General features: G+C 38.3%; 12 protein-coding genes across 28 annotated transcripts; 9 read left to right on the forward strand and 3 right to left on the reverse strand.

The window, feature by feature from the left end:
• Positions 1 to 2,749: 2,749 nt before the first annotated feature.
• On the forward strand, positions 2,750 to 13,799 carry LOC124158836 (reticulophagy regulator 3-like). Its single transcript, XM_046534195.1, has 6 exons — positions 2,750 to 3,395; positions 3,472 to 3,630; positions 3,707 to 3,812; positions 8,406 to 8,580; positions 9,959 to 10,111; positions 12,269 to 13,799. The coding sequence occupies exons 1-6, from the start codon at positions 3,199 to 3,201 to the stop codon at positions 12,718 to 12,720; spliced, it is 1,242 nt and encodes a 413-aa protein (XP_046390151.1). The 5' UTR covers positions 2,750 to 3,198; the 3' UTR covers positions 12,721 to 13,799.
• A 2,999-nt stretch (positions 13,800 to 16,798) lies between these two features.
• Positions 16,799 to 107,900, forward strand: LOC124158837 (hepatic leukemia factor-like). Of its 5 annotated transcripts, none has more exons than XM_046534199.1 (7): positions 16,799 to 16,987; positions 93,699 to 93,958; positions 94,625 to 94,840; positions 100,368 to 100,518; positions 103,002 to 103,120; positions 103,847 to 103,984; positions 105,874 to 107,900. In XM_046534199.1, the coding sequence occupies exons 1-7, from the start codon at positions 16,900 to 16,902 to the stop codon at positions 105,961 to 105,963; spliced, it is 1,062 nt and encodes a 353-aa protein (XP_046390155.1). In that variant the 5' UTR covers positions 16,799 to 16,899; the 3' UTR covers positions 105,964 to 107,900. The 5 variants fall into 5 exon arrangements, with proteins under 5 accessions (XP_046390155.1, XP_046390156.1, XP_046390152.1 ...); XM_046534200.1 differs by having other exon boundaries at positions 93,702 to 93,958; XM_046534196.1 differs by lacking the exon at positions 16,799 to 16,987 and adding an exon at positions 28,280 to 28,563 and having other exon boundaries at positions 93,702 to 93,958.
• Positions 107,901 to 112,447: 4,547 nt separating this feature from the next.
• LOC124158838 (U3 small nucleolar RNA-associated protein 18 homolog) lies at positions 112,448 to 129,598 on the forward strand. Its single transcript, XM_046534202.1, has 9 exons — positions 112,448 to 112,934; positions 113,556 to 113,798; positions 116,624 to 116,756; positions 119,828 to 120,043; positions 121,858 to 122,055; positions 122,484 to 122,652; positions 123,618 to 123,934; positions 124,653 to 124,792; positions 129,436 to 129,598. Exons 1-9 carry the CDS (start codon positions 112,789 to 112,791, stop codon positions 129,458 to 129,460), a joined length of 1,587 nt encoding a protein of 528 aa, XP_046390158.1. The 5' UTR covers positions 112,448 to 112,788; the 3' UTR covers positions 129,461 to 129,598.
• Positions 129,599 to 133,263: 3,665 nt separating this feature from the next.
• LOC124158839 (nucleoside diphosphate kinase) lies at positions 133,264 to 139,608 on the forward strand. Its single transcript, XM_046534203.1, has 5 exons — positions 133,264 to 133,383; positions 133,480 to 133,740; positions 133,823 to 133,924; positions 136,746 to 136,858; positions 139,396 to 139,608. Exons 2-5 carry the CDS (start codon positions 133,564 to 133,566, stop codon positions 139,514 to 139,516), a joined length of 513 nt encoding a protein of 170 aa, XP_046390159.1. The 5' UTR covers positions 133,264 to 133,383; positions 133,480 to 133,563; the 3' UTR covers positions 139,517 to 139,608.
• A 2,369-nt stretch (positions 139,609 to 141,977) lies between these two features.
• On the forward strand, positions 141,978 to 227,770 carry LOC124158840 (TRPL translocation defect protein 14). 2 transcript variants are annotated; one of them, XM_046534204.1, is made up of 12 exons: positions 141,978 to 142,237; positions 142,546 to 142,613; positions 143,178 to 143,215; positions 156,208 to 156,245; positions 187,413 to 187,484; positions 199,052 to 199,180; positions 199,993 to 200,129; positions 202,654 to 202,794; positions 208,196 to 208,391; positions 213,991 to 214,198; positions 218,858 to 219,039; positions 227,101 to 227,770. In XM_046534204.1, exons 1-12 carry the CDS (start codon positions 142,192 to 142,194, stop codon positions 227,178 to 227,180), a joined length of 1,335 nt encoding a protein of 444 aa, XP_046390160.1. In that variant the 5' UTR covers positions 141,978 to 142,191; the 3' UTR covers positions 227,181 to 227,770. The 2 variants fall into 2 exon arrangements, with proteins under 2 accessions (XP_046390160.1, XP_046390161.1); XM_046534205.1 differs by lacking the exon at positions 187,413 to 187,484 and having other exon boundaries at positions 141,979 to 142,237.
• Positions 227,771 to 228,046: 276 nt separating this feature from the next.
• On the reverse strand, positions 228,047 to 241,913 carry LOC124158842. Its single transcript, XM_046534208.1, has 3 exons — positions 241,821 to 241,913; positions 229,162 to 229,291; positions 228,047 to 229,068 (listed from the first exon to the last, which is right to left on the reverse strand). Exons 2-3 carry the CDS (start codon positions 229,236 to 229,238, stop codon positions 228,528 to 228,530), a joined length of 618 nt encoding a protein of 205 aa, XP_046390164.1. The 5' UTR covers positions 229,239 to 229,291; positions 241,821 to 241,913; the 3' UTR covers positions 228,047 to 228,527.
• A 135-nt stretch (positions 241,914 to 242,048) lies between these two features.
• LOC124158841 (DNA repair protein RAD51 homolog 4-like) lies at positions 242,049 to 244,061 on the reverse strand. 2 transcript variants are annotated; one of them, XM_046534207.1, is made up of 6 exons: positions 243,975 to 244,059; positions 243,758 to 243,862; positions 243,569 to 243,687; positions 242,933 to 243,143; positions 242,652 to 242,841; positions 242,049 to 242,579 (listed from the first exon to the last, which is right to left on the reverse strand). In XM_046534207.1, exons 3-6 carry the CDS (start codon positions 243,679 to 243,681, stop codon positions 242,266 to 242,268), a joined length of 828 nt encoding a protein of 275 aa, XP_046390163.1. In that variant the 5' UTR covers positions 243,682 to 243,687; positions 243,758 to 243,862; positions 243,975 to 244,059; the 3' UTR covers positions 242,049 to 242,265. The 2 variants fall into 2 exon arrangements, with proteins under 2 accessions (XP_046390163.1, XP_046390162.1); XM_046534206.1 differs by having other exon boundaries at positions 243,758 to 244,061.
• A 65-nt stretch (positions 244,062 to 244,126) lies between these two features.
• Positions 244,127 to 370,323, forward strand: LOC124158843 (helicase domino). 7 transcript variants are annotated; one of them, XM_046534211.1, is made up of 49 exons: positions 244,127 to 244,211; positions 244,805 to 245,007; positions 245,088 to 245,919; positions 257,957 to 258,148; positions 262,593 to 262,870; positions 264,846 to 265,031; positions 266,340 to 266,480; positions 266,627 to 266,855; positions 267,899 to 268,110; positions 268,189 to 268,341; positions 269,504 to 269,621; positions 272,694 to 272,857; positions 274,405 to 274,503; positions 275,048 to 275,225; positions 285,860 to 285,997; positions 286,089 to 286,263; positions 286,350 to 286,536; positions 286,614 to 286,750; positions 286,830 to 287,016; positions 289,527 to 289,818; positions 291,117 to 291,197; positions 293,457 to 293,768; positions 298,174 to 298,328; positions 299,820 to 300,044; positions 301,143 to 301,462; positions 307,094 to 307,296; positions 308,075 to 308,244; positions 309,974 to 310,170; positions 313,068 to 313,182; positions 313,280 to 313,408; positions 314,318 to 314,545; positions 315,516 to 315,728; positions 321,869 to 321,904; positions 324,225 to 324,396; positions 325,820 to 326,091; positions 330,393 to 330,529; positions 330,794 to 330,887; positions 330,985 to 331,311; positions 332,387 to 332,689; positions 333,861 to 334,059; positions 338,923 to 338,955; positions 344,128 to 344,417; positions 349,274 to 349,495; positions 350,299 to 350,463; positions 354,482 to 354,637; positions 362,660 to 362,848; positions 367,610 to 367,777; positions 368,523 to 368,761; positions 369,188 to 370,323. In XM_046534211.1, the coding sequence occupies exons 2-48, from the start codon at positions 244,813 to 244,815 to the stop codon at positions 368,721 to 368,723; spliced, it is 9,405 nt and encodes a 3,134-aa protein (XP_046390167.1). In that variant the 5' UTR covers positions 244,127 to 244,211; positions 244,805 to 244,812; the 3' UTR covers positions 368,724 to 368,761; positions 369,188 to 370,323. The 7 variants fall into 7 exon arrangements, with proteins under 7 accessions (XP_046390167.1, XP_046390165.1, XP_046390168.1 ...); XM_046534209.1 differs by having other exon boundaries at positions 244,170 to 244,242; XM_046534212.1 differs by having other exon boundaries at positions 244,170 to 244,242; positions 368,523 to 368,756.
• Positions 275,597 to 277,441, reverse strand: LOC124158844. Of its 2 annotated transcripts, none has more exons than XR_006864876.1 (2): positions 276,364 to 277,441; positions 275,597 to 275,904 (listed from the first exon to the last, which is right to left on the reverse strand). XR_006864876.1 is itself a non-coding variant. In XM_046534217.1 (2 exons), the coding sequence occupies exons 1-2, from the start codon at positions 277,113 to 277,115 to the stop codon at positions 275,865 to 275,867; spliced, it is 606 nt and encodes a 201-aa protein (XP_046390173.1). In that variant the 5' UTR covers positions 277,116 to 277,441; the 3' UTR covers positions 275,597 to 275,864. The 2 variants fall into 2 exon arrangements, 1 of the variants encoding a protein (XP_046390173.1); XM_046534217.1 differs by having other exon boundaries at positions 276,550 to 277,441.
• Positions 370,324 to 378,165: 7,842 nt separating the features above from the next.
• On the forward strand, positions 378,166 to 380,672 carry LOC124159818 (E3 ubiquitin-protein ligase MARCHF3-like). The gene is made up of 2 exons (XM_046535728.1): positions 378,166 to 378,504; positions 380,250 to 380,672. Exons 1-2 carry the CDS (start codon positions 378,227 to 378,229, stop codon positions 380,599 to 380,601), a joined length of 630 nt encoding a protein of 209 aa, XP_046391684.1. The 5' UTR covers positions 378,166 to 378,226; the 3' UTR covers positions 380,602 to 380,672.
• Positions 380,673 to 401,023: 20,351 nt separating this feature from the next.
• On the forward strand, positions 401,024 to 519,116 carry LOC124158845 (otoferlin-like). Of its 3 annotated transcripts, none has more exons than XM_046534219.1 (37): positions 401,024 to 401,161; positions 447,224 to 447,282; positions 456,995 to 457,207; positions 457,651 to 458,003; positions 462,647 to 462,934; positions 464,356 to 464,551; positions 470,588 to 470,650; positions 472,569 to 472,653; positions 478,171 to 478,327; positions 479,237 to 479,423; positions 480,638 to 480,824; positions 480,920 to 481,134; positions 481,312 to 481,498; positions 481,579 to 481,769; positions 483,035 to 483,235; positions 483,317 to 483,433; positions 484,819 to 484,971; positions 485,057 to 485,257; positions 486,245 to 486,361; positions 486,451 to 486,585; positions 486,979 to 487,140; positions 488,743 to 488,876; positions 489,190 to 489,358; positions 492,329 to 492,515; positions 493,631 to 493,740; positions 496,444 to 496,581; positions 497,991 to 498,230; positions 499,506 to 499,640; positions 501,420 to 501,691; positions 501,805 to 501,975; positions 502,495 to 502,661; positions 504,991 to 505,121; positions 506,473 to 506,660; positions 508,740 to 508,978; positions 511,275 to 511,453; positions 514,845 to 514,945; positions 516,806 to 519,116. In XM_046534219.1, the coding sequence occupies exons 1-37, from the start codon at positions 401,071 to 401,073 to the stop codon at positions 516,984 to 516,986; spliced, it is 6,300 nt and encodes a 2,099-aa protein (XP_046390175.1). In that variant the 5' UTR covers positions 401,024 to 401,070; the 3' UTR covers positions 516,987 to 519,116. The 3 variants fall into 3 exon arrangements, with proteins under 3 accessions (XP_046390175.1, XP_046390174.1, XP_046390176.1); XM_046534218.1 differs by lacking the exon at positions 472,569 to 472,653 and adding an exon at positions 473,318 to 473,402; XM_046534220.1 differs by lacking the exons at positions 401,024 to 401,161; positions 472,569 to 472,653 and adding exons at positions 446,195 to 446,238; positions 473,318 to 473,402 and having other exon boundaries at positions 516,806 to 519,115.
• A 7,203-nt stretch (positions 519,117 to 526,319) lies between these two features.
• LOC124158847 (probable medium-chain specific acyl-CoA dehydrogenase, mitochondrial) lies at positions 526,320 to 562,081 on the forward strand. 2 transcript variants are annotated; one of them, XM_046534222.1, is made up of 12 exons: positions 526,320 to 526,409; positions 526,574 to 526,686; positions 526,957 to 527,050; positions 548,333 to 548,500; positions 551,559 to 551,659; positions 555,316 to 555,396; positions 555,983 to 556,113; positions 556,959 to 557,067; positions 558,022 to 558,162; positions 558,914 to 559,015; positions 559,693 to 559,863; positions 561,248 to 562,081. In XM_046534222.1, exons 2-12 carry the CDS (start codon positions 526,672 to 526,674, stop codon positions 561,395 to 561,397), a joined length of 1,263 nt encoding a protein of 420 aa, XP_046390178.1. In that variant the 5' UTR covers positions 526,320 to 526,409; positions 526,574 to 526,671; the 3' UTR covers positions 561,398 to 562,081. The 2 variants fall into 2 exon arrangements, with proteins under 2 accessions (XP_046390178.1, XP_046390177.1); XM_046534221.1 differs by lacking the exon at positions 551,559 to 551,659 and adding an exon at positions 551,702 to 551,802.
• Positions 562,082 to 567,812: the final 5,731 nt, after the last annotated feature.

Consider the following 567,812-nt stretch of genomic DNA (forward strand, 5'->3'; position numbering starts at 1 on the left):
CTTGAAGAATGGATTTCATGTCGCCTTGATCCATCCGGAAGCTTCATGCACAACATAGGCCATTTCAAAATAAGGAATAACCTTGGCAAATGTCCAGTCGGCATGCAGAGTACTCAGCTTGGCATCGAGCGATCGAGGGTACAGGCCAGCCGTACAGGCTTGTGTCGTCATCACCTCTATTTCAAGATGGCCGACCGTTTTTGGCGGCGTTTAAAATTGTTCGAATTTTGATTGCTAATAATTCCATCATTACTTTTTCAACGCATCTGTCATTCATCCCAATCAAAATGAAATTACATCAGAAGTGATATACATTCGTTTTTTTAGACCGTTTTGATAGGCTTGAACAACCCTATTGTTATATTAGAGTTTAATCGTTTTTGGAGAAAAGTCTAGTTTATCTCAAGTGTAACACTTAACAGTGAGGAAACATGGACACTTCCAAAAGAGGACAAGAAAAGACTGGAGGCATTTGATATGTGAGTGAGGAAAAGATTGGAGGTGAAGGAATGGTTAAAGAGAGAGAGAATAACGAAAGGGGCATGGTGATAAAATGAAACTTATACTAGAGATGCAGAGGAGACAGAAGTATTGAATCGAGGTAGTACTAATGAGAGGGGAGGGAATGAAAACCATGTTAGGAGGAATTTTAGGTTTGCAGAGAAGGAGGAGGAAGAGAATAGAATTCAAGATGGAATGAAAGGGAATATGCCTAATTGAGAATGAAAGACAAGGGTTCAATTTCAATTGACGGGGTCGATTCACAATACGCTCCATGAAAACCTATTTTAGGGTCTTTAAGTGTTACCTTGAGCAAAATAACTACACCCTATGTAACTGGAACAATATATCCCTTCATTGGGGCATGAATACAAGTGTGTGTCTCACTCAGAAAATAGGCGAATCAAGATGGCTGCGGATTCAGTCACAGGTTTGCGCTACGGCTGGCAGGTCTAACTCGCGTGGGCTCGGGGACACTACTCTAAGGGCGCCAAATCCCTAGGGTCCCGTTACCGGTGCCAAGGGTCCTCCGCCTGTCTTCCTCCAGGTTCCTTCCTCCTAGAATTCAGGATAATAAATTTGAAAAATGACATGCCTGGAAATACATTTTACATGATTTTGGCACAAAAAATTTAACTTTCCACAGGTGCAGTTATAATGTGTCAAAACTAGACAGTAGTTTGAAATAATTTTTCTATTTCTCTGAGGCTTTGGGGGGGGGGATATATCCCCTCACCCCCCCTTCCCCCCATAGTTACGCCACATATTATGGCATTAAGACATTAAGATACATTATAACAATCTAAGCTGCGGTTGTGTGCTGTTTTCTTTCCCTTGCACAGGGGCGTACCCAGCAAGGGGGCAACTGGCCCCACCCTTCTTAAAAGCAAAAATCACATAAGTCTTTCGGTAAAATCAGGACTGGATTGATGATAAAATAATATTATTATAAGACATGCAACTAAAATTTTTTTCAGTAAATAATTTTTAATATCAATAAAGCACAGTAATAATTTTCTTAAAATGTTGGTTTCATTCACCTTTTCCATGCTAATAAGTATAAGTAACTTGAACGACCATTACTCCCCCCCTCCCACCCCACCGTTTTGATTCTGAGTACGCCTTTGCTTCGGCATTAATTGATGAAAAGTATTAGCACATGTGCTGACGAGTAAAAAAATAGAGACATATTTCCACACAACCGATATAAGTGTCCTTTGAATCGGTGGCATAACTATAGGGGGGATAAGGGGATAGATCCGGCCCCCAAAGCCTCAGAGAAATAAAAAAAATATTTAAAATCATTGCCTAGCTTTGACATATAATAACTGCATCTGTTTTAAGTTAATTTTTCTTGTGCCAAAATGATGTGAAATGGATATCCACGCATGTCATTTTTTTCCTGGACCTACCGTTGCCTTGGGGGTGGGGGGAAGTCGACAACCCCAGGCCATCCCATCCCCCCTACCCAAAAAGCATATTTCTAGTTACGCCACTGCTTTGAATATGTAATAGGACATTCTCAAAGGTATATCAATAGCATATTCTACGAACATTCTCAATTTTTTCGGAATATTCCTATGGGATATTCATGACACATCTACGCGTCTGCCTTCAAAGATACCCCTGGAACGTCCCCATTGAACATAGTATCCGTCAGGCTTTATAAAAAAATGTGTGACATCAATAATTATGCCAGCACTGTTTCGTCGATTTCCAACTTCTTTAAAGCATTATTATAATTGACATGTAAGTAGTCACTGGCATTAGAGTTACTAATCCATATACTGATTCGCAACGTCTCTCGGACCAAATACTGATACTAAAGATCAAAATCGAATATCCCTACAATGTCCCCTGCTGTGCGGGTTCGTGCACTTGGTTATTAATCATTGGTCTATGATCACATTGCTTTAAAACCAATAATGCGAAGTATGTGTTTGCGCATACGACTCTAATTTCGTCCCAGCGTACTGCATACTATTTCGTCTAATAACCGCCATTTCGCAAGCTCTGAAATTGACAATTCGCCAAATTCTTAGGTCATTCACACCGTTATTTTGGTTTCCTTCGCAAAATGTTTTTTCTATGTTCTTCGTCACGAATACTATAACATATAATTGAACAAATAGTTTAAGCGGATCGTTTGGATTCTGGGAACCGTCAAATTTACTCTGATTACAGTTATTTCTAATGATAACCAAGAAATTGATATCGCACGCAACTTAATGCGCACAAACTCTCGAAGGCCGCGGCGTAAAAACCTAAGTACTAGTTGCGCATGAATCTTCCTTAGCGAGGCTGGAAAGACGTAGAAATAGTACAGAAACACTCGTGGGGTTGATCTCGATCTAACCGCTCCATTCGCCTTCTCATTTAGTCGCAGTTCATCACGGTTGAAAGCTAGACAGTAATCCCGCCGACCGCGGATAGTAATTTAATGCGCAAATCTCGCTTCAAATTTTCATATCATCTGTTTATCGATGTAAACCTCGACTGTGTCAACACGTGAAATGTGAAGGACGTAGTGAAGGTAGTAACAGTGTGATATATATGCGTGGAGCAGCTTGATTCCTCTGAAATTGTAAGTTTATGAAGTGAAACGAAGCAGATTTTACGGACAACTTTCATGCTTACCACCCTCGGAGAGCGACCGAGTGAAATCTCATTGCGAGAAATCATCTTGACCAAGTGAAGATGACAACTTGGAGGACTTTCTTTTGGCGATTATGGCCTTGGAAGAGAGATAATGAAGATGAGAAATGTTCATTTAAAAGTAACGATAGAATTGTTAATCGTTTTGACCAATATGCTGTGTTGATAGAATATATCGCAGTGTGGGAGAATCCTCTTGTGAGCGCAGCATGTGTGTTGCTGGTCAACTTAATATTCTGGTAACTGTTCATCTTAGTCACGCTGTCAACATCGCTTTTGAAGTCTCAGAATTTTAGTCACTTTATTTTCTTTCAGGTTCATATATGCATTCGAAAGAAAATTTTATTGTATACTGACCTTGGTGCTGTGGTTTATATTATTTTACAACTTTTGGAATGAGCATCTGTTTCCGTTCGTGAAATCTCAATCGACCAATTTTGCCGTTTTCGGTGATTGGTGTTACCGAAATTGCAGGTGAATGGATATATATTTTTGATCTTTATGATATATTCTTATTTTAGTGGTATTAATCCATAACTCTTGCTTACAGAACATCAGCCGTGAAAGAAGACGGCCGATATTATGTTCACCTTCGCACCTGTGCTAGCAAGTTTTACTGCTGGATGGTGAAGTGTCGTCAGGATTATCCTGGATTGGTTAGTGCATTGGCTTCACTACATTCATCATTAACGTTTGTACGCTAGTATGGCTTGTTAACGCCCTTTATTTATCTGTTCCATGAACATTTATGAGACTTTGTTGACCAAATACATTCACATACTCATTATAAAAGAGGTCATAAATGAGAATCACACCGCGGAGAATTCATACTTAACTATGTCATTTTGTTAAGGGTGAGTTTAGCGACTTCTTAGGTTGTCACCCATGGGATGAGGACCTACAGGTTTATATACAGCCTGGGGAAGTTGCAGCAAACTTCCTACTATTCTAATTTCATGTCTCAGAGGCTACACATACCTCATATTCATAATTCATTCCATGGCTTTCCCTTTAAACATATGATGCTAATTTCCTTTGAAGTCAGAACCCCATATCACTAGGTATATAACCAGTGAATGAGAATGTAGTGATTTATTTTAAATGAGACAAGTTCAGGTAACAGAATGTAAATGTGTGGTAAAGCTGCCATTGCAAAAAGGTGCACCATAAGGATGAGCATAAGGGGCACAAATAAAAGGAAAATTGAAAAGATCTCATGTTAAAGAAACTTAGTTTGTTTTTATCTATACTTCCTCTCAAACTTAGGTGATAATTTTAGTTTCATGTTAGGGAATTTTTAGAATGAAGAAAGCCCAGAAGTTGTCATAGCAACTTAAATCGTGGGTGTGTCAAAGGCTTCCTGAAAATATCTTTTGCTTGCTTGAGATTCAACATTTCCTATGTTCAACTTCCTTCCTAAAATCAATTCGGTGACAGCTGTCACAAGGGTAATAGTAATGCATAAGCTTTATTAATCAAATATACTTGAAAAGATGATGCAAGACGAATTAAAAGTATATTGCTGAAAAATAATTTTAGTTAGAAATACATGATGTCTCACCAGTTTGGAAAAGAGATCACAAGATTCAGCATGTCTTTAGGTGTTTGAAAATTGTAAATAAAATGGGCAATCAGTCTGCTTTATTATTATAAATGGATGAGACTCTAGAGGATATAATTAAAAGCTTATGGGGTAGCATCTGGCATAAAACAATTTGGTTATGTTGAGAATGCATTTTGAGGCATGTTTGTAATCTTCATTAGAGGTGATGTCATGAATAACCATCGAAGAATACCTGTCAGGGCCACAAAAAATACTGTAAAAAGGAGAATATGCTTCTATTGGTGAAAAACATCATTAAATAGTTTTGTTAACTGTGTCCTTTTTTGTGTATTTCTTTGCGACTTGCTGGGCACTGCATAATTTTAAAGAATCTTGAACATATCCAAGTAATATACAATATTTTCATGCTGGATTATTTCCAAGTAAATCACAACGTCGCAATCAGTAATTATTAGAAATAATGTGCATAAATAATGTGAACTTGTTTATAAAATACACTCAATTGTGTGGGTAAAATTTCTCAAAATAACCAAATTGTTTTATGCAGAGAATCACTTAACCTCATGCCAATCTTTAAATAGTAACATCCTTAGAGATACACTTGTTTTTCTGAAGTGGGGCACTTGGTGTGAGGTTGTCAAAATATACCTGTAAAAGGTACATACATTTTCTGATATTGTCATTGAAAAATTAGGAAAAGTCAGTAAACTTTGAAATACAAAAAGCGAATGAACTCTGTCAGTAAAATGAAAAAGAAACACAGATAAAATAATTATCCATCAACATTAAGCTATGGCTTCTGTATTTTAAATTAAATAAATTTTATTTTTATATATTCTGTTGTTATTAGTAGAGGTCCGTGAATTTTGCGAGACACGATATCGCGAAATCGGTAAATTAAAACGAAATTTTGCGTTTTTTGCTATTTTAGGTGGATTAGCGAAAAAATCACATCTAATGAGTCATAATCTATTGAAGCCTAAGCCTTCATTGTTTAACGCTGCTGACGTTCATTTGCTCTATTCCATTACAATCCCAAGGTTAATTGGCTCGTTTAGTCTCGTGCATAATGCACCCGCGTAATATCGTGCACTGTAGTGATTTCTCCTCCAGAATTTGCCATTAAATTTATCACAGCCTCTCTCTTCGATTCCCATGTATCAGTCCTTAAATATTTAGAATGAGGCGCTTTCTCTCCTGAAGAATTAGATGTTATGAATTAAAAATGTGCGGAAAGAAATTTAACACGGCCACGGAAGAGTGGAAATACAAGCTCACGTGCCCGGTACGCGTCAATGCCGAGCAGTAATTCCGGTGACTCACCGCGATGCATTAGACAGCTTTATTGGATAACTTGTTGCAGGAAAACCTTGAGTGTGGGTCTAATGTAACAATTTCGTTGACTTGAACACGGCCACTGGCTGGGACTGGGCCGCCGTTCACGGCACAGCCCACAGCGTAGCAGAGAGTCATCTCGTCTGAAAGCGGCCTGAATTTCACGGCGTCGTGACGTGAACGGTGGCCGGCAAAAAGTCGTTTCGTCAAAAAGCGGCCTCAATTTAGCACTGCCTGTATTTCACGCCGTAGACGGTGCACCGCCGGGCCGGATTGAAATGGGCGCCGTGGTGACCATGGCGGCCGTCAACGGCACCGTGCCGTCAACTGTGCGATTCGATTAGTTTAAAGACATCCATACACACGTATGGTTATTTGAAAGCACAAAGCGATAGCAGTTGGGTAAGGGATTTTAGCGGATGTCGGATATTCGGCTCTCCACTGAGCTACAATGCAAAAAAATCATTTCGATATCGGCCAAATATAATATCTAATTCTTTAGGTGAGGAAGCGTCTCATTGTAGATGTTTCAGGATCGATAAATGGGGAATAATTTTTCAAGTTTCTTTGAATCCGATTATGTTTTGTTGTGTGTGCTTCTTTCACTGCCATTCCTGACTGATTGGCAACATCTGTAATCAAAACTAAGAAATTTTGTTGTATCTAGCTGCTGCCCTACCTTCCCTCAACACTTGGGTGAGGGGTATCGAAAGGAAAACCACGACATTAAACAATTCGGCCAATTTGTAAGTTATACAGTACTATGGTTATACCTTAGCTACCCAGCACTCAGTTTGAAAAAACACCATCGTGATAGGTTGTGTTTTGTGGTTGGACTGTTTTGTTTATCGTGGTTTCAGCTTTAAATATCAAACGAAGGACAGGAATTTTAAAATGCCAAAACCTAGTGATTTTGTTCATACCAGGGAAAGTGAATTCAGCTGAGAAGGATTTTATGTGAAAGACAGAGTTTTAATGTGCAAAGTTTGCGATAAAAGATTTTAATTTGAAAGATGTGACACTTTGTTAAAGCACATCAGTAGCAATGCACATAAACGTGTGAAAGAAAGGGGACCCACAAAACGACAGCTATCATTTGAACACAGTCACTCAGTCAAAGAAAGAAAAGGAGGAGCTTGTTTTTGCTACTACAGAAGCATTTTAAAGGCTTTATTTAGTGTAGAGAAACTTGACAATCCACAAATTCTGGAATGGCTCTCAAAGTACATATGAGGTAGTGGGAATTTGCCGTCTGCCGATCGTATTCACCAAGACTACATACTTGAACCAATATAAGTTAAACCATTTCTTTCATTTAGTTTTATCGGAAATTTTGTACAGTCGAAATTGTGTTCAATGTTATGTAAAATGCTTAATAAAAGTATAAGTATCATGAAACGTGTACCATAAAATAATAAAATGCCTATAAACGTTGGAAAATTGTAGCATTATAATAACACCGCCAAGATTTGCTATAACACCAAAATCACATGGTTTTAAAACGAATTTTAGCAAAAAATAAAACCACTTTCACGGACCTCTAGTTATTAGTATATAATATTTTTATATTAGTAGTGAGGATAAATAACCCTTCAGTCATTGAAGTAATGTTCAAATGGCCGCACATTATTTTTTCAGGGAATTTCAAAATTTCAATCTATGGCCTCCTTGAATTTGAATCAAAATCACTAAATTTAAATGCTAGAATTGTTAGAGGGTAGATAGGAAAGATACATTTTTAGGATCACAGATCCCCAATGAATGGAGATTCAAGGAGTTCTCTGTTTACAGAGCACCTTCTCTACTCCATGATATTATTCTTGGTATGTAGCCTGCTGTCTCAGAAGTATAGAAAATGGATGCTCTTGAGCATATTTAAGAAGTCACCCCAACACATCCATTTGTCATAAGTGACTCCTCCTGAAGTCCTTTCCATTCCATTCTCGGTTATATACAAAAATTAAATGTTAACTTCCGACTTTACTGGCCATCCTGCTTTTATTATGAGGCCTGCTGCATCTTCTTCTTTCTTTTTGTAAAATAATTTTTGTTTTTATTTTCCTATTTCCATATTTTTGTGCTCAGAGTTTAGTTATTTTTTAAAAATCTCTTTGATAAAACTTCTGCCATCATAACCTCTTTAACTTAGGCAGTGATAAACCAAAAATAGTATCTAATTTATGTTGCCAGAAGATGTCTGTATACGCCGAGACTGGTTGAGTGACCAATAAAATTGCGATTTTGAATAATTAGAAGATCTTAGCAGGAATAAAAAGTAAATAGTATGTTCACCATGTCTAATATGGTTGACTTTCAATATGTTTTCTCCTCCGTGTCCATCCTGGTGCAGTTTTGCGCATGGATGCTCACCTTCTTTATGTCGGTTGCTGCCCTGGGGCAAGCCCTCCCGGGTCTTCCATTGGCGTACGCTGCATCCATGTTGCTTCTGGTGGGTCCAGCACTGGCGCTGCGCTTCTGGCATCCATCCCTCCACAAAATCCTCCTAGCTCCCTCTACGCCAAGTGGTGAGTGAGTCAAGCTCTGTGCATATGCCTTGTTGCCATATTTTTTGCTCTGTGGTCTTATAATTCATAATAATTTATTTTTTCCATTCGACAATATATTACATGGTAAAATGCACTGTGGTATTTCAAACTTAAAGGCATGATACACATTTTATAGTGGAACCTCATTAAAGCGAGTATGGGCTATTGTGAGACCCCCGCCATTACAAGAGATAGCCTAGGCACCTTCAATTTACCCCATAATTAGCTTGTAAAAAAATTCGTTTTTACGAGGACCTTTTGGTGTTGGCACTCGCCATAGCGAGAGTTTTCATCGCCGGAAAACCTTCACCAAGAGTCCCTTATCTCTGTAATTTCTGGCGATCTGTTAGAAATGAAGTTAACAGGGAGTGCTGAGTGTTAAATTCATGTAGTAAACTGTCGTTTGATAAATAAGTAGTTCATTTTGGTGAAAATATTGTGTCATTAACATTCTGAAATCACTGTGCTGGCGAAAGCAGTTGTTGAAGGGAGAACATGCACATCTCTCTCGTGAATACGTATACTGGAAATGGTGTTTGATGGATAAGAATTTTTACACGAGACAGATCCATAATAGCAGTGTAAATGCTGAGTGGAGTGCAAACATTTTTTAGCGAGGTGGCGTGTTTCTTTGGGATATTTGAAAGAGATATTTGTCAAATTAACAATATGACCTAAGTGTTTCCTTAAAATACTAGTATTTCTGTAATTAGCTAAAATCTTGTTTGAAATCTTAAACGAATATCATAATTACACGCCAATATCCTGCGTGTCCTGGGACATAGGCTACTTAGACAAACATTTTTGCATTGATCGTTTTCCTGCATTCATCGTTTTTTTGTCCATCCCCCCGAAAAATGATAGATTGAGGTTCCACTGTATATGTAAAGGTTGTTTTACACAGGGCATGGAATTGCGCAGGTTAGAACTTCATTAATTTCTAAAATGGCGTGGAATTGTGTGAATGTATGAACAAAATTAGAACAGAGGCTATTTTGCCATCTCACATCCACGCATTCTCGCATGTGTTCTAGCAATTCACCGCTTTACAGGATGCAATTTTGACTGCGCCTTCGTATATGCGTCAGACTGTGCAAATGCGTGCCCCGTGTAAACGGGCTTAAGATATTCTGGTGGAGCATGCCAACCACTTAGAGCAGTCTAGGTCAGATGTGTACCTAGTGTGGCTAATGGAGCCAGTAGTGTACCGTACCGGAGTGCACATCAAGTGCTAAAACTGGCCAGAATTCGTGAGATCCAGGTTTTGAATCCTGGTGAATGCAGACTGATTTTTCCCTGGAGTAATAATTGCACTTAAAAACGGTTTCTTCACCTCTGGATTTTTTCTTACGTGCAGGGGACGAGGTGGAGGAATACCTTCCAGAGAGCAGTGGGGAGGCTCTTGCTGTGCTGGCACAGGCAGCTGACCTAAGTGTTGGAGCAGAGTGCAGTGAAGGAGTAGATGATGACTCGCTTATCCCTCGTGGCGATCTCACCAATAGTGGTGCAGGTAAATGGAAAATATGCACCACTCATGAATCAGACCTTGTATGAAGCTTGCACTATGATCAGTTTGTTCAATCACTAATTATAAGGCTTGTAAGAAAGTGCTATTTATGGTATTATGGGCCCCTAAAGAGACTTGAGGTCCCAGGGATGAAATTATATTTGTATATTTACAGTAGACTCTCGTTATTACGAAGTTCACGGGACCGAAAAACCAGAAGTTCATAATTGCAAGCTTAATAAGAACGTTTCTTTTAGTAACCATTGCCAAAAAAACTTACCTTGCCAAAATTTCATGTCTCTTCTATCCCCTTTACTTATTGTCACTTTGCGGAATTGATTCGTAGTCATGTGTATGATATACGTGATTAAATTGCATTAATTCATAAAAAAACAAGCACATTCGTTTGATTTTATTCACTGAAAGCATGGCTCTCAAATAATATCAATTATTTTGCTGTTAAAATAACTCCGATTTCAGGGCAAAATAACATTGCTTTTGTAAAATTATATCACCACTTTTGGCTATAAAATAACCCCACCTTTTGCATGTCCCTAGTCATATCTAATCATTTATAAAAAAACTAAGTAATATCTTATTGCAATCAAGCTGTAGAACAGTTGCATCTACCAATGCTAGCTCAATGGAAATCAAATTGATCAAATCAAGGCATCGTAAATTGTGGTTATCCTGAAGAATGCAACACTGCATTACACTTAGCGTAAAATCGTGATAGTGACAAACTCATCCAGCTGGGTGTGCGACGTGGATGGAGATGAAAAAAATTTGCAGTCCACCATAAGGAAGAACTGGCAAAATGCTTGACAGTTCCCGACTTCATAGCAGATTAATTGATACTATGTTCAGACTGTGCCCGAAGTGGGAGTTCCTCTACGCCCTCCCTAAAAATTTTTTCTCGTGGCAATTCTTGTATATTTCACTGCCGTTCATGTGGCAGGGTTTGAAATATTACACATACTGCTTTGCGCGGCTTTAGCGCAGGTTTGAGGCTCTCAACCGGTTGTGGCTTCTTGGAAGTCCCTTCTCCCTCGCGTTGCCATCCTTGATGGACCGCGAGGGCCTAACTCCTAGTACCATGAGCCTCGGTATAATTGCCATGAGAATTAAAGAACCTGGATAGCGTAGTGGTCTGCGCAGTGGCCCGTAAAGCCAAAGGTCCGTGGTTCGATTCCAGGTCCAGGAGAATTTTTCTCATGGCAATTCTTGTATAGAAGTTGATGTTGTGGTTGGGAGAATTACAGAAATTACTGCAAAAGCAAAATTCCTGGGGTTCAGTGGATATAATTAAAGCAATCCAGGAGCTCAAATGTCTGAGACATCGTTTGCATCTAAGTGCCTTTAAGCAATTTGGATCCCTTCTGCAAACATGGACTCAGAAAGATTTCTTTCCTGCTATAGCACTGTGTTAACAGATAAGAGAACAAATCAAAAAGATATGACAACTTGGTCACAATAGCAATATTTCATTTGATATTACTGACATTTAAAAGTAATTTCTCTCTATGTAAGCTGGATATATGGATACGCGAAGGATAAATTATGTAAAATAGGTAAATTCTGTCAATATTCCATGTATATTATTGCTTAAATTATTCCTGGTCAATAATATCCTACATTTAGGGCAATGGCTGGGCCACTGGAAGGAAGGCTCTCAATCAGCATCAATTATATTGCCGTAAAAATTACACCGATTTCAGGGCAAAATAACATCGCTTTTGTAAAAATATAACACCACTTTTGGCTATAAAATAACCCCACCTTTTGCGTGTCCCTAGTTATAGCTAAAGGTGCTTGTTTAATTTAAAGGAGAGTAGTGTGAATTGTAGCATTGTTAACTGTGGTTCTCTGAAGCCTAGAACAAGTGCTATGGTGTTATGTCTATTTATTCAGAATTTCCTACCTAACCTAATTAATATTTCTCTTAATTTCTCTAGCTTGATGGACTATTTTCAATTTTTTTCCTATCCTCATCTTGAATTTGTTCAGTTTGGGAAAATGTTTATAAGCCAGACTTGTACATAACAGAGATTCTGATTAACAGCACACAAGATTTATCATAATATTGGCAGCATGGTAGCTCTCATAAAAGTCACATTTGCCATTACTGTTCATGACCCCTCATTCATCCTCTCTCTGCAGACTCTACGGCGCACATCTCGGCACTGGACTTGGATGTGTTACGCATGCCACCACATGACGATCAGGAGTCACTCGAGGGCAGCCTGGATGCTCCTGAGGAATTTGCATTGACGCCTTGCCTGGTGGATGGTGTGCGTCGGCGGCGCAAGAGGCCGCAGCACCAGGGAGAGGATGTCATGTGCTTCGAGAGCACACACTTTGACGGGAGCAGCTCCGAGGAGGAGGGGGAGGCATTGTCGCTGTTGGGTGGTGGTGGCAAGGTGGGCCCGATGGGCCAATTACTGGGGCAGCTTCTAGTGCGCACAGGGGCTGCTGCATCTGTGGCGTTAGCAGTGCAAGGCCGTGTGGCACAGGGCAGGGGGGTGCAGAGCAGGGCTGCTGAGCCACCCCCAAGCGATGATGACGAGAGTGACGAAGACTTTGAAATGATCTCTGAGGAAGACCTTTCGTAGTGATCTCTCACTGACTCTGGATCTGAGAATGTACATATAAAATAAATGTGAACAATGCGTGCACAATATTTCATTTAATTACTGTGACATGAGCGTATGCCCATATGAGTATCAGGATATTTTGTGGATAACTCTCCTGTCTCCTGGTAATGGAAGGTAGTTCATTTTTTTTGGCCAAGAATGGACGAGACATTAGCAGGCCATTAATGAAATTTTCAGTATAACTTCCTGGTTCTAATAGCACCTCAAACACAGCTCAAATTTAAATGATGATGGTTTATTCCTAAGAATTATTGTTTGTTGCTTTTTCAATGAATATTCTAATATTTGATGTGGTACTTAAATTTTTAAGAGGAAAAGAATTCACATTTTATTTTATATTTTTTTCAGGATACAAATTTTAGATCCATGGTTTTAGTTAGAAAACCAAAATATATATTGGAGTTTAATTTCAGTGTAAAAATAAAATATTTCCTCTTTTTATCAAAAGTGTTGACTTAAGTGCGTATTCTACCTTTCACAATATATGTGTAGACTGTTTAGCATGTACTTGCATACACTTTGTTGCAGGGAAATTTCAATTCTCTATTTTAAACTTGGGTAGTGAAGTCTATTGAACTGTGAAACTAGGAATATTTGTACATATTAAAATACACTTTTAGTTAGTTATGACTGTATTTTGTACTAGCCTGTGAATCTCACGATCTATTAGATATTGTAAAGCATTTAATTTATCCCCAATTTCCTATGTTCAAAATATTGTATTCACCCTTTAATGATATAGATATGTACAAACTGCAAATCTTGACATGTATCCTCCAATAGTGTGAGAAATTGATTTATTTTTGCATTCACAATTGGTACATCACACATGGTGAGTATCCTAGTCTTCTCTCAGGTATACCTGAATTGAGAATCCTTCGTCTGTGTGTAGTACATTATATTTTATTTATGGCTCTCATATGAAATTGTTACCATGTTGATCTAATGGAATGCTCTTGTTTTATTTGTAAATGGAATGTTATTAATCATGTCTTGATTCTGTTTGAGTGACCAATTGAGGCTATTTTTCCCTCCTCTATTCGCATTTATTTTTCACACCACAAGACTCTCACACTTGCCTTGTAGTGATTTTATTGATGTTTTGATGCTGAGGAACTGCCAATGTTGACTGAAATCAGCATTCACTGAACAGAAACACACTCTCTTATCTTTTTGAGGTCATGCCTATCTTGCAATTAATGAATTAGGTAGCAGATATTAAAAATTTGTGAAATAAACTAATTTTCCTCTAAAAATTCTGCAATTACAAATTGTTTTGTGGGAGAAGCGGAAGGCAAACAGAATGCAGCATCATAATCATGTCTTGAAATCCCATCTGTTTCTTGATATGGAAATGTCTTGAACCCAATTATATCAAACCTGCAAGGTAGTGAAAAAGTGGATGAAGCGTTGTGTTCTGTGAGATAGGCATGATGCTAGGGATAGTTATTTGTGTGACTAATTGGAAGCAACTGTAGAGGAACACTGAACTAAATAAATTGTAATGGTATTGATACCCCCTCCACGAGTGAACCTGAGAAGTTGGGAATCTTGGGAAGAACATATTATTGCCATGCTTTTCACTTAAAATAGAACCTGATTAATCTTTCACTTAAAAATGAAATCTGATTAAGTTACTGTGGAAGTATATATTTTCACTAAATATTATAGGAAATGATAATCTAAATAATTTTTAGATTCTGCAATGGCATGTCAGATACAGGCGGAGTAGAATATCAAAGTCCTTTTTTACATGGTCCATTGCTACTGGCACCTTTGAGATACAATTTTTTGGAAAGAAAGAGTTTGAAATTATTTATTGTAAAAATTACCAATATTATTTTCAAAATGTTAAATAAGGCTAGCAAAAAATGTGTACATTAGGCTGCCAACTTCAGGCAATTTTTATTTGGAGGCCGCATCAGTTACTGCACCAATGCAATTGTCCTTTGAGCAGGATACCTATTCTAGGGTCAATTATATTAAATTCACAAGCGTCGCATGGGGGCCTTCTAATTTGTATTGTCAATCGTCAATTTATTTGATGACTGGATCATAACTAAATATTTGAAATACCTTTGGTATCAGCAGGATAAACATCACATGAAGCACGAATGCCATAGGAGTTAGTTTCACCATCATATGTATTCTGATAAGATATTGTGGTGCCTTTTGTGTATTCTTGTGGGGTTTGTGTATTCTCAGATTAATGATCTCAAATTATAGCCATTCACGCCTGACAAAATCCCCATGAATGAATTTATGTAGTAATTTGAATCTCAAGTGACATTGTTAGTTTTTGAGGTGATCTCATCAGAAGAAATTTGGAGAGAATATTCAACAAGATCAGTGACACTATTCCACTGTAAGGATAAAGCAATCATGCTTTTAAAATCTTATCTCTCATTAAAAGTGGTTGAGTATCCTTCAATTCACCTAACATATATGAAAATGATCATGTTATCAAAATTGTGGTCATCCTAACTCAATATAATGTGTCTTCCTTTTGTTTATAATAAGTCACTGTGGGTCTTTGCATTTTGGTAATTTCTTTGTATCAAGTTGGTTGAAGTGACGTAATAATTTTTTTGCGATGTTTTTGGAGTTGTCTTTTAGGAATAATATTCACCAGTGTAGGAAACCAGATAGTGTCAGAATGAACTGCGTTTGAAGTCTAGGAAGTCTTCCAATATTTTCACCATTGTTCTCATACCAATTTGTATGATTGCTGCTTAGAATAAATTTAAACACAAGAGCACTCGCATGTTGGCTGAAGCACAGGGACCAAAATCTGAGGACAACATGGAAGCCCAAACTTCAATATACAAATGAGACATGGAGAAAGTTAATAAGGAAATGCCTAAGTGGATTTTATTATCATTCTATTGATGCTACTTTTATGCAAAATTTATTTAAATCCGGCCGACTGTCCTTCCCGGACCGTCCTGCCTCCCTATGCCAAGTCGGCGGGCTTTTCGAGGTCCGCCGGCTGGGTATATAGGTAGGACGTAGCCTGGAAAGGGTAGTTGGTCGGAAACAGAGCTGGACGGATGAGGTGCCAGATCTCTATTATATTTAATGGAACTTAAATTCCTAATCACAGTGAGGAAATCTATACAAACTCACTTGATGGATATAGGCCATCTAGACCCATCATGAGACCTTGGATATTTCAATATGAATATAGGCATATACTCTGAGGATTTGTTGGGGAGGGAGGGTAGTAATGTTACCTGCTCACTGAAGGGACTTGGCTTCAAATCTGGGAAGAAGCCGTGGGATAATTAAGTGATAATCCAGGAGGATGAAATCTTTCCTGAATGTGTAAATTTCAAAAGGGGTGAGCAGTACCCTTGCCCTTCCTGCACCAACCTTTGCATTGAACCATAGAGAGGGAGGATTTTTCTGATGATGGAGGGTGGGGATACTATAATTATAGTACACTTTAAAGTAGGTATTTAAAAACTAGGCCATGGCCGGGAAAAAATTGATACCGTTTTACGCGTAGAAATATAAGAACTATTTTATAAAGAGGGAGAGTATTTCGGAGGACATGCACCTAAAACATTTAGATGTGGAAAGAGGAGGATTCACTCCTGGCTTTGTCGAGTTTGAAGAAAATTGAAAGGGTAATCATATTTAATTTTTGTCTCAAAAGAGTCCAAAGTGAGTGAAATAAATTTAAGTTTAATTGCTTTGGACCGTAATTGAAATCGTATATGGCCAAAATTTGTTGACCGACCTCATATATAGCTATATGATCCATGCACTCCTCCTTCTTCCATGTTACAAATTTGTGACCTTGCCATCTATACTTTTCCTCCTCAAAATAAGTAGAAATTGGTTGAGCGTACCGGCAGCAAAAGTTTAAAAATGTAACGAGTTGGTTCCTGGGGTTTCTAGCCCATAGCATTCTGCATCCATCTATAATATCGGTTCAATAATAATTATATAGTTTCCGTGTGTCGATATATCAATTTTGAAAACTTCCGCGCATTTATTTCGATACTATATTGTTTAGCAGATGTCGTGACCAGGCAGCATGTATTTCAGCAGAAGTTAAAGACGTGAGGTTGGGGATTTTGTGGCTTATTTACATCTAAATTTACTTATGTGTGCGTATTGGCAGCCCGTGAAATGAGTGAAAAGACATCTTCGTTGCTTTATTATATCCAAAACGGTATAAAACCTGCGATGGAACATACAAGTGTTTTTCCAGCGTCATGTAAGTACCTGATGCTTTCTATGCTTCGCGTTCATATTACATGCTTGGATAGCTTATGCGACAATTTGACGGACAATTTCAGTTTGGCAAGATATTTTGGAAGGAGTTATCTTATAGGTTTATTTTTATTTTAGAATACCGTTGCTCCGTTTCTGTATTTCAACTAATACGTAGGAAAGGTTTTCATGAGAGTACACACCCATTATATTGTAGGAGTGTTTGTTTCTTGTGCATAAATATTTTGGCTCGTTGCCGAGACCTTGATTTTCAATGCAGTAGATAGCAGTGGAATGCATTTGTCGGTTGTGATTAACAATTTTTAAGCAGTGTTGTCCGTTTATATATTGTTAAGAGCGTAGGCGTCGCTCTGAGTGCTTTACATTATAAATATGTACCTGTTACTGCGCTTAATACTTCGGTATTGAACCATAGCCCTAGACTAGATGTATTTTTCACAATTTTGGTGCAATATCGCATTTCAGACTCACCGTTTCAGGTGAATTCCTATGAAAGGAACGTTTGCTACCATTTTTCTGCAACAATAATCGTGATAGTGTGAGCCCTTTTCCTTTTTATTGTCACAGTGTTGAATATGTATTAGAGTATCTTTGTAGGTATTTTCTTCTGTTCTTGAGCGCATTTAAGCCTCTTAAGGTAATTTGGAAGGAATTTGAAGTTGAATACATGTATTTATTGCTACACCACCGAAAAAGCTTTTTTTTTGGCCTTTACGTCGGTTTTTTTTCATAACATTCAACATTAAACGTACACGAACGCCCATGCCCTGCAGCTTGGATTGGGGCAGCCTACCCAGGCGGGACTCGAACCCGCGACCTTCGGTTTGGCAGGCGAGGACTTTTACCCCGTCGTCACCGGGACCGGCGCATTTATCAATTTGCGTGCTGATAATAGCGAAGAAGCACACTTGAGCTGAGATAACATGTATGTAACACTATTCATGCATGGGAAGCACATATATTTTGTTAATTATGTGTCAAATATTTCATATATACACAGAAAGAAACTGATTTAGGAAACTTAGGGATGCGGGTGCTACTCGAGTTCAGGAATCTCCTACCACCGAATAAATTTCCACATTTATAGATAACTATGCACCTTTAACCAAATACTTGTAAAGTGTGGTTTTTATTAGGGAAGCCTATGGTTTGGCATGGTTTGACTTTAGGCCGTAGAATATCATTGTAATCAACTGTAACAACATGGTCTTGGTTTGATACAGTTTTCCACTCAACTTTTACACTTCGTGGAATATGTCGGATTCTATTCCTGAGGCCTCCCTATATTGTTCTGCTCTTCCACATCTCCTTGTCAGCGATGTTATTCATCGCACACCCTCATCCAATGATATGGAAGATGCGCCTACATCTGGCCGTTTTTGGAACTTAATGGCCACTACATGATGTAGGGTACCTGAACCAGCCCTGCACCCTAGTAAAACATGTCGGCCAGATTTCATCTACTGATGATTACATTAAAGAATTTACATTGTAATGCATATTAAGGGAGGCGAGCTAATGCGAACCATTATAAAATGTACAGAAATACAGCAAAAAGGTAAAAATACTACCACATTACACCCATCAAGTGAAATAAACAATAAAATTGGCTGAAGTATAATAAGTTCAATATAGTGTTATGCATGCACTTCGTTTCTGCAAATATATGTTAATATTTTTCACACTTGGCTCTTGGTATGCTGTTAAGAAACCAATACTTCATTTACATATAAACATAGAAAACATAATTTCATGCCGATATTTGCCACTTAATAAACTTAACTACGGAAGGTAGAATTGATTGTGGAACCATGTTGATGCAATGTGAGTTCCCATGTGAATGATCATATTTGCCCTGTACTTATCACTATCTTGTACAGATCGCTTTTGAAATAATTTAAAGACAATATGGTTCTGCTTTTGGCTCAATATGAGAGTATTTGTTGCTATAACTAATGTACCGACACGACCTGACAGATGACTATAATTGTTTACTTAACTTAAGCCATTGCCCTAACTATATGCCTGAAAATTATTAGACTCATTTCTTAGTTTCATAGTTAGGTCCCATTACGCAACCAGAGTGGAAAATTGACACAGTGCCATCATCTGCATAATGACCTTCGTCCTCTCAGTTAAAGTGACCATATCTTGGAAGGGACAGCACAACGTACCTAAGCATTTTCGCGCCCAAAATTTTTGGGGTAGGGTATTTCAATTTTTAAAATTGCCCTTTAAAATGGTCAGATGATTTAACTATGGGAGACTTTCAAACACTCACTTTTTGTGTTGTTTATGGTTAATTACATGTAGAAATTACAAAAAAGACACTAGCATCGTAATTGTCGGATACCAGTTTTTCCTCCTCAGATTCAGTATCAGGATAGAAACAGTAAGGCAGCTCACTAGCACCATTAGTGACATAATTATTTAAATTCTGTATATTTTACTCGTAAACTTATTTTTGCATATTTATACTGTACAGTTTTTCAAGTTTACAATGACAGTTATAAATTGACAAGATATTTTGATTGTTACAAGACTACCCATACTAAATAATGCACCACATATTAGTTTATTCGCTGAAGTAAAACATTTTACTAAGATTTACCTTTTTAAATTCTTAAACCATTTGTACTTTTCTAAAGAGTGAATTGCTCTTAACAAATGTGGTCTCTGGATAATCATTTCATAAAATTTCTCGCATAGCATTTGCAAGTTACATTTTACTAGCAACAAATCTTTCAGTGTTTCTACTTTTAATTGAGATTTTTTCCGTCCATAAGTCATTAACGATTGAAAACACTACTTGGCCACATCATCGACCTAAAGAAGTCAAAATCCTCGCCAAAGTTAAAGGTTTTAAACAGAGACTCGTCAGAGAAGCCATTAAAATATCCAAAGAAGATAAGAATAATTTCAACAGAGACACCGGCATTAAAATTAGCCGTACTTGGCAACCCGTAATAAGAAGAAACAAGCAGCAACCCACTCCCCCAACCTCCGGCTCCCCTCCCTCCACCTCCTGACACAGACACCTTTATAAAAGATCTTAAATTCCCATCTCTCCATAATCCCTTGAAAAAGCGACCAGCATCGGTCGGGAAATGTTGGGGCCACCCAAAGCATTGATGCGGCGACATAGCCCAAAAGTTTTTAATCATAATGACGAGCACCCGCGAAAGTTTTAACGAAGAATTATGAAAACACTCTTTCAGTAGCAACATTGGTCCCAGGAAGGCACAGGATCAAGTTCAAGTTGTTGCATGGTACATGATTCTTATAAAAGTGCTAAAAAATTTGCATCCTTTTTCAGATACACTTGGCTTCTTTTCATTCAATTTGTCTAGCATATCTGGAGTGACAAACTCTCTGAGGTTTGTCACCTCATCAAACAATTGGCTTCCTTTGTTATGGAAATACTGTTCACAAAGCTGATGCCCTCTTCAAAATCTGACCATACTGGCTAAGAATTTAAGACAACCCATTTGAACATTTTAAAGTTTTGAAAATGTCACTCCAATGCTCTAAGTACTTCTGGCAGGTCTCTTAGAATGCCGCAATACGTTTCTCTACATTTCTTCTGTCAACTTCTACATCCAGTTGCATAAGACAATTTCACACAAGGAGTGGTATAAACTTCTGGTTTACTCTTTCTTGACACTTGGATTGAAGGTCTTCAAGGACTTGTGCAACTTCTAAATATGTTGCAGACTGACCCTCAATTCTTGTTACTGCTGAATGGAACAATTATGCTTGAAAATAAAATGCGTGAATAAAATTTAGCCATAGTTCAGCACAAGGATTTTCAAAACAGCTTTTTATCAATGATGGATGTTTCTCTTGTGACAGAAAGTACAATTTTAGTGCTGCAAACATTTTCAGTAGTCTTTCTACTGCTGGCATTAGTGCAAGCCATCTGGTGTTGCTATGTCCCAGAAGTTTTTTGAAGCATTGTCGTAAAAACTTTAATTGTGCTTTTCCACATCTTCCATCACTTCTAACAATTTAGAATAGTTATTGAAAAGCTATACAGTTAATTCGACAGGGTGAACAGAACAACAACTATACCAGACCCACATCTTTTATTAGTTCTAACAATCTTGAGTAGTCATCTTAAAGCCAAATCTTTGCCATGATTAACAGAACCACAACAATAGAACCACAACTTTCACCAGTTCCAGGAATCTTGAATAGTTATTGAAAAGCAAAAGTTCTGTCGTGACTAGCAATAACAACCACACCAACAAATATCTCACATGTCTTTATCTGAGAAAGACTCCTTTAAATTACTAATGAATATAATTCTGATTTTGCATTAAGCCAACATAAAACGTGTGTTTCCCAACAGAAACATGTCACTCATGTTTATACAAGAACACGGGGATTTCACTTCACACAAACAAACCTGCATGATACTCACTACTCCGACAATGCTTGTTTACAAGAAACTATAGTTTTAACGCATGTCCGCATAATTATCTTAAATAAATATGCTTACATGTTAAATAAAAATATCAGTAATTGATCAAAAATCGTTGTTGTCGTTAGCTATCTTTCCTAGGAAGGTGCTGGTATTATACCTACTATCTTTTTACAGGAGAAGTAAGGATTTTACAGTTTTTACGTTCATAAAAGTCGTGATAGCAGTTTTAATATGAAAATCACTTCATTGGCCGTTATTGGTGGTTAGTGATAATCGTGATAATGCAGCGGAGACCTTGTGGATGAATTCAATTGAATATTGAGATTTTCAATTTGATATTTTAAAATTCAATTGAACTTTTGGATAGTCAATTGAATATGAGAAAATTCAATTGAAATTTTCAACTGAATCTACAGATTTTTTTTCCATGAGGGTAGTTCATTTCCCCAGCCCCCCCTTACCCTTCCAGAATTTTGTTATGGAGTGTCTGAAGGTTTCACCCAAAATTTGAACCTGGTCCCATCGATTAGAAGCCAAGCGATCTACCCACCGGAGTATCACGCCTCCGCAAAATTTGCTGGACATGGAAAATTCGAAGAGATAGTAAATTTGAGATACATATGGAAATCAATTTAATTATATTCAGTTAAAAAAATTAATATTTCGGTCAGTGAAGCCTTCACTTTTTTCACTTCAATACTTGTTTATTTACTTTATACACGCCTTGCCAATCCAGTCGTTTTTCTTTTCTTGTTTACATGACTGTGGCCAATTGCATTTCCTACCACTCACTTCCGGATAGACTAGACATAGTTCTGACACCTGTCGCTCTGATTGGTTTTGCGTTAAGGTAGGGACTTGGCAATCTGATTCACAGATGATGTCCAATCGAAGGATGGCTCCGTTTTAGACTAAGCATTAGCCTGCAGTATCTCTTGAGGACAATGGAAATATTACTATCTCTCGACATTGGCGGCATTAATTGACATGATGCACCGTTAAGCATTCGCCCATCTTCTCTAAATGTACTCTACTTTCCCAGATTTCTTGATTTTGACCGGATCGGTTGCCAGTCATGCATACTGCTACCTTTGAGATTGTCTTCTTGAGGCTATTCAACATCTCCGCTCTAAATTGACCGATTTGTTATCGGCTGTTTCCAGTTTGTCCTTAACAGTAATTGCGCATTTTTTTCTGCCTGCTCCTCAAGTTGCTTAAGGATCTGTATTAGTTCTTGCTTCACACTGTATTCCCTGTTAATCTTCCATTGCCTCTAGATCGTGGTCATTGTTTAAGTCTGCCTTCGGTTAAGTTTTACGATGCTTCTCTTGTTCCCTTTGAGGTCTGTACTCAGCTTCGTGCTCACATCCTTTATAGCTAACGCGTTCCTATCCCCAATTATCATCATGTTTGAACTGAGCGCTGGTTGTAGGACTTCTCCTGAATGATTATATACCTGTCATTCGGCATTCAAAGTCATCATTCGCGTGTTACAGCTAGAAATAGGGTTTAATACCTTTCTCAAATATAGGGTTGAAATAACCCCTACGCACAATAGCTCTCATCGCAAATCAGCCCGACTAAAATCGTTTATATTGTTACTTAAAAAAAGGTCCCTGTGTAGTGAAATCGTCAATAGGGTGGTTTCCTATTATTTTTTTATTGCCTAAATCGAAAGATTATTACTCCTGGAGTACGTATTTCATGCTTTTAGATTTTTAAATGACGATATCTATTTTTCGCGATTAAATGAAAAGTGAAAATTTTCAAGCGCGCGAAAACGCGACGCGTAAGTAGGAATGATGGGAAAAAGTCCGTGCGACGCATTTCTGGTTCCCCCTCCCGCCTTGTGAGGTGACCTTGATCGAGGCTCTGAGCGCTGATAGGACGCAGGATGCTAGCGGGTAGCTGAGTACCTTGCTGGATGGTAGCGCTTGGCTTAAAAAAGGTTTATTAATACCTTATCAAACGAAGAAAACTTTCCGACCATAGCCAGTTTTAATAGGTGATTATTAAGACATGTTTCCCTGAGCTCTGTGCCTCATGCATGCATTGGTAATCTCAGACGATGTAAAACTACTATCTACTCGTATAGAAACTAGGTCCCTGTGACGTCACGTGGAGTGGCATCGCATGGGCGCCAATCTGGCCTTTTTCAAATGAGGATAAAATTTGACCCTTGCCATTCGTCAAAACCGGTATTTCAAAAACCAAATAATTTGTGTATTATGAATACACTAATGGTGGGTAACGAATCGCAATCAATGCCTTTCGTTTTCTTTGATGAAGGAAACTACCCTATTGAATGCTTGATCCTAATTGTAATCTTTGGCAAGAATCGTAATTTAAAAATGCTGTACAGCTGTAGAGTTACTCGTCAAGATTGGTAACCCTCCTTAGTAGGGGCGGATTAAGGTCGTTGTTTCGCGGGTTCAATACTTTCCGCGGCGCCTTGGTGGTATGCATTACCTCTCTGCGATATTGCGTCTGAAACCCGATATGCGTAAATTTGTGGCTATTAAATATCTGCCAATTATTTCTATAGATTGTTTGTTAAGCTGGTGAAATAATAACTTCCATGGTGTTGTAAAAATATTTCCTTGAGTTGCAGAAGTGGCGTCACAAACAATATTTGAAAACTTTTGAAAGTGACTGTACGTCAATTTAAGGTATGTAATATTACATGTTTGGAGATTGAATTTATTTTAATTATTGATGCATTAACAATATAATATCCCTAAACGATAGAGACAGTCGATCTATATGGAGGAGGGAGTGAAATTTTGATTTATAAAACGTACTGCTGACAGCTTTATAAGGTTATTTTGGTGAATACTTCAAACTATCAATTTTTTAATACAAATTTATCTAATGCTTTGCGAAAAATTTGAATTAACGAGGAAATCTTATCGCTCTGAGAGAGAAGTTACCCCTGATAACCCGCGTGCACTTGTTGCTATTGTTGCGGGCTGAAAATGTTATGGCTGTCACCAGTATTTTCGTTTATTTGATTAAGTGGAAGAAAGTTTTTAAAATAAAAATATAACCCTCGAAAATTTTTTCTCGCATGCTAAATTTTTAGTGAATTTTTCCACAATTTATACAGGGGATACATGTTGCAGAAATGACAATGGCATCGCATTTCATTTAATCTTGATTACAGTAAGGAATTGTTAATTGAAAAAATGGTGAGTATCGCAAGGAAAGATAAAGGAATTTGAAGGATCGTACGTTATAATTCTAATTCAGAGGTGAATTATTGGTCAGAACCAATTCTGGCTACTGATAGATAGTAATTATTATTTCTGCGAGAAAATCGAGGAACGAAATGGAAATTTTACTCTTGAAACTGTGTAGGTACTGTTGTTGTGATGCTCTATCTTTGGCAATGAAACTATTTTATTCCCGTTGAATTAGCTCTCTCTAAGGGCATTGTATAATACTGTGCTGTACTGTGGATAATGCGAATTTCGTTTTTTTCATTAAATGTCATTAGTGGGAGAGGAGGTATAAGATAGTAGTATACTGCTTATAAAGACATGAAGGCAGGTAATTCATTGTGGAAAATATGTCCTGGTGAGTAAAAACTAATGATTGATTTATTGATTTTCAATCATCAGTGATATTTTACTTTGTAGAAATACTTGGAGGACATAAAATAAATTTCCAACTGACATCTAGTATTTTGATCTGCTGCATCGAACATGTAAACATCTTAACGTACCTACGCCTATCAAAATGGTTTTTTTTACAAATATTTACTCATCGTAATTTTAACTTCGATTTAAAGGTGGTACGAGTGTAGCCCTTTCTCGAAATGCTAGAAATAAGCGTGCTCCTTCGAACTGAAACTGAACTGAAAAGTGTATCTCACCAAGGGCCCAAAGGAACACCACGAGATATATTTTCTGGCCAGTCTTGTTCGATTTTGTTTGCTATCGTTTGGCATTGGGTTCTGACTCGAATATTTAAACATCCCAACCTGCGCCGTTCTTAGTTAGTTTTTGTAACATAGTTTTCTATATTTTAGAAATCGTAGCTTAAATAATATACGACGTGATATACAACTCGTGGATATACCAATGGCTGTAGTTAAAATCCTCCGTTGTACCTTAAAAGTTCAGAAAATCGTATATCCTTGTTTAGGAATACAGTTGGAATCTCAGAGTAAGTATATGATCCCTATCCTTACTCTGAGGTTGGAATAGCGCTAAGATATGGAAACAGTGTGCGCACAGTTTTCTGTTCAACATCACATACACGTAGAAGTCAATTTGAATACGGTAGTACATACGAATGTGTTGCGTCTCTATTGCATTCAGAGTTGTTGAGCAGTATTCTGAGAAAGCTACGGAGGGAAGAGTACGTCACTTACCAATAGTTCGTCGCTGTCTCACACATTTCGCGTCACCTTTGGTTGGAATATGAGAAGTACCTATGGCGCCATGGTCATGGAGTTTGGCTGGTCTTTTGCTCCAGGATTTCGCTGGTCGTTCTTAACTGAGAACCCTTCTGGCTACAATTATTCAGTTCTACATTAATATTATTTGTTTATTTTTCTGCGGGGATCGCATACGAAAATAAGCAATCTTTTCTTAAGTTGAATATTTAATTAGTTTTTCCGTGACGGTCATAGTTAGCGCCGCCGAGCAATGAAGCCCCTTTCATCATGTGTCTGCGAACTCGAATTCTTCATCCTCGCCACTCCCATAAAAATATCCGTACCCACACTCCCTTCTAAAAATGCGTGCCCTCTACTTAAACCACTCCCTATTCTGCCCTCATCACCGTTCAACCGCCCCCGAAGTTTCTGTAAATATCACGATATATAAATGTTACTGGTATCCGGTATTAGGTTTGGAACATTGGCAGTAATTGAATGTCGTAAAAAAATCTGGGTATATCGCCCGATTGCAACAGTAAAAATGAGTGTATGAACCAAAATTAAAGACGAAATTTTCATGTTAGTTCAACCCAAAGCGTATGTAAGGCACTTTGACTGCCAAATGCCGATCGTAGGTTAGTGATACACTGAAACGGTGCTTTATTTTTGTTCATGTGTGCGTACGCGAATGAACATTGAAAATAAATTGATCTTACTTGATTTGAATCGTGGTAGCGTCATTTTACACCCATTGAAATAGAGCGCTATTCTTCAGAGGCTTGGTATTTTTCACTAGGATCGTAGACACTGAGGAGAGGGGATAGTGGGGAACTAACCAGTATTGGAAGTTATTGGTCCGGGGGGTTCTTCCGCGGCGCGGCGCCTCAGTGCGGGGTTGCGCTCTGGGGGTTGGGTCGGATTGCGGAGGACCACATGTCATAAATGCTCAAAACCACGTCAAAGCAAACGAATTTATGGATAAGTAGGGCTTCCCTTTCACGTTTATTTCTTTGGGGTTGTTTTTTTTTATAAGCTCCAAAAAAAACTTAAATTGGGCATTAGTAGGGATGAGTCGATTCCGAATGCCGATTCTCGACTCCTCCGATTCTCTCGGGCACGGAATCGGAATCGATCGCCGAAAGTCGATTCCGATTCCATCGATTCCAGGAAGATAAATATGTTGAAAATAACCAATAACCTTGGGATTTAAAGGCCGCCTCACACGTGAGCCATTGTGCAGTGTACATTATTAAGTTAACAATTTATGTCTGAAACAGTGAAAAAGTTTATTATTTTATTAAAACTGAGGATATATACTTTTTGGATCTCGTAATTGTTTGTGTTATTTTATTTCATTCAATTCTAAAATTTTGATGACAGCAATCCTAGTGAAAAATCAATATCCCACTTGTTAACATGAACATGAATCGATGGAATAGGAATCGAGATTCGATTTGAAAAAATTGGAATCGAAAAAAGTAGAATCGACTATCCCTAGTCATTAGTACTTGGGACCTTTGGGCAAAGGGGTCCCGTTAGTTTATAGTAATGAAATTTTCACTCACGAAAGCTTCATTTAGGTCGTTCGTAAAATTTTCAAAATAGTAGCAGCATTATTAGACTATGAAAACATAAATTTTCTAAATGCTGAAAAAGTAGGGCCGACCCGCTGCGCAGCCAACGAGCGCGCGCTCTCCTATGTGTGTAATAAAATTTTAGCACGCGAAAACTTCATTTAGTTCAGGGGTCTTCAACCTTTTTTAATCCAAGGACTAATCGATTTCACATCCTCCGGAAGGCCGCAATTGGCCACATCGCTTAACCACCACGCCAATAAAATAAAAAACACATAATTTCAAAGTGCAATAATCTTTATTGGTTAAGCAGTTCAATCAATCAATGCGATTTTTGGCATTGCTTATTTTAGACGATTGTATCGATATTTGGTTTTATTTTTGTAGCTGCGATACAATATTATCTTTACCCTCTAGGGCCCGCAAGAATTTAGCCGGCGGGCCACATGCGGCCGGCAGGCCGAGGGTTGAAGACCCTTGATTTAGGTCGTTTTGAAACTATGAAAACATAAATTTTACAAATTCTGGGAAATGAGAGCCGGCCCACTGCGCAGCCACCTCAGAGAGCGCGCTCTCCTGCGCGTTTTGTCGCATGCGCACAAGGCGGAAATCGCTGCCTCTCTTCCTCTTGTTTATATTTAAGTGGGGATCGATGTCGTCGCCTCTACTCTCTCTCTCTCTCTCCCCGTGGGCGGCGCCACCGTCGAGGCACGTGTGGTGGGGGAGGGAGGGGGTCCTTCTCACGTGGACACCACACACACTCACCTGAGACATCCCCTTCCTCCTCTTTATAATCTCAAGAGAGAGCACCTCGTCAAGTGTCTCTCCCTCACCCACCCCCCTCACCCCCCTGCCTCTCCCTCCTATTTGCTGCTGCAGTCTGCAGTGGCTCTCTATCTGTCGCACGTGTGCCCTCAGCATACTCGCCAAAGCCCCTCTGGCTCCGTCTGCACCGCCCAGAAGGCAATACACACTCGCACTCGCGCATATATAGTGCGTCGTGTGGATGAGCACTCGTCGACGGCCCGCCGCCTTTCCCCCCACCCCCTGGCCACCACCACCACCCACCCAACAATGGCACCAGTGGCACCGCCAGTGGCACCATCAGTGGCACCACCACCACCAATGGCGCCTGCAGTGGCACCAGCACCACGCGCCGTGGACTTCTGCTCCAGGTAAAGAGGAAGCGGAAGTGATGCAGTGTCCGAGGGAAAGTAGAACTCCCCTTTCACTCTCGTGCGTGGAGTCTGTTGATGATATTGTGTAGTCCGCTCCGCATTTCCGTTTGCACACTCTCGTATTGTATAGATATGTCACCTCATCTCCATTTATTACTACTGGAGGAAATATACTTCACCTAAATATAAGACGTTGAAGAAGAATTTTCAAAAATAGCGCGTTTGATATGAAATAGTTAGTTTTTTTGTAATAATATGAACTGGATCCGAGGTTTCCGCGGCGCTTCTCTACATTGGTAACGGCGTTCGGGCGTTCCTCCGCGTTTAGACAAGACCACGCGGAGGAACCCCCGAAGCCGTTACCAATGATACTTACTGTGCATTTATGAAATGAATGAAGTTCTCCAAGAAATAAATCAATTTGGTTTTCGAACCCGATTCCCTGATTGGGTTTGCCACTAGTAACATCTCCTGGCCCATCTTTCTTTCCGGTGAATTTCATTTTTCGAACAAGAGTTTTACTTATGTTTGTTTCACAGCCAAATTTCGTGATTTGGTCTTTTTTTTGCTCGAGACACCTTAAAGCATAGAGATGGTAGAAGAGCCTCTGGAAAGTGTGGATTGCACGTAAGTGTCCTGCCAGCGATTGTGTATGTGTGATTGTTCTGAAGATAGGACCACTGACGAGATAATGCCGCTGTTGTGGCTTATCGCAGATGGCTCAACACCACATAACTGTATACATACATGAGTGGTTTCATCTGATACGGACCGGCTTTTGCCGCGTCATCCATAGTCAGTAAATTACTTATTATTTTATCTCCGTAAACAATTGTGGTTGGTTACTGTTTTGATTTACCGCTTTGGCATCGTTGATGGTGAATTCATTATGATGATGCCTCGTTTTTGCATTTTGCTGCTGCTATTTTCCATAGGACCACAGCCGATATTTATATGTATATTCTTGTGAAACGCTCGGACTAAGATTCTCCTCGAATGACGTTGACGTTTCACACTTTTCTCTCATTATTTTCCCTTTTAGGTTTCATCTTTCCATACTACGAAGTTGCTCAGATGGCAATTTCATTTCTGGTAGCTCTCGCGATCTGTGGTCATCCATTTATTGCTATGAATCCCTCAAATATACTCTCGTAAAATACTGTTAAACTACTAGGCGCATCTAGGCGCACTAGGGTTTCAGTTATCGATTGAAAATATCGTCTTATTCATCGCTATTTCCTATAAGATATTAATTAAACATCAGCACAAGCGTATACGATCAGAACCTACGTGCATCAGCGCAAGTTTAGGTGGAAGGTTGGTTCGAAGTCTTCGCGAGGACTGTTCCCCATTGGGTCTATTGAATTGGTATACCAGCGCGAGGGAGTGTACTAATTAACTCCTCCATAATTGCCTGAGCTTTGCGAATTTAGATGAGCGGAACCTCATAAAAGGTACACTCGTATTTGTGTGAAACTTATATATTCAATTTGCGATATCACTGGATAAAAGGTAAGATTTTTATGAGCCTTAAACCTCACTTCATAGATATTAATTTCAATGTTCACCTTAACTCCTATGGAGGGTGACATAAATTACTGCGTAACGCAATTAAAAATTTACAGATATCCTTCTGAACAGGATATAATGCGTGAATTATTATTGTTTCCAAGGAAAGTCAACTTCCTACGGATATAAATTGTCGAAAAAACATTATTAAATGAATTGTTTGCTGTAGTTACAGACCAGAAGTAAATCAAATTATGTTTATAAATGTTTTAAGGCAGACATAAATGTATAAAATGTTATTATGTTGTAGATCCCATTTCTTTGAGATAAGTGTGGCCATCAAGTCTGTCGACCCAGTGTTTCATGGATGTAATATCGGAAATTAGCGATTACAGCAAACGAAAATACCTTAATCAGGTATACCCATTGGGAGGGTAGCGTAGCGGAGAGAGCGCTTCACAGCTGATCGAATGTCCCAGGATCATATCCTTCGTGAAGCCCTCGCGCAACCGGAAACAAAAATCATCGATGATAGTCAAGGGAAAGGAACTGGTCCCTGACTCTGTGAACTTCACACACCTGTGGCTTAATCGCGGGTGTGCTTTACCTATCAAACTAACTTTCGGCTTTAATCACTCATTTAGTGATGAATTTGAACTTTGAATATTAAAATATTCATAAATAACCTTACTGTTGTATAATCCGAATTGTGCGATAAAGTTTGATATTCTAATATAAAATGACAAAATATACACAAAAGAAAACCAAGTATGAGGTTACATTTATCTTTACTATAATATCCGTTATTGTTATAGTGTCCATGTTCACCACTGTAGATGAGATTAACTATCGCCTCAAATGTCAGCACCTATGTAAATATTTTAAAAAAATAGTTCATCAGTATTTTCTTTACAAAATGCTTCAAATAATCTTAGGCTAGTCCTTATACTTTTAATACAACGTATACTCATTATGATTTTTGTGGTGTCATATTTCTCCTGCTTCTGTTATATCACAGCCTTCCAGAACAATTAATTGAGATTTATTATAAAAGTAGCTCTTGTACAAATTTCTAACCGGAAAATCATAATTATCTGAGAAGCAATACATTTTTACATTCTGTTATTGCCTTAACGGATTTGATGCCAGATAAAGGAAGTAATAATTTCCTCGACATTTTTTCTAGGCTCCACAGAACTAGTCATAGGTGATTTTCTAATTGTAGATGCTACTTGTGAGCCGACAAAACTTACAATGAAGAAGCAACCGAAACTCCACATACGGGTGAATGCATGTTGAGTGATCTTATAAATTTCTTATATATAAAAAAATATATTTCTTGGGAGTGGACATTATTTTTTGATCCGGCGATTTCAGTGTTATGTAGATAAGCTAACTTCCAGAGCTCCGTGTATCCTTGAATAATCAAGTGTTGAGTAATAAATCTATGCATATTGTTTGTCAACCTAAAATTAATTCTAAGGGTGCAATATTGCTTCTAAAAAATAATTATTTAAAATTTTAAAAAAGAAATTTAAAGTTTACTATTATGTAATTTGGAAGATTGCTATTTCAGTTTTATGTGACAATTATGTTTCAAGTATGCTGAATAAGCTCGTTCGACCAGGGGCGCAGCTAGGAATTAAGGCTAGGGGGGTTTCAGGCGCAACTAATACTGGGGGTCTGGTGTATTGCATACCCGCCAGGGTAAGCGGAAGGTGCGGAGGCCCTCAGCCAGAAAATTATAATATTAAGATAAATGGTTCAAAATGGTGATTTTTACAGCCTTCTAAGGGATATTTTATTAAAATATTCTATAAGTAATATTAATCCAGTTAAGGGAAATAGATTTACCTTAAAAATTTCTGTGAGCCGTGGGGGGGAGGGGGTTATCCCCCAAACCCCTCCCTCGCTACGCCACTGCGTTCGACAATTTTTGGATCGTAGATTTAATGAGAGTTTGAAAAATCAAGTGACCTATATTTTCCGTTTTTCAATCCGTCGCATACTTCTCGATCAATTGGCAGCGAAAAATCGAACGTAACCCTTTTGTAGATAAGTTGATGACATCACGAACTCATGCTGAGGATATCGTCACTTCTCTACTACTATTCGGCCTTGTGTATGGATTTCATATGGTTTGTTGATGTTTACACTCCTGTGAGCGTTTCCTTACCTCATTCGAAAGAATCGCTCCCCGAACGGGTAATTCAGCAAGGTCATTAATTACGTCACCAACTCATGAAAAGTCAGTGGCAGATTTCGGATTTTATTATTTTTAATTTTTTTGTAGAGAAAATTCCTGAATGGAAAAGCTTTTTCCCGTCTTAACAGATCTTTCTGTACCACCTCCCCAATGCTTTCTATGGATTACGATTTTGGTCTTTTGGTCTTAGTAAGCGAACCCATTGTAAGAAGTGAACTTCAGCGCTTTTTTAATTTTTACTTTTTGTAGGTTGTGCTTTTTAAAATTTTCGAGGGTGACGTTCATCATCTTTTTGGAAATAACGTTAAAAAGTTTTGATTTGTTCCTTGTAGAGTACCCCGCTAATGAAGGGTAAAAATGAAAAATATTGTGGACTATTTGTAGAGAAATGATTTAGAAGCACCAAAACAACCACTGAGTTTTTTCCCTGTTGTGTTGAGTTTTCGGCAGTTGAAATTATTAGAACGACTTATTTATGCGTTTTCACATCATGGTAACAAGGTATTCATAGTGAATTAAAATTTTGATATTACGTATTCAAGCTTAAATTATAATTTAGGCGTTGAAAAAAATTTTGGAACTTGAAAATAGTAAGAATAACTATGATTTTCTAAATAGGTTTAGAGCGAGATGACCTAGGTTTCGACGAGAATCGTAATCATCAGGCACGTTAGTAATAGATGAATTGGAACTTATCTCACATTAACTTGGGGAGGTAAAATCGGGAAGTCAGGAGTTCGGATTTTGACGTTTTGTCAAGTGTTTGGTGGGAAGGAGTAATAAGAAGTATGACAGAATGCCTGCGTACCAATTTCCCAGCAATCTGTCGTAAACACTTATGTACGCAAAGTGCTGAACGAAGATGGTCATTTTGCCACTTTGGAAATAAAAAACGGTTAAATAAGCTTGTATGCACTCGCAGTAATACTTTACTGAAATGGTTTTGGTATTCTGTCTCAGGTTACCATAAATCTTTCCTAGTGATATTTTTCATAATTATAAAGACTGATACAGTATAATACATATGCCGTCGTATGTTATTTTATAAATATTCTGCTTTAAAACGTGTGTGGTAGAGAATTTTTGGAGGAAATCCGCGCCAAATCGGACAGGAAAATCCCTACATGACAGCGTTTCGATTAACTTCATCACATGAATTTCCATAGGCGGTAGTGCGACGATAAAAACTTTCAACCCCGGAAGTTACATTGCTCGTACACATCAATGCGCCAAGGTTGGGAGTACGATCCGTGCATGGGTTCACAATCTCATCATCTATAATCTCAGAATATATTTTACACGATTGATTTATTGGAAGTATGACATGTGATTTCACAAGTAAATTTTACGCTTTACCTCATTGTTTCTTTCAAACCTCGATTGAACAGATATTTAGCGTGCTGTTATTCCGGTTAATATTTCAAAGAATTTTCCCCAAACATACCCTTAATAAGATTTAAAGAAAGCTTCAAACATGCGCTAGTATGTCATTATATTTTCCTCAATGAAAATATTGGGATGGATTGCAGTTTGGAAAGAGCAGCACCAAAGTACAGTTATTTCGGCCTCGGCCGTAGCGTCAACACGAATATAAAGTCATTCGTTCCTAAATCACGCAACACACGTGTAAGCTTTGATAAAACCTCGGATTTATCGTCAATAGATTTCAAAATATCGTATGTAACAACAACAACGTCAAAAAAATCCGTCTCTAAGCAACAAAGAACCGTCCAAAAGAAAGTTACTGATTTCTTTCAGCAGTAAGACCTCATTTAAACGCGCTTTTAAGGTTTGAAGTTTTATTAAGGTACTGTATTTTGCCTTTACTTAACATAGTGCTGTATTCGTTTTATGAAAAAAACTTCATTTTTATGACTTAAAAAAATTTAAATAGCCCAATACTTATGCTCATGCATTTAGTTATATTTACACCATTAGTCTCATTATAGTAGTTATTTCATGAAAAATCGTAACTTTTTATTTCTCCCGTGGTATTGATCAATTAGTTTAATAACCCTTTTAAAGTGTCACTATGATATAGCGTCAATAATTGCGTGGTCCCTGAAGTGACGTTATATCCACTTTATATTGTATAACCGTGCGTACGCCCCGTGAGGTCCGACCGTGCGTTTCATCTCAAAATGATCTGATATGATGGTCAGACTAATGTGGTCTGCTCTTTGTGTGTCTCTTGAGTGAGAGCCGATTTAGACTCCGAGAAGAGGGGAAGAAGAGGGCTGGGGAAGGAGAGAGGGGAGAACTGCTGCTATCAGAATGAATACACAAAGCACTGACTTGCGAGCATCCACGCTTGGGTTTTGGTGTCGTTCTCTCACAATCAGTAAATATGGTTGAAAAGCTGTTGCGCCACACCAGGTCTCTGATACATATTAGTACGTTTGGCAGATCTTGTGATCAGTATTTGCTGTTTTGTTATGAGACTTGCCAATCACCATCATGCTGTTTACGGGATAGCAAGCTTTTACGGAGTAATATCTCTACATCCACGTTAAGTGTACGCTTATTAAAGTGCAGGTTTGGATGCAGGATCGCCATCCACCTCCATGCATTGCCTGTGAAGCCATAATTTTTGTTTGTATTTAATGTTCACTTTGCTGATCATTGACGAATCTCACTTTTGAGAACTTGATTGATCGTTCATTATTGATAAATATGAAAGAATATTCAGAAGAAGTGGAATGTAGGAAGAAGTAATTTAATTTGATTGTGATCACATTTTGATAAGTAATAAATAAACGGTCTTGTCGTGGGAGCAGTCTGAAGCTGAGCGACTGTCTGTGTTTTCGCTGATTCAGGATCATTGAGCGGTTAGGAGTATCCCACTTTAAAAAAGAGAGATCACCATCTGCACTTTACTTCTTCATATGTATATTCTTCACTATAGAATTGACGGCTAATGTGTTCGATCTATGCCCTAAGCAAACTTAATTGTACTTATGACGGACCACAAGCAAACAGTTGAGTAGCGCATTTATATAAAAATTGAATTTTTATTTTTGAAGCCATTTACGAGTGCGATGCACCGATGGGGACCCGGTCACAAGTTTTTCGTGTAGTCTTTCATATAAATCAACTTATATTTACCCTCCAACTTTACATAAGAGGTTAGAGTTGTTCATGTCGAATTTATATTTGAGGGGAAATGAATCACTGCTTGCCTTAATGTTATCACTGAATGAATATTATCAGGGATACTACCTGATTATTCCGAAGTCGTCATAAATATAACTCATTGTTAACACGAAGTCGGTGTATCCTAGGGATAGAACTTTAAGTTCTCCTAGTGGAATCTTTTTCATTATAATTAAGTATAGGGGCGGATTGGTATTTATTTGGAGTGAATTTAGGATGGTTAAATAAACCAGTAAGTAAATTCAAAACAAGTAAACGAGCTGAAAAAAATATTATGAAGTATCCGGTGATTGGGACCCGATTACAGAGACTTTAATGTACCAGCAATGCTCGTTCTTCACTTGGTCACCGCGCATCACCACTTACAATGTGCAAGATAAAAACCAAGAGTGAAAACCGGGGCAAGTAGGCTTTAAATGCGCTATAAATAGTTAATAAATCCCACGCGAATCGAAACAATGATAAATGTTCAATAATGAGGTATCTTCTCACTTTGAGGGGGTTCGTATATTACATATCACTGACAAACGAAAAATTTACGGTGCGTAGCCAATAACAACAAAAGCAGTAAGGGTAATTAAATTTCATTTTGAAGCAAAAGTGGTGCCACAAACTTCATCCTTAAACTTTTGAAAGTGACTCTATGCGGCAACGTATTTAATTGTTTCGTGCAATAAATTTTCTGTTGGCACATACTTGACTGTTGCTCACCTATTGCTGACGTTACAAGTCGTGGAAAGTAAGTAAGTCTATTTACCGTAAGAAATTGTCCTTGGCGTCTTTATCGTGGAATATATTTATGTGGGTCGGTCATCCTCCATTCAAAGTTGTCTCCGTGGGCCTAGTTCATGATAGTGATGGATCTTTTCAAATCATCATAAGATGCGCATATTTTATCATGTATTTGGTCAATTGCTTCCATTCAAAATACTTATTTAATGCGGGAAATGTGCAAGCATTAGAACCAAGCTATCATTAACTCTGTTTGCCTTGCTACGAATTTTGCGAGGTGTCAGTGAAGTCGTTGAAAAGCTGGCCCGGAGCTAGGGTGGGGCACAGGCGCCACGTGCCCCGGGCGCCAGATTTGAGGGGACGACAAAATTTGAAAATTGTTTTGAAAAAAGATATTTAATTTTTCTAATTACATTATTTAACAATAAGTTTTAATTTTTAAACTATTAAACAATTATATAAATATAACTTCTTCATAATTAACATACGGTGTACAATTTCAATTGCCGCATCTCAACAAAATAGCTTACGGATGAACTATATTTTAGATAAGGTCTAGGGGGAGGGAGGGATGAAGCGGCAAACTGATCCTTGCCTCCCCTGACAAAAATCCTCGGGTCGGCCCTGGTAAAAAGTTACAGAATCGCTCCAACAGCGCCGACTATAATATATTGACAGTAGTGGGCATATGACGTTTGCAGAATCGAACTGCTTGGGGAGTGTGCCGTTGGTAACACTCGCAGAGAGCGCCCGGGAGAGGCCTGGATCTCTCCGGAGCTGCAGCACCTCTCGGAGGGGGAATAGTTGTCGTCAGCTCCTTTTGCGGTCGTCGTTGGTACTGGTTGGCTCTTGCGCACTGGCCATCACTACTAGGGTGCGTTCCGAATCACGCATCATCCACATCAACGGGTGACCTTGATGCAACCGTTCCGAAATGCATCAAGGCATTGATGCGTGATTCGGAATGGCTTGATCCGATGCGAGCGAGAAGTATTCCGCCGTTCAAAATACCCGCAGGCACCAGTGCTGGAAAATAGTTCGGGTGAAGCGATAACACATTGATTTATGTCCCGAAATTTAATATGCTTGGTAACTATGATGACGAAAATCGATTAATTGACACCTAATGAGCACCAATGTACAGTTATTTCGGCCTCGGCCGTAGCGTCAACACGAACATAACGTCATTCGTTCCTAGACCACGCCTCGCACTAAGTGTAAGCTTTGATAAAACGTCGGATTTATCGTCAATAGCTTTCAAACTTCATTATATTCATTACAATCGTTCGAAAGTTCCAAGTCGTAACTTGCTACTCTCATTTACTTTTATATAGATTGTGCGAATTGATGGTAATTTGTGCATCTAACTCGAAAAACAACAACAAGGAAGCGTAGTGTATTGTATATCTCATCCATCTGTGAGTTTTATCGGTCAAATTGTTCTGTAGAGATAATATTTACGATCAAAAGTACATAGATTTAGCAGCTAGACATAAATTTGTGGTTTCCCGATAAGATATACGACTTGGAAGCATTTGTTTTTCATAAAAATAGGGAAAAAATACTTATAACCTCGATAAAATTTTCACTAAAGCGATTCCATTAATTATTTTGCTAGTGAGACAAATGTTAAACTGCATGAAGTTTGAAAATCAGTCAGAAAACTTATTCCCCTCTTTGCCGCCCGTCGCGGTCAGCAGTTATTGTTCATTTAAGAAAGTTGTTGATAATTAGCTTACAATTATTAAGCACTTGTGATACTAAAAAATATTGTTAAAATACATAATATTTAATAGCATCTTTGCTTACATATTTTTAGCTACATTCAATTGAAGACAAATTCTTTACATAATTGTTAGAATAGCTCTTAAAAATAGTAAGATATGTAACTTTCTTTAAAAAAGCAGATACTAAACAGAAAAATGATGCACAAATACTAGTACATATGTAATGCATAAAAATAAACTCCAAGACATTATTATTATTATTTAAGTACTAGCTGACCCGGCAAACGTTTTTTTGCCTTATAAATTATTTCTACTAAATATTTTGGTGGTGATTTAAAAATAACAAACTTGTAGTAAGTGTGTGGGGATGTGATGTATGACAGAAAGAGGAAGATGCTGTGAACGATGTTGACCTATGTAAAACAGTAAACATTCATTTTTAAAAAATTCATTGTACTTTTATTATCTTTTATATATAAATATATGTATAAAAGAGGATGTCTGTTTGTCAACCAAAGTTAGTTCGTAGGTGCATCTCATCCTCCCAAATTACGTAGTGCTACTTTTGGTTTTGTTCGACGCGTTCTTTGCGTCCTTATTTCATTATCTGTTGTTACGTCACGTCATGCAACTTCTGTGGTTGCTTATCCTGCTGGGTGGACAAAACCCTTGACACGATCTGGTAAAACACAACCAAAAGGATTCTACTCTTACCTATTAATATTCTTGGTGCATAACTTTTTTCTGGGGTATGTGTAAGTTCATCCCGTGCGCGATATACACAAATCATTTTTCCATTGTTTGCAGTTATATATGTATGCCATCATCAGACCTACTTTGTTCTTTTACCGAAGAATCCTGCCATGTGACCATGAATTCCCAGTTCCACGTTTCCCACTTCTCTGGGTACTTTACTTTCCGAGTAACACATGGTGGCCTGCTAGTAATCAATAAATTTCAAATGACATCTCATACTTCATGGGCCCTGAAAAGAATGAAAAATAGTTTACAACGTATTCTAGGTCCTACTGAACATACACGCCAAATTTTTGGAATCGGTCCAGCCGTTTCGGTGGAGTTTGGAAACAAAAACCGTGACAAGAGAATTTTATTTATTAGATAAGATAGATTCTACCGATTAAGGTAGGTTTGCATGGAGCATTCAAAAAGCATTCCAACAGTCTCCCTCCCCTCATGGACTTCCCTCCTGAATTCACAATGAGGTCTACACCCTTTCATTCTATCTAAAAATCCTATTCTCTTCCATACTCTTCATTGTTCACCCAACATTCTATCCTCTAACACAGTTTTTAACGTCCTCTCCCAGCTCAGCACTCCCATAATGCATACCTCATGTCTCCTTTGAATTCTATCCAGAAGCTCAACTCAACATGTGCAGCACTTCGTCATTCCGTCTCCTCAGTCCACTTCACCTTTCCCTTACCCACAGCTCGAACACCTCCAGTCTGCTCTCGTCCTCCTCCCTAAGTGCCTATGTTCCCACACTGTAAAGCGCTATACTCCAGATCAAAATGTTCCAAATTTATCTACCAATATACTGTCTGTAAGCAAGCTAGTTAAAAGGGCACAGCTGTTTTGCTTGATGAATCTGGGTGCAGCTTATTTGATGCTGATTTGGAAGTAAATCGAGTGATCTAGCCACTGGTTCTGAAGAAAATGACATATGTTGTCAAGATTTGAAATAATATAATTCAGACAGTAAAAGTAATGCAAGTGGTTACCTAGGGTTGACTGTGAAAGTAGTTAAGGATGATTTACAAATTCTGTGGCACAAGAGTAGCAGACTTGGGACAAAGGAACATGCAGGTTATAACGGGGTTTCCAGTGGTGTGGATTATCCCACTAATAAGAAATTCCAGCCTTGCATAACATATAAGGCCAGTCAGTAAGTTTGGCCACTGGAGCAAAAGATAGTATTGTACTCCCCAGAATTATGAAAGAAATGCATTAAAATACTTGGTAGTGGTGTGGTTCATTTATGCAATTATGACGAATCTGCAGTAAAAAATGCAAATTGTGAAGTTATCAAGGAAAGGTTAAAGCAAAGAGGTTAGACATATTTTTTTTAAAACACTGTTGCCGAAGGAAAAATAAAAGATGATTACATGTGAGCAAAATATATATTAAACAATGTTAAGCATTTGAACTGCATTGACAAATAGAATCTTGTTGCTGATGGAAGCAAGTAGTTGAAGGGAGGTTGTTGTACTTGTAACCTAGTTACTAAGTTAAGAAATAAATAGCAATAACATGTTCAGTGGCAATCACTACCGTCTGTTGTTCTCTGATCAAAAAGAGGTTTTGAGTGTCATTTTTCAAAATAGGTACATATTTAACTTTTCGGAGTCCATAAAAACCTAAATCACAACAAAATTAAGTATTTTGTGAAATGGGTAATTGTGCATTGTCCAATTACTTATAATGGCACTCATCAGATAGAATTTTGTACTTCTTTCTGATTTTAGAAAATTTTACTTGATGTAATTATAATTTAAAATTGAGCATAAACATTGAAAACCTGTAATCACCATAATGATAGTGATTTCCGGTTTTCAATGTTTTTGTTTACTTTCCAATGTTTGATGGTGCAGCTTCTTACAACAAAATAAATACCTGAGTTCAGCTGAGAACCATTTTGGAAACCCATTACTTTTGATATCATTAATAGAAATGTGCCTATAGTTGGATAGCATTTAGGAGGACACTGAAAATAAGTTGGCCGCGTCAACAAAGCGTTGAATGAAGAGTATTTGGAGCCTATTTATAATAGGTACTGACCGCAAATGTGTATAAAGGCTTACCAAGTCACACGCTTTCAAAAAATTATTGCACTGAATACTGGGGCTGTGCGAGACTCTCGACCACCCGAGAGTCTCGACGGTTGAGACGAGAATTTCATTTCTCGGCATTGTCGGAACGAGACTATCGGCGCGGCTAGAGTCTCGCCTCGATCGAGTCTTGACGAAACTCGAGAAGTCTCGCCCCCTTCGAGATTTCTCGACACCCGTCGAGACTTCCGGCTCCTTAAAAAAATAAAATTATTTCTATTTCAGACATTGAAAATAATTTAACAAAAAGATCATTTTAAGACATGGTCTATATTTCCAAAACCAAAAAAAGGTTGTAATATAAGATCGAAATTGTCGACTTAAGCATATTTTATTATTTAATTAACCAAATTGAGCAAATTCACTTGCAATGAACGTTAGTTTCGTATATTAAATAGCTAACCAACGTTTGGCAAAGTGGCAACAATTTGCAACGTGCCTTCAAATGATAGACCAGTGAGATTATGCAAAGTGGAAGCAATTATTATATTTCGATGAACAGAGTCTTAGATAGTTATTTTGAAGTGGCTATTATACTATAAACACTCCCTAATACGTTGCTATTAAACTAATCTTTCACAATACAACGTTACAGTGTCGGAGATTTCCACAATTTAGTGTACAGAAGCACAATTATGGTTAAAAATACCACGCTTGCATTTCAGTACGTGTAATTATAGATAGCATTTTGCATTTTTGCCACCAGTGAAATTAATGACGGGCGTAAACAAGTTACTTACTCGCACACTTCAACGCAGCGGACATAGATTTCCCCACTTTCAATTTTAGATGGACTAATTATTTCAAAAACTAATAACTATGACTCCTTCAACTCTTTCCTACGACCATAGGAGTACAATAGAGTCGTGTAAACACCCTATGCAAACACCAAACACACAGTCACAATTTTAAAGGTTGCGCCCATTCTCGCCTTCGCATCAACCGCATCAAGAATTTCTGATGCGAGCTGATGCTTCCGAAACCTCGAAATATGCTGGATGCGGGGCCCTATCGATGCGCATCAATGCTTGATTCGGAACGGCCAGATGCGCATCGATGCACATGCGTGATTCGGAACGCACCCCTAATCTCGACGAATGACCGAGAGAGGGCTGGGCAATCAAATGGGACTCAGAGTCTGATGGGACTGAATACGGACCAATCTGTATTGTTAAACTGATTTAGCAAGAGCCAACTGTAATTATTTTCTTGTTATAATTTTTAGCGCCTCCTCTGGTAAACGGATTGTTTTCGAAGGGCACAACTACCCTAATTCCTTTGGATTTGCCAATGGCTATGGAAGCGTTCCATGGGTCTAGTGCCAAACGTAAAAAATATTATTACATATTCGTAGAAACAAGGTGCATGTATACCGTTATATTGTTCTTATTAGTTCAGTCAATTTTATAATTTATTTAACTTAGTGGCTATAAAGTGGTAGTATTATTACCTTTCCGCTGTGTTAATGTACATTTGAAAATGTTTTGTGTGAGCTCGTTTCCCTTAATATCCATTGTGACGTAGATTCTTTAATCGAAGTGATCAGCAGACGATATTTGGCCGCCATGTTTTTGGAAGGTGTAGGGCTGGTTCGGGTAACCTACATCAAGTAGGGCCCGTTGAGTTCCAAAAACGGCCATATGTAGGGATTGATGTGGCTTATGTAGGGCGAGATCCCTCTGTGTAGGGGCTGATGACGTATCCAGGGTCGGTTGTCCCTACAGGGTCGACTAAGAATACGGGCCTAAAAGGAGCAAATTTTGAGAGCCCATTGTTTAGCGTTTACAGTCGTGGCCATGGCAGCCACGTGGATGGCTCAGTATTGGCTTTGCTTTTGCGTTCGAGGCTCTCTTTCCTTCATTTTTGATTTATTTAATGTCATCCTCGCATCGGATCAACGTCACACTATTGCTGTGGATGCAGACAGATCGCAAGGGCAATGCATTTTACCCGCCGTTTCTTATTGGGCACGTGTGAAGCGTCGTCGATGGTTCCTCGTGCGGGCGCCAATGTCGCGTCCTCGCCACGCGCTTTCCCTCCGCCCCTGAACTAGCGGCGTCGCGACACGTGGCCGGCCACCACTGCTCTGTGTTATGTGGAGGACCACCGTGATTTGTCTTCTACATCTACTTTCGGGCGCAATGGAACCAGGAGAGGAGTGTGAAGTAGCGAATTCCAGCGCAATAAACCTCCAAATTCAATTTTTATGTGGGAAATAGAAAAAAGTTTGCGGCTAAAACACTTTCACATACAGTCTCTCAAAATCACGATAGGCACTTCTATTTCGTGAGTGTTTAATTTAATGGAAATAAAATTTACAATCGAAACAATGTACTCGTATTGAAAGAAACGCATTTATTGGAATCAACCAGGCAGGCCCATCAAAATATGTGGTATTTTGCCTTTTCATTCTTGATCGTATGCACAGAAGAGGAAAATCTACGTATTTATCTGCGTGCCAATTCAGGAGTGTTTTGCAGGGGGTGAAATTCCTCTGATTGCAGTATCCTTCGTGTGCACTTCACATGTTTCAAGGGTAAGGGAAAGAAATAAAAGTCAAATGGGACTTTAGTTAAAATTTACAAAAGCCATTTTTTAATCAACAAAGGGTACAGTTGTTTTTCCGTCTTTTTCATCAGTTTCATTCAAAATGGTGTGCAAGTGTTAGGACTATCTTTCTCGTTTCTCTTCTAATGCTGTAGTAACTTCTTTAAGTCACTGTGCGGTGTTTTTTTCATTTCTATCTTGAAGGAACGAGTTTATAGTTCCATTTTCATTTTTTCTCTGGACTACCTGGTATTCATATATTTTTATGGTTTCTCGTCAATTGGTAGCTCATAATTTCAGACTCTCCTCATCATCTCTATTTTTTGTCTAATTGTCTCACCGTACACCGTACCTCTTTACATCTATTTACATCTGTTTTTGCTATAAACAATTTAAAAAATTGTGTTTAGCAAAAATCCTTTCGCATTGTGTATACTGGTGTTACAATGGAGAAATGTTTTGAGTATTTCATGGCATCATCACTTAAAGTTTTCTTTAATGCGTCAAGTAAATGCAACCGAAAACTTGTTTCTCGAAACAATCCTTTCGTAATGCGCCCCATACTCGCAACGAAAGTATTTTCCGACATTTTTATGGTGTGTCCAGTTTAAATCGGTTGCTTTTGGTTGTGCTACGTTGATGGGCGAATGATTCTGTCAGGTGGTTTCCGCGATTTCCTACGCGTCGGTTTATCATGGAAGCGACAGTTTTTCCCGTTTCAGCCAAGTCGAAAAAACCGACCAATCACTAGACTCCTAATCGCACAAGCCGGAAAACTGGGACGGACGGACGGACGGACAAAAACTTAACGCTAACACTTCAAACGTAAAGACGCCTACTGAAGTGCCGGCGAAGTTGTCGTTTTTAATATGAACCGACGAAGAGGAAATCGCGGTAACTGAGTTCTTCCAATAGCTGCTTCGCTATAGCCTACTCCCTTATTGAATCTGTCAGGACAATTTGCTATGTTTAAGTGGCAGCTGTATGTTTTGGTTTAATGGCGGGAATGGCAGCATAGCGTACATGTCCCGAAGGATTCGTTGATGACTCCTTATCGCTCCCTAACTTAATACAAATCAATCACTCCTCCGCATCGTTGAGGAAGTACTTAGGCGTATTTAGAGGGGGGAGTCAGGGTGGACATTTCCCCCAGACGCTTTAAAAATAGACAAGATTTTAAATATTGTTATCATTACGTTCGTTTGGTTTTGTGTGTTACGGAGTCTCAATCATTTAATTTTATAATAATAACTTTCATATTAAAATAAGGAGAATGTTGCGAGTTTTTAATCTTAAATGTGAGAAGACCGTTTGCCTGTCAGACCCGTGTAACGGTGACCCCCCCGGAAAAGAATCCTGGATCCACCCTTGAGGGAGTAGGTATTTGTGCGGATAGCCAAGTATGGGCGGTCTGGGATGTTTGGGGGCCCTCGTCTGGGGCTCATGAAAAGTGAGAATTTCACAGCTTATAAAATTTAATAATGAGTTATGGCCAGATCACCTATTTAGTGAATATATTTCATGAGACTGCTCTGAAAACTAAAAAAAAAACTCCAAAATAGCCTCCTCGAATAATCCTTTCAAAAAAGCATTAAGTTTATTTTTATGTTCTGACAATTTAATTTTTATATAAACCTTTTAACTTTGAGAATGTTGTAAAGAAAGATTCCAATGAAAACTAAGAATTTTATAATTGCAAAAGAATGTGGTTCTAGCAATCTGATTTATTTTAAATGCACCTTTTATGTACGCCTCACGAGAGACGTGAGCGTTGTCGGGGGCGCCTAAGCTCGGGGCCCTCGGATATTGTCGACCAGCAGACCTCGCCAGACTGCCCCTGATGGGAACAGTGCGATTCTTGTTTGAAGCCCATAACTATTTCACGCCATATCTTTCATCAAATGTCAAAGCGGTGGCAATAGGGTAGTTTCCTATTATTTTTTTATTGCTTTAATCGAAAGATTATTACTCCTGGAGTACGTATTTCACGGTTTTAGATTTTTAAACGACAACATCTATTTTTCGCGATTAAATGAAAAGTGAAAATTTTCAACCGCGCGAAAACGCGACGCTCAAGTATGAATGTCGGGAAATATCCCCGTACGTCGTATTTCTGGTTCCCCCTCCCGCCCGGTGAGGTGACCTTGAGGCGAGGCTTAGCGCTTATACGTCGCAGGATGCTAGCGGATAGCTGAGTACCTTGCTGAAAGGTAGCGCTTGGCTTAAAAAAGGTTTATTAATACCTTATCAAACGAAGAAAACTTTCCGAACTTAGCCAGTTTTAATAGGTGATTATTAAGACACGTTTCCCTGAGCTCTGTGCCTCATGCATGCATTGGTAACCTCAGACGATGTATAACTCCTATCCTCTCGTGTAGAAACTAGGTCCCTGTGACGTCATGCGGAGTGGAATCGCATGGGCGCCAATCTGGCCTTTTTCAAATGAGGATAAAATTTGACCCTTGCCATTCGTCTAAACCGGTATTTCAAAAACCAAATAATTTGTGTATTATGAATACATTAATGGTGGGTAATGAATCGCAATCAATGCCTTTCGTTTTCTTTGATGAAGGAAACTACCCTATTGCTGTATGATATGACGCTCTAAGTGCCTTGGCCGATTCCGTCAACCAATAGCCGTCAACCAATAGTCATCCACATTAATGGGAACCTTAACTTCTTTTAATTAATTAATACTGCTGATAAGTCATGCAAATCGAATATCTTGGATGCTACGATAAATATTGGATGTTGGATGAAAAATTTGGTGCCTCTATTGGGGGCTCACCATCATGCGATTGATTAGTCCTAAGATGTTTTGGATGCAGCTAAATTACTGATTGACGTGGCCTTGGTGCATGTTTGTCCCCACGGAGTTAGTTTGGGGCGTTGTCGCGACACGTGGTTGACCACCACTTCCCCGTGTCATGTGGAGGACCGCCGCGTTAAAATTTACCATCAATGCGACTTCTAATTTTTAGTTATTAATTTTATGATAATATTCATCAGGAAAACGTTCCTTGAATTTTTAACTTGATTTGGCTCAAGCCAATTCTAACGCATGCAAACTTTAAGAATTTATTTTATAATCGCATTAATTAGTGTGCGCAAATACGGGTCCCATTAGGTGCTTTTACAGCTAACGAATAAGCATTAGGTGATCTCGAATATAGTGTTTATTGTTATTTATTGAAAATGAAATTATTGACCGAACTGAATCCCGTAGCTCAATTACGTACCAACAATAATGTTTAGAGTTTACTATAATTCGTGGCTTTGCTTCGCTGTTGCCGAGTTTTCTCTTAAACGAGGATCTTAAGTTAAAAGCATCACTGTTCTCATCATAGGAAAGTTGTCGCGCCTAAAACTTGCGATAGGTGAGTACTAATCCGCGTTACTCTCATCTTGGTGGCTTATAAATGCTTGAATAAGTCGACATGAAGTCACAATAAGTCACTTAACTGTGATGTCATTTGTACTGGTAACATAGTGTCGCTTACTTATCTGATTCGTAAGTAAAAATTTAGGCCTTACTTCAAATCACTTGAATACATTAATGATGGAGCACAAGCTGCTGTAATTGGCATTCTGGCTTCTTTTATTGAAGATTCCCGCTTGGCCCCTGTTTGAGCCATATGCAAATCCTCATTTATGCATATCATCATTTATGCATATCCTCAGGCACTCAACTACTGAATATTTGAAACTAGATATACTATCATTCGAGGAAAAGTTGCGAAAAATTACTTAATGGAAACGATTGTACACCAATAGCACAGGTCTTCGACGAAGCCGAATTTGGTCGATTATGCAAACTATCATTGACGTTGACTTATTTACTTAAATCGAGATTTTATATTTTATGGTAATAATTTTTTGCGAAAACTTTTTTCAGCTGATATTCAACTGTCCATAACTATTTAATGAAAATTATGCATTTTGTCAATGTGATCAGATATTTTTTGCACTCTTGATAGTGATTTAATCGTAGGTGATTAAAGTACATATTGACTATTTAAAGTTATTTCAGTATTGTATTTATGGGTGTACTGGAATGCTGATTCGGTTGGATCCATGTGTTATTGTGTTTTCCGACGAGTACAACTTTCTTAAATGTTTATTATTGTTTTACTGAAAATAAAATAACTGACAAAGCTGCATTCTTTAGTCAGTAATATGGCCAAACTTTCACACGCGTTCAATGATTTAACGCGATGGTTGGTATGGATAGGTAGGGTTAAAAGCTAACCTGACTTAGCCACTGGCGTGTGATTTTCACACATTCAGGATAAAGGGACAGTTTTTTCCCTGGGCCACTTCGCACTTCGGGGATTTAATGTGGCTTCAACCGGGATTTGAACCAATCAGTTGTCAAGTTCTCTACCCACTACGCTACCATGCACCCCTTATGTCCTCAAGATGCGCAAAATTGGGTAAATAAGTTTGTAAATATCTGGCATGTATGTAAAAGCTGATGGATCTCGAATTTTTTTGTGAAGTTGTGATTTTTTCTCTGATGAAATACAAGTTCCGGCTGGATATTTTAATGATAGATAACTAGAAAACGTTTTGGCCGTTTTTAATTGATGGAAAGCGGCCTATTCCTGTGTCAATGGGTCGTGCAGAAATGAGTAAACGGCGAAACGCTTAAGTGTAAACAGGTGGAAAATGGCACGCTTTAAGAGGTGGAGGTTTAATCAGAAGGGTATCCAATTTAAAGATGTTCGGAAGGATAGGGGACTCTTGGAACAGGAAAGAAAAGGTGTAAAACTAACAAATTGAACCTCGCATTGATCCGGATGGGAAGATATGTTAAGTAAGTAATCAAGAACTGAAGCCAACATTGGATCCCAAAACTTCGATATTATTTTAAATAATGGCAAAAGTTGACAAGTGAAACATTTAATAAAGGAGGTATCAAATGGGGATATGAGGTGTCCCATAGGAGATATAGGGTATCTAAGGTATATCCCCCAGGGGGACATTGGGTCTGTACGGATTCGGTGGTTAACCCCTTCCCTGATTCGGACGAGATATCTCGTCCTAAGAAGACGCGCAAAAACTGACGCGGCCGAGTTAACTCGTCCTATGTCAAGTTCGCTTCTTCTTTCGTGATCTGGACGAGATATCTCGTCCCCTTATTAGAAGTACGTAGTTTTGCCGCGAGAATGCATAAGTGTCTTCATAATGCATGATATCCTGCGAAATTCTACGTTTTTTCGAGGTCTAAAAGAAGGGAAAAATCTATTATTTATCGTAATGTTTATGTTTCTAAACCTATTGTATGTCGAGATAAATGAACAAAGAAACATATTTAATGCGTTTCATAAATAACTGCGATGACTTTTCACAGAGTTTTTATCAATCGTTGGAACAGCCGAAGTGAGTCGGCAGACAAGTGCCGTCTTGCTATTCTGAAGGTCGCGCGTTCGAATCTTGCTATCGGAAAGGATGTTGTAATATCTTTATTCAGTGAATAAATTGATTTGAAACATTTTATAAACACTACCAAGCAAAACTATCATTACTTTTCAGTGTAGTCGACGGGACCTCGTAAATAAATTACGTCCAAGCTGCTATTCCAAAGGTCACGTGTTCGAAAGCTATTTCTGCAAACTATGTAACAGTAGTCTTCTGTAACTTTCTGATAATGTTCTTTTTCAGTAATATGGTGCCAAAATCTTCACACCGAAAATCAACTTGCTCAGTGATGTTTTATTGTCTTTTTTCTTTATCATGACCAACTATATCTTTGTTTTTTAGTTTTCAGTTTATTATTCAGCTAAAAATACAACTGATTATTATTTCATTTCTGCAAGTTCGTCAATATTTGTGACCGTGCATAGATTTGAGATGGAACCTTCGGCTATTCAGCTATTTCTCCCTTCCAGGGAAGGCATATTTTCTATCTTCCAACCCCTTTGTTTATCCATCCCTTCTCTTCATCCATTGTTTTCTCCCCTCCGCCTTTCCTTTTATGCACTGTCGGGGCCGCCCTTTCATCCTTTTCATCCTCCTCCCCTCCGATCTCCCTTTCATGCAACCACTGCACCCTCATCGGTTTTTCCCTACTGCCCTCCACTTTCCCTTTTTACAGCTGCACATGACCCAAAACACTCTTTCTCACCATTTTTCCCTTCCCAATGCCTCAGACCCTCATGTTTTGGTTTCTTTGCCTCGGTCCTTTTACCACTATCTGTTTTGGGTTACTTACACTCCCATTCCATAAAATTCTAGTGTCAGTTCTACGGAGTCTTTTGGAGTGTTCACAGCTAACATTTTTTTCCCCTGCGAATTACTGTACAAAGAGCTAGATTCGGCATAAAAACTTTTGTCCTCTGCGAGTCCAGCACTGGATACGTGTGGTCAACAATCATTTATACCGGGAAAGGCACTACTCTTGACGAAGACTTTGAAAGTAATCCAATGTCCTCCCAAGTGGTATTGTCTCTGATGAAACCACTATTTGAAAAAGGGTATTGTGTCACGACGGACAATTTTTATACCTCTCCACAACTAGCCGAGGAACTAGTTTCTCATTCTTGTGATACTTATGGAACTGTGCGCGGAACACGAAAGGGGATGCCAGAGGGGCTGAAGAAGAAAAAAATGAAGAAAGGAGATGTGGCAGCTTTCCGTAAAGGAAAAATTTTGGTTCTTCTCTGTAAGGACAAGAAGGAAGTAACGTTACTCTCTACATTTCACAACAGGGAAATGAGAGAGGTGCAGAAAAGGGGGGCAGTGGTTATGAAACCAAAGGTAGTCATCGATTACAATGAGACGATGGGGGAAGTTGACAGGGTAGATCAGCATTTGGCTGACTATCCAATCCCATGAAAAAGAGGGAAAAAATATTACAAAAAATTATTTTTTCATTTGATGGAAATTTGCTTATGGAATTCATATGTTTTATATCGAAAAACAGGTGGTGATGAAACACATTTGCAATACAGGCTGGACCTAATAGATAAAATGATTGAACTGTACTTCCCAAGTGTTCCCTCCCCTAAGGCAGGTAGGCCACCTGCAAAAGCCCATCCCCTCCGAATTACCGAGAGACATTTCCCAGACATAATCCCACCCACGGAAAATAAGTCAAACCCAACTCGGAAGTGTGCTGTGTGCTCCCGAAAGCGAGATGCGCGTGGAAAAATGGTGAGGAGGGAGAGTCGCTATTTTTGCCCTGACTGTAATGTGGGTCTTTGCGTTGCCCCTTGTTTCAAAGTGTACCACACAAAAATAGACTTTTAGTTTATATAATATTTTACTGTGTTTCAAATTTGGAGTTTATATTAATATTTTTCTAACTCCATCGTCTGTTTTTATGATGAGTAATTTTTGTGACTATATTTATTGTGAAATATTTTACTTGATTTTCATGCAGAAATACATGAATTTTTTTTTAAAGTGATATAATAAGAGTAAATTTTAAAATAAATGACTTCGTAAAATGCTAAAATGAATGTTTTTTATTTAATATCTACCTGTAAATAATTAAAAAACGTAATAAAATAATATGACATTTTTTGTGACATTTGTTGAGAAATATCCGTCAGTGAAGGGGTTAAGGGCGACGTACCGCATCCCTTTAAATCCGGCAGCGGAATGTAATGATAGTGGTTCTTTTCAGGACTATAGAATGTACAGAATATTATTCAGCAATACTTATTACATACGTCACATGGTAATTCAAGAAAGAAATGTGCCCAACGTTCCTCGTCCCACGATGACAAAAATGTTGCAAAGTGATCTCAGACTCGGTATCCGCTCTCTAGGACATTAATTGTGGTAAAAATGGTTTATTCGTTATTTTTCTCCTCTTCTGGAGATTATCCACTGACATAACTATTTTACTAATTTTCAACCCATCGCCCTCGAAATAGAAGGAAAGATGTTTTATGTTACCGAATTCCGTCTTCTTAATGCCTCCGATGTGTGTAAATCTATTCATCGAAAGGATTATCAGGGTAGTGAATTTTGCCTCGAAAGTATTGATTTCCATCGATATTGCTGTAGGCGTTTGTAAAAAATCCTTTCTCAGATCGTAAAATCCTCATTAACGTTAAAAAAGATGGGTCCGTCGTATTTTAAAGTGTGCATTTTCAGCAACTCTTTTTATATGATTACAAGTATGGATTAGGGTTTAGATAGTATATATAGATTAGGGTTTAGATAGGATAGATTAGGTTTGCATATGGTGCGATGAAATTAGAAATTGTATTTCTCATAATTCTCAAAAATTGCCATGTACACATAAGAGCCTTAATACCAAGAAAAAAATGGTGGCTTTTAAACAATTTTTTTTATCATTTTTCATTTCTGTAGAATAAAAATTAATCAAGATATAGCCGCTTGAAGTTTACATTTTGCCGAGAGGGCAACCTGCGTCGAGCTTTTCGACGCTTTATTTTTTTAATACGTAAGACAAGAAGGATTTCATAGGTTACATGCATAGAGTCACAGGCAGTGAGGACCCCAGTGGTCACCGTGGGGACATACTTTTTTGTATCCATGGACACGTTTCGTGTAGGGTTAACCGTCTTCAGGAATATTAAACAAAAGGGAAGTCAAATTTATTGTTGAAATAAGGTATAAATTAATGGCAAGTGTCGGAATCAGCCAACCAGCCGTCCATCACATGCTATGGGATGCGCAGAAGACGTAAATCGCTCTTGTTGTCATGGTAAACCAACGCATGTGGGCTTGGCTGCTGATCAAACGATCTAGGCTGACTCCAGGTGCTCGGTGGAGAGGAACTAGTGATTAGTTGTCAAATCACGCGCCTGTGTGAGCGGTATCCTCATCCTGACGAACCTTCGGGTGGAGTGAGTGAAACAATCGCATTTGCCGTTTTCTGTCAATCAGACATATCACGTGATCTAGGATTTTTCCATTTCAATCTCGGTCACTTGCGCTGAAGACGAAAAGCGCTCACTTGCTCATATTTGCTGTGAGTCTTGGCCAAATGGTTGTTGACTGGAACGTAGCCAGAAATTTTGCATAGGGGAAAAATTGGGTGGTGTGCGGGTTGACTATACTAATATTTTGTTGTCAATATGTACAGTAGGGAAAACCATACATTTCATTCAATCAGCTTCGCAAATCTATTTCGTTTGCAAAGACAATGCTGAAAGTTCAAATCATCGCAGGTGGAAGGATTTGGTGCTTTCCCTGCGAATCTTGCTGATAAAGTCTTCTCGGCAAATCAGCCGGGTCAGGATGGACATCGCTGCCAACGTTTCGACGGCCTTCTCTGCCATCGTCATCAGGGGGAATCGTAGGTTGTTGGCACGCTTGAGGAAATGTAACTGTTTCGGAAAATGGAGTTTAAGGTGTTCCTAGGCTGGTGGTCTTCTCAGTAGATGGATCGTGGATGGTATTCGCAGCTGAAAAAAAATTCGAGGGGGCCTGAAGCCCCCCAAGCAAGTTGCAGTACATCAATCTGTACAATATACTTATTGCTCGCCGTCCGCCGTCACCATTAGCTTTTCTCTCTCTTTCGCCTTCTCTCCCTCTCGTAGATGCCCCTCTGACCCCTCCCCTCCCTTGCCCCTTCGGTCGGCGCACGCAACGCGAGTGAATGGTCAGTGGATCGAGGGCCGCTCGCCACGATAGAAGTGCGTGTCTCGTCTTACCGTGCTGCTGCTCCCTTCTTTGTGTGTGCTTGTGATCGTGTTTGTGTGTGATTTGTGATGGCGGAAGAGGAGGATGATGTGGACAGTGGTGTAGGTCGGCTGGACATTTTGGAAGGCCCTCAGTGGCCCCAACAAGATCCCGCCCCCGCTCTCTGGAGGCCCCACGATCCACCACCACCACCTTGCACGCGTAAGTCCACTGCATTCCTCCCTCTTCGCTTCCAACTCTTCGTGGAGGCTGTCACAAACTTAGCAGCCTCGTTTCCACTGCTCAAGCGCTCCGGTGATCTTTGCTACCCGACTGGCGTTCCAAGTTGACAAAATCATGCCCCTTAACCGCACGGCTTATTTCGAGGAATACGTATGGAAATATCGAAATAGATTACTTAGTCCATTGAGAGAAAGCATGAGAGGTCGCTTGAATAGCTACAGGTGCACATCCAGCGTGTCCACGAATAAAGATGTTAACCCTTGTTTGTGGATAACCTTGTTGGTGTCCCGTTTTCAAAACGCATAACTTTATCCCAACCTCGTTCACATATCGTGGCGGAGACGTCATTTAGCACCTACCTCGGTTTAGAATTGTTCCCTGGGTTAGTCGGTTTTAACAGTTAATGGAAACACTGGCAGTGTGACTGTATCGTATGCAACTAGCATGGCATCTTTAGATTTTTCACATTCGCCATAGAAATTTAGTGTCCAATTTTATATCCATTCCTGACCTATTTCTGGTAAGGACTGGCCACTCGGGTTAGTTACGTATCACAATTATATTATCGGTAACGTTAAACTGTTTTAACCATAACTCTTCAATTCGTGCGGCGCATTTCGGATCGTAATTGAAGCTTTCCTTTTTCTCCGAATTATAAAACCGAGGAAGCGATTTAACTTACATTGTCTTTAAACGTTACAATGTTTTATTATCTCATTCGTGAATTGAAATAAATAAGCAAAATAAATGCCTCCAAGTAAATAAGACATGGCTATTTTTCTAAGACCGTGGACATGTCGTTACTCTCGAGACGCCAGTCGGCTTCGCCATCGTCCTCAGCTGCGTCGTCATCCCCTCTCTTCTCCCGTCCCTTCTCCTCCCTAAACCTCCTCCCTGCACGCCACAAGTGCACTGCTCGCTCGCGCCACCACTCCACGTTGGTGATCACGATGGCCTCGGCGCGTGCTGCAGCCTTGCTCTATCGGGTACTCCGCCGCGTAACCTCATCTTTGGTTTCGCAGACTGCCTCTTCGGGTGACATTTTCAAAAAGACATTTCAATTCTTAAGGGAGGTATACTTGGAGCACATTGAGATTTACCTCTGCCTTCCAACAATGAACTTCTATCTCCAATCCACATAGAGGCCTATTCCCTTTCATTCCATTTATGAATCCTTTTCTCTTCATTCCCATAAATGTTTACCAAACATCTTTAACAGTGTTTTAAACTAAATTCATAGCTTGAGGCGTGCCTTCGTGAATTTGTTTCATGTAGAATCAATAAAACTTCGTTGATTTCACATAGATAACTTAAATCGACCAGTTTCGTCGCTGTGTGACAACGTGACGTACCTGAAGATGTCGCACAGCGACGAAGCTGGTCGATTTAAGTTATCTATGTGAAATCAACGAAGTTTTTTTGATTCAACATGAAACAAATTCACGAAGTCACGCCTCAAGCTATGCATTTAGTTAAAATAAACTGTTAGAGATGTTTGGTAAACATTTATGGGAATCTTCAGGTACGTCACGTTGTCACACAGCGACGAAACTGGTCGATTGAAGTTATCTATGTGAAAACTACCAAGTTTTTTTCGAATCAGGTGCTTTCAAAATCACTCTCTTCTCAGTACTACAACATCCAAACGTTCTCTCTCCAACGAACCTCCTCTAGTAGGGAGTCCAATTGCATGCTGAATGCTGGTGATAGATCACCCCCTGCCAAACACCCTAGAGGTGGCTCGCAGGGTATTATGTAGATGTAGTAGTTTTCTATCGTCGTCCACCACGTCTTGCACTTCGTCGTTCCTCTTCCTCTTTATCATTTGCGCTTTTTCAATGCTTCGCCAAAGTCGAAATTATCTCGCCTCCAGTCATTTCACGACCTCCATCCTTATCTTCCACGCTTTTGCACTGGAAAGTGCAACAATCCCGATCAGACTCATCTTGCTCGACTTTTCTTTCCTGTCATTCATAACGATCCACTCACAAGTTATTTCCTTTTCGTTAACCCCACCGTTTCTAACGCAATTCTCTTCGTGATATAAGCACTGTCTGCTTAGTCCGTTACCCTTTAATGTTCAGCCGAAACTATTGATATGTTCCGCTTGTCAAGAGATGCTCGTTTATCGAGTGGAAAGTCGTTGACAGCGGTGAATTCTGACCATTATGGTGTATTTTATTGAGGCCCAATGAATTTTAACCTTTGGTTCCACTTCACTCGAGTTTCTCTAGTGTTAGCTCGGACCGCCGCCTCAATGGCGGCGGTACAGAATTCTCACTTTCCGAACCTGTCGTGACCCTAATTATCGTAGCCTTGCTGTACTATTAACGTTTTTGCTTTTGAAATGCTCACAAAAAGGTGATGTTTTAAGGGATTTGGTTAATAAATTCCTTTAAGGCAATAGAGTTGTTGCAAAGTGTTGATTCAATTGATGATTAAAATCAAAAGCCTAATAATTGTCGTTTTCATCGTTCATATTGAAGTCCATTCATTCTCTTTTGTCATACCCTCGTCTTCTCTTTGCCATCGTCAATGGGACAGGTAGAATCGGCAACTGTGCGCGATACGGCGGCAGGGAAAGCCACGCCGGCCGCCAGTGACCGAGGGAAAAAATGGAAATGACCCTAAACAAGTGTAAACTTTTGTCTTAACCACGGTTAAAGGCTCTTTCGTTTCACGGAGAACAATTTCGATTTTCTTATATTATTGGACCATCTGAAGTGTGCACCATTTGTGCTTGACCGTTAAACTGGCAGCCAATCAGTGAAAGCATTTGATGCTGGCTGGACAAGATGGGCTAAAGTACCGTGCGAAGCAAAGACCACAGCTTTTGTTTACAACAGGTAATTGTTTCAAAGTTATATAGCTTTTTTGAGAAAGCAATGATATTTCGTCCAAATGTGGTTTTTCTTCGTATTTAAAAAAAATTAATTGTATTAAAAATTATCATAATTTTATTTGCATATTTACGACGCATATATGAGGATATTTAAATATTGTGATGTATTTACCCCTAGGCACTACAGACGACTGATTCCAGCTCACATTATTGATCGTTTCAATGTTAATTTAAACATTGCGTAACTTTCCTTTACGCCGATTTTCCTCCTTTGCATTACATTAATCGAAAACACCATCATTGGCGATGGCATTAATTAAATGACAAAGTGTCGAGATTTAACTTAAATAATCGGCTGTTAAATAATTTACATTCCCAACTATCGAAGGATCTATGAGGAATTTGCACTCAAGCGTTGTTATCGTCTTATATGTTGGAAAGGACAAATACCTTTTGCTGGTTATAGCCTTTCATCAAAAAAGTTCTAAGTTTCTACAACAGCGTATTTCACAAATGACTACCTTTCTTTGAAGATGATAACACTGTATGACCATTCCATTATGTGCGTTTTTCATTATCGTTGCATTGTATCCAAACAAAGGTCGGAGACATGCAATGATGATAACATGAGCTTTTATGGAGTGCGATAATCAGTGTAATGCTTTCGCACGTTGGTAATTTAATCATTATTTTTTATTGTTGCTTTACGAATTAGGAGGCAAATTCACCTGTTCGCTATTTATTGTGAACATCCTGGCATTCGAATCTCGTTGGTGATAATCGCGAAGGATGACGAAACTTGGTTGTAGATGCACTTTAATGAAACATGAGACGTGCATTATTTCAATAGGATTCACATTTTCTCTGTATTATTGTAATTGGTGGTCGTATAACTATTCGATTATCACATAAATTGTGTTTGTCTGTGACGATTTCAGTCGGCTTCAACCTTGCCATGAATCTTATTTCAACCGTCATTTGTTTATGATGGAATGCGTAGCAAAAACTTGTGCCAGTGTATGCTCTGAGCGTGTATTTGTCCAACTTAAATGCATATTTTCATGAAAAATATTAAAAGCAATAAAATACTGACAAGAATATAAAACAATAAAATTATATAAATTAAAATCACTATGAGGATATGACTACCCAGCCTACAATGGGACAGGCTACTAGGCTTTTGCAGCGGCCGAAAAGCCCCAGTGTAAACTTTGGATGGACAGACTTTAATGCATTTCTTGTTTGATGTCGCAGTGGTTGCACATTGACGCTGATTAGGCACAAAAAGCATGTATTAAATGCATTCCAATTTCTACGATGTCGAAAAAACCATTCACGACGTAATATTGATTGGTGGGGGTAGTTAAAATTATTCCAGTGCCATTGGAAGTGAAAGCATTAATACTTATGTCAATGAAAAGAATTTAATTACGGTGTAACGGAAATTTATTTAGTACGTTTACATATGCTTATTGATCTAAAACCAAAGAGGAAGAGAGAGAAAGTGGAATAATCACGATATATGATCGTATAAGGGAATAGAAGCCCCATTCTGAAGTTCGGCGTCTGCAGCACTTGTTAACTGCTACGTAAATGACGTCTTGGAAAGGTGGCCTAAGTATTCCACGCTACTTCCATTTATAATAAATCAACGAAAATTTTACGATGTCGGCATAGTCACATGATGTATACACCAGCCGTATTTGTTTTGCTAGGGGTCCCTTGGGTACCTTACCCCACTTCACCAATTTGATGACTTTTTAACAGCCAAATTATCTAATTATAATAGACGGACTACAGTCATTCATTATTCAAGTATCCCCATGATTAAGGGAATGAGGAAATTCCCTTTTTCTGGTGATTTGGGGTGCTTTTACAGAGGCGCCTAATACACAATATCTCTCTTCTTTTTCACTCTTGAAAATTCTTTCACTCACTCAGTGAAATTCAACCCGAAGGTTGGTTTTGATTGGTGATTATAGATCACGCCAGAGAAAGACGTGATTTCTACATTAATTAATGTAAACTAAAATATTAAGACGGTCACCGAATTGAAAAGCTAGAGGCCAAAAAAAGTTTACTGAAGGTGGCTGGAAAAATATTATATAATTATTATTATCATTAGTGATGACTTTACTCACCCCTCTCCCATCCTAGATCGATATGAGTAATCTTTAATTTCCTTTTCCTTGTGTCCCCTGATGTAAAGGATTTTGAAGGTACGAATGCCGACTACGCCAGGGTGGGAAATTCACACCTTCCCGGCAATGGATGTGCGTAAGTGTATGAAACATTTTTGGCGCAACAAAATTAATATTAACCCTAATACGGGCAAGGTGAGTCTCTTGGACTCATCGCATCACATTTTCGAGAATTATATTATGTTATTGAAATGTCAGCATGTTGTGAATTTTTTACTTCTTCTAATGGTATATTTACTATAAATTAGAGTAATTCAAACTTCTTTCGGAATCAAAGTAACTTAGAAATATTTTTTTCCCTGAATTCCCACAAATCCGGGCAGGTGAGTCTGTTTGCACGAAATGTAAAAAGTAATGTGCATCTTACAAATATTTGGTTTGAATTGTCAAATAATGTAAAATTATCACTATGTAGATGTAACGATAAATATTTGGTGTTTTATGCAGTGAAAACAGAAACAATTAGTCAAAAGAGTCCACTGTACTCGCTGTTTGACTATCTATGAAATTAATAAGTAATGTTAAACTTTTGCTAAACAAATAATAATTAATTTTATATTAAATGATTCTAAGGTGCACAATATGTACAAATTGATGTGAAAAGTAATATTTTTCACTGTTTAATACTTTCAATTAAAAGCAAAAGTTAAAAGAGTCCATTGGACTCACCTTGCCCGATTACGTCAGAAAAATATGTTGCCCGTATTATGGTTAAGGCTTCATTCGGTATGCATGACCCTGTGTGAACTGAAGGTTCTTCGGTCAGAAGCCAATTGAGGACCCTAGAAGCCAAGGGATACAAGTACAATTTTTATAATTTTGGGGATAACTGCATAATGATTTGTAGGGTGCAAAATATTTTTGTGGCAAAGGGATACACGTGAATCACTGAAACTACATTTATAAACTTATCAGATATTCACTTGTATCCTTTGGCCACAACAATATCGTGTGCCCCACCAACCATTACCTGCACTCATCTACAAAATTACAAAAATTGTACTTGTAGCCCTAGACTTCTAGGGTCCTCAAATAGAATTCCTCTATAGCAGAATGGGGAGCCTATTTAAGTCGATGGTCATGGGGATTAAGCAGAGGAGGCCACATTGCATCCCGTAGGAGGTTGATTTCTGTTGCCTCTTCGGTCGCTTTTCATAAACGTTCGTAGCGCGGCAACGAGTGCAGTGCGATCCACTTTCTTCAGTGTTTTGCGGGATAGTAAATTCAGTTTAATAATCGCAATACAGTGTATTCTCTTACGTAAATGTTTGTGAAATGGGTTCCGTTCGTTCTTACTTTACTTCGAGGTTTCGATGGTGGTCGAAAGCGTCCGCTAAATGACGGAGGCTCGAGAGGTTTTCCCAAACCAAAGGGACTGCGTAGAGGAGGCGCCAGTCCGTCCGGTTGAAGCTTGATATTTGTTGTCATTTTGGACGCCTTTTAACCCTTTTACTTCCACCGGGCCGATATATCGGCCCTCGCTGGTTGAGCGAAAACTGCCAGGGGCCGATTTATCGGTCCGAATTATTTCACTTTTTTTTCGTGATTAATCAGTGGCTGTAATTTATGTAAACCCCCATAGTCTATCTATGGTGATAAGATGTAAATATATCTCGGGAATTGGGTAAAAATTTAGACGTATTAAATAAAATTAAGTAGTTGAATTTTTAAATCTGAAATGTCGCTAATTCCGGGAAATATTCTTGGCAGTCTTCGTACATCCCACCTGAAATGGGGTGGCAGTATTAAGGGTTAATCTGCTTTCAAGAATTTTCGGACGCCTTTTAATCTGTCCTCAGCGTGGCGATGAGTGTAGAGCGATCCATGTACTGTCAATATTTAATGTGTAATATTTACAACTTCAAGAAATGGCGTTGAAAAGTTATGGTTCTGATGGATCACATATTCAGGATTCTAAATTTTGGATAGCAGATCAGGTTGTAGATTATTTCTCCCTGAAATCCGGATCGCTTTGCCCGTCAGCGACGCAAGTGGCGACTTCGGTGAACCCATTGAAATTTGCGGTGGGTGCATTCAGAGGGCAAGAGCTCTGAGGGGTCTCGCTCACGGTATCGGGCAGCTACGCACCTTATGACTCCACGATCGAATTAAATACCTAAGCGCTACGGAGGGTCTTTTGAATCATCTATCAACGCACTATTAGCCATCTTGAACTAATATTTGAGCTCCCGCCAATCAGCGACTGGTTGTCAGGCAAGTAGCGGACGAAAAGACCGCTCTGAGAAATGAGAGAGCTCTCTCACCGAGTTGCTATGTATGCGGTCGTATTCAGGGGAAAATTCCACAGCTGTTGTAGTAGCGCTGTGATCGCTCACTCCCCCCGAATGCGTCCATTGTTGTCATTTTACTCTTAGCCAGTCTTTCAACACTATTGGATTGATTTGAATGGGTGAGGGTAGAGCTCACCCGTGATCAAGCCACGATCGCACGAATTTTCATTGGCCCGTTCCTCTTCGCATTGTGTGTGGATTTGTGAATGTGCCTTTTTCCTCCCACCATTGCACCCATTTACAGGGAATACACTCGTCTTTTGGATAATATGAATTTGGAATGAAGCTGCACGCGCTTACTCAAATGTGTTGCAATGGACTTGTGTGTGTGTGGAATGCCGTTCGCCTCGTCTCTCGATAGAGCAGCGAGTGTGGGGAGGAGGAGAAAGACCGGTTCCCCTTGGGCCCCCCTGCCTTCCACCATCGTAGTGCACTCGCCGCCGCCCCCTCCCTCACTTCCCCTGCATTCTCTCTATCTCTGCATCCCTTATTGGTTGGGCTGGATTTACACGTCTCAAGTTAGCTGCGTGCCTCTAAAAATGTTTTCTCGATCTTATTGTCTACGAAGAAGTGTCTCAAGAGTTCCAAATCGCTTCGTGAAATGTGAAAAACAAAAGAAATGCCGTTGGCGAAAGAAAAACATTTTCACCTCCTCTGGCTGGTGAGATAATATAATTAGGTATAGAGTTACTCTAAGAAGTGAAAAATAGCTGTCAACAATTATATTATTTGATGCGTGGTTGAATCAACGTTCTATCTTGCGATGTCTTCATGATCATCGATTCATATTTATTTATTTCCCACTTCCTCGTAAACAGCACATTGCGGCCTTTATAACGGGTTTTCAGTATTAACTAAGCACAACACAAACTTCCATGCTCTGGTTAGGGATCACCTACCCTGGCGGGATTCGAACCCACGACCTACGGTTTGGCAGGCGAGGACTTTACCCCGCCGCCACCGAGGTCGGCGTTGCGTTTAAAGTTAAACGGATTCAACTTTGCATAAAAATTCAATCCAGAACGACCTCAATAGCTATTCATGTTTAAAATCCATTTAATCTTTCCTCCTTGGTGTTTCAAATTTTGCATATTTTGCAGGCGGTAGCTTCTCCTAGTTAGAAACTCACTCTGATTGGTCGGTCGCCAATTTTGAAACTACTTCTAGTCATTGATATAAATTCACTATGAATCCTTCAAAATTAGCCACCAATACTTTTCGCTTGGATGAAATAATTTTTTTAAGGTAGTCAACTACTTAAGGTAGGTTTAAATGGGCATGATGCAGTTCATTCCGGCCTTCTACAATTGAACCCCCTTCTTCAAATCACAATAAGTTATATTCCCTCTCATTCCATCTATGATTCCTATTTTTATCCATCCCCTTCCCCGCTTACCTAGCATTCTTCCCTCCAACACGGTTTTCTACATCCCCTCCCCGCTCTGTTCGCTTTCCTCAACTGCGAGTTTAATACTATAACATCGCAAGAATAAATTCGATGTCACGTGCGATTAGGACAAGATATTGGCTGACCAACTTAGGTATAGGTGATCTATTTGGTAAACTTTAATTTGGCAAACTTGGCCTGAAATTCCATGTTTGAACTGGATAACATTAATCGATATTCCAGGAATCGGTATCGATTATTACAGCTAGTAATGTGAATGATGTTCTCAAGAGACGCGGAATAGGTATGACACTTTGAGATAGTTAGAAGAAATATTGCTGAGTTTCACCTGGTTTGCTTATAGGAAATAATTAATGCGAGGAAAGTGGCGAAAAAGTTTTGAGGTCAAAAATCAGTTTACTAGTGGAGATTTCTGCTTTGCGTTGATAAGCAGGGGATAGCATTAAGTGGCAGCAGGAGACTTTTCGAGGGGTGTGTAAATATTGATTGGGGAAATACATTACGGGGACGGTTCGTTTGGAGGGGAAAAATTTTTGTTTCCCAAGCAATGTTTCTGGAAAACCCTTGACCCTGCCGCACAGTCCTCACAGCCTTGACTGTCTTCTTGGATAGTTACATTAAGATACTTGATGTAACATTGCATGGGTGTAGGGCAGCATAAAACATTAAAAGATGATGAATAGAGTCACAAGCTATGAAACTTCTATTCTAGAAACTTAAGGAAGCACTAAAATTGTGAAAGATAGGACAAACTCTACTTATTATACGTGTATTCGACATCATAAACAGTCATCAATCCCAAGGTTGGTTTGATCCATTCAGTTCTCGTATCAGTTAATCTTTTAACACCTACGCAATTCTTCTGCTTTACATCCATCATTATCTGCTCTATAAATATCACCGGATGCCTATCTCTGTCGTTTTTCCCTACCTCCTCCTGTCCTTCAACTATAGTTTCATCAGGCCATATTGTATCATTATGTGGCCGATTAAATTCTTCCATCTTCCATCCAAAATTCTTTAATGACGTTTTCTCCCCTTCTCCTGTTAGAACTTTCACATTACTCACACGATCTAACCACTTAGTTTTTATCAATCTTATTTGGAACCACATTTCGGAAGGTTTAAACCTTTCGCTGCTGTTATTATCTTTTCCTTTCCGCCATAAATGAGCCTGCTCCAAATGTAAATCGTGATAAATTGTTTCTTATATTCTCAGCTGTTGAGACACTCCTTTTTTTGAGGAATGCCCTCTTCGCTTGAGTTGTTTTACCGATACATGTATTAACGCACATGCATCTGTGGGGAATTTATCTTTTGTGTAAAATGTTTTCTTAGAGTTGAACTATTTGTTTACCACAGAATATAAATGACCTTTTGTATGACTTTGTGTTTTTTTATAATTTTTTCCACACCTCTATTTAAGCGTGAAACAACTGACTGAAATTATCAACGGACGCAAGAGGACTACATCCAGAAATGCTGACCAAATTGTGAAAATATTGATTAAATGGAACGAAAACATATATGCTGGGGCATTTGAAATTGCTGATTTTACACCCTGTGTTGAAATTGAAGTAAAACCGCGGGTAATTCGCCAAACTTCAATTTAAAAAATAATAGTGTTTTAAAGAAACTAAATTTCATCTTAAATATCTATTGGAATTAATTAAAATATCAAGGGAGGGACGTATAAATTAAAAACATATGTTTTCGTTATTAAAGAAATGATATTTAAAAATTAATCAGCAACAATCGTCTAATCGTTTGTTGGAATATTCGATATGATGGTCTTTCGGTTATGTCTTTGAATCATTCGAAGTGGTCGTAGACGTTGAAGTTGACTGTAACGTTTTTTGCTGATTGTGGATAGTCACTGTGACGCGATGTGTCTGAAACAGTGGCATAACTAGGAATATGCTTTGGCGGGGGATGGAGGAGCCTTGGAGGGTGACCATTCCCCTCTCCGAGGCAACGGGGAGTCCGGGAAAATTTTGAAAAATTACATGCCTGGAAATACATTTTATATCATTTTGTCACCTAAAATTTAACTGAAAATAGATGCAGCTATTACATTTCAAAACTAGACAATAGTATTAAATATTTTTTTAAATTTCTCTGAGGCTTTTTTTGGGGGGTTCCATCCCCTTCGTCCCCCCTTAGTTACGCCACTGGTCTGAAACACTCTTCAAGGGCTAATACTTGTGAAATTTTCAATGCCCATTAAATAGCATATGAAAATATTCCATATAGTTGTTTATTTTCTAAAAAATATGAAACTTATCGTAAAAAATCTATTAAAAGTCTTGCAAATATGTCAGTAACTGTCTGTTCGGCTAGCGATAGAAAACAAAAAATAGATAACAATGAAAAGCTGTCAAACTAGCACCATGTTTCCGTCATGCGATCCTGTGACTAAAATTAAAATTAAATACAACAGGGTATCGGTTATATGTTAGTCATTCTGCTTTATCCTCCTCAATTCCTTTCCCTTACTCTTCCCACGCAATCCACCCCCCCTTATTTTGCGCATCTAGAAGACGTAAGGGGAGCATCGTGAGTAGAGCACTTGACTACTGTTCAAAGGGTCATGGGTTCTTATCCCGAGTGGAAATTTCGGACACCCCACATAAAATCCTCGAAGTGCGAGGAGGCCGAAGGTAAGGAACCGGCCTCCTACTCCGAATGCATGATATTCACACGCCTGTGGCCTATTCTGGAGTGAGCTTTACCCTCATCTTTCCAAACCAAACCAACCTCCAGCCTGAATCACTGAGTGAGTGAGAGGACGTGAGCATTCGCGAGGACTCTTAAAAGCGAGTATTAAAAAGATTGCACAGGAGCTATTGAAGCGAGTTGGTAATTTTATTGACTAAGGTAGCGCAACTTGGGAGTGAATGAAAAATCTCTCTCTCATTACGTATTTAAAGTATTGGACCCTCTATTCACTCACGTGTGACCCTTGCTTTTCTGTGTAGACAGTGTATTTTTTTGAGGATTGTGCTTTTCGAGGACTTCCGGTGTATTTCACCCTGGACATTGAATCCGTGGAAGTGTCAATGTAGGGGCGTCACTCGGAGAAGTTGGGAGTCTTCTTTGGACCCACTTGGCTAGGGAAGGGGGCGATCAGGTTGCCTGCAGACGTGATGCCGCTTCGCGGCGGACGAATTGGGGGCCTGGAAAGACGTCTATTGTCTAACGTCCGAAAAGACCATGAGTAGAACCGACGGCGGGCTAATGTTTAAGACACGATTATCACAATAGAGGATTCACCAGTCAGGCGCTTAATGCGTTGTAACCTACCGCGCATGTCAATAGGTTTATAAAAGTCGCCACTCCGATACGCTCAAAACAGAGAGATCCGAATTTCACGAAGAAATAATCCATTGTTATGGCTGTTAAACGAAATTTTATATTGGTGATGTTTTGATCAGTCAAATTCGCAGCATTTCAATGCTATTCCTCGCTATTTCCAATACTATACTACAAATATTGAGAGTAAATGAATCACTCTGCCCTCATTGCCGCGCTGCGGTAAATTTTGGAAATTGATTAAAACACGGCCAAAGTGGCAAATATCAATGGCTTCTTTGAAACGGCCTGAGGCCCCTTCATGGTGTATCCGTGTATACGATGTCAGCATTTAAATTCGTCGTATGCCTTCGATAAATTGAAATTTCGCGGGCGCGCAGCTCAAAACGATTACTGTTTCCAAATGTTATCGAAAAGCCCGTCATTCATCTACGTTGAAAAGCGAAATAAAGGTACATAGAATTTGGGTAATTCGATCCATGTTCAGTACGTCTTTGGTTGAATGGGACACACACAGGCCCAAACTCGGTGCCAAAAATGAACCGGCTACCCCATTAATCCGCACCATTCTGTAAATGTCAAAATGTAAAATAAAACGGATTTAAAATGCATAAATGTTATTTTATTTGTTAGTTAACGTATAAATATAAAAGAAAATCAAATTTTAATTTTTATCCTGAAATTCAATGAGTAGATTCATAAATAGAGCGTGGAGTATTGAATATTCGCATAAGCCAAATTGTATTTATGAAAAAATACCTCAAAAATTTGACGTTCATTGCCGATGGAGAAAAATCCCGTATTAACTTATAATATACATTTCTTAAATTAAAACTTTGAGTGTGGAACAGGTTCGTGGGAATGCCAATGAGCGTGAACATAAATCGTCGATTACTCATCGATGTGGTGCATCGACACAACGTGAAAAGGTAATACACTGCTATAATGAAGCTTCGGAGGAGTATTTGGGAAACAGACTTCAGTTGTACTTCTTTAGTATCTTAATGTGTGAATTTTACACTGTTGCCTTCGTTTTTCTTTTAAGGGGCCCTTCGTCTTTGGTCTACTCGAAAACAAACATAAGATTCGAATGTATGGGCCTTAAAACGCAGTTGCTTCGGGAGAAGAATCGTTGTTTTACGTAGTAGAGTATTGTAGCAGTGGCACTAGATGGAATCCTTCGCTCTTTCCGGGAGAAACAATCGCGTGGCCGCTGTTGCGTGGCTCGGCCGCTCGTGTCGCCTCCGTCGCCATCGATTCCGGATTACACTAAGTGGATTACGTAAAGGGAGGGAGAGGAGAGGGAAGGGGTAGCTCCCCCTCCCTCTCTAATTGCCCCCGTGGCGCTCTGCGGCTGATGAGAGTGGGTTGCCTCCTCTATGCCTGCCAACATCCATCCGAGTGCATTTATACGTCAACTAACTCAAGCACGCCTACGGGACACAGGTACGACTATGGCGCTCGAGCATCTATGAGGCCGTCGACGAACTTGGAACATAACGCTGTAGCTTGTTAGTGGTGAACGCTGTCTTGCAGTATGTGCATTGAATTTATCACAGATGAAAATAGTGATTCGAGTATTGCTAGGCGTCTTAGTATTTTTTCCTTAGAGAGTGAGTCATTGCGTCTGGAAGACGGGATCAATTTGGGGTGGGGGTGAGATGTATTAAAGAAGAGCTTAAATTTTCAGATATTAAATTACATCCTTTGCGTGATTTATGCATTAAAAAGTCAAAGACTCAAATAAGCTATCCTACCTTTAATTTTGAAACTCTATACAATCATGTGTGCGTGCTCATAAGCAAATGCATCTAATTCTACCCAAATACTAATATTTTTCTAAAAAATTGGAAGTTCTCAAACAACTGAGTCAGAACTGAGGTGAAATTATTTTCTACTGATGACCTTTAAACAGTAGTGTATAACATTAAAAGTCATCGTTTATCCTAAATATGACAGGAGTTGATTGCATAGCATTTAGATGTTAAATGATATGACATTACGTTTTACCCGTATCCGCCATGTATTTTCAGTAAGGCTGTTTTGGCTCCGTAGTAAGCCTTTGCACTGTAACAGCCGTACGAGTCTTGTTTTCGTGATGAAGTTCACCCAAAAGGGAAATAGTGCTGTCATTTCCGGTAACTGGGGAAAGTTAAGTGCTCCGAGTACGTCGCGAAGTGGATTAGAATCCTGACTCTTTATACATCGTCTTCTTCGGGCAAGCATTATTAAGTTGACATTGATTTCCTCATAATACGAACAAAAGATCGCTCAGTGTGAAATATTATAACAAAATACTGCCGAGGCCACATTGAAACCATTATTTTGTGATTTGGAAAGAGTTTGCTCTAGAAATTATTATGAAGTGTCCATTCAACTGCTTATACTTCTTCTCCTTGGTGTACGATTTATTGGAAAAAGAATTTACAATCGAAATAAAGAACACATAAACAAATGATATCGTCGGAATCGACCAATAGGAGGCTCACCAAGGATCGCGTGATCTGGGTATTTTCCATTTGAATCTCTGTCGCATGAGCAGAAGTCGAAAATCGCTCACTTGTTTACGGTCGCCGTTTGAGTTTAACCCTCCGAGCACTGTGGCTCTCGCTTGAGCTTTTCGGTATCATCAGACCCTCTGTGGTTTGTGTAAAACTCGTAGTGATTTCACTTTAATCTCAGGGTTATATTACTTTTCGTGTTTTAATGGAAGTAGGATACTTTCCTGCTTCAAAATTGTGGTGATCTGCTGCGAAACTTAACGATTTTCTGTTTAAGTTTACTGCGTAAAAGCGAATCTCGATGCATGAAAAATCAGTAGTTTTCTGGGCGTATGATGTCGAGTTTGCATCCCAGTTGGCCTCTCCATTATTACCGACGTTTCGATGGACGACTCGACCATCGAAACTTCGGCAATGATGGAGAAGCAGAATAAAGCAGAAGTTAGTCGTCGAGTCGTCCATCGAAACGTCGGTAATAATGGAGAGGCCAACTGGGATGCAAACTCGACAACAGTTTACCGTCTGACGATCGGTCTAAGGCTCATGATAAGGTCGATTCCGAATGTAAGAAGATTCACTGGAAAATAATGTGTACGATAATCTATTCGTATCAAATCGTGTATCTCCGTTGTAAACCTGTCTGTTCCTTGCGAAATAGTGCACTTATTGTGAGGCATGTGTAATATTTCAGACCGCCAATCTCATCTCAGTTTGATTTTCCTTTCCATTCGTCCATTTTCACAGTTTTATTATCCGTGCATTATCACTCGTATTGAAATGTTAAAATAGCCTCAAGAAAACGCTTAGCGCGGCCTTTACCTATCAATCTCTATAATAATGACAACATCACGTCTCACGTGCGTATAATGAAAGCGTATGACTGACGTTCGCCGTCAACAAAAGTTCATGTTGGTGCCATATGCGTTCGAGGTCCCCAATTCATGTTTACGATTCAATGCAACGGTAAACGAAAACGTTGCCGGAATAATAAATTGTATTGAAACGCTGTCGATCATTGAATGAGGTCGGGACATCCGCAGTTAAGCCTGAATCACGCGATCATTTTTTTCTCAATCCCTTTTGAGGGACAGCTCTAGCGATGGCGGAAAAAATTACCTTTTCTCGCGATCATTTTCTGCGATGGCTCAGAGAAGGGACTTCAATCCTTTTTTCCATCACTGGGCACGTCCTTTTTTCCGTCGCTGAAACCATAGCTTTCACCGTCCTTCAGCCGCGGCTGCCAACAGCTATTGTAAAAAAACGCTTGGCTTTTAGTTTAATGCTAGTTATATAAACGTTAAGAGACGGAATAAGCGATGGAAAAAGGGACAATGGGAATGAAGTAGTGATTAAGAAAATGATGGGCCGATCGATCATTTCATTGGTCCCTAAAAAGGTATCGCTGGAGCTATCTTTCAAGAGGGACGGAAAAAATTATCTTGTGGTTCTGGGTTTATCATCTTCAAAGAAAGTCTAATTATTTTTGGATTTCACTACTATCTTGACCTAAGTAGTATCTGAGGAGTGGTTATTTCCTATCGCCGTTTTCTGACTCCCACATAGAACAAATTTGTCCAGAAGTGTAGATTTATCTAGTTTGCTCGAATGCATGATGTGAGACGCCTGTTTAAAGTATACCGGGACTAGCCGCGGTGATAACTTTTACGGGAGTCACCCGCAATGCACAATCGTGCGAAAGATCCACAGAGAAAAAATCTTTTCTCTGTGGATTTTTCGCAGGAGTGAGACGCCTGATTTATTTAGATGCATTCACGATATGTTTACCGTTGTATCAATTTATCCTCGTGCAATAAAATTTCTCATCGGTTGCTGAGTGGCTCGAACAAGTAATAAACATAATGTCATGAGTGCACTCTAATATTGTAATACAGACAAGAACCTTAAAAAGCCATGCGAAGTTGGTAATTTATGAAATGAACTGTGCTATCGGAAGTTTTTGGATGATTACTTTTAATAATTAATTCAAAACAATATTGGAGCGAAGGAAATTAGTAAGTTATCGAAAATAAATCTCATTAGGGATCGGTGTCATGTTTAAATAATTAACAATCCCGTATTAAGACCGATTTTTAGAAAAAAGCCGATTAATTATCGGTACGTAGAAATTAGCGTCGAATCATAATAATCATGCGTTCTTAGAAAAAAGAAGCGAGGAAGGTAGTGAAAAAATTAGCACTTAAATTAGTTAGGGGTTCGGTTTATTTGGAATTAACCGGACAATTAGCGAGAAACTTGGAAACGAGCAATATTCACTTTTTAAATTTAATCCCATTGTCAATACATTTTCAGCACAAGAAGACACTTCAAAATGTATTAAAATCGGTCCTGTGGTGAAATTAAAGTATTTTTGGAAAATTTCCAATACTTTTAATTTACGAATGTGTTAGAATTCCGCCAGATAAAGCCTGAAACAACTCTCTCTACATTTGATAAGGTTCAGTGTGTATGAAAATTATAGTCTTGCCTTTGTTCCTCCGCCAACATTAGGACTCTTGAAGTCCTCCCTTAAATATGTCTTGTTGTACGTGCATCCAAGCCCTGGGCATGGAAAACTCACTATGGAAGGATTGGAACCCTCAACTAAGCATCGGAGGGCGTTAACCCCGCCACCGACCAGCCGACCGCCGCTCACTCAGTACACGATTTAATCAAATGCGCTGAAGAACCCAGTCATGGAAATTTTACTTACGCGCACGTAGTACCAATTGAAAAATGAGCGACAATAGTTTTAGTTGCAGTTTCAGTTTTATTAAGAAAGTGAAAAATAACGCTAATGCTCATCAAACCTAAGGAGATTTTACCGCGAATGCGTTGTTGACGTTCATAGGTGATTCTATCTTGTTCTATGCAGTGCTTTGAAGAACGTCCGTCGCGGAATATCAACTAAAGGCCGTTTTGCACGGTGAATGATCATTCGAGTTAAATTCATTCGCCGTGACCGCTTTACACGGTGAATAATTTCGGCAAATTTTCCGCGCAAGGACGATGCGATATCGATATCGATCGACTATCGATAATACATGTCGATTCAAGCGATATTTCCGACCGTTTCTGACCACATGATTTATTTTGGGACTCGCAGACGACGGAATCCTTCGTTTACATGTGCGCTTGAATATAATTTTGTAATGCTTTGACTTTTGATGGGGCATGACATACTAAGTAATGAGAGGGATTCAAACGGAACGTAATGGATAGCGGGAAACCACTATGAGAAATTGCTGCTGTCGTGTATTTTGTCATCCCGTCACGAAGTAATAAGTTGTTTTCGCTGCAGTGCAACCATAATTATGCTACAAGATAGTGCGCTTTAGAACATGATCCGAAGGAAACTTACTCTTCAAATGGTTATCCATAGTCTTTTCACTTCCGATTCAGTAAATTGGAAGGTAAGTGAGAAAATAATTTGGGGAAGAACTGTACGTTGTTTCTCGCTCAGAAAAATCCTACCTTATGGAGACAAGTCCCGTATTGACACCGCAGCGTCCATCACCAATAAAAAAATCGCTATAAGGTAAGAGCAAAGGCTCTGCAAGGGTGAAGGCCGGTCGACAAGGAGTTTTTATGTTTGCGGTTTGGTGGCACAGCCTTCACAATGCAATCGAGCAAATGTCATTCCTGTGCAAGAAAGGAAAGGTACCAGGAAGAGAAAAAGGAAGGGGCCTGCTCTATTTCCGAAGGAGTGCGCTTCAGAATCCTCATACTTTCTACCATTTAAGTTGGCTCCATGTTATCTCAATGCTTGCTACTTCCCAATTTCTGCAAGGCTACGAATGCTTTCAAGATATATTATGGGATATTGCGCATTATCACAGTTAAAGGTTTTATCAGTACCTAAATTAGTCACCACAGAGTATTCTCTGTTCTTTAAGTAGCGATGCAGGGGAAGGAAATGGACTGCGGCATTCATGGGATAGTTTATGGGATTTGCCCCTTGACATGTAGGCAATAGTGTGACTTCATAGGTTGGCCAATATGATATAACGGCTCGTTTTCGTAGTAGTAAGCACGACCTCGGTCTCCTGTACCGCAGTGTGTACTTGAGACGTCAACAACTTGTTCGGATAACCTACTAGTCTGAGATTCGCATTGGAAGAAGACGGTTTTGTGGTGTATCTTGTAGCATACCTAGCCAGCAATCGGTAGATTTGCGTTCGAATCCCGGCTAAGCCAAATGACTTTTTCATGGCTAATTTCATCCTTGGTGTGTATAGCGAAGTATCCACTGTTTTTTTTTCACAGGTCAACTTCGCTTATAGTGAAGACTTACATTCTTTTCAGTGGAGTTCGTATGAGTGGGTTTCATATACCTCATCACCAGATTTATCCTACCTACCGCTAACTCATTCACTTAACATAAGAAAATACCGCAACGATCCTGTTGTGGTGAGGTACTCAAAATGCGATAATCAGTATTTTGAATGCAAATTGTTTCCCAAGTGAATTATAACTTCATTTTTAAATATACCATAACTTGTACAGTATTGCTTTCTCTGGTTATTTTTACAGAAAGTAGAAGAAGCACCACCATTCTAAATGGAGTTTTATCTGGAAAATTATAATAAGCACTTGTAAGTATTAAAAGAAAATAGAGATGGCACTTTTCCACAAGTTTATTTATAATACCACGCGTTTCAACCGTTAGGTCATTATCGAGTACAACTATAAGTGACCTGAAACGCGTCGTATTCTAAATAAACCTGTGGAAAAGTTCCATCTCTATTTTCTTTTAATACTTCCAGGATGTCATTCCACTACATTTCGCCTGCTTCTGTTACTTTTATAATAAGCACTGTTGAAAAAAGTTTGTTGATGTGTCTGAATCTCCTATAATAATAAATTTAATGTGGACTGGACGTCTTTCATCATTCTTCTGAAGAACTAACCGCAAAGTCCGCACACTACATTGAGGTTGCGTTGTGTGGTTTCTCAGCTGCCTCGGTGTCCTCTCCAGAGTTACCTTCTCCATTCCATACTATATCCATGATATATTTTAATCCTAAGATGTCTGCTTCCGTGATTCACGATTTGAATCAACATAACACGGATAAAAAGCGCATGGAACACTTAAGCAAGTGAGTACCACTCTGCGCTTTGTAAAAAAAATTCTTACGCCTATTTTCTCGGTACTTCAAAATCGACCAAATCCTACGCTAATTTTACCTGAATCCGCGTTGATTTTTTTCTATTCACTACGCCATTGACGTATTTGGTACTGGAATATCACGCTAAGTGCTCCTTACGGATAGGTTATCGCTATTTTTTTCTACAGTCTGGTTTAGCAGTGGACAACGTCCGGTCTGAAATTTATTTGTAGAGGCTGTGATAGAGGAGCGTAAAAAATTGTTGAATGGCAATGTTTATGAAGTTGTCTCCGGTAAATATTAAAATGTTGCGGTAACTTCTGAAGGCTTCAGATTTTTCGGGATCAATTTTCCAAAAGAAGTCTAAACAACCTCAAGAACCTTCGAATATCAAGGTTGCATCAGGTGAATATCAATTCACAAAAACAACCTCATGAAGACAAAACCTGGGAATTTATAGGTAACTGAGTAGAACGTCTGGGTACATAATTTATCAGGACGAGAAACCTTAGATAACCCTGGAGTCACAAAAAAAACTCAGAATATTGAGCCAACCTCAGGAAGTCTCACATCTCCTTTATATCAGAAAGAGAAACCTCAGAATACTTAAGTTACCTCAGATAAACCTCAAGTCCCAAAAACCTCGTGGAGAGAAAATCCCAGGATTCTGAGGTTACCTCTTAAGTTATACCGAGTAACCTCAGAGTTGCTGAGTTAACTTCTGACCGTTCTGAGGAAATCTTTTCTGAGGGAACATATGAGGGAAAACACTATCCACCGGTTTCCGTAGACACATGGGTGGCGAGATACTTTTTTGAGATTGAGTACCAATATAAAGTGATAGTGTACTTGCTCGACTACTCGCGTGCCAACGCAACCTATTGACCGTAGCGCCCTCCCTGCTGCACTCGGCACCCCAGTCCTTGGAAGGGAATACGGTTGTAACATTACATTTGGCAAATGACAAAAATCCATACAAACGGCTACTTAAGTTTTTTATTTTCTGTATTTGCAATAGTACTCTCAGAAATGTCAAGGAATGAAAATCGACGATGAAAGCATGCGAGTTAACGTAGATACAACGTTAGAAATAAACGTTATGTCTCTCAGGCTGCAGAAGCAAATTCCCAGCTTAGAATGTGAATACAACAATGATGGAATGGCGGATATTCTGAGCCAATATTGAACTGATTAAATGTTCCCATAAATGTAGCCAATCGCTCTAAGGCAAAATATCACTCAATTTGTATGTCATGGTATGGCTGTCATTCACGCACGGCGAAAGATTTAAATCAATTTAAATTACGTGTACGCACCGGCTCTGTGCAGCCGCAGCATTGGTACCCACGGCATGGTAAACAACTTTCTCTTGCCAGTTGACGTCACACCGTTTAGCATATTTGCCGAGACGTGCGCAATGGCCGGTCTCATTTATTCATACCGTATAGATGTCATGTAGTAATGGGTTATAAGTCATCATTTTTTTCCCGATAGTCATTGAATTTGAAAAGTAAATATTCCAGTATTTTTATGTTCTTCGATCCATCGAGTCGTTTACTTCTCGATCTTTTCGCGGTTAAAGGTCGACAGCCCTAACTTTTTCGCAGATAAGTTGATGACGACACCCGCTCTTGCCGATGGGGTCATCGCTTCTCAGCTTCTCCTCCCATCCTCGCATCACTGGATTTGTTATTGTTTGCACTCATCAGAGCGATTCCCGCCCACAATGCGTGGTACTTCCTGAACGATTCCATAATCCAGAGCTGTAATGACGTCATTAACTCATGAAAATTGGACGGCTATTCATTTAACACCTAGAGAATGTCTGAACGAGGAAAATATTGTCGTAACTCATCTTTCCATTGCGTCTACTGAATTCGTTTTATGAAATGAGATTTCGAGTCTTGAGTGAACGACTCCTTATTGCAGAATTGCTTTTCAGTAAAATTCTGCATGTGGCAGCTATATTTTGCTGAAATAATGAAGGAAGCTTTGAAAAACAAAATGATGTTCGCACAATATTCAGATGTGAATAAAAGCCGTAGTAAGCGAGCCTCTGCGCATGCGCGTCCAAGGTCACGATATATCACGAGATCCCCTTACGCCTTTCTGCGTGTGATTGGTTGAATCCATCTAAGGGTAGTGTGACTATTAACGTTGTGTTAATTATGTTGTTTTTTAAAACGGTTGAAAATTGTATTCTCATTGACTTTAGAACTCCCAAAGAAAGAGAGGTTCGAAAGGAATCTATTATAACTATTTTATTGGCATAGTTTGCATATTGATTATATTGGTGATGTCGTCCTCCGGATTTGGCATAGAGCGTTCGCATATGCTGTGGGCGCGAAGTTGAGGAGTATATTGACGTAGCAGACGGAGGGTAATTAATACCTTCTTTTGAAAATATAGTCGTTAATTTTTACGCTTTCCCAATCCTTATCTCTTATAGTGTATGAAATTTACGTCTATTTTATCTGCAACTCCATTTGTGCTGGCACTTCGATCAAGTTTGAATAAGACCTATTTTGTGGCGTGGATATATTTTTTTGGTAGTAAATCTGCGACTAACCTGTTTTCACGAAGGCGGTCAAACCGGCCCAGAACTCTGTACTCTTAATTTACTCCCTTCCTATGTACATTTCTCTCTGCCTAAGATTAATACCAACATGGCAACACTCCTTAACTCAATCTAGGTCATATTAGTATGTACGTGAAACCATGTGGTGAAGTCCAACATAAGCCTATATTCCATCTGTATGCAATATCATTGCATCTCGACATGCATTGGTTGAAATGTGCAATTTAAATTGCGAAAATAACAACAAACGGACTACCGATGATTTAAACAAATTTGAGCGGCTAAAAAGACTGTCGTGAACGAGTTTTATGTCTGTTTTGTCGCAGGAATCTTTGAATCTAGTGTATTATATACGTTACTAGTAAGCGTATTGCAAACATGCTACATTTTAAATATTTTTTCATTCTTGTCGTTACACGAAATGTTATATACTGTATATATCGACCGTTGTTGCTATCCAATAGCTGAAAATAAGTTAGTTAATAGCAATTAATGGCGAAAACTGGAAGCATTATAACTTGTTACTCCTTAAAACGCGACAGAAGAGGCATCCTTAGTTGGTTCCAGGCAATTCATCACTAGCAGTTTAACTACATTCATTTTTATTGGTTTTGTGGGACCAAAACGGGCAAAATCCGACGAAAACATTTCTTCACAAATATTTATTTTCATGCTGTCCTGTAAAAAACCTCAACGACGCCATAGCAGGTGTACATTGATGGGAAATATCGCTCGAATCGTTGTATAATTAGCCAGTCAACTGCTGCGAATCATTTCTACGCCGGAAATACAAAGTTGTCAATAGAAAATGGGAATGAATTTAATTATCATTGTGATTCAATTCCTTGCATAAAACCTCAATAAGAGCGCTGCAGTCTAACGTGGAGGAGACTGCATGATTGGTTGGAGCACATGGATTGAGTAATCGGCTGGACATAATCCACGCAAGAAAAATTACATATTGATTGAGGAAGGAATAAAAAAATAAATTGCTACGAACGACTTCCGGTAGTATTACCGAAGCACAACGACCGTTGTTCTAAAACGTGGTCCTACCGCGAGAAAACCTTGTTGCGCGGAAGCAATAGAGGAACCAACGAATGTATTTAAATGTGGAATAAAATATGCATGCTCTTATGTGGTAGTGAATCGAAAAATGTCTTTCAATTCGTCATATTTTTTATATTTGTATATTTGCCTTTAGAGTCCAGTCCTGTGGGCTCCAGTTTAATTTTGCTGGTGACGGGGGTTTATTCGCCATTTTATACCCCCTACAACGTCGTTCCCAAGGATATCATTAGATATTATAATCGTTCGCTCTTGCCAATTGTTCCTCTGTGGACGGATGTTGGAGGTAACATTGTGTATTGGTCATGGCCGCCAGGTATACTCATGGGAAAGTACCTAATGCCGATAGATGGTGCTGATATGCGTCGCGGAGTTGCCCAAGGATGTTGATGTGTGGGTTTTTATTTTGACGATGACAGCTAATGGCAACTGTATATCTTCAGCATAACCACGGTAAATGAGTTGATGGACGGACGAGAAAAGACTGGAAGTGATCGAAATATTGGTTTGAGGAGAATTGGAAAGGTGTAGTGTTCGGATAGGAAGAGAAACGACGAAGTAGTAGGTATGGTGAGTGAGGAGAGAAAAATTACCGTGGAGACGCTGAGGAGACAGGAGGTTTGGATGGAGCGAGTGCTTTTGAGCGGGGAGGGGATACTCATAACCCGTTGGAGAGGAAGGATCTTAAAACATGAATTGAAATGGAATTCGATTTTGGAAGGGCGGAGTGAATCGCAATATGCTCCATTTACTTAACATTACCATTACCAATCGAATACTCAAATTAATAATAATTATAATGATAATAATAATGTTAAGGGCCTCTACCCCTCTGTGCGACCTCCGTGCCCGAGTTGTAATTCTGCTGTCCGTGGGATATAATGTCTGTGATTTTTTTGCAAGTTGCTTCAAGTAAATCTCGCATGTAACTTTGAGATTCTTCGCAATTATCGTGACAAAGTGCTTCGCAGATAAAATTTTCTGGTTTAAATATTTTGAGATAATTTTGCTGTCGGAGCAGATCCTCATTTTTTGGCTGCAACGCTTTCCCCCTTGGTAAAGGACCACACGTTATTAAAGATTCAATGGAACCCTGTTCAATTCAACAGATGATTGAACCGTAGGATCTAAAATATTATTTTTTTAATGTGTATGTGTGGCGGCTTCGAAATAGTTAACATTGTACACAGTTTTTTTTACTAAAACAATTGTGCGCCTTGCGGTCGTTCTTTTTCGCATTTCCGTGACATAATTATCCCGCGAATCAACCGTTTTGTATATTTTTTATTTTTACTAAATTTTTGGCTACTCAACTCTATGTTTTAGGGTTTTAGTTTGTCGGTGTTGGGACAGTTCTCGCTTTTTTCTCTTAGTTTTGTAGATCATAAAAATTTACGGAACTGTGTGTATGTGAGAGTCAATCGCGTGAATTGTATTGCTGTACGAGAGTTGAAGTCTCCGCTTGTGCGATTGGTCTGAGTCCACACCGACGTAAGGCCTTGCACCTAAATGATCTACTTTTATACAAGGATCCAATCAGTACTGCGGAATTATGGTGTGAAATCATGACATTTTGCGCCATATTTGCTTTCCCCCGAGCATCGCGCTCCATCCATGAGGAATTGTGAAATGTGGACATTTTATCTTTCAATAGTTTATACAATTCGGATTGGACTAATTTCTATTGTACTGTAAAATACCTAGGCATTATGAGACATTTTAGGCCCGTTGGAAGCACGATTCTATCGTTCGCATTTTTTTCGCATTTTCTCATTTAATGGTAGTCGGCCGTGTTGAGCAGTCTGGCTTACAATTATGGCGAACGCAGTGGTCGTCATTCCATAGAATTCAGTGTTCTGATAAGATGGGTTAGAGCGATTTTTGGTCTTGGCTTATGTACACACTTTGTTCCAGGTTTTATTGGTTTTGGAAACTTATATATACTTGTTTACATCCAACAGTTTCTACGCTTGCCTCATTAGTGTGCCAAGAATATCTGCGTGTAGCTTAGACTCGCTCGGAAAGTTAAAAATAATGTGAGAGTATTTTGTCATAGCTATCTTTTTTTTAAACAGTGAAATACAAAAAATTGTGAAAATGAGTTCAACACGCCACTCAACCCGACTGTATCTGTATCCTTTCAGATTTTTTTATTCATTTAACCTATCTTGTAAAGAATTAATAGAAATTTATTGTGTTTAATAATTGTTAATAGTAATGAAGTTACATGAACCAAAGTTGAGATTTTGAGAGAAATTTGAGAGTTCAAATTGGACAGAGTATACCCATAAATGAACAACTATAACTCTATTTGTAATAACGATATAGATTTTAATCGTGTTCAAAAAAAGATAAATAGAGCATTCAATTTTAATGCAAACCCGTTTATATTAATTTTCGAACCCCAGATTAATGACTGCGATACTTCGATGATGAATATCTCAGTCCCCCACCCCTTCAATTATTTTGGAAAAAAATATTTGATTGCCCTTGCCTATTGTATTATCCTCTAAAAATATCAGGAGGGCTAACAGACTTGTTTGTTGAATATTTAAAGGTATATATTGGATTTCAGAGGAAATGAAAATCATACCTTTATACAGATGTTACCCCTGCATTTTATGAATATGGTGGAAAATACGCCAGACCAACTCTTCGCTCCTCATCGCCGGCGGCACGGAAATCGCAGGCTGCATGTGCGCATCAATCAATAATCAATGACTGATTTAAATAATAATTTAGAGACTTCTCTAACTTAAAGAATATTAGCGCACACATGTATAACACCAGTTTTGAAGATTTCATAAATCTTTAATTTAAAAAGAATAACAAAAATTAACCGTGGTACATGGGCTTAGGGAGTCGTTTGTTCTGTGGGTTTTTTTGTCGCCTTAATCAGATTTTATTATTATTTTCCAGTATCTCAATATTTTAAGGTTTTCATGAACTATTGTCATTGAAAAAATGTCGAAAATAAACGATAAAACTGTATAGCATCGGGGCGGTAATTGCTTCACTCTTGAATAACGAACAGGCATAATTTAACTTACAATTAGAAAGGCTAAAAAAATTATGCTTTGGAGTCGTGGTTGTGCGAATTAAATACTGTCGACGGGATTCGAAACCTCAACCATCATAATAGCCGTCGCGCTACTCAAATAGGAAATAATTATAAATGTACAGTTATTTATGCTTTCTGGCATTTATGGAGTTCCATCATTTTGATGGTGACTGAAGTTAAGGAGAACGAAGCGAACAAAAGTGACCATGATTATATGTAAATGTTTTCACTTTTATTTTACGATAACCAAATTCGTTTCAGTATGCAGAAAAGTTTCTCGGGTTTTCCACCGGTTAATGTCGTCCATGTCTCCCGACGTTTCGAGCAGCGACTTGCTGGTCATCCTCGGGGGATCTTCCGCATGCCGTTCTTCGAAATTTGTCCAGTATATACACCCCATCTGTGGTCAGGTGTAACCTGATTTGTAACCCCCTGGTAAAAACACAACACGCGTGAACCAATCAGGTTACACCTGACCACGGATGGGGTGTATATGTATCTACTGGACAAATTTCGAAGAACGGCATTCGGAAGATCCTCTGAGGATGACCAGCAAGTCGCTGCTCGAAACGTCGGGAGACATGGACGACATCAACCGGTGGAAAACCCGAGAAACTTTTCCGCACCTGATACACCGGGAAAACCTAAGATCATGCATCGTTTCAGCATACTCCAGTTGTTATTTATGTCGCGATGATGACGTAATGTAGAGTATGCGTACCCAGTGAAGATAAAATGGTTGGCATTTTCGGTATGGCCCGTTATCTCCCTGAGGGAAAGGCAAAAGGCCAAGCAAAAGTTCCCGGTGAGTTAATTTTCACCGACAAGTTGTTAGGCGCTGAATGGAAATGCTGCGCCTATATTCGCGCGGATGTCGACGTTCTGGTGGCATGAAGAGAATTTGCTCGGTGCAAAAATAATCTATTATTTTAATGTTTCTTCGATGACTGTGTGCTATGATTAGAAATTTCCACGCCTTGAATGAAAAGCTAAATTACTTCAATTGAAATAAAAATGAGTTGCGAAGATAAAGTGATATCATTGCAAGATACTGCGTAACCTTCGTCTTCCTCTAAGCCACGATATCAATTCAATAAAACATGTTCATCCTCGGATAGCTAATAGCCCATACCTGTGGGAATAGTTAATCTCTCTTTTCTACTAATTTCACTGTTTAAAAAACTTGGGTAAGAACACATACATCGCTGTATGTTAATGATCAATAATTCTTTTATTAAATACAACCTAGAGATAAGTATCGGCTTGTGTACTGAAAGATTAACGGTATGGTTTTTATTACATTAAGTTAGACATGTAGTGAAGTTTCATGCACTTAGAATATGGAAAAATGTGTACTGATCAGTTTTGATAAAGAAGCTTTGGTAGTCTGAGAGAAAAATACTTAGTGTTCATTTTCATGAAAATTACAACATTTGTTCACCTAATTGTGCTTCATCTACAAAAACATAGAAATTAGGGTATCCTTGATGTATATTCTCTGGATTAAGAAAATGAAAATTCGAAGAATTCGAGTTCCTATGGCGATACCTACCTGCGCATGAAAACTGTTGATTAATATAAGAATGCATTTGTCTTTATGGAAAAACTGAAATAATGATCCTTAAGAACTATGCTAAAATAAAACTTATGCTGGTCAATAGAAATCTTTTTGAGCTATTAGCAAATGCAGTTTGGAACCAAATCATATTAGTTAGACGAAAATGGTGCTGCTGTCTGCTCAGGAAAAATGTATTGAATTATTATCTTCCTACTGTGAACTATCATTTTGTTTTTTTTTTAGCATCGATTTGTGTCGTCTATGATAGCATAACTTCAAGAATAATTGAATCCGATATGAAATTGTTTTTAATCACACAGCTCCGAACTTACGTCCGCAATTACTCAATTCAAGAGTTGAGAGCGCAATGCCACGAGAGTGAAAGTGCAGTGTACATCACTGGAGGCGCAAGAAATGAACTCAGTGGCATAGGGTGATGGTTTGGGAGGAGACGACGAGAGAAACGAAATATTATTTAGGGCATGGGATTTCTCAGTGCGGAAATTTACGTTAAATATAGAACAACGGCACGCACTGTCGCGTCGGAATGGAAACATTCCAGCGAGCCGGTGTCTCCGACCACACTCCATCGGTGGACAGCTCGAATTCTTGAAGTCAGAGAGGTAAATGTGGACTAGATTGCTTTTCCACACTATGTTGTTTATAAATGGTCAAATTTACTCATCATAGAAAATTTTAAAGAGCAAAAATTAAATTTACTTTTACTTTAAAACGGTCAAAGTTATTAATATTCAAACATCACATGAATCACTAATGTTATACTTTGACTAATATTATTTAGTGTTATTCGAGATTGCTCAAATGATATTAATATCAGCGGTCGACAAGTGTTATACTTTATTTCAAATATAGCTTAATATACTATGTCAAAACGAATCAAATATATATTTTCCGAACTTCGCTTAGTGATCACTTGATCGTTACACCTTGGTCACTCGATCGGAACGCAACCAATGCAACGGTACGCGGCGTGACTTTCGCTTTCCTCCCTTCGGCTCTGTGTTAAGCGATGATTTCCTCGCTCATTAACCCGGTAAAGGGTCAGTAACGTGACGACACGTCGCACACTTACCTAGGTGATCACTCAGTGAGGCTGAATGCGTCGAATGAGAAGATGTTTACATCCGCCGTTCCTCCGCAGAACGACGCATAATCGACAATTCGCTGTACGCACACTAACTGCCGAATTTTCGGGCTCACGCTTCAGGTAGGTTTTTTACCGCGATTATCATTATTTTTCTCGTGTGTTTATGTCTCTGTGACATTTATCATTCCAAATGCTGCTGGAGTAAATAAAAACAAAAGAGCACTCAAGGTGCGCGCGCTATTACCAAATGCCGCGGAGGCTAACGTTAAAACACCCAAATTCAATGCAATCATTGTAAGTGGAAAAAGTTAAAATTGAAATGCGTATTAATGGATTCCATTAAACTATCTTACTTCTCATTCTTCGTGAGCATTAAACTTAATGGAAGTCAGCCAATCACACCCACCTGACATATTAAATTATTACGGAATTTTGCCATTTCAATCTTGGTCTAATATGTAGAAGTATGTAGAAGCCGGTAATGCCTCTTGTTTGTATTTGATTTTGAGGTCTTTACATCATAACTTTTTCATGGGAAGGTTTTCCTGGACCGTTATCATTACACGCCTATTTAATCGTGCTGTGCATGCGAACTGGCTGAGAAGCATGTCGTGAATGCGTTCCTTAGGGGACAATAAAAACAGTTTGATATCAGTGGTTGATGGAACCGCCCCAATGGCGAAGGGCGTGTTTACGTTTCTTATTATCGAAGATTACCGATCTTGGTGTCAGCATGTCTTTACTTTCGCGTTTTTTGTTAGTGTGGAACATTCTATCGATAATAGTTTTATCGCAAGGCTTGAGGAAATGAATGGAAAAAGAATTCGAAAAATATTTTGGTGGGTACTAAATTGGTGATAGGTTCTTTTATTTTCCCATCGCAAATTAGAAACACGGAAAAGAACGGATTTTTTAAAATGAAGTTTTAATTCGTTTTCTTATCTGATAACCTCCTCTAAAAAAACTAGATTATTTAAGAGTACAAGACTAGCATTATCTAGCGTTAGGAGTCGCTATAGATTTTTGACATTCCAAACGATTAGATTCTGCCCGACCAATCCATTCAGAACGATCGCCACGTGGGTGGGTCGTATCTGGTTAATCTTGATTTTCTTCATACTATTTATTAAATTTCACCTCCAGATCTCAGTTCCCGGTCCGTTGTACAAAACTGATGAATCTTGGAAATGTGTTGTTTATTCTCTCGCGGTAGGATCTTTTTTCGGGTGCTTTCCTCCTCAAGCGCAAATACGAGGAAGAGCGATTTTCGGACTCAGCGCATTCGACTAGTGATGGAAGAATTTCGGTCAAAATCAACTTTTCGTGCAGTCGATTTGTAATCGAAATGAAGTACTCGACTTTTCAACAAAAATCGAAATTTGAAGTGAAATATCGATTTATCGAAAATATACGGTTCTTTAAATATGACTGTTTGTACAAAAACATGCTTATTTTCTTATACATTCGAAAAACACTCAAGATACACATTTTATGTATAGAAAAAATTCCAAAAAATCTACTTACAATAAATGCGTAAATTATTAGCAGTACCTACGAATAAAAAATGCCCTTAACCGTAAGTTTCGAGGTTACCGCTAAGAACCATTCGGCCTCGCTAAAATGTTTAAGATCGTTGGCGGATGGCGTTATGATAGGCCAGTAGTGACGCTGCTGAGATAAAACGAAATGGTCAAGATCAAGGTTGAAAAATCGAGTTCGGTTCGAAACTCGAAGTGAAGCCTCAAACCTTTTCATCGATCATTTCAGATTTCAATTGAAATCGATTTTTCTATCAATAGATGCGACCAAGATCGAAATCTCCCAGATCGCGTGACGAGTTTGATTCTGACAATCGCGTTCGTTTTCACGTTGCTTATCTCAATTAGAAATTTCCGTATAGTGTAATACCCTCGAAGAAAATGCCAAGATTGATGGAGTCTTTGTAAAAGTATTTATTTTTCTAGCTTTCTCCATGTCCACGAACATTACTGAAGTTTGGAATTTCAATATTGGCCTCAGCTTTTGGTCACAGATTGCTTTGAAAAAACTGCACATGCATCACACTCGATCAGCCGCCACCGCCGAGATCATAGTGTAGAATTCGGACAATAATCTTCACAGTTTTTCATTTTTCCATGAAGCATCAATTTTATATCCTGAGCTCATTGGTAAAGAAGCACCGTATTAGAATTTTTTTGGTTGTGAAACCTTTAGATTGATCATTTATTGACTAAATTAAAAATTAATGTACTTAATGTCGGACGTAGAGCGTTCAAATTTGACTCTGGACTCAGATCATGTCTTTATGATATCTTGGTTTTTCGTGTTAATTAGATCTTGTGTAGTAGATTTTTATATATAAAAGGAAATTTTATTTTATAAGACACCAATTTTACTTATAATAATGTGGTACTTTTATCGCAAGAAAAAGAAATTGTTTAGTGTTGGGCGAAGAGTTGAGAGAGGGCAAATATTAGTAGATTTTATTGCATTCTAGCTACATTTAAACATGCAATGAAGTCATCAGGTTTATAAAAATATTAGCGAAAAATTAAATTAAGCATTTCACGAAAAATTAGCTTCATGGCTTTGCTGCGCTTGCAAAATAATTACCGTGTACTGGACGAAATCTATCATCCATCAGTTTTCAATAGAACAGCAAATTGCCACTCACACATTGTAAAAATTTAGTTGAACATATCCTTAGGTGCTTTGTTTTCTTTTCCGGTGCTTACTTATCCATTTCAGTAATAAATCCAAGTTATATTTTATCACGAGATGTCTTCGTACATGATCACGGTTTGAGTAAACGAAACCCGGAAGAAAAGCGCGTGGAAAAAATAACTGCGACACTGCGCGTCCCATAAATTTTCTCGAATTTTCAAAATCGACTATACCCTTTACTAATTTTCGCGTTAACTTAAGCTAATACCGTGCTGATTTTTTTCTGTGGATACCGCCGTTGATCTTAAAGTACCGACATCTCATGCTGTTTTTTTTCCTTATGGTCATTTTATTGCAAATTTCTTTTGTAAGCCGGCCTTCAGGCATCTAAACAGACCCATCGCGCGATACCAGATTTTTGCCATTTCAGTGTCGGTCACAGAAGCCAAAAACGACCCTCGACTGTGTTAACTTTGAGGGTGCGATGGCTGCAAACACGCGCTGCCGCTGGTCAAGGAAGAGATGAGGTGTCGGTGGGATCCCCTTTGTCCAAGGTCTCTACCCGGCTCCACACGAGGCAAGGACACACTCGTACTTTCAAGGGCCACACGTGCATCGCCACTCTGTATATTACATCTTCATGATGGTCCACCCCGGAAGCTACCTCTATGGTCGGGAGGACGCTGGCCCTTTCCCCGGAATGCTAACAAAAAATTAAGGGGCACGCGTGATACATTTGACTGCCGATTACCACATAGCATTAATGAATTCCCTCAAATGATCGAGGGAAAAATTTATTCCTTTGCCTATCCGTTTATTATTTCTCGTATTTTATCTTTTTTCTCGTACCTAGGGTGTTTCTCGTAAGAATGGTGTTTTTCTAAGATAATGATCTCCATGTGATTCTGGAAGATGTATATTTATAATTGCTCTAGCATTTGGCACGTAGCCTCCGAGTCTCTTGTTACGTATAGGTACTTTCGAGCACACTTGGCCATCGTTCCCCGCAGTGTCCGCTGAAACGACTGCTAAGGCCGTTCTAAACGGGGCACGTACTAGCACAATCTGACGTGTGTACGAAGGCGCAGTCAAAAGTCCGTCGTGTAAAGCGGTGAATTGCTGGAACACATGCCAGAATGCGTGGACGTGAGATGGCAAAATAGCCCCTGTTCCAATTTCGTTCATCATACGCGCAATTCCACGTAATTTTAAAAATTATTGTAGCTCTAACCTGCGCAATTCCGTTCCGCGTGTAAAAAGACCTTTAAGAGAACGAATCGCTCCCACTCGACCGAAGCTCTATTCGTCGAGTGTCTCTTTTTTCAAATTTATATCCTCTTATCTTGAAAGCTTCAGGGTATACAGTGAAGGTATTCATCAAAAATTTCTCCCGTAATAAATTTGCAAATTTCGCCTCATTACTTTCTTAGTGGCGCGGCAGTTGCCGATGCGTATTCGCTGTGCCTTTAGATTGGTCTTTTTTCGAGAAGTACTTCCTAGGCCATCGCGTGAAAATTTTCAGGATATCTAGAGTTTCCACTATGTGCTTGGATCTTGCATTTGCATCACTTCTTTCTCCAAGGTGTTTATATTTGAGATGCAGTTGGATTTTGGCAGCCTCTCTCAGTTGAATTTCCACGAGGCAAGGACCCTTGTCCTTGTCCTTTCCCAAGGACCTTCCCTCCGCCGCGACACGTGCATCCGACGACGAATATTATAAGTTACGGGAATTAACGCCAAGGTCGTCGGCAAAAACGCGGCAAAGTCCCGTTTCATAATATTTGGCCTCGTAAAACTTTCTCATCCAGCCAGGAATGTTCATACCCTCCATTAAATTCGTTCACTTGCATCGCAAGACCCTAACGCGAATTGATAAATTCTCGACGAATTTGGTGCTGGCTTAAAGCCTCTGTAGTTGCTGGCGTTTCGTTACAGCTCTTATCTAGCTAGAATGATGTGAAACAAGATTTGTCTCACCTAGAATGTATGGGGGAACAAGTTTCCTGTTACAAGTCTTTACTTGTAACAGGAAACATAATCACAGATACACTAATATTGTATGTTCCACATTTTTTCAACGGTTTGACCCAGTTTCTCAACTTAGGGAATGACATGGTGTATAGTTTCGAAACCTGGGTCAAACAATTACAAATTTGTGGAACATACAATATTAGTGTATGTGTGATTATGTTTCCTACTAAAAAGTTCCACCAAATATTGCCGTCCACCCCTAATTTGGTCTTATTTTGTCTTATATCGCAGACGTATTGGGAGTGAAAATGCTTGAAAATACGTTCAAATACCCGCTCACTCGTTTGGCCAATCGAGGAGAGGGAAAACAATCGATGCTCTCACGTACATTATTGTGAAATGGTTCCGTTCGTTCGTTCTTGTTCTACTTACAAGTTTCGCTGGTGGTCGCTCACGTCCGTTCAATGACGGAGGCACGATTTCCAAAATCAAAGGGATTGCGTACAGGAGGCGTCTGTCCGTCCCGTTAAAGCTTGATTTTTGTTTGCCACTTTTGGCGCATTTTAATCTGTTTTCAAGAATCTCCTCCTCGCGGCAATGAGTCCAGAGCGGTCCATACTCAATATTTACTATGTAATAATGACAATTTCAAGGAATAGCGTTGGTAAGTTTTAAAATTGATTGATCACATCCTCATAAATGTAACTTTCGGTCAACAGCTCTAATTATAGCTTATTTCTCCGTGAAGTTGAAATCGATTTGCCTGACCGCGACGCGAATGGCTACTTCTGTTAACCCACTTAAATAAGTGGTATTTCTCAATCGAAATGTCAGTCGTTGCTAATACGCCTGCTAAGACGTATTAGCAACGACTGACTGGCGTGAAGAAAAATCAATTACTTTTGGGATCAAAGTTGCCCTATGCAGGAAATTTGCCAACCGAGTTTTCAGGGTTTCAGATCCATTTTTTTTGTCAAAATTGTATAATATTTCCCACTGCCCCCTTTCTCTTAAGTTTAAAATTTTGTGAAAATCGAGACTGAATTTAAATAATAATAGTTGTGGAGAATAATTCATTGCAATTTAGACCATTTTGAAAATATATAACGATGAGTATAACTTTTTATTACATATTTTCTATATTTTAAATTTATTGAAAGAATTTCGTGGTTTTGCGATGAGTGAGAACGATCAACAAATTTGGAGTGATTTTAATTCCGCGCTGGCCTTTTTTTTCATTCGCTTTTTCAAGTTACTTGCATCCCAAGTATTTGGTGGAAATGTGTATTTTTGTGTAGAAATGGGAAAAACTGTATTTTTAAAATTTGTTTTGCCCTTTATTCTTTTGATTGTGTTTTCATTTGTTTCCGATCACTTATCCGCTCATGTTATTTCTTTCGGATGGATTCAACTTCTGTTATCTTTACTGTAATTAATTTTTTCATCGGCATGAATGTCATTAGTCCAGGAGTGAATACGTTAGCAAATACATCCACGGGATAACATTACTCCCTACGTCTAACTTCACCATCAACGGATTCATAAAATACCAAATATTAATGGCTGTAAAATGTAATTATTGCGGTCAGGTATACTATCAGTTACTTAATTTTTAGCGTCTCAAGTCCACGCTGTGGCACAGGAGACGTATAACTATTCATCTAGTGTCGGAGACGACTTGCCAGTGTCGGAGAGAAAACCCTACATATATAGTCGCTATTCAGCGACGGACGTTTGTACGCTCTAAGTACGAAGTGATTTTGAACGCAGTCACGCGAACGGTTGCAATGATTTTTAAACCAAGGATGAAATTTGCCGTCAAATTTAAATTATTGCACATAACAATTTTTTTCATGGCAAATTTCACCCTTGGTATAAACGATTTTGCACCTGTGTTTACCTAGTCGCTATTTTGATGCTGTGTTTTGGAAATTACGGAAAAAATATTATAAAGCCAATTTACGCATTCAAAATAATTCGCCCCTGTATTTCATTCCATTAATGCGTCTTCGGCGGAACTCCGAGAACAGGGTCGGCTGGGGATTCTTCCGAAGGGCTTCTTCAACGCTCGCTCCCCACCCCAGAGTCTTGGGTCTCTTTCGAACATTTTTGCGCGTAGAGTGAGACTTGCTGCTGTAGATAATTAAGGGTTTAATAATTTCAAGCAATTCTGGTGTAATATAGTGGATATTCAGCATATTGAAATAAAAGATAGTTGCACTTTTCCACAATTATTTAATCCGTACGACGCGTTTCAGCTTCGCTATGGTTTCTTGTATGAGATCTGTAAGCCGAAACGTGTCGTACGTTTTAAATGATTGTCGAAAATTGCAAATTCCTTCTATTTCAATAAGGGTTGAAATGCGAATAGGTAAATGTTAAGACGGCCAGCTCACTCGCCCAGTTGGAAATTAACCGCCGCTTGCCAATGGATGGACTAGTAGTGACGGGTGCTCATCATAGCGTTTACAGGGCCGGATGTATCCTCAACGCGGCAACCCGCTCGTCGCGGATGCAAGGATGGCTGCTCGCAAAGGATCATGCTCTCGGAGAACGTTGCAGTGGCCGAATAAAAGGAAAATGAGCATGTAGTCGTAAATTATTGCATAGTGGTTTACCCGACCCTCTTGAAAATTTCTCGGAGGTGGAGGTTCAGACCTCAGTCCTTCCTTCCTTTCGGGGTCAACCCGCATCCTTTGCTCGTAATCTTGTAATTTTGTCTCATTTTAATCCGGGATACCGATCGAAGTGTCCCGGGTTCAAATTTCGGGAATGTGGTTATGCGTGCACGAGTGATGAGCCGCGTGGTTGAGGGGTGGGGTGAAATTCACTGGATTGGATATAGATATCACATTTCTACTCGTCAGGTAATTTCAGGGTCATTCGTCTGACATGTTTTAATGAGCGAAGAGAAGGGAACACAGGAAATGCCATATTCGAAGAGGTTCCGACTATCTTCTTTCAAATCATGGTTTATAAATGCATTACTTTTAAAATCAGGCCTCTTGAGTATACCAGTTGCACATATTTTCATTTATTTATATTACGTCTTAGGGATAAGCAATGACATTACCTTATTCTACTCTATAATATTAACTCAATTCTTAATGTATATTAAATTGCATGTATTAGTGGCAATAATTAGTCAAACGAAGGCACAATCAATTCCCCCCCTCCTCCGAAGGATAAAAAAAACAGTTTTCTCACACTCAAGTCTCAATTTGAAAAATTGGAATGGTTTGCGTGTCAGCAGCCCTTGGAAATACATTTTAAAATTACGTAAATGTATTATCGAATACTGCTACAGTTCTTCAACGTTTCCAAAGCTGAAGAAGTGTCTCTGAAGTGAGTGAGTAAGTGACCGCCGTCCCTCTGCGGTTACTGCATTCCGCGGCTAAGGGCAGTGGTGCCACCCGTCTCATGCTGACGACCGTTCCACGTTTACTTTTTCTTCTCCTGAGGCCATCAGCTCCTCCCACCAACCGCACGCCTAAGTTTTGCCTTCTAGGCTCCAGCGTCGTATTCTTCGTCTCTGTAGACTTTGCCTTCCAATTTTCCCATGTACTTCTTTGGACATGGCCTAGCCACCAAAGTCTCCTCCTCCTCACTACTCCTCTCTTTTTGATGCTGGCGGTCTCTGCTGTTCATTCCCTGTCTGTCTGTTTGGAGTATTCCACGTTGTCTTGTGTAAAATGCCTGCCTTTCCATGTCAGTCTTTAAGTTTGAGTTAAATTTTTAACGATGGTAGGAGCCCTATTTTTTATAGTCGACTCCGGATGCAGAAGGAAACGTTAATGTCGTATTAATTAATTTCAGATGTTAACAAAATAATATTTGACTGATTCACTACATTAATGTCGCGTTTGATTGTTCTGTTGGATTTTCACGGACTGACTAAGGAGTTGGAAGGGAGTAACTAAAAAGACGGAGATATATTGAGTACATTTTCAAAACTTGGGAATATCAATTCCTCTGATTGGCATTTCTGAGTCTAAAATCCAATCCAATGTAATTTGAGAGTAACATATATTAACGCATGGAAAAAAAGTATCTGCATTCTGGAGTGAACAAGACAATGACGGAGGTTGAGCCAAAATGTAAGAAATCCAAGCTAGAGGACCACGCGTAGAGAATCTTCTAATGTAATATTCGTGAGTCGAAGTGTAAAATTAATAGACTGCCGGGTCGTTGCGTTTTCCAATTCCAAATATGCCATCTGTGTCTGAGGAAATAAAATAAAATATTTCGAATCGGGCTTGAGTCGTCAAAATCGAATTAAACATCGCAAACACCGTAGACGAGCATTCAGTCTCTTTGTGCACTCCAGTGTTGAATGGAAACTGAATAAATATAGCTAATTCGTATTACACTCGTAGTGGAAAATCTTATCGTTCAACCTCTTAATGAAATTTGGGGTCATCAGGACTCGTCCAGTGATGCATGTCCACGGACGGTGGTATCTTCGTCCTATTATTTCAATTCTATCCGCCGCTTTCGATTTTCTTTGGTAGTTTCATACTGCAATCATTTTCTCGCCCATATTCAAACCGCTCTCGATTGTAATCAAGTCTTACTTATCTGATTCCTCCTCGAAATGGATTTGGGACCAACAAGAAATGGTTTGGAAATGATCTAGACTACTTCCCCAAACATCAATTCGACCTCTTTTCCGTGGCCCTTTTAGCACAGAGAGAATTCTATTGTTCTTTTATCATACTAATTAATCATCCGTTACATAACTATTGGTGACATGGTCAAGGCTATAGCCAGAATTTGGGCGGGAGGTATACATTTGTTGGCATTTCTGAGAGTTCATGTGGAGCCAGGAATTCTCTCCCACAAGAATTTTAGGGTGTTTATGACTCCTTACAAAATCTTTCTAGATAAGTATGTCTATCTTTTGCACTAACTTATCATTCCGTTGCTGAAAGCTTTACACACGGACACTTGCTTGTGAAGGACACTGCCGCTAAAGTGGTCGCATTTTCTCTTTCTCGTAGGGACGTTCACTCGTTGAAATTAGATAATTTCGTGTTGCATGTCGTTGAAATAAAGCTTATTCTAAACATTTATCTGTAATCCAACTATAAAATTTTTACCCTGGAGAAAATATTGATATAAAATGTATGTATTTAAGATAGGTGAAAATATTTGCCTAGGTATACTCTTTAGTGCCGTGAAATTTTCAAGATGGCAGCGTAAGTTTGAAACAAGTGCGTCTCGAAAGAAGACCGGTCGAGTGGAATTGAAGCGCCCTAATTACATACAAATGCGAGAGCAGGTCCTTCCTTAGAAGTTTCTTAAGCGATGGCTCCCAATTCAATCAAAGTCGTACCTAAGTGGTAATTGGTTCATATTCGAATGTACCATGTCACTGCTGTTGAATAGGGTTTATCAGCCATGCAGTAAATATTAATCAATTTTTCTACAGTAGTACACAGGTTATTCCATTCATGAGGCGTGCGGGAGCCTGGTTATCAACTTACGAAAGTCATTCATTGCCATCGCTGCCCTTCCTTGTCTCTTTGCCGCTTCATTGCACGAAAATGGCGCGTGTAATATAAGTCATTTTTGTTGTTTGCTTCGTACATGTGCTCGTAATTTTATTATGGAAAATATTACATTTTTGTGAATTCTACCCACTGTCTTAGAAAATGTGAATGGTTTTACCCTTCGTAAAGATATTTTTGTTGGTAACAATAAATATATACCATACTTCTAATTAATTAATAATTTTGAAATTATTTTGGGTGACAACTGTTTTTTTTTAATATAGTCGCGATACAAACCTTCATTTTGTAATGAAATTGGAGAAACATTCATTGACTTTAAATAATAAATTGTGAACATTTATGAAAGTATATAATGTTAATTTTTTATTGTCTTGCTTCTGAAGTTAGACTTTCCGCCGTGCGTGCGCTCTAACGCGCAGGCGTACGTAAAAATAGATTTTCCAAAGGATTTGAAGTTCATGATATTAAATAAATCATTGTAAATGCCCTAAAGAGAATCATAAAATTCTCGATCCTGTTAAGTCTAGTTAAATATCTCTTGCTACACCAAAAATGATGAGTATAAATTTGCTGAATTTTCTGTCTGTTGTAATGTTGTCTGTAACTTTGAGTTTGCCTGTTTGCCGCCGTTGTTGTTAGGGGCGTCGATTTTTGATCATTTATGGAAACAGGTGGCTTCATTTTAGGGATAAATTAAGGCATGTAGTTGTTTTAGTAGGGGACTGGCCTCCTTGGGCCTAACCTCTGCGACCGAAGGTTGCCTTATGACACTGACCTCAAGTTTTAACTCCCTAAAAATTCTCCATCAAATGCTGCTGCCATTTCTCTATCATCGAAGTATATATGAACAAAAGAGCACTCCAGTTCATTAGTTTCCGTTGTGCCTTGGTGGTGTGCAATACTTCTCATTCGGTGACAATGCGTCTGAGGTCTGATATGCTTAGAAAAGTTGCCGTATAACATGCATGAATTATTTTTAAACGTGGTTTGTTAAGATGGTTAAATAAAAACTTTTATTTGAGAATTACCTTAAAAATTACGGATATTAGAATAAATATGATTTTATATGGTTAAATTAAACTCAGGAATTTGGCTTCAAAATCTTTATCAATGAAATCTAAGTTCCTAGTAATTACTGGATATATCGATCATTTTGCTGTGAGCCATGCTACAAATCCAGCATAATAGAGGGTTTGTGGCTAAAAATTTCAGATCGCTGATAGTGAGTAACTGCTGTCAACCTTTACAATGTCACTATTTGAGCTAATCTCCAAAGTATTTGCAATGGCACCCGAGAGAAATGGTATTCAAAGTATGCAATAGGGAAATTGAGTATATTTGCAAAATTGAAAGTATAAAGATTCATTTCTTCTTCTCCCAAGTAGGCCCACCCAAGAAGGACGAATATGGCCACCAGGCAACTACCACGCACCAACAGCAGCACCAGCCGAATGAGCATCAGCTCCAGCAGCCGAATGAGCACCCACTCCAGCCTCCAGGGGGGGATGGAGTGGTGCTGGAGGAGGCTGCTTCCAAGTCCAAGGAGGAGGAAGAGTCGTTGTGGAGCAATGTGGAGGCTCAGGCTGCATTCCTTGGGCCTAACCTCTGGGACCGAACGCTGCCTTATGACACCGACCTCAAGGTTCGATACCCTAAATCATATCCGCCAAATTACTGAATTCATTGCTATATTCTCAGAGTAAATATAAACAGAGGAAAACTCAAGGTGGCCTCAGTAACCTTAAGTAGACATTAGGATCCAATCTTTATTTTTATTATCATGGGAATTGGAAAAAGTTGGAATATGAAGTTTTTTGATTTGATCTAATTAAATCCTTATACTTCTCCTTTATTCATTTTAAAATTTATTGAATATAAAATTTCAGTGACTCTATGGTGATAGTTTATTTTTTTTATTTAATAAATACAAATAAAACAGATATCTTTCAGAGTGGTACAGAAAACATCATCTGAGAATCCGACTATGTACCTAACTATTTAGGTCCGATGTAAACTATAATTAAAGAGAGATATTTTTCCAGACAGACAGGAATGGGAATTGTTTTTCCCCGTGAACTATAAGAACTTGAATAAATGTTTAGATGTGATAAGACTCAGTATGTGCATCTCCTTTTCTTTTCTTCTTTTGGTAATTGCTGATGTTCTAGCATCCCCTGCCACTTACCTTTTGAGAGATAGTTTGTAGATGTAGATTTCAAATATCCATAGCACTTCCCTTGATGCATTTGGCAAAAGCCACTTGACTGGTGTCCCCTTCTAAGGGAATGTGCCCTCTCTTTGCTCCTAGGAGTATGTGGACCTGGATGAGTTCCTTTCGGAGAACGGCATTCCAGTGGAGGGGGGTGGGGGAGAGGCAGGTGTCCCTCCACATCAACACAGCACTGAGCCGCCACATCTCCAGACAGCGGCTGAGCTGCAGACACCCAGTGCAAGGCGGCCTCCATCGCGATCACCGAGGCCTGAGTCGTATGACGGTGGTGATGAGGAGAGGCAGTACCCACAGGTGAAAATAATGGGAGGCTGGATTATGTGATTGAAAATAATGTAATAAACAGATTTGCATTCCAAAAGTGTAGAAACACCTATGATACTATTGGAAGCTCATTGGGAAAAATATAAATTCTTGGGACAGGAATGAATTACAGGTTGTTGTGATCAGTGATCTATCACAAGTATTTGACACAATATATCATGAAGTTCTTGTTAGTAAATGTGAGTGCTTTGGTATCAGGGAAATTGCCCATAAATTTCCATTGTTGTTATCTAAAGAATAGTCAACATATTTTATGTCAACAAAATTGTTGGTTACTATTTATCACTCATTGAAGCTGGTATCATATGGTGTTATTTTATGCTCATTCTTATTCTTACTAATCATCAACAATTTACCTATAGATATATATGATGAAGAATAATGCGTTATAACAGTGGAACCTCTACTTATCATTTTTTTTAATGAGATGGATGGAAAAAATGATGAATGCGAGAAAGTTTGACAAGGTTGCCTACTGAGCAGGAAAAGCAGTATATTTGGGCGAGTAATTTTGATTTTCTTTAAAGTATTCATACAGGAATTTAGCTGTTTACAGAAATATTTGAATTTTATGGAAACACCTTGGGCATTTTCTTGGTTTGACTTATCTTTCTTTCAAATATCATGAGGGAACTTGCCATCTCATAAAAATGTTTTTTCTTCGTATCGGCTATTACTGTAACACAGTGGATTTCTGTTTGATGTAAAAATTGTGGGCAACTGCACAAATGAACAAATTGTAAATATATAGCATCCGATATCCGCCATGTGTCATAATTTATGTGAATCAAACAATATATTATTAATGATGCTCATAGTATGATCTTCTAGATTGCTTTAAGATCTCATCTAAATCTTGAGAGCTTTCTTCACCTGATTGCGGATCTTTTTAGTGGTGATAATGTCGTTGTACTAATATTCCCAATGCTCCATATCCTTCAGCTGTTTACGCAGGTGAGCATTTGGTTGATTGTGAGTGACAAATGCAATATATGTTCCCTTCATCTCTGCGTCCACTTCCCCCATATAATTCACTTCCTCTGTTCCAATCTTCTCCCATCTGACCTTGACTGGCTTACACATTCCTGGGTGCGACAAAATCTCCAGTTTCTATTGGTCATTTGCAGGCTATGGTAGTAATATGTTATTTTCACACATCCACCGTATGACAAAAATGAAACCAAATATTTACCATGTGTCATTTAAGGCAAAGTACAATGCAAGTTCATTCAACCACTTGCCTGCTATATTCACGCCCTTCTCCTCTGGAATCATTTCTAATTCATCAATTATTTTCAGTTGAAGTTTTAAAGTTCTCTGTTACTTCGTTCATAGAGCTATGGTGTAAAGGAAAATTAAATAAAAGTAAAACTAATAAAATGAAACTTGAATTCACTTAACCCTCACAGAAAAAATTCATTGGTTTGATGTCAACCCACACTGAAAATTACAGAACCACTTGTACAAGGTGAAATTTGGTCAAAACTGATGCTATTGTGTATGCAGAGCTGATTGCCAAGGGTGAAGCGTGACTATGTGACTGTGCTGCAAAATCTTTAATCACACCAGTGAAGGCAACTTACTCATTCATTTCCTACTAGTGAAGTACCAGATAAGCAGATGAATTTGAATGGCAGGTAGGAAGTATCAAAATATCCTTAGAAGATATCCCTTCATTAGTGACTCTTACAAGTGAGATTTATAGCATAATTTGTAAATTGTAACCTGATATTCTGTTGATGGAAAAAATTGCACTTAAAAAATCTGATCATTTGCTGAGGATCTCAACTGTTAGGAAATGAAGTTTAGTGAGAATGCGCTCTCCATTGCATTTTGCCTTAAATAGCACATGGTAAATACATGGTTTCATTTTTGTCAAACGATGGATGTGGGAAAATAACACATTGGTACTATGATCTGCAAATAATCAATGCAGAAAAACAATACATTGGGGAGTGATAAATGTGATAAAAAATTATATTGCCTGTATAGAACTTTAATTGTAGTCATAAAAGGTAGACAATCAATGTGGGAATGATAAATTGAAGTTCCACTGTATATGTGGATGGTACATGGATCTCTTCAGCTAATTGACTCATGTCAATTCATTTATTCACCATCAATGTGCATCAACTAGATGTAGAAATCAACTTTAGGCTGGATGGCAATACTTGGTGGAACTTGGTGACTGGAAACATAATAAAAGATTTACTGTTGTATGCTCCACAGAAGAGTACTTAACCAACTCAGGTTTCGACATTACGCTATGTCCTTTGAAAATGATATAGTGTAATGTCGAAACTTGGTTTGGTTAAGTAAACTTCAGTGGAACTTACAACATTGTATCTTTTATTATGTTTCCTAGCTGTAGAAAGATAGTAGTATGCTTGTATGTGGTATTAATGTTGATTTTTCCTTGTGCCTTTTTTGATACAATACATGATATCATCTTCAAGGATGAAGCATTTATAACTTCTGTTAAGAATGAGCCATTTTTTTAAGAGGCCAAAACGATGAACCTGTCGGGGCATCCAGCTTTCAGCCAGTAGTTAAAGATAATCTTGTACTAAGTTGCAGTTCTACAATAGGGTGGTTTCCTATCTTTTTTATTGCCTAAATCGAAAGATTATTACTCCTGGAGTACGTTTTTCATGCTTTTAGATTTTTAAATGACGATATCTGTTTTTCACGATTAAATGAAAAGTGAAAAATTTCAAGCGAAACACGATGGCTGAGTATGAATGCTGGGAAAAGCCTGTGTGACGTCATTCTGTTTCCGGCTGCCACTGATTGAGACTACCTTGGTACCAGGTTATGAGCACTGTTATGATGCAGGCTGCTAGTGGGTAGCGCTTGGCTTAAATAAGGATTATTAATACACTATCCAACGAAGGAAACTTTCCCACCATAGGCAATTTTAATAGGTGATTATTAAGAGATGTTTCCTTGAGCTCTGTCCGTCATGCATGCATTGTTAATCTCAGATGATATAAAACCCCTGAGTACTCATAAAGCATCTGGGCCTCTATGACGTCACGTGAAGTGGCATCACATGGCCGCCAATCTGGCCTTTTTCAAATGAGGTTAAAATTGACCGTTACCATTCGTCTAACATGGATTTCAAAAATCAAATAATTTGTACAGTGGAACCTCGTTAAAGCGAGTACGGGCTATAGCGACACCCCCGCTATAACGAGAGATCGCCGATGCACCGTCAATTGATCCTATAATAAGCGTGTTAAAAAATTCGTTTTTACGAGACCCTTTTGGTGTTGGCTCTCGCCATAGCGAGGGTTTCACCGCCGGAAGACTTTCATCAAGACTCCTTAACCTCTGTAATTGCTAGTGATCTGTTAGAAATGAAGTTAATGGAGTGCTCAGTCTCCAATTTATGTGGTAAACTGTCGTTCGATAAATAAGTAGTTAATTTTGGTGAAAATATTGTGGCATTAGCATTCGCGAATGCTTCATCTTCTTTTGTTCCTCGGGCGGCGGAAAGCAGTCGGCAGCATACCCGCACGTCCGTGAGTTGCGTGAATAGAAAGCATTTGATGGCAGTCACCATGGCCAAAAAAACACCAAACACGTCTAAGCGAGAAAATAAAGATAAAGGACAAAATGAGAGTGTCCAAATTAATTTATCTTCCTGGCGAAACATTCATGGTGTTGTTGAAAAAAAGTTTCTTTTTGAGTGTTACGCTCGCGACGTATTTGAAATAATACACCGAGTTTACCACGGCACTGCAAACGAGAGTTAGTTGTTCTGTGTGTTCTTCCAGCGGCCACCAGGGGGTGCTCGGCTACCCACGTGACGAAAGAGAGCCGACAACCATTAATTTATCTTCCTATTCGCCCTGCAAAATTAAAAAAAAAACAAAAGCGTCCAAGGAATGCAGACGACGAAGAGTTATAAGGAGCTTTGTTCGGGTGGTTTTGCCCACTCCATTCTGCGGGAACTTCTGAGAAAGGAGCTGCGCCTAAGCCTAAAGCGGAGTATTTCAGGGATAGATTGCGAATCGAGAATTTTAAGAGTGCGGAAGTTTTATACTAATGCGAAGCACCAAAGCGTTATCTCCCCTCATAATTGCTGGTGATGCCTGCGGTGTAAACCCGAAGTCGTGGAAGAAAGGACTCCGATCATAAGTATCTTTAGAAGTACTCCCCGCGTCATATAACATAGACGAAACGGAACTTTTTTACATACAACTCCCCGACAAAACCCTTGCAGCATGAGGTATTTCTCGCAATGAGGCCTCTAAAGGTAGGTAGTGCGCCTTAGCGATGATGTAGGATGTACGAAGCAATGATACTCAGCGTGAATTGTCCGGATGGACGTACTTATTCTCCGTTGCAGATTTACAAGGGTGAACTATTCGCGTCAGTGGTCGGAGTCGTACCGGCGCTCTCTTTCGTCACGTGGGTAGCCGAGCATCCCCTGGTGGCCGCTGGAAGAGCACACAGAACAACTAACTCTCGTTTGCAGTGCCGTGGTAAACTCGGTGTATTATTTCAAATACGTCGCGAGCGTAACACTCAAAAAGAAACTTTTTCAACAACGGCAATTTTAATCACATCATTTTTCAAGCTTAGCAAACTTTTTACCGTAGATTATGAAGATATTACATTATCTGATAGAAAAAGTCTTCCAAGGCGGGAACGTTATACAACCTTCCACCGTTTTCGCCTGTAGAAACAAATGGAATGCGTTATTTCACTTCACTGCCTCTTAACGTACAGTCGAAACAATATACATACACCAATGGAAACGTTTGAGGCATTAAATAACCGCGATACTGTTTTATCAGTTAATTTTTGAATTTTCAGTGGAAACTACCAAAATAATAGTTTAATCACGTAAATGAACTAATTAAGTGCATAGAAAAATGGCTTCGTCAGTTGTGCATTGGCATAATGATTGACGAAACAATGCTTTGCATGATTTTTATTCAGTGCGACGCTTATAAATTGTTTGAATAGTAAGTCGTTGTTTGAGTAAGGAAATTTAGTGATGCAAAAAAACATCGCCTTTCATCTGGATTTATGCTTACGTTTATCGGATAGATGTTTATCTGTCGCCGCACCACTCCTGTTCCTGTATATCTGTTCGCAACAGGTATATTGGCTATTATATGCTCCACCTCCGGTAAAGCGACAATTCGCTATAGCGAGTGTTTATTAGTGCACCGTGGGGTGTCGTTATATCGAGGTTGCACTGTATATCATTAATACACTAATGGTGGGCAATGAATCGCAACCAATGCATTTCGTTTTCTTTGATGAAGGAAACTACCATATTCTTAAGTTACCTATGCGATTTCTTGATAAATTTCTAATGTCATAGATGTCATTTTCTTTTTTATTTACTTTTCTAGCTCTTTTATTGCCTTCAGGTTGTTTTTTTTTTTTGTATGTGAGGGACTGAATAGAAGGACCAATTTCATACTTTGCTGTGTTTGACTCAAATGGTCTTACATAGTCTCTCATCTCTCCTGATTAGGGTGTGAAAGTGGAGCAGCAGTCTTCGTGTCGGGCTGGCCGACTGCTTCGCTGTTCTCCCCAGCCACCTCCTGTAGTTGTCGTCCCTTCTGACCCTGATACTGTGAACTCATTGATCTCAGCTGCAGGCCCTCCCTCTCCTGCCGAATCCGGTAAGTCACCTCACAACACTTCTGCCAACCAATAAAACTACATGTACAGTACACTCCCGATTATCCGGACTAATGATGGGGAGGGACGGCACAAATAATCGGAAAACACGGATAACTTTCGCTTAAATGTCTTGCAATGCTCATAATTTACGTAAAACAAACAATATTTTATTATTCATGCAGTTACTCTGTTATTTTAGAGTGCTTACAGGACTCAATGAGAGCTTTCTTCGCCAGTTCGCAATAATAATAATAATAATAGTAATTTTTATTGTTCCTAGAGATCACATGTTCCGGTGACATTGGAAGTCGTCAAAATAAAGTAAATAATTAAAGTAATAGTTACAAATAAATGAAGTGATATAACATTTACAATTTTTACAGATAAAAGAAAAAATGTTACAATTTTAGTGGTTGATGGGCAAAGATTACTCCGAGCCCAACATAAAATCCTTCAGGCTATAATAGTTATTTTCTATTAAATATTTCTTCAAAGCATTCTTGAATGGTGTAGGTGGAAGACATTTAATCATAGGGTAGCTTGTTGTATATTTTTGATAGGGAGAAAAGGGGTCCTTTTTGGCAGAAAGTGCTATGGTAGTCTTTGAGGTGAATGTCATTGGTGGTTCTGGTAGCGTGATTATGGAGAGAACTATTTTTTGGAAAGTATTCAGGGTTATTCTTAACAAAAGAGGCACAGTTGAGTATGTAGAGTGATGGGAATGTTAGTATTTTCAGATCATTGTAAAGAGGTAAGCCAGGTGCTCGCATAGAAACTCTGGCCATGGCTTTCACTGCGGAGCACGGATCTTTTTAACTGAGCACGGATGCACACTGCGAGGCTTGGAAAACAGTAACACGGTGCTCCCGTGCTATCTATAGATAGCTATATATAGCTAGCGCGCGGTCGCTTCCATTTTATGAAGGGATTCTAACAGAATTAATAAGCCTGGTTTACCCTAGCATTAATGCAGTAATTCTGATGATTTTGCGTCCAATTTTATTTTTTTATAAAGATCGCAGAAAAAATTGAGCAAGAGTAAAAATAATGCACGGATAATCCGCAACCCAGATAAACCACAGCCGAATAATCGGGAGTATACTGTATTGATTTGCACTTGTGCAGAACTGCCTTCATTTCATACAATAGTTGATCTGCAAGCAAGGCTTCCCTCCAATGTGTATGATTGGCTTACTTAGTTAGATAGTCTTTCTTTCCCTTCATTCACATGGAAAAAAACTCTTTAACACAACTCTCAGGGAAAACGATGGCTATTGCCGCTTCCTGACCACTTTTGTGAGGGAGCATATCACTTAACACTGCCTCACAAGGCGCACATAGCATAGGGTAGCATATTTTATTTCCCAAAATAGGGTTGGGGAGGAAAGATTCATCACAAACAGAAAAAAAACTTGTGACCACTGCGGAATGTATTCGTTGACTTATATTTATTGATATTACCCAGTATTTCCTACCCTAATAAAATGTTTTAATCTTCGAGTATTTCTATTTAATATGTGCATAGTTGCTTACTAAGTTTCATTGTTACTTTTTGCATAAGTTAGCAGTTCATAGGTTCAACGGTTCTAGAAAGGAATACCTGAAACTCAATGGGTTATTGATGCATTCTATTTTTTATAGGGTTCTAGCATTCTATTTTTTCTTTTTAATTATCTCAGTAAATAATGTCTGGGAAACTACACTTACTCAGTGTGTTGTTCGTATTTAGCAGTTTTGCTTTCAGGGTAATGTGGGTAGATGAACATTTTTTGCTTCTGGCCAAAATGTGAAAATCCTAGTTGAATCCCTAACAGTACCACCAATGTGTAATGTCCTTGCCCTGAGTGAGGAAGGCTAGGGAATACTCCTTCTCCTAAATTTCTAAAACATACACTTGAGGCTTTGTTGGGGGTGAGCTTTACTCTTGACTATGCTAACCAACATTATGCATGAGAAAAATAGTGGCTAACATGTGTTGTTATGTGTATTTTGTTTCTCTCAATGGTGTATTCACTAACCTAAGATTGTCACTGCCTTCACCTACACTTGTTAGAATAATGCGTTTTGGTAATTTGCGAAAAATATTTTTATGACACAATTCAATGATAATAATGATATTGTGTGTAAATATTCTTTATGATAAAATCATTTGTTAAAATTCAATTTAAATAATTTGAACTTTCATTAAATGGTTTGGGCACATATTTGTGATCCTATCCTTCAGTGGCTTTATGTGCCTTGTGGGTTTTTTTTTTCGTAACTCAGATAATCTGTGCTTCATATTTTTTCAGAAGGATTGTGGTTCATGGGACCATTTTCAGTGGGCTAAAATAAAATTTGTTGAATATTTTGTTCGAAATTTCTCTTGTTAAAGATGGGATGAATTTATATTAAATGAATATTACTATGAAAATATATCAAACAATGAAATAATGAAAATTACATATGAAAATATATTAAACAATGAAAACTTTTTCAACAGACTTTTCCATGTCTTCATCAACTACAACGACAACAGGCCATGATTTTGACCCAAGGACTCGTGCCTTCTCCGATGAAGAACTCAAGCCTCAGCCAATGATTAAGAAATCCAAGAAACAGGCAAGTATCATTGGGTCAAAAAAATCATGCTCATTTCTCATCAGTTTTTGTGTGCAATTAATGAATTATTTATTTTTTTTAGAAATTTAATGAAGTGCTTGGAAATGGATTCTTCAGGGCAGTACAAAAAAATGGTGTTGACGGCAGTGGGTGATCAATGTGTGTGTATTGGCTATTATTTGATCCACCTTTGGTAAAACGACAATTCGCTAAAGCGAGTGTTTATTTGAGCACCGTGGGGTCTCGTTTTATCGAGGTTTCACTGTAGACAACTTATGTTTCATCATGATAAGGTCATGAAACCAATGGTCATTTTCTTTAGACTCTCCCATCCTATATTTAATTTTATCATTCATTTTATCTGTGGAAATCAGGAATATAAGTGTATAAATCATTTATAGCTCAAAGTAAACATGTCAAATGATGTCTGAGAAAGGATTAGAAATGAGTACATACATGAAAAAAATTGGATGCTTAAATATACTGTCACTTGAAATCCAAGGACTGCCTTGCATATGTAGTGAAGTTATGGATGGCTGGAAATAAGATAGTCTTGTTACTTCAAGAAGTTTTATTTGTAATCACTACATATCAATTTACAGCATACGAGCCTTGTATCCAGAGAATAGAGTCTGTCATAATCTTCAATGTCCATTACTACTTCATGTTTTGTGAGTGGTATTTAACCAATAATTAATTACTATTTCTCATTTCCTAAATGAATAGTTTGTGCCAGATGACCTGAAAGATGAGAAATATTGGGCCCGGCGTCGGAAGAACAACATGGCTGCCAAACGCTCACGGGATGCACGACGTGTGAAGGAGAACCAAATTGCACTTCGTGCAGGATTCCTCGAGAAGGAGGTGTGTATTCCTTGAGTATTTTCTTACAATGCTGCCACATAGTTATCTTTATCCGTGAAAATTTTGAAGTCAAGCCATTTGTGAGGAGCAGGTTAGAGTCACCCTTTCCCAACCAATGCTGATGATTCCTAAATAGTCTATTATTATTTAAGTATTCTTGGAGGACCATAAATGAATCTTTGCCTTTGTGAGGTGTATGTGTTTTTGGTCTTGGTGTAACTTCTTGTAATGAATGAATCTTTTCATATGGTCTCCTGAAGTATGAAGCTCTTAAGGTGGGATTCAGCAAAGAGTTCATGGAAGAGAAGCAAAAGACAATGGGGTCGTTCACTCAGACTGGAAATTGCAATGTGAAAACGTAATTTGGTAGATGGATGGGATAGATAAGTTATAGTGAAAATAAGGTTTTGCTCAATTAGCTGTTTCATCACAACTTTAGAATGAAAGAATGGCAAAGTTGTTGCCCATTTTTTGTGAGTTCATTTATCATGACATCACTAAAGTTCAGTCACTAAGTTCACTAAGTCATTCAGAGAGACCCAATCCTCTGTGGAAAGAATCTCTCATTAGTGCGTTTATGATATCAAACTATTTATGTGAGAAAGATAAGCGAGGCCAAGAAGTAGCAGAGAAGCGGTGAGCTGCTCGGCAAGAGTCAGTAACGTCATGAACTTATCAGCGAAATGGGTCACCCCATTGATATTTTGCAGCAAATAGCTCGACAAGTAGGTGACGGATCAAAAAATGGAAAAATTGAGGTCTTTATGTTTCAAAGTCAGATGCAATCTACAATAATGAAAAAATTGTGAACGAGTCTATTATCATGGGAAGGAAACGCTAAGGGTATAAACTTCTACTTTTGTGCCACAGTCCCTCTGAGCAACTATCAAAATATAAATCAAAAGCTTGCTGCTTTATGGCTTAAGAGGGAGCTAAATACGTACGCACATCAAGTATCTTTATGCTAAATTTCATTCCAGAAAAAAAGTACTCTCAGCCATTGAGGACCTTTACCCATTGGGCCTCCGTTTACTTTTGAGAAATTCATCTGCCAACTGAATTAATTTAAATTTCTTACCCCTTGTGAGCTGGAGGAAATTTTATCCAGATTGACTTTTTCATGGTATGTTTTCTTATATTATTGTCTCCAGTCATGCTCGAGACATCCTCTGATTATTAGTTGTGAACATGGAAATTGACAATCCTTCTTGTGTCCTTTTGAGAATGGTATTTTGGCTCTCTAACATCACTTTCAGGATAAACAATAGAGCTCAGGAGATATAGAACTTAAATTACTCCATGTTTGAATGTCTGGTCATCTAAATGTATAATTTCTCCACTAAATTCATAAGTAAGGATATTTGAAGTTTTGCCTGCATAGCACAGGGTGCATCATTAGGATTGTGGTTTTTTAGATGCCCAATATTAGTAAAAAAATCATTGAGATTCTTCATTCATCACTTTTGGCAATATGGCTAGTTTGCATAAAAGCCTTGTTTTATGATTTTCACGGTACAACACTGAAAAGTCTCTGGAAGACAATGCTAGAATGCATAAGAGGCATCTTGGAACGTAGGCTTTCGTAGCGAGATTCATTGATGTCGACGACTTTTAGGTGCAGCTGAGTATTGTGCGTTGTCATGCTATTGCATGTGTTGCATGACAACGCGCAATACGCAGCAGCACCCGAAAGTCGTCAGCATCATAAGAGGAATCTGGCATTTTGCTTTATACACTCATTGATTCCATTAGAATGCCAGGTTAAACATTTTAAAATATTTTGTACAAACTGCTTCAATATTCTTGGTGTTTATTTTTCAATTTGTATAGTCATTTGCGTGTGGTGCAGAGGCTGCTTCAACTTATTTCACATTTCTCATTTTTTTCAGAATATCACCTTACGACAAGAACTGGAGAGGCTCAAGAAAGAGAACTCTCTTCTGAGAGAAAGACTCACTAAATACACGGAGGATGTTTAATCCTTTATGAGCTACCTCTTAATGTTCCAATTCCTGGCGTCCATTGTGTATGATGACCTCAAGGAGTCAATAGAAATGGATTTAACCATTTGAGAGCAATGGAAGCAATGTTTCAATTGAAAAATACATAAGGTATCATTGTGATACAAAGAAGGCTGAATATAATTGCTGGTGTGGATGATTTTACGTGGGCAGTTTTCAGTCGCCAAATCAAAGAAAGGAGTTGAGAGTGGCATGGTGAAAACCCTTACAGTAGAATTATTTTACTGAATCCCATAAAAGATTTTAAGGATATTGTGCTAATCCTAAACTACTCACGAAAAAAGTGTATAGATTGTGATTTTTATATATATTTTTTTCATATTGTTAAATGATCTTGGAGAGGTGAAATTTTGCTTTTAAGCCTTGTGTGCCGGTGGAATTACCCAAGTGTCTTTAGATCAATATGGCTGTTTGTTCAGAATCATATATACATATATATAAATAGACTACATTTTAATTTTTGACTGTTTTGCTCAAACGAGGGATTTTACTATCTACGAGTGACAGTCTCGGAAAAGTATGAAAAGTGCAGCTAGAACACTTTGTTCAGTCCATTTCATTGTAAATATCAACTATTCATTGTTTATAAAGTTCATCCATGTTAAATAGGGAAGTGTTGTCTTTGTATATAGAGGTGAATGATAGTTTGCTAGCTTTTGCATTGAAGTTGCTTTCTTGCATTGTAATTTTTGTGAAGTTATGTATTCTTATAACTGGGCCCCTACATTTATTGGAAATGATTAAAAAATCTCTCTATTACTCCTACATGAGTAAATGTTATCGTGCTAATGCACGCATAATATGAGGAAGCGAAAGTGTATGCATGTGGGCATTATTGTATCAAGGTGATAATTTTTAGAAATGAAAGCAAAGTTGTATGCACACATCATATTCCATTGTAACTATTGAGTGTGTTTACCAGTCATCATTTTTATTATAAACAAGAGCTTTATATTTATGAGGAGAGACAGGGTTTAGGGTGGAAATGTACGTAATATCCCCTCTTATGCAAAAGAGTATATTCATGCAAATGACTAGTTGCCCCTCCTCATCAATATATTTTCTGCAGCAGTACAAAACTTCATATTGTTGAATCCTACTCTTTTTCAGGTACTAGGTAGTTGAAACAAAAGGCTACACCAACTTAAGAATGACTGTCATTGTCGTGTGTAGTGAGTAAGCGGCTCGTATATTATTTATTATATGGGCAAGATTGGCACATTGGAAAGCATTATTCCCTTTTTTTCTACTTACTTACTACTTTTATTTTTACGAAAGTTATGCATATATCTTCAGGATAATATCCTATTTACTGAGTTATTGATAAAAGTAATCACAAATATTTTTAAGGCTTGGAGTTTTAGTTGTTAAGATCATTGAATTTAAAAAGGCAAAAAGCCTTAATGTAGGTACTTGGGAACTGTGCGTAAAAATGAAATTGGTTCATTCTTTGCATTCTCTGGACAACATTACAGAACCCATTATTGTACTTTATAAGAATGAAATGCCTGTGTAGAATGACCATCTATACTTGCATAACATGCTATATATTTTATAACAGTTTTTTAAATGAATAATGTTAATGTACAGATTGTTATCTATATACCTATTATGAAATATATGAAATTGTAATTTGTTAATCCTCAGATATGTTTAAGCATGATTATTTCTCCTTAGAGGTGCACTAAAAGAGGGATTACATCTCTTTCTCTCTCTATATAGCATTTTGTCGTACATAATATGTCTGCGCCTGCTTACACTCAATTTGTCTTGAGACTTTTGGTGCTTTGGAACATTGTCGAAAAGCCTACATATGTATGAATTTTGTGCATGATTGGAAAAATATTGTGATTGAAATATTTCTCGAGTAACAATGAAGAAATTCTCGGACTGGATTAGTTGATTTCATTGTTTTTTTTCTATCATGGTGTGTTGTGTTGTCCATATTGCACGATATTAATATCGTTATCTCTTCGCCTAATATCATTTACCCCTCCTCATTTGTGGGCAGCTGCTGCAATTGCCTTCCCTTGCATAAATTGCCATTGTTATCTGTAGCTATTGAGACATGCTGCATTATCTTTAAATCTAAATTCGTTTGTAGACTCTACCTGAAAGAATTTTCTCCCTTTACTTTCAATGTTTTTTGGATAATGATGGATTAAGGCGGACTTGGTGCCCATTTTGTGCCTCGACTCTTGGCATTTTTCAACAATAAGTCAATCATAATTCCAGCACTCACCTCCTCCAAAGGACCATTGAATATCAAAACACACAATGCCCTTTGTTTGAGTTGAATGGCAACTGATCTGCAAGTGGGTGCAGCCTCTTCTCTCCAATTCTTACCTCCGCTCATGCCCACATGGATGAAGAAGACATTCACCTTCCTAGCTGAGTGATATTTTCTCTCTGTCTCAAACAACCTCAACCCATATTTATCTGACAGGAGGCAGAATATTTTGAAGGTGGCAAAGGCAGGGGACTTCCTCAGTTGAATGTTGTGTACTGCCCTGAGTGTGAAGTGCTTCTGAGCACTGGTATCTTTGTTGAGCAGCTGCTCTCTTGATGACCGTTTGCAGTCGCATGTACTCCCAGCAAAATTTGATGGGTACCCAGCCGCTTGTCAGTGGTGCACCCAAAGACAGTTGGAGCACTTCAGAAATATTCGTGAGAAATACAGCAAAGAGTGTTTGGGCTTGCACACTTACGTGCTTTAGCACTCAGTTGCTGGTTTCTGCTGTGAGCAGAGGAAATTATATCCAACTGAATATGAAGCTGAGGTCCTCATTATTCCTTTTAACCTCTCCATCCTCCCCGTTTTCTTGAGGACACCTTCCCTCGTTGGCTTGCAAACCATAGGACCATGGAGTCACAGAGGGAAAGGAGGAAGCGTCAATAGCTAAAGCCTTAAACACCACAGTAAATGCAACAAGGCCAACTTAGAAAACGTCACAGGGTCCATTAAATGCCAACTATAAGAAAACCAGAAGGAAATGAAGAACATTCTATTCCATTTCTCAGTCATTGCAGGGTGGTGGTAGTGGTGGGAGCAATGGTCAGCCTGATGGAGACATTGCTATGGGAAGCCACTACCTTTCGATCGTGTAGGTAGACAGATACTTCCTTTTACAAACTTTAGCTCTGAGGCAGTTGGTCCTTTACATCAACCCGCACCAACACTAACACCACACTGTTAATATTTTCATCTGAGGAGCATCACATGACTCTAGTTTCAGCAATTTGTATGAGGAGGCACATGCACAGTGTGACTCGTGATAAAAGTGACATGCTAGTGGTACAATTCATAATCCTTCCTGAAAACGTTTTGATGTTGGGACCAATGTTTTGCCCCAGCGAGGCATTAACTGTGTACGTGATCAAAGAGGGAATCAATTGAGATTAAAAAACACCTCGTAACCTTGAGCTGAGAAGACAATTACATTCTTCATAGCACATGTAAGTCCACACACCTGACTGAAATGTGGAAGATATGAATGTCTCTGTAGTTACTCGTATCACCCTCCATTTGCTTTAAAGTTACTTTGTCGCAAAAGGAGCCAATATTCCGTTCCCTGGGGCATGGTATGGCCAACTATGTGCATAGAGTGCAATCTGAAGGGATATGGAGAAAACTCTCACATCATATGTGTACATAGTGATGTATGCCCTTGGATGGGTGCAGTCTACACTGAATTAGTTACTATTTGCAGTTGGTCGAGTCATCTCACACTATACAGCCTCTGTTGCCACTCAAAATCAATTTTGCATCCATATTTATTTATGGGTAGATTAATTTGTAGAGATCTAAATATGATAATAAACAGTAATTGAAGAGCTACAATTTATTTGTTTCAATTCCATTTTCTTTAATGACTTGATATGAGACTACCTTTACTAATCCTATCTGCTGCTTACTTCAGAAATTCACACCAGGTGGTCAACGACTTGAACTACCTTGGCATCTGCTTTCTCTACAGAGTTTTGTTGATTTTAGAGGACAAGGTGGATTATGTGGCCTGACTAACAAAGCCACAAGGCAGCATGCTTGACTTTAATCCAAAATTAGGCCTTTCATTCTATCCAGTAATATGATTTCCTTCCTCCTTATATGCCCAACCAACGTCCTTCCCTCTATTGCTGTTTTCAGCATCACCTCTCATCTCCAAGTGAGAAGGAGTTAGTAGAACCTATGCAAGCATCATAGAGAAGATAATAATAAGGTATAATGTATGCTCTATAGTTTAATTGAAGTTACTCCTGTTTTAAATCCTAACCCCTTCTAATGACCTTCCATTTGATAATCAGAGGACACACTGCCTGGCCTTTGCCTCCAATCAATGCCGCAGGGAGAGGGGATTTTGAGGGATAAAACCCTGCCCAGAGCTTATAGAATTTTTTTAAATAAAAATTTTTGACAGATTTTGCAATTAATATTAGGAGGATGGATGACTCACAAACAGAATATAGAACTATTCACACAGCTGCAAAACTCACCATTTTGAACCATTTAGCTTAAAAAATTTTCTGGGGGAGGGCCCACACACCTGCTTACCCTGATGGGTATTCAATACTCCAGAGGCAGATACAGATGGGGGGGTGCGTGTCCAGGGATGCCGACTTACAAAAAATATTTGGGGGGCCCAAACCGGGGATCTTGCCGTGGGAAATTTTATAAGTAGTGAGTTTTTAGTTTTTTAAGCATTTTAGAAGAGTCATATGATCAACATTAGAACCATGATAACTCTAATCTCGATATCTGACCACTCCGGGGAAAATAGACAAGCCTGACACATTTTTTCCTCACACCCATAACGAATTTTTGAGGGGGCGATCAGGCCTCATGGAGTCAGTGCCACTGTGGGCCCCTTGCGGGCCCGCCCGTATTGCCAAACATTGCAGAACCACAATTATAACTTTTTTATGTCATACGGTGGTATTGCCTTGTATATGCGTGTAATAAATTTAATTAAAATTTTCTTAAACTCTGTATGTGACTTGATTACTTTTATTAGGATAAAAATAAAGGTAACTCAAGATATTTTTTGCGCTCTCCCCTCCAGTTTTTTTCTGTATCTGCTACTGCTATACCCCCAGACCCTTCAGTATTAGTTGTGCCTAAAATCCCCACTAGACTTAATTTCTAGCTGCGCCCCTGCCTCCAATTGTTTTTTTTCCGTTCTCCCACATTCTCTGGTGTAAAATATCCCACCTCTTCATTTTCCATCTTTCTATGATCACCACAATATTACTCTAAGACCACTGGCAGATCCAGATAGGGGTTAGGGAGGCTGTAGTCTCACCCTGGGGTATCTAATTTTCACAATATGAAATGGTATTTTCTTCGCATCCCCACAAATGCCGGAAGGTTACCCCCACTCCCCAAACTCCTCGCCTAGCCCCCTCACTTGTGTTATCCTGGATCCACCATTGTATAAGACAGATATGATGTCAGAGAATTTGGTACAACCACGTCAAAATATAGATGATTGAATTAGGAGTAAGCTTGTAAATTTTTTATAAAGCTAGTAACCTGTATATAAATGGTCGGCCCACATAATATAAAAACGTATGTAACTTATGTGAAAAACCAAAATCATTCTCCACAGATAACCAACTTCAACACCGCAGGATAACTGAAACTTTCACGTGTTGGTACTGACACCATTATCAGATTGCAAAACCAGTAAGCCCAAAACCATAATTATATTAGAAGTGCAAGGACTCATATCATACCCAATTCAAATAGGCAGTGGATAATTCTAAAGACCAATTCATGTAAATGGGCAGTGAGGAGGGTTCATTTGAATTCAAAGGGCCGTAAAATATCGGTACGATACCTATACGTTAGAATTCCAGTTAAATATATGAACAACAAAATCATATGCATCACAGATAATTACGAAGGTCCCTCTACGACAGATATATGGGAAATTATTTTTATCTCTATTAATGTTGTTCGATAAAATCAGTGAAGTTGCGTACTCACTGGTTTAGATGACGATGAAGTTCGTGTCACGGCATCATCTCGTTAGGAACGAACCCTGGAAGTCACCGCAATTCTTTTACTGCCAACATTTTTTAAGGTAAATACAGAAAATAAATACATCAATTATCTGATTCTTTCCCAAATGAAAGACCACCATGCTCCAATTGTATCCTTAAATTTTGTCATAGCCGAAATTATAATATATTTGGCAGTCTTCGATTTCGATTCCTCGCCCATAGCTGTTCAATCTCCCCGCTTGTTTCGCATTCGCATCAACGCCTTCGACTGCCAATTGGCCACGGGACCACGGTATACCCTTTTTTCTGACTAATATTATTGACCATATATGCCTAATATTGAATTCCATAATAGATTGATCATTATTTTTTTATGGAAATATAAGCATATTAACTTCTTGATAATATTTTCGCCTTTGTTTACATTTTTCGAAACCATTGCGCCTTAGGCCATCTTGATTATACCACATTAGCCATCGCTCTGCCTAGAATTAATTTTTCTTTGGCATGACATGTGTGACACGATTGCTTTTCTATGATATGCTAATTTGTGACTTGTGCAATTGTTAGTTAAAATATCTATGTTAGTGTAAGTCATAGATTTTAATCTAGCGAAGCTGATTGTATTAAGTGTGGGAGAATAAGAAAGATATACGGTAAATTAGACGGCTATATCATTTAATTTTTCCGTAATTATTATAGTTGATACGCGCCTTTCGCGCTCATGTATGCGATTTTTCGCACGGTGTGAGTGTTTCGGTTTATTGATTGTGTTCAATAATGGATGAAGTTTTGAGCGTGAGGCGGAAAAGGAAGAATAGTGAGGAATGTGATCAAAACGTGTTCGGCTCGAACTCAAAGGCAAAGACTTCGAATATGAAGAAATTAAAGCGCCTCACTGAAGCTGAGAAAGAAGAGGAAGCTCGGTAAGTTTGACTCATAAAGCTTGCAATCCCTGCTGCCAAATTTTAATTGTAATTGGGATGTCATTTGGCCGACGGTGTAGGACTGATTGTTTATTTGTTTACCACTATGTGTGTGCTGCATTACACTGCCTCTTTGCCATCTTATGTCTCATTGTTATGCCGTATTTTTGTTAATATCACGGGAACAGGAATTCAACCGATTCTATGATACGTAATATTCAACATTTGGAACTATTACTTCTTGCGTCGAACTGTTAGTTGTGATTGAATTGAGCTGCAATTTCTCTTTTTGTATGGACTCAGCTAAATGTTTGATGGTATAGTTTAATTGTAATCTAACCCTTGCACTCGAGGAATGCCGATTGTAATGTACAACTTCGGTTTATATATCCTTATCATGGAAGGAATGCAGTAGTTATTGTCGCTAATACCTTGTTATTGAGGTAATACCTCTAGGTGTGTAATGTAGCAGTGAGTATGGTACCATCAGGTACCGTAAGCCACTCTGTCAAATGGCAATCCATTTTTATTATGGTGGGTGTGTTTCTAAAGTTTCCGTATGTTTGTCTTTTTTGTCTTCTCTTATTCTTAACTTTTTTATGCGCCTACAATTTATTCCAGTCTTGAGAAACTCGTGTTTGGAGAGTCATCCCTTGCCGATCGTAGAAGGGAACAACCACATCATGGTGTTAAAGACATGAGCGACCTGGATTCTGGCCTTGAGGAAGGTGATGAGCTGCTTTTTGGAGATGGAGAGGCTGCCATGGACATTATAACAGCGTCAGAAGACAAAGTTTGCCAAGTATCAAGTGTCAAGAAAGATTTGAGACCTGCATGGGAAGATGATGAAGACCCGCCACCTAGGTGAGTGCCATAGTGGTCTTTACCCTGGCAGAAAAGAATGGTAACGTTTGTGTAACCTAACTTTGGATGTACCATTAATTTAGGAAAATGGTAAACTCTGTGTAGGCACTGTGTGTAACTATAGTGTACGTAGTTATTACTCCAGTGTACATTCTGTGTAACTTTATGGTGAAGTGGCCCAATCTGTGTAGATTTTGTGTGTACCTTGTGTAACAATTGGTGCTGAATTGTGTACAGTGTGTACTGAGTCTGCTGTGGTACATGATGTGTACATAATGTACTCATGACTACCATTTAGTGTTCAGGTGTACAATTATGGTAACAAGGATTCCATGCAATTAGGATTAAAATTTAAAAAATAAATGCAGGAATGTTTAAAAATCAATCTTTAATGCTGTGTGTTAATGAAGGAGGTCTATAAATCGTCAATTGTTGCCTCCTCTACTTCCTCTTGATGATCTTGGTAGTTCCTGTTTCCATGAAAAAGTAAAATTAAGAAAATTTGTCGAGCAAACTTTTATAACATGATCAAATGGACAATATTTTGATTTAATTCATAAAATGAAACTTTTTCTGGCGTAACAATATCTTTCTTTCTTTAAAAATGAAATGAAAAAGTGGTTGAGGAGGCTTTATGTTTCACAATTTTTTCATACATGACAACCCCTTAATTTACTGCTCTATACCGACTTGTTACAGATTAATTTTAAGATAGTGAGAGCGAGATATGACTTCACGTATAATTCAATGATTTTGGCACCATTTGGGTAGCTTCCTTCATCAAAGAAAACGAAAGGCATTGATTGCGAATCGTTACCCGCCATTAGTGTATTCATAATATACAAATTATTTGGTTTTAGAAATACCGGTGTAGACGAATGGCAAGGGTCAATTTTATCCTCATTTGAAAAAGGCCAGATTGGCGCCCATGCGATGCCACTCCACGTGACGTCACAGGGACCTAGTTTCTATACGAGTTGATAGGAGTTTTACATCGTCTGAGGTTACCAATGCATGCATGAGGCACAGAGCTCAGGGAAACATGTCTTAATAATCACCTATTAAAACTGGCTAAGGTCGTAAAGTTTTCTTCGTTTGATAAGGTATTAATAATCCTTATTTAAGCCAAGTGCTACCAGTTAGCATGGTACTCTGCTACCTGCTAGCATCCTGCGTCGTATCAGCGCTCAGAGCCTCGCCCCATGGTCACCTCAGTTGCGGCAGCGGTAACCAGCATGACATCACACGGGAGTTTTCCCGGCATTCATTCTTACCCGTGGCATTTTTGGGCGCTTGAAAATTTTCACTTTTCATTTAATCGCAAAAAATAGATATCATTTAAAAATCTAAAAGCGAGAAATACGTACTCCAGGAGTAATAATCTTTCGATTTAGGCAATAAAAAAATATTATGAAACGACCCTTTCGTAAGAAAAAAATTCATCTTTCCAATGATACCAAAATATCACCCCTTTGCCACAATACTTTTCGAGATATTTACCAAAACATGCTTAATATTTTACTTGGGAAATGGTATGGCTAATCTCTACAAAGTCTTAATTTTAAAAATTAGCTTCTATGACCAAAAATGAACTTTAACAATAGATCACATCAGTAATTCATCAGTGTAGTGTGTATGCTTTCTCAACTATTTCTAAGAATATATTTAATAGCGTTTACCAAATCACAAAAAACCTTCACTTTATAAGGAGTTTCCAGCGTATGGTGTGCCGTGGTGCAAAACAAATGAGTTAGTTAAAAATTTAAATATGAATATTTAGTAAGTTACTGAGAATTTAAGTATAATGAAACAAAGGCTGTGCATTATTAATGTTACAACATTTAGTTTCTTACAGGTATTATAACTGAAAAACTAATGCACAACCTTTGTTGCAAATAATGCAAAAATATTGCCCACACTGGGACTCGAACCCAGGACACCTACTACAGGTTAGAAGACTACTGCCCTAGACCGCACCGCCACGGCCGTAGTTTAGAAGAAGCTCATACTCAAGGGACCTCATGCTGCGCAAAATCTTTACATGCGAATTTCTCTCGAACCCGGGCCTATGTGGTAGAAAGCCGTGACACTTTTTCTACCTTACTTATATAGTTTCAGTTAATAACATCCGCATGCATATCCCGAACATCACTTTGGCGATGTCTCCTTGTAAGTATGCCTTTGGGTACTGAAAGGGCCTTTTGCAGTTTCTCCATAGAAAATGTTTCATTGATTTTATAAGTGTACTTGGTTAAAACTCCATTCACTCAGTCAGTGATTCAACCAAAAGGTTGGTTTGGTTAAGGTGAGGGTAGAGCTCACCCCAGACTTAACAACGTGCATGTGAATTTCCCACTGTTAGGGTATGGGAGCTAGATCCTTTCCCTGGGCCACCTCACCCTCCATGGATTTTATTTGAGGGTGTCCAAAGGCTTCACGGGATTTGACCTCAGGGCCCTTTGGTCAGCAACCAATGTCAGTGTGAAGTACTGTTTGTAATTGGTGCGAAGGCTTCCGCGGTACGCTGGTAATGTAGGCTGCATGTTTTGGGTTTCACCGCGTCATCGTTGCGTTGGGGACAACAGTTTTTCCTGCATTCCGGCAGACGTCTTCAGGTCGAAGACTTCGAAGAAGTTATTTCGAAGGTTGAAGAAGGTACTTCGACCTGAAGACGCCTGCTGGAATGCAGGAGAAACTGTTGTCCCCTACGCAACGACAATGCGGTGAAATGCAAAAAATGCAGCCTACATTACTGTTTGTATGTAATATTAATATCATTGGATGGAAGTATGAAATTTTACTATTATTTTTGTTTCCTTTTGCAGAAGGACCGGAGAGGGAAGTGGGGTGCGTTGGGCAAGGTTGAGTGGTGGTGCAGCACCACTGCGCGATTCCTCGGACTCAGATGATGAGCACTCAGCTGATTCGGACGATGGGGATGATGATGACCTCTTAAGGGTAAGGAGCTCAGAGTAGGGGGTAGATCCATTTCACGCTATTTGCATGTGTTACGGTATTTGGTCACAATACTAAGGAAACAACTGCATTGATTACTACCAAATTTTTGCCCATATTTTGTGGTATGCATGACAAGGTTTGCAGATACATTTTATCTTGAAATATCATTAAATTCAATGAAAATAACTTTATATCAGTTATTGTAGAAAAAGAATGGAATTCGTCATGGGGTTCATAAGTTTTTCCATATGTATCACTCTCTTTGAAGGTTACCATATAAACGCATGTAAGAGATGCACCAGTATTTTGAGCATCTGAGCTTAAGAAAAAAAATTTTTGCTGCTTATTTTTTAATCATATTGCACAGTGTTGCTGGCATATGCCTGGACTCTCGACGGTTATCAGAATTTCCACTTTCACTGAAAATAAAAATTTACGCAGCTTTAGGAAGAGCACTAATTTATTTTATGGTCAAATTTGAAAGTGTAGACTAAAAAAGAAATATTACTACAGTTGCTTTTATTTCCTGCATCTGGGATATGCACTTTAAAACATTTTGAAAGTCGGAAAATTTCATGTTGCGCTGAAACACAGTGCCTTCATCTTGTTTGAGCTGTCACAAGTGACGTCACAAGACAGTGCACACAGTGGAGTACCCCTATATTCCGTCGCCTTCTTTAGCGTGGTGAGAGTTTCCGGGAATCGGTGGAGTTTGCTTCATAAAAATATCTACTAGTACGGAAAACATGTATTCAAAAAAGAATTACAAATGGTGTTTTGTACCTAATTGTATCTCGTCATTGAAACGAATGCCTGAGAAGATATTCATTTCCGTGCCTAAAGCACAAGCCATACTGAATCAATGGTTCAAGGCTGCTCGGCGTGATCCTCCTGACTCTTACCTATCAACAATATTCTGTTCTGTTCAAGATCATTTTAAGGTATTGTAAAATCTAATTGATATTTGTATGATAATAATTTACTTAATAGGTACCTCATTCATATCAGATAATGTGTTGAGTCAAAATATAGCATACTCGTTGTAGACCTATGTAATTTTTACATAACTGCAAGTAGTTTGCTGAAAGAATTATGCCCTTCGGACAATTTCTTACATATTTGTACAAAAAGTTGATTCCAAAATCCATTTTCTTTCAAATTAACCAATTTGTTTTCGTCTGGTGATGAATGAAGACTTGGAAAATTTTATGCAATAGAAATTGATGGAAGGTAGTATTAAAGATTTGTGCGTAACCAATCGCATTGCCACTGTAAGATCCCCTGGTATTACTGTAAACATACATAAGAGTGGGGTTAATATTAATAATAAGCCCGCAATAACTGAATATTGCGGAAATATGTACAAAATTACATATGATAAGGTGTTGATACAAAACCACTCACCTCTTATCCTTAACGCCTCGCATTTCAGGAACGTTGAACCTGTCCTCCTTTTTCAAAAATGCAGTGACCATAAATATATCAACATTTAGTAAATTGTTGGAATTTGCCCTCTCCCAACCAACATTAACTTTTCTTGAACCCATCTTGTACAGCAAACCACAGCAACAACCAGCCAGCACAGAAATACGGCTAACATCCCATAATTCTATTTGCGAAGGGTGAATGTTCCAGCCGGCATGAATGCATACGCAACGAATAAGTCTTGATGCGAACGTCTGAAATAGGTCTATTAGTTGGACTCAGTTCTTACAAAAAATGTTTTGGCATGATTAACGGCATTGTGCCAAAATATGCCCAGCCAAAAATGTATACCATCATCTATTTATTAAAGATTCAATGAGCTATTTGCACTACTCTCTCCAAAGTTAATGTAACCGACACTTAAATGAATATTAATATACAATACACTCCCGATTATCCTGACTAATGATGGGGAGAGATAGCACGAATAATCAGAAAACACGGATAACCCAAACTTTCGCTTAAATGTCTTGCAATGTTCATAATTTACGTAAAACAAACAATATATTATTATTAATGCAGGTATTTTGTTATTTTAGAGTGCTTCCCAGACTCATTGAGAGCTTTCTTCACCAGTTGGCGATCTTTTTAGCGGCGATAACAGGGTTGTACTGGTATCCGTGGCTGTGTGATCACGGATACTGAAAAGTGGATTGCGCGAATGCTTCAAAACCACTGCTCGATGTCAGAAACTACCCTGTCAGGTACCACGCCACGACACGGTGCTCCCGTGAATGCAGCTAGCGCACAATCTCTTCAGTTTTACGAAGGGGATTTTAACGGAAATAATAAGCCCGGTGTATTCTAGCATTAATGCAGTAATTCCGATGATTTTGTGTCTGATTTTATTTTTTTTTTAAAGATCACGGAAAAAATCGAGCGAGAGTGAAAATCATGCGCGGATAATCCATTACCCAGATAAACCGCAGCCGGATAATCGGAAGTCTGCTGTATTACGCAATTATGAAGTCATGTACTCAAAAGAGAAGCAGCCACATATTTATTTATTTATCAACTTACAAACAAGGTCTCGGAATGCATCTTGTTCATATATCAAGGACTTACTGTATTCAGGAAGATATCAACCTTCAATTGCATCAGGCCGTATTCTTCTATCGTGAAAATGAAACGAGTTTAAAACTTTTTTACGACGATTCCTATAAGAAACATTTATGTGAAATTTGTTATTACGAACCTCCGGTTTTTTTGTCTCATGAGCTTCATAATAGCAAGAGAGTACTGTAAAAGAGCTATATTGTCATTGCAATTTGGTACTTTGGTGTCATGAGTTGAATAAGTATCAGCATTTTACTAGTCCTTTGTCGGTAATACATATCTGAAAAATATAATTCTTGAGCAAAAACTTGCCTCCATGTCATTTGCTATTAGATTGCAAAGTTTGAACACCATCCGATGGTAATAATTTCATACCTTCCCTTGTGAAGGTACTTAGGAAGCTGCCTGGATACTTGAATACCATCTGGGCTTTGTAATTCCGCTATTTGAATGCATTTGCCTCGTAGATTCCCTGTAGGATGATTGCCTTCTTTGTAGTTGATTTCATAATTCTGAATTTGCTTGTTTAGCATTGTGGAGAGCTCCTCCATGCCAAGAAAGCAGTTGCTGTGGTGCCGTCAAGTGGTGCATCCCAGTTGCCATCTGGTGTGCTTCGCTTTCGCAAGGCTAATGCCCTCAACCGCGTGACACACGTCGAGGGACCCCTCATCACCAGTGTGCAGTTTCACCCAACTTCAACCGTGGCTGCTGTGGCTGGTGTCTCTGGTGTGGCGTCCATTGTCGAGGTGACACTCCTCTCCCTTCTCTCCTACCCTTGTCCTCAATGCTCACATGGTACAATCCGTTCTTCTGTGGATGCCTCTTATACCTGGCATTCCTGTAGTGATAAGTGGTTTACTGTTAATTTATGATTGCCGTAATGTCTCCAGGCTAAGCCTAGTCAATTTTTCCAGGGAATAATAATAATAATAATAATAATAATAATACGTCTTTATTGGGCGAGATTGGGACTAGAAAGTCCCATCTTCCATCTAACCCCTATGGGAATATGGCTAGGGAACATATCGTATGACTATTTATGCTTTAAATGATTCAAGAGGTGGAAATGATGGTGGTCAGAGGATTTACACTCGAAAGGAGGTTATTGTCATGGAATATCAAATGTGCTATAACTTCATGGCATCATTCCTTTAATACAATTCCAGTTCCAAAAATATTCTTTGTGTCCCTCATCCTTGTACATCTGGGTTATCGAGAGTCATAAAATTAATTAAAAACTAGTGGAACTGGATTATTTTTAGTCAGGAAAAACATCCATGAATTCAAAAGGAAGTAAACGTTGGAAAACACAAATCAGGCTTTTTGTAACAGATATGCATTCAGTCCCATTGTTAGAATTCACTTTTGTCTTTGACCTCATGTTCACCGTAGATATTTATTGACCCTTGACAGGTCTGCAGGTGCTGCCATGTTGCTTTTTATCTGATTTGGATTTTGGCACCTATGCCTTTCACAGTCACTAGTTCACAAATCTTTAGCTCTTCAAGACTGTGAGCAATAAAGAAGACGTTAGTTCGAACTACCTCCTGTTGTCAGGGTTTGATAATATTTTATTTTTCTCTCTTAAAGTATGTAGGTTAATCTTAATTGAATATTTCTGAATGTATATCAGTTTTATTCAGGTTCATCAGTGACACAAGAAAACTGAACATGGAGTGGAATGAACTAGTGAAAAATCATCTAGCCAATCACATAAGACCTGAATGTGGATATTGTAGATATTGATTGATATTGGCGAGATTCTTTTTATCAATCACCACCCTACCCCCTACGAAGCAAAGTGAATTGGATCCTTAGATACACCACTTCCTCCTTCTGATGCCTTTTAGATTCAATGCTTTTTTGTCTTCTACCACTGCTTTCCTAGGAGAAGTAACTGAGGATGAAGAAAAATATGCTTGTCCGCGCAAGCTATGTCATAATGGGTTGCAAGGTGTCAATTGTGGGGACTATATTCAGTTTTAAATTCAGTGGAGATGGCGCGAATCGTGCATTCTTCTTTTCACTTAACCTATAATCTTGCTCAAGAAGGCAACTGAGTCTCACAAAATATCGCTTGCGATTTCAAGCATTTATCATGGAATAAAGCACTGGGAGGAAGAACTCGTTGGGCAGTGTGGGATGGGTTGCTCCAAAGAGATTTTCTTGTGGTTATTTGCCTGTTTCACCTGGAGCTATTCCTGGAAGAATTTCAGCCCAGAATTCAAACTTAGTAGCATAGGAGCGTGGTGGGTAGTGTGTTGGGCTGCTTAGCTTATTACACCATCAGAGCTTGGTGTTGTAACTGGCAGCATACCTGACTGGCAATTTGGAGATCTTTGTTTGAATCCCATCAGAGCCAAATGATTTTTTCATATGGAATCTCACTTTAGTTTTTTGCTTTTTATGGAATTTCCCTCACTTGCTATCACAAAGAATTTGAAAGAATATTGTCATTGAGAGGGCTTAACATGTAACATTCGTTAAATGTGTGATGCCAGTAGCCATTTTGTTTAATTTTTTAATAATAGCATGATTAACACATTTACCATTATTCCAGGTGGATGGTCGCAATAATGCCAAACTTGCCTCCATACAGTTTGAGCGATTTCCAATTCACTGTGCAAGGTTCTCATCAAATGGGAGTGAACTGTTGGTGGGCTCGAGGAGTCACGCCCATTTGTACTCGTACGACTTGATCGAAGGCCGGACCACCAGGGTGCTCATCAACCGGGCCCTTGGAATCACAAATGCCAAGGTACTTAGCCTATCATCAAATCGATTATCTTCTTGTTAGTGCAATCACACCATAAAGGATTATTTGTTTTGTGTAATTTTCTCACTAAATTTGCACCTGCAGATGGATTGGAATGAAGATGTTTTTTTTTTTTAAATATAGCTTGGAGAAAGCACGGTCTACCTCTAACTTTTAAAGTATCACTTTGCTTTGTGTATATACCAGAGCAATATGGTGGAAATTTGTAAAACTTTACCCATGGAAAGTGTGGAAATTGCTTTAATTTTACATTTTACTTCAACAGTTTCTTATTATGCCTCATTGAATGGGCCATCAATTGAAGCTAGCAGATGATGGGCCAAGTCAGAGATTTTTATCACCATTGAAACCACTTTTAAAAATTGAAGGACCACAAAAAGCTCTCTTAACTTGCTTTTTTTCTTCCTCAGAATTTTGAAGTGTCTCCGGACGGTGAGCGCATTGCATTAGCTGGAAGATGGGGTGAGGTGCACATTCTGTCTGCCAGAGCAAAGGAGTGGATCTCCACACTCCAAATGACAGGGGAGGTCAACTGCATGAGCTTCTCCCATGATGGTGCCTTTTTGTACACTTACGGAGGTAAATTAGTGATATAAACAATTGCTACATAATTTTTTCCATGTGCATCTATTGCGTAACATTTGATCAGTCTTTTACAGAAAACTTTTGTGTTACTGTAGAAGTTTAGGTGTTTGGAGCACTACTGGAGGGCAGGCATGGGCCATGTTGATCCGAAAAGTAGTCATGTTTTGAATGTCTAATTTTCTCCCTTCTTTTAATTGTATTATCATATGCTATCTAGTAGGCTTTATCTCTATAGTATGAGCAATTAAATGTAATTACATTCATAATTTTTCAATAAATGAAATAATTTCAACCACTTCCATAATAGATAGAAATCTGAAATTTTGTGCTTAATTGGGGGACTACTAATGATTAAAAAAATATGGGAACCCCAAACTTACCACGACCTTCCCTCAGAAAAAAATTTGCGATGGCTCAATTTTTGCTTTTACCACACGCTGATATAGTCTACAGTCTGTGATACCTAGTTTACTCTTGGGATACTGACCTATGCCAATTATTCGGATAGGGTGGGATAAGTGCTTAGTGTGGTATTTTTTTATCTCTTAATCATTGCCGTCGAGAGATACAAAACCTCCCTAGATGGGACGTTTGACCTTTTGTATGAGAACTAACAGCTTGGCCTTTGTTACAATTATGAAATTTCATAGTATTGAGGCTTTCGTATATTTTTATGGACAAATTTAATCAGGACTGCCAAACACAATGAATGAACGTCCTATCTGTGCTTGGAATATCATATTTCTTCCGTAATTTCCACAGTATTGCTGCCGCTGGTGTTGTATTAATTTTGTATGCCAGTTGATATCAGTATGTTGGATTTTCTTGTGTTCTAATTTAAAATCAAGTGCTTTGTCTTGTTATTGTTAACCAGGGCTGCTATGTGATTTGATGAAGTCAGTCACATCAAAGTGTCAGCTTGGTTTTCTTCATTAGTTCATGCATTCTCTTACCCACAGAAAGTGGCCAGGTCTGGGTTTGGAGCATGTCTTCCCTCTCGTGTACACACCGCTTTGTGGACGAGGGCTCCCTTGCCGGCTCTGCATTGGCTATCTCTCCGTGCAGTCGCTTCATTGCTTGTGGGTGCACTTCGGGTCACGTGAATTTGTACCAGTCCGACGATGCCTTGAAGATGGCTGTGGTGGATGGAGTCTGTAAACCTTCGCCACTTTGCACCATCTCCAATCTCGTCACACCCGTCACGTCGCTCAAGTTTGATCCATCATCAGAACTTCTGTTCATGGCATCATCGGAGAAAGCTGACGCAGCCAGAATGGTAATGAGGTTATGTGTTCATGACAAGCCTTCTTATCTAATGTCACTTTAAGTTTTGGTGCTGCATACTAAATCACACCTTTCTTGAATGTTCTTTGTATTTGATTGTTAACTTTATGAAACACCATGTCTAATGAATTTAAATTATTAGCTTTTTTGATGTTTCAAAACCAAAATTGAAGAAAGTGACATAACAGTAATAGTCATGCTTGGTCAATTAATCACCTTTTTCACGGGAAATTCAGCCCAAAATACAACCTTTTGAGCAGAGGAGTGTGGTGGGTGTTGTGTTGGGCTGCTATCTGAAGGTTCATATCTTGGGTTAAGCCTTCGAATGCCCCATAAAAATATCTTCCAAGTGCAAGGTGGCCCAGGAAATGGAACTGGGTGCTATGTGTGAATGTCATGCACTTAAGCTTAGTTTGGGATAAGCACTACCCTCTCCCATCAAAATGAATCTATGTTTTAATTACTAAGTAAACCTTTTCTATAACATTGTTTTTGTGTGGAATTTGTAATCACTCCATAGATAGTTTTGATACTGATAATATTGCTACTATTCTGCTATGCTTTTCAATAGAATTTATGTTATTTACTCATCTGACTCACAGGCATTTAATACTTACCTGTGGGGCATGTGATGGATGGCGTGGTTGTTTGTGATGCATGTGTTACGGTAGGGGAGGAATCATTGAATTGTAACTTGATGTCATTGTTAGTTGCATGTGGCCAAGCGAACGGTGTTCACCAACTTCCCTGGTAGAGCGCCTGGTATGGAGCGACCCTTGTGTGCTGACATCTCCCCTCATGGAGGATACCTCTCGATTGGATCCTCAAAAGGAACGGCTTTCTTGTACAGGTGAGTGGCAGCATTAGTATGGGGCATCCAGTTGTACTACTGTGTGATGGTTCTTTTCAACTATAGCTACATTGGAACCTCAATCAACTTTCCCGCATTGATCGTTTTCATGCATTCATCGCTCGCCCGCATCTATTGTTCCCCGAAGTAGCGTTTTCCCACATTTATCCTTTGAAGATCGTGGTCCATACGTATTATTCTCCCGCATCCATCATTTGACGAAAATGAGACGAAATATACACCATGTGTCATATAAGGCTAATAAAGACAGGCACATAGTTTGAATATTCCCCAGGAGATGGAACTACCACAGGGAGAAGCTCAGAGCCATGGGGTAGAAACAATTGGTTATTTATAGAGATGCACGAATAGTATCCGCGAATACCTGGAATAGTAGAAAGTATTCAATATTCGAGATCTCAAATAATTGTGCTCAAAGTACGATCTCGAGTACCTCGAATACTTTGAATTTAGTGCCATATTCTGTGACATGCACGTTGTTGGTAGTTGACTCGGAAAAACATAGAGGACTCTAGTCGTTTAGTGCATGCAGCACCGTTTTAGGCAAGTTAAAGAACTATAAATTTGCGGATAAGAGTGCTGAAAAGATATTGTACAACGTGGGGAACCAAAAATGATAGGGGGAAAAATCTGAAAATCCCCGGTTTCTGCCACAAAACCCCTCAAAAAAATTTAAAATGGCAGGAAAAATATCGACTTTTGGGGTACCTTCCGTTACGCATTGAGCTACTGCTCCCGAACCGTTCCACTCATCGGAAAGATCATCACGAATTTGAAGACTGGAAGGATGCGGGCTTCCCTTGATGTCAGTTTTGTTTCTTCATGCCAAAAGATGGCTCCGCAATGACACGTCAAAGTTGATAAAGGATCAAAATTTTAATTAAAATAATAATAATAAAAAAAGGCATGTGCACAGGCCCCTGGCTGAACGCATCAATACACCTACATTCAAAAAATTATTTTGACCACTTCTCATTCTATGCTCATCCAGGATGAACCCACAAGATGGAACTCCCTTTTTCAAATGATGAGGCTTCTTTCGGAACAGAAGCAAGCCATAACATTAGCTGCCTCTAACCGGAGTTTAATGTAGACATAACTCCACCACAGTGTGATGCTATCAAGCAATCGATTGATGTTCTGGATGTATTCGAAGGAGCAACATTTCTTGCTAGTGGAAGTGCAGTCACAGTTTCTTAAGTATCCACCTTGTGTATAGCATTATTAATTTCCTAGAAACTAAGAAGTTTTCGCATAGTCATCTACAATGTTTCGTCAATGATTTTCTGTTTTCCAGTAAAAGGTGGTATGAATTTCTGAAAAAAGAAAAATTATTCACTTTTTCCACAATTCTTGATGTACGATTTAAAATCAGTGACTTCCAAGATTCAAGTCAAGTTGAGACAATAAAAAATCGGTTTGCTTTGGAGATGACAAGTCTGTCCAAACAAAGTCAAAACAAATAGTAGTGAGAAAAGTCACCTGTGCTGCTTGGGTGGGATAATTTAAGGCTTTAAATCAGGGAATAAATAGTTGTTTTCATCATAACGAGCTCTGTGATTGTAAGTTGTACGTGATGAATAAAAGAATTATAGTGACTTCCAGTTTTTTATAATTATATTTGCCTATTTCCCTCTATATTTTTATGGTATGTGCTAGAATTTCATGTGTGGATTCTATATTGTTGAAATACGTTGTAGCTTGTGTGTGTGTTGGCAGTGGAACAGATTCGTACTCTCACATGTGAATTGTGTGCAGGCTGTTTTGCTGTGAATAGGGTAGTTTCCTTCATCAAAGAAAACAAAAGGCATTGATGGCGATTCGTTACCCACCATTAGTGTATTCATAATACACAAATTATTTGGCTTTTGAAATACCGGTTTAGACGAATGGCAAGGGTCAAATTTTATCCTCATTTGAAAAAGGCCAGATTGGCGCCCATGCGATTCCACTCCACGTGACGTCACAGGGACCTAGTTTCTACACGAGAGGATAGGAGTTATGCATCGTCAGAGGCTACCAATGCATGCATGAGTCACAGAGCTCAGGGAAACGTCTTAATAATCACCTATTAAAACTGGCTAAGGTCGGAAAGTTTTCTTCGCTTGATAAGGTATTAATAAACCTTTTTTAAGCCATGCGCTACCAGACAGGAAGGTACTCAGCTACCCGTTAGCATCCTGCGTCCTATCAGCGCTCAGAGCCTCGATCAAGGTCACCTACCAGGCGGGAGGGGGAACCAGAAATGCGTCGTACGGACTTTTTCCCTTCATTCCTACTTACGCGTCGCGTTTTCGCGCGCTTGAAATTTTTCACTTTTCATTTGATCGCGAAAAATAGATATCGTCATTTAAAAATCTAAAAGCGTGAAATACGTACTCCAGGAGTAATAATCTTTCGATTTAGGCAATAAAAAAATAATAGGAAACCACCCTATTGGTACTCGTGAAACCAATGAAATGTTGAATCTCAGTCACATTATCATGAAATATAAGTTTCTTTTAACAATAAGTGCAGGTTTAGTGTTTTTTTAACTGTAGATTGCTTGTCTTAGATAACTGCCTAAAAGTTATTTTAAATTATTGTTGAAAGTGCTTTACTTGTGCTCCCTGAATTGGCATTAGCTTTCCAAACCCCACTACTTGAAAAGAATGCAAAGCAGCAGATTTTTTGTTTTCCACAGGAGTTAGGTGTTTTTATCTGTGATTAAGGCTCTCCAGTCACCTGGATTGATGGATTTTCATCAGGAAGAGAATTGGGCCACTGCAGTGGCCCTACCTTCTTCGCTAATGCGGCATTTCCAAATTCAACAGCACGGCTCATTAGCATACGATCGTTATCCTCCAGTGTTACAAGTTGGTTTACATCTCAATATTCCGCCCACGTATAGCAATAATTTTTCATAAAAAATCTTTGAGGGATCAATTTTATCAATACGTGGCATCAATTTCAGGTGTACTATTTGAATGAGCGGCAACTTTAACATCCATTTTTCTGGCAACTGAAAAATACGAGGTAAAACGCTTGTACTTCATCATCCTGACATTCCATTTTGAATATCCCAAGTAATAATCGTGACACACCAGCAGTAAACAAACTTACCCAAGAATAACAGCATGTACACAAGTGACAATGAGCGACTAAATCCTCCCTCAAATAATTTTTTACAGCATGCGCTGCGTACTTTCCGACTCCCAACGGCAGTTTAGGCGCATATGACATCACGCTTTGCTTCGGCAGAGCTCGGGTGTCTTCGTGTAGTGGTGGGCTCAGAGAAATTTTGCTAGATTTATAGTCAATTTTTTATTTCTTATGATGATGAATGGAGAAACTTAAGGTATTTTTGCAAGCTAATATATCTGTTTCACCTGTTCAAAATAGTTTTTATAGCAATTGACAACCCATGCAAGTTACCCATTTTTTCAGATGCAACATTTTTATACTTGAGGTGCAAATGTTGATTAAAGCCTATTCAGTGCACCTGGAAAATCAAGTAGTATTACCCGAAAAAGACTAAATTTGTATAAAATATTTAGACATGGAAGAGATGTATCCTCATAAGTGACGTCTTGTAGTAATGCATCAAAAATGCAGCAGAAGTGTAATGACTGCTCTCAATGCTCCTGGGTAGCTCGACTGTTTTCTAAATGTGGCTTCTTCCCCTTTCCACTAAAAAAGTCGGCCTGGTGACTAGTGAGCCTAGCGGATAGACAAGAGGCATTGGAGAGAGAGTTCATGGTCTGGGGAGCAGTGGCTAGGGAAGGTAGAGGAAGTGATATGGACACAAAGGGGTTAAAGTGAAGGGGAGGCTTGATATTTGGGATTGCGTCTTTCGCTAGCCTGAGATCTCCTGAGTTTGAGACCACTGAGCAGCTGATAGTTGAGTTCAAGCTCTTTGTCTCTCTGCTGCATGGAAATAGACATATCTCAAGGCAGTCTTTGAGCTTAGGAAAGGGATAGTATTTGCAGAGGAGTCTTGCACAAAGGCTGTTCAGATTTTCACCTCCGCAAACTCCAAATTACTCAAAGAATAGTTTTAAAAAATGATGGGATTACTAGTTAAAGCAGTCTTATATAGTAACAAGCCAATCAGGTAAAAAATAGAAAGGTAACAATTTTATTAATGCATGATGTTGGTTGGAACTTCGTTAGTTCTTTAGGGTGTTTCCAACAAAACATCTCATGTAGTTGTTTGTCAATGAAAAATGTTGGTCCTGATATGTAAAATGGAGGGAGAGCTCATGGGGTGGGAGGCAGTATATAGCAACAGTGCTAGCAGTCCCATCATAAGAAGGCTGGAAGGCCCACTCAGCTGAGTGAATGTGCTAGCTGGATTGAGTAGTCAAGGTTCCATTGCCAAACTGAATGACTTGCAAGTGTATTATTATTCTTCTAAGGATTATGGATTAACTGGATTTAAATTCTTGGGAAGTTCACTATTTTGAGTAACTAACTAAGCATTAATTATAGGATAATATTTTGTGTTAATTATGCTTCCATTTCTGCATTAGTACATATGTGAATTTGTATCCAACATTAAACCTCTTGTGTGTGGTTTAGTGACTTTTTGTTTCAATTTGCATTTACAAGTACGCTGAAACTGAAGTACTCTTTCCTTTCAGGCTTTCACACTTCGGCAGTTACTAGGCAAGTGGAGAAGCTACTCACAATTGCTGCATATTTTCATGCTACTCACAGGCTGTCCTGGATTGATGAATTCCATATTTTTTTATTGGAGTGCCTGGACATGAGAGAAAAGAAGTTAATAAAATTGTTATTATTAAATGAGGTTGTGATGTGATTTTGTGTCCATTTGGAAGTTGCATTTTATTCATCAATCAATTGAATGGATTTAGTTTCTGATTTAAGGTTTTGATGTCATTTAGATAGCCAACCTAATTCGAGTATAGAGCAAAATACCCTTGGAATGCCACTGCTTTTTAAGCATGACTGCTTATTAGACAAGTTAAACTGGCTTAAATCTTAGCCTACCGCTAATACTAGAGGTGAAGCATCATCTGCAGTCAGACGGAGGCACGTGGTGGCTTCCAGATTAGCGGCAATCAAGGAATAATAATTTTATATATGTAATGTTAATGGATCCCCGAAGCTTGGAAGTCATCCTTCTATGATGGAGGATGAAGCATATAAAGTCAGCTAGCCATAAATTTCTTGCCTCCTGGTGAACCTGGGAAAATTTCATTTGAATTGTACGGCATTTAACTCCTTATTTTTACGAATACTAAATGCTTCCTTTGAAAAAGTGATAAAATATAAAATTTCAGCTTTTATGGAGCAGTGCAGAAAAACTCACGATCTAAATAGAGAAAGACAGGAAATGTTTGATGTCATTGGCCAAATACTAAATTTCAATGTATATTTTGAAATTTCAATTCAAGGGTTAAGTCCTGGCATACTGTTTGCTATGCTGATAACAAAATTTGCAAAACTTTTCAAGCGAGAAACTTTTTTATATTACTCCTCCTAAACCTTAAAATAAATCACAAAGGAGAAAATAGCCTCACAGCATATCACCTATATGCTCATTTGGCAGTAGCAAAACTGTTGGTTAAATATGACTGAATGTCCTGCCAGAGGTTTTAACCACTGGAATTTTTCAAGCCCCTTCCCCACTTCTTGGAGTTCACTCTCCTTGGACAATTAAACCTCTGGCTGGAGTTGCTGGACTTTGATGAAAGATGCTCAAACAGGCATCAAATGAGCTTCCAACTAGACCGGCAGATGTTGTAAACTGCGAGGTCTTCAAGTAGTGTAAGACTTAATATGGATATCCAGTAGATAAAATAACACTAATCTAAGGCGGCCACTGGTTGTTCCATGAATAAAATTGCCATTGGAAAGGGGTCTGCTCAATAGGGAATTTTGGGGATGATTACAAAATGCCAATGAGCATTTGTAAATATGGGTTTTATCTTACAAATGGTGTCCCTGTTTTTTATTAGAACTTTTATCTGGATCCTTGCACAATCATAATTTTTTGCAATTTTCCTTAACGACAATCCTTTATCACAATCTAATTATACATACTTTCCTCTCCCTCAACAACAACACAACTCAGTCTCTCCTACTCATTTTGCAATAACACTAGCAAATCTTCAATACCCTCAAATGTTCAAAACACAGTACCAGCTGTGAATATGATGGATGTTTTTCCTCTGAGACATTTACTCGTTCTGCAATAAATGATATGGGCATTATCAAAGCCTTTTTATAGCCCTGATTATTCAATCCAGCACCTTCATCTCTGTTAGTGTGTTGCTTATTTTCTCAAGTTCATACGCCACTAGGATAATTTGGTCTGTCATTGAGCACTCATACCCTCTAATCCATTCTTTCCTGTCACTTTCCATGTTCGTCCATGGGTAAGCGGAGTGTTTAAGGCTTTACTTTTATTTACACTATCCCTGGGATTATTTTTATTTTTGAGATTAAGTGCCCATTAGGAGTTGCCAAAGTCTGGCTGCTGGGTAGGAAGAGGAGCAGCTGGTGAATAAAGGTTCATTTTATATTGGGATGCTTGGGAAAATCATTCCGGTCTGGGAAAAAATGGCCATTTATGGAGGTGACCTGAGTAGAGGTAGCCATTTGGAGATGTTTTACTGTACATAATTTGCAAGATTGGTATTAATAGTGCACTCAGCAGAGTGAATCCGTCTCTCCACAGGTAGTATTTTTTCTGACCAATGGGCAGAATTTTCTTCTGTGATTTGGTACTTACCTGTGTCTTGTGAATTAATTATTCATGGTTTCTGAGCCAAAATTTTTTGAATTTCTCCAAAGGTTGCTACTAGGTACTAGGAGAAAAAATTAAAATTTGAGATGGTGAGCATTAGGCAGTGATTTTGTTAATGTGGGACGACCTTCATCATGTCATTTAATGTAAATCTATGGTACAACAAAATAGCTCATACCAGCAGGGCAAACCAACAGTGTCTCCTCAGCCATTACAATTTAAATTGTGGGCTAGCAAAATGACCAATGAGTTTTGGGGTACCAATCAGTGAGGCCTATCTTCTTCCATCACATATCCCTGGCATTCCTTGGGTAGTGATCAGAAATAGTTACTGGAACTTCAAGAAATATTGCCCTCTCCCTTCAGGCTCTCATCCTCCTATTTCTTCTCATTTAAGTATATAGCAATCGTCCACCTTAATGATTTCCTAATTTCACTCAAGCCAATTGAAAAGACTCTGTCATCAGCTGGTAAAAAACGGAACCATAACACCTCTATTCTCTCTACTCCTCTTCTTCCATATAAATTGGCTAGTTACTTGTTTTCCAGGAATCCCAACTCCACCCATACAAATGAGACAAGAATTTTTGTGAAAATGCCTTTTGGGAGACATCTAATGAGCTAAGGTAATTGGCCTTCAACCTCATCGCAGTACCCTGACCCTTTATAGCTTCATGTTTCTATGCTTAGGGTATAAATATGTAGATCCTTTTCAATGTTTGCTAGTATATCAAATGTTTAAAATTTGCATCTAAGTAAATCATGAGATTGAAATTCAACGTACAGGCAGCCGTTTCAAATGCTCCAATTGCACGAATATGTATCCTGATTACTTCAAAAGGAAAAGATAAGTCTTGAATGAGTATTCATGAAAAAAATGTTGAGCAGGGAGTGAACTGCCCTCATATATTTCTGACACAGTCAGGAGCTAGTGCGAATTTCACGTTATCAAAAATGTAATCATAATTAGAAATTAATTATTATAAATCCTTAAAAGTTATGGGAGGAGCACTTGAGTTCTAGGAAAGAATAAAATTGATAAATTATTAATTTCACGTGAATGAAACTAGCACATCCACAGGGAGAGTTTTATCTACACACCGTTGCAGTGGCGCAGCGAGGGGGGGTTTGGGTTGGGGGATGAAACAATAAACTATAGTCATTTTGAACCATTAATCTTAAAATTTTCTGGGGGAGAGCTCCCGCAACTCTCACTTAGCCTGGCGGGTATGCAAAACCCCCACACCCCAAAGTAAGTTGTAAAGTTGCGCCTAAAATCCCCCCCAGTCCTGATTCCTAGCTGCGCCCCTGCACCGTTGGGCTGTTGGCAACTGAATAAAAATAAAGACACCGTCGCGGTACATGTAATTATATATTATCAGTAACGGGGTAACGGTGTCCGATGACCCTCAAGTTTCACGCGGAATGACACGAACGGTTGCACCATAACGATTTGTACGCCGCCAATATAGTACTGTTAACCTGCGTCGCATTATAACAATCTATGCTTTTATGGAAGAATTTAGAAACAAATAGACACCAGATTTATTTTTTTTCTCAATACTGTTTTTTAAAACATTATTTGATATAAATACAAGCTTATTTTGATAATATTCATAAATATTCCAAGGTTAGGAGGATGCTAGAGACATCTATGGCGTGAGCGTTTGAAATCATAAGGTTCTGTCTCGCCTCCAGACTTGCACGCTTGCACATTGACAGGCGTCCTTTCCGTTCTTGTTCATCCCTCTTTTCAGCTCGTGTATGGCGGACGGGCCTCTATGACCTTGTAGTCGTTATTGTCATCAGGATTAAGGTAAATTTTATTGTAAATTAATGACTACTGCAATACTTTAATTTTGTTGAAAAGTTTTTCGTCATATTTATCAAAATTAAATTGTGTATCTTGTAGGTTAACAATTCTGCCGGCTCGTGTCTCTTCCGGTCTTGACGCAAGCCACATTTCCTTTCCGCCGGAACACGTGCTGGGGGTTGCATGGTTGTTTGTACTCTTCTAAGTATATTTTCGTTATTTTCTCCGGCAATGGCACAAGCACGGGAAAGGACTTTCCTTATGGTTAAGCCTGATGGCGTCCATAGAGGGCTGGTTGGAAAAATCATTAAGAAATTTGAGGCGAAAGGATTCAAACTGGTGGCTATGAAGTTTATGTGGGTGAGTAGGTATTGATCATGTCTGACGAATCGTTTTGCGGCGATATCTAGAAGTACCGTTTTATATGTGATTTACTTTTAAGGCATCGGAAGAACTTTTAAAGAAGCATTATGCTGACCTTGCTGGTCGTCCATTCTTCCCTGGTCTTGTGAAGTACATGAGCTCCGGCCCGGTAGTGCCCATGGTAAGTTCTTAATTTAATTATTACCATATCACGGGTAGAGTTTTTAAGGTAAGTAAATATTTTATCACTATAATTTCTCTAGAAGCTCTTTCAGTCATCCATCATATCATGGATCGCGCTACCAGCTGGTGCTATTTACTTCAAATACATTGAGAGTGAATTTGCTCATGGGTATCTCAATACGACCTAGTTTGGTATAATTGATTAATGGTTGTTGTTCCACTTATAACCTTTGGCTTAATTTAATAATTTAGTCGCTACATTGTTTGCCACACACTCAATGTGTCTTAAGGGTGACAGGTGAGTTCGTGCGCGTAGTTCAATTAACTACCACTAGAAATCTCGAGGCACGCAAAGTTGCGTGATATTGCTTTTGGCCGGACGAGAGCTTGAGCAATGCAGATTTGTTCATCTATCGGAATATTTCTTCATGTTAGGTTCTAATTTATGTATACTGTTATTAATCGCCATCGGATTTTATAGCGTGATCTCGGGGACGGCATGCGTGATGAGTTCCAGAGACCCAAGAAATGTCAGAATTTAATTTGGGAGTTACCTAAATTTTGGGCCTTTCACCTTTGTATGAGACTGCGTGATCTATTCGGGTCGGAAGACCCTGACTAATATCCTGTGAGCTTCGCCCATTTATAGTTACAAAATTAGAAAATTCCTGATTTAACGTAAATAATCATCATTACCTTGGAGAGATTAATCTATAATCCAGTGAAGGCCGGGTCCCTATGTGGCCAACGGAAATTTCTCTTTACTCTTTGTTTGTGAACTTAGTAAATTTTCGATGAAGTTTTTAAGAGACTTAACGAAGATTCAACACATCTGTAAGTATGAACCTCTGTTAATGTTCGTGAAGCAGTCACTAAAATTCAATTCGTAATAATGCCGTTATCCTTGCCAGAGCCTAACGTGCAGCGAGTGAAGTAGTAATTTTAGGGACTATCATCTGTGATACTCTTACACGGTTTTTGGTTGATTATTCGAACATGTAATGAAACTTTACAATGACGGAACTAAATGAAGTAGGATAGTGATCGTCAAAAGTTAAATATTTCCAAATTCTTGTAATTAAGGGTTACTATTTAAATCTGTCAGTTAATAGTATGATATCCAATGAATAAGGAGGTTATATTTTTGTTCTCTGACATGTCAGGGTCTGGCATGTTTTGAATTCAATCACTTTGTCCAGGTCTTACACAAATCATGCGGCTAGGAGTTAATGATGGAAATTCTTTCTTCTTAACTTTCCAAAATGGCTTGGTAGTACTCATTGCCGGACCAATTGAAAGTGGATGTGGCAATTTTATACTATCACTCACCCCTGAAGACAATGAATGCCATGAACATAGTGACGCATGATTTTTTTAAATTTATCCTCATTGGAGTCATCAATAAAGAGATTTTAGAGATAATGTGTGTTTAATGCTGAATTTTTCATTGTCCATAATCAAATTTAAGGTACAGAGCAAGTACAATTTGTTCCATATTTGTTAATGGTGCAGATATAGCAGCTTTTTTATGCTGTGCATAGGTGTTTTTTCTATGATGAATGAAGATAGTGCTATCAAAAATTGAGGTTATGTTCATGTATGCTCCTTGAAGGATTATTGTGGGTGTACTTTGCCAAAATTGGCCAAGTTGTCATTTATGACTGTATTTTAAATGCCATCGCAGATCACTAGATTTACTTCATTTTTTTCATTGATTAGATCACTAGATATTCTTCATTCCTTCCTTCATGTACAGTTTTTATTTCTTAGTATGTCAAAATATCTTTCAGGTGTGTGAAGGGAGTGTTGGAATGTACAAAAATAATTTTTATCCATTACCTATTTTATGTATGTCAGCTTATATTAGATTTTATATGGTGAATTGAATTAATGCTGGCATAGCTGGCATCCTCTTAACTTGGTTCTATGAATATCAGGAAATTTCAGTGTCTCTCACTGGGTGTTGATTTAGGTGTTGGTCAAAATGTTTTAATGGCTAAGTCTGCCTTCATCTTCAGGGTTGGATATGGAGCCGATCACAGATTTTTCCATTTAAAGGCAGGGGTTATACCGTAATCAAAACCCTGTGAGAAACTCTAGAAGCTTACCTGCAACTCAAACGCTGAGAAAAACTTAAATTTCATATGGTTCTATGAAGTTTGGCAGCACTGTGGTATCTCCAGCACCTGACTGTATGCACGTGTTGGTCGCTTAATCAGTGCTAGAGTAATTGCACGACTACATCGTTGGTGTGAGTATATTCAGTTACTCTCCACCTGGTTTGTCTGCAACATTCATGCAATGAAGTGTATGTGATGTCAATTGAGAATGCATTTGATAGTTGTGTAGTTGTAGTGGGTGCAATGCCTGGTCTACAATACCCTTGAGAAATATTTCCAATGGAAGAGTTAAGCAGTCAGATAAAAATTCTGAATAGGAGCAGGCTGAAAAAGATCATGCATTGCAGTCTTTACTTTGTAGTTTTTTTGCATGATGCAGTTGATTTCTTGTCCGACTTTTAGGCATCACACTGGTAAGATAATTTTCAATAAATTTATTTTTCCGGCTGAGTGGCCCTGGTACGATGCCTGATAAGGTTAAGCTGTTAACTTTCCTGCTCTGGGTTGATTCCTATTAATGCTTAAGGGTTGAAGTCTGTGGTATGCACAGTAGTTGGTGGAAGGGGAAGGATTATCAAGGTTAGAAAATTTTCGGCAACTTTACAGTTAGAAATATTTTAAATTCCATCATATTAAGCCTCAAACAACTCTCAAAGAAATATTCTACATGAGTGGTTTGGATTTTTCTTGATGTGACAGGTTTGGGAGGGACTGAATTCTGTGAAGACTGGCAGAGTGATGTTGGGAGCGACAGACCCCAAGGACTCCAATCCTGGAACCATACGTGGAGATCTGTGCATTCAAGTTGGCAGGTAATTAGTTGGTGTATCTGTCCTATTTTTGTGGAGATTTTCTCTGACTGTTCCTGCAATTATTTCTTCGTAATTTCCTGTGTGCTGCACGATTTTCATGAACTGTCTTTGTGTATTTCACCAATGAAAACCTTCAATTGATTTTTTGCCCAGTTCCCATTTTCAAATTGCTTGAAAATTTGTTTGTGTCAGATGGCAGTACAATATTCATTAAAAAGACATTTTAAATTTTGTCCCATTGTGCTCTAATTAATTAGTAACTACTTTTCAAAGTAGAAAATTTGTTAATTTTCTCGATAGATGGTGTTAGTTTCTTCTAGAATTTTTAAAAATCCTTTTTTGTTGTATTTGTACTTGCCCATGACATTAGGAAATCCATTTTTAATTCATCTGCATGGAAATTAATCAAGGGTAAATGTGTTTTTAATTAGAAAACAAACAACATTTGCATTATTGCCGGCCTCGGTGGTGGCGGGGTAACGTCCTCGCCTGCCATACTATAGGTCGTGGGTTCGAGTCCCGCCTAGGTAGATTTCCCCTGTCCAGGGCATGGTTGTTCGTTTACGTTAAATTATTAAAATTTGTTGAATACCCCGATATGAAATGCCCAATATGAGCTGTATTCGGTGGTTTGAGAGTAAAATAATAAATAAAAATTATTGTGACTGAATAATATTTTCCTTCGACAAGCAAGAGTAAAAATGACTATTTTGTGGTATGCTGTCGTTTGTGTTAAGGCCTGTTTACACGGTACATTAACACATACGGGTTAATGTCTAAATGTATGAATGCCAAAATGCGCCGTGTTACCATCCAACTTGTGCGAATGCATGTACAAAAAATAGAACCTGTTCTGATTTGGTTCATGCATTCGGACATGTTCCATTCTGGTCCACAAAAATCATTTATGCAAAGGTACATTAACTCATACATGTTAATGTATCGTGTAAACAGTCCTTTATTATCACTACCTGGGTTTGTAAAGTTGAAATGCACGGTTGAACTTCTATGTTTTATTATTGTTATTTATTGCCCATGGCATCCTTAAGATACTCGTTGCAACAACTTATTATATTGTTTGGAGTAGAAAAAGTGAAATCTTAGGGAATAAATAAGAAGAAATAGCACAAAATCACAAGTATCCCATGTGCCATTTGATTCGAGAAAATTATTTGTCACACCAAGTTAAACTCCATTCTGTCAACCATACTTGTCATCATTTATGTTTCAGTGGATATCGCAAAATTAACCACATCTTGAATTGTTATACATGTTAAGATCATTTATAAGTCTTTTATTCTGCTGCACATAACATGATTATTATGAAGAAAAGTATCTTAAACTATTTGGAGGAATATAGTCTTTGGTGAGACAGGGATGCAGACAAAAAAAATATTTGGGGGGCCCAAACCGGGAAATCTTGCCCCGGGAAATTTTATAAGTGGTGAGTTTTTAGTTTTTTTAAGCATTTTAAAAGTCATATAATCAAAATTAGAACCCTGATAACTTGAATCTAGATAGCTGGACACTCTGGGGAGAATCGACAAGCCTGACACATTTTTTCCTCACGCCCATAACAAATATTTGAGGGTGCTCGGGCCCCCTCAGGCCGCATGGAGTCGGCGCCACTGGTGAGAGATATATTTCTCTTGCCACAAGTAGCTGTAGTTATTCTCCTGCTCATCAACAGATGTAAATTCCCTTCATCAGTTACAAGACATAGCAGTGCTACTACATGCTGTTTCTACTAAAAAAGCTCTTTACAAATTGTACGTAAAGTCAGCATAACACTATTATCATTCCTGGTCCATGAAATATCAGAATGAGTCAATGAAGTGTTCATAAGTACAGGACTCTGGTCCTAACTGCAGTGTGGCAGAAAATTAAAATGAAATATGTGAACAATGGAAATGGGGGAATGATTGGGAGGGAGACACTCACCTGATGGAACTCTGCATTCTACAGCCATGCCTTTATGACTGTTTTGTTGCACTGGAGACTAGTGCTGTATGATAAGGATTTGTAATATATATTTTTCTTATAATTTTGATAGCAATTCTGCCACTAACCTTCCTTAATTTGCCTATAAATTTATAATTAGGTGCCTGATATTGCTTAGATTTCTTTTGTACTGGTTTATTTCCCTAGATCTGTCAACTTGCCTATATTTTGCAGATAAACCAATTATCCATTTCTGGCAATCTGAATGTCTTTTGTCCATTCACTAGTGTTGTTTGCTAAGTAAATGCTTAAAGAAAATGGAAAGGAATTGTGTAGGTAGAAAATAATTTGAGTTTCATATTACTGCTTTTTGTATGAAAATGATTATTTCTATGCTTTTTTTAAGAGTGTGCCATCTTGTTAATTTACTCTCATTTGTCTTGGCAAAGAGGTTAGCTCAGAGGTTTCATGGTTAAAAGATGCTGTGTTTTGTGTTCGTAATCCTTGCTGTCATTAACAAATGAAGGGAATTCTGGGTAACAGTTTGTGATGCATTCCATTGTGTTCTGACAATAATTTTCTTATTTTAATTCTAGGAATATCATTCATGGCTCTGACTCAGTTGAGTCTGCTCAGAAGGAAATCAACCTGTGGTTTGAACCAAAGGAGCTGGTTCAGTGGCAACCAGCTTCAGAGGCCTGGGTCTACGAAGATTGATAATTTTCTCAGTGCACTCAAGCATTTAATTGTCCAGAAGTTGATTGTTCATTCCAGTGATATCTGGTTATCATTAAACTTATTTAAATGTTTTTCTAATTTTCTTCATTCCCTATCATCAAATAATCATTTACATATCAGTGCAGTAATTTCTGCAATGTTTTCTTCGTTTTAGCTCAAAAATTAGAGAGGTGTGTAGGGCTAGTAGTTAAGCCTACATTAGAAGGACAGTGTAGAAAGCTGGAATCATAGGATTTCTTAATAGGTCCACCAGATATTTGGTGGAATGGTGAAATTGTTAACTTAATACTGCCTTTTTTTAAATTGAATGTGTTGCTTCCACACCCGACAGTTGAAAGGACACAAAAATATTTGGGAAAGAATGAAAAGCTTATCATGTACATCATCTAACAGGGAAAGTATTTGACTTGCCTCTGAATTGTATTTGTTCGTAGAGGGCAGCCTTTTGTATGGCAAGTATGTCATCAAAATTTCCTAATTTTCTATGAAATGGCAGACACCTAGATTTCAATCTATCACATATAGGAAAGTAGAAATGCATCAACATTGTTCAGGTATCAAGGAAAGAACCAGGGAAAAATTTGTTTTAACTGAAAGTTGTCTAACGGGCAATGCAGTCCTCGGCCAATAGTGCCAATTCTTTTGTGATGTTATAGGGACAAAATCAATTTAGTAGGTACTAAGTAAAAGTAAGTTTTCTCCAATGCTTAAGTTAAATTTTTTCCTAGATTCCTTTAACTAGTGGCTTCAAAGGCACATTTCCTACATTATGTTGCAGTTGGTTGAAGAAAGATCAGAGTTCTTCCACAGATAGTGAGGAAAGGTGGGTTACAAAGAAAAACTCATTTTGCCATTTCAGTTTTAAAATTGAAAACTGACTACATACTTATAATGATTTGGAGACCTCAAGACTAGCAATAGAGTAAGGAAAGATGGTTTATTGTCTCTGAAAGTTCATTACGATTTATTTAAGAAAAATGTCCTGAAATTGTACTGAAACCTGTGCATTGCTTTTCAGGCAATTGGTTATGTTTTGGTGAAAGTAGGAATGACCTATCCAACCCAAACACCCCTATTCCTGTTGTATTACTGCTGTCTCAAGTAACCAATTACAAGAGATGTATTTCCTCTGTGCTTAGATTGACCTTCCAGTATATTTGTTTCCATCATGAAGGCTCTGTATGACTCCCTGATGAGGGGCCCGCAAAACTATGTATTAGGTCCTTTGTTTTTCAGTGGTCAGCGAAGAGAATTCATGGAGGGTGGGAGTTGCTGACATGTGTGTATTCATTTATAACCTCAGGAAGTGGAAGATCGAGATGGGAATTACTTGTTACAAGAGGCTAAAAATTCTTTTTAGGAAGAGGTGTAGTGATGCCAGGAAGGGGAGTGGGGGACTCATAAAAGAGAATCATAACTGGAGGCAGTTAATAGTTTGTGAGACCTTAGTTAAACGCAGTGATGGATACACAAAAGACTTGAGGAGGGGGCGAAACAGGTATCTTGAGCTACCTTTACTTTTATCATAATTTCAAAACTGATTATACACATACAAGACAATGCTATCTTATGATTTATTTAAATCCTTATTCTTCAATTCTGTGCCCCCCATATGTACCTGCCCCTGGTGTTATGTGGGAAAGTTTTGCAATAATCATCCATGAAACTCCTAAGTGCTGTGTGGCCAAGTGATATCTGGGATCCCAAAAGGAATCAGAATTGAAACCCTTATTTTCACTTGTATCAATTGAAATAAACTTGCCTTTGAAAGGTGGGTTCCAAGAGCTGGAAAAAGTATCAACATAAAAATATAAGAAATGGGTGATCCACATTTTGGGTGAAATATTTTTTTATATAAAAATTGATATTTTTGATGGCTAAACACTATATTCTAATTGCATTCACGAAGATTTGTTATTGTTCACCCTATCGAGAACCTTCCACCAAGGCAGGACCATCTCCTTTTATAGGGGAGGCACGTGCCCCCCCAGACAAAATTTTCAGTACGGTTATCATTAAGGTCGTTTTTTGGTATGTTACTGAGCCTCAATCAATTAATATTAATCACTTTCATATCAAAAAGAGAATATTTTCTACAGTAATTTTTGTAGCTAGTTTTTAATCTCAAATATGAGAAGACCTGTCAGACTCTTTGGACCCCCCAGAAAAAATCTTGGATCCGCCCTTGCCTCCTTCCATACTACTGCCTTAAGAAAGGTATTAATAAGGGATTGCATATATCAGAACTGGTTTTCCTAGATTTTTAATGAAAAGTGGAATCTTGCATCCTTTTTACAAAGCATTAAATAATCATTTATGATGCATGTCAAAACTACCGCTGATTAAAGGTTACTCTTTTGTTAAAATATTATTAGCTATTAGTTGATAGAGGGCAGTGGAGTAGCAAAATCTTCTGCGCATGCGTCAATGGTAGCAGACGATTCTGCCACCTACCGTTACGGAAAGCGCGCCATTGACACTCGGCTTTCGTGATGGCTTAGTAAACAATCGTGCAGGTGATGAGGGCCTTAGTTTGTCACTTCAATATTTCTTTCCAGCCGTCATGCTGTTAACTTCGTAAATAACTAATCATATAACAATTACTAAGGGTGTGTCATTAAAGGCCCTGTAGTCGAGGAGTGCTGACTGCAGAAATGGAAGCCAAGAAAAAGAGAGTCTACAGAGTCGTTCTAACCGGAGGTAATTCATCATGGTCTAAATTTAAGCGCTCAAGAAAAACATACGTTGTTGCTAAATGGCGATTACTCTCTAAGCATAAGACGTATATATGTATTACTATTTATGGCGCGAGGGTGGGGATCAAAGACATTTGTGATACAGTATTTGGCTTGATCCCTGTTTTAATGCGATTTATAATGAGCCTTTTGCGGCAATAATCTAATTGCCTTTGACTTTTATAATTTATTAATTTCTTCGGCGGTATCTTTGAAAATATTATGTAGTTTAAGGCTTATTATTATAGTCGACTAATTCCTTGTTTTTTGCAGGACCATGTGGGGGTAAAACCACGGGTCAGTCGCGTTTATGCACCTTTTTCGAGAATCTGGGTTGGAAGGTAAGTTTTATTTACCTTTACTGTAAGTGATTGATTGGCAAAAGAAATTGCGTATCTTATGCTTTGTCTCAATTTTTTGTTTTCATGCCTGATATTTCGTTGTTTCGCTTGATCCTGTGTTTGAAACGATGAACTCGTGCTCCCGTTTTGATCGTTTTGTTTCCTTTGTCCGCCCAACTGGTATGGACTTTTGATTGAAAGACATTTTTCATTTTTATGGCATAGTATTAATTATTATAATGTATCTGAAACGATGTGCGACAGGTTAGAAAGAAAATCTCTGTAAATATTTTGTAGCCTTTTCTTCTCATTCATCATGGCAAAACTGAAGATCATGCAAACAGATCGAAATTGTCGCCCACTTGCAATCACATGAGTAACTCGTCGGCCTAACAAGCTTAGTGGTTCGTTGTAATAGTTTTTTTTTCGGCGTATATTTACTTATACAGATTCATTTATTAGGATGCAATTAATATTCTATTCGGGATTCTATCCAGTTATTAAGTTTTTTATGTTCACATGTTATTTTTTCCGCTATTGACGTCTAAATTAACTTTTTTACAGGTATTTCGAGTGCCCGAAACCGCAACGGTGCTGCTGAGGTAAGAAACTTGAGGAACCCGAATGATTTTGAATTAGAGTATTTCTATTTGTCATGTATTGGTGGTGTTAGCGATGAGTGATCTTGGCGAAATTGGCATGATCCTGTCTCTTGTCAACACCTTAATATTTCAGTTGCGTTGAATTCAAGTTTACATACTCTCTAACCTATGGCCTAACTTCATGGGAGATATAATTGATATTATGACGTTGGTTTTGAAATTTCCTTTTCTCCTAGTACTTATGAATCTCGGTATTTTCAGTAGATACATTTTATGTGGAAACACTAAGTTTCGTTTTCCGTTTCTGTTAATTTTCGGGGTTCACCCTGGCCTTTATAGAATACATTTTTTATATGAAGATGTTCTTACTGTAGGCATTATAGTATCATGCAGGCCAGAAATAATAATGCATGAAGGGGTTGGTTTGTAAGAATGTGCGCCTATACCAAATGGTAAAATTTTTCTAATATTAATTTGCCATCTGCTTAGCATCGTCATCACTCACTAACTCAAGGGAGGGTAATTCCATCCCCTGGGCCACCTTGCCCTTCAAGGATTTCGATTAGTGGTGTCTAAAGGTTTCACCATGGATTTAAGGCCAGGACCCTTCGATCAGCAGCCAAGCACTCTACAAACCAGCCTGCTATGCTCCCAATTTTTGTCATGATTTGACAAATTTTCACTCAGTATTTCATATTTCCTGTGTGTTATTAATTCTTTGGAATGTAAAATAAAAGCGAGTTGACTTTTGCCTCAACTCTGTGTTTCTAATTTTCAAGATCCTGTACTCTGCCATTAAGTGGGTTGATGGTTCTTAATCTATTTTAATTAGAAAATCACCCACAGCAGTGTTTACAATGGAATCTTGGGAGATAACCACACTCCCGCATCATGAAATATTTGTTATTGTGGAAGTGAGCTCTACTTTTTTTATGCAATTAAGGTCGTTTCAAGAATGGACCCTCCAAAGGGCTGGTGCTTTCAATGTCTCATTAATTACCTACTGCTTATTCTGAGGAATTTCTCAATATTGTTGTCATGTAAACCATGAGGCTGTGGATCGTCATCATTGGTTCTTATGGTTATGAACTTTTGCACATTATATAAATGAAGTCATCTTATAAATGTAGTGTTATCTTTGTGATTGTGAACTTTCCTGGCAAGCCTTCTGAGACAGTGGTGAAAGTGACTCAGTTGAAAACCTTGTATACCAATGTCTTCAATTTGTGTGAAGAATATTTAATGTTTTTATTGCACAATCACCTAAATTTCAGAAGTATGTTTAGATTTGCATCTTGCTCTATTTTCTGGCCAATTTTATGTTTTAGTGACTGGTACATCATTGTACGTATATATGAATGAAAATGCAAGACTTGGGAAAATTTTGCAATACATTGTATTAATGTGTAGAAAAGGGGTGTGTTTTCCTGAATGAATTCCAGTTTTAAAGAAATGTTACTTTCTTGATAGTCTATAATTTTGTATTGCTGTATTAAACTTGATCACATGATCTTGCACTAGTGGGAGGGTGCTAGCGAGTGCAGAATTAGGAAGACCAAACATGAAATGCTTGGAACTGTGCTTGCGGTGATGGCATTTGAGTTGGTCTTGGAATAGGTTTGTTGCTTCCTCACTATGGAAAGCTTTAATTTTAGCGTTATGTGATAGAAACGTTTATATAGGTATACCAGACTGCACAGAAATAGACATATGTGGAAGTCAAGATCCAGTCCTGCATGATTACAGCAGGTATATAATTTAATACTGCCTATAAGGATTGAGGAACTTTCAGTATACTTAAGTGCAGAAAAGTAGCCTTTTTTTATGCAAAGTTTAATTTTACTATCAGTTTACACCTTTCATTTCTACATTATACTTGCACATAAGGAGGAATTGCAGGGGTCACTCAATTTTATTTTTTTCTGAGTTAGATGAATCACGCAATAATGAGCATGTATCAGCATTATATGCTCATTTTATGGTTCACATATAAGTACATGGAATATTAATTAATAATCTAATTTATTTCACTTGTACAAACATTTAAAATAGAACTTAAACTTTCTATATTTTGCATATTAATTAGTGATCAGTCTCCAATTCTTTTGTTCTTTAATGTTTAGATGAAGAACTTAGGGAATGAGACAATGCAATTGGTTGAACCTCCCTTGTCCTTCTAGCATTTAATGATATATATGTAGCACAACATGTCAGTGGAAGATGTAAAGAGAATTTTCTATGCTGCTGTGGCCTTCAGGACCATGTCTGAGCTATCTTCTGCTTGAATATCCGAGAAACTTGCTCACCTGGGACTAAGGTTTAGACCTTCACCATGCATGTGCTGACTGTTTGGGTCCTAATTTTAGTCTTTGGCAATTTCAGTGACACACACTTACTGGACCCCTGTTTTTGAGCCCTATAACATATATGTTAATGAGCTTAATTTTTTATTACATTGGCATTCAATGATTCAACCCCGAGGTATATTTGGAAAGGTGTTTGTAGACATCACTCTAGACTGTGCCAAAGCAATACTGCACATGTGATTTTTCAGACATTGAGACTTGTGGTTATTTCTTTTTTCCTACAGTGTTTTGTCAGCAAACGTCATTGGTACTTTTCGAAGTTCAGGTTTAGCCTTGGAACTGTGGAGCAACAGTTGAAATCAGTATATCCATGCTACTTCAGAAGTAAACAAAACCATTCAATGCTAGTTTAGAACCAAAAAAAAACGTTTCCGTGAAGGGACAGAGGTGAAGCAATTATTCATAAGTTATTGAATGATAAAAATTATGGATAATAATAGAGCTTGCTTGCTTCGCACCATGTCACCTGAGACCACTGTACAATTTTACCTGGAAAATCAACACTTGTTAATGCCTAGTATTTAATATACTATAGCCATTCAAGGTTAGAGCAATGCAAACTAAGGACCAAGAAATAACAGGGTATATGGTGGTCAAAATTTAAAAGACGAAGAAAAAAAGAACCGAAATGAAATGCGTTCGGATCAAAATATAAACCCGAGAAAAAAGAAAAGAATGCGATGAGTTGTCCTGGTTTGTGACGTGATATATTTCACTAGTTGTGGTACAATTAGTTTCCCTGATAGGGTGATGAACGAGCGTCGTCTTAAATCTCTGTTTTGGAGTATATTTAATTTATTTTCATCTCGTGATTCCTTCTATCATTGGAGGTCTGCAATCGAATGTTTTTTTACATCGTCTGAGAAAACTCCTATCCGAACTTTGTCCTTTATCAGGGCTGGTGTGGGGTGATTGAGGGCCCTTGGCTGGGGCTCATGATTGGGCTCTCCTTTCCCCGGGATTCGGAGGTCCTTCCCCATAAAATTTTAGGAAATTGCTTGCTCGGAAATGCATGTTGACGCTATTCTGGCTGTAAAAAAAGAACTGAATTAAAGTAAAAAAAAAGAAATTTCGTGAGATAAAATGTATGAAATTTGAAAATGTCCCTGATTATAAAACTTAAAAATATATTATGGTTCTATTATCTATGTAGTGAATTTGTTTCTAGGAACCGCACTGAAATCTAAAAATCCTTTCACGCGTTCCATACGGATGGCGAGAATTCTCGTCATTTTTTTCCCGAACGTTCTGGACGGATGACAAAGATTCTCGTCATTTAGGCGCGTCAACCTAAACAATTTTAAAGCGTACAATACATATTCGTTCGTACGTTTTCAGTTGTTGTTCATTATTCATAATGAATTAATGCATCATAACGTTTGATTGGATAAAGTTATATTCTAAACATTAGCTTTTTAGCCATGTTTAAACCAAAGGCATTACATCCTAATAGGCCATATTTCCCAGAATCGTCGTTCCTAGGAATTTAAATACTCCAGTACGCAACGTGTTAAAATAACCCCGTCTAAAAAGGATCAGGTTGTCGTCTGATACCTTTATTTTTATGTAATATTTTTAATACTGAGTATATTGTAAATAAAGCTGCTAATGAAACGTACCATTGCAAAGAATAATTGCAAAAAAACTTCGGTTAACTAATCCGAGAATTTTTTATTTCATACACAGTTCCCGATAGACGCGAGCATTGTGGGGGCCCCTGGTCTCGGGGCCCTGGGCGATTGCCGATCAGCTGACCTGGCCAGACCGCCCCGTCCTGTATTTTGTTCCTTGCCGTTGTAAAGATTTTCAACTTAACTCGGCTGACAAATTGGAAACGCAGAACTTTTTGGCAGCATTAGAAAGCGCGAATGTGGTCGTACTGCACCCTTCTCTATTAATTAAAGTAGTCAGTCTTACCTCATGGGGGTCCCGCACTCCCAAATTAGGCCTCAATGGAGTCGTGTAGCTTTTCTCTTCTACCTTTCTGCCGTACGTCCCAAGAATCATCTTTAAAAAATCAAAGTTTGCGTTCGGCATTCCCGCGTATTCATCGTAAGTTATCCAGAGTAATTGTGACTCCTAAGTGTACCTTTCCCCGGGCTACAACCTTGATGCGGAGGAAAGGCTTCCGCGTCATTATAACCCGCAGAGTTGCACTGGCAGGCTTAGTTCTCAATTACTCCTGCTAGTGCCGCACCTGCCAGATATGTCGAAGGGTAGAAGACAGACGAAAGGTAGTGTACGTGATGAGGTCACGTAAAAACTGTTGGAATTGAAGTAGGAACCCTGCCCACCCTATCTCATATGAATACATAATAAAATGAGCATCGGCAACTCAATCGAACACGACCCGTCCGTAGAGGGCAGGTGTCGTTCACGGCGGCGAGGTCGGCAAGTTCCTCGAGGTCGTCAACATACGAAACCCCTAGGGAGACTTGTCATGGATGGTGGGGAATACTGGAGTGATGGCGATTCGGTTACATATAGGGTTTGGGAGGAAAGTCAACGAGTGGTAGCTTTAGTAGTAAACAGATAGATGGGTAAGAGAGTGGTAGGTATACATCAGGTAAGTGGTAGGAATTTGTTGGTAGAAATTGAAGCGTGACCACTAACCTTTTAGTGACTCATTTCTACATGTCTACCAGGGAGAAAGAAGTGGAAGAGATGTATACAGGTCGAAGGAATAATTAGGTAAATACTGGGTAAGAAAAATGTAGTAGTGATGGGGGACTGGAACGCCTCAGTTGGAGAACGAAAGGATGGCAACAAATTGGAGAATTTGGATTAGGAATGTGGAAAGAAAGCAGACTATTGCCGTAGAAACAAATTATGCATTACAAATATATGGTGCAATCATCATAAAGGGAGGGGGTGCACATGGAGGAGTCCAGGGGATACAAGGAGCTATCAGATAGACAGCAACATGGTAAAACAAAAGTTTAGGAATATTGTGAAAAACTCGCGCAGCATCTCTGCGGCGGATGCGAATTCAATCCACGAGTTAGTGCTTATGAAGTGCAACGTAAGATTCAAAAGATTAATGAATAACAGAAAGGTGAGTAAATGGAACGCAGAGGGACTGAAGGAGTCTATGAAAAGAGAATATCTGGAGCTAGTGGAAAACAGTATCCGCGATATCGAAAATACCCCGACTGTAGAGTAAGGGTTGGATAAGATAAAAACAGAAATTGTGAAATCGGCCGAGAATAGGGCAGTTTCCTTCATCAAAGAAAACGAAATGCATTGATTGCGATTAGTTACCCACCATTCGTGTATTCATAATATACAAATAATTTGGTTTTAGAAACCCCAGTTTAGACGAATGGCAATGGTCAATTTTAATCTCATTTGAAAAAGGCCAGATTGGCGCCCATGCGATTCCACTCCACGTGACGTCACAGGGACCTAATTTCTATACGTGTAGATAGGAGTTCTACATCGTCTGAGGTTACCAATGCATGCTTGAGGCACAGAGCTCAGAGAAACAAGTCTTAATAATCACCTATTAAAATTGCCTAAGGTCGGAAAGTTTCCTTCGATTTATAGGGTATTAATAATACTTATTTAAGCCAAGCGCTACCAGCTAGCAGGGTACTCTTCTGCCTGCTAGCAGCCTGCATCGTATCGGCGCTCAAAGCCTCGCCCCAAGGTCACCTCAAAAGGCGACAGCTGGAACCAGAAATACGTCACACGGGGTTTTCCCAGCATTCCTACTTAGCCGTCGCGTTTTCACGCGATTGAAAATTTTCATTTAATCCCGATAAGCAGATATCGTCATTCAAAAATCTAAGAGCGTGAAACACGTACTCCAGGAGTAATAATCTTTCGGTTTATGCAATTAAAAAATAATAGGAAACAACCTATTCAATTGGCTACATTGACTGTAGGAGTATTGCGTAGCCGTTGGTAACGGAGTGAATGGTAAAAGAAATTGAGAAGAAGATAAAGTGGAAGAACTAATGCGGCTTCTAAAAGAAGAAGAAAGCTGTAGAATGCGGGTGGGACTGTTAGCCTAACATCACACCTGGCAAAAGTGGTACTGTGGATATTAAACATGCGAGGGCAAACGATATTTTGGCGACGATCGGTTTGGGTTCAGGAAAGTCAATGCGAGATGCGATGGCGGTAATGAGGCCCCCAGTGGATAGGAATCAAGAATATAACAAGGGCGTGTATGCCTGCTTCGTGGATCTTGCAATTGCATTTGATTGGGTGGACTGGGTAAAGCTAATGGATATTCTCAAGAGGTAGGAGTAGATTGGAGGAATACGCGACTCATTCGTAATCTGTATGTGGCCCAGCAGTGGCGTTATTAGGAATATGCATGGGAGATGGCGGGGGTTGGAGGGTGGCGACCCCCCAGGCAAAGGGGGGCCCTGGGGTTATTCACCGGTCAGTATTAAGTGACTCTTCTAACTACAATGATATTAAAAGACGATCTTTAACTTAAATCAGATGCAGTTATTATGCGTCAAAACTACGAAATAGTTTCAAATATTTCTTTTTTAATTTCTCTGAGGCTTTTGGGGGGGATGTATTCCCTCATCCCCTCATATTTGCGCCATTGTGACCCAGACTGCGCAAGTGAGGGTAGCGGACGAAGAACCTGAGTGGGCAAGCATTGCACGAGGAGTGAGGCAAGGATTTTCTCTATCGCCGTTGCTATATCTCAGCGTGTACCCTGAGGAGATGGTAAGAGGGGCGTTCGATGAGTTGGATGCTGTGGTAAAAGGAGGGAATGATGGTTTATTAGGTGAGGCTCGCGAATGATCAGGCTTTGATTAGCTTGCCAGCGAGAGGGCTGCAGGGCCTTGTGGGTGCGTTTGACAAGCGTTACGAGGAGTATTGGATGAGGATTAGTTACAAAAAGACCAAGATTACGCGGTTCTGTAAGGCACTGCGTGCTATGAATGTGAAACTTAGAAGATAAAAGTAGGTGGGCAAACACTTGATCAGGTAGATCAATTCAAGTGTTTGCGCAGCACATTGCAGAAAAGCGAATACAGCAGTAAGGGCATCTGGAAAAGAATTGCTTTGGCAAAGGGGACGTTCATGAACAGGAAAGAACTCTTGAAAGGATCGTTATCTAATAGTTAACTCCAGTGAAGAGTCTGATCTGGAGTGTAACACTTTACGATGCGGAAATAAGGGCACTTAGGAAGGAGAACGAGTGAAGACTGAAAGCGTTCGATATTTTTGTTTGGAGAAGAATAGATGAGGCAGAGTTGACGTGAAGCATGGGCAATAGCATCAGCGTAGAAATTTGAATGGATGAGGCAGATAGTTTGTGGAGATCCCTTATGAAATATGAAGTGAAACACTTCAAACACACTTTCCACATAAAAATTGTATTAAACTATCGCCGACATGTTTCTCTGCACTGCAGCATTATCGAGACTAAACCAAGAAATTAGTCATACTAATATATATACAAAATTACACACTCCCAAACAAATGAGAAGGTGGGGGTGGAAGGAGGGAGGGTTGGGAATTTTAAACGGACCGTTGGTCTGGGGTGAAGTTGGGGAGGTTGGATGGTGACTGTTTTCAGGTGCTCGGAGGGTTTTTCCCCATTAGCTGAGGGAGATGAAGGAGCGGGGAATGGAAGGGAAAAACATGGTAATTAGTTTTTATTTATCATATTTATTTTATTTTTATCTTTCGAAATGTGATCTCCCGGGATAGGTAAGGTTATCCGTAATATCTTCGCCATGACCAAATTTTTACATAATTGCCGAAGTCATTTGCTATCTTTCTATCGTATCGAAGTTAATAAACGTCCTTAACACTTTGTTTGTAATGGACGAAATACCTGATTTATTATCTAGAGTTACTTTCTGCGCGAGTCGGACGACTTAAAAGTCCAATATCCAATTGCCGGAGTCACCATGAATTCTGAGAGGAATAGTGTGAGGGTAGTGGATTCGCGTAACGGTTCCCACCAGGGGTTCACATTCTTATCCCTCTGAATGAGGGAAACTTGAACGTAGGTGTCGAGGCGCAGTCTGAGTCCATCTTTCCTACCTTCCACAACACGCATTACACAAAAGAGAATACAAAAATCTTATCCCATAATATAATGGAGACGTAAGTAGTAGACCTGTAACTGAATGGGATTCCTTACAAAGAAGGATTTCTCCCATTGAGTCAAACTTTCCAGCATTAAGGAGGGTTTGTCAAAAAATAATGTCGTATACTAACAGTCCATTTTTACGATTTCGTCTAATCTCTATATCTACTATCTTGTCGATTGTACACCCTTTTTAATCACGTGTCGTAACTGCCATGTCCCTTCTCCAGGAGATTTTTTTGCGAAATGGGGATGTGAGAAATTCCCATAAGTTGGGGATCTTCGGTGTTCTTTGGTCTAAATATGAAGGGATCTTCCCGTTTGACCCGAATATGTAACCCAAATCTCTTTAAACGTCAATATGTATGCATCACACTTATCCTAGGGATCAAAACTGTCCTTTGTATTCTTTTAGAATGCTCTCGGGTCATTTGGGTTGTTAAAGACTATTTTTAAATGCTCATTCGTCAAGGAAATAGCGTCCAAAAACGAAGGCCTTTATAAATCAGCGATTCCTATTAGCCTTAGGTTGTATTACTCGGATGATGATATATGATAACTGTGGGGGTATAATTGTTCGTTTCGCGTGCCTGCAGCTTGGTAAGCAATGAGCCGAGTTTACATCTGAACTCTGAACGCTATTGGGGAGTTATTCTAGCATAACGTAGTGCCAGAATTTTTTTATTCACGCTGTGAAATTGGTCACAAAATTATTTTATCTAACCTCATTCGAATACGGAGCCCCCAAAATTCTGTTTGGAGGAAGAAACCTATAACTACCCCTAAGTAGGAGTGTGCCAAGTTAACTCAAATTCAGCTATTCGAATAACCAGATGGTATACGTATAAACAGGCAGATTCTTGAGGATTATAAGTATTGCCTTATTTTTGACTAAATCGTTGGTGGGATCGAACCTTGAATCTCTCCGGCCAAATACGCAATCACCATAAAATATCTAGCTAAGAATGTTTAGTGATGATACGCTACGCTACTTTGAGAACTCATTCGAGACCTTGACAATCTCTGTATACGAAAGATGCCGCCTATTGACGTTAGCGCGCATGGAATAGAAAATTTATTGAAATCGCTCAGTCCAAATAAATCACCTGGTCCAGAAGAAATCCCTTCTCGCGTATATATAAAATTAGCCTTAAAAATTTCCCCCTACTTGCAGTAAATTCATCAAAATCTACATTCAATAAATCCATCAATAAATCTACATTCAAAGTAGCACGAAGTCCCTAATGACTAGAAAATCGCTAATGTAACGCCTACATTCAAAAGTGGAGGCAAGGAACAGCCATCTAATAATTTTAACGTCTATCTCATGCCCTTGAACACATCGTAGTCAGCTCACAATCAGTAATGAAACACCCAGACGCGCAAAAATTGTTAAAGAGAACTCAAAATGGATTCAGGAAAAGTAGATCATGCGAAGCCCAGCTTTTCGCCCACTATATTTTAGTCTCCAGAGAGGACAACATTCCAGTAGATGCGATTTTTCTTCATTTAATAAAAGCATTTGATGAAGTGCCCCACGGAAAGTTATTAATATTACTGAAATGTAACGGACGTGATGAATATGTCATTTCCTGGATAAGAGAACTTTTGAGCGACCGCGTGCGTGGAGTATCATTAGACGGTGCAGTCTCCTCAGGTTCGAGTCAATTCTGGCGTCCCTCAAGGTAGTTTCATAGGCCCACTCCTATTCCATCTTTATATAAACGACATTGGTGAAATGGTACACAGTAAGCTACGATTAATTATTTGCAGACGACGCTGTAATTTACAGGGAAATGCGTTCCAGTAAAGATAGGAATGAACTTACGAACGACCTTGCTGCTATCCAAGCGTGGTGCAATGCGTGATATTTAGAATTAAAATTGAAAAAATGCGTTGTAATAAATTTCTGGAAAAAAGAATAACGCCCCATAACACAGCTGTTGAATCCGTGAAATATCAAGGAGTTAGACTCAATTATGATCTATCGTGGAAATAAGATATTCGGGAAATAAAAGGTCAAGCTAATCGTAAAATGGATTTAGTTAAAATAATATTAGGAAAGTGAGAGAAATTACCTACTTCTCCCTCGTTATACCCCATTTGGAATACGCTGCCAGTGTTTTGGACCCTCATGAAAAAGGCTTAACAACAAGGGTTGGAACGCGTGCAAAGAACAGCTGCCAGGTACGTGAAAAGTCGTTACGATAGTCTTGTTAATGTACCTGTTAGATAAACTCGGATGGGTTAAAATAAAATCTCTCTCCGACCGTAGATTGAAAAATAGACTAAACCTTCTAGATATATTCAAGAGCAGTGTTTTTTGTTACGAAGTTAGCCATATGTTATGTACGCCAACACACTACGGTAGATCAGATCATGTAAATGAAATAAGAGAGATAGATTGTAGAACAGACAGATTCAGAATGTATTTTTTCTACGATCAATAAGGGATTATACTGGCGGCGTTAGAACTCACAAATAAATAAGATGACTGATAGTGTAGCCTACTTACAGGGTTTGTCCCAAAAGTAATGAGCCTTTTTTCAAAAAAATAGATTTATTGATCAAACATATAATATAACTTAATAAACTTCAAAATAGTCTCCTCCCGCATCTATACGCCTTTGCCAACGTGTTTTCCATGCATTGTAGGCCCTCTGGAACTCGCTTTGCGGAATGCTGTTAAGGCACCTCGTCGTGGTTTTTTAAATGTTGTCTAGGGTCTCCAGATGCTTTCCTTTCAGCTCCCTTTTTACCCTAGGAAACAAGAAGGAGTCTGCCGGGGCTATAGGGGGGCTGTGGCACCGTTGAAACACCGATCCGGGTCAGATAGTAGTTGACTACAAAGGCGGTGTGACTCGGCGCGTTGTCATGGTGGAGTCTCCATGACGACCGAATCTCTGGCCGGACGCGGGTAACTCTGTGAACAATTCGATGAACATCTGTTTTCGGCAAATTTAATTGTTCTATCATCAAACGAACACTCATTCGGTGGTCTTTGTTCAGCAAATCTCGCACACGAGTGTCATTATCGTCCGTTCGCGATGTTGATGGACGCCCAGAACGGGCCTCATCGGCCACTTCTTCCCGGCCTTCCTTGAATGACTTGTGCCACTTTTTGATCCCGGACTGAAACTTCACAGAAAATCACAAGTATAGTATAGAAACCACCGCCACCGCAGAAACCCGAAGAAGACAGCCCATTGGCTGGGAGCTCCGACCACCAGTATATAAGAAAACTCCGCGTTGCGTTGCCACTTTTTGACCTGCGAGTACGACAAGCAATCATCCTTGAAGGCCTCATTGAGCGAATAAAATGTATCCTTCGCCGTCATTTGAAGTTTGACGCAAAACTTTATCGCATAGCGTTGCTCCGAAGTTCTCTCCATCCTAACCACGACGAGGCACTGCGCGGAGGTTTACTAAAAATGAAGTCCTACCGTTCTGAAAGCTCGTATGCAACTGAAAGAGGCGTTGCTGACAAGCTTAGAGCCCCTTCCACCACTTCCAACCAGTCGCACAGGTGGCGTTGTACAGTCGCGTTGCAAAAAAAATGAAGCTCATTACTTTTGGGACAAACCCTGTATGTATACCTTAATGCATGTTTCTGAAGTTTCTTATGTATTTCTAACGTTATTTTTTGTGTGTTATACCTGTATTGGCAGGTAGCCTTAATGATTAGTTGGCAAGTTTTGCCTTTGCATTGCTTTGGTTGTATAATTTGTTAGTATGTATAATGTTTTTTTAGACCTTGTGGTGTGCTTGTGGGAATCCAATGAGTGATCACCCCCTGCCGAGCACCCTAGAGGTGGCTCTAAGGGTACTATGTAGATATACGCCTTGTGATTAACTGGCAACTAGAGACTGCGTAATAATATAACGCTTGGCCGAGCAATACGACTAGACAGCTTCGAGTCTTCTGTTCAGGAAACTTGGGTTTTCGTTCTGGGCTTGCAGAACAAATACCCAACTTGCAACTCTGCATAGAGTTCCCTGAGCAGCGAGCAACAAAGCCCGCGTTATGGGTAACTGTTCGACTTGAATGAGAGCGATGATGGTATTATTGCTGACACCCTTTTTGTAATCGTCGAGATAAAAGAGCACTCACGGAGGCAATTTGTCTCGGTAACTATCCACGTTATCGAGAGTTATTCGCCTGGGTATTCATGTTTTCGGCTGAGTAGTCGTGCTTCTATCAAGAACACAGGAATCTGCCTGGTACTCAGGAACTTCCCTGGGTATTCAAGAACCTGCCGTGTGTTCGAATTATGCGCAGTACTCGACAAATTTTTCCGGGGAAAGTTATATTTTGCCTGGACCCTGTGCATCCCTGGGTAAATGTTTCATTAAGGAAAATGAACAGCGTGAAATCATATCCCCTCGACATAGTCAGTCGATCATTCAATTTCGGATTTTCCCCTTATTGTATTTGTCGTATGCGCAAAGTCGACAATCGCTTTTGTAAAATTTTGGTCTTTGGTGTGAATTATTGTCTTAATGTGACGGGCTATTGCTATGCTAATTCATCTGACTTTTACCGTCTTACTTTTCAGCGGTGGGATCAAGTTCTCGGACCTGTCGGCAGAGGAAGGTAAGTGATGGTGGTCATTTTCTCTCTCTTTCATACCCCCCCTCCCGCCACAGACTTTCAAATCATTCTGTAGTTCCGGTCCGCGACCGCTCTGCGCAGGGGAATCCCTGCGGTCAAATGCAGCCAGCGGCGCCGTCATCGGCTGTAGCGACACAAGATTCTTCCAGTGGCTGCTCGTGGCCTTTGAATGGCCGGCTGAAGGGCTGGCCTGACTCTCCCTTTGTGGTGTAACGCTCGCAGCCCTCTCCTCTCTCCCTATAAGGTTAATTTGATGTAAGCCATACATTAATATTTTTATTGTTATTGCTGTCTGTTCGGACGATATACTGCGTGTTGGCGACGTATTTAAAATTGATGAGTGCAGTAACCAGTTCCAGATTTATGACGAAGCTTGTGTATAATTATTAACATTTCCTTCCAAATCCTCTTCATAACGTGTAAGAATCGACATTGGAAATCAGGAACAGTTCTCACCGTGAAAGTATTCGTCAACCAACTCATCAGGAAAATACGTGCTCAGCGATGCCAGTAAGGGCCCCCGCGCATTGGCAACTTTTACAAAGCAACTATTTAGTTGCTTTGAGGAAGTTCCTATGAAACACACAGCACTTGCGGCAACTAAAAAGTCGCCTGTGCGCGGGGCCACAGTCATTTCCTTATGTTTCATTTGACTTCCACAAAGCAACTAGATAGTTGCTTTGTAAAAGTTGCCAGTGCGCGGGGGCCCTAGGAGTACATATTTGCACTAAAGGTGCTGCGCAAGTGAGATGCTAAGAAAAACACGTCACCTAGCCAGCGGTAGCCATGACAACCGACAACGATTCACGGATTACCGCGCTCATTTTCCCAACTCAAACCTTCTAGCGCAAGTGAAGTGCCACGGCGGGGATCTTAACTTGCAGACGTTACTCGAGAATTGCCCATTGAATGAAGTCTCAGTTCCCCCCTGGAGTATTGCTCTGTAATTTTTTGCATAACAATGTGTCTATTGCTCGTTACACACTTGATTTAGTTCTGAAATATTCATAATTGTTAAAATTGACTTTCTCATTTGCTATATCAAATAATAGCAGAAGTGGCACATCACCAGACGAAATACCTGTAGATTTTTCAATGGTATCACCATGCTGCAATATGAACTGATTCAAACTCTAGGTAAGGTGATGTTAACTGTTAGCACGCAGGAATAGGACATCTGGGGTCATTAGTTCAGTTCTTTTTTCATTCTGTTATTATTTATTGGTTTTTATAATTTTTATTAATTCATTCAAAAAAATATATTTGTGATAGTCATTCTCAATATTGCTAAATGTGCATAAAACTGCAAAGGTAATGTTGGAAAACCGAAAGGGACTTATTTGTGAACGGAAAAGTTCTAACTGCGGCCAGTATCTTTTCAAACTATTCTTTTGAATAAATGTGCTACTTTGTATTGAAGGTGGCTTCGCTGTGTCATTGGGAAATATGTAAAAAGATCTCGTGGTAATATATTGCATGATAGATGTTTACAAAGGAATCTGTGGGTCTATCGGCTAAACCTTCACTCAATGAGTGTATTATGATGCTGAAGTGTAATCCAAGTATTTTGCTAACCCTCGAGTTAAAGAGTGTCCTGGTATTATGACATGATATTTTTCAGGAAACACGGACGCCTAATTTAAGTTTCCAAAAAGTAGCTGCCGATTTGTATTTACTATTTCTGCGCAGAGAATGTATGTCTCTCCAGTATGAATTTCAGCAGCTATACATAACGAAGAGGGAGACATGCAAGAAGGAAAAACTTACCTCACCTTAACGTTCATTATTCAATTCTGCGTTTAACTTTAGAAGTAAATTTAGCCTGAGAAATGTACTTAAACGGTTTTTATTACGGTTGTGGAGGAAAAAGATTATCGTTTTTTTTTTAGGAGTTCCAGTGATTCATTGCATGGGAGTCTTTTTTACAATCAATTTTTTTATTGAATTGTTTGAAATAAATGGTTTCCTAACGATACGAAAGTGTATTTGGCAGGAGATTCTCCTTCACTCATTCTTTGATTCAAGACGAAGGTTGGTTTAGTAGAGATTACCAACAGCCGCATGAATATCACGCATATTTGGTAGGGGGCTTGTTCCTTTCCCTGGGACAACTCGCACTTCGAGTTTATTTGGGCGCCGAAGGCTTCACCCGAGGTTTGAACTGGGGTGAAGATGGGCTATCCCATTTCCCCCATAGATCTTTTATTATGATTCCCCCCGATCCTCCATGGCTAACGGTAAATAATAATCCTCGCTGAGTCGTCACCTCGCGCCGTCGCTACAGTCCTAAAGCCGGAATTTAAACCTACCACCAAGAGAACCCTGTCTTACATAATGTCTTTGTCGCGGCAGAATTTATTCACCAGTGGGGGAGGGGGGGGGGGGGGGGTGAATAGCTCTCTGAGCGAATTTAATTCATCATATTTTTATTTTTTTCATATAGAGAATTCATCAGCTAGATATCGGATTCGAGAATAGGTTTGTAAGTTAACCTCTGCTTTAAGCAAAGAACATTCAAGACGCGATTCATAGTCTATTCATGTTCGTTAATCTTGGTTGATGCCGATTGCAAATTCCCCCTGACAAATAATTTATGCAAAAATCCAATGTTATCCGATCAACTATCATATTGTAGGTATGCAATTATATTTCCTGCGACAAAGTGTACGTTTCACAAGTTATCTCTTAGATTAAATTGAGTGTACCACGAATTGTGTTCATTCTACACGACCATCGTCATCCGGATTGGAAATTTGAAATTTTAACGAGAAATAGTTTTGCGGCGAATTCACCTAGTTCGCACGGCACCTCACCCCACTTTATCCAACCAGATTCAAACCGGTTGAATCGAGTCTGTCACTGGTTGTCTTGATTGTTTATCGGCCAATTACCTGTAGTAGTAGTTAGACTACATTTCCCTGTGGCCGAGACCTCCTTGGAGACAGCTGCGATCCTAGAGGCACGCAGCTGCAGTGCACTCCTAGTTTCTTGTTAGTTCAAGAGGCGGAGATAATTCATTGTCATCAGTATGAATGTCATTGGATGTATACTTACTGCACTTGTTTATGTAATGGACAATGGCGGCATAATTGCACGCTATGGGGTACAGATTAGGTGGGAATGACTGATTAAAAAATTGATAAAACTCTGTAATTCTATGAATGATTTTTATTACCAATTTTAATTTATTGAAAAAGTGCCTCTCCAACAAACGGCCACTGACAAATAATTAATGCAAAAATCAATGCAAATGGGTCAAATATATTAATAAGCTCCGTCGTGTGCAGCAGAATTTTATCAATACGATTCCTTTTATGAGAGAAAATTTAGTACAAAAAATACTACGCTGCAGATGATTTATATTTATAAGTACACGCTCTTAGAAGTAAAGTCTTAAGATTTTTCTAATTTTTCTTTTTCGAAGTTGTAATTTAACTTTTGAAATCTACGGGATGCTTTTCGAATGCATATCTTCTACAAAAATTGAAAATGGTATTATTTCTTACTTAAAAAATAATATGCTCAAGTTTCATATGTCTCAGGTTTTTATACTTTTTTGTTATATTCAGTAAGTTACCAGAATGCAACTAATAATTTCTTGTCTGAATTGGATTTTATATCTGCAACGATTATGGATTCTCGGTGTTTTCCTTTTATTCTATATGTGTTTTCTCTCAGGACATTTGTTTGTCGTTACGACATGTACCGCTGTTTTCTCATCAAATTAGTAATAAGTAGACGTGCGTGTAGATTATGCTGTATGTTTTTAACCCATATGTCGAGTTCTTTACTGTTTTATGAGTAAGGTATCAACGCTGCAGCTCTCCGCTCTCTCATGATATCTCTTTCCATACTTTGAGTAACCGGTTCACTTTTTTTAGCCTCAAAGTCATTCCTGGGATTCGATTTTTAACTTCCTCCATCCGCCTTATGAGGCGTTCTACATTGCGGGAGAAGTTAAACGGTGCATACATAAAACTGAGCCACCAGCTCGGAATAATGAGTTTCATTGAGCTGCTCAATGGTTGAACGTCCATCGTTAATATGAGCATTCCGGGTAGCAGATAATGTCGCGTATACTCGCGCAACCGCTTACCTTACGTGCCAGTGTCAATATTTTGAAGTTCGTGAGCGTTCATGTACTTTTTAGACACGATTTTGGATAGTGAGCACAAATAAGCATTTTCCGAACTCCCCCTCTCCTCTAACCCTTCTTGCATGCAAAAGATTTTTCAATTTTTTTGCTCGCTGTATATGAAGAAATGATGGACAAACTTTTTAAAGTAGCAGGAAAAGAAACTTTAATTCGGACCCACATAATTAATTAAAAAAATAAAAATGATGCATTTTACACATTTTTTGTAATACTGTCTTAAAAATTGCTGAAAATTATGAAAGTGAGTATGATGATTGAAATTAGGACTGCGTTTTTTAAAGTCCAGTTTTGGGGATGCACTTATTTCGCGAAAGAAGTTCAATACTCGTTCGTAAGCCCATTTGGTAGGCAACTTAATCGAAGTTTCAGTGTTGAACAGTGGGGTAACTAGGAATATGCTTTGGGGGGGATAAGGGGCCTAGGGGGCGACTCCCCTCACCCCCATGAATGAGAGATGACATACCTGGAAATGCATTTTACATCATTTTGGTACTTAAAATTTAACTTTAAGTAGATTCAGTTATTATACATCAAAACTAGGCAATAGTTTTATAATTTTTTTCTGAGGCTTTGGGCTTATCCCCCCATAGTTACGCCACTGGTGTTGAAAGCTCTTATTCACATTAATATGATGAATAAAACAAAGCATAAACTTTCTGTGGATGTGATATCGGATTTAGCGGAGTGGGCAAGTGTTTTTAGAACTCAAATGCAAATCCGTGCAGCCATAAGCAAGTCGGTAACTTTTGAGCGACTTTTGTTTAAAGCAGAGGTTAACTTCTTAACACTGCCGTTGTTCTTCGAACCTCTTTTTGTATTATTTGAATGTTAATTCTCATGGAAAGTATTAAACAATAAAACAAAGAAAAACAATAAAAATTAAGTCAATTCGTTTCGAGTGCTGTCCACCACACACTGGTGAAGAAATTCATAGGTTCAAATGCTAAGTTAGGATGTTCAGAATGTAAGGGCGGTGCGAGGTGACAACTCCGTAAGGATTATTATTTAACGTCAGCCATGGAGGATCGGGGGATCCATAGCCTATCTTAACCCGGGTTCAAATCACAGAAGAAGTAAAAATTACGTTTAGTAATCGTAAAAGGGAAATAAATCCTGTTCCAAAGGCCGGTGTTTGCATTAATATTAATCGAAATGTAATAGCAGTCATGTGAAGGCAATGCAAGTTTGCGAAGTTGTGACTTTAATGAATGTATTAACATAATATTGACGAAATTTTATCGTATTATCAATAAGCCAATGAAAACTTACCCATTTTGACCCACTCACCTGACGTAAACTAAAGCCGCCACATTTGTTTTGTAAGGGGTCTTTTTTGTCACCCCACTTTATCCAACCAGCATCTAAGGTCGTCACCGATAGCGTGGACTTATTGTAGATATTTTTAGGTAATTATTAGTATTTTTGAAATTGGTATGATAGTCGTCTAGCTCGTATTTATATTTCAAAATTTCTATCGATCTAATACAGGTAATGGAAAGGAAGCAGAGATTTCAAAACTAAATCGAGAACATTGGTGAATTCACATTATTAATAGAAAAATGCAAATTTATTTTTCACTGATTTTTATAATATTTTGAATGTCTTTCTTTCTTTTGGGTATAGTAATATTTCTTTTTTTCGAACGTCCAGATTTTTATAACGAGTTCCCGTCGCAATCCCCCGTACGTTTCGCGGACGGATTGATTGTTACCATTTCGAGTGGGATACATTGCAACTTCAAAACTCCATCGTTTTTTTTTACGCCGAGAAACTTGGCGATTTTTCATTGTATCTCGACACAACATCGCCGGGCAACTTCGTCTGGCAACATTTTGCCCTGTTTGGACGTGGCTGTAAGCAGCAATCTTTCATCCCTGTACTACATTTAATAAACGATTTATTTCATGTGCATTGTGGTCTTTCCCGGTGTTGGATTATCCTCGGGGGCACGCCATGACTGATTTATGTTATTCTATATAATCATCCTTGAAGTGACTCGCAACATGTGGTGTTAATTTTACGGTAGATATTATTTTGATTTTCGTGAGAGCAATCAGAGGAGAAACTAGAAGATCACTGCACTTCACCGCACTACTCATTTCCACACCATTAAGAGTTAGAAATTTCTTTCTGCCTTATGTAAGCAGTGGTATGACCTTCCCCCTCTCTTTTTATCAAAAGTAAGGAAACCCTACAACCAGTAGGTGTGCTACTTACGTAATGCTTGAAGGTACCCTGTATAAAAAATAGATTTAAACTTTATTGAGCTGGTGAAATTGCTGAAATAAGTTCTCTTTTCCCGTAACACAAATTTAAGTGCAAGTCGATCTTTGTAGACATTTTTAAGTCATCAGGAACAGAGGACGGCCGTCATCTTAGCCTCGTTCTCGAGTCCTTCAAAGCGGCTCATCGTTACGGCGTCCTTCAGTTCCAGGCATGTGGTGCTCTGCTCTTTGAGCAAATATCGAATCGCCCATGAGAGTTTTTCCTCATAGGTTGCTCTTTTATCTGCCGATTTCTATGGTAGTTTTAAATGACTTAAATGTTAACGTCATTCAATGGGTCGCATTCATCATGAATCGCATAATAGTAAATCAACTGAATATTCAAGTGTCTGAAATTAATGAAACTGTTTCTTCCGTTTCTTGGCAGAATCATTTCCGCAGTTTCTTCCTTTATAGTTCTCTCCAGTTTGTGTTAGAACTCGGGTAAAATTTTTATCATTTCAACGGAAGCAGGTAGAAAATTCTGCCAATTATTGTGTCATCAAGTAACATTCGACAAGGTCAGATAGAGGAGTGGTGCATAATAATGCATCTAAGCGATGATGTATGTCACGGTGCTCACCTTGTGCCCTCTGTTCACTATGCGAATGGAAAACGTCTGAACGCGCAGCGATCGCTTTCTGGCCTGTGGAATCTTAATTCAAACTCCGTGTGGACTAAATATATATTCATTGTGAAGTCTATTCTAAGAATTGGGGACACCTGTATCAAAGCTTTTCTTTTCGATTTTGCACGTAATTTTGTCAGGAAAAGGATTTGTTAACGTACATTATTCAAACACAGTGGGCTTATTGAATGTAGGTCATGTATTAGCTTCTACTTTTTTCTTTGTGCTTTTCTCTATAATAATGCGATTTACAAACGGAGGGGCTTATTATACCTAAAAGGTGTTTTCAAATCCCCCGTATGTATTGCCGTTGGGCAATGGAGTTTTTTTTCATTGATATCCCTCTGTGGTAGGTTTTCTGCGATTTATTTAATTGATCATTTTTTGATGTGCAATAATAGTTCTTAAGTGATCATTTTTGCACTTTTTGTTTTTTTGCGCTAAAAATGAATGTTTAAAATATATATGTCTATTAACTAAGAACTGTTGTTCTCGACTACGTTCGTTTAAAAAAAAACTACACTTGCTTCATAATCGTGGGTATCTTTGGTCAGGGGCGCAGCCAGGAATTTAAGCTGGGGAAGGTTTAGGTGCAACAAATACCGGGGTGTGTGGGGGTATGGAATACCCACCAGGATAAGCGGTAGGTGCGAGAATAATAAATTGCGGAATTAAAAAAAAAACGGTTCAAAATGGTGAGTTTTACGGCTTTCTGAGGGGTACTTTATTAATCCTTATACTATTCTATTAGTAATATCAATGAAATTAAGTAAAACGGATTAAATTTAAAAATTTCTCTGAGCTCTGGGGGGGGGGGGGGGGTTTGGGGGATAAAACCCCCCCCAGAGCTCAGGGGGCTTTATCCCCCAAAACCCCCCCCTCGCTGCGCCACTGTCTTTGGTAGTCCTTCTGTTTGGTCAAGGTGCTGAAAATCTTCATTTATTCCGATCATATAATGTCTCTCTTCCGTTGCATTTTGTGTTGTGTATCATGGATTCTATAGTCAATGTACTTAATCTATATATGTCTACAATTATCATTTAATGCACTCTAAGTGCAATTTATTGAAAGAAAACCTTGTAAAGAATACAGTACGGAAATACAACTACAACAAAGAAATATTTCTATCCTGTCGCGCGAACGGCGGTGAAATTCACATTAATTTCCAGGGTGATAATAGTTCTCTTGGAATTGGGAATGGAACCCCGGGCCACGGCGGAGGTGACTACGGTATCCGCTACCCAGGTGACTTGACTTACATGCCTATTTCCCGAAATTCATACTGGTGGGTGCGACTTCTTGGAAGCTCATATTTTCTTGCGTTAGCGTCCCTGATTTGCCGTGGGAATGAAGGAGCCTGAAGTTTACTGCTCTCTGCTTTGGCCCCGTAAGTCGTAGGTCCGTGGTTCGATTCCCGGTCCAGGGGATTTTTTTCTATGTTAACAATTACCGCTGTTACATGACGATAGGCAATGTATATCAGCTTCCATTGCATGACCATAAAATTTTCGTGGAATGTTAATTATGAGGTCATTATCGCGTCCGCAGACTTGATTACACGCATATCATTCGCAATTTATGGCCGTGTACATTCGTAGCGCTTTAAATGATGCTGTCTTGACTTAGCTCAGTGGCTCTGCTCTGTTATGCTTCTCTTTGTTCATATATGTATGGAAGCATGAATCTTGGATACAAATAATCGTGGATAAAAAGTCTTGATTTTGTTTAGCGCTTTACCGCGTGAGCTCCGTGGGAAAGGGACGGAAATGTAATGGAGGCGTTGGTCTCTAGAAGAATGTTAAGGTAAAGTGGACGGACAAGAAAAAGGAACTGGGAAGGTCTGGGCGCATGGTGCGTGAGGAGAGGAAACATGCGGAGGAGACACGAAAGAGACAAGGGGATATGGTATGGTATTTTGAAGGAGACAACTGACAGCTTAGGTCATTTACGCCATTAGGGAAGTGTGTGGAAGGGAGGGTGGATATAAACCAGGCGTCGGCATTACCCTGGTCTTAACGAAAGGCGCCAGGGGTACCACGGCTTAATGGCCCATCCGCCGGACGGAGGGTTGCCCTTGAAACGTCTCCACAAATCATTCAGGCAGGAATCTGGTTGTCTGAAAATGTTTTTCCACCGCCGGGATCTTAATCCGAGCCTACGGAGTGGGAAGCCAACACTCGAGCCACCACACCAACCCGATCCCCCGACGGGAGGGTTTGGATGGAGCGAGCACTGAGAGTGAAGGGGATGTTGAAAACCGTGTGGTAGGGGAAGATGTTCGTTGGTGAAAGAGATGGTCGGTGGGGGAAAAGAGAATAGGAATCGTAGATGAAATGAGAGGGAATCGACCTTTATTTGACGTGAAAACAGAAATCCAAATTGGGAAGGCAAAATGTGCGGAGTGAATCGCAAAATACTGCATGTTACCCGAAATTAAGGAACCGTTTGGAGACCTTAAATAATAACTCATTCTCACTGGGAAAAGTATTGAGTTCCTTTAAGAGTGCCTATTATTTGCTGCAAATTAGGAAAGAACTAAGTTCTCTAGAACTAGTTCTTCTCTTCTTCTTCTAGTACTAAGAACTAAGAAATTGGCTAAGTTCTCGGCGCAGTGATATTACGTGCTGAAGTCAGCCTACTGCGCAGCGAAATGAAGGAGAAATATGCATGAATAATAATAATTATTATTTTCGGGTGCCTCAGTCGTACATACATACTCCTGAGTCGTACATACATACTATGAAAATGTTTGCTTTTCTGTGGATTTGGGGTTTAGATCGTTTTTCAAACGTCAGTCGCATTTTGGCCGTCTGGATTTCGGTTGCGGCGGCGTGACGAACGCCGCCTACCATTTCGCGGGCGGCGCGTCAAACCTAGTCCCAATATACGAGAGTGAAAAAGTAAGAATAGCTAAAGGTATTTTAAGGATCAATAGTTTGTCTTGGGATACTCCGCCGTCTGGGAAATAGTTGTATGATAATGCTTAACCTCTATATTTTTTATTTTCTTGATCATACATCACGATAATATTGTCTTTCTATTTGTTTTTAAATAATCTACGGGGTTTTACAAACGGAATGCTTCATAAGGAAAAGTGATTTGAAGTCGTCATTAAGATGAGCCATTTGCCATGGTGGCGTGTTTTGTGGATATAATCACTAATAGTGCTAATATAGGTTGCGTCTTTCCATGGCGATCGAAAGAAAAATACCGGGCTCTCTCTCGACTGATCTTCAGTTGCGCTAACAGCCTAAAGTTAAGAAGAACTGGATGCTTGACTAAACTGAATAGAGAGAGTGAAAATTTAATTTACAGTGGTAGATTTTAATGGCCTTCAAAAGTGATATCAGTGATGGAAAGTGATGTATGGCTTTAAATAGCAATATTTTGAAACCGCTTGATGAAAGGAAAATGGTATTCCTGTTACATAACCTGGAGGTCAAGTTTATACGTTGGTCGCAAATAATCGAAATTGCTTCTGCGAGTATTTTAACGTTTTATTACCCTAGGCATATAAATTATTGAGTGCTATTTTCACCGATAAACATCGATAAATTCTTAACGCGAGCGAATCTCACTTATGGCATGTCGGTTGTAATTAGTGGTTTTAAGCTCATTATCCGTTTCGCAACATTCCAGGAAAATTCAAAACCGCAACTGACAAAACATTAGTAGACTTTGGTTTTTCAATTTAACCCTATTCAACCTATTTTAGGGCAAAAGTTTATTTCCCGTTTATAAAAAAGTTTTCTTCACTATTGCACAATATCTCGGTTCTGTATTCAGGTATTTAAATCAGTCACCAGAGGTTAGCCTGAAGGTATTAACTCGCAGAACTTAAAAGACACAACTTAAAATTCGCGCCAGAAAATATATTAGAAAATGACCTCTGTAATATTTGCTAAGACAGTTAAAAGAAATAGCGAAATTCAAAACAGCATTACAAATTTGGTGTTACAGGACCAAAATCATTACACAATATGCCTTATAGATATTAATGTACCACGTACGCTTAGCAGCGCGACAACCTTATCACCAATATAGAAAAATATTCTCTTATCTGTTGGGTGTTGTAGCTGGCGATTGTAAGTTGCGGAAGTGCAAGTTTACTCTACGCTAATGACATCTTCACTGTCACAATGTCGGCACCCCTTCATTTTTTCTGAGACTTATTGTATCAATGAAAGGTCATTTGAAAATTTATCGCATTATTATGTTTTGTTTATTCTCTAGTGATCGTTTCTAATGTATGTATTCGAGTTTAAATGATTTTGGTTATACGTTTAGCCCAGAGTAATCTCATCATACATGAAGTTTTTTTTTGCAATTGCTGTCATAGAGCCTTTCGAGCTTTTCAAATTTTATGTGGAAATCGCTTTCTCGTTTGGTAAAAGTCTGGAGGAGAGTGCATTTGTCAATCAGAGGGTTTTGATGATGTCGCCGACGAATGTAAACACATTCGTCGGCACCCCATCGGGACCCCATCAACCGTCGGGACCGTAAGTACGGTCTTAAAAAAGCTCCTAACGTTGGAATAGGCCGTTTGTTTGACCCATGAAACATCAGAGAATTAAAAGTAAGTCAGCTGATCCGTGTTTATTTTTTGCGTCGCAGTAATGGCAGGAAGTGGATAGTTATTTCCATAAGTTCGATCATGGATAGGTTGCAGGAAATTATATTAATGAGGTAAAAATGTTCTCTAGTCGGGTGGAAATTCGTTTTAAAATTACGACCGGCTCTCTTGGTAGCTCCCTTGACTTGCAACCTTGGTGAGCCAACGGTTCTATACAAATTGGATCGTGAAGCGTTTTAAGGTGAGGCGAGGCAACTACGGTTGCAACAATCTGTGAACTACCGACCAAGATAGTGGGCGATTGTCAAGAAAAACCTTAAGTTTCTTCGGGGAACTGCCCATATCGTAGTCTGCTATTCAATTCTGTGGACCAGGATTTCTTGAAAGCATGTAGCGATGCTGACTTCGCGGGTGACTTTAGACTAGGAGGGCAACGAGTAGCAAGGAGACAACGAGTAGCAAGGAGACAACGAGGGCAAAATACGGAAGCGGAGCAGCCGGCGAAGGTGCCAAAAATTCTGTGGCTAAAGCGATCGGATGAACTGGTCCCCTGTGGGAGTAAATGACAAATTTATTTATTGTTAGGGCAAGTGCTGTGAAACTTACTAAGAACATTGAATACCACGACGGTTCTTAGCATAAATTTATGCGTCATCATTTTGTTTGTGAGTGTTGTTCCAATGTAATATCACAGATAATTAGTTAGTTGAAGGTAAAAAGAAATTTGTAGGTATTTTGACGTATCCCCTAGGTCTTTTGCGTTTTGAAACGCTCCGAAGTGGGATCGGTGTTTGCAGGAAAGGGAACCTATAAATGAATGGATTCATGATTAAAATGGTGTGTGGTTTGATTTGAAAAGAGATCAGCTCTGTAAATTATCTTATGAGGAAAAGTTTCAGTTCTCTGTACAGTAATTACTCCGCTGAGTATTGGTGGATCTTTACAATACATTTTTTTGTGATACAATATGTCTGCGAATGGTTTTGTGAGAAGTGGTCGCAGTCTTAAGTTAACAGTTGTTCACAAGTCCTTGTTTCTTCCGCATGTATTCGAGTTTCAGTAATACCTTTTTGTTTCAACTTAAATATAAATCGTTCAACGTCAACGTTTACAGAACTCTCCCCCATGGAATGTTGCTAATCCTATGTATGGTCTCCAATCTACTGGGGGAATCTCCACCAAAGATAAAGTTTCTTCCCGAATCCTTGGGTCTAATTTCGTTATTTTTCAATCAATGATTGATTAATATAACTGTCAGGTGGTCGGTAGTACAAGCACACGTAAGCTTTTTCTTGGATTCGTATTTGAGGAAAGAGCATCGTAGGCACCCCTAATGTATTGTAATCAATATTTGATTATGGGGATGTCATGACCTTGGTTACAGTCGTGTTCTTCACCGTTATACATGCGCCTCCTCTTCCACATCGATTAGGTTTCTATTTCAACTCTGCGTCATTGTGCAATCGTCGCGACGTATAACTCGAAATGGATTGGAGGAAAATGCACGCTGTGGTTCGCAGAGTCAATTTATGTAAATTAAAACTGTAGATAAGCCTTCTCAATCCTCTAGAAACCTTAGGTGAATCTACTATTCCGATTTATCGTCGTAAAATGGGTGAGGAGCTGCCATGCATTTTATAGGAAGTGACCACTCGTCAGAATCTGTAAGTTTTGATAGTGTTAGCCACAGATGATTGCCTTTTTCTAAAGATGTTAACTGTTCATACCCCGTCTGTGGTTCGTGTCACTATGTTGCTGTGTTAACGTACAAAAATGTATTGTACCGGTCTTTATTTTAATCTCAGCTTTTATTTTTCCCTTAAAACATAGATAATCAGGGCAGTACATCACAAAAATTGATCTTTGCCATGACGGTAATCATGATCGTAATTTTAATGAAATGTTCACGAAGCAAAGAATTGTGGCTAGAAATCTTTATTCAGACGCCCTGAAAAGCTGTCGTGTTTTAACCTTCTAATTTAGGTAACGGCAGTCGTAAAGTTTATGAAGTTTATGTGGTTATGCCTTTATAGCAAAGAAATGTATATCTCTGATATTTTACGACCTAATGTCGTGGGACTTCGACGACATAGTTAAAGAAATGGAATAAAAACTTTGTAAATTCCGCACAATTTATTATTTGGCGAGGTTATGGTAAGTCTGAGTAAAATCTAGTAGAGATTAATCCAATAAGACTTTGTGTATAATTAATGGAGTTTTTTAAAATCCATATCTTAAATTGCGAAAAAGTCTCTGGAGGCACTTATTATTAGGGATATACTTTTAGACGTATTGTTTATATACGTGAGGAAATACAACTGGTCTTCGCATTAATTATATGTCAGTGAAAATTTGGAGTCTAAAAACAATTCTCATAATCTTATGTCGTGCATCATTTGTTTTCAATGCAATTACGTATAGAAATTTTCTTGCTAATGCAGCTGAAATTACAAGCGTTAAAAGTTTTTATTTTTTGTCGGAAACAAGGGTTTTCATGGTATGAATGAAAAATGGTGGATTGAATCTTAAAAGAGCAGATAAATTGAGCGCTACGCATCTCCAACTGAGTGGAAAGATCCTCGTGAAACGCTGTCGCGATTCCGGTTGCCAGACTGGCTACATTGACCACTGAGGTGCACTTACAAACTTGTTAGTGTCTTGTACCCTTGTTAGTGTCACATTTCGCGGCCCCCAACCGCGGGTTTTAACCTCCTCCTGCTCGTTGACCTCTTGAAGCGGCTACACTGCGCCGTTTTGGTCGTTAAGGGAGGCATTGTCTCTTACGTTACACGCTCACTTCAGCTTCACTCCCTACGTTCCAATCCACAGCTTTACCGTCCTTTTCACATGGCCTCTGGGGTACCCTTAGCGGTCGTCTTCGCCTATCCTGGGGATTTTACCCATATTCTCTAGCCCGTTTTACATCTGAAGCTGTGCCTATCTTATGCCTATCATAAGTCTCCTTAAACTCAAAAGTAATGGCTTGTTAAAAATAATCAGGGTTTGAACGACAGAAAATGCGTAAGGTATACATTGGAGTAATTTTGGACACGACTTAAGTCTGTAGTCTCATAGTCTTAAGTATGAAGTCTCCGATTTTGTTTACTCGAAGCACATCTCATCGTTCACAAAAGAGAGATATTTCCACTCTATAGCGCGTACAGGAATCGTAGGATTTTTTTCAAATAGTATGTCATTCCACTTACATGCCCATGGGGATTATCAGGACGCCCGTTAAACTCTCCGGAGGACTATTTTCTTTGAAATTATTATTTCGCGTGATTTTACACGTTTTCCCTAACCCTGCAGAGGTTGAAAATTACTCCAAGTTGAATGTTAGTTTTTCCTCAATGTGGAGAACCCGATGTCTCGATAGCGTCAGTTTTTTCGACGCTTGTGCCCGTCGATTGCGGGTATGCGGGGAGAAAGCGAATGGACCCAAATCGAGTATTTTCGAAAAAAATCGAGGTTATCGATACTTTCACGGGTAGTACATATGGTAGGCATTAAATGCACGAAGTTTCTCATTAGCGGCTGAATCGAGAGTCTTTGAAAAAAATACATAATTTTGCCACTCTGGTTGCACAAACCGCATGATGTTGGCATAGCACGTCGAAGTTCGATTTCCATGACTATTAACTCGGGATTTCAGGTCTTACGTTAATAAGAAGAGCAAAAAATGAAGCATCGCTCATCCCTCTTTCTGAATAATTGGCATTGGTCTAGATCCTCCGATTTGTGTAGGCGTCGGAGGCCGTGAGCGTGCTTGGGATAACCGGAACATACGCAATTTGATTTTTTGGATGAAAGAAGCCTGAAATTCTAATAATTTTCGATCCCTCATTTCCCTAAACTTTTACAGCTATTCAGCTCGTCTGGAAATGGCCGGGATTTTCATCAGTCACTTTCGAAAAGTGCTGTATTTATTATTAATTAGTTCTCGTCTATAAAACTTGGCGTAAATGAGTAAATTTAAACAGTTCTCTCTTACTCAAATTTTTGACGAAGTGAGTCCATTTATTTGAGATATATTGTGATTTTTGGTCTTGGAACGTACTTTAAACTAATTAATGCCAATAAAATTGCAGGTTTAGTTTGAAGAACTCATTTCCTTAAAAATTATTGCTCGAAAACCTGTTAGAAGCTTTATGACTCTTGATTCTTAAGTTAGTTGAAGAGCGGCTGTTAACGCATTTAAATCATTGAAATTCTTACTGTGAGATTCAACCTGTAGATTAGCGAGGATAAGTGAGTTTGATCCTACCTTTCACTAAGTCATGAAATCTCAGTTATTCATCGTAGGGAGACAAGATCCTTTCACTGGACTACCTTACGCTTCTAGGATTTATATTTGGGTATGTCCGAAGTTTTCTGCCCGTATATGAACCTATTGGTACCTAATTCCACCTACTGGACCACTACGGTGACCCCGCGACATAGCGGTGTTATGTTTCGGCTAATCATGCGAAAGTAATGCGTGATGTATTGAATTGAAGGATTTTTCAGCACCTGTAAGAAACAAGACGAGTTTGCGAGTCGTCACTTCGAAAAAATCGATTGTCCTCATTAAATTACACACATTTCTTGTTTCACAAAGCTGAAAAAGTAGGTGGGCTAGTGGGATTGCGATAACTCCATCCTACTGGATTTACAGCGTGGAGCGGGCGATTTCGCGCCACAGGCGAAACCCTGACAATGGCGCTCTATCGCCCCCGTTGGGGGGCTTCGCTCCCACTCGCTCGCTTAGAAGGCTTCGCCGCGGGGGAGGGGCTCTAATTCCATCGCCCCGTTGTTGTCGAGTGCGCGCGGCGCGTGCCTCGTTTGTCGTTGGATGGTTTCGCTACGCCGCGGCTTCTTCAATCCGCGTGGCTTGCAAGTGGCGAGAATCCGCAACCACAGAGTTGTGTCAATCGACCCGAATTCGGAGCGATCCGAAGTATATCGGGCGACCGGTTGAAATGGCATGATTTACCATCGTAAAATCGAAAATCGATGCTGAGCTATAGATCTCAGCGGGCAAAATCCATACGTCAGCGATCATGTGAACTTTATGTAAAACTTCTGAACGCATGATTTAGAATTAGAAAATGCATTGTGGACATAGATCTGATTTACCATGGCTTGTTTCTGCTATATACATTGAACTATGAATAATAATTGTATCGTATAACGTACCTTGATTACAGCTTTCTTGAAACGCCCTTACTCGCTGGTATCGTGACTTCAAAGGTGCCAACAATCACGCACTGCGGAGAACATTGGCCTTAAAGCATACATTATAAGCGTGAAGTGCATTTTCAAGCCAAGTATTCATGCAGATACATACGAAAATAAAATCTGCGTTCAAATCCACCGTGTATCAAACCACAGCCGACGCAGATTCGCCTTTCTTCACTAAATGTTAAATACAAAAATATGTTAATAATGTTTTCATATTAGCATCAAAATACTACCACTTTTGTGGTTATTCAAGCGGAGCACAAACTTCGTAAACCCCTGCGTTGGAAATAAGAACAATATCGCCACCAAAGTAGTAATATTTGGAAAAATCATCCTTGCTTTGAACGCTATAAAATTTAACTATTTAAAATTTTCAAAATAATGGCTATTATCAGGTTTGTATATCGCGAGCATAACGGGCATTGGTTATCGTACTGGAACGTCCTTGATAACTTTGTTATTCACGTACCAATGGGCGTCTCTAATTGACAATTGTCAAAATCGTCAACAAGTGAATTTAAATTGTATTGGCTGATATATATTGTTATCGAAGTGAGAGTTTTCGGCAGGCTGCCCCCTGACCAACGGTAAATTACCCTCCTATCGTTTTCATCTTCACTTGATCCCAGTTTCCTGTCTTGTAGAGACAGCGATGGCCTTGGAAAACCCAGTTAGGATACACCCAGAATCATTTCCCAGTCTGAAATTGAGGGCCAATTAAATTAACTCTATCCTAAATGTGTGAATATCAACGTATACGAATTGAGCAATCTTTCTCACGTTTGTAAACAAGTTACGTATGGGTGGTGGTGATTCATAACAACGATACTAAGAACCTATCCATTCCGTTTTTACATTATTTTGCCTGAAATTTACGATTAACAATGGAAGATTTGCCGGAAACGTTCTCTTTGATCAGCATGAAAATTAATCGATACAGTTCATCCATAAATAAACCTAGCAATTAAATGGAAACATTCTTTGATTTTCTTCGTATAAAGGTGTTTTTGTACCTGTGTTTACCCCTGATGATGACGAGCCTCTTCGAAACCATGGTTGGGGAAATAAATTATGGGGAATAACGAAGTCATAACTTTTCCTGCACAAAAATAAATGCACACCGTCTGATGCTCTATACATACGTAAATTAGTATCGCTGCTGAAATGAGGATTACAACGCCTTAACGCAATGGACTAAAGGACGCGTCACGACGCCCACTTTTGTTTTCCTCGCCTTTTTAGTAAATTGATGACAGCTTCTCTGTGTAAGTTGTGAAGTTAAAACTTACTTTATGTATTGGTCAAATGTATATCCAACAAGTTTTCAACATGGCGTACAATGACCTATTTCCGATATATAGGTCACCAAATATGGGTCATTCCCATTCACGCCTTCAATAAGGGGTATTTTTTAAAAATGAAAACGTGTCTCTTCTACCATGTACTTGCAGTTGCTTTTGTGCCAAAAGTAATTTCGATGATGCTATATCCAAATCAGTGCCCACTGTCTATGCCAATTAGCTGCCAATGCCCCCGTGACAATGCCTATATTCCCTCTCGCGGCGTTAAGTCCTCATCTGCCAATGTCTGCCTCTGCTGATTCCTCCCTGAGAATACTATTTTCCCCCGTTACTACCTATTCCTTCCTGTCTGTACCAATTCCCCACTGATACTGCCAAGTCCCTACTTACAGCGCCAATTTTCCCGCGGTCCCTTCCTTAGCCGGTCTTACACTTTTCCACCCCAAAACAATAAGTATTTCAATGGAATAGTGCAAATGGTGTGCGCTAAGGCAGGGCACAGAAATTTTAGTATCAGTTGCTTAGAAATTATTCGTCTACTTCCATTATCTGTCTGTGACCTCAGTGAGGATCGATTATAGCCGAATATAGGTGTAGCAATTGGATGAAGCTAAGGTTTTCCACCCCATTGACTATCCATTTTGAGACAAGTTCTGTCTGATTGTCTTTGCACGGCTTTTGTCTTTCGCCGTAGGATTAGACTTGGCTGTGTTCAGCTGCCTGGAGGTGGATCCCCTTTTCTTGCCAGACCACAGCATCCTCTCTCTCTCACACACACACTCTCTCACACCCCTTGTGTGTCCCACCCTATCCCCGAATTGTTCCCTCGTCTATATTTGTCTCGTCGAGCGCGCCCGGCGGCTGCTGCCTCCCGGAAGCGCTATTTGCAGCCGGCCGCGTGTCGGACTTCGAACCTCACTATAAACAAGGGAGCGATTTTCGGCCTCTGCGCATGCGAACAGCGTGGATTCGGCAAATTGGCATTGCTATATGGAGGGGGCGGCCGACCGCTGAGCTCATTTGCGCGCGTGGGATGGGTGGGGAAGGAAGGGTAGAGAGAAACCCGGTGTCGGGATAGACCTGCTCTAACTTGAAGGCGTCTAAGGACCTCGGCTTAACGTCCCATGCGACGGACGGAGTGTTGTGCTTGAAGTGCCCTCAACAAAACACCTCAGCTGGGGTTGGGTTATCTCTGAAAATTCTTTTGCCACCGCCGAGATTTGAACCTGTACCCTCGGGGTGTGAAGTCATTACTCCAGCCACGACGCCAACCTGATCCTCGGAAAAATTCCAGATCACGTCATTTTTGTTGGGTGTGATTCCGGCGACACAGTGTGGGTTGACATTAAAAATGCTGCCCGGAATTTATGTAACTTTTGATTTAAAAGGAAACGGTATTTTATGATTATGCAATTATTGTGTTACAAAATAGTGAAATAATTGTATTTCAAAGCTCGTATTTTAGACCATCGACATGAGAAAATATTATAAGATCGAAAAAAAAAATCTTTTCCCTTTTTCTCTGAATTGTTTTGCTACAGTTACGCTATTATGCAAAATAAGTGATTTTCAAGGGTACCAACATGAAAACGAACAAATTTAATATCATTTGTAATGAAAATTTTTATTCTATTGATTGTACTTTTTAATTTTCATAAAACAATGAAAGAATGATATTTTTCTCATATTTTTGAGATAGTTTGAAAAAAATTTAACGATAACGTCCGTTGCGACAAAAAGTATAAAATGAAGTGTCATCTTCAGTTGTCGTGACAGCGTTGGTCTTGTTAATGTCGTTCATTTCGATTGGAAGTAACGTATATTTTTATTACTTTTACTTACAATTAGTACTCACGAAAGAAGGGAAGTATTTGGGTTTTAACAAATTTTATTTTCTAAACCAATTTTTTCCATTACCCGCAATACGAAATGATGAATTTATGGGTTTCAATGTTGTCGCCTTCAGATTTTGGTCTCTGCGCAGGCTGAGACTGGCTCTCTTTGTATATAGTAAGATCTTCGAACCCGCGGACTCTACGATTGGCGCTGCGCTCTTGTGGCCACATACGACGGGAATCGGAAAGTCTCCAAAATCCATTAACACGGAAGGGCTGATGAATTTTCTAATTCCAGGTCTTAAGGTCGTATAAGGTTGTTTTATACGGGGCACGTAATTTCACCATTCAGAACTGAGTTTTTTTTCCTCGTTCTGGCGTGCATTTGCGCGAATGCATGGACGAAATTAGAACAGTCTATTTTGCCATATCTCGTTCATACGTTCTCGTATGCGTTCTAGCAATTCACCGCTTTATACGACGCCATTGGAAGCGTGCTATTGCACGCACGCCAGATTGTGCAAGTACATGCCCCTTGTAAAACGGGTTTTAAGGTAGTTTGGCTGTAAAGCATAGAAACTCTGGACACACCCAAGGAAACAGCGTAATTTGGCCTTCACAGCAGGGTTTTTATAACATTTAACTATTAACATTACACGGACATCCATGCCCTGGATAGGGGCAACCGTCCGAGGCGGGACTCGAACCCGCGACCTTCGGTTTGGCAGGCAAGGGCATTACCCCGCCGACACGGAGGCTAGAGATGGTTATATTTAATATTCAATGTATTAATGTTTTCTTACTCTGTGTATGAATTCCCTTAAGAGGACTCATTTTTCGTGCTTTATCGGACGTTTTCTGCATTTTTTCGTGACGTTTTATGTATTCTAAACTTTCTATATCATCGTGATATTTCCAGGGTATATTGAGTAGAACCTTAACAGCCTTTTCCTGTGTGCAGGCACGTAGCCGAGGGGCTTGGGGCTTCATTCAGCTCCTCCCTCCGAAATGTTTCTTTGTGGCGACCATCGGCGATAATTGACTAAATCTTCATAAATTCTCTCCAGACCGACATTGATCCCTTTTTGCTATAAATTAAAATTTTTACAGACTTAGTATAGGCTCATTTAATGCAAATAGACTATATAACGTGCTGAATACTGAGGTTGTGGTCACCGTAATCGTTTTGTTGTTTTTGTGTTTTTGCAGTTTGATTTGTAATTCAAACGTTTTATGAATTTAACTTTCCGTATAATGCAAACTAAATGTATAGGTGACTTAGTGAAATTTATAGTTTTCCGATGTGCGCAAATTAACAACATATGTTACTGTAGGCAACGTGCATACCTCCTAACCACGACAAAGCCACCTTCCAAGCAAATTTCTGGTTACGTGCCTGGTGGTTTCTATAATGTAATCATTTTAAGTGTTATAAAATGTTGACTTACAATGACAGATTTGAGATGCATATAAACATTATTATAATCGTGAAAATATTATGAAAATATTATTTTTTAAATATACTTGCATTGAGATGCAAATCTCTCCGGAAAAAGTTGACTTCAACGTTGAAAAGGGTCTACTCTCTACACACTCAGAATTTCTGAATGATTCCATAAAATTTTTAATTAATACGTGACGAACGAGGTAATATACGAGCGGTGGATTTTTGCATCCTTCTAAGGCCTTCGCTTCCATAGCTCGGTATCTTAAATTAACATTAGGACTCTAGATAGCTGAAGCGTAGTAACTGAAAGCGGAGGCCTACTTTGAATCCAAACTTCAGCACAATCATAGGAAATGGTAAACGTCATAAAATTAATATTTTATCGTTAAATTTCATTTGTCTCTCGATATAACTTCTCATTCGTGAATATTTAAATACCAATCATTTAAAATGTGGAGTCGAATGAAATAATATGAAGGAAAACGCCATCAGCCACTTAGAGACATCATGGTATACAGGATATTGCCATTTCAATGTTGACAATAATTGCCGCGGAGAAAATTCTCCCTGGACCTGGAATCAGATCACGAGCCCTTGTTGTGGTGCCCGAATTTTTAAGGATTTGAATTTGAGTCAAAGATCCATAGTCTTAAATCCGATTTTTTCCTTCGCAATTGTTGTGAATTTCACTGCGTTCACGCGGCAGGTGAGATTTACAGGGTGTTTAAGGTGGAATCTGCAATGATTCAGGAGGTGGTAGGGGAGACAATTTTAAGTATGTCCATGAACGTGTGGTCGCAGCTCCTTAGTTACTGAGCTATGCCAATGAAAACATTTTACGATACTCTCAGCAACTACCATGAAAACGTTTTTTTTTTTGTGTATCCAGCCTTTTCTACATTTAATTTTATAATCTGGATTTTTAAGGACATTGATAATTATGATATATACTTGCTCAAAGCTCTCGTTTAATTAAGCTCAAAGATTAATTGTTTCAGACAAATATAATAACACATTTTCTTGGAATTTTAATTATTTAATGCCCTTAAAATCCAGGGTGTTAATTAAAATGTCGAAAAGGTTGGGTATCCAAGAAAAACTGTTTTCATGGTAACTGCAAAGAGCATCCAAAAAATATTTGCGTTGCCATAGTTCATTAATTAAGGCGTTGCGACGCCATTTTTATGGACAAAAATGCATAAATTGTCCCCCTACCTTCTGAAGTATTGCAGAATCCTCTTGAAACACCCTGTCTACGTGTGTCACATTCAATGTTGGCTGTATATTCGCGGGAGTCGCGTGGCTTCGTATTTATTTTTCTATTTGTTGGAAATCGTCGTCGCTCTTGAAGTTTCTGATAGGCTCCCTGCATTTCGAGTCCTTATGTAGCTGTCCTCTGGCAGTGTCTCAGGTCTCAAATTTGAAGAAAAATGAAAAAGTTTTGCGCAAATGGGATAAAATCCTGTTTGTTTTATTTTTCTGAAATGTTTTATTTTGGCATATAGGTCATGCAAAATTATTTTGATTACAAAAATATAGGTCATAAATAATTTATTATTATTTCATTTACCATTTATCCAGTCTAAGGTTGCGTGTGAGAGGTAAGCATTATTGAGCCTCCAAATGTATAGGAGTTGAATGTTTATCAATTCAATATTAGAAATAAAAAATTGCATTTGTGGCAATAAAAAGTTGGGACAGATGGTATTTGGTATTTTTAGAAGGTACGTATTTGGAAATTACTGTTGTGTTTATCGTAGTATTGATTTTACAATATTCTTCATAAAATATTATTTCGTATAAGAATAGATTTTTTGATAATACTTTACATTTCATATCTGAAGTACATTGCACTGCATATCCTCCTTTTCCTTTAACATCTCTTTTTCCTTTACAACGACAGCCCTGTTAATGTGTTATATATACCAGTTCAAGGGAAAATCACTTGCGAGTATGATAGAACAGTAGATAGAACAGTTTACTCTTAACGAACCGATATTTTCTATTGAAATAGATACTTTAATGAAGCGTTTTTCTCCTGAATTGGTAGCATCTAAGTTTATGTTATCCACCATTTTTATATGGTTATTTTTCTTTTTTTTTAAGACGTTCTTTTTCCACAGTGATGACTCAATGACGAGGGCATGCTTTACGAAACAGAGCAGTTACAAATAAGCGATGAGTTGGCTGTAGTTAATGTGAGGCCTGATCGAACCAAATGGGGATTCTAAAGGATCAACTAAATTCTCATTAATTTCGGGAAATTCACATTAATTTCCCGGAATCTCTCTCCATTGACCTTCGGCTTAAACAAGGAAAGGTGGATGAGGAAGAATTGCACAGACCAAGTTAGTGCCACCAGTGACTGTCTGCGAGAAAATTTGTGTCTTTTCTGAAAGCCTATGGTCCCCTTAATTTACGACGAAGGGCATGACAACACGCCAGATCGTTATTCTTTTCCCAGCGTACGAGTCGGAGACATTACCGGAGGCTTGTCTTCATCGAGCGGATTTCGCTCAGGTCACCAGAATGGTTGTGACGGTTTCAATGATCCATGTATGGAATGTCCCAATTATCTCGTGTCATTTATGACCTCTAATTTTTAGATGTGCGATTTAGATGAAATTTGGCGCACGCGTCGGTAAAGGTTGCAAGTATTTTGTGTGTGAACTAATTAGAATCTTATAAGATTTCAGTTTTTAATTTTTTACCCCATAATGTGGTTCCACATGATATATTTTCATTTTACCTTGTTTTGGTTTCAATGCCGAAAAAATCAAGATGGAAAAAAATTGATTTTTTTGAAGATGTTAGTTTCAAGGTTTTTGGGCTTGGGCAAAACAATGGAACTAGTATTTTCATTTGCGAAAATTTCAATCGTGACCAATGGCAGGTAATACGGGTAGTCACCCTCATGATCACTGGGGTAACTCCCTTTTGGCGTGTTATTCATTATTCTGCATATTCTTCTCACTTTATTATTCTTTTTGCCCCGTATCTTACTATCATGCAAAGTGTAGCGATTCACTCGGAGTCTACCTCTGTTTTCTCTTTTGCCTTTGATAACACACTCTCCTGGAGTCATTGGGAGTGCGAACGTCATTTAGCGACTTGTAGCGAGCGGGGAGGGAAGTCGATGGGTTTAGCACGTCTTCAAAATCTCGGGCCAGGCATGCAGCCAGTTATTAGCTTCGGGGATGCTTTTGTGGTGTGCGGGGTGCCTACCGTGGTATTTGTTGTAAATTTCCGTGCAACGGAAAGTCATGAATGCCGTTAAGTCACCTGTATATGTATTTCATTTGCATGATGAATTTATGAAATGTAACAGTATAAAAAATTGCAGTAAGTGCAGAGGCCCTTAGGCAAATGGTCTTATTAGACGCATACAGGTAGTAGCTGTCGTAAAAAAATTCGAGGGACCAAAGGACTCTCCTCTCCCCCTCATCACCCGGCTACGTACCTGTCTTATGCGCTTTCCCTCCAGATGAACCCCCGAAAAGTACACTTTCTCTTGGCGAACCTCCTGAAACATTTACTTATCAACCATCACTCTGGGTTGGACCCGAGTCGGTTAAAAGAAAAGTTCGTAAGGGGAAGGCAAAAAATGTGTGGGATTTTCGGCGAGATGAGAATTGCTAAGGTAGGAAATTATCGTTTGAACAGCAGTTGGGGCTTCCGCTAATGCGTCCGATCTGCACACGGTGAAAGAAGGAAGTCAGTATGATTTCTTACCAGTAAGATCCATTCCCTTATGTTTTCCCGGCGTAAAGCGTCTTTAAAGTTTGTTTGGGTTTCCTGGTCTGGGCTGCCTTTGACGTTGACGTTGCTGCCTGACAGCGGGTAATTTACGTTCGTCGCGAAGCAGGCCTATGAATAAGCCATTAGAAAGCAAACCAATTTTCTCGCAGACCGTTGTGTTGGTGGCACCACGAACTTTGTGGGGATATTTTTTGAAATCATTGCTCACGTATACTTAGGCTCAACAGGTTTAAGAACTGCTAATCGATGTCATCGTGGAGAATCCACTGCTCAACGATGCATTGGTTCAGAATCTCTTCCCCGCGGTTTTTTAAATTTGATGTGACGCCGATTCGATGAGGAACCGGTCCTAATCGGCTCTCATCCAATCCACTCGTTGTCCCGCGAGGTCTTCATCCACGTGCGAGTGTCCTCTCGCCTCCTCAAGAAGCGTGACCCCCGCTTCAATCGAATCTCGTGCCCTTGGCTCTTCGAAAATAGATGTGATTGCTTGGCGACGGCGGCCTTGGCGGCGACTCTTCGGCAGCTCTTTGGTCGGCCCTGGTTATTGGATTGGCCTTCATATCGACTTGTGCGTCGGTCGTAGTCCTGCTGAAAATGCGCGTTTCTAGATGCGCAGAATAGGGGAGGTTAAATACGTGGGAGGGGAGAAAGAGTTCAGTAAAATGGCTTACAAGGCGCAAAAGCGAAGAGAAGGGATTCCCGAGCTGACAATTCTAATCTTTATGGAGCAGTTAGCCTCTCCACGCCGCCCCTCCTTTTCCTAAGCGACGCCCGCTCCGTAACTCGCGTCGGCAAGTAGCTGGAGGTATTAAAATTTATTGAATGAGCACGTGACAGTGGCGGATTAAGGAGAGGGGTGGAATTAGAATTAATGGAAAATTAGAAAGGATGGCAATCTTTAAGGTGGCTCTGCAAAGAAAGTTTTTATTTCACCATCTAAGAAAAACAATGTTTAAAAATATCTGCTGAATATCTGAAAATAGCCACTTGTCAACGCATATTTGACCTCAGATACATCATCCCTGAGGGATATTATGTATCACCAAAGCTCCACGGAAAGTGATGAACCCCTTTCCACCCACCCCCCAAAAACAACGGTCTTAATCTGCCTCTGGCACATGACAAATAACTTAACTGAAAATGTTTAACGGCAACAGGATCCTTCCACACCCCCAAGCCTTTTAAGAGACGCAGTCTTATCCACCATTATCTTTCATGAGGACCATAGGCGGATTTAGAGGGGTAGTGGGGGCACGGGGACACGTGCCCCCCCACCCCCAGACCATTAAATAATATGCCAGATTTTAATACGGTCTCATTATCATTGCATTCGTTTTGTATTACGAGGTATACTGGTGCACCCCCCAGGACAAAATCCTGAATACGGCCTTGCTTGTGCCCCCCCCAGAAAGAAATCCTGGATCCGCCCTTGATGAGGACTAACATATTCCTAGGAATGACCCCCAGCTTGATTGTATTGCCTGACACTCACTCTTTGCCGTTTGAATACCAGGAAGTTTTCCTGTCTGTGAGAGCCATATTGGCTTCAAGCAGAGTTCACACCGATTCAAACCATCTTCATCATTTCATGTGAGTGAAGTTGACCAGGTTGGCCACTCTTGTTGACAACCTGTCATTGTTTGCATGAATTGCCATTAGAAAAATTTCCCCTAGACTGGTAATCAAACCACTGACTATTGGCTTTCCGTGCCACTCCGCAGATTACTACACTATTCAAGTTCTTCCAAATTCCCAAGGCAATCATGGTTTAATCGAAGGGGAATTTTTTCTAATGGCAATATATGTGAATTTCTACGCTGTTTATATGGCAGGGTCGGAATATTATGCCTATCATTGTATTTAGAAAGTCATGGCATCTCAGGGTAAATAAGTTGTCAAAATCACACTTGATTTTTTTTATCCTTTTTTTACATATCTGTATTGTATATTTGTTATTGTATCTTTGGTGTTTGAAAATCCTTTCCCAAATATGTTATTCTGATAATGATGCTACTAATGATAAAATTTATTTCTATCCAATTACCTACGTTACTTACTTTGATATTAAGTTAATATTTACATGTACATAATCACTCTGTTATTTCTCGTAAGGATGAGTATTTGGTGATTTTTGCACGTTAACAGTCTGTAAAATTGTAAAAATAGTCTGGAAAAGTCATTTTGGAATTTCAGATTTCTACAGAAATTTCTTTTCTAGACTATAGTGGTATTCTACTAGGGTGGACACCCTGATGACCAAACATTATTTAAAAAAATCAAAATGGTGGTAATCTGGCAAAACTAAGTCAGTAAAATAGCAAAACTAAGGTAAATTGTATGATCGTATTATGTTAGTAAGTGATTAAATATGTACTCTTTCCTACTTTATTTTGAGATAGTGAAATGATTTAGGTAAACCGTTGCTGACGAAGATGCACATTTTACCAATATTATGTTAATAATGCATTTTAGTATTTTCTCTTATATCCATTGTGAATGTGAAACTAATGTAAGTAGGAATATAGTGGAGATAGGGAATCTAAGATGATTCAATGAAGGCTCATTCAAGCTTATGATCATGATTGTCAGCATATGTACTAAATTTACCAGAGGTCATAGCTATCTGTAATGTTAGCGAGTTACACCAATGGGGTACAATGTACTGAACAAGAATGCCTGTAGTGAAAAGAGGATTACTCAGATTACAAATTATTTTTTTGCACTAATAATGATATCATCGCCAACAATAATGGAATTATGATCTAAGGGAATACAGCAAATGAAATGTGGCCGTAAATTTGTATTTCAATTCAGGATATGAGTTATCGTATCCAATTTTCGATCGAAAAAGATCATTGGCAACTCAACCAATCAACTCACATGAGTGATGTTTGCCAGATGTATTAGATGAAAAAATGTTGGAGGAAAGATAAGATCATTAACTTCTGTCTATAATGCCCTAAAAATACATTCAGCCACGGTCAGAACCTAAATTTCATATATAGAGATGATGAACTGAAGGAGGCATCTGTGACCCATGAGTACCAGTCACAAATACGTTCAATAGTTTTCATTTAAGTCTTGAAAAAAGATACAGCTCAATAAAAAATTTATAAAATATGAATTTATCATTGTAAATCAAACATTAATGATTTAAAGTGAAGTAAAGAGTAGAGTTAAATGACATTATCAATGATTATGATAAAAGAAATGTAAATACTTAAAATACATGGAACCCCTCAAGTTGATGGGTCTAGCTCCTTCTGGCCAGGTAGCTGGCCGATCAAAGGCCTTAGAGAAAAATATCATCTTGAAATTTTTAGGGTGTGTAGAATTGGCTTTGGTCAACATTTGCCTGTATCTCAAGCTTAAAAATTTAATATAAAAAATTCTAAGGTGAAATTTTCAAATTTGAGGTACGACATGGTTTTGCTTTACATACAGTGAAATTTCAAGTTGATCGCATTAGACTAATATGTCATGAAAAAAGATTGAGTGGGAGTGATGCATCCTTGTATGCTATTTATTACTAATGTATTGGGACCTGTATGATAGCATTTTCAGTTTTGCTGTGTTACATAAAGGTCGCAACACATGAGTGTGGCTTAACTCAGGTGCCTCTCATCTTGTGTTTGGCACAGTTAATGAGTGGCTTACCTTGCTTACTTTTCCTCTTCTCTTCTCTATAATGGAATTCTATGCAAGGAGTATGAGTCGGAAACTAAAGTAACTCCTCACTATTGAGCCTACTTAATTCTACTGAGCTTAGAAATATTCTGGTGGTATGGTATGTGGGAATTATGTTGACTTTTTCAAGGGTGACTTGCAGGTCTGGGTTAAGGTGTAGTGTAGTAAGACAATTCTGTATTTGTTTGAATACTAAGCTGGTAGCTGATATACCTATGGGAGCCATATTAACTCATAACATTTTCCATATCCTTTTTATCTTTATAGTTGGTCTTGGTATTTGGCTAATTATACACATTTTTTCTACATTATATGGGAGTGTTTTAGCAACATCCACCAAGTAAAATGTTCTATTTTGGTTGTCAGTAAGGGCTATGCACTGTGTATTGTTGGGAAAGGTTTTATTAATACTATTTAAAAATTATTTTTTTAAAAGGTAGTGTCATTATTGATTTTCAAAGGTTTTATTCATTGGCGAGTCAAGGGAGAGCTGGGTGAGCATTGCCTCTTATGTTTTTTTATCCATTACGTTTGTGACTGCACATGTCAAAACAGATGCTTTTCAAAGATTTTATTTTTTCAAACCTTGCCATCATAGACGACATCCATCCATCATCCATTGAGGCTATTAAAAAAATAAATTTTCCATGTGGATAATGCAATCCTTATATATTAAAATGAACATTTGTCCATGTATTCAAGCCCATCACTGTGTCATTGTTCATGTAACTAATATGGCTTGACTGCTGTTGTGGCATTCATTTGCTTATTACTCAAATATTGGTCTGGTGATCAGCAAAATTTTTATTTCTATCAGGAGTCTTAACCCTTTCGTGCCGAAAGTTGGGTGGAGCCGACGGGCATTTTCATATGCAGAAGACCCACCGTTGGGTATAGCTGTCGTGGATTTTTCAATGCAAACGACCGAACGTTGGCTCTAGCCAACGTGAGGGAAGGGAAGTGACTGCTGAGGTGGCAATTGCCTGATGCATTCAGGCCCAGCTTGAGACCCTGCTTAGCGAGACCTTAGGGCTACTTCTCAGCAATTAAGCCCGACCCTTCCACCCGTTTATGATCATCCACACCGAAGGAGTCAATTGCGAAGTGGTTTTATTGTCAATAGTTTTTGCAATGATATATTTTGTTGCATAGTACACTTTTTTATACTTCAAAATGGATTTTTAATCTTTTTCTGTGCGTAAGCAATTTTTGAACGAAATTTCAGCATAAAAAATAATCAACTTCTTGACTTATAGTCTTAGTACCTTATGTTCACCAACTTTGTCGTTATTAATGCTAGAAATCCAATTATAATTCCTCAATGCTTAAAAAAATTCTTTTAGGAGAGTAAATTATTGAAAATCAAATGCAATATGTCATTGAAAAAAACAGTGGTAACACAATAAGTTGACCATAGATTCATGCTAACATAGGGTTAGAGGGTCTAGACCAGTGGCTGGGGTTAGGGATGTGTGCACCGTTAAGTTGGGTCCCATATCTGAAGGACGAGAATACTAGGTTAACTCCATCCTGAAAAAGAGCTCCGCACAAGGGTTTCAAATATTCTTATGCTACAGGTAGCATGGAAAATGTTTTCCTATTGTTGGTGCTGGCAGGAAAGGGTTAAAGGTATTTCAAACTCTGTCAGTATTTTTGTCGAAAAGTCATTTATTTTCCAGGATTAATCAACATTTTTATGGTGCTTGGATAAGTTTACCATGAGAACCTTAAAATAAGTGTGCATTTTAAATGCTACTTTATCAATGAAAATTATTCTTCCTCTCTCTCTGGACATGATTTATTATTATTGAATAATTTTGATTTTATGATTTACATGTGCCAAGCTTAAAATATCACTTTTGCGATTGATTTCCCCTAGGGTTGACAATTTTGTTAACAGGTCCACTCTACAAATGAATGAGAACTTCTGTGTTCTGTGCAGTAGAATATCTAAAATAGATTTAACTTTTCCCCTTTATTAGACCCAGATGTGTCTTGAAATCTAGCCATCAATGAAGTGAGCTGAATAGTACCTGTAAGTGAATTTCACTTCTTAATAGTGTGGCTACCCCACTCTGACAGGAAACTGAGGTGTGACTAGTCAATTCTCTTGTGGGGGCTGCCATAGTTTCTATATTAGGGTTAATGATTAGTTCATTTGGTGACCATATCTAATTGTATCCATTGTATGAGTGCCCAAACGCACGGTCGATGGCAAGTGCCCTCCACTGCGCACGGCACAAACCCATGTGTGCCCTCCTTTGCCCTCCTTCTAGAAGGGAGCGTGGGCTCTCACGCCTGCCCCCGCTGCGTCGCCGTGCACAGCGAGGCGTCGTCCTCCAGCGAGGGTGAGTCGGTCCGTCCTCCTTACCTCCCCTTCCCCCACTACTACTACTTCTCATCCCCACACTCACTCGCTAGCCGCCTCAGTCTGTCCCCGCTCTAACTGTGCTTGGAGTTGGTCATCCCAATTTAATATGAGGCTCATCCTGATGCTCACTGCACTGCCCAAGTAAACGTGTCGCTGTGGTGGGACTAAATCTTCTTGTGGTGGCAATGACTGTTTGTGTGCGTGTGTGTGTGTGTGTGTGTGTGTATGTGTGTGGTTGTGTGGGAGAGTTGCCTCGTTAATCCCTGTGCTGCTGCCGCTACTGCTATGTCTGCTAACTTCACTCAATCTTCAAAATCACCTTGGTTAACCCATGTCCCATTTTTGAGACTGTATTCAGAATTGTAACATTACAGTCATTTTTCCATTCCATACTGTTTCTCTTTCTAAAGGTTATCCTCGTAAAATTAAATTCGTCTATCTGGTATTCTTTTCCACCAGGTGGCTCTGATGAAATATTTACTACATCAGCTCCACTTTATTTGGCTTCGTATGTGCAGTATTTTCTTTAGGGTAATAAATGCCAGGAGGAAAGTAATCAGACAATGTACAAAATAAAGCATTAAGTAAGCGAATAGAACACGTCAGAAAAAAGAATGAGATAAGAAAATAGGTGTATTGTTTACGTCATCATGAGATATTCATTAATACTATAAATACTATAACTACTAATACTACTATACTACTAATACTACTATACTACTAATACTATAACAGTTAGTCTTGATAATGACGTTGTAACGTTGAAACTAGTAGACTCCAAATATATAAGGTTGTGGAATAGTACTGTGTTTTTTATTTAACCATGACTATAAAAACACCTCAAGACCAGAAAGTTTAATAAATTTTTCTTGAATACACTAAACCTTTCCTCTGCTGGCTGGTAAGCTGGTAAGTTGTTATACAGTTTTATGCACATATTTCTAGGACTCCTTAGATGTTTAGTGGATAAGGATGACATCACATGCATATCATATTTTGTCCTAGTATTATAACAATGGATTTCATCATAATTAACTAACGAAAGTCGGAGATGTTTTTCCTCAAAATTACAGAATGATATATGTACATTAACAGAAGGCACTGTCAAAGGCTTTAACCTCAAAAACAGTGGTCGGTAAAGGAGCTCTACAGTTTACATTATAAATAATTCTTACAAACTCTTTTTGGATTATGGAAACAATGTTTAAGAACGACGTTGATCCCCACTAAGCTGTTCTATGGGATATATGTGAGCAAAATAGTCTGTAGTATACATAGTGTCCAGGTATTTTTTAAACCCTTTACAAAATAATGACTGCTGATCATCACTATCATCAGGATTTTATGTCCCATTTTTGGGACGTTGGTCAAAAATATGGGGAACAATTTATTTTTCTTAAATGTTATTTACTCATATTAAACATTATTGTCATAAATGAATGAAATTAGCTTGTTTTTTTTTTATCGATACATCCCCATAAAGTCTGATTTCATTAATGATGTAAATTTTCAGTTTTTTGCATTACCTGAGTTCTTTTCCCCCACTGTTCAAAATTCTCTCTGTGGTTGCTACTTGCATGTGCATTGATACAATAAAGGACCACTTGGAGTTCACGTTCCGATAGTTCTCATTCATGAGCCAACTCATCTGGATTATTGTCCAAGTATACATTCCAATGCTCTCAGAGATGTTAGAGAGTGACACTATGAGTATATATTCCAAGAGAACTTGGACAGCATTGGAATCATGAATTTTTCCGAGAAGATCATTTTTGTGAGGATATGATGGAGCAATTTCTACGTCAACAGCATACATGCATGTGTGGTGGTGGGCAGTTTGATTTGAGTTCAGGAGAAGTGAGTAGTCCATCCTGAGATGAATTAAAATAAAAAAAATAAAATTTTCATTTGGGGAAGAGATTGTTGTCACCCACAAAGCTCATTCTGTGTGTGTAACAACACAAATATTCCTTCTGAAATATCTTTTACACCCTATTTTAACCATTCAGCTTTTGTAACTAAATCTAAAGTCTTCTGGTGAGTGTGGGAAAGATTCATGGGAAACCAGAGGGGCTAAGAGCAGACCTATAGGACCCTTATTTGTAAATTTTTCCTGGCCATTACCTCAAGGCTTCATGCGGAGGGCACTAGCTATCAAGTGATGCAGTAGTGAAATTTTTAATCACCGAGTCAATGTTTCTTTCTACACTTATATTGCTACACCACCGAAAACAGTGCTATTTGGTCTTTCACATCAGGATTTTCACAATATTTAACCATCAAACTACATGAACATGCATACCCTGGTTAGGGGAAACCTATTCGGGCAGAACTCGTACCCACTGCCTCCGGTTTGGCAGTGGAGGACTTCACCCCACTGCCACCAAAGCAAATAAAACAAGTATTTTATTAAGTTTGTTGTTTTTTTCCGATTGATAACATGCCAAGCACTAAGGAAATCCATTCATATTTACCCTCATAAAGTGAGAATATCAGAGCCAGCAGCAAATAATTGAAAGAAAAGGTTAAAGCACTGCAGGAACAAGTGACTTTGTAAGCAGTCAATTGACGGGTGCAAAGTTAAATACATCAAAGGATGAAGTTCGCCATGAAAAAATATTTCACTTAGCCGGGATTCGAACCCGGATCTCCCGATTACCGGTCAGGAGTGCTACTAGTTATAATATGTATTTGGAAATAACTTCAAAGGGGTACGTATTTTATTTTCCTACCCTCGACAAAAATGCCCTGTCAGGATAGTTTATTTTGAATGAATTTTTTTTACCAATGTTGAATCAAACAATATCTCCAATTTTTAGAACATCTCTCTCCAATCATGCCATCCAAATCTTGCAATTTGGCTCCAAATGTTTTAGTAGGTTCTTGTCCGTTTCATCAAGCTTTTGTGGTTTCATTCATTTTCAAATTTAACTTATTTAGATCTCTTTTTATATGACGTCTTGGTTCAAAATATAGCTGTGAGTTTCTCCTTGGCTATTTTCTCTCCAAGCCCCAATCATTCCTCCAAGCTAGAAATTATTGTGAATCAATTCAAAGAGCCAACTTGACTACAGAGCATTGTTGATTCTTAAAGATTGCCCAACATACTCTTGCTATCCTATCATGGTCCATATGGAAAATAATGTGCATCAATTACTCTGCAGCTGATTAGGAATTTAAGCAAGACACTCATGCTGGGATTCACATTCATCAATTTTCTACAAGCAGTGCATTGTTATAGAAAAGTTGTGACTTTTTTAAGTAAAAGATAGTCGCACTTTTCCACAATATTGTAATGTGTACGATGCGTTTCGGCTCACGGAGCCATCATCTGGTACAAGACACGGTCTTGCATTTAAACATCACCTTTATATCTTTGAGAAAAGGGTGGGGAAGGATGTCACATGTTTGAAGAAGGGGGGGGGAAAAAGGCATACAAAGTGGAGACAGTGAGAAAAGATACACCTTGTAGTTGTATCTTTTCTCACTGTCTCCACTCTATATGTCCATTTCCCACTCCTTCTTCAAGCATGTGACATCCTTCCCCACCCCGTTCTCAGAGGTATAAAGGTTATGTTTAAAGGTAAGACCGTGTCTTGTACCAGATGATGGCTCTGTGAGCCGAAACGCATCGTACACATTAAAATATTGTGGAAAAGTGCTCCCATCTTTTATTTAAATATGTATGTCGAACTTCCACCAAATAACGCGTGCATCTGTTGAACTTATTGTGACTTGTTTGTTGAAATTATTAAATTACACTGGAGTTATAGAGTTATCTTTTCTCACATAGCGAATGGACAGGACTGACATCAGAGCGGATACATTGGTATATCTATCATTATTATATGGATCATTTCTTCTCCGTGGCCTGTCCCCTCCTCTTTGTGAACGTCCACAAGAATCCTTGTCCTGCATTCACTTCTTTTGTACCGTATGGAGGGAAGAGTCCACCAAAGGGGCATGTTATTTCAACCATCATTAAAATTGATATTTCCACTTCACTCTCGTCCTTTTTGATTGCACACAGGAAACCTCCCTCCTCCCCCCACACACCATTTCTTTTTGAAACTTTCCACAGTCATCAATATTTTATAACTAGTGAAAATTTCTGAAACTTATCAAAATGAAAAAAAAAACAAAGCTGTAGATCACTATACTGCAACTTTGTGTGCAGTATGTGTGTATGTAAGCTCAAACGAATTCACAAAATTTTTCTGTCCTCTGGCATATCCTTTTCTCCAGACTCTGTTCAACTCATCTGTGTTTCCTTCACTCCCCTCAGATCACCCATCTTCCTAGCTGCCCCCCTAATTGAATCACTAATTTTTTTCTCATTTTGTTGCAATAAAATGATGTATGCATAATTATTTATATGTTTCGTATTTTGATAAGATTTTCAACCCATGTTTTTTATATTGTATTATTTTAGTTAACATTGCATGCTTTTACTTAAAAATTTTCATCTTTTAGGCCAGAGTTGGCTGGTTTTGAACAATTAAATACATAAATGAAATTAAGTTGTAAATATTAATTAATTGTCCATCTAAAAGTGACATAATTTGGTGCCTTGAGCTGTAACATTTTGATTTTATTTGAGTAAATGTTATGGGTAAGGGTATGCATGAAATAATGCTGGTTGCAGGCCATGTAAGGGGCAGCTGTTAAGGAGAGTTGTGCTCCTGCAGGAGGAAAGGACGTGGTGCTCACTGGTCTCGTATTTTATCATATGGTGTTTACAATTGTAGAGATTCCCAAATTATAATATGAAGGTGTCTTGTTTGAAATTAAGTTTGTCGGTTGTTTTCTTAGCCCTTCAGCTGCAGGGAATGTACTTGTAGTGTGTTCAACATGTCTCCCTTATCAGTGGTGTAACTAGGAATATGCTTTGGAGTGTTAGGGGGCAACATACACCAGGCAACGGTCCAGGGGGTCCAGGAAAATTTATGAAAAAGTACATGCCTGGAAATATATTTTACATCATTTTGTCACTTAAAATTTTGGTTTCACTCGTAATTCTGCAGGAAGTCATCACAAAAGGGAAAACATTTGTATACTATAAAATTCTCTGAGGCTTTGGGGGGAATTTATCCTCCTCATCCTCCCCCATAGTTACGCCACTGTCCCTTATCACCTACTCTCCCAGTTCCCTTCTCCTATCTTCCCGGGAAGGCACATAGCCTCAGTTAGCAAGCATTATTACCTCCTTGTGTGCGGATGATCTTTGGGGAAAATGGGAAATTTTATGATTTCTAGGAAATGTTGCTTAGGAGCATGTTAAGGGGGGATTGGGTTGGTGTGTTGGCTAGAGTGTTGGCTTCCCACCCGGTGGGCCCGGGTTCAAATCCCGGCAGCGGCAGAGAATTTTCAGAGACTGTCCGATCCCTGCTTGAATGTTGTGTGGAGGACATTTCAAGCACAACACTCCGTCCGTCAGATGGGACGTTAAGCCGTGGTCCCCTTAGCGCCTTTCGTTAAGAGCAGGCTAACGCCGATGCCGGGTTTCTCTTCACCCTTCCTTCCACACCCTTCCCTCATGGCGCAAATGACCTCAGCTGTCGGTCGCCTCCTCCAAATACCGTACCGTATGTTAAGGATTGTGATTGTGTACAGTTCCAATAGCACGGAACAGAAAATTGCCGTGTTTTCTTCTACAGTAATTATTTTGATTTGAGATAAGCACATATGATTGTCCAATATTTAATTTTTTCACTCCCATATCTATTCATTGGCAAGTTATTGAAAAATTATCATTCAAAGAAGACACTGTTTTTCAAGTGGCAAAAAGCGTATATACCTTTTTTACAATATGTTTTTCCATAAATTTCATGGAGAAACCACATTTCATGCAATATAAATTTTCAATGTTCCTATGAATTGTTGGTGGTATTGAAATAATGTAGGAATAAATTTCCCTTGCATTATAGTTCACTTGTTTGCAGCTGATGGATTAGTTGCAGAGGTACAACACTGTATAGTGTGGTTGACTTTTCGCTAGAATGGAAAGGCCATCCGGGGGCAACACTCTTCTCTTTTACACATGTGAGAGACAATGGACAGGGAATGGGTGGGTTGGGGAGCATTGAAAATCAAGCTCATTTTATTAGGAGAATGGAATATCATTGAATTAGGGAGGCATCCTTGCTTGAGAGTGATTGACAGTTTGAGTGGTAAAGAGGCAGGCGTAGAGGAGAGGCTGATGGGAAGGGTTGCCTCTTTAGGTGTGTTCCATCCACTTTTAATGTGTGAGCTCTTGCTAGGCTGCAGCTGGCTGCTTTGTGCTTGTTTCATATTGATGCACTACAGAGGTATCAGGTGCAGCTCATAATATAGTATAGATTATGAATCATATTGAGGTAGCTCTCTTCTAATTTCTGTTATTATTCAGTGAGCAGTGAAATTGAATTCTCTCTTGAAGAAAGTGGAATTTGGTTGATGGATGGATGTCAGTGCTTGTTGGTATGGAATCGAGGGCTCCTTCTCATGTGAAAACTCTTTGGTTTCTTAATTCTATGAATTTGATTGTGATAAACATTTGATTTTATCTGGAATGACCAAGTCAAAGTTTTCATTGGGTTTTCTTTCTGATCAGTATTTTTATTGTCAATGAGTACATTTTCCATGAATGAATTTGTTTGCATGCCTATGCTAATGTCCCAGTGATGTAAGCGATTCAGTTATTCTTAGAGGTAGGTCTTTCTTCCGTGGAATAATTCCGTTATATGAGTTGATTATCAAATTAAATGAGAAGGAAAAGGGACTTAATTCATCATCATAAATTGTTGTTCAAAGTTGCAATGTTTTATTTTCTGTCATTGAATGTCAAACATTGACGAACATAGACTCTCTGGTGTAGCTGTTAGCGTTGTCTTTTTCATAGTCACTTTCTCTTGGTTTGTAATTTTATAGATATGAAATGCGTCCATGTCATTAGGCAAAACTAAGCACCACCATCAGTACATTAATCTAGACAAACTACTTGCTTTGAATCACAGTGAAATACATAATTTACTTCGTATTGTATTCTGTTCAGTGCATAAATAGGTTGTGGTTGTTGCTGAAGTATAAACAAAATATATATTCAAGTAAAGTTTCCTTGTGCTTGTACACTTAAGACCTAATTGTTACATCAATCATCCTTCTTAGAGTTACCACACTTGCAACTTAAATTCACACTGGACCCTAATAGCAGCACAATGGGAGTCATATCTTAGGTGAATCTTGAGTTACATCTGAAATTAAGCTGGAGAAATAGAAGTCTTAGTGAGCAAAAGCAAAATATATGCCATCTTTGTTATCTCTCTTTATTTTTTATCTCCCATTTGTATGGGTAGATAGTTATTTGAGTATTTATTATGCAAAACATTACCATCTCTTTTTAGGATATTTGAGTGGTATCTTTTGAACCTCGAGGTTGATCAATATATATCAGTCTTTTGAAAAGAGTGCATTGTTGCCTTGGCTAATGGCCATGACTCAGTGTTTGTCCCTGAAGTTCTGCTTACTAATGAATAACTCAGTCAACTACATGGGTGTACACCTTCAGGTGGTGGAGTGAGCTGTGGAAGTTCTCGCCATACGAGTTGACTGTTTCCTATCTCTAAGATAATGCTCATCATCAGTGCCAAGGCTACTGTGTACTTGTTAAAACGGTGATGGAGAATGTGGTAGGGTAGTATGCAATGGATTAAAATTTGAACTGAGTTGAAGTAAGGTGAATAGATTTGAAGATATAGGCAATCCTTCCGGAAGAGTACTCTGAATCGCTGAATGGATGCGTGGAGTGGCACAGGTTAGCAGACTGTTTAAAATGAGCATTCCACATTGCAGCGATCTGTAGTCAGTGGCCTGCCTAAGAAAACTCAACACCTTCTAGAAAACCTTTGCATGTATTGAAAAATATAAATGGAGAGGAATGTGGAAAAACTATGATGGGATAGTTTGCTCCATAAATGATTGCTTTGAAAATGACTTGAACAATTTATAAGAGAACTGAAGACCCTGTATGAGGATACGTGGGGCATATTCTCAGCACGTCCTTCAGCTGCAGCAGCTAGAGCACAAGTCTTTACACTCATAGTGCATATGTAAGACCCTATATCCAATGATGGGCAGAGCAGATGAGGAAGACCTTTCTCTTCAACCCTTCAGTAGAGGCACAGTTTGCAGAGCCCTGGCAATTATGGGGCTGATTTATGAAACTTACAGTCACTCAATCCAATATTTTTAGTTTGCTTAGATATGTGAAATAAGTAGTACACTAAGTTTTTTGTAATATTTTGTTTCATTCAATATGAAGCTCTAACAAAATCCACTAATTATTAACCATTTCATGTGAGACTATACCAGGGCTCATTCTAACTTTCCTTATCCTATTTCCATGACTTTTCCCTGATTTCCAGTCCAGATTTTACAAATTTCCTTGACTATATAAATGGCAAAGCTGTCATTTATAAGGATTTCAGGGGATTTATGGTGACTAGGGTATTGCCTTCCCACCCAATCAGTTTGGGTTGAAATCCTGGCAGTGTCTGAGATTTTTCATAGACTACCCAATCCCTGCTTAAGTGCTTTGTGGAGGGCACTTCAAGAGCTGCACTCTGTTTATCGGATGGAATGATGGAATAGCATGTGGCCCCCTTTTGCTAAAAGCAGGCTAATGCTGGTGCCGAATTTCTTTCTATCCTTCCCTCATGGCACACACAACCTCAGCTGTTGGTTACCCCCTCAAATACCATACCATACAGATTTACGGAAAAGTTAACATACTGCCATGCAAGCCTCAGCAGGCATGTGGCGAGGGTGTTATGACACCAGCCCTTTACAAAGAAAATATAAGAAAAAAAGGTGCATGTGGGAGTAATTTGACTACTAAGTCCCGTATACCATTTATCAAAGCTTGTATTGTGCATGGGAGAAACGAATTCATGTGTGTATTCAAAGTAGCACCAAGTGGGCCCTAAACAGGAGTACCCAGCCAGTATGGCAACAAAATTACCCACCTCGCTACTCAAACACTACAATGCTCTTTGCCAAGATTTTTGTCTTCTTCTGTGCCTCTGGATTTTTTCCTGACCATAATTCAATTTCCCTGACTTCCAGTCATTATTTTTATTTCCCTGACTGGTATGAACCCTGTATCAGATTGCTTTAAAGATTATTGGAGGTAAGGTCGTATCTCACAGTGATGTAGTGTAGCCCTTTTATATTTATGTAGAGAGAGGGACTAGTTTGGGTTAGAACGGATTGGTTGCCTATTTTTCCTTTCAAGATGGACTAGAGTGTGAGTCTTTTAGATGAGAAATGGGGACTGGTTGAGCTGGTAACAAGGGAGATGAGCTGAACATGCTACAAGTAATCTTATTGCTGCAGTTGTCCGTTTGCACATAAATGTACGTTTCCCCAGTTTGCTAGAGGGTTGAAGACTGGGTAAGGACGTGAATGCTTGTGGCCACCAAACACCTCTAGGCACTCTTGTACACAGAAATTAAAAATGGTAAGAGGATAATCTGAACATTTTCATCCTAAGAGATTCCAAAGAGGTATGCATACTACATTTGAACAAAGGACAAACTTCACTTTCATGTATGTTTCATAAATGTGACGTCTTTCCCAGTGCTATTGCTGAATATAGTTTGATGCAGCATGATGATAAAACATGTTGTTGGTATCAGGGAAGTATGTTTGCTGTCGCTGCTTGGCAGTGGTGGTCTCTTTGCTAGTACACCCAAAGTCAAGTCACTTTTGATAAGCAAAACAGGTGCTTCAAGAAATAAGCTAAAGCAATGTGGTTGCATACACCAATTAATGATAAAGACACAGCATACAACTTTAAATAATCATATCTACATACTTACTCTTTTAGTTCTGTCAAAACTGTGTGTACTGATATACGTATGGTTTAGCAGGTATTAAACCAAGACTTAATGAACCATTTTCGCATAGTAATTCAATGTCTAAGCATTTGTGGTTCATGACTGCACAACATAAAAGAAACTTTCATGGTGAAGACAGCTTGGGTCGCAAAATGTTAGGCATTTCTGAGAAATTATTCTGTAGAACGTGTGAGTTTATTTTAATTTCTTAATATTTATTTCTCTTATCATGCTGCTGTCAATAAGTGCAGTTAGTTCATATTTTTCAATAAAGATTCAGTCTTGGAAACCCTTGAACTTATCGTTACCCAAGTACATAACCTTTATAGGCATTGGATAAAAATTATCAAGAGTTGAGGTAGTCACTTTTTAAAAATTCAATTGAAATTCTCTGACAATACTTATTTGGGTCTCAGCTGCATCAAGAATATACTTCTGAGATAAAAATACTTGTCCACATTCATGGGCATCATTTTCGTGTGGTATTGTTTCTAAGGGTTTTGACATTTTCCTCTCAATCCTCTCCTGTTAAATGTGAATGACTTAAGGATACAAGTATGTAATTATTCCTCAGCAGCTCTGTATCTAGATGTATTTAATTTTGAAATAAAAATAGCCGATAACTGTAGTGCAAGTTATTGCTGTTTTGAGGAAAAAATTGCCAATACAGTGCAAATACAGTGCAAATGCCCAATCACTCTAATTGGGCCTAGTATTACGTCCAAAAACATTATTTTTAAGTAAGGAAGAATTTTTGTGCATTAAAAATTGATCACCATCATTTTTCACTGATATTGAAATAATGATTTTTATTAGCCTGTTGATTCTTAAGTAAGAAAGAGGCATAAATATCTTAATGTGTTTTTTGATGTTTTCCACAAAAAAAACTCCTCCATTATAGTCCATTTCCATTAGATTTGTAGGTCTTAGTTGTTTCTCCAGAATGAGGAATAGCTATTGCACTTCTTTTTGGACAGTCTGTATTGTATGCTCTCTTGTAATGTTGGTATGTTGACTCCTGTATTTATGTTCTCACATTCAAATTTTCCTCTTTCATCTGCTTGGCAGTGTACTGTCGGTCGCAATCTAGCTATCTCACCTATGTGTCACTGAGGCCCCTTCATTTATATATTTGAGTATCAGTGGAGTACCTTATCACATGTAGCTTTTTTGAGGAAATATTAATTCAGTGCATAATGCTTGTACTTAATGATGATTTTAAGGTTTTCAGTAATTATATATGTCTTTGCTTTTTCCCAGTTTTGCCAATTGTATTATCCCTTGCACCATGAACTGATGAAATGTATTATAAATATCTTTCTCTGTTGTCTTATAATGGATGTTTGAAAATATGCTGTTCTGTAACATCGTCTATTTTGTGATTTCATGGTTTCTTGCTGCATTAACATATTTTCTCTATCAAATTAATAATATTTTTCGTATCTCAGTGTTTATTCCATTCTTAATATATGATGAAATCTCTTTTTAATTGTGTCACATGCAAATGAATATAACCTTAAGTTTATGTTTCATACTTTGTGATTGAAAACTAACAGTTAAATTAAAATTGTAAATGTTTCTGTTCCCATTTGAATTATGATTTGTTCTTCACGTGTAAGATAGGCCAATGGTTTAATGCCTATATGTGCTGTGCATTTGTCTTCCCCAGCTTTCAAATTCCAAGAGAACCTCCTGAAGACAATGATCCAGATAGAGAATACCTTTTTTGCCCTTGGCGACTCCTGTCCCCGGGACTGCCTCATCATTTGTGACCGTGGAGCCATGGACGCCTCTGCCTGTGAGTATTAAATGCACGAGCTCTGCTAGAAAAAAAGCAATAATAAACTCCCTAGAGCATGCAATTTCAGGATGTTGTTCAGCCCTGGCTGGGAATGCATGACTTCAGTAGTCACTACTAATCGGTAAAAAATTATTAAGACTTGGGCCAATTTTTCTGTTACCAATGCCTCAATTCCAGGGTCCAATACCACAGATTTAATTGCTGATACCTTGCTTACATTTTCTATATTGTATCATTTAAGGTTCTCATTCTTGTGAAGTAAACTGCATTCACAAGAACTATGATAGAAGAGTGATCAATTATTGAAATACATATTTTTCTGGTAATTCATTTTATATCATCAAAATTACTGTTAATGATTGGGGTCACATTCTTCCTCCATGCCCTCTTGCATAGTTTGTAAATACTCAATTATAGTTAGACTACTTACGGTGATGAGTGCTTGTATGATAAGAATCGATAATAATCGTGAAGCACAGATAACTGAAACAATATAAAGAAGTGTGGTAGTTAAACAACCAATATTTGGAATAGAAAACATTTCCTGTATTGGAAATCCAAACTAGTAAATAGAAGGATGTTGCATATGATATGCTGTATACAAGCCTGCCTTCTTTTTAGCTGTCAAATAATTCATTTAGTACGTATAGCATTTAAATAATTTAATTCTGCTCCTGAAATTTTTTTTGGAACAAGTAGAAGAGAAGAAAAAATGAGTTGAGGGTTGCTCTCCATTTTAAAGAAATGTTCTAACTTTGAAGTTGTCATTTCTTCTGTGTTTGTGACTTTCTCTTTTGCTTGTCCCTCAGTCATCTCAAGGGACAAGTGGGAGAGCATGATGTCGCTGAATGGCTGGAACCCTGTTGAGCTGCGTGACACTCGCTACAACCAGATCATCCACATGGTGTCGGCTGCCAATGGGGCTGAGGACTTCTACAGCACTGAAGTATGAGTGAGCAAGTGAACATGCTAATTACCATAGAACTCCCTCCATTATTTGAGGATGATGGCTGCCTATCCATGGACTTGTGGCTGAACTGACATACAAATTCCAAATTTTTGTCACAAAATGAGATGTACGTTGTACAAGTCACGATTTATTTACTTTTTCTCTCAACCTGTTGATTGTTTTCCCATTTGGTTTTGAAATCAGGCTGTAGAGCGGTAACACAATGACTGCCATGGTGTTTTAGTTCATAATTCCTTTGATGCCATCAGTGTTTTTTCATCCGACAGGTATTATTGATTCATGTCATGTAGGGATATTATTATAATGAATCTAAAATGAATTTCACTTCCATTTGAGATAATTCTGCCATAATTACCACTTAAAAGGCGTGAAGTTTCATTGCTGGTCTTTATGATCACGGCACGGCAGTCAACGTTTTAAATGGTAGTGCTATCTAAAAGCTACTGTCCTTATTAATTCTTAAGCATGGTGGGTGCAGGGTCCAACCCAATCTGCTCAATATAACTTCTTGGTTGACAAGCAAAGGATTTAGGCAAGAATTAAGTACATGAATGATTTTAGAGGAGTGATTGGCTTGAGGGGGGGCACAGCTACAAGGATAATGCCTTTTTCAATATATGCACCATGCATCCGCACAAAGGTGGAAGAAGAGAATGAGTAGCTGGATTGTGAACTGAGTCAAATATGGAGGGTTTTGTGGAGTGAGGCATCTTCCATTCAACCGCTGTTGTGTCAATGCAGAAAATATCAACAAGTATCCAAAATCTTCATTCTTCCGGTGCTACCGCATCTGGTTGTTTCTTGGTGACAACAGTTTTGCTAGCACAGCTACCAGCGTCTTCAGGTCTTTCTTCTGAAGACGCTGGCAGCAGTACTAGTGAAACTGTTGTCACCAAGAAAAAACCAGATGCGGTAGCACCAGAAGAATGGAGATTTTGGAACCTCAACACCACGGAAACCTACGCAGCCACATTAACAAGTATCTCATGTACATAACATTTCGTTTACTCATGGGATTTCATGGCCTCCCACAGTCTCACTTCTATCCACTTATTTGTAAACCATGTGGCTTTTCTCACATTGTGGAAAAAAAAAATCTCATTTAAAAATATGCTCAATCTTCTGGCAAAAACCTACAACAATATCTATCCTCCCCATGGAAATCTTTCACCTTTACTCTTTGGGGTTTGATTAGTCTAGTGCACCATGGATGTAGTTCATGGACTTTGTCTCTCTTTTTAATGGGTGGAACAGGCAGGCAGTGGCCAGCAAGGCATGGTGGCTATGGACCTTTAGGTGGGTTGTCAGAGCATGTGTGTGCTTGTGGTACCCAAAGTTTATTGAGAGAGAAGCTACAGGAGATGGTATGGAGACACTTTCTACGCTAAAAATATTGCTGTTTGTTATTTTACAGTCAATCTCCTGGTATGTAGTGCATAAAGTGCCTCATTCTTTTCCATTTTGTACTGTTCATCTGCAGTCGAGATTTATTTGTTTTTTTGCTTTCTATTAGGGATGGGCGGTTATGAGAAAAAAAACTGGTGTTAGGTTAACCGGTTATTTTGAGTGAGTAGAGTACTTGAGTATTAAAACCGGATGAAAAAAACCGGTTATATTCAGGTCATTTCTGCTGGTTGTTTAAATATAACCGACATAACTGAAAAATAACCGAGTACTTGTTCCATTTCAACTTGAGACCCATTGAAAAGAACCTTTCCACAGCGATAGGTTTCCCCGCCGAGTATTCACTCATCCGGTTATTTCTCTCCCGCTTGCCATCGGTTATGCCAGTGAGTACTCGTTCCTTCGGTTATAACCGGCCACAAGGTTTTTCGGTTAAATATCAGAATAACCGGTTGTAATGTGCTCCGTGGCCTGTAGAGGCGCAGGAAAACCTCAGCCAGTGGGCCGTGTGGCAGTGGCAAATAGTGCTGGAAGTTCCAAAGGTTCCCAAGAGAGTGTGGGAATCAGGAGCCAGATAATTTTTCTCAGGTTATTTTTCGGTTATGCCAAAAAATAACCTAATACTCAGGTTAACCGGTGTAAAAAAATAACCAGTTTTTAATTGTTTAACCTAATAAAAAAACCGGTTATATATAAAACAGATTATTTTTGCCCATCCCTACTTCCCATTACTTATGATGAGAGGATCTGAAATATATGGTTCCACTGATTATTTGCATTCTAATTGTATTGAAAAAGCATCACTACTAGAACTAACATGAAAATTCTTAATTTCAAACTCAATTTCGATGAAGCATTGTGGCCCATTTTTTATTATCAACCATTGACAATCAGAGCTGGAGCATTCTTGGAAATTTTTCATGGATATGTCATTTCCTTAATTTCTTGATGGGTTGCCCTTCTAATGAGCATCAGTTGAATGTTACCAAGTGCTAGACACAGAGATTACTGTTGAAGGGTTTGAAACTTAACTTTCTTTTGTTACATGCTAACATTACTATTTGTGGCCTCTTATAATTTGTCCATGGAATTGCAGGACCATGCGTGTCGCAGTGAAGGCGTGGTGTTGGCGCAGGAGCTGGACAACAAGGCAGCAGAGTCGTGGGTGGGCCATCCGTACTTTGACGTCATCGACAACTCCACTGACTTTGAAACAAAAATTTGCAGAATGATAGACGTGAGTTTTTTTTGGTGAAGGATAGAGCAGAACCTCCCTTGCAAGCTCCTTTGAAGCAGTATGATCTGTTACTCTAAATATTAGTTGACCATCGCATGGAAATTTATGGCATTTATAATTATATGCAGCTTGAAATTGATTCTAAAAGTGTGAAAATTTCAATTTTATCTATTCAATAAGAAAGGGTTGGGCTACTGATTGGAGAGCCCTGGATTCAATTCCTAATGAAGTAATTGGATGCTCGCCAATGAAATTGAGGTTGCTCAGTGAAACCAGCCCCCCTACCCTGAGTGTGTGACACCATAAGTCTGTGGTTCAGTTGTGGGCTGGACTTCTATGAGAAGGACTGGACACTCTCGGAAATTTGTCTGCCTTATTGTCGCCATGTGCCAAATCAACCTCAGGATGGCAGAGTCTGTGCTTGCCGATCGTTGACATTGTATTTGATGAAGCAAATATGGAATTTGCTGCAGTTGTTCCATGGTCACACCGTGGCTATTTTGGCAAAAGCACATTTGTTTCCAACCCATGGGGAGGGATAGGGGATGGGGAATGGGGTGGAGATGGAATGATAAATAATTATTTTCTTTAAATTCAATTTTCAGCTGAGATTTTTTTATGGTTTTGTCTTCGTACAAAAAACGACTGATAGTGCTGGGCTTGAAATCTTAATCTGCAAACTGGGGGTTGAGAAAATAGTGTTATATTTGAAGTTAGAAGCTGGCAAGCCTTTGTTATAATATGTATCACTAAGTGTGGGTTGTCGTTTAATAAATTTTTGGGTCACTGTTTTTTTTGTTTTGTCTCCTATTGCGAACAGTTTGTGGAGATCACAGTACTTTCCTTTCATTTTTTTCTCAGTCTAGGAAATAACACTGAACTAATTCAATGTTCCCTGGCGATCTCACTATACACCTGGGAGACAGGAATTGGTGCCTCAGTGCCTGATGTGTATCGTAGTTTCGCTCCAGTCATGGCAGCAAATTTTGGAGTACACCAGGCTGATGAAGTGGCCCGCCTATTTGCAATCAGCACACAAGGCAATGGAGGCTACCAATGTCAGAATGTGATTTTGGTGGGAGGGCCTTATTGTGGGTAGCTTGAAAACATACTGTCATCTTCTATTATAAACATGGCTTTTCTTGCCAATGCTGAAAAACTTCAGACCACTTATAGCTATGGAAAAAAATTCTCTGATTATGTTTGTACTTTTTGTGGCCATTATTGCTCCCTTAAAGTACTAAGTGGAGTCCATCAAGTACAGGGCTCTGTCAGTCAGATGGGAAGTTAAAAGAAAGCTAATGCGGACATGGTGTCTCTCTTCGCCCTTCCTTCCCTGTGATTCAGATAATCCAGATAAACATTGGTAGCCTCCTGCAAATATCTCCTGAAAAAAATGAAAAATGGTGCGTATAAAAATAAAGGTGTTAATGTGATAGGCACTGCCTCAAAGTGATAGAAACACTTCTGGTGAAACGGTGGGAAATGATGTTATGCGAGAGCATGAGTAGTGACACTCATTAGGGAGGACTGAGGAGTGCATGTGCTGAGCATGGTGGGTGTAGTGTGTGATTGGCTGCTGTCAAATCCTGGCTGAAGCCTATGTGCACTCCCAGAAAAAATCCTTGTGCTATAAGGTGGCCCAGGGATCGGAACTGGCCCCACTCCCAAGGACGTGTTTTTTTCAGACACCACGGGCTTAGTTTGGGGTGAACTCTACTGTAACCTATTTCAAACCATCGCATTTCAAGGTTTCCAGATGTACTTTGTGGAAGCACTGAAAGGGAAAAAGAAAGTCTACATCATTGATACCACTCCCAATTTCATCCAAGGATTGTTTTAACACAACGTGTTTGTTGGGAAATGATGTTGTGTTAATTGGTATGTGATCCCACTCGAAATTCCATTCGAGGATAGGAGGATATAATTAATATGTATGTTTACTCATTGTCAACACAAAACCTGACCTATTGTATTAAAACCCTCCTTGGATGGAAGAATAGTGTGGCAAGCATGTTGTGAACTTTCGTAACCTTATTTGCTACCTTTGGCATTGAGACTGTGTTAATTATTAAGTGATCCTCCCCCTGAGCACAACTCTAAGCATGCCTGATGTTTGATTATTATTCATTTTGTCGAGACCTTGTGAATGTCTTATGGAATGCATCCTTTCCTGGGCCGTCTGCATCCAAAGGTTTTGTGTGTTGACAATTATATTTGTGGTTATCTAGTTTTTCAGAAATGGGATAATTTCCTTCTTCACAGAAATCAGAATCCATTAATTGTAGCTTGTGGAAATCATTCATTTTTGATTTAAATTAAGAAATACCTGTTCTCTTGGAAGTTAAAGATCCATCCTTAACTTCAAAGCACAATTTAAACTCATTTGAAAAAGCTCAGAATGGCATTTTGGCCGTCATACAATTGGCGTCGTTGGTATATGCCTTACATTATAGAGGTAGGTGGTTTTCATCAATTTCTGTCATCCCATTTTACACAATATGCATTAATTTATGATCCATCTATCATTCATAGCTTTTATCTACTATCTGTTGCATTCCTGTTGGGAATATTCTACCAGTTTCTTTTCACTATCATCAGTGCAAATCATACCTGTGTTTACAAAAAATGAAAGGTTTTCAGGGAGCAAAATGGCTAACTTTAGATACTGGTTTATGAAAGTAACCCATGATTAAAACACAAATGGTATTTTCCACACTATTTAATTTTACACTTAACGACCGACCATGGTTTTGACACTAAGTGTCATTTTCAAGGCCACAAGGACGCAAAGTATTGATACCATGGTCGGTCGTTGAGTGTTAAATTAAATAGTGTGGAAATTACCATTTTTATTTTAATCATGGATATAGCAATATTCCACAAAATTAAGCCTGAAACAATTTTATATGTTATGAAAGTAGGATTGTGCATGCATTTGCTTACTTGTATGCATACTCACATATCACACTGTAAATAAGATGTCATGATTTAGGATAGGATTCTTCTGGTAGGATATGATATCAGTAACCTCAACTGCTAAACGTGATCTACAGTGGAACCTCGATCTATCGTTTTTCAGGGGGATCGACGAAAAAAATGATGAATATGGGAAAACGATCGATGCGGGAATGTTTGGCTAGGTTGCCTATGTCCCAGGAAATGCAGGATTTTGGCGCGTAATTATGATATTCATTAAAGGATTCAAACAAGATTTTAGCCAATTACAGGAATACTAGTACTTTATCGAGACACTTAGGTCATATTGTTGATTCAAATAATATTTCTTTCAAATATCCTAAAGGAACACGCCACCTCACTAAAAAATGTTTGCTCTCCACTCGGCATTTACCCTGCTATTATGGATTTCTCTCTGATATAAAAATCCATGAAACGCCATTTCCGGTACACGTATTCACAAGAGCAATGTGCATGTTATGCCTAAAACAACCGCTTTCACCGGCGCAGTGATTGGTTGTGAGATGGATCATATAGGCCAAAAATAGTCAATTATTTGTAATGTTCCTATCTAATAAATATATTTTTCATATAATTTAGGCAATGTGTAAAGTGTGAATAATGTTGCGTTAATCGTCAGCAGCATGCCCGCCTGAGCCTCAGCTTCATCCCACCTCTTGTTTTCATCAGGTAGCTCACTCTACCCCACCCCTACTGTCATGTGCTAGTGGACAGCCCGAGGCATTCTCCAATATTCACGAGCTTTTATCCCGGATGCTTTATCTCATATTCAATTATTTTCAGTCCATCTTTTAAAGTACTCACTTGTTTCTTCGGAAGGGCGATGGTCTGAAGACAGATAAAAATAAAACTAGTAAAAATGAAACCTTACTTTATTAAACCCACACGGAAAACACTCCCTAGTTTGAAGTCAACCCACCCTGGAAAGTACGGAACCACTCGCGCGAGGTGAATTTGGAACTGATGCTATTGCGTACGTCTTACGCAGAAAATACTGCAGCGGGTGAAGCATAAACATATGATTGCGCCATGAAATTTTTTTTCTGAAAGAGAAGGAAACTTAACAATCTTTTCTAATCAGGGTAGCGCCAGATGAGTTGATGAATTTGAATTGTTAGTTAGGAGAAACAAAATATCCTGAAAAGATATCCTTTCCTCAGTAACTCTTACAAGTGAGACTTATAGGATAACTCGTAAATTGATAACTGATAATAACCTGATACCCTCTTTTGGAAAAATGCCACATTAACTGCCGAGAAGCTCAGCTATGAGGATATCGAGTTTCGCCAGAAATCACCATTGTATTTTTATAACTATTTCCTTGTTTTAAATGCTTAAATAACCCTAGAAATATGTCGTGTTTGGTCTCATTCTTTTTTGAATTACGAGCACTTTACAAATATTTCAATCTAATAAAAGTAAAATGCCAATTGCCGAAATTCATTGCTAGACACCTTTTGGGCTAATTGGGCTGATTCATGCAGCAGTTGACCTCCAGAAACTGGTAACTTTGAAGCAGATAGGCTGAAAAGGGTGGGGGGGTGCTAAACACGTTTCTATTGTTCTCGTGTACCTAGATATTTTTTTCGAAGCTAATGTCTTCATAATAGGATCCATGCCCTAGCTGGGACCTTTTTTTTATTTAGGAGAAGAGGAAAACCTCAGAGGGGGGGAGGCTAGTGCTGAATGGAGGGGGATAGCGGATCTTGGGAAATGCACTAATGTAACTATCCCACGGTACTCAGCTTCTCCCCATAGTATCTCAATCTCCTGGGGGTGTCTGTCTTTATTAGCCACAAATAACATGTTGTAAACACTTCGTCTCATTTTCGTCAAACGATGGATGTGGGAAAATTATACAACGGGACTGCCATCTTCAACCGATCAATGCGGGAAAACGATACTTCAGGGAACGATGGATGCGGGAAAAAATTACATTGCCTTTATGGAACTTTATTTGGGACCAGGAACGGCGAACGATGAAAGCGGGAAATAATCAATGCGGGAACGATAGATCGGGGTTCCACTGTACATATCTTCTTGGGAGATCACTGTTGGGAGGGGAGCCTCCCCAATCAGAGATACAGCTGGATGTGGATGAAGGTCATTGGTGGTCGTTTCTCTTTGTCAAAGAATGTTTTGGTTAAGAGGTGGTATCACTTCCACTCTTCTGGTAGTTTGTAGCCTTTTTTTAAGATGCATCACTTCTTTTAAACCTATGCAATCATCATGAAATTTTATGATTACACAGAGTAAACCCTGGTCAGCACTTGATCGTGTCTCATAAGTAACTGCTATTTATAGCCATTAAATATTAAGGTGAAATCGTATGTGTAAACATTTTGTATCATACCATAACTGGTCGAGTGATCACTCCTCTTCTGATAATCTCTCTCTTGATGTCTCTCTTGCCATTTTGAAGGCTGTATGTCAGAAGCTCGGCTTGGACACAGGAGGACGGCTGCTGCACAACTCGAGGAAAGTCAAATTTTTGGTCAAAGGACCTCTGCCTGCGGATGATGCATTCCCTCCGTTCCAAGACTTCGATGTTGTTCATAATTATCTCCAAGCAAGCACCCCATCTACTCAGGCACGGCTACGTAAACGAGGCCAGAGAGGTTAGTCTTTTCAGTCTATGCTGTTAACTCTGTTGCAGGTATGTCTCTCCCATTACTATGTGCATGGCTGTGTTTTGACCTGATACCCATGTATCAACTACAGTAAACTCTTGATTATACGAAGAAGGATATTATGAAATTTTTGATGATACATAGTGAAATTGTGGTCCCGGCGAAAAGCCATTGGTTAATACATGGCGCTATTTGATAATACGAAGTTTTGAAAACACGAAATGTTTTAACACGAAGGGCTCGGTCCTCAGGAGCTAGTGGTATTTGTATATACGAACTACGGCAAAAAAATTGGAAGAAAAAAACTAGTGATGCCAGCGTAAGTAGCTGAATAATCAGCATTGCCGACTGTGGTCTATCAAAAGTGTGAAATCATAAATTATGAGTGCAATTTTGGAGGCTGGCTGACACAATGCCCCTATTTACGTGCCCACTCGAAAACATCTCATAGACAATACTTCGTTGTTTAACACTTTTGCTGCGGCGGATGCACTGGTGCGTCCTGCTCTGACCCATTTTCAAATGCCCCCTGAATCAGACGGGAACGTCTTAGGCGCTCCAAATTACCTCTCGCTGCCCTATTACATTCCGTACTATTCAGTATTGGTCGTCGTTTCTAGGAATCACCTTTCATTTTTTATATAATTACTTTTTCATCTTTTTGCATTTATTCGTAATTTTTGTTATTTTCATTTTTCTGAACTTAATCATCGCGGAACCATTATTCCCAGAGTTGACCGATCGCGTGGATTCGGGAAAGTACGGTATCTCAACGCTATATTACTAAACTGAATACTTAAATTGATTCATTATGTTATACTGTGATCTAAGGGATCAAAGAATGCATCGTCTACCTACCTATAATCATTATATCTTCTGCCTTTTATATATAACGTTGATCGATGAATCTGGTGGTTTCACTGTCACAGTTAATACACGTAGGAAGAGTGTCTAGGATTACGAGCAAATAACACACAAAAAAATACCAGTAAGTTACTATATTCTTAGATACATTCACACGCACATACACTCAGTCTTACACGTACAGAAACATACTTTCATTCTCTCATATCTCAATAAAATAACGTGAAAATATCATCATTTGAATATTTACTTTGCTGGAAACATCGAAGAGTATTTCCAAAGCACGAAGCTAATTAAAAGTGAGATTTTATTCAGCCAACTCTGTCATTAATGTGCAACAAAGTTAATGGGGAAAAGCTTTCAATGATGCAATATTCATTTACAGTTGCACACAATATGAGGGAACAAGAAAATGCAGCTTAATAAAATTTTCTGCCAGAAACATGTAAACAATTACGCAATTAATATCGTGTGTCAACTTTTTCTCAACTTTTTCGCGGCGTTCATTGCCAACACTCAAAATTTCAATGCCGTTACGTAGGTCCTAAACAATTCTTTTCCGCAGTAAAGATTTCTGCTTGAACTTCATTTTCTTTTAGTTCCACTGATGGAAATGTCCAAACTTAAGGATACAATTTTTAAATAGTTGAAAGTCTAGAGTTCGGGTGTGCATGCTGTATAACAAGTTTATCGCACAGGAATGAGCGCAACCACATCCATCGCTAGAACTGCAAATTTTCACGTTGATTGCTGACTTGGGAGTTATTAGCGATTTTTCCACAGAAATTAATGAAAATTCCTTTGAGGAATGACAAAAATGGGTCACTTCGTTATTTTTAGCATGTAAAAAACTTGATAACAATTCGATATTTTTTCTACCATAGGTTGTACGAGCGAATATCTACTTCTTCGCGCTCACATTCGAAAATTAACGTAATCATTTGAAATACGGTTATCGCTTACTTAAGTATGGATTTACGTAAGTCGAGACATACGTAACTCGGGGGATGCCTGTATCTGAAGATAGCTAAAATATGTGAACACATTGGTTTGGACAATTGTCATGGTTGCTTCTTTTAAATATAGTAGATATTACTATTGCGATGATAAATCCCTTGAAAAAGTAGTACAGTGAAACCTCGATATAACGACACCCCACGGTGCACTAATAAACACTCGCTATAGCGAATTGTCGCTTTACCGGAGGTGGAGCAAATAATAGCCAATATACCTGTTGCGAACAGATATACAGGAACAGGAGTGGTGCGGCGACAGATAAACATCTATTCGATAAACGTAAGCATAAATCCAGACGAAAGGCGATGTTTTTTTGCATCACTAAATTTCCTTACTCAAATAACGACTAACTATTCAAACAATTCATAAGCGCCGCACTGAATAAAAATCATGCAAAGCATTGTTTCGTCAATCATTATATTTATCGAACGACAGTTTACCACATAAATTTGAGACTGAGCACTACTTTAACTTCATTTCTAACAGATCGCTAGCAATTACAGAGGTTAAGGAGTCTTGATGAAAGTCTTCCGGCGGTGCAACTCTCGCTATGGCGAGAGCCAACACCGAAAGGGTCTCGTAAAAACGAATTTTTTTACACGCTTATTATAGGGTCAATTGACGGTGCATCGGCTGTCTCTCGTAATAGCGGGGGTGTCGCTATATCCCGTACTCGCTTTAACGAGGTTCCACTGTACGCGTTATTGAACCAGGTTCGATGACAGAATTTTCTATGTACAGTAAAACCTCTATGTAGTGAACCTCTTTACATCATAAACCCATACTTCGTACCACCCTTACGGTCCAGTCAGATTTACATGTAAATTTATTGGCAAACCTCTTTGTAGTGAACCTCTATATCTCATAAATCCTCCATTTATCATACCAAGGAGACACCCCCGAGATGGCCTAACTACCTCAGCAAATTGTACCGAGACAGCTAGAGACCATTAATGCAGCCGCGATTACATACATGGAATGACATTTTCAGCAATAAATTTTTCACCCTTATTATTTTTTCTTTTACACCTTTAATATGCTGTAATTTTCACATTAACCATTAGTTATGGCCATTTTGTTCCATATGAGAGCATACCTAACAGTAAATAAGAAAAAAGATAGCCAACTATCCTAATCATTTTAAGAGACTGTTGAATTAGGAGAGATCACATCGTTTTCTCTTGAATCATGGTAAAAATTAAGCGATAGCGCTTGCTTTCTGCTATCATGAAATAATAAATATATGTTCACTAATGCAATCATGTTTATTTAAATGCATAAATATAATGGTTTAAAATACAGTACTTAGTGCCTTTCATTTCCAAGGGATATGAAAAAATTTTAGTCCTCTCCATTACGATGTAAGGAGGTTTACTGTACCTTTATCGTGCATAACACAGAAAAAGTTAGCTCTTAGAAGTTACCACCATAAGGCATATCGAGGGGCATGATGCAATGCCCCTCGAAAATAATGAATTATGTATAATCCATTGCACTCTTCTTTGATTCTGCCATATAGCCTATTTATTTTGTAAACGTGCCATAATGTTGCCGAATTTTGCTTAAATATAATGGAAAATGTTGCTGAACACTCAACCACTTGTTCCACAAAACCCCGAGTCACAATATGATAAGACAAGTGTCTTGTTATATTTCGGTTCAATGGCAAAGGATTATATACTTAGTTAAACTGACAGATAGGAATATAATTACCACTCTGCGTATACATTACACACGAAACTGAAATCGACCACCATTTCAAGCTAAAATAGTTTACACCCGATCCTTTAGTATTGACCTTGAGAATGAAATTCAATGCCGATATGACAGAAATGTAATACCGGGAATTCCAAGGCAATCACAATAATGTGTGAAATAAAAGGGTAACATTTCATCTCATTTCATGCAGATATCGATTAGTAAGTCCTATAAAAACAGTGTCGTCGAGGCATTCCTTTCACTCTCATCCCTCCACGCCCTCTGGTCAAAATACCATTGCAAGTACAACGCTGCCACAAGAAAGTACTTGGTGCTCGGGGCCTTCAGAATAGATTGATATGCTTGATTTTCGGAGGTGTCACATTGCTAATCCTAACAATTTTTCGTAATTTATGAACACATTTTTAAAAATATATAATTTTACTTTCATTATTTTCATCATAGCTCACAAAATCATATTTTTCAGTAAACATGATGAATACATTAAAAGTCCAAGTGGCAGTGTTGAGATTGCTCGCACTACTTGACATGGAAGAATTTGTGGCCCACCCACAACTGTTTATAAGGGCCAAGAATAATACTGCTGAAGAAGCTAAATGGATCATATAGCGAGCAAATCATACATTGTGGACTGGAATGGCAATGAGTAACTCACGAAAAGTAAAAAATTAAGGTCCAAATACTACCAAAAATATGCCAGTAACAGGGTGTATGTTTTCTTAATGATAATTCCAAGTATTCTAGAGTGTCTTACATATTTAGTGGAAATGGCAGCATCTAAGGTTTGTCCAATCGCTACCCATTCTTTGTCTACACATCTTTGCATTATACATCTTTACATCACCCTATCTTTGCATTATACTCAGCATTTTATCTCTCAGATTTAAAGTGCCTGATGATTTCATTTGGACATGCGTGAAAGATCCAAATTTCTTTAAGCCAGATATAATATCACTAACTTTTTAACTTCAACGTGGTCTGCTATGGAAGTTTTTAGGTAGCCCTACTAAATACTTTTATAATGATCGTGTTTCTATTTTAAGAGCTTTTTATTTTTCTGACTGCACAAGTTATCACATTTGAACTAGCCCACTAGCAAATTAATAAATCCCTCACTTAAATCACAAATGAATCACTTGCCCAACTTATAAAAACTCATAATACAGGCATAATACAACTTATAGCCAAAACGCGCAGTATTGGGAGAATTGCTCCCTTCAAAATACCTCATCACGAGTCATAAGATAGTGAATTTATGTTTGAGTTTCAACATTTTATTGCATCTCTTCCTAATTTCAGCATTGCAAGATTAGATTTATGAGCCTTGTTATTTCAGTTGTAGTGTCATCCAATATGTACCGAAGGCTATTAATTTTCTGACTGATTCACAGGAAAGAAAGTCAAAATTTGGGAAGCCGCATTTTCGGCGATGCATCTTCAAAAATTAGAAATTTTGAAAAACTCCAGAAAACCTTCAGTTGTTTAGATCATTACATTATTTGGATATCCATATTATTTATCTTCTACTGTATATTGCATAATGTTCTCACAAAGTGTAAACCAAAATCCACTCTTTTTGTAATTTGATGCAATTTCTATGTACGTAACATTATAGTAAGCTTTAGAGCTCTGGAAACTGTCGCATGGCCTTATAATCAGTTTTCTATTCATTGCAGAGCCTACATTTCAGTTTTAAGTTTGTAAATTATTATACATGCATGCACTTCAATACAGTCGGAATGTTAATCTATCAATCCAAACACTCATGTATTATCTTTTGTATAGTAAATTGACTTGAGAACATATGTAGGTAAGTTATGTTCTATATTTCTTTGATGCTTTTTTCTTGTTCAAAAATAGGTGACACAAGAGAAAGACATTTTGACTGGTTCTATTATGGCAAGAAACTGTTAAATAAATTCGTGTTAAGTGAGGGATAACTGTATATTGTGTTTGTATTTATTGTGACTACCTCTTGTTGGTGCAGGCCACTGGAGCTACACCCATACGATCCGCAAGCCACGGCTGAGAGGACAGGTGGTTGAGGTGAAGACGCAGGTCACGCATCGTGATTACATCAACATGCTGTCACAGAAGGACGACAATCATTTCACAATTTTCAAGAAGAGGAGGTGTTTCCTGGTGAACAACCAGTATTTTCAGCTGGACATATACAAGGAGCCCTGTCATCCAAGGTACTTACATTCAGCAGCAAGCCTCTCCCCTGTGCCCATGTGCAAATTCAGTTCAATTTCAAAGGAGAAAGACTAGCCATTGGCATACCCTCTAGAAACCCTCATGCGTGAAAAAATTCCTATGAGGAAATATCATTAGCCTTGGGATTTGTACCCAAGGTACTCCACTGGATAGTCCACTGCTATTTCCTTTAAAAATACCTAATTTTAATGCCCTGGTTTTCTAAGTTCAACCTTGGGACAGTTTTGCCTTGCATATAAATTAGTGATAGGTCGATTCCAAAATTTTATCGATTCCGATCCCGATTCCGATTCTGACATTTCGATTCCGATTCTACCGATACCGATTCCATCGATTCTGATGCCATAGGCTCCAAGAAAAATATCACTTAATTCCAGGCAACAAGAAAACCACTTTAAAAATATTACTCTGTGAAAGTCAGTTGACAAAAGCATCTTTCAAATAATTACTATGTAATTAAAATATAATAGCTAAATTTCAAAATAGAACATACCTGAGTACAGAAATTTTCATATCTGTAATAAAGATTACATACTACGTATATGAATCATGTAATATTTGGCCCTTTCAAATTCTCAAGCAGAAAAACCAATTATTCTACATGCTCAGCCAGCAGGTTTTAACGTCTCCATGTTACAGTATTACTGCCTGCAGAAAATTGCCTTTTGCTACACATGTGTGTTATTGGGCAAGTACTTTCCCACCAAAATTGCAAGATTTTGGAGACTTTGGAATTTTTATTAAAAATTATATCAACGATTTTTTTGGATCTTGAATCTTCATGGAACTCAAGTGGTAAACTTTAGTTTTGTAGAGCCAAAAAAATGCTATACTTCTCACGTCATTTAATCAGCCTTACAATCTCTTGCTTTTTTTAAGTTCAAGAAAGAAACTAAACGCTACAAATGAATATCACATCGGACGGTCGCAGTAATAAAAAAGGCTAAAAGAGCCTTGTGGTGTGAAAACTCCCCCTACCGCGCGACTCACCTCGGCGAAGGTGGAAAGGGAAAAATGGTATTGGTTGTTGCCTTTCACGGAAATAGTTCTTTTTTCTCTCTCTTAAGCATGCTGACTTAATCTCTTCACTTTACTTTAATACCCGAGGCATATTTCTTATGCGTGGGATGGTTCCAAAAAATATCCAATCCTTAGAATTTTCACTCGAGTAATGCGCTAAATGGTCAAGTCGATCTATACATAATCCTTTTTAACATCCTCAGTTTAGTGTTTTAAGTCAATGAAGACGATTATCTATGCTTTAAATGACGATTTTCAAGACTAATGTTTTAAAAAACTTGAAAAATCGGCCTCAGTTACCGAGCCTTAAAGTTCCGCAGCGTGTAGCTCAGCCTTGACGCGCGATTAAAAAATCGCTCTTATTTCCTTCGTCGCAAACTTTTTTTTTTCAAGATTTCTTATTAGTACTCTTTAGAAATCTCTACTTTATATCGTGGTTCAAATTTTCCGAGTTATATTTTTCGTAAACGAATGATAATGTCTACTTAATGTCAAATTTCACGTGAAAAACGGGTCGGCCATTTTGCGTGTAAAACCCAACAGATGAGAGCCAAAATCTTCGAAAGTCATTGAAAGTATAGGCAAAGCACCAGATCAAAGGAATATTGCGTTTTATATTCCATAAACCTCAAACCAACGCAAAACCACTTAGATAAATTCAAAGATTTTTTGAGGAAAAACGATATTTCGCGTGGCATTGAAAAATTGGTCATGCTTGGGCCTCTGTATCTCACTAAAGGTTCGTATTTATGTGAAATGGCATATAAAGCAATATTTGGTAATAATTTATGAGTATTTACGCTGAGTTTCAAGTATCTATCCCCAAAAATGTCATTTTGGACTTTATTCCAGCTTTTTCCGATTTCAGACTAGTGTGCGCCGGGTAGGAAGACGATCGGCCGCTGCGGCTGGCGTAAAGGTATTCGGCGCCCACGTCGACAACTATAGTGTATTCGGCAAGCTGAAACTACCAGGCCAAGGCATTAGAATGACTTATTGGCTTTAAAAACTGCATTATTACATGAGTTTCATGATAGCGCTTCCTGTCGGCAGATTGCTGGACCGACTAGCCTCGAAAGCACTGTAACATTAACTACTCGACTCGACATTCGTAATGCGACTCGAAACACTCGAGTCGAGTACCAACTACTCGATCGACTTGAATTTTCGAGTATTCGCACATCCCAAGAAGATATGTGTTTTGTTATTACGATTATGTGGCGCGAAAATTCAAATGACTGTTGGAAACGCGGTCGTTTATTTTGTTGTTTGTAGTACTACTGGAATCGGAATCGATTTTTCGCCTTGGCAAGTACTTGTTTTCGATTCCGGTTCTTGGCCGAGAATCGAGGAATCGAACCGACCCATCACTAATATAAATGTATATTGCCTTGTAGCATTTTATGTCTGGAAACATAAATAACCTTGTCTACCAAAGCCAGCAAATTTTTGCAAAGGGAGAGGATGTGGGTTTGTATCCTAGTCAAGACAAATGATTTTCCCCTGTAGAATTTTTGCACTGTATGCAATAGTTAAGGAAACTTAGGTTATTTTCAAGGAAATTGAGAGAGTGTATTAGTGTATTGAATTTCATTTTAGAGTTGCCTATGCAGACATGACATGATACCTTCCTATTTATTTCTGTTCATACTACATTATTTGTATGGAAATGATTCAATGGAATCAATGTAATCAACCCTTAAGTTTAAGTTGGCATTTCTTATGTTTAGCTCTTGGTTTATGTGAATGAACAGTTCCAAGTAGAAAGCAGGTGATAAATACATATTAAATAAAATTATTCAGGTTGATGTCCCAAACTAGGTATAAAAAAGGAAGTATGAATGGAGGAACTTATGAAAAAAATGAAAACCTAAACAACTTAGTTCCCAAAAAAGATGGAAAGGATTATAAATTGAGAAATATTTCAATAAGGTAATGTCAGAGCTGATTTTAGGGTCGCACATGTGAACATGAGTGCAATTTTTATAAAATCATTGCATTGATGTAATGATGGAGTTTGGTACTATTATATAATGTATTCCATATTTTTTTGTTTTTAGCTTATTGGTATACAAGCAGAGAAACTTCAGCTTTAACAATTTAACTCTCAGAATGAAATAGTTTTCTCGATATACATCGGTACTCAAGAAGGTATTTATTGATTGATGCAGTTGGAGAAAGAAATCTCTGCATGAATCTCATTGACCTTTAATGTACATGCCTAGAATGATGAATATGATTTGTAATATTTTCCTAAATGTGCATTTGGGTTTGTTTATATTGTGCACAACGATTGTTATTACAGTAAACTCTCGATTATACGAAGTTAGTGGGACCGGAAAATTGGCACTTCGTAAAATCGAGTTTCGTAATTTGGAACCTTTTTCATAAGTCACGAAAAAATGTTCGCTTTTGTTTCCTCCGCCCTTTTTTGTCTTTAGTGGCCTTATTTAAATGTATTCGGTGGTTATTCACGGTAGAATTCTTAGAAAAGGCTTTTTGTTATCGATTTATGCTGTGAAAGATCGTTAAATAATTATACCACCATAAACTTCCCATTTCTTGTAATTCAATATCAACGATCGCTTAAGAAATTCCCGACCAGTTTAGAAAACATAATCAAATAATGAATTGCAAAGTTTAATATAAGAATTTAATGTTATAAATTTGTGGTTAGGAGCGAATAGCAACTATTAAGTACGCGTAAGATAGATATTTGTTTCCAACACCCACGGAATTTTAGCAGCAACCGGGATAGCCGCCATTTATGTCGCCCTCTATCGCTCAGTGACGAGAAAAAAAGAAAAACAAGGGTCTTAACCCGTTTCCAAAATAACCTTCGTAAGTTAATATTTTGAGTTACTCCGTATTTTCAGCTGAATGTGCTATCTTTTCAACTAGTTATTTTCATTGAGATTCAGTTACAATCATAAATTACGTAGGATATGATTATCTCCTGGCGAATATTTGAAGTAAATTCTGTTTGAGTTCTCCGTCCAGCTGCTGTGCTCCATCATCTTTGCAGGCATTGCTATGAAAGACTTTATTCTTCATCAGGACCATATTCTTCATACCGGGTGTGAGGTGCCATGTTCATATAGTATGTCTCTCTTCTTTTATGCCGACAATGAGAGAAACATTCTTATCCACATTGATTGTTTTCCTACAAGAGACGTTTTATCATTTCTCAACGTGTGTGAAGTATCGGTTCACTTGCATGAATTCCCAAAAATGATACGCAAAAACCTGTACCTTAAGCTCATTTAGTTTTCGTGTTTCTTTCTCCGCTGTATTGAAAGTTATGCAAAGGATCATTGACATAGAGAAAAGATTTTCCTAGTTTTAGCACTAAAAAATAGTCTCGCCATAATCGTAAATAAATGTAGTGTGGAAAGAGCAAAGAAAATAATTAAATTTCAATTGAAAAGTCAGCAGAGAAGAAGAGAGACAATTTTATAAGCAGGGCACCATTTCCATGGGAGTATTCAGAGGAAAATAATCTTAAAAAAAATAGTACATAACATACCGCAAAATAATAATTCTTGTAATTATTTCCCAGTTCTCTAATCTTCTGTTAGACTTCTAGTGTAAATGAATGCCTAATAAATGTTTTTCAGGTGTCAGGGGCTGATTCTCTTGGAGACTTACTCTCCATTGAAAGGTAGGAGTCTGCAGAACACATTGCCTCAGTTTCTGTCGATAGTGGAGGAGGTGACTGGAAATCCATCGTATTCCATGTTCAACTTATCTCTGCAAGAGGACTGGACAACGTCTAAAAAGTTTTGCCATGCTCTTCAAGGTAAAACTGGTTTGTTTCATTCCATTGAGTGATTTTTCTGTATCAGGTAGAATATACATGAACCATTGTCCAATATAAAGGTACAACTGACCTAAATTTGGGGGATCTAAGTTCAAGTCCATTCAAGGCAAATTATTTTTCCTCCGCAAAATTTTCACAATTTACACTTGCACTTGTAGGTGACTTGGTGAAGACTGGCTAGTCCACAGTTATATCCTGAATGTCTATGGTGAACACCTTAGCTTTAGAAGTTCTATCTTTAATCTCGGGACTGTGGTGCTCTGTTTGCAAACATGCTTTCTTGCAAATTGTATGTCTGGCAACATAAACCTCATTGTTCACTATATCTGAATGTCCTTGGTGTTCAGGAGAGGCACCAGGGAGAAGGAAGTAACTTTTTAACTTGATGCTGTTGTTCCTTTTTTTTGTGGAGGCTTTTAGTGTATGGTGCAGGAGCCAGACTGTCTTGGGTGGAGGCAATGGGGAACATGCATGAATTTTGCTTTAACAGGCGACCAAGGCAAATTTTTAAAACTACTACCACTCAAAACACTGGCTTCGACTTACAGCTTCATTAACAAAGGCTTACTGAATCATTCAAAATGTCTCTATGGCATTTTTTGCCAAGTTTTAAACAAAATTTCATTCACACACCCTGTTCCTCTAGCTCCTTCATTGCTGCCATTGCCCATGGTGACAAACAGGTTAACCCGTAAACGCCTAGCGGTACCAGCCGGTAGCGTAATGCTAAACGTAACTTTTTTGTCGTTTATTGTAATTTATTTGGATTTTTGAGAGCTTTAACATAATGAGAATGATTTTATTTACATTTTCCCGAAAAGTTTGCTTTTTCAAAGCTACAATTAACGTATTTAGAGCCGTTTGAAAATTGAGAATTTTCAGCTATCCGAAAAAAACGGAATTTTTAAAGTAAACGGAAGCAAGCATTTCGATTTTCTTTACTTATGTCTTATGTACTCATAATACGAAGATGTTTTTATGCAATTATGATTGTTATAACATGTACATTTCATATTAAGTATGCTGTTTTTATGTGAGCCTAATATTTGGGATGTTATGATGCAAAACATTTTGGTGGTACCATATGGTACTGCTAGGCACTTGCACTACCGTGTTTTGGCGGAAAGCGTAAATACGAATATTTCTGTTGTTTTCGTTTTCTAACAGTTCTTTATTTTACAATTATTTATTTTTCATCATTTATATATTATAAATTTAGCGTTATGTAAATGTTATTACGCATATAAAATGTGTACATGAGTTAATTTTTTTATTATAAGGACGTCATCCAAGGCCCTAAATTGCCCATATTTTTTCAGAATCTCGTACCCTCATGAGGGCTCAAGAGGTGGGAGGTATGATTGCATACCTGAACCCTATTTAGAAAGATGAAGGAAGAGTATTCGTGTACTCAATTAGGAAGGGGGTATGATGGTGAATAAGGACGCTTGCTAAGGGGAAAATTCAATGAAGGCTGGCAGCAAGAGACGACCAAGCGACAGGCATCACTTCGACAAGAAGCAGTCTAATCCTTTAAATTATTTTTGTCTTACAAATCAAACTCAGATACTTTGCACACTTTCATGTGCTAGTAAACCGAAATAACTTACACATACTGCTTATAATGTAGCATGTACTGCTGCAAAGAGGGGATGAATACCTTCCTTCTGACTGAGGAAAATTGAATAACGAGTGGACGCCAATTTCGCTCGAATTTGAAGTTGTTGTTCGAAAAGGTGGACAATCAGCTGAGTTTATCTCAAGAAATGTCTGAGAATTTTCAAAAGTGTAGTGAAACTGGTCCGAGCCGTAAATCACCCAAAAGGTATGAAAATAGGGAGGAAGGACGCATTTTTGATGATGAAGAGATCGTAAAGCACGAGAGAATTTCTCGTAATCCTGATTACCAACTCACTGTTTCATGAAGCATCCCCAACCAGAACATTTGAACTGTTCTTTGACAGAAATGTCCTTATGCACTAAGTGTTAGAGTCGAATAGGTGTGTACAATTCTGCAACTATTATGACCCAAATATAACGCATGAGGTACTGAAAATATTTGTTGCAATTCTTTTTATAAGTTGACCTAAAACGACTCCCAGTAAAAGGCACTATTGTGAGGCAGCACCAAACGCCAGAAATAATCTTGTTTATTACAGAATGAGACGTGACAGATTTCTACAAATTCGTAGGTTTAATCGTTGCTGTGATTATACCGCTATGGGTAAATCAGATAAGATGTGGAAAATGTGCCCTTTTATGGGCATGGCAAAAGAAAGAATCTGCGAATATTTCAGAGAAAAGCAGTCCTTGAGTTTCAATGAGTCGATAATGTTCTCTTTTGGAAAACATGGCTGTTAGCAATTCATGCGGGGGAGGCCAATTAGGTTTGGCTAGAAAGTGTGGTGCATCAATAGCTCAGATAACTACTCAGGAAAGTGAAAGCGTACAAAAAAGGAACTGGGAAAGATAGTGTGAGGGGCAACAAAATGGTAGTGGCCCATTTTTACTTGGATTCTAGATGCAATGACGCCCAACGCATGGATGCTGATGCGGAAATCCTGAAAAAGCATAACTCAGCTTGAGTTCCAATGGGCAGTAGTATAATCACAGCTGGATACAAGGATCCCCTAAAATATCAAGGACATGCTCAATTTACCAGAAGTGCGACTGGAATGGGGTGATTGGCTAAAGAAATAGTTTTGTAATTGATTCATGTTTCAAAGATCGCATTCAACTGACAGCGGCCTATCTTCTTTCCAGTGCCCCTGATAGGTTCGACGGGCACAACCAACAAATAAAATCCAAGCCCAAGCGGGGACGGTGTGCTACGGAAAACTGAACCAGTAGAATAAGAACAGATTGCTTGAAAAGTTATGCAGTGACTGCTTTGTTCATTTCCATATGCGGCAACGACTGAGTGAAACGCTGAAATCATGTTATTCTTGATTGCTACTTCAATTATTCATAACGTATATTTTATAATCACTTATATTTAATTATTAATTTAAATTATATTGATATTTGAGCGTAATGTTGGATGAAAATTGATGAATTTTGCGGAAAATAATAAATATTTAACGTTTTTGGCTTAAAAATGTGATTTCCGAAATGTTTTTCAAATTTCGATTTTTTGACCCCTTAAACGCCTAGCGGTACCATATGGTACCAGGCTGTATCTCGGTAACTATTAGTGCTAAAAGAATAAAATTTGCACTGAATGACTCAGAATTTCATTGGTATTAAAACATATGATTACCACAAAAATCACAGAAACTTTTTTATTCAGGCGTTACCGGGTTAAGATATGTGCTTAACCGGGTTGTGATATGTGGTTAACAACTCGACGTAAACAAATGCAACACCTCTTGTTTTAATCATCAGATATGATGCAATATGGTGCATTTTGTTTCATTCTGATCTGTTTGCGCAGAGTAAAATCAGTCCTTTCTTTTTTAATCATATCTTGTAAATGCACAGAAAAAATAAAATATTGAAGAATGTAGCTGACTAATAAATAGAAGTAAATCTTAACTTGTTAAAATGAGCAAGTACTTGGTCCATAGTCATTTTTTATGACTTTGAGGACTATTTATTGAAAAATGTTTGAACCTTCATGTGAGTTAGGCATTTCCAAAATATTTTTTGTCTCCATTATATGTTTTCCATCATAGTTTGCTGGTCTTAATTTTTTCCCCATCATATGATACTAAAAAAAGTTTACGCTGCCCAAATTATTTCCAATTTATGAAAAACCAAAAAAGTGTATGTACTTATGCTCCGCCCACGGTAGGTGAGGGGCAGTTTGGTAGCAGACCCCTTCGCTTAACCGCAGTTGCTGTAATGCATGTCTCACCAAGAAGGGCATCACTCATCTAGAACAGGAATTTATGGGTCTGATCACCGAAGCACTGAGTCTTTCAGTGGTCTGGTGCAGAACCGCTGGGAGAAAGTAAAGATCACCCATCGAAGTGCAATGATACGGCGAGTGCAACAAATGTAAAATTATTAAATACCATAACTGCTCTCTATTAGACAATAATACCTCATTTCATGGAATAACTGCCGAATCTTCTGCTTTCTAGAGCAGTTTTACCATATTAACTGTATTACAATAAGATATCTGAACTAAATCATAGTGGATTTTGGCTGTTTAAAGTATAGAGTACTTGCCTTGCGAATACTTTTGAAAATTCCATTTTGGGGGCTAAATTGCGGATAAAATAATATTTATTTCGATTGAATTTCATCTTATAGTAAATAAGTTATTATATGGTAGCACATAATCCCACAAAAAGTAATAATAAGGTAAATTATTTTGAATTAACATCCGTCATAATGACGAATAACGCACCTGTGTAGCTATTTTCAACAAGAAATTTAGCCAAGGCTGAGAAAGAGAAGAACCTGAACACCAAGCAAGCTCTGAAAACACGATCAAGCATTTAAACCGAGAATTAATGGTACGGTCTAATTCATGGAGATATTTAATGGCTGAAGCACTCACTCCCCATTGTCAGATCTTATCAGATAGTTAGCGTCTGCTAGTATTAAAACTCAGCTGAAGCAGAATATAAAAATTACTAGGTTTACATGTGCTGTTTAAGGCATATCAGATGTTTTTAAAAACAAACATTTCAGCCATGTAGCTACATCTGCTATCCATCTGGATACCTATCATCAGTCTTAAGGATCTAGATTTTATAACGAAAGGAATAAAACCTCCAAGGTTACTATGCATGAAAGAAAGTTGTAGATATGTAGTTAAGTCTAATACAGCAGCCTGTTTCTGTGTTCACGCTCCTTTATGCCCTAGCAGTTTATCACCCTTTCCCACTCTTGTTTGAACTCATTCTACTTTAATTTTGTCTAGGTTATTAATTCTTTCATCCCATGGATGTATGACATCAGTTGATGTTGATGAGTGCTCTCTAGAGAGCACAAACACTCAGCATTGCATTCCTTAACTATCAATCAAAGCACACATGACAAGACCTGTAGTGGATTAATGTCCCTTCCCACTCTATTAACCCTCAGATGGCACCAGACTACTTACCTTGCTTGTTCTTATAGTTTAATTTTTTTATCTTCATTGCCCCAAAAACAGCTCATTTAAGGCCTTTTACAACAGGAGAAATAACATTTAACAATGACTATCACACAACCATGCCCTAGCTACCCAGGTGGGACTTGAAACTGTGACCTACGGTTTGGCAGGCAAGGACTTCACCCCGCCGCCACCAAGGCCGGCTTATCATCTTGGATGCAAAACACGAGTTTTCTATTAGGTATAGCACAGCATAACACCATATTTTCAATCTTAATGATTTATCTCTTTGGGGTTTCAAAGCTTTAAATTCTATGCTTAGAAGAAAGAGTCCATACATGACATATTTGTTGTATTATTTAAGCCTCTTTCCCTTGAGTAGGTGGTAACAGCAGAAATAAAACATTCAAAAATGGTGGACGTCTTGTGTTCCATGCATCAGTTTTCAAAATAAGAAACAAAATAAAGAGAAACCCTTAGTCTGAGCCAATGTAGTGACAATATTCCACCTCGTGAAGAGTCATACCAACCTGTGCATATTGTGTTCAAGTGCTCCAAACATTAAGAGGATCATGATTTCCATTATTAAATGGGTACGAGAACTATTTGCTAATGGCAATACATTAACATTGTTCAGTGGAATTGATTTTCTTTCCTGTCAAAAAAATTAAATGCTGATATTCAGTATTATACAGAGTTAAGGAACTTTTAAAAATTTTAATGTAGAAGACATCATTAATTTTAGGAGGGAAATGAATTTTCCCAGCTGTGAATGTACTGTGAGTAATTTCATTGTGATATTAAAGATGGTTAAAATCATAATTTCAATCACCCATTGTATGTCACTTAAACACCAGGAGGTTTTTGTCAAAGTTATTTATACCTTATTGCATAAATTAATTTTTAAGAGATCCAGGTGAGGAGAAAACTAAACAATTACGTCCTTGCTGAGAAATTTCTTACCTAAGTAATTCATAAAAAAATATTCTCGAAACACATATTTCAGTGGACCATTCTTATGTTGCTAGGTCATTGTGATAATCATAAGTTTTGTTATTCATAAAGGTTGCATTTTCAAGGTTAAAACTTTTGCTTAACTTCGTAAGAAATTTCTTTCTAACTCTTTTCAGTTGTATTGAATCTTTTTTCATTTTGATTTACAGTTGAATTGAATCTCCTTCTGTTCCCAATTGCATTTTTCTCCTGAGTTAGGCAATAATGGTTAGCACTCAACGTTGCATTTTGTTACTTGACCACTTAGTCATTGTAAAGTTATCCAATAAACCTAATCAACAAAGAGATGTGCCATTGGACCTGGTTGGAATTAAATGAACATCACAAGTTTTCCTCTCTTCTTATGATGAAAAGATACCATATATGTCTGAATATAGTCCCCCCTTTTTTTCCAAAAATGCCTGCGGTAAAAGTATTGGGGGGGACTAGATTCAAACATATTTTTTTTACTTTTCCTGAAACTGAAGCCTCAAAATCAGGGGGGGGGACTATACTTGGAGAAATACAGTATATTTTTGTGATCTTATGAGAATTAAATGCTGCTATTCAAAGATATGCATCGAGACCCCAATTCCTGTTTCAATGATTTAGGTCTCATTTTTAACCTTAGTCCTGGTTAGAAAAATTGGTTTTAGCAAAATTGATTTCATGCTATTTCCTTCTTCAAATTTTTTTTCAATGTTAAAGACACATTTATTTGAACTTTTTCAATTGATTTTTTTCTCCCAATTAGACTGGAGTAACTTTTTCTTAAGTTATACTCACACAGCGAAGAATGTACTTAAAAAATAAATTTGCATTAAAATAAAATTGAATGCGTGGAGCATTGGGCTAGTGGCCATTGGGTCCTGGGTGTAAATCCCAGGTAAAGATTTTGGATATCCGAACAGATATGTGGGGTGGCTCAGAAAAAGGAACTGGTTCTCTTACCTTGAATGTATGTAATTCTTGCAACTGCAGATTAGTCTGTCAACCCTCACAAGTTCCTACCAACCCTCAGGTCAAATCACCTAGTCAAGTGTGTGACAATAAAAATTTACCTCTCATCTCAAACTTCAGCTGATGCTTTCATTGAATGATTCTCCTATTTGGTATTCCATCACTGTCATGTTTGATATTCCTTCACTCTTTGTTAGTACGACCCTTCTCTTATTTTGAAGGAATGAAAGAAACTCACTCAAGATGAAAATCCAGTATACACCCTACATATGAGCTCTACAAACTGGAGGAGGCTAATGAATGTTCAAGCTCTTTTGGATTATTTTAAAATTGTATTCGTAAGATTCGTATTCATTTATTTTTGCTGAAGTTATTCAGGGTAAAAATTCTACTACGTATTATCCTTTCATTCGACCAACTATAATTAGCATAAAATTGTTGGCACATGCAAAGTGTTTGTCATTCACTCATGAATCCTTTGTCAGTGTGTTTGCCATTTTTTTTAGTTGATCAAACATATATATGCAATATAATATTTATTAAATGTCTATCTTACGTTATCTACCTTATTTGAAAATCTTGAGGTTGCATCCTAGTTGGTATACTTTGTTATTTTGTATCTATTGTGACAGTAATAACTATTAAATGAGGGGGTTTCCCAAGAAAAAACAAATTACCGTATTTCTCCGAATATAGTCCCCCCCCCCTAATTGTGAGGCTTCAGTTTCAGGAAAAGTTTAAAAAATGCGTTTGAGTATAGTCCCCCCCTTTACTTTTACCACAGGCATTTTTGGAAAAAAAAGGGGGGGACTATATTCAGACATGTGCGGTCTGTACATGTCACACTTAAGTATATAATCTAGTTTGATTTAAAAGTATAATTCAATGCTGAACCAGTTAGAAATCAATGTTAAATCTGCTAATATATATAATAGGTTGTTCTTTCTGAGCTTGCCTACGCTAAGATAAGTACTTTATTGAATGAATACGGATTTTTTACCAATTCAAAAGAACACTAAAAAATATTGTTTTTCTTGCAGTTGCAGATGATGAAACTAATGGGGCAGAAATTCAGACAAGTGCCCGGCCAAATGGCGAATCCATAGCAAATGGTCTCTGAGAATATCTTTTTGAAACATCGTGTATCTATTGATTTTGAGTTTCTACCGTGGCATTGTATTCTCAATGATATATTTCACCGTTAACTGCAGTTTTCAAGATGGGACTTGATATTTCAGACTGTCTTAAATTTCATCTAACATGTTCCTTGTGGCTATAAACTGACCTTAGCCACCAAGCAACTAATCCAGTTGTAATGAAATTACTCCAATCACAATGTGTGTGGATTTCCATCATTTGGAAGTACGATTTGGTGCGTTATGCTACTTACAGTATCAAAAGAAGTACTTAATAGAAATATGGTATTCAACGGTGATCGTGGGTGTTGCTTGTGAAATGCTATGGTTATCTATGGCTATATGATGTTGACCTTTTTTGAAGCAGAGCTTTGAAATGTCTTAAAATGAAATAATTTTTCATAGCAAGGATTGAAATGCGATAGACTCAACCAACACTAATGATAGTCATTTTTTGCAGTATTATGTTATAGTACAAGTCTTTGTACCAGAACATTGTATCATATCTGAATAGTAATGAGACATTTACCCTCAAATATGTGGCTTAAATAAAATGATGAATAGGTATATTTTTCACAAGCATTTTCAAATGAAATGGATGTTGCAAATTGACTTGTCCACATTGATATTTTTCCATTGAAGTAATGTTTGCACACACCTAATGCTACTACAGCTATGTCAAAATGGAAGTGGGTACCTGCTACCAAAAAAAAAAGGAATTTACGTCTCCATGTGTTCAACACCAACCAACTGAAGATGAAAGCAAGCTATCAGCCTATCAGCACTTTGTATGTATGTACTTAATAAAATATGTATCTAGTAACATCAAGTGAGATAAAAATCTTCTACATTTCTGAAAAAAAATGATTTTTATTCCAATTGGCCTTTACATGAAATGGATTTAAGTTGACAGTGCATCACAAAAAAAACTGATAAAGAACTATTTTAAAGGTCACATAACAATCACAAACTTTGGGCGCCTCAGCCTCAAAATCATTAAATGCATTACAGTGGTAGTCCAAATTTATAAAATAATAAATCCTATTAATATAAATACAAACGTTTCTTCCAACACACAAAATGGATATGAAATCCCAATCACAAGATTTCGTTGTAGCATGACATATTATACATTCTACTGAATAGAAAAATGTTAAAACATCCACACATTGAGCTATGTAAGCCACCAATAAATGCAGTTTACTTTAACGTGATTTGGGAGACTTAGAGTGACTTCCTTACAAGAAGTACAAAATCCATGCAAACAGGTAAATTCATTCCAGATAACAGAATAATACATATTTACCGAATCAGTCTTCCTCTATGGGGCATTAAGACGTCCCCTTTGACACAATAACCCAAGGCACTTCCTTAGCTTTATTTTGATTGTATATTTTCATGACTTTACGCCCTGGTACAAGTTTTTCACTAAGGCCAGGCCTTTTCTTTCTACTGAGACTAGGATTTTCATCACTCTCAGCATTAAAACCAATATCCAGTTCTACATCTACGGGCGCTACCATGGCGTTAAGCGATCCATTGCTTTGTACATGCATCCCAGGCTCACTGAGGTGGTCATTTCCCTGCTGATTCGTGATGTGAAGATCCGAGTCATGGGCAAATTTGCAATTATGTCCAAATCTACACCGACCCTTCCTGTAATTCCAACAAATTCTTTTGCCATTTATCATCGTGGTTTCGCCTTTAGTCGGGGTCATTTTCACGTGTTTCTCCAATATCGCCTTTTTGGCTCTCTCCGCTTCAACGAATGGGTTAGAAAATACAGAATTCTTTGCGATTGCTATCCCAGAAGAACTGAATTCTGGATGAGGAAGTTTTGCTGCCGAATGGTTAGCATTACCTTCTTCACATCTACAACGTAAAACCAATTTGGAATTTGAGGTTTCAAAGACTTCAGAATTTAACACCGAGTCATATATTAAACATTCCAGAAATTTGACTTACGCTTCATCGACACTATCAGAATCAGTCTCGCTTTCGGAGCTAGAATCGGACCCGTAATCAGCAACCAGAGACGCCATGTTTATAAATTTCAATAGTACCAAAACAATAACGAAACGTTAGTCAAGAGGTGCTCGCCCTGGAATCGTTCCGAATGGAGGTTTGGTATACATGTGGACGTACATCTAAATTCAAGATGGCCGAAAGCGGAATATTATTTGAAAATGTAAACAAAGGCGAATTTTAAGGCTCGAGGCGCATAGAAAAGTACAAATCAATTGGAAACCGTTATTATATTATTATTTGATGCACAATTAGGCCCCGGGAGTGATTTTGGTTTCATAACGTTTGGGTTAACATTTTTGGTGAACATCTTAATGCCGGTATTAATAGGCCTTTTACATAATTTAATGACTAGAATATGTCTCAAAATGATAAAGTGGTTTTGTTTTGATGTCATCTTACTATGGGAAATCATGTTAGAGGAATGTATCAGTGTAAATATTCGATGTGAACTTGGGGTAACATTTCTGATGAACATTTTGCTTACGAGGCATTTATCCCTATTTTCATCATTGTGGGGTAAAAATTCAATAGTGAATAATAAAAAGGTAAACTTTTCTTGTTATATTTCAACTAGAACGCTGATTTGATGTAAATTAAAGCAATGGGAGTTATTTTGGTTTCATAACGTTTGGGTTAACATTTTTGATGAACATCTTAATCCCGTTATTAATTGGCCTTTTACATTATTTCGTGAATAGTATTTGTCTCTAAATCATTAAGTGGTTATGTTTTGATGTCATCTAACTATGGGCATTAATGTTTGAGGAATATATCAGTGTAAACATTCGATGTGAACTTGGGGTAACATTTCTGATGAACATTTTGCTTACGAGGCATTTATCTCTATTTTCATCGTTGTGGAGGAAAAATTCAATAGTGAATAATGAATAGGTAAACATATCGTGTTATTATACAACCAGAACGCTGATTTGATGTAAATTAAAGCAATGTGAGTTACTTTGGTTTCATAAAGTTTGGGTTAACATTTTTGGTGTACATCTAAATGTCGGTATTAATAGGCCTTTTACATAATTTAATGACTAGAATATGTCTCAAAATGATAAAGTGGTTTTGTTTTGATGTCATCTTACTATGGGAAATCATGTTAGAGGAATGTATCAGTGTAAATATTCGATGTGAACTTGGGGTAACATTTCTGATGAACATTTTGCTTACGAGGCATTTATCCCTATTTTCATCATTGTGGGGTAAAAATTCAATAGCGAATAATAAAAAGGTAAACTTTTCTTGTTATATTTCAACTAGAACGCTGATTTGATGTAAATTAAAGCAATGGGAGTTATTTTGGTTTCATAACGTTTGGGTTAACATTTTTGACGAACATCTTAATCCCGTTATTAATTGGCCTTTTACATTATTTCGTGAATAGTATTTGTCTCTAAATCATTAAGTGGTTATGTTTTGATGTCATCTAACTATGGGCATTAATGTTTGAGGAATATATCAGTGTAAACATTCGATGTGAACTTGGGGTAACATTTCTGATGAACATTTTGCTTACGAGTCATTTATCTCTATTTTCATCGTTGTGGAGTAAAAATTCAATAGTGAATAATAAATAGGTAAACATATCGTGTTATTATACAACCAGAACGCTGATTTGATGTAAATTAAAGCAATGTGAGTTACTTTGGTTTCATAAAGTTTGGGTTAACATTTTTGGTGTACATCTAAATGTCGGTATTAATAGGCCTTTTACATAATTTAATGACTAGAATATGTCTCAAAATGATAAAGTGGTTTGGTTTTGATGTCATCTTACAATGGGAAATCTTTTTTGAGGAATGTATCAGTGTAAATATTCTATGTGAACTTGGGGTAACATTTCTGATGAACATTTTGCTTACGAGGCATTTATCCCTATTTTCATCATTGTGGGGTAAAAATTCAATAGTGAATAATAAAAAGGTAAACTTTTCTTGTTATATTTCAACTAGAACGCTGATTTGATGTAAATTAAAGCAATGGGAGTTATTTTGGTTTCATAACGTTTGGGTTAACATTTTTGATGAACATCTTAATCCCGTTATTAATTGGCCTTTTACATTATTTGGTGACTAGAATACGTCTCAAAATGATAAAGTGGTTTGGTTTTGATGTCATCTAACTATGGGCAATAATGTTTGAGGAATGTATCAGTGTAAATATTCGATGTGAACATGGGGTAACATTTCTGATGAACAATTTTCTTATGTGGCATTTATCTGTATTTTCATAATTATGGGGTAAAAATTCAATAGTGACTAATAAACAGGTAAACATTTTTTATAATATTAACATAAGGGGACTGACATCAATCATCCGGGCCAGGTGATGGACTTATGTTTTTGCTGACAAAGAAATTTTTAGTTAAAAAGAAAATTAGCTGTTTTTCTTTTGGCATTGAAATGAGGCAAGAATACTTTCACAGAACAATTTTCATTTCAAAAAATTATTTTCAGAGACACTTTCCAAAAATACATAGCCTATTTTCAGAAAAATATCTATTTGTAGCTTAAATATTAAGTACATGAAAGTAACACTCAACAGCTATCCATTTTGGTACTGTTGATAAGACTGCTTTTGATATCACCTTTGCTGATTTTATCTGGATTTGACTACCTTTAGTCTGGTTCCTACCCTTGTAAATTATTAGTGTGAATTTACATGACAATGAGAAAAATTTATCATTGCCAATATTGTGCAGATTTCACGGAACACACAAGCCCTTCCACCATGACAAGGTAGTAGTCCTTGGAAAGGGACATGTAAACTGCTTATCTACATATTTACAATATAGGTGTAGCTCTCACGTAAAAAATAATGTAACCGAAGATGACCATCATTACCCGGCTGATTTCCCGTGAAGATTTCATCATCAGCATTCGCCGGGAAAGCACCAAATCCTTCTTAACTGAAGATAAATAAATTCTTTGCCCATTCTCTTAACATGTTGAGCCTTCAAGACTTGGGAAAATAGAAATATATGTACATTATTTATCAAGGATATATAAGAGCCAGTTGTTATTGAATGGTTATAGACATGCTGCATATGATTAGAAATGGCTATGCAACTCTGCTTGACATATTCATTTCTTATCATGCTGTTTACAGAACGACTGGACAAAAATTTTCTCTCTTAGCAAGCTGTAATGTACAAGACATCAAATGTCAGGACTTAAAATATTGCAGTTTTATAGAAAGCACCTTAGCACTTCCTTATAGATAAAGCTAAATAAAAGTCATGACCTTGTGGAAGACTTAAGGTGTTATGCATGGCAATGACTAGAATAATCAAATAAAAATTGTCTATCTTGGCATACCTTCCAATACAAAAAATAAAATATGACTAGCACATAAAATGATACAAATGCTATATTTCTGAACTAGGAAGTATGCTCCATCAAATTTGAAAAGATAGTAGGAAGAAGTAAGTAGAAGATGCATGTGATGCAAGTCGTCTCAAGATCTGAAAAAATGTCATGCAAAATATTTAAGGCACACAGGAAAATGAAATAGGAAAGAAGAATGAAAAGGTGCAGCTATTGAAGACACAAATATTCCTTTAACCTCTGGCAATTGGGTAGCCTGCAAGCATGGTTTTCAGTGGCTTCTCCCATAGTGATTATGTTGAACATTAACTTCCTGTAGGCAATGGGATCGTAAGGATGATCGACTGGTTGTCCTTTCAGATCTTGCTCAGCAAACCTTGATATGTAAACCCCACAGTTAAGGCCATCAATTTGCAACAGATGTTTTGGGTGAAATGTCTTCCAGTCTGCAATCTGACCACCACATTTATGAGCATGGAATATAACCCACCGAGCAATATTGTATTTATACAGATGCTTAATGCTATCACTGTAAGGGTCATAAAAATCAATTTCTTTTTCATTAAGCCTAACTACTATAGGAGAAGCCTATGTGAATTCAATGGATGAAATGGAATAATTAGCTTAGTTACATCTGTGAAGGTAATTTTCTGAAAAAGAGATACATAATACCTTCTTTAATTTCATATTGCTAACTACAAACTACAGGATCTATAATTCTAGCCGTAGATATAGATAAGCTTACAATTGTTAGAAAAACTGCGATTACAGTATCATACAGCCAGCCTCTTTGAAAATCTGGTGATACACAGGCTAATTGCTCAACTTCTAAATGACTTATAAAATAATCAAGTGATTTAGATGCACAGAATTGACTGTATAATGGCCACTCCTGCAAACAGTTTTCAGAAGAATACTGTTAGAAGAAATTTGATCTGTGAAAGAGCAACACTCATTATTTATTAATGACTCTTTAATGGACTCTTGTTGTTCTCGGCTAGGCCTCTGGAAGTAGTGCTTGGTGGGTTTGTGATCCTTTGAGGTTTGGTGCAACCTGTACTGAGTTGTTAGTTTAGAGTTAGGGGGTACTCTTGCATGCTGTAGTTTAGGAGGTTCTGTGGTATGCTCAATTGCATCCCATTCCTCGAGCAGTAATTTTAAAGTGTTAAGAACATGGAGAAGGAGAGGCTCTGACTTTTTTTGATTGATTAATGATGTTATTTGCTTCAAACTCATTTCTATAGAATGGAGTTACTGTTCTTTAGATTGATCATTATTGGAAAATGATGATGAGCAAAGGTCCAATTTCGCTGTACTTTCAGCTTCAAAGGCAGGGGCACATGAAGTATGATGATTTCGAACTTGAAAAGAGTGAACTTTATGAACGTGCTTTCATATTGAATGTTTGTCACTGCATATGTGTGAACAAAGACCCGCACAAGATAACCTACAGCATTTTACGAAGCACAACTCTGGAAGGCTACAATCACCATTGGCCAACTTGACAAAGCACAAAGACTAAAGGATCAGACTGGGCTCTAACATTCCAACACTATAGCCTTTAGTCACTACCATTATATTTTCATCAGGGATTTTGATGCCTTTGTAATGGCGTAAACAATTTACGTTTGCAAATCCAAGAGGTGGCTATTCAATCATCCTATTGTACTTTAGAGACAGGTACGCTGTTTTTTGCATTCTGAAAATAATTGTTACAAGATCATCTAATCTCCTCTCAACATTCCAGTTAAGATAATGGGTTTTCAGAATGTGGTGAAATGTTTCCACAAACATATATATTGGTATTAGAGTTGGCATGAGGAAAATTTCTAAAGCACATAGCCCATTTATTACTCTTACTTGATAACTATAACTTCAACTTACTCAATTGATCATAGGAAGTCATCAATATGAGCTTTTTTTACCATTTTACTGAATTTTCTATACATAGAAGAATAAGTTTTTCTATAAATTCCTTGTATGGAATACAATTGTGGTTGGAAAACTGGTATATAACAATAGACCCTCGTTAATACGAACAACGTTATTAAGAAGTTCTCGTTTTTTCGAAGCAAATCGTTGGTTCTGACGAAAAGGTCTATCCAAGCTGTAGGAAAAGAAACGTTATTACAAAAGTTTCGTTTTTACGAAATTATGAACCTCAGTCCCGGTCCTGGCGGTTACAAAATGAACTTTACTACGAAGTTCCACGCGTAAGCTATGGCATTTAGATGGATATTCACTACTATAAGTTTTAATAATCACGCCACGTTTAAGTTGTCCTCATGTACTGTGACCGAGAGCGTCATTTATGGTTATTTCTTCACCATTCGCGCAACTTCATAAAACAAGCTTCATTCCTTGGGAATCATGGTGACAGACTCACAGCTCGTAATTTTATGTACAGTTAGTTCTCTTCCTACGCACATTCGATTTACGAACTTGCAGAGATGGCAGCATTCAAAAATTTCGAATTTGGCGCCTTTTGACTTCGCCGTTGTTACGCCGTGCGGCGTAGAGGAAATCGTACTCTGGGCATAATCTGAACAAAGTATCATTCATTCCGGTGTGAAGTAAGAAACTGTTCAGCGTTTTGCCCGTTGTTCCTTGCCGCGGAGAGCGATTGTTTTCGGCTCCGGCTGCGTTGCACGCCCAGCTAGATCAATTCGTCACAATCGTAAGCGCACGTGAAGTGTTGGATTCTGCATGATAACCGTACTCCTCGATGCCTTGCATACAGTACCACCGGTCCGATGATGGCACAATAGGAGGTGCGGATAACCCTTCGCCAGCACGGTTTGCAGCCAATCGCTGTCCCCCAAACGCACCTCACACATGCCTAGTCGTACAACGTTGTCAAATGCATACAGAGCAGCGAAATAAGCCTGATCCAAAAAACATGCCCTTCCTTCGAATCTCCAAAACAAGTAATTCTTCCACTGGGTCCTTCACACTCGTCCTTTCCGTCTCCATTCTTCACGGAGACCCTTGTAGCCGTTTCACTTTCTCACCTGGCAACGCTGCCCCGACGTAGACTATTCTGCATGTCATCGGACAACTCTCGGTGGTAGGTTTATCAACTTAAGAGCAAGGTCTTGGAACGCATCTAGTTCGCAAATCGGAATTACTGTACTCGGGAGGATATCAAACCTCGATTACGTCATGCCGCATGCCGAAACTGAAAAGATTTTTCCTGTTTATATATATTTCCGCGTAATTTAATCGCATTTATCACATACGGTTTTTTCTGACGATTCCCAAAAGAAACGTTCATACGAACTTCGTTATTACGAACCTCCGGACTATCGGGCCGTTGAAATTCGTAATAACGAGAGTCTACTGTAGCTGAATTTTTCCTGCTTCTAGGATATTGTATCGGTAGGTATCTGTTCTTGTTTATTTAGATGAGTAGAACACCAAGAAGAAGTAAGGTGTTTGGGTTTCATGTTTACGTGGAAAGTTACATGATAGAGTAAATGTATTTCAGGGTTTCAGTTCTTCCTGTGCATATAACATTAGCAGAGCTCTCTAGTGCTCTTTCCATTCAGGTCAGACTTGGACCATTACTAATATCTCGATTGCTTATTACGAAAAATTGCTTAAGAAACATTTCTATTTTAACATGCTATAAAACAGTAAAACAGATGTTTCATAATAAATTAATCCATATTTATCTCTTTGCGACCCATTGTATTTAAATGAGCACCACTAGCTAGTTTTGTCAGTACATGAGAATTATTAGCCCATGCATAAAAAGAAAATGACTTCATGTATAGTACACTCCCGATTATCCGGGCTAATGATGGGGAGAGACGGCACGAATAATCGGAAAACACGGATAACCCAAAAGTTTACTGAAATGTCTGGTAATGTTAATAATTTACGTAAAAGAACAATATAATATTATGTATGCAGGTATTCTGTTATTTAAGAGTTCTTCCCGGACTCAATGAGAGCTTTCTTCGCCAGTTCGCGATCTTTTTAGCGGCGATAAGATTGTTGTGCTTGCATTATTAATGCTCTATATAAGGCCTGGTTTCGAAAACCACACATCCGTGGCTGTGTGATCACGGATGCAGTAAAGTGGTTTGAACGAATGCTTCAAAACCATTACTCGACGTCGGAAACTACTTTCAGGCACCACGCCACTTATGTTAGTTGCGTCTCGCACAAGTTTCCCAGGTTGCAACTGCTGCGGGACTTGTATCCCAAGGTCGGTAAAGGAGTACCCGTGATCACGGAGCACGGTCGTTCATTGCGAGGCTTGGAAAATAGGAACACGGTGGTCCCGTCGATGCAGCTAGCGCGCGATCGCTTCCGTTTTAAATAGGGGATTCTAGCGGAAATAATAAGCCCGGAGTATCCTCGCCATAATGCAGTAATTGCGATGATTTTGCGTCCGATTTTATTTTTAATGTATAGCATAAAAAAATGAGCAAGAGTGACAATAATGCATGGATAATCCGCTACCCAGAGAAACCGTAGGCGGATAATCGGGAGTGTGCTGTACTTACAATAAAAATAAAGGTTTGCCCAGAAAAAGACTGGAACTCTTAAAAGCACATGGAAACACAGTATTCTATCAAGGATGTCAGTGTATGAGGAAAATATTTGCCATTAAGGCTGTGGTATTTATCACACTGCTGTATGACTTTCAAAACTGATTTTATTGGTTTGAATTATTATTTCAGTTATATTAACTGGTCCGACAATGAGATTTTATGAAACCAAAATCGCTATATGATGCTGTGAATAGTTTTTATGCAGTACTTAAGATGCTGTGTACATTTTCACTCCTGTAAATTTCTTAAGTAAGAGTAATAATCCTAAATGATTCTTCCCTGCTCTCAAAATTTTGATCACTCAAAATAAAATTTACTGATAAACCTTAAAAAAATGGTGATCGGACTGAGTACATGAAATTCAATCACCTCATCAAGAGATATTAATAGGTAATCATTAGACCATTGGGTAATTCTTTTGGCCTCATGTTACCAGGGGTGTAGCTAGGACAGGTGCAGCAAGGAGGAGTTTTGGGGATAAATAGCTCTCCATATTATCTTTAACAAGTCTAGATACTGGTACAATTCCTAGCTCCGCCAAAAAAGCAATTGTGATACCTATGTGTAAAAAGGTTAACACTGTTAAAGATATGAAAAAGTGGCAAGTCACTGCACAATCAAACTTATGTACAAAGGCACAGTCAAAATTGTGTCCTGTAAAGCAGAGAATTCCTAGGTCGCATTCGAGAAGGCATGGACACGAGATGACAAAATAGCCCCTCTTCTAATACCAAGCTCACATTCTCGCAATTTTATGCCATATTGAAAATTAATGCAGTTCTAACCTGCACAATTACGTGCCCCATGTAAAACAGTCTTTAGTGATTATAGACCATGATTATTCAGTCAGTTTTTGCCAAAGTGTTTGAAAACCTGATTACTGCAGTAATCATGATTAAGGGCAAGGATTTAGGTGCGGTATTTCAACTACTAGGTACAAACCTTTTTGCTTTTTCAGCTCTTTGTAGCTACAGATCTCACTGATCATTTTCAGGTAGAGTGTATTGTAATTTTTCCAAATGCATTCAATAAAGTTTATCATACTTCTATCAGCAGCAAAACTGAAAGCCAATGGAATATCTGGTCCCATGCTATAAGTGAAAGAGAGAACTCGCAAATAAATTCCAGAATGCAGAACCATCACAATTTTATGCAACATCTACTGTTCCACAGGGCTCCCACCTGGGACCACTTCCTTTATTACTGTTTGTGAATGATAATTATCATGGATTTTCCATAGAGTCCATTAATGGAGAATGGCCTTAAATCTGAGAAAGCACTCCATCTCCGCTGTTAACTTGAAAATCTTCTATTCCATTGATTCACATAGTGCAGTGTCAGCAGTAATACTACATGATGTCATTGGCCTTCAGCAACGGTTAGATTATCTTTCTACTTTGTAGTACAAAAATAATTTATTGCAGATAAGCATCATTAAATGTAGTGTACTTACCTTTTGTAAATAGAAACTCCCTTTTTTTTAATATACTAATTATCTGAAAACATATTACAAAGGGTACACTAAAAACAGATCCAAGGTGTACTGTTGGACTACAAACTAACATTAGATACAGATATTGATTCAACTGTAAGCAAATAAATATTAGAGTCCCTTGGTTTCATATGAAGGCATTGTAAAGATTACAAAAAATATTCTCAGTTACCCTTTCCTGAATGTCAACATGGACAGATCTGCAATTGAATAATTTACATTGGTATGAGATCCTTGATATCTCAAATGTGTATCCATTATTGAAAAGGTACTGAACTATTTAAAAAAAGTTGCATTAGTATAAATGATAAACAGAAAGAATTATTTACTGGTTCAGATTTATTATCATAAATATACAGGTTAACAATTTTCATTACAGATCTAAAAGCTTATTTTACATATATTAGTTGTATTTGTCGTTATTTTCTGCCAAAGTTTTGGAGAGCAAGAGATTAAAACATTAGCTTTGCTTCAAATAAGTGTTCCACTGATAATATAACAAGAAATGTATACCTATGCATTATTAACAATTGAAATTTATCTTACAAAGATGAAAATAAAGATAAATGCCTCGTGAGCAAAATGTTCATCAGGGATGTTACGCCAAGTTCACATTGAATATTTAAACTGATTCCTCAACCATGTTTACACATTGTCAGATGATATAAAAACCATACCACTTCATGATTTTGAGACAATCTAGTCACGAAATAATGTAAAAAGTCAATAAATACCGAAATGAAATGTTCACAAAAAATGTTAACCAAAACGTTCTGAAACCAAAATACCTCCAAGTGCTTAGGTTTGCATCAAACAAGCATTCTACTTGTGATATAACAATAAATGTTTACCGGTTTATTATTCACTATTGAATTTTTACCCCATAATTATGAAAATACAGATAAATGCCACATAAGAAAATTGTTCATCAGAAATGTTTCCCAAAGTTCACATCGAATATTTACACTGATACATTCCTCAAACATTATTGCCCATAGTTAGATGACATCAAAACCAAACCACTTTATCATTTTGAGACGTATTATAGTCACCAAATAATGTAAAAGGCCAGTTAATACCGACATGAGGATGTACACCAAAAATATTAACCCAAACTTTATGAAACCACAATATGCCCATTGCTTTAATTTATATCAAATCAGCGTTCTAGTAGTAATATAAGGAGAAATGCTTACCTATTTATTATTCACTATTGAATTTTTACCCCACAATGATGAAAATAGAGATTAATGCCTAGTAAGCAAAATGTTCATCAGAAATGTTACCCCAAGTTCACATAAAATATTTACGCTCATATATTCCTCAAACACGTTTGCCCATAGTTAGATGACATCAAAACCAAGCCACTTTATCATTACGAGACACATTCTCGTCATTAAATGATGTAAAATGCCAATAAATACCGACATGAAGATGTATACCAAAAATGTTAACCCAAACTTTCTGAAACCAAAATAACTCCCATTGCTTTACTTTGCCTCAAATAAACGTTCTGGTCGTATAATAACAAGATATGTTTACCTATTTATTATTCTCTATTGAATTTTTACTCCACAACGATGAAAATAAGGATAAATGCCGCATAAGAAAATTGTTCATCAGAAATGTTACCCCAAGTTCACATCGAATATTTACACTGATATATTCCTCAAACATTATTGCCCATAGTTAGATGACATCAAAACATAACCACTTAATGATTTAGAGACAAATACTATTCACGAAATAATGTAAAAAGTCAAAAATACCGGCATTAAGATGTTCATCAAAAATGTTAACCCAAACTTTATGAAACCAAAGTAACTCCCATTGCTTTAATTTATATCAAATCAGCGTTCTAGTTGTAATATAAGAAGAAATGTTTACCTATTTATTATTCACTATTGAATTTTTACTCCACAACGATGAAAATAGAGATAAATGACTCGTAAGCAAAATGTTCATCAGAAATGTTATCATTTTGAGACATATTCTAGTCATTAAATTATGTAAAAGGCCTATTAATACCGACATTTAGATGTACACCAAAAATGTTAACCCAAACTTTATGAAACCAAAGTAACTCCCATTGCTTTAATTTACATCAAATCAGCGTTCTGGTTGTATAATAACACGATATGTTTACCTATTTATTATTCACTATTGAATTTTTACTCCACAACGATGAAAATAGAGATAAATGACTCGTAAGCAAAATGTTCATCAGAAATGTTACCCCATGTTCACATCGAATGTTTACACTGATATATTCCTCAAACATTAATGCCCATAGTTAGATGACATCAAAACATAACCACTTAATGATTTAGAGACAAATACTATTCACGAAATAATGTAAAAGGCCAATTAATAACGGGATTAAGATGTTCATCAAAAATGTTAACCCAAACGTTATGAAACCAAAATAACTCCCATTGCTTTAATTTACATCAAATCAGCGTTCTAGTTGAAATATAACAAGAAAAGTTTACCTTTTTATTATTCACTATTGAATTTTTACCCCACAATGATGAAAATAGGGATAAATGCCTCGTAAGCAAAATGTTCATCAGAAATGTTACCCCAAGTTCACATCGAATATTTACACTGATACATTCCTCAAACATGATTTCCCATAGTAAGATGACATCAAAACAAAACCACTTAATGATTTAGACACATATTCTATTCACAAAAGAATGTAAAACGTAAAAAATACCGGCATGAAGATGTTCATCAAAAATGTTAACCGAAACGTTCTGAAGCCAAAATCACTCCCAATGCTTTAATTTGCATCAAATAAGCGTTCTAGTTGTATAATTACATGATATGTTTACCTATTTATTATTCACTATTAATTTTTATGAATAAAATGATGAAAATACAGATAAATGTCTCACAATCAAAATGTTCATCAGAAATGTTACCCCAAGTTCACATCGAATATTTACACCAATATATTCCTCAAACATGATTGCACACAGTTAGATGACATCAAAACAAAACCACTTAATGATTTTGAGACACATTCTATTCACGAAATAATGAAAAAGGTGAATAATACCGGCATGAAGATGTTCATCAAAAATGTTAACAGGGATATTTCCGCTAGTGGTTACTCATTTGTTTTTTGATTCCAAATATCAGCATAGGGGCGCTGTCATCGATGTTCGTCAGAAATGTATACTATGCCTCCAATCTCTAAAATTCCTCGCCCTGTCATCGATCGGCATCAGCAGCAATACTCGTGAGCAACACGATTACGGAAACGGACTAACAACTTGGACAATACACTTAAGATCTAAGCGTGTAAAGTTAAGGAAGTTACAAAGAAAAGTGTTTCATGAGTATAAGTAGTAAACCTGGATTCGATTACTCCTATGCGATACGGTGACACCAAATATCGCCTCCCGATCGTCTCATAAAGAATGGGCAAGCTAGCTCATCACAGAAATAAGTAAGTTACTGGTGTACGAGTTTAACTCGCAAAAAAGTGTGCAATAAAATGATCGGGAAATTTATAGCAAATTACTTTCACTTGAACTCTGTAGATGATATTACCGAAGCAGAGAACTTGCCTAGCACTATGAAAAATTAGGAGTATTGTCGATCGTGCGATACGTTGATTCTCATTCAGCACACTCAACACTGATGGTCAATCCGCACAAAATCTGCAGGTTTTGCCGATCAAAACACTGGAGCTTTTGGTCACGATGACTTCTAATTCTCTGGAGGCGTGGATTTTACGAACAAACAGTCGCAAATTAGGGACATGAAACCAATAATTACCTAGAGCTGGCTTCAAAAGTGAACTGGAAGTGAAAGGCTTGCGTGAAGACTGGAGGACAGGATCGGTAGTATCTACATACTCAGACCCCTTACTCGGCAGGTTGATCAGTAGAATAGCAACCCTATTTTCAACAGCGATGCACTTGAGGATAGTAGCCAAACTATTCATGAAGCCTAGACCTGAAAAATACACTTGTGTGAAGATAAATGATCAGTGAAAATACATTAATATTTTTTCATGTCAGTCTTTACCTTTGTTTGACGTTTCCCCGATGAATTGATAAAATATGGATGGGAGCGAGTCGATAATGATTAACCTAGTACACACACCCTCTGTAATTTCCTGATTCAAACTACTTCTCAAGTGGTAGAGGAGAGAGAGAAGTTCATTGATGCATTTAACTGAGATGACTGTCACATTCTTCTGGGCCTCTTCCACCAACTATAAAGAAGTACACCGCACAATAAGATATTCCCAAAAGCCTAAATTCATAGAGATAGAGCGGTGCCATAGATTTATAACATGTACGTACCTCCAAAGGGAAATCATAGCTTTCCAACCTACATCTCAAGCTTTTCCCAGAGAATCCTCCTTTGGCATCTACGTACATCACTTGCTGTTTTAATTGGAGAACCACATGGGCAGTTATATCATAGCAAAGCTTAGTTTTCCCACTTGAAGGCGAACCATAAATCTCTGTTAAAGTTCCAGTTAAGAGGCCCCCATCTATCATGTTGTCCAGGCTGTAAAGTCATTGCATGGCTGATAGTTACGTGATTGGTGATCCTTGCTCATAAAGTACTATATTGTACTCGATTAAAACACTAATAATCGAATTATGAGAATGATTCGAGCATGTACGGAGCAGGGCATATTAATGCACTGCACGATGAGAGTCACTAAGATTTGAGCTCTTATATGGAGTGGACAAAAAAATCCATGGGTCCAATCATAAAATGATTCCATACATTACATACCAATGCTTGATTGATCAAAAAATAGATTAAATTAGATTACTCATGGTAGGGTACCCCTGTCGTCAATTATTTCAGTTTTCCTCATCAAAAGGAGGGGAAATCAAGTTTTAATTAAGCCACCATAACATATTAGCTCTACATGACCTTATGAAATAAACATTCATGACACGAAAGGGTATAATACCACAGACCTTGGTACTCCAAACGGTATAAGGGCATAATGGCTCAGCAATCCTCGGTAGGCATTCAAGCAATTCTTTGGAAAGGCTGAGTAATGCAAAATAACATTTCGTCGTATGATCATTATTTCCTAAAATGAGAAAATTGGTATTAAAAAAGACTTACAAAATAAAAACTAAAAATGCACCTTCACATCTTACTGAATAGGAGAGATCGCATATTTTCACTAATTTTTCCGGTTCTTCGCGGAGAAAGTCAACAAAGGTATATATCTTCCTTCTCCTCAGTTGGGAAATAGATTTCTCCTTTAATAAAGAGCAAACGCGAGAGCTAAGTCTTGCCATAATTTACTAGCTTAAAAAAACTGCCTAGCTTCAAAAGAAAACCAGAAAAATGAAAAAAAATTCTGGAAAATACCCAGGACCCTCTCTAGACGAATGAAAGGCTCAGGGCATTCCCAAATATTCGGCTTTCCGGGCTTTCCTTAAATTGCCGCGCATTTGAATCAACTTTGTTTTTGTTGTTGTAAAACAGCGCTTGTGGTGGTACCATTCGGTAAACACACATCGCTACCGTGCTGGTGGCGCTGTGCATCGCTGTGGACAAGGGGGAAACGACAGGAAATTACGGAATCGGCGCCATGTTAGGAAGAAGGTAGTGGCCTTGAGGAATTATTAGAAATGTAGTGGGTATTGTTGGTTGTTTAGTGAAAGATTTCATTATTATATGTTTAATATATTTTAAAAAATAATGAGAAAAACATCCTTGCCGTTTACCTTGTCCGATGGGTTGCCTTGCATGTGAAACTCATCGATACAACATGCCGTGTGAATTTGTTACCCTGACCAAAATGGCGGGTGAAGTGTTAACGATTATCAAACTGTGTTTTCTTAAAGTTTTAAATTTTCGTGGTCGGTGTACAAACAAGTCGCTTTACTGGATGGATTGAAAAAAAACTTCGCTCTATATCATTTCCATTAAGCCTGTTCTCGGGAAGACTTGAAAGTATATTTACTAGAGGCTTTTAATTAATGCAAGAATGAGTTGTTTGGACTTGTATCGCAATAATCATGGACTAATTTGTCGTGCAAGTGTTGTTCATAAGCGGTTTTACCTATATGATGTGGTGATTCAGCGGAATTTTGCATACGATGTGCTGCGCTTCATTGTTTGTGTTTGTTACGACCCATTCGATTCAGAATTCATTTGCACATATTATTGGCTGATACTGTATCTTTTTCTCCTAGAAAAGAATATGAGTGACCCTCCGACACCAGCAAAGCAGCAGACTCAGCAGCAGCCACAGGCCGTGAGTGTGGCGCCAGTGGCTGCTGGCCAAGTACGGCTGCAGCAGGTGTTGACATCGGGTACCCAGAATGTAAATGTTTTAACCTCAGCCGGACAACAGTTCGTCATTACCTCTCAAGTTAACATTCAAGGGTTGCCCCAGGTATGTTTTGAGAATTGTGATTACATGACGTCAATGTTGTGTTTCTGCAATTTCTTCATTACTTTATTCAATTCTTTTAGGTCATACCCACAATCAGTTCAGCAGCATCTCAGCAAGGTGTTGCACGGATATTAAGTATTGCTCCTCGTGTTGGTGTGTTGGGAGTTCCCTCGGTTAGGACTCGTGGGACGACCTCTGAGAAGAGGGTTGCGGAACATCATCCAGTCGATAGTTCGTCGTCACCCACAGTGTCAGGAAATGATGGGGTTTCCAGTGAAATTGATAGTTCTAGGACCTCACCGGCGGGGATGCCGGTTACTGTTAAGGTATCGGGTGGGGAAGGTGTGAATACGTCGCAAGTGGTGGTATCAAAATCTAATGGTGGACAATCTTCGCCCCTGGCTGACCATCCTTCGACGCTAAGGCGACCGGGCAGTTCACCTAATCTGTTGCATCGTTTCGCCCAGGCTGCCGCCCTCTGGCAGCAGCCCCCGGGCGTGGGTGCTGTTCCATCGGAGGCTTTGATACAAAGTGTTGATAAGTCGCATGCCCAGATTGTTTCACCCTCAAAGAAGAGGGTAAGGGTTGATGATAACCCTCCTAGCACCGAAGAAATAGCTATCAAGCGTCGGAAAGTCTGTGATTATAAAATTTCATCCGTCAAGCAAAATAAAGGAAGTTATACTGAAGATGTGTCAGAGCTTTGTTTTTATGAAAGTGGAGGCTTTTTAGTGGACTATCCATTTTGGAGGAAAAGACCATCTCCTCGATTAATCAATTATTTGAAGAACAATCCCTTGGATTCTGATGAGGACATTCCACCACCGGAGATCAAAATTGCGGTTGCTGGGGCCACCCCCGTGGCAGTTCCAAGCGCTTTACCCTCAGCCGCTGCTCAGTTAAATCAACAAGGTACGTGCGGTAATAGTTTCGGTTATTTTATTTTGAACCATAATCAATGCAATATGTTATTGTGAGTTATCATGTTTTATTACTGTTCACCGTTGAGGCTGTGTATTGCTGAGATACGTCCAAGCAGTGTGGTTAGAATTCAAGAAATATCTTAGCCTGTTTTAATGGGAGTGTAGGCGACCTTTTAATAACTAAATGTTGGTATGTATTTTATTTAGTAGTGGTTTTTGCAAGTTCATGAGGAAAATCTGTTGCTTTTTCTAAAGAACTTCATGAGCAATGTTAGTAGTTCTTTATTGAATTATATAGTTTTGTCGTGGGTTCTTTACTTCTTTGTATTGTAAATATTTATGATATCAAACGGCTTCTTTTCTCTGGAAAGGATACACTTCAACATGTGTTAACCCTATTTTTTGAGGATTATTTCTCGTAGTGCCTTCAATGTGGATTTGTATATGACTGGGTACTCCCTGCTATACCGACTCGTCTGGCTGACATTAAGCAGCAGAGATTGAATTTGAGCAAGTTCAGTACGTAATTCCAATATCAAAAGCCGTTTTAGTAAAAGAATTCAAAGTAGCCTTTATTCCAGGGAAGATTTAGTAAATTTGTATTTTAGCCATTTATGGGTGCAAAGGTTTGGAAAATGAGCCGTGCACTTCCTGGAAAAACAAAAACATTAAATGAAAAGTATCTGGCTATTTCCACACTAATTATTTCAACCGACCCATGTTTCGGCAGATAATGTCATTTTCAAGGTACATGCATTTTGGTGACAGCCTCTGTATACATTTCATTGGGTGAGGGATGGGGTGATTGGGTGAGGGTGGGGGATTGAGTGAGGGTTTTTAGGGAAGAAGGGGATACTGTAGATTTCCACGAATTTCAGGAAAAGGGGGGGATTGCCTCGGAAACTGTATCTGTTAAACCAAAGACAGTCTCGATACACAATCAGTAGCATAACTATTATTTATTACCTTTTGAAAAGTGACATAACTTCCTATAGTTATATTATCTTAATGTATGGAAGTAAGGCTTAGCATTTCATTACTGTTCTTGCTATGATTTTAAGCATTAATATACATTCTAACAGATAGACTATATGACTCTAGTATCAGAATACATCTTAAGTAATGTTCGTGCTTTTGATTAAATGGAATGCATTTTAAGGGACTCCTATCATATAAATTTCTTCTTAATGCGATTTCTTAGTGAAGAATTATTTTTGTTAATGGCGAATAAAATTTAAAAGGTCTGTATGATATTGTTTATCAGCCTAATCATTGCAATGCCTGAAGAAATATTTGCCTTATTGCTAATGTCTGCCTTCTGTTTAGCAGTTGGTATATATTTATTTAACTGAAAGTATTTTCTTCTCATCAAGGTCTTTGACTGGATAATTTCATTCTGTTAAGATTTTTGTGTTTCACTTGTTTTATATGAAGGGAGCGATAGATGAATATATCAGAGCCAATTGCTAGATCATCTGCATCTTCGAATGCAAATTAGCTTGGCGATAACCATATTAATTCTGTACTTGTCGTTGTATGAGCCACTTAAAGTTAAGGAAATGGGTGCAGTGGCCTTTTTTGTGGATAAGCATCATGCTATTCGTATACAAAAGAGGATGTTGGCTAATGCAAAGAACTTTCATGAAGATTCCCTTGATTTTGTTCAAATGTGGTAGGAGGTTAGTGTATCTGACAAATAAATATCTGCCAAATTTCCTGTTTGGGCTTAGGAGCCAACTAATTAGCTTCCGAAGTTCCGCGCCCTTTACCCATTCCTTGGTTAGGGGTACTTGCCCATGGACTGGCAAGTGAACTGGCATCTCTGGTGAGGCCTAGGGCAGGGGTCTTCCTTCTTTTTTAATGTAAGGGCCATAAATCGATTTCATTCAGTCAATAATATTATTTGGTTAAAAAGTTCAATCTATCAATGTGATTTTTGACATATTTATTTTTTATTAGTGTGTCGAGATTCGGTTTGTGATACAAGTTATACACAAGATAAATTTGGTTGCCTCAAGGGGCCGCAAGAAATTAGCCAGCAAGCCATGGGTTGATGGCCCTTGGCCTAGGGGAATGCTATGGGATTGACCAGGCCCTGATGTCTAGCCAAGTTTCTGTAGCATACAATAGGGATGGCATTTAAATTTGCTGTATGCTCCAAGGCCTATGTTTCTGTTGTCTTGGAACATATTATGGTGTACATTGTGCTCAAATCTCTATGACATCTTTACCATTACAAATAATACAGGAGTTTTAGCTATATTTTCCACTAGGCCCCAGAGATGGACGTGGAGGGCTTATGATGAGATAAATGGTGCACAATGGCCTCCTATAAAGGCTTAAGTCAGTTTTGTGGTGCAGGTTTCACATTCTGGCTATTGCCTGGAAAATTTTCTTACTCTTGTTCTGTACTATTGTGTTAGGCATGAAATTACAAACATTTTTAGAATCCTCATGACTACTTTTGGTTGATTTTTTTTTGTTAATTTGTCACCCTTTCCATCACATTAAATGATCATTTTTGGATTCAGGACATTGTTCCGAGTACATTTACAGCAAAGAAATCATAAAAATATATGTGTCATGGAATGGCATAATTACCTTTAATATCCCTACTGTGGACAGTAACGGTTGGCCAACTTCACCCACTTATGTGTAGTAGACTCTAGTGTAATAAATTTTTATGTGGAAAGTGCAAAGTGTTTCACTTCATATTTCACCCACTTCTTCGGAAGTCAGTCTGCTAAAATGTTCACCTTATTAAATGCATTGAAAATTTTGCATCAGGAGGAAAAAGTGCTGTAATAATATTTTTTGCATGTTTTCGTTACAGGCCAATGTTATGTAGACATGTAATATTAAGATATGCTTTAAGAAAATTAAATTTGGAACAATAGTCACCTAGCTGCCTGACTGTTTAAGTACTGTAAATATCACCACTGGTGTTGTTATGTCCAGTAAAATGTAGAGTCGTATCATATTTACTTATATAGATTCTATTAATACTTCAAATGGTGCATTGTCTTGAATGAACCATGAGTGGTGGGTAAAACTTGTGAAATATCATTGGAACTTAGTTGTTGCTTCGTAAATATATGGGAGTTGCTTTTAATTTCCATAAATAATGCAATTATTCAACAAGTATTGGCATGAAAATAAGTTCACTAAGGTTATATATAAAAAAAAGTAATGGTTTGCAAGTGTGTGTCGAGTACCATGCTCATTAATAATGTTATAATATTAGTAATAAGGCACTAGGTAGAAGTATTCCACTTACTTGACATCCGTTACTGGTTTCACATGTATGACTTAATGCAATAGTATTATGATCTGTTTCATGCACTATGTTATGGTTCATATAAGCATACTTGACATGATATGCATTATATTAAATTTATATCGTCAATGTACTTAGTTGACAGAATCTGGCCTCCACATTTATGTAGGGTGTATAGATAGTAATATGCATTTTACTAAAATTTTCGTCGATGTACTCAGTAGGCAAAATCTAGCCTTCACATTTATGTAGGGTGTAGGGACAGTAAGGGTAACCTGCTACAAGAATGAGCAGTTAAGTTATGAAAATGGCCATGAGTTGGGCTTGCTGTGACTTACGTGGAGTTAAGTTAAGGCTGGTAACATATCAAGGGTCTATTGACCCTGCAGGGTTGACTAACAATACCGCCCTAAGGCCCACGCTCTACTCTTGGAGTGTCTGTTCCTCACAGCAATTTCGAGTTTCATTGGCATTGCCAATTTTGCGATAAGACTTGATTTTTGGCTCCCAGGCATTAAAATTTACCTGTCCAGTTCACAATGGCTATTTATGCCAGATGGCTATTTAAATGCTATGTAATGAGTTTTTTCATTGTTGAATCGAATTGTTTTGAATTTGCTTAAACTCATCCTGAGGTATTTTGTAACAATGATACCTGTGTTGTTCTGAATTGTAGTGGGCTTCAATTTCACCAAAACCCACCCTACCGAGGTAAATGATACATAATTACTTATATTCTTCAATATTTTTAGTTGTCCTTTATGGTTGAGTTGATTATTGATGAGATGAGAAGAATAAAGAAGTCCCTTGTCATTTTTGAGGTTGGTTCAATGGAGACCTTGCAAATTTTTTGGTAAAATAGAGGACAACTAATCTTGCACAACAGAAAAAACTGGAGCGTTTAGCGGTAGCGTTTCATTCTCGAGATAAAATCCCGAAAGTTGTCAAAGTTCTAAAGGTACGATAAATGGATTTTGAAAGGGGGTGCAGCCTATTAGGGTGGGTCTGATGTCACAAATGCCGTTCCCAGGACTCTGAGTCAGTCCCGCAGCTACAGCCACTTCCTCGGGAACTCAAGCCAGCATCAACCAGGAGAGGGAGGCTGCAATGAGTAAGAGCGAAGTATCTCAACAATGCTTTTGCTCGAACATCTGGGATTCTTTACCTTCTACAACAGTAGGTTCTTCTGCATTGAATGATGGCATGACGGGAGAAATAATGCCCTAATTCCACAATATTCATATAATTTACACAACCGGGTTCGTCCCTACCACGTTGATCTCCCTTGGGAGGTTATACCCTGGATAATTACTTGGTAATCCGTTCGTGAATTAATTTAATGGTGAGAAATGAGGACACAGCACATTATTTCTTCCGTCTGCAAAGCAATAGTCCCCAAGCAGGCAGCTTTTGGAACCTTTGGAATAAAAATTTTTCCACTGAGGTCTATCTGTTTGAAAATGAATGCAAACCGAGTTTGATAGCTTTAATCTTAGAAAAAAATGATTGTATGAAGAAAAGTTGGCATCAATCGAAAGCTAGTCAAATTTTACATTAGTTTAATGAAATCAAAAGTATTTTTCACAGTTTTAGTCAATTTGTTTGCGTTTAGATAAAAAATAATCCCTGCCTCTTTGACTCTGTGGCGGAAGGTGTAATATTGGCAGTGTGCAACTTCATTGTCGACTTATGTAATACAACATGCTTCCTAGTGAAATTACATTTTTAGTATTTGTAACATACTGACTGTCTTTACTTAATTAGTTCAAAGCTATTTGAGAAAACAAAGTTATTTCTGAAACAGGTGAGTCTATCAGAAAATCTTACTAACAGAAAATCAATTGGCAAGAAGAGAGCCATTTTTGTATTAACATGTTGAAATATTCGAAGATATGAGATGATCAATACTGTATTTTTACAATCTGTAGACTGACATACGTACCAAAGCTGTGCTTCACCTTCACAAAAAGGGCACCTCAACGGTCTGGGAGGGCCTCCTTCCGTAGGCAAAAAGCCGCTTCTGTATGTCGTAGTTTTATAAAATCATTCTGCATTGATCATCCCATGTATTCTGAGCTAAATATTTGAACGTCGCAGTGCTAAAACTGCCCTACTCTTGCAGACTGATATTTTTTTGGTGGAGATAGAGTCATCTGATTAGGAGATACCTATGTTATCTAATTATTTTATAATTAACACAGTGCTGAAAAATATAATTGGAATAGGGTGGTTTCCTATTATTTTTTTTATTGACGAAATCGAAAGATTATTACTCCTCGAGTGTGCATTTCTCGCTTTCAGATTTTTAAATGACTATATCTATATTTTGCGAATAAATGAAAAGTGAAAATTTTCAAGCACGCGAAAATGTGATGGCTAAGTATGAATGTTGGGAAAAACCCGTGTGACTTTATTCTGGTTCCTGCTACCGCCGTATGTGGTGACCTTGGGGCTTGGGTATGTGCGCCGCTGCGATGCAGGCTGCTAGCAGAGTAGCAGGTAGCAGAGTACCCTGCTTGCAGGTAGCGCTTTGCTTAAATAAGCATTATTAATACCTTATGAAATGAAGGAAACTTTACGACCATAGGCAGTTTTAATAGGTGATTATTAAGAGATGTTTCCCAGAGCTCTGTGCCTCAGGCATGCATTGATAATCTCACACGATGTAAAACTGCTATCTACTCATATAGAAACTAGGTCCCTGTGACGTCACTTGGAACGGCATTGCATGGGCACCAATCTTGCTATTTTCAAATGAGGTTGAAATTGACCAATGCCGTTCGTCTAAACTGGGATTTCTAAAACCATATAATTTGTATATTAGGAATACATTAATGGTGGGAAACGAATCGCAATCAATGCCTTATGTTTTATTTGATGAAGGAAACTACCCTATTTTTGTGATTCTATTTACAGTATTAAAGCTTCGGTTAATTAAAAGTGATGTTCTATATTGTACGACTACAATGAAGCTGCATATCACGTAAGTGTCACCATCCGCTGCAGTCAAAAACCGGGCTTTATTGTTTCAATCTAAAAGAAAATTTAACTAACATTTCGCAATATGATTACCTTCCACACTACAATTTGAAATCATAGAATCTCCGTACGGCTTAATGTATATTTCTCGCGGCATCATTTGTTAATGAGTTATACTCTTTTGAACGTATTTTGAAAGGAACAGATTCGAAGAGAAACATCGCTACTTCTTTTTAGTACGAATGTTTTGTATCGATTTTACCCACAATCCGACAATTGGTGCAATACGTAATCATAACTTCATAATTAGTAAAAGAATTTGATTATAATAAAGGATGAGTCGGTTCTAAATTTTTTCGGTTCTCGGTACCGGTCCAGTTCTCCCCCATTGGTTCTTGGTTCTCCATACTCAGTTCCAAGGACGAACTCTTATTATCCGAATTAATGGCAAATTTAAATGAACAACTGCAAGAAGTAAATGAAAATAATGTTTCTAAAATGTTGTAAATTAGCAGGAAAGAAAAAAAAGGAGGCTTTGTGGAAAAGAACTTAAGATCGTCTCCATAATTTTATTTGCCTAGTAAAACAGTTTAAATAACTTGTTCAAGAAAGCATGATCGACCAACATGTCACATTACACGAGGCATCCACTGGTTCTTTCCCCAGGTTTTGCTTTAAAAAAATCAACATTTTTACTTTATTTAGGTATTATATATTCTATTATTAGGGAAACTCCCTCAACTTCTGATGACATCATTCATTAATTTGTTGTAACTTGTGAGTCAGTTCAAAATATATTCTCTATTCTGCGATGTAGCTTAAATTGTTTCTGAAATTGACAACTTATTTGCATGCTTCACTGTCGCAGTTCTTATATCCTCAACAATAAACTGCTTAACATGCCGGTAGAGCGACACCTTGGATAAACTGGGCGGCCATGAGTTAACGCAAAATTGTAATGCAGTTTTTCATTCTGCAGGATAACCACTCCTTTCGATGCCTTGCATAGGTTAATTAACTTACGAACAGGCTCGTGGAATGCATCTTGCTTGTATGTCGAAGGATTACTGTATACGTAGTTGATTCAATCGTAAGACCACTTTCGGACGGAACGGTTTTCCGCTGGCCGCTATTCACGGCACATGGCGTTTCAGAGAGTCGTCTTGTCTGAAAGCCACGTGAATTTCACATGAATGGCTGCCGATGAATATGCATTTTGTCTGCAAGCGGACTTAATATTGCACTGTTTATTTGATGCTGTAGACAGTGCTTTGCCGGGCCAAATGGGTGCCGTGCCGTCAGCGGCGCGATTTGTCTTGTTTGAAGATGTCCATAGAGACGATGGTAAGTTGAAAGAACGGTGCCGTGCCGTGAATGGCGGCAGGCATAAAGTTAGTTAGCTTGAAAGCGGCCGTGGAAATGTTGCGAAGTTGGCGAGAGCGACTCATCTCTCATTATAATGGTACTAGTTCTTTTCATGCCCCGAGGGCTCCTGGAAGCATAAGGGATATGTACCCATATGCCAATGAACACGATTCTGGTTACTGAAGAGACGCTATCAAAACTAATTTAGACCAGATTTATAGAGTTTTATGTCCCTAAATTTTCAGTAGACTCGTAGGAAATGCTAACAAATGACTGTTTGTTTTGAGATCGTAGTAATGGTGGTGGAGAAAGGTGCATTTTTGGCAGCGGTCAGTTATGAGTAGTTCTCTTTGTTATTACTGTTAGATGTCAAAGTACTAATTTTATTGCACAGGTAAAAGTTTTTCTTCATTTATTAGACAAAGGAAAGTTGTGTTTACTCTGGCAGTAGGCCATGAGAAAGAATATTGAAGACATGACGTAAAACTGTGGGATTCGTATGCAATCGTAGAAATAAAAAATAAATCAATTTACAGTAAAACTTCGATTTTACATCAAGTCTCGTTTTTACGCAGCGGCACTCAAGTCCGGCCGGAAAGCATAGGGAATTGCAATGGTGAAACTTCGATTTTACATCTTTTCTTGATTTTACGCATTTTTTCGATTTTGCGCAGCATAACCCCAGCCCCTAAGAGGTCGCTAATCTTGATTTTACGCAGTTGTCTTTCGGCTTGTTTTGAAAATCCGACTAGAGCAATATGCAGTTAGATTATTATTTCGTCTCAATGAGTTGCAAAAATGAATACAGGAACCGTTGAAATGACATCGCGCTGTTGAGCGTGAAACTAAAAACATCGCGAATCTAATTATTGCTTCCCCGTGAGCCCTCTCAGTAATATTTATGGCTCCATTACGAACGCGAATGTCGCTCTTAGTTCAAATTCGCCGTAGAAGGATATCGAAACCTAAAACACACGGCAATCGCCGTGTATGCGTAACTACTTTTGATTAAGACATGATCGCTGGATATATTAACATTATCACCTTTCGTTTATTATTCGACTTATTGATCGACGCTGTTTATATCCACAATTATGAGCTACGGAATATCTATCCCCAACACAAGGCTTTCTAGAATTTTTCCAACGCTATGTTTTCCGTCGCCCCAGCGAAATATAACAGCGAAATGAGTCATTAAAAATACTCCCGTGCCAAAATTTTGGCTTCCAAGGTGATCCAAAAAAGATAGTCGTACTTCTAGTATGGACGTAAGTCGATGGTGATTCAACACGATGGTAAAAGCAGCCTGCATTGTCTCATTCCCAGGCTAACCCCACATCTGCGGGACAAATGGAGGCGAGGGAAAATTGCTTGCGCTGCGCGCTAATCAGAACCGACTCAACTTGTATCTCATTGTCAGACGGTTTAAGTTAAACATGGTTGGAACTTGAATAGCTATTAGCTTAACTCCGCTAGGTGGCAAGCGTTTTAACGGAACGGGAGTTAATGCCCTCGGAGAATAACTCGCGTCGTCAATCGTCATGTAATCATTGAAGTCAAATTCAAGACGTGAGTGATAAGGCTGTCCCTTTAAACTCAGGAATGGCTTAGTACCATTAAATCGAAATACAAAAAGTGTCCGGTGTTGTTATCAGATATGGGGAAGCAAAGTATTACGTGAAGCTGAGTCACACGGCTTGTGAGTCGAAGGTCCCGGCGCTGAATTCGCGGAAGAATGCCGACAGAGAAGCTATTCCCGGAAGAGTCTATCTACTAATGCTAAAATTTCATGGGGAAATGCTTTTTTAATGCATATAAATTTTAAAGAAGGAAAATTTTTCAGGACTATTAGTCATTTTTTATTCATCACGGGCGGCATGACGGCAGTTGCGTGGTCATTTAAATAGCTCACTTAAAAAAAGTGATCTAAGCACCGGAAAAATCTGAATTTCCGAATATCCCGGGTCCTGTGTGCTCCGTATTATCTATGGTATGCTATTTGGAGGTAACGAACAACTGGGGTCATTAGCGCCATGAAGTAAGGGCTGGGGGGATAGGTACCCTATGTTGGCATTAGCCAGGTTGTAATGATAAGCTCAAAAGGGACCAGGACTTAACTTCCCATCTGATGGACAGAGTGGTGCACTGGAAGTGCCCTCCACATTAGGCTCAAGTAGGGATAGGGCCATCTCTGATAAGTCTCTGCTACTGCCAGGACTTGAACCCAGGCCCACAGGGTGTAAAGCCTTAGTGATGTATTAGCAAAATTTTGCACCCTGTTAATGGGGTTAACTTGGATGACTATCCTCAGGTATCTCATTTCTTCAATCTCCAATCTTTGTGTCTGCTGGTGGTTAAACGGATATCCTGAAAACTGCTTCTAATGAGAATATTTTGGAAAATTAGCTTCTCTGCGACCATTTAGTATCACCATTCCGAAATTTCTCCTGGGTAACAGAAGTAATCTTAGTGCCAGAAATGCTGGCATTTCAACCATTTTGTTCAACCATGGGAAACACTGTTCAGGAATGCAAAGTTGTTTCTCTTAAGGTAACACGTCATCTGTGGTGTTGCTTTTGAGTAAATAAGATTATTAGGCTTCATTTTCCGAGCAATAATGAGCTAGTGTTATCCTGAAAACTATACTCCTCCTCAATACCAACTCTTGATTTTACCCACTTTGATTTTACACAGTGCCCATATTTCGGTCCCTCCAACTGCGTAAAATCAAAGTTTTACTGTATACTTCTCTATCTCGTAAGTAACTGAAATTTGTAAGGATGATCGTTAGATATTTCGAATTTCAGCCGACATTACTCGTTGCAGCTCATTAAGCTTGATTACACTATCATATCACAAGAGGGTCAACTGCAGGCAAATAATCTGACTCAGCAGGAACGTATCGCTCATCCATGTGGATAAATAAGCCGGTAATAACATTAACTATAATAACTGATTACTGATATTAATTTCCTACTTGACAATCCTCTTGAATATTTTATTAAATGAAAATGAGATTAACGACAAAGCAAAACCACAGGAAGAGCTGTAGGCGGCTAAAAAAATTCTGGGTACTCCCACTCAGGATGCATACCGAGCACAGTGAAATCGGAACCCAATGGCATATATGACGTCACATACAGGTCTCCAAAATGGTGCACAGAAAGCTCTTTGAAGCTTTGTCCTATCTTTCCTCCACTGTAGTTCAATAAATAAGGGTTGCTCGGTTATAAGATAAGTATATTTGTGGAACAATATTGGTTAAATATAAGATGTGTGGGTTGAAATGGCTTTAGCAAAACCTTGCAAGTTCTCCATTGTACTGCCGCTAGGGACTTGTTTATCTGTACCCAGCCTCCTTTTGAAAAAAAAATCGCTGTATTGTGGTCTGACATGTTTACCATTTGGCTGTCAGCATGTTGAGGGAGCAGCCACATTATTTGTACCAGCTACTCTGTAATATATGTAGGCAAAAATGATGTTTACTAACTTTGATCTCTGGTAGCCTCTTGGGATGGTTTTCAAATATTATTGTGTATTTTGGAGGAAGGTTGTAATCTGACAGCTTTGATTGACAACAAAGTAATATCTGTTCAAAATATTTTTTTTTAATTATTGTATTATTTTTCTTGCTCTTAACAATTCAACTAATAATTTTGAGTTTGTGATAGGGGGCGACATGTGCGTGACGTTTTATACTTCCTTTTTCTCTCTTAACTGAATGCCATTAAAATAGTTTTTTTTTTTTTTGAAGTGTATCAGATGTAGAGGGTATGCTATCATATTTCTTAAATTTCAATTTATTCGTATTAAGTAGAACTGGTTAGGTAATGTATTTGCAGGTAGTGGTTATGAATGTGGCAAGGAATAGAACAAACATTATGCTCTTTCCCAATTCTTTTTTCATTCAGCCATTCCATTGTAAGATTTTATATCAAAATCACAGAAGTTATAAGAACCACAGAAGTGGATGAGGAAATGAAGAATATTACAGACTAATAAAAAGTGGGTAGTAACTTCTGTGGTTTTTATATAAAATCTTACAATGGAATGGCTGAATGAGAAAAGAATTGGGAATGAGTGAACAACCCCACTGAAATAAAATGGTGGAGTAGGTGACTCTTTGGGCGAATAATGTGATGCTTTCTCTTGCCTCCCTGCTCATGTTTAATGATTAACTCACAGCAGGACTGGATGTGGAAGGATTAGTCAAACCAACCTGCTGGATGCTGTCTTTTGATGATCTGTGGGGTTATGTGGTTGAAAGCACACTTCTCTCCCTGTTTATCTGTTGTACTCCTGGAAATAGAAATCTTATATTCATCTCTTGGGCCATCATGGAATGTTGGTGTAATCCATTGCTGTACTGTTTTTTGCTGATTGATACCATTGTCACTGACTCTAGGTCAGGTTCCAGGCCGTCCCGTGGGCGGTAGACACGGCATGGTGTTTGGTTCCCGAGCTCCCCCCTCCACCCCTTCCTCAATCACCCCCTCCCCCCCACCTGTGGGCACCTTGCCCCCATCGGGTGGAGTCACTTCGACACCCACCACCAGCACCACCACGAGTGGTGCTGCCTCTTTCCCTCTGGTGACAGGTATCCACTTCCATCTGCTATAATCTGTGTGCCTGCACGCCGTTTTCAATTATCTCTCTTGCCTATTTTACTCTATGTACGTTACATATGTCTAGAATGCATGTTTTCGTAATAATCAGACAAAGATATTCATTGAATTTATTTTTTCTCTCATATTTGAGGATTTATTATCTATCCTATTAGGTATCACTTCTGTACATTTTAGTCAATATTGGAAAAGTTTCATACACCTGTCATTAGATAGGAATTTTGCATAGGGCTTACCCTAGCTGGAGGTATTTGCTCTATGATAATGGTGATAATTTTTTTTGGAACAGTATTAATGAGTGTGATGTCATTTGCTGCATGCATTTGTATTTTAAGTAATAACTGCTTAATTGAGTAGTATGGTATTTGTACCACTAAGAGCAGAGCTCTCATACGGATGTGAGTTTGATTCTCTTAATTAAGTAAGCAACATTTTTATACATATGATTTTGTATTGCTTTGCCAGTGCTGCATGAGTTTCTTTCGGCCTATTGGCATTGTGGTGCTAGTGGTTAAGTTTGTGTTCACTGCTCTGCATTGAAAAGGAGTGCATTGAAGACACTGCTTTGTGTGTAAGGGGGTGGAACATTTTGAGATAAGCAATCTGTCCATTATTGGCATTGTTTACTGGTGGTGAATGTGAATATACTGCCTTACACCTTGTGTGTATGTCCCTGATTATAGTCCACTCCAATTTTTGAAGTTTAGGAGCTAAACAGGGTAGGTGCAAGGTGTTAAATTTAATGCATTCTCATTCTAACAAAGTCAGCTCATGTAGAGTTACTAATTGCCTTTTATCTGCATTTCATCAAGCGTTTGCCTTGTGCAGTAAATAATATTCATTCCATAATTAAATTGTAGTACTATATTGAGATAAGGAAAAATACTTGAATTTTCTGCAAACTCTCTGCCATCGGAGAGCTGATACGCTTGACAACCTGGAATCATTATAGCTTATATTTTTTTATTTTTGAAGGGAGAAGAAATAAATTGATCGTTTGAATATATCCAGCTAGTGCTATTGATGACCTTCTGAAAACAAAACAAGTTGCTGTATTAAAGCAATAAAGTAACTGTTGCTAGATTGTGTATCCATATATTGCGATTCTGAAAGTTTATTTCTTTCACTTGCTGGACCATAAGGTGGTTAATGTTGTACTGAAATGTATTCTTGGAAGATTCCAGATATATGTATGTCATCGTCTACTCATTGTGCATTTGATAAATGAAGAATGTGTAATCCAAGCATATAAGGCTGTTTCCTGTTATTAATTACCATTCTGATGTGTTTTGCCTAAAGTTCATGTTACTGTGGTAGCAGAAAATCAGTACATGACATCTTTTGATGATGTTAAGCTTTAAAAAGAAATGACAATTAATTCTGTAAAAAGAGGTGCCCAAGTTAGTATCATAATTTGGTGTATGTGAGGTTGATTCCAAAATATCTTGGAAGAGGAGCTATGTACAAGCCTCCTCATCAGCTCAAGAATATATTTCAGACTTATGAAATCATCCCCTCTATCGATTGGAATTTTATCATTCTACAATAATTTTACGTCTGCAAATTCTTAAATAGTATGTCTCTATGAGCCAGCAAAATACTTCCAGAGATAATCAATTTATTGCAAACGTCTTCAAAGGGGAAAATAACGCTCCTGGATTCAAAACAAAAATGGCCGCCACATGTAAACTGTGTAAAAGATAAATTTTTTTAAAACTCTGTTTTGAACTTCCCGTTTGTGCAGTAAATACATATTAAGAAATTAAAATTATTAAAAATTGTCAAGCAACCAACTTATTTTTCTTCGGATCACTTCAAATGAATTGACCCATTCTATAAACATAAAGACATGACTAAGGTATATATATCAAATTTTGTCACTACTAAGTCGAGAAAGCTATTTAATACATTGTAAATATGCATTGCATTCTTTAATGTGCCCATGTGAGAATGAGATGAATATCAAAGAACGATTTACAATTATTCGAGGTCATCATGATTGCGCAGAGAGAGGGGTGAAACTAATTCAAGATTTTAAGTCAGTCATGTGGAAGGAAGAGAGCTTTCAAAATTTATTACCAAGTGTGAATTTTCATCGTAGCACAACACCCTATGTGCGCTAAGACACTTTAATTGCCAAATATGGGGTGTCAGTGAAAGATTAGAAATACTCTGAAAATGTATTTTATTTTGGTTGATATGTACTAAAATTCTTGGAGAGAGTGAATATAAATTGATCACTTGGATTGGAAATATTGTCATGGAAATTAAATTCTTTCTGATGTAAGCACATTTCTTCAGAGGCTTCATCCTGCAAGTGGGAGCAAAGACTTTGTTGAGGGAGTCTCTAGTAGTTGGTGCGGGCCGTATCTCAGCGGCACCGCAGTGGGGGGTGGATTGCATTATGACATACCATATCTCCTAAACGCTTGGAGATAGGTAAAACAAGCAGAAAATTGATCCTAAAGGACTTTACTTTTAAGTTTTATCTAGGAATAGCACTTTTTCGATCCCAAAAAATTCAATTGAGGGCCCTCAGTACTTACGGCCCTTAGGGCACAGGTAGGAACTTTCGAGTACTCGCAAATCCCTAGAAGATAATGTGTTTTGTTGTTACGATAACGCGGCGCAAAAATTCAAATGACTGTTGGAAATGCAGTCATATTTAAATTTGTGGTTTGAAGTACCACTGGAATCGGAATCGATTTTTCACATTGGCAAGTACTCATTTTCGATTCCGATTCTTGGTCGAGAATCGAGGAATCGAACCTACCCATCACTACTTGAAATAGTATTCTATGAATTAATGTACAGAAGTGGAACAAGCTTAGCATTATCTATGACTCTCAATTTGTCTGGGCCATTAAAACATATGGTACCAAGCCTTGATTTCACTATGTGACAATGGTACTTTTCTGGCATAATTGTTGCATCACTTTTACCTTTGACTTGAGTTTAAAAATTTAAATTGGATCCTAATGAATTTTCATTAGAATGATTCAGTGAGAGGAGATTTCAATTAAATGCTTTTGCATAGATTTGGAAATTTCCATTCTATATTTGTTTTCTTTGTGGGGTGATGGTTGTGGAAAAAGTACCGGTAGGGGGGGCTGATGGTAAGATTTTGTATGCAGAAGACTTTTTAGACTTCTTCTTATTCCCAAGCTTCATGATTTTCTCATAACCTATGTGTAAATTTTGTTTTGCAAGTATGTAATGGGAGGGTGGCTTTTCTGCGATTTGAGTCCTATGCATCTGTTGTAATCATTTGCAATGCAGTATTTTGATTGTGTAAAATATGTGCATGATGCAACACTTATCATTGTATGTAATTTTTTATGTTATTGAGCAGTGTCTCCTTCCTAGCTGTATCTCAGAATAATTTGCTATTATTTTCAAAGTTCAACGTGCCTTTTTTTTTAATGTTGACTATTTCATACAAAATGGGTTTAGCCTGTGTAACTTTTTTCATGAATTTTGAAAATGCTGAGATTTTTGGAATACATAGTCATTGTCTTCCATTGATGATATGAAATTTTTGAAGGAACAAGTTATTTCTGGTGATCCCATATGAATTTAACGTACCACTCAACCACTGTTTGCTTTTGAATCTAGCATATTTGGTGGTATGTACTTGTTAGCAATGAAGCGATACCAATCATGCAGGGGTTTATAAAAGTTATGGACAATTTTATAGACTCCAAAGATTCAACGTGCTGTGACATTTGAGCATTTCTTCCTGTAGATGAATCACTAAATATAGTCTGTAACCTTTGATTTGAAAATTCATGTGATCAGCCCATGTTATCCATCAATTTGAAGCCCTTTATAATCGTGTTTCAATTATGTTTGAATTATGCATTTACTGTAGAAATAGAGTTATGCTCCTTAGACTATAGCTAGGTATGCTGAAATTTCACTATATTTCCCAACTTCGATTTTATATTAGTTTCTCATCAAATGTAGTTTTCTTCTGCATGCAGAATTTTTTTTATTGACAAGGGTAACTAAATATGCCAAATTTGAAAAGAATTTGACTAGCTGAAAATGTTATTTTTTTGCTTTTAGTTGATAGGGAATCCAAATGACTATTTGCTTGCTTATCTGGAATGTTGTCTGGTTTTTTTTGGAGGTTCAGGAGTCTCTACAATGATAACTTAAGTTTGTTATGGTATTTAAATATCTGTTGTGAATTCTACCTTGCCATAATTTTCTTTTTTCTGTGTACCTATTTCATCTTTTCCATTTCATTTTTTATGTATTTGACTGCTCAAAGTAATTTTTGTGTGATGATATGGTCACCCCAAATGATTCCACCTCCTGTTTTGTGTGATTATAAGTCTGGAGAGCCCTTCCCTGCATGTGGTGTGTGTTGTATATTACAATTCTTGAATCCCACTTATGCCCCAATTACAGGTGGCATCGCAGCTGGCTCGGAGGCGGTCTCCTCGTCTGGCTGTGCGCCCGCTGCACCCTCTCCAGCGGCGTCTCAGCAGACACGCTCCCATGGCTCTTCTCTTTTCCTCCCTTCCTCTAGTCCAGGTGAAAAAAGACTGATCTCCACTGCACCAAAACTTTCCAAGGTCTCCCACCTTGTACCTATGTCACGGCAGCATACAAGGCAACATTCCATATCAGCTGTTTATGACAATACAATTGGGAGTCAGGAGTCCATAGTTGAAAAAGCAAAGCAGGTAAATGCCTCTCTTAATCTTTTCTTGTACAAGGATGTTCAGAAAATTATGTGAATTTTATTTTTTTGAAAAATATTAATTCGTCTACATTAATGTTGTCACCTTCAAAATAGTCCCCATTTTACAATCTTTACATTTGATGCTCATAATAATTTCTTTCAATTTTTCCACATTTTCATCGGTTGTTTATGAGCTTGGACATCCAAGGCATTTGTCATCTAAGTGTCTTCATGCCCATCTTGGAAATGATTATATCAATGAAAAATTCTTGTTTTACTGATAATTGACTCACCATAGGCCTTTGTTAACCAGGGCTTCCACTCAACCGGGAAAACCTTAAAACCGTGAATAACCCATGATTTTTATCTGCCGTGAAATAACCTGGAAAAAACTGAATTTCATCAGATAACCTTGAAAAATCTTTCAAACTTGATTTTAGATGTACGATTGACAGATCAAAAGAAAAATCGGTTTGTTGATCATATTTCACGGTCAGTCACAACACTGTTTACTCATTTATCTGCAAAAGTATATTCTAAGCACAATTAAGGGTCTGTGTGCCATGATAACACATTGACCTTAAGCCTGTACCAAAGTAATAAGACTGGTAATGAAAGTGTTCATTAACCCTGGCGAAAATTCAGAGACTTCTTAGTTTCCCTGGCACCCTGGTCCCTCCATTTTTCCACTCGCAACCTTTAGTCGGAGCTGAATTTTGCAAACGATATGTGAATGTGACATCAGGGGAGATGGCGATTTCATTGCCGTGTTTGCATTCATGGCATCTGTCGCGTTTGATAACTTTTTAGTTAATGTGCAGCCTATGATTGCACGAGATATAGATGTATAATATTTCTACATAAGATGGTTTATCTACAAACCGTGAATTTGGCGGCATGTAGACTGTGAAAACCTGGAGAAAACCCTGAATTTTATAATTTAGTTTGAGTGGGAACCCTGTTAACATTTCACACACTTGATTTCACATTGTTTGTTGATCATTCATTTCTTTGCAATCATTCTTTGAACCATTTCTTTTAACAAAAGAAAATTGTCAAACTCATGAAAGCATTCTTAACCTTAGTGGCTGCCTCAGACATTGTAAGCAATTAATAAAGCTGAAAATTTTATCATACTTCTGGGGCATGTATATCAACAAACTTAAAAAAAAATGACAATCAGGCTCTCCAAACCTGCTAAATTATAAAATTCCCATTATTTTCTGATAACGCATTGTATTTATAGTATCGTAAGTTTCATTTCCAATTGATTGGTTTGCATGAATTCAAGTATTCTTGTAATTGTTTACATGCGTCTGCTTCCTATTTATAACCTTGTGTTGTTTTCCTTATTGGTATGCATTAAGGGAGTGCTGTTCTACTTTTTTTTTATCAGTTCTGATTTTGATTCAGTTCCTGGCTTGTGTTCTCGTACACTGTTCTTGTGTCTGGTTCTTGAATCAAGTGTCTCTTTTGCTATGCATTACCTCATTTTCATCATATTTCAAGATATTAATAATTTTCATGTGGTATTTGTGAAAAGTAACTTGATTAAATTATGCTTTATCTCTATTCATTGGATTACGTCAAAAATATGGAGAAATATGCTCTTGTTCCAAAATTTTGTGAATTCAGGTTTCTCATTCTATTGAAAAGAGTAAACTCAGAAGTAGTACACACAAGCAGATCCAATTCATTTCCTTTACAGTTCAGTTTTGGTTACCAGCTCAAGGACTGGTGGTACCAAAGAACCAAAAATATATATACCCCTCGTATGCATTAAATAAGTTAATTGAGCCTTATGTCCTTGTATTAGTTTGTATTATTAGAAATTAATTATTTGAAGACGTGAAGGTGAAGAATTATGGCATGATAAATGAAGTGGTACAATTATAGAACATGCAATCCACAGGTAATAAGGTGCTAAAGATAAGGTGATGCATCCTCTTTAATGATGGCATTTTCTAATCTCTTAGGAGGCTTATGTTATGCAAAGGATTTCTGAACTGCAAAGGGATGGCCTCTGGTCTGAGAAACGACTACCAAAAGTGCAGGAGCCACCTCGCTCGAAGGCCCACTGGGATTATTTATTGGAGGAAATGGCTTGGTTGGCTGCTGACTTTGCACAAGAAAGGAAGTGGAAGAAAGCTGCTGCTAAGAGGGTAAGCTTATCGTATGCTTAAGTACTTTAGCAATTTTATTGCATTGACTGCGTAGTAAAATGAAAAAGAAATATTTTTTGGATTTGGTAACATTTGTATCATATTTTAAAATGCATTCACTTTTGGGTGCCAGTGATTTTGGCATTGGTAGGAGATCTTAGCACTTATTCCTCTTTTTGTGTTTGTTAAAAGGATATGTTGAGATGTAAGAGTGGAAGGAAATGGAGAAGAGAAGGGCAACTAAGAGCTGTTTAAAGTGCTTCAATCCGTAAAGCCTAAAATGGGGGGGAAACCATGGGAAGCTCTTGAGTACACAGGTGGTAGGAATTTTGAAATCAACCATAACCACATTCCATTGGTTAAAATTTGACCTCCTCTAAAGTTAGGTTTAAAAAATAACTGTTAGGTTTATGGTCTGCCAAAAATTCATGTTGAAGGAAAAACTTGAGGACTGATTATAAATACTATTTCCTGTTAGACTTGCAAATTGGCCCAGTGCATGAAGATGCATTCAAGGTTTTATTGGGAGTATGAACAAATTCAGTTTTAAAAATCATGGTGCTTTTTAGAAATACTGAAAGGCCTATACTGGACTGAGTAAGACTGAATTGTTAGCTTTCATGTGGTGTCGATGTATGAGTTCCTGGCGGTTAATTAAGTGGGTATTTCTGATAATCTTGCACATGCACACTCTTTATTACAAACAGGATTATTACAATGTTTTTGTTATTATGAAGTAAAGTCATGGTCCAGACGAAAGGGATTTATCTATGGTGAAAGAAATGATGATGAGAATTATTGTTGTGATGAAATTGCTATCCTCAGTTCCATTGCTGGTGATCTTTAAAACAACTTAATTACAAAGTTCGATGCATTGCTCAGTGGCATTCAAGTGAGTATGTAAAGTCCTCATTTGAAAAATGAAGCTTCAAAGAGCTTCATATCCAATGGAAGGAGTACTGAAGTGAAAAAGTTTTCACTTCAGTTCTCCTGAGCATCAGTTATAGTTCTTTAGGAACAATCTTTCGTTTAACACTCAATCTCGTAACATGAAAAAAAATGTTCGTTTAGTCATGCCTCATAGCTGACCTCCAAGTAGACCTATCTTTTTCTGGATGTATTCAGCTTTTTCCCACATGCAGGTCGTTAATTATTTTTCTTCGTGGCTGTGCTATTAAATCCAGAAAATCACTTTATTGATTGAGATCGCATTTTACCTTATGGGATCATGGTAATTTTATAATTTGTTTTTATTGCCTTTCTGTGAAATAGTTAAATGAGCCTTATATTGCATTTTACTTTTTGCAGTGTTCCAAAATGGTGCAGAAATATTTTCAAGACAAAGCTATTCAGCTTCAAAATGCTGAGAAGACGAGAAAATTGCAGCTCAAGAGGGTAGCATCGGTGCTCTCCAAAGGAGTGAAGAACTTTTGGAATAATGTAGAAAAGGTATGGCTAGTTTTGGTACTTCCTTTCTTTGAGTATTGTGCTCTGTTTAACCGTCCAAGTTTTAAGTTACTTATTGAAGCTTGGCTACCGTCTTGTAAATACATATGGTTCAAAAATTGGCGATTTAATTAGAGAGCCTTGTTTAGCTGGTGGAGTACAAGCAGCAGATGCGGCTGGAGGAGAAGAGAAAGCAAGCCCTGGATCAACACTTGAGCTTTATTGTGGACCAAACGGAGAAGTATTCATCATGGCTGGCTGAGAGCATGGGCAAGGGGGGAAGCACAACTGCGCCATCTGTCGAAGGAAACACCCCTTCCCTCAATTCATCGCGCATTTCATCCCCTGCCAGGAGAGGAGCCAGTGGTCCCTCAGATGGTGAGTCTTGGATTTCTTGAGTTTCATTCACCCCTCAGCTGCTGGCAACTTACATCAACACATCCCTGAGCACAACTCCAGGAAAATCCTACATCCAACTTTCTCTCTTTACTTGCGCTCTCAAGCTCTCCTTGTCTTTGTGGCCCAAATGCTTGTCTGTCTCGAGAGTGACAATTGGCAACCTCTCCGTATTTGCCTAGGCCAGGGGTCTCCAAAATATGGCCCATGGGCTGGATCCAGCCCGCGGAAGGCTTTCATCCGGTCCGCGCACTCGTTTGAAGTACCGCGTGATTCTCGCTTGTTTAACTCTGTGAGATGCCGCTAGGAGCATTGCAGCGCTGTACTGCACATCAAAGTCACCTTCAACTGTTCATAAATAAGAAATACGCCACCAGATTATTCAGTAGACGTTGGTATCGAATACTTCAGTCATTGGCAAATTTGCTATCCAGCCCATGGGGCGATTCGGAACTTGGCCTCGTGGCCTAGTAAATTGGAGACCCCTGGCTTAGACTAATCCTTCCTTTACTTTCTAGTGACTGCATTCCTTTACTCTTTGACCTACAAACCTTTCAACCTGTTAACATTCTATCTGGTAGTCTTTATTAAAGTAGGTTGGTATTATTGGATTGCCTTGGTATTTGATGTCAAAGGAAGGAGAAAATTTGGAAAAAATACGGTTTTTATAAATTTAAACCCTCTCTAGAAAATGTTCAGTGAATTGAACGGAGGGAGACGATTTTGACAAAATAAACTCTGGGAAACTCTATGGTAAGATATATTTTGGTACAGCAGTGATTTGAAGATCCTGCCGGTTGTGGTGGTATAGGTGGCATAGGTGGTCCTCTCCTAACTTGGATCGTAGGGCTGGGTGTGGATTACAATGTTCTTCTACCTCCTCTATCCCCCATAAAGGTCTAGCTTCCTCTTGAGTATTTCCCACCCAGTGAATTGTAATCTTACTTCCACAGCTGAAGGGTCAAATGTGAATTAGCTTTAATTTCTCATCCTCCAGTATAATTATTTTTTATTTATTGTGATAGATGAATTTGAGCCTACGCAGAGCTCGACTGATGATGAGCAGACGATAGCAAAAGAAGAAGAGGACACAGGAACGCAAGGGCGGGATGAGGAAATAGAAATGCTTAAGAGGGAGAGCGAGATTCCTCTGGAAGACCTGCTGAAGGAACTGCCTCCTGACTACCTGGAAAACAGAGATTCCCCAGTTAAAGATGTGGAAATGGAAGGGAATGAAGTATGTTTAAGTCTTTTCATCAGTTACCCATCTCATTGATAGTGTTCATGTTTTATGATGTATCATTTCTCGGTGCAGGGTGGTGAAATGGAAGATGATGGTTCCAACAAGGGTGGTGATGAAGAATTCAAGGCATCAGATAAAGAGGAGTCAGATGATGAGGAAACAATTCAAAAAGAAGAGGAAGAAGAAGGACATATAGATCACCAGCAGGAACTGGATGATTTGAAGGTAAATGATTACTTAAGATTGTTACAGGTGTGGAAAAACTACCAAAGCTAGGACATTGACTATTACAGGATATTGGCTTTACCAAGTCAAATTGTATTAGTTTTAATCATGCAGATACTGTGGAAACTCTGTAAAAAGATACCTTACTGTGCCCAAATAAACTCTCGTTATGGTGAATCATGGTACCAGGGGTGGAGCAAACAATTTCCATGAAACCTATTGTCAACTCCTTATTAAGACCCAGGTTGGTTTGTTCGCGAAAGTACTTCCATTTAGGGAACTTTGGGTAAATCCCCAAAAAAGGGAAATAGTGCATATAATCAGTGGAACGTCAACTTCAATTCCAAGAAGAAGTTTCACTCTGTACCCAACGGAGTTCTTGTTTTTTTTTAAACTTTTATTCACATTTTCTGCGTATTTTCAAAAAAATTACATAATGTGAGGAATTTTATTCACATACTATTAAATATTAGTTAATGAAAATCAAATCCATGTAAAAAATAAGGTTTTAGTACGTATATTTTGCTCTTCTGGATCGTAACCCCTAATTACAGTCCGGCCGCCGAGAGTTGTCTGATGACTTTTAGAAGGGTCTAGTTTGGGGTAGGGGGCAAGGTTGCCGGGTAAGAAAGGGAAACGCCCACCTCACATGTAAATAAAGGGTTCCATGAAGATAGGAGCCAGAAGGGGCGAAGAACGTTAAGGACCCAAAGTAAGAATTCTTTATTTTGGTGATTCCAAGAAAGGGCTTGCTTTGGTGGCTCAGGCTTGTTTCAGTACTTCATCTGCATGTGACAACGTCGTATGACTAGGCAAGGGTGTGAGGTGCGTTTAGGGCACAGCGATTGGCTGCAAACCGTGCTGGCACAAGGTTCTCTTTCCCTCCTTTTTAACTTCCATTGGACAACTCTTGCCGGCTGGACTGTAGTATGGAACTCAATGGTTCGACTTTCGTACATGTTTTCAGGAATGCAAGGTGTGCCAAGGTCGGGGACCTTCTGTATCATGTAAAATTCAACCATTGTTGGGTAATCAAAATATTGTCATTGTTATCCCTAGCCTTTAACATTTCCTTTGGTTGTTATTGTTTGTGATTGATGTATTTACATTTTGCAGATGTCATTTGCTGTTATTAAAGCTGTTATTCCTTTTGACTTGGCAGGCAGAGAATGAAATGTCTATAGAGGAGTTAATGAGAAAATACTCTGCTGTGCCTGATGAGAAGCATGGAGGAGACCTGTCTGCTGGGAGCAAGGATGAATCATCCAGTGACGATGATAGTGAGTTATATTCTTATTTTATTGTCTCTTCATATTTGTTTTAGAATTGCAGGAGTATTGCCAAAATTTATTGCTGGAGTACTTTTTGTTTATTGTAGAGATGTGCGAATAGTATCCGCAAATACTCAAATACCTTGAATAATTGAAAGTATTTGAGATCTTGAATAATTATGCTATAAGTACGATCTCGAATACTTTGAATTTCGCACCATACACTGACGCATGCACGTTTTTGGTAGTTGACTCGGAAACAACGTAGAGGACTCTAGTTGATTAGTGCATGCAGCACCGTTTTAGGCAAGTTGACGAACTACATCAAACTCGCGGAAAAGAGTGGTGAATAGATATCATTCGACGTGGGGAACCGAAAATGATCGGGGGAAAAATCCGAAAATGAATGTTTGGTATGCTTTGCACAATTCTAGTATTCAAGGCATTCAAAAATTGAGATATTCGAATATTCGAGCTATGATTTAATATTCGAGTTGGAGAAATCTGCTATTAGACCCATCTCTAGTTTAAACATATACACGCGCAATATTGCTTTGACGCTTTCCATTTTCACAGCAATTAAGCGATTACGGGCCACAACTTACGACAAGGTTGATGAAGCAACATTTAAATGGTTTTTGCAAGTACAAAGTTTGAATATCCCTGACACCGGGCCTCTAATTTGCCAGAAAGACAAGCAAATGGCCATGATTTTAGGTGAAGTCGGATGTTGCGCATCACAAGGCTGGCTTGAAAAGTTTTGCGCTCGCCACTATATTTTGTGCAAGGGTATATCAGGAGAAGAGATGTTTGCACCGGCAGAGGCCATTGCTCAGTGGCAGGGTGTAAAATTAAAGGAGATTATGGTGAGTTTTCCCCCGAAAAATATATTCAATGCCGATGAAACAGTTTTAATGTATCGGCTGCTACCTGAGAGGACAATGGCTGTAAAAACAGATAAATGTAAAGGTGGGAAAAACGCAAAAGATCGCATCTCTGCCATTCTCTGCTGTAATGCAGATGGGACTGAGATGCTACAACCCCTGGTGATAGGAAAGGCGAGAAAGCTGCGTTGCATTAAAAACATTAGAAGTTAACCAGCAGATTACAGGGCTAATAAAAGAGCATGGATGACTACTGAATTATTTCAGCAGTGGGATTTAGAAATTGACATGAAAATTAGAGCACAGAAGAGAAAGATTGCTCTTTTATTAGACAACTGTTCAGCTCAAAACTCTTGTGATATAAATAGGCTTAGAAATGTGAAGTTGTATTTCTTCCCTCCGAACTGCATTTCCTGCCTGCAACCTTTGGGTATTATTAGATCTTTAAAGTCGAATTACAGATCAAGGATGCTGCATCGAATTGTAATTAGTATTGAGAGGGAAATGGACAACCCTTATTTTATGAACTTAAAACAAGGGATTGAAATGGCTACTGGTGGCTGGTGGAGTGTGACTCCACAAACAATAAGTAACTGTTGGAGAAAGGCAGGCTTTGACTTCAATAAAGAAGGAGAAACTGAATCAGGTCCCAGTATAAGCAGTAATTACATTGGCATTGATGCAGTCTGGGAGGAGTATAATTTAAGAACAAAATTGACTAACTCTTGGTTAACTATGTGGTATTCCATTATTTCCTGGATATAAACAGTTACTTATACCACTTATTTTATAAGAGCACGACCCGGGTTTCAATGAGTAATCATCATCATCAGGCGCTAATTATAATGAACAAGATAAACAAATTATAATTAGCGCCTGATGATGATGATTACTCATTGAAACCCGGGTCGCGCTCTTATAAAATAAGTGGTATAAGTAACTGTTTATATCCAGGATATAATTTAAGAGCACGAGTGCAAACTGTTGTGAGTGCAGATGATTTTGTATCTGCTGATGGGGACGTGCCAGTTTTCCCTGAAGTAACAAATGAGGATATTTTTCAGGAAGTTATGGAAAATGATTCATCTGAGAGTGATGAGGATGAAGGTAACCCTGAGAGAGACATTACTACAAATGATGCCCTTGCATACATTGAAGCCCTGCAGATATTTTTTTCTCTGGGAGATATACCTTTTGAGCTCTTAGTTTCTCTCGATCAACTGCGGCATCTTTGTGTGAGATGGTCCTTGGAAGGAAATCGAACCATCCAGAAAAAGTCACCAGATTTCTTTAAATAAGTTTTATTTTAATTTTGAGAGCATCAACCATATTAATTCTATTAAGTTCTATTTATGTTGATAGTGGGATATGTTATTATTTATAAGCAAAAAGTCAATTTGCTGTTTGTTAATTACTATCCTTTTGTTTGCACAGGTTTATGTCTGCCAAAGAGCATTTAATTTACTTGTTTTAAAGCTTTCTTTAGTTTTACAAGTTCCATATATTTCATGGAATGCCCACATATTGTGCTATTATCTTAAATATTTTATAATGCTCATAACTGGCAGTTACCAGGAGTGTGAGTGAAATAAAGAAAGTTATTAGTTAATGCCATAAATAATTAAAATATCAATTACACATGTCCCTAAATGTGCTCCTATCAAGTCATTGTTTGATTGAGTTCAATTAGTGATTGGCTTTAAGTTCTTGCTATTCCAATGAGGCCAAATCAAAGTTTTACATTTTTAAAGTAAAGTTGACAAAATTTACCATATTTATGTGGGTAACATATCTTATTCAAGTGAATTCATAAATAGATACCTGTCCCTTATTTTCTAAAGAGCTTTTTAGTACATTAAAATGGGTAATAACTTCTGTTTAAGGGAAACCTCTGTATAACAAAAACCTCTATACAACAAAATTTTTTCTTGGTCCCTAGAGTTTCGTTATAAAGAGGTTTGACTGTATATCGGAGCATAACTGCAAATTTCATGATTTCGGAATGAATTTTGGAACTTCATCTTGCCAACATGAAAATGCTATCTCTCATGATGAGTTTGATAGTAGATTTTGATGCACACCAATTTGTGTGTGCAGTGAAGAAATGCATTGTTCTGATGTGCACTTTTGATGAGGAGGAGGAGGACAATTTGAGGTGTTCGACGATCCTTTTGAATGCTGGTGTTTTTGTTTCCAGGTGAGGATGAGATGGAGGATCAGGAGGAGGAGGAAGGGGATGGGAGTGATGAGTCGGAGGAGAGCTGCAGCGAGGAGGAAATTGACGAAGACAATGAGGGAGATGAGGAGGAGGTTGGTCTCAAGTCACTGCTGGATGATGCTGCCGGTGGAACAGAGAAAGGGGTATGTTTAGTGAAGGTTTCTCATTAGCGTCAGGGTTATACTTGCAATGTTTGTATGTCACTGTGTGATGACATTATATTTTTGAGTGGCTTCAAATGTTTGCCTTCCTTTCTTTTACGGTCCAAATAATGAGACGTGTGGTATTTGCCTGATGGTGTTTAAGTTTTTTTTGTTGGACATGCTAAATCAAATTTGTGTTTTAAAATAGTATAACCTCCTCAGAAGGTCCTAAGGTGCTTATTTATTTGAATTTTGTTGATGCAATGTATTTTTGTACATTTCTTGATATACCTTTTCATTTGGCTTTATGGATTATTTAAATCATCCCTGAATAATCATACATAATCTTAGGAATGTGTTTTCAGAGGGTTACGAATAAACTTTTTTGTCATTTCAAGGTCACAGTTTAATTTGTATGCTGATATTTGCATAGAAAATTTTCATTTCTCTTATTTTTGTTTTATTCAGGGTAGTTTCATGGCATAGGTGGCTGCTGAGTATTGAGTCTTAGGGTTCCTTCACAGCTCTGCGTTGCATAAACAAATGAAAGGCAATATGCATCGGTTCCTAAAAATCGGCCCGGGAGCTCATCATCTTATGATTTCGAGCCAAACGCACAATGCATGTTGTTTTGTGCATTTTTACGCAATGTCTTTTAAAAATATTCTTCTTAACTATAAATAGCATTGGAAGTTAATATGGCGACCATAAAGTCGATAATCATGTATGTAGTGATGGCTCTAGCCTATGCATTATTATGACCTTAAGTTTCATTTCCTAACTCGCAATATACAAAAAATAACAAATTACATACACTCAGTAAACAGGAGCAACGTGAAAAGTTATCAGGAACATTTATTTATGATAACAGTATCATAAATACAACAGTGCTGTTGTTCTAACAGTTTGTCCCAGCTATGTTATCCAAATAGCTTGAACTGAGGAAATCATGAGGGCTATCATGGAAATCATGAATTTAAACTACCCCATTCACCAGCAAGGAGCTCTCATGCTGTATTAAGTTTGTGATACCATTGACGGGTGTGTGTTTCGCTTATCTATGCACCTCAGTGATTGTAGCCTGATCTAAGGTTAACATTTGTCTTATGTTTCGGAAATATATGAAATATCTGTGCTTTACACTTCAAAATAATATTAAATAATGAAATCAGTAGCATTTGTCAAACGCATTAGAGCTAGCATTGCGTTTTTGTATACCTAAACTTCCCATAAACCAATGCCAATTCGAAATTGCCGGCGTACTGCTGCCTTGATGCAGAGAAAATATAACACGATCAGATTTTTCTGTGACGGCGCAGTGAGCTGGCGACATGACGTCATCAATTCTGAAAGACAGGTTCTGATTGGCTCGTGAACCACGGCGTCAACGCAATGCCAAACCCTGAAGGCACCCTAATTGCATTGAATGTATATTATAGATATCTTATTATATACTGAATATATTGAGTCTTATTTAGCACTGCATATGATATAATTTTTCAGAGGAGTTTTGATAGCATGATTCTATTTATTCTCACCCTTTACAGGGTGTATCAAACAGTGAAGATGCAGGGAAGGAGATTTCTGATGTGGCTGCGATGGCAGAAACTTTTCAGCCCAAGGGGAATACCTTGTCTTCTACAAATGTGAGTAATTTAATATTTTCAATTATCAATGTTAAAAAACAGTTATCAAGTGAACTAAAGTTTGGCTTTTCTTCTTTCTTAACTTATAACTTCTCTGTAGTGGAAGTGTTAAAAATTGGCTACAGAACATGCTTGAGAGAAAAAATAAAGTGATGCTTAAGCTTAGGGGAATTAAAATTTTTGTATTCAGAATCATAGGAACCTTCTCAGTGCAGTGCTTCCTTTTAAAATATCTCTTATTTTTACAAGGTTGTTGCAAAACAGTTATGAAACCAATACCCTGCACCCTCTTTACTCCACTCAAATTCATTTTCTTCTCTTCCTTTTGGTATTTTGTATTTAAGACCATTGTTTTGGTACTTCATGTCCACAAGTTTGTAAACCATGACTGTGACTTTCTGACTTTGAAACTGCTGTTAAATTGTGTTGTGTGTTGAATCTGTGGAATGTTCAAAGTATTATCATATTCAGTATGAAAAATTTCCACTGACTGATTTCCTGTAGGAGTTTCTTTCATTAGTACCTAATTTTTTGTTTGTTGTAGGTCAAAACCAAAATTCCTTTTCTTCTCAAGCATACTCTCAGAGAGTATCAGCATATTGGTCTGGATTGGCTGGTAACCATGAATGATCGAAAATTGAATGGAATTTTGGCAGATGAAATGGGATTGGGGAAAACAATTCAGACAATTGCCTTGCTTGCCCATTTAGCCTGTGAGAAAGGTGAGTGTGAAAGGATAGCATTTTTCTCTTTGTAATTTGCATGCTAATTTATTAACCCATTAATCCCCAGCGTTGCGTAAACGCAACATTATTGAATCGTAATTATTAGAAAAAACCTTTGCGTCAGGATAATTTCTCGGGTTTTCTGAATTTCTAAAGTACGTTTTGTTCTTATTCAGTTGGTTTTGTGAAAATTTTCGTTAAAATAATAGTTTGTAAGACCCCCGATGCTCTAAGGGGTGCCGCCGATCAATTGGCAGGGATTTTTGAAAGGAAACTCATACACTACGGAGAGATGATTTTATTGTAGTATTTACATTTTATTTACATTACGCCACCACGCGTCCGACTACTCACGACCGCGTCTCCACAGCCCGCCTTCGTTGACCTCCCCTCCTCCTCCTTCTCCCTCCTCAGCCATCGTGTTTCTTTCACCAAGCTCTGCAGTTTCCCACGGGAGGTTGGAGCAGCCACTGGATACGCGGAGGTAAAGCGATCCGACCCTTCGCAAAGGCAGAAACTTGGGAAGGAATATGAAAGAGAGTGTAGGTGATGGGTTGAGGCGTGAAAAGGGTGGGAACGGAAGTGACTCTGCTGTTTCTGTCTCTTACATCACTTTCCCCTCAAACTGCCTTTAATCTAATTGATTATAGGCCTCGTCTGCTTCACCCATTGAATCCTGTGGAAAATCCGTACATGGAAATGGAGAACACAAAGAATAAAATACAAGGAGCCTTGGAATGGGTGGACTCGGTGATGACACAGAGGCTAAATACATTATATGTCCCCAAGGCACTAATTAGTCAAAACAAAATCCTCCAGCAAAACACTAAAATAGCAAATACAAAGAGAGAAAGAGAAATAAGGTTTTATACGTAAAATTGACAAACACTGCATTGCAAATGCATCCATTCGTTAATGTTCATTCATTGAAATTCTACCCAAACATAATCAGAAGCATAAAAATATCCTGATTCTCTCCCACTAATTAGAATTCATCTCATAACCAGAGTTTTTCACTTTTTAACATGCTCAGCTCCATAAAAATTACAACCAGTAGATTATACTGAAAACTCAAAATTCCGTAACATACTATAAAAAAAACTGTTCGTTCCACGAAAAGACATAATTTACTCACAAATCTTAAATGACTTTCTCGGCCAGCTGTTCAAAAAAGTACACAGCGGCCCCACTTAACAAACACACGATAACAACACACGATATCAACAAACAGCTCTACTCTTTCTCTTCTCTCTACGCTCTAATGCGAACTCTACGCTTTCTCTTCTCTTACAATTCTCTCTGCCGAAGCACTAACACTTACGTCTTCCCTTCTGAGGACGGTCCGGTTTGCGACCTCAAAAGATAGGGAGAGCGGGCGGGATGGGTTGGAGAGATAAGGATGTTGTCATCTGCGTCGTTACTCCTGCTGTCTCCGCGGCCTTCCGCGGTATGTGCTGGCGTACGGGGTGTGGAAATGGGAGAAGCAAGGGCACTATCGTCTTCTTCACGGCCTTCACTGGAATGTGCGTACTCTCTTAGAGTACTGCTCTCGCTGGGTAGGCAGCTCGCTGGGGTTCTACGGGGAGTGCCCTCTCGTACACCCAACGGCTCTGGAGGCGTAGGGGTAGGTCGGGGCCTCAGGAGATAAGGGCTCCTTTGCCGGGCAGCTGCTTGCGACTCGGTCGTCGACGGGTATCTCTGCTCCTCCGTGCTCTCCGGCGTAGAGGCCTCTTCTGCTCGTTCTCTCTCGGCTATTGGCGATCCGGGCTCTTGGATCGCCGCTTCCTGCCTCTCTCCGCCCTCCGATGACGATGTCGACACCTGACTCATTTCCTCCCACCGTTCTTCGTCCTCCGACTCGGCCAATATATGGGATCGGGGGGACATGACACCAGGGCGAGGGGGAATATGGGAAAAGGGAGTGTCTCCTATTGGGCTTGCTGGGCCACGCACAATTTCCGCTGATTTGGTGGGGGGGTGTTTCTGTGGTCTTCCTCGACGACGTTCTCCACACGGGGGAAAACCTAGAGTTGGCAAATTACCTAAATGCAACTTTAAGCGATTTTTGTGCACCAAAAGAGATCTGTAGGGGAGTTGAATTCGCACGTTGCACGGGGGAATCACTTCCGTCACTAGGTAGGGCCCTTTCCACGGGTAATGGAATTTTTTCGCTCCGCCTGTCTTCGTGCACGGGTCACTCAGGTAGACGTATTGACCACACTCATACGCCACGTCCTTCGTCCCCCTGTTAAAAACCGCCGCCCTCTCTCGGCGAGCGCGCGCGTCATTGATCTTACATCTACTCCGTAATGTCTCCAATTTCTCTTTCAATCCCTGAAGATACTTATTGTCAAACTGTCCCAATGTCGGTTCAAAGTACTCGAAGGGAGATCGCATGACGTGCCCGAAAACGATTTCATGAGGCGAGAAGCCTGTACTGCGATGAATTTTTGTATTGTAGCAGAGGACAGCGTACGGGACCCACGTATCCCAGTCCGAGTTTTTGTCGTTAACGTAGTGGCTAAGTATACCAGCAATTGTTCTATGTACCCTCTCCACTTTCCCGTTCGATTCTGGATGGTAAGGAGAAGAGCGAAGTCTGGAAATTTTCATTAGTTCGCACACCTTTTTAAAGAAATCGGACATATAGTTTGCACCCTGATCCGTGAGAACCTTGACCGGTACCCCAAACCTTAGAATCCACCTTCTCACGAATGCCGAGGCGATCGTCTCCGCCTTTTGGTCCGGTAAAGGAATCATTTCTAGGTAACGGGAAAAATTATCAATAATAGATAGAATGTATTTGTTACCATACTCACTACATGGAAGGGGCCCGACGGTGTCCAAAGAAACGAAATCGAATGGTCTATCGGAAGAGGGTAATTCCTGAATGGGTGCCCTTGTTCTCCCGTAAGGGCTTCGACGGTGGCATGCGACGCAGTCTCTAAGAGCTTCTTTAATGTCCTTCGCTAAATTTCGCCACCAATATGATGCCCGCACTCTCTCGAGTGTAGGCCGGATCCCTAGATGCCCCGACAATGGATGATCATGGAAGTTTTTAATTATATCTTTCCTCAATTTCTCGGGGGCCACTATTTTCTCACCATCTTTGGTTTTCTTATAGAGAACGCCCCCTTTCACAAAGAATCCTATCTGCGTTCGCAACCGTTTGCATTCGGCGTCGTCGTTCTGATAGTCAATTATTTCGTCACATAGCCCTCGTTCAACCGTTCGTACCTTCCGACTGAGTGCGTCGGCGTTTGAATGAAGCTTCCCTGGTTTGTGTATAATTTCATAGTCGAACTCGCTCAATTTCAACGTCCACCTTACCAAGCGGCTGTTAGGATCCTTAAGACTCAATAGCCATTTGAGGGCCGCGTGGTCTGTAATGATTTTAAATTTTCGACCAAATAAATAACATCTGAAATGTCCCGTAGCCCATACGGCCCCAAGGAGTTCCTTCTCCGTGGCTGAGTAATTTGTTTCGGCGCTGTTCAATTGTCTAGAGGCATAAGCGACGGGATGCTCTTCTCCGTTTATCTCCTGCGATAGAACCGCGCCTAAGGCATAATTTGAGGCATCCGTAGAAAGGATGAAAGTTTTTCTGAAATCTGGGTACACTAGAATAGGGCTTTTAGTAAGCGCTGACTTAAGCTCCCTCATCGCCACTTCGCAATCGTCTGACCAGCTAAAAGTTGCCCCCTTTTTCAGCAGTCTCGTCAGGGGCTTTGCTATACTGGCATAGTCCTTCACGAACCTCCGGTAGTAATTGGCTAAACCTAGGAAGGACTGTAGTTCCTTCGTGCAACTGGGCGTGGGATATTCATTTACTGCCGAAAGCTTCGATGGATCGGGAAAAACTCCGTCCTTCGTTATCACATGACCCAAGTAATTCACCTTGTCGTGGGCAAAGTGGCATTTATCAAATTTCAGAGTCAAACCTGCGATTCTCAGTCTCTCCAAAACGCCCCTCAGTCGTTCTGCATGTTCTTCAATTGTGGAGCTAAACACTACCACGTCATCTAAATAGACGAGACAATGCGCCGGTTTCAGCCCGCGCAGAACGCTGTCCATAAGCCGCTGGAAACTGGCGGGGGCATTGCGTAGCCCAAACGGCATTCGCGTATATTCCCAATGCCCGCTCTCCGTATTAAATGCCGTTTTTGGTTGTGACTCTCCGTCCATGGGAATTTGATGGTAACCGCTTGTTAAGTCCATCGTAGTAAAGTATCGGCAATTCCCTAAATAGTCCAAGGTCTCGACTATATTCGGCAGGGGATAAACATCAGGAGTCGTAATGGCGTTTAATGCCCTGTAATCTACGCAAAACCTATACGAATCTTTCCCATCAGTCGATTTCTTAGGGACAACAACAATTGGGGCGGCCCAGGGGCTGGTACTAGGCACTATGACACCCGCCTCTAACTGCTCCCTCACTAGCCTATCGACTATTTCCTTCTGGTGGAATGGCGTGCGGTATGCCTTCCTATAGATTGGCCTTTCGCTAGACGTTGGAATATGATGTGTCACCAATTTTGTCGGCGGTGGAAGACCCTTACCGGCAAACAGATCCTTATATTCCTCAAGAATTGGCAATAGAGCGTCACGTTCCCCGCAGTTTAAATGCACAAGTTTATCCGCAAAACAGACTTCGCCCTCGCAACGCCGCACCGCATGCACTCGCGGACCCCAATCAGCTTCCTCTTCCGCCCCTCTATCTTCCCATTGTGTAGCGGAAGCTAAAATCGTTCCCTTCCTTAGCGTTACCTCTCCTTCGTTGAAGTTAGCTACTTGAACAATTACTTCACGGTTTTCATTCACTCTTGACATGCTTCTAGCCACTACACAGCCCTCCAGATCCTCAAAGTTTGGTTCGATAAGGATATCAGCGCCGATAGGGATTTGTAGGTCAGGTACATTGACACTAATTAGTTTTTCACATCTACCCGGCAATATTTCTGTCTCTATTGACCGGATTAAAAACCCCGTGTCACTCCGCTTTCGGATTTCTTTCATTATTCCTACATTCGCTTGTTCCCCGTGGTTGCCCCTCAAACCCCAGGTCTCATTCCCTACGGAGAGTGTTCCCTGTTTAATGTTTATACAGCAACCTAACTTTTCTAGGAAATCTAAACCTAATATCCCCTCGTAATCCCCTAGTTCACTCACAACTTGCATGCAACACTTATATTGAACACCGTTTACAAAAAATTCAATAACCTTTTCCCCAAAACTTTTCACCACATCACCAGTAATGCCCCTCACGCGATAAGGGGACCGTTTAATACCCTCATTCCCACACACATCACTGCACACGAGGGATACCTGAGCGCCGGTGTCACACAGGAACCTGGCCCTTCTTCCCCCGATGCTCACCACCGCCACCAAATCCATAGGTCCGCCTCTTTTCTCCACCCTCGGAAGGAAGACATCTAGTAGGGGCCGGAATTGGCGGCGTTGCCGGCCCCGCCGTCGTTTAACTCCGTAGTCTGCTGCCTCCGTCTGCATTCCCGGGCGATGTGGCCCTCACCTCCACAGTTGAAGCAGCGCCTCCGATTTCGGCACTCCCTCGCCATGTGCCCCATCTCGCCACAGTTAAAGCATTTACCTTCCCTTGGAGCCCGGAAGACATGGCGGCTCGCAGGCTCCTCTCTCAAGGGGCGCCTCTCCACCTCCTCGATCCTAATGGCGGCCTCGACCGCCTCGTCAAAATTTTGAGGCGACGTCAGCCGGCACTGTCTGCCCACTTCCCCTGAGAGACCATTAAGGAAGGCGTCAAGGGCGCGCTGATCTGCCTCATAGCGCGTCGCGGCGGCATGCTCCGCGGGCCCGGCCACGTCATACGTCTGGCTGTTGATTTTTCGCACCCTGTCTGCGAAGGCTTCCAAGTCTCCTCCAGCGCCCCTTCTTATGTTGGCTAACAGCTCCCGTTTCGTTCGGTACCGCTGCAAGAGCTGCGCTTTTAGTTCCTCGAACGTCGCAGCCCCTCGGCACTCTTCCTTGCTATGATAAAATTCGGCCGCTTCCCCGTTCAACTTCAGGATCGTTGCATTCAGTTTGTCGGCGTCAGAGAGGCCCCCCAAATCGGCTGCGCGTTCCACTTTGTCTAAAAAGGCCGTTACGGACTCTTCCGGTCTTCCCGAGAACGCTTCAGTCGCCGAAAGCAAGCCGAAGTTTTTCCGCCCGCCTTCCTCCCCAGCAGCTGTCCCCGTCCGCCGAAGTCTCTCGTTATCCGCTTCGAGCTCGCGTAATTTCTTGCTCATCTCTGTGATGGCCTGCTGCAAATCCATCTCCTGGCCTCCCAGGCTCACTCTCGCCGCCATCGTAATCAATGAGTCCTTCCAAAAATATGCCAATTATCCCACTTCTTGACACCAGTGTAAGACCCCCGATGCTCTAAGGGGTGCCGCCGATCAATTGGCAGGGATTTTTGAAAGGAAACTCATACACTACGGAGAGATGATTTTATTGTAGTATTTACATTTTATTTACATTACGCCACCACGCGTCCGACTACTCACGACCGCGTCTCCACAGCCCGCCTTCGTTGACCTCCCCTCCTCCTCCTTCTCCCTCCTCAGCCATCGTGTTTCTTTCACCAAGCTCTGCAGTTTCCCACGGGAGGTTGGAGCAGCCACTGGATACGCGGAGGTAAAGCGATCCGACCCTTCGCAAAGGCAGAAACTTGGGAAGGAATATGAAAGAGAGTGTAGGTGATGGGTTGAGGCGTGAAAAGGGTGGGAACGGAAGTGACTCTGCTGTTTCTGTCTCTTACAAGTTTTTATTTTACTTCGAAATTTGCCTATTTCGACGCTTTGAAGTACTACAACTTGTAAATGATTTTTTACCAAGATTTATTGAGTAATCTTACTAGAGGTAATGTTTTATCTTAGTTCTAAGTTTCTTTATTCATCATGATCATTTTTGTTACGAAATTTTGTCGTTTCTGGTATAAATATGATTGTAGTAAATAATGTTGCGTTTACGCAACGATGGGAATTCTATGGTAGACCAGAGGGCTTTTCTCAAAGCATAAGGAAACTTGTCAGTATGGCTTTTAATCGACAACGTAGTCTTTTGGAGGCAGTTTAGCTGCATTTTTGGGACTCACAGGTTGTGAGTTTACAAAGTAAAGGGTGAATGGCTTTTTAAAATTCCAAGATGGCCATCTGTACGAATTTTACATCGAACACTCTGGTGCTTCGTTGAGTCGAACTGTTGCGCGCACACGTGGAACCGATAGAGGGCAATGTCATTCCCATGTCGTTGATTGGAAGTATTACTTAGTAGACGTTAAATTCAGCTTTAGATGCATTCAGTTTCAGAGACGGTAGAATGATAGGGTGAGAAACATATTAGTTGAAGCAGGATTGAGATGGAAGGTGGAATGTTCCTCTAGTTGCTCTTTGGAATTTTCTCCGTGTAATCCTGAGTTACCTATTTTTTCTTCTATCGCTTAGGTGATATAAGGCTAATAATCTAGCTTCAGTTGGGTTTGTATCAGTTTAATAGTCCTCTGAAATGCATCTTTATATCTCATATATAGTAATTATATCAATAATACCGCAGTAGTTTTTTCTCGGCGGTTTGAAAAATAATTCATTCAGATATAAAAGTGAAGAAAATGTTACCCGTTATTTCTACGCCTCAGACGTATACTTTAGAAGAAGCGTCAAGAAGGCAACTGAAGAATGCAAATTAACAGGAGAGGCGATTTGTAATATTTTCTAAATTTTGGAACTGCAATGGGGATTGCATCTTCTCAGTATTTCAAATATGAATGATTGCAGGCGGTGCTGCAAGGCAAATCACAGTTTACTCAAGCAGTATCAAAAGAAAAATTGTCCAGTAAACGCGCACGCCCAGGTAAAAGATGCAGAAAACAAACAGGTTCATTTAAATGTGAAAAAATTGAATCTATACCTCCGTAGTAGTCCCGAATTTCTGCGTGAAAAAGTAATAGAAACACATATTACTCAGTATGGAGGCCACTGACCAATTGAAATCCGTCGCTTATTTCTCAGTGGAAAATTACTTGAATTAATTTTGAGTTACTCGAATAAGTACGCTGAGGAGATAAATAACCATACATTTACTTAGAATAAGGCAGACTTTAAAATAATAATTGGAATCATAGTGTTGTCGGGGTATCATATATTACCGCGCACCAAGTAGTACCGGACAAGCCAAGAGTAGATGTATGTCGCAGTGTGAGGCAATGTATGACGCGGATTCGGTTTGATGAATTGAAAAAATATCGACAGCTCCGATAATTCTCAACTACACAATGTGATACATTTTTGAAAGTCGGACCTTTCTCAAAAGATTATACCAAAATTCCATTCAGTTAGGAATTTTCCCGACAAATGGTTCCATATTTCAGGTGGCACGCAGCTAAAATTTTCATTCGTAGGGAACAACTTAGAGTAGGTTATACATTGTGGTGTCTGGCCTCATCTACAGGCTATCTATATCACTTTTTTCCATATGGAGAGGCGGAACTTGAAAGTGACATTTCTAGGATCTCTAAGTTTACTAGGAGAAAGAGTTGTTCTAAATTTGCTGAATTTTTTAAGTCTAAAAAAATTCATACCGCGTATTTTGATAATTTCTTCACCAGTTACAATTTGTTTGCAACTTTTAAGTGATAATTGTTATTTTTCAACGGAAACAGTAAGAGAAAACCGAAAGGAAAATTGCGCACTCATGTCTTCGAGAGATTTGACAAAAAACCTAACGGGGATTTCTACTATTCATTTGACGGGTCAAAGCATATTCTCTCAGTGCGATGGCATGATAACTCGGTCATCGCTGTTGCTTGAAATTACGGGAATATGGAACCCGTAGTAAGGACAAAATGGCACGAAGATTTCCAAAGAAAATCGAAATATCATCAACGATTACAATCAGGGAATGGGAGGGGTAGATTTACTCGATAATTATGTTACATATTACCGTAACCAAATTAACGGCAAAAACCTCTTTCCGAAAAGGGATTGATAGTGCAGTGGTGAATCCGTGTAGATTTTACGCCAAAGTCACGGGCAAAGCAATTCCATTGTTAGAATTTCGATCCGAGATCATAAAATTTTACTAAGGCAAGAAATCGTTAGGCATACAGTGAGTCCTCGTTTAACGTTGTTGATTCGTTCCTGAAAAAGTCGACGTTAAGCGAAACAACGTTAAACGATGCAGTGTTTCCCATAAGAAACAATGTAAAAAAATTAAATAGGTTCCTAGCCATGATCCTAACAATCCATTTCTTCGTGAAGAATCCAGAATTTCCCGGGCGAGAATCCAAGGAGGCCAATTACCGGAGCCGTAACTTTAAGCAGACTTCGTGACCAATCGGGAGACACATGAATCAGGCCAAAATGAAAAAATCTGAATCTGACACTCGGAAGCACGAGGACGAAGGGCGAGTCAATTTTCGTGATGATATGAATTCTTTAACCCGGCGGAAATCTCGTGAAACATTCATTACCGATTATTCACTTCAGCATGATAACGATTCATTCGAAACGAAACGAATTTTCATAACGAAAAGGTTGGGAAGAAGGCATTTTTAAATGAAATATAAAAACTAAAAAGAAAGTATTTTAATGGCGAAACATCGATATTTTCAGTAACAGAAGAAATTTTAATTGTAAAAACTCGACCTGCAAACCTAAAACTCGACCGATCTCTCCAGCAGTTGCACCTTCATCAATTCTTTTAATAATACCAAGTTTTTGTTCTAATATCGCCGTTTTTTCTTCACGTCTGAAGAACCACCAGGATAGCCTCTTCTTCGTGGACATTTTTTTCTGTTGGCATCACAAAAATATACGAATAATGGGTAAATGAGGCGATAATTATTCGCTCAGATGCATATTTAACATACGCTACCCACGCCAACCTTTTCTGTCGAACGAAAATTACCAATCGCATTAATATAGTAATATTTACTATACATCAGATGCGCTTGCGTTCTATTCGCCATTCATTTTTTTTTCGCCGCGCATAATTTGAACAACGTTATCGCGAAGCAATAACGACGTTAAATGATAAAGGGTTTCAATTTTTGGACAACGTTATCGTGAAACAACGTTAAACGGGACGACGTTAAACGAGGACACACTGTACTTATAATTTCCGGCGAAGAATTCGAGTGTGCCAATCAAAGATACGTTATACTGTTAAAAGTGTTACGCTTAATTCCAAGCAGAATATTATTGAACACTACATCAGAAAATACGATGAAAAATAAAATATGCAACCTAAGTTTTGAAAAGTACTTTTTTGTTTTTATTTACCGGAGTTTTCCCAGCGTTGCGTAAACGCAACATTATGCAAATCATATATTATTATGAATATAATAATTTTTTCTGAAAATTAATCTTAATTAGGCCAAAATAAACCGTAAAATACGAAATAACCGAAGGTGAAAGCCCTACGTGCAGTCTGGGGAATAATGGGTTAATCATGGATGCCTGAAGTGCAGCCCTTTCATGTCAGCTTTGGAATTGTGTGCACTCAAATTTGTACACGAGTTACTTCATTACTAAAATTTTGAAAGACAAGATATTTTATTAAGCTTGATGGTATATGTTGTTGTTCTTGTTATTACATGGAATGTTGAATAATTGCAGTGAACTGGGGTCCTCATCTTATCATTGTACCAACATCAGTTATGCTCAACTGGGAGATGGAGTTCAAGAAATGGTGTCCTGCGTTCAAAATTTTGACCTACTATGGCACACAGAAAGAGAGGAGGTTGAAGAGAACTGGTAATCTAATGCATTTTCATTGCCTTAGCTCTGTGATTATTTTGTGCCTGTGTGGAGTATGATTTATCAATTAATGAAAATATTCCTTCAGGATGGACAAAACCTAATGCTTTCCATGTCTGCATAACATCCTACAAGCTTGTTATCCAGGATCACCAAAGTTTTCGGAGGAAAAAATGGAAGTATCTAATATTAGATGAAGCACAAAATATTAAAAATTTCAAATCCCAGAGGTGGCAGTTACTTCTGAATTTCCAAACTCAGAGGTAAGAAAGAAGATTGGTGTTCTGGATGGATAATTTCCCCCCCCCCCTAAATATTGCAATATTAATTTTATGAATGTTTTATGCAGGCGCTTACTTCTTACTGGGACTCCATTGCAAAACAATTTAATGGAACTCTGGTCCTTGATGCATTTCCTAATGCCCCATGTTTTCCAATCGCATAGAGAATTCAAGGAGTGGTTCTCAAACCCTGTCACAGGAATGATCGAAGGAAATAATGAATACAATGAAAGTATTATTAAACGCTTGCATAAGGTAAGATATTGATTATATTACTGCTGGTACTTGCTAATTTTAATGAATCAGCAACATTAACAACCCATTTGTTTTAGGTTCTTCGTCCCTTTCTTCTCAGAAGGCTGAAAACTGAAGTAGAGAAACAGTTACCAAAGAAATATGAGCACATTATAATGTGCAGGCTTTCCAAAAGGCAGCGTTACCTATACGATGACTTCATGTCGAGAGCAAAGTGAGTTTTAGAAATTGAGGTTGACGTGTTATCAGTTCATATGACTGGATTTGGTAACTGTTCTGTTTAAACTTTACAGGACCCGAGAAACATTGGCAACTGGTAACTTGCTTAGTGTTATCAATGTTTTAATGCAACTGAGGAAAGTGTGTAACCACCCAAATCTGTTTGAATCCCGTCCAACATTTTCACCATTTCAAATGGAAGGTCTCACCATCCATGTGCCATCTTTGGTTTATAGAGCCTTATCATATGACCCATTCAAGGTATGTACTTTCTTCTCTCAAAATTAAATAAGGATTATTTTTTGTGGTACATCAGCTACCTTGTGAATGCTGTTCTGATTAGTGCCGTTATGCACAGGTGCTGTTGTATCTTGAGACCTTGTTCCAGTTAAATGCTCTCATGTTCTGTATAATTCTATATAAATGCTCAAAATAGGGTGGTTTCCTATTTTTTTATTTGCCTAAATCAAAAGATTATTACTCCTGGAGTACGTTTTTCATGCTTTTAGATTTTTAAATGGCAATATCTATATTTCGCGATTAAATGAAAAGTGAAAATTTTCAAGACCGTGAAAACACGACGGTCAAGTATGAATGCTGGGAAAAGCCCGTGTGACGTCTGGCTGCTGCGGTGTGAGGCCACCTGGGTGCTAGGCTATGAATGCCGCTGTGATGCAGGCTGCTTACTGCCGAGCATGGCAGTAGCGTCGAGTACCCTGCTAGCAGGTAGCACTTGACTTAAATAAGAATTATTAACCTTTTCCCTACTAAAGACGGGAATATACGTGTGGACATTTCTTGACCCGGGAGACGAAAGCCATATATGTATTTTCGTAGGAAATTTTCTCACACAAGTGAACCAATGCTGAATACATACGTTTCCTAGCTCACCCCATTTTATGACAGTTGCGGGTGTGCGACCTCTTTGTTTTGGGACCCAACACTGTGGGGTTTAGGCTTTACCCTCAGAATCCGGGAGCAAGTACCCTGACCTCTCGTCTTTTATTACCCCTCTCTTAGCGGTAAGGGTCATGCAATGGTTTATCCCGTCATTTATCGAAATAAATATTTGTTCTTTTCTCAATAAATATAAACTTAGAATTGATTTCTTTTTCTTTTGAGCAGCGTTTACACTTTTTAAACAAAATTCTACGATAAATATTAACTTCTATGTCGAGTTCTATATAAACATCAACATGGAAATTATTGCTGCATTAAATGCATTAATATTGACCTTAGAGTTCCGTTTAAAATTTGACAATTCTCAGAAATGAGGAATTCAATTCAAAGTGTGCAATTTATGTGTAAGCAAGAATTATCCATGTGCCAAATACATACATGCAAGTCATAAGTTGACCGCAAACCAATGCCGCAGGTAGGGTCGTAAACCCGGATAGCAGAGAGCGCAACTACTCTTAGGAGTCTGAGATAATGCGGAGACCCTTCTTAATGAATGTCCTCCAAAAATGCTTCGTACCACAAGAAAGGAGAGTCTCTTGGGGCTCAGTACAACAGTCATGCTAAGACGAAAAATCCGCCGTCTCGAAAGGGTTAATACCCTATCAAACGAAGGAAACATTCTGATCATACGCAATTTTAATAGGTGATTATTAAGAAATGTTTCCCTGAGCTCTGTGCCTCATGCATGCATTGGTAATCTCAAACGATTTAAAACTGCTATCTACTCGTACAGAAACTAGGTCCCTGTGACGTCACGTGGAGTGGCATCGCATGGGTGCCAATCTGGCCTTTTTCAAACGAGGTTAAAATTGACCATTAACATTCATCTTAACTGGGATTTCTAAAACCAAACAATTTTTGTATTATGAATACACTAATGGTGGGTAATGAATCGCAATCAATGCCTTTCGTTATCTTTGATGAAGGAAACTATCCTATTCTCCAGTAAACAGCTCTGCATAGTCAGTGGTTTGCAACAATCAAAGCTTTATTTTATGGCAAGTTATTTTTTAACTGGAAGACGATTGATGATTTAAAGCAATTGACTAAATATTGCCAATGATACAGTTCATAGTATTAGAAAAGATTCATTACTGTTTCATCAAGGCTTTCATTATTATTACCATATAAGGGAAATAATTGATCAATAAACCTTTGAACCAAGTTCTGTGGCTGTTTACTCCTGTTTTTTATGTTACTCAATCTAAATTTCAAAATTATTCACTGGCATGGAGACAAGTATTAGGGATTTATCTAGCAGTAAAAATGGTTCTTATCAAGTCAAAGCACCTATTATGCAAGTCTTGTTGTGCAAGTGTGATGGCATCTTTGATTTAGAGTTTTCTTCTTCATTTTTTTTTTAATTTTCAAAGACTCTTAAAGACACTGTTGGACATCATCTCACAAGTTTTGTTGTGCATTTTTGATAATAGTGTTGTCAACCTACGCAATTATTTTCAAAGTACCGTTAACTGCAGTGAAAGCATAATCTCTGGATTGAACTTAGCTCCTCAACATTATTATTTATATATCTTAACCATTAGTGGTCACATTTCATGGAATGAATGAAGAGCATTATATTGGGGGTGTGGGTATACACTAGAGTGGCTGAAATGAGACATTTTTTCCTCATCAAATCTGCCTTATGCAGAAAACTGATATCTCGACTGATATCTCAGATCCCAAATTGTTTCAAAATTAGATGTGCATCATAAATATTTTATCTGGAGCTTATGAGGATTATGTAATGTTGATTTTATGATGCTGTAGAGTGTATCTGTATGGCATTAAATTTTTTTTTATTGTTACAGCATGTTGACCTCTTCAGCATGAATCTCCTCCTGGTTCAGCTAGAACTTTGTCTCACTGCTTTTGTTGCACATCGAATGAAGAAATTCCAGCCCCCACGCAGGTTAATAGAGGAAGTAGACAGCTTGCCAGATCCCCCACCTAGATGTCCGTCAGGAAAAATTCGAATAAATGTGCGTGCGCCCCCTCCTCGTCCTGTGGATCTGACCATTGTCAAGGAAGAGCCCGGTGTGCCCGTTGAAGCGAAGGTGGGAACATCACCAAAAGTTAAACCTATTGCTGAAGTTGCAAAAGGTGAGAGATTGTTTTATGGAACTTATATGTGATACCTAAGTGTAGATATGTATTTTTCATTACAGAGAATCGTTGGGGTGGAATAATTTGCATTTTGTTATTTCATTCTCTTATGAAGGTGGCTACTGTTGGGGAAAATGGGTAGGGATACATTGAACACTTTTGTCTTATTTTTGGAGATATTTGTGAAGGGTGATCCTCCTTAAGTGGCTTGGTTCAGCTACTGCTTTGCATTCTCTTTCATTGTTGTTTTGGCTGCAGTTAAAGACAATTCGTAATACTTGAAATTCAAAAAATTTGAAAGCTGAAAAAAATTAGTGTATTGAAAACCTCTTCTACTTCATGAGTTGTTTGTTGTATTTCCAATGGTTTTAATTTAATTATTAAATGATGTTTTTATGTAACTACATTGTATCAGTGATCCATCACCTACAGTTGTTGAAATCATAACAACATTTAAGTACTAGTATGAATTTTACATCATGAAAATTCTTGATGGCGTTAGAAGTACAGGTATGAACTGAGCTAAGGTTTAGTTTTTTCACAATAGCTATACACACAATCTATTGACTAACTCCACTTATGATAGAACGCATATGCTGGAAACAAAATGACAAATGCTTGACTGTATGATGCAGTAATCCAAAATATTTTTTCTCACATTTGGAAATGAATATTGTTTCTAAGCAAAATTCTAAACTCTGGGAGGTAGTGTTTATTGTTGAAACAAGTTAATGACTTTGGTGCCATTGGAAATGTGATACTCATCTTTTTTAACTCTGTAATGAACGCTTTGTTGGTAGTAATTGGTAAATTATTAAATGAAATCGTTGCCGTACTTTATCTGGTGAACTTGAAATCAAGTTAACTTTTTTATTAGCACTTTTAAAAACATCCTAATTAATCTTGCACAGTCAGTACACTTCAATGACCTTTGCCCTACATCAGACCTGAGAGCATTTATAGCCCTACATGAGGGTGGGGCTTGGCTGTGTTCTTGCGTCTTGGGTGTCTTTCTTTACATCTGGGGTGTTAATTTTTTTTTGAACAAGAGGATACCGCCATTGACATTCAAAAAATTTTCTTCTACAGTGCATGGCAATGCTTAGTAGTGTACCTTCACGTTGCATATAGTGTGTGTCAATTGCAATAACGATGACGTTGTCTCTTATTACATTAGGAGAAAACTATAATTCATAGTGGAATGTGAGTGCCTATTTAAGTTGATTTTAAATGATGCATGAATTCTATTATTTGACGTAGTCATTCAGTAACTCCAGTAATTTTATTTTGTTTAGGTGTCACATTGCGAGTCCAGGGTGGATCTCAAATTCAAGGATACTCAGTGCAACTTTTACAGCACAATGGTGGTATCAAAGGTAATTGATGACTATGTAAGTCTGGTATAGCTTATAACTTTTGCGGCAAGTTCTTTATTATTTAGTCGGGGGTTAATGCGTCAGGTTTTCCCTTATATGGGTGGCGTACCCTTTAATCAAGCAACAACCACTTGGTGGCACTAATTGCTTGTTAGGTGAATTAAAGGGAAATGATCATTATTTTCCAGGTATCACACCATTTAAAAAAATAAAAATTATTTGGCAACATTGCTTAAAGTGAATATGTTGGCGTAAGTATTCTATTATATTTGTGGTAGAGCTTATCATTTGCTTTCATGGAATTTTCATGAGATGAAATAAACGGATTAGTCCATGTGAACTAGGAATTTTTATTCGAGCGAGATAAAGCAAGGATTTCAAGTGTGTAAAACTTGAAATCTAGTTAAGTGTACCCTCACTGGCTGATTTTATCATTATCTTTTTCCTCTGGAGTTCTGGTCAGTTTTATTTCTCAATAAAAGATATTCTTTCCATTTCTACATTTTGCCATCTATTGATGATATCTTCAGGGTGTAGACAGTTTCAGTATTTTGAATTTGATGACAACAACTGTACAGCCTATGAAATATTATAGTGTATCATCCGCCATTAATATTACAAACTGCATATATCATGTTTTAAAGATTAATAAATATAGGCTATTATAAAGAAATATATATATTTAGGGAGTGCATAAAATGCAAACTACATAAGGTGGATACAACTAAACATATTTTTGTATGTATTATGATAATTGGACGTGCAAATGTGAAGTTGGAATATGAAGTGGTTTGAACGGATATTACTGATCAATACTCTCAAAGGCTATGTGATGCCATAAATGTCCTATTTAGCTCAACCTTTTTACCTGAAAGTGCTTGATAAACAGGCTTTTAAGTACCTGACATGCAAAGTAATCCTTTTTAGGCTTTATTATATATTTTATGAAGTGTTCCTGGATAAACAACATATGTATTAACATGGAGTTAAAGGGTTCGATCGTGTAAGCGTTTCAGGAGAATGTGCAAAGCAAAATTATAAAATCTACAATATTCCATTTTTTCCAGCACCATTTTCTGCATTTAATATCAGTTTGTAAATATCGGTGATTACACTAACAGCTCAGAAGTATGGAGAATTGAGAAAACATTTTCCAAGAGAGAGTCAAATGCTAATTTATGATTATTTTTCATATGTCTTGAAAAAACATCCTGTATCTGAATTAATTGACTGCTGCACTTTTTAAAGTGGTTTTTTATCACATTGCACGTGAAAAGTGACTTATTATTGATGCCTTTTGTTATGTTAAGCCAACTAAAACCAGGGTAAGTCCCTGAAACTTAGTAAAAATAAAATCAAATTATCACATCATTAGATGATCCCATTTTTCAGCCCAGAAAAATATTCTTGCTACTTATTTCTTGCAAAGTATCTCATAGATTTTCTGACAAATCAAAGGGTTGCCTATCTCTCATTCAATTGAATGGCTTGCATGTTGGGGTAAGAAATGGGATGGTCCTACCTCCAATTTAATACATCTCCTGCTCACGTAAATCATGTTGTGGAGGAAGGATATATGAGGGTTGGAAAGTTGTCCTTTCTGTTAATAAGTGTCCCAGTGAGTGCTTGATATTACTCAATTGGTAACAACAGAAAGGAGAGAAATGTGTGGCATTTACCAACCAAGCAATTTGAATAATTGCCTTGGGTGACATAGCCACTACAGACAATGTACACCTTGTTTTTTATGTGCAGTGAAATTTTTGTTGCTCGAATCTCAAAGAGACAAGATTCACAGATAATCTATTCGTAGTCATTGTCTTGGCAATTTTGATGTGTGTGTGATGCTTTTCAGACACAGCTCATATACCATTCTACTGCTAATGCTCTGCATTTGTACTTGGTCATTACTAATAATAATTTCTCATCATATAATACCGTATTTCTCCGATTATAGTCCCCCCCCCTAATTTTGAGGCTTCAGTTTCGGGAAAAGTTAAAAAAATGCGTTTGAATATTTTCCATCTCTTTACTTTTACCACGGGCATTTTTGGAAAAAAAGGGGGGGACTATATTCAGACATATATGGTACTTGGAAAACACATGAAAGTCTTGAGATGTAACAAGAACAAAATGAGCCTGCAATTACTGCAAAGAGTTTGAAATTTTATTTCTGTGACATGAGTTACCACTCTTATTGTGGTTGTTTTTTTAAATTATAGTATTTCTTTAATTGAAGCTTGTTTTCTATGTTTTCAGCCTTTCCTGTGAATGCTGCCATACCCACTAGCCAGGCTGCTCATGCATCGGCTGCAGGAGTGCAGGCGTCACCCCAGCTGATCAAGATGAAGCTGGAATCAGCAGTAGCCACGCTGCAGCAGCAGCAGCAGAGGATCCCTGCTGGTTTCGCACAGCTGGTGCAAACTACAGCTGGCCGTCACATTCTGCTCACTTCCTCTCCCCAAATGGTCCAGCCATTAATGCAAGGCACCACTGCCTCTGTTGTTCAGTCTCCTGGCCTAGTCAGCAAAGAGACACCAGCATCTCTGGCCCGTGTTGGAACCACTACTGGTTAGTGTGTTGGATGGTTGCAGTTGATATTCCTTATCGCTGTCATCTGGGCTGCAAATGATGAGTTGCCTCTTGGGTACATCATTTTGTATGTTTTATCTCTCTGAGTAAGAAAAAATAAGGCCTTTGCTGTATATCTCATAGAATTTCTGAAAAATGAAAGAGTTGCATGCCTATCATTCAATAGAGTGGCCTGCATGTTGGATTAAGAAATTGGAAGATCTATCTCCAATTTAATACATCTCTTGCTCACATTGATCATTTTGTGGGAAGGACAAAAGAGGGTTGGAAAGTAGTCCTTTCTGTTTATAGATGTACAAGTGAGTGACATCACTCACTTGGTAACAACAGAAAGGAGAGAAATGTGTGGCATTTACCAACCAAGCAATTTAAGTAATTGCCTTGGGTGACATAGCCACTACAGACAATGTACATCTTGGATGTTTACATACTTGTCAGCCTTTTTTATATACAGCATACTCCCGATTATCTGGGCTAATGATGGGGAGAGGCAGTACGAATAATCGGAAAACACGAATAATCCAAACTTTTACTTTCATTCTTGTAATTTTTAAAATTAACGCAAATCAAACAATCTATTATTATCTATGCGCATTGTCTGTTATTTTAGATTGCTTTCCAGAATCATAACGAGCTTTCCTTTCCGACTGCGATCTTTTTAGCGGCAATAATACGATTGTCGTCGTATTTTTACTGCTCCGAGTAATAACTAGTTTCCAAAGACCACACATCCGTGGCTGCAAAATCGTGGATTCAGAAAAGCAGTTTGCACAAATGATTCGAAACCACTTTGCGACATCGGAAACTATAGATGACAGGTACCACATCGTGTAGTCACGTCTCGCACAAGTTGTCTGGGATGCAACTGCTGATCTGTGATCACCGAGCGCGATCGTGCACGTCAATGGAAAAAAAAGAGCATGTAACTCCTGTGAAGGTAACGGGCGTTGGGTCACTCCATCGTGCAGCAGCAGTTATAGGAAACCAGGACTTAAGGGCAAATTGCCTATGCTGGCGAGTGCCTGGCTATGACTCATGCTATATCTACTTCCACTTCCCTCGCTGCCTTCACTTCTACTATTCCCTTCCTGTGAGATCTTGACTAGTCGCGGCGTAAACATGCCCGAATGGGATGAATTCTTCGGTTCCCTTGGGCTGTATTCAACCGCATGCGAGGCCACAGCATTACTTTCAAATTTTCGGTATAAAATATGCAATTAGAGATCGTAGATAAAATTTCTCTCACTTTACCATTATTGAAGAATCTTCTAAAATTAATCAAAAGTTTTTTTCAGGCCACTGATCGTCATCTACAATGCTAGAGCAGACGTTCAGGTAAACTTGAAAAATTCCTTGTCAGCAAGTAAATAAAATAATTTCATTTTACGATGGGAATTCTAATGGAAATAATAATACAAATGTAACCTTATATTTTAATGCAAATATCTTGGTACTTTTGTGTACGATTTTATTTTTTTTATAAAGATCGCGGAAAATTTCAAAGTAGCATGAACTCATGCACGGATAATCCACAACACGGATAAACCGCAGCCGGATAATCGGGAGTCTGCTGTAATATATGGCAGACTCCCGATTATCCAGCTGCTATGAATTACAGTTGGAAAAACAAACTTAATATTTTCAGGGAAGACCTCAGCCATCTTGAACTTCAAAGAGTTTGAAATCAAAGGCAAAATATACTTCACAGTTTCGGTATCTCACTCATCTCTTTATGTCTTATCAGCTTTCATCTGTATACACTATTTCCTTAAAAAAATGCAAATACAGTGGATCCTCGTTAAAGCAAGTGTGGGCTATTGCGAGATCCCCACCATTACGAGAGATAGCCGAGGCACGGTCAATTGACCCTATAATAAGCATGTAAAAAAATTCGTTTTTACGAGGCCCTTTTGGCGCTGGCACTAGCCATAGCAAGAGTTTCCATCGCCAGAAAACCTTCACCATGAGTCCCTAATCTCTGTAATTTCTTGTGATTTGTTAGAAATGAAGTTAACATGGAGCGCTTCAGTCTCAAATTCATGTAGTAAACTGTCGTTCAATAAATAAGTAGTTCATTATGGTGAAAATATTGTGGAATTAACATTCGCGAATGCTTGAACTTCTTTTGTTCTTCGGGCTGCAGAATGCAGTCGGCAGCATACCCACACATCCGTGAGTTGCGTGAATGGAAAGCATTTGATGGCAGACGCCATGGCCAAAAAACACCAAACACGTCTAAGCAAGAAATAAAAATAATAGACTAATATGACAGTGGCGTAATTTATTTATTTTCCTATTCGCTCTTCACAATACAAAAGTACAAAAGCACCCAAGGAATGCAGACCATAAAGAGTTAGAAGGAGCTTTGTTCAGGTGGTTTTGCCCACTTCAATCTGCGAGAACTTCAGAGAAAGGGGCAATGCCTAAGCCTAAAGCAGAGTATTTTAGGGATAGATTGCGAATCGAGAACTTCAAGAGTTCGGAAGGTTGGTTATACTGATTCAAAGCACCATAGCGTAATATCCCATCATAATTGCTGGTGATGCCTTCGGTGATAACCCGAAGTCGTGGAAGAAAGGACTCCGATCCTAAGTATCTTAAGAAGTATTCCCCACGTGACATAACATAGACGAAACGGAACTCTTTTACAACCTACTCCCCAACCAAACCCTTGCAGTACGAAGTATTTCTTGCAATAATGCTTCTAGAGGTAGGTAGTGCGCCTTAGCGATGGTGTAGGATGTACGCTACAATAATACTCAGCGTGTTGAGCGTGAATTGTCCGGATGGACGTATTTATTCTTTATTGCGGTTACAAGTAATATTCACGATCACAGTGTACTATTCATAATGGTGAATTATTCGCATCAGTGGTCGGAGTCATATTGGCACTCTCTTCCGACACCCGGGTGGCCGAGACTGGTGGCCGCTGGAAGAACTCTCAGAACAACTGACTTATTTGGCGCCATGTCGTATGCATTCGGTGCCGCCACAGATGACATATGTGAAGAGTTGATGCTGCATTTTCAGTTTATTTAATTTAACAAATCCTGCATTCCTTTTTCATGTTTCTCAGTCATTATTGAGAATTTTAAATCAATAAATTCAAACTAGTAAGTTTTTTTGGCCTTAGGGTCCATCAGATGCGTATGCCTTTCCGTTTCTTTGCCGCAAATATTACCCATGTGAGTTGTATTTGTCGCAGTTTCTTGCATCTTGCTTTTGTTTTATTTAAGTGACATCAGCATAATATCTGCGTGATAATTTTTCGTGATATAATACCACGTAAATATCTTTTCTTATATTACCAATTTTAATTCAAATCGTTTTTATTGCAGAGCTGTGATAAACTCTAGTGTATTATTTCAAATACGTCGCGAGCGTAACACTCAAAAAGAGACCTTTTTTTAATAAAGGCATAATGATTGACAAAGCAATTCTTGCATGATTTTTATTCGGTGCAGCGCTTATAAATTGAATAGTTAGTTGTTGTTTAAGTAAGGAAATTTAGTGATGCAAAAAACATCGCCTTTCGTCTGGATTTATGCTTATGTTTATCGGATAGATGTTTATCTGTCGCCGCACCACTCCTGTTCCTGTATATCTGTTCGCAACAGGTATATTGCTATTATTTGCTCCACCTCCGGTAAAGCGACTATTCGCTATAGCGAGTGTTTATTTGCGCCCCGTGGGGTCTCGTTTTATCGAGGCTGCACAGTAGGTGTTTTTACCGTATTCCTTTTAGGTTCACATAGTGGCAGATCAGCAAGCACGGAAACGGTTGGAATTACAATCAAGGGAAAAAGAGGGAGACAACTTGCCCAAATGTTTTCTTTGTCTACCCTATTTAAATTTCAACATTAAAACTGGAGAGAAGATATAATAACTTCGACCTCTAAGACTAATGAACATGTTGCCAGAGAATATAGGGAAAAACACTTTGATAACTTTTTGTGTCCAGAGTTGATTTCTTACTTTTTTTGCCAGCTCTGCTTCAACACATTTTGCCTCAGTATAAGCCGTGTGTCAAAAAGAGATATTCAGTCTTGTCTCGGCATACCTTAAAAAGATTATGCATTTCCATGCATTTATGCTTTAAAACTTGTAACCAAGCCTTTTTGCCAAGAAATAGTTTGCCACATATTTAGTCATTATTTGTGTGAGAAAATTTAGGTTTTTAAATGATGAATTAGTTTATATATATGACAAAATTGCAATCCAAAATTATCAGATTTATTTGATGAAATTTGAAAAATTTATTCTCCTTAAATCTTTGCCTCTACACATCATTGATTGATTCATGTAGTTGATTGCTGGCGTTACCCCAATATTTTGTGATACTCATTTTTATTAAGATCAATCTAATCTTCATTTCTAATTTTAGTTGTTACAGCTAGTGGGCAAAGGTTGACGGTGTTGTCTAAGGCCAGCAGTGGACCTCAGGCCTTGAGCTCAACATCGGTGAATCTTGGGAAAACAATCACAAATGTGCGGCCTGTGATGAGGGTACCTCCTCTTGTTCACAACAGCTCCCAGCAGGTATGTTTTGTTGCCACCGATACCGAAAATACTGTTGTTGGCTTTGCCTGGAATTTACCATGCAATTTTGCTTGGGGAACTCTAAGCTCAGTTATTCAGCCGTGTGCTTACATATGTGAGGTATGCAAGCGAAACACCAAAAAAATAAGACTTCCTGTTTTTTTGTCGGTAAACTTTTTTTGTCGGTCGGAGTATGTATGTGTCAGTTTGGATATTTTGTTCTTGGTTCCATTGGTTGTTAAGGTTGAAGCCAGAACGGATGCCAAAAAGAACTGCTAAGGGTTCCTTACCTATTCCGGTGCATTTTTTTTATTGAATGGATAAAGGCTTTGGAAGTCGTAGTTGACAAAAAGTACATAAAGAAATGAGTGACAGGGATAAAAGTAGTTTTGAGTAGAAATATGTAATTATTTGAAAAATACGTGGATGGAGACACTTGAATGTGCATTTTTTGTGCTAAATTTTTTGATGAAAATTGCATCCTCTGAAATGAGGTATTTCTGTAAGAAAACTAATTCCTTAGGAACATAATCAAACCCCTATTACTTGCCTCTGTTGAATTTTCATTTTCCTTGTTCTTCTACTACCTGTTATCTTAGGTCTGTTAATTTTCCTTGTTTTTTGTACTGAATGATCAAATCAATAAATATTATAATTGTCAGTCTCGGTCTTCATCCCAGAGTCTCTTCTGATTGGCTGCTGTGTTTTGATTGTGGGCCAATTGGATCCTCTATAGGATTGGCTTCCAGGTGCTGCCAAGTGCATATCCTATGTCGCGATGATATTCAAGGCAGATATCAATGGATTGCTTTGTTAATTTCACCCAGAATTTTGCCTCACGGCACAGGATTTTTACCTGGTACCTGTTTATAGAACTTCATGCAAAAACACTTGCTAAATGTGACGGTTGGTATTTTTCTACTGCTATGGCGTTACGTTCAGCCTTTGGAACTAGGAAGATATTTAAAAAATTCTATCTGCTCGGTGAGCTTTGCCCCTCCAGACAGGTATTTTAGCTGGCTTGGCTCAACTGCCTGTGAATTACTTGGTGTCTTTCCACCATTCTCTATCTGAAGGCTTTCTGCTCAATGTAAACCTATCTTTACTGAGCTGTTTACTCTGGTGCTAACCCAGTTATTTCGTGTAATCACTCCCCCAGATCTCTCCTCGTCAGGGCTCTCTCTGGTGTGGTTTGTGAAATTTATATTGAAGGGGACCCCCAACTATTCTCTTGCCAGGGGGTCTAGTTTGATCCCCCTCAAAAACAACTATGAATTTGGGCCTATGAAATCACAATTGCAAGAGTAGCTTCCATTTCACTGTGACATCAGGGTATATTATTTCTTTATAGAAAATGTGAGGCCTTTAAATTTCAATGTTTGGTAATAATGACTCAAATAACAATCCTCAGCATTCTTTCATATGATTGGTATTTTTTCTTTCATGTTTTATATTTTCTGGATAAAAGTGTTGCTCATTGTTGTATTTCAGGATTTGAATGATCACGTAGCTGTGAGTTCAAACCACACGCCCTCTCCTCCCTCCAACAAACTGCTTGCCACATCCTCTACTCTGGCAGCTGCCCTCACAGCAGCTGCGTCTCCCGCCACCATCTCACCAGGTATCATGGATTTCTTCTCTCAGACTGAAACAAAATTGGTGGAGCGAAGGAAGAAGCAGGAGCAAGCTGTTCGCAGCCAATCACTTTTCTATTTGGTAGGTCATTTCTTATATTTGCATTGCTTATATTATCAATTATTTACAATTAATAAGATACAGTCGAAGTTTGTTATAATGGGTATTGCTATAGGAAGTGATGTTTTTGTGTTGGTTGGCCTGTCTAGAAAAATAATTGTATTTAGTCTGTTTGAGTGTAAATCCAGCTTTTTTAATCCAATTAACAATTTTCAAGATCTTGCTATTAAATGCAGAGCATCAGGAACACTAACTTTAAATGTTCTGCTGGAAATAAATATTAATTTTATGTTTATAAAATTCCAATCAACTGGGTGTGTAGGGCACTGATCCATGGACAGAACTATTTTTCTGTTTTTGCCCACATTCTGCATCAAGGGCATGCATCTGTTGATCTAAAGTAGTGAACGTCATCCATGCCTTTGAGTTGGCCACTAGTTCGTAGGCAAGGTCTTAATGTTTTTGAAACAATATGGTTTATTAATGTTAACAAAGTTAGTATGTGCATAATTTATTGTGCTGTTGGTACTTAAGAATTTATGGTTGTAATATCAGGGCAGGTTGATAGAGGCCGCTCATCTTACATCATCATATCAAAAGCTATATCATAAGGTTTTTCAAATTATTATTTACTTGCGGGTGAACATTGCCAGTGTCCTTTAACATATAGAGTTCATCATTTGTTTTTAATACAGCGCAGAAATGAATATATTTTGTTCATTATACGGCTGAAATTAAAAACATTTGCATGTATTATTGTTTCATTAGAACACAGGATGTTATAAAAAAATGTGAAAAACAACATATCCTCAAAGTTATAAATCTCTTTGGAGCTATGCCTCCCTCTGTCTCTCAACTGGCAGGGCTCATGAACCTGTGCCTCCCATTGGTCATACGTTTTAATGCCCAAATGATCTAATCAATTGGCTGTAGATAGCATGGCCATGAATAGTAAAGGTATCCATAAAAATTGATACCTTTTGAAATGGGGAATGAGAGGAATATTTAATAAAATTCAATGATGTGAAGTGTTTGAGTTGGGTCTTCATTTTTTGTTGAGCGACATCTATTGAAGATGGATTGATATTTATGTTTTTCTGTTTTTGATTTCCCTTTTAGCCTGACTTGGAGGAAAAGATTCAGAGAGAAAGGAGAGAGAAGTTATCTCGCATTGCTCATCTGAATGCTAGACGTTGTGAAGCTTACCCTATATATGGTGAAGATCTGGTGGATGCTGTGAAATTGTTGCATTTGGAATCGAGAGGGAAGGCTGTTTCTCGATGGAGAGGGGAAGGATATACGCACTGTCTGAATGCATTGAGAGGAGTGGAAGGGGACATTTCAACCCATCATCATCTTTGGGAAGAGTCGCAGACACTCAGGGACATATTGCACACTCCGAGGGAGTTGGTGGAAAAGCTTAAGCCAATATTCAGTAGGTAAGAATCAATTGTGCTATTTGTGAGTTGACAGGTGGATTTTTGGGAATTAGCAATCATTTCAGTAAGTCTTGTATATTTTTTGTTTATAGTTTGGTGCTTATTGAAGTTCTTGTTTTCTGGTGATTCCTTTGCAAATAGAGCTTGTGCATATTCATTGCGGTCTCTGTCTTCTTCATGCAACGATCCATGGCCGTTGAAAACCTTTTCCTATAAAGAAAATCAACACCGCTTCACATCACGTTAGGACATTGCTACAATGGTATGACAGAGACCGACCTTGAGAGTAAAGCACTCAATTCAAATAACGTCTAGATCAATGGGAAAATGTTGACTTTCATTACATATAGTCCGAATATATTTTATTTTCGGGAATTTATCCAACATTACAGCAAAGGTAAAAATTTGTCCTAGTTTTGAGATGATATTGAAATAAAGTATGAGAATGAAACAAGAGTTACTACTGAGTCATATTCAAGATAGTTAAGAGAGGCAAATTTTGGCTTTCATCTTCTAGCACATTGTTTCTTCCATAATTTAACCCTTTCGCTGCTGTTCAATCTCCGAAAACCTACTCCTCACATGCGGTGAAAATGTTAAAATGCGTTTCCTGGGCCCAAGGAGCAGGTACTTCCAGGATGGGTGTGGTACACTCTCCGAAGGGTCGCTAAACCGCGGCCCTATCCTTGACGAGCTCACCCACGCAGGACCGTCTCTTCGACCCTACCAGCGGGGGGCCTACCTCCCGAAAAGGGACCACTCTGACTGCAATTTGAAAATCAATCACTCAATCCAATCATCAAAAAATGATTGTTTTCATCGCAATCCTGCCAATCAAGCAATCAAGCATGTCTTTTAACCGTGTTTCTACGGTGAAAAATAACGATTCTGTTAACTTTTCTAGAAATGTGGCTGCGGACAACCGGAAAAATGGCCATTTTAGCAAAGTTAACAAAACCGTTATTTTTCATTGCAGAAACACGGTTCAAAGACGTACTTGATTGCATGATTGGCAGGAGTGCGATGAAAACAATAAGTTTTTGATGATCGTATTGAGTGATTGATTTTCAAATTGCAGTCAGAGCGGTCACTTTTCGGGAGGTAGGCTGCCTGCTCGTGGGGTCGAGGAGACGGTCCTGCGTGGGTTAGCTGGTCGAGGATAGGGTCGCGGATTAGCGACCCTTCGAAGTGCTTCGGCGAAAGTGCTGACTGCATGGCAGGGAGGAAGAAAATAGTACGTCCACAGCAGTCTGCCGTGCGGACGTACTAGGTACGTCCACAGCAGTGAAAGGGTTAAAGAAGTTATCCAAGAAGGCGGAGAGTGAAAAAAAATGCTTCTTGGAACTTAGGCGTTGCAATTCTGTAAAGAATCTTTAACAATCATCAAAAGAATGCAATCGAAGTACATTGCTCTAGATTACATATCTTTAGCGTGTAAATATTGGGACATCGAGTTATTTTACGAAAGTCAGCATAAACAATTTTTGCAAATCGCCGCAAGTTAGGGTCGGTGGAAACACACCGCAATGAAGGTTATGGTTAGGGTTAATAATGACGATTCCAATTGGCTTATTCAGTGGAAGTCTGTGATTGGCCCTTCAACGCTACGAATATTAAATTATTCATATGAAAATAAAAATTTAACCAGAAAAATTGGTTATTGAGAGGTGAATTTCACTTGATCGCCCCAAAATTTCATTTCATTGATCGGGAGTTTTCGTAAAAGAGTTCATCAGTTCATCAGGGTTTCTCACTACTGTGTTTACATAGGCAATTGGCCAGACCAATAGCATTTGTTCATTAAACAGAGTGTTTTGTTTAGCGGGAGTTCGTTAAGGTGAGGTTTTACTGTATATAGATCCTTCCTTAGATGTGTGACTTGCCTGGGATTAGCAAGAAAAAAAACTTGAAGGATGATTTGAGTTATTACATTCTATTTTTAGAATATGACAGTTATTCTTGTAAACCTCTTTACTCATCTTATACTCAGCAATTTCGTTTTCGATTGTATTATGAGCATCTGTAGATAAATTGAAGTGAAATATTCAAGGTCAATGAAAGGGAATGCAACCTTTGCCACCAAATTATGTCATAGTCATGTTTAAAATCCTAAATCCATGCTTTGTACTTACCATTTGAGCATCTAAAGCTTAAGTACTTAGAATTTGAGAAATTATCCCAAAATTGAAGCCTTATAAGTTTTGGAGGGAATGAGTAAAGGAATATGGAAATCATCTAAGTTCAGTGTTTTGGGGTTTACCAGGGCAGACCAGATGTTGTAGCTGAGGCATGCAGTTGATTAGTGTGTCACATCAGGGTGTGTGCCCTTCTGGGAAAAAAGGTTTCATTCAAACAATGTTCAGCTGTGCAGAATCACATAGGAATTCCTTCCCGTCACCCTAGTAGAGTTGAAGGAACATTAATGAAGCTGGTTAAATACAGTGGAACTTGGTTAGTACGTTCCTCCTTAGTACGTTTTCCTCCTTAGTACGGCAATTTCCCTCGGTCCCGGTACCATCCGAACAGAATACAGGTAAAAGAATTTGGTTAGTACGTTTGAAAAAATTGCGCTTTCCTGTTTAGTACGCTCAATTGCTTGCCGTGACGCAACCCGCAATTCGTTCTCTAGTGTCTTCTTAAGGGTCGCAAACGTCTGAATTCATGATTTAATTTATTATTATTAGCCATTAACATTATTCCATTCATTCCACATCTCTTTCTTCTACCGTAATTTATCCAAATGCATTTCTAAATTCTTGTGACGTGATGAAAAACAAAATGCGACCATTTTTTGGGAATGTCCATAGAGGTTACCTCGTGCTAGTGCTTAAGATACCTCTATGGGAATGTCTGACTATTAAAAACTACAGCCAATAAGAAGCCCCAATTTTCCCCACCCCGAGCTCCTCACCTTCTGTTGCCTTTGGAGCTTGGGAGTGCCCACTGCTGCGCACAAAGTTCATGAGTGGGCAATTGTTGCTATTGCACGAGTTATCATGATGAAGAAATGAGTCTTAACGGTATTAGACAATTCCCACATTATCTAAAACAGTACTGCTCCATAAACTCGACGTCGTGCGTATTTACTTGACTACTGTTGCGGGAGCAGACGATCCTCTGGATCTCCACGCGAAGCTTAGCTTATAAATACTTGATCTCGGAACGAAAGCAGACGACATTAGACAAATTTTGAAAGTAAATTTCAACTGTTTAATATAAAATTTTCTTGTAATTACATCGTAATCTAATAATCTTGCGTGTCATCAGTTGATATGTCGATCGATTTTACAATCGAAATGGTATCATTCCAGAAGCGAATGTCTACGGCTGTTGCCGTAATTTGAAAGAATATAATTTTGCCCAATTTTTATGATGTTTAAAAAACCAGTTGACTTACTCCGGGTTGTTGTTATATTCTCAGAGTACGCTGTGAGAAAGAAAAATGACTTGTCTTCGCTTGTCTGAGCTTCACTCGTCCTCGTTCTGTAAATAGATATAGGATAAATCACGGGAGATAGACGCCGTAATCATGAAATCCTCTCCGGGATGTCCATGAAAAATTGCGATTTTTATTCACATGGTATTGTTTTTCATGGTAGCGCTCATTTTCTTGATTTTAAATGTGAAAAGAGTTCAGGAAGGCGATCCTATGAGAACTACTGATAGTAATTGTAATTATGACGACTTTTTCACTGATTGCAATAATCCCGACTGCTATTATTTACTTTCCTCGTTAGTACGTTTTCCTGGTTAGTACGTTCATTTTTCGTGGTCCCTTCAGAAACGTACTAACCAAGTTCCACTGTATATGTGATAGGGTATTCACATTGTAGGCCTTGGAAAGCCTGTTTGAAAAAATGTAATTTGGGATGTATCACTAGTTGCTTTTGATTCAGTAGTCAGCATAAATATTTTTATACCTTGAAAACATGCTTAATTGTGTAAAGGTCGCTTAACACGGTGAATGATCATTCGAAAGATCTTTCGGAAGATCATTCGAATGACCATCATTCACTGTGTATAACGGAAATTTCCTGCATTCGAATGAAATTTCAGGCATGTTCTAATTTGCTTGAATGATTCCGTGCATGATATGAGCGCACGGCGTCCATCTTGCCATTGGCACCACCTCTGAATTTTAAGATCATACATAAAAACTTTGGAAGCATAGTAACACATGCGATAGCTCAAATAATTAATTTTTACTTTGAAAGAAAGTAAATTCACAAACATCAATTCTCTAAATAGGGTAATTCAGGTATAACATTTCGGATTTTTAATGTTCAAAAACTTTGTAACTCTTCTTTAATAATTTGTTTAATAAACTTCGTTTTTTCCTTGATTGCATCTATATTTTGTTTAATTTACAATTATCAAACTGTATTTAATGATTTGAACGCTAAATTTTGGGGTGAGACTCCCAATTAATGACATGATCTCTGTTTATTCAGTGAACACATTCCAACAAAAACGAGCTGTGACATCATATTGGCCCACCTAGAAGACAACAATATCACAGGGTTGCCTATACGTCAAGGGGCAAACCCCATAAACTAGTCCGTGAATGTCACAGTCCACTTTCTTCCCCTGCATCGATATTTAAAGAACAATGAATTCTCTGTGGTGAATAATTTAGGTACTCATAAAGCCTTTAACTATAATTGTGCGCAATGTCCCACAAGATATCTTGCGAGCATTAGTAGCCTTACAGTAATGGGGAAGTAGCAAGCAATGAGATAACACTGAGCCAACTTCATTGTAGAAAGTATGAGGATGCTGAAGTGCAATCCTTCGAAAATCGAGCAGGTCCTTCCTTTTTTCTCTTCCCGGTACCTTTCCTCTCTAGTATAGGAATGACCTTTGTTCGACTGCATGGTGAAGGCTGTGCACCCAAAGGGACCCCAAACATAAAACTCATTGTGGACCGGCCTTCACCTTTGTGGAGCCTTTGCTTTAAGCTTATTGTGTTTTTTTTATTGGAGCTGGGCGCTGCAGCGTCAATACAGGACTAGTCTCCATAAGGTAGGATTTTTCTGAGTGAGCAACAATGTGCAGTTTCCCCAAATTATTTTTTCACTTTCTTAATAATTTACTGAATCGGAAGGGAAAAGACTTCGGGTAGCCATTTGAAGAGTAAGTTTATCTTATAATCATGTTCTAGAGCTCACTATCTTGAAGCATAACTATCGTTGCTCTGCAGCGAAAACAACTTATTATGTACTCTTTTATGGGATCACAAAACGCAAGATTTACGAAAGTGGTTTTCCGCTATTAATTTGTACCGTTCTAATCTCTCTAATTACTTAGTATGTCATACCCCACCGAAAGTCAAAGCAATACAAAAATATATTCAAGTGCACATGTAAACAAAGCATTCCGTCATCTGCAACTTCCAAAGCAAATCATGTGGTCAGAAACAGTCAGAAATATCATTAGAATCGAAATAAACTATCGATAGTCGCAACAGTGCGCATCAATTCTGCGCAGAAAATTCACCGAAATCATTCACCGTGTATAGCGGTACCGACGAATGAATTTAATTCACATGATCATTCGAAAGATCTTTCGAATGAAAACTCACCGTGTAAAGCGGCCTTAAGTGGTGCTCATGTCTTGTACAATCATTTGCAGGTATGTTATGTGTGTGCCTGCAGCTGCTGCACCAATGCCAAAACTGCACGTTTCTCATCCTCATCCCTCACACCTCTGGGAGGAGCAGAGGAACGAAGTTTTGCTACACAAACAACTGTCTTCTCGCTGTGATCTTCTTCATTCTGTAGCTAGTGCTATGGTTACTCAATTTCCTGACCCCAGACTAATCCAATATGATTGTGGTGAGTATTTATGGATTATACTTGGTGTGCTTCCATGGGTAATATGAAGGTTTTTGGGGCTGGTGTATGCTCCATCTTCATACTGATATTTAAATGGCATCTTCATGCTGATATTTAAATCCGCTATGAGGCTTTTTCATCTCTAAATGGGCCGCATAGTATAGCTGGGTTACTGCCCTACCCAATCCAGGTTGCAGTCATCAATATTTTTATGTTTTTCTATTCCTCTGATTGGGTTATTGCCATTGTAGGAGCCTGCAAAGTCAAATGCAAAACTTGCTCTGAATTTTTCTTTGATTCAACTATCAAATCCACTTGCTGGCAGCATTTATTGGCCATTTGGATCTGGATTGTCCTGCAATCATATAATAAGATATTGATGGGCTAACAGTAAATATCCCTTGTTCATGTGAGATGATAGATGTTATTAAGAGGCACCAAGAAATCTTTATGGAGGAGTGTAATTTGAAACCACAGCATCCTCAATGGGTAATGAAGGCAGGTGATCTAGTAGGGCTTGGTTTCCACTTTTCTGGCTAAGAAAATTCAATGAAAAGCCCTTGCTACTCTTCCTCCTTCACTCATACATGGGTATTGTAAAAGAGGAAAAAGTGTCTTTATCCTGAAAAAGCTTTCTGTAGCAGTAGAGAAACTAAATTTTGGCCCCCAGCTTTCCATCAACTCAGAACCTGAAGTAAACTTCGTTGGCATTAAATATACGCAATAACAATTCATATCTCCTAAGAGTTACGATTAATTTAAAAAATATTTTTTCCAGGTAAACTGCAGGTGCTAGACCGTCTTCTTCGGCAATTAAAGGCAGGCCACCACAGAGTATTAATTTTTACGCAGATGACACGAATGTTAGATGTCTTGGAAGCATTTCTTAATTACCATGGCATTGTGTATTTGAGGCTGGATGGCACAACACGTGTGGATCAAAGACAGGTAATTTTTAAAAATCATTTCTTAAAGCTATGTGTAACTTTTGTCTAGTTTTAATTTTTGTTGATATTTCCTTTGGCTTCGCGAGTCTCGACTTTTTAAAATTTGAGCAAGATAAATGCACTGGTAGAATCTTGAATGATTTTCCTTTCAATACACTTTATAAATGAGTTCTGAGCATGTCTAATGTGGGGTTATTCTCCAATTTGAGCCTCCCGTTTGGCTAGCTTCAAACTAGCTACCAGAATTGGGTATTGAGCGATATTCTGCTACTGGGGTTAGCTTTCTCAGGCTGAGAATTTCAGGTAGCTCTCTCAGACTGAATGTGGGGTATGAGAAATATTTTGTAGAAACTCATTTTACTCCTAGAACCAATAGAAGGGCATTCCTAGCTTGTCTACTGAAAATACGTGTAAGAATAATATGTGTAAGAATATGTGAGTTGGCTTCTAGACAATGAGACACATTTGAGCAGGATCAGGTTTTCAATTATGGAAATTGTGTCATGCAATTGTGAATTGGGCTGGGCTTACATTAAAACATTGATATCTTGTTTTAACGTATTCATCAACATGTGCATTCTACCCAGCAAGCTGCCTCAAGAACATCAATTGTTAACAAAACATGAGAACGGAGTTGAGCTTACCAAGTCCCACCCAGCCTTTATAAAAGTCCTTTATTTTCCAAAGGAAAAACAAATTCCTATTCCAGCATCAGATTGGATCCAGGAATGGGATCACCTTGGATGTTGAGATATTTACATTCTCATCAAGTGGAGAGAAAAATTTCTTCATAGGTTCATATAGCTGCCATATGATCATGGTGTAAGTGAATTGGCATGCACCATTTTACAGAAAATAGTAGTTCTGGGAAAAATTACCATTAAGAGACTGATTTGTGTGTGATTTATGTCTACTTACTATCCCATTAGCCATCTCAATAAGTTAAAACAAATAATCAATGTTTTAATGTAAGCCCAGCCCAACTCTTGACTGTGTGACACAATTTCCATTATCAAACTCAGTAGGTTCACATCTCAGGTGCCAAGTGGGGGTGTATTCTTTATTGCAGCATTTCATTCGTCTAAATTCTCTGATTTTAAATTGTTGAACTGTTTGTATTTTGTGTGTTGAATTAAAGCTTGAATTTATATTTTAAAATGCTTATAAATATTATTTCCTTAATTTTGGCTTGTGGAAATTTTTGTATTGGAAATAAATTATTGCATTTTTTCAATGTCTGTATTGTCGTGGGATTGCAGATCCAATATTTAAGCTACGTAAATGAAATGCATCATAAAATCGGTGGATCACTTTCCTAGTGGTTTCACTTTTGCAGTGGTGCTAGAAGAAATTGGCATGATTCAATATGGTGTCATCAGGATACGATGGCATTTTGCACGTGCCATACATATCTACTATTTTGTACATAGATGCGATTGTTTTACCTTTCATGAGTCACCATAGCACATAGTGCCTGTAATATGATGTATCATGTGTATTTTGTCACAGAATTTGCTTGTTGTTACTTAGAGCCACCTTTTCCAGGAGTGCTCTACTGAATTGGTGGTTGTGCATTCAGAGAATGTGTGCGCTCAGTCTGCTGCAAGAGTGTGTCGCGCAATGTCTCTTGAAAAGTACACTACTCTGGATTCTGTCAGTGATGAATGTGGCATAATTTTATGAAGAAAGAGAGAATAGAATTACTAAGTTCAATGATTGTTATTTTTCAGCTGTTAATGGAGCGTTTCAATGCTGACAAGAGGATTTTTGTCTTCATTTTATCCACTCGTTCTGGTGGTATTGGAGTAAATCTTACTGGAGCTGATACAGTCATTTTTTATGATAGTGACTGGAATCCTACAATGGATGCGCAAGCTCAAGATCGGTGCCATCGAATTGGTCAGACGAGAGATGTCCATATTTATAGGTAAGTTTGTCTGATGGGCACTTATTCATTGCCTTCATGAAGCTGAATTCATTCTTTCTCTTTCATGTATAGGTCAAAGGTAGTGTGCACCTTAACATTTTTTATTTTGTTTTTACAATCTAACCAGTAGTCTTATTCGTATATTGTGCCAAGTTGCTAACTGTTGAAGCTAAAGTTTTTTTTCAATCTGGATTTGTTAGCAACTATTGATAGTATGTTATGCTATAAGACTATAAATATTTCCCTGGATTAATTCACTAAATATTTAGTTGCTATTTTGTGGTGGTAATGAATTCATACACAGTAAAACCCCTTATTTACACTTTTCTAGGGACCCATGAAAAAAAGTGTAAATTGTGGGAAAATTCAATTGGTGGGAAATAGAGAATTTTCATTTTACTCACGTACTGGCTTTGGAAATGTTAATTTTGTAATTGTTCACTAAGCATTATTCCATAACATTGCTCTCCTCTGAAGCACAGTGTTTTTGCTGGCAGCAAAAATCAAAAATAATCCTGTTTCGTCTGCATCGAACATATCTTTTGGGCTGTAACCTTCCAGAAGTCTAATCAATTCAGATTCTTTCCACTGAGTTGCCGTCTCTATGTTAACATCTTTCCTGCCACCACTCGCCGTCTTGTATACAAGACTACCTATTTTTGAATCTATCCAACCAACCATTATAGATGCCATGAAATCTTTATTCCCAATCTTGTTGGGAAATACTTTTTCTCAAGGGCCTTTGGGCCTGTTTACACGGTACATTTACACATACGAGCATAGGCGGATCCAGGGGGGGGGCACGGGGGCACGTGCCCCCCCCAGACCCTCAAAAATATGCAAGATTTTTAATAAGGTCCCATTATGATTGCGTTCGTTTTGTATTACGAGGTATCGTTGTGCCCCACCCAGAACAAAATCCTGGATACGGCCTTGCTTGTGCCCCTCCCAGAAAAAAATCCTGGATCCGCCCCTGCATACGAGTTAATGCAGTTTGCCTGAATGATTTTTGTGGACTGGAACAGGACATGTACGAATGCATGCAGGGGCAGATCCATGATTTTTTTCTGGGATCACAGAGGGGCTGAGAGGCAAACAATCTTGTCTTAATTGAGATGAAAAACAAGATATAACCGTGACTTCATGAAATTCTCTTAATTTTTTTAATCAAAGTTATTATTATTGAGTTAAGTGATTGAGCCTCCGTAAACACAAAACAAAGCGAACATAATGATGGCTGTCGGGTGGATCCAGGATTTTGTTCTGGGGGGGCACAAGGATACCACCTAATACTAAACGAACTCAATGATAACGGGACCGTATTAAAAATCTTGCATATTTTTTAAAAGGACTGGGGGGCACGTGGTGGTGTATTAAAAATCTTGCATATTTTTTAAAAGGACTGGGGGGCACGTGCCCCTGTGCCCCCGCCTAGATCCGCCTATGATAACTGTATTCAAATTTAGTCTATTTTTTAAGCATCTGGGGGGGAGGGGCACCTGCCCCCCCACTAAATCTGACTATGAATGCATGAACCAAATTAGAACAGGTTCTATTTTCTGTTCATGCATTCGCACAAGTTGGGTGAATACACGGAGCATTTTCGTGTTCATAAATTTATACATTAACTCGTACATGTTAATGGACTATGTAAACAGGCCTTTAGATGACACCATTCACAGGGACATTTGATGATCTTGCTCCTATAAACCACTCTTTTAGAATTCGTTCTAATTCTTCTTACCTGGAATTCTTCACATATTTTCTCTCTTTTGATAAATGTGTGCACTAGTTTGCATGTTTTACAATGGCATCGCGATTTTTCACCATGGTATTGAATGTTGAGGCTGGCAATCAGATCGGATTGTCAGTCTCAACATTCGAGTTACTTCGCCAGATTGCATTGATGCGGGTTCCGGTTTGAAAATCAACTAGGTAGCTCTAAAATTTTCATTTTGTCCTCAATTAAAAATGTTCGTTTTTCACCTTGAATTTCCATTTTCAAGTTGGATAAATTCTATTTCCCGTACTAATTGAGGGTAACTTGGCAAAACACGAGCATCTGAACTACTCCTCGCCGAACAACCAGTACAAACTGCTGTGCAACTTCATAATTTTTGAAAGTGATTTGAATGGGGATAGTTCAAGTTTTTTAAGTATTTAATTAACCCATAGTTGCTACGCAACTGTTGAATGAAGTCAGCACAAAAGATCCCAGTTGTCGGTCAAGTTTTATAGTTCCGGCATTTATGACGTTTCATCACCTCTGGTTTCCTTTCAAACTGCATCATATCAAATTATAGACTACATCATTATTGTCAACAATCCATCAGGAGTTCTTACATTATAATCATTACATAGCTGGATAGTTCAAAACACCTACTTTCATATCGTGAATCTTTTCGCCGCAGGCAGAGAACGAGTAGTTCACTTTTTTCATGCAAGTGGCGTTGTGTCCCACCATATTCAAATTCTTCCCAAAAATAGTTCTCATTACGTCTCTCTCTCTCTCTTGTATTTTTAAATACAAATGTGCGAAAGGAATCCAAGAGACAGCTTTTAAGGGCTGATATGCAAGATGAATTGTTTTGGTAGGCAAATTATTTTTTTAGTTGGCACATCGTGATGCACATGGCAGGAAGACGAAAAAAACGTGGCGTATATACAGGGTTCTTCTTATGTTGAAGAGATAGGAAATTTGATGAGACCCAGAAAAAAACTTTAAATTTGTGGAAAAACTTAAATTTCAATAATGCAAATACGGGGTTTACTGTATTTTGTTTTATTTTCGAGTTTTAGCAATTAGCAGCTCATCAGGATCCCTAGTTAGCAGGATATGAAAATATACTTGGAAGGCATTAAATAAAAATGCTGCATTATCTCTTTGTACTTTACAGGCTAGTGAGCGAGATGACTGTGGAGGAGAACATTCTGAAGAAAGCCAATCAGAAGAGAATGTTGGGTGATTTGGCCATTGAAGGGGGCAATTTTACCACAGCTTATTTCAAGAGTGTAAGTTTTACCTCTGTGCTACCTTTTTGCCTGTTTTTCAGTTTCGAGATATGTAGCAAGTCTGGAAATGTGATAATGGCATCATAATTATTTTCAGACTACAATCCAAGATCTATTTAATGTTGATGTTGCTGAAAATGATGCTAACAAGAGAATGGCAGAGGTTCTTGAAAGAGATGGTCTCAAAGAGAAGAAGCTTCAACTAGATGCCAAGGAAGACTTAAGCGTAAGTAATGTGTGAAAACTTTTCTCTTGATTAATCATTTCCATGCAGTGTGATGTGAAATTATTGAAAGGCAGCAGGAAGTGCTGTGTATTTCAGAATATCAGCCTCTCCAAAAAGACTCCATTGTCCTTGCAGTCAATTGTGTAATTTCCCTTATCACTTGGTGATGATCAGTTTTTCTTGATCTCCTCTTTCTTTTGTCATTTTCCTTTTTGGTTATTAAATTAAATAAGGATCAAGTTTTGGTTGCTATGCATTGGCGTTTGTTATTTTGAGTATATTACCTTTGTTACTAGACCTTCATACAACTTTGAATGATAGGGATCCTAATCATTTGGTTATAAATAATCAGTTGATTTTCTCCTCCCTACACTTTAAAGTTTCGATGAATTTTCTGAAGGTGACTGTAATGAAATTCTTTTAAAGATCAATACATCTCTTTTAAATTCATCTAAATATGTGTGTAAATTTATCTATGCTATATGTATGTGTTACTAGTTTGGTTAACTTGGCAATTTTCTCAATGAGTATAGCCCCCCCCCCCCCCCCCCTAATTTTTAAGTCTAGTGGCAAAAATTCTCTCCTGCAAATTGAGCCTGGAAGCTTAGGTGCCCATAATGTCTTGTGCTAATTGTGCATAACTAATTAATTGATGTTTTAAAATTCATTCTGATTCATTGCTGTCGTCATAAAAATTCTCGCATTTTTATCAAATCCCAAACATGTGTAATGAATAATTGTGTAGTTCTTTTATTCTGTAAATTTTTGAAAATTTTACCACTGCTTATTTCAAGAGTTTAAGTTTTACCTCTTTCTGTTTTTTTTGTGTATGATGAATCAACAAGAGAGCATTGTTGTTGGGGAGTTGAGTGATGTGGCTTTTCTGTAATTCCATTCCTATCATTTCAGCATGGTGGGAAGGATGAAAAGATTGCCCTGGGTGCATTGGAGTCAGCATTGGCAGCAGCCGAAGATGAAACAGATGTGCAGGCTGCCCGCACAGCTAAGGCTGAGGCTGCAGCTGATCTTGCCGAATTTGACGAGAGCATTCCATTGGAAGAGGGAGTGGCAGTACAGCCAGAGCAGAGGGAGGAAATGAGCAAGGCGGAAATGGAAATTCAAAATATAATATCACAGGTGAGTGTTGTGGATATTTCTATCCATATCCAGTTCTAAAAGTTTGAGGATAAGTGAAATAAATATTTTCTTTCATTTCATTGGCTTTCAAGTAATCCTTTTCTTTTGAACCAGTTTGAAGTTAAACCTTAACTCATCTTATCTGGTGTTACAGTCAGTAAAAGAGTGTGCATTCTGATGATAGAAAGTGACTATTAGTAGTTTGGATGCATTTGCTTGAATTGTTTTTTTTTTTAATTTGGGTGAGCCTTCAGGAAATTCTTGGGGGCTCCTCTCAAACTGATGACTATTTACATCTGAGCAGTAAGGTTGCAATTGATGATCACAACTGTACCACAAATTGTGTTTTTATGATTAATTAGCTGCAAGTTGAAATTCATTCTTGGGGATTCTGACTTTGTTCATGGTTGAGGTAAGCTCGGGCCATACCAAGCAATATTTATTCATGGGCCCCACAGTACAGTAGGATTTTTAGTGAGCTAGTTTAACTGGCAATTGGTGGTGCCCCATTTAGTGCAGATTTTGCTGTGCTTGTGCTGGCCTGAGTCTATATTTATTCTACCTACTATATATTATCTACTTACTATTATTATACTTACTATTTCAGTCGAGTGATGACTTGAGTTTGGGAAATGTTTTAATTGTGATCTTTTTAAACATCTGTGAAGCATTGTGATATATGCTTATCAGAAGAAACCAGTCAGTTGTTAGGGGAGAAGAAATAGTATCCATATTTCTTGTACAAATTGTGCCATAATTAATGGTGGACAATTTCATTTTGCACCCTTCTTTGATTGTGTAGCATATTGCAACTCCTGTAGCATATTGCAGAGAATGCATTTAATTCATATTTTATTGAAATCCAGAGTACCTAAGTTTAACTTTCATGGTGAATTATTAATTTTCACATGTCCTTGCAAGGTATAGTGATGATAGTTGTTGGTTATAATGGTTCCTATTTGCTTTTCAGCTCACACCCCTGGAAAGGTACGCAATGAAGTACTTGGAGGAGTCAGATGCATGGTCAGCCGAGCAGTTGGCAGCAGCGGAGGCTGAGATAGAGCAGCAGAAGAGGGAATGGGAGCTGGGAAGGCTGCGTGCGCTGCAGGAGGAAGAGGAGAGGAGAGCGTGCTCAACGGACGACGAGATGATCACCTTCTCACGTGAAGATGCTGACAATCAGGTCATTAAGAGAGCTAGGGGGGCAAGGGGTCGTGGGAGAGGGGGCCGGCGGGGTCGGGGAGGCAGCAGGGGGAAGGTAGAGGGGGAGGGTGGTACGAATGACAATGATTCAAGTGAGGGCAGCGAGGAGGAGGGGGAGGAGGAAGGGGAGAGTGGATCGTCGAGTGGTCCCTCGAGTGGTGGGGGAGAGGGAGGTGAGGAGGGGGACTTGAAAAATGGTTGTGATTGGCCCAACTCATCGTCTTGGCAGCAAAACCATGTGAGTCGGGATACTCCAAGGACGCGATCTCGTGGGACAGTCAGGATCAATCTGTGGACGCTGGATGTGAGCCCAATACTGCCAGGTGTGAAACCAGTGTCCCCCGCGAGGGGAGGCAACAAATCCCTGGAAGTGTCTCAGTCATCATTGCCAGAGGGTGAGATTGCCTCCCCAGATGCCTCTTTAGCATCTGCCAACAGCACACCAGATGGGGCAACCCCTCGGCGAGGGAGGAGGGGATGGAGGGGGGGTAGGGGCAGCGTTCGGAGGGGCCGACCTCGCAGGTCAGACGAGGCAAAAGCAGAATCCAACTCTTCGCCTTCTCCCCTTGCGGCATATCCTTCCCGTGAAGACTCTCAAAGCATGCCTCGAATTCCTAAAATAGTGATAAAGTCAAAGCACTTAAAATTGTATGGTCGGAGGAGAGCTTCTAGTAGCGTAGAGGACACATTGGAGGTGTCCGAAGTCAAGGAGAGTTATTTGGAGTCTGTCATCTCAAGTTTTGGGGTGGAGAAGATATCTTCTAGTGGTTCAAAACCAGGCATTTTAAGGATGAAACGTAGATCTGAGGGGGCTGTGGAGGGTAATGGTCCTGTTGCGTGATTGAGTTGTGTTTTTTTATGCGTGATGTGTGCTCGATGAACTGTGCTGCCCAAATGGCGAATGAGCTGGGCTGTTGCAAATTGGTGAAACCTAGCTGTGAGCGTTAAATTTGGAATTCGGTTTTTCCATATTTTCAAAGAGTGTAATATATTATATATATATATATGGAATGTGTGTTTGTATGATTGTGGATTTGAATGATTGAAATGGCCACATTGTGTGTGACCTAATTAGAGACAAAACCATTGTTAAAATGATATCCACCTCTATTTTTGTCTTGTGATAGAGGTGAGGTAGGCGGAATGGTTTCAATAAGGAAATAAACCTTTTTCCTTGCTTATTAATGCATTTTTATTTCTTGGTACGTTTCCAAGTGTGTGAAAAGGTTGAGCTGCGTTTTGGTGTCAAACTTAGCTCATTGTGCTTGCTTGTATTTAATTTGGCTGTCCAAACTAGTTTGGTATGGCACAGGCTAGTCATCTTCCAAATGTTTGCTCGGGATAGAATTTGGTTGAGACGGCCATCTGCCGCACTCAGGACGATCACATCTGTGGCACCAAAACCCTGCCGTTGCCTTGCCATTCCAAACTTGGAGACGACCAAGATATAAACATGCACAGCGAGCAAGGGGTCACCATGACCTGTCTTTTAACCCACTATGGGCCATAATTTTATATATTTATGAAGATTAATCTAAGAAATAGAAATTAAGTTAGTAATTCTTATTTAAGTTGAGGAATAAGTTTAAAGAAAATATACAAGTGTTTACAGCAAAAAGATTGAAATTTCAATTTTAGGATATTTGCCTCATGTAACTGCTATATTTCAGCAATGCGATAACCGAAGCCTTAGTAAAAGCAATAATCATTTTCCTTTCATATTTTCACTATTAAGTACTCATCATTTGCATCAATGTGTACATTTATTGTGGTTTCTTCGTTTCTTCATGTATATATTGAGTGTACTCTGGTTATTTTCAAGTTCACAGAACCAAAATTTCAGAGGTTAACAAATTTAGTACAAGTTAGAAACATCAAAGAAATCATTTTTCTTGTCTAATTTAGTTTCTGATTGTACAATTAGCAGTTTTCACATGAATTGAACTGTCTTAATATCATGGAATTATAATTATGGAATAGTTAAAGGTCCTAAATCCTGAAATTTAATTCTGTGGGATATTTGTTCTGTTGCTAAGGCAGTAATCACATTTGGTTAATTTGGCAATTCATCATGGAAAATATTCTGCAGGCTTAGACGGCCACTCTTCAACTAAGATTGGTGCATTCAGATGGAGAACCTTATGGGCACTGATTAGCTTTGGGTTTATCATCAAGCTGAAGTAGATGGGCAGTAGTAGCCTATAACATGGAGTAATCTTATACCCTGTTCATTACAATTCATGCTGTACGAATATATTCCCAAAATTGCTTCACATGGTGCTTCTTCCTGGGCTCTGCTACTGTTAAAGTGCCAGGACATTCAATTCAGCAGGCTACTTCATCTTCATCACCTACCTCCCTCCATCTAATTGGGTGCTTTCATATAAATTGCTCTCATGATCCTCAGCAATTCCAAAATGAGTAGAGAAACTCTCATTCTCTCTACATCCACTTGTTTTCAATCTGGATGATGGCATGGCATCCCAACCTGTTTTTCAAGGGTTGCTATTTATCACATTCTTAGACTTGGATTGCATTGAGGGGTAATTCTCGTACCCCTGTCGGACCCTTTTTAACAGTATTTTTCCCATACTAATGTCTCCCTTTAACAAAAGAAAGCTCAATATCTATGGTGCTGCACTCATGGAGATGCTTCTCTTGTCCATTCCTTGGTAAACCTAAGGGACAAGGGAGTTATGCTACTGAGATTTCTCCCCTCTTAGAAAGCACATCATCTTCTGGTTTTGGCTGCATAATACAACTAATTTTCTCAGTGTAACAATCACCTCTGTTGAATGAGGATTTTCTGAAAACTGTCTCATGAAAATTGGTCCTAGCAAGGGTATTTACCCTACGGAGGGAATGACAGCCGTGGCTTATACAGCTGATCACTGACAAAATGGCTAAGTAGACTTACTGGGGAAAAAATTCAGTAATAGCAATATGAGAATATCTCTAGAGATTATACCTTAACCCTACATGAACGTCGCATTTTTTTTTTGCTCATGGTGAACTAGGCATTAATTCTAGTACCAAGGGCCATTTCCCTCACTCTCAGCTCTTCTTTCCTTTTGTCATCATATTGCTTGATACTCCCAATTCCGTCACCTCCGCCCGCGCACTTCCAGCTAGTGCTCTCTCTCTCTTGTTCTTGTATGCAATGCTCATGTTATTAAGGATAATCAATAATCATAGCAGTAAAGAGCATTAATGGTATATGGTAGCTTCATTTCCTCTCCAATACTTCAGAAATAGTAATGACTGTATCAATTTCTTCTTTAAATTTACACTTCATCACCTCTTACACCGATCAACCTTCGAAGTTTGCTTAACCAATGAAAATCCTCCATTAGCTATCCTCAAATAATCCTCCATTCGTCATGCGTTAGTATGCCCTTTAGGTCTGGTGCATGACCTCACTTTGTATTTGCAAAAATTTTGTGATAATGTAGTTCATATTGGTAAGAATACTGTTTTCCAACATTTCATCAACATAAATGTTTTGAACGTATGGGAATAATGTAACTTTGGAATGCATCTTCAATTTCAGAAAATATTAATATCATGGATATAATCATAACTTCGTTAACTCCTTAAATGAATGAAGTAGGGTAGCATAGTAAATTATTTGCTGAAATGAACTTGATAATTTTAACTATAATTTAGGCTGTAAATGCTGAATTCAGAAATTTATACATTTGAAATTGGAATATATGGCAATGAAAAAAACAGCTGAGTGAGTCAACTTCATTCGTTAATGCTTATAATTTTTTGTATGAATAATATCAGAAGGAAATAAATTTTTCCACTTAGGCTAGGCTATGATTGTCGCATTGCTGAAAAAAGCTTTTTTAGTTGGGCAGTGTCTCAAAAATGGGATACAACTTTCTGCTAATAATAATTTTTTTATGTTTTACATTAACGACTGTGTTCAGGATTCCATTAATTCTAGAACTCATTTTGATCACTTCCTTGCCAATAAAATTTCCCTCTCAGGGAGAACTCACATAGGTGCATGAAACCTAAGAAAGAATTGTGTCCTGAATCTTGAAATTCAGTGCGTATTGTTGGGAAAGAATGCCGACGAAATCCATTTTTTGGGTAGGGAGAAAACTTCCAGAGAAATGGAAGAGAATTGGACGGAAAACCAATGTTTGGACTTGGTAATGCTTTCGGGATTAGGAGAATCATGATTTTTAAATATCCTAAGTTTCATCTCCCTTGCATGAGATTTCCTCAGGTCAGCTGGATTCTGGAACATAGCCCATCAACTTATATCTTCATGTCTATGAATAGATGGGTAGATGGAGAGGAAAATTCCTTCATTTCTCCATGATAGTGGTGGCCAGGAATTACTCATTGTTCCTAAGTCTCTATTGGAATTATTGGAGTGATTTATAAACTCCATTGTATTTTAGGGTTTTATTTAAAATTCTTGTTTCATAATTGTTTTCAATAATAAGTTATTTTTTTTGGCCCCGGTTACGGAAGTGTGAAGTCCTCTTTTTATCTTGCGGTCACGGATTTTAGTCCAGCCGAAGTGGGTTTTTCTCTTCTCAGGGTATGGGTGGTTTTAAAATTCTGTTGGTCAAGTTCATGGAAAAACTAAACATGCGCAACACCTTCTAGGATTTCCGGGGTAAAATGGGCTAGGGACAGAACGTCTACATACTACTTTACAAGCCGCTTCAATAGGAGTGTGGCAGGTATTTTAGTACACCAACAGGTAATAAATAAGGGAATGCCCCTACAAAGTTCCCCCTGGCATTTGTTGAAGTCCTTTATTGTTCGGGGAAAAATGAATTCCCATACCTATACATTCGGCAAAATATCTCTCTTACTTAATCGTTTCTGTTGGACCTGGAAATATAGTGGGGTTCTAAATTGATGCTCTCTGTGGCACTCTAAAAGATACCCATTCTCAATTGCTCAGGAAATCTAATCCTAGTGATTAACCTATTTGAGTCTTTAGCGGCTCCTATGTTAAAATCTGTGTCACACTTTCTCTTCTGATTAAATAATTTAAAATAATTCTTGTAATGGTGACCCTGACTGCTGTCAACTGCTGATTTGTCATGGTAACCCAAATATATTGGGATGCTATGCTCTTATACTCTCGATTTATCATTTGGCCTGTTTCACTCATATAGTCTGTTACACATGTTAGGCATTCAAGTAAGTGCATAGTTTTTATTTCTAGTCTGAATTTTCTTTTGCAATTCCCGGTGATATCATGTATTTGCTTTTTGGGTTTTAAAATGATTTTAATGTTAAACTTAGGTAGCATTTGTGATATTCTGTCTTTTCATTTTATGTATGGAAGGAATATTTTTCTCCGATCTTCTTTCTTTTCTTGTCCAGTGGCGGAATCTGAGGTCATAATTTCTGTATGATGGACTTCTGTATTTCACTTCTTATTGCTCAGGGTGGTAAAGATTACCAAGATGATGAGTCAAAAAATAAATAGGTATTCTTCTGGAAGAATTTACTTAAAACTTGTGAAGAAGTCTGTGTGGGTCAAAAAGGTCAAATGATGAAAACAAGAATTTGTGTGCATGCCACTCAAGGGCACAAAATTGATGATGGAAAACTATTGTTCCTGGCCTAGGACAAGGAGGAGACACTTTTAGGAAGCTCTGGAAATGATTAAACACTCCTTTAATTTCAATAGAGACTTATAAAAGTGGATGGGCAATTCGTGGCCATCAGCATTTTTGAGAAATAGGAGAAAAATACGAAATATTTAACACCAACCACTTTCCCCTTCCACCTCTTCCTTGTCTTGAAGACATAAATTGATATGCAAGGTTCCTAAATCAATGAGACATGAAAAATCTCAGGCAGGGGAGGAGAAAAATTGGCCATTTTAGCATCAAGACTTGGCTAACCCCAAAAGCATTGCCAAGTTATTTATGGAAATTTTAACAGTCGAACCTAATAATTTGTTGCAATTTTAATTATTATCCCAAAGTGGGACATAGGACTGTAATGGGTCAAAAGAATTCAAAATTTCAGCTCCGACCTTAAAATAATTTTATTTTCTGGGAAGACATGTTTGTTTTATTTTAATAGCAAATATTTATTATAACCTCATTTCGTTCATGTTTCATATGCTTGCAGGTTTGGGTTTCACAAGATGGCAGAGAGCAAATGCCTGTAAGTATTTTTTTTGGTTTTAGACTTAGAAGTAATGATTTTTCAAATGTATTTGTTCTTTTAAGGATTAACATTTTCTAGTCATTTGAATGATGTGTCCTCACTTTTAAAATTGTTAGAGCACTATCACCTGTTTGGTTTACCTTGAATTTGAATATTAGAAAAGGAATTTGAATCTTGTAGCTTTCCCCTGTCATTTTGGAATCCTAAGTTAAAGAAATATAAAATTCCTTCTTCAATATTTTTCTTTACCAACAGCTATTTTTTTTATGCATTCAGACTAAGAAAGCCCTCCCATACTTTTTCCCTTGAAAGCGTACTACTTTACCATTTGTAATATTCATTTGCAGTAAAAAAAGTCAAAGCAGAAGCATCCAGTAGCCTCAAAAAAATGGATATAAATACTGTCCATCTTAAATATCTGCTCCATGGAGTTATGCTATTCTGAAAAATCATGGTTTGCATATTGACGTCTTTATGAAATCATTTCATGTTGTCAGCCTGTAAAGAATTTATCCTAAGGATGCCCCACTTAGTTAAATGTTACGCTTATATGCAATTTATTTTTAAAAAATCGACAGTATTTCAGACAAGTTACTATTATCTGTTAATAAATGGAAATATGCTCTATGAACATACCATACAATACAGCCCCCTGATTTATGCTGATGCTGTCAATTTGGATCTCTCGATTTGGATCCAAATCCTGACCAAGTCAAATGAATTTTTCACAGTACATTCCATTGATGGTGTAAACAACTTTGAGGCCATTCAGGTGATTGTGTACAAAGTTGCCTATTAGATTTAATGCTTCAGAATGCAGTGACCTTATAAACCACATTGTGAAAAGTGTGTGGGTGGTGAAAGACATCACTGAGTCAGATAATCCTATGCAGGCAGAATTCTCTAATTTTGAATTTTCTCTGGTTCTAAGTCCTTGTCACCAAAGATTTTCAGCAAACTTACATCTGCCCCGATATTTTTCGGTGTAGTAGAATCTAAGAATTATGGTAGGACCTTTCATTTGAGTCCACTATGTAAATCACCACCTCATTATTCAAAGATATTGTTTGTCTTGTGAATAACCTTAAGAGAATCTTTTTTGACCTCATAAAAATCCAATGTCTCATAAGGCCACAAGTAAGTCCTTCCTCTTAAAACTCGGCAGTGTAGCCTTCGTGCTCAGCATTCATACTAGTCAGGGAAATAAAAATTGGGACTGGAAGTCAGGGAAATTAGATTATGATCAGTGGAAAACTTTAAAGTTGCAGCAAAATGATGAAAATCATGTTTTTTGTTTGTTAACGACTGGTGTCCTAACACACCCCACCACACACTAGGACTGGGAGGAGAAAGAGGAAGGAAGGAACATTTTAATGAATGAAATCAACTGATTTTGGCATGACTTGGTGGAAAGAGGAGATATTCATGGTTGAACAAAAAACACAGTACAGCTCCTCACACTTTATGTTGCTGTCGGCGAGTATCAATGGCTATAATGTTATTCTTAAGACAAATGGATCCTTTTACTGAAATTCATCATGAAGGCAATAGTGTGTGCTTGCCTGCTCTTCCCTCAATTGGTCGTTTTTTTAAGGGCTGAATAGTATGTGACTAATACATTGGCAAATGCTGCCCTTAGAAAACAAGATGTGTATAATACATGTATGAAAATATGAATGAGTATGAAAAAATGAGTATAAAAATTCTCACAAAATACCTCTAAGAGTGCATTTTATACAAGGAGCTTTTGGTATTAAAAAATTGCAGAAGTACAATCAATTTATTGTCAACACAGACGTGGCACCTTCACTCATGAATTCAACTCCTTCCTCATAACTCTCATGAACGTAGTACCATGTTAACATCAGTGAAGGTGCAACAGCTGAATTAAATTGATTCAGTTTAGTGTAAAAAGAAACAGTAATTAGACATTAAATCCTCAGCCAAATTTCCCTCCCAACTGTGTACCATACTTCTCTCCAAAGCAAAATGTAAATCACTCTTTTTCGGTGATTAAATCAGTACATTTGTTTGGATGGTGAGCATAAGAGCTATGTCAGAGGTGTATTTACTACTTCATGGTAGGGATAGCAGTTTTTTTCATGGGCAACATTTTTCTTTGAGGACTTTTGTTTGGATTGGACCAGGTGCTTCACATGAAATTTGAACCCAGAACCTGTTTTTCAGCAGCAAAGGGCTTTACCAACTAGGCTACCACACTTCCTAAACTAGTAAACTTCATAAAAGTAACATAGCTGTGTGGCATTCAACCCAATTTGCTGGTTTTGTGATCTATACCCTGGCTCTCTCTCTCCAGATGTGGTGTCCTCCGACTCCCCCTCAAGATGATGGTGATGTCTACATTGACTCTGCAATGGGCTTCCTCTATGAGCACACTATTATGTCTGAGTCACAGCTGCCAACGGTGTATGTCAAGCGGGAACACAAGCGAGCGAGAGCTGAGGCTTCTCATGGCTCAGAGAGGGAGGGTAAGCACATTTTATTTTATTTTTATTTTATTTTATATTTTATTCTCAAACCACCGTACACAGCTCTTATTGGCCATTTTACACTGGGGTGTTCAACAAATGTAACAAGTAAATGTACACAAACGACCATGCCCTGGACCGGGGAAACCTACCCAGGCGGGACTCGAACCCACGACCTCTTGTTTTGCAGGCGAGAACGTTACGCCGCCGCCACCGAGGCCGACTATTGTCATTTTCCATGCAGAACACATGTGAGCACATCCGCTGCTTAATCAAAATCATGATTTTCTATTTTTTGAAATTATTTATCAAGACTCGATTAATTTATTGCATCTATAATGATTGTATAAAGTGGGAGACTTCCTTCAGGAGTTAATGTTGGTATAAGTGCACAATTGCCATCAAAGCACTTTGGTAACCTTTCATGTACTATCCTTGTCATAATATTATCGTATCCTACCTCTTCAATGTTTTTGCTTTTATTTTGGTCATTAAATATACAAAAAAGAGATTTAAAAAATTTTACTAATAATACATTTTGTGCTGGTGCTACTCTTTGAGTTACATACAAGTACATATATCATAGAAGCATTCTTAGGGACTTCACTGGTCTGTTTCCTGGGCAACACCTTTTTTCTTACAGGAGCCCAATGGCTAGAGGTCCGTGAAAGTGGTTTTATTTTTAGCTAAAATTCATTTCAAAACATGTGATTTAGGTGTCGAAGAAAATCTTGGCGGTGTAATTTTAATGTCACAATTTTGGCACATTTCTAGGCATTTTATTATTTTTTGGCTCACGTTTTGTGAATGCTAATTTTATTAAGCATTTTGCTTATCATTTAATAATTTCAATAGTACAAAATATCTGATAATACTAAATGAAGGAAATGGTTGAAGTTGTGTTATACCCTTTTTCTCAACTGATGGCAGGTGACCTTTAACATTCTCTAGGCCCACCCACTCTTCTGGCCAATCACAGACAATCACAAAGAAATCACAGTGGCAGGTGAAAGAGTGTAGGAGGTCGCAGACTCTTTCTGACTTTAGTGCAGTATGGTGCACTATGGTCCATGATGTTATGTGAATGCGATATGCGCGAGACAAAACGTGCCAATTGACCTTTGAATCGTAATGAATCAGAGCGAATGCACGTCAGCAGCATCAAACAATGAATGCTTAGGCTTTAATCAATTATGACTTATTACATGCAATTTTATTGCAAATTCATGCAAACTTCATAAGAAAGGCAAAATTTCGTTTTATTTGCCAATTTTGCAGTATCGCATCTTGAAAATTTCATGGTTCTCTACCAATGGGAGACTTTGCCTCCTCCATTCACATTGGCTGTCCCTTTCTCTTTGAGAATGCTTCATGGTGATTTCCAGTAGTAATAACAGGCTCCCTTTTTTTTTCTTTTTCACAGGTCGCCGACCAATGAAAGTTCGCAAGGAAGACTCCATATTCTCGCCCCGCTCCCTGTTTGACCGGCCCACACCAGCAATTATGAAGATGAGGCGGGACTTGCGGCTCCAGAAATTCCGAGGCATGCACCGCTCATCTGTGCCAGTGGGGGTGCCAGTGGGTGTGAAACAGCCCTCAGTGGTTGGGAAGCCTGTCCCTGGCTCTGGCCTGCCCCCTGGTGCTCACGATTTGGTGGCTGATTGGTCCATTGCTGAGGACTGGGCTCTGCTGCAGGTAATCCAAACACTCCTCTAGCCAGTAATCAGTTCTGCTCATATTTTTCTTCCTGCTCTGAAGTTTTGGATTTTTAAACCTTTAATTTCAATCCATATTAATATCCTTATTTCATAAATGAAGTCAAACACATGGTACAAAAAAGATTCATTATGTCTTTGATAGAATTAGTTCATCATATTATGCTCTTAGTTGAAAATGAGAGTACAGTAAAACTTTGATTTTACATCAAGTCTCGCTTTTACGCAGCGATACTCAGGTCCGGCCGGAAAGCATAGGGAATTGCAATGGTGAAACTTCAAATTTACATCTTTTCTTGATTTTACGCAGTTTTTCGATTTTGTGCAGCATAATCCCAGCCCCAAAGAGACCGCTAATCTTGATTTTACGCAGTTGTCTTTCGACTTGTTTTGAAAATCCCAATTGGAGCAATATGAAATTAGGTTATTTATTCGTCTCAATGAGTTGCAAAAATGAATACAGGAAGGTTGAAATGACGTCGCGCTGTTGAGCATGAAACTAAAAACATCGCGAATCTAATTATTGCTTCCCCCTGCGCCCTCTCAGTAATATTTATGGCTCCTTTACAAATGCGGATATCGCTCTTAGTTCAAATTTGCCGTAGAAAGACATCGAAACCTAAAACATACGGCAATCCGGCGTGTATGCGTAATTATTATTGATTAAGACAGCGAAGATCGCCGGAGATATTTGCATTATCACCTTTCGTTTATTATTCGACTTATTGGTCGACGCTGTTTATAACATATTTATTGTAATTACAGTAGATGGTCGTTAGTCTGGAATTATGAACTACGGAATATCTATCCCTAAGGTTTTCTAGTATTTTGCCAACGCTATGTTTTCCGTCGCCCCAGCGAAATATAACGGTGAAATGAGCCATTAAAAATCCTCCCGTGCCAAAATTTTGGCCTCCAAGGTGATCCAAAAAACGTATTCGTACATCTAGGACGTAAGTCGATGGTGATTCAACACGATGGTAAAAGCAGCATACGTTGTCTAATTCCGTGGGCTAACCCCACATCTGCAGGACCAATGGAGGCGAGGGAAAGTTGATTGCGCGGCGCGCTTATCAGAACTGACTCAACTTGTATCTCATTGTCAGTGGGTTTAAATGAAACATGGTTGGAACTTGAATAGCTATTAGCGTAACTCCGCTAGATGGCAAACGTTTATTTTTAACGGAACGGGAGTTAATGCCCTCGTAGAATAACTCGTCGTCAATCGTCATGTAATCATTGAAGTCAAATTCAAGATGTGAGTGATAAGGCAATCCCTTTAAACTCAGGAATGGCTTAGCACCGTTAAATCGAAATTCAAAAAGTGTCCGTTGTTGTTATCAGATATGGGGAGCAAAATATTATGTGAAGATGAGTCACACGGCTTGTGAGTCGAAGGTCCTGGCGTTGAATTCGCAGAAGAATGCCGACAGAGAAGCTATACCCGGTAGATTCAATCAACTAATGCTAAAATTTCGTGGGAAAATGATTATTTAATGCGTAAAAATTATAAAGAGGGAAAATTTTTCCTTATTATTAATCATTTTTTTATTCATCACTGGCGGTATGACGGTAGTTGCGCCGTTATTTAAATAGCTCACTTTAAAAAAATGATCCAAACACCGGAAAAATCTGAATTTCCGAATATCCCGGGTCCTGTGTGCTCCATATTACCTATGGTATGCTATTTGGAAGGAGGTAACGGACAGCTGGGGTCATTAGCGCCATGAAGTAAGGGATGGGGGGATAGGAACACTATGTTTGCATTAGCCAGCTTGTAATGTTAGGCTCAAAAGAGACCAGGACTTAACGTCCCATCTGATGGACAGAGTGGTGCACTGGAAGTGCCCTCAACATTACACTCAAATGGGGATAGGGCCATCTCTGGTAAGTTTCTGCTACTGCCAGGACTTGAGCCCAGGCCCACATGGTGTAAAGCGATGTGATGTATTACTGAAATTTTGCTCCCTGTTAATGGGGTTAATTTAGGTGACTATCCTTATATATCTCTTTTCTTCAATCTACAATCTTTTTTTGTCTGCAGGTGGTTTTCCAGAAAACTGCTTTTTATGAGAATATTTTCGAAAATTAACTTCTTTGCGAGCATTTAGTATCACCATTCCGAAATTTCTCCTGGGTAACAGAAGTAATCTTAGTGCCAGAAATGCTAGCAATTCAACCATGTTGTTTAACCATGGGAAACTTGTTCAGGAATGCTAAATTGTTTCTCTTAAGGTAACACGTCATCTGTGGTGTTGCGTGTGAGTAAATAAGATTGTTCGGCTTCATTATCTTGCCTCCAAACGAGTAATTGATTCCGGGAAACATATATCTGACGCGTTAGAAAAAGATTTCATGCTCTTATACTGTAAAACTTCACATAGGAGACTTTTTCTGGTTCCGGTTCTGGCTTAAATCAGAACTATACAAGAGTGTATGACTAAGCGTTCTAAAAATAATGAGCAAGTGTTATCCTGAAAACTATACTCCTCCTCAAAACCAACTCTTGATTTTACACAGTGCCCATATTTTGGTCCCTCCAACTGCGTAAAATCAAAGTTTTACTGTATACAGCAGACTCCCGATTATCCGGGTGCGGCTTATCCGTGTTGCAGATTATCCGTGCATGAATTTTACTCTCTTACAATGTTTGCCCCGGTCTTTATAAAAAAAAATTGGGCGCAAAATCACCAGAATTACTGCAATTGGATGTTAGGCTACACTGGGCTTATCATTTCCATTAGAATCCCCTTTGTAAAACGGAATTATTTTATTTACTTGCTGACAAGGAATGTTTTAAGTTTACTTGGATGTCTGCTCAAATGTTGAAAATTACAATAACCAAAGCGGAAAAAAACTCTTGATTAATTTAAAAGATTCTTCAACAGATAACCAATTGTAAGTCAAGAAAAATGTTATCCACCATCTTTAAATGCATGCTTCAATTGCAAATGTGCAATAATTGCCGTGGTCTCGCATGCTGTTGAATGCAGCCCAAGAGAACTGGAAATTTCGGTGCACTCAGGCATGTTTACGCTGTGACTAATCAAGTTCTAACTGTAGAGGAAGGAATTTGTAAAAGTGAAGGCAGCAGGGAATATGGAAGCAGAGACAAAGGAAGTAGAGATTGCATAAGTCGTAACCAGGCATTCGCCGGTGTGGATACTCTAGAACAGCTGCTGCACGATGGTGCGATTGCTCGCTAGCTGCATTCACGGGAGCACAATGTTCCTGTTTTCCAATGCCTCCCAGTGCGCAACCGCGCTCTGTGATCACGGATCTGTGTCCCATTGTTGCTACCCGTACAACTTGTGCAAGACGCGACTACGTGGTGTGGTGCCTGACAGTTTAGTTTCAGACGTCATACAGTGGTTTTGAAGCATTCATGCAAACCACTTTTCTATATCCGTGACCACACAGCCAAGGATGTGTGGTTTTGGAAACCAGGTCATATATGGAATACGAGTACAATTACATTATCACCGCTAAAAAGCTTGTGGTTAGGCGAAGAAAGCTCTCAATGAGTCCAGGCACTCTGAAATTACAAAATAAGTTATAAATAATAATACATTGTTTGATTTATGTAAATTATTAACATTACAAGAAATTAATCTAAGTGTTTGGATTATCCGTGTTTTCCAATAATTCATGCTGCCTCTCACCATCATTAGCCCAGATAATTGGGAGTGTGCTCAGCCTTCTGCTTGTTAGTCTTAAAACTCCCATGTAATATATTCTTCATTAAACTAATTCTTCTATTACTTCGTTTCACCACTCATTTCTTTCTTAATTATTTACTCGTATTAAACTACTTAATGGATGTGATTTTAATGATTAAACTAAGATAAAGAGGTAAATAATTTTGTAGAAAAAAATCACATCAGCTCTTGTAACACCCACAATAATATAGCCTGAAAATTATTTCTCTCTTATCCTTGAAAACCCAGAATAATAGTTGAAATCTAAATTTTTTATCTTGTTGACAACTTGAGCAAAAGAAAGTTAGTAACAATCATAGGAAATAAATAGTTTTCAAATATTTGAATTGAGTTAGTTACATTTAGGCTGAAGTATGAGGGTTGCCCCTGTTAAGAGTAAATCCTTGTGGGCACAATCAGTAATTAGCTGGCTGTTGCCTTTTTCAGTATCGAGGCTGCATAATTTGGTAATACATTATGAGACACTAGTCATTTATGAACTAGTTGCTGCACAAACCTTCTCTGGTCTCACATTGGCTGTTATAATGGTAATTAAGAGGTCTCTCTTTGTGATTGGTTGCAGGTGGTGCAGACGCTGCTCGAACTGCCGCTGAACCTGATGGTGCTCTCTCCAGGCCACACACCCAACTGGGACTTGGTGTCTGATATGGTCAACACTGTTTCCTGCATTTACAAATCCCCAAAACAATGCAGGCATAGGTAATGATTTACATTTTCCTTAATCCCTTTATTCATCAGTTTCACGCAGCAAGTGTGAGCATTTGATCTTCTTGATAATTTGAAGATGTGAATGGCCCATTTCTCCTTATTTGTGAAGTGAAATTAAACAGTATACCGGTAGATGTGCTATTCGTGAAACTTCAAATTTTTTACTTTTTTGGCAGAAGTGGTTTCTTTGAAATGTCTCAATCCTGTGGTTGGGTTGTTGGTCTCTGAAGTTCCCCAAATGACCTCTGCTTTCAGATTTGAATGGGTAATTGTTCCGAGAGAGGAGGGCAAAATACTCTACGAAGCCAATCCGAAAAGGCAGAAGAAGACAAAAGGTGTTTTTAAGTTGGTATGTATGCAATTCATTGATTCATTCTTGCAAAAGAAATGGATGAAACTCTCTAACTTTTATGTTATACTGTTGTGTGAATTTGTCTTCCTTGCAGCAATATGCTCCCACAAGCCCTGGTTCTCCGAGCTTGAAATCCGGCAGTGGTGGAGCACGTCCTCTGCGCACGGCCCAACTCTTTGCTCAAGATGGAAATGACTCTCTCGCGCGGATGTATGGCAAGCGTTTTGATGCCATACGCAGTATATCTGGCCGCCGTGCACCCAATGTCAAGCCAGTTCTAGTGAATCCAACAATCCGAAACCCAAAGCATGCAGCTGTCCTGGCTGAAGCTGGTGTGTCGTATGACAGCCCTTTAAGTCCTGTGGAGGTGGCGACGAGACGTGCTGAGAGGATATCCAGGGAAAAGCTCAAGTCTGCTCAGGTTTGTATTTCTATATGGATACCCTGCTGGCATTCCTCCTTGCATTTTCTGTCAAATGTTCTGACGATCTTTATTTTTTGTGTGAGCAAGTGATGCAATACACAATGCATAGTGAAAGTAACTTTTCCGTATCATAAAATCTTTAATTTATCAAGTTGTAGGGACCTTAACTTTATAAAACAAAGGATTCGTAAAGAGCCTTTATGTAAGTTGGGGGTTGCATGCAATATTCATTTGGCAGTACAGTGAAACCTCTATTTTACACTTTTGAATGGACCACTTACAAGAAGTGCAAAATTGAGAATATTGTAAAATAGAGTATCATTTTCTAAAGGCAGTATTGTTTGGGACCTGATAAAAACTGTGCAAAATCAGGGAAAATGTATAATGGGGGAATGTAAAATCGAGGTTTCACTGTATTAGGCAGCAGGAATATGCTCAAAAATCAAAAATACGTGGCAACAGTGTTCTTAATATGATGATAGATGTTTTGCAAGTTGGAATTATGAACTCTTAAACGAAGGCTTTTATTACGAAATGGCTATGCCGAGATCCATGTTGAGCACTGATATGATGTAATTGGTGGAGGGACATTGGTTATGACTGCTAAAGAGTCTTTCAGAGTCTTTGCCAGGATAACTCAAAAGGTGTAATTAAATTAAAAAAGAAGAACTTTGTGCTTTCACATTAATTTTTATGCACGACCATGGTTTCAACCTGATGATGACGTCTAACGTTGAAACCATGGTCGTGAATAAATATTAATGTGAAAGCACAAAGTTCTTCTTTTTTAATTTAATTATGAATCGCTTTCATCAAGTTACGCCTCAAACAATTAATTTTTTCAAAAGGTATAGTTACACGCTACATTAACATGTACAAGTTAATGGAGATTAGATGCAAAAATATACTGTTTTACCTCCAAACAGGGATGAATGCATGAAGAGGAAACAGAACCCTTTCTTGATTGGTTCTTCCATTTTCTCATATGTGTATTGTGGCCTAATGTTTTCGTGTCAACCTTGAGCAATGCATTGAGCACCAGAGAGTCTCACGGTGATGGTGTTGTCCTCAGGTGGTACAGGCACCTCAGGCATCAGGTGCAGAGCAGCTGAGTGCAGCTCAGAGGGCACAGCAACAAGCCAAGGCATCCCCTGGCACCCCTGCACTCTCCACTGCAACATCTGTTGCGCTCCAAGTGTCCCCTGCCCCAGGGCTTGCGCTGGCTGCTGCACCCTCACTTCCGGCCAATCAGCAGCAGGCACTCGTGGTGTCTGCTGGCAGCTCAATGCAGACAGGAACGGCAGTTGCTGCCTTGTCACCAGCCACCACTGCTGCTCTCAGAAGTTCACGGCCCGTGACTACATTAACAGTCCAGGTAGAGGATGGAGAGAATGTTGTATGGGTTTGCTTTGGATGATGGAGGGATGATTTGCTGTGAGAGAACAGCCAGTCTTTGACTTAATGTGTTCCTGAAAATATGCAAGAGTCTAATTGTTCAAAAGTTGAAAAATTAATTTAAGGGTTAATTTAGGGATTAGATTCCCAAGGAGCCAAATATACCTAGTGAAACCTTATTCCGCATTTACATACTTGTCTATTGTAAGTAAATAATTATGTGCACAGGCCTAAATTCCTACACATTTGCTTGCCCAAATGCTAAGGGATGGAAAGGGTGTTCCATTGGTCATTTGAAGGGTTAATGCCTTCCTCATGTTGATAGCTGCCCTCTCGTGTTGTGCCATATAACCCCAATGCTAATTGATTGGAAATTATCTGGGCTCAATCGTTGACCAAAGTCCTCAGCTATCATTTGGACATTAGGAGGTCTTGTTGTTGCGTTGCTAGATTTTGATTATCTTTGCTAGTTTCCCTTTGCCAGCTTTTTGTGCCTTTTTTGGGGTTCCATCATTTTTCCTATTATTATCTGTACTATAAAACCCTAGTTTTAATCCATTCAATTTTCTGTTTTCTATTATTTTGCACAATTTTTAGCCACATTTCTAAGAATTACTAATATTTTATTCAGTTTTGATCACTGTTTGAAAACTTCACACACTTTTGCCCAGCAGCTTCATGTAATCTCGTGTATGCAATGAAATTGTCAGAGTATGATAAAAATAAAATCAAGCCCTGGAAAGCAGTGGAAAGCTAATTTGGAGAATTTTTGAGTGATGACTTTCTAAGGCATCATAGAAGCCTGACATTAAACATGGTTAATAATCTCAAATTTATTTATGTCATCAAAATAATGCTTTGACCAAAGTTAATGAAAATAAAATGTATTAGGAATGTACACAAGAAATAACATCTGTAACAAATGGATTTCATTGTATGGAGGAATATCCACAAATTATTGTCACAAAATCATATTTTTTCCTATTAAGCCTCAATAAGACACAAGTAAGCATTATGGAATTGTGCTGAAACTTAGCAAGTAGCATTGTTTTGCAAAATTTAAACTTATACTCTTGGGGGGGGGGGGTTCCTGCTAGATGATATGAAAAGAATATTTTCCCTTGTGACCATTGTTATTGTTGACCTTTCAGGAGATGATGGCAAATCAGCTGAGGGCATCACAGGCTGTCACAGGTGGCGGTGGGAGCGTCGTGGTCCCTCCAGGTGCCAGTGGCACTCCTGTCATTTCTGTTGCCAACTTCAGCCCTGCTCAAGTGCAGGCTGCGGCTCAGCGTTTGGTTGCTGGCAGCCCCGGAGCGGTGACTGCGGTATCTTCTGGACCTGGAAAGGGTGAGAATGCTTTGACTGTTGCAAGGGTCAAGTATGAAATATAGATGAAATGATGGGGTAGGTGCATTCATGGTGGTGGAATTCTGGCTAAGTGAAGGCAGGCCCTCAAATCAGCCTCTGTGGTAAGACATCTAATGTGCTTTTAAGAACTTTTGAATGAATGGCTCAAAATCTACATAAATCCATAGCAACAGAAAGTGCATTACCTCTGGGGTATATGTACTGTTGTATATTTTTTATTTTTCAATTTTCAATTAAATAGGGTGTACATATTGCTTTCAACAAAACTATGACTACCTGATTTATAAAAAAAACATTCCACACGATGATAAAATGGTAATTTTACTAATTATACTTATCTTTTAGAGTTAAATTTTTTATACTCCTGCAGTGGTTACAAAAGTAATTAGAAAAAACAAATTAGTTAATACTGACTAATTGCATGTATATTTAAATACAGTGACACTGAGTATGCTTGAGCCAATTGACTTCTTGGTGGTAGATTGTGAAATTAAAGTTTTACACCATCCTTACTTTATATTAAATGAAAAGTTAGATCAAAAGATAAAAAGTGAAAGCATACTATAAAAATTACAAAGTAAAAAATTTACAATTGGAATTACAGTTGACAAGATCACAATTATAAGAAAAAAATATGGAAATAACAGTAACTGGGTCTTTCAGTTCATGAAATCACCATTCATTAAAATAAATCCTGAAGATACTAGAGAATGATAATGAATGTCGTAAATAGAATTTTCCCCTTGCAGTCAACCCTTCACAAATTTTAAATAAAAAAATGAGAAAGTTCCCATCCAATTGGAGGCTCTTGGTGGCTGCTGATGCCCAGTCATAAGTTTTGGGATAAATTTATCAAACAATAGACGTGTTGGTTTATTTTGCTGTGTTGTGTGTGGATTTTCATTGAAAGATCTTGAAATGGACCATCTGGTTTGATCTACCATTATTCAAAGAGGTTGGTTGGCTTTGGTCAAAGAGGTTGCTGGCAATCCCAGAACGATGGAAAGCATGTGTGTTATGAGGTGTCTCCAAATTGTGGAGCATGCTTGGTGCTTGGGTGTGATTCCATGGTGAGGAAAGAATCCTTGCTACTTGAATTATTGGGTGATTGGGTGCCTTCACAAAAGTGGCTAGCATCCTAGTGAAGCAATGGTCTGTTTGTTCGTTCGTAAGTCTTAGGCTATTGGCTGGGCTTATTGGAGAATTAACCAGATGGCAGTTTATTTTGAAAACAGTCCAATACCCCTACCAGTTGAGATATCTGTAAAATTCATTGATTTTATTTCCAATCCTGGGATAAATTATCTTTTATAAATGTATTTGATGTTTGAACAGGCTTAAGGTATAATTGGGAATAAGCTTTCATGTGTAAGACTGAAGCATGCTAGCTGCGCCAAGTGTGCAATTTGGACTCTACTCGGGTGGTGTCAGAAATGCTTCCAGAGATTGAAGGGATTCCTGCCTTGAATTTCCTTGGATGATTTTCTTCTTTATTAGCATGTGAACTTTTTAATGTAGGGAATGTGGGCTTCCCTAAAGGTTAATTATTCCTTATATTATTATATTAAATTAATTTCCTCTTTTTTTATCTAGTCCACAATTCCATTTTACATTCTTCTCACTCACTCCTTTATTTATTTTACCCAAAAATAAATAAACTTCTTGGGTCTTATGGCTTGTGTATTAAGAAATGTTTTGTGACCCCTGCTTGTTACTTCATGTTTAGGAATTTTTTATGAGCATGTTGTCTCTTCTTTGAGGAATTTGACTTTAGAATATTTAAGGTTAGGACCTCAATATCATGCCATTTTGTGGCTAATATAGATTGCATAGTTGGAGGGGCGGGTAGGAGGTCAGGTGTCCTGGCACTTCGCCATCTCCTCAACCATTGTCATTCTAATCACACTTTTATCCTGCCTGCTACTGCAGACAAGAGCACCAAATTTACAGTATGAATGCTCATCCACCCCACCTTATTCCAGTCCAACCTTAGGGAGTTACTAATTGCAAAGTGATGGATGGCTCCTTGAAGGGGATTCGTTATAGTTACGGTGGGGAGCCGTGACCAATATACACTTGCTGGAATGCTCTTAAGCTGTGAAGCATTATTTAGTCACACAAATTGTTTAGGGCTTAGCCGGATTGATAATCTGTTTCCTGAAAATCACTGAAGTTAAGCTCTGCTCGGACTGGACTAAGTTTCAATGCGCGACCATTGATACCTTAACCTTGACGCTCTTGTCGGAAATGGTGGAGGTAGGACAAAGATGTGATTGGAATGGCAATAGATAAATGGAGGCCGAAGTGTCAGGGTACCAGATGAAAGCACACCAACCATGCAATTTAACCTAGCGACGAAAACGTCATAATTTTGTAGTCAGAACCTTTAATTTAAATGTCTGTAAATGGGTAAAACAGAGGTTTGTTAATTGGAGGTTTTATTGTGTGCTTTCCAAAGTTTTTTTTTAGTTTTTCAAATTAGCCCATCATGATCATTATTAAAGTTGTCTGCCATTAAATTATAAACCTAGTATAAAACATTACCCTTGTTAATTTAGTGTAATAAACCTTAAGTGATAAACAATTTGTAAATATCTCATTCTGCATTGTTATTTCAGCCACCATGGATGGTGATAATTTTTAATTAAGAAAATTGTTTATATTGAACATGATTTAGCCCTTGCATGCAGAAGTTATTTTTATGGCATAGAAGGCATTTTTATGGCTTCGTTATTTGGTGAACAATCTCAGCTTGCTTGCATCATGTTAGCATCCCAGGCTCATTTTTAAGTTGCTAACTGCATGGCTCTACCAAAGAAATATTGTAAAATTCCTTTCATACAAAGTTGTGAAATTGTCTTTTCATCACTTCACTGCTTCATACCAATGGAGCTCTTAAGACTTCATTTCGTTTGATGCTGTTAAACCTCTCCAAGATGTCTGATTCTGTAAGAAGTGGTTGCTTGGAGGGGTGGTGGCATTATAGGGGCTTTTATGATAAATAAAAAAATTATGAAATTAGGGCATTAAAATTTATTTTATCTTATGATGATTTCATATTCAATTATTTTAGACCGCAATACAAAAAGCATGGATAATACATAATTTTGCCAAGGCAAACTGCTCTCTGCAAACTTTTTAAATGTAAAATAATGGGGTTGCCACATCACTACAAAATTTTACCAATTCAAATGAGGCCAAGCTTAAGTCAGTTTTCATAATAGTCATCAAATATTACATACATCATGTTTACCCTTATGTTCTTCGTGAATTCAGTTGAGTTTTGCAATTTAATGAGCTAGAAAGTGCAGAAGATGTGCACTGTTGGATATCATTAGACTTGTGTGCTTGCTTCAAAAAATTTTATGACTATGCCATCTGGGCATATTTCTTGCAGTGTTTGGCACACTTTTTTATTATTCCATACTAATGATGTCCACAGTTTTAATTTGTTAATTATGATTAGAAATTGGATTCCAAGAAAGTTCAAAGGTTATATATATCTCGTATACTTTCTTGTACTGAGTATATTTTGGGAGATACATAACCATGCCACCAGCAGACTAGATGCCATGGAGTGGACTAGTTTTCGATGTTTGAGGCACCCACCTCTAATTATCATTTATTATTTCACCCATGTGGTAGGTGAAGTAAAGTTACCTTAGCTTTGAGGCACCTTCAGCATTGAGGTGATTAGGCAGCAGATTGCATCTTGGTCGCTTAAATTTAATTTTAGGAAAATTTCTGTCAAGAAATAATGACTCACACATCACATGACATCAGGGAGACAGCTAAGTGACACCTTGTATTTTTCCCTCATGAATGTCTCCGATATAAGATTGAGGCCACAGAATGCAGAGAATGGTAATGAGTGGAGAGGAGGGTGCACTTGAAGATGAGACCTACCCAGTGCAAGGTCGGAGAAAAGTTAATTTCAAATAATTCATTGGGAAAGCACTCCATCTTTCTTGATGTTATTATAGTACACATATTAGTTGGAAACAAATTAAATTTTCACTTGCTCTGATGATATGTGCTGAGGTAATTAAGATGTGGACTATATGGTGATATAACTTGATGCATTATATTAGGTGGTTTACTTGGTAACCTAACTAAAATCATTAATAACTTATTTACAAATTTCATTTGGTAGATACTTAAATGTGGTATTAATTATGCATTAAGAAGGAAACGCTTGAGTGAGAATGGGAACAGGGAATCGAGATCTGATGCTAGGAACTGAACCAGGATCAAAATGGACAGATGAATGGGACTGAGCAAGTTATCCTTGACTTTTCAAATTGAGAATGTTCTTGAGTATTCTTCATACAACACTTCTGAAGTCTGAAATTCGTGCGTAGGTTTCCGCGGCGTTGTTCACGATGACTGCTAATTTTCGGGTTCTCCAGCCGCGTCTGTCGTTTATGGTCTGTCGTTTATGGTTGACCTGAAGACGGAAGCAGGATGGCTCCCGAAACTGTTGTCAACCATAAACGACAGACGCGGCTGGAGAACCCGAAAATTAGCAGTCACTTCTGAAGTCTGGTGAATGATGAAAGGAATTTTGCAGGAATACTAACTTCCTTGTTATTATCCATTTTGTGTTGGTATGTCTGTGAAAATATTTCAGCGACTAGCTAATTGCATATATGGCTCCTCTCCTGAATTTATAGTGTGCCATTTTTTATTTGAGAGTGAAGTGAAGTTGTTTTCATGTTGTGTTGTTTGGTTGGTTGTGAATTGTTGTGTCTTTGTAACTAATATCTTGTTCCCTCCCAATGCCTTCTTCATCTTTTCTAATCGGATCTGCTTGCTTGGGAAAACAACCGTTTTCGTGCACAGCTGTTATCATGAAGACGATGTACAATACTTCAGGTAACCTGCTTTAGAACTAAATTATTGAGAGCTTTGTGTATGTTTATGTATTGCTGTGGCTGATATGACTTGTTGATATCGCTGGCTTCACTCATTGCTGTCCATTCGGAAATTTCATCCCTTTAGGGGTGCCCCTAAAGCCTGAATCACACGATCATTTTTTTTCGTCGCGAAAGTGATCACTATCGAAATCACTTTTCCCGTCGCGAAAAGCAATCGCTCTTGTGATCATTTTTCTGAATCACACGGTCACTCCCGCCGTCGCTTTTCGCATCATTTCCAATATCACAGCTCGTTGTCATAGGACCCACATAACAAAATTATATAGCGTGTTTGTTTATTTATGTCGTTCCCACAATTGTCAAACATTGCGCTGCAATCGCTCCATAGGGGAATGCGTTCCGATTGGCTGATATGGGGTTTTAGTGACGGTTTTAGCGACGGAAAAAGCGACCGGACGAGTGATGAAAAATAGCGATGGGAATCCACATCGCGATCGCGAAAAACAATTGCCGCCGACGATCATTTTGCGCAGTGCTCGCGATAGTGATCACTTTCGCGACGAAAAAAAATGATCGTGTGATTCAGGCTTAAGTTAAGATGTTTGAAGGTTTTTCTCAACTTCATCATCTTGCCATATTGGTATGAACATTACAGTATTAGGTATCTTTTGCCTGTTGGCTAAATGGATAATGATGCTCCCTTTCATGATTATGCATTTCTTAAGTATACAAAACTTTCTGTGGAAAGTGTTTTTGTGATTTTCGGTGGATAATTTTGTGCATATACCTTTTTAAGATATTTCCTCAATACTCAGTTTCATTTAGTTGAAGTATGTTTAGGATTATCAATTAGGTGGTCCAATGAAGTGAAAGTCTTGGTATGGTGGATAACACCGATCGGAATATCATTGTATTCTTTTCATCTGTGGCTCATGCTATGTGGTGTACTAAAGAGCAGAGGTGGTTCATTGAAACTACATGTAATATAATAATGTAATTTTGATTCTTTTTTGATTCGTATTGAAAAAACAATTTTCTCTAGTATTTAATATTTTATAACTAAGGTGCAAAAGTAAAGAGAAGAGTGTAATTATTTTTATACACATTCAAAATCAAAATACAAAAAGTACCTTTAAAAGATTACATTAGTTTTGATTAAGCAGTTAAATGTTATTTATAGTAGTAATTCGTATTTTAATATGTTAAATGCAATGAAAATATGTTTTGACGACCTCTGCTAATGAGTGTACAGTAAAACTTTGATTTTACGCAGTTGGAGGGACCGAAATATGGGCACTGTGTAAAATCAAAGTGTGTAAAATCAAGAGTTGGTATTGAGGAGGAGTATAGTTTTCAGGATAACACTAGCTCATTATTGCTCGGAAAATTAAGCCTAATAATCTTATTTACTCAAAAGCAACACCAAAGATGACGTGTTACCTTAAGAGAAACAACTTTGCATTCCTGAACAGTGTTTCCCATGGTTGAACAAAATGGTTGAAATGCCAGCATTTCTGGCACTAAGATTACTTCTGTTACCCAGGAGAAATTTCGGAATGGTGATACTAAATGGTCGCAGAGAAGCTAATTTTCCAAAATATTCTCATTAAAAGCAGTTTTCAGGATATCCGTGTAACCACCAGCAGACAAACAAAGATTGGAGATTGAAGAAATGAGATACCTGAGGATAGTCATCCAAATTAACCCCATTAACAGGGAGCAAAATTTTGCTAATACATCACTAAGGCTTTACACCCTGTGGGCCTGGGTTCAAGTCCTGGCAGTAGCAGAGACTTATCAGAGATGGCCCTATCCCTACTTGAGTCTAATATGGAGGGCACTTCCAGTGCACCACTCTGTCCATCAGATGGGAAGTTAAGTCCTGGTCCCTTTTGAGCTTATCATTACAACCTGGCTAATGCCAACGTAGGGTTCCTAGCCCCCCAGCCCTTACTTCATGGCGCTAATGACCCCAGTTGTTGGTTACCTCCAAATAGCATACCATAGATAATACGGAGCACACAGGACCCGGGATATTCGGAAATTCAGATTTTTCCGGTGCTTAGATCACTTTTTTTAAGTGAGCTATTAAAATGACCGCGCAACTGCCGTCATGCCGCCCGTGATGAATAAAAAATGACTAATAGTCCTGAAAAATTTTCCTTCTTTATAATTTATACGCATTAAAAAAGCATTTCCCCATGAAATTTTAGCATAAGTAGATTGACTCTTCCGGGAATAGCTTCTCTGTCGGCATTCTTCCGCGAATTCAGCGCCGGGACCTTCGACTCACAAGCCGTGTGACTCAGCTTCACGTAATATTTTGCTTCCCCATATCTGATAACAACACCGGACACTTTTTGTATTTCGATTTAATGGTTCTAAGCCATTCCTGAGTTTAAAGGGACTGCCTCATCACTCACGTCTTGAATTTGACTTCAACGATTACATGACGATTGACGACGCGAGTTATTCTCCGAGGGCATTAACTCCCGTTCCGTTAAAACGCTTGCCACCTAGCGGAGTTAAGCTAATAGCTATTCAAGTTCCAACCATGTTTAACTTAAACCGTCTGACAATGAGATACAAGTTGAGTCGGTTCTGATAAGCGCGCAGCGCAAGCAATTTTTCCTCGCCTCCATTTGTCCCGCAGATGTGGGATTAGCCTGGGAATGAGACAATGCATACTGCTTTTACCATCGTGTTGAATCACCATCGACTTACGTCCATACTAGAAGTACGACTATCTTTTTTGGATCACCTTGGAAGCCAAAATTTTGGCACGGGAGTATTTTTAACGACTCGTTTCGCCGTTATATTTCGCTGGGGCGACGGAAAACATAGCGTTGGCAAAATTCTAGAAAGCCTTGCGTTGGAGATAGATATTTTGTAGCTCATAATTCTGGATATAAACAGCATCGATCAATAAGTCGAATAATAAACGAAAGGTGATAATGTTAATATCTCCAGCGATCATGTCTTAATCAAAAGTAGTTACGCATACACGGCGATTGCCGTGTGTTTTAGGTTTCGATATCCTTCCACGGCGAATTTGAACTAAGAGCGACATTCGCGTTCGTAATGGAGCCTGAAATATTACTGAGAGGGCTCACGGGGAAGCAATAATTAGATTCGCGATGTATTTAGTTTCACGCTCAACAGCGCGATGTCATTTCAACCGTTCCTGTATTCATTTTTGCAACTCATTGAGACGAAATAATAACCTAACTGCATATTGCTCTAGTCGGATTTTCAAAACAAGCCGAAAGACAACTGCGTAAAATCAAGATTAGCGACCTCTTAGGGGCTGGGGTTATGCTGCGCAAAATCGAAAAACTGCGTAAAATCAAGAAAAGATGTAAAATCGAAGTTTCACCATTGCAATTCCCTATGCTTTCCGGCCGGACTTGAGTGCCGCTGCGTAAAAACGAGACTTGATGTAAAATCGAAGTGCGTAAAATCGAAGTTTTACTGTATATGAAAAGGCTAGTTAGTATGCATGCTTACCAGATAAATTAACATGTGGAAGAGCATTATCTTTAAGAGAATTATTTTTAAGATGCGAGGAAATAGTAATAATAAAAATATTTTAAAAGTTCACTAGTGTTATGCTGCGGGTACTATGTCTTGGTATATATGCTGTTGAACCCACTCATAATGAACCCACTTTTAACTGAGTGAAAGGTATTCCCCATAAAGAAAGCTTTTTTTCCCCAGTTAAAAAATAACTATCCCTAACTCCACCATCTACCCATCCATGTTTGTTAGTCTTTGGCGCTTTTCTTCTGCATCTTTCACTGTGTTACCTTAGTTTGTGGATATAGTCATGTGATATTGATCACTGTGGAGGGGGGAAGAAGAAAGTGTTTTGTTTGATTACAAAATTTAAAAATTTCAAGGACATAGATGATAAGATGAAAAAGATTGATGTCTTAAAAAAGCATGAGAATTCACTCAGGCAAATTTTAAAAAATTAAGGAGAAATTGAAAAATCTAGTAAGAGTGTGACTTTTGGAGACGGTTAAAAGAATCCACGGTTAAATACTCCATCTCAGAATTATTTCAGGCTTTGATGTTGTAATCTAGCTACCTTATACAAGAATTGCCACGAGAAAAAATTCCCCTGGACCGGATTTCTCCCTCGCGTTGCCATCCTTGATGCCAGGCCTCGAGGGCCTAACACCCAGTACCATGAGCCTCGGTATAATTGCCATGTGAATTAAAGAACCTGGATAGCGTAGTGGTCTGCGCAGTGGCCCGGAAAGCCAAAGGTCGTTGTTTCGATTTCCGTTCCAGGGGAATTTTTTCTCGTGGCAATTCTTGTATATTTCACCGCCGTTCACGCGGCAGGGTTTGAAATATTACACCTAGACTACCTTATTTTTGCAGAAATAGAAATTAGTGGCAACTCATTAATGGCTTTAAGGAAAATATTTGAATGTTAAAATTTTTCTTTCAAAGGTGTTCCAGCTCCTTCAATAGAAATATATATCTTACGCTAAGCATACCTTTAGGCCATAACGGTTTAATACTAAATACTCTGCGATCACTGCATCTAGGAACAATTTCGTCGTGCAATTTAGGAACAATGTATTCATGAGTGCGATTTTTGTGGCATTTTTGAGAATATATTTCATGGATTTTTCTAAGCTTGTTTTGAAAAGAATTTTTGTTGTAACACCCAATAGTTGTAAGTTGTATAGTCATAAATCTTGGTGTACTTGATTATCACTCATCAAAACATTGACCCAAGGAATACTGATCGAATAATTGGCTGGTTTAGTTGTTATTATTATTATGCATTTCTCTGATTTTGTGGGACACTAATTGTATGGCTTAAATTATATCCACTCTTTCACATAGTGATTAGACTCAAATGTTAGTTAGGATTAGGGGGGTAGAGCTCACACTAGACTAAGCCAAAGGTGTGTAAATGTCACACTTTCTGGGTAGTGCCCCCTTCCCTGGGAAACCTCGTGCTCCAAAAATTTTGTTTCGGAAACTGAAGGCCTCCCCTGAGATTTCAATGCAGGATCCTTCGATCAGTGGCCCAAAATGCCCACTGGCCAAAATGACTGGGTCATCAAGCTCCCCCAACACACATTTAATTCTTGGAACGTAATTATTTCCTCACCCCTCCAACTGAGTTATTGTTGTTGTCGTTTGTCAGGGGTGGCAGGGGCAGCTACTGTGGGCAAGGGGCTGACGCCCAGCCAGCTGCAGTACCTGAGGCAGCAATCGCAGACGTTGGTTCGCAGCCAGCGTCAGCAGCAGCCACAAGGGGGCAGGGTGGCAAGTGGTGGTGCCACCACGTCGCAGCAACAGCAAGCCGTGAGTGGTGTGCTGACTGGTGCTGGAGTGCAGAAGGTGGCGAGCGCTGCTGCCTCTGCTGGGCTGGTGGGCAGTGGCAGTGCCGTGACTGCTGTTCATATGGCACAGGCACAACGGGCTCAAGTGCAGGTAAAAATACAGTGTGCTCTGCATTCTGCACCTGTGTGTTTGCTCCTGGGAATTACAATAAGGATTGGAAAAAAACGGCAAGGATTAGTATCTATGGATATGAATGTTTGGGATGTTAGTTTTGTACCTCGTAAGTCTGTACTTGTGACTTTCTACCTACTTCAAACCAAAGGAGTAACTAAAGAATTTGTAAGTACTTTTGAGTACGACTTTTTAATTTCTTTGGCAATTGGATATTAGTAAATGCTTCATAAGGAGCAAGTCACTTATAATGACCTCATTTAATTGATGCATGTGATGACTCAGAAAGGTTTGGAGTGATGAATACTATCTCTTTATGCGTGTGAGTGAAATATCTTCAAATTGGATTTTGACCAATAGGGAAGTTGCATGAGTTGTCGATTGCTCTAAAAACTATTTTGAATAAGTAAAATGGATATATTAGCTCGCAAAAATACTGTAAATTATTCCATTCAACATCAAAAGAAATAAAAAAATTGCATGTAAAATTGAGAAAAATTTCTCTGAGCCGACAACTGCGCGAAGACACCCGAGCATTGCCGAGGCCAGGAGTGACGTCATTGTTGATTTTTTTCTTTACTAGAACGCACAGCAAACATTTAGACAAACGAAATATATGGCTGATTTAAAAAAAACAGTTGTTTTCCCATGCGTTTGAATCGACAACAAAATATCAGTAGAGGCAACCCGCATTAGTTACGCTCAAAAACCTCCCGAAGCCATTTTCTGGCAGGTGCCTAAACAAATGTAGGGAGTTGGGAAATACGCCGAGTGCATGCTGTAAAATTTGTTTTGAGGGAGTATTTAGCCGCTCATCGTCGCTTTATTTTGTTCTGTTATTCTTGGGCAAGTTTTCCTATTGCTGTTGTGCCACGATTATTACTTGGAATATTAATAATGCGACATCGGGATGATGAAGTACAGTGAGTCCTCGTTTAACGTCACTTACCGTTCCTGAAAAATGTGACGATAAACGAAATGACGTTAATCGAAGCACATTATCCCATAAGAAACAATGTAAAAAGTGAATATCGGGTCCTGGACCTCACAATTCCTACGTGAAAAAATTTTAGCGTATCATATTTGGGCCATTTTTTACGATGGGAATGCCAAACTATGGCATAAATACGAGTCCCTGTCTTCATCGACGGCAATACCAGCAGCGACGTACATCCTTCTCCATTTTTGTATCTTCCCGCATTTGTTTTTTCGGCTTCACTATGGTGGTCACCCGTTCGAGCGTCGCCTGGGCATCATCATCGCTGAAACATCGTCGTAGTTACAGGAACCAAGGTTATTGAGAACACGGCGAAAAAGTGACGACAAATACTCCGAGTTCTACACGGAAAAATTCCTAGAAATCACTTTTCAGGTTCCAGAAAACCGTTATGTCAAGTAAAATTTGCTAAAACTTTACTTGACATTTACGCACTTAACATTTGCGCGCCTACCTAAGAATTCATTTTGCAGAAAATTAGCTATAAACGTAATCGAAATTGACAATAAACACACCGTTTTACACTTCGTTTAGACTGACTGTATTACCGCCCACAAAACAATACGCCCACAATGCCCGCCGCTTCGCCTTTTTTCTCGCGCGAAATTTAAAAGACCTGACCAGACCTGACGTTATCGCGAAGCGAAGGGACGATAAACGAATCACGGTCGTAAAATTTTCGTGACGTTATCGCGAAATGACGTTAAACGGGGTGACGTAGAACGAGGACTCACTGTACTAGCGTTTCACTTCTTATGTTATATTTATCAGAAAAATGGATGATAAAGTTGCTGCTCATTCGAATAGTACACCTGAAATTAATCTACATCTACATAATACCCCGCAATGTGCCTAAAAGGCATGTGGCATGGGGTGTTAGGACACCAGCGTCTTTTTAGGACACCTAAAATTGATGCCACGACCCTCATGGAATTTGTTAAGATAATTTATTGCTATATGTCAGCTGCAAATCAAAATGTAAAATAAACTTGTAATACTGGAGGACAACGATTGTAAGCTGTGCTGTTGACATCAGAGTAAGCTGTGCTGTTGAATTTGGCAACGCCGTGTTAGCGGAGAAGGTAGTCCTATCCGTCCTACGGTACGAATTCACAGAAAAACAGTACGCACACAATTCACATGTGAGATCGCGAATCGTTTCCGCTGCCAACACACACACACAAGCTACAACGTATTTCAATAATTCAGGAAAAATCTGCGAACGATATAGAAGTTCACATCATTAAAAATAATGGGAAATAGGCAATGTTATGAAGATAACTATTATTTATTCAATGAATTATCCCACATAAACGGCACAGGTGACTTTTCTCACTGTTATTCGTTGATATGTTGGTTAACTAGAAAAACTAACTTAACACAGAGCTTTGATATTGATAGCTTGATCGTGATATGTCATATCTACGGAGGTGAACACGCCACTGTCTATTTTTACATTACTGTCAGACATTTATCGATAGCGTAATATCTCTGTTTACGATTTAGTCACAATGGAACACTGATAATTTCAGCGCTTGACTGATATTTTACAACCTTGTCGAACTTTGTGCATCACAATCACTGGCACTGTGATTATCAGCAGTATATTAATGGGAGTTCTCACGTTGAATGGCATTATTTTGGCTCAAAAGGTTTTCGTAGAATTCTCCAAGCAGCAAGCAAAAGTTGTATTCACCTTTTAATGCAAGCACAGGCAGTCCTATATGACGAATTTTCCGGTACCTACGAAGAAATAGATGAAGTTATTGTATATAAAAGCATAGTGGACATAAGAAAACATCAATTGTTTTAATTACATAAATGAATGAGGTTCCATCGATAACACCAACTTAAAATCAACGTATCCACCTTCAATGGCCTTGGCTCAGACTACTACAATGATGTTATTCAGGTATTATAAAATGTTTGGTTTCACTGCTCCAGTTTTATATTTTATGCGCTTACTCAGATATTAATATTTTGTAAATACCACAAAAATATGAGGGCTTTGATCCTATATCGTCTGATATTTTGCTTTAAATTTAAAACAACCGACACATCTTACAAACGAAGCTCTCACAACTGCTGGCAACTATTACAAACAATCACAACAAATGCTTCGTGTGATGTTTAGGCACCTTTGACGTCATCGAGGCTTCGTCAGCAGTGGCTTGAGGGTGAGGGAGTTTTTGGTGCACTTTAAAATTCGTTATATTTATCATTGAATATCTCGCGAAGGAAAACTCAGATTTACGTGTGGTTTTCTTTTTTGAATTTAGAAAATAATTTTCGGTTCGCCTGTGAAACAAAAAATTCATTTAAGTTCCCCATTTGTTTTCAGTATTGATTCTATTTTATTGTTGTTCGCTTCTAACCTCAAGAACCAGAGAATCCGAGAACTAATGAACTGAATCTAAATTTCTATTTATTAAAATTTGTTTTATATGTTATTTTTGTAATTTTATGCATGTTAATTTAATGGATAATCACAGTATTATATATTAATGTTTAGGATTGATAATCTGGAATTTTGCCCTATAAGTTCTTCATTTTCTATCACATTATTATAAGTACATATTTCACTCCATGGGACAGTGTTTAATCAAAGCATAGTCATTGATGTAAATTAAGGGATACAACCTTGGGCAGGTACTTTTTCCAATATTATTGTGTGGTGCATGGAGATAGCCATTTTTTAATGAACCAATAATAATGCTGTCAGAGTTCTGAAGCCAAACTAGTTAGGGGGCCTTCACAGTTAGGCGTTGCGTTGACGCCGCGGCTAGCGAGGCAATCAGAGCCCGTCTTTGAGAGTTGATGACGTCACTTCTCCAGCTCGCTGCGTCGTCGCAGAAAAACTGAACCTGTCGGATTTTCTCTACGTCAAGGCGGCAGTACGCCGACGATTTCGAATTGGTGTTTGTTTCTGGGTATACAAATATGCAAGATTAACTCTAATGGGAGTGGCAAATGCTATTCATTTCATTATTTACTATTATTTTGAAGTGTTCAGCTTAGATATTTCGTATCTTTCCTAAACATAAGACAAATGTTAACCCTAAATTAGATTGCAATCACTGAGGAGCATAGATTAGCGTAACTCATACCCGTAAATGGTATCAAAAGCTAAATACAGCGTGAGAGGTGCTTTTTGGTAGCTAAGGTAGTTAAAATTCCATTTTATATCCAATAATTGTGCCCTCATGATCTACTCAGTTAGAGCTATTTAGATAACATGACTATGACAATCTGTTTGAACAATAGATATCATTAATAAATATTCCTGATAACATTCCACGTTACTCATGTTCATTGAGTGCATGTAATTAGCTATTTTTCGAATATTCCGAGTTAGGAAATAAAATTTAAAGGTCATAATAGTGCATAGGCAAGGGCCATCACTACATGCATTATTATCGACTTTATGGTCGCCATATTAACTTCAAATGCTATTTATAGTTAAGAAGAATATTTTAAGAAATGAAATTGTGATAACATGCAGAAAACAACGTATTTATTGTGCGTTTAGTTCGAAATCATAAGATGATATGCTCACAGGCTGATTTTTAGGAGCCGACGCTTTTTGCCTTTAATTTGTTTTCGCAACGCAGAGCTGTGAAGGGCTCCAACTTGCTGCGATGAGTTAGCTCCGCCCCCAAGTACGCAACGCCGAGCTATGAAGGCACCCTTAGGCAAAAAAAAACATGAAGCAGCAGGATTTTTCCTTATCGGTCTTGGTTTCATATGTAAAAGCTCAAAATTGCTCCTGTGTATGTATGTGATGTGCTGCTATGTAGTGTATGTGAGTGGCCGCTTGACTTTGTTGGAATGATTGCAGTTCATGAAGCAGCAGGCGGCGGTGGCTGTTGGGAAGGGACTGGCCACGGGAACCATGGCACGAGCAGTGGTCTCTGAAACAGAGGTGGCAGCGCTGATCAAGCGTCAGCAGCAGCTCCAGGCACAGCACCAACAGCAACAGAAGGCAGCGGCAGCCGGAAGCAGTGGTGCTCAGGTGGCCACTCTGACACCCACACAAATCCTTGCGCAAGCTGGACTGCAGGTGATTGCCCTTACTCCAGAGATTGCCTCCCCTCACTCTTTTGTTTGGGTGATATTAAGTCAGTTTGCTCACCCAGTTTTTTCATGTACATAATGTTTTTTTTCTCTGGAAATTGTGACTTTCATGTTTGGTTAGTGATAGCTCATGTCGCCACTTCAGTGAGGGGTGCAATATTCTCACTTCATTCCACACCTATCTATAATCTTTTGTGGTCCTACCCCTTATAACTCTTCCTGCTCACCAGGGCAAGACCTACTTTCCTACCAATACTCCAGCTGTGGTGACTATGATAAAACCAATAAAATTCCAGAACTGGTACACCTCACCTATGGTGTGGAACTCAATGAGGTCACCAGGCTTCCAATTCCACTGTGGGTGCAGTGGCCTATTAAGAAATCATTTGGATTGCCTCAAAATATCACTCTATGAGATAAGTGGTGGTGGATTTATGAAAAGTAAACAAATTTTACCATCTACACTGAGGTGGTTGGAGCAAGCTTACAAATCGTTGACTTTCCATTTACTTTTTTATCCAAATTAGAGATTTCCACTAAAATCTTAACCCCTAAAATTTATTAATTTTTTAATGTAATTAGAAGCTATCTAGAACATCTTATTTACCTGGATTGTTTTTTTTAGTATTCATCAAAACATTTTTAATTTAGTCAAATAAATTTACAATATATATATTCATTAAAATTTTCAATGTCTCTTAGAGATTGCCTGGAATGAGCTTGACTGCTTGATCAATTTGTTTTTATGAGTGGAAGAAGTGTTGAAATTGGAAACTGGATGCATTTCAGGTGAAAGGTGCTGTTGGCGGTGGCAGTGGTGTCAAGGGTGGCGTTGTCGCATCGCCACAGCAGCAACAACAGATGCGTCAATTGGCACTGCACCAGCAGATGCTACACCACCGTAAACTCCCTGCGCAGAAGGTGGCACAACTGACAACGACGACAACAGCTCAGGTGAGAGGAACAATCTTGCTTCACCATAAGTTCATTTTTAATTTTTTTGTGTGCGAAGGGGAGGAGAACAGTCATTAGAGTGCGTGGTCATTGTTGGAATAGTTTGAATTGCTTGGGACCCTGCCAAAGCTAAATATTCAAATTGGACGAGGGAAAGGAGCACTACATTGAATATGTGTTAGTCGCATGCTTATGGCTTACAAGGGGAGACCACGTATCTTGCTCCGCCTTTTTAAATGCCGTATTTTTTATGGCCTTCGGAATGTTGAACGCATCTCTGAACTAGTAGTGGTTCCGTTGAATGGGCCTTAGTTTGGCTGTAATTAATTAATTTTCATGCAGTACTTTTCACAAGCCGTATATACAGTAAAACCCCGTATTTGCGTTATCGGAATTTACGTTTTCCCGCAAATTGCAAGTTTTTTTCTGGGTCCCGTCATATTTCCTATCTCTCCAATGTAAATAGAACCCTGTATTTACGCCGTGTTTTTTTCGTTTTCCCGCCATGTGCATCACGACATGCCGACTAAAAAAAATTTTTTGCGTAGTAAAACAATTAATTGCGCACATCAGCCCTTAAAACTGTCTTTTGGCTTCCTTTCGCGCATTTGTATTTAAAAATCTTAAGAGAGAAATACGTAATGAGAACTATTTTCGGGAAGAATTTGAATGTGGCGGGACAGAACGCCACTAACGTCGGAAAGTTGAACTACGTCATCTCGTTTTCTGTCAGCGGCGAAAAGATTCACGATATGAAAGTAGGTGTATTGAGCAATCGAGCTATGTATTAATTATAATGCAAGAACTTCTGAAGGAATGTTGACAATAATCATGTAGTCGATAATTTGATTCGAGAGTTTGCAAGGGAACCAGACGTGATAAATGCCGGAACTATATAACTTGACCGACAACTGGTATCATTTGCGCTGACTTCATTCAACAGTTGCGCAGCAATTATGGGTTAATTAAATACTTAAAAAACTTATTTAAACTTGAATTATCCCATTCAAATAGCAGTGTATCGCAAACTATTGTAAATTTCAAAAATTATGAAGTCCCATGACAGTTTGTACTTCGCACTTGATCGCCGAGGAGTAGGTCAGATACTCGTGTGTTGCCGATCGGCAACTCGAGTTACCCTCAACTCATACGGGAATTGATAGAATTGATCCGGCTTGAAAATGGAAATTCGAGGTGAAAAACGGACATTTTTAAATGACGAGAAAATGAAAATTATAGAGAAAGTTGATTCCCACACCGGAACCCGCATCGATTCAAACGCTGGCGACTCGAATGTTGGGACTGGCAATCCGTTCGGATTCCCAGTCTCAACATTCAATACCGTGGTGAAAAATCGCGATGCCATTGTAAAATATGCAAACCAGTGCGGACATTTATCAAAAAAGAGAATACATGTGAAGAATTCCAGGTAAGAATAAATAGAAAGAATTCTAAAAGAGTAGTTTTTAGGTGCAAGATCATCAAATGTCCCAGCAAATGGTGTCATCTAAAGGCCTGTTTACATAGTACATTAACCCGTACAAGTTAATGTCTAAATTATGAACACGAAAATGCACCGTGTATTCACCCAACTTGTGTGTATATGCACGAACAGAAAATAGAACCTGTTCAAATTTGGTTCATGCATTCATAGTCGGATTTAGGGGAAGGGGACGTGCCCCCCCAGATGCTTAAAAAAAGAGACAAAATTTGAATATGGTTATCATAGGAGGATCTATGGGGGAGGGGGGGCACGTGCCCTCCCAGACACTTAAAAATATGCTAGATTTTTAATACGGTCCGGTTATCATTGCGTTCGTTTTGTATAACGTGGTATCATTGTGCCCCCCCCCCCCCCCCCCACTCCAGATCAAAATCCTGGATACGGCATTGCTTGTGCTCCCCAGAAAGAAATCCTGGATCCGCCCCTGATGGTCATCATTATGTTCGCTTTGTTTTGTGAATTACTCAAGGAGGCTCAATCATTTAATTCAATTAGAATAACTTAGATATAAAAATAAAGAGAATTTTGTAAAGTCATTGTTATATCTTGTTTTTAATCTCAATTAAGATGAGATCTTTTGCCTGTCAGGCCCTCTAGTGCCCCTCCCAGAAAAAAATCCTGGATCTGCCCCTGTCTACATTCATACATGTCCCGTTCTGGTCCACAAAAATCATTCATGCAAGCAGAAATTAACTCGTACGTGTTAATGTATCGTGTAAACAGGCCAAAAGGCCCTTGAGAGAAAGTATTTCCCCACAAGATTGGGAATCAAAGATTCCACGGCATCTATAATGGTTGGTTGGACAGATTCAAAAATAGGTACAGTCTTGTATATAAGATGGTGAGTGGTGAAAGCAAAGATGTTAACATAGAGACAGCAGACAACAGACAAACCAGGATTATTTTTTAATTTTTGCTGCCAGCAAAAACACTGTGCTTCAGAGGGAAACAGTGTTATGGAATAATGCTTAGTGAACAATTAAAAAATTAACATTTCCAAAGCCAGTGTATGAATAAAAGTGAAAATTCTCTATTTCCCACGATTTGCATTTTCCCGCAATTTACACTTTTTTTCTTGGGTCCCTAGAAAAGTGTAAATAAGGGGTTTTACTGTAATTCCTAAATATCGCACCCATCACAAGACTGGTCTGGTGGTGTAGTGGTAGCGTATGCAACTCCCACCCAGGGGGCCAGGGTTCAGGGCTTCGTCATGGAAGCATATTTTGCTGTCTTCATTGTGATCATATGGCGTCAAGTTTTTAATTAATTTTAATTGCAGCAGGCATAGGCATGAGATAATTTTTTTATCATCATAATGGCGTTTAGGTACGTTATATTTTTTTCAGCACTTTTTAATTCATAATATCTAATTCTTCAGGTGAGAAAGTGCCTCATTCTAAATATTTCAGGATTCATGCATGGGAATCGAAAAGATTGCTGTGATAAATTCAATGGCAAATTCTGGCGAATAATTCACTACAGTGTGCGATATTACGCGGGTGCATTATGCACAAGACTAAACAAGCCAATTGACCTTGGAATCGTAACGAGATAGAGCAAATGAATGTCGGCGGCATTAAACAATGAAGGCTTAGGCTTTAATAGATTATGACTCATTAGCTGTGATTTTTTCTGTAATTCACCTAAAATCACAACAAAAACACGAAATTTCGTTTTTTTGATTTCGATTTTGCGTTATTTTGTGTTATTTCGCATTATTTCGTAATATCGCATCTCGCGAATTTCACAGACCTCTACATATTGGAAATAAGAATTATTTTGTGTCGAGTCATCGATATTTTTTCATTTTGGCGTATTTCCTGTGATTGTGAAGGAACATTGAGATAGTGAAAACAGATAGGGGAAAATAGGATGCATTTGCACCCAGGTTAGATTTATAATTAGAGAGAATATGTGTGCAGCAGCACTTTGTATGCTATGGATGAGTATCATTTGCCAGTGAGGTGAAAAGCTTGCCAATAGAGAGTTAGGCCTCATTCTGGGTCTTTCTGGCTATTGCCAATGCGCTTTGTCGAAAAGATTGGTAAACAGTGTATGCATTCATGTACTCATTTTCATTTGCTAGCTATTTTGCCAGGAATGCTTTGCTTCGTCCCTCTGGCAATGAAAATGTTATTCTCGTTCTGTCTAGCGAGCATAGAGCAAACGTTAACTTTCACCAAGAGCGAATTTTGCTAGCTACGACAATGAAATCGCTCCTGTGGCTTAGCAAAAGAATTTACGAGAGGCAGACTCGTGATTTTTCTACCATTGTACATCATTATCATGTTGTATTTTTGATCCCAATGAGTTAAATTGTTATTGAGATGTTTGGCATACAACCTGTGTGTTTTTTTTACTTACCTTGTTGTTTTACGTAATGGAATAAATAGGATTAAAAATGGGTTTGCATTTGATTGAACCATGAAGTTTTTGTTTGATAAGTGTAGTGTGTTCTCCTGGGAGTGCTGATATTCTTAGCATCTGCCTCATTTCGCATTTTGTGTTTTGCAGGTTGCTGGAGCAAAAGGCGTGCTTCCGACACAGTTGATAGTGCAAGGCCAGAAGCAGCTGTCAGCCACTGTCACTGTGCAGCAGATCCAGCAAGTAATGAAGCAAGTGCAACAACAGCAGCAGCAGAATGCACAAGGCATTCAGCACATATCGCACGTGAGTAATCTCCCATCAACGCTATCTGCTTCTGCTTTCACTCACGTATTTGAAAACCAGGTGACCCATATCACTATCACACCAGACTTAGGGTGACATGTAATGCATGTCTAAATACCGTATATCTCCGAATATAGTCCCCCCCCGAATATAGTCCCCCCCCCCCAATTTTGAGACCTCAGTTTTGGGAAAAATTTTAAAATGTAAAGGAAGGCAATTTTTCTGTGGTTAGCAAGTTAAGATTCTAGATTCGATAAAAACTATTATTTTCTGTGAAGATTAAGAACAAATCTGTTCACATATTTTCCATCACAACAAAATAACTATACCTAAAACATGTTGTGATCCATTGCATGTATCAGTAATTTATAGTTCCTTAACCAGATGTAATGAAGAAATGAGAAATTTTTTTAAGTATCCAAGGCTATGGTATTTTTTAAACCTTCACAAATTATTAATATTTTTGATTTCCAAATGACTACAGACAATGTCAATATATAAGCTTTAACTTAAAGCCCATAAACAGTATTGCATTTGGCCCTGAAACTTCCTTAGATCCAGTGTACGTAACACACCCATCAAGTCATCACAAATCCAAGTGACCTGAAGAATTTAGGAAATCTAAATAAAATTGTGTTAAATAAATTATAAATATTATAAAAATATTGCTATCAAATGCCTGCTAAGCAAAACAATTAAACTACAGGACTTACAAATATCAAAGTAATAAAATTAAGAAATAAACTTTTTCCAACAAACATTAAAACTGAAAAAAAATTATATCAATTTTCAATGCCTCGTCACGAATCATTGCATAAGTTACACAAAGAGCTTCTGCTCTGCATTTGCGCACAAATTCGACGATATTTTCCTCTAATTCTTTGAATCTGCCGCATCGAGACCCCCGAAATGACTTCCGCGATGTATTAGCGCTTTGCTAGCGCTGTAAATACTATGATTTACGGCGTATTCTGCAACGGCTATTTTTAAATTGGCATCGAAACTCCGTCTTTGAAGGCCTCTAATCTGCGGCAGGATTGATCCTCATCTTTCTACTTGATCCATCACCTCACTGTTGAACGTAAAATTATTTTTAATAAAGAAAATATCGCGGAAATAATTGCGAAACGTTATGCGACGTAATTTATCGATCCTATTTACCCTGACGAATTGAAGATATTCCTCAATAAATTGATTACACTTTCGATGCTGAGTCGCTGTATTTCGATCAAATGCAGTAATGCCGGCGCTTCTGGTTTAAAGTCGTCGATTATTGCGCCTTTTCAGAAACAAATGCATCACCTATTGCGCATTCTTGTTCTGTGAAGGCGGTAAAGGCAGTGGTTGTAAACACGAACCGCACGGACGTATAGTAGCTACGGACGCAATGAAATGCTAAATCGTCACGAAAGGTTCACTTTATCTGTTTATTTCGTGTTTAAATCGTGTAGTTATTAAATGAGCGACGGGTACATATACTATTGATTCAATTCTAGTGTTCGATTAATGTAATGATAGTGTGTGTTTAGTTTTCATTTTAATTATTTACTTTTTGCGTCATTAAGTGATCAGTGTCGATTGAATTATTCTAACAATACTTTTCCTAGAAAAATTAGCGGCTACCCGATGGATTCCGTGAAAACGCATATTCGATATGCTATTTGAATCGGAATAATTGTATCTGTACAACATTTGTGGTAAAAATTGTCTTAATTTCCGGTAAAACGTGGCAGTATTTACTAATATCTCCGATTATAATCCTCATAAATATACTCAAATAGAAAGACTACGAGAACATTAGCCATTATTTATTACTTTATGGTCACCTTTAGTATGCTAAATTGGATTACACTCGATTATAGTCCCCCCCCCCTTACTTTTCCGCGGCCATTTTTGGAAAAAAAGGGGGGGACTATATTCGGAGATATACGGTATTCAAGGGACTTTAAATGCTAGCTGTAATAAACTGAAGTGGGATGGATATGAATCTATAGTTTGAATTTTGAGGATGCCACGTATAGAGTTAGCTGCCGCTAAATATTTGAAGGAAGATTATTTCAGCTCTTAATTTCATTCCATTAATTGATAGAAACATTTAATTTTTGCTTTTATAAGCATTGGTATGCAAGCACTCAAAACAAAAGTCACCCTCCAGGGTAGCATCCAGGCACCCATATCATTAAGAGAAACTAAATAGTCTTCGAATGTGGCATGGTAAAATAGGACACAGGAAAAATCAAGTATGCCTTCCATGTCTGAACTGTGGCAGCGGGGTCGTTTAATTCACCCACATCTCTCTACAAATCTTCTTATGGGACTGGCAAACCTCCTGCCAAAAAAAAATAAGGTGCTCACTGGCTGGGGTACAAAGTGGCTTTATGTAAACATGGTGAATATGATTATCAAAGTAGCTATATTAGAACTACCTACTTTTAATGCCGTTGAACATGGGGCACGTAATTGCATTATCTGATGTGTGTATGAAGGTTCATTCAAAATTGCAACATGTAAAGCTGTGAATAGCTAGAATGCATGTGATAATGCATGAATTTGAGATGGCAAAATAGGCCCTGTTCTAATTTCGTTCGTGCATTCATGTAATTGCATGCCATAATGAGAAATTAATGCAGTTCTAACCTGCACAGTTATGTGATCTGTGTAAAATGGCCTTTAGATCTGTATCAAATCAATGGTTCGCGAGTTCAGTTCGTGGAATGGTGGCATGATAGAATCAAAATTAAACGTTTTAATATTGCACACTGTATTTATATATTAAAAATTCTTCTGGTTTCGACATTTTCAGGTCATTATGAAATCTCTGTTACCTCTTCATAGTGACCTGAAAAGGTAGAATACAGTTTTTAATAAATACTGTGTGGAATATAAAAAAGGTTATTTTTGATTCTACCTTTAGACCTGTGTTGAAACCCTGAAACAAAAGATCATCGCCCATGGTTGATGCAGTGGAAAGTTTTTTTTATCTCCTGTTTACGTGAAATTTCTATGAAATTTTTTCTATTTTTGTAATTTTTTTCTTTCGTATGTCTTTTTTTATCTGAGAGTTAGTGCCATGAGAGTTAGTTATTCATGCTTGAATATCCTCGCCCATTAAATTATAATGGCCTCGGGTAGTATTTGTTTTCCAAACTTAGTTGAAAAGCCTTTTTTGTATTCTGTTTATGATCTTCTAATATTTGAGGCCTAGTGGAGTTTTTTCCAACCAAACTACAGGTCAGTTACTTTCCACAGATAATGTTCTTTGGGTACATTCAACACAATTTTATCATAAAATATAATGCATTATCACCATAGTACAAGTGTGTACTGGGTATAATTTTTTTCTCCTTACCATTATTAAAAGTATTCTATCACTTGATTGTTTCACGGCATTTTTTCTGTAGTTTTCTGACTTTTTATATTACTAACTTCTCAATTGAATGCACATACTTATTTCTTTGTGATAATTTTTAATTAGATGCTGGAGTAGCTACCCTAATATGCTCATGAAAGAAATACTCTCTGTTTTTTTCACCTTTGCGGGTGAGCTGGTGTGGCTAAAGCGAGTGGGGGTGAGGGGAGGGAAAGTTTTGCGACTCGTGAGTTTCCCTTGGCCAATCAGCAGACAGTAGGCGTGGCCTCAGTCAGTTGCTCTCAGACCTCTGTGGACTTAACATCGTGAATCTGCTCGTGGAGCAGTGTTGCCAAACCTTATGAGTTCTCCTTGTTTGTCTTCATGTGTGCCTTTCACCAACAGTGCCTCATTCAGCGTAGTTGCTGACAATGTTATGGGCTTCTTTGAAAGGATTATCCTCAATACCTTCCTAATGATTAGGTAGATTGTCTCGGCTCCGACGTTTTCAGTGACAAACTAGGGCGGCTATGTACACTTAGCAACATGAAGTTCGCTCCTCCTCTCTCTTGGCACTACCCCTACCCCATCAGTAAAACCTTGTGAGTGTGTCCAGGCACTCACGAAAACTCATCCACAAACATAAAGTGAATAGATTATGAGCTTCAAATTGACTTACAGCCATGCAGACTGCCTACGCTGGCAGGCCCAAGTGTGATTCTGTGCCGCAAATCTGGGCATGTTTTCGCGTGACTTTGTGTTCAATTTGGTACGGTTAGGATTCGGAAATACTCCAATCTCATTAAAATTTTGTGTTAGCATATTTTAGAGGTATTGTAACAAAATTGGGGAGTGTGAGCTTTAGCATACAAAAGTGGGAAAATAAGGGACTTACTAATGGCTATGGTTCACTGGCAGGTATATCAGATCAAATTTTTGGTTTTGCTCATCAATTAACTGGTAATGCCAGTTGTTTCCTAGATAGTGTGTATAAGCTTGAGGTGCAGGTGGAACCTGTCCAATCTAAAATAAATGTTTTTTTTTCAATTCTTTCTCTTTATATCAAATCATCTCATGTACAGTAATTTATTTATGTAATTCTTTTTATTTTATACTGTTCTCCTCAGGTCATTATTTTTTTAAATCATTGGTGGCCTCTAGAATCTTAAATACCTGTTTAGAAAATTGGCCTGGTGCCTTTCAAACTTCATTGTTTCAGATATGGCTTTGATAAACTATGTAATTACATATCAAGGATTATGCACGTTTCAATCGTTCAATTCCTACTACTGTATACTGTAACCCAAAATTATGTAGCGAATAATCTCTGGATCAATGCATTGGGTGATCTTCAATTTCTCTTGGAACAGTAAATCTGGTTTCCTCCATCCCTCTTCCTCAGCCATTTCCTATCTATTCCATAAGGGGTTTTCTTGGGCTCATAATCCTTCCCCCCTCCTGAAGTGCTGTGCGGAAAGTCACGGTCTTAGGGACCTAGCCTTGAGGATGTTACCTTGTAGCATCCCTAAAGATCTTGATCCAATTGTTACCCTGAATTTGCAGGATTCACTCTTGTGTTCATACTCCTGAGTGTGGGGTAATCTGGGGTGAGCTCTATCACCACCTATCCAAACCAGCCTTTGGGCTGAAGCACCGAGTGAGTTTAGGAAGTGAAATTTGTCCCAAAAAATTCATGAAAGAAATGGAAATGTTAATGAATTTTAATTGGTGACGTTACTATGTTTTATGAACAGATATACACATTTGCTGGAGCGTAACCCATCAGTGGGCTACACCCAACTTCCTCCCTGTCAGTACAACTGCGGTGACAGCTTATTTCATTTTGTGGATGTTGCTTTTTTGTGAAAGGAGACGTGAGAGAGACATAAAACTTGGTGTGCCTTACTATGCATTGCAACCTACATGGTGCTGCTGGAATTTATGTGTGACCTGCCTGAATGTCACACAGCCCTGGGCACAAGTTGCTTAGCACAAGGGCAATGAATTGGCAAAAAACCCACCAGTGAATTACAGTATTGTGAGACTGGGTGCTACCATTTAAAAAGGCTGTCCATCTGCAACTTTGCCCACCACTTATGGTCTGGAAAACCCATCTGCATGAAATTTTGTATGAAGCGCAGATATTCTGTGTATTACACGAACCCACCCTCTGACATCTCTTCAAAATGGATTTTGACCACTGCAGAGGAAAAAATGGGATTGTTGCCACCTGTTTTGTTCTCCCAGGTGCCTCAATCTGACTCTGGCCTCAATATAACTACCATGTTGTGGAAGCCGAGAAATTAGCAGCACCTAGTCATGGCAGTGGACCCGTGCCACATTCTTGAAGCTCTGTACAGTGAGGTCTGTACTTGAAGCTCTGTACAGGTCTAGTGTAGTCCCTTGCAACAGTGGGCCCAAATGGTGGATGCCCGTTGTTCGTCCACTTCCCATTTATCTGCTCCCATTGGTGGAAGTTCCCCGAGTGTGGTGCTAACTCTGAGCAGGGACTCAAAGATGAATCTATGAGTGACCCTACGGTGTGTCACGCATGATGAAGTACACCCATGACCCTATAGTGAGTTCCACTGCAGTCTTTACCCGAGAAGGGAGATTCAGCTCCACAGAGAATGTGTTAACTACTAACTAAAAGTTTCCAAATATCGTATGAAAGAAAGTCCTCCCAATGTAGCCTGCTCTCATTGAAGTGACAAGGATTTGAGTGTACTCGAGGCCACACTCTTTTCATGTGGGTGGATGTGGATTTTTGTCGTAAGCTTAGTTCAATCCTCAGTCATATGCTGTTTGTGCAGTTTTCAGTTGCCAACTTCTGCAAGATAGAGGTGAAATTGTTGTTGGTCCAATGGGTATAAAGGGAAGGGAGTGAAATAATGTTGTTTTTGTGCCCTTTGTCATCCAAGTGAAGGACAAAGTCAGTTTTCCAAAGTGCTCAAGTTTCAAGTTGCAATGGAAAGAACTTGTGATTGAAGGGAAAATAATGGCACAACTACACCAATGAGAAAGCACCCCTACTCTTGTGCTGGCATTGAGATAATGAATTTGTGGAAAGCACTCACATAGTTTGATAATTCTCCAAAGGTGATGCTAATGGAGGATTTTCTGGTTCCGTGTGGTTGTGTTCTTGAGTGTTTGGAAGTTGGAGGTAACATTGATTCTGAAAGTGACGAATAATTGTGCACACCTCTTAAATGAAATCTTATACAAAGATGGTTGCAGTTTGGGCATGTGTGGGACCAAGGTTCACCACAGTGTGAAAGCATCTTTGGTTCTTGGAAGGAGAGCAAATTGTCTTCACTCTTCAGTGCCCATCCTATATTGTCTGCTGAGGCCCAAAGAGCTCCCTGTGAAGGGGCAATCTTGGCACCTTTCAGAATACAGACATCTTGTATTTGCAGTGAGGAGTATGGTAGCCTAATGGGAGGACAGCTTGACTGGTGACTGAATAGTCAAGGGTTACAATCCCAGGTGTAGACTTCGGGCACCCTAAACAAAATCCTTCAAGCACGAGGTGGCAATGGGAAAGGAACTGGTCTCCAATGTATATGACCTGTCTGCGACTTAGTCTGGGATGTGCTCCTCACTAAACCTATCCGAGGAATTACATCACTGAGTGACTGTTTGCAGCTGCTGAAAGTCATTACGGTAGCTGAATTGCAATTTACTCACTATTAGATAAATTATTTGATATTACCATTTGAGCAGAATGAATTAGAAATGATCTGGTGGTGAAGGACTGCAAGAGTGAGTCTGGGGCTGAAGTGTGTAGGCAGTTGGGTGTAGTTCTTGCAAAGTAATTTGTTTTGCCCCGAGAGATTTCACTCGCCTCTATTCAGACAACTACGAGTTTGCTGCGCAATGAGTGCCATCATCTATGGATTGTTGTAACCAAGTGATTCAATGTGTGATGGAAACTTTTAGATTGTGTTCCAGGTATTTCTTGAAGTGATGAAGATAATGCATTTTAAATACAATATTACCAGAATTGATTTACTTCAAGGGGAGTAGTTGATGCATCAATTTGTGTCCTGGAGTTTTTGAACCTTGTGGAAGGAGGCTGACCTTGGGATTAGTGATGTGTCAATCAAATACTGAAATTCTTTATGTGAATGAGTATATACTTGGATATTCGTGATCTTATTTTGAGAGGACTTGGTTGCAGCATAGACTGGTTGTTGGCGGCATGTCTGCTTGTGTGTTCACAGTTGCTCGTATCATCCTCTACAGCATCCATCAACTCTAGTGCACTACTCCACTCACATTGACTAGCGTCGAGGTGCGTGGCATGAATTGAGGAGTCTGGGGTTTGTGTCCTAGTAGGCACTTGTCTTTTGCTGATCAAATCTCGTGAATGAGAATTTTGTGAGGTGGCTCAGGGAAAGACCCCACAGTACCCTAAAGTCATATTCACACATTTTTGGCTTAGTCCTGGGTGAGCTTTACACTCACCCTTCAAAACTTGCCTTCTGGTTGAACCAGTGAGTAAGTTGATGGACTATAGTTATATTGAAAAAAATCCAAGCGTTCTTTGATTAAGGGCTAATTGCTACCATTTTCTATGTGTGCTTCTGATGATATTTTCTCATGTTAATGTGTGCTAATGGGCTCATGTGTGGCAAAGATGAGTGTGTGATTTTTGGTCTGTTTGATGGTAGGTGACGAGTGGGCAGGCAATAGGTTCGTCTTCGCCCATTCACTCTCACACTGTGCTTGCTAAAAGTGCTGGTGGTCAGCTGAATCCAACAGTTGCGGCGACGCTCCACGCTGCCGCTGGCCAGCAGTCGATTCAAACAAGGGTCATCCCCATGAGCAGCGGACAGGGCTCTATCAAGCAGACTATCCAGGTGAGATGGTCATACCTCTCCCTTCGGCATTGGTCTTATGTTTTTCATGCTCCAACAAATGGTTTTCTTCACCTTCCCCTGGAGAAATTGGTCTTCTTGAATCTAAGTGTGGATAATTATATCTTTCTTAAATTGTGAACAGTTTGGGAACTAACGTAGGCACAAAAATTTCACTGGAAAAATCCTTCACTTTGACCCGGATTTGAGTCTTGATTCCCAGAAATAGCAACAGAGTATTTATTCCAGGTTTTTCATCATTGAGGGTTACAGGGTGGCTATAATCTTAAGAAAACTTGGAATTGTCAGGGAATTTTGTTATTTTGGAATAGTCTGGGAATTCTCATTAAAGTCAGGGAGAAAATATTTCAGTAAATTCTTGTTTTTGTTCTACTAGAGTTTTTAATGTCTCTCTTTCCCTCCCAACTCCATTTCACCCACTGAAACTAATATTTGTCATTGTTGTGCATTGAAATGTGATAAATAACCACAGAAACTATATTAGTTTGCCAGCTCCAATGCCTGTAAATGAAAATTCTGTAATATTTGGATGAGAGTTTATCTAATCAAGGTTTAATGTATCTTTTCATTAGGATGCACTCATAACTTTTAAGTTATTGGCTTCAGTTTTTAACATCTTCTCAGCTTTAACGTGTATTTTATCAAGAAGAAATAAAACCTTTTAGTAATAGGTTACCCATAGAAAATCGTTCAGAAATATTGGAGAGTTATCAAGGAAAAGTTAAGGAATTTTAAATATTGGATATCAGTAGCTACTCTCGATTAGCAATGGCTAGCGATAGCTTACACTACAAAGGTGGAATAACTATTGTAGCAAGAGTCAGTAATTTCTTTGCTATTTTGACTTTGCAGCTGCTAATGAGAATGGAAATGAAATGTCTAGTATTTACCACTCAAGGTACCAAAGCATCTTCTCTCTCTATGGAATGTACGGGTTTCAGTATTACATTTATGGTTAATATAAATGGTTCCTCTGTAAAATTTTACCTTTATTGTGGACCTGCAGGTAACTCAGTAAAGGTAGGCCACTGTCTAGTACATGGTTATTTCCTTGAATATTGGCTATGGTTGGGCACCCTAGCATTCTAAGTTCTGTCTTTAGCCTCAAAACTGTGCTACCTTGTGCACAAACATGCTGCTCTATGACGTTGTATGTCAGGCAACATAAACCATCTGGTCCTCTGAAGCCCACAAAACTTGTCTGATGAAGAGGATGTCTAGGTATCTCAAATTTTGAGAGGTAGCAAGATGAATGATTTGCCCTCAGTGAAATGTTTGCACTTTTGGGTGTGTCTGTCACTGTCCACAGTCCATTTCCTGGAGTATCAATTTGATTGATATGTGATGTTAAGGTGTTCTTCCTGAATGAGTTGTTGCGATAAATTCTTGTAGTATCATGGTGCTGTGAAATGACAGTGTGCTGCTCTCTGCCTGTGTATAGGTCTGCAGTAAGATGCACAAAAATAGTTGTTCATTACTTTGTTGATTTAGAGGAGGTTGTTGGAAGTGATGGGAATTAGGGAAGAATTTGGAATGCTTCACTATAACATGCTAATTATCGACAGATTAAATGAGAACCAATGAGCTGTGATTAAACCAGGATCAGGATGTGAAGAAGAAAGGATGAGTAATGGAGATGGACAAGTTTGTGTTTCTATATCTTATAGTTTTCAATTGTTTATTGAGAAAGTTATCAATGAAATCAAAGACCTCTAGGATTGAATATGCTCATAAAATAAAATCAGGGTGCTGTGATTGGCTGATGACAAATTAGTCATACCAAAGACAGGGAAGAAAATTCTTATAAATAATCTGTAGCTCATCAGTGACCTGTAACCATTATGGAAAAGATAATGATTAGGTATTGGTAGAAAAACTTAGCAAATGAAAGTAAAATATTAATTTGCAGCATGCGAGAAGAGGCTGAGACTAACTATAATCAAGAGAACTAAAAACTTGGCAGGAATGGCAGTGATGGGTAAAAAATAGTGATGGGTCGGTTCGATTCCTCGATTCTCGGCCAAGAACCGGAATCGAAAACGAGTACTTGCCAAGGTGAAAAATCGATTCCGATTCCAGTTGTACTTCAAACAACAAAATATACGACCGCGTTTCCAACAGTCATTTGAATTTTTGCGCCACGTAATCGTAATAACAAAACACACATCTTCCAGGGATGTGCGAGTACTCGAAAATTCAAGTCAATCGAGTAGTTGGTACTCGACTCGAGCGTTTCGAGTAGCATTACAAATGTCGATTCGAGTAGTTAAGGTTACAGAGCTTTCGAGGCTAGTAGGTCCAGCAATCTGCCGACAGGAAGCGCTATCATGAAACTCATGTAATAATGCAGTTTTTAAAGCCGATAAGTCATTCTAATGCCTTGGCCTGGTAGTTTCAGCTTGCCGAATACACTATAGTTGTCGACGTGGGCGCCGAATACCTTTACGCCAGCCGCGGCGGCCGATCTTCTTCCTACCTGGCGCACACTGGTCCGAAATCGGAAAAAGCTGGAATAAAGTCCAAAATGACCTTTTTGGGGATAGAGACTGGAAACTTAGTGTAAATAATCATAAATCATTACAAGATATAGATTTATATGCCATTTTACATATATACGAACCTTTAGTGAGATACAGAGGCCCAAACATGACCAATTTTTCAATGCCACGCGAGATATCGTTTTGCCTCAAAAAAAATTTTAATTTATCCAAGTGGTTTTGCATTGGTATGAGTTTTATGGAATAAAAAACGCAATATTCCTTTGATCTGGTGCTTTGCCTATACTTTCAATGACTTTTGAAGATTTTGACTCTCATCTGTCTGGTTTTACAACGCAAAATGGCCGACCCGTTTTTCACGTGAAATTTGACATAAAGTAGACATTATCTTTCGTTAACGTAAAATATAACTCGTAAAATTTGATCCACAATATAAAGTAGAGATTTCTAAAGATTACTTATTAGAAATCTTGGAAAAAAAAGTTTGTGACGAAGGAAATAAGAGCGATTTTTCAATCGCGCGTCAAGGCTGAGCTACACGCCACGGAATTCTAAGGCTCGGTAACTGAGGCCGATTTTTCAAGTTTTTAAAAACATTAGTCTTGAAAATCATCATTTAAAGCATGGATAATCGTCTTCATTGACTTCAAACACTAAACTGAGGATGTTAAAAAGGATTATGTATAGATATTCTAGAAAATTTAGCGCATTACTCGAGTGAAAACACTAAGGATTGGATATTTTTCGGATCCATCCCACGCATAAGAAATATGCCTCGGGTATTGAAGTAAAGTGAAGAGATTAAGTCAGCATGCTTAAGAGAGAGAAAAATGAACTGTTTCCGTGAAAGGCAACCACCGATACCCTTTTTCCCTTCCACATTCGCCGAGGTGAGTCGCGCGGAAGGGGGAGTTTTCACATCACAAGGCTCTTTTAGCCTTTTTTATTACTGCGTCCGACCGATGTGATAATCATTTGTTGCGTTCAGTTTCTTTCTTGAACTGAAAAAAAAAAGGAAGAAATTTTAAGGTTGGTTAGATGACGTGAGAAGTATAGAATTTTTTTGGCTCTACAAAATAAAGTTTAGTTCTATAGTTCGTTCGCTTCGTCTACTTGAATTCCATGAAGATTCAAGATCCAAAAAAATTGTTGATATAATTTTTAATAAAAATTCCTAAGTCTCTGAAATCTTGCAATTTTGGTAGGAAAGTACTTGCCCAGTCACACAAGTGTGTAGCAAAAGGCAATTTTCTGCAGGCAGTAATAATGTAACATGGAGACGTCAAAACCTGCTGGCTGAGCATGTAGAATATTTGGTTTTTCTGCTTGAGAATTTGAAAGGGCCAAGTATTACATGATTCATATACGTAGTATGTAATCTTTATTACAGATATGAAAATTTCTGTACTCAGGACTCTCCCTTGTAGTTTGGATACATATATATGGTCGACAAATTATGAGTGCCAATATTCTAAAGTAATACCCTTCATGTAACACCACTTTTCAGGTATGTTCTGTTTTGAAATTTAGCTATTATATTTTAATTACATAGTGATGATATGAAAGATGCTTTTGTCAACTTACTCTTTCACAGAGTAATATTTTTTAAAGTGGTTTTCTTATTGCCTGGAATTAAGTGATATTTTCTTGGAGCCTATGGCATCAGAATCGATGGAATCGGTATCGGTAGAATCGGAATCAAAATTTCAGAATCGGAATCGATAAAATTTTGGAATCGACCCATCACTAGTAAAAAATAAAATTGTTGGTAGAATAGGCTATTTGAGGTGGCATTCTTCAAAAAGAGGGATCTTCTTGAAGTTAAGAATGTAAGCATTACAACGAGGTAGCTATTCATTGGAAGTTATAGTTGGAGCATGCTTCATTAAGGTAGTGAAGCCTGGAATATGATAGGAACCGAGAAGTCAAGTTTGGAAGTGTTCAAATGGTGATGTTTCAGAAGAATGATGAAGATGAAATGGATAAATTATGTGAGTAATGTGAAAGTTCTACAAAGAAGAGAGAAAAAGTCTCTTGAATGCCTTGGGAAGAGGACAGGACAACTTAGTTGGCCACATCATGCGACACGGCAGTGTGATGGATACAATTGTGGAAGGACAATTGGAAGGGAGGGAACTGAATGAGGAACTGGCTTAGGGAGAAATGAAAGAGGGCTGCAGTGTGTTCACCAGTCTGAGGATATTAGTGCTATAAGCAGATGCTTGATGTGTCTCGTTTTCTGCAGGTGGTGGCGGGTTCGTCAGGGCCTGGCCTCTCCCTCGACGCATCTGGCAGGGCACAGGTGAGTGTGGCATGCACCACCACTTCTCTGGCGAGTGCACTTGGAGGGACGATCAAGGTGTCTGCGCCCACCACGGTCTCGGCAGCACAGCAGCAAGCCATTCTCTCTCAGGTGAGTAGTTCTTTCTTGCCGCTCCTCACTTTTATTAACTTATTTGGCAGCTGCTAGATTATTTTTCGTATTAAATAAGAATGCTTCATCTACTAGCAATTGTGAACTTATTCTACAGCAAAATCCGTGCTTCAACTGACCTAGTTTTACCCACTTATTACTAGGACACGTGACTTTTCTTACTATTTTAAGAAAATGCTCTCTTTTCTGGTAAATACCCGCAACACACTGGCATTTCTCTGTGGCTATAAGTCACTTTTTCGCTTTGGGGTGGGTTAGAAGAGTGACCCAAAAGTCGTAGACATAGTCATCCAATTCTCTAGTCCTTTGCATTTGTGCACTGATATCAAATGGTCAGCAGGCAAGAGAGAAATGGCTATGGACCAATCGTGGACTTCATTTTATTATGTATTTTTAAATTTTTTAAAAATACTGCCGATTACAGTATTGGAAATACACATATGCTTTGTTTTTCCAATCATTATCATGTATTGTCATTGTTACTTACTGCTTTAAAAAACGTGTTCCAGCTGAAAATATTGTTTAAATGGGGCTATGGTTAAGCATGGATAAAAATCTTAAAATTAAACTTCGTTGTCTGCATTCTGCCTTTACGTTTTGAAATTGTACGCAAATGGCCCACCTTTTCAATTCTACGAGTAGAAAAGTGAATCAAAACCTGTAGTGTCAATTGTTTTAGAAATTGAGAGGGGATATGCTGAGATACAATGTTGTTGTTGTGCAGGTGACAGCTGCTTTGCAGCAGCAGTCAGTGTCAGTGGCCGTGCACCCGTCTGGCTCGGCACTGCGCATCCAAGCAGCAGGAGCCAACTCGCAGGCAGTGGCTGCTGCTATGGTGGCGGCAGCCCAGCAGCAACCTCAGCAGCCATCGTCGTCGTCGCCTCAGTCTGCTGCCAGTCAGCAGCAACCGTCGAATGCCCCATGAGGGGGAAGCATTGTGGTCAATTTGGAGAATTTGGTGAGGTATTGGAGATTGTATTGTCTAATTCCTGAGAGATTTTTTCTCCATAGTTGATGCATGTATAATTAAAAAGAAATCAGTCTGGCACTAATGGAGCCTGAGCTCCTTATTTCAATGTTGACAAGATCAGAAGAAGACAATTAAGAAGTTTTCATGAAGTACACAGTGAAGCAAATTATATTTTGCAGGTTAACAATTTTCTACTTTAAATACAATGGCTTCAAATGTCTACCAATCTTACTATGATGATAAATTATTTGGTGCTATTTAATTAGTGTGGTAAGCATTATATGATTTATCAGAGTCAACTCGATTGGTAGGCACGTAAAAAGAAGCAATAGCTAAATGCCATAAAGATGAAGACTTTAGTTGAGCCTCCTTCAAAAAGTTCTACTCTTGTTTCTCATGCACTTTTGTTATTTTGACAGGTTGCCCAGACTTGCAATCACTGTGGCTAACGAGTTCCTCCAAGTGTGCAATGCATACTAGGGCATGAGCTTTGGAACCGTGGCCAGTGTGACTGTTAGACCACTGTTATGTGGTCAGTGAGTGGTTTGCTCAGCACAGTGGACCGGTGTCACAGTGGCTAAGTGGCGTGGTGGGACTGAGCGGACACTTTGTGTGAGGAGGGCTCTTTTTGCGCTGTGGCTGCTCATTTCCTTTTGGAAGGAAGACTGTTCTGGGTGAAACTGCTTCGCAAGCATTAAATGCGAGAGATTTGTACAAACTATGCTCTGGAAAAATAAGTGAGCTAAAAGTGGGAGGAGAATTTGATGTTGTAATGATGGTTTCTGTCCTTGATGATGTTGTTTGTTGGTTTCACGAGAGAATCTATACATTCTTGAAATCATTTGACCAGTGGTGTTGAGGAATTAACAAAATATTAATGGTGCTGCATATTATTAACTGCACACGACGTGTGGTCTTTTACTGCATACTTTGTTTAGTGAAGGTAGCAGCAAGATTGTTCAGAGCATAAAAGAGCTTTAACTTCCTAAACAGTATTTTCTGTGAGGTCCCTAGATGACTTAAGTATTCAACCAGGATGAAGAACTGTTTGTGTGTGACTGTGTGCGTGTGTTTTAGACCTCTTCAGATGTGCATCGTCTGGAGTCGATTCTCGTGTGAAACCAATGACATTCATTGGTTAACATGTATTTTATCATTTCTCCACTTTTCCTCTACCCTTCTACAAAGTGTTACTCTTCCGGAGCTGATTAGTTCCAGTGTTTCTGAGGAGAAGGCCAAATGAAATTCCTTTGGACTAAGGCATAAATAGAATTTGTCACTTTTTGTAAAGGTGGTATTTTTTTATTTTTGGTGTACCTGATTGGTGAAATGTGAATCACTCATGTTTCATAATTGACTTGAAGAAAGCATAGTGTTACAGGATTGCAGCTGCCAATACTGTTCATGTACTTTAGCTTCGGCCATGTTATATATTTCAATGGAAAACTTTTAGATGTACATACTGTGGTCAAAAATCATTTTGGGTCAAGTACTTTTCCTAGTGAAGAATTTTAATCCCATGAAAAACAGAATAAAAGGACATGGAGAAAGAGTAGATTATTGTTTGACTGAAGCATGCCATCTCTTGGGATCCACGCATGGTTTGTGTGTTTGTTATGCTCATTGAGTCCTGTGTGCATTGGTGTGAGTGCACATCTTTTTTAAGTGCAGGCCATGTGCAAAGTGTTCCCTCAATTTACTGTGCTAGTAGATGGAATTCAGAAGGTTAAATGAATCTATACTTGCATTATATGCTGCAAGCTGCCTCAATAGCAATGTGGCGAGAGTTGTTGTTATACTGGTGGTTCGAGTGTAAGGGATCATTTCAGAGTAAAAACTTAGATGCAGGTTGTGATAAATTTTACTTCCAGATTGCTACCCAGCATTTACAAAATTTCTAAATTGTTCAAGGGATGAACAAATATGCATACCTATTCTTTTTGCTAAGTATCTCTCTTAATCACTTTTGTTGAACCTGTAAATATTGTGATATTATAAGATGATATTATCCACGTCATTCCCTCTGTTTAACCCTCTCTGTTCCCTCGTAGCAGTTTTTCATGAATTGTGCAGCATTCAAATCCTATTCAAAATCCTTCGTCGCTCCATTGGATCGCAAATATGTGGTTATCAATTTAACCAGTGAGTGATTTGATGAACCAGCTTTTTCGGTTTTATCCAGAGGTCTTAATTTTACACCAACTCCAAGATCCATTCCTTTTGTAGAATTTATTGGTGGAGTGGAACAAGCTATTCAGAAACTTCCCAGGGATTTTGCGGAGGAGGTGAGAGACGAAGTTTCTGCTGTTTTGAAGAAGGCCGTCGTTCCTAAGCCAAACATCTCGAGAGAAAAGCTTTTCGCACTTTGAACTTTACGTGAAAACAAATTGGTTGCGGTTTAACCTGCGGATAAGGGGAGCTCCACTGTTTCTAATGAAAACTTTGGAATACTAGCAAAAAATTGGAGAAATCCTTAAAGATAGGGCATACCAAAAGTTGAATGGTGATCCTATACTGACTCAGTTATGAAGAAGACCATATCATTAATTAAAAAGTCAGGCGTTTCGGGAGAAGTAGCCAAAATTATTTATCCACATGCTCCGGAATCTCCCAGACTGTATGGACTGCCCAAAATACACAAGGAAGGTGTTCCTATACGATCTATTGTGAGTGCCATTGGATCTCCCACATACATCTTGGTGCACAAAACACCTCGTAAAGAACTCATTGCATTTTGTGGGGATCGTGGAAAGGCTTGCTTTGGAGAGGATGGATATTATGGTCTGCTTGGATGTTGCTTCCTTGCTCACACGGGTTCCTCTTGCTGGTACGTTCAAACTTCTGGAGGAGAAATTTGATGGTGGGACGGTAATGCTATTCCATCATTCGCTTACATCCACCTTTTTTAAATACAACTGTAGCTTCTACAAAATGGCAGATGGAGTTGCAATGGAATATCCTCAGTCACAATTTTGAGTGATGTCTTAATTTTGAGGAAGCATCTTCCATTATGACTTCATTAGCTAATGACTGACTTTGTGCAATTACACTGACGTGGGAATTTTAACTACATATATAGTTGTTGTAAAGAGTTCTAGAGCTTATTTTGTATAAATCAAGCAATCAAAATTCAGATCTAAAGTCAGTTTATCTTTATTTAATTAGGTTGTGTAGCAAAACCGCAATGGTAATGTGAAACTTCTAAGCAAATGGAGGGTTAATGTGTAAGATTTATGTATCCTATCATGTATCGTTAACAATCATAAAAATTTACTTATTGAGAATTATGAATATAGTCCTGGGGCATGAGTCTTACTGTGGGCTCTTTTATGTCAGTAGCATGGGAATGGTGACACTCTTCATTTTGATGAGTAGAATACAAATAATGATGGTGAGAAGAAGGCATTTTTTTAGGAGTGAAAATTAGTTTGGCTATCAGTAAGTTGAAATTCCTTATTTTTGCTCGATCACAACAAAATTAATGACTTCAAATAGGTACGTGAGTTCAAAGAATGGAAGTAAGTTCGAAGAATAAGTACTGAGAAAGCAGAACCATAGACCATTATGAATATATTCAGTACGGCATCAAATATGGCCACCTCTGTTTTGGCCATTGTGGATTGCTCTTATTTGCATCTTGTAATTAATTAAATTCTGTATTATTTGGGGTTTAGAATGAAAAAATCAGGGTTAAGTAATTAAAGATTCTATGTTGAACACTACAAGATTGAATCAAATGTTTTAGGACACGCAAAATGCGGAATCAGATGGAGAAAAGGTCGGTTCTGTGAGCACTTGAAAATCCAGAAAATATATTCCGAAGGTATAATTCAAGTTTTTGGTTCTTAAGTCGCTCGTTTATATTATTTCTTTTGCGATCAAGGTTGGCCTTAGCGGAGAAGTTGTTGGCTGATGTCTGGGTCTCAAAAACGATTTTTTTCGAAGTTGACTAACCTCTGCCGCCGAGGCCTTAAGCGCAAAAGTTTTCGTTATTTTGATCGGCTAACAGAAGCAGTCGCTTATAGATACAAAGTCATTTTGAGTGCGGGTATTTCATTAGTAATCAACGACAACTTATTCTTACAGCTCTGTGCCAATGAAAAGAAACAGGAAAACATTATCCGTGAAAGGTCTCACTATAAGTCAGGCTCAAACCGGGCACGCAGCCATTGTAGTCATAAATCCCCCTCCCCACCGAAGTTTTTTCCCTTTTAGTGACTGGCCGCGATACTTCCGTTGATGAAGTCACTAGCCCTGGGACACCTATCGTCTGACCCTTGTTTTTCGGTACAATTCATTTCATAGTGTCGGCCACGGAATCATTTTGGAAAGCCTTTTCCTCAAAACAAGCCGAGCAGGATGCTAGCGAAATATATATCATTCCAAGACAACATACGCCGTAATGTAGCGAACATTTGAGGAAATAGATCAACAAATCTCCCTTGCAGTTGGGTATTTTTTTGTGATAAATATTCGGAAAGGTTCGGGATATGAAACTGGGGAATGAAAGTCACCTCGTGCGACATTGTTTGTGGTTTCCTGTTTTATTATTCATTCGGCTTTATTCCTCGGAAAAAAAACGTAATGATTCTCAAGGTTATTTTTAATTCCTCGGTTTCATTCTCTGAATATTTCCGTGTGTCTATCGCTGAAGTTTTCGTATTGAATGGGAGATCACATGATGGGTAACATCAGAGCGATCCGATGGTATTCAGTAAGAAGTTATCTGCATTGAAAAATGTAGTGTTAAGAGGGCAGCATTGCTTATCTGAGGGTACAATTTAAAGTAAGGTCTCCAATTTTTTTGTCATTAAATATGGCATTTATTTACATTTTTGGATAAATCGTTGGAAAGGCAATGGCTTCAGCTATTTTTCGATGTTGTCACCCTGGCGCTCGATGACTTTCCTGATCCGCATGATGAACTTTTGAATCCCGTCGTTGTACTAGCTTCCGTCCGTGTTGCGAAGGTAGGCGTTGGGCTCCTCTTGCACCTCGTCGTCAGTCGCGAACTTCATCCCTCCTTGGTGATACTTCAGAGCGACCAACATGTGGAAATCACTGGGTTAGAAGTCGGTGGTGTACGAAGGGTGCCCGATCACTTTCCATCCGAACTTCGAGATCAGTTTTAGCGTCTGATTAGCAGTATGCGGGCGCGCGTTGTAATGAAATGAGACCCCTTTTGTCCCCTGGACGTTTATTCTTGATGGCGCGTCGAGGCTTTTGTAGTGTTTAGCAGTATCTTTCCGTATTGACAGTGGTTCCCCGAGGCATGGAATCCACCAATAATACTCCCTTTCGGTCCTAAAACAGCCAAGAAGGCCCATAACCTTCTTGGCTGACAGTTAGTTTGACCTTTTCCGGTGTTGTAGAGGTCGGGTGGCACCATTGTTTAGACTGTTGTTTCTTCTTGATGGTACGGTGATGAACCTAGGTTTCATCACCCGTTATGATGGAGTCAAAAAGAAATCATCTCTTTCCTCTTCAAAACGGCGCACAACTTCTTCCGCGCGCTGCCTCTGGTGGTCTTCGGTGAGCTGTTTGGGTACCCACCTGGCAGTGGAATTAACGCGGCTGAAAAGGTTTTCGTGACACCACTAACGAACGTTTTTAGCATCCGTACATTTTTCACCGTAAACTTCAACAAATTGGCGATGAATTTCGATAGGTACCACCTTTTTCGCGGTAGAAATCCGCGTGAAAGACCGGATTTCACTACTGGACGGAGACGTGAGAGATCCTCCATAGAAACGGCTGGTATGCCAACAATGAGCGGTCGACAATGCTTCACGGCGGTTGAGAATGGTAGAGGAGAAGGAACACGGTGGTGTTGGTTTAGAGCTTCATGCGGCGACGCAATGACTTAAGGCCGTATCACACTAGCGACTGCGACCGCCGCTGCGACTGCGGCTGCGACTACACCCCATCACACATTGCGGCCGACGCCACGATCGCGCATGCGCACGTATGAACTTTTCTGCTTGTGGCTTGTTTGTTTACGAAAGCCCAAAGAATAGATAGAGAGCAGCAATTGTTGAAAATGTTCCTAAAATATGTTAAAACGTACTTCATTTTCATTCACCTGTGTACTCGGGTGCAATATCCAATATACTGGGCTTCCATCTTCACTTTAAAAATCCGAAATTATCTCAGCGTTATCTTATAACCTTCTTGAACTTCCCTCGCTACGGTAACCAAAACAAACAAACACGTCTGCCGCCAGCGCGCGAGATTGAAATGGAGCTCTCTGATTGACTGCGACTGCCTCGCTCTGATTGGTCGACGGGCCAGTCGCAGTCGCAGCCGCAGCGCCGGCCGCAGTCGCTAGTGTGATACGGCCTTTAGGAGACATTATTTTTTTAAACTATATAGTTAAAATTCACACGTCAGTGTTATTGCACAAAGTCAGTCATTAGTTAACGAAGTCATAATGGAAGATGCTTTCTCAAAATTAAGACATCACTAAGTTTTACCCTCGTAAATTGTCTCCGTAATCTCTAATCGTGTTTTTAGACATGCTCTGGGATAAAACGTTAACGAATATGCAAGTTGTGCATTGGGATACTTTAATATCCATAAGCATAGAATGTTACCGGACGTTCGTTTAAGTCTCCTTGGAAATTTTGAGTTAAAATATTTTTTTGCAAAATTAAAGCGGTGAAAAATGCTTTAAAACATAACCTCAGTTCGTCCCCTATCCGAAGAATCAATAGACGTCCCGATCGCAAACGTAATGTCGGCGTTAGAGGCCGTCGACTGGAGGTATGCGAAAACCGGAACCAGTCTAACTTAGGAATATTTTTGAGGTAAAAAATCGGGATAAATATCGTCGGAGGAAGAACGTTGAGTGGCTGTATATGAACGAAATTCGTGATCTACGCTGGAATTTTGAGTCGTAAAAATGTTTCCATAATATTTATGTAGAATACACCGCCGGATATTGGTGTGGCACGTCGAAGTTCAGTTTTGGACGATTTGATACTCTATATTCCGGGTCTGTAGCTCGCCCCCGTAGCGGTAGGACGCGTGCAGAAACGGACGTTAGTATCGTTAGGACGGAATATTTTTTTTCCTTCGTAGGTTATCTTTGCCTTCCATCTACCGAATTATTTTAATGAATTAACGATATCGGGTCTGAGTGAATGACCCTATTAGGATATCAAAAGACCTGGGGTATTCTCTTACGCGGCCAGCCGGAAGAAAGCTGCATGAGGTTATTTGTGAATTCACTCTGTCGGATTCACAATCGTATGAAGGTAGACGAGAACATGCCACTTTAAAAAGTAATTCACCAACTATCAAACAATATGTCTATTGGTTTTGGCATTGACTCTTAGCGATGGACTAAGTGGTAATTTTCCGGGTAATAAAGACAACCTTTAAAGAACGAAGAACGTTTATCTATTTTTAAAGAACGAAGATACGCTTTCTTTTAGTTATTAGAAGAAACGGATGGCAACAATACAATGATACAGAACATCAATATACATAGTAAACAAGAAGCTAGTAACCGGAGATGAAGTGACGTTATAAAAACCAACTGCGACGACACATGAGTTTGAAATAGTTTTGGATAAAAATATTTTGTCTCCTACTTATTCGTCTGGGAAAAAAATCATAGGTCCCAAGAAAAGCTTACTAAATAGGAGCAGCGGATGAACGACCTTGTATCACCCCTTCAACCAAACGGAATTGATCTGTTCCAATCAACCTTATGTTGTTGCCCTCCTCATGACGATCGTTCATGGAATAGCGATTAGCAAATCATAGAATTGACCATAGATAGAATATATTACGAAGGGAGCTAGTATAATGATTCAAAAGGAAACAATGCCTTACTATTAATCTTTACTTTTTCAAGACGAATTACTCCTTCAAAACTTACCTATTAACTTGAAGTTTTCAGTGTCATTTTTTCAATAAACGATCTTCAATAAATCATTTCCTCGTGACTAACATTAATTATTCAGAAACTTCCATGCAGTATATGCGACCCCGCGATCGGAACTCTGGATTCGGAATCGGATTGGCCAGCGTCTACTGGTTTCATTAAATAAGGATGAAACTAGTTTTATTTATGTCTCATACAAGAAGCCCTATTCAATTTGTCTCTTCTTCTATCTCGATTTCACTTCTTCTTTTTGCTTAAGCTTGTCTCAGATCGTTTTGCTTGATATGTTTCTTGATTTACTGCATGATCATATTTGATTTATTCAACGTTCTCACCATTGCAACATTCTCGACAGGTAAATATGTTTCACAAATCCCTGTCTAAGTTTTACATCTAGAATCATGATCCTTGATGTCCTTCAATTTCCTGCTAAAATCTATAATTTTGGATATTTAGTTGTTTTTAACCTTGCTCTTAGTTTTCTTCCGTGCTAAAAATATCTCAGGAAACTTTTTCCATATAAGGTATCCGGTTTCTTTTGCTCGTGTCAATTATGTTCAATGCTTCTTTTGTTATGTCTACCTCTTGAACTTCATTCAGATATTAGGTGTCAGTAAATTCAACTATCGGTGGTATTTTTTATTTTTTTATCTGAAATAAAATGATACACATGCAGCAAGAACGTCAATTTAAAGTGCACTCATAACAAATTAAAATTAAACAAATAATCTAATTCAAATTAATTATCAAATAGTAACAAAACAAAAGCATCAAACTGATTACAGTGCCCATAACCTCGGTATTTAGCTAGTTATATAATCATTATGCGTTAAATGAGATGATACCAAGTGAATAAATTTTTCAATTTATAACGAAAACGGATCAATGTCAGTCGGGAAAGAATTTATCAGGACGGAAAGTCAGTAAAATAGAGAGCGCGAAATTACTGATGGCCTGGGTGGAGTATGGAGGTCGAACGGGTGTGGCGTAATGTTGAAGAAGCAAAGATTATCAGGGTTATCAATCAGTCTTGCTTTGATATTTACTCTTCTGATGTTAAAAAATATCTAAATCAGAGCAAAAACCAATATTTAAGGCAAAAACTAAGATATTCAATCCGAACCACCCAAGTTAGAGCCTAGAAGAGATTTCAATTGATGCAACTGTTAGCAAACAGGACTTGAAGCAAGAAGTTGTCCAAATCCAAGAGTCACTCATAATGGGAGTGAATGAGAAATTAATTATTAGAGCGGCACCTTAGACTAGGAAAAACATGTGAGATTAGGTTCTAGGACTAATAATTCAGGGCATTCTTGCAGAACTCCAAGGAGTATTCTCGTACTTACCAATATCGCGTCATTCAGGTTAAGACGTAATTATACGCGGTGTGTGATATCCTTAAAGAGTATGCTACTTACGTAACGCTTATGTTAGATGGGTTGCGTTTCCCTTTTATAAGGGGTCTCCGCGAGCCCAATCGTCAATCACCGCGCGCAACAATGTCTCCCCCTGTTTCCCTAGAAACCTCCCGCCAGCCGCCCGCCCGGACGCCATTCCAGACGGCGTTATGCTCCATGGGTCCGAACGCCTAGGACCCCTCGCCACGCGCCTGTTTGCCGCCTTCATCGAGACGCAGCGCCAGCAGCAATCCGATTGCGCGGAAGACGAGAGTTGCCGCATCTGCCGGGATGGCGCGTCCCGCGAGACGCTTTGCGGATCACCGTGCGCGTGTCGTGGCTCCGTGCGTGCCATCCACCGATCGTGCCTCGAGACTTGGCTATCACGCGCCGATGCTAGCCGCTGCGAACTGTGTGGACAAAGATACCGCGTGATCCGCACGCCTAGGTATGTGTACATCAGCAAACGACACTTCAGTATCATGCGGCTGTAGGGCAAACTATTAGTCCCAGCATCAAATACGACGAATTTATCCTTCTAAACTTAGCTATCCCTTAGGCTCCCCATTTAAAGGTACATATTTCCTGATTATTCCGACGCTATTATTTTTTTAAACGGATCGGCCTGCCATTATTTCCGTCATTCACATTGCCCAGAATCATAGTAATAAAGATAAATATGTTTTATTACTTTCTATTATTATCAATTATTTCACTTTCAACCACATGCGCAGTAAGTTGTAGACTATAATTTTATCCGTCTCTGGTATCAGTGATTATGGGCGTGTTCGATGGTTTTTACGCTCCTTTGGTGACACACGTGATGGGAGCATGCATTTGATGAAGCAGATCCGGCTGAATCCGTGCGCTCAGTGAAAGCGCTTGGCTATTTTTCTCAGTCTAGGTTATCGTTGTATTCCGTTCAGAAGGGCTTGATATGTATGGCTAAAAGCATTCCGTTTCGACCCACTTTCTCATTTGATGCTCTCATTCCTTCGATTAATTGTAAATAAAAGTGTGGCTGCACAACAACCAAAAAATAAGGAAAACAATTGAACCCCCCATTTCGATATTTTTATGGGAAAAGGAAAAATTCATCAGATGAAACACTTGTGGATGGCCTTTATTGACATCCTGATCCTTATTCTTCTTTGAGAGGATTGAATGTAATGGAAAGATCTTCCAATAGGGTGGTTTCCTATTATTTTTTTATTGCCTAAATCGAAAGATTATTACTCCTGGAATACGCATTTCACGCTTTCCGATTTTTAAATGACAATATCTATTTTTCGCGATTAAATGAAAAGTGAAAATTTTCAAGCGCGCGAAAACGCGACGGCTAAATATGAATGCTGGGAAAAGCCCGTGTGACGTCATTCTGGTTCCCGCTACCGCCGTGTGAGGTGACCTTGGGGCGTGTCTTTGAGAGCCGCTACGATGCAGGCTGCTACCAGGTAGCAAAGTACCCAGCTAGCAGGTAGCGCTTGGCTTAAATAAGGATTATTATTACCCTGTCAAACGAAGGAAACTTTCCGACCATAGGCAGTTTTAATAGGTGATTATTAAGAGATGTTTCCCTGAGCTCTGTGTCTCATGCATGCATTGGTAATCTCAGGCGATCTAAAACTCCTATCTACTCGTATAGAAACTAGGTCCCTGTGACGTCACGTGGAGTGGCATCGCATGGGCGCCAATCTGTCCTTTTTCAAATGAGGTTAAAATTGAACATTAACATTCGTCTAAATTGGGATTTCTAAAACCAAATAATTTGTATATTATGAGTACACTATTGGTGGGAAACGAATCGCAATCAATGTCTTTCGTTTTCTTTGATGAAGGAAACTACCCTATTGAAATAATCCATATGGTAGCAAACAGTATGCTGGGAATCAGCCCATTAATCAGCCATAACTTAGTTTCGGATTTTGCCATTTCACACTTGGTCGCTTACGCAGAGGCGGATAATTATAATTATCACTCTTATCACACCTCGGTTTCTGTGTTTGAATCCCGGCTGAGCCAAATATTTTTTCATGGCGAACTTCATCCTTGGCATTTATACATTTGCACCTGCGCGTGACTGCGTACAATATCACTTGTTTCATACAGTTCTATGGTCACTCTTTTAAGATCTTCCATCACTCTTTGATATGATTGAGTGATCCGTTGGCTGATACACCCATCTCTTCATAGGCAGGGCGTCTTCGGATCTTTCCTGCGCTGGCTCATGCTGCCTCCCGGTGACGGGACACCGTCGTCTTCTCTGGGCTCGGAAGCCGCCCTTATGGTCGCCATGGCGCCACTAGCAGCACTGGGGGCCGCCGCCCTTCTCACTTCGGCCATTTCCGCGTCGAACGAAGGGCCAGCCGTGGCGGTCGCCGTTTGCTGCCCTGCCCTCCTCGCAGCCGCGCTAGACTTCGCCATTTTGGCGTCTTTCCTGCTTCGCCTTCCCGACTACCACGAGTCGTGGCGCCGCCATCGCGCTGCAGACAACGTTATCACCGTCATCTTCCCTGGTGATACCCAGCACCCAAATCTCGATTAGAGCAGCAAAATTACTCCAGTGTATATTAAAATCATAACTGATTGATCAATAATAAACGAAATTCACACAAACTAAGAGCTTTCATTCGTACTGCAGGTATAGTTCACAAGGAAGGTTACTTTTTCACTTACGTGAAAGATAACTTCTGCGGTCACTTTGTGGAAGTCTATGGTCCTGAAAGAATAAAACTTAAACTTTTCTGCAGTTATTTTTTTAACCATTTGGTATGTGAAATTTCTATGGAAAAGTAATATGGCTTCTATTCTGGATGGATTTACACCGCGCTATTCGCCGATAATACACCAGATGGTGTAATAATATTGCGTATTGCACCCCTGGTGAATTATGGTATTCTGAATGGGTGTAATCCGTGTTTCTATTTATTTATTTATTTCCATCACCCCGAAAACAGCAGTATTTGGTCTTTATATCGGAGGTTTTTCAACAATTAATGTAAGACAATCACAAACAACCATGCCCTGGTTAGGGGTTAACCATCTAGGCGGGATTCGAACCCGCGATCTTCAGTGTGGCAGGCTAGAACTGTACCCCACCGCCACCGAGGCCGGCAAACACCGGAACACTCAAAATTTCTGTGGCGCCGCACAGTGGGCTAGAATCGAAAAAAGCTGGCCAAAACCTTAAAAAAAAAACTATTTTTTTGAGGTAGGAAGTTGAAACTTCGCATTCATATTCTCAAATAAATGGTGCATAACTTTCCAGATTATTTCCTTCCTGTGTTTTCACGTAAAGGTCAAAGTTGAACAAATTTAGCGAAAAACGACCACCCTCGAGTTTTTCTGAAAATTGCCAACTTTATCCTCGTGCAGTGGTTTCATGAATAGTTTATGGACAAAACTGTTGTACCATCTTAATTGACACTTCTTTTTCTTCCATTTGAAGGACTTTTAAAGATTTTGTTTCATCAAAAACCATAGATATATGACAAAATGGCGGAGCCTGTTTTCAGCCCATTTTTTTACATAAACGTAGAGAAAAAATAGATATTGCCACGGACTTCCGCAAAGTGACTGATACCACGTCGTTTTATGAAGCTTCTGCATTGTGGATCTAGAGTAAAACCTTGCACCAACTTGCAACCCCGAATTTTAAATCGTTTTTTCGAGCGTGCGGTCGACTCCGGTTCTGGCCGACGGCGGAGGAGAGTACGGCGACGCGGCAAGCGTCTGGATGCAATATGGTCTCATTCACTTTTATATATAGACTAGCTGACCCGGCGAACTTCGTATCGCCTAACAATCAATGAACTTAAAGTTTACTTACACCATTTGTAAATCAAGAGCGGCTGTATCGTTTTTAATCATGTTTAATTTATTATAATGAAATAAGGATCCAAATTCAATAAAACTACGTAAATCAGTACCAAAATTGCTTGTCAGAAGGAAATTTTCTTTATTGAATCTATATAGGGTGGATCGGAGCACGTCTACGCGGATATTTTTCAGCAAATTTTCTTACGTTTTAGCTTAAGAAATTTTGGGCATAGTGGTTTAATAAAGCAGTTCATGAAATAAAAATTATACGCATTCAGTTGTTGGCTATTTGCGTTATTAGCTGTAAAAAAATGTTTTTAGGTCCAAGTCTGTTGCATACACTTGGCCCATTCAGGGGGCAGATTGACACGACCCAGACCGACGCTTGACTGATGCTCAAAATCGTGCAAGAAAAGCCCCTATGAAGCAGCATTCGCATTTAATGACTTAAGGCGCGCCAGTTTTAGTATCTCTGTTTGGAAAAAATGCACTGCGTAAACGTACTGCATCCGTAAACGCACCACGGTGAGCTCTACACATTCGGGTTTAATTTCTTGCGTCAAGCACCTTCTGATAAACAACAGTTTTTGTTTTGTTATCAGGCGCAAGATGAAGCGGATGAAGCTAAATAAATATAGCGAAGCAAAGCAGTGACGCAGCGAGGGGAGGTTTTGGGGGATAACCCCCCCCCCCCCCCAAGAGCTTAGAGAATTTTTTTATGAAAGATTTTGTTATTAATATTAGGGGGACGGATGACTAACAAACAAAACATATTTAACTATTCACACAGACGCAAAACCCACTATTTTGAACCATTTATCTTAAAAAATATCTGGGGGAAGTGCCCCCACACTTCCCGCTTACCTTAGCGAGTTTTCTATACCCTACACACCCGTGGTATTAGCTGCGCCCAAAACCCCCTATCCTAGCTACGCACTTGAAGCGAAGGAAGAAATACAGAGGATGGTTTATCGACTCGTGAAAATAGCACGTTAAATTGACCATGAGAAAATCATGGGTTTTCATTAGCACATGAGCACAAACAACACAAAAACTGAAAGACTGACCATGCGATTTTTTAATCGTTATCACGAATGCAACACGAATTGGAAATTGAATACGTTTAATCTCAAAAGGGCATATGAGTTGAGATAATGGAATCTACGGAATAAGGACTTCCTCACCTTTGAATTTTCCTTTGAGTGAAGTTGCGTGAATCACATTCATTACCAATTATTTTAATCACCAAACACGTTCCATTGGATAGTTATGGTTGGTTTAGGCTTTGAAAGATCATGAACACAGAAACTACATTTTTCTGTAAATCGTGCCTTGGTAAGCTAGGTATGTCCAAGGACTTAAAATATTCAGATAGGTAGTTGGTGATTTCGTCTTCGTTTGTTACACATTTAAAAGATTCGAATTCATGCAGAGTACGAACTATTTGAATTTACCTCGTTTTAGTCATCCGCATCTTCGTTCTTGCTCGCTAAATCAACCATATTTGATTCTTTTGGTGATCAATCATATTCTGGAACTCTTTGTTGATGAGCTCACTGAAACTAATTTGCAATAATTCCAAGGAAATGAGTTAAAACTACTCGATTCCTCGACAGGAACACGGACATTACCGTTTGTCAACAATTGCTTGGAGATTTGTTTACAAACACGGTAGTGAAGTTTCAACTCGAGCTTGGCCACGGCTGGGCTTACAATTAGCTCGAATTAAATTTTTTAAGGAGGAACCTGCGCTTCGAAATACTGCTTTCATTAGTTAGATAAACTCGATAACAACGAGTTAAAATCGCTAAATTAGTCATTCATAAAAATTAAAAGTAATGCTAAATCAATCAAAATAGCTGTACAATGCATGAATTTTACTTAAAATGGAATAATCTAGTGATATGAAGAATGGCTGTTATATTGACTCTTAGGTATCGGAAGAATTTAAATACTTTCTCTGGAAATACAGTAAAGCTTTATAACTACATCATTTGTGATGAATAAAATGAACTTAACTAATGAGACCTTTTGCTCTGTTAATTTCAACCTAATTTGGAAAAATGGTTTATTTATAATTGCTGACCACCAACTTGACAACGCTGCCAACATATCGTAGTTTCACAGCAGTTGAGCACCTTTGTTTGTTTACGTTACCTCGTAGAGTTACGTTGCATTGTGACAATATTACTCGTTTTATTATCCCTTTTACTTAGCCTTAAGTTATTAAATATACCTTTGGGCTGAAGTGATGGCGTCTTTATGCCGATTTAAAGGCAAATTTGTGTCTGAAGGTAAAGGTAAGAGCTTGGATTATTTGAGGAAACGAAATGTGGCCGAAAGTGAATCCATCAATTCCATCAAAGCGATTTCAACGAGTGCATCTGTTGAAGGATACCGAATCGTTTACGTGCATTTTCAATTTCTTAAGAAATTTTTGCAATATTTCCCAACATAAAGTGTCCATCATTGTTTAAATAATCAATGTTTATGTCTTGATTTATGAAGATTAAAGTCCTTGTCGAATGACTGACACAAAGCTCTTTAATGTTTATTTCTTTGTAGATTTTCCATTCAATAGCCTCATCCATACTATTAATAAGGAGTTGATTAGTGAAAATTAGAAGCTAATGTGTCAGTTATAACCCAAATGTAATTCGAATCATTAGTATCAGGATAATTAAATAATACTTGTTCCTAGTGCCGAAGTTTCAGTAAATTTGGAAGACTGGCATTGCAACTTCTACGGACTCACTTATGTCAGCTGCCATCGATTGTTCAGGAATGCATCCTAATTTTTATCCTCCTGCAATGACTTCATGAATAGGTAAATGTATTTACTGTTGTTTTTTCAAATTATGCTAATTGGACCTTTGGAAAACGTATCAAAGTAAATGGTTTGGTCAGTGAAAAAGGAAGTACTCTTGTCTATTTTATTTTATACTTTCGAAGAATTACATGGGTGAGTATTTGATTAATTAGTACGTTCGCGAAGTTGTATTTCCAAATACTACATAGTCGGTACCCAACGGCAATATGCTTGTCTCGTGGTATATTCCTTTACCTGTACACCTTATTCTAGACATTTAATATCAATTAAACTGATGATTAAATACATAATGCGCTAGATTTTCTACTTTACGCTTAGAACTTCTATTAAAATAAGTATTTTCTACAAGTTGAAAACGATGCATATTTTTCGAAATAAACGTGAAAAAATTTGAAGTAGTATTCAGAAGAACAGATAAACTATCGCAAGTCTCATTATATTCTATCATTTTCGCTTTTGAAGCGATACGCCGACAATTTCAAGGGATGTATTGAATTTCGGTCATGATTATTCGCATGTTTAATAAAATGTAGTCGCATATAGGAATTACTTTAACAACCAGCACTGATAAATTTCATACTTCGGTGTATAGCACGTTTCGAGATGAACTGAATATTCGTTTAATGAATACGTATAAAAATGACTCCGAAAAATCCAATTCACTGAATTTATGCAGCGGTCGACAGGTGCAATATCGCTCTTCATAGTTAACCTCCGTATATTTGCAACGTTGCCACTACCTCCGCCGCATAATGGCTGCTCGCTCTGCAGAAAACCGGAAGTATGTTCTTTAAACTTAAATACTGGCGCTAACATACCGGTAACCCCTTCTAAAAAAATACATATATTAAGCATCGATGTCTATTCTATGCTGTGCTAATTTTTCAACGATAAATTTCGGGCCAAATTTGAGATAAAAAATGTTTTACAAGGGAAGGTCATCATTCTCCCATAAAGACAATGTATTTCAAGGTGGAAATCCGTCATTTTCAAATCCATAAATCTTTCTTAAATGGCCGGTGACATAGTAATATTTTTTCACTATTCGATAGAAAAAATAATGAGCAACAACATATGTCAAAATAAGGGGAGGTTTTCGGGCATGTTTGAAATGATGGTTCCTCCTTAAATGTAATTTCAATTTAATTAATATTTTGAATATATTTAGTAATTAAAATGTTATATTGTTACTAAATTCAGTTATTAAAGTGGTAAAAGCAAAACAAATTATTTAATTTGTAGTTTTGACCGACTTATCAATTGTTGTGTTACTATAACTCCTAAAAGCATGTCCATAGGAAAGAGATGAATTTTTTGTGTGAAATTATCCTTTTTTTAATAGCCTATATGTTAACCCCGCCTGAGACGAATCCAAAGAACCAAATCTCATTGAAATCGGTGCAGCCGTTCTCGAGTTATAAGTGTTCTAACTAACACGATTTTCGACTTTCTTTTATATATATAGATAATAGATATAATAGTGATAGAAAATAATCACCAGAAAGTAAAATTAATAAATATTGCTACGAATGACTCTTATTATGCAATCGCTGGGCACTGCAAGAGGTGCACAGAAAGGTTTCTTTATTTGAGTGCATTCGATATATTACTACGGAGAATGGACTTAAATCGTGTGCTTAATTAGGGAAACGGATTCTTTTATTAACAAACAAACTCTATTTTTAGGCAAGAGCCGTCGATGATCCATGGCCTCCACTTCCTAACCTCCCATACATATTTAAAGGCCTGCTGGCAACGGTCGTTTTATAGTATTGTTGTTAAGTGCGGAGCCCTTCGACCTTGATTTTAGTATGGTCTCCTGCTAGCTGTAGAAGGTTCGAAAGGCATATTACTTACATCGGATAATGTATGCTTTCAAAGAAATACAGTTGATTTTAATTTATGCCTTATGCTCACTTTAAAGTATTGATTTAAATCTCTTACGTATATATCACGGTCATTATTCTTAATAAACTGCGCTGCTGACAAAATCGTTATTTCTTAGAAATATTTTACCGTGCAAACAATAGAAAAACGTAGACAGTATAATAGAACGTATAAACAAAAATAACACAATTTACACTTTTCTCGACTAACATACTGCAATTAGCACTTTCAGCAATAAAAAGTTACTGTTTTTCATTCACTATCTGATGAGTCCTTATCACTTTCACTATCTGAGCTCAAACATTTTTTTATTTTTCCGAAAACAGACCCATTACATTTTTCGGCAAGCTGTATGTTTCTTCCAGTTTAATTGGCGTATTTTTTGTAATTATTAGATATGACGTTAGGTGTCTTCGGAATAAATCCTGATTTGTGGCCACTCGTGATATTTTTCTAGTCAACCGTCCACGGAACTTTCTCACGCCCTTATTGCGCGCATCTATTGCTTCCCCTGACAGTTGTCACAATTAAGAACGGACTCTTTTGCATTGTCAGCTCCGTGAATGAAGACCTTAGGTACGGTCGACGGCATGCAATAATTGTTTTTAAAGCGTCAGTGATGGCTATTTAGAGAGGAAATCTAGAATAATTGTGATGACTTTTGAATACTCGTACCTGTTTCATCCTTTACCTAACGAAGAGCCTCTTTTACCAAAACAAGAAGGCAAAAGGGTGCTCACGAGCAAGAATTCATGAGACATAGGCTCTCGTTCCCACATGTGATTATATTGCGCATGTCCTAACTGCTGTCAAAGCCGTGTTTGCAAATTAAAGTGCACTTTATATGCGACGCGAGACTTGGATCTGTTGAAATGCATGTTGTGATTCGAGACGCGGGATGATCCAGAACCATTTTTGGAAACTTCATATATAGCCTCTAGAGCAGCAGCTGCTACAATAAATTCACTCGCGTAAATGGAATCTTATGCTCGCCTTATTCTCTCATAACTGGGGTTAAGATTATATCCATGGCATTTCAGATTTTCGAAGACCCTTGCACTGTTTTGTGAGCTGCATGGACACAATTACTTAGTGAGAGGGACTCTTAATCTGACATCACATAATAGTCGGGGTTGCATTTTATCCACTTGGCAAGAGTCCTTCTTGCCTCCGAGGATGGTTACTGTATCTTCCTTTTGCCTTCATTTTCCTCCTTTTCTTTCTCTCGCTACAACCCTGAAAATATACGACTTGACGTCCACCTGCACTGGCTAAACTAAAGCAAGATTTACATTATGCTGCATAAGGAATAGTTATATATTACTTTAAATCAAGGATATAAACTAAATAAACTTACTGGATAAGAATAATGTACTCTTCAAGCACCAAGACAGTGCTTTATTTTTCGGCAAAATCAAGTACTGTCTTGAGTCATTTTCCATCACGTATAAGGATTAAGGAATCCATGAACAACATAATGCAGTATTTATAATGTGGACTTCAATACAAATTGTTGCCTCTATAAGCAAGATAGTTTTTCACACAATTAAGATTCAGTTTATCGGCACAGTTGAGGGTCTATCAAAATTTTCACTGAGTATATTAAAATCAGCCGATACGAAAAAAATAATAAGAGGCAGCACAACAAAACTTTCCACACGATTCAATAGTGTCAGATTCACCTGTTCACAGCTTTACCATCCATCCTTAAATTCACCACCACCTCCTTCTGCTTTTTGTACATCTGCGGCTCAAACATCGAGATTATTCCATCATAGTACATGAAAGCACAATTTGTAATGTCGTAACCTACTTCATTTCCTTAACAAAGAATAAACACTGAAATTTAGGGTCATATAATATAAAGCTATTATTAGAAACGAAAGCTTCTAGTTCATCCAGTAAAGCTATATCGTAACGAGCAACACGAGAAAAGTTGATAGATATTTATTTTGACTTGCGATAAATAAACGGACTTCGAAGCCTAACGCAACTACGAAAAACTTCAAATATATTTAGCTTTCAATGATTACTTCGCATAGCACACACCTTCCGAAGGACAAAAGAACTGATATAGGTAAATTGTTCATTATTCATTCACAATAAATCATTATTATTACTATGAAACAATGACCTAACCCACGTGTACGCAACCATAGTGAAATATAGCCAAACCAACAACAACAAAAAAAGCTGATTTCCTGAATGAGATTTTCAAAGCGTATTTTATGTATTCGAGGTTTTAATAAAAATTTTAAATGTAAATACTGCCATCACTTATACTTGCAAGCCAATATTCCGAAGAAAACAGAAAAATATATAAAATGTTCTCTCCCTCCTTGGTTGCGAAAACTGTTCAGAAAGTTTTTCATACGGGAAGAGGCGGAGCTTCGAAATGGCTCGCGCAAGAAATAGCACGGTGCTATTCCGAACAAAATTATTACACCCCTTCATTCAGAATACAGGGTCGGTGTAATAATGACCCGCGGAATAGCATCAGCTATTTATTACACCCCTTATTCAGAATAGCAGCCTATGTCTATTCTTTCAGTGTTTCCTCACTTCCACTTGGATGAATATGTTTAGTCACGAGTAATAGGCATAATATTGTGAAACCTTAGTGATTAGGGTCATACGAATCAGGATGACCATCGATTACCCCCGCACAGAATAAACGTTCGGAAAATATTCAATAGCCATTCGATCTCATAGCCACCATTGACAGCGAAATTAATCCTATCGTCGTCTGTAGCTATTAGAGCTTTGATATAAGGAGCACCTTTGCAAAAACCTTTTCTTGGGCCTGGTGGGCGAATCTGCACCTATGATTTTCTTTTCCCCCTCTCCTATGGTCATTGGTTACCTCTTTAGCTGTGCTGTTAAATATCCTTTCCTCAAGAAAGATCTGAGGTTTTCCCGGCGTATGATGATGTTTAAGTTATTTCGGGTTTCCCACCGGATGAGGTTCTCCATCTCTGCCGACGTTTCGATGGTCGTGTCGTCCATCGTCATCAGGGCTTGATGACGATGGACGACACGACCATCGAAACGTCGGCAGAGATGGAGAACCTCATCCGGTGGGAAACCCGAAATAACTTCAACATATCCTTTCCTCCTTATCTTTTTCAGACTTCCACGTCTATACTCACCCCACCCTTACATTTTTCCGTTGGTTCCCCCTTTTCCCATTGGCTTTCCTATTTAATTTAGGTTGTCTTCCTGTCCTCTTCATTTTGACCTTGCGTTAGAAGTGCTTTTCTCTTTCAGCTCGCTGAGGAGGGCCGCATTGTGTGCCGAAATACATATTCGACCTGTTCCTCTTCCCCTGCTGACCTTTGAACACGCTCTTGTTTGAGCTATTTTCTCCTGAAATTTTGAAGCCATCCGTGGGTGAGTGAATGTGTGTGTGTGACTGTTTTCAGAGTGTATCTTGGTAAGATACGATCAGGGTCCAACTGCGAAGAAGAGTGAATTAGGAAAGGAGCAAGACAAGGCTGTGCTTTGTCCTCCGTCCTTTTCAACGTCTACATAAAGAAAGTCATCAATGGAATCAAAGAAAAGGCCTCAGTAGTGAACAACCATGGATAAAAGGTTAGCATGCTATGATTTGACAATGGCATAACAGAGATAGAGAAGAATTTGAAAAAGATTCTGGATAATATGGGCAGGGTAATGGGAAGATATCAGCTGAAAATAAGCACAAAGAAATCCAAGACATTAGTATGCAGCAGAAGAGAAGAAGTCAAGACTAACATCAAAATATGAAAACAAAAGCTGGTAGAGGTGGATAAATTCTATTATTTGGGAAGTAGGATAACTAGTGATTGGAGAAGCAAGAAAGAAATTATCGGCAGAATAGCTCAGGCGAAGAGAAAATTCCATCAGAAGAAAGATCTACTCACAGTGGAAATTTTAAACGTAGAAATATGGAAACTGTTTATCAGAACTTGCATTTTCTTCTCAACGGAAGTGAGTCATGGCCAATGACAGCCCTCGGAGAAATCAAGGGTAGAGGATTTCGAAAATTGGTGCTACAGAAGAATGATGAGGATAAAATGGATCGATGAGGAAGAAATGAGTGGAAAGCTGCTGCGCCAAACCAATCTTAGTTGATCAGTGACGACCAAGCAAGGGAACGAGCCCATACCGCAGAAGCTTGATTTTTGTTGCCATTCCGGGCGGATTAAAATCTGTTTTAAAAAATGTCCGCAGCGCAGCAATAAGTGTAGAGCGATCAAATTATTCTCAATATTTGCAATGGTGTTTGCAATCGTACTGATAATTTTAAACGGCATTGAAAATGTATGGCGTTTTAGAAATTTTCATTTTATAGATTATGTCATCAGGAATATTAATTTCGGGAACCTACCGAAGTCATAGCATATTTGTCCGTGAAATTCGCATTGCTCTTCCTTCAGTGACGCGAGTAGCGGTTTTTGTAAACCCATTCAAACGCGCGGTGGTTGACAACAAATCTAGTCTGGGCCTACTGGAGAATTGTAATATCCACCCGAGACTCCATTGTAATATTCGCTCAAGCGCGCGGCATTCGCTCGAGGGAAAACCCCGTCGTAAGCCTTTGACTCTCCCAAGCGTCACGAAACCGAGGTCGAGTCACGCACTTTTCAAATCTAATCCTCTATACTGGTGCAGGAAACCGGCGGAAACAAAGTTTACATGTAAGTTAACGGGTGTTGCTGACCAAATGAACCACTGATATTTCAATTTCTTAAGGAAAACGGTGTCAAAAATTATAATTCACATAAAAAAGGCCCTAATGCTCACAATAAATCTCAGAACTGAAGCTTCTAGTGTGATTTCAGTTACAGTATAGAATAACGCGTGGACAGATACTTCGTCCTAGGAAATTTAAAATAAGGGCACAATAAACAAGTCATGAACCCCTTACTATCAAAATACATGGACTAAAAAATTTCCCTGCAATTCGGAAAAATAATACTACTGAGAATAGGGTTGGAATAATTGCCTACAGTTATTAAAATGTTTTATACAATACTAAAAATGGAACATTTCCTAAAATAAAAACATAAATAAAAATAATCGAAAGAAGCAGACATCGACAATTTAAGGAAAATTGATTTGTATTAGACAAATCAAAATTGATAGGTAACTAATGCATGTATTTCATTAGTTACAATCAATATAAATATCATATTCATTTCAAAAAAGGTATGCAAAAATTGTTTTTTCTCCTTTTTAGTTCATGTACAATTTAATTATTTTTATTTTATTACCGTAAAACACAACTTTTCATGGCTTTATGTATCAAATTAATGCAATCATATTCACCCTCAGCCCTTAAGAAATTATAAAAACATACCGAAAAGTCGGGCGAAAATTTTGCGTTTAATTCTTTAAGACCAACACTACAAGACGCTAATCAACGACATTATAGTTGGTGTAAAAACCTTTGCGGCCGAACGTACACCGATGCGCAGCCTTCTGTCTGGAATTCAGAGGTAGGTTTGCGGCAGTGGACTGATCACACGTCTTGGAAGATGGCCCTTCATAAAATCCGGGTGGGCACGGGTGATGAAAGACGCCCGCTGGCATGTCCCTGCACCTATTTAGGTCTCATGGGGTCAGAGTGCAAAAAACTTCCTCGGAGATAAGATATCTCAAGAAATGTACCATCACATGTGGGGGGAGGGTTGAGTTTCCTTCTTGAAGTGCGATCGTTAGCACTCGATCCTTCAGCGGCTCTAAATCATCTTCTCACTCTCGTCTCTCCCATTTATATATACGCATGCTTCACTCCGACGACGACGAATCACTTGGGCTCTCCTATTTCTTCCCTCTTCTCACTCCAAACTCTCACGGGCGCACGCTTCCACTCTTGTCCTGGTAAAGAAAGGTACGGTTCTATCAATTCATTTTGATGTGACAATAATATGTTCGATCGATTCATGCGTGATATAGTGGAAGTACAATGACGTATTGAAATAATAAGTAGTTGCACTTTTCCACTAGTATTTAATGCGTACGACACGTTTCGACTCATACAGCTATCATCTTGTACAAGACAGATGACGGTTTTGTACTGACATTGGTAATGTACCAGATGATGGTTCTGTGAGAAGAAACGCATCATACGTATTAAATACTTGTGGAAAAGTGCAACTGCTTTCTGTATAAATATAACAATGATATCATGTTGGAAAAATGCCCCAACTACACGCACTGTATTCGGTCATAAAACGTAACGTCAGTTATTTAGAAATGAGGTGAAGTCTATGATAAATAATTCATCAACCTTGCAGTGGACTTTTTCTGGCGAAGAGAAATCCAAGTAGTCGTAAAACCACCAGTAGACATCTTCCAGTAGGGAACTCACAGCTTAAGGGGCAGGCACGTAGCCAGGCGGGTGGGTGCTTTGAGGGCTTAAGCCCCGCCCCCACGAAATTATTTCTCCCTTGTGGTGACTGCCCGCGATATATCCACTGAGGAGGTCACTAGCCCAGGGGTACATATCTTCTATCGCTCCGTTTTCCGACACAGTTACATTTCATTATTTCTGACACCGTGTCACTTTGCAAAAGCATTTCGCTCATTCAATCTCCTTTGCAACAGGAAAATTTTAGTGATAAGTTCCTACACGAAAAGATTCGGTGTACGAAATTGAGGAATTAAAATCACCGAGAGTAATATCATAATCAAATTTGCGGTGAAGAAAATATTTTGGTGCATACTTACAGACAGCCTGGCCTGCGGACATATAGTACAGTGTCGAAAAACATTAACGCAAAGCTTATTGGCGATTAAATTCGGTGAGCACGCTATTGTTAAAGTTTATCCTCAGGAAATTTGCACTCTAAAGGTTCTCATTCAACTGGGAATTTTCAAACCTACTTTTCTTAATTCAATCAAATTCATTGGTCCATATCGAGAACAAGTGGTGGACCTAACTACGAGTTCGTCCTCCAAGGTTTTTCGATTCATGCCTTTGCCTACGTCTTACTTGGATTTGATTCACTTCGTCGGGGTATCCATTAACGCAGACGACGCATTCGTTGTTTGAACGCGCTTTATTTCCGATGGCGTGGTGGGTGGGTGGATCTTTGAACATAAATGCCAATAGATCAAATCTTTGTGACGGCAAGGGCGAATTCTTCGAGGTTGAGAATGTCAAACTTCCACTATATCGCGCCTGAATCGATTGGACATATTATTGTCACATCAAAATTAATTGATAGAACCGTACCTTTTTTACCAGGACAGAGTGGAAGCGTGCGCCCAAGTTAGTTAACCTGCATATTGGGAATTGTGGGTGATAATTCGTGTTATTGCTTCATCAAAAAAATGTTAGGAATAATTTCAAATTTACTTTTTCGACATGTATTTTTATTATTACCCAACATAGTGTCGTTACTGGATGAAATTTACAAGATGAAGCGCTATGAAATGAGAATGCTTTAAACACGTCACTCTAAGGCTAAAGCACGCTCGTTGGTCTATAGCATCATCCTGCTAAAGTGTTAAAAAGTATGGCTGATACTCCATCCCCAGCGTTTCCTTCCCATCTGTCATTAATTTTCAGTATCTCTGACAGTATGCTTTGTAAGTGTAGTGTGGCATTTTTTAGTGTTCCCCCCCTCCCCCCCAAAATTTCTGGTAATCCCCCCCCCCCCCGAAATTCCACCGAACTTCCTCCGAACTTATCCGCAGAACTTCTCCCGCTAAGGCTCCCGCTAAGGACTTTTCGCGCTAAGGTTTTTCGCGCAAAGGATTTTCGCGCAAAGGATTTTCGCGCAAAGGCCCTTCCTCAAAGGCCCTGTCTCGCAAAATCCTGCCTCCGGAAAACCTGCATCCGGAAACCAGCATCCGAAACAAGCACCCGAAACCAGCCCCGAACCCAGCCTACCTGCAATCCAAGACTTATACAGGACTACTGCGGAGGAATACTTACTCCTTGGCAAGCAAGGGGAAATGGGTGATGAGTCTCTGTATGCAGTTTGGAGTGAGAAGTATTACCATAGTCCTATCACAACTCTCTCTCCCTCCAACACCTCATCCCACTATGTCTCTCCCCTCCTTGTGTTCCAATGAATATCCCTCTGATTCGACTGATGTCTCCAACCCAGAGGTTTGAGGGGAAAATTCTGGCTGGTATGCTGTTCACTCCAACCCAGGGATGATGTTTTGCGGAGCAGCCTGTCAACAGGGGCAGTGACGCAGCTGATAGAAACTTGGGCTGACTACCCCTCCGCTCCTTGGAAAAACCCCTCCCCTCAATCCTGTCTCGTCGTGCAATACCCAAGTCTCTCTTCTGCTCGGGCCATGGTCGTGGACGCATGGCTAGTGGGACATGGCCAATTTAGAAAAATTATACTGCTGGTATTTAGCTGGTAATGTTTCCTATGGGATCATTAATTACTATCATTGTTTTCTGTAATACTTCTGATTTTGAATACTTTACTTGGAATAGATTTTGAACGAAAATACTCGTAAATGTTTTGGCAATTTTTTTCTTGTGAGCTGATTTCTTGTTTGTGGAGTCTTTCCCTGATCCAGCTTGTTACCGACGGTTGGAGTTTTCCCTATATCTGGGCTTACGTGAACAATCGACCAGATTTAGCGACGTAACGCCACAGTAGTAACGTAATGAGTCGAGGGCTAGGCTGCTAACCACGGAGTCCTGGGTTGTAATCTTGGAGGTAGTACTAGCACTCGCATAATTTTAACTAAATTCCCCCATGTTTCCGTCCAAAATAAATGGAATAGTTTTACTCACATAGATGCGGTCATAACTAGTGGTTCATACCACTCCTACTCCCATAAACATGCCGCATTTCATTCCATGACCCATCGCCTTTTCAACGTTCCCTTATCTATTTCAACTTTAACCTAGAACGTAATATCATCAGTCAAACTGCCTACAATAATTGATATAATACATTTTAATCATTAGAATATTGAAAAAATAATTTTTTAATAAACGTTTTATTATAATGATACGTTGGACGTATTTTTCATTATTCTAAAGATTATCTCGATTCAAGTTTAAAACAACTTGGCTTTTCACATTCGATCTCATCATCTGAAACCATCACTAAAAGTTTAAAGTACCATTCACAGATTCGTTGTCATACGCGATATTAAAGGGTATCCCTAAAGAAAGTTTCAACTAACTTTTCATAATAATAAAGCGTTGCGCCGTATTATTAATAATTCGAAAGATTCCCTCGATTAAAGTTTAAGAAGTGGGATATATAAACTATTGTGTAAAAACTATCATGCATTTTATATCGGCTGAGCTAGGCGTAACTTTAAAATGATGTCAAGTGAACGCAACATTTGCTTCAAAAACTGAGATGATTTCTCAAGGCTTGCGCCCGGCACCTTCTGAAATCGTTCCATCGTAGCGACTTTCTTCCGGAGGTCATATACACTACGCGGCCTAAGGAAGAAAAATGGACTCCAGCGAGCAACGGGCAATCGGCATTACGAGGAAATCCAACTGGCTCCTTTACGACATCACCTTCCCAAACTCATATCCATTGTTTCTTGGCACCTTACTTCCCCATGGATCTCTCTCCATCCCCACAGTACTGCCTCCTCATTTAGTATGCATATACAATACACTACCTGATTCATTGTTTCTTGAGAGTTCCGTAACTACCGAAACCGGTCGTTTATAAATAAATAAAATCTTGTGGAAGCGAATAAGTTTTCACATGTAGATATTACGACAGACTTCCATAGCGTGGAGCCTTCGAACTTCGATTTTGTCTCTAAAATTCTCGAGGCTAATCCACGGCCTGGAGAAAGTGAAGTGGGTGGCTAAAGCAATGAATGAGGAGGCGCTGGAGGAAAGAACATTATTGAGAACCATACAAAAGAGAAAGGGGAATTGGATCGGGCATATTTTAAGAGGGAAGGGAATTTTAAATACAGCAGTCGAGGGAACAGAGGAAGGAGAAAAGAGACGAGGGAGAAGGCTGAAGATAACAGACGAAGTGAGGTTAGAAAGAAGGTATAAAGAAACCAAGAAAAAGACACAGGACAGGAGGAGGTGAAGACCACTTTGGTGTTTGGGGCCTACCAGTGGGCACAAATCAGTTGATGATGAACCCAGGGCCTAGGAAGTGGTCCCAAGCTTTGAAAGAGTGACATTCAGACGCCGGCAGCTAAGCCCAGGGAGAGCTTTACCATTACCTCCACGAACTAATCACGGGGTTGGATTCAAATAAAGAGGGGAAATTGAGCTCTACGCAATGAAACAATATGGAAGACAGACTGAAATGGCCGTAAATATTATAAACAATTATTCAGGGGTTGAATTATTTTGTAAAAGGTATTATTGCTCGTAAACTCGTAAAACTGGTATGGGTGGTACACATTGCTGTCCAGTTTGCGCGTGCAGTTTCGAAGTTTTAGTTCTTTTTTCCGTATTTTCAATAATTATGTTTTCAAATATCCATTTATTTAAAAAATATAAATAAAAGTTGAGTGTATTACGTTGTTTTTCACATATCACTGTCACGAATATATAAGTGAAAATTAACAAAATATTAGTAAGAACTATTTTAACAAAGGAAACTTATTTGATAACCTGCATCTAATTTGCCGTTCAGAATATGCTATATTTAGTCGTTACAAAAATGCCTAATTTTTAAACAATTCATTGTAATTCATTACTGGAAGTAACCGAGATCAAACTTTCGGGTGAGTGTTTTTTACTCTATTCTTTTTATCCTTGTGTCGATGAAAACATATCTAAAACTTCTGTTAAAATCAATGAAGGAATACATTCCTTTTAAGACCCACATAATTACCACTAACTTCCGTGAATCATCCATGTAGAATTAGCCTTCACCATCTGCAATTATTTTTATTTAAATTGCTGATAATTTAGTGCATGAAAAGACGCTAACGTTCAAGATGTGCTACTTGAAAATACAGATGTTGCTTAACACAATTTCCCGCCCTAATAGGTGTATTCAGAGGTAAAAATTTATTTTCCACTTTAACTTTTGTAACTTTTGCTTATCCTTAGGCATGCCCGCATGTAATTTGAATTATAAAATCGTCGCTTTCATTCCGTAATCAAAGTATGACTGAATAAAAATGGCGATCAAATATCGAGGAGCCGATGGAATTAAATCTGTTTTCTCTCACTACCGTGCAGACTTCGGCGTAGGGATTAAAGAATAAGTTCCTCCTATCAATGAAGCTAGAATGAAATATTCTCGTTTGATTAATGTAGTAAAATTCAATTTACATAATAAGTTTTACAAGAATGTAAATTTTACACTAAAGAAGCCACTAATAATATGTGTGACTTCAAGCATCACCGTGGAAAGGTTAAAAAATATACATCACGACGATTCTGATATTCTCATTAAGCGTATAGCTTTAATTTATTGAAATTTACGCCGAAATTTCAAGATTTATGGTATGAGAAACAGGCTGTCCAGGGAAATTTATTTTCCACATTATTATTATCCCGTATCGAGTCGAGACAAACGCGATATCAACATGTTCATAAAATTCCAATATTATTATTTCCTTAGCACGCATCATTTGGCTGTATTCGAAGTACCTATTTTACTGTTACTCTTATAAAATACATCTGGAGTTGTCTTTAGTTTTATCGCAATAAAGAATTATCAAGTCGCAGGCAGAGTATAAGAAAATTTTAATTAAAGTGATTATTCACATGTAAAAGACAATGCCATCTTATGATGTAAAAAAGTTGCAACTGTGGTTTTGCAATGTTTAGCAATACGGGCGGACCCCCAAGGGGGGGGGGGCGAGCAACCCCCGCTCACCCCATCTTTATCCGCCGTATTGCCCCGGTAATTCGCACATTATCACTTCGTACTTTTTTGTAGATTAAGCGCATGAGCGTGCACGACCATTCTTTGGGAATCTTTCCTTCTAGCCACACTCTTAAAATAATATCCTGTATCTCCTGCTGGGATCTATCCCCTCAATGCTTAATCATCTTAGTTGTTATTAGGTCATAACCAGCGGATTTATTGTCCCTCATTGCTCCGATCGCGTTTTCAGTCTTTAGTCTGCTTGGTGGTGGTATTTATAACAAAAAAGATCTTGATTCACAAATTTTCTTCGAGGTGGACGCCATTGTTATCTCTCAGATTGCAATTGACTATTTTAGAAATAACAATGATGAAAAACAATTGGGCGAACACTAATGCAAATATTAAGTTTTGGAAGTTTTACCAATTAACTGAAATTGCCTGAAGCAAAAAAATATTTCCTTTTCCATAGTTTTTGCATGCACTTTAAGTATTATAATCAGTTTGTAAAAATATTACGCTCAGCATCGTTGGATAAAATTGACCTGAAACTCGTTGACACCATAAGTTTCTGTACTCGAGTAAGTTTTCAATTTTGGTAGATAAATTTATTCTTACTCTAACAGTATACAGTGAAAGGCAATTTTTCACCAAGTTTTTTTTCATCTTCGATTATGATAGACATAAAAAATAAAGAGACCCATATTTCTCCGTCTATCGATCTGTCTCCGACTTCCCGAGCCATTCTCGGTGAAAAATCGATGGCTTGAGCTCTTTCGCAGATAAGTTGATGACGTCACATACTCATGCCTAGGGGGTCACAGCTTCTCATACACCTGGCATATGGGTATCACGAGCTTCGCTATGGTTCAAATTATTGTGTCCGATTTCTTCTCAATGTGAAGTTCTTTCTTAACGAGTTGATGAACCTAAATTCAATTTACGTCACCGACTCACGGGTAGTAGGCGGCGGATTCCTCGTTTTTTTGTTTTGAACGAATGAAAGAACGAAATAGTGTGGACAATTTTTTTATTTAGTCGTATCTTATGTTTCCCTTCCATCTGCCAAACTATTTTAATGAATTGAGATTTCGGGTCAAAGCGAACGATCTCATTAAAACTGCTCCTAAATTAAAATTATACAATGTGGCCACCGCTCTGACACCTACAGGTGGTAGCAGTGAAGCAGGAGGCAGAGGAAGGTCAGGGCCGTAGAGTTTATTTTATTTATGGTTAGGGCTCCAAAGAATATCCGTCTCTCTTTACTCTCGCCTCCAATTTTCTTCTAGCTATCATGCGAGTAGCTGCAGCTGGCGTTTCCACCATCATTTTCAACTCAATTTTCTGTCTAAACCGCGTCAGCAAACTCGGGTTACTATTTTAACTGAGGACGGTGCTGACACTATGTTCACCGCGTAATGTAATTGTCAATGGGCTAGCCTCTTAAGTTGGAGTCAGCAAGAGCGATTTCGGGCTACTGTGTATGCCTCCAAGGCCTCCAAGATTGAAATGACAGAATCCCACAGCCGTGACCGTCAGCTAGGCTGATGGCGTTTTTCACATTCTGTTTATTTCGTTTGGATATTTTATTTCAATGTCAGTGAATACCCGCGATGAAAGAGGAGAATTAGCATATAAATAAAACTTATTTAGTAGAATTCTATTTCCTGAATATCTTTTTTCCATTTCCCGCAATAATGTCGAATTTCATTTTTTTAAGATGATTTTTTACCTTACAGCTAACCCTTAGTTTATGCTCACTCTGAGTGCCTGAGTAGCGCGTGATGATCGTAGTGGATAGGTGAGGCTAGAGCGTAACCACCCAGTGTCATCCGTCGGGCTCAGGTTAATGCGAATACAAGAGTGCTACCTAGTCATGGCCTCGCGTGGCCCGGGTTCAAAACCTGGCGGTGGCAGACATTTCTCAGAGTTTATTCCTGCTAGTATACCTACTTTGTGGAAGGCATTAATTCGCCCGTCCGTCGGATTAGTCGCCAAGTCGTGATCCCTTTTCGACGCCGGGTTTCTCTCCACCGTTACTTCCTTATATTTGATTTTTGTGTATGAATATGTAATGCTGTTTACATTGCATAACATTTTCTGGCGAATTATTGTTTTCTTTTTTTATACAACAGTAAAAAATATTATTCTTTGTTAATCGTCTGGACTCCTGAAAATTGTATTGTGGTGATTTGCTGGGACGTTAGTAAATTTTAAATATGAGAAGTAAGTCAATGTTAATATATTATGTATGGTGACTCCTAAAACAGATAAATTCCCTGGGGTACATAATGCCACCTTGTACTTGGAAACTTTAATTTTGTTTCATTAGAGTCGCAAATGGCGGAATGAAAGATTTATTATTATTATCACATAAATATTATTATTACATAGCCTCATATGACCTCGGTCGCCCTCCTCCAAATACCCGTAAGTCGAATTCGGGGAACTCCAAATCATCTTCGCTCCCTTACATCAGTTGCGTAGTAAACAAGCCGTGGATCCCGGGGTCCGCAAGAGGGGTGGCTTGGTCGAACGTGGATGACCTCGAGGGGTTGGTGCGCAGGCGCGGAGGTGCGGGAGAGGGGGAGGGTGAGGAGGGGCATTGAGAGAAAGGAAGGAAGCGTTCTCCAGTCGTCCCGGGCAGGAGCAGAGGGTGCAAGCGGGTGCAGCTGGAGCCGCTCTTGATTGTGGCATGTCGCTGTGTTTGCGGCTTCGGCGCTTCGATGCCGTGGGTGCGGCGGGTGCCGCGGGGGAGCGGTTCGTCGCCAGGGTACATTTCAGAGGTGAGTGAACCTGCGCGCGGGCCTCTCAGGTTCTCCGCCGCGTGCCGGGGCGAGGTGGAACTCCCATTAGCGGCCTCGGAGTGTGCCCGTTGCGTTCATTCGGAGGCATTTGACGCGGCAAAACAAGCCCAATTTGACATGTATGCTTGGGGAAGTGTCTCGCGGGGATAAAAATCCGAGTACTAGAATGCATTTACTGTGGTAGCGTCGTTATTGTGCGCACGGCCAGTTGACATCGGACGGATGACTGTCGCGAAGCGCACGCAGCGAGTCGGCCGACGCAAGGCAAGAGGAGATCGGCGACGCACGGAGGATCATCGGGCCTCACGTAGGTTCGTGATGGATGGCGGGCGCTCGCAGTCTTCTTCATAACATAGCCACGTGCGCGGTGGGTTGGATTTAAGCAGGCAGTTTTACGATCGATATACTGCGATCTAGAGTACATACTTTAAATAATAATTATAAATTCTTAGAGTTGTAAGGTCTCTTTGTGTAGCTCTTTTCATTAGCCATCGTTTCGAAATACTTTAAATGTTTTTCATACTCTTAAACTGCTGCCAAAATCGCTATTTTTCTATATTTTCCATTTTATCTGATTAATGAATGTATAGCCCTGATGAAGGACAAGTGCCACACCAGGATACCAAAGAGTTCCGCAAATTAAAACTTTAAGATATATTTAAAAAAACTCAAGAAATAAGCATTTTTCAATATTTCTCTACCTTGCTTCGTATATGAAGTTTTCAAAGGTTTAATTTATTCCAGAAGAGCATATATTTGAGCAATGAACAGAGCGTATTATTTATCCATTATTTTCCCGAACTCATACATTGGATACGAGAAATGTTCCTAATTCGTAGCGTTAAGAGGACTCCGATTCCACTGGCTGCATTTCGAATTTTATTTTTGTTGCATTACTTGTTATAAACTTTGGTTGTTATCTCGCTATTTTCAGGGAACGTAAAGCGAGATCTTGCCAAGCTTTAACTGTATTTCAAGCATAAAAATATTGTTTCCGAGATCCACTTCGGTAAATAGTTCGCACTTTGGATACTGGCAAATGCTAACATTGGGTCAACTCTATGTTCCCTGAAAATGTCAAGGTAATTTCGAAAGTTTTTAACGAAAAGTGCGTTTTTATATAAGGCGATTCGAAATTAAGTAGTCGATTTTAAGGGTTTCGCAGCCTTGCCTTATTCCAGAGGAAAATTTCTAGCCATTCGCTGATTATATTATGCATCTATTTTTTTCGTGAACTCATATATTAGTTAGATAGAACATCGGTATCATAGCACTGCAATCCTAAGACTGATATACATGCTGTATAAGTATTCTTCTTTTATTTCTTCTTCATTCATTATCTATAAGTATTCTTCTTTCATTCTACTTCTTCATATTACCCAAGTACGTATCCTTTCATCCATAGTCACATGTAATCTTAAGATTGGTGTTCTGTAGCCTTCTCATTTCTCCATTTCCTATGCAAGTTCTTTCGGTTCCCGAATGATTTTTCTTGTATCCTTCTTTATCTTTGCTTTATCTCTGTGTCTTCCTCTCCATTATATTTCTCACGTAATTTTTGCATTATGATATGACCTATCCCCAGGGTCCTTCTGTGGCGTATAGTGCTTTAAAATTCCCTTTCTTCTTCCCATAGCCTTCGGCAGTGGCGCAGCGAGGGGAGTTTTGGGGGATAAACCTCCCCCCAGAGCTCAGACAAATTTTTAAGTTTAATCCATTTTACCCAATTGTATTGATATTACTAATAGAATAGTGTAAGGATTAATAAAATATCCCTCAGAGAGCCGTAAAACTCACCATTTTGAACTGTTTATCTTAAATTTCCGCAATTAATTAATTTCGCACCTACCGCTTATCCTGGTGGGTATTCCATACCCCCACAAACCTCGGTATTAATATTACCTTAACCCACCCCAGCCTTCATTCCTAGCTGCGCCCCTGGCCTTCGGTAAACCTCGTCTCTCGTCCTATGCGTCCGTTTGATCTTCAGCACTGGGTCTAGAAGGATTCTATTCTTATCTGATATGTTCAAGAGAAGGAATCTACAGGGATCGGGTCGGTGTGGTGGTTGGATTTTTGACTTCCTACCCTATGGTTCTCGGTTCAAATACTAGCTGTGGTGGAGAATTTTCAGAGACTCTTCGATCCCTGCTTGATTAATTTGTGGAGGGTACTTCAAGTACTTTGTCCGTCAAATGGGATATTGAGCTGTGGTCCTTGTCGCCTTTCGTTAAAAGCAGGCTTATTCCGACGCTGGGATTGTCTCCACCATGCCTTCCCTATCCTTCCGTACTGGCGCTTATGACCTCAGCTGTCGGTCGCCTCCTGCAAACACCACACAATACCAGGAACTTACAGCTAAAGGAATGTTGAATAGCGCACGCGAGGTGGAGAGAGAACAGGTGGTCATCGGGGGAGTGGTCACAGTCGTGCGCTCCTCGTTTATCCGCTGAGCATTTGTTTTTTTTAGTGAAAACAACTTGTGGTGAGGTCAGGAAGGAAGAGTAAGGAGGATGGCGAAATGAATCGCATCCAGGGAAACCGAAACGCGATCCTTACAAACAATCTGTAGTAACAAGTACACACATACTTAGATGCTTATGCGTTCCATGCATCAGCACAAACAAATGAGTATAGATTGTCCTTGAAATGTTGAAAATATACAATCATGGTGCAGCATTTAAAAGAGAATTTTTTAGGGAAACAATTTTTTGGGTTGGTTTGACCCCATCAAATCCAAATTATACTGTTGTAAGAAAAAATCGATGTCGTTGAATATTGATTAAAAAATATTTCCTTTAATGTCAATGGATAAAATTTACACTTTTGAGACCCGAATGATTTTCTGTTATTTTTATCTTTCTCGTGATTTTCGCTCTTTTTTCTCCAATCATTTCGTTTCCATAATTTCGTCCCGTATAATCAATGCATTTTGTCCCCATTCCAATGAGGCACATTTATACACAATTCCATGTGAAATGTAGCAGCATGAATGCGTTTTATCGCCTACAAATTAGTTATGGTTCCATTTTTCACATGCAATCGTGTAAAAGTGCTTCGTTGGCATGGGTACCGAAATAATTTAATATGCAGGACAAATTACGGAAATGAACTGATAAGAGGGAAAAGAACGACAATCACCTAACCGGATTAAATTTGACTTTTAGTGGTATAAACTTTTATCTTTTCAATCAAATTTTATTTCCCTCAATATTTTATTCAGTTGATGTAACAACGACATGCATTTATTATTTAGATTGTTCCTAACAACGAAAGAGAGATTGTATCATGAAAATTCCAAATTAAGACTTTACATTTGTACTTCATCGGCTGGCGGCAACATAAACATAGAATTTCCTTGCTTTACTCACTGGAAGTCAACTCTGAATGTTTATATCTTTTCTTTATTTAATTGTTATTTTTATACATGTTTTTAGGAAATAATTATGAAAGTATAAGCCAAATGTTAAGCAATTGAATTAAATATCTTTTTTACAAACTGATGTAGTTACATGATACTTTAAGATTCGGAATAAAGAGAAAACTTAGGCTCATTATAGGACTAGGACTCGTTTGAGCCATTAGCAAAAGATGCTCTTATTGAATTCAAATAACGTTGATAACGCATGAAATACTGCGTTACGTTCGGATTGAAAAAGTGAAAAAATTGTGAAATTCAAAGATTTTTGGACTAAATTATACACCGTTGTACTTTGTTGCCTAATTTTAGTCTTCAAACTCGATAAAAGTCTTATTTTAATAGAGGTACTTTTCAAATAATATTTTGGTGAAAGTAATTGCTCGCTATTCAAGTTTACTCTTCCTGTTTACCAGCCTTGTATACCCTCTTCATTTGCTGTTTATGAAAGAATATAGTGCTTACCAACTTGCAGTTAAAATAAATTATTATTACTTCACAATCTAATATGAGTATTCTGGAGCCTAAAGGCGGATTTAGGGGAGAGGAACACGGGGACATGTGCACTCCCCCAGACGCTTAAAAAAAAGACAAGATTTTTAATACGGTTTTCATTACGTTCGTTTTGTTTTGTATATTGCGGAACTTAATCAATAATTTTATACTGATAACTTTTATATTAAAATAAAGAGAGTATTTCGCATTGTACTCGTTGTATGTTATTTTTAATCTCAAATGTTAGAAAATCGTTCGTCCACCAGGCTCTTTTGCCCTTTCCCCCCAGAAAAAATCCGGCCTTGCTGTAGCCCTCCATTTCTCCCTTACTGCTGTCAGTTATTTTATTTTCCTTATGTTCGTGGTCTTTGTGTCCTTCTTTATCTGCACCAATAAATTACCTTAAGGCATTCCTGTTTACTCATCTCTGGGTTTTCCCAGGGGGGAATTTTACTTCAATTTTTCCCACCATTATATTCTTCGCGTAATTCCAATGTCATGTGGAATGTCGTATCCGTGAGGTCCTTCACTAGCGTATGGTGCTCCGCAATTCCCCTCCTCCTCCTCCTCCTATTATTCACGAAACATCTTCATTTCTCACCCCATCCTTAAATTTGATTTGAAGTGCACATCCTCAACACTAGGTTTTCAAGGACTCATTTTTTATCATCGGCTTTGTTGAAATATTTCCATGTTTACGTAAACTTTTTTATTACTTGAAGAGTTTTTGCGTCAAAAAAATCCATGGTTACAGTGGGATGTCGTCCATAGTAATATATTTAATCATGGAATATTTTTTTAGTAATCGTCGAACCAATGAGATATTTTATCACCCTGCGATAAACGACTCTTGAAAAGTAAATAGATTTTCGGGTCTCAGACCGGGTGATGCTTAGTATTAGCGTCGAATTTTCGAAAAACGGTTAATTATAATTGGCGTGATTCCTGACAGAGTTGGAAGATCACGTTCTGATAATGAAAAATAAGTCATTTTTCGAAAATTTGCCTTAACATTCTTAATGAGGGAAGATGTATAGGTAGGCTCCATTTATATCCCGTTGTGGGGAAACAATATAACTCCGTTGGATTCAGCGACGAGATCGCAGCGGAGATAGGACCTTGGACTTACGTCGAAATTAAAATTAAATAAATAAAACGCAGGCGGTCATGAATCACGGGGAAATTGTTCATTCGTGCAGCTTGCGAGCGAAGGAGGGAGCGGAAAGGTCATATTTTTGTTGGGTGATCTCAAAATTCCACAGGAAAACATTTATTAAATCACCTTCTATGAAAAGGAGAAGGAAAAATGTATATCTATGCAACGGGACAAAACATTTATCGTCGCTATTACAAAGCATCACCCTGTGCGAAGAACGAAAAACAGTTTTACATTCAATTCACCGGGAAAATCTAAAATATTTAATGACTCTGGAAGATACAAGTGTCCGCCATGTTCATGGCAACCACATAACATGACGGGTGCGATATATAACAAGCGTTTTGCAATTTAGCCGCTGTCTTTCCTCCCTCCACCTCCTCGCATTGATCCCTCCTCTCCTACACCACTCCCCTCCACACACTCCCCTCCTCTCCGCCGACCGACGCGTGACTTGTTGCCCTCCTCCCGTGCGCAGCCGTGACCTCTCGTGTTTCTTCTTTCTAAAATTAAGTCTTTATCTCCATATTACGATAACTCATTAAACTGATGCTAACATGACTTCATCAGCATCTTAGCAGAGCCCGCGGCGGGCGGACGTCTTTTCTTAACCGTGTTGATGATTGACCTAGACAATCGAAAAACCGGTCTCGGAGGTATTTTTCTTACCTACTTTAATTGGCATTTGGGAGATTCTGGATTAGAGTCCTTGTCAAGTCGCATTTTCACCCTCTGATTTCTTGCATTTTCCATCTACCACAGCACCGCTGTCCTCGTCCTTTTTCTTCTCTATCCTATCCCTTCCTTTTTCTCTCAATGAATTTATGTTAAATGTTTATATGTGCTTGCTGTGCTCGTAATGGACTCGCGGACAGTAATGAAAACTTAAATGATAAAGTCATTAAAATGCCAAGAGAGGTCACTATAGCGAAGGCTCAAATAAAATAAACATTCGCACGTGTAGTTTCAAGGAAGGAGACAAGTGGCGACTGAAATGATGACTGGAGTCTGAGGAGGCTAGGATAAGAAAGTGGGAGGAGAGGGTGGGGAGAAGTGGGAAGGGGAAGGAGAGGATCATAGAAATTAGTGGGGTAGAGGAATTGAACGCTTGGTGCGGCCGTATACGCGATTGCTCCAAGATTTTCAATTCTAGCGGTGAGGCGGAGGGTGAGAGGTAGGCAAGTATTCCTTGGCAGAAACATTCATCCAAATTTAAATCGTGGGAAAATGCTATGGTGGGGACAGGAAACGAGGCAGATGACGATGAAGGATTGCAGTTGGCGCAATGGTTGTTAACTCGGAGGTTGAGGGAAGTGGTGGTTAGACCGATTTAGAAGGCGGGCCAAGTATTGCATAAAAGAATGTAGATTACATTAGTAGTAGTGCAGGTGGGGGATGGAGTGAAATAAAGCGGAAAAGCGAGAAGTTTTTTTAAGAAGTGAGGTTATTAGGATCGCACAGGTTTTGTAACGGGGTTGTTGGCATGGTTTAGGGAAAGTGTTGGTTCGAGAAGTGAACCTGGAGAATGTTTTGGTGGTTTTAAGGATGGAAGGCAGATTTGGTGGCTTTCGGAAGGCTAAGGATGGGAAATTAGTACAAATGTATCCAGTAGTGAGGTTATTGGAAAGAAGAAGAAAGAGGCTTTTAATAATTCTATTTAAAGATTGCACGCCAAGGCAATAGGTGGTGGAGAGCGAGAGGTTTTTTGTTTTTGTTTCAGGGTGATCTTTGTGTTTAGGTTTTGTGAAGGATTTTCTAATGCAGATCGTTGTCAGGATATCCTCGATAAAGGAGAGACTAGTTTAGGTTTTTGAGAAACGTGTTCAGGGAGACAGAATTATTTCAAATTATATGGTCCAGTAAAGATTGTGTAACGGGAGGCTTGTTTAGTGTGTGAAGGATGACAAAAAGTGTAGTACAAGTCTCGCTTTATATTGGTGGGTTTGATATTGGCTGAAGTTTTGAATTTTTTATTTTCTAGGGAGATTGAAACATCTAAAAATGTTGTTCGGGAAGAGGGCCGATGGGAGGTGAAGGATAATTCGAAGAAGTTATTGAGTGCCGAAATGAACCAGTTCAATAAGTATGCTTCGTTAGGCCAGAGAAGGAAAATGTCGTTAATGAAGCGAATCAAGAGTAAGGGTTAAAGTGTTTAGAAAGATAGGAAAGATCCTTCGTGAAGGCCAAGGAATGAATTTGCATAGGTAAGGCCAGTGGCGTAACCACGTGTGGGGGATTTCGTGGATGAGGTGGATGTAATAAGGTGGTTTCCTATTTTTTTATTGCCTAAATCGAAAGATTATTATTCCTAGGCTACGTATTTCACGCTTTTAGATTTTTAAATGACGATATATATTTTGCGCGATTAAATGAAAAGTGAAAATTTTCATGCGCGCGAAAAGCGACGGCTAAGTATGAAGCTGGGAAAAGCCCGTGTGATGTCTGGCTGCTGCTGTGTGAGGCCACCTTGGTGCGAGGCTATGAGCGCCACTACGATGCAGGCAGCAGAGTACCCTCCTAGCAGGTAGCGCTTGGCTTAAATAAGGATTATTAATGCCCTATCAAACGAAGGAAACTTTCCGACCTTAGGCCATTTTAATAGGTCATTATTAAGAAGTGTTTCCCTGAGCTCTGTGCCTCATGCATGCATTGGTAATCTCAGACGATGTAAAACTCCTGAATAACTGTACAGCATCTAGGTCCCTGTGACGCATCGCATGGCCACCAATCTGGTCTTTTTCAAATGAGGTTAAATTGACCGTTATCATTCGTCTAAACTGGGATTCCTAAAACCAAATAATTTGTATATTATGAATGCACTAATGGTGGGTAACGAATCGCAATCGAAGCCTTTTGTTTTTTTTTATGAAGGAAACCTCCCTATAATCAAATGTCACTACTGGGAAGGCAGGCCCTCCTATGGCGCTTTCTTTTTCAAAAAGATTGGATGTTTCGGTGAAATACAGGGTCGGGGTTACGTGAGGTAGTTGGATATGAACGGCTTTTTCTGCTCTATACATCTACGTCATACCCTTTCCGGTGCGAGCTACACCTAGGGTATGTGGCAAGTGAGTTTTTCTCTCCAACATGGACTAAACTACGTGTTACGTCAATGACACGTTATACTAAGTGAGCTTCTTAGCCCAGTGGCCTAACTGTTAAACTACTACCTCAATGACACGTTCACGCAATTTGCAGGGGTTAGCTTTCGGCAAGCACGGACCATTTATTCCGCAACCAACGACTGAGTAAATGGTCAGATGTACATGTATAACAATCTCAGGACACGTGTACATTCACTTGCCGTTGCTACCGGCCGTTTTATTTGGCAATATTGAAGCGAAATGAACTAAGTCACCAAGACAAATTTCTAACGAAACATCAGCCTTCAACGATGAACGCTGTTGTTTTCTTTTATCTTTTTCGGGAGAATGAATTTTGAAACCTCTATGTTCTCGATCATATTCCCTGATGTTCAGTTCATCGTTCAGTTCACCATTGTACGTAGGGTTTCACAGAATATCCTCTGCAAATATTGTACCTTACAACTTTTTGTAAATATCAATATCTATCACTATCACTATCGACGCGTTTTAACTCTTTTCATTCTTATGCTACTTTAATATTTGAGCATTTATGGAGACGAGTCGGCAGTAGTTAACGGATTAAAATAAACTATTTACCGTGAACTTTTATTAATTTTTCACCAAAAGTAACTTACGGATATTAGTTTAGCAAAAGCATAAATAAATAGCGGTATGAATATTGAATAAAATACCGAATTACTTAAAACATGGTTACCAGCATTTCTTGCTTCGATTTTGCTGTTTTTAGTTTTGGTTTCTATTAAAATCAAAGTTTGAGGGCAACTTAACTAATTTCGCTCCTCAGATTAGCACCCCTGTGCGGCAAATATTTTTGGTCGGGTTTTGGGTCCAAGTTCTCCACTCCATGACGCTCAGGTATTCGCTACCGTCGAAATTGTTGACGTAGTTGTGTAACGCTAATTGAAATATCGCATTGACTTTGAATATACCTCGTTCTAACTGCCTCATTTCCCCTAACAAAACAAATGCCTTTCGTTTGTTATGTTTAATCTTCAACAGTTCCCACGCATAAAATTATTTCCCTTACTACAGAACATCGGTGAATAAAATTTTAATTTGATAGGTATTTTATTCGGTAGTGGTTCTTACAAAATTAAACCGTATGGACCGGTACATTAGTTAAGAAAATATACCGCTATACATGGATTATTCTGGGAAAATTAACGAAATGGCGAAAAATACCGTATTCACCATTGCCCGTAGTTACGTTGAAGTTGGGTATTTCGATATTAGTCTCCGGTTTAGTCTACTGTACGGCCATCTTCATCACCGTTTTATTTATATTTTTTCTGAGCCATGTTTCCCATTGTACTTGATTGTCTAATGTCCACCGCTTTGCCGCCTCTTTCGTTCATTCTGGATTATTTCTCGATATTGCGGGCATCAACCAACCCTTTTGTCAAAGAATCCTGAAAAGTGGTATCACGATGAATCGTAAGGTCTAAGGTTAAAGATGGCTCTCCCCTAATAGGAGTCCTTATTCTAAATATAAAATGTTGTCATTAATGTTAGCTATGAATTAAAATTTATATCGTAAAATTAATTCATTTTCTTAATATTTATTTTCTGTATTTGATAATCAGTGGAGAGATGAAAACATTATACATCGCGTGAAAAAATAATTAAATTACTACATTAAATTCAAAGTATAAGAGATGATTCGAAATCTTTTTCACCGCGAAACGCAATCAAATTATCGTATTGACTTTGAACCTACCACGCTCTGATTATGTTATTTCTTCTTGCACAAAAATTTACTGTCGTTGATCGGGCGAAAGGTATGTGACGTTACAAGTAATATATAACACATTGTTAGTAGTAATTACTCCAGAGCCTCCATGACAGCATGCCTGGCTTTATTCGTACAACGAGGTCGTTTTCGCGGTCAAAATGATCTCGCTCTTGCAGGACGTCACATCGGGTGCAAAAGATGAACAAATTCAATTGATGTTGTTGATAGGTAAGGTCTACGATTAAAGATAGATTTTTCCTTCATAAGAGATCGTATTATAAATATAAAAGTTAAAAAAAGGTTAGCTTGTATTTTTAATTTTCCCTGGTTTCCAATCTACGAGATTACCAGAAGTAATTGTAAATATAAAGTTTCGGGTGACTTCAGCATTGACTAATTGTAAGAAGTAGCGAATGGCAGCTCAGATAATTTATTTTTCAATAACGTCACAAAAGTATTAGAGCTTTTACGTGCAATATAAGGAACGGTTATGCAATACGTATTTGATCGTCTCTAGTGGATGTATTCGAAATTTGAGTATATAATTCAATAAAGGGGAATATTAACTATCCACGGCAATGTTGCACGGTGATGAAGTCGAAAATGTTGTAAACGGATTTTTTCATCGTTTTGCGTCAATTTTTAGGATTTTGTAGTTTATATATTGTTATACTTTTATAAAAAAATTCAAATTCACACTATGGATAAGCGTTGTAGGTGGCTTAAGGAAATTAAAGGAAGAAATGACAAAGGCGGACCGTGCAAGAAATGTAACAAGGTATGCGATACGTTTGAGAAAAATATTTCACGGTTTTTCAATATAAGGAGGAATGCTAATAATGACAAGAGAAAGAAAAACAACCGGGGTGCTTGAGACCACTCAGTAGACGTGTAAATTATTATGGAGATATTCTAATAAATATAAAGTATATCATGGAAAGTATACATCTTTGTTGAAAATTTCTTTATTAAAACATTCCGAAGCGCATAAAATTTATAATCAAATATTATAAAGCGTTTCTCACTCAGAAAGAAGAAATTTAATAATTTTCATTCTTAATTTTTACTGGCTCTTCCGTGCTCTGCTCTTCTACCCTCTAAGTAATAGAACTCACGTGCTCCATTCTTTATGTATATGTAGAGAGCGGAAGAGCTGTGAAAAATAAAGTATGAAAAGAATTTTGTTTCAACTTTCTGAGTAAGAAATGCCTTATAATATTTGCGCTTTGCTTTATAATATATGCGCTTTGAGTATTTTATACATGTACTTATGTAAAAATATAAATAAATATATGTACGTAACAAATACTTTGGAAGTTACAATAACTATATCGTCGAGCGTAACGCCCAGGATCCGTTTTATGTCGTGTAGAATTTGTGCGCGGATGCCCATAGGGGTTTTGCACTTCAAAAAAGTCAAAAATAGAAAAAAGGGCATCCGAGAACAGATGTCGTCTTGGATGAAGAAGTGCGCGGCGAAAGGGGGAGCGGTCCCTCGCCTGGGGCCTCTCGCCTCCTCGGGCTATACTGCCTCCGAAATGACATGCCCCTCCATCAACGGGGAGCAACGCTTTATCCTTCCCTTGGTGGGATCTCTCACGGCTTTCACCGCCACATCCAGCGGTAGTTGAAACGCTCCGTAAAAAATATTCCAGTAGTGAGCATTCAGATTTTTCTCTTGTAAACTTAGGGGCAGCACGTCCAACGTTTTCACTATGCTGAACAACTCTACTTTCCTTGCAAGTAAAAAAATGAAATAAAAAAAGATTTAAAAAGCTCTTTTTAAATGATTGTTGTGTACTAAAAAGTAAAAAAAAAATCTTTTCACCGCCAAAGTATAGAAGAATTTTCTTCACTAAAGAATAACAAAAAAAATTTCATCGCTAGAGAATAAAGCGTGAGTACTGAATACGTTGGAGAAGAGCCTGATAGGTAAGGATTGGCACCCACACTTTATTCTCCGAGTGACGAAAACTTAATTTTTACTTTTTAGTGCAGTTGAAACTGTTTTTGAAAGAAGCGAGTTTTTCTTTATTTCACACTGTTCAGTGATTAATGGTGAATTCGATTGTTGTAACTCCTTTACTTTTGCTTTGAATCTGAAAATATTTAATCTCAAAAAAATCTTATTTAGCATAATTTCAACTAATAACTGATTGTGAGATATAAAAATGTTAACACTTGAAAAACAAAATTTCGTCAGAACAGATGTTATTCAGAGCGACATCCTCTTATACCTTACTTTTTCTCAAGATCTGACAAAAACGATAGAATAAGAGAGATATTTTGCCCAACGGTTGGGTCAAGGAATTCGTTTTTCTCTCGAATGATGTAGAAATTTAATAGATGCTAGGTGGGACTCAAAGTAGTTGTCAGTTTATATTGTGATAGATTTCTCCTTATCTTTCTTCGTGATGTTAACGGTTGGTGACCTGACACGCCTAGCAACATGCAGGTTTTAGATGAAGATGCGTTGGTATGATAGATGTGCAGTGCATATATTGTGCACAAATATACTTCCTCTTGCGAGTGTGCAAAATGCGTTTGATTTTCAAATGCCCGCAATTAGAATAATAACAAGACTGCATTGTTGAAATGTATTTTATTTTGATCCGATATCTTATTGTTTGAACTAAGTAGTAATAAAAGCTTTACGAGTAGAAAAGAAACGTATAATATTTTTCAAATTTCATTAAAGCTCTCAACGTTGCGTAAACTTTGGCATTTTTATAGCATTAAGGAATAAACACGGAAAGGTGCATGAGACTTCGATTAAGTTTCCTTAATTTTTTTCCCGTTCCGAACAAGTCTCACATATATATATTTGTGCCAGTTGGAAGATAATGTTCTATGGAAGGACACGATGGAAAGTCAGTGTTACATGTAAAATTTTATAAATATTCGCGGGCACATAAAATTAATCGAAAAAATAAATCGACCGAAAAACTGAAGAAATGTTCTTAGAGGAAGGGCAAGATACAAGAACTTTGGGCATTACGATGGAAATCAGGGGAAAAATACGAGAGAACTATAAGAACTGATTCTTGAAATGGAGGGCTGCGGTACGCTAACTCGTAGCCGTTGTACAAGGGGCTCAAAATTTCCGATTTTTGATGTGAAATTGAAAATATTCATGTTACGCCGTTTATCTCAATCGGGCGTGCAATCGTATAAAAATTAGAGCAGGGACTATTTTATCTCCATGCATTAATGCATTTTCGCATATTTTCATGCGATTCATGGTTTTACACCATACATTTTGAAAATCACGTGCACTAGGTTGTGCTATAGAGCATTTGCGTGCGGGAGGAATACCCATAAATTTTATTGCAGTGGGTAGTGTACATTTTCAAATGGACTCCATGAAAATATCCAGGTAATCTTTTGCCTACTTAACTTTAATTTCAACTTTTTATTTTTATTGTTTTCGTATCGTTAACATCGATACCTGAACACCTAGCCATTGGTGCAAGCTGACTTCACTCGACGAAAAAAATGGAGGCGCTGTGTTATAATGAAATTGAAATTTCTTCCATTTTAATAATAAATAAACGATTCCTCCTATGGACATAAAATTTGAAATTTAGCATTTTTGGCCGGTACAAGTTTTTTTACCCATAGTACTAAAAGTGGGCATATACTCTATTACTCCCCTCGTGTAGAACGGGCTCCCGGCACTATGAATGAAAACGTAGTCATAGAAACGGATTCTGGCGTGCTGCCCGTGCCGGGAGTCGATCGGTTGCGCGACGCCAGGCGGCGACACCGTTCACTGACGTCACGCGCCCTCTTGTCCCTGCGTCCCCAGGGCGGCGAGTAGTGGGGAGGGGTGCGCTCTGTCAGGCGTGACTCTGGAGGCCGCGCGCGTGTCGCCTTAAGTGCACAATGGCACGAAATAACGCGCGCAAAAGGCACGGGTAAACAGAGTCACGATTACGCGACAAAATCGCGAGCGCAAATGCCTCATAATCGATTACTATCGATTGTCTGTCATTAACAATTATCCTCTAAAAAGACTTGGCTCAAAACAGCAGAATGTTGGTCGCTGTACGACGCACGCAGGAGCAGTTTAAGCGAGGCTGTAGCACATCTGGGTCGTCCGAGCATGGCCGATTCCCAGACATTTTAAATTGATATGAAATATAAAATGCGTGAAATTCGGTGGTAAAGATTTATGCGCAAACTGTCCTATGGGATTCATGTAGTTAATCCTCATAGTAGTGGACATAAAATTTGAAATTCATCATTTTTGGCCGGTACAAGTTTTTTTACGCATAGTACTAAAAGTGGGAAAATGCTCTATTACTACCCTCGCGTAGAACGGGCTTCCGGCACTATGAATGAAATCGTAGTCATAGAAACGGATTCTGGCGTGCTGCCCGTGCCGGGAGTCGATCGGTTGCGCGACGCCTCGAAATCTCATTGAAGTCGAAATCTCATCTGTATTATAAGAGCGGAAGAAAAATTTCAATGCTGCGTGTTTTCCCATGCATATAAATCCATTGTTATCGGATTGGGTCATGGTATTTGAAGGAGGCGACCGACAGCTGAGTCATTTGCGTCATGAAGGAGGGAGAGTAGGGAAGAAAGATTGGAGAGAAACTCGGCATTAGCCTACTCTTAACGAAAAGGGCCCAGAGGACCACGGATTAACGGATTTTTATACTTTTCGAAGGCAGGTCGTTGTATTTGAAATGTCCTCCACGCAACACTAAAGCAGGGTCTCTGAAAATTCTCGGCCACCGCCGGAATGTGAACCCGAGTCCACGGGGTGGGAAGACGACATATTAGCCACCGCACGAACCCGATCCCCATTGTTATCGGGTTCATTGGCTTTAGCCATTGTATTGAAGAGCATCCCAGAATTTCTTGTATTTTGCATAATGAAATGGGAATAATTCGAATTTGGAGACATTGCTTTTTAGAGCGCTATAGCTTCCGTACATCGCCCCATACATTTAAGCCATGTTGTAGTTGAACCCGAGAATATACAAGCTTAAAAATGTTCAAAGTTAAGTCAGTTCCCATGCATTTAGGTAGATAGAGCTCAATTCTGGAGGCCTTTTTTAAGAGGACAAATGCGAATTTCTTCGGATCAATTTTGAAGTGGACATTGTAATTCCATTGTATGGAGTTAGGCGGTTTGGCGCAACATTTCCCACAGTTTTGATTTTTACTTGGGAGGTATGGTTAAGTGATGCATTCACCAAAGCAGAAACTCTTTCTTTTTATAGACAACATATCCTCGTATAATTTTAGAACGACGAGATTGTGAAATGTCGAAGGGCACCCGTGAGACGATCAGTCATCATGAGTTAGCCTTCGTGGCGCATTGAAATTTGTTATTTAACTCGTTTACGTAATTTCCATCGATTTATCCGGTAAATTGGTAGGAAATAAATTTTATGTAAATTTGTAATTCTGAATAATTTCCTACTGGAGCGTGAGAAAAAATCACGCAGGGCCCTGACTACTCGAAAAGTCCGTGATACCATGCTAGGTGGCATGCGGTGACATCCAATGGCAGTTTTTTAAATCCAACTTTTGACAGAGGTAACATCATTATTAAAAGTTTTTCAGGCGTGATGTTTTTTACAAATATCTAGCGGCAGCAGTCAAGGACTAAGTTTCAAAATTGTATGCAGTACAATAAAATAACTACTTTTCGTAAGGTTCACAATTTATGATTAATGAATGAACACGACCAGGAGTTCAATGGCTGGAGCTGTCGGGGGGTTTATTTTGCAGGGAAGAGGAAGGGAAGCCACCGTCAGAGTATTAATCTATCAAGGTGACGTATTAATTTATCAGTCTCTCCTCGACGTCAAGCACCTTCTTTGAAATTTCTTATTTTTTCGGGAGTTCAGCTTCTTACCGTCACAATTACATAAAATTTCCCCCGGGAAAACGAACATAACTGATGGGATGCAAATGTGTTTTTTTCCACTGAAATCATTAAAATGGAGTGCCGTTAAAATGGTGTACCGACATTGAAAATAAAGCCGATTTTTATATTTTTACATCCTCCATCACCGTTAAATATTTGAGAAGCTTCTGTGGGTAATTTTTTTAAGTTAGTAAGCGCATGTCTTTTATTGGACTACCTGTTCTAGAGAAATAATCCGCGGTCAAATATATTGCATATACGTACATATTAGATTTTTATATTTCAAGTGCTCAAATTAATGTTAGAAGTTGTGGATTATCGGAGGCTGTAGAAAATTATAATTTTCCCTCATTAATTGAGAGGATATAATTCGGAAATACTTGGTTTAGGCTTTGAAGTACTGGAAACGAGGCGAGGGCGGAATGAAAATATGGTTCTTACCTCAAATATTTTCAGGTTAGCGTTTAACGCAAAAAATATTAACCCTTTTGACTTTTTGAAGAATTTCAATGCGTGCTCACTTAATTTCCTCGTGTTGTACCGCATTGTCAACTTTTTTATACTGGATTAGATGAAAAAAATAATTAAAATTAATTGGGAATTTGCCAGAAAATATCCTGGTAAAAACTAGACTTTCATTTCAATAAAGATCCGTCCATTCCAGAATGTCTGAACAGCTAAAAAATAACTTGTCATGGCTTCTCATGTCTCGAGGATGTTAAAATAAAAGTTCGGAATAGTTCTATAAATGAATTGTGAACGGGGATCGCCCAAAGTATTCAATAATTTACTCTCAATTGATAGAACACTGTCTCAAATGTTTCATTTGATTTTTAGTTAAAAGTGCAAGGCACGATAGCCCATATAATAATAAAATAATTAATGTAAATTATTGAAATATATACGCCTGTATTCTAAAACGATAAATCGTACCTTGGTTAAATTAATTAAAAGCTTTAAAATGACGGCAGTAGAAAAGCAATCCATGAAATATTATTTTCTTTCACGTAAAAAGTGACGACAAAAATGTCATGCACGCGTTAACAGACCAGAACTTTTGCACTTACCCGTTATTCAGCAGTTTTTTCGACCAGTGCCAAACTTTTTAAATGATACATAGTTTAATAAATATGCAAAAATTGTTCCATTTTTCCCAACAAATGAAAAATAAAGTGTCAAATTCAGTCCTTAGTATTTGTGATACTATCCAAAAGTCGGTAGACACTCTAGTTTCAACTTCCTCGAAGTAAATACTAAAATAACAATTTGGAATTTCTCAGCTTACTTTAGCATTGGACACTTTACTCCTCCACTTCGGATTTTTTCATAGATAGCCGCTCGACCTAAATTCCTGCATTTTGAGGTGACCTGGGAATTGTTTGCGATTCCCAAACAGTTTTTCTTTCTTCTGGGCGGTTTTTTTTCTCTTTATAATAAAAGTGACTCAGTTATCGTGGTAGCCACGAGGCACTCAACTCGCAAAATTCCAGTGACGCGCAATTTTTCTCTGCTAGGTCATCATCTCACAAGTCCACGCACGCATGTATATTGAACACAGTGAAATCATTTGAGAAGAAATTACGAATCCCCTTTAGGGCAAGCAACACAGAACGGCAGCGAAGCATCTTTTGCGCCCAATCAAAAACCACAGTATCTTAGAGTATATCCCTCCAGTGTACATAGAGATTTTGTCTCTCATGTTAAATTAATTAATTGCCAAATTAAACTCCTTGTTACTCAATTAATCAACTAAAAACCGACGCTCTATGTAATATTTTTGCGGCAAAAAGACCAAATCGGTGAGCAATACATCTACAAGTGTATCATACATAGAAAACATGCCCGCCCTGCGCATGTTTTAATAATTTGAATGCTGAATTTCAGGTTCTTCGCTCAAAGCCCGATATTGAAAAAAAAATAGTACAGAAGGGATTAATTAGATGCCTGATAATGGTGTTTCAGTTAGCTTTCAAAATGTCAAGGCTTTCGATTACTAGGCAGCGAAAGCAACTGAAATTGCACTCACTCAGATGGGCGGAAAAGGGATTGTTCGGGAAAATAAACAGACGACTGTAGCGATCCGTGACGTCATGAATTTACCAGTCCGTTGCGAATCTTTCTCCCCGCCTCCCCTACCTCCCAAGCCTCGAGGAGGTGGTCATGCGCGCGCACCTATCCTCCCCTTCCCCCTCCTGGTGACGTCATCCGTCATGGTAGTGGTGGCGAGGAGGAGTGGCCCTTGGTGGGTCCGCAAATGTCAAGTGCGTCTCATCAGCTAATTGGAACATGTCCTTGGAAGCGTGGCTGCCTGGCATCCTCGCCATCCTCACGACTTCTCCACAAATCCTTTATCCTCATGTTGCTTTCTTACGTTCTCTCCTCTGACCACCTCCTCCTCCACTCTCTCTATCCCACGGTTTCTCTTTTTTTTTCAATGCTATCTGATTACGGTATCTATCGGGAGCATTCAGGGGGATTGAGCTCTCAGAACCGTCGCTCATCACGAGAACGGACTGCTAACTAACGCAACTGATTCTCCGGCTCCCCGAATGGAAAAGTTGAGTGAGTGCTAAGTAGGGGTTTTTGACTCATTTAAGCAACACACAATTGGCCGCCTATAACTAATATTCGAGCTCCCACCAATCAGCCACGAGTGCTCTGGCAAGTAGTGGCCGAAAAGACCTCTCCGAGAAGTGACTACGTAGCGGTCGTATTCAGGGGGGAGTTACACTGGTGTTGTGGTAGCGCTCTGAGGTCTCTCTCCTCCTGAATTGTAATGATGGATCCCCATATCCAGGGGATTCGATCCCAAAAGAATCATGGACATGTTCGCCTGACAGATTTTCGCAAGTACTTGTGTAATGAGAGCAGAACTTTGATCTGAGCAGAGGGGAGTTAGGAAGAATTTGTGCGAAGCATGTTCTGATGCGATATAAAAGGCTGTTCGGGTTTCCCACCGGGTAAGTTCTCTTTTACTGCTGCACGACGCACAATAGGCTGGAATCGAAAAAACGTGGAAAAATTATAAAATGAAATTTTTCGGGAAAGGAATCTGATACAAGGGGCAAATATTGAAAAAAAAAGGTTTCTATCAAAGATGAGTATGTAAATTGGCATGTAAACCCAATGTTGTCTAGACACAGACATGAAAATATGACAAAACTGTCTAAGGAACGGTGATTTTCGGTTTTCTCATAAAATCCGAACGATTCATCAACTGCTGACGCTATTGGAATAATTCGATGGAATTAAAATTGGATCATCCTTTAGTAGTATACTTTTTCTTCATTTTTAATAAGTTTGATAGAATTGGGGCGAAGTTAATATTCCCTTACAATATAAGATGGCGGACGCTAAATTTACGCTTTTTTTTACATAAAATGGAACATAAATATCATTTTAAAAATATGTGTGTCGAAATAAACATATTAGGGACATCGTAAAGTTTCGGATCTGAAGTCGTGATATCTGCCATTCATTGTCTCTTCTCGATTTTGATTCTCATCGTCTGCCAATAAAAGAATTATTGCTATATCGTTCATCTGTACGATCACTTTTAATGTTGCGTCCCTAAATGTGGGCGATTAGCTCATGAGAGTAGGATTTCGACTCCGGAACCGAAACTTCGGCAGTTTTAAGAGAACCTCCCGGTAGGAATCTCGAATTAAGTACAACGTAGAAAGAAGTTAGTCACTGCTGCATCTCCTAGATTGAAAATAGTAGCCATTTCCATTTAAATCATGATTATATTTGAAGCGAGAAATGATAATTAATGGGATTAAAGTTGATTGGGTATACTTCGAGTAACTTGTTTTTCCCCTTCTTTTACAATTGTTAATAAATAGCAACGTCCTGATTTTTGTGCAAGGATAGCACCTCTTGGAAGGATTTTGAGGACACTTCAGTTTTTATCGTTGAAGTGGAAGGACATGCACATAAGGGATCACATGTTCGATTCTGGCCACTTGCATTGTAAGTAATTTATGTAAGACATAAGACATTTTGTAGCCACAAATAATCAAGGATTTTCTAAGCAATTTTGCACCTCTCAAACGAGCACACGTATTTCTTATCCGTAGAATTGCATTTTATTTCTTGAATTTTGATTTTTTTTATGTCAATTTTTAATTTTTGCTCGGATAAAACCGTAAACCGAATTTGTGCAAAGGAAAATCTTTCAGAAAATCTTTACTCTAAAAAGTATCAGTTTTAGTAATCAATATGATTCGAGTATGAAATGAGCTTTTAGATGTATTTTAAGTGTTTTGAAACGTTCATGTTACAATGTATGAATTGAATACATGCCGACGGCATTGTTTGAAAGGGGGATCGGGGTGATGTGGTGGCTATAGCCCTATTTTCACACCAGGTGGGCCCGGGTTCAATTCCCGCCGGTGCCATTTTTTAGATACTGCCAAATTTATGCTTAAATTCTCCCTATGGAGCAAATGACCTGAGCTGTCGGTTGCCTCTTTCAAAATGCCTACCTATCCTGAATTGTATAACATTTTGTGCATGGATACGAGCCTTACGATTTTCAATGTCTTTCGGTTATCGTTTTGTTTGTTCCTTGGCGCGAGCTATTGTTTGGCCAATGTAATCATCTCTCCGGCTATCCTCTTCTCGTCACGTGACCGGATCCTCAAACCACCATAAACCTTCACCACTCATCCACGGGGGCAGACTCCCCCTCGGGGCCTCTTTCAAGAAGACATTTCGCCAATAGCACTTCGCGTCGTCGCCTGAAATGTGCCTTAGGGAAGGAAGATGGTGCTGTTGCGCAATGAGCTTGTTGCGACTCCTAAACACGCCCCGAATTTCGCAATACGTATGTGCGCGCATTCGGCTACATCCGACTCATTTCCATTTAAGCGAAATGTTTTCATTACAATTATTAATATTACGGTATTATGTATATGCTTAATGCTTCTTTCAGGGTGTTTTCATGGACAGAGTATACTTATGAGCCGAGATTTTGTTGACTGTGTTAACTTTCGTAACAACTTTACGTCAAATTTTGTCAATAACTTAATTACAACTCACTGAAATTCGGTTATTGTTGATCAGTGTGCGAATAGTGCCTGGCCCACTAAAGAAACGCATTAAATGGAACACGAAAAGTGCGACATTAGTGATGTGTTAACTTGTGTCAATGAATGGAAAGAACCATTCTCAACAATTCTCTCTCACCAAGTTACGAGGGTCGTTCAATAAGTCTTTAGAAAAATGTATAAAAGCAATTATATCGTGTCAATTTTTTATGTTTTTAATTATACATGTCTTCTTTCGGCTGTAAAAATTTTGTTAACATTTTTCCAAACATTTTAATCTGTCCAAAATGAATAATTTCGATATATCCTCAAAATCGGCATTAGTTAGGTGATAACCTCCTCCTTAGACGAAAACCTTTGTCCGTCGAGACATTTATTCAAGTTTTGAAATAAGTAAGAGTCACTGGAGGCCAAATCTGGTGAAAATGGTGAACTTTTAAATACTTGAAACTTTAATTCCGTAATTTTGGCTATTGCAATTGAACTGGTGTGTAACCGTGCATTGCCTAGTTGAAGGAAAAACATTTTCTGTTTCAAATTAGGACGCTTTTTTTGATTTATAGCAACAACCGGTCCAATAACAGTGCATGAAACTCTCCTGTTATCATTTTTTCCTTTTCCAAGTAATTGATGTGGATTATTCCGCATGCATCCCAATATACCGTTGCCATGACCAGACCGGCCTATTTCACCGTCATCGACTGCTTTGGAGTCCGTTCATCCTCAAAATTCCATCGCTTTACCTGTTATTTTGTCTCCAGAGTGTAGTGATGAATCCATAATTCATCAAAAGGTATGTATCGACGTGGAAAATCCTCAGGATTGCGAAGGAAAACCACCAAAATAGTCTCTGAGTTGACCACACGATTGCGTTAATTCTTCATTGTGAGCAAAAGCGGCAGCGATCTTGCCAAGATTTTTTTAATTCCGAACCTTCTTACAAAATTAAAGCAATTTCTCGTTACGATATGCCTGTGGCTTGACTTTTATTGCGCACTTTGATTCGTCTACCATTAACACCGTATCGTGGATTTTGCCAATCATTTCGGGGAATGACACTACCACAGGACGTCCGGTACGATGTTCTTTATTTGGATGTGCGGCCTGGTCAAAATTCAGTGACCCAATTGTGAATAGTTGCAAACACAAAAGGAGATGTGGTATGAACTTTATGCACTCCGCTTTGATTTCCTTCAGCATTAACCCTTTCAAGAACAAGTGTTTGATCACTGCACGAAACTCCCTTTGGTCCATTCTTTTAAACAACTGAAAGCTGTTCACTACAATTGGTAAAAACAATGAAAGTGGGATAATATGATATGGGATGGATACAGCTAAAACTTTAAGAACTGGCTAGTCTCGAGTGCTGCTTTCTGGTCAACATTAAGTTTTGATACCAAGAGAGCAAATTCTCGGAGATTCTAAAGACTTACTGAACGACCCTCGTATTATAAATACGGCATTTTTGATGAATTGGTACGAAAGTAACATATTTTAATTAACGAAAGTTAATAAAACTTATAATAGTTTTTGGGTATATCTTAAAAATCAAATCTTTAAGCAAAATGTTAACTTCGTTAAGTAACGATTAATGAGTTCTATTTTTTTTCGGCCCAGCCCTAAGAACACCCTTCGAGCTACCTTTAAGGTGTGAAGCAGGGGGTGGCTTATAACCAGCACGCAGAATGCATTCGGTAATTCACATGCTAACCACTTGGATAAGAATACATATGAATATAATGGTAAAAATAAAAATTGTTAAAATTTGTGCACATAATGTGAGCTCCCACCAAGTTACGCATCGCTCTCTTCAGCGCAGAAATGGAACACAAGTACATAGAGAAAAGTACATAGTACAAGCACAAGGGAGAAAATATAGGAAGGGGTAGGAAAGGAGGAGAGTTTTCGGGGATTGACGTGACTGCTGATGGACGGTTAATCGAGCGACTTATGATCGACTGTCGACCTGTCGAACTGTCGACTCAGACAGACTCTCAAGAATCCGTCTCAAGTCGGCGGATATTTATCAGCTATCGGGTTATTTTCCGGAAATCGGCAAAGTAAAAATAAATCCACCCGCCAAAAAGTTCATTTGTATGAGAATTTGCATGACACAAACTTTCTACAACATTGATATAATGATGGAAGATATCTTTAGCATTAAGACCAAGGTTTCTTCCGTAGTAAAAATGGAAAAGTAAAAATTTTTTATCGCCAAAACTTTCATTTTTATTGGCATACACAGGAATTCAACGTTTCTACGACATTACTAAAATGATGGAAGAAGAGTGGGTGTTGTGACCGTGGTTGAGTGCGTGTATTTTAACTCATATCGCAAGAAAATGAATGATTTTGGAAAAAAATCGCTGAGTAGAGGGTATATCATGGTCGATTATGCTGCCGCCTGCACCCAACAAGTTGTCATTTCACGTGCGGCAATCACCCATCGTGCGGTTGTATCATTTTAATCTATTCATGTGAAAGCACGCGTCGCGGGGATTATTTTTTCTACGAAAAGAAACAGTCATGATTTTTATTATTCTGATTTCATATATTTCTTATTAAAATACTTGAATCCCAATCTGCATCAAAAAGAGTCTTATTTCTGGCATGGTAGTATTAAAGTAATCATACTTACAGAACACTTGTAAACTTGCAATGCAACCATTTAACTTCAAACATAATTAATTTCCCGTAGGGTTTCCGAAACCAAGAAGTTTGATTCCTCGATTAATTTGAACTTACTTTCATATTATTAGTATAGAAAGCTGTTAATTTGGCTCTCTGAAAACATTTCAGTTTCGTAAGCAATAGAAAAGGTGCTGTAATTGATTTTTTTTCTTTTAAACGGGATCCAAATTTTGCGTCTACGGATCATCGCATTCCTCGTATATCTAGCTTTAGAATCTATTACACTAGATAATCTCCCCTTTAGATGCTGGAGATAAGGTTGCTCATTCGTATCCCATAGCTAATTGAATCTAAGGGCTGAGAAAGGGGATGGCCACCCCCCCTAATTTCTGGAAAAATTGAAAAGTTCATCATCCTTATGGTGGCTCTCCATTGTAATTTTTCCACGCCTTACGACAAAATGTTAGTATAAAATATATGAATATCTAAAAGTCGCTTTTCTACATGTTTAAGAATTTATTGTGAGAGGTGTTGCATACTACCAAGACGCAATAGGCATAAATGAACCAAACCCCTAAACAAAGACCTTAATCCGCTACTGATTGAATCTCGACCCACAGTTGATTGCAAGATTTACGTGAAACGAATGTGAAATCTCATTTCTCTGTGTAGACTTGTATTGTTAGAGGATAAAATTTCAATTAAGGACAGAAAATGTAAAGAACGCGAGCCGAGCAAAGGAAGAAATTGCTTCAAGCAGCCAGCATCGCTCTTACTCAGACATAAGTTTTTCTGATGAGAAAATAGTGACACTGGTTGTGTGTCCACCACCCCTTGAAAACGTTGTAATGCGGCTCCTAGTTGCGAATCCTGGAAATTTTCTTTAGGGCTACATTGTTGAAAAAATAGCCAAAAGGAGCAATTGCTTGAAATTACAGTACCCATACGTTAATGGAGGTTTTCAAAGAAAATAATATCGTAGAGTCTGGATATATTGAAGAGATGATCAGCGTGGCCTTTTGGTCGACTCTGAATTTACGGGAAAATTTTGGAAAGTGCAGTCCCGTAGTCATTTTTTTTTCATGCACTTCTCATCTATTTTTGCGATTTTTTTAAACCGTGAATTATGAAAGAAGAAATTCCGGGATAAAAAATAAGATAGGTATAATTTAGAAATGAGATAAATGAACTCTGGACATGACATTGCTGCAGCTAACAATTACGTAAACTCAATTTCAATACCGTGTGTGCAGAAGTTTACTTTGAATTCTTCAAAAGAAGCATAGTTGGCGTCAAGTATGCGTTATTTTTTTCATAAACGCCCCAGAGCCTCAGTGGTAATTTTTCGTTAAGTGATTAATTTAATTATTCGCTTTATTTCTAGAAACTGGCCTTGAGACGCGAAATCGCAATTAATTAGAAGTATTCGGTTCGTGACAGGGAAAGATAAGTTACGACAAAAATAATCTTCCTCATTCAGCCATTCTCTCTAATGTTAAGTACAAAAACCGCCTCGGTGGCGTAGGGTTGAAGTCTTCTTCTGCCAAACCAAAGGTTGACCGTTGAAAGGCAAAGTCCCGCCTTTGTAGGTTTTCCGCATCCAGGGCATGGATGGTCGGGTGCGGTTACTTGTTAAATATTATGAAAAATCCTATGTAAGGGCCAAATATTGATTTTTGGTGGTGTAGTAATAAATAAATAAAATTAAAAAATAAAGCGAAGGTTGCCATATAATTTTTATGGGCTGGTTCCGTAATGAGAGATCTGTTTCATTAACTCAATCAGAAAGAAATTTTCAGTTAGGGAAGAAATAGCTGATGGAATCTCTCGCTCGATCGCTCACGAGATCAAAATCGCTGAAGTGAACGGGAGTGTGAACAACAGCAAAATACTCGAGGCCGATGCGTGGAAGAGAGATGATATTTCCCGCTTGATAGGACAGTGTGACGTCAATATCTTATCGGAGAAAGCATTAAGGCCATTTTTTTTCACCTATGATAGCTCAAGAAGTAGGTGAGAAAGTACGGGATCGTGGGTTTAAAAAAAATACGAGCTCGATGGGACAACGTTTAGAGGTCCCGCATCGACTTCAATTTGAGAAAAATAGCGATTTTGCTGGAAAAAACGTTTTTAGCCACTTTAAAGTGGTATTGTGGTTGTCTGAATGGAAGTTCCCAAGTAATACACCTGCGAAATGACACCAATTACGTATTTTCCCAATGAGGCTGTGCATGAGAGGAAGGCTTAATAGTGACCCGCGGAATTCTGGAATTTTCCTGCTTTACTGGGGTGTGGCGGTTGGGTGAATGATTGTTCCACTCGGAAGATAATTACTCATGGCTCCAATTTCGCCTTCATCCAATCAGAGAGTGATCTCCAATCTCCGATGCTCGCAGTGCTACAATTTGAAGAGCCTTGTATCGATCATTCTTTGACATTTTAAGTAAATATTTCAGTGTAGCGTTACAAAAATGTTAGAATCTTTCAGGAAGATTTAATGGGGGTAATGAGACTTACAGTTTTCGGATATTATTTCGAAGAGAACTTATTTTCTCTCCTCCTTTGGTAAAAAAGAGGATATTGATTCTTCTCTTTTGAAACATTTCCACTCTGTCGACAATGCTTCAAAATGTTTGTCATGAACATTGTACTATACAAAATGACATAAAGTCTCTCATCACCGAAGTTACACTTTCCTTCGTGGGGTCAATAAACAGGGAGGTATCTTTTTTTTCAAACGTTCAGGCCAATAAAATAAAATACGTATAATGGCGTGAAAAGTTTATGCGTTAACTGCAGAGCGTTAATCAAAAACTTTTTCCGTTTATAAGTGTTTTATCTTCAGAGAATAATTTTCTTACTCAAATACAGTCTTTGAAACTCTAGTTGCTTTAATTTGGTAACGGGCGCCAGTACCCACTGTGTCGGCGTACTTCAATGCTAGGCTGTTATATCCTAATAGATAGGCAGATGTGTGAGTTTTGTGTGTTGCCTAACCGATAGGATGAAAGTTGCCAGTGTTTTCTGAGTGGGTTTCGCCGTTGTGCCGCTAGGCCAACGGTGAGGCGTCTATAATAGGTTCTAAGTATATTTGCAGGTACCGGGCTTAAGCAAGTAATTCAAGGGAGAGTTGAAAGAAAGAGATAGACACGGAGCAAACTTGGCCTTGCCAATTGTGTATATTCGCATGTATACTTGATATGGTGGTTATAGGGGGTAAGCATATGGGTTTAGATGGAATAACGACGAAGTATCGATGGGAAATATTGGGCTTGAGAACATAGCTAGCAGACTCTCGAAGTTAACGCAAAGTAGTTTGATGAGAACGGCTACATTTACAAAACCACATGCCACGCCCCTGGTCATCTGATTGCTTAAGGAAAAGTCACGTGCGGAGAAAATATCTCTCCGTCCACCTCTTCCACTTGTTATAGTCCTGAAATTCACCCGAAAATATTTCTGGAATCCATGATTAATAATAATTATTTAAGACTTATAATAATTATTGGAATCGTCGAAATTAGCCTTACTTGTGTGCAATGCGATTCTAGGCTCGTTCTAACTGATAATGAAATCATGAACGTTTCCATAAAATTGTGTATTCTTATGGAAATTGTATGAAAATTACTAATTTATTGTTAGAAGAGCTGCCACCATCCAATTAGCACTTTATTTTTAATATCATTTTTCTTAAAACTATAACTAATATTTTATCCTAAGCTGCAAGAGAGGTTTAACTTTTCAGATATGTGGCAATTATGCATGGTAAATAATCTCTGCCTTACGGCATCGTATGTTTTTAAAAAAAAGATAAAAATTAATAATAATATTTGCATGAAAATGTGTGAGAAAGAACTATTGTTGTTGATGAAAAATTTCTCGGGATTTGAGAAATTGTTCATCAATCTATACGCCGGGAAAACCTAAAATTTTACAACTGTTGTTGTTTCTTATTATTCTGACGGCGCAAAATGGTCGTTAATTTTAAAAAATCTGACCATAACTCATTTATCAATTTTATGCGAGAAATTTTTGAGCAATGTATTCGGATTACTTAGGTTATGATGTACGCTATACGCTATTTCAATGGTATTAATCATCATCAGGGCAGCTACACAAATCGATCAAACTCGGGGTAAAAATGAAAGTCGCGCGGAATCCGTTGATTTCGGAGAAGTTCACCTTTATAGACTACAAACGTCAGAAAATATATATTAAGCTGATAAGCGTTTGTATCACCAGTAATAATAACTATCCAACATAATTACTGGATATCGTTCGTAATGTAATTGAAATACTATTTTGGCTAAAGGTTTGAAATTTTATCTTTTTTATCCGGATTATAAAATAAAAAGTAAAGTATTGTTTTAGCGTCACTTTCTATATCAGAGTCTCTCAAATTGATAAGAAAAATATAGCATCGCTAGCAAAACCTACCTACACTTCCTGCGCAGAAGTCAGCTCCATGTTTGATGGGATTGAGTAGCTGCACTGATGATGATAAATACCACTGTACTAGCTTATATTAGAGATTTTATTTGAATAATCCGCATCTATCATTAACGGTCTTTTGAAAAGTATGAATCGTATCTACGTTCTGAAAACAAAATGGTAGAATTGAAGAAAAATAAGCTCAATCTGCCAATTTTCCGCAAATACTGTTTTGCCGTTGACCCGGACGTAACTTAATTTGAATCTACTTGAGTATTTATTGCCAAATTGGTGGTTATTTTTTTATTTGTTATGTATTTATAAACCACTTTAGTACAGATCACTCGCTTTCTCTACGATTCGGAACCAAGGGAAGACTGGCCCAGCAGCGCCCGCGATGCCCGGCCGAGCGCCTCTTCCTACCTGCTGCTTCGTCGGCTGCAATTCCCGGAAGAGTTGCGTTCATTTCCCCCCGAACTCCATTGCTCCTCGGAGGGAGAATCATTCTTCGCCAGGGCCATCCCCGGTTTCCACTCTCCGGAGAAAAGAGAGTCATTAGCGCCCAAATCCATTAGATAGACTGCCAGCCGGCATCTATTCCTGCTATGGGAAAAAGCACGCGGGTATTGCGACAAAAATACTTTCAAATTCACCTCACAACCGGTTTGAATACATCATCATCAGAGATGGTACAAAATGTAGCCACATCGGTCGTGAGGTGAAATTAAATTATAATTTTGGAAAAATGGAACTACCTTTAATGTCTGTATGTCGAACGCCTGAATCGCAGGAACTTATTTGAAATTGAATTATTCCAAGAAATTTTCCTATAACATCCAAATTATTATTAGAGTGTTTGGAGTTCTACGAAATTAAGCTTGAACCAACTCTTTATAGTCTTGTGAGAAATTATCTTCACCAATCCAGAAATCTAAGTTCCAGGGAGGATGTTTTGATGGATAAGCCTCAATTTTACAAATGCGTAGCCACCTCTCCGTCGTCTGCTACGAGTGTTTCTTCATTCATACACGCGGCATTGGCATGTGTACATGAATTTGAAATTGATAACAATTGCATAATCTTCACGCCAGTTTTAGGTAAAAAATTAATTATCGGCTCATTTTGTATGTTTATTATTGCATAACAATTTGCTTCTCCCCCCCTTATTCGGTATTCGGTGGTTTCCTTTTTAAGCGGAAGGTACTTGTCAACCCGAGTTATGACCACTCGGGATTTTAAGAATTTAGTTGAGCCACTAATTTAATTTAGTGAATACATTGAAGAATATGTACATTGTGAATACACGGCACAACACACTCAATACACACACAGGAAATACGAATGACTATCAACGTTGGAAAGAGATAAATATCTCTGAAAGCAGTTTTTCGGCTGACTAAGGAAATCATCAATTGGGAGGAGAAGAGGTGTTAACGTGACTAGGACTAGGCCATGAGTAGCGAACACACGGCACGCGGTAATATTATTTCGGCCCGTAGAGCTGGGTGGGCTGGCTATATGCCCGATGGGTTATGGGTTAGCATATGAGAAGAGCAAATATATTCTCATTTCATAAACTTTGGCACTCAATCTTAAAGAGGTTCGCCGCCACCTTTACGCCAGGATCTCCTTCCAACTTTAAATACTGTATCCTTCAGGATAATTTGATTTAATTAAGATTTTCGCGTAATAAATCTGCATAAAAAGGTAATTCGATTAGGTTCTTGAAATCGAAAATGTTTTTGTTCATTTTTGGATTTTTCATTGATTCCAGATGTGCAGTATGGATCTTGAATGATATGCATTTTTGTGATTGAATTCTGAATTTTTTATTGTTTTAGTACTCAGGCATATCTTATGCTGATGCATCTTGATATCTGATCAAAAATATAATTATCATTCATTATCATCTTTTACCTTGTATTTTTCCTATGCTGTGGTAATTAAGTGGATGAATTATTTTTGGGTCTTGCCGAAGCCCATTAGAAAGCATCGTTTTGAGTAAGTGGTGAGGATATTTTTGCCTTTTTTAACTGAAATTGTCATTAGGATTTTCTGTATTTGCAGACATTTTCTTAGGACTGCTGGTTTGAAATAAAAATTCCGCTGGATAGGTAATCTTCAACGAGATAGGATAAACCATGCTGACTCACCGTGGGTTGGGCGTAGAGTACCTCATGTCACAATAACTCTATCTCTCGGTGGATTTTAACTTCTCTCATCCCCGTAGATGACTGCCTAAGTCAATCGAAAATCCTGTTTCAGAGATGTTTTTCTCTTTTAAACTTCATTAAACTTTCGATTATCATTCTAATTTCCCGTTTTCGGAGACACATTCTACGAAGACTGTTGGTTTTTAATGAAAATTCCGCTTGTTATTGGTTAGCCCCCGCCATCGTATTCATGGCACGCGTGCCCAGTCGCCTGCCCTCGCCCTAAGCCCTTTCACCGCCCCCACCCTCCCCTAGTGAATGGAGGAAGGGCTGGGTGCTCTCGTTGCGTGACGTCAGCACCCGTGCGTCAGCTGGTCGATGTGGGGCGCGCGCGGAATTGTGGGAATCGCGCGCAGGGCCGGAGTCGAGTGGCAGCAGGAGTGGGATGGCCGTCATAGGTACTTGGCGTGTTTTTTCTCTCTGCTATTTGTTGAGGGAGCTCTGTGAAGTGGAAGTAGCTAGGGGAATGAATATCATCATCCATTCATTTTATTTTTCATACCAAGATGTCCTATGATTCACAGTTTGAGTTGAAAAAAAGACGGAAGAAAAGCGCTGAAACAAATGACTACGGCGACACGGGGCACTCAAAACATATCACGATAATTTATAGTCCTTCAAATCTTACGATAATTTGTTGGTTGCCGCTATTGACGACAACCGATACTGTGATTAAGTATTGTTTATTAAACAACGAACAGTTTTTTCTGCGGAGTCCATGCGTGCCTGTTTACATTATTTTGTACTAATTTTAACTATGAACTTAGCAGTTGTCTGAGATCTCTCGATATGTGATGTCTACGGTTGATTTATCGTTAATTTTTTACTGCCCCTGAGGACTAAAAGCGATATCTTGGTGTATCATTGACTTGGGCTTCATTTAGAATGGTGGAAATGCCACTTAATGTATCAAATATTATATCACGACTGAGAAGATTGATTTGGACTCGATTTGGAAGACGCAAGTATGACTGAATTGAAACTGCCTAGCATAAATACTTTTCCCAAATTTTGCGAAAATTGTTTTGCTTTAATACATGACATCCTCTGGTGTTAAATAATAAAAGTTATGTTCACCAGTACATCGAAAATTTTCAAGCTTATGTTTGTCAACTAATGCTCTCTCAATATTTATGAGCCATCCGTAGCGCTGTTATCATAGAAATAACGTGATTTGACTTCAATTGTAGTAATAATTTTATTACTCAATAAGTTTTTGGATATAGCGATGCTCAATGAGTATATTGTCTTTTGTTCTTATCACGATTCCAATAATATGAAGATTTATGTAATAGTTTTATGTCACCACCACTTTTTATTTTCCAGTTGTAATCAGAATTTTTTCCTGTGCTCATAAATCTTTGTCGCCGTAAGAGCACTAAGCCTTAATTTTGAGGCCGCAATTTATAAAAATTAGAACATGGAAAGCACAATTTTTACATCACTCAATTGATGTAGTACTTCTGGGACAGAATATGTATTTTTTTTTTCACTCGAAGTCAATTTTCATTCGTTTCTCGGTTGAACCTCGCGTCGTCAGCCCGTTTAAGACGTTTACAGTCACAGGATAGTTTAATGACCCCAGTTGTCGACGCCCACAAGCCAATTTTACCTCTACTACAGGCTCTCGATTACGTCAACCGCTCTAATCACACCATCGCGATGCATCGGTTGACGATGATGACGGCAACCGATTCCGTGATTGAGTTTTGTCAATTGAGTAACGTGGAGCTGAAAAAATGATTGAGTTTTGTTTATTAAGCAACTTGGAGATTTTTCCGTTAATTCCGCGCGTGCCTCTCAAGGCGGCTTAGTCTCACGATTTCTCTCTATGCATTATTCCTTATGGTCATCTTGTTACCCTAATCAGTAACATCAACAGTGATGCCATTACGTTTTCAGCTTGGCATATGTTCCAATTCATTTCTGAATAGTACAACTTGCGCAATTTAAGCGCCTTTGTATACACCCAGTATATCTCGTTGGAGTTTCTACCTTCTATGCTGATCTTAACAAAGTAGCGAAATGCCCTGGAAATATATTTTAAGCAAGTCACGCAACACTTAAACGGCGTAATTATCTCACAAATGTCTACCATTCGAATGTACGAGGCACGCCTAAAATTTAATAAGAAAAAATGTGACGGTAAATTCAAAAAATTTATCTTCAGTATATCTCGAATCATAACATTTACGAACTGTATCAAAGATGGTACATGCTTAGCTACGGTGTTGCTATGTATTTAAGAATGATTGAGTTTTGTTTGTAATGCAAAGATCAACTTTGTCCGTTAAGTCCGCATAAGCATGGCATTCACGGCATATCTCTCGCCGTTACACTCTAACCATTATTCCCTGAGGTCAACTTGTAACCCTAATCACTAACGCTTACAGTGATGTCCGCAAGCGGGAAGCAGTTGTCACGCTGATTAGTCGAGAATCCCACAGACAACCGTAGCCGGTAACGTGCAGTGCAAAACTATGAGGTGCATCTAGAACCTTCTCACGATCATTGTGGAATTGAACCTCAATCACCTTTATTTTAATGGATTCCAGGCCTAGGAATATTTTTTTTATAAGATCTATGTAAATGACTATTTCGGGACTAATTATTTTCGAATATTTTTTTAATAAATGTTTCTTTTTTCATGGATGAAATCCTCTAATTCTATATGTCAAAATAATGTTAAACATAATGTGGAAAAAGGGTCATACTTAAAAGTTGGTCACATTTTCCTTCTCATTATGATAAAAATTTTAAAATCACATAGTAATTACGACTTTTAAATAAAAAAATTGAAAATTTAGTCACCTTTCATTTGAGAATAATGATTTTCTCTCAGTTTTAATGTTTTTCTTAATCAAAGATTCAAAATAGTAACTAGAATTTTAGGATTTTAGAAGAAATCGAAGAAGACCGCCATCAAGCTCATGCGTTTTTAATTTACGACCATGGCCGTGGGTGGTCAGTCATGATACTACTGATGATAAATTAATTGATGAATAACTACTGAACATATCAATGCTTTATGATTAAATATTCTGTCAATTTTTAATGGGCAGTGATAATTAATTTTCCTTTGTTATCCTTTGGTTTTCCTTTGTTATTCAGGTTGCGGTGAAATGTGGATAGTACAGTCATACATGTAGAGTGTCAGACCTCAAATATATTTGTTCCACGGGGACGCTGACATAACGTTCTAAATCAGTTGTAGCATCCTCAAAATATGATTTTTTGGTAAACCTAACCAAAAAAATAATATAATCTTGCCTGCTTAATGACTTGTGTATTTTTGTCTAACGGTTTATGTCTCCCATTGGAGATACAGGCTATTTCGTACGCCTTTCGGCAGCCGTCTTATAGCTTAAGCCTATTGCAGACTAATTATTTGTAATATTATATTTATCAAAGGTATTTTACCAATCATCGTTGGTTTACAGAGGGGATTTTGTGAATCGCTATGACTGTCTCAATCCCCAAGTTGAGCTTCCCTTTTCATTTCACATAATGGCGTCTTTCATTCCATTTAAAGACATTCATCCCTTTAACACTTGTTTCAATATCCCCACTCAGTACTCGCCTCTTCATCCAATCAAACCCATTGCCCATCTCCTCTACACTTTTCCTCTCCTCGACCGCCACATCTAATGCGTTTGCTAAATAGGGTAGTTTCCTTCATCAAAGAAAACGAAATGCATTGATTGCGATTCGTTACCCTCCATCAGTGTATTCATAATATACAAATTATTTGGTTTTATAAATCACAGTTTAGACGAATGGCAACGGTCAATTTTAACCTCATTTGAAAAAGGCCAGATTGGCGCCCATGCGATTCCACTCCACGTGACGCCACAGGGACCTAGTTTCTATACGAGTAGATAGGAGTTTTACATTGTCTGAGATTACCAATGCATGCATGAGGCACAGAGCTCAGGGAAACATCTCTTAATAATCACACATTAAAATTTCCTAAGTTCGGACAGTTTCCTTCGTTTGATAGGGGAATAATAACCCTTATTTAAGCAAAGCGCTACCTGCTAACAGGGTACTCAGCTACCTGCTAGCTGCCTGCGTCGTATCAGCGCTCAAGCCTCAAGGTCACCTCACACGCCCGCAGCTGGAACCAGAAATATGTCACACGGACTTTTCCCATCATTCCTACTTAGCCGTCGCGTTTTCGCGCGCTTGAAATTTTTCACTTTTCGTTTAATCGCGAAAAATAGATATCGTCATTCGAAAATCTAAGAGCGGGAAATGCGCACTCCAGGAGTAATAATCTTTCGATTTAGGCAATAAAAAAATAGGAAACCACCCTATTAGAACGTGAATTGGCTAAATTTACTACGGAATTAGATGGAATGGTCTGCAGCTCCTTTCTTGTTATCGTTGGCTTTCTTTCGCACCCAGCTGACGTATTCCACTGACTTACACGTATGTTTTTCCATTCTTGGCTTTTTATCGTTTCCCTCGAGCACAAATCTATCAACTCGGATGAAAGGTTCACGCCATTGATGTTGTGTCGAGGCAACCTTTTCCGTCCCGTGATTGATGTTCCTTAGAGGAAGAGGAGACATCGCCGATACATTCCTTCTTCCCGACAATGTCTCAGGTGGGCTAATATCCGGTGCGAGAACAAAAAAGAAACATTCGAAAAGGAAGAAGGTGAAGGTTGAATGGAGATAGCTTATTTCAATTATAGCCGATTTTATTTTTATGTCGATTGTGATTGAATTAAATAACATTGGAAGACCCGTACTTTTTCCTGTTTCTTTTAAACTTACCTACACCTCTCGAGCAATTTGCTTTTACGAAAAATATACGGCCTTAAACTCGCGGGAAAATAAGTTGATGACGTCACAAACTCATGTTTAGCGTGTTATTACTTCTCTGCTACTCCGCGATCTTGTACACAGGCCTCGCACGTTGCGTTGTTGTTAGCGGTTCTTTACCTCAGCGAAAGTTTTCCTCTGAACGAGTGGGAGAACCATATCCCTGATGACATCAGCAACTCATAAAAAGTGTTCGGTAACTTTAGCGTACTCCAGTTATGAACTTTTGATATAGTGACTGAATGAGAAGTTTGATTTTTCGTCGTAATTCATCTTTCCCTTATATCTTCCTGATTCTTTTAGAGAATTGCGATTATGGAGTGGACGTTTTTGTACAACTGTACTCTAAATGTAAAAGAAAGCATGTATAATGCTTACGACTGATATGCCTATCACGGGAGAGCTCCCTTTTCAAAGCATACAACCACGTCATATAGCTGGGGGCATTAAAATTCATGGAAATCTTATAACCAGTCCCATAGCTGTCCACGAAAATCGTAAACTAGATCCCTCTGGTCCCATCATTTAGCCCGCGATCTCCTGCTTTTACGATGATATACATTTCCAACTCAAAATCGTTCACGGCGCAACGACTTCTTTCGCAGGGATCTTTGTGTCCCTCTCCTTATTTCTTCCCCTACCCAAAAAATTCGCTTTGTCTGTGTAACTTCGCTAAGCTGGTAATCTTCCTCAGTGACTTATCATGTTTGCGTAGTACAATGACAAACCTTAGGTGTCTTATCAACGTAACATCTCATAATTATTTCACTTTTACGTTAATTCTGGGTGAGAGCTTTATGATCGACGTGCGTACTTCGTGCGTACGTAAACATCTCGTAAAAAGATTACCCTACGCGTACGTTTATGGGGCTCTTGCCTGCGTGAGCCGTTTAGATAAGTAAGTGTAGGGGATTTCATATTTTAATGCTATATATTTTTACGGTATGCGCACGTGTGCTGAATATATTTAAGTAAAAGGGTCCTCGTGCTATCAAAGAATTTTTTTAGTGTCTAGGATCTCTGCAATTAAATGAGAATATTAGTTAAAGGTGGATGAACGATTTTCGAGCGTGGCTAGAAATTTAGGCGCCCATAATCATCAGATTACTTCGAACTCTATAATTATCACAGAATATTAGTAAATAATACACATACAATAAATTGCGGCCCACCAGTGACAACACAACTACCCTATAGGAGATCAGATATTAATTATAAATCCTCAAACAATTTCCGGAGAGCAGTTGTGTTATTACACAATTAGCGACGCTTTCATGTGTTCCACTAGGTATTGGAAAGCAAATGACATCTTAAGTAATCGATGCGCTTCTTAAATAAGATTTGCTCATGCTCTTGTAACGAATTATATTAGTGCATAATTTCAATCTTAGTTGAAATTCATGAATATATTCCCCGATAAGAAACCACTTACCTTGATTCCAAAACGCTCTTACCGGAAATCAAACTCGGGTCTCCCTAATATACCCCAGGTGTTGTACCGTTTGAACTACCATGGCACATCTCCCTCCTTGGATTTTTGTTGGTGGAGGACGAGACTGGTTTATTTTGCGTCGCTTACAATACCACGCATCATCATGCTTGTGCGACTAGCGCCAACGACACGAGGACAAAGCCAGAACTTCGAACACTACGGCTGTCACCAGTGGCGTAACTAGGAATATGCTTTGTGGGGATGAGAGGGGATGGGGAAGGGCGATATCCCAACCCCCACCGCCCCTTTTGGGAAAATTTTGGAAAAATGACAAGCCTGCAAATACATTTTACATAATTATGGCACTTAAAATTTGGGTTTCATTAAAAGGTCACGTTAAAATTTACTATACGTCAAAACTAGACAATAGTTTTGAATATTATTTTCATTTCATTGAGGCTTTGGGGGGATCTATCCCCCTCATCTCCCCATGGTTACGCCACTGGCTTTCACAATAGATATTATTCCAGTAAATAACTGTAGACTCGCCAGGGGTTTACTAAATGTCTTGTGGCATTGTATGCCTGGCAGCGTTAAGTATCTTGTCCTTTAACCTTTTATTGGCCAATGGATCTCGTGCAATACACCATCCAACCTGGCTAGCGTAAGAGATCTCCACGTATTTCTTTGCACTTCGGGCGATGTATCTAGGAAGAAACACGTGTAATGAATAAATAATAAAGACCGACATCTCTTATAGTTTTTCCGAACTATGCTGATGGATCATGAATTTCCACAAGGTAGCGAGACGCGCCAGGAGATCTTTACCTCGTGATTCATTTAACAGCGATTTTGAATTAAGCAAAGTTTTTGCAAGTAATCAAATGTGTTCTAATACGTAATGTGTTTACGTGCATTTCCAATAGATACAGGGTAAACTTTTTATGATTTCCAGCGAGTGTTTTCTAACATGAAGTTTTAAAAAGTTATGCCCACCACCATAAAAACTAATGAGGGTAACGAATTAAATGCTCCCCGTAAATAGTTCTTGCGACGATTGCGGGTAGCCGTGCAGTAGAGCGATGCACCCTTGACACGGACATGACGGCATTAAAAAACAATAGAAAGCCATCTGGAGTACGACTTTACAAGTGTTTCCTAATGACTTGATGAAGCTTATGAATACAAAACTCGCTTTTACTCATTGGGCTCTGCTCCCCCTTACCCCCCGCGAAAGGCCTGCGGCCTGTTATGATCACTTCGCTAGGTATTACACTTTTTGTCTGCCGTTTGTTACTTAAGGATCGTTTTTTCAATTGGGTAGATTAGATAAAAGCAATATTTCCCCTTTCACTGGTAAAACGAGCGTACAGTACATAGGTTACATATATAAAAACAATATTTATAAAAGAGCAACGTCTTTCTAAAGGACTAAAAAATAAAATCAATTTTCTATGTGACTGACAGTCTCTAAATTATTCGCTCCATATGTAACAAAAAACTTGAGCGAACGCTCCACTGTAACACTTATTGTTAATTTACACTTAATATCATAGCAAAATGAATTTACGAATAAAAATGAACTACAGTTAATTAAATTTTAATATTTAAAGCATTACATAAAGCGAGTAAACGTTGAAAAATTATTGTTAGAAATACCAGTTTCTTAAGAAATTCATCGCACTTTTGGGATCATATGGAACATTGAATTGAATTTTTCGGTAACTTTTAACAAACAAGTTTGATGAATACTATTAACAGGGCACGCGAATAAAACTACTGAGTTCAAATGCACTATAAAACCGACGTAGCGTGCGCGTATGAAAGATTTTCCATTCAGAAGAAAACATTGTCCTTATTGAAAATTATAAAAGTAAGAGTTAAATGTAAGTTTCCACAAAAGAAATAAAAAAATCGGAGAAAAAAATATATATAACAGTGGCCCCCCGCGCGGTTGTAACAGGCTATAACAACCGGGCTAAGTGGTTGGCATAATAAATGAAGTCAAAAACACGTTAATTAATTATTGTTCTAATTACTCAACCAAAGCCTTGAAATATCATATGCATATTCATTATGATCGTGACTGATAACACTTCATGGAATACCTTTTGTTAAATTTTGTGTCGGAATACACTCACATCTCCTTACAGCTTTAATATCCATTATAATGTGCAATGAAATCATCTCGTGTGTAGCAGATGACAGCTTATGATGGACAAAAAAATTACTATAGTTGTAATTTATATAAGATATTCATTGCTAAATAACTCAGTAACTCAATGAAACGTGATTTTCGTAATACAAATAATTCCTATTGTTGCACTTATCCTCCTTATGTATTATAGGATTCAATACCTTTGACGATCCTTTTGATGCCTTTGAAAAATCCTTTGGAATTTAAAAGAAATCACAAAAATATTTATGAGGTTTCATTTCTCATTTAGGCATTTTGTGCACGAAAATACCTACTAATATCGTGTACGTTGGTATAGGACTGAAAAGTATGCCATTATGTCCAGTGGACGCAGTCCGTCCAGTGCATATGCTATAGCAATAAAAATAGTTATCTAATGCGCTCTTGATGCTTTGATTATCTGTAGAAGGCAAAAATACGGAAAAATTAAAAATTAGCGAATAGAATTCACAGGTATCGATCTCTAAAGCGAAAATAAGGACATCTAAAACTTTCGGTACACGGGTTTATTGGACCCAGTCCATCGTGCTACGGCCTATTACATAAAATGGGTCCGTCTATCAATTTTAATCTTTTTCCTTTTTTGGTAGAGCATAAAAAATAAAGAGAACTTACTTTTATCAATTGTTGGTCCGTCGTCTTCATTTAAAGATATTTTCGACGAAAAAAAAACCTTTCGCAAACACTTTGATGACATCACGGACTCAATACGAGAGGGTTCTCGCTTCTTCTCAGTCTTGTGTAAGAATCTCATATGGATCCTTGTTGTTTAAACACTTGTGAGCTATTCTTTCCTTACACGAAGGGTTCTCCCTGAAAAATTAATTGAAAAAACTCTAATGACGTTAGCGACTCATTAAAAAGGGCAGCAACTTTTGCTTTTTTTCTTATTACGCGAGGGAATGGGGAAATGGGGACTTCGCCTTTTTCGTCGTACCTTGTCTCTTCTTTCCATCTAACGACTTTTTTATGAGTTATAATTTCGGGGATGAATAAAAAACCCTATTCCGGGCTACATCCGAGCTGTAATGCTGATCTAAAAACTGAATTAAGGTAATTAATAATAAAATGTTACGGGAGCGCTTGAGATAGTGTGAAACTTACCTTTTCCGTGTTTTCATTCAAATATTATCGATCAACGGGCAAGGTTTCGTCATAGGGTGACGTTATTTAAGGGTTTCTCATTTCAAAGTGCTTCGCCTAGTGGATTTCACCCTTTGACGAAAGTGTGTTGGATAAAACTTGCAGAAAAAGTAAAGTTGAAACTATTTGAAATTTTTCTTCAATAAAAAATTTCCATGAAGTCATGCCTACTGTGATCACGAATTTGTAGGTTCATTAACTTGTGCGCATACTTCCGTTGGAATTCCCAGTAAAAATGTTTGTTTCTTATCTGTTCATTATGATGTTACAAAGTAAGTACGTTGGAGAAAAATGTTCCGATTACAAATTGTAATCGATCATAAAAAAATCTACCGTCGCACAGTGGGCTAGAATCGAAAAAAGCGGGCCAAAACCTCAAAATCGATTTTTTTGAGCTAGGAAATTGAAACTTCGCATACACATTCTCAAATAAATTGTGCATAACTGCCCAGATTATTTTGGTCCTGTGTTTTCACTTTAACAATATATGTGAGGTCAAAGTTGAGCAAATTTAGCGAAAAACGACCACCCTCGATTTTTTCTGAAAATTGCCGACTTTATCCTCGTGCAGTGGTTTTATAAATAGTTTTATCGACAAAACTGTCATACCATCTTAATTGACACTTCTTATTCTTTCATTTGAAGGGTTTTAAAGATTTTTTTTCATCAATAACCATAGATACATAACAAAATGGCGGAACCTGTTTTCAACCCATTTTTTTACATAAGCGTAGAAAAAAAGTAGACATTGTCACCGGCTTACACTAAGTAACTTATATCATGTCGTTCTTTAAAGCTTCTATATTGTGAATCTAAAGTCGAACCTTGCACCAATTTGCAACCCCGAATTTTAAATAGTTTTTTCGAACGCACGGACGACTCCGGTTCTGGCCGGTGGCGGCGGAGAGTACGGCGACGCGGCAAGCGGGGTGATGCAATATGGTCTCATTCACTTTTATGTGTGGATAACAGATATATTAGTGACAGAAAATAATCACCAGAAAATAAAATTTATAAATATTGCTACGAATGAGTCTCATTATGCAATCGCTGGGCACTGCAAGAGGTGCACTGAAAGGTATCCTTCTTTGAGTGCATTCCATGGAAAATGGACTTAAATCGCGTGCTTAAAGTGGGGAAACGGACTCTTTTATTAACAAACAAGCTCTATTTCTAGGCAAGAGCCCTCGACCCATAGCCTCCACTTCCTAACCTGTCATACATATTTAAAGGCCCTCTGACAACGGTCGTTTTATAGTATTGTTGTAGTGCCGAGCCCTTCGAACTTGTTTTTGGTCTGAACTCCTGCTAGCTTTAAAAGTTTCGGAAGGCATATTACTCACATCAAATAATGTATTCTTTCTAAGAAATAAAGTTCATTTTAATGTATGCCTTATGCTCAATTTAAAGTATTGATTTAAATCTCTTACCTATATATCAACGTCATTATTCTTATTAAACTGCGCTGCTGACAAAATGGTTATCTTTCAGAAATATTTTACCATACAAACATAACATAAACAAAAGCAACACAATTTACACTTTTCCCAACTAACATACTGCAATTATCACTGTCAGCAATAAAAGGTTACTGTTTTTTATTCACTATCTGTCGAGTTTTTATCACTTTCACTGTCTGAGCTAAAGCATTGTTTTCCTTTTTCAAAAACAGATCCATTACATTTTTCGGCAAGCTGTGTGTTTCTTCCAGTTTAATTGGCGTAATTTTTGTTATTATCAGTTATGACATTAGGAGTTGTCTTCGGAATAAATCCCTATTTGTGGCCACTCGTGTCATTTTTCTAGTCAACCGTTCACGGAACTTTCTCACGTCCTTATACCGTGCCTATATCGCTTCCCCTGTCAGTTGTCGCAATTAAGAATGGACTCTTTTGCAATGTCAGCTCCTTGAATGAAGACCTTATGTACGGTTGGTGGCATACCATAATTGTATTTAAAGCGTCAGTGTGAGAGAGAGAAAATTAAATTATTTGGAGAGGAAATCTAGAATAATTGTGATGACTTTTGAATACTCGTGCCTGTTTCATGCTTGGCCTAAGGAACAGCATTTTTTACCTAAACAAGAAGGCACAGAGGTGCTCACGAGCAATAATTCATGAGACATAGGCCCTCGTTCCCACGTGTGATTATATTGCGCATGTCCTAACTGCTGTCAAAGCCGTGTTTGCAAATTTAAGTGCACTTTATATGCGACGCGAAACTTGGATCTGTGGAAATGTACGTTAAGATTCGAGTCGCAGTAAGATGCAGAACCATTTTTGGAAACTTCTTATATAACCTCTGCTACAATAATTTCACTCGGGTAAATGAAGTCATATACTCGCGTCACTCTCTCATCGCTGGGGTTAATATTATATCCCTGGCATTTCAGAGTTTCGAAGACCCTTGCACCGAAATTTTGTGAGCTGCATGGACACAATTACTTAGTGAGAGGGCCTCTTAATCGGACATAACATAATACTCGGGGTTGCATTTTATCCACTTGGCAAGAGTTCTTGCCTCCGAGGATGGTCACTGTATCTTCCTTTTGCATTCGTTTTCCTCCTAGTCGTTCTCTCGATACAACCCTGAAAAAATGAATTGACGTCCATCTGCACTGGCTAAACTAGAGCAACATGTAAATTGTGCTGCATAAGGAATAGTTATTAATTGCTTTAAATCAAAATAATTTTGTTATGTATCTATGGTTATTGATGAAAAAAAATCTTTAAAACCCTTCAAATGAAAGAATAAGAAGTGTCAATTAAGATTGTATGACAGTTTTGTCGATAAAACTATTTATAAAACCACTGCACGAGGATGAAGTCGGCAATTTTCAGAAAAAATCGAGGGTGGTCGTTTTTCGCTAAATTTGCTCAACTTTGACCTCACATATATTGTTAAAGTGAAAACACAGGACCAAAATAATCTGGGCAGTTATGCACAATTTATTTGAGAATGTGTATGCGAAGTTTCAATTTCCTAGCTCAAAAAAATCGATTTTGAGGTTTTGGCCAGCTTTTTTCGATTCTAGCCCACTGTGCGTCGTTACAAATAAGATGATATGTGACGTAAATTTTCGGAATCTATTATTCAATATAAACCCATAAGAAAAATAAACTTTGTTAGACTAACTAAACCGCCCCCCAATCCCTTCCCCAAAACAATGTACTTGATACTTAATCCGTCCCTGATTGCTGGTGGATTTACCGCTCTTTGGATTTCTCTTTGTCCGAATAAGTTCACGAAAAGGGTTAACGAATTTTTGATCATAGATTTCACCTCATTTATTAATCAAAGGCGGTATATATGTTGAACCAACTCGAAAAAAGCTTTTTAAAACTTCCGCGGGATGATCTATTACAAGACCATATAGAGATAATTCTTAAATAGCAAAAAGGGGGGGAGTTGGGAATTGGATAAGGAGGGGTATACAGGTACCAACCAGTCAGCTTGTAGACCCCTCCTTTTACTGGAAGCCATGGTCATGTTATAAATCATCCCGTGGAAGTTTAAAAAATCTTTTTCCGAGTTGGTTCAACGAGTATACTGCCTTCTATCAAAGAGGATGATTGTTTGTCTGTCCGCTATGCTTTTCCATACGGCTCCACGGACTGCAACCAAAATTAGTACCCATGTTCATCTCATGCACCCAAACCCCTAAGTGCTTTCGGTTGTGTCCGACGCGTCCTTTGCGTCGTGTTCTCATTACCGTTTATTACGACAAGTCATTCAACCTCTGCGGTTGGATATCCTGCCGGGTTGGCACACCTCTTGACGTGCTCAAAACGAAAATCTAAACCTGTTATGAAATTATAAATTTCAAGTTCCACTTTCCCACTTCTTTGCGTAGTATCCTTCCCGAGCAACGCCGGGTGGCCTGCTAGTTGGTTAATAAATGAGGTGCAATCTATGATCAACAATTCATCAGCCCTTATCTTGCACATATTCGCGCATAGATAAATCCAAGTAGCAACAAAGACACCAGCGGTCAGGGGCGGATTGAGTTCATTATTTTGGGAAAGGGGTTGAGGGGGCGGTTCATTACTTTCCGTGGCGCCTTGGTGCTATGTAATATTTATCAGTGAAGATGTATCTCGTGAAATATTCTTATTTAAGGAAATTTCACGCAGAGCTGTTGGAATTAAAAATACAGCAATCAAATAAATTCCATTGTTAGCCAGTGGCGGATCTTGGGTAGGGGTAGGGGTCAGAAGGGATAAGGGGGATGTAGCCCTTCACGTTGGGTCGAAACACGCACTAGATAAAATCGAAATTTTTGGAGGCTGCAACTTTGTTAAAAAGTCTTTAGTTATATTTTCCGATACATTTACCAAATTAACGAATTGAAATACAAATTAGCTATAAACTAAGGGCCTATTTTACTCGCTTTTGGTATGTTACAATCCAGTGGCAGATCCAGAGAGAGGATAAGGGCGAATAAATCCCCCCTTTGGATATTGAATTTACACTATTCCGCCACTATCGTTGGCTCAAATACTCCTTTTTATCAACTTAAGCGAAGGAATGTACTCAGTGGGAGTAAAAGCAATCGAAGGAGGAATTTGAAGTTGGATCTTTGAAATGCGGAGTCAAGAGGGATCTTCTGTGAAGTGAACGATTATAAATTTCGTTTATCTAGAAAATGAAATTATAATTTAAATAATAGAAAAATTCTGTTACCTTTCCATATTTCTGAAGGTGAAATTTAATGGAAATAAAACTTCCAGTCGCAATAAACAACATCAAACCCAACGCTAAAGTCGGAATCAGCCACTTAACCCTATCATTTGATCTCGGGTTCGGATGTTTCAATAGTGGTCACTCGAACTAACGGAGAAAAGCGCTCTTGAATTCGTTTAACTTGATGTCCGGCGGTGTATCTTGGCGGTCCAGCAATTTTTCTTTGCTAGATTAGCGTGAAAGTACCCGAGCCCCCGTCGTTCGGTCATTCAAAACACCGCCGCGATCGCTGCCATTCCACTGGCCGTAAACGAGCATGACGAGCAATTTGCTGCGAAGCAGACGACGTCATGTGGCGCGGCATAATGAGTGGCGCGGGGCAATAAAACTGCTTATCTATCAAGTTATTAACAATAACGAGATATTTTGAAGAGTTTTGTAATTTAATTCGAAAAATATTATTCATTATTGATTACTGAAATAACTTGGGATTTTTTCTTTCCAATTTCGTAATTATCCTACCTAGTGGCCAATCATATTTCCGCACTGTCAGCCAATCAGTATTCGTTTTGGCATTCGAAAGTTTGCTTCGAATGTGAACGGAGGAAAGTGCGAGCAGGGTCTGAGGACTTGAATCCCCTGAATTTTCAAGTAATAATAATCCTTTTGAATATTCTGAAAATATATACGGTTATACTTCGATGGGAGATATCCGTTGTTTTTCGGCAGTCGCAAATTTTAGCCCTCGAAGATTGATTAACTACTGTAGGCATGTCTTATAAGATTTTGCCTAATTTATTTTCATTGTTATGATCATAAATACTAATATAAACTCTATGGTCATGATAATGAGCATTGCATTATTGCTTGTGAAAGCCCAGTATCGCGTTCAATATGTCGTACGTATAAGTGTAAGCATCGCGATGCTAATGCAGTTTCGACCGTAAATTCACAACGGTGTATCGTATGCAATAGCATGAGTGACTCAACTTATATGATTCAATGACATGTCCGTAAACTTGCTTGGTATTTATTTATTGTGCACATTAAACTTAATATTAACTTAAACTCATCGGTGGGGTGCCTACATTTTTGCAGTCCTGCAGCTGATTTATCATCGGTGTAATCTTCTTTACTCTGTCAGCCTTGGTTAACAAGTGGTCTTGCCACAAGTTTAATCAAATAGGTAGCCTATTCACACTGAATCTCGCTGAATTCTTACAAATTTATAAATTAAAATGTTCAGGCAATCGTCTACCGATACTTTAAAAGTGACTGCTTCAATATTGTAATTTTTAATTTATGTATATGCATCATGGGTGCTGGGACAGGGGTGCACTTGCACACCCCTAGCTTTTGAAAATTTTTGAGAAATAATTGTACTGACTACTTTGAATACCTACTGATTACATTGAATGCCTCGAGTATGCATTTGATTGATAATGTAGGTCCAGGTAGTTCAAGGCCAAATGCAGTATGTACCTACTTAATCAGTTGGTGCGCATACTTTATTATTCCATAGCATGTTATACCTACAGCTCTATGTGATGCAACCTTAAGGCAATGCATAGACTTTGCCCTTAAGTGTGAGTGCCCTACCCTCTGCATCTCACGCTGTCTTTTCTTTCATTGGCAGGAGTCTGCCACCACACTGGCGTCCTGGAGGAGAATGGGGGCGTACTATCTGTGGATCAGGCAAGTACTTACGCACTTTACATACTTACTAATTAGTGAAGTGACTCGCCTTTCACACCAGCTATGTAGCACAATTATGTGGAATATAGTTGGTTTCCACTTTCCATGCCCAGTCAGCACACAGAAGTATATAATATGTATTATTTACTTTGAGCCAAAGTAAATCTTAAGTAAATGATACGTATTGCTTTGATATTGAATACATCAATAATACGTCTATATGTCCCACTTTATTTTGTAAATAATACGTATTACTAATACGTCAATTTACGTAAATGATATACATAAATAATACGTCAATGATATATGTATCTGGAATGTAAATTTTCATCCAACAACATTGCCTAGATCTCCACATAATATCCAAAGTTGCCGCCAAATGCCATCTATGTAATATCCTTTTGTATATTACCTAATATCCAATTTTCATCCAATAATATTGCATGAATATCCAAAAAGTATCGAAATTAGCAAAACAAAAACTAAAAACTCTGTTCTGGTGGCAGTATGTATTTAGTGCAATCATGGAAGTACTAGTGCATCCATTGTGCCATTTAGTGTGAGGGACAGCTTCAGCATTTTGAGGCGTTTACATGCATTTGAGAACATCATGTCTAGGAAGTAGAGAGCCTTCATCAACATAATGTAACATGCTAATGTGTTTTGCATTGTTCTGGAACACTGTGGGGACACTTACCAGTTTGTTTTAGACTTCTACCTGACAAATAATTGAATAAAGAATAAAATCAGTGAGATTCTGGTTTAACATGGTCTACGGAGAAAATAGAAAACACATAGAGTGCTGCTTTGACAAAACAATTTTATTTAACTAAATATTACACATATTTTTACAAATATACCACACAATCTCAGAAATATATAAGAAATTGAATTCATTAGACACAACAAAGGGGCCAGGCCCAGATGGTATTCCACCTCTGGTGCTTAATTATTGTCAAGAGGTTTTAGCGGATCCTCTCACGGAATTATTTAATCAGTCTATCATCAAATGTAAAAAAACGATCGTATTGCATGAGTAAATTCAATAAGCATAGTAAGTTAAAAGTCAGTTCAAGAAGTAGTCAGAATTTCGATTACAAATAAAACCAGCCAAACATTTTCTGAATATTTTGATAAGTGTTAATAAATAACAGATACCGTAAGAAATGCCCTTGTTCAATATATACGAGAAATAAAGGCCAATAGGATCAATATCAATGTTTTTGTCTGATCATCCTTCCTTAAGGTCAACAGAATCCATGAAGAACCAGCTCACTTTTCCTCGTATTTCTTCATAATTGGCATTTGGAAAATTCTTTCTTATTACACCTGTGAACAATATTAGATAAACACTTTATTAAAATCTATTAGTGATACATCTAATTTGTCTAATTAAAGTTAGTCATTTTGTTAAAAAGTAATCTCTATTAATGGGATTTTCCCTAAAGCTATATAAATGCCAACAGGGCAATTTCATCTCAAATCAGGCAGATTGCGCAAAATCATGTCAGGTGACCATCACCGATTTCTCTGAAATTTATATATGTGAAAGCAGTACTCTTATGATGAATAATGATGCCTTTATCTCAGCTCAGAACCGAACCTTCATAAAGTTACCGTCCTTTGAACATTGCAGTGTCAGGCCTCAAATTCAAATTTTATCATTCTTTACACAAGTTAATCTAAACAACATAATATGGCTGATTTTCCCGTTTCAACCAAACATACAATTGACATATAATGCAGAGCTAAAAAAAAACTAGGACTAAGGGCCAATGCTGATGCATACTGTTGGCATCCTCTTCCTCATAGTGCTCAATCAACATTGTGCTCTCATTTTACTTGGATGATGATAAAGATTGTTCTTGTGAAACTCCTTATCAGCAAGATGTGTTCACTGTTATTGAGAATCATTCAGACGAATTCATGGCTGAAGTTTAGGATTGAACCAAGAAAGGTGTGTATCACCACTATATCCGTAAAATAGAAAGGGAAGCTATTCAAAAAGATAATTTGGTAACACTAATTGGTGTGGCATTGATGCTTCATTTTGACTTTTACGAGAATTAGAGTGTGATTCTTCCAGATTAAGTACAACCCTATCGCTGGCAAAAAGTACAGATATCAATATTTACCTGTATGGAATATAATAACTAAGGTATGCAGGCACTTCAGATGATTTCTCACATGACACTGCACATGCTTTTCTTAAGATGAATCATATAGAAGAACAATAGTGTAAAAAGACATCATATGGAGAAATAAATCATATATATTTCATAAAAGTCAGCTGCTAATTAAAAAAACATTTCAGATATTTGACTTGGGGAAAGGTCTTAAACGGGAAGCAAGTCATAGATGGTTGTTCAGTGCAACTGGTCATGAGTAGGGGCCATCTGATGGAGTTGTAGGAATTGGTCAAATATTATGTCACAAACTAAAACCTGAGATATTTCAACTGTGGCAAGTAAATTTAAAAAAGTCCTTTGTATAACATGTGAGTATTTCCTTGACTAATATCAAACTTTTGCATTTAACGCATGTTAACCTAGCCAAATAGGGTAATTTACTGCATCAAAGAAAACGAAAGACATTGATTGCGATTCGTTACCCACCTTTAGTGCATTCATAATATGTTTACAATTTATTTGATTTTTTGAAATCCCTGTTTAGACAAATGTCAATGGTCAATTTTAACCTCATTTGAAAAAGGTCAGATTGGCGGCGATGCGATGCCACTCCATGTGACGTCACAGGGACCTAGATGCTATACGAGTATATAGGAGTTTTATATCATCTGAGATTACCAATGCACGCATGAGGCACAGAGCTCCGGGAAACATCCCATAACAATCACCTATTAAAAATGTCTTTAGTCAGAGAGTTTCCTTTGTTTGATAGGGTATTAATAATCCTTATTTAAACCAAGCACTACCTGCGAGAAGGGAACTCTACGCTACCGCCATGCTCGGCAGCAAGCAGCCAGAGGTAACACGGGCTTTTTGCAGCATTCATACTCAGGCGTCGCGTTTTCGTAGGCTTGAAAATTTTAACTTTTCATTTAATTGCAAAAACAGATATCACCATTTAAAAATCTAAAAGCATGAAATATGCACTCCAGGAGTAATAGTAATCTTTCGATTTAGACAATAAACAATAATAGGAAACCACCCTATGTAGACAAAAAATGATTGGGTGAAAGGAGCACCCGTACATGGCATCAACACTTTCATGTCTTGGTAGTTTTTTTTAGCTCTGCATTACATGTCAATTGTATGTTTGGTTGAAACTGGAAAATCAGCCATATTATGTTGTTTAGATTAACTTGTGTAAAGAATGATAAAATTTGAACATGGCCACTCATAGACATTTCACTCTCACTTCTTCAAAAGCTGCTGAGACATTATTTTCCCATGAAGTACATGTTTGATATTTATCACTTTCTTTAAGTAAGTAAATTCTTGCCTACTATGAAACTTGCATTTAAACATGCTAATTAGCTCAATTTAGACAAAAAAATAATTAGGTGAAAGTACATGGCATCGACAGTTTTATGTCTTGGTAGTTAACAGACACGGGACAACTAAAGCTCGCTCTGTAATGCACACAATCAAACAGGCTGTGACTCTAACAAATTCAGATATAATGACATATGTACAGTACTCAAAATCTCACCATGAACGACTTGTGTGTTTCCGAAAAACCTGGTCAATTTCAAAAATCACTGCAGTGTCTTTAGAAGAGAATGACATTAGTGTCTTGCTTATACATCCACAAGATCCATCGAATTGTTTCACATGGCCCAAAGTAGAAGACTTATGTGAAGTGCCATTGAAAAATACTCTGTGCAAATTGCGACTCATTCACAGTTTCCAGCCGGTAGCAGTGGGTGTTTGCACACATTGGATGCCGTGGAAGTAAACAAGATTGAACTTGCTTTCACTCAATAGATGTAACCAATCATTCAGATATGAACTTTTCACTGTTATGAATGCTAAGTAGAATGGAACTTCATTTTTTATCCCCATGAAGGTATGCAATCTTGGTGTAAAAGAGTCGAAAACATGCCTAAATTTGACATGCCTTAAAACAAAAAGTATAAAAATACTACCTTTTTTTTATTTTTTTAATTGAAAGCAGAACATTTAAACTACCCCCTGAGAAATTTTAAAGAAAATAAAAGGTGGCCTTTTTTTCGTAATAAATTGTTAAATAATGACTAATTTTTATTGTTTAAACAAGTCCTATTTGTTTATTATTGCTTTAAATGACTTTCAAGTTATGCCATAATGTGCATGAATGAATTCTCTTCAAAATGAAACAATAACCACTGCATTACAGGCCATGGTTCCTTAGTAATCAGCATTTATGTGATTTTTCATTTTTTACTGTGAGGCCTGACACTGCAATGTTCAAAGGAAGGTAACTTTATGACGGTTCGGTTCTGAGCTGAGATAAAGGCATCATTATTCATCATAAGGATACTGCTTTCACATATATAAATTTCAGAGAAATCGGTGATGGTCACCAGACACCCCTCTGCCGATTTGAAATGAAATCCCCCAACAGTCAACAAAGGAAATTTCGAAAAAATCAGTTCTAAGTGTAAAAATTGACAAGTTATTCACATTGAAAATTCGAAGTACTAATTTGATGTGAGAATTTAATTCGCAATAACTTAAAACCAATGTGTACAAACCTAAAGACTAAAATACCCCTTCAACAAATATGATTACATTTTGAAGGAAGCTAAACTTATGACTCGACAGCGAATTTAAAAAATGGAAATAACTTTAAATGACTCAATAAATAGTTAAGCCGGGAAGTTTTTCTTCATAATCCTCCCACCATACAGTGATAAAATGCGTCAAGCATAAAAATAAAATTAAGTTTAAGCATATGCAACGTTTTTCAATCCACAGAAGATGGATTGAAAAGATGATTGACTGAGCTGTCTCAGGAAGTGTAAGAAGGTTGAAAATATTAAGAATACGCTTCACTTAAAATAAAAATTGTTGCAATGCGCAACACTTCTACTTACCCAGATTCTGGTGAAGGAAGAAAAAAGAGAACTTCAGCGGTTGATAAACTTTTGTTGGAGAAGTTTCGAAAAAAACAACACTACAAATTTCGTTGTAACGGTAGATGATTACGCAGGTGCTGGTGAAACAGGTAAAAGAAGAGCTTTAGAGGTTGATAAACTTCGGCAGGATCAATTTCGCTAACGATGAACACAACACAGTTAACGTAACATCAATCGTTGCAGCAGGTGGTCGTCGAAGTAGTTAAGGGACGCATGTGTGTATCGATGGAAATCGACTATTGGTGGAATCGACCATCGATGGTATCCCAAATCGATAGGTCGAAATCGCGGGCGGGAGTCAATCTTGGCATTCAAAAAATTAAGTTTCGCCTTACGACTTGAGGAATAAATCCCACTGAGAAATATATCTTTTTTGTGTCATCGCCTCAGTAGATTAAAAATCACGAGTGAAATCACATTTTGAAAAGCATTCTTCTTTATGAAACGAGGGAAACTTTTCATGGCAGGATTTATTACATCTTAAGGGAATTGATTGATCTTTGAATAAATCTGCATTTCATAGCAACCCAGGCGGACAGCGTTCTTGGATGTTCCGAACAGAAATGATAAAACAAACGTGGTAGGCATTTTCTCGGGCGTTCACCTGCGTTCCAACACAGCCCAGTTGGATAGCGCTCATGAGTGTTCCAGAACAGAAAGGCGCAAACACCGTTATAGGTAGGTGTTCTACTGTGTTCCTATAGTGCATTTCTGGAACAGCGTTTGCGAACGTGCAAAAAAAGAGGAACCCCCTGCTCCGTACCACTAGAAAGAAGTCTCTCTTGGGGCTCAGTACAGCAGTCATACTAATTGTAAGACGAAAACTCCCCCGTCTCGAAAGGGTCAAAAAGTTATTCTTATTTTGTTGTAATATCATTTAGTAACACCTGTGACTCAGTTATTACATACACAAAAGCCTATTGTCAAAAAATAGTCCGCGAATATCCCACAATGGTTTCCAATGTCCGTGGGCGAAATAGGAATATAGGGGATCAAAATAGGATATTCCAGGAATATCCCGTAATGGTTCGCAATAACCCTTGGACGAAATAGGAATATTGGGGATCAAAATGGGATATTCCTGGAATATTCTCTGCTGTGTGGGTAGTCCAGTAAATGAACTATCTGGCATGAATCCATGAAAATGGTTTATGTATATTGGACGTAAATATATGCCCTAGTAGCACAAAAAGGATTATATCTAGATATAATACGTATCATTGTATACACTGTATACAGATTATATCTGTATAAAATCTATGCAAATGTCCTCTACCACGCATATAATATCTAGATATTATACGTATTATATCTGCTGCAATAATATGGATTATATACAGATTAAATATGCGACATAATATAACCCTCCATAATATATATTCAAAATATAATCCATAATATAATAAAATAATATATATTAACCCTCCATATACCTACGAGATAATAGAGAGAGACTATACTTGCCACAAAGAACTATTAACAATGTGAATTCGCGAGAAAAATAATATTTTCAACTAAATATGTCTGAAAGGATTGTACTTCCACTATGCCAGCAAAAGCAAAGATCAATCTAAACCTCAACTACTAGTCCAACCTCAGCTACTAAAACGTACCAGTCCCAGGCGGATATGTATTTGAAATATTGTTTGGGATGAGCAAAAGTTTCAATGTCACTTCAGTAGATGTATCAATCTAATAAAAATTTGAATGTCCTGCCAAACAACCAGCATAAAAATATGTATAAAGAATATGATATCTCTTAAATCACATCTCAGCTCTTACCATGCATGAGGACATCACCATAATGAATTTTAGTGGCAGGAAAGAAAAAAAACAATTAAAATACAGATATTTTTTATTTTCATTATTCAATCACAATAATAGCTGCAATCCTCTCTTGTTACCATGAAATACTTTGCTGAAACAAATACTGTCATTCTCTTTTGAACAAAAATTATTTTTAAGTGCATTGACAGAAGCCATACTATCTTCAATAGTTTCTCCAACGAATGTCTATTGTCACATCATCCACTTAAAAAAATCCACATCTACCATAGTTCTATACGTCACTTATACCACTGTCTTTCTGTCTTCTGAATGATAGTTTGGTAACTGAAGAAATGGCACCTTCCTCCAGTCTCGGCACCTTTAATTCAACACGAATTACCTCCTCATCTTCTCGTGCAAGGCCACAGATTCTTTTCTGATATCAATCGATGTGAAGTGCAGCTCACACACCTAAAATTAATAAATAAGAAAATACCAAGTAAATTACTTAGTCATTTCATTTTCAATTTAAGGCATTTCTGAATGAGAAATATATCTAATGACTTGGCTGGTAAATACAGGAGATAACTATATATATACCTCAATGATTTTTTTATAAAAAACTAGATATAAGCATAAGATAATTTGAGATGATAAAAGCCGGACACAGTTAAATTCCGGTTCATTGCATCACTCACGATTGTAAGATAAAAACGCATATTTCCATTCACGGCGGTTCATACACACTTAGTATATAAGTTTCTGACGAGACTCAATGAATTTCTCAGCATTGCTTTCCATGCAAATTATTAAGTGAGTATCGCTGGTCTTGCGAAATGATACATAAGCTCAAATTAATTCGAAAGCATGAATACCTTAAAAGGTATGTGCTTTCCCCCGTAATATACGGTACTATACCGCAATGCCAAAAATACAATGACTCAGGAAGCCCCATCGAAAATACCCTAGTATATAACTTAGGGCGTAAATAATTCACACAGCTTTTCAAATCTAAGTTAAATAAGTATTTTTAACTGAGTACTGAGTTTCAGACGCATAACACACCAAAGGGCAAGCTAAGAAGTAATATTCGATACCATAAACTTGGCTGCTAAATTATAATTACCACTAACTCCTTCAACCACACGTCTACTGAACGAAATAATACAAAAAACAACTAAAATAAAAGAAATTTCAGTCGAATTGCCGCTACAATATTTTAAATCACCACTTTTAGTATTGGAGACATTCATCAACATCCCCAAGCCACATCTAGCTAGAAATTACATCCAAATAATTACAGCGTGAAAGGGTACATACCTTACTGTTTTTCGTGGAGGTGAAATTGTCTCTTCTGATCGCCCGAATCCACTTGATCTCCAACTCAAGATATTTTGGAAAGCTAAAAACAAACTTTGAGTCCACTCCTGGAGTTTTCTTCGCACCCCGGTACTGAACACATGAAAGGCGTTTTTAACAAAAATGTCCCACAAACACACGTTTCTTAAGCCCAGCGAATGAAATTCAAGAATAAAGGAAAATTAACTATCCTTAGAAACTTCAATTTTCAACAACTTACACCACAAAAAACCCTAAAAAGTGGTGAAACGTAACGTATATTCACTCGTAAACAACGTAGGAGTTTCAAGGATATCACTACTTCGCTCAAAGATGCTCTTATGAGTGGACTCATTAAAACCGATAATGTGCAACTAGGCAATTATTAGTTTTCAGAGTGAATATTAATCCACAAATATAATTTTCCTCGGCAGTGTACTCTCCTATATGTTACATTAATATTTTTGGTCGCTAATATGAACTCAAAGGTTTATGCATTATACCGGTATGGATACACCAATATACATAATGTAAATCCCTACATATAATAACGCTGTAATACAGCAATAATACGTTACAAAATACATTATGTATAGTATACATCAATTTCCTTCGTAAATACATTATGTACGCGAGTTCTTGTGCTGTGTGCGGATGTTTGAAAGAGAAGCAGAGATTTTAAAATATATGATAAATATATATATATAATACAGATATGTGTATCTGTATATGATGTATACCAGAATCTTTAAAATATACAATTAATATCCTTATGGTGTAACCATGGATCATCAGACATGTATAAAATATGTATTATATACAGATTTGCAAATATGTATACCGATGTATTTCGAAATCTTAAAAATATACAGATATAATCCTTTTTGTGCTACTAGGGTGTATATTTTACGTCAATTCTAAAAGTATATGGAATGTAAATAATTTACATTCAGTTTACATTAAATGCATCGATAAATGGGTCAGAAAATAGGTTTAAATCAATCACGTATTAAATAAGACAGCATTTTATGTTGACCTAAAATAAAAGTTAACAACATTTTCCATGTAAATATTTTCGAGTATATGATATGTAAATTTTACATATTTCAATATACTTTACATAGTTTACCAAGATTGACTTAAAAAATATGTATATAATACATCGTGTGCTGACTGGGTGCTCTCTCTTAAACATATGAATAATTATATACCGGAAATGGAATCAACCAAAAGAATAGACACGCATAAAAAAAGAGTGTGAGAACTTAATCGATTGAAAAATGAAGTTGGGATGTAACAATATGATTATACAAATATCAGTATGCAAATGCAGTTTTTCTATGGCAATTTCAAGAAAATATTGCATATTAAAACAATTTTTTGTGGTCGTATGGCCAACATATTGCTGAAAGTCTATGGAGCACAATTTGAAAATGGCATTTTGTAATACTCATGAAAATGAAACGTTTGTACTTAGTTTTCTGTCTAACAATTCCCTTGTTATCTGCTTTTGGCTTTTTCCAGCGCTTTGACTGGACCGTACTTCAACCCCTGGAGCCTCAAGAGACTCTGCGCATTGAGCTGATGTGCCGTGGCCGAGGTCTGCTGGGTGCCCGGCGCCTCGTTGGTGCCTACACGCTTGTGCTGCAGGGCCTAGTGACACCACTTGGGGCCACACACAAGCCACGGCTAGCGCTCACCGACACGATGCTTGACCTCAACAACCGGCCCCTCCAGGTATGGGTGTATTGAATGGTGTAAGGACACAGATTCAGGTGTGGGGCTAGGATGAAGTCATGAAGCAGCTCCCAAGCAAACCATTTGGAATGGATGACTTATGCTGCAAATATCACCACTTCTTCCTCACTCCTCAGCCTTGTGCATGGACCTCTTGTGTTTGTTGTTGTTTCTTTTCTTCAATGAAAAGTTCTCCCTCAGTGATTAAATAAGTCAGATTTCTTATGATATTACCAACTCATGGATACTGGGTGGCAACTTTGGCATTTCCTTATTTTTTCTTAGAATTTTTTTAAAATTTGTCCCTTCCTTCCAAATGTGGAATCCTTATAATGAATTGCTATTTTGAGTGAATGTCTCTATTGCTTAAAGCATTGGTGAGTACAGCACATGCCTGTCCCAGAGTGGCATTTTGTTCTTGTGCATCTCTCTTTCTCTTGTAGACGACCATCACCTTTGAGGTGTGCTACTCAGCCCCCAGACCTCCACCTCCCCTGGTGCAGCCACCCCCACCCCTGGAGGCCCCTTCACCCGAGGGTGGCACCTTGGCACCGCCTCCCTCTGCCTCAACAGAAGCACCCACAGAGTCCTCATGGCCAGGTGATGACGAGGATGAGAGACGAATGCTATCGGACATAGAGCGCAACATCGCCAACCTGGAGAGGTCGTTGTCAAAGGGGCAGGAGGGGGGTGGTGGGGGACAGGGAGGCTGGCTGCCCCTGCGTCCTCGGCCTCCCCCTGGGGGTAGCCTCAGTGCCCCCGAAAACAGCCCGCCCCCACCAGCCCCAAGGAAAAGGTGCGTAAGGCAAACTCATACTCACATTTAAATGTATGACTAGTTTTGATGCAGCGGTGTCCTGAAATGATAAAAACTTTCTTTCATTCCACCAATTAGATTGAGGGCATGACTAGTTTTGATGCGAGGTGTATCTGATGATGACACTGCTGTGTCGAAACTAGTCATATCTTTAAATAAATTGTTGGAATTGAACTGTTTTTTTTCTTACTCACATTATGATCCTACAATTACTATTGCATTAGCAAGTGGAAGTAGTCATGTGCATGGTCAGTCATAAGATGCAGTTTGGATTTCTGCCATTTAGGATGATACCGCTCTGTGACATCAGTGACAACAGAAATGCAAAGCTCATAGACAAAGCTCTCTGCTTGAGAGAATTAGGGACTGTTGAATCATTAGTGTTGCGGCGAAGTCTGTGAATAAAGATGTATTTAAACTATTAAATGTTTACTGAAGCCATTATTGCATGTTATTCATGGAAATAAGCCAGCAATGTAATTCAGGGTTGCCTGCAAGTGCACATTTAGAGTAAAAATTCCTCAGAGGGAAAATCTGCCATCTTGGCCTTTTTAAAAGCCAAGAAAACTCTGTGAAGGGAAGGAAAGATGTGTTGGTAGCTTAAGTGTTTCAGAACCTGGCACAAATTCTGCAGATCTGGGTTTGAATCCAGTTACAGGAAAATAATCTTTCACCATCAAAACTCTAATGGAGAACATGCATGAATTTTTTTTATTTCACAGTCGGATAGAAAATTATTTTCTGAATTCAACAAAGTAAACCGCATGTAAATCTGAGTTTTCCTTCGTGAGATATTCAATGATAAATATAACAAATTTTAAAGCACGCCAAAACTCCCTCGCCCCCCAAGCCACTGCCGACGAAGTCTCGATAATATTATAGGTTATGACATCACACGAAGCAATTGTTGTGATTATTTGTAATAGTTGCTAGCAGTTGTGAGAGCTTTGTTTGTGAGACGTGTTGATTATTTTCAATTTAAAGCAAAAGATCCAAAAATAGAGGCTTGGAAGCCCTCATATTTTGTATTATTTATAAATTAACATCTGAGTAAGTGCGTATAAGATATAAAATTGGAGCAGTTAAACCAAAAATTTTATAATGCCTTAATAACACCATTGTATAGGAGTCTGAGCAACGGCCATTGGAAGGGGGATACATTAATTGTAAGCTGATGTTATCGATGGCATATTGTTCGTTTAAGTATGTAATTAGAACAATTTTGATGTTTACTAATGTCTGCTATGCTATTATATACAATAAATTAATCCATTTATTAGTAGGTACCGGAGGATTCGTCTTTTAGGACTGGCTGTGCATGTATTATGAGGTGAATTCCAGTCAATGCAACTTTTGCTCGCTGATTGGAGACATCTAGGAACATTTTTCATGCCAAAATAGTGTTATTTTCAATGTGACATCTCCCGTTAAGCTTGGTACTGCTAATAATCACAGTGCCAGTGGTTGTAATGCATAAAGTTTGACAAGGTTGAAAAATATCGGCCAAGAGTTATCAGTGTACCATCATGATTGAATTGTAAAAAGTGCTATTACGCTATCGATAAATGTCTAACAGTAGTGTAAAAATAATCAGTGGCGTGTTCACCTCCATTTTTCACCGTAGATATGACATTTCACGATCAAGCTAGCAAGATCAAAACTGTGTGTGAAGTTTGTTATTCTATTATTTCAACGAATAGTAGTGAGAAAAGTCACGTGTGTCACTTGCTTGGGCTAATTTAAGGCTTTAAATCAGTGAATAAGTAGTTGTTTTTATCATAACGAGCTCTGTTATTGTAAGGTGTATGTGATGAATATAAGAATGGTAGTGACTTCCAGTTTTTGATAATTGTATTTGCCTATTTTCCCACTAAATTTTTATGGTATATGCTAATATATTGTTTATGGGTTTACCTATATTATTGAAAAAGGTTGTAGCTTGTGTGTGTGTGTGGAACCAATTCGCGATTTCACATGTGGATTGTGTGCAGACTGTTTTGCTGTGAATTCGTACCGTGGGGCGGATAGGACTACCTTCTCCACTAATGCGGCGTTGCCAAATTCAACAGCACAGCTCGCAAGCTTATGATCGTTATCCTCTAGTATTACAAGTTTCTCTTACATCTCGATTTTCCGCCGACGTGTAGCAATAATTTGTCCTAACAAATTCCATGAGGGTTGTGGCATCAATTTTTGGTGTCCTAAAAAAGGCTGGTGTCCTAACACCCCCTGCCACATGCCTTTTAGGCAGCTTGCGGGGTATTATGTAGATGTAGATGAATTTCAGGTGTACTATTCGAACAAGCGGCATTGGTATCATCCATTTTTCTGATAACTAAAAAATACAAAGTGAAATGCTTGTACTTCATCATCCCGATGTCACATTTTTAATATCCCAAGTAATAATCGTGGCACAATAGCAACAGGAAAACTTGCCCAAGAATAACAGAACAAAATAAAGTGATGATGAGTGGCTAAACACTCCCTCAAAACAAATTTTACGCCATGCGCTTAGCTTATTTCCCAACACCCCACGGTTGTTTAAGCACCTATGACGTCACGCAGGGCCTCGGCAACACTCGGGTGTCTTCGCGCAGTGGTCGGCTCAGAGAAATATTTCTCGATTTTAAAGTCAATTTTTATTTTTCTTTTGATGATGAATGGAGAAACTTTAGGTATTTTTGCAAGCTAATGTATCCATTTTACTTATTCAAAATAGTTTTTAGAGCAGTCGACGACGCATTCAAGTTCCCCATTACCAAATGTGTTGCTTTCCATTATCTATTAGTGCACCAAAGAGTTCAGTCATTTTGTTCTTGAGGGCAGCAAAGTTCTCAATCATCATAGCATGAATATATGCATAATTTGTGCAGCCTTGTGAATGATAGTAATATGAACATGGGATATCTCATTTTGGAATCCATCTCATTGTGTATTAGGGTTGTGGCTAGAACTGAACTTTCAGTGTTTTGTTCCAGTCAACACTGTCAACTAATGCTATTCTACTACTGGTATTATAGCATGAATGTTTGTTTGAATTATTCGTAGGGCACTAGTTTTATTCCTGCTTGCACCTACTACCTTACTTTATATCCAAGAGATAATAGCAAAATTGCAAAAAGTTGCAAAATTTGTTGAATAATTTAAATACCATTCTTATTGCTTATGAGCTTAAAATACACCTGTTTTTTGAGAGGAATATTGTCTCTACAATTGCTTATGACCAACTGAAGTGCTTTCTGGAACTCAAATCAAACTTTAGTATCTCCATTTGCAGTTTTCAAGTGAGCCATTTTGGAAATTTGACCAGATATTCCACCATTAAGTGAAGTAATTGATATCTTCATGAAACAAGGTTAAAATTGACCATTAACATTCGTCTAAAATGGGATTTCTAAAACCAAATAATTTGTGTATTATGAATACACTAATGGTGGGTAACAAATTGCAATCAATACCTTTCGTTTTCTTTGATGGAGGAGACTACCCTATTGCTTTTTAAGAAGAGAAGTTTTCTGTTGTGTTATGAAGTATTGCTTTGTGGTGAAAAAATGTAGATTTTTGTTGTGAGATAAATTCCATAAAGCAAAAACTGATGTAAGGTGAGTTAATGCATCAGAATCCCTGTTTGAGATGTCATGTAGTCATATCACCGTATCATTTTAAAATTTTGTCATTTTCAACGTTAATACAGATAATCAAGTCAAAATATGTAAGTTGAATGAAAATGAATTCACAGGTGGCTCAGTTTGCGGAAATAAATATTGTCAATTTTTAAAAATATGCATTTAAATTTTCTGTTCAACATCAAGGAATATCATGGAAGAAAGAAGAACTTTTCCAAGTATCGAAAATAAATACAGTAGATTCCGTTTAATGGGTCCACCGGTTACTTGGGGCAGATCTTGGAGAACAGAACCCAATAGAGGAACACCCCAGAGTATTCTCCACTTAATTGGGACAGCATGCCGCTTCATTGGGCCATGAGTCGGCGACATAGACTCTATACTCGTGACGAAATTAAAATTTTTTGTTTTCAGAATACATACTATTTTTTTTTTAATTTTTCCTCCTTTGATTTACTCTTATTTTTCACAAATGTTCCTATTCTTACCCTATTTTGAAAGTTCTTGTTGTTATACTATCCGCAAGAGGATAGGACTTTTCTTTAATAGGACTTAGTAAAAGACATTCATTCAGTGTCGCCCGAGGCTGTGAAAAATATTTTAATCTAAATTGTTATAATTCTTAAAAATCATAATAAATTAACTAAAATCGCTGATTTATTAATCAAATTAATAGTTTAATAAACCTATGTTGCATTATAAACATTCTTTAGTCTTATTTCTATCATTTCAATGTTTGTTTATGCCCATATACAGGATAGTTCGCCTAATTGGGACAGCCGCTTAATTGGGGCAAAGTGCACAAGTCCTGATACGTCCCAATTAACCGGAATCTACTATACCTTTGTTTTATTGCATTGTTATATTTGTTTTGTTCAGTTTCATTGTAGCCTCTTTAAAAATATTGTGACAGAAATGATGAGTGTCCCTGTAAGACCCATGTGCCAATGCTGCCAAGTCCATTGTTTAAGGCCTCTATCTCTCATTCATGTGCAGGAGCTCCACACTGCGAAGTGTACGCAGCCTTATGCGCCTCGGCAAGCAGCGCCCTCCATCTACACAGCCACCATCATCCTCAAGTGGCGGTGGGGATTCGGATCAGGAACAGCGGCGTCGGAGGCGCCTCGTACGCTGTGCATCGGAAGGTGGGGCTTTGGAGCCACCCCCTGCTGCTCCCCCACCCCCAGCCAGTATCCCTGCCAGGGGCAGCCAGTCTTCCCTTTCGTCTGACAACGAGAGCCTGCGGTCGCGACCCACGTCACCAGCCCTGCCATGCGCCCACAGGCAAGTCATGAAGAGAACCCAACTTCTTTTGATGTGTTTCACGCAAAGTGCTTCCCTCCTTAAGAATTTTTTTAATATTTCGCTTTTTAAAGATTACGGTGGTGCACTACTATAATCTGTCTTCTAGGTTCACAAATTCCTTTCAAGTAGGCCCGGAGGTTATTATTATGGTGTGTTCTCTTTGCCATTTGTTGACATTATCTCTTGGAAACTAACCACTGCATTAATTCAACTGTTGTGGGAGTTTAGTATCAGCTGACTTTGAAAACGATTGGATTAAAACTCTATTGTCAATATTTGGAATTATGATTATGATATCAATTGCATTCAATGATAAAAAATTACAGTGGAACCTCGATAAAACGACACCCCACGGTGCACCAATAAAGACTCGCTATAGCGAATTGTCGCTTTACCGGAGGTGGTGCAAATAATAGCCAATATACCTCATATTACTCCTTTATTTTTATTTTCTCGCTTAGATGTGTTTGGTGTTTTTTTGGCCATGGTGTGTTCCATCAAATGCTTTCTATTCATGCAACTCATGGACGTGCGGGTATGCTGACGACTGCTTTCTGCCGCCCGAGGAACAAAAGAAGATCAAGCATTCGCAAATGCTAATGCCACAATATTTTCACCAAAATTAACTACGTCTTTATCGAACGACAGTTTATCACATAAATTTGAGACTGAGCACTCCATTAACTTCCTTTCTAACAGATCGCTAGCAATTACAGAGATTAAGGAGTCTTGGTGTAAGTTTTTCCGGCGGTGAAACCCTCGCTATGGCGAGAGCCAACACCAAAAGGGCCTCGTAAAAACGAAATATTTAACATGCTTATTATAGGATCAATTGACGGTGCATCGGCTATCTCTCGTAATAGCGGGGGTTTCGCTATAGCCCGTACTCGCTTTAATGAGGTTCCACTGTACCTCATTTGTAGAATGGATTTATCTTCTCTCCTTTGCATTTGAAAGAGATTCATGCATAATCAGACTTGTAATCTTGTGGTGCAGATTTGTTTTTTAGAATCTCTATGAACTTGAGGTAAATGCAGTGGTAAGTGCAGTGGAACTTGAGGTAAATGCAGTGGTGGATTAAATAGGGTCAGCCCCCCCTTCCACTAACTTCTGGTAAATTGAAAAGATGGTCATCTTTAAGGTGAATCTCCATTGAAAATTTGAATTTCTCAAGCTAAACAAACAATGTTTAAAAACGATGTGCTCATAATGTCTTTCTGGTAACTTGTTGTATATATGTATAATTACAATGGATTGTCTTGAATCCTTAGATGCTGCTGGCAAAAGGATCACGTTTTTGTGTGTATGTATTAGCAGCATAGATAGTTAGTGAATAGAATTTGGTGTGTGCACTGTTATTTCCAGGCACTGATCAATGCACCCTTTTGTATGCTAAATAGGCAAAATAGGAACCAGCCCATGGCAGGGCTAACTCCACCGGCGCTCAAGGCGCAAGACTTCCAAGTGTGCGTGACTGTGATCGAGGCGCGGCAACTGGCCGGCCTCAATATGGACCCAGTGGTGTGTGTTCAAATAGGGGACCAAAGGAAGTACACCAGTGTTAAGGAGAGCACCAACTGCCCCTATTACAATGAGGTGAGTAACAGTTATAATAATGCCAATTGCTCCAAGAAAGAATATGTCAAAAAAATTACAAAAAATAATAATTAGAAGAGCTTTAGGTAATTTATCTTTGTCCAGATTATGATGAATTTGACAGGGTTCCCACTCAACCGTGAAAACCTTAAAACCGTGAATTAGCCGTGAATTTCCTCTACCGTGAAAAAACCGGGAAATAGCCGTGAATTTCATCTTAAAACCTTAAAAATCTCTAAATCTTGATAATAATACCTTCCCAGAAATTTTCATCTTCGTTCGTAGCTAGCGCACTTCTATTCATTGTGGCGAGCATCGTCGCATGCGGCCGCATGGGTCAGAAAAGCGTGGGAACGAATGTTGCCTGAAGAAAAAAACATCTTTCCCCAGCGCAGGCCTTTTCTCTCCCCCTCCTGAAATATGACACCACTTCTCATCAGCTTGTTTACTTTCCTCAAATGGCTTGGTTTCCCCTCCCTTGGTCACTGCTTAGTCCCCCTTCCACCCAATTAGCCTTCCCACTGGCTGCAGCGACCACTTTCGAAACTAAATCTAGATGGCCATTGTGTCGAAAAATTTGAACGTTTATTCAACACCCTCAATCCTATGACTGGAAGACCGCTAGCCTTGACAACCTGCCATGCGCTGTGGACACTACGCTCCCTGCGTTTGAACCGGGTGACAGCGAGCTTTCGGCGTGACGTTACTAATTCTCGCGCATTGCGGCCCTGAAAACGAGAGAAGATTTCCGCTTATGGCAACACAGCATTACACGATTGTCGCATGCGTCGACCTGGAACTTGCCAGTTTTACGTCGCAACCGGAAAGTTTGTGTGGAGTTATTTACTGTCGGTGGTGATCCAGTTCCTCCGCTTTGTGATATCTAAGGTAATACTGTTTGTTTGTGACGTTAAAGCCTCAATGCCGTCGCGATATAAACTGCTACATAGTCTCACGAATACAAGGATCAAGAACTTTGCTATTTCCTTGATCCTTGTATTCGTGATATTATGGATTTCCACCAAGTTACGCCCTCTACGATTAATTATGCTACATAGTCGTTCCATTTTTCCCAGAGCAACGGTAAGAAGGGAACATAATTTGCCTCTGATTAGAGAGATTGATTCAGTTTTGGTTTCAGAGTATATATATATATGATAGCAGAGAAAAGAAGTCATTACACTGCCGCTTTCAAAAGAAAGTTATACGGTGGAACCTCGATCTATCGTTCCCGCATTGATCGTTCGCCATTTCTGGTCCCAAATAAAGTTCCTTATAGACAATTTAATTTTTTCCCGCATCTATCGTTCCCCGAAGTATCGTTTCTCGCATTGATCGTTTGAAAATCGCGGTTCCGACGCAGAATTTTCCCGCATCCATCGTTTGACGAAAATGAGACGAAATAAATACAATGTGTAATTTATGGCTAATAACGACAAGCACGTAGTTGGAATCCTCCCCAAGAGATGGAACTACCATTGGGAGAAGCTCAGTGCCGTGGGAAAGTAACATTAGCGCATTTCCCAAGAACCTTTATCCCCCTCCATTCACCATTCGCCTCCCCCCTTCTGACGCTTTCCTCTTCTTCAAAATAAAAACAGGTCCCAACTCGCGCAGGGATCTTATTACGAAGACCTTAGCTTCGAAAAAAATATCGAGTTACACGAGAACAATAGAAACGTGTTTCGCGCTCCCCCCTCCTCTCACCAACTGACCTTTTTCAGCCTAACTGCTTCGAAGTTCCCAGTTTATGGAGGTCAACTGCTGCATGAATCACCTATTAGCCCAAAAGGTGTCTAACAATGATATTCGGTAATTGCTATTATGCTTTTATTAGATTGAAATGTTAGTAATTTGCACGTTAAAAAAAACGAGACCACACATGACGTATTTTAAGCAAGGAAATAGATGGAAAAATACGATGGTGATTTTTGGCGAAACGCGATATCCTCGTAGCTGAGCTTACGGCAGTTAATTCGGCATTTTGTTCCGAAAACATCATACCAGGTTGTTATCAGTTATCAATTTACGAGCTATACTACTACTAGTAGTCTCACTTGTCAGAGTTACTGACGAAGGGATATCTTCTCAGGATTTTTGTTTCTCCCTACTAACAATCCGAATTCATCTGATCATGTGGCGCTATGCTAATTAGAAAAGAATGGGCATCTTTAGGGTAAAAAATTTCATGGCGCAGTCATATGGTCACGCTTCGCCCTCTGCAGTGTGCTCTGCGTACCCCCGTACGCGATAGCATCAGTTCCGAACTTCACCTCGTACGAGTGGTTCCCTACTTTCCGGGGTGGCTGGACTTCGAACCACCGAGTGTTTTCCATGTGGGTTTAATAAAGTCATTTTCACTAGTTTAATTTTAGTCGTCTTCCAACCATGGCCCCTCCGAAGAAACTATTGAGAACTTTAAGAGATGGACTGAAAATAATTGAACATGAAGAAAAGAATCCGGGCTAGATGCGCGTGAATATTGCAGAGCGCCTTGGGTTGTCCGCTAGCACATGACGGTAGGGGTGGGGGTAGAGTGAGCTACCTGGAGAAAACAAGTAGAGATATGAAGGCGAAGATCCAGGTGGGCGTGCCGCTGACGATTAACGCAACATTGCTCACGCTTTACACACTACCTCAATTGTATTAAAAATATATTCATTAGACAGGAACAATTCAAGTAATTGACTATTTTTGGCCTTCGTGATCCATCTCACAACCAGTCACTGCACCGGCGAATGCGGTTGTTTTAGGCACAACATGCACATTGATCTCGTGAATACGTGTACTGGAAATGGTGTTTGATGGATAAGAATTTTTACATCTGACTGAAATCCATAATAGCAGTGTAAATGCCGAGTGGAGAGGAAACATTCAGAATTTTGAAAGATATATGGGTCGAATCAACAATATGACGTATGTGTCTTGATAAAGTGCTACTATTCCTGTTATTATCTAAAATATTGTTTTGAAACCTTTAATGAATTTCTTAATCACTCGCCAAAATCCCGCGTTTCCTGGGACATAGGCAATCTAGCAAAAAAAATTAAGCATTGATCGTTTTTCCGCATTCATTTTATAATCGTATCGTTATTAATAAAGAAAAATTGTCCCCTAGTGGAGTTCCAAAAAAGGAGGGTAGTCTTAGAATCGTGTTCGTCTTAGATTCGTGCTAATACGGTGTATGAAATTGTTTTTCGATTTATTAGGTTCTATTAACAATTTTCAGAAAATATTTTCCGCTGAATAAGAAAGATTCAATTTATTATATTCTATAAACAATTTAAATAAAATATTTTCCGTTAAATAAGAAATATTGGGGTGGGGGAAATTCGGTTACTGTGCAGTAATAACAACGTGTGCAAAAAACAATCTCTCAGCGAGGAATTAAAAAAGGACCTCGAGTGTCCGGACGGAAGAAGAAGAAGGGTATTCGGCGTCCGGGCAAGAGCGCGGTTGGGCTGGTCCTTTAGTCGGCCCTGAATTTTGCAAACGATAGATCACGTCATAACAGATATCACTTTTCATTGCGGCGCACAGTGGGCTGAAATCGAAAAAAGCTGGACAAAAGTCCAAAATGACGTTTTTTGAGATAGAGACTTCAAACTTGGCTTAAATACGTATAAATGATTACCAACTATAGATGTATGTGCCATTTTACATCAATACGATCCGTTACTGAGATACAGTGGCCCAAACATGACCAACTTTTTAAAAACACGCGCGGTCTCGTTTTTCTTCAGAAACCTTTGAATTTAAGCAGGTGGTGTTGCATTGGCGTGATTTTTATGGAATAAAAAACGCAATATTCCTATGAATTCATGTTTTGCCAATACTTTCCATGAATTTTGAAGATTTTGGTTCTCATGTGACTGGTTTTACAACGCAAAATGGCGGACCCGTTTTTCACGTGAAATTTGACATAAAGTAGACATTATCTTTCGTTTACGAAATATATAACTCAGGAAATTCACATCACGGTGTAAAGTAGAGATTTCTTAAGAATAGTAAGCAGAAATCTTGGAAAAAAATCTGCGACGAAGGTAATGAGAGCGATTTTTCGATTGCGAGTCAAGGCTGAGCTACACGCCGCGGTACCCTGAGGCTCGGTAACCGAGGTCGATGTTTCAAGTTTTTTGAAACTTTATTCTTGAAAATCGTCATTTTAAGCACAGAACCTAGTCATTAATGACCTAAAACACTATATTGATGACATTAGCAAGGATTTTGGATCGACCGAATTGACCATTTAACGCGTTACTCGGGTGGAAATGCTTGGGATTGGATATTTGTCGGAACCATTCCACGTATAAGAAACATGCTTCGGGTATTGAATTTGGGTTAAAAGATTGAGTTGGCATGCTAAAGAGAGAGAAAAACAAAATGTTTTCCCGAAATGCAACTACCGTTACCCTTTTCCATTTCCAACCTCGCCGTGGTGGGTCGCGCGTTTTATGACGACGCAGGTATTTAACAGATTCTTCCTCCTCCCGCGGCATTAGCATTCACGGCGTTTTTCGCGTACGTTAATTTTCTGTTGATATACGGCCAGTGATTTTCTTATTGTTGGCTTATTAACGGACCGTGAATTTAGCAAAATTGAGACCGTGAAATCCTTAAAAAAACCATGAAAACGTGAAAAATAACCATGAAAACCTGGAAAAAGCCGTGAATTTCATTGTTCAGGTAGAGTGGGAACCCTGTTTGAGTCACTGACTCTATGTTGTTACATTGAGAAATAAAAAGAATATGCATTCTGGCATTTCAGAATTCATTATTCTTTAATTTAAGTGTACCCGGAGTAGACTGGGTGATAACAATAGGGAGTCACTCGCAATGCACAAATTGTGCAAAAAATCCACAGAGAAAAACTGTGCCACAGTACACAATAAGAGTTAAATTGTATGCCTACAACTTACATAATGTGGAAGATTTAGTGTCTTGTAATTCCAAAAATTAAACTGCCTGTACATATGAAAGTTATACAGGTTGATCTTCTCAAATTAACAAAATTCACATCCACATTGTTGTGATTGTTAAATTTGATGTGGGTGGCAAAATAAGTGCAAGAACAATTGACACTGGTATATACAATAACTTATCAATCCTAGGCTAATTATAGTAGTCTTTTTAAGTTTATTGCTGCAGAATTTTAACAACAAATCCTATACTTTACTGCCTATGACACTGTGATAATCAGCAATAGATTCACAAATAACCCAGAGAGAGTTCATAATGAAAATAACCAATATGTGGCACAAATTCATGGAAATTTTCAAGCAAATAAGTATTTCCAGTGGCATTCAAATACAAGCACTGGGACAGTCTCCACTGAAGACTCAATACTTGGCTATTATGCTGCTAAAAAAGGGTTGATGAAGCGATGGTATGAAAACGGAAAGCAAACAATTGAATGAATGCATAGCATTGAGGCAATGAAAATAGACTTAAAATTGTGATGTATTTCCAATGGTTCTGACTTGGAAAGTTACATCGATGTTATTTAAGGTAAAATTTTTGACATCCATACTACTTCAATATCATATTCCTTGTTTTTACTCAAATACTTGTATTGTATATAACTCAAAACATGAGTGCTTTTGAGCCTGTTGGATATTTTGTTTTAAAAACACCAGCTCAATTCAAATGAGGTAAACAATCTTCTGTCATAATGGAAACTTTAGCACCCTGTTGTAATAAAGCTTATGGGCAGTAAGAGCATTTTGGATGGCTAGGCAATGTGGATAGAGTTCTATCATATGTGGTGAGAAGTTTGTAACAGGCCCTTCTATGTGTAGAAATGCCCAAGTGTGAGAAACTTCAAATGTTAAATTGGTGGAGAGGAGGGCTAATGATATTTCATTTTGAGCACTACCCTGATAAATCTATCTAGCAAGGTAATTGCTGGCATAATGCAGTAAAAATTAGCTTTCTATAAAACCATACATCAATTTAGAACTTATCTATGCATTGTAAATTGATGTCAAATTATCTAATGGTCATTTTCTGCCATTTATACTTTATTTTCTTTTTCAGTATTTTGTTTTCGATTTTCATATGCCTCCTGTGATGCTGTTTGATAAAATTATTACTCTATCAGTAAGTATAAATTCCTTTTCATTTTATCAGTTATTTAGAATGCATATTACTTTAATTCAAATGACTAAAGTTTTGCTACATCTAGTTATTACTATGTAATAGTCTCTATTTATTGTAATGACATTGGTATCCCTAAGGTTAAATCACGGTTTTAGGAGTATTGGCTGCGCAAGCTTTGTGAAATTTTCATGTGAATGAATGGTATAATATCATCAGGCCTCATATCTATTTTTCTGATTGGTTTAAATGTAGGAAACATGCATAATCATCCTGAGATATATCATATTTGTCTGAATATAGTCACCCCTTTTTTTCCAAAAATGCGAATGATAAAAGTAGAGGGGACTATATTCAGATGCATTTTTATAATTTTTCCCGAAACTGAAGCCTCGAAATTAGGGGGGGGACTATATTTGGAGAAATCCGGTATGACCTGCTTTCCTACCCGTTGGACCTCATACATTCCGTTGAGATATCGTTAGGGGTGGGTATACCTAATCAGAATTTTGTTGGAGACTTTGGGTTGGGCACATGACTAAAGGAAAGTGTACTTTTTTGAATTGAAGTGTGGAGCATGTTTTTTAAGTGGGGCATTATCAGGAAAATTGGTTCAGGGTGTTATCAGCAATTAGTGGCAGTGTTAGTAATGAATGATAAATCACAGTTTTTCACCAGAGTGCCTTGTTTTTCCATGTCTTTCTCAGAGAATATTTTAAAATTTGGAAAACATTTCCATCTTGTATTAACATTACCGATGTGATTTTTGTCCTAAATCAAATAATAAATTCTCTCACTTTTTTTGTATCAAACTTTTGAAATTCTAACATAAGCAGCAAAATTGTCATTTATAATTTTTCAGGCTTAACAACCGTATTATCAGGTAGAACATTAGTTATGATTTATAATGGCTTTTAAATATTGATGAGCAAATTTTATGCCCGTTTTTGTATCGATTAGTTGACAAAGGACAGAATTTCCAACAGTTGTCATAGTATGAAGTAATCAATCCTGAAGACCTGTAAAAACTTTTTTACCGTGTGTCTGCTTTGAGTAGCAACATGTATATGTCATAGAAGTCATTTTGACGGGTTTTTGGGCCAGTGACTTCATACTGCCGTGCTCAAATCTAAAGATTTAATGCTTAAGGGTTAATGGTGGCAGAAGCACAACTTGCGGCACACCTATTCACCATTACCATGTACACTTCACAAATAATTGATATGAAATGAACTCCTCAAGAGTCACTTCACTGCACTTCCTTCACACCGCAAAGAGGCAGATCTTTCAAGTATAAAACTGATTGTTTTTGGGAAAAAGCACACACAAGAAAAGATGATCCGGCAGTGTTGATTTAGATTAACTATTTTATTTATGCTAAGTAGTTTTAAAAATCTTTGAAGTGAAACATCTAATGCACTATGTGGGGGGCTTAACTTGTGACTTCAAATATTGTATCTCATGGAAATGGCCTGCAAATTTCTGATTTCATGCTTGTTTTTGAGATCATTGTCTGAATGGCATTTTTGATTATTTTCTCTCAGTTTTAATGATCTTTTTAACCACTTGACATTTAAATGCACTTCCTCAACAAGGCTCTATTATGGTAAATTGAATAGGTAACATAGTTATTAATTTAATTATTTAAAATTGCTGTGTGCCTCATGAATATAATTCTGTGAATCAGTTGTTTTTCTCATATGCATCATTGCAATGGAAATTATGAATTTTTAATCTGCTTTAATTGAATTTTTTTAGGCTTTCTAAAATATAATTGATTAGTGTGTACTGAATTTGTTGGGATGATTTTACGAAGGGAATAAAATTCTCTAGCGTTCTCGAAATATCTCTTGAGCCTATCTGATTGTAGTGTATGCTGTCACGTTATTGGAGTGGGATTTAATGACTTTATTTCTTATAGGTGTTGCATTCTAGAAAATTATTACGCTCTGGAACCATAGTGGGCTCTTTCAAGATTGATCTGAAGACGGTGTATGACGCCCCCGGTATATTATTAATCAAGACAATTTCAATTCAGTGTCTTGGTCTGCCAGATGAAGTTATTCTATCAATGTCCATTTACTTACTTTTCTAATTATTCCACCGTAATTATTATTGGTTACGTTGTTTTACATTTCAATCACACTCCTCAAAAGGATGCATGACTTCTCCTCGACTGGTTATATTTGTCTTTTCTTTGGTGATGTAATTACCACTTGATTAAAACTTAAGGTATCATCTTGATATTTTCAGGCTTCATAGAGTAGAATTTTTGGCAACATTTACCTGAATCTCAGTATTAGAAATTTTACATCTGAGACGATACTGAGCTGTAATTTTTAAATTTGAGTTTGAGGCAATTATTGACAATGACAAAATTAAGATGCAATGAAAATCTCAAGTTGGTAATTAAGTTTCAAACAAGGAGTAATTCGTCTGGGAAAAAAGACCATTTCAGTGGGAGTAATGCATCCTCTTAAAGTTAATGTCTCTCTCCTTCTCTTTGATATTTAAATCTTGCACTGATATGTACATTCTTCCTCAGCAGATCATGACATTTTAATGTTTTCCATGCAGGCTCTGAGATGCATATGCACTTTCAATTTTCTGCATTCTGCTAGTTTCCTCATTCCTTCTGGTTCTGTACACTTTGTTTCCTATTTCAATTAGGTTCTGCAGTCCAGAAACATTCTCAGGTCCAACAAAATGTTGGGCAGCTTTAAACTAGATGTCGCCACGGTATGGGCGCAACCAGGTACAGTGGCTGACGACAGCTCCTCCTGCAGCGATCTCTCTCTTTCTCTCTTAGAATGCAGTTGTCCCCACTTTTGTCGTTAATTATAGCTAATTAATGAGTGAAACCCCAGAAAAAGCTAGTGAATTAGCTGGAGTGGAAAAATAGTATGTTCAAACTTGTGATGCTATCGGATGCAATGGTGTGTTTTGTTGTTGGTTTCATAATCTTACGCACAAGCGAGCGCACTCACTCCTGCATATACACACACACACAAACACACACACCTATTAAGAGGATGCATCATCCCCTTTTGAGCAGTCATATTTAGTCTCTTTTTGTGATGAATATATCTTTTAAAACTTCTGTTATGGTCTTGAAATTATCAAGGTACAAAGACTAGCATTTGTTTTCATCTCAAAGAGCAAAATTTTGTGTGCTATAAAAGGGGGAGGCAAAATAATGCTCAAAAGACATGCTGTAGACACTCTGAAAATTTCAAAATCATAATCTAAGTTTTGGAAGAGTTGCATGTCATGAAAAAGGTGAGGAGGAGTGATTCATCCTCTTAATAATAACAAGTATGCCTTGATTGACTAATGGATAAAAAAATATACAACTTGGCTGTAATTGTTTGCAATGATATCTGGCACTTAAAAAAATTTAAATATAGGAATCATTCATTTAGATATACACAAATATAACTAATTGCAGACATTCATCAAAACAGATGAATAAATCCTAGGAAAAATGAATATCATTTAGAAAAGAGTGACCAAAGAACCCATTCACTGAGTGGAACTCCTTTTTTAGGGAAAAAATTCTTTGATTACATTACAATGTTTCGTTGATTTGATTGCATAAGGAAGTTTGCTAAAAAGACTAAAACCCATATAAATTATTACAACCACATTCATCCACACAAAATGTAGATAATGTTACTCGTACCTGTCATCTTAAACCATCTCATTGCAGCCATAATACATTTTTTCTGTTCTTTTTCCTAGTGGATCTTAGATGAATTAGAAGTTTAACCAGATTGGACTCCTCCCTGTCTTTTACTGCAACCATAATTAGACTAATTCAAATATCTCTGTACATAAATAGCTTCTTAGAAAGGCCAGTTTTGAGTAGACCATTGAGATTATTTGCATTTATCGCTTTAGAATATGTAAATATGTAACACCATTTGAGACTCGAGTAGAAATTTTGGCATGACTTTGAGGAGAGAAATGCTGCTGTGTGTTTAAGAAGAAAATTAGTCATTGTTGTGCAAAGCATATTTGAAGTTAGTACCATTGATGGCTATCAAAACATAATGAAAATTTTATGTTTCGACAAATATTAAGAAACAATAAAATGAGACATTAGTGGAACTGCATCCCGGTACAAAATCTATATTCACCTAGAGATTAGTTTTGACTCATGCGAAACGGTACTCCCAGAAACAAAATTAAACCAATCAAAACTCCTCTCCATATAGTTGTTAATGGTATAACAAAAAGAGTGTATGAGAAAAAAATACAATAGTTTTGACTCTGAAACAAGATTGTGGCACAGAATTATATATCACCCTTCATTGCGATTTTTAGCATAGCTTCATGCTTAAGTTGTGGGATAAAATTAACCATTCTGAGCGAAAGCATATTGTTCTTATAGTTCAAAACATGAATCATTTTTTTTTATTCTCCCCAGCCCTATAGTTAAGTTTTGACCGACAATAGCTTAGATGTATGTAGCTTCTTTACTTTGTTAATAGTTACTCAGATTTAGTCCCATCTTGTTTTGTCTCGAATTTTTACTCCCCGATCAAAGCTTTTGAAAATGCACTGCTTTTGGCTTTTGTTGTGTTTCAATTGCCATCCTTGGTATGAGGGAAGCACTGAAGCCTAGGGGAGGTAGGCTCTGATCTGTGTAAATATTATTGAAGTGTTGGAGCTCCATACAGAACTCACGAACAAATGAATCAAAGAGCATGTGACCAATTCACTCCCACAGTTGTGGATATTTTGGTGGTGCTATGTCACGAGCTTTCTATCATCCGTTCACTTGCCCACTCTTCCCTGAGACTTTGACTGTCCACTGCAGCATGCTTCCTTTGAAAATCATTCTTGACGTAGATTTGTGGTCAAGGCTGTAGAAAAGAATCTGTCCGCAAAGGTCACTTGTTGGGGAGCTTACAATCTATCTGATTATTAAAGCTCTCTCTAGGATTGCCCAAAAAGATACCATAAAATTCGGAGCTCAAGGAGGCTAATGGGAAACAATGATAAATTCAGCTTTTTACTCCTTTCGAATCAACAAAATTAATGCATTGTTTCATCCACCTGATGGCCCAGGCCAGGAGCGGCTCTCCCCTGGTAAAGCTCCCTTGTAAAGTCGGTGAATATTGCTTCAAGGCAGTACGTGGGTCACATTATTACACATTTTGATCAATAATATCTTGACTTGTGGGTCAACAGGGTGAGTTATTGCCCCACTAAACTCTACAAGCTTGCCCAGTTTCATTGAAATCGGGGCGTGTTACTTCATTAATGGTCCTTGTAAGTATTTGCCTCCAATTGGCAGTGGAAAAGCCTGAGAGGTATTTGCTGAAATATCAGTTAACAGCCATTGTTCTGTTAGGTTCTGTGTTGGTGCAAGGTAAACTCAACTGCATAGATTCCCATTGGGGTATCCTCCTTTGTGTGGTGCCTTTTCTCCTCGTCCTTTGTAACCAAAGCACCACAATCCCATTATTTCTCATCAGTTATTATTTTAACATCCTCTCTAAGGAAAAATTTATCATCATCACTGGTCAACAATCCTCTGTTGCATTTATGCAAGTCTCCACTCAATTCTCCTATCAGCTAATCTTTTCTCATCAATGTATTTCTTCAATTTCCCATTTTTCATCGTCTGTTCCATGTGTTCATCTTCTTCTTCCTTTTCCTTTTTTGCCATCCTCTTGTCCCTTAAGGATTGTCTTCATCAATTCCTTTAGAAATGGTTGATTAAGTTGTTCCTATAAGTGCAAACATTCCTGAGTGGAAAAAATCAGATGCCTTGACTGGGATAGTTATAATAAGTTGTTCCATATTCCTCTTTATGCTTTTGTAATATTCCTCTTCTCTCCTACTCTTCGTAGTACTTCTGCTTTGCTCATTTGATTGAACCATTTCATCTTCATTATTCCTCTGTTATATTTAGAAATGGTAAAATGGTCAATTCGTCCTCTCCCAGACATTAAATATCGAGATATTTGCAATGTTATGCGTATCATTTTTTTATTTAGCTGCCATGAAGGTGTAGCCTTCTCTGCTGCTCTGTTACCCATATCCTCTTCTCTCCTCCCCTCTTGCCTCCCATTGTGTGTACTCATTAATTATTGCCTCAAATGAAAAAGCGCAAGAAAATTAAGAAATGGCTGGAAAGGACCATTTAGTATGAATGCATAGAATGAATTGATCATTCTCATTATTACAAAATGCTCTCGTTGTTGGACTAAAACTTGCAGCTGCCAGAAGATAGATGCGATTATGACTTATGAGAAATTAAAGAAATTTATGCAGAAAGTAATAATTAAGAATTAATATTCAACTGTCTTGTAGTTTTCCTTTATGATGAAGCTTGGAAAAATATATTCGCCACTGTATATACAATTTCATTTCAGCAAAGGAAATCTGTGCCATAATCATGTCAGGAATAAACGCCAGATTTGACCGCAGTTATACTCAAGGTTAATTACTTATACCTTTTTGCGACAATATACTCTGACCAATTGATTGGTGTATTCTAAATCCTAAAAAGGAAAACACATTGAGTAAGAGTGAAACTTTTATGAAGTTAAAACTTTATCTCTGCCTGCACTTAATATTTTCTGAGCATTACTTGCTGATGATATGCATGCATTGCTGCCATTTTCTGTCTATTGCACAAACTTTCCTTTTAAACTTTTGTCACGTCCTCTTCTCTGTTCATTGCTCTTTTGCTGCTTGCCTTAACAGGTACATTAGGCAAGGATTGAGTCTTGATTGGTGATTGTTCACCTTTGCACGCCTTTCATGATCCATCGCAAGGAATTTATGCCAACTACTATTTCTTTCTACTTCCATCCTCAAAGGTGATTATATATCTGTCGCATTTAATGGGTTCCATTTGCTAAGTGTTCCTATTCCTTTTTGCACTTTTGCTCCAGAGTTATACCTACTGCTAGGAATAAACTGGAGGTTAGAGCAATGCCAAATAACTATATAAGCCCACAATTAACAGGCTGAGATATTTGACATTCTGTTTCACCGTGGAATGTGTGTGTGCGTGTGTTTTGATAAGGCAGACACTTATTTCTATTGGTGCCTTCAAACTCCATTTTGTTGAAGGATGTTTTAAAAGTTTTGGAGCTTATCATTCCGAGCATGGGCTATTAAGTGTACCATTGTTTTTTACTGTACTTCAGTGGCATTAAAGGCTTATTTAATATTGGAATTTGAAATTGTCTCCCTTTTTATGATAATGGAGATTTATTTGTAACTCAGGAGGAGACATTGTTTGTTTTTATGGTTAGTTTTATTTGTGTATTTGGCTTGTCATGTGCCTTACTTTTAATTTGTTGAAGGGATGTGAAATATCCTCCCACAAGTTAGCGATGGTTAAATTACTTCTTCGAAAGTCATGAATGGCATATGGACAACTGCTGAATCAGAGAGCAATGCATGCTTCTACTTTCTTTGAGACAGTACGTTGTAAATAATGAACCTGTATTATTTAATTTTTTTGTTTTGTTACTCATACTTTTGGTTGTTTGCCCTAGATCATCAATTTTACCACAAGTGGGCGTTGTTAACAGACCCTGATGATATTGCTGGGGGACCAAAAGGTTATCTCAAATGTGATGTCAGTGTCATAGGAAAAGGGGACTCCATTAAAATTCCCCCAAAAAGTGAAAAGGATGAAGACGATATCGAAGCGTAAGTATTCTATTCTCTTTGATTTATGAACATATTTCATTTCAAATGCACCATAACAGTGGCGCAGCGAGGGGGGGATTTTGGGGGATAAAATCCCCCCCAGAGCTCAGAGAAATTTTTAAGTTTAATCAATTTTACTTATTTGGATCAGTATTACTTATAGAATAGTGTTGGGATTAATCAAATTTCCCTCAGGAAGCCGTAAAACTCTCCAATTTGAACCATTATTCTTAAAATTTTTTTGGAGAAGGCAACTCCTGCTTACCCTGTTGGGTATGCAATACCCCCACACCCGTAAGTATTAGTTGCGCCTAAAACCCCCCCTAGCCTTAATTCCTGGCTGCGCCCCTGCACCATAAAGCCATATTATCTTGCACGTTGGGCAATTCAATGAAGAAATTAAATGATACTGAACTGTGATATGCCATTAAGATACGATGAAAAATCCGAAGTGCTGAAAGTCATATAGCAGTGGTATTTGTCAATATTTGGTTTTTATCCATGCTGGTTACCTGAAATTTTTAGGATAAGAATTTTTTCTCAGTATCACTTGGAGAGAGATTGCAAAATTTAAAAAATAGTTGATTATTGGAGGGATAGGTTCCAATCTGCTTCTGTTAAAAAAAAATTCCTTTTTCAGCATCACATCTAGGTTCAATCAAAGTAAAATGCAGGCATTAACTTAAAACTGAGGCTGGTTTATTTATTTTTGTAATTGCCATACTTGTTTTGTCATCTTGTACATAATGCTTATCGTTTGTTTATTGTAAAACTTCTGATTCCTGCCTTCGAGCATAGAATTGAGCCTTTTATCCTCAGTCCCATTCTGTTTTCTGTTAATGAATGAATATAAATGTCAAGGTTGTTAAATCTTTCCCAGGAAATAATACTGCTAATATTTATTTGCAGGAACATGCTCCTGCCGGATGGAGTGCCTGCCGAGCGGCAGAGAGCTCGCTTCATAGTGAGGATATACCGGGCCGATGGACTGCCCAAGATGAACTCTTCCATTGTTGCAAATGTTCGGAAAGCGTTCACTGGCGAGGTGAAAGACTTGGTCGACCCGTATGTGCAGGTCTCGTTTGCTGGACTCACGGTGAGTGTGATCACAGTTGGTGGGGAAGGAATTCACTGTCTTATCCTGACGTAGTTTCAGTGGCAGCTTGTACTTGTGCGCTGGAGAGCTGCAGCACAGTAAATATTTAAAAAGAAGATACTTATTATCTTTCTGAATACAAGCAGAGTGATTTTTGTGTGCTAAATCACTGTTCAAGTATCAAGTGTTTAGGATTCCCCCTGGATGAGGAGTTTTACACTGCATGCCATGGCGTATACTGACAATTTCACAGCCAGGAAGAATTTGTGGGGATTCTCATCATCCTGTCAAGAATGACTCTGCCCGTGCACGTGCTTCCTTAATTGTGTGATGTGCATTAGGAAGTGCTATCCCTCATGCTACAGATGTTTCTCATTGTACGAACAGTTTGCACTACCCTACAATGGTAGGGTCGTATGCCAGGATAATCGGTAAATTCTGTAGCAGGAAGCAGCAGCTTGTCGATTTCATTTTTGTGCCCATGTGTTTGTAAATTTTGCATTTCCACTGAATTCATCATGGAATATGGGGTGATGAGAGGTGAGAAGGAGGAGGTGATGAAGGGGGGCAGCCATGGCTGATCTTCTCCAACAGCTACCATTGCATATTATCATTCTTGTCAGAGAAGTGTTTTATGGGGAAGCAAATACATTTGGAATCCATGTTTTATTCATAATCGACTAACCTTATGCATTTTATCTCTTGTCCTCCAATCCCTATTCTTTTTCATGTTTCATGGTTTTACTGACCACCTCCTCAATGTTTTATTCATAATCGCATGGTATTGAAATATGGATGGTGGAATTGCGTACTTAGGGATAGGCTCCAGGGCTTCCTTCAAATCATAATTTAGATATTTGACATTTCAAGATGTCGATTCCTAATAATTATGATGGCATTTTTTCACCCCTTGTGTTGATGTCAATCCCTTTCTGGTGTGTGTGTGTTGTCCACAAACACTAAATAGGCCCTTAACTCACCTCGTATGTTCAAAAATTTCCTCCCAGATAGTGAGCAATGGATGCAACATTAAGTAAATGTTCATTTATTTTCCTTTTCATTAATTTCTCCTATCTAACCTATTTGTCAATATTTCAACTTTCAAGTTATTGATGAAATGCTGTAAAAGTAATTCACAATAGAGCTCGATTTTGATCCTTTAATATGATTACTTAGTTAACTGAGGGCTTAACAGACAATTTCTTTGCTTTCAGGGAAAAACAAGTGTGAAGAAAAATTGTTATGCTCCCGTTTGGAATGAACAAATTATATTTTCTGAAATGTTTCCCCCACTGTGCCAAAGGATAAAAATTCAGCTCAGAGACAATGCTCCTGTGAACGACTCTGTCATTGGAACGCATTTCATTGATTTAAAAACAATCTCAAATGATGGCGAGAAAGGTATGTAAGCATGTGTTGTGCATCAACAGTTATTCCTTCAATTGTTCATAAATATAGTGTATGATAAAAAATGTGGCTATTTCATTCATTTAAAGGCTTTCTGCCTACATTTGGGCCTGCGTTTGTTCATTTGTATGGGTCAACGAGAGACTATCACTTGATTGATGACCTAGCGAACTTGAACCGGGGGTTGGGTGAGGGTGTTTCGTACCGGGCAAGGGTTCTTCTCGCCATCAGGACTGAAATCAGTGACAGCATCGACGTGGCTCCCTCTGAGGTGGAAATGGAGCCCACCTTCCCTATTTCAGAGGTATGTCAATGGTTCTTCTCATAATTCAAAATTGTACTAATACATTGTCATTTAAATATCTTATTTAATATTCTATCTATTAAAATATCTTTTTGGTTGAGGGACTTAATATCACTGTGGGAAATCATTTTGGTGTGTGATAATTTTTAATTAATATTTGACATCCTTCAATTCCAGTCCACTTATGCCAAAAATGAAGAATTCTTCTTGTTCACATCAATACTGGAAGCATCAATGATAGATAAGAAGCTTGGAGACAAGCCTATTTATTTTGAGATAAGCATCGGTAATGCTGGCAACACAATTGATGGTCATAATGAGTCACTTCATGAAAGTGAATCTGGTGGTGAAAATGATAATTTAGGTAATGTAATGCTCACATCAATGAAATTAGCTAGCGTTTGTTAATATGTCATAATGTGCTCAAAATCTTCTGCATTCCAGACTCTGTGTCAACTCATGCGGTTAGTTGGCAAAGCACCACCTCCCCTTGCAAACCAATGACTCACGACCGGGTATATTACTTCCTGCCATACTGGGATGATAAGCCATGTATGTACGTCCGATCAGTGTGGCCTGACTATAGAAGGAGAATGTATAACTCCAACATTATTGCTAAGATTGTGGACAAACTGGTGAGTCTTGTGCAGGGCAAGTAATATTGCTGGACGATTGCAATTTTTATTTACTTTATAGTCAATGAAATGGTACAAAATCATAATCAAAAATGTTAAGAAAGATATAAATGATGGTTATATTGTCGATCTCTCTCTCACTCCTCCAGTTTTCAGTCAGCGCACTTCCTAAATATCTATTATACCCTGTAACTTACTCTATCTTTTTCCCATTGATCATAACGTTCACATTCCAACCATCACTTACTCTCATAACTTTCATTTTCACAACATTTACTTTCATTCCATAGTCTTTCATTCCTTCCTCTAAACTTTTTATCATTCCTTGAAGTGCCTGGTTGTCATTGGCAAGAATCACCATGTCATCGGCTAACCTGATGCATTTTATCTCTTGTCCTCCAATCCCTATTCTTTTTCATGTTTCATGGTTTTACTGACCACCTCCTCAATGTAAATACATATGTATGAAATAGGGTGAGTGAAAGGCAGCAGCCCTGCCTTACCCCCCTGCCCAGATCCATCCATTATGCCAATTTTCCATTAACTTTCATAGCCACCATCTGGATTTTGTACAATTCCCTAATCAGCCTCCTATCCTTTCAGTCCACTTTCTTTATTTTGAGAATATCCATTATCTTATCCCATTTTATGATGTCAAATGCTTTTTCTAGATCCATAAGCAAAGGCTTACACATTTTTCTCTTTCCCAATACCTTTCACCGATTGTTCTTGTCAATGGGCTTTTGAGCATGGAAGATTTATAGAATTTATAGATTGTCTTAAAAGTTTTGATCAATGGCCTTCTGATGTTTTGGAACCTCAAATCTTCATCCTTAATACAAAAAATGCTGAAAAGAGTAATATTCATTAATATCTGCCCTGAATATATTTGTTGACATTATTCCCTTTATGTCAATGAGTACATACCATGTTACTTATGAAGGAGTTGAATTGCTTAGGACCCCTAAGCTGCAGCTAAAGGGAAATGTTTTTAAGTGAATATGTTATCTTCAGTTTGCTTTATGGCTCTGCCATTCACTATTTACCAGGAAGAAGCTCAGGTTTAATTTTGTAAACATAGCTCAGCATAGAACATATACACTATGTATGTATACAAGAATTTTTAGATCTTTGAAAATGGGTTTGCCTGGACTTTGGAGAGAAACACCATTCATAGCTTAATGTTTTTGTATGGAGGTAATAATTGCTAGTACACGCAACCATTTGAAAATTATCTGTTGTTGTGAGTGCATTTGCTGTTTTAGGAAGAGGGTCTGACTGAAGTGCAGCACCTTTTGCTGATAGAAGATCCCAGTATGGAGCGGAGGCTAAAAGTTGTCTTAGAAGATCTGTCTGAGGGGTGTGGGCGCTATGTTTCAATCATGAAAGGCACGGGATCGACAGGAGCGACAATGGGGAAAACCAAATTGGACAAGGAGAGGTTGAAACTTTGCCAGAGGGAAATTGTGAGTAGTCTATTTAATCAATGGTATCAGGAAAACTTTAGTTACGTAAAATGCACCATTGGCATTTTTCTCTCATTGCAGGAACACATTGGGCAAATGTCCAGGAACCTGAAGGCCTTGGTCACAAAGAGCTCCTTCAAAGATAGATACAAAACTGCTCACACTTACCTCCAGAAACTTAAGTTTTTAATTGAAGATGTAAGTTATGCATAGAATGTGTGTCTCTACTGTCTATAAAAAAAGCAAGACACCTGAGTTTGAGGAGCTCTATCTATATCTTTGACAATCTTTATATTTTATAAAAACCAGTCTTCAATTTATCCTCGAGCATACATCATGGTACCGATCAATTTCCAATTGACCCATTGGTTTTTAAGCTAGCAGAGATTTGTGTTGTTTACAACAAAACAATCAATTTTAGTGTTATAAACAAATGCTTTTCGGCAAACTGTTGATAATAGATATGGCTTTAATGAATAAAAATTCCAAGTTATTGGAACGAAAACTATGGGAATACCAAGCGCTCCAAGTTGGGCAATTTGATTTTATGCGCAAAAAACAGGTAATTTTTTTAGAAAAAATTAAATTTAGGAAATATTATGGGGCCAAAATTTTTTTGTAGCAAATAATTCAATCTGATTCTCTATCATTTTATTTTTGTTGCATTGAAGTTGATTGCTTCGTTTAGACAATAGAGTTCCTCAAACTCAGGTGTCTTGCTTTTTTTTTGTAGACAGTAGCTGTGGTATTTTCCCCATCCTCAATACAGCTGATCATCACTCAAGACTGGTTGTTATAGATGCAGGGAATGTAAAATTTATAAAACTTGTAATTTCTGGAAAAATTGAAAAGATGGTGATTTATAAGGTGACTCTATAATGTAAGTTTTAATGTGTTATCTTAACAATGTTTAAAAATAATTCATGAGCATCTAAAAGCTGGTTATCTATGCATATTAGACATCAGATGCTTAATCGCTGTGAAGTTTAGCATGCCACTAAGGTGCCACGTTAAGTAATGAACCGGTCCTCAAAAAAAACAAACCTTATCTGCCTCTGTATGCATAGATGGTATTTCTAGTGATAACAACACTGTTAATAACTTCTTATTTTCTGTGATGGGTTGGTTTTTTTTAGCTAGATATCATTTCTATTTTGCCATTGTTTTGGTTTATATTCATGACATTGTCAGGGCTTTAATGTAATCATAATCAGACTTCAATTGACATAATTATTCCTACAAACAAGCAATTTAAAGATTATAGCCCTATAAATATACATATAACAATACCTAATGAGAATATTATGTAGGTGCTCATTTTTGTTTCTTGCGTAATTTTTATCTTATTGTAATCTTAAAATTATTGAAGGTGAATAATTATAAGTATTGAAGTCTTTATGTGATATCATCTTAGCCCTAATGATGATTATTACAAAAACTGAATTGCTGGCAAAAAGAAATGATATTTATTCCACAAAACAAGCTTGACCAACCTGTGAAAAAACAAGATGTTACTAGTGGTAATGCCTCTACTTTCTGTACTTTTTCCTTTCTATTGAATTGCAAATATGCCTCTCTTTCAGCCTCAGCATTCATTGCCAGATGTTTTCATATGGGTTGTTTGCTCAGGGAAGAGAATGGCCTATGAACGGATCTCATCGAGGGATTTAATTTACTCAATAGTGGACGAGGAAAGTGGCAAAGACTGTGGCAAAGTACAAACCTTATTTCTCAAGGTAATATAGAATGTAGTCTCATCTTGATCGATTGATATTTGGTGGGTGATGGTGGCTGAAAGTTTTTTTGCTGATTTTCCCACAGCTTCCGGGCCGCAAGGGGTCAGGGCCCACGGGATGGGCCATCCAGGCAAAGCTACAAGTGTATGCATGGCTGGGTCTTGCCAAGCACAAGGGTAACTTTGTGAGTGGTCTGCCCAAAGGGTATGGCATGTCCAACGAGATGAAGAATGCAGACCGGCCTCGGGCGATGCCTCCCCACGTCATACACTACTTGGAGAAGCATGTAAGAGAGCCGCAACAGAGACTTAGATATAGTTTCTGGGCTAATAGGATCTCCATGCGGGAATTGAATAATTATGTTAAATTATGAGGGTTGTACCAAAAGTAAGGTTCCCAATTAGCTACAATGTAGAGGGAAGGTCCTAGGCTAAATCCAATTACAGTGCCGTGTGCAGTGGTTCCCCTACTCTCGAGCCCGCCTATCCGCGATTCACTACTTCGCTCGGTGTTGGCTTAGGAACCATCAACAATGGAAGTGTTGATGGTTTCTAAGCCAAGTGACTTTAACTTAGGGATGCAAAAGCTGGAGCACCGTCTTCAAAAGTGTCTCGAAAAAAATGGAGACTACATTGAAAAATAGGCAAAAGTGTAAGCTTTTCAACGATATAAAAATTTATAACGATTAAAATTTTTTTCTATTTGTAAAAAATATCGGAAACTTACTTTTGGTACCACTCTCGTATCATTTAACTGTTTTTATTTATGACCTGGGTTTTGAAAATTTACCTATGACTTGAAGAATGGTCAAATTCTTGAAACTAGGTCATAAATAAGCCAGTTGAATGTGAAATGTGCATTATTTACCATTTCCAGTTAATGAGAGCTATAATTATTATATTGACCAGGGAAGGCAGTTGGTATCTTAATTGTCTTTATAAAATATGACTTCAAGAAATAAGTGGAGCAAAATGAGGGATTTAATTTTTGTGAAGTATGATTTATGTTAAGGTGATGTCTTAAATGAAGAAAGATTCTCTTGTATGTGTTGCATTTTCTGGGACTATTTAATTTTTGGAAAATTATAGTAATATTCATATATTTTCAGGTCTTTAGTCCTCCTAATATTTTATTAAAACAAGAGATCTCACCTTAGCTGCCATGCACATCTCTAATTACCATGTTCATGTGTGCCACTATAAGTGAGAGTCAAATTCTAATGCATTTGGATTGAATGACTTGTTCATTTAACTTTTGTTTTTCTCCTACATAGACTTTTCAGCTTTGGGCTCACATGTATCAAGCGAGATCTCTCATTGGGTCAGATGCTTCCGGCCTATCAGATCCATTTGCACGTGTTATCATTGGAGAATATTGCAAAAGCACTCAGGTGATAATATATTTGGTGCATTGAATTTGGAAAAAACAATTAATTTATTATAAAACACTTTGCAGTAAGGTGATCCCTTAAAATTTCAGGTGATCGATGAAACTTTGAGTCCGACGTGGGACGAACTGTTGCTGTTTGATCAGATATTAGTATATGGCACAAGGGATGATATCAAGAAAGACCCACCGACGATAATCGTTGAACTCTTTGATCAAGATCAAGTGGTGAGTTTATTAACCTAATTCCATTTGATGAAAGGTTCATTCAGTTGTAGAGATATGTTTAGTACCTTTTTAACTCCCTAATTTGAATGTTGAACTTGAATGCTGAATTTTCCTTTTTTCTAATTATATAGCTGCGAATCCTAGGTAAATTACTTTTTTTTACTGCTTATAGAAAAGTTTATTTATGGTACAGGCGTATAAAATCAAAGTGTTTTTAGTTCTATCCTAAAATCTGGACTTCTTGATAATATCGACTGGATCCAGTAACAATTAATCTAGGTTATTAATTCTGCTTTAATTATTTATGTTGAGGCCTTTATGTATTAAGTGTTGCAATATGTGTTTTGTAAATGTGCTGTGGCAATAAATCATAATTATTATTTTATTTTTCAGGGAAAGTCAGAATTCATTGGTCGAGCAATTGCCCGACCACATGTGAAGCTGGCAAATGAGCCATATGCCAAGCCAGACTTCCCTCCTTCACTTGAATGGTTTGACATCCACAGAGGACCAGACAATGCTGGTGAACTTTTAGCAACCTTTGAACTGCTAGAGGTAAGCCAGAAGTGTGACATATGTTATCAATGATTACTGAGTTGAAATTTCTATCATGTATAGCACCCTTGCATGTGATTTGATGAGGTAGCGGTGAGCATTACTGAAGAATCCTAGGATGACTTGAATATTTAGGCATCTTTTTTTTATTCCCAACACCTTCCTGTAAAGTAATTTTTTGTTTGCCTTACGTGAGTCATTTGCAGGTTTGTCAGCCATTCAATTGGATTGGCCTAATACTTTGAAAAACCGTAGGATACCAGCAGTCTTATATATTTGTGTCAAGCTGTTAGATTAATGTGAAATATTTGCTTTTAGTTATTTTGCAAGTATAGTGAAACTTCTTTCTTACACACAGTAAAGGTACTGGGAAATATCTCCTCAACCATATGGTGTCCTTAAGTTAGAGTTTGCTCTTACAAAACTTTTCATGTTAGTTTTATCTTGCTAGAATTCATAAGCTGGAATTAAAGGCAGCAGAAAAATATGTATAGTCATGTATTAAAATTATTACAAGACCCATATCTGGGTCTGGCAGCAAAAGATACTTTTTCCCACCCTAAGTGTTACCAAATGTCCGTGGCTGCAGCAGAATCATAAGGGTTCATACTTCCCAAGACATAATTTACCCCCTGAGTGTCATTTATCTTAGCCAATTTAACTATTTCAAATATTTCATGTGGTAATTCATGAACTCAACTTTAATGAAAAAAAACCGTTCCAATTCTGAGAAATTAATGAAAATCCTTTTATTTATAAATTCCCACACCACCGAAAACATCACATATTGGCCTTGTACATCGAAGTTTTTGACAAATTTATCAAATACACGTGCATGAAAAACTGTGTCCTTGATAGGGGCAACCTACCCAGTTGGGACTCAAACTTGCGGCCTCTTGTTTGGCAGGCGAGGACTTTACTATGCTGCCACCAAGTCCGGTAAAATACCCTTGAAAATAATGTTCATGAAGGAGGAAAAAATAAGGTCATAGAGAGGTCTGTTGGAGGGAGGATTCGTGCAGTATGCAAGATTCAGTCCTAATGCAAAAACTTTTTTTTAACTCTGCTGGGGATTTTAAAAATGTCCCCAACAGTTGTCTGTCTGTCGTCAACAATGTCTGTCGTTGAGAGGTGTCCAATAGCTGAATCCATTCATTTATATTTGTCTCTTTTACTTCATATTTTTTGCTAATCAAGTTCATATTAGTTGTGTCTTGTATCTTTGTGTTGCCTTGTTTTAATGTCACATACTGTGAAATTCCTTCACAGCCTCTACATCCATCATATCAATCATGTGCATTAGTTATATAAGCTTTGTCTTTATGGTAGAATTTGACATGTTTGCTGAAGCAGGTTTCAATCTGGCTTCTCCTAATCTTGTACCTGGTGTACAGTGATAAAAATATCCATTTTTTGATATCATAATTTCTGGTATCAATATTGGGACAGGCATAGGATGCACTCAGAAACAAGTAGGTACCTAAATGGTGTCATGTGCCTAGGGCTGAAACATGCTAATATAGCACAGAATGCAATTTAGGTATGGCTTTTTTCTTTGAGGAGTATGAAAATATATTTTTCTTTTATTTTCATTTATTTCAGGTTACAGATGGCTCGGAATCAGCAAACTTCCCAACTCTCCCTGAGCCGAAAGAAATAGTAATTACGGATGATGAGGAGAGTGGTGCCATTTTGCCGGTGCCAAGTGGAATAAGGCCAACGCTCGCCAAATACAGGTACAGATGTTGTGTTGACTGAGGGTGTTTTACACATTTGCAAAATTTTGTTGTTTCAAGCAAGCCTCTGTAGTTTGCTTCATTGTGATGAAAATCAGTTCATAATTTGGTAATTCCACATGAATTTAATGACTCTGTGTTTCAATTTTGCACATCATCATCAAGTTAAAACTAGGTGCCTGAGTGTTTGCACCTGAATTTGCCTTGCAACAAGGAAGCCTAGGTTGTTTAAATAAATTCATGAGAATTGCCAAGGTACTGATTTTCACTTACAATGCCATATTTGATTTAACAGGAGTCTCTGAATTTTCAGGATTGAAGTGCTATTCTGGGGTCTGCGGGATTTGAAGAGGGTGCACCTTATGAGTGTCGACAAGCCACGAGTTGACATTGAATGTGCTGGACACATTCTTTACTCATCTGTCATACCAAATGCAAAGAAGAATCCGAATTTCAGCATGCCAGTCAAGTTTTTAGACTTGGTGAGTGGCTGGAGAGGTTGCAATTTGACAGTTTGATTTTGTAGGGGTAGGATCAAAGGGCATTCAACTTGTTTTTTGAAACGAAGCTGAAGCTTTTATCCAACCATGCTCTAATATCATGCTTGCTCAAGTTATAGTCTCGGTTTATGTTGCTGAATTAGAAGTGGGTAAATTAGCAATCACATCATTACTCTGGTGGCTGTTTGTGGCAAAGCTTAAAGATTATCTAAGAGATGGAGAATGTCCAAAATGATGTTAGTAAATTATTTATTATGTTTACTAGCTTAATCATTTTGGATTTTGGAACTCCTATGCTATTTTATTTGAATAAGGATACATGTCATAGGATTCATTCATATTTTCAGTGTCAGCGGTTCCCACCTTAAAGTCAACCTAGGAGTCTGCATTCACCTGAGTTTCTTTGATAGTTAAAGAATTAGTGATGGGTCGATTCCAAAATTTTATCGATTCCGATCCCGATTCCGATTCCGGCATTTCGATTCCGATTCTACCGATACCGATTCCATCGATTCTGATGCCATAGGCTCCAAGAAAAATATCACTTAATTCCAGGCAACAAGAAAACCACTTTTAAAAATATTACTCTGTGAAAGAGTCAATTGACAAAAGCATCTTTCATATAATTACTATGTAATTAAAATATAATAGCTAAATTTCAAAACAGAACATACCTAAAAAGTGGTGTTACATGATAGGTATTACTTTAGAATATTCGCACTCATAATATGTCGACACTATATATATATCCAAACTACAAGGGAGAGCCCTGAGTACAGAGATTTTCATAGCTGTAATAAAGATTACATACTACGCATATGAATCATGTAATATTTGGCCCTTTCAAATTCTCAAGCAGAAAAACCAATTATTCTACATGCTCAGCCAGCAGGTTTTGACGTCTCCATGTTACAGTATTACTGCCTGGAGAAAATTGCCTCTTGCTAAACATGTGTGCTATTGGGAAAGTACTTTCCCACCAAAATTGCAAGATTTCGGAGACTTTGTAATTTTTATTAAAAATTATATCAACGATTTTTTTGGATCTTTAATCTTCTTGGAATTCAAGTGGACAAAGCGAACAACTATAGAACTAAACTTTAGTTTTGTAGAGTCAAAAAAATGCTATACTTCTCACGTCATTCAATCAACCTTAAAATCACTTGCTTTTTTAAGTTCAAGAAAGAAACTAAATGCTACAAATGAATATTACATCGGACGGACGCAGTTATAAAAAAGGCTAAAAGAGCCTTGAGTTGTGAAAACTCTCCCTACCGCGCGACTCACCTCGGCGAGGGTGGAAAGGGAAAAAGGGTATCGCTTGTTGCCTTTCACGGAAACAGTTCATTTTTCTCTCTCTTAAGCATGCTGACTTAATCTCTTCACTTATCTTCAATACCCGAGGCATATTTCTTACGCGTGGGATGGTTCCGAAAAATATCCAATCCGTAGTATTTTCACTCGAGTGATGCGCTAAATGGTCTAGTCGATCTATACATAATCCTTTTTAACACCCTCAGTTTAGTGTTTTAAGTCAATGAAGACGATTATCCATGCTTTAAAAGACGATTTTCAAGACTAATGTTTTAAAAAACTTGAAAAATCGGCCTCAGTTACCGAGCCTCAGAGGTCCACGGCGTGTAGGTCAGCCTTGACGCGCGATTGAAAAATCGCTCTTATTTCCTTCGTCGCAAACTTTTTTGTCAAGATTTCTACTTAGTACTCTTTAGAAATCTCTACTTTATATTTTGGTTCAAATTTTCCGAGTTATATTTTTCGTAAACGAAAGATAATGTCTACTTTATATCAAATTTCACGTGAAAAACGGGTCGGCCATTTTGCGTTGTAAAACCAGACAGATGAGAGCCAAAATCTTCAAAAGTCATTGAAAGTACAGGCAAAGCACCAGATCCAAGGAATATTGCGTTGTATATTCCATAAAACTCACACCAATGCAAAACCACTTGGATGAATTCAAAGATTTTTTGAGGAAAAACGATATCTCGCGTGGCATTGAAAAATTGGTAATGTTTGGGCCTGTGTATCTCACTAAAGGTTCGAATTTATGTAAAATGGCATATAAATCAATATTTGGTAATGATTTATGAGTATTTACGCTGAGTTTCAAGTCTCTATCCCCAAAAAGGTCATTTTGGACTTTATACCAGCTTTTTCCGATTTCGGACTAGTGTGCGCGGGGTAGGAAGACGATCGGCCGCCGCGGCTGGCGTAAAGGTATTCAGCGCCCACGTCGACAACAGTGTATTCGGCAAGCTGAAACTACCAGGCCAAGGCATTAGAATGACTTATCGGCTTTAAAAACTGCATTATTACATGAGTTTCATGATAGCGCTTCCTGTCGGCAGATTGCTGGACCTACTAGCCTCGAAAGCTCTGTAACCTTAACTACTCGACTCGACATCCGTAATACTACTCGAAACGCTCGAGTCGAGTACAAACTACTCGATCGACTTGAATTTTCGAGTACTCGCACATCCCAAGAATATATGTGTTTTGTTATTACGATTACGTGGCGCGAAAATTCAAATGACTATTGCAAACGCGGTTGTATATTTTGTTGTTTGAAGTACTGCTGGAATCGGAATCGATTTTTCGCCTTGGCAAGTACTCGTTTTCGATTCCGGTTCTTGGCCGAGAATTGAGGAATCGAACCGACCCATCACTATAAAGAATACATTTTAATAAGCTGCTGATTTATTTCAATTTCATTGTAGCACTTTATTATAATGTAGTCAACTCTAATTGAAGTGTTTGCATTACTGGTTATTGCAATGCAAAGTAGAAAAACCAGCATAGGGGAAATTCATTCAATTAATGGTGTAAAAAAACTAATGATTGACTAATTGATGAGAAAAAGAAACATCATTGGTGGAAACTCAGAGATACCTAAATGCCTTTGACCAATATTGATTCAGTTTCTTTAATCTGCAGGAACTTCCTGAGCAAGAACTATATTGCCCCCCATTGACCATCCGAGCTGTGGACTGCCGTAGCTTTGGTCGCTACACTCTGGTGGGCACTCATATGATTAACTCAATCCACCGCTACATGTACACACCAGTGACCAAGAGGGAGAGGGAGGCAGGGGAACGCAAGAAGTCACTACTTCAGCTCCAGGGTGAGCATTATACCTATCCTCCTCTCATAGATAGATTGGGGGGGGGAGAAGGGGTTAAAATCTACAAGCCAAAGAGGGTTTCCCCCGAAAACTTGAGATTTTCAGTTTATTTTGAATATTTGCTTCATCCAGCTCTGAGGGATCTCAGGAAATCCAAAAATGTGATATAGTTTGGTATTTTGAGTTTGCAACCAACAGCTGAGGTCATTTGTGTCCTGAGGGAAGGGTAGGGAAGTAAGGGTGGAAATAAATCTAGTGACAGCCATTAGTTGGCTCTTAATGAAAGGCACCAAGGCACAGAGTAGCGTCCCATCCGTGGGATAAAATGCTGTACTTTAAATGCCCTCCATAAAACACTCTAGCAGGGATTGGGCTGTGAATATTCAATGCCATCGCCAGGGTTTAAACCTGGACCCGTTGGATGTGAAGCCAACACTCTGGCCACCACACCAATCTGGCATCCTGTAAATTCCTTCCTATGAACAGATCAGAAAATAATCAAATCCTTCCAGACCTGGTGTTGAAGATCCCCAAAATCTAGTAATAACTGCAGTACTAGAATTATCCCAAGATAGCTTTAGTGATGACAGCTACCCACATATATGACTGTAGAGTGTAATGGCCAACTATAGAGGGACTCTGGAATATCATGTTTTATTTCTTGGTCAATAAACACAAAAGCTAATCATTGCTTGTTATTGAATTAGCCTTGTATACAATGCGTAATCAGTCATATTTTTATGTATTCTTATCTTATTTGATTGGTTATTATGCAAGATTGAACAATAGTAGTAAATGCACAAAGAATAAATTAAGTCGATGAGCGGAGAATGATTGTGACAAACTAGACTGAAGAAAGATAGTTTCAAAAATATGATAATAAGACTTTTGGCACTCAAGAACAGTCGAACTGCGCTGAAACATTTTTTAAAGACAATGAAATAAGTTTTTTTCCTATTACAAGTTTTAATTTCCCTTGTTCGTCATATCCCCTCCATCACAAACATCTAAAAGCACCCCTGATTCTAGTCAATAGTACCCTTAATTCAATTTTATGAATACACATGTTTGACTTTATCTCCTGACAATTATAACATTTTGTTTCACCTGTTTAGGTATTGATCCAACCATTCCTAATCAGCAAAATGGTGCCTGTCCTGCCTTTGACAATGATGAAGAGCAAAGTCCATTACTTCTGAAACATCCTCAAGCATCCTTGGACTATGTAAGTCATATCCATATTTTTATTCACTCTTCCATTGTGTTCCAACTACAGTAGAGCCTTGTTAATACGAACAACGTTATAACGAAGTCTTCGTTATTATGAAGCAAATCGTTGGTCCCCACGAAAAGGCCTATCCAAGCTGTAGTAAAAGAAACGTTGTCACGAAATTTTCGTTTTTACGAAATTTTAGTTTTTACGAAAATACGAACATCAGTCCCGTCCCCGGCGGTTAAAAAATGAACTTTATTACGAAGTAACACGCATAAGCGACGGTATTTAGGTGGCGATTCACTACGCTAAGTTTTAATAATGGCGCCACGTTTAATTTTTTCTTGTGTACTGTGCCCTAGAGCGTCAATTATGGTTCTTTATTCATTTTACACGCTACATCATATAATAAGCTTCATTCCTGTGGAGTCATGGTGACTACTCATAACCGCTCGTAAATTGGACATACAGTTAATCCTCTTCCTATGCAAATTCGATTTACGAATTTTCAGAGATAAGAGCATTCAAAATTTTCAGATTTCAAATTTGGCGCCTTTCGATTTGGCCAATGCTACGCGGTGTGGCTTAGAGGAACTCTCACTGTGGGGACAATCTTAGCAAAGTATGATTGAATCCGGCGTGAATTCAGGAACTTTTCAGCGTTTCGCCCATTTCCCGTCACAGTGGGGAGCTATTTTTTCGGCTCCGGATGCGTTGCACGCCAGGTAGATCAGTTCGTCACAATCGTGAGTTAGCACATATGTGTAATTCAGTGTTGCATTCTGCAGGATTACCATACTTTAGTCGAGCAGTTTGTTGCCTTGAAATGGCTGCCTATTGGCTCCCGAAGGAAGTACTTACTGGGGTCTCTTCTGTTCTCCCTATTTCGTACTCAAACGCCCGAATACCTGTATAACTTATTCACTTACAGGACTAGTGTTTCCCTCGAAAGAACCCGGTCTGACCTTAACCTTCTCCATATACCCCAAGCCCGTACCAACCTATACCTAAATTCCTTCCAGATCACTGCTTCTAAGTTTTGGAATTCATTACCCCCCTTAATAAAATGCTCCTCCACCCCGGAATCTTTCAAGAGTAAACTGTGAATATTTAAAACCGTAAATGTATTGTTTTGAGTTGATTAATTTTGTTTATGTTGTGCTATTTCATAATTATTGTATCTTTGAGCAGAATGTTTAATTGTATTTAGGTTTTTTGCTCTTATGGGTTTCCCAGAGCATCAAATAAAGTATTCATTCATTCATTCATACTCCTCGATTCCTCGCATTCAGTCCGGCCGGCGAGAGTTGTCCGATGATGGCACAATAGGAGGGGCGGATAACCCTGGGCCAGTACAGTTTACAGCCAATCGCTGTCCCCCAAACGTACCGCACCTTCGCCTATTCACACACCATTGTCAAATGCATAAGGAGTACTGAAATAAGCCTGATCCACCAAAACAAGCTCTTTCTTCGAATCACTAAGCCAGGTAATTCTTCCTCTGGGTCCTTCACACTCGTCGTCCCTTTCGGCTACTTTCTTCACAGAACCCTTTGTAGGCGTTTCCCTTTCTTACCTGGCAACCTTACCCCTTAACCCGACCCAGATCATCAGACAACCTTCGGCAGCCGGACTGTAGGTTTATCAACTTAGGAACAAGGTCTTGGGATGTATTTAGCTCGTATTCGGACTTACTGTATTCAGGAAGATATCAACCCTCGATTGCGTCATGCTGTATTCTTCTGTTGAGAAACTGAAAAGTATTTATATATATAAACAGGAAACTGAGAAACTGTTTCTTTTCAACGATTCCTAAAAGAAACGTTCATATGAACTTCGTTTTTCGGTCCCATGAACTTCGTAATAAAGAGAGTCTACGATGTATTTTTCAGGGAGTGGATTATAGTCTGTTCGATTTGCTTCTCGTGTTTCCTAACAGAGTTTGTGGCTACTCTATTGGTCTATTAGAAAATCAGTTGCCTACCTAATGGCACATTTCTTTAACCTAATTAACGATGAGGAATATTTTTACTTATTGCATTACTTTCCTCTTTTTAATGTACTAGTCAAAGATAGAATATCTACTAAATTTGAATTGATTTTAAGCCATATTAGACAGAGTAGTGGATTTTTTGCATATTAGATAGTATATAAAATCTCTTTTGGATGACCTTGGAAGCCAGACTGTGAGTCAAGGTGACTTTTTAATGGCTAATACGGCTGTTGTATTGTTTGGGCGACTTCAGACAATCATGTTTACTGACTCTAGAAAACAGTAAGCTAAATAAATACTTACATATAGTTTTAAATTCTATGTAAAATATCTTCAACGGCATGGAATATAGATATTTTTTTTGCAAAACCTTACCTTTAATGAGTAAACATGGTTGATAAGAGTTTTTCCGCCACCTCTGTATTTTGATACTGGTTGTTTTTGGCATCAGTTACAGTTCTACCCTCAATAATTGGTGAAAGCATGCACGAAAGAACCGAGACTACCTATCCCTAATACTATTTTTAATCTTTTGACTTTGAAGGTGTGATTAACTGAAAGATTTGACTGGATTTGTGCCAGCAAAAATCTTGTCAAATCTTTCAGTTAATCACTCCTTTCCATTGTTTAAATACCATTGCTAACAAGGTAAAGTCTAGAAGTAGTGCGTAGTAGCTGTTGCCAACCATTGAGATTGTTCACAGTGGCTACATACATTTTAGGGAACGAGCCACCCGACCAAGAAAGAGAAGACGGAAGCCAACAAGAAGAGGAAAATGAGCATGGACGATGGAGATGACGATGAGGAGAGTCGAGATTGGTGGACCAAGTACTTTGCATCCATTGAGGCAATGATCGAGGTCAGTGATCTGCAGTGAAAACGATGGCTACGTGACCTGTAAAGCTATTTTTCGGAAGTCATTATCCTTTTAGTAATGGGAAATTTCTTTTGGGGCAGATGGGAAAAATATCACTGGTTTTCTTGGAAACCTTGCTCTTTTTTCCCTTTTTTAAAAAAAGGTTATGGAACTTAGTCAAAATAATGCACAACAAATTTTGGAACTCTGGGTCAACTCTTGGCTCTCACGCAGTGACTTTTTATACTGAGGAGGGTTGAAAATAAAAAAAAAATGCCCGTCAGTTACTATTACACTTCAGCTAAGCAAATTTTAGGAAATAGCAATGATGGAAGAAATATTTGGAATCATTGTAATAATCATGTACTGTATAGAAGCTTCTAACAATTTTGAGAAACTTTTGTGAAGGGAGGAAACTATATTTTATTTTGTTTACAATACTTTGAGATCCAAATTGTTGGGAGGGGGCCTAGATTTATTTTCAACTCATGACAGAATCACTGAATGAAGAACTTATTACTTTTTCATCATAACTTATTCTTCCTGCAAATCTACCTAAATCGTTCATTGAATTTCAATTTTGGGTCTGAGTTGAAGATCTCATTGGGATGAAAGATTCATTGATGATGTGTGTACATTGGTTTACATCAGCATGAATCAAACAGGAGTGTATTGAATACTCATGAAGTGCTTCTCTAGATTTTATGTAAACATGAAATACCGTATTTCTCCGGATATAGTCCCCCTCTGAATATAGTCCCCCTCCCCCCCCCCCCCCCCCCACCCCTAATTTTAAGGCTTGAGTTTTGGGAGAAAATACAAAAACTGGGTTTGAATATAGTTCCCCCTTTACTTTTACCACGGGCATTATTGTAAAAAAAGAGGGGACTATATTCAGACAAATACGGTAATACTAATAAATTTTGATTGCAAAAGCATGTGCTCCTGATTAATGTATTACGTGATATAGTGTATCACTTAATATATAAGTAGGTAGTGTATTGTAAAAAAAGAGGGGACTATATTCAGACAAATACGGTAATACTCATAAATTTTGATTGCAAAAGCATGTGCTCCTGATTAATGTATTACGTGATATAGTGTATCACTTAATATATAAGTAGTGTATTGTAAAAAAAGAGGGGACTATATTCAGACAAATACGGTAATACTCATAAATTTTGATTACAAAAGCATGTGCTCCTGATTAATGTATTACGTGATATAGTGTATCACTTAATATATAAGTAGTGTATTGTAAAAAAAGAGGGGACTATATTCGGACAAATACTGTAATACTCATAAATTTTTATTACAAAAGCATGTGCTCCTGATTAATGTATTACGTGATCTAGTGTATCACTTAATCATTGGTGGTTCGTATGAAGTGGAAGGTTAATTGGAAATTGCAGGAGAGCAAAGTGGCAAGGAAGGAGACGCAGCAAATGGAGAGTGAGCAGAATAATGGAGCGTTGCCCATCTACCTGGAGGAGAGCAAGTTCCAGGACATGAGGGCATCATCATCATCGGATGGGAGAAAGAGGGGGGGAGGAGGTGGGGGCGGAGCCAAGGGGGCGTCGTCCAAGCTGGCCGCTCGCCTCAGTCCCAAGAGTATGAGGAGAAAGCAGATCCTGAAGACTGCACTCATGAAGGTGTGAACACTCTCTTCTTTTCCTCCTCTTCCTTTTCTTGTTAGAGAGGCATGGTCAGAGCAGGATGTTTGCTAACCTGTAAAACTATGTATACACAGGGAATTTTGGTCTTCTATAAAACAACTTGAAAAAAATCAGAGACAAGTCAGGAAAACTCAGAAAAGACAAACGATTCAGCTAGTGTCACAAAAAGTCAACTTTTGTTGTATACAGCATCTGGCAAAAACTAGCCCAATAAGTTTTAACATTTGATGTTTCATTATTGATGTTGATGGGGAGTTGTCATAGTAGGAGAGGGGGGATTATTTTGGGGAGAGAAAAAAGGGAAAGTTGCTCGAAGTGGTGAGGCAAAAAGGAACTGTATCTTAAAGAAAATAAAGAGGATTTGGAACAAACCTAAGATCAAATGTAACAATGTGGAATGCTCGCAACCCACTCATGGCAAAGCAAAAAAACTCTTTCAATAACTTTCCATTACAAAAATTTTCTCTTTGTGGTTTTAGATGCTTACTTGTTATTTACCAGTTACTCTTACGCTTAGAGCTCATATTTGCAAACTAATCAGCAGAATGGTGTGTGCACTTAATCTGATGATACAGGTGCTTTTATTTTTCTTGTTTATTGTTATGTGAGCTGAAATATTATGGAACATGCGAACACTGTATTGAACCTTATCTAAATTGGGTGATGAGTAGATAAGTTTCTATTGTATCAAGATATTACAGTTTAGCTTTAAAATGACAAAGCAACCGTGCATTCCTGTTGTCAGTTACTCTTCTTCAAGAATGTTATTTGCCTAAAAAATGCTTATGTTTAGTACTGAATTGCATCCTAAAAAAAACTAATCATTTCCCTTGATAATCCTGGGAATATCAGGGAATTTTTAAGCAGTGGACAACCAGTTGTAGTTCTTTTGGTATTTTGCATTATTCTATCAAGCTTTTTGTTCATTAGTGGCAATGGTTTCTTGATATTTGTTTCTTCGTGTACCAGGGATGCTGTAATCAATGTATGTATGAAATTTTAAGTGAAAGCAAACTCTTGAAATGTTTTAATGAACTGTAATAAAAGTTCGTCAATCAGGATTTCCTTTTTTCCATAAGTACTACAGAACATAAAAGAGAGAAAGAAAATCTTGGCTCGCAGAGATGATTTTAAGCTTGCCTTATGTGTAGTTGCCAAAGTAGAGTTTACATTTTTGATGCCCTTAACAATTTCTTATGTAATTCATCTTTTTCTTTTTTTGCCTTGTATAATTTGTTTCTTTTTTTTCAGATATATCCAAATGAGCTTGAATCTCAAAATGAATACAATGGCTTTAAAGAGTGGCTGTTAACTTTTGACTTATACCGAGGCAAGAAGACTGGCGATGAACTTGAAGATGAAAGCAGAGTGGTGGGAAAATTCAAGGTAACTCAAGAGACTTTCAGTGAAATAAAACAAGTACAGCAGACTCCCAATTATCCGGCTGCAGTTTATCCATGTTGCAGATTATCCGTGCATGAGTTTCTTACCCCATTGAACGCATTTTTGGGATCTTTTAAAAAGTAAAATGGGACGCAGAAAAATGTTATTACGGCATTTTAGTGAAAAGCTGCACTGAGTTTTTATTTCCATTAGAATTCGCCATGTAATACGGAATTATTTTACTTATTTCCTGACAAGGAATGTTTCAAGTTTACTTGAACGTCTGGGCTAGCATTGCACGAGACGATGAGCAGCAGGAAAAAAACTCTTGATTAATTTTAGAAGATTCTTTAATGGTTTACCAATCACATATTAAGAAAAATGTTGTTAATGATCTTTAAATTATGTTAAAAATCACAAATGTGCAATTATTGCCATGGCCTCACATGCGGTTGAATACAGCCCAAGGGATGGAGAGATTTCGTTACTCTCAGGCATGTTCATGCTGGTGACTAGTCAAGGTCAAACTGGAGAGAGGAAAGGAAGAGTAGAAGTGATGGCAGCAGGGGTCGTGGAAGCAGAGATGAAGGAAGTAGAGATTGCATGAGTCACAGCCGGGCACTAGCCTACGAGGACAGTTTGCTATAAGCACTGGTTTCTTAGAGCCACTGTTGCGTGATAGCGTGATCGCGTGCAAGTTGCTTTCACTGGAACTCCGTGTCCCTGATATACATGCATCGAGGTGAGTGATTGTGCTCGGGGATCACGAATCTGCATAAATTATGAACGCAAAAAGAAATTAAATTGAAAGTTTGGGTTATCCTTGTTTTTTGATTATTCGTGTGGCCTCTCCCCATCATTAGCATGGATAATCGGGAGTTTGCTGTATTACATATATGATATAAATTTTCTCTACAGGTGACACACTTAAACAGAACACATAATGGACACTCAAGTAGTTTTTGGTGAACTTTTTCATTCTTAAATTTATACATGCTTTCTTATATGCATTAGAAATTAAGTGGTAGTGGAATAAATCAAGGGTGGAGGCATTCAAAATGTGGTGCTACTAAAGAATGATGAAGATAAAATGTATCCACTGAAAGAGCAATGAGTAATTCCTAAGCAGAGTAGGGAAGAATGAGCCTTTGCAAACCTTAATGATCGTTTAACACAGTGCACGGAATTGCACAATCTGACGTACGTGCGAAGGCGCAATCAAAATTGCGTCGTGTAAAGCAGTGAATTGCTAGAACACATGCGAGAATGCGTGGATGTGAGACGGCAAAATAGCCCGTTCTAATTTCGTTCATGCAATCGCGCAATTCCACACCATTTTAGAAATTAATGCAGCTCTAATCTGTGCGATTCCGTGCCCCGTGTAAAACGGCCTTAAGAAGATGATGGAATTACTCGTTTGGCCATATCTTGAGGCATGATGGTCTGATGAAAACATGCGTCGAAGTACAATTGGATTGACAGAGCAGAAAAGGATGTTCTAGTATAAAATATGGATTAGAAAATGAAGGGTGATGAAGATAAGAAATACTGGGTGTGAATAGATGGGTTATTGGAGAGTTGAGTGGAGAAATGTGTAAAGTATTAGTATTGTTGACATGTGATGATGATGACTATATATTATAACAGTGCACCTAAGTATCAAAAATTTTGCCAAAAAATGTGTGTCCACTTTTGCTCAGTGTTGTGTTTCTTTGCATCACATCTAGTGAAAATTTGTTTGAATCAATCATAATAATATCAATGCCTTTATTTGTTTCACAGGGTGCCATCAAAGTGTACAAATGGCCTTTGCCCAAAGATATAGAGGACCACACTATAATGGGTTTTGATCCTCAGTACGGGTTTTTTCAAGGTTTGCCGTCCAACGACCCAATTCATGTTCTTGTCCGAGTGTACATAGTAAAGGCAAACGACTTGCACCCAATGGATTTGAATGGAAAAGCAGATCCTTACATTGTGTTGCAGTTAGGTTCAAAGAGGATCAGTGACAAAGAAAATTACATCTCCAAGCAGCTCAATCCAGTATTTGGAAAGTTTGTATCGTTCTCATTCCTTCTCCATCTTACAAATGTTTTATTGTTTTAGACCTAATGCTTTTTAAATGATTATAGTTATAGCCATAACAGAAAATGATTTGCATTTCTAGATGTTTTGAATTTGAAGCTACATTTCCTCAGGATTCTCTCCTCACGGTGCAGATATTGGACTGGGACCTAGTGGGCTCTGATGACATGATCGGAGAGACCAAGATTGACTTGGAAAATCGCTTTTATAGCAGGCACAGAGCAACTTGTGGAATAGCCAAAAAATATGAAGAGTAAGCTTTCATTATGAATATATATGGTAGATTGTTTTTTGGGTTTGATTCCTTAGTTATTGGCTCAATGAATTCCTTATCTTTGAGCCATTAGTGGAACCCAAGCAAAAAAAATGGGTACCAGAAAAATTTATGGAAGATGCATTTTGGTATGTAGGTAACTCTTTTTGTGTATAAATTAAAGTACCTACTGTAAACAGAGTGATTCTGTCAAACCAATCACTTTTGAGATTCATCTTTGTGCATTATTCTAGGTTGTTTTTTTATTACACAAACAAAAATCACCAATAGATTTTGTAAATTAATATTTGACATTTAAACACTTGGATTAAGAATCAGGACTGAGACCAAGAGCATATGAGAGAAACCAAACTGGACTAGTAACTGATTAAAATGTGGATCTGACCCATTCTTAGAAAATTCATTATTTAAACCTTTGTTCAAATGATTGAGAGTGAAGTATATATGTATATTGAGTGGGAGAAATATATTGTTGAATTGATTTCTTTTTATCTGCAGCAATGGATACAATCGGTGGCGAGACCCAATGAAGCCAACTCAGATATTGGCAAAACTCTGCAAGGATGGGAAAATTGACTGGCCTTCCTACTCCAATGGAAAGGTTAAAATTGGAAATAAAACATTTAGCTTAACGAATGAAGAAATGTGCAACATCAATGGAAAAGGTAATTCAGGTGTCTTAAAAATTTTTTTTACATCTCCTGATTATCCGGGCTATTGATGGGGAGGGGTAGCACGAATAATCGGAAAACATGAATAATCCAAACCTTCACTTAAATATCATTTAATTTTCATTATTTATATAAATCAAACGATTAAATATCATTAATGCTCATTGTCTGTTATTTAAGATTGCTTAACACTTGAATCGCAGATGGGATTTTTTTTGTCCCATCGCCCTTTGCAAATGTTTGCCATTCATATACTAGTGGTTTGATCCCTCTGAAATTAACTGACTTTTACTCATTTTTTATGCTCTTTTGAATGGTTATATCGAAAATCTTGTACGATGTTTAGTTTGCGAGAAAAATGACAATTTACCTAGAACCGCGGGATGGGACTTTTTTGTCCCATATGGGGAAAACAGAATTTCAGTTTTTTTTGCTCACTTATTTTGTATTTAGCATAATAACAGTTTATTACAAAGGGGATCGATGCACTGATACCGAATAATCTGTAATCTGTAGATAGGGAATAATCTGTGCACTGCGCCGGCTGCATCACCTCTGCCTGGTGCTGCGCCCCTCTTGACAAACAACACTTTTGCTTTCAAAATAAGCTTACTGTATTCCTAGTTATACTTAATAACGTTTTAAACATTACCTAAACATGTGTTTTGTTCACACAAACCACAAAAAAACGTCAATTATACTTAAACATGACAGGATCAACGTATTTTGTCAATGGGACAAAAAAGTCCCATGCCGCGGTTTCGGTGGGGTTGGAAAGTTCAGCGGTTCTTGTGTTAACGGAATCGTTAAGGGCTTTCTTTTCCCGGCCACGATCTTTTTAGCAGCGAAAACGTGATTGTACTCGCATTCTTATTGCTCCATGTCATACCTGGATCAATGAATGCAAGATCACGGATTCAGAAAAGTGGTTTGCAAGAATGCTTCAAAACCACTGTTCGATGTTGGAAACTACACTTTCAGGCACCACGATGTGTAGTCACGTCTCGCACAAGTTATCCAGGATGTAACTGCTTTGGGATGCGGATCTGTGATCACTGAGCATGATCGGGCACTGCGGTCCTTGGAAAACAGGGACATGGAATTCCCATGAAGGCAACGGGTGTGCAATCACACCATTGCGCAGAATTAGATATAGGAAATCGGTTATAGGACTTATGGAAACTCATGTATGCAGGCGAGTGCCCAACTATAACTCTTGCAATCTCTACTTCCACTTCCCTAGCTTTCTTCACTTCTACTATTCTTGTTCTCTCCAGTTTGACCTTTACTTGTCGCGGCGTAAACATGCCCAAGTGCGGCAAAATCTCCAGTTCCCTTGGGCCGTATTCAATCGCATATGAGGCCACGGCAATAATTGCAAATTTGTGATATGAAATATGCAATTAAAGATCGTTAATGACATTTTTCCTAATTTACGATTGGTTAAACAATGAAGAATCTTTAAAAATTAATGAAGAGTTTATCCCGCCGCTGATCATCGTCACCATGGTTATTGCACTGCTAGAGCAGGCATCCAAGCAGACTCGAAACATTCCTTGTCAGCAAGTAAATAAAATAATTCCATTTTACAAAGGGAATTCCAATAGAAATATGTAATTAGTCCGATGAAGCCAAGCATTAAAATGCAAATATCCTGGTACTTTTGCGTCATTTTAATTTTTTTAAAGATCGTGGAAAATATTGAAAAAGTGTAGATAAGCCGTAACATGGATAAACCGCTGCCGGATAATTGGGAGTCTGCTGTATATGTGTAACTCAGAGGGTAGAGCACGCTTGACTGATGATCCTGGATGGATCCTGGGTTCAATTCCTTGGTGAAGTATTTTTTATTTGCTGTGGGTATCTTTTAGCAGATGATTGAATGCTCTAGCAAATGTAACTGCAAAATAACCAGCCATCTGCTGTGTACAGTGGAATGTAAAATACTGCTAAAATACAAAGAAACATCCTCACACATATTGTCTAGGATTACGTCATGTATGCAGGCTTCAATGAGAGTTTTGAAGGACAAGTGCTCTCCTTACGGTATGCTGGCATTGAGCTTTCTGCTTTCTTTGAAAATACCTGCTAGGGTTTGGATCTGTGCTCACAGGAAGTGGAGCAGCACTTCGGCCTCCTCTTCCATCTCTAAATCATTTCTAATCCAGTGCTTTCTTTTAATGACAGTGCTCCTAATCTATGTATTATTTGCACAAATGCCAAACCTAATTAACTTATCTTTTTTGAACTAATTGAATGGAGAAGAAAATCACCCAATGATGAACTGCATACATATAGTCCAATCATTATTTTTTTGTTTCAGGGTTGGAAGAACACTTGGCTTTGAAAGCATTGTTCAACTGGAAAGAGATCCCTCGGATTGGCTGTATGCTGGTGCCTGAGCACATTGAAACAAGGCCTTTGTACAACCCAGAAAAACCAGGAATTGAACAGGTGAACCAGATCCAAATCAACTATTTTTTTAAAATATCATTTAAATCCTCCATGTTAATCATTCTGAAGTTAAAAGTAAAAACTGTGCAGAGAAATGATGTTAAAAGTGTGCCTTAGGAATCATATAAATGATAGCAGCAAAGTAGGGTGGGTCAAAACAGTTGATTTATTAATTATGTATTTTGAAATTGTTGGCGATAAGTGATGCATTTTCTTAAAGTCGGTATTTAATCGATTTATTGATTATTGAATTCTAATACCACTCAAAATTTCTGTATTTCCATGCTTATTATTGAACAAATAATTTTGAAAAATCTTGAAATGGATCTTCATTTTGTATAAAGAGCCTGAAAACTCGGAAAGAATTATAAAAAGAAATTAATTTCACATTTATGCTCAAATTTTCCAGGCAGTGTTTCATTTATTTTTACAGTAATATGTAATAACTCTATTTAAGCTGTCTAATGTGAGTAGAATCACAATCTCTCTATCAAAGAGATTATGTATGTACCTATATATTAATTAATTTAAAGTTTTAACATACATGTTTGTTGAATTTCTAGATTACAAAATAATTTTCTGAACATATTGAAAGTTGACTGTTGATGAGGAGGGAGGCAGATGGCTTCATACTGCTCCCAAGATATTCAATTGCTCAATACGGCAAATTCTATTTGTGAACTACTCTCAGTGTTTTGTTTAACATTTTTAAATATATGTAAGCTTTACAACCCTGCTCCTTTCACTAAGTACTGTATTTGTACATGTACTCACTAGTGTACTTCATTCCTTATTGCTGGAAGACACTAATTGAGTCATTCCCTCCAAATCTCAATATACTAAAAGAATTTTTCAGATGGCAGGGAAAGATTATGATGAATGAAATGATGAAATCTTTTCCATTTTTCATTTGTTCAAAATAAGAAAATGCCAGTTTCTACTAACTTTTCATGAGGTGATTACTCCATTAGAGTTCTAGCTCATTAAATCGTTTAGGGAGAGCCTTTCATTAAGGAAAATATTGCACAAATGAGTGTAAACAACAATTAACCAATTGAGGCCTATGCACGAGACTTAGTGTAGCTGAGAAACAGTGTGATCCACTCTGCATAAAACCATGATGTCATCAACTTATCTACAAAGGGTTGCAGATATTGATTTTTAATCGTGAAAGCTTAAGAAGCAGGCTATGGAGTCCCCTGAAAAATATGTGTCTTTTTATTTTTCTAACTCAATCACACATGACAGTGAAGTAAAATTGATGAACGAGCCAATTGTGTCATCATGCTAACATTCCACTCATCTATATAGTCCATGTGCGTTACATAATGCATGTATTATTATCTTTCAGGGGAAACTGGAAATGTGGGTTGACATGTTCCCAATGGATATGCCTCTGCCGGGACCACCCATTGATATATCACCCCGAAAGCCTAAATCATACGAGCTCAGGATAATTATTTGGAACACAGATGATGTCGTGTTGGAAGATGATGCCTTCTTCACGGGTGAAAAAATGTCTGATATCTATGTGAAAGGGTAATTTAATCATGCTGACTCTATTCTCTTCATAATCCCTACTTTAAATTTAGGCTTGAATTAGTTGCATGCACACTTATAATGAAATAACTTCTTTTAAATGTACACTTGTCCAAAATGACACAGCATAGTTGAGTCATATTCCATGTGACATCATTGTGTTATTCTCACATTGCTTGGTATGTGTGAGGTTAGAAGCGGAAAGGGCAGAATGGGGCTGAGTGGTATCAGTAGATGGTGGGTTTTAAAGGAAGCAGCATAAGTTATAAATTTTATCTTATCAGTCTTTCACATGGCAACTACTCATGTGCCTTCCTTTAAAATACACCACATGTGATTAAATATTCAGTCCTTGTGTATTCCTTTCTATTTCCACTCTTCATGCTTATATCAATACCTCCACAGCACAAACGCTCAACAATCACCCACCAAATCAAATCCGCTCACTGTGACTGAAAAACCATGTAACTGGCCCCTCCCTTGCAAGCATTTGGCCGGGGAGGAGCTAAAGCACCCCCTAAATTTTATTCAACTTTACCAGAAACTTTGTGTATGACTAACTGAACAGAACATAAATTATGGTTAGATTTTTTGTCTTAAAGTTCCTTTTGTTTTTAAATTCATATTTACATATTATTTTTGGTAAATCCCTCACTAAAGTGGAGTCAATCTGCCTGGGAAATTTTGTTCTGCATTAGACTGAAGCTGACCCCAAAAATGAATATATCCAGTCCCCTGGCCTGCATTGTTGCTACTTTTTCAGCAAAAGGTTCAGAATAAATTTCCCGATATAATTTACTATTCCAATTTAACTGGCTATTACTTTTACATCTTTAGGTTTCTGAAACTTTTATATCTTCATTTTTCTTGTTGGACCAACCCTTTTCAGGCTCTTAAAATCTCAGACAAGATATATCTCCTTAATGGCTAAGTGCACACTTTCTGGATTATCTGTGTATTCTGACTCTTATTATTTATAAAATAATATGGAATTGTAATCATTCTTTCATCTTGTTCAAAGAATCAGTCAACACTTGAACTCCCTTTGCTAACCCAAAGCCTCAAGTAAAATACAATTAAATTGCTGTAAACTCCAACCAGTGTTGCAACGGTTCATGTCACTCTGATATTTTGGTGACAAGCATAGTTGGGATCTGACAGAGTGGTGAGAAATTTGCGCTTCTTGATCAGTTAAAAGAGATATCTGTCAATATCTGGAAGAGGCACTGATTCCATTTCAATCTTGTTGCTGAGCCATGAATAACATACCACTATGTAATAATTTCTATCTGCCTTGGGAACTTTTAAGGTAGGTGAAGACCAAAGTCATAATTGTATTCTACCAAATCAAATCACTGACTTGCTTCTAGTCAAGGAAAGATTCCAATGATGTGGATGTGTCTGCATTAGAGTTAGATCTTTGACCTTTATATCATATTCTATTATCCTCAAACGCTTACATATTCCGTAACCCTCTTACGTACAGAAGAATGCTCTTAATTCATTCCCACAAGTGACTGTGACATGGCAATTTTATTGCACATCCAAGGATTGTACTCTCTTTGCATGTGTTTTTCTTGTCCTTAACTCGTAACACTTCCTGCCTCACTGCTGGCTCTTGAGTAAATATAAAACTTCATTGTATCAAATCCTGTTCAAAGCAATTGCTTTATCATCATTTTTGCACTTTGTGTTTTTGCTATTTTTTAGGATAGATTCAGGATTGGGCAACTGGATTGGGCAACAGGATTGGGCAATGGGCAACTTTTTTTGACTGTTCTTTTTCTTTTTTTCCCGAACATGGATGTGTCTCACGTTACTACATATAACTATAATATTAATTTAAGAGTAAATGTCATCTGGCATAATTAGATTTAGGGGCAGAAACCAAGTCACATTCAGTGCTTCTGTTGCTGTCAGTGAATTTTTTTTTAACTATTGTATTTTTTTTAAACAATTTGTTTTTTTGGTTATTGGATTGATTTCTGTATTTGCAAGAGTTTAATCCTACATTCAGCAAAATCTCAATTTCATGCCAATCAATTCAACAGCATTTCATCCTCTGTTTTTTTACTTCAGGTGGCTCAAAGGTCCTGAAGATTGCCAGTGTACAGACATCCACTACCGATCCCTGACTGGTGAGGGCAACTTCAATTGGCGATTTGTTTACCCTTTTGAATACTTGGTGGCTGAGGAGAAGATCGTCATCTCCAGGAAGGAATCACTCTTCTCTTGGGATGAAACAGAATGTAAAATACCTGCAAGGTTGGAGCTTCAAGTGTGGGATGCTGACCATTTCTCTGCAGATGACTTCTTAGGTTAGCTTCAGCTCTGGAAACTAAATTTAAACCTGGGATGCCAGGGTCTTATGGAAGGAGATGCTTTCCCAGTTATGGGTACCATGCAAACTTGTTTGCTTCTTGGTATAGAGCTCTTTGGTGGCATTAAATTGCCAAAGTATGCTAATTCCTCATCTTAAAGCCCAAATCAGCCAGTTGCCAGCCCTTTTATTCTGCCCACTAGTCTCAACCCTTCATCAGATTAACTAACCTTTTGAAGTATGAATGGGCAATCAGATTTCTGCAGTCTTTTATTAAGTAATTATTGGAAGTGCAGATAAAAGTTTACTAAAATCTTCCCAAATATCCTTAAAATTTTAAAGATGATATCATTAGTTGTAAGCAAGGACATAATACATCATGAGAGTGTACTAAGTACTCTAGACTCTCATTATTACAAAGTTCATGGGACCGAAAAACCAGAGGTTTGTTGTAGCAAAGTTCGTTAGAATGTTTCTTTTAGAAATGAAATTGACGAAAGATGGATCTAATATGACAATAGCTTCTTATCATTTATACCTAACTCAGTGGGGATAGTTTGTGCAGAATTAAGTTTGAGATAGGTACTGCAAATTATTTGCAAAGTTACATTAATTCAGATTGAATGTGCTTAGAACATGCAGAGGTGGTTCCTTACTGCACTAACTTTGAACATATGCGAGGTGAACATTCTGAGAATATGCACTGAACTAAGTTAGAGAACTATAACAGAGATGGTTGATTTAGTACAAGATGCTGGTGGAGTATGGAAAACACCTCTTTGGACATTCATGTAGAAAATTCTTTGCACTAAAGATGGTGATCAGAAGAATATTCTTTGCATATCTTTTGAACTAACTTTTCCCTGCTGGGAAATAGAGTTAATTGCGCCCTCTAGATTTTTTTGCAACTAAGGAGGTATATTTCTTACAAAATAATATCTTATAATGTTCTCGTTTCACATTGAAGTTATCTGCCTGAAAAGTGACCCTAGGGAATCAATTTTCAGACTGCCTAGCTCTTGCCCTCCGAATTCATTTCAATTTCTTGTCGTTTTCACATTTTAATGACCATCGGGCGTCAACAATATCCATGTGTGAAACACAAACTCATTGGCTGTTGCATAATGCGATCGAGGGTTGCTATCTTCTCGAATACAGTAAGGCCTCAACATACGAACAAGATGTGTTCTGAGACCTTGTTCGTATGTTGATAAATCTATACAAGGCATAGGAAAGTGTGGTTATCCTACGGAATGCCACACTGCAATACACATTTGCGTTAACTCACAATTGCGATGAACTGATCTAGTCATAGACGATGTGGCTGGAGCCAAAAAAAATTTGCTGTCCGCTGGCAGGATGAGCAGGCAAAACGCTGAACAGTTTCTGTTTTCACAACGGATTAATTGATACATACTTAGTTCAGACTGTGACCAAAGTGCGAGTTCCTCTGCGCTACATCATGTCACATCATCCAACTCCAAAGGCGCCAAATTCTAAATTTTGTCATGCTTGAATTCTTCGAATGTTCGTATCCCTAAAAGTTCAAAATCAAATAATCATATAAAGTGGACTTACTAGACCAATTTTCGAGCGGTAAGAGTAGGTCTCCTGAATATCATTTCTGATCTGTTGAACTTCGTAATAAAGTTCTTTCTGTAACCACCAGGACCAGGACTGAGGTTTGTAATTTCATCATATCGAAAATTTCATAATAACATTTCTTTTACAATAGATTGGATTGGCCTTTTTGTCAGGACCAACGATTTGCTTAGTAAAAATGACAACTTCTTAATAAGGTTGTTCGTATTAACGAGAGTCTATTGTATCATCAGTTGGTGGGAGTCATACTCCCCCTTTATATCTATCTATTCTGGCTAAATTCAGACTTAATCATATCAAATTCGTGATTGTTTCAATTGTGAATGTGTTATTCATCAGAGGAAGGATAGAAACACTATCAATCTGAAGTGTTTGTGATGGAATAGATCCCTGAGGGTATCATCACTTTCAGAACTCTTGGTCAAAGATTTCCGATCCTCCAAGCTGTTGGAGGGAGGGGCATTGATTTAGAGACTGGGTAAATTTGGATGGGCAAGATCACATCTCCTAAAAATTTCAGGGTGAATTTGAAGCCTTGGTTACCAGCCTCTCTTACTACTAATATAATTGTTATTTAAAGGTATGCATGTTTTTTTTCCATTTTGTGCTGTGTTTCTTACTGTTGCGATTATTTTTTGTTCCTCCTGCAATCATGTGCAAGCAATGCTAAAGAACCCTATTTTTTATCGCAGGTGCCATAACGTTGGATTTGAACAGGTTTCCGAGAGGGGCCAAATCGTCCAAGCTTTGCACTCTGGACATGCTGAAGACGGACGGATCTGTGCCCATGGTAAACATCTTCAAGCAGAAGAGGGTGAAAGGATGGTGGCCATTTTACATAAAGAAGGAAAATGAAGAGATGGAGCTCACGGTAAAGTAAAAATTCCATTTTATGCTCATTGGTTTTACATGTGTCTTCATTTGGATTATGTGTGTTTTCCGATTATTCATGCTGCCTCTCCCCATTATGAGCCTGGATAATTAGGAGTTATGATTATCAGCATGTATTTTTCAAAGTATCCCAGAAAATCTACGCAGTCCCAACTCATCAGTGTTTGACATCAATCATATTTTCTCCCTTGCTGCCTCATACATTTCAATTTTCTCTGCTTTTACAGCAAATTATGCAACGATACCTTATTATTGAGTCGAAAAAATTGCAGTTCCAGCTTTTAGTACTACATATCTATTTTTAAAATACAAAAAAGAGCTGTTCGTCTAATGGCTAAAGAGCCCTACAATGCCCCATGCCGACCTATTTTTAGAAAACTAAATATTCTCCCTATTCCTTGTATCTATATTCTATCTGCTGTTATCTACATCCATAGAAACCTGTCATCTTTTTCTAAAAATCGAGACTTTCACCATCATTTCACAAGAAGCCATAATGACTTGCATGTAGATTATGCCCGGACCACAAAATGTTTACATGGATTGAGAAGGATGGGAATTCTACTACACAATCATCTACCATTATCTTTTAAATCGCTGAATGACAAATCTTTTAAAAGACAAGTGAAAGATCTTCTGCTTAATAAGCTGTATTACAATGTAAATGAGTTTTTAGCTGATCCCTTGTAATGTTTACTTTGATTTAATGTTAATTATTGTTTGTTTGGTGTTGGAATGCTGTCCGCTTTGTAAATAGTTTCTACTACATATTATAATTCTTGACGTGCCTTATATTGTGTACAAACCTTGTAACTCAATCGCTGGGCAAATAAATATATTATTATTATTATATCCACTGATAGATTTTCTATAATGTTTGTCATTTGCCCTATATGAGTCACAATAAATGTATATGGAATCATAGCACCTATTAATATTTATTTGTTTTACTCTGTTCGGAGCAGAAATCCTCTGATATGTGTCTATTCTTCTAGATCAAAGTCGCCAGTGAAGGGGAGAGATAAATTACTGATAACAATTCTTTATTATTCCTTGTGACTCATAGCTTAAATTCAGTTCTGTTGGGTACCCTGAATCTGGAATTCCCGTTTTCGGGAAAACCCATAATCCAGCAAGATTTCCGAGGCATGCTACATGGAAAACATATTTTTTGCTGAATACTTGCATTCATCTTTACCTTCTGATTTTCTAGCTGCTATGATTCCATATATATTTATTGTGTTTATTTATTTATATAACATATTTTTTGCTGAATACTTGCATTTATCTTTACCTTCTGATTTTCTGATAGGTGCTATGATTCCATGTATATTTATTGTAACTCAGATTGGGCAAATGACAAGCATTATAGAAAATCTATCGGTGGATATGTAGTTCTAAAAGCTGGAACTGCAATTTTTTTCGACTCAATAATAAGTTATCGTTGCATAATTTGCTGTAAAAGCATTGCTTCCCTCTCTTAACAAAAATTCTCCCCTCTGTATCTATCTACCATAGGACACACATTTACTCTTGTAATAATTTATTGCCAAGTCAGAAACTGCTACATTCACCACCAATGCAATGCAGATATGGTTCATCTTGCCTGGGTTGGTCTTGGTCCTGCCACTGAACTGACAGAAGAGTGAAATAGGTGTCAGAAAATGTTAAAAATACATTCACTGTTTATTTGTCCAGTCGTAGCCAACGTTACGGTCCACTAGTCACAAATCGCAGTTGAGGATCCAAAATAGCCTACTGTCAAGATGTCAATTCGACCTTTCATAAAATTATTTTAATGAAAATAATTATCCGATGAAAATTAGTACTCTTCTCTATTTATTTACGAAAATAATCAGGTAATTTTTAAGTACTTGAATTTTTGTTAATCACCATCGCCTTTCATCGATAGCGTGTATATAATGTGAAAATATTTGCAAAAATAAATCGAAAATAATTTGAAAAATATCACGACAGTGTCGCTGTGGGTAAATTGAACTTTACTTTTCTACTTTAAACTTTTCTCAGCCTCATACAATTAAATGAATTCCTCACTTTATATTTTTTACTCTTCACTGTTGGCAATTCTGCATGCGAGTAATAACATGGTAAGGAAAGGGGAAAGATTACTAGGGTAAATTTGCCACAAATTACCTAAATGATTTCCATCTAAATTATCTTTTGTGCTGACTGGGAGTCTCACAGATGGAAACTGAGGCACCTAGCAGTGATGGCATTGATATGAGACAACTCTTTCAAACCCAGTGAGAAATGGGTGGTGGAATCCACGTGGAACCCACGTGGAGAATTAACGTGGAAACCACGTGTTTTTGGTCGTGGAATCAACGTGGAATCCACGTGGAAATTTGGTGGAAAAATTAAAACAGCAGTAGGTGCTGTCCTAAAACCATTAAAACCTCAACCACTCTATATCTAAACCTTCTATATATGTGTCTACGATTTTTCATGTGCTCTCATGGCTGCCTTCCCACGAATTATATAAAAATAGAATGTGCGATACATTTTCACATAACTAGCGTGGTTTCAGGATGATAAATGACGCAATTTCACCAGAGAGTTAAGTTCCACAAATTAGAAATTCTGTTTAACATTTTATGATAATCACCACAATTCCACTTGAAATCAACGTGGATTCCACGTGGGTCCAACCACTCAATATCCACCACCACCAAATATCCACCACTCAACGTGGATTCCACCACCCATTTCTCACTGGGAACATATTAAACAGAGTATATGTATAGATGGCTGGGGACTCTGAACTCAATCAAAATTTTTTGTTTACATTATTTTTTCAAATAATAATATTTAATATTCTATGCTATATTTATGTATGTATTCATGTTATATGCAACATTTTTTATCCTGCTGATTTTCGATATTATTTAATGGTTGAATATGACTATGTTTGTAAATTTAGAAACAATCACTTTCTTATTTACAGTAAATTATTTTCAAGTTAAAAATATTTCATTTTAATTTCATCACATATTTATCTTAACTTATCAAATTCCCTTGCAAAAAACTTGTAGGTCCCCTAATAATGGTGGTTAATACCACAACACGGAAATCCAGCAAAATCCTGAGTATGGCATTGCCTAAGTCCCGACAAAGGTGGATTTGCCATGCTCAACCATGCATGTCAAAGTTTACAACAAATGAAGTGCAAGCAATTACCTAAAATTTATACACCTCATCATCACCAACTATTCATTATTTTGGTACCTTCAACTGCATAAAATCAAGGTTTTAGTGTATTAATTGCACCCAATGGACAAGTATTCTTTTTCCATGTTTTTTTGTTTGTATATTTTTGCCAATCAGTCAACATGTAAAAATTGAATTTCCAGGGAAAAGTTGAGGCTGAGGTTCATTTGCTCACCAAGGATGAAGCTGAGAAAAATCCGGCAGGATTGGGTCGAAATGAACCAGATCCTCTGGAAAAGCCCAAGTAAGTAATGAAAATATTTGTAATAAATTGAACGTGATGAAATCAATCATTTTTAGTCATACTACATATATGATGCTCAAAGTAGCCACCAGAAATAAACTTGACAACTGTAAGTGTGTGAAACTAATGAAATATTTCTTTGAGTAAGCCATCCTTTGATGTAATTCCCCGTTGAAATCACCTAATTTTGGGCCCTTATTGAAACAGAAAATTCATATATTGTCATTACTTCAATATGCATATGATGATTTAGAGCTTTTTGTCGGCAAGTGTGATTAAACCTCTTTCCACATGTGTTGCTCATGGATTGCTTGTCAAGTTTATTGACGAAATCTTGTGCAAAGGAGGCATAGAGGTTCCCCTCAACTGACAGAAACTGTGGCACATGTAAACCAATTGTGCCACGTGGCTGTATCCCTCATGATAGTAATACAGTGGAACCTCGATCTATCGTTTTTCAGGGAGATGGATGAAAAAAACGATGAATGCGGGTAAACAATCTATGCAGGAATATTTGGCTAGGTTGCCTATGTCCAAGGAAATGCTGGATTTTGGCGAGTAATTATGATATTCATTAAGGGATTCAAACAAGATTTTAGCTGATTACAGGAATATTAGTACTTTATCGAAACACTTAGGTCATATTGTTGATTCGACTTACATACCATATTTCTCCGAATATAGTCCCCCTCTGAATATAGTCCCCTCCCCCTAATTTTGAGGCTTCAGTTTCAGTAAAAGTTAAAAAAATGCGTTTGAATACAGTCCCCCCTTTAGTTTTACCTTGGGCATTTTTGGAAAAAAGGGGGGACTATATTCAGACTTATACGGTATCTTTCAAATATCCTAAAGGAACACGCCACCTTACTAAAAAAAATGTTTGCACTTCATTCGGAATTTGCACTGCTATTATGGATTTCTGTCTGATGTAAAAATTCTTATCCATCAAATGCCATTTCAAGTACACGTATTTACGAGAGCAATGTGCATGTCATGCATAAAACAACTGCTTTCGCCAATGCTGCGATTGGTTGTGAGATGGATCTCAAAGGCCAAAAATAGTCTGTTATTAGAAATACTCATTTATAATAAATATATTTATTATACAACTGTGGCAATGCGTGAAGCGTAAACAATGTTACGTTAATCGTCAGCGGCACGCCCACCTGATCCTCGGCTTCATCCCACTTTTTGTTTTCACAAGGTAGCTCACCCTACCCCCACCCCTACCATCATGTGCTAGCGGACAACCCGAGGTGTTCTGCAATACTCACGCGCCTCTAGCCCGAATTCTTTTCATCTTCAATTATTTTCAGTCCATCGTTTAAATTTCTCACTTGTTTCTTCGGAAGGGCCATGGTCCGAAGACGAATAAAATTAAAACTAATAAAAACGAAACCAAACTTAATTGAACCCACAAAGAAAACACTTGCTGGTTAGAAGTCAAGCCACCCTGGAAAGTACGGAACCACTCGTACGAGGTGAAGTTCAGTTCTAATGCTATCGCGTGCGGCATAAGCGGAGCATACCGCAGAGGGTGAAGCACATTGTAAACACTTTGTCTCATTTTCGTCAAAGGATGGATGCGGGAAAATTATGCATCGGAACCGCGATCTTCAAACGATGAATGCGGGAAAACGATACTTCGGGGAACGATAGATGCGGGAAAAAATTACATTGTCTTTATGGAACTTTATTTGGGACCAGGAACGGGGAACGATGAATGCGGGAAAACGATGAATGCGGGAACGATAGATCAGGGTTCCACTGTATTAGTAAATTATTATTGCCTTTATTATAATGGGATGTACCTCTCATCCTTCATTAATATTTGGTTTCTTTCTCTCCATGTTGTTACAGTCGTCCAGATGCTTCGTTCATGTGGTTCCTCAACCCTCTGAAGTCAATCAGATACATCATTTGGCACAACTACAAGTGGGCCATTCTCAAAGTTTTACTTGTCTTAGGACTTGCAGTTTTGCTATTGCTCTTCTTTTATTCAATACCAGGGTATACTGTTAAGAAAGTTCTGGGTGCATAATTGTTTCATGTGATGGAACAATGTTTATTTACAATAATAATACGAGTCAATTGTCTTAGCCTGATGTTGGAGTTCATTGGCTATTTGTTGAGCAAACAATTCTAAATGACCGGTGGTAATATTGTTGTTCGCATATCATGATGGTGTTAGGATTGTATTGCCATCTTTACGGTGCCATGTTATCGTGCAATGACCATTTTACTATCATTTACATCATATATATATTTTGCAAAATATAGTCATGTATTGTACCCATTGTTATAATGTAAGTACCCATCCTCGTTATCACTGAAAGAGCACCTGGGCACAATCAGTTTCATATATATCTGATTTTATCCCATGAGCCTTTTGGCTCTTTAACCACTAATGTTGCCTTGAATTTTGTGCTACATGTTAAAGTTACTCTTTAATTTTTAAGGCTTCACTCAGAACAAAATAATTGTACTTACCAAAATTCTCATGTGATCTCAGTTATGTACATATCTTTTGCTATGCAACACCATCTCCAAGTGACATACTTTTCATACATTCAAAGATAAAATATATATAATTCCTAATATTATTGAGTATAAAATTCAATAAATTGGAGATTAAAAGGGAAATTTTTTATGGAAAAAAATTATGTGGATCAAATAACAGTCTATTTTAATGCATTCTTTATATATGCATATTTCTTTTTGTAAAAATGAAAACTTTCTGTACAGAATATCTTTGTTATCGAAACTCAGGAAGTACTAGGATAATCATTTGCATATGAGCATGAGAAAATTTTTTATTGGTGTCATAGGTTAATTAAATTGTTAACTCCTATGATGAACCATTTGTTTCATGCAATTTGAATGTTATTTGGTGAACTAAATAATTATCGATTCTTTTTTTTACCAGCACTCTTGAGTTTCAGTAAAATATTACTATGTTGAATTAGAAATTATGTAAATATGATTATAAATTTATTTATAAAATACAGTTATTTTTAATCATAATTTTATAATACATATATGTCCTATTTATGTGTACATTTTCTTCAATATGATATAGGCACAGACATGCAAATATCTCCCAAATATTTTTGACATCCGAAACATAGTTTATGGGTGTGCCTTTTTTAGCACAAGATGCATGTACCTAGATTAATAATAAAATTGCAGAGGATTTAAAAATATTTTCCTCTCAAAAAACCACCCTAAGGGAATATTGGATTTTGAATATCATAGGGATGCCGGGGATGTGAAAGGATATTAGTAATACGTATACCATACTAAAAATTTTACATCAGAGCTGAAGTAATTTTCATTTTTTCTATAGTAATGTGTTTGTAAATGTCATAAATACTTTGGGTGTTACAGAAAAATGTCTGAATAATTATCTGGGATTACTTTCTGAGTGAGACTAACAATCTAAATTTGGCTTGCATTTTCCATCAATCAATATCATTTTTCATCATCATGGCTGACGTTTATTTGCTTTTATTATGATCAAGCTGAAAAAAAAATATCCAGCAATAGAGACTTGAGTATATGAGCATTCAGTATATGTGTTATGTATGATATACATATCTGAGTAAATGCATGGGGTATAAAATTGGAGCGGTTACAACATCAATTACTATATTGTAAATGACATCTTACTTATTGAAGCCTTCGTATCCATTGGCTACATTTACTACAGAATAACTTGGTTTCCTGTGTACTACGTAAGCTTCCTGTCTGATTCAAAATTTGGGTGCTGGCTACCTTTCTTTATCCCCAAGTATTTTTTTATCCTTGTATAATATGACATTCATTGTGCTGCTATCCCTGGAATCCTCAACTTAGATCCCTACTAGATCCTTCCATCTGAAACAATGACTATATTCTGGTGTGTATCCTTGTATCACAGGATACCATCTTTTTTTTCACTGACATCTTGTGCTGGCTGGACTATGCATATACCAAAAATTTAGTCATTGCAATATTTATCAATTGGATAGTGTAAAACCTGTCACTATAACAGACAGCTTTAGTAGGGTGCAAGGAAATGTGTCTTTAAATGGGAAGTGTTTTTAATTTACAAGAAAATGCCTTCATATTGTTATATTGGCTCATCTGCTCAATTATTCTAAGAAGGGAATTATAGGCAACCAAAAGAAAGTCATTTCCCCCAATTATCAGTCCTGTATACATAATTATTATAAATTGGGAATAGGGTAGTTTCCTTCATCAAAGAAAATGAAAGGCATTGATTGTGATTCGTTACCCACCATTAGTGTATTCATAATATACAAATTATTTGGTTTTAGAAATCCCAGTTTAGACGAATGGCAATGGTCAATTTTAACTGCATTTGAAAAAGGCCAGATTGGCACCCATGCGATGCAACTCCATGTGACGTCACAGGGACCTAGTTTCTATACGAGAAGATAGGAGTTTTACATCGTCTGAGATTACCAATGCATGCATGAGGCACAGAGCTCAGGGAAACATTTCTTAATAATAACCTATTAAAACTGCCTATGGTCGCAAAGTTTTCTTCGTTTGACAGGGTATTAATAATCCTTATTTAAGCCAAGCGCTACCTGCTAGCAGGGTACTCTGCTACCTGCTAGCAGCCAGCATTGCAGCGGCGCTCAATATCCTCGCACTAAGGTCACCTCACACAGCGAAAGCGGGATCCAGAATGACGGCACATGGGATTTTCCCAGCATTTGTACTTAGCCGTTGCGTTTTTGCGCGCTTGAAAATTTTCACTTCTCAATTAATCGCGAAAAAATAGATATTGTGATTTAAAAATCTGAAATCGTGAAATGCGTATTCCAGGAGTAATAATCTTTCGATTTAGGCAATAAAAAAATAATAGGAAACCACCCTATTATGAAAATAAAATGCATTTCTGTGGTGCAGTGGTGTAGCAAGGGTCCAAGGACCTCCCCCTCAAGTATAAAATTGCAATTACTTTGCTTCATCATTTTAGAAAACAAAATATTGAAAAATCATGGATTTAAAAAAGATTTTATTGGAAAATGAAGTTTTTTTCAATTATGAAAAGTGTTTAAATTATTTTAAAACATCCTACACCTTATTTTTCAAACATTTATCTCTGGACACCTCCCCCCACCCCTCCCAAATGAAACTCCTGGCTACACTACTGACGCTTTCAGGTACATAGTTCTCAAAACATGTATAAATTCTGGAGTTCATTGATTTTGGTGTGCTTGTTTCCTTTTCTTACAAATTAGTTTTCACAATATAGGTATGAGATATCCATGAGACTTTTTGTTGATTGCCTTTTGTTTTTGAAGCATTTTTTTCAACATGTCAATTTGATACCTCAAATATAGGCATGCAATACCATCATTATTTCTTTTCCCCAAAGGCTCTGTTCTGGAAGTGAATCGCTTCCTATGAATTATGTCAAGGACAGCAGTCACTAGCTGGGGCATGTGGCCTTCGAATGGGGTGAATGCTGGACTTACTCTCTTCTTGGTACGAGGTCTTGTCCATAAAATAATGTTCCCAACTAGATTCAGTTGCAAGGAATACTGTTACATGGGATCTAGCGATTCCAATATGTAGCTTAATTCCTTCATTCCCAGGCCCCGTCCAATCAAGCTGTTTTTAACATTCAGTGGGGACCTTTCAGCCATTAGAGATCCAAGCAGTCAACCTTATGTTTAAAAAAAATGACAATATGAGGTGATAAGTGTTGAAAAAGGTGAAATATGCTGGCACAACTGTGCACAAATTTATAGCCGCAGATCCGGCTGCCGAAACACAGGCAATGCTAACAAGAGTGGGAAATTGTGCAGAATTTCACCGTGCAAGGGCAGTGCGATGAAGAGCATGTCTCTTTAAAAATAATCTGCATACATACCTGGGGAGGATGTTTTGGAAATTATCATTCAACTTACAATGATGCATAATTTTTACCCTGCAATCTGTTACTGTCGGTGTTAATTTTAAGAGTGGATTCAGCCTCTTTGATGCTCTCCCTCCCAGGGGCGTAGCTAGGAATTAAGTCTAGGGGGGGTTTCAGGTGCAAAACACTGGGTTGTCTGACGGTGTGGAATACCCGCCAGGGGAAGTGGGAGGGGCGGGGGCCCTCCCTCAGAAAAAGTTTAAGGTAAATGATTCAAAATGGTGAGTTATACGCCCTTCTGAGGGATATTTTATTAATTTTTTACATTATTCTATAAGTAATATTAATCCAATTAAGTAAAATGGATCAAACTTGAAAATTGCTCTGAGCTCTGGGGGGGGTTTTATCCCCCAAAACCCCCCGTTGCTGTGCCACTGCTCCCTTCTACCCCATACTGCCCTCTCATTGCTTCAGATACTGAGGGATCATACAAGAGATGATGTAGTCCTCTCAGCACCCCAAAATCATGTTGGACATAAGTGTGCTGCATGGCAAAATGGGTATCAGTCCATGTGCCTTCCAGTCATTTAGTATTCTACCCGCAGAAACACCTCCCAACTTACTATAGCCTTTAGCTTCTACACTGTTGTACCTAGGGGTGGATCCAGGAATTTTTCTGGGGGCACAAGTGACTGACAGGTCTTTTCATATTTGAGATTAAAAACAAAATATGTACAGAAATTACTGTAGAAAATACTTTCTGTATTTTGATATGAAAGTTATTAATATTTAATTAAATGATTGAAGATCTGTAATACAAAAAATAAAACAAACGTAATGATAACTGTATTAAAAATCTTGTCTATTTTAAAGAATCTGGAGGGGACACGCCCACCCCCACTAAATCCACCTATGGTTATACAGCTACTGCTTGAAGGCCACTTATCAATTTTTGATTTTATTCTCATTTATTGGTTTTTTTAAAGAGATTTTACTGTGAATTAATAAAAAAATTGTGTCTTCTGTAGTTAATTGCACTTTCTCTCTGCCCTCACCATCAGGGAGTACTGAGGGCAAAGGCATTATATGCTCTTAATCTTCTAGAACTAGCTACCTTTAAAATTTTCTCTTTGAATTTTGTGGATATTCCAGCCATCTTTTATGTTATCATGATTTGAGTATGCATATTTTTAAAACCCTTATTTTAATATGAATCGATCTCCATGTAGCATCTACTCTTACTCTTTATTTCAGAGCTGTTTATCCCTATCACTGCTAAATTGTTAATAACTATAATTTGAAAAAAGAAATATTTATACTGATTATTTGGTATGAAATTAATCTGACGAATGTGATTCTCAACAAGTTCGTGGGGGTGAGTTACGAAAATTTTAACTGAAAAAAATGTCCCTTCTTCTATTAAAGAAATTTTGGAAAAGTGCACTAGAGAAACTTAAATGGCAGGAAGAAAAAAAATTTCTCCACAATACCAATTAAACACACCTGAGGCAGTGGCAGAAGGTTTCTCTCACTTTTCCTGCAAAGAGAGGTGGTACATCTAGCCAGAAGCTGCTGCACCTTTAATTCCTCACATAGTATCTGAGGACACTGTGTCATTCATTTCCCCTCTGTGTTACATTTGCTGGGTTACTATTTTTGTTGTTATTTATCCTAATCAGGCCCAAACTATTTAGCCTCTTCCTTTAGCTGTAAGGTCTTCTTGTATGGAAGGTGCTGTTGTTTAGTGGCTCCTAAATGCACTTTTTTGGATTAGAAAATGATTTAAAAAAACAAAATCCCCAGGTTTCTTGCAACCCACGCACGAAAACACCGGTTAAGGTTGTACCAGTTGTTAAAAGGTATCATCAGGTAATGCGAGAGGGATGGCTCCATGATTATAAACCTCAGTCATCTTGGCCCTCTTAAGCACTGCCACTGGAATTAGGGCTGAGCTTCCAATGCATTGCTTCCCGCGTATTGTTAGCAAAAGTTTACTAAATATTTTCGTTTATGATGAGCTATTGGCTGCTATATTTTAATGAAAATATGAAAGTGGTAACCAAATTGATGCTCATTGGACCACGGAGTTATGTTTATCATCAATTCGTTGAAATGATATTCAGGTATTGAAGTGGATAGTAAAATCTTCATGCTGGAGTGATACAGGTGGACTGGGATACCCCGACTGTCGATTGCTATTTTCCTGAGTGCCTTTACTGTTTTAATACACTGGGGTAACATTTCAGTCGGCTTTATCTAGTGGGAATGTGTGCATTCAGTCATTTCACGAACTTATTTCTCTCTCTCAATGAAGCATTGATTGAAGTCGGTATAAGGTGCCATGTGATTGCCTGTTCCTTGAGCCCATCCTGTACAGAGGATACACTTGAGAGGTTGTTAATACCATTCCAGTTGGCCAATTATATGGAATAATTCGGCTCCATTTGGTTTACTGCGCCTATTACATACATATATGTATCTGTTTGCTGATACTTAGACTTAATTAGTTTGAATTGCCGCTGTAGTGTTGCTCCAACATGGCGGATTTTTGGTGAGACAAGTGTGAGTCGCTACGCGTACCTGAGGCTCCGATCGTAGCCTACGTTATTCATAAGGCCGTCCAACGTGAGCTGTAAACGGGCAGAATGAGCATGTCTGGAGTTAGTTCCAGTTGTCGCCGCTGGCGCTGTTTTGAGAACAAAATTCGTATGGGAATGAATGGCGAACATTTGAAACAGACGCGATTTTTGTCAAAATTAGTTCTCTTTTCGTGATTATGCTAACATTTACCATATTTATTTAATTTTGGCCTTTATTTTTTGGTATTTTTCACGGAATAATGTTTTCAAAATTATAGGAATTTCCGACAAAGTGATATTTTCCTAAACGCAGGTGCTGTTACTTCTTCCATGTTACAGCGTCCGTTTCATTTTAGCCTAATTGTCCAGAAGTGGCCTAAAATTTTTTTGTAATATTACACGAAGCAATACCGGGTTTGTGCATTGCTTACAAGCAAATTCCTTCAGAAATCTTGGTAAAATGAATGTCAGTAATTGCTCTTCAAGTAGCTGGCGTTGCAGAAAGAGTACTGCCCGAATATAAAATTTTGCTGTCAAGTTTGCGCACTGCTTACACTGAGAAATATGTAAAGTTTTTGCTAGGATAGCAATCTATCTATGATCTATTCAAATGATTCACTAATAACAGTGAGGGAGCACTTTTTTGACATGCGGCGAGAGGTTCCAGACACCCTATACATTCAGTTCTCTCCTCTGCGATTCGGACTAGGTAACCCGCCACGAAAGCTACTGCAGCTTCTCTCATGTATATTTCAAATATATAAGCGATGGTCACTTGGGGAAATTTGTTAATAATAATTAATTAACTATCAAATAATTAATCACTCGACGAACACTTTTTCAGTAACCTTACCTGGAATAGGTCTACTTAATATCTCGAGAAGATCTTCCGGTTGCGTTGCAGGAGTTTCATGGCCCTTAGAAATGTCATTGAGTTTCCTGATAAGCAACAGTGATTTGCAATCTTCAGAGTCATTTACTCTATCGCAGAGAGGTAGAAAGTTTTGAAATTCAAGTTCTTGACATGTTTTCACTGTTTTCGTGCTGTCGGTAGAGTAACTTGACGAAGTCACTGGAAACGTTTACTCCGTCAGATGTCAGTCTACGGTCAGGAAACTGATTTCTCATGTTCTCAAGGGTGTGACTAGAATCGTAGCTAAGGAATAGAGGCCGAAATGGGGTCACAAGGCGTGCAATGGTATAGTCTTCTGAATGAACGTTGGCCATCTGTGAAAATTCCCACAAAAAATATAATTTAACTAGTTTAATAGAGGAACACGTTTTGCTCAATTCCACCCAGTTTTCTTACAATTTTACGCTGTTTCTTGCGGAAAAAATGACGTGATACTTGCCAGGACCCCCCTCCCCTCCACGTGAGATTGGGTGAGAATCGGTTCGACCCCCTAGGTCTAGGTACGCTGTTTCTTGCGGAAAAAATGACGTGATACTTGCCAGGACCCCCCTCCCCTCCACGTGAGATTGCGTGAACGGCGGTGATATATCCATGAATTTCCCATGAGAAAATATTCCCCTGAACCGGGAATCGAGGCTGTGATCTTGGATTTCCAGGCCACTGAGCAGATTTTCTTTGATTCCCATGGCAATTGTTCCGAGGCTCATGGTACAAGATGAGAGTGGCGGATCCATGGGGAGGGGAGATGCTTAGGAGTCGTACGCTATAGATAAAAATTGAAATTTTCATATGTACTTTGACGTAAAGCAGATAGCAAAATTTTCCGGCAAATTTACCAACTATAACGAGTCAAAATACAAATTATTTTTAACCTTATAGGGCCTATTTTAACGCTTTGGCATTGGTAAAACGATCTACTGCGCCTGCATAATATAGTGTCTTTTTTATCAATGAATTAGTCTAAAACAGCCGTTTTTGAGTCTGGAAAATCCTAACTTTCAAAATCCCCGAACCCCCCTTCGGCTAGGGGGAAATTCCCCTGGTTGTGTAGTAATTCACGAAGATAGGCCCCCCACCTAGTTGGTGCAGATCTATATCCGTCACTGCTAGATTTTAAACCCTTGTGGTTCGTCAAGGATGTCAACCCGGGAAAAAAGGACTTCAATGAAGCCGCAACCCAAGACTGGAGCTAGGGCGTTGCAGGGGGGCGTGTGCCTCTGGCGAAGATTTCAGAGAGGGGAGCAGAAAATTTTGAAACATTTATTAGAAAAGTTATTTAACTTTCATAATTAAATTAGCTAGCCAAAATAATTAAAAATCATTTTAAACTAATATTAATAAAAGTTCTTCACAGCATACATACGGCGAGTAATTTCAACTAACGCACAATAAAAAAATGGATTACAGAGGTATTATATTTTAGGGGTGGAAGAGAGAAGGGGATCACGGGAGGGATAGTGGCAAACTGATCGTTGCACCCCCTGACAAAAGTCCTAGTTATGGCCCCTTCACGACCGGTTAAGAGTCTCAACCCTGCCCTAAAGACGCGCATGGCGGTATGACCGCAGTTCGATTCCCGGTTCAGGAGATTTTTTTCTCATGGCAATTCTTGTATATTTGGTAAGTTTTGGTTAGTGAGTAATCATTTCCATCGAAAAATGTTTTGCAATAGGGTCCAAAATCAATCGCCTTAGGACTAATTTTCTCGAGACCTCCTTAAAATAAATATCCTCGCTTTTTCTCATTCTTCATTATTTTCCCCTGCCAAACACCCTAAAGGTGGCTTGCTGGGTATTATGTAGATTTACAAGTATTAGAAAGAATTTAGAGCCTCTCTTAAGATAAAAATAACGTAATTTCATCAGTTCCGTTGCTATTTCCCGTAAGATCTCATGTAATTCATGTTCTCAAAAGAGCGCCTCTACCGGCCGAAGACTCAACTACGTGCGCTGTCCCAGCTTTTTCCCGACGTTGGACGGCCTTGTATATAACGTAGGCTACGCTCCGATATCAGCATCGGTAAACACAAGCATTTCCGCATTTCATAACCCGCGTTATCCTCTTACTCATCTAGGTTAGGTTCGGAGTGAACGGCTGGTAAGTGATGTACGGGATTTTTCTAAAATTTCTTTTCAAGTTTGTGGACGCTAGTTGTTAATACATGATATTCGTTAACACCACTTAAGAATATAGTTTGAGGTCGTGGACTTTAATTCCATCCTTGATGACTTTCATGTTTGTTATCTGTGCTTATTTCCAAGATAACGCCAAGATTGTGCAGCTGTTCTCCGAGCACTAGTGAGATTAACAGGAATACTTGATTTTGGTGGTACCAGAGTAGGTCGTGTACCCGTGGAACATGTCTTTATCTCAGGTAAGTAATAATATGATGTTATTGCATGATTATCTGGGAGAAATGAATATTAATTGTAAATATTTGGGATGCTTGCACATATTGGATTTTCATTAGCTTTTTCTGTCGCTGCATAGTATGGCTCTTTATTTGAAACAGCCGTGCTGGCGAATGCAAACTTATATTTTAGAGCGTAACTGAAGATATGTTAGAGGAATTCATGGTATTCTTACGTAATATTGTTAAGCTGAAATAGCAATAAATGACGATAGGATTATTTCGACTTCTTAGGTTGCCCGAAGTAGTTTACGGCCTTGCCTGAGAGCTTTTTCTACTACATCGGCCAGTTCATCTGAAGCTAAGCATGCCAATGGATACGCCTTTGGTAAGTTTAATGTTACAGTATTAAGTTAATAGAGTTGTTGAGGGGTGTATATGTGAATTGGTCCTCGAGGTATACATTGCTCTTATTTACCGCGTCAATATAATACTTTTCATGGGTGATGAAATTGTTATTAATACGATGCTTACTCGGGTTAGCAATCGATGTAAGGAATAGTAGTCTAGTTTTGCCAATGTATCTCTTTCCATGGGTAGTCTGTAGAGTGCATGTGTACGCGGAAGTGTCCACCGTTGGCATTCCGGTTTGTGTCCCCAGCGGCCGGTGGGGTAGTATTTTTTGGGTACACGTGTACTGAATGTGGGTTCTCTCACAGCTGTTCGCCTTGACTCCTTTTTGCCGCCGCTGACCGAGTTCAATATTGCTGCTGTCGTGGCTCGGCAGCTTGACTAGGCATGATACACGAGTAATTGAAGGGTAGTTAAGCGTAATTATCTATATGATATTACGTAATTAATATGTTCAGGTACAGCGCGGGATTACGATGGTTCAATTTCACAGGAATAAGAAAGGAAAGGTTAATTTGACGACCCTATTGCTGATTTTCAATTTTCAGGAAACTTTTCTATCGAGTATGGTGGAATTCTCTTTCTCCCTCGTGTTCCTCTTAGGCCATTGTTTAAACACGTAACCTATTTGAGGTATCAACCGGAGCCAGGCGGGGCAAAAGCGTATTTTCTGTGTGTTACTAGTGCCAACACTCGTCAATGACTATGCCATGTAAAGAATTATTTCACATCCACGTTGATTGCTAGTTATATCGCACCCTTCTAAGAAAGTCACATGGTAGTGAATGTGGAGTTGTTTACTTTTCAATTTTCTCGTTCGCCAGTGCTCACGACCAGGGGCGCAGCTAGGAATTAAGGCTGGGGGAGGGGGAAGGTTGAGGTGCAACTAATACCGGGGTGTGTGGGGTATGGAATATCCACCAGGATAAGCGGTAGGTGCGAGATTAATAAATTGCGGAATTTTAAGATAAATGATAAGTTTTACGGCTATCTGAGGGATAATTTTATTAATCCTTACAGTATTCTATTATTAATATCAATCCAAGTAAGTAAAATGGATGAAACTTAAACATTTCTCTAAGCTCAGGGGGGGGGGGTTTATCCCCCAAAACCCCCCTTGCTGTGCCACTCCTCACGATTGAGCCCTTTGTGACAAATGATAGCAATGTCTAGTTGAAATTTTTTTTTTAATTAGTTTGAGCAGCTGCATTTACGTCCACTATTACTGTGTTTCTCTCTTACCTTGGGCAGAGTATTAGGTTGATGAAATTACTATCATATTGTTTTTCAAATGCCATACGTAATGGGTTGTTGAGAATCAGGGGCGTACCCAGGATCATAACTCAGGGGGGAGGGAGGGCAAGCCATGGTCTAGAGGGGGGGGGCAAGCCAAGTTGTGACATTTTAGCATGGAAAAAGTGAATCAAACCAACATTTGAAGAAAATTATAACAGCGCTTTATTATTATTATTATTACATAAATTGTTACAAGACGGACATAAAGGTGGTTGGTAACATAACATCAGGAAATATATAAAGACAAAAATATAAAATGCAAAGTACCAGCTTGGTTGATAGGTTTCATCTCACACAAAAATATACAAAAACCAAAATACAAAACAAAATACTAAGTACAAAATATTTTTTTAAAAAGCCCTCAAAAAAGTATTTTTTACACGATACATGTCGCCATGTATATATCAGCAAAAAACAATGCATGTCTACAGTTACATAGCCCTCAGAATTCATTTTTACACAATAATATAAGAAGACCAAAGCAAAAAAATGGCCAGGCCATAAGACGAAATCGACCATAACTACGGCCTCGAGTGTCATCCATTATGTAGCCACTGTTTCAAGAAATATATGAATATTGCGGGGGAACACATACGAATTCAACGGGCATTGGCTAGATATATAAAAGAAAGACATCGATTTCATCTGGAGGAGGATACGGGATATGTGTAATATGTTTGCATACAATGATGATATTTTCATTAAATATTTCCGCGTGTCAAAAGAAGTTGTCACTTACTTTGTAAGTAAATATAGTGGATGAACTAAAAGTTCGCTTGTTAGTAAAAATTTAGAAATACTTTTCAAATGGATGCTCTGTTGAAGTGAACGGAGGAATGGGGTTTTATTTGCTTTCTGTGGTACATTTTTTAGCAGATTTCTTACTTATTTGTTTTGAAAAGCTGTAGGTAACTTTAAATATCCTCTATGAAATGTTTTATATTTTAAGATTGTCGTTGCGTTACGCTTCATGAGGGAGGATATCAAAGAAACATAGAGCAAGACATTTTTTTGGCAGTAAGGCAATCATCAGTAAGTCGATGTGTAAAGGACAAATGCCATCCACACATCAAGGAAAGAATGATAGTCTCATATTGATGTTATGATTTTATACAGCTACCTTAACATAAGCCTCTGATAATAAAATTAATGACACTTAAAGTTTCAATTTCATCTTTAGATTTCGTGCATTGGCTGGATTTCTAGGCTTTTGGGGGCAAATCATTGAAGCCATGAGACAATAGTAAACCATTGGAAGGAGAAGAAGGGGTTAGAACTACAATAGGATGTCATGTTCTAACTCAATCCCTTACATGTAAAATTCATGAATATTATAATTCTGTACGGTACAAATTGTGTACAAATTTCTTCTTCTTCTCGTCCGTGATTTGCGTTTTTCACTTTTTCCGAAGCTCTCCAGCATCTGCCATCAGATCAATGTTCAAAGAAAATCCAAATTTATCCTTTAATAACAGTCCATTTCGGTTAAGGAACATAGAATTAATTTTTTATCCACATTGGAACAAACTTCCTTCTCAAAAAATGACTAGTGTTTAAAAAAAGTGAACCCAACTTATAGTGCCAATTATAATTCTCATACTTGCCTACAGAAAGGGCGTTAAGATGTTTGGCTGGGCCATACAATATGGCCCCTCGAGAGTGGAATCGGTATAGGCCGTACTTTCGGGTCAGGCCATACGAAACTTATGGCCGGCCATGAGCATGGCCCCATTTAGCAGAATAGGCCTGCAGGAGTAAGGCATGAATGAGGTCCACAATTAAGATGTTTAAGTGCAGCATAGCGGAGGTGGGAAGAGTATGTTGCTATATTTACTGGTATTTGTTTACATGGAAGCACTATACAGTCCTAGCTTTCAGAACAGTATTCTTTGTCTTAGCAGTTTATTTAGTTCTCTCCTAATGTTAACAGTAAACCCAAAAAAAATAGTGTTTGTTGAGATGGGATTGTAAAAACCTTCAGAATGAATTGGATATGTCCTTGAGTTAATGTTATTCCTAGAAGGTCTGGTGCTGACTGTGACCTTATGTGAATAATTCCATATCAGTCTCAGGAAGTTAGCAAATTAGGGCAGCCTTTTAAGAGGCTTTGAGAAGCTAGTAGGTGACCTACAGACTTGGACGAGCATTGGTATGAACAAATGCTATGGTTAATACCATGTTAAATTATTTTAGTAATGTAGGAGAAAATTGACTTTCCTTATCAATCCATTAATTATATTATGTGGCTAAATAATGGAGGCTGATGATAGGCGTTGAGGAGGAAGTAAATTTTTGAATTGCTAAAATTTTGTAGTTAGTGATTATGGTATGTTAGGAATTCTTTTCTTGTTCAGTATCAAAGTTTAGTCTTTGTATAAATTAAAAATAATGCTAATTTAAATTTCTAAATCAGATGAGAATCATGTTGCTCCTGGAGTGAACTAATTTATTTACGTTACCAGAGGAAAAGTGAAAATAAAGTTTCTGGGGATATCATTGTACTTTTTTTTAGAAAAAATTGGAAGAAAGTGCTAACAAAATTTTTAAACAATAGCGAAGTATGTTAGCTCTAATTTTTGCGGCAATATAAAATCTTATCACGAGCATAGAGTGGATGTAATTTTGAAAATCGATAGATTTTCAGAGGAGTTAACTCAAATGGTCCCAAAAATATTCTACAAAAGGCCTTCCTTAGTGTGGTTAAGCACATTTTACTGGATATGCACTCTTGGAATTCCTTTCTCTGAGAGAGCATGTGATAGCTGTCCATCTGCTGAGGCCATCGTGGAGGGCCCATAAACTGCACTATTATGGGGATTTGAGACAGTAAGCTAATTATATTCTTATAAATGGATGTTATGAAAATCCAGATATTTTTTCTTCTTCTTGAGTGTTAAATTTAATAATAATAATAATAATATCCTTTATTCCATAGAGGTTGTGTAAACATTGGAATGTGTCAATACTAAAACAAAATACGTATTACAAAAAAATACAAATCGTAAAAGAATAAAATATTATATTTTTAATAAATGATTGAGAAATTAGTTCCCACTGTATTCTAATGATGTACTCAGCTGTATTATAAAATGCCTGTTCAATTACGAAAGCTCTAGTCTCTTAACTACACTTGACTAGTCTCTTAAACACATGTATCATTGTAACCTCTTTTAATTTGTGGGGTAGGTGATTAAAAATTTTTGTGCAAGTTAAGTGTGGGTCTTTTTTGGTGAGACTTGAATTGAACATTTTTAGGTGGACGTAATTATTTTCAGGTGTAGCATGTGAGTGAGGGGAATTATTCAGTTGGAATTCCCCTGGATTTTCTTTGGCAAAGGATGAACACTGCAAAATATAAATGAAAGGGAGTGGTAATATTTTCAATGATCTGAAATGGGGTTTACCATGTTCTCTCATAGAAAGTCAAGGATTGCTTTGATAGCCTGTTTCAGCAAGGAGAGGAGTTTCTTACAGTGGGACGTTTTGCCCCGTAAGATGGGGCCATGAGTGAGGAAGGAATGCGTTATGCTAAGTACAGGAACTTCATTTCACTCAATGTATTCCAATCCTATGATTGATAAACTCGGTCACTCCATTTCTCCCTGCCAGTTAATTTACCTCCCGAAGGCTCTTCTTCCCCGTGTAGCGTTAAATTTAATGGAAATGTAAAAATAAGTGAAATGAACAACACGAAAACAAACGCTATCGCTGTAGTCAATTGATCTGATAATGTCTATTCAACCATCAGGTCCACCACGTTACCCAGGCGCCTTTTACGTATTATTTCCTGAAGTTTCTTTGGTAAGGCTAGTGTGACTCCGAAGTTAGCGTTTCAACTGCGCAAGTCTTGTTTTGGTCGCGGCGTTTAAGGGGAAAAACGTGATTACACTTGGGGAAATTTAAGTACGCCCAGAAGTTAACTCGGAAGTGAATCCTGAAATCCTTGTCTTCAATATTAATCGTTGTGAAAGCCATTACATCTCGCCATGTGTCGAGTCAAATCTGCGTTATCGCATCAATTAGCAAAATCCGCTTTGGCTCCCTCGGCCGTTACATCATACTGCCGTGTGCCAATTCCTATAACGGGCGCCTCGACCTTTGCTGCATCTCACAGCACCCCCGAAATTTCGCCGCGGTGCGCTCGGCAGCCACATTGAATCAGCGCATTAAGCTAGAGCAGAAGATAAACTGTGGGGAAAGGGCGCGTGCGTGTGTTGGTACTTTCTGGACAAACTTAAGGTCGAACCTCTTTCATTATCTGTTCTCCGAAGCCCTTCATATCTTTATGAACCGATCTCTGGTCTATTTAGAGAGGAACAATTGGCAACCCAATACGTTTGTACCCTAAATGATTCCTCCCTCTCTCTCTCAAAATATATAGAGACCGCATTACATCGCCACGAACGACGAACCTTTTTTCAATTATCTTATATACAATCTCTAAATTGTAGTGGATGAATATTTATAGATCTCGTTAATGTTTCGTATCGAATGGAACTAAAAATTGCTTACTAAAAATTATAAGAATAGAATGATAATAAATGGTTATAATACTTAAAATAATCCTTATTGTACATATATTTCCTTTATAAAAATTTGACCCAATGATTTGAAGATCCTGTAATCCGTCTTAAACCTAATTGACAGGTTCCACCCTCGTGAACGAACTTCGATGAAATGGTCGGGATAGGATTACAAGGGCTTTCCTCCTGCTCTGGTCGCTTTCCTCAGGGTGATGGACTTACTATATAGCTGTCACACCCGAAGGGATCAGCGGCAGCCTGCACTCACGCATACACACCCATTCACTGCTCAATATGAAATGTTCATGCATGATGCGGGCAGTTAACCTCATAACCTGTATCTATGAATACAATATGTATTTTCCCATTTTTATTGTCTAGATGGTGAGATTATCACATTTGTGTTATGTATTTCTCACCGGTACATATTTATATTTTTCGTCATTTATTCAAATGTAAAGAATTTCAAGCGTATGAAACGAGACTAGTCCGAACGGTGGAAATGGTGGAAAGTCTTATGCGTGACGTCGATGACTGTTCACCCCCGCTGCCGCTAGATGGTGTGGAACAGGGGCGCAGCTAGGAATTAAGGCTAGGGGGGGTTTTAGGCGCAACTAATACTTACGAGTGTGGGGGTATTGCATAACTACCAGGGTAAGGAGGAGTTGCGGAGGTCCTCCTCCAGAAAAATTTGAATAATAATGGTTCAAAATGGCGAGTTTTACGGCTTTCTGAGGGATATTTGATAACTCCTAACACTATTCTATAAGTAATACTAATTCAAATAAGTAAAATGGATTAAACTTAAAAATGTCTCTGAGATCTGGGGGGGGGGGGGGTTATCCCCCAAAACCCCCCTCGCTGCGCCACTGGTGTGAAAAGTGCCTGAAGGGGATGAGTAGTGGAATCCAGTGTAAGTAAGAATAGGAGAAATGATATTCGCTCTATTACCGATGTGATTTCGCTTGAGTTTATAAAATGCATATCGAATTTCAATGCAAAAATCCTATTTTGCACAATGAAGTATTTTTTCGGTTGAGGGGGGTTGTTTTTGGGGGATGCCTTGGTGCGGCGCCGCACAGTGGTCCCAAATCGAAAAAAGCTGGCCAAAAGTCATTTTTTCGACTTTTTACGAGGAAGTTTTGAATTATGTATTCGGATTCTACAGGATATGGCCTATAATATTTCGTGCCTGATAGGTCTGTGTGATTATTATGTTGACCTGTGTAACCCGTCAAACATGGGCATGTTCAGCCTAAAACGCCCGACGCGTAGAAATAGTCGATTTTAGGGTAATTCGACTTAATAAGTGACTATTTTAATTTCATGGGATTCATCTGTCAATTTTAATACGGTAAGTTTGCATATTTTTTCACAATATTATAGTATTTTTTGTTCGTTTCAGAATTTATTATAACAATATTTAATTAATTATAATGTTAGCTATTTTTGGGCCTATTTTTGGTCAAATGTGTCAATATAGTGTTGTGCCCCTCGAAGATTCCTATGCTGAATCCTTAGGAAGAGTATGTACAACAAGATGGAGAAAAAAAATCTTGCCTAACTTGCCTATCCGACATCTAGAGGGTTTTAAGTTGAGCGGTGCACCGCTCCGCTGAGGGCGGCTGGCCGGCGGCCGGCGGGAGACAGTGGCATTATCGCTCAAATATTCCTGTACCGGTGGTCAAACTTGCATGGTGTATACTAAGCATAATTCTACATCCTGTACGATTACATTAATCAAGTGCTTCACGCCTATCGTATGCACACTTCTCGTTTGTGCACTCACCTTCAAATATTCATGAAACCAATGAGGGCCGGTTTTCATGTTCTTCATGAGAAACATTATGAGTGATCAAAAGCGACTACTTAAGTCCTTATGCGAAAACCTTACAGTAACCACGAGATGCTTTTCTCTACAAAACATTCCTCATATTTTTATAGAGAAGAGATCCCTTACGTGCTGTACAGCGTTGTCAGCACGTTATTCCGAAATAAGGTATTGGCGCTAAGAGAAATAAATGCTCCATAATGCCAAGAATTGTTCACAGAATCATTTCAACAACCCATAGACGGAGATAGGATTGAATTCGGAGGGAAAAATTCGTCTAAACCCACCAATGGAGCGTGATTCTGGCAAGTGCATTTTTTAATAATGAAGGAATGAGGATGACGGCCTCCCTCACCAGAGCCATTGCATGGATGTGGTGAATATTTCCCACTCAGTTTTACTTATTGATTTTCTTAGTGAAAAAGTGATGTGCTCCGAACTGTGTTAACACGGCTAACTCGAGAAACTTCTCCTGTCTAGATAATTAAAGCACTTGGTTTGCCAATGTTTGGCATTCAAATTTCAGGATACGCTGGAAAATCAGAGGCAAGTCTATATAAGCTTGTATATCTTTTATTCCATGTCAACTCATAATTTCCGGTTTATTATTGGTTAAAAATAGACAACTTTTAGAAATCACATTCATCGTTTCATCCGTAAATACTCGTGTTAAATTTGAATTATGGGTGCCGCAAATTTTTTCGTACCTTGCGGTGTACAATAAAAATACAGAGAGAAAAGAATATTAGTAAGCGAAGAAGAAGGAATATGTCGTGGAATATTTGAAAACAAGATTTCGACTGAATGAAATCAAGCATGCAAAAAAATATTCTGACGCGTTTTGTGATAAGAATGTTTTCTCGAAATACCTGAGAAAGTGGAATCAAAGCTCGAGGACAGATGAGCATTTCAAAGAGATGTTCATAAGCTGGTTGCAGAAGGAAATGAAATTCCCTCCAGAAGCATATCAATATCTCCCTCTCGCATCTAGTGAGTGCAAATGATTACCGTGTATGCACAGTCGGCGAATATATGCAGTGTATAAAAATAATCACTCATTAATCTCAATCATCATATTTTTAAAAGTGAAGTTTTAATTCAGGATTTTATTTCAGACAAGATGAAATTACGTGTAAATATAAAATTATAATCAATAAGTAAGAAATATTGGACCCGTGTCCATAATTTTGAAAAATCTACGAATAAATGCTTTATGTGTATGAAATGTAATTATTAATGTGATTTGTAATTTTCACAACAGGTATCGATGAAAGACTTATTCATAGACTTTCAGTGATATTAAAATCTCTGTCCCGCGGCTATGAGATAAATAATGAAGCCTTCAGCCAGTATTGCATTGAAAAAGCGGAGCTGTGCATCAATTATGGTTGGTAATATATTCTGCTCATGGTACATAAAGTGCTGATACATGGAACAGCAATTTCCAAAGAATCCTTTCTTACAATTGAAGTTTTAACGGAGGAAGCATTGGAGGCCAGGAACATAGACATGAGGAAATTCCGAGAGCATTGTACAAGAAAATACCCAAGAATGTTAAATTATGAAGACATCTTTCGAAGACTCCTTTAAATATCTGAATCATATATTTTAATTACATCAGGAGTTACAAAAAACGAGGTCAGCCCATCAGGTGAGGTGAAAATTTGCTAATTTTAAGTGATTCGCAGAGCGACAATGAGTCCGATGGGGTGACGGGGTGACATGGATTGGGACGACGATTCTTTTAAAATTTGTTCTTTGTGATACATGAAAGCGATTTTATTGCAATTCGAACATTATTTTCCTCAATGTTCTTAATATCAGTCATTTTATTTCATCTAATGTGACTTATCAAATACATGGAAGCCAAAAATGAGTGAGTGTGCGTATTTTTTTCCCATTTTGGTATCTCACCGACTATGCTGATGGTCGCAGGTTCGAATCTCACCAATTTCATGTCGTAAATTCTTTAATGGGTTTTAACAACAATTTATACATCTTTTACCTTAAAATTGTACTATTTTAAGCTCTCCATGAACACCAAGTTACCACCAATCGCAATGACATCTATATCGAGATTTTCTAAAAATTTTTTAAATAATAACAGCTCAAAAAATGCTAAAATGGAGAGACATCGTAAAAATGATGCCAAAATCAGATGCAGACGATCAAAATCAGTAAGAGACATCCACTTTTGTTGCTGTTTTAGCTAAAATTACGACGTTTACGTATTAATTTTGGCCAGCTTTTTTCGATTTGGGACCACTGTGCGCCGTGGCGGTATGCAACACCTCTTAGCAGTGATGTGTCTTAGGTCTGATGCTCGTTGACAAATGGCTCTTATGTATCCATATCGATGGCTAAGTTCTAATAACACGTATCTCGAAATTTGGCTGGTTTGAGACATGTATCATAAACAAAGTGTAATGGCATTTAAAAAATAAAATTCAAGCGAAAAACAACTCGTTTTTTGCAAATGTAAGCTTTTTTTCAGTTTTATGAATTTTTTGTTTTTAATTTTAGTGTACAATTAAAAATATAAATATTTTCTTTTGCTCTCCTGAAAATTACTATTCTTGAGATACGTGTTATTAGAACTTTGCCATCGATATACTATTTTGAAACAGAGACACTCTCTCTCTCTGTTTACTCTGAATACTGAGAGAGTCTCCTAATCTCAAAATTAAGACTTACTTTGGCCCAGCTTTTACCTGGGACAAAGTAGGTTGTACTTTTGCAAACTTGTTTTTTCTCATTATAAATCCTTTAAATGCATGTTGTGTTTTTTCTGAGTCAAAGTGGGTAGTAGGCCTACATTTTAGTTTTCCTTTATCATACATGACCTGTTTTCGGCTCGAGTTCTATAAACAACCGAATAAAAGTATAGAAACTTATTTTGAATATTTTAAAATGTCATTATATAAATATGTATCAATGTATATCATTATATGTCGGCATATATTTATTTATTAAGTTAACAGAACTACCTGTAATCAACATGCTGCGTCTGTTGGGGTCACAGGTTAAGTTACGTGAAGAATGATCGCAGGCTTTCCCGGCGTATAGAATCGTGGAAGGTTACTCGGGAATTCCACCGGGTCAGGTTCTCCATCACGGCCGACGTTTCGATGTACGAGTTGTCCATCTTCATCAGGGCATCGTCATCGTCAGATGGAGTTGGAGAACCTGACCCGGTGGCATTCCTTTTTAACCTTTCACGATAAGTTACGTACTTCCATTATATTTTCATTGATAAGGATATAAAAAAATGAAGCTATTTTGATTCGATTATTTTAAAAATAAATGAGTAAAAAATTAAAACAACGCTCTTATTTTTATACATTATTACTTTCTTTAAAACGAATAGTTTTAACTTAAGCCGCCTCTAGAATGTTTTTTCTAAGTAATATATTGCTTTTCACTTGGATAAGTCTTTCTTTGGCCCTAGCTATTCTTAAAATGCTTTAAAGCGGGTAAAATCACCTTGGGCCAAATTAACCCAAACTCGAGGGTAACATTGGCCTTAGTAAAACTATTTTTTTGATAAACAAAATTAGAAAAAGGAATTTAAAACCATTAAGAAACTGTGCAATAGACAGAGAGTTTGAGGGTTCTAGGTGAACCCTTCGAAGGGTACAACGCACTGGGGCCGGGAACCAAGCCAGTGGCTTATACGCCCAGACACCCGGGGAGGGGAAGGAAAAAGGATAGAGGTGCCGCCGCGATGGGAGCCCTCCGACGCCCCTGGGAAGGGATAGGTTCGGAAGGGACGGGACGAGGGAAAAACACCCCAACGCTATAGAAGCGAAGGGGGCCCTACTCTTAGCGAAACCAAGCATAAGCAATTAATGTTCTAGCGATCCTAGTGGATTTCCCTATGAGGAAGAAAAATCCATCGATCGAATCGCTAACGCTATACTGTGCAATAGACAGTCTATATGGGTTATGAAGTTCTAAAGGCTTGAAAAAGTAAAAAAAGAGAAAATAAGAAAAGAATCTTAAAAAAATTTAGAAGTGGGCCAAAGTAGCCCGTATCTTCTTTTTCCGTGCATTTATGTGATCTAGATATGAAGATGACCTATACAACCCGGCGTACAACACTACACGGCCGCGTATAGTCATACACGTTTAAAGGCTAAAGCCAAACTTAAAGCACTGTGATGTTAGACGAAGACTAACTGTAATAAAACATCTCAGTCCAAACTGATGTGAACTCGTAAGGAGTCATCCGCAAGTGTACACATGGTCGGAAATTTCAACAGGGAAAAAAATCATTAGCCTTCTCCTGGAATCGAAACGGGATCCTGCATATTCGTTCCGCGTACTCTAAACATTCTCGGTAAATGTTTCGTTTCACAAAAATGCATTTTTTGTTATGAATGTATATTACATTAAACGGCTATTTAATACCATTGAATTAGGTGTTTTAAAAATTGCTAATTTTACATACTGTTCAACTTTTAGAGTACTACTTCTAAAAAATAAGAATTAATTTTGTAGCAAATTTGATAGTACAATTTTGAATTCTTCTATAGTTTTCCCAGAGGGCACGGCTTTCGAGTTATCGTCTAAAAACTTAATAAAGGAACATTTATGGGTGGTGCTTGACCCTTGCTTACTCTCTCTAGGCTTTTTCATGAGACTAAGATCTCTACCACTGTGAAATAATTTGCGACTGCCCTAAATTTTCAAGTATAACGCGTGCGTTATACATATTTTGATAAATTTTCTAAGTCATCTTATGCGCACTGTACAAAAGTTGAACGAGTGAGTGTTATACAGAAGACTTACTGGGATGAATTACTTAAAAAATATCTTGTGGCATTCAAGTGTTTAATCAGTGAAATTATGATATTGCTTTCGAATTTAAATGGTTCCGAGAGTATGATTTCCTATAGTCATGGTCATGGTCCTTATATACCATGGTGATGTTTCTGGGGGGTGCCCTGCCCATAATATATAGTAGGTATATGAGTGCTCGTTGTGTGAAATTATTTGAAATTTGGGAGACTTGCGGATAACAGGCAAAGGTTGACCTGCGTGTTATGCATCATTTCACGTTTTATTTGTGAAGTTAGGGTGCACGATTATTTCCTCTATTACACCATTTTTGACGATCCTTCAATGGGCTAAGTGTCCTGCCCATATACCAGTGGCGGATACAGAAAAAACTCAAGGGGGGGGCGCAACATATCTTGAGTTATCTTTACTTTTATCGTAACAAAAGATGATCAAGTCACAGGCAAAGTATGTGAAAATTTTATTTAAAATGATTATAAACATGTAAAAGACAATGCCATCTTATGATATAAAAAAGTTACAATTGTGGTTTTGCAATGTTCGGAAATACAGGCGGACCCGCAAGGGGGGGGCGCGCGCCCCCTGCGCCCCCCATCTGTATCCGCCACTGCCATATACTGCTTCACCTGCTGAAGCCTGTGACTACCTACTTTTATCTCGAGCCTAACATTCCTTGCTCGCGATGCTTTACAAAATTGTTTAATTTCGGGTTTCCTGTGATTAGTCTTCATGCCATCTGTACGCCTCGCTTAGTTTACGTAACACATCAACTAGTGCCTGGAGCCCCTTCGTAGATAGGCTAATCAATGCCGGTGGACTTGGATTGAATCAAACATTAAACTTCAACTCCACCTCTTACCTCGTCCCACCAATAGGATAGGGTTTGGAAATGGCTTGAAAACGGTGAAATTGAGCAAATGAAATGCCTGCGATCGTCGCGTGCACTATTTTATTGACCACCACTGAGCCAAGTTGGAGCTTGCGAACAAAAAAGCGATTTTTGGGGCTTTGGACCGAATTTATTTTTCGATTTCATTGTGCAGAGGGTCCTCTTTAACTTCCCGCCTCCCCCGAATGCTCTCAAATGGCGCTGCCTGCCAAGTAGGCACTCATCTGTTTGCCTTTCTTCTTAAGACTCTCTTAGCATCAAGGCCGTGGCCGGCGGACAAAAAAATATAATTGAGAGAGCAGGGGAGGGGAGGGGGGGGGGAGTTCATTTGGCTTCGGGGAGGGTACACTTAAGACCGTATCTCCCAATCATTTCGAGGGAGGGGGGGAAGGTGAGAGGGATTCGAACCCCTTGAAACCCTCCCGCTCGCTACAGAGAATCGAAACTCATTCTTCCCCTCCTATCGGTCCTCGTGTTTCGAATTTAAATCCGTCACCTTGGAGGTGTTGGATCGTCATATTTCGCAAGGGTGAATTCCATTCGATATGTAGCATATAACCTTCAGAATAATTTGACACTGAGAAAGAATGAACGGTGCGTTTAGCATAGACCAATAGAAAATGAAGTGATTCTTCCCAATTACATCATGGTATTCTGGAGAGAAAGGGAAATGGCTTTCAGAAACAGTGTAGCTAAGACATTAATTACTTCGATCTTCACATTAGCAAGAGAAAGAATTAAATTTAATGGACTACTTACATAGTTACTTATTAGGGGAACACATCAGGACTGGTACACTTTGCCCCAATGGAGCTTCTGGCCCATTTATCCGAAGCTTTCTATGAATGTGCATACACGGATGTTGACAAAGTGACTGAGAGAAAAATGCCTACTTTTTCTGTTGTATATTAGTTTCACTAGAGCTATGACAAAGAGCGAAAATTACAAATATGTATTGTTCCATCACTGTGGTAAATAGTGTATAAACCCGGTGTACGAACGGATTGGATTGGAACGCTTTGGATTCCCGAATCCCTGAGGACGATGTGCTAGTCGCTCATCGAAACGTTGGTAAAGAAAATCGTACCTCGCGTGAAACACGGGGAATCTTCATTTTCATTGTTCGCTGGGGAAAAAAAACAGAAATTGCGTGTCTCTGTCAGCCACCGTGCATTAGGATGACTCCTTAACCTGCCGTCGGTCGCAATGGATCTGACTGGCTCAGCGCTCGAGTTCTTTCATTTCTTCGCGCAAATAGGCGGCATAGGCCCTTCAATGCTCATAGTATTTGTTTGTTTTGGCACGCACTATGCAGCCATTCGTTTTTCGCATTCATGCCGACAGATCAGTGGCGGATTATTTGGCATGATTAAGCAAAGTAATGGAATAATAAAGTAAAATAAAAGCGTTATTAGCTGAATAAATTGGCAAAATAAAAATACGGATCTTATAGAATTCACGTGCTAATATACTTTATATATAGTAATACTTAATAGCCTAAAGAGCACAGTAAATCACACCTTGCTGGATCCGTCCAGGGCCAAATAACGGCGTGTAAAGGGATATATGCATAGCACGCAAGACATCATTTAAGCGTTAGATTACATTAACAATGGTTCTTTGAACTTTAAAGGTGTACCACTGGGCCGTGCCGAGAGCTAATAATGTTTTTTTTACATATGTGCCTGTCAGCAATCCCAATTTTTACATATATGCCCGTCAGCCTGAACTCAGCAATTCCAATATTGAACCTGACGAAAGGTTAACGCATTTTTAGCCAATAGGGTAGTTTCCTTCATTAAAGAAAACGAAAGGCATTGATTGCGATTCGTTACCCACCATTAGTGTATTCATAATATACAAATTATTTGGTTTTAGAAATGCCGGTTTAGACGAATGGCAAGGGTCAATTTTATCCTCATTTGAAAAAGGCCAGATTGGCGCCCATGCGATGCCACTCCACGTGACGTCACAGGGACCTAGTTTCTATACGAGTAGATAGGAGTTTTACATCGCCTGAGGTTACCAATGCATGCATGAGTCACAGATCTCAGGGAAACATGTCTTAATAATCACCTATTAAAACTGGCTAAGGTCGGAAAGTTTTCCTCGTTTGATAAGGTATTAATAATCCTTATTTAAGCCAAGCGCTACCAGCTAGCATGGTACTCTGCTACCTGCTAGCATCCAGCGTCGTATCAGCGCTCAAAGCCTCGCCCCAAGGTCACCTCACTTGCGGCAGCGGGAACCAGAACGACGTCACACGGGAGTTTTCCCGACATTCATACTTACACGTCGCGTTTTCGCGCGCTTGAAATTTTTCACTTTTCATTTAATCGCGAAAAATAGATATCGTCATTTAAAAATCTAAAAGCGTGAAATACGTACTCCAGGAGTAATAATCTTTCGATTTAAGCAATAAAAAAATAATAGGAAACCACCCTATTGTAGATTGCCATTCAATCGTCAAGGGTGACAACATTTTCTTTATTTTTAATATTAAATCGAGCTTCCAACAGTTTAATCATTTTCTGGAAAGGACATTCATACCATCTTATTGGATTCATATTCTCATGCGGGAAGTAGTTAATATTGCGAGCTAGCCTAACTGACATTGCGCCACTTGAATGTGCTTTCACTGTTTACTAATGTGTGAATTTATTTCGCAATATACTCGGCTGTATTTTTCAGCAAAATACTTTTACACGACGGCTTTGGTACTGAAATTAATTCCAGGTAAGTAGTTAAAAAAGATTCGGATTGAAGATCGGGGGAGATTCAGGAAATAGAAAATAAAAATTTGATTCATCCCCCTCCGCATAACCGAATAAAACTGAAGGTGATTCTGCAATTGGGCCCAATTCTTGGGATTCTGGGCCGAATGAGCGGCTGGCCCCGTTATCCGGAGGCTATAGAAATAATATACGGATATTTCTATACAAGAATCCACGGTAATGTGCCCATGATGTTAGAATTCGCAAAAAATGTGGTAAATTATGTATATAGGAAGTGGAGGAAATACGTACGGGAATTTTAAAGTGATGAGAAGGAAGATGTTTTTATTAAAAGATAAGACATCAAATCATGAACTTGAAAAGGCCAACAGAAGCAAAGAAACTTATTTATAAAGATGAACATGTGCTGAAAATGGGTTCGTTTCATCATGCCTGACCAGAATTTGCAATTCATCGAAAGAATTCGTTAGTTGGAAGGGCGTAGATAAGTTCGGATGTAAAAAAACCTTCCTCATACTGCCACTCTGTCGTAAGTTTAGCATTACAAAACGCGAAATTAGACGCCCGCTTTTCATGACTTGGTGACGTCATTAGTAACCCGGTTCATGTGCTCGTTCAGAGATACTCGCTCATTGAGGAAAGCTCTTTCGAGTTTGAAAAATAAGAAATATCCGTATATTTCCATTTTTCGGTCATTGCTAAATTTTCGAACTATTCGCTGTGACAAAATCACTGCTGTAATCTTTTAACAGATAAGATGATGACGTCATGAGAAATTACCGCGCGGATCACCTCTTCCTATTGCTAGCTACTCCTTGGCCTCGTCCTCTGGACCCGAGTAGCTCGTTATTTTTCACATTTATGTGACCGATTCGTTCCCACGATAAAAGGTTCACCCTTAATGAGTAAATGAACCGGAATCCTAATGACGCCACCAACTTATGACAAGTGGGCGGCAAATTCCGCGTTGTTTCGCTTAAATTTCGAGAAGGTGGCTGGACAAGGAAGTTCTGTTTTTTCCTCCTAACGTATCTACTGAACTTTTTCAAGTAATTGCAATTTCGAGGCTGATTGAACTATCCCATTGGCAAGAATGGAAGATGAAAGAGCTTCGTGCAAACGGGGAGTAAGAATAGGGTGGTTTCCTTCATCAAAGAAAACGAAATGCATTGATTACGATTTGTTACCCACCATTAGTGTATACATAATATACAAATTATTTGGTTTTAGAAATACCGGTTTAAACGAATGGCAATGGTCAATTTTTATCCTCATTTGAAAAATGCCAGATTGGCGCCCATGCGTTGCCACTCCACGTGACGTCACAGGGACCTAGTTTCTACACGAGAGGATAGGAGTTTTACATCGTCTGAGATTACCAATGCATGCATGAGTCACAGAGCTCAGGGAAACCTCTTAATAATCACTTATTAAAATTTTCTAAGGTCGGAAAGTTTCCTTCGTTTGATAAGGTAGTAATAATCCATATTTAAGCCAAGCGCAACCTGCTAGCAGCCTGCGTCGTATCAGCGCTCAAGCCTCGTCTCAAGGGCGGCTGCAGGAACCAGAAATACGTCACACGAAGTTTTCCCGGAATTCATACTAAGCCATCGCGTTTTCGCGCGCTTGAAATTTTTCACTTTTCATTTAATCGCGAAAAATAGATATCGTCGTTTAAAAATTTAATAGCGTGAAATACGTACTCCAGGAGTAATAATCTTTCCATTGAGGCAATTAAAAAATAATAGGAAACCACCCTATTGGAGGAAGACGTTAAGGCCGTTTTACACGGGGTACGTCATTGCGCAGTCTGACTTATGTACGAAGGCGCAGTCATAATTGCGTCGCATTAAGCGGCGAATTGCTAGAACGCAAGCGATAATGCATGGATGCGAAATGGCTCAATAGCCCCTCCTCTAATTTCAAGCTCGCATTCTCCCAATTTCAAAAAGGTTTCCTGTGCTAACGTGCGCAATGATATGTCTCGTGTATAACGGCCATAACGGCCTTTAGAAAAAAAGATGTGAAGCTAGTGTCCAACAGGAGAAAGTTAGGATGGCACAGTGGCTTGTAGGAAGCTAAGAATAGAAAAATTCCATTGAGAAGTTAGCATGGTGAGAGAGGACACGGCATTGGATCCGGATATGTGTATTTATGTAATGTCTCGTGCGCTCAAGATGCATGTGTCCGCCCTGGCGACTGTTCCAAGTGTTTAAATGTCAGCCAAACGTTGGCTGAATGGGATTTTTCGCTTCGACATCTTCTTCCGTGTCCTCTGGGTTCCGCCACTTTTTTGTTACCTGCCAAAACTTCATGTATTCAAACCTCCACAACGCAAGGGGGCCTTTTTTCTGCATCTATCAGGACTTTTGCAAGCGCCTAAAACGAGTAAAATAAAAAAGATCGCGTAAGAAATACATCTGTAAGGTTAGAGTTGAACTAAGTAAATATCTAACATTAGATAGAAGTGGATTGAATGAGCGGCTTTGCAACAAATAGCGATGGAGAACCACGTACCCCCGCGCCTTGGAAAGGGAAAACCCACCCAGATGGTATTCGAACCCGAGACCTTTAGTTTGGCATACTTTTTCTCGATGTCGGCGATTTTTCAACACGCGTCGATGTAATGGATTCGGTTATTTTTCCAACTCGATTTGTATCTTCTGTCAGAATTTTCGCCCAAAAATTTTGTGATTTTGGTGAAAAGGAGCAAATTTATATTTTTTGCATTAGTGGCCATATTTTCGGGTTAATTGGCATGAGTTGTGAATAATATTGACTTTGGCTTTTGATCTTTAGTATGCAGGTTTTATGTCCAGTTATAATTGTCAAATTGGCTCCCCTACACCTGTTCTTGAACCCCCACTGGCATCACATCCGGGGGGTAGACAACCCGCGCAACACATTCTTATTTTTCTCGATTGCTGCTCGAAATAATTGTTTGATAATGGCGTGCATGTCTTTAGAAATCGGTAGAATAACCAGGGGTGGATTAATGCTACACAGCCACTCTGTATTTCTAAAGAAAATGGAAAGATGATCATTTTAATTCTGTAGCCTAATGTTGTGCAAATTATAGACAGAGATGCATAGATTTGAAAGGTGACTTTTCCCTATGCTTGCCTAAACGGCCATATATTTTTTTCATTCCAAATGGCTTTAAATTCATGGATTTTGTCTGGAAATTGACTGCGGAAAATTAGAGAAACGCTCTTTTGTGTCCGTTATTTTTGAGAAATAATGGTAACCTTGACTTTTTCATAGGGGTTTCCAGCATGACTTTGGAAGGAAATTCACTGCTTCATATATGTATATGTCAATCCTTGCTAATTCAAGCTGGAGTTGACTCGTGACCTCTCAGATTTTGATGAATGTCAATTTTCATGTGTTGAATGAAAATGAAAAATTCCATTTTATAGTATTTTGTGAAAATGAAGAATAGCAGGGTAATAGGTAATTTCATAATGGTTCTACCTGCGCATATAATTTGCAGCATTATGCTATTCAAAGAGGAGCCAATGTGAAAAGATATTTGAGGAGTTATTTGTATGCAAAATTCTGAGAAAAACCCCAAAATGTAATGAAAGTAAGCATGTATAACAGTTTGTTTAAAGAATGTATTGTTAACCCCTCAAGCGCGGGGGGCATTTAATTAAATCCCATCCCAGCGGCCGGATGAGATTAAAATGACTTCACCTCTTTGGCATACTATCATTCAGTAATTTATATCTTTCATAATATACGATCAGTATCGTTGAAAATGTTTGTAAACTTGCGTAATATAATGTGCTACTATATAATAATTTTTGAGCAATTGGAGTAAATATGTATTGGTTTATGTATCTCCTCCTATAAACTAATGAATAAATTTTCAGTTTTGAAAGATTTAAATTTGGTTTTGAATAAGCTGCGAGATCTCTAACATTCCACACATTTAAAAAATACAATTATATAAGGTATTTTAGTTATTTGGGGTTGAAAATTTCATAAAAAGATTGGATACTTTCAATAGGATTTCCCGTTTTGCCTACTTAAAAATTTATCACTTTGCCCATTTCTCTCACTTTGTTCTATTAATACCGTATCATTTCAAAGAGGTAATCACTTGCTAATTTTTCAAACGTCAATATGTGAATATTCAAATTATTTTACCTTAGAAAATCTGCTTTGTGTGACATGATTTGAAGAAATCCAAACATAATCCCACTGCACATTTTTCACACCAGTACACGCAGTCTCTTCATTTCCCGTATTAGGCACAAACTCCACACCTCCTTTGAGACTTAGATTTCTTCTCAGCTGCAGGAATTGTCCTTAGGAAATGTATTTCTGTGAGTCTTGGTACTAATATGAGTAAGGAATCACGGCCATGTCCTAACAGTCCGTATGAAGTTGGATATTTCAAAAATATTACCTCGACCAATGGCACGCGAAATGATAAGTCAATTTTTTATACGGTTTTTTCCTGTGGACAACATGAATTAAGGACTGCGGCATTTAATAGTCTCCTGAATAACTTCATACACCACTTGTAATGGCGTTTTCTATCCATTAGGTACGAATCCAATTACAGGTCCTTGAACGTTTTCCGTTTCCGTTTGGCTGGTTTAAAACGGAATTTCATCAAAACATTTTTTTTAAATCCTGAAAGCATAAAGTCGCTATGAATATTTTATTGAAGACGAAAAACATTTCTTCAAAAGATAGAGTAATTAGTTTCATTTTAAAATAAAATATCTGGCGGGGAAAAAATATTACGTATATACAGTAGGTCAGGAAGTGTACTGGGTATGCATGATGGCGTTGAGGGGTTAAAGTATAAAAATTTTTATTCGTTAATGATTGTCATATTTTTATTTTTCCACCAATTGTACTTTATTAATGATATTACACAAAAAAATTGGGAGGATGGTAATGATTAACAGGGAAAATAAATTTTATATCTCCGTGGAATGCCCTTTAGGAGATCAATGACCATTTGGAGACAAAGAGACTCCTCTTTCACTTGTGTTTAGCCCATTTAAGTTTCAAGTTGCTATACCTACTAGATATTTCCAAGGCCTGGAGCAATTGTGCATTGAAAGACATTTAGCTTGTTTTATGTCTTATGAAAATAAAATCATTCTCATTTTTCCGAAATGTTTCCACAGAAGCCTTTAACCAGTGTGAAATCGTTATTTTACAGAGCTCAATGAAACGCAGCGGGAGTTTCAGGAGCTGGCGAGGAAGTTCACTCGGGAGGAGATAATCCCAAAGGCGGCTGAATATGACAAGACGATGGCGTACCCTTGGGACATTGTGAAGAAGGCATGGTCACTCGGACTCATGAATGGACACATCCCAACGCACTGCGGTAAGTCCTTGCTCATCAGCTATGCCTTTCACCATTTTCGATTGTTGTGAGAAAAAATGACTTCTTTATGCTTCTTTTTGGGTTTGTTTACGTATATATTGTACACCAAGTTTTTTAATGGGATTCAACACCCAAAAAATTGTGACAAAGAGGAAGAATCAAAGCTACCCAAAACCTTTCCTTGAGAAACTAATTTTTTCTGAACTGGTATACATATGAACATATCTCTTTGTAACATCTAGTGATTTTTCCGGGTGACCTTCAGTGGACCTGAGGAAGCCAACTGGAGCGTTGGCAAAATATTGTCCTACAAAATGGATAAACGAGGAAGAATACCCGGAAAAATCTCTAGATATCATCATAATCTCTGCGGAAGCCTACTTGGAAACGATATCTCTTTGTATATGATGTGTACAGGATGTGAAAGTCAGAAAGTAAACCTAGTCCAATGAAGTTAATTAATGATTTACTGTGAGAATGGGATTCAAGTCTGACAAACAGTCTTTTTTAGAGAAGAGCCGGACTGAGGTGTAGATCTTGGTGGTGTTACAGAACCATCATTTCTAAGCTTAAATATTCTTTTTTTTTTATGCATAATTTTGATTCACTGGTGCAACAGAATGGGGTTTATGCTTTCGTATTAATATTCAAAGTTGGACGTGTTATTTGTCGTGAAAGGTTTCTCAGTTGTCTGCATGATCAGATTAGAAACAGAAGTGAGAAAATTCTGGTAAATGTAAAAAATAAGGGGATTTGAAATTGACCAAGGAAATCGGCGAGAAGTCAGCAAAGTAGCCTTGTTGGTAGAGTGCTTGGCTGATCCGAAGAGATCCTCGGCTCAAATCCCTGGTGAATCCCTCGGTGCCCCCCATCCCCAAATTAAAATCCTCCTAAGGGAGGGAGGTGGCCTAGGGAAAGGAATTGTCAGCCCTAACTTTAGCGTGAGAAAATCTCTTGGTTTAGGGTGGGTTCTACTCTAACCTATCCCAACCAACCTTCAGGTTGATTCTCTGAGTAAGGAAAATTTAAGTTCTGGTAACATTCTTTTTAAATATGCTTATTATGTTTTGGCGTATACGTTTTATGTTTTTTATCTCCAACAAATCTTGAAGGTAAGTCTATGCTGGACTAGGTTAGAAGTGTTAAAATGGGGAAAATAGTTTTCTCTCTTCTTTCCACAATCTCCCCTCAATTTTTTGTAACAGCTTATTTTTAATTTTCTGCATAAAAAGTTAAGCATGAGCCCTAAGGGTCTGCAAAATTCCACAGTAAATTAAAGAAAATATGTAAGACTACCCTATCCTTTTTAAATGAGTTCCAAAACTTCCTACACATAGGAGCCTGCCACTACTCTGAGCTTTTTCAACTGAACTTCAATTTGACATATGTATTTGCATATTATGTTTTGTAACTCATATCAATTGTACATAATGAATGCATTCATGGTGAGCCTAAAAACAGCAATTAATCATTCAGTTCGTTTGATGAAGCAAACTTACTGTTACTGTATGTACTGTACTTTTTTTCATCTTCCCAATGTTTCTATTTTTGTGCTTAACTCATTCTTTCCTTTAACCATTGTTGAAATGTGCAAACCCACCAAAGAACTCATTGAGAAAAACTAAATGGTATGAATTTAGCTGATGGTAGTACATGAAAAACTGATTATATTGCAGCTTAAGGCATATAAGAATAATGCATTAGTTTAAAATTGATAAGGAGAAACTGCAATGGAGTGAAGTGTGCTCACATTTTCAAGTTATCATTAAAAATTCTTCATTATCATTTACTACGAATACCTAGATTGCTTTATGTAGTAATATGTCATTAATTTTTGCTTTGAAATTATTCATTGATGTCTTGCCCTTAACGTTATCAGGTTACTTGTTGTGTTTGTATTGGAGATGGGTGGCCTAAGGCCCTTCAAGCTGCAGCTAAAGGAACATGTTTTCAGGTGAATGCAGTTCGTTTTCATTTTGTCATTCAATGTTTATTTGGAAAAGGCACAGTTGGTATATGTGTGAGTAGTAGATGAGGAGATAAATAGTGGAATTTATGGCTAGATTGTGCATGTATGAATTGCAGGATCTTTGCCTCTATGTGAAATACAATAGCATTGCTTCATAGTTGGCATAGTTAGGTAGCCAATAGTTTTAGTAATGAAGAAATGGGAGACTATCAAAGGTTAAACGGGGAGGACTTTTTTACAGTTAACATTAATTATGTACTTCAGTGTAATGTTGTTTAAAGAGATCTGATGGTGGCTTTAAAATAATTGGCTATAATGAATTGCTGCTCTGATTAAGATAACAAAAAGTGTCATATAGCTTTGTATTATGAGTTTTTTTGTGAATAATTGTGAACACTTGTCATGATTTTGGAATATTCTAACTCTTCTGTTAAAGGGCTGTGACATCCTCATCAATCACCACCTAATGTGGCTTAGGGCTGGTATGGGGTTAACCACTGGTAGTGGCTTCTTGGAAGCCTATGTTCCCTTTATTGTTATCTTTGATGGAACAAAAGGGCCTAACATTTAGAGCCAAGAATTTCAGTTAGCTAATTGCCATTTAGACGAAGGAATCTGGGTAGGGTAGTGGTTCGTGTAGCATCCTGGAAAGCCAAAGGTCATTGCTTTGAATCCCACTCCAGGGAAATTTTTTCGACTAGCAAATAATGTGCACTTGTCTCAATCATTGGCCAAACACTTGAACAAAATACAAATGTTTCTAGATTCATGAGATGCAGTTAGGTGAGTTGAAGATAGTGTGCTTTAAGATAGGTTTGATGCTGTAATTGTTAGAGGTGGTTTGGTGCTACTGATTAAATTTTGGTGGTGTTGTGAATTAGATGTTAATTTGCCCTCCTAATAGTTTCAGGTTAGGGTATAGCTCATTTCTTTTATCTCGCCAAGTCTCTTCTTTCTGAGAGAGTAGAGTGAAGTTGAGTGAATGTGATAGGAAGGTGTGTCTGTTTGCCATATGTCAGTTGCAGGGTGTTGTTTACAAAGTAGCCGCTTGACGTGTGCCCACCGCCTCATGAGAATGAATTGTTTCAGGTGGGATGGGTATGAGTGTGTTCCATAGCTGTATGATCGGAGAGGAACTGTCGTATGGCTGCAGTGGCATAGCAACTGGCATTGCTGGCACGGAACTTGGTGTAAGTAGTGGCCCCTTTTAAAGTGCGTTGGCTCTGTTACAGGTGGCATGGGGTCTGGTGTGTTCGACGGCTGCATGATTGCTGAGGAGTTGGCCTATGGTTGCACAGGCATCATGACGGCCATGGAGGCCAGTGGCCTGGGCGTGAGTATGCCTCACTCCTCCTCTGCATCGTTGCATGTCTTAACACTCCTCAGCATGCTTACTCCTTGCCATAGTAATTTGGTAATTCATTTGTTGGCCATGGAGACCATGAGTAAGGGATCGAACCGTAGTTGAATAGGGCCTCCAAGTTTTTCATGCCGAACAAATTTGACTTGTGAACAACGGCCATGATGGTTCAAAGCCTAGCACTAATATTTCCAAGCCGAGTTAACTCGTATGCTCATATCTCGATTTGCTATTTCACATTGCTCTAACTAGTTTGCCTTGTGGCTAAATGCAGGTGAGCATCCCAAATCTGGAATTCCGTAATCCTGGAACATTCACATTCCGGCAATATTTCCATGACTCGCTCTGTGGGAAATGATGTTCTGCCAAATAATCGCATTCATCTTCACTGGCTGAAACTGTTTCCCATGCTTAGCAAAAATTATTTCAGTTGTATCTGTTAACAATGGGGCAAAAATTCACTCTTATAACTCTTCATTTCCAAATCAAAAACAGCTACATGCAATGGCGAATGTGATGTAGTGATGACTCGACTTGTCTGGGTGGGACTTGGCCCCACCGCATGAGCTGCAGGCATGGTGTGCCATGGAGCAGGTGGAAGACTGAGTGGATATCGGAAAACTTTTAAAATATGTTCTCTTTATCAAATTGAGGATTGTTAGAAAGAACTGTTCCACAAAGGTCTTTACTAAAATAAAATGAAGATGCTTCTATGCATAGCATGTGTCAGTTATACGTAAATGCCCAGATTCAAGTGTCACATTGCTGAGATGGGAAGTAGAAGATGGAGCAGTAGGCCCTTTTTCAGTTAGCAAGAATCTTCCTCCATTAGTCGCTCCCGAAGTATCAATGGATATTAGCACAGATGGAAACACATGTGGCAGCGAGCATTCATGGGGTCCACAATGTTGATGCGTCAACGTCCAGAACATGTACAGCTCATTGATCTATTCATTGTATTTTATGTATACATTCTTTACACTCTGAGGTTTTGCAATACTACATGATGGTTGACTATGACCAATAGTAAATGACACAAATTTTACTTAGTTTGCATCTTCTTTGGTAATAGCATATCCAATTCCCTCGTAAAAAACATCCAAGACTCCTAATTATACTGGTTATTATTACTACAGCCCCCAAAATTGGGCAAAATGCCAAATTTAGCATCACTCATGTCCTAACAGTGCGGGATTTGGAGTGCTCAACTGCTATCATCCAGTTTGTGTGTGTAGTGGCTCTATCATTATTAATTTGCACATGTTCCTTGACATGTCCAGTTGAAAAGTTTGCCTGCCCAACACCTAGACCCCTACAGTCCCCCCAAAAGCTTACCACCTCTTAACCCATTTCGGCCAAATTTTCAAAAATGCAACAGTATAAAGAAATAAAAAAAAATTGTTTTAATGAATTTTATTTGTATAGAATTCTTTTTTGATAAATATAGGATTAAACTAATTTTTAGTGAGATAGTAATGATTTTTTCTTAGTATTTTGATATTTTCAAAAATACTCTAAATGTGTAAGTTATCAAGTCACCTGAAATGCTGGATAAATATGTTTTCATAAGAGTAATTATGTATTCCCTTTATTGTTTTATTCGTCCGTATATACATCAACATTTCATTTAATAGATGTTAAACTAATATTTTGTCTGGAAGTCAACATTAAGCAAAAATCGGATTGGAAACATAATGTTGCGTTTTGCATCTTTGGCCGAATTCGGTATTCTATTTGTAGTTATGCAACCCGCAGTACATGTGCCATTTTAACTGTCAGATATAGGTAATCCTACGCCATTTTATGCCACATATTGGATAGATATGTTCAGTGAGATGTAGTAATCACCAATAAATCACCACTTTAAAATAGGCAGGCATCCTAGTTTGAAAGAAATGGGTCAAAGCGAAGTGAATATTTTCCCAGAAGAGCATCTTTTTCACAGTTTTTAATTGAAATTTTCATCATTTCAGGTTGAATACAACAAATAATGACTATTTATGAAATACATGCTATCTAAAAATTTTAATTATCAAATATGACGATATCTGTCATATATGTGGTATAAAATGGTGTATGATTATATCTGACAGTAAAAACGGCACATTACTACGAGACGGCAATATAAGGTAATGCGGATTGCATAACTATCTATAGAACACCGAATTTGGCCAAAGTTGGGAAAACGCAACATTTATTGTTTACCATAAGCAAATTGTTTTGAAGGCCAATATTTTCAATTTGCCTTATTTATCATGTTATTTGGTAAAATGAAATGAAAAAGTAGTATACTTTTCTAGTATTTCTTTGCTCTGCCAGTGATGGGTTAATCCTCAGGGCAGAATGGGGATGGAGGGTGGGTAGGGGTGCATGTGAAGGAAGTACGTGGAATATAGCTGAATGGCCAAGATAGCATCTCAGCGTGAAATGGAATTTTGAGTCAAATTGAAAAATAGTTAGCTGCCATGAATAGTTGTAGGCATTCATATTCTCCAAAAGCATTGAAAAATATTATAGTAGGAAATAAAAATCATAAACATCAGGATGCCCTTCCTCCCCTAGTGACTGGCTTTTATCAAGAGTATAACACAAAATTGTCCACCATTCTGTGTTGTAACTTATTTCAACGACCATTCTTTAGAATGAAGTGACTTTTACATGTGCAGAATTTTATTTTCATGGAAGCATGCAAGCTACAGGTACTGGTTTCACTTGAGAATGAGTCAAGTCTTAACAAATTGATCGCTTACTTTTGCATGTTGCACAGTGCATCTCATGGAATAATGTTTTTGCAATCATCTATAAAAATGTCTTCAGCAAAATTAGTCATCATCAATCCAAATTAATTGTAGAGTAATTTTTCTTTTAGTTGAAGTCAGATTAATTGTTTTGAGTGTAGAATCTTCTTGGTATTTGTAATGTATAACTTAAATGACAATCTTAGTAATGTGTGGTTTGCATTGACAGAATAATTACTTCACTAACTCTACTGCAATAATAAGCTGCACCATTCTTGAAAATTACAGTAAACAAAAGTAGTCTAGAAAATCATTGGCCTGACAACTCATGACCTCACAATCAGTTGGAAGAGTTCGCAACCTCCATTTTCTTACTCTGAAGCATTTTAACTACACCTAGTAATGTGAGCCATTAATGCTAGAATTGCAAAAAGGAGTCACTCATAGTAATACAAATTCAATGATGGAGTGAGTAAATTCATGGAATTTTGTCTTTCATTGAAAATTCAATTCAATAAAAATTAATAAAAAAATAAATTTTCTTCTAAACTTTTATGAGATTTGTTTGCTGTATTTTAACTTCAAAAAAAGTCGTACTGTAATTTTTGAAATTTTCACCCAATTATGCTAAAACTTTTTACCAAATTATGCTAAAACTTTTTACCAAATTATGCTATATTATTTAAATATGTACCAACATATAGTAATAGCTGAAATTTGGTTAGCAAGTGTTTTTCTTGTCCTTTAGCAAATGCCGGTGATAATTGCTGGGAACAAAGAGCAGCAGAAGAAGTATTTGGGCAGATTGATTGAAGAGCCTCTGGTGGCTGTAAGTATAAACTTCACTTGCACCTCCATTTATATTGCAATTACTAATGACTGAGTGATAGATTTGCATTCTACTGGTCTCCATAGATTCATAATCTTTTTTATTTTTTGCCTCACTTTTATTACTGTTGTATTTGCTTTTTTTGTGAATGGACAGTAGTGAGTGGGTAATTTCAACATTTTAGCATGAATTTTTTTATTATGAGGTTTATTGAGTGAAGAGGTTCAATAGGTTGAGGTTTTGCTGCATATGCAGTCATTCTGAAACCAGTGGCTTATCGACATCTCTCAAGTAATTAGGGGTAGTGCAGTTTTTTTCATCACACGGTCATCATGGATGCCAGAAAATATTGTTTTGGTTCAACAACTGTTACTTTGTTCTATTGGCAGTCAGATTTTGGTGAACATTCTTTAATGAAGTTAAAATGATTGAGCTTACGTCTTTGGTGAGTTAATGATTTAGACCACTTGGAAGTTGTGCCAGTGTTTACACATACTTTGTTTCCTTTCATCATTTCCATTATTATGCGTAGCATGCTTTAGATGGCACATTTCACATGAATTTTCTTTTGATGCCCCTCAAACAGGCATATTGCGTTACTGAGCCAGGTGCTGGCTCTGACGTGGCTGGTGCTAAGACAAGGGCAGAGAAGAAAGGGGACGAGTGGATAATCAATGGACAGAAGATGTGGATCACCAATGGAGGAGTTGCCAACTGGTGAGTGTTACTAGCCTTTAGAGTGAGCTAGTCCTCATAGATCCTACAACTGGAAAATTGCCCTACAGCATATTCCTGCAAGTGTGTGAGGTAGGCTTAGAAAGAGGGAGAAATCAGAATGCTCACTCCTGTTTTTCTTCAAATATTTAAGAAATGGCCCTAAGTTTTTTATTATTTTCCAATTACTTCAACTGGCACCACTGCCTTTTGCCTTATCCTAGTGTGCCACTGAGAGCCAATTGTCTATTGGCTCTCAGTGGTAGCTGATAGTCCATTGGTGGTAGAGTTGTTATTAATATGATAAGTTTTTTTAGAGCCTTTAAATATGAGTGCATTGTATTTCAAACTAATTTTAACGTGGAAGTGTACCTCATGCTAATGATAGAGCATTTTAAGCCAAATAAAATGGCCATGCATTTGGCCTATATCTGCCATGTTTCTTTATTTAGGCTGGTGCAGAGTAAGCCTTTATATTTCCTAGCCATTTTAGTCTTGCTTTGGCTGTGAAGTTGGCCCAAAAGGAGAAAGCATGATTTCTCGTCTGTAAACTGGGGAAATGTTATAATGCCTAGCACTCCCCTTAGTAGATTTTAGTGCAACCTTAGTAAAGTTGATGTTGAATGAACTAGATTATGAGAATCCCTTTTTTTAAATTCAATATATGTTGTATCATTGGGAATTTAATCTGATCACAGCAATGGATGAACCCTTCATTGAGTTGGTTCCTAATGGATCTGAATTTCCCAGGTTGATTAAAGATTTATCAGTTTGTCTCCTTGATATGTATTGTTCTGCTACTTCCATAATCTTGAGTTTGATAATGATTTATTTTTGCTGATTTGCAGGTACTTTGTCCTGGCCCGCACTGACCCCAACCCCAAGACCCCCGCCAGCAAGGCATTCACTGGCTTCATTGTTGAGCGAGAGACTCCTGGACTTACACCCGGTCGCAAGGTAAGCAGGATGATATTGTAATATTGATCATTTGTGGCCTAGGTAGTAATTAGGCCTGATTGCATACCAGAAATGGCTGCTGCCAATGTGCCGACTGTCAGTGGCAGGTCCAGAATAGGGATAAGAGGGGGTGCTAAGTGGGGGTTAACCTACCAGATGTAGTGGGGGTCCGAAAAAAATTACAATTCTATCTAGTGTAAATTGGATACCCAAGGGGGGGCTATTGGCCCCTCCCCTGCCCCCCCATAGATCCACCACTGCCTACTGTCTTATGTCCACTTTTGACAGAATCGCCACTGCTGAGCATCATTGGTGGTAGACATCTCACCTTTGTGGTGCCGTAGGTGTGCCTACCACTCAATTTGGTTAGAATCAGTTATCTAAATGTTTCCAAATTCCTATTATAACATGGAATAATACTATTTGTAGTCAATGGTTCGTGAAAGCTTCCATCATTTAGTTGATATTTGATTTGTCATGCTGGGATAATTGGTTCCTTATAGCAAGAGTGCTGACAGCCCTCAAGTTATGGATATTCAAAATTATTAATTTTTAAGATTTAGCTTTTTAAAAGTTATGATGGTTATTTTCCATGTGCTACGATGTTGATAACCCCCCCTCTGTTTTTTTGAGTTATCAACATATGGCCTACAATAATCTGCTTCCCAAGTTTAAATATTCCCTCCCATGAACAAACCACAGGCAAAATTCAGGTGGCTGTTAATTTATCATACTTTCCATTAAATATCTTCTTTTGTACAATGTTGTTTTTCAATGCTTCAACTATATAAAAGAAATGTTTGTTTCAATATTACTAAATATCGATATTATTCTTATGTGATATTCTTTAGAACACAAGTTAATATACCAATCTGGCTGATAGACAATCTCAAGAACCTTACTCTTCTAAAGTGATTTTTTACTATGTCTTCCTTTTGATCATGAATGTTGCAGGAGATCAACATGGGGCAGCGTTGCTCAGATACGAGAGGCATCACATTTGAGGATGTTCGTGTCCCCAAGGAGAATGTGCTCATTGGAGAGGGTGCTGGCTTCAAGATCGCTATGGGAGCATTTGACAAAACTCGTCCACCGGTGAGTGAGTTTGCCTTGGTTATTAAAGCCATTATTCCCCCTGTGATAATTGGGACTTAAAATGGCTGCTGATCCTTTGATGAGTTCGATTGTCACATTAGCTAATGCAGATGGACGAATGGGTGATGAAGTTTAATTTCAAAATAAAATTGTGAAATATTTTTGCATATATTTTGGAATTTTCTGTTCAAATTATTATTCTATGATATTGGTATAAAAGAGAAGAAATATATCACTACAAAAGGGTTATCTATGGGATTTTTGTGCACCAAGAATTACTTACCAAAGTGTGTTTGTAAATTAGTCATTTGTGTAGTTCTTAAGGTATTTGGTGAATTCTTTTGTTCCTAGGTCTTCACTATCTAATTAGGAGATCTTTTGGAATTTTATACTTCATTTCACATTTGTTAATGTATTTTTGGTTGATATTTTTTATCACAACTATCAAGCTGAGTTCCATGATTTCTTTTCCAGCCCTTCCAAGTTTTGTTTAAAATCCTTGAGGTTTATTCCAACATGGAATAAATCTGAATGTTTTGTTACATGGGTTGGAGCATGACCCAATACTAATCTCTTGAGAGAAATATTGACCAGACTGGAAATACCGTGATGTAGGATGTATTCTTTCTCCAAGGTGCTTCGGGGAAAGATGTTAGAACTAAGGGAATCACTAATTTATGGTCTAAAGGACCAAGGTTAAGAGGATGGACATTTTTCCTTGAGGTTTAATGTGGTTTTTTCTTCCTGGTAGGTGGCTTCTGGTGCGGTAGGATTGGCGCAGCGAGCCCTGGACGAGGCCACCAAGTATTCACTGGAGCGGAAGACATTTGGCCTTCCCATTGCACATCACCAAGTAAGCTGTGTTACTCATTTGTGGAACCACATTGTACTTGTAAACAATGAATTCTGAATGAATTATTCATGTACTTTTAAAAGTCTTGAAATTCCCACAAATTATTCTTAAATTTCATATTCGAAGTCTGGAATTTTAACAAATATTGGTTGCTATGGGCACACATATTTTCTAGTTCAAGGTGTACCCACTAAGGTGCGTCCTTGTTTTGACATTCGTTATGTCTAGGAACTATTTGTGATACCAGTTAACTTCGCCCAATTGCATTGATATTGTTCATATGACTTTTTTTCCATTTTTGTAATTTCTTTTTCATGCAGTATTACCATTTTTTGGATAAAGAGTAATCAGATACATTAGTATTCAGACTTCAATATGTCAGCTTTTTGGCCATTTTCAAAGAATTCGTTGGCTAAGCCCCCAAAAAGGTCATCATGGAAAGTAATATGCACCCTGCAACAGAAGCTCATTGTTTTTTGTTTCTGCTTCTTATGGGAACATTATTATTTGGTTAATTCGTATGTCAATACTGTAGAAGTAATGGAAAGGTATTGTCAGCATTCCACATATGCCTAATTCTTGTGGATATGGAGAAGTATGCTATACAAGTCATGTGCTGTTGACTGCTGACGCCCTATTCCAGTTGAGTTGAGTGACCATTGGAATATCGTTTGCAGGCGGTGTCATTCATGCTGGCTGAAATGGCGATTGGTATCGAGGTATCGCGCCTTGCGTGGATGAAGGCTGCATGGGAAGTGGACCAGGGGAGGCGCAACACATACTATGCGTCCATAGCCAAGGCTCTGGCTGCTGACGTCGCCAACAAAGCTGCCACTGATGCTGTCCAGGTGGGTGGCACTATCTGAATCTCTACAAACAGCTGTTTCCCCCAATGATCATCGTTTTAGTAGCGGTCCATTGTTTCATGTTGTCCGAAGAATCCTTGTTACCACCATATCCATGTCTTCATAAATCCCACTTTTGCCATTCTTTCCTTAATTTTTGTTGTACTATTTCTCAGGTTATGCTTCCAACTACCTAAAGTTATTTACGTCATCTATTTTTTCATCTTCTGTCTGAGCTCAAAAATTATGTCTTTTTCTCCTTTAATAATACTTTTGGCCTTTTTTCCTCTCCTCTAATCTTCTACTTCGATGTTGAGCTCTTCTAACATGTGTACAGTCTCTTTTACGCTTAAAAACCACCCCATTCTTGGGATCCAAGTGCAATCCACTTTTAAGCATTTGTTCATCATTTCTTCCACGTATGTGTTGAAGAGTGTGGGTGACAAACTAACTCTTATATATGCCTCTTCTCTATTCATTGTTCTCCTTTTCTCACTCTTGCTGTTTGAGGCTTCCTTAATTTCAATATACACCAGGCATTTTCAGAAAATAACGGGAACTAAATTTTTAAATTCCTCACGAGTTTGGAGAGTCTGATTGTCAATTTTTTAAATGTAGGTGCACATGCTCCCTGATGTATGATAAAATTTTCAGCTGTATTCATTTGTCACTTTGTCTATGGCAGCCAAAAATGTTAGATGTATTTTCATGAGCTTAGTGATTTTCGGCTCAAACTTCATTGCTTGTACAAGAATTTTTGACCAAAAGCAATGCTGTTGCGATGCCGCAGTCTCCATATTTGTCATTCGTGGCTCCATGTGACTTTTTTCTGTTTCCAAAAATAAAGAGAACCATAAAGTTCCTTTGTTTTACTAGCATAGATGGAATTAAAAGAAATTGCTGATAGAGGTTAAGGCTATTCCAAAAGTTGAGTTGGAGAAGTGTTATGAGGATTGGAAGAAGTGCTGGCACTAGTGCATAATATCTAATGGGGATCTTTTTGAAGGTGATAACATTATTGTTGATGAATAAATGAATTTTTTTTCAAGAAGTAAAATTCCTGTTACCTCACTCAATGTGTGACTTGTGATATACACTAATCACCATTTAGGCATGTGGTGCTATAATATTTTTTCTTGTACTTTTCTTTGGTGTACCACCTCATTTCTCACTTAATCGCTAATTTTTATCTTCTGCACCAGTATCCAGCACCAGGTCTCAAAGGGACTCTATTTTGGTCATATGTTCCAATGATTCTTATTTCTGATCTATGCCATTGCCCACCCACATGTTTTCATATACCATTTTCATTTGAAACTTGGAGCATTTTTAACTCTCCCTGATCCCCGTGCACAGTTATGATTCATGTATGTTTGTGTTCCCACAGATCTTTGGAGGAAACGGGTTCAACAGTGAGTATCCTGTGGAGAAGCTGATGCGTGATGCAAAGATCTACCAGATTTACGAGGGCACTGCACAGATCCAACGACTGATCATATCTCGGGAGATCATCGAGCGTGCAAAGAGCATGCAGTAAAAGACTGAATTAATACACTAAGGGAAATTGATTTATATAATATTATGGATGCAATGGAATTTGGTCTCCTATTTTAAACAACATATTCCATCTTTTTTTTAAAAAAGTCTGTAAAATATGTGAATAGCAACGTCAATGCAAAATCGGGAAATTCTCATGAGATTCTCCATTGTGAGTTTGTCCTGTTATGTTCCTTATTTCAATTTTTATCCAGCAATGCAATAGAATTTTCATGTTTTAATGTATGAAGATTGCCAATTGGTACTTTTATCCCTGCCTGATGTATGCATATATTGTAAGCCTCTTGGATATTAAGTTGATTTAAGGCATTCATGGTGAATTTTTTGGGTGATAAAGAGAGGCCACTTACGTTAACCATTTAAATATCTAATTCCTATGTACATTTTACTTCCTAAAACCAAAAAGAGAATTTTATTTGTTTTTATCCATTATTTTTGTTTTTGTAACTTGTGTATTTGTTTTCATATTGTTATCAATCAATTATGCAGCCTCTGTATTATCTGAAGTGCATGGACCAACTCTTTTGAATGATGTGCGATAAGCAATATTGTCCTGCCATCAAACCGTGTCCGTATGTTCATCACAACTTATTTTGATGACTGTACAAGGATAACCCCTTTTGGGTGAATGGTACCTGTTTCAATAAAGGTTTATAAAATTGTATCCTGCTCTTGATATTATCCTGATATTGCCTGCTGGGGAATATAAATATTCACCATTTTTTTTAGTTATTGCTGATTGTGCTAGTTTAAAAATTAAGGAGACCTCCATTTTTCTGTTTTTTATTTTTCGTATGCTTCTCAAGCAAATTGCAACAAAGTTGATGGCCTTAATCCTTTCACAGATGAGTTGGTGACATCATACTCTATTGAGTGATTGCTTCCCTCAAGGAGCGGTTCTCCCTGAATCATTTGCATGAATAAGAACTGTAATGGCATCACCAGCTCATAAGAAGTGTGGGGCAACTTTCCTATTTCGTATTTGTACTTCCAGAGAATGGATGAATGGGAAAGATTTGCCGTTTTCTTTAACCTATGTTTCCATCGATCTACTGAATTCTTTAAATGATTGCAATTTCGGGTGAGTGACCCCTACAGAATCAAATAAGTTTTGTATGTGATGTAAAAAAATTACAGTGGAGTTGTGATTTATCGTAAGCTGACATCACAAAATTCCTCACTAACGAGCATTATTCTCTGTTCTCCACTAAATTTACATATAAAAGCATATTGAAGAATCATTATTAAGAAATGTTAAAGTTTTGAACACGGTTAGTTGGATTCACCTGAGATGAATACAAATGTAGAATTGTGCTCTATGGAAACCAAAACTGGCCCAAGCCACGGTGCCGTGTCTACTCAAAGTTATCTCGTGAATATCTCAAAATTAACCCAGTCAAGGTTGCGTCATTATTTAGCCCTTATTTGTTCTTCATAGCAATTTGAATGCAAATTTCAGTCGCCGATGACCAACTATACTTCATGGGCCCGATTTTTCTCTCTGAAATATATCGGACAATTGACAATAGGGCTATTTTTTACAGATATAAAAAGGTATTTTAACCGGTACGCTTATGACGAGATCGGATTTTAGGGGGTACGCCGTACCGGCCTAACTACAGCACTGTATAATGTACACCCTTGTCAACGCCAAATTCGCGTCAAGTCTTCAACTTATCTTCGAAAGGGGTAAGGCCGTCAATTTTTCGTTTCGAATAGCTCGAGAAGCAGGTGACATATCGAAAAACGAAAAAAATCGTGTTTCTGTCCTCAATCTCCGTTACAATCGAAAGTAAAATAATATTGATGAACGCGCTCATTACTTAAAAATATTTTTCCCTCCTAATATATATTTCCCTACATTCTACTGTATTCTTATAATGCATTGGGATTTCGAATCTGAGTGAACGACCTCATTCTGCAAAAGTCGTATTTCTGGTGGAAAACTAATGGTGATCTTGAACGTTAGTATATCACTGGCATTTGAATGTCTTGTGATGATTTATTGGCCGTTTTGAAAACCATACAATTCTTCCATTGTTTAATTATTATGTCCCAAAACATTTAGGTGCTACGCAGTTCGCAGTCCTCTCTGGCGGTGGCGAAGCAAAGTAATCGAAAAATTCCCTTGTCACCTTACACAATCCGAATACTAGATTTAGGTAAAATAATACCAGTTTTATTGTAGTAAAGGCTATTTTAAATCTTAAATAGTGCTAGCGACTCTATTCAACAAGTTAGCATGATCTCCTTCCCCCATCTCACCACCCTCTCGCTCTGTGCCATTCGACGATGAATCGTTCATGAAACGGCGACACTATCGGCGGAGTAATTTTTTGTGGTCTCGAGTTTGGAAAAGAAATTACGGAGAAGAACTCGGGAAAAAGTAGTTAAATCTAAATAATATTTTTTTCCATAGTTGCGTTATGTAAAATTAAGTTTTTTACTTAAAAATACATGTTAATTGTTGGTTTGGCTAATGGGATTGATTGGCTAAATGGTGGTTTGGCTTGAACAGGCTGTACTGAAATCTACAGACGTCACGCTGAGTCTATCCCAGTTTGGGTTGGGTAGTACTTGCAAGGTCCTTTATGGACCTCGGTCCTTGAAGTGAGTATACTCCGTGCCTACTTTTAAAGAAGCGAGTATGGCGAGGGCGGAAGGGAAGGGTTATGGACGGTTGCACTGGGATGAAATTTTTTAAACAATTTGATATCATAAAATTAACTGTCCGGGATTAAGCAAGATGAATTGCAAATTCGGCTTCAGCGGTTCTAAAATATCATTAACAAATGTTACGGACAAGGATAGAGTTAAAACACTTTCGAAAACGTGTTCAGAGAATGGAAAACATTCCGAAATTCGCTACATAAAGCTACTGTTGCACACTTCATAGGAACTTCCGCGTTTACGTAATGGTCAGTTACGAATTTTCTTGTCACCAATTGTCGTGGTTACGAGATGTCGTGGCTAAAACTGTTCGTTTACGAGATGTCAGTTACAAAATAGCCGTTTACGACGTGATACCTTTTGAATTGAAGAGACAAGGGAGCGGTAATGCAAGAAAGAGGCAAGAGCTAAGAGCAAACTTTTTACATGGGTTTTCCTTTTCTCCTTTTCTGGGTTTCAATTTAATAGCATTCATCAAATCTCTTTTACAAATAATTAATTGCGATAAAAATTGAGATACTTTGTCACTGGAAAATTTATTTCGTTTCTCGGTGATAATTTCATATGGAGAAAAAACTTTCTACAGGAGATGAACCTCCTACGGCACTAAGTTCCAAAGGCGCACAGAGGAGAGAGGAAGGAAGGCATCCTGCACTAATTGTTAAGGCCGTTTTACACGGGGCACGGTATTGCGCAGGTTAGAGCTGCATTAATTTCTAACATGGCGTGGAATTGCATGAACGAAATTAAAACAGGGGCTATTTTGCCGTTTCGCATCCACGCATTCTCGCATGTGTTATAGTATATACTTATTCTATGGTTATAGCAATTCACCGCTTTACACGACGCAATTTGCGCAATTCCGTGTACCGTGTAAAACGGCCTTTAGTTAGGGGTGTGACGAATTGTCGCGTCTCAGGACACCATCCATTAACAAAAAAGAGGAGAATGGAAAATAAAATTCAGAAAATAAAAACACGCTTTTCCAGAAACGGTATAAACGGCAATATACAATATTAGGTAAAAAATAAGTTTTTCATCATTCTGAGAATAGAGCGTGGGTGCTAATTAGATTTATTAGAAATGACTGCACAGGAGCCTGATAGGTGATTAAGTGAGAATCATTCTCCTAGTGACGGAAAGCTTTTCTTTATTTTTTAGTGCATTTTTACACTGTTTTTTGGAATATGTGTTTTTAAATCTATTTCATTTTATAATTTTTAGTGGTGAAGCATGTTATTAATTAAGCCAGAGCTGTAAAAGAAATTTCGGCCAAAAGAATTATAACTAACTCCTTTTATTGATAAAATTGAAAACTGTTTTTCAAAATGGAAATGTAGTTAATTAATCAAAGCGCCGAGGATCGAAATTTCAAATGTATTCAGCTTTCCTCATTTGCCATGTTTCTTATCCTTAGGCTGCCACTGTCCTCACTTATGCTTTCACATTCTGTTTCCGTGTCTCCATTCTGATGCTTTTGGAGCAGAGTTGCGAGCCTTTTTGTCACCAATGCCGTCTTATTTTGGTCTTATACACGAAGCTTTATGTCTGCTGTGCTTCTTCCATCTCAGGTAATCTAAGCAAGCCGCCCAGCGGGAGTTGAAAGGAAGTAAGCTCAAGACCTTCGTTATCAAGCGTCGAGACGACCTTTCTCGCTCACCCGTGCGCTTGCGTCGCACCGACCTCAGAACAGGTTATAGCGGCAGAATATTCTGCGTCAGCTTGGCGTTTGAATACTGCCATTCCACCATTGTCCCCACAGCTTTGATTAGGGGGCATCCATTAATTACGTAAGGCGTTTAGAAGGGTTAGGGGGGTCAAGCCGATTATCACCCAATCTCACGTGGGGGAGAGGTGAGGTCCTGGCAAGTACAACGTAAAGTTTTCCGCAAGAAACAGTGTACAATTGAGATAAAACTGGGTTGAATTGAGTAAAGCATAATATTAATTATAAAGTCTTAACTAATCGTAAATAAAAATAATTAAAAAAATATGATTTGATGCTTTCCCGGCGAATTGTGTGGGTAAACTGTTTTCGGGATTCCCACCGGGTTAATTCTGTCATAACGGCCAAAGTTTCAACCGTCCGTCTCGGCGCTGATCATCATCAGGGGTGAATTTTGATTTATTTAACTTTTGGTATTTTTTTAAATTTTTGGCTAGCAACCAAAATTTAAATAAATCAATAATCATTCCTGGTGATAATGAGCCATTGCAGCAAACGTATTAGCGCAGCGCCGATTGAAAAGAAGTGATACTGCAGTTCATTATTTTTACTGGGGGATTTAGCCTCTCCGAATTTTTTTCCCTAGTGTCGATTATCTGCGATACATCTCCTGAGGAGACCATTAGCCAAGGGGCACCAAACCTCTGTCACTCCCGGTCACTCCACTTATCGATATAGTTACATTGCCTAATTTCTGGCTAGCCGACGATGAATTTAACTATCAGCACTACGCAGCGAAATATATAGCTGATTTGATGGAATATATGCTTTTTCGATTCGTACGAATTGAGAACATAATACCAGTTTAGGCAACCCGTACACCACCCAAGCTCCCCCCACAGCAAATTTCTGTGCTTGATTGCTATTAAAGAAGAGTTTAATGAGCGATAAGAGCATGGATGGAGAAATACTGGATGAAATAATTGACTAAGAGGACGTATCACACCCGCTCGATCGGTCTTATTTGGAGACGAATAACTCCCTTCATATTTTCAGGTGAAATTATACTGATCCAGTTCAATAGTTGTCTGTACGATGTGCATTGAATTTCTAGATTAATCCTCAGTATTTCCTAAGATTATTTCAAAAAATATTTGAGGTAAAGGTAAATGTTGAAAAAGCTCCCCTACAGTTATCCTGAGAATTTCAGTCACCAAAGTACGGCCGGTCGATATGGAGGTATGCGTTCTCCGTAAATTCAAGACTTGATTATTATTTGTGACAAACAAGGAACGAATAGGATTTTAAAATCGAGGTGACTTGCCCCTTTTGACGTGCTTCGAGGACCGAGCACTGCTCAATACTTTATCACGTGACTATCAACAATACATGCAACCAGGGGCGGATCCAGGATTTCTTTCTGGGAGGGGCACAAGCAAGGCCGCATCCAGGATTTTGTTCAGGGGGGGGGCACAAGGATACCTTGTTATACAAAACGAACGAAATGACAATGGGACCGTATTAAAAATCTATCATATTTTTAAGGGTCTGGGGGGGGCACGTGCCCCCGTGCCCCCCCCCCCTGGATCCGCCTATGCATGCAACCGTCTCTTCCATGAGGCATTTTGACCCAATATCTTCAGCTGACCTGCCGTGATTCGCTATTTTTAACTCAGGGAAAGCTTTCCTCATCGATTCCTTCGAAATCAATCTAAACGTTTTAATATTTTAATCACTTAATCTTGATAACCAGAAATCTATAGAGGTAGCTTTATTCTTTTGTGAGATATAATGTCACAAAAAATTCAAGGACTGGGGAGAACTGTGAAGAAAGTATGGCACGTGGAAAAGTTGAAGGAGGCTCAAAATCAGATAGCATTTCAAAATTCGGGTTAAAATGACAAAGGATGTCACTGAGAAATCAGTGGAAGAAAGCTAGAAAAACATTGCATGCGGACAGGTTGCGTCAAAAAGAAAAGAACCGGGGACGGCAGTAGAATTTCTGGGTAGAAGAAAAGTTGTCAAGTAAAAGCCACGGAAAACAGATGAACTCTAAGAA

Source organism: Ischnura elegans, chromosome 5, assembly GCF_921293095.1.
Source record: "Ischnura elegans chromosome 5, ioIscEleg1.1, whole genome shotgun sequence".
NCBI classification, from domain to species: Eukaryota; Metazoa; Arthropoda; class Insecta; order Odonata; family Coenagrionidae; genus Ischnura; species Ischnura elegans.

What these genes read in the sequence shown, in the direction of transcription:
- LOC124158836 (XM_046534195.1), top strand. Translation starts at nt 3,199, where the DNA reads ATGACAACTTGGAGGACTTTCTTTTGGCGATTATGGCCTTGGAAGAGA. An exon ending in CTGGTCAACTTAATATTCTG is followed by an intron (nt 3,396 to 3,471) that starts GTAACTGTTCAT and finishes ATTTTCTTTCAG; the next exon opens with GTTCATATATGCATTCGAAA. An exon ending in GTCAGGATTATCCTGGATTG is followed by an intron (nt 3,813 to 8,405) that starts GTTAGTGCATTG and finishes ATCCTGGTGCAG; the next exon opens with TTTTGCGCATGGATGCTCAC.
- LOC124158837 (XM_046534196.1), top strand. Translation starts at nt 28,395, where the DNA reads ATGAGCACTCGTCGACGGCCCGCCGCCTTTCCCCCCACCCCCTGGCCA. An exon ending in GCCGTGGACTTCTGCTCCAG is followed by an intron (nt 28,564 to 93,701) that starts GTAAAGAGGAAG and finishes TCTCCCAAGTAG; the next exon opens with GCCCACCCAAGAAGGACGAA. An exon ending in TTAAGAAATCCAAGAAACAG is followed by an intron (nt 103,121 to 103,846) that starts GCAAGTATCATT and finishes CTAAATGAATAG; the next exon opens with TTTGTGCCAGATGACCTGAA.
- LOC124158838 (XM_046534202.1), top strand. Translation starts at nt 112,789, where the DNA reads ATGGATGAAGTTTTGAGCGTGAGGCGGAAAAGGAAGAATAGTGAGGAA. An exon ending in ATGATGATGACCTCTTAAGG is followed by an intron (nt 116,757 to 119,827) that starts GTAAGGAGCTCA and finishes TTGCTTGTTTAG; the next exon opens with CATTGTGGAGAGCTCCTCCA. An exon ending in AAGCTGACGCAGCCAGAATG is followed by an intron (nt 123,935 to 124,652) that starts GTAATGAGGTTA and finishes TGTCATTGTTAG; the next exon opens with TTGCATGTGGCCAAGCGAAC.
- LOC124158839 (XM_046534203.1), top strand. Translation starts at nt 133,564, where the DNA reads ATGGTTGTTTGTACTCTTCTAAGTATATTTTCGTTATTTTCTCCGGCA. An exon ending in TGGCTATGAAGTTTATGTGG is followed by an intron (nt 133,741 to 133,822) that starts GTGAGTAGGTAT and finishes TTTACTTTTAAG; the next exon opens with GCATCGGAAGAACTTTTAAA. An exon ending in CCGGCCCGGTAGTGCCCATG is followed by an intron (nt 133,925 to 136,745) that starts GTAAGTTCTTAA and finishes TTGATGTGACAG; the next exon opens with GTTTGGGAGGGACTGAATTC.
- LOC124158840 (XM_046534204.1), top strand. Translation starts at nt 142,192, where the DNA reads ATGGAAGCCAAGAAAAAGAGAGTCTACAGAGTCGTTCTAACCGGAG. An exon ending in GGACCTGTCGGCAGAGGAAG is followed by an intron (nt 156,246 to 187,412) that starts GTAAGTGATGGT and finishes CCCTCCTTCTAG; the next exon opens with AAGGGAGCGTGGGCTCTCAC. An exon ending in GGCGTCGTCCTCCAGCGAGG is followed by an intron (nt 187,485 to 199,051) that starts GTGAGTCGGTCC and finishes TGTCTTCCCCAG; the next exon opens with CTTTCAAATTCCAAGAGAAC.
- LOC124158842 (XM_046534208.1), bottom strand. Translation starts at nt 229,238, where the DNA reads ATGGCGTCTCTGGTTGCTGATTACGGGTCCGATTCTAGCTCCGAAAGC. An exon ending in TCTGATAGTGTCGATGAAGC is followed by an intron (nt 229,069 to 229,161) that starts GTAAGTCAAATT and finishes TTTACGTTGTAG; the next exon opens with ATGTGAAGAAGGTAATGCTA.
- LOC124158841 (XM_046534206.1), bottom strand. Translation starts at nt 243,901, where the DNA reads ATGGCAAGACTTAGCTCTCGCGTTTGCTCTTTATTAAAGGAGAAATCT. An exon ending in TATGCGATCTCTCCTATTCA is followed by an intron (nt 243,688 to 243,757) that starts GTAAGATGTGAA and finishes TTCTCATTTTAG; the next exon opens with GAAATAATGATCATACGACG. An exon ending in CGGGGAAACGTCAAACAAAG is followed by an intron (nt 242,580 to 242,651) that starts GTAAAGACTGAC and finishes TGTATTTTTCAG; the next exon opens with GTCTAGGCTTCATGAATAGT.
- LOC124158843 (XM_046534211.1), top strand. Translation starts at nt 244,813, where the DNA reads ATGAGTGACCCTCCGACACCAGCAAAGCAGCAGACTCAGCAGCAGCCA. An exon ending in ACTAATCCAATATGATTGTG is followed by an intron (nt 307,297 to 308,074) that starts GTGAGTATTTAT and finishes TATTTTTTCCAG; the next exon opens with GTAAACTGCAGGTGCTAGAC. An exon ending in AGAGATGTCCATATTTATAG is followed by an intron (nt 310,171 to 313,067) that starts GTAAGTTTGTCT and finishes TGTACTTTACAG; the next exon opens with GCTAGTGAGCGAGATGACTG.
- LOC124158844 (XM_046534217.1), bottom strand. Translation starts at nt 277,115, where the DNA reads ATGTCCCCCCGATCCCATATATTGGCCGAGTCGGAGGACGAAGAACGG. An exon ending in CCGTCCTCAGAAGGGAAGAC is followed by an intron (nt 275,905 to 276,549) that starts GTAAGTGTTAGT and finishes GATTTTCCACAG; the next exon opens with GATTCAATGGGTGAAGCAGA.
- LOC124159818 (XM_046535728.1), top strand. Translation starts at nt 378,227, where the DNA reads ATGCTCCATGGGTCCGAACGCCTAGGACCCCTCGCCACGCGCCTGTTT. An exon ending in CGCGTGATCCGCACGCCTAG is followed by an intron (nt 378,505 to 380,249) that starts GTATGTGTACAT and finishes ATCTCTTCATAG; the next exon opens with GCAGGGCGTCTTCGGATCTT.
- LOC124158845 (XM_046534219.1), top strand. Translation starts at nt 401,071, where the DNA reads ATGTCGCTGTGTTTGCGGCTTCGGCGCTTCGATGCCGTGGGTGCGGCG. An exon ending in CGCCAGGGTACATTTCAGAG is followed by an intron (nt 401,162 to 447,223) that starts GTGAGTGAACCT and finishes TTTCATTGGCAG; the next exon opens with GAGTCTGCCACCACACTGGC. An exon ending in GACGGTGTATGACGCCCCCG is followed by an intron (nt 472,654 to 478,170) that starts GTATATTATTAA and finishes TGTTTGCCCTAG; the next exon opens with ATCATCAATTTTACCACAAG.
- LOC124158847 (XM_046534222.1), top strand. An exon ending in TTGCTGGCACGGAACTTGGT is followed by an intron (nt 551,660 to 555,315) that starts GTAAGTAGTGGC and finishes CTTGTCCTTTAG; the next exon opens with CAAATGCCGGTGATAATTGC. An exon ending in GACTTACACCCGGTCGCAAG is followed by an intron (nt 557,068 to 558,021) that starts GTAAGCAGGATG and finishes TGAATGTTGCAG; the next exon opens with GAGATCAACATGGGGCAGCG.